This window comes from Notechis scutatus, chromosome 2 (genome assembly GCF_049901735.1).
Source record: "Notechis scutatus isolate UNSWTSFEM ecotype Mainland chromosome 2, rNotScu1.2, whole genome shotgun sequence".
NCBI lineage: Eukaryota > Metazoa > Chordata > Lepidosauria > Squamata > Elapidae > Notechis > Notechis scutatus.
The window spans coordinates 114,495,715-115,052,331 of NC_142010.1; the positions used below are offsets into that span (position 1 = coordinate 114,495,715).

The 556,617-nt window shown below is 38.1% G+C and overlaps 15 protein-coding genes and 3 long non-coding RNA genes across 46 annotated transcripts; 12 read left to right on the top strand and 6 right to left on the bottom strand.

Moving 5' to 3' along the window:
• Positions 1–251: 251 nt before the first annotated feature.
• SPAG9 (sperm associated antigen 9) lies at positions 252–100,527 on the bottom strand. Of its 13 annotated transcripts, none has more exons than XM_087955896.1 (31): positions 100,069–100,527; positions 94,177–94,297; positions 77,800–77,870; positions 66,314–66,408; positions 58,345–58,498; positions 54,583–54,790; positions 53,121–53,220; positions 52,250–52,371; positions 46,874–46,888; positions 46,296–46,353; positions 45,495–45,647; positions 45,361–45,412; positions 44,502–44,632; positions 41,910–41,953; positions 39,852–40,050; positions 37,108–37,237; positions 31,735–31,830; positions 30,998–31,165; positions 29,408–29,579; positions 26,439–26,666; positions 24,217–24,412; positions 19,104–19,226; positions 17,704–17,784; positions 16,506–16,573; positions 15,732–15,880; positions 13,992–14,163; positions 12,700–12,813; positions 10,249–10,287; positions 9,037–9,213; positions 5,688–5,834; positions 252–3,914 (listed from the first exon to the last, which is right to left on the bottom strand). In XM_087955896.1, the coding sequence occupies exons 1-31, from the start codon at positions 100,372–100,374 to the stop codon at positions 3,799–3,801; spliced, it is 4,005 nt and encodes a 1,334-aa protein (XP_087812022.1). In that variant the 5' UTR covers positions 100,375–100,527; the 3' UTR covers positions 252–3,798. The 13 variants fall into 13 exon arrangements, with proteins under 13 accessions (XP_087812022.1, XP_087812019.1, XP_087812014.1 ...); XM_087955893.1 differs by having other exon boundaries at positions 24,217–24,268; positions 100,069–100,524; XM_087955888.1 differs by having other exon boundaries at positions 39,852–40,025; positions 41,897–41,953; positions 100,069–100,524.
• LOC148132199 (uncharacterized) lies at positions 9,885–13,633 on the top strand. Its single transcript, XR_015747683.1, has 3 exons — positions 9,885–10,118; positions 10,572–10,668; positions 12,540–13,633. It is a non-coding gene; the product is annotated as an uncharacterized LOC148132199 (long non-coding RNA).
• Positions 100,528–107,932: 7,405 nt separating the features above from the next.
• Positions 107,933–113,781, top strand: LOC113412020 (nucleoside diphosphate kinase). Of its 2 annotated transcripts, none has more exons than XM_087955914.1 (5): positions 107,933–108,522; positions 109,905–110,037; positions 111,315–111,416; positions 112,336–112,448; positions 113,539–113,781. In XM_087955914.1, exons 2-5 carry the CDS (start codon positions 109,909–109,911, stop codon positions 113,654–113,656), a joined length of 462 nt encoding a protein of 153 aa, XP_087812040.1. In that variant the 5' UTR covers positions 107,933–108,522; positions 109,905–109,908; the 3' UTR covers positions 113,657–113,781. The 2 variants fall into 2 exon arrangements, with proteins under 2 accessions (XP_087812040.1, XP_026523153.1); XM_026667368.2 differs by having other exon boundaries at positions 107,933–108,016.
• Positions 113,782–116,239: 2,458 nt separating this feature from the next.
• On the bottom strand, positions 116,240–167,637 carry MBTD1 (mbt domain containing 1). 5 transcript variants are annotated; one of them, XM_087955903.1, is made up of 17 exons: positions 167,388–167,637; positions 162,127–162,328; positions 160,169–160,308; positions 157,247–157,361; positions 156,527–156,612; positions 148,532–148,649; positions 147,955–148,089; positions 147,575–147,663; positions 144,634–144,868; positions 144,371–144,426; positions 142,305–142,409; positions 141,300–141,447; positions 138,732–138,814; positions 135,097–135,331; positions 132,702–132,779; positions 128,710–128,898; positions 116,247–120,335 (listed from the first exon to the last, which is right to left on the bottom strand). In XM_087955903.1, exons 1-17 carry the CDS (start codon positions 167,406–167,408, stop codon positions 120,217–120,219), a joined length of 2,154 nt encoding a protein of 717 aa, XP_087812029.1. In that variant the 5' UTR covers positions 167,409–167,637; the 3' UTR covers positions 116,247–120,216. The 5 variants fall into 5 exon arrangements, with proteins under 5 accessions (XP_026523146.1, XP_026523147.1, XP_087812028.1 ...); XM_026667361.2 differs by lacking the exon at positions 128,710–128,898 and having other exon boundaries at positions 116,240–120,335; XM_026667362.2 differs by lacking the exon at positions 128,710–128,898 and having other exon boundaries at positions 116,240–120,335; positions 160,175–160,308; positions 167,388–167,613.
• A 92-nt stretch (positions 167,638–167,729) lies between these two features.
• Positions 167,730–181,393, top strand: UTP18 (UTP18 small subunit processome component). The gene is made up of 14 exons (XM_087955915.1): positions 167,730–168,569; positions 169,804–169,931; positions 171,046–171,141; positions 172,091–172,173; positions 172,294–172,385; positions 174,611–174,736; positions 175,135–175,309; positions 175,688–175,788; positions 176,231–176,321; positions 176,958–177,081; positions 177,829–178,003; positions 178,693–178,835; positions 179,255–179,299; positions 181,294–181,393. The coding sequence occupies exons 1-13, from the start codon at positions 168,366–168,368 to the stop codon at positions 179,277–179,279; spliced, it is 1,563 nt and encodes a 520-aa protein (XP_087812041.1). The 5' UTR covers positions 167,730–168,365; the 3' UTR covers positions 179,280–179,299; positions 181,294–181,393.
• Positions 181,394–210,239: 28,846 nt separating this feature from the next.
• Positions 210,240–248,377, top strand: CSNK1D (casein kinase 1 delta). 6 transcript variants are annotated; one of them, XM_087955926.1, is made up of 10 exons: positions 210,240–210,555; positions 219,930–220,040; positions 220,892–221,040; positions 221,517–221,745; positions 222,566–222,736; positions 225,714–225,862; positions 228,485–228,656; positions 235,094–235,233; positions 243,341–243,405; positions 246,216–248,377. In XM_087955926.1, the coding sequence occupies exons 1-9, from the start codon at positions 210,480–210,482 to the stop codon at positions 243,371–243,373; spliced, it is 1,230 nt and encodes a 409-aa protein (XP_087812052.1). In that variant the 5' UTR covers positions 210,240–210,479; the 3' UTR covers positions 243,374–243,405; positions 246,216–248,377. The 6 variants fall into 6 exon arrangements, with proteins under 6 accessions (XP_087812052.1, XP_087812049.1, XP_087812047.1 ...); XM_087955923.1 differs by lacking the exon at positions 243,341–243,405; XM_087955921.1 differs by lacking the exons at positions 243,341–243,405; positions 246,216–248,377 and adding an exon at positions 241,022–241,242.
• A 4,020-nt stretch (positions 248,378–252,397) lies between these two features.
• SLC16A3 (solute carrier family 16 member 3) lies at positions 252,398–288,409 on the bottom strand. Of its 2 annotated transcripts, XM_026667354.2 has the most exons (6): positions 288,213–288,361; positions 267,807–267,898; positions 266,221–266,463; positions 264,027–264,170; positions 256,645–257,403; positions 252,398–255,608 (listed from the first exon to the last, which is right to left on the bottom strand). In XM_026667354.2, exons 3-6 carry the CDS (start codon positions 266,441–266,443, stop codon positions 255,349–255,351), a joined length of 1,386 nt encoding a protein of 461 aa, XP_026523139.1. In that variant the 5' UTR covers positions 266,444–266,463; positions 267,807–267,898; positions 288,213–288,361; the 3' UTR covers positions 252,398–255,348. The 2 variants fall into 2 exon arrangements, with proteins under 2 accessions (XP_026523139.1, XP_026523140.1); XM_026667355.2 differs by lacking the exon at positions 267,807–267,898 and having other exon boundaries at positions 288,213–288,409.
• LOC148132200 (uncharacterized) lies at positions 264,191–279,723 on the top strand. The gene is made up of 3 exons (XR_015747686.1): positions 264,191–264,332; positions 267,141–267,221; positions 279,590–279,723. It is a non-coding gene; the product is annotated as an uncharacterized LOC148132200 (long non-coding RNA).
• Positions 287,336–290,279, top strand: LOC148132201 (uncharacterized). The gene is made up of 2 exons (XR_015747687.1): positions 287,336–287,422; positions 287,471–290,279. It is a non-coding gene; the product is annotated as an uncharacterized LOC148132201 (long non-coding RNA).
• A 14,532-nt stretch (positions 290,280–304,811) lies between these two features.
• Positions 304,812–372,035, top strand: CCDC57 (coiled-coil domain containing 57). 4 transcript variants are annotated; one of them, XM_087955919.1, is made up of 17 exons: positions 304,812–305,051; positions 309,984–310,392; positions 313,650–313,758; positions 314,793–314,894; positions 315,368–315,525; positions 316,765–316,839; positions 318,148–318,348; positions 327,745–327,933; positions 329,968–330,130; positions 332,556–332,675; positions 342,635–342,800; positions 346,378–346,563; positions 347,159–347,232; positions 356,017–356,245; positions 356,747–356,883; positions 360,222–360,438; positions 371,649–372,035. In XM_087955919.1, the coding sequence occupies exons 2-17, from the start codon at positions 309,992–309,994 to the stop codon at positions 371,846–371,848; spliced, it is 2,727 nt and encodes a 908-aa protein (XP_087812045.1). In that variant the 5' UTR covers positions 304,812–305,051; positions 309,984–309,991; the 3' UTR covers positions 371,849–372,035. The 4 variants fall into 4 exon arrangements, with proteins under 4 accessions (XP_087812045.1, XP_026523137.2, XP_087812044.1 ...); XM_026667352.2 differs by having other exon boundaries at positions 327,775–327,933; XM_087955918.1 differs by having other exon boundaries at positions 304,843–305,051; positions 371,585–371,809.
• A 4,056-nt stretch (positions 372,036–376,091) lies between these two features.
• On the top strand, positions 376,092–431,439 carry FASN (fatty acid synthase). Its single transcript, XM_087955916.1, has 43 exons — positions 376,092–376,329; positions 384,065–384,205; positions 385,056–385,208; positions 385,699–385,872; positions 386,230–386,430; positions 388,151–388,273; positions 389,885–390,000; positions 390,409–390,543; positions 391,008–391,467; positions 391,695–391,882; positions 392,844–393,033; positions 395,795–395,889; positions 396,343–396,477; positions 396,571–396,774; positions 404,786–404,901; positions 405,366–405,541; positions 405,853–406,044; positions 406,385–406,465; positions 406,566–406,751; positions 407,507–407,686; positions 408,301–408,504; positions 409,558–409,868; positions 410,225–410,614; positions 411,861–412,025; positions 412,215–412,333; positions 412,424–412,578; positions 412,933–413,136; positions 414,374–414,524; positions 415,259–415,437; positions 416,308–416,427; positions 416,558–416,680; positions 418,950–419,173; positions 420,804–421,005; positions 422,269–422,420; positions 423,491–423,582; positions 423,687–423,838; positions 424,037–424,279; positions 426,092–426,280; positions 426,815–427,036; positions 427,257–427,477; positions 427,861–427,959; positions 428,122–428,373; positions 429,924–431,439. Exons 2-43 carry the CDS (start codon positions 384,079–384,081, stop codon positions 430,059–430,061), a joined length of 7,539 nt encoding a protein of 2,512 aa, XP_087812042.1. The 5' UTR covers positions 376,092–376,329; positions 384,065–384,078; the 3' UTR covers positions 430,062–431,439.
• A 6,607-nt stretch (positions 431,440–438,046) lies between these two features.
• On the top strand, positions 438,047–462,231 carry DUS1L (dihydrouridine synthase 1 like). 2 transcript variants are annotated; one of them, XM_026667346.2, is made up of 14 exons: positions 438,047–438,179; positions 440,448–440,694; positions 441,265–441,373; positions 441,748–441,798; positions 442,520–442,632; positions 444,862–444,944; positions 445,543–445,646; positions 448,040–448,184; positions 448,355–448,451; positions 450,003–450,091; positions 450,805–450,971; positions 458,978–459,015; positions 460,806–460,881; positions 461,741–462,231. In XM_026667346.2, exons 2-14 carry the CDS (start codon positions 440,455–440,457, stop codon positions 461,887–461,889), a joined length of 1,461 nt encoding a protein of 486 aa, XP_026523131.2. In that variant the 5' UTR covers positions 438,047–438,179; positions 440,448–440,454; the 3' UTR covers positions 461,890–462,231. The 2 variants fall into 2 exon arrangements, with proteins under 2 accessions (XP_026523131.2, XP_026523130.2); XM_026667345.2 differs by having other exon boundaries at positions 438,170–438,490.
• Positions 462,232–470,209: 7,978 nt separating this feature from the next.
• GPS1 (G protein pathway suppressor 1) lies at positions 470,210–485,525 on the bottom strand. Its single transcript, XM_026667348.2, has 14 exons — positions 485,442–485,525; positions 480,004–480,096; positions 478,929–479,110; positions 477,081–477,245; positions 476,035–476,170; positions 475,651–475,728; positions 475,088–475,148; positions 474,733–474,818; positions 474,411–474,505; positions 473,839–473,944; positions 472,910–472,990; positions 472,642–472,779; positions 471,709–471,843; positions 470,210–470,646 (listed from the first exon to the last, which is right to left on the bottom strand). Exons 1-14 carry the CDS (start codon positions 485,472–485,474, stop codon positions 470,572–470,574), a joined length of 1,464 nt encoding a protein of 487 aa, XP_026523133.1. The 5' UTR covers positions 485,475–485,525; the 3' UTR covers positions 470,210–470,571.
• A 28-nt stretch (positions 485,526–485,553) lies between these two features.
• RFNG (RFNG O-fucosylpeptide 3-beta-N-acetylglucosaminyltransferase) lies at positions 485,554–495,527 on the top strand. The gene is made up of 9 exons (XM_026667349.2): positions 485,554–485,757; positions 487,671–488,372; positions 489,312–489,360; positions 490,135–490,237; positions 490,542–490,695; positions 493,016–493,101; positions 493,187–493,352; positions 494,398–494,483; positions 494,606–495,527. The coding sequence occupies exons 2-9, from the start codon at positions 487,890–487,892 to the stop codon at positions 494,670–494,672; spliced, it is 1,194 nt and encodes a 397-aa protein (XP_026523134.2). The 5' UTR covers positions 485,554–485,757; positions 487,671–487,889; the 3' UTR covers positions 494,673–495,527.
• Positions 495,528–500,361: 4,834 nt separating this feature from the next.
• On the top strand, positions 500,362–505,258 carry DCXR (dicarbonyl and L-xylulose reductase). Its single transcript, XM_026667342.2, has 8 exons — positions 500,362–500,439; positions 500,545–500,642; positions 502,283–502,437; positions 502,922–502,964; positions 503,216–503,315; positions 503,410–503,474; positions 504,165–504,282; positions 504,861–505,258. Exons 1-8 carry the CDS (start codon positions 500,391–500,393, stop codon positions 504,962–504,964), a joined length of 732 nt encoding a protein of 243 aa, XP_026523127.1. The 5' UTR covers positions 500,362–500,390; the 3' UTR covers positions 504,965–505,258.
• RAC3 (Rac family small GTPase 3) lies at positions 505,103–512,762 on the bottom strand. The gene is made up of 6 exons (XM_026667343.2): positions 512,385–512,762; positions 509,340–509,411; positions 508,125–508,242; positions 507,463–507,525; positions 507,000–507,159; positions 505,103–506,082 (listed from the first exon to the last, which is right to left on the bottom strand). Exons 1-6 carry the CDS (start codon positions 512,417–512,419, stop codon positions 505,952–505,954), a joined length of 579 nt encoding a protein of 192 aa, XP_026523128.1. The 5' UTR covers positions 512,420–512,762; the 3' UTR covers positions 505,103–505,951.
• A 6,621-nt stretch (positions 512,763–519,383) lies between these two features.
• On the bottom strand, positions 519,384–538,835 carry LRRC45 (leucine rich repeat containing 45). 2 transcript variants are annotated; one of them, XM_026667340.2, is made up of 18 exons: positions 538,640–538,835; positions 536,373–536,683; positions 535,843–535,904; positions 535,014–535,084; positions 534,653–534,831; positions 533,082–533,210; positions 532,389–532,501; positions 531,845–531,903; positions 530,460–530,537; positions 529,007–529,142; positions 528,731–528,808; positions 528,111–528,222; positions 527,923–527,993; positions 526,685–526,777; positions 526,412–526,504; positions 524,739–524,912; positions 522,343–522,490; positions 519,384–520,607 (listed from the first exon to the last, which is right to left on the bottom strand). In XM_026667340.2, the coding sequence occupies exons 2-18, from the start codon at positions 536,608–536,610 to the stop codon at positions 520,411–520,413; spliced, it is 2,031 nt and encodes a 676-aa protein (XP_026523125.2). In that variant the 5' UTR covers positions 536,611–536,683; positions 538,640–538,835; the 3' UTR covers positions 519,384–520,410. The 2 variants fall into 2 exon arrangements, with proteins under 2 accessions (XP_026523125.2, XP_026523126.2); XM_026667341.2 differs by lacking the exon at positions 538,640–538,835 and having other exon boundaries at positions 536,373–536,904.
• Positions 538,836–538,925: 90 nt separating this feature from the next.
• On the top strand, positions 538,926–545,983 carry CENPX (centromere protein X). The gene is made up of 5 exons (XM_026667339.2): positions 538,926–539,054; positions 544,229–544,280; positions 544,499–544,552; positions 545,043–545,131; positions 545,312–545,983. The coding sequence occupies exons 1-5, from the start codon at positions 539,004–539,006 to the stop codon at positions 545,324–545,326; spliced, it is 261 nt and encodes an 86-aa protein (XP_026523124.1). The 5' UTR covers positions 538,926–539,003; the 3' UTR covers positions 545,327–545,983.
• The last annotated feature ends 10,634 nt before the right edge of the window (positions 545,984–556,617 follow it).

Genomic DNA, 556,617 nt, shown 5'->3' on the forward strand with positions numbered 1-556,617 from the left:
CCTTCCAACATCAAAACAAGATTATTTGTCCTTTTTCAACATTAAAATTAGGATAATTTCACTGTTTCAAATTTGGTTTAATTAAATTTGGAGCTGTGAAGAAGTTTCTCCAGCACCAGAAAGCCTATGTTCTTTAATACATGACATGTATTATTTTAATTTTAAAAGGTTATTTATCCCCACATGTGTAAATTACATATAAATTATAATTGCTGCTGACATCAGATAAAAGAAACACACCAAAACAAGAATGCTTTTCATATACATATTTATATATTTCATGTACAAAGTTACATTCTGAACCCCCAAGGATTCAATAATAAATACTGAAATAACTTCACTGCTATATGAGCTTATCAGCTCACAGAAAAGAAGCCTCAAGTTTAAACAGACAGCAGGTTTAATGCTGCAGTATTGATCTCAAGGTTACAGAGGAAAGTAAAATTCAGCATAAAGTGTCTAGACAACATTTTCCAAAAGTTAATGACCATAAAATGTTTTAAAACATGTTTAAAAGGTAGAGAAGTATGCAGTAATGACATTGTTAGAGAGAAGTATTTAGTGTTCAATGTTTTGAAGTGCAAAACAAAGGTTGTTACAATATGGCATAACCCTGTTAAGAAAATAAAGTTAGCATCCACAAAGAAGTGTTTTTCACTCTGTCATTTTTTACAAACTTGGGATCTTTACAAAATCCTTTATGCACAGGGTCAACTGTAAGTGTGCCAAGTCAGTTTCAGTCCTTTGGTAGCTTTCATAATACTCACATGGAAATAAATATTTAATTAAACATTATTTTCAGGACGCCATGTTCTTTAGAACAGTTAGCATATTAGAAGATTATAAAACATTTTAGTTACTAAGGCAGCCTATGATAAAGTGTCTACACTCTGCCAGCTCTAACTGATCCAATGCAGGAAGACCTTGCAAGAAATGAACTAAATGGCAGAATACATAAACTTAATTATCTTTTACCATGCAAAACACATTTACCCAAACAAATCATGTGCTGCATTTTTTGTGCTTGAAATGCTCTCTCAAACTATTAACAAAGTTGTTAACTATCAAGAGATTCATTCCTACTTCTGATTTTAGAACTATGATTACATTAAACATGTCACTCTGAAAACAGATTTGTTAGGCAATTATTGAGTGCTTGAACTTTAGCAATTTTTTTTATCATCTACAGTTTAGAGTGTGCTGGAATAGGGAGTGTGTAAATATAAGTGAAAGGGATCTTCTACATCCATCTTTTAAAACTGCAATTCTTTAGGATAGGGAATAAATTTTAAAATGGAGGTTGAAAAATGGTGCTCTTCCCTCACTTGCACTAATATAAGTGTTGATCTCTCTGGTGGATTCCTGTCTTTTCTGCTGTGAAAGACCATTGCCTGAATGAGGACAAAATGGCAATTTATCATCTGGAAAGTCATTAAACATTAAGACCCAGATGTATTTTTTGTCTGAGCAAGGAAACAGAGAAACAGCTCACCAATGGCTTTAAAATGAAAATGCTGGACAAAATTGAAAACCAATATATATGCATTTCATTCTATTTTCCAAAAACTATTCCACCACTCATGAAAAGTCAGGAGGACGTTTCCCAAAACTCTCCTCAAAGAAAAATGCCTTGAAAGGCAAAGGGTAACAAAGTTAATGGAAGTGGCTGTCTTTTGGACGTCTAGAATTATGAACCGCAGGAATGGTTTCTACTGGTCTGAGGATAGGACAAAATCTTAAGAATCTATCTTCTTTTGGCAAGGCCCGTGTGTGTCTTAGAGGCATGTATGGTGAAGCGTTCACCAACTCACCTGAACATCTTTCCCAAATTGACTATCAAACTTTCCTAGGATGGAAAAGTGCGAAAGATGCAACACAAACGTGAGCCTAGTATGAATGTATATGAGTGTAGCAGAGGCAATTTCCGAGGGAAGGAAAATCCATATCCCCTTAATTCTTCTTACAGTTTTTCCATCAGTGTTCCTTTTATTAAATTATTAAACTCAGTTCAGCAATTGAAATTTTTAAGTCTATTGTGATCTAATCACATTGGGCATATCGGAGGGCAATATACGAAGGTATTAAACATTCAACAATTCTCTGTTATTTTTAGCCACACATTTTGTGGTTAAAATACATACCTACCAGAATGCATTTGTTGAGTACAAAATAGGGTGCTTAAAAAGTATTTATACATATAAAACTATAATCAATACATCTGAAGGGAAATTTATTAACTTTTCATCAGATAAGATTATAGTTTCTTTTATTAAAAAGCTGCCTAAATAAATATTTACACAACAGATCTGTTTAATGTGATTTTAAAAAGCCGTGTGTGTGTGTGTGTGTGTGTGTGTGTGTGTGTGTGTGTGTGTGTGAAATACATGTTTCCTTGAGAGATGACAAACTGCTCCTATTGCATAAAAAGGTTTAGGCAGTTTTTCATGACAATTCCTGGTTTTAAATGTTGGCATTTCAAATTTAAAAATTCTTCCATTTTGTCACGTAGATAATAGCAACTCCTATCCAACTGGAAGAGCTAAAATCTCTTAATGGACATGATCTGAATGTTAGTATGTTCACTCCTATTTTATAACAAAGGAAAACATTGAGAACCTGTTTATCCTCGGAGTGATTAAAACTATAGCATTTGAGTTAGCTTTACAATCAGTTGGATAGCAAATGAATATACTCAGTCCAAAACTTTAAATGTGAAACAATAGAATAAGTTGTATGACAATATCTTTCCAATCCCTCAGATTTACAGATGGGCCACTCAGATTTTATACACTGGTGTTCAATCATTAAAATTAGTGAACACATCACTTTATTAAGTCCACTAGGTACTGTATAAACCTTTCTTTCGAATGGCATTTATAGGCTGATAATATGGATTGAAACATAATATAATTTAAACTTATTTGAGGTTATTTCTCATTCATCGTCACTGCTAGTTTGCTCACCATTTACGAGCCCTTCTATATCCCATGGCAAGAGCTGGATTCCCCAAGATCCAATAAATAGGAGCACACAAAGGTAGCCTATCTTCTGCTCAAGGAGTATTTAAGGAAGATGCTTTGATCTAAGAATGCCCTTTTGAGATTAAACTGGATGTTTCCAAGCTACGTTAAATAAGGAAATAGGGAAAAGTATTCCCCCCTTAAAATACCACATTTTTCATTTATTCAGGATAACTGTAGTGATTTTTGGTGTTATTAGCAACTTTAAAAAAAAGAAAAGCTTCCGCAACTAAATGTCTGGTAAATTTTTAGCTTAAGGACCTCAATATAAACAAAGGTCCACAAAATTGGTATGATTCAGAAATGAAAAAGCAAAGTCTTCTAACTTATTTTAACCATCGTTTGATGTGTTCAGTGAATCCCGTATATTACATATAGCTGATGCTTTTGAACTACTACCTAGAATATTAATTTGTTTTTTTACTCTTATACAAATGAATTTAAAACGGTTCAAAATATAAACGTAAATGCATTGTAGAAAGTAGAGGGGGGTGGGAAGAGTTGTGTTACAGATTGCAATGGGGCCTATAAGGTGCATTTAGGAGACAAAATATGGCATTTATCTGCTTGGGAAGACCAATTTATTCTCACTTTGTAACACTGATGCAGTAAAACAGCATGAGCTGGTTCCTGTGTTAAGGTTTGAGAGGTTTATGATATAAAATCAAATGACAAAGAAACGTTCAAATCTTATGCAGTGAAACGGGTTCCACAGAAACAAAACAAAACTGAAGACATGCAAAAGCTTTTGCAGTCTCAAGCCATTTTCCGTTGGAGCTTATTCACTGCCACACATAACCTGCCACACTATCAGGTGGCTCCTCTCAGCTTTGGCAACAGAAGGCTCAATTGGTAATGCTTCTCCAAGGAGTTCGGATTCACCAACTTCATCACCTGAAAGCAAAAATATTTCAGTTCATAATGTAAGTGGAGTAGAAAGAATTATAAGCCCCCCAAAAAAAAAAAGCTGTTATGCTTTACTATCAGTTTGAGATGAAGTGAAGATAACTCATATCCCTCATTCCAGAAAACACATGCAAAATTCTCAAAAGATACTGAATTGTAGCAAGAAGAAATTGCTTCCTGGCCTTTTCCTTTCGTACAATAATATAGCTAATGAACAGAAATGAAGGTCAGCTACAAAATAACGTCAGAAATTTCCCTTTAATTAAAATGCCAAGAAGTATCTTGGCAGTAATCCTTGCAACCACTCTGAAGTAAGTGCAACAGTTGAGATATAAACAATTCTAATCAGTACAATGCATTTATAAGCTAGGAAGAGGAAACATCCAATTTCCAAGTAATTACAGACTTGAATAACTGGGAATATTTTTGTCATAATGCAGGAGTGGAAACCCATGGCCCATGTGTTGCTACTACTATCCCAGCTTTCCTTACCATTGGCCAACCTGACTGACCTCCTGGGAAATGCACTAGTATCAGGAGGTCCCCAGGTTCTCATCTTGGCATTAAATAGAACTATGGAAAGGTAATGAGAAAGTACAGGTAATACTCAACTTACAACTGATTGTGTAATGACTGTTCAAAATTATGATGGCTCAGAAAGACTACTTTAAATTCTATAAAGCTCTTCCAGCTGTCATAAAACATCCCTCCAATTCATGTGATCAAGGTCCGAGTACTTGGCAATCTGTTTGCACTTACGAACAGTTGCTAAGTGCCTTGTGATCATGTGATTGCCATTTACAATCTTCTCTGCCAGCTTCCCCAGAAAGTCAATGGAGAAAGTTTGCAAGCTGTTGCCTGCCAAAGGATTTCTCCTCCGCTTCATGCACATAGGAGGGGAGAGGAACTCCTGTGCTGGGCTGAAGAGCTGTAGCAAGGAGTTTCTTAACCCCTCCTTGTTTCTCCAGCCCATAAGTTCCCTTCCACACAAAGAAGGGAGCCCTTTCACTCCATCTGCTTAATGACCCATGCAGTTGCTTAACAACTGCAACCATCCGCCAAAATTGCTGTCACTGAGGGTAGTAGTCATATGGGAATCTCACTTAACAGTCACTTTATTCAATGACAGAGCTTCTGGTCTCAATTGCAGTCATAAGTTGTAGACAATATAGAGTTTCCATTTTACTGAACACACCCAATACTATACTACTTTCATTACCATCATACTTTAGTAAAAAAAATAGAATTATGCAATAGGATTTTGCATAAAGGAAGGTGAATCTATACTAGTGAGGCTAGATCAGTTTTCAATGGCCCCCTGAGTTTTATGACCCTAAAAAAACTAGTTACAATTTGAAACACAGTCAAACTATGAGGAGTAATTATATTTCCCTCCTTTTAGTGGCATTATCTGCCTGACAGGAACAGATTTTTCTCCTTCTAAAAAGAAAACATTTTTTGAAAATCTGGACTGCCTACAAGGTCCAAGATTCATATTTAATTTTATGTCAGTACAAAAACAGTTGGGTTTTTTTTTAAAAAAAATCCTCAAATCAAGACACCCTCACACCTAATTCAAATGCTACCTTATTGAGCATTATTTTAATGAGTATGTTCTAAGCTGCCCATTAAAAATGAAAAATATTTGGATATTTGATATTTTATGTAATTATTGGATTAGATTACCAGAATGCAATAATAGTTTAAATAACAACAGCAACAATAATAATAAAAATATTTTTTGAAAGTTGAAGTTCTTACCCATCCTGAAGTCAATGTATCCTTCTCCTCCACTTATCACCAGTATTGATTTTAAAGGAGTCTGGCTATTGGGCTCCTGTGCAGAAACAGTTGTTCTTTCACCAGATAATTCTGAGCTTCCACCCACTTCGGGACAAATCACCTGACCTAGAAGCGGACAATGTATTGGTGTTACTTTTTTGTAACAGCAAATTAGCAATGCCAAATTGATTAAATGGATCTTTGTGAAAGAGGGCCTAAATGTACTTCCCCCAAAACTCCTCACAATTCCAAAAGCAGAAAAAGGAATGACTTTTCTCCATTTCACTTTCCAAAGTTACTTGGCTTTTCTACCTGGAAAGAAAATTTAGCGCCATTTTGGAGGAACAGATTATCTATTTTAAGAACAATAACCACAGACTGCACATTAACTATTAGAGCTGTACTCAAATCTTTCCATCAACAAGCAAAATGCCCTGTCCTCGGAATTAGATTAAATTTCCGCTGCCAAGCGCCTTCAAATTTGTGCTTGAAGGTGGAGAATACTTCAGAACACACCTGAATGTACAGAGAGAAGCAGGATTGAGGTATCAGAGAAAATACATGTTTTATCTGTGGAAATTTGCTGTCATGGCGTTCATATATTCTAAAACTCAAAGTGTTTCTGCATTGCAAATAGCAAGGCAATACAAAATGGTATTGAGGTATGACTGAAAGAATATTTTTCAACCAGATTTGACCCACTCAATCCATATATTCCGAGACAAGCTGCTACCGGCTTTACACTTTTACAAGGCAAACCGACTGAACTATTAGACATTGTTTCTTAGTTGGTATATGAGGTAGGTTTTTTTTTGCTTACCAAGAACTGTACACAGCACAACACAGAAGATATGTACATATACTGCTCATCACAGGTTCTGGTAGCTGACTGCCTGTTAACAGCTGTCAATCTCCAAATGTTACCTCCCACTTCTCCATCTGCTTGCTGTCTTCCTATCTCCTTTTCTCCTACACACCCATACACACTCTCTCTTAGTGTCTGCATTTGTAAACTAAGGGTTTGGGTGGGATGAGGCTGCCCCTGGACATCTCAAGTTTCTGGCCCTTTGGGGAAAAGCATAAGCTGCGCTGAACCTTGGGGAAGTGGGAGTAAGGAGTGTTTCTATCTGGTGGCGGCAGCTGCTTTTCCAAACCACACACAGTAATCCCTGCTACACTTCCTCACATGGAGGCCCTATATTATGGAGTAGCCTCCCCCTGGAGATTTAACTGATCCCTACATTGCTGATCTTCTGCAAATTTCTAAAACTTAAAATTATGTTAGAGAGCCTTTGGAGTCTACTAGATGATGCTATTAGGTTGCACTGTGGATGAATTTCTATGGCTGTTTGATTGGTATTCTTAGCCATTTGTAACTCTGCACCATGGAAGTTTTACTGTACGGCCTTTAAGACTGTACAGTGAACCACCATGAAAGAAGAACAGCAGGAGCTATCATCCTTGTACTAGCTCTCGTCCTGATAAGATAGGCATGGTATCTCTGCCAGAGTAATATAAGCTATCTGGTTTAGATTTAATGAAATGGAAGTAATGCTGTGAATGCCAGCTTTTAGGTTGCTACAACACTGTTTGTGATTTATGTTTATTGTAATTAAACACATTTCTTACTACACTAGCCCAAGTCTAAGAAGTATGTTGTATACATATTAAAACTCTCACGGGTATGAAAAAGAGGAGATTCAGCAAAATGGATGAGCAAGTATCTCAAGGTTATCCTAACACACATGGTAACAGTAATAGTTTGAAAGTCCACACTTTCTTTGTATTAAATCAATTGCCTCCTGTAAGTGAATAAACTGAAAATCTTTTCAAAGTTTTAAAAATCTCATTCTAGTAATCCTTTCCTTGATGGTCTTTCCAATGATTCAAAGTTTCTATGTTAAATATTCTGTCTCATAATGACCGCATACTTTCCAAAGATGCAGAATTTCCATATGCAGTTACTCTGAGACTGGTTCACATAATACTACCAGCTTAGTGCATTGTGTGAATCCAGATGGTTAACTTACAATGTGCCTTGCTAACCCAGGAAATTTTATTAACTCAGTAATCTATGGTTAACCCCTTACTAGGATGATGCGCAAACACAGCCTAAGCACCAGGTTAAGGTTTAATTCATATTTAAAGTCTCTTACATTGTTTATAACTTTGTGTCAATTTCCTACCATACCACTATAGATCTTGCTTCTTCCTATTATTTATTTTATTTTATTTTTTATTTTATTTATTTATTTGATTTGTCAATCGCTTACAAGATAATAGGTATAAGTATAAACATGAGTAAGAATAGAGGAAATAGGTACAAATAAATGGGGACAATAGGACAGGGGCATTAGGCACGATGGTGCACTTATGCACGCCCCTTACAGACCTCTTAGGAATGGGGGTGAAGTCAATAGTGGATAGTTTGAGGTTAAAGAAGTGGAGGTTAGAGGATGTAACAACAGAGTCAGGTAGTGCATTCCAGGCATTGACCACTCTGTTGCTGAAGTCCTACTTTCTGCAATCAAGTTTGGAGCGGTTTACATTGAGTTTGTATCTGTTGTGTGCTCTTGTATTGTTGTGGTTGAAGCTGAAATAGTCATTGACTGGTAGTTCTCCTACATGAACTGAAGTTCTCCTACATGGCCCTTCATCTTGTTGGTTTTCATCACTGACGATACTACTTATGCTTATAATTGAATAGGTTCAGTATCTTCAAGACGGATAAGTGCAAATCCATTCTTTTTCTGATACCATAATGAGTTCTCTTGATTACACTACTAAAGTTTGAAGCAAGATGTTATGTGCCAGGACAACTGTGGGACGAAAGGACCCTTCCTTATGTGGAAGTATGAATGGGGGGGTGTCTACACATGCATACTTTCCCTCCATAAGTGCTTGAAAATGCTCTAGAAAAACCTTCTTGGAAACATACAAGACACCCTGTTTATATTTGAGTATCATGTGACTTTCCCCTAACTGCGTGGCTACTGTCTCAAACTCTTCTTCCATCTATAGCTCCTACCTATAACGAACAGTTTGCTGAAGCTTTCTGAATATGCAACTGCTGCTGTTTTCAACATCTTATCTTAAGCAATGTCAAAAATCAGAAATAAATATTTTCTCTGGATGAACCAAGAAAGAAAGGCTGGAAAACTGTGCTTCTATAAAGAAATTCCTCTTCTGAAACCTTGAGAGCAGCAATGTACAACAATTTCTCCTCAATGGATGAACTTTAAAAAAAAACTCTATGATGGATTCCAGAAGAAACCAAGTCACCCATTTAAATTAAAGGCTAAAGGGTACAATTACATACAAAGCTTACCAGGTACGGCAACAAAAAACTTAACGGCATCACGATGCCCATGGAAACAAAGCTGTGCATGTGCCATTGAACAATAAGGAATGAAGGTTCCAGGGGTCACTTTGTCACTGTTTTCATCTCCATACACACGTATTACATTGCCAGGACGGCTGCCAGAGCTTGCTGCTGCTTTGTTAGCTACAACGGGAGAAATAAAACATTCTCCAGTGAAATGGCAAATTGTAAAATATAAATTAAGGAACCTTGTGATATCCAATCTAGAAGCTGAAGCAAACTCAGGTAAATAAAATAGAAAGGGCAACAAAATGCCAATTCAAGACAAAGCTAGAAAGAAATAAAAGATAGCATGCTTAGTTGTTGGAAGTACCTCCAGAAAAAAAAATGGAGAAGCTTGCTAGTCCAGCATAAACCACACATTTGGTTATTTCAAAGGTCTATGTTCAGTATGAACAATGCTGAACAGGTTGTTTCAAACTCCCTAAAACAATGTAATACAATAAGTGTAATACAGAAATATTTAAAATATTAAACAAAGTTATTTTTTTTTATTTTAGAAGAGGAATTCTTAGGGCAACCATGCTAATTTGTTCTAGCACATATCAGAGTGCAATGTGGCACCTTTAATTAAAATAAATTTACTCTATCTTTCTGCAAATAAACAAAGCCTCTTTGTTTAAAAAGAAGCCTTCCTTGGAAGTCACGAATCTTGGACTTCCTAAAGCCAACAGTACAATTATAGGGGATGAGAAAGAGATAAGATGATGTTGTTGGCTAATTCACTTTTCAAATACTATGTTCCACTGCCAATTTTTTTTTAACTTACAATTTTTGCCCTTTTTTCATGCCAGACAGAAAGAACTATCTCCATTTTGAACAGTGCTAGAAGAAAGAAAGAAATGTGATATGCAACGAAAGAAAAATGGTGTGGATTAATGACAGCTACAAGGTTATGGTGTCACAAATGATACTGGAAGAAAAACAAGAAGCCAGCATGAAAAGTTCAGCTGCAACAAAATATGAGGCCACTAAACTGTTGAGTAAGATTGGTGGTCATTCAGCAAACATAAAATACTGCAATGCAGGTAACTGCAAGTGGAAATACAACTTAGGAACAAAGGGGAGGGGGGGTGAATTTTAGAGAAGTGGGAACAGCCTTCAACGGGCTATTAGAGAAGCCTGAGAATACAGGGGAGGTTTGGGATCAGCACTTACCCCTCAGCCCCAGTAAACGTCCCTGGTGGAGGATTACGGCTAAAGTAAGAAAGGAGGAGAGGGGAAAATGGGTAGGTGTGACAGCAAAGGAGAAGGATTAATCAGAACCCATAATTTGTGTTCTGCTATTTGAAAAGAGCTTCATGGGCGAGCTTCTACTCGCAAAGGCACAGTAAGATTACTAGAACAAACACACTGTTTCTTTGTATGAAGAATATGGGCAAAACAACTAGCAAACTATTATTAACATTGTTTTATTGCTACCGCTACTTGCTACCTATTGATATACTGTCTTTCCCCTTTCCTTCTTTCTTTTTAAACAGATGCTAAGGTAGAGAGAGGGGCCATGGTCAGATTCAGTCCCAGCCCCCCCAAATTTTGGGCATGGCCCCAGGCTATCAAAAGATGTCACCCAATTGTGTAAGTTAATATGTCAGAAAATGGGGAGTATTAGGTACATCACTAGAGAATATTATGATTTAGTTTATTATTTAAAATGTAATCAAAGAAAATTAGATGGCATTTTTATTTTAGCCCCAGCTACTAATGGTCTGGACAGAACCATCAAAAAGCCAAATGTACCTCTTGGTTGAGAAAAATAGAGCATAGCCCCCTCCTCACACCTCAAGATAATTAAATAAAAACTGTCCACTTCTTGGAGGGGGGAGAGGGAACACTCAGATAGCGAGCACTATCTGTCAAATATTAATTTGTCTGCTGGTCAAGCAGGATCCAGAGTATCCAGCTTGTACAACCAGCTGTGAAAAGAGCTTTTTAGAGAGATAAATACTTACCTAGTTAAATACTGTCCCATCAAGGCTTTCATAGTAACTCTTAAAGGAGGATACTAAAAGTTTGTGCCTTAACTGAAAACTGGTGGTAAATTGCTTAGCAATTTTTCCAGATTACAAGCCATTTTAGAAAGCATAGTAAGGAGGGCATGCAAACCCCAATAGGAAGAATTTCTTTTCTTTATTTCTTTTTGGTGAATTTGAAAAAGAATCTTCACCGTTTAAATAGATGCATTGTTTGAAGTATTTCTGTTTATTGAAGACACATAAGCCAAACCAGACATTTAATGAATGATCAATGAATGGTATAGCATGGAAAACAATGCACATGATACTCAAGCAATTAATATGAAAAAAATGTCCATCATTATTAAATTTCTTTAAAAAGTAATATTTACTATATAGCAATGCTCTATAATGGTCTATTTCATCATGCTCTCTCTCTCTATATGTATAAATGTATTGCAGAAAGTAATATAGAAAAAACTTCTGATACCAGTATTAACCTGGATGTTTCCCAATGTGGAAACCCTAAACAGAAAAATCTGGATGAAAAGACTATGGACTTTTTATGTAATTGCAGAAAACTAACAATTTAAATAAAATAGAATTTCATAACTATGTGTATACCATTCATGCATTCAAAAAAAAAAGTAAATAAAAATATAGAATTTGTTAAAATTAAAGTGCTGCTCTTGGCACTTAATGCTCAGAATAAAAGCTATCCCACCCCCTATTTTTTCCAGCTGCATTATGGGGTTGAAGAGCAACAGAGAAGAAAAAAGACAACCGCAAAGTCTATCCAACTAAAAAGGAAACAAAATGAACATTAAAGTAGCGGGCTACAGAAGAGGGGTGGTGGAAAGAAATCAAACTGAAACAAAGTTGTTTAATAAGTGTTCCCTATAACCATTTATTTGTAAATTTTAAAAAAAATCTCATTTAATGCATTTAATCTTAACATATTTAGTCTCATACTATTTTTAAGGCAATTTTAATATATACTCTTTCTGAATTGAAGATTGTGACTCTTAATTATCAAATCAACAGCGTAGAACTGAGGTAGGTCCTCCTACACATATTTTAACCAGAACAAGGCACATTTCAGCACTATTAGCATGCAGAAAATTTGGTTGCCAGACCTTGTGCTCCCACAAGCAAAATTCTTATGTATTTGATTTTTGCCCCACCTTTATTACTTTATAAGTATCTCAAGATGGTGGACATACATAATATTCCTTCTTCCTCCAATTTTCTCCACACATAACCATGGGAGGTGGGTTGGGCTGAGAGAGTCACTGGCCCAACATCAGCCAGTCATGCTTTCATGTTTTTTTTCCTGTCAGTTCAACCTTCCGATATTCTAAAACTGCATGAATTTCTGACCCATCATTAAGTCCTTACCAAGATTTAGTTTTAGTGAGTTAAGCTGCCTGGCAGAGAAGAAACCGAAAAATCCCTGTAGAGTCCCAATTGACTGATTGATATTTTTTTTTACAGTTTATGTGATGCTCCAATCTGAAGATACTGAGAGGCTTATAAAATAGATTACACGTTATTCAGAGCATGGTTGGAAGAACACTGACTATTCGTCTATATTTCAAATTTGGTATAAAATTGCTGGCAATCTTGGATACCCCGTTCATTTTTATAAACTTACTTTCTGTTAAAGGTATTGAGATGATGACTCCATTTCCTGTTCCAACCCACAAACGATTGCAAGATACCATCAGAGCTGTGATTCTCACAAATGAAAACCCCAGTTTTCCTGTACCTGAAAGAAGTATGCAGCATTCATTAAAACAGAAAAAAAAATCTTCAGAGATCTATGAAATGTTTATATCTAGCTCCTTGTTTTGTAAACGACAACAAAAAAAAAACAGCTTTGAAAACTCTTTAAATAACAAAGAATCTAAAACCCCTATAGAGTCTAAAACCAGTACTCAGCTGCTATTTTGAAAACAGAAGAAGAATTGCATTCACACAAAGGACAGGCAGAGATCCAATACAATCTTCTACTGACTAGTTTTTTCTTCAACCTGCTGGTCGTAGCACAGTGATGACTAACCTTTTTGAGCTCCTGTGCCAAAAACTGCATGCGTGCTTGCATGCCAGCACCTAGAAGGCATTGCGTGCCCCCTGCCCCCGCGATCCCCCTCGCTGCGTGCCTGCACATATGGCTCTGTGTGCCACCTGTGGCACACATGCCATAGGTTCACCATCATGGTCCTAGCACCACCACCGCCAATGCTCCTTCATGTATTCCCTGATCCTGCAAGTATCTTCCAGGGAACAGCACGAAGTGTAGCAAGAAATCAAATAAGGCAAGCTCAAATGTAGATACATAGTTTAACCTTTCCCAACCTGCCCTGTTTCTGATCTGTTAGGACTATGCTGATTCAGAACATAAGAGTTACCAGTACTGTAACTGAATATTTTAGAGTAAACGGTACAGATGTTGCAGTTGCTGGGATTACAATATAGTACATAATATATGTTGTGCATGTGCACACCTGTACATGCATGCATATTACCTGAAAGCAGATATATATCACAGTAAGAAACTGTTTTGCAATAAAGCTTTTTTTTTTAATTCATTGTAAATTTCTTTACATAGTATAAAATGTATGTAGTCTATACTGTTCATTTTTGAATAAAATTATACACACACACACACACACACACTGTATATTTCCTTTTCCAAGGTAAATGTCCAAATTTCCCTTTTCCCTATTTTTTCAATGAGAGTTTTCTTCATCTCAAAAAAATGAAGTTTTCTTTTATTTCTTGAGAGGTGGTGTTGTTGTCAGTGTCCCGCCTGGTGTTCTTTCTATATGGAAAATGTATCCATAATTTGGAGGATACTTCTTAAAACATTCAAAACATTATCTACCCAAGCAAATTACTTCATCCAAAACAAAAACAAACTCCCCTCCAAGGCATGGGACTTACCTAGCATTTTGCTTACATAAGGCTCAATGTCAACATCTTGTAGGTGCTGGTAAGTGTGTGCATGGTAAAGCCGAAGGGTTGAATCTAAACGAATGGACACCCACACTCCATCTCCCACCCACGCCAGCTGTCTCACTTGGCTCTCCTTCCTTGGGTGTGCATCAAATGATTTCTAAGAGAAAATTATGGCTCAGTTATAGTTTTTAACTATTTTTTCCCCACACCCCTATTTACCCTTTAAAATGCACCCAAGCGTCTAAGAGTCTTCATTAAATAACACATGAACACATACTTTCCCTTTATCTCTCTTTATATTGTGAAAAGATTTTCAATGCAAGTCTTTTCATCTCTTGATTAGTATTGTTAGTTATATTCTGAGTTCTGAAAATGCTATTTTTAAAATGCTCATGCTCATGTCTCATTTTGTTCCGTATGTTTGGCCTTCAGTGATATTTTCTCTGTACTGTATATACTCATTTCCTTTTAAACTTCCCCTTTTCTATTTTAGTTCTCATTTGGTGCTCTTTTCTATGGAGATTCTTAGTCATCCAGGTCGTCCCAAAGGTGCTTTTTCAAACAGCAACTGGACTTACTTGTTTTTCTTTAAAGATGTTTACTTCTCATCCAAGAAACTTCTTCAGCGCTGACTGGATGGTGAGGAGGAATTTATATTCCTTGCATTCTTTTGGAGCCACTGAGGCTACTTGGAGGTGACCTTAAGAAATCACTTGAGGACACAGATACATCTCCAAGTGGCCTCAACGACTCTCTAAAAGAATGCAAATGACCAGTTGTCTGCAAAGAATACAAATCCTTCCATTCCCCACCATCCAGTCAGAACTGAAGAAGCTTCTTGGATGAGAAGTGAAACATCTTAAAATAAAAACAAGAAAGTCCAGTTGACTCTTAAAATCTCACCTTTAAGATTTGGTGCTCTCCTCTCTCCCCCTCATCATAATAAGATCAAGAGGCTTAAAACAGGTAAAGCTGGCTGTTACAGGGAGGAGCAATGGAGCTTTGCTATCCTTAAAGCAGCAGGATCATAATCAGGATCTAACATATATTTCCAGTTTCTATTAAATATCACTACTGGATCACTATTCTGTGTTCTTCAAGACAGACCTAAAGTTGTGAATATGAGCAACATATATCAATGTGGAAGACACTGAAAAGCAGAGGAGAAAACCAGTGCCCTACTCCCAAAAACTTACATCTGATATTGGAGGAAAAAAGAAGCAAGAAACAAGGTATACATGAGGAAATATTAATTGGTTTTCGTTTCACACCTTTATGTTTTGCCCCATTACAAACCAGGCACTGTTATATTGTGCCAAAGGTTCCAGAGATGGGCTTCAAAAAGGAATATTAAAAAATATGCTCCCAAGCAGAAGTTTGTTTAAAAAAATTTAAGTGAGTAGAAGGCTTCTGGATATTAAGCAGTAATAAAACTGAAGGTATGCAGTCTATGGAAAGGGTTGTATTAAGTTTTAAGGAGCAGATATAGAGAAGGAATTCTGGTATACCTGGAACAGTACACGGTACACTGAAGGAGGAACACTTTTCAGACTAAAAGACCTTTACTAAATAAGCTGCACAAATATTTATGAGGATAATTGGGGGCCCTAGATTCAAGCAATATAGTGGCTGTTTATATTGTCTGGTAGTGTTTTTCCTGCTTCTCTGATTTAAGTAGCAAAGAGAACAGACATCAATCCAGACTGAGGAAATATTTTCACTTGCCTCTATTTTCATTGCTTTCGGCTGAACCACATATATTTTATTTCTATACCCACACCAGACTTTATCGTGCACCACAGTCATACATCGGATTGAATGATGAGGCCGCCCAAGATCTAAGAGATGGTAATTTGTCAAATCCCATTGTCCATCTACAAAAAAAGAAACAGTGAAGGAAGTCAGAAGAACTCATTTACAAAAATGTATATAAATAAATATTATATACTCACAGACTTGTAATTTTTAATACTTTTAAATGCAACTGTGTTTTAAAATCACAGAATTGGTGAATTAGATGATGGCCAACAGCTATCATGTTACATCTCACCACCAGCACAACCCACACATATACTTTAAAGGTAGTTCCCACTCTCATGGCTTTCCAGAAGCCGTAACACTCATTTTAAAAAAAATATGCTCTTCTGGAAGACTTCGGAAATTGGACCTCTATCAAACTCCCAGTTTCAAAAATGTTACATCAATTATAATTTTTTAAACTGCATATGTGTTGTGTTTTATTGTATGGCACATTGGTAACTGTTGTTTTTATATACCACTTAAAGCCACCATGACTGAATTGCTTTATAAACTGTATTCATACATAAATATGCAATGAATGAAGTACTGAGTGAAACATTATTGGTAATAGTACTTCAAATTACAAATTGAACAGATCATCTCTGGAAATACACAAGGTTTCTAGTGCTTGCATCTTTCAGAATCTGATTTATAGTGCAAAATGCATGACAGTCTAATATATTGGAATAAAGCACTTACCAACTCCTCTATGAAATATTGCTAAGGTTCCATCAGCTAGTGCAACTAGTACTATTCCTTTTACATGTCTAAATAAAAGAAAGGGATATAAGTTGTATTTACTACAGTTAACAGCAGTAGACTGTTCATTAATTCTATTCAACTTGCATTTACACGCTCAAATACAGCCAAGCTTCTTCTCCCTTAAACTGTAGAAGACCCTATACTGTAGGAATCCATAAGGCATGCCAGCAGACTGGGGGAGGAATCTATCTATAAAAATCATATCAACAACTAGCTAACATACTGAATCAAATGTACTCAAAGGGCCTTCAGTTTTTAAAGTATTTTTATTGGTCAAACATATGTGAACTTTGATCCAGTATTTCAAAATGAGAATGTATTGAAAACTTTTCATGTTCTACATTTTATACTCTTGGCCTCCCAGAAGGGCCTAAGGGCCCTTAGGGCTCTGGTGCTAAAGCCAGATGCCCCAATAGGGGGGCATTATGTTGGGAATGGCTGAGGAGATAGAGATGATTCTCACCCCCAGGTTGCCCATCATCTTGGGTCTTAACTTTTAATCTTTTTATTCTAATTTTGATTGCTTTTTATTTTAAGTTGCCCAGAGTTGCTGTATTAGTGAGATAAGTGGCATAGACATTTAATAAATAAATAAATCAATGGTGGGCAACTGTGGCAGTAAACTAATATTGATAGAAGGGGTAAACCTTAGAGACAAGATAAGGAAATGAATTGTACGTAAGCAAGCTTGTTATGTACACAAAAAGTGCATATAGCCAGGTGTTCATATGAGTGCAGTCCAATCCTGAAAGTATGTAGCTTTCACAGCAGAACATTTGCTCAACCAGGAAGAAGACTTAAATAAGCCTAAAATGTCTATGTCCAGTGTAGGATCACTCAGCATAGAGGGAGCATTTAATCTCTCACATCATCATCTCAGAAAATACAGAGTATTTTTAAAACTTTCTTTAATAGGCATCCTCTCCCAACAATTAAATATATCCAGGATTGATCTTTATTAATATATTTGTGATCAAAAGCACACCTCTTTGTTACTTATTACCACCTCAGTATTCATTTTCTCAAAAATAAAAATGTAAGCACTTGAACCAAAATGCATATTCTAAAAGTAATTTTCACTCCACATGAATTAATTTTAAATTAGGGAAGTGCAAATTAATTTGTAACTACTTACACTATACTGAGTATTGAATCTTTAAGTTTAATTGCATGAACACATTTTCTCCACTGAGCCACTGAAGAATGAACATATAAACTGCAACAATAAAATTAAAATAAGTTAGAAATTCAATATCTTGACACTCATGTTAACATTGAAGAACAGCAGTATCACTTAGTAGTAGCTTTAAAAAAAATTACAATAGTAGAAGACAGGCTGTAAGTTGACTTAAACATTCTCTACAGAAACGTTTCTCAACTTTGGCAACTTTAAAACATGTGGGCCTCAACTCCCAGAATTCTCTAGCCAGCATGGTTCAAATATGGAGTCTCCAGTTGTCTTGGGGCTGCAGGGGTAGGTTTGCCTAAAAACTCTGTTTACAGGACTCAAAGCTTTCATTTTGCTGGTGATGCATATCAATTCAATACAACCAAAGCAGTGATGAACATAATAGGAGCACCATCTACCTAATCCATAGTTCAACCAGATTGTATACTGCAGAGGTCTCCAACCTTGGCAACTTTAAGACTTGTGGACTTCAGCTCCCAGAATTCTCCAGAAATTCTGGGAGTTGAAGTCCACAAGTCTTAAAGTTGCCAAGGTTGGAGACCTCTGGTATACTGTGTATGTGTGTCCCTATTCTGTCCAATACAATTGCTTTAGTCCATAATCAGGAAAGACTGCAGGGTTCCTTTTTCTTTTTAGGTCTAGAATTCATATTTCCTCAGGCACACTTTTTCCAGCCATGAGTCAAAAGCAAAGGAAAGAAGAAAGTAAGACATGTTTATTTCACAAAGTGGAAAAATTGTTAAAATTTATGTGTTAAAGGGGAGGAAGAAGCTAGCTCTGTTCTGAGCAAAAAACAGGGAAGGACTTGGGATGAACAACACATCTATCACCTAAATACAGTATACACGATTTGTCACTTTCCTAGTTGATGACAGGAGGGGATGAGCTTTCTCCTTCTGCCTTCACATCAGTGTACCAGGCTATTCTGTTTTCTTTTCTTTCCTCAGTAAGAACCATAGCATAAATAGTAACACTTATCTAAATCTTATTTCCAGGCATCAGCTTTAATTAGCTGAGTCTCACATCATAAGCAGGCCAATGAATGACTAGGGATAAGCTCCAATTAGTGCCGATTAACTGAAAATCTCCTCTGGAATTAGAATTTGTAACAAATAGTTAAAAAATAGGTATTTAGCAATGGTGCAAAACTTCAAATTCAAAATGTGTCTAAAGTCAAAACATCTGTTTTGATACCATTCCAACCTTGTCTGAGAGAGAGAAAACCGTTTTGAGCTTCCCAAATTGTCCAGAATCACCAATTTCAAACTCAAACTCTGCACAACGTCAACCTTTCGTATTCTTACCCCAAAAACATCACTATTAACAAAGTACAAAACAAGGCTTACCATCCGTTCTGTGCTCCCAGCCACATAGTAGGTAAAAGACTACTCATTTTTTGCGCTTCTTCCCTCACAAGATCCTGCTCATTTGGTAATTCAGAAACATCCTTAAACAACTCAGATTCATTGCTGAAAAGGGAAGAAAAAATAAAAAAGATAAAAAGCATGAAAAAAGACTCCTGGGATCTGAAACAATTCTACAGCATATTAAGTCAAGTGTTTGTGTTTTGAGGTTATTAACTCTATGGAGAGGTATAAGAATTCTTATAACTACCATCTGATGGAATATTTTTAACAGTTTTTTCTGAAAATTTTCATTTCAGAAACTTTGGAGCATAAATATGTTTTTAAACTGTGGTCTTACAGTTATTTCCTCTATCACCAGAAAATGGTTACATTAGCCAGACTATGCTTAAAGAGAGTTGACAACAAATCAAATACAGCTTTCAGTCCTAAAATCACAGAACTGTCACCAACAGTTTATATTTATTTCATCATCTTTTTGAATAAATGCAATCTCTAGTGTAGAATGGGGATATCAAGAAGTGAACTCCAGTTTGCTATTTTCCTAGTTCAAAATGAATGCCATCTTTATGTGGAGAACAGGCAGGTCTACTGAAACTCTTGCACACATTTCTGCTTGGACTGAACTGCGCCTGGCTAAAGCTGCATCTAGAAAACCCAAGGGTCTGGACTCAGTAAGGGTTCTCAATCAGAAAGAAAGGACTCTTCCTGTTCTTCATGGAGTTGTTTTTCTCTACCCCTTGGGGTGTTCTTTGTCCTTCTACTGTACAACTCAGCTCAGCACAATCTGGAATTCAAAATCGAAATTTCCCATATTACAAATCAATGTTGCCAGGTTTTCAGAACTATTAAATAGCTTTCATATGATTTTAAAACTTTCCAACAGATGTTTTAAAAAGAATGGTTATTGTCTGTCCCATAATGGAAATGCAACTTTGACGGTACATTAATAAATAAGCATTGGTCATATCCAATGGCAGTCTCCTTTTCCTAGATATTATTACCATGATGAACCAAGTTCTTGGGAGGAAGGTAATGCTTAAAACAATTACTGTGCTGTTAAACTATATATCTCCTTGTTATTTTATAGTATTAACATAAATGAAAGATTAGAAAATATAGGACCAAGATTTGATAAATTTGTAGCAATTTGTTGTTTAAAAGTATGCATCATTTTGTATGAAGATGTAATTAGTATTTTAGTAGTTAGAAAAAGGCATGTTTTATATAGCTATTTTTAATTTTTTAAAAACCATGTCAGTTTATTACATTTTTTATTTATTTTTGTTTTGTTTTGTTTGAACTGCTCAATCTACATTCAAAAGTTTTGCATTTTATTTCTACCCTTATTTATTGGGTTTATAAAGTCACTAAAACATATATTAAAAGCCAGCCAATGATAATGAGTGCATATTTCCAGCTACAGGTGATACATTAATTATGTCCTTTCTGGGAGGCCCAAACTAGTTAGAACTGACTATCTCCTACTCAGATTATTGTAGCATATTCAATATGGGATAAGCAGAAAACAACAGCCAGGCTTCTATCAAAAGCTTAACACCCACCAATTCTAGCCAAAGTACTCTAGCCCACATTAGATACCGGAGTTAAAGTCACAGTGCTTATTATTACATATAAAAAAATAAAAAGCTTGGGCTCTGCTTATTTGAAATGGCTTTCCTCATATGCAGTTTTCTAGAAGCTATGATCTTTGTTTCGGCACTTTATGTGAAGACCTAGCTCTCTGGAGAATGCTTGAATGCTGGAAAAGACAGAAGGAAAGAGAAGACAACAGCTAGCAGCATGGTGGATAGACTTAATTACAGTGACAATAAGTGCACCATTAGAAGACCCGGAAGATCTGGAAGAACAAGTTAGGGTCAGATCATCATAAAATCTATCTATGAAGTTGCTAAGAACTGGTAGTAATTGACACACAATCAGTCAATGATCTTTAATCAGAAGTCATTTTCTGCACATAGTGTCTCAACAGGTGAGGCCTAGCTTAACTGAAAACTACTAGGACCAGAACATTCTCAGTGGTAGCCCTGGCCCTGTGAAATTTATTCTTTCTGTTTCATCTGTTTTAATGAATATTTTGAAACAAGCATGAAAGCAGCTGTTACTGATTTACAAGTTACATCGTGAGTATGCAATCTAATGCATACATTAGAACATGGATGTCAAACTTGCGGCATCACTTTGCTGTCACATGATGTTTTGCGACATTTTGCCCATTCGCAGAGCTGGAGTAGGTATGGCCTGTGTGTGACACATCCTGCCTGCAGGCCACCAGTTTGATAACCCTGAATTAGAACCACATACCAATTTGTCTCAGTGTTATGCCATATTAAATTTGAAGATATATATGAATTTTTCACTGTAGGATTTCTGCTAATTTAATAATATTGGAATATTTTCATAAAGGATCAGCATATCATTTTACTTAATGCACCATTTCAGAAATGGAAATTTTGGCTGACCAGCTTTTCTTTGGATACTGATTACTTTAAGACTCTTTAAGCATGAAACACTGAGCCTGAATTTCTAAAATACTTGAACTGGGCATACCACAAAAGTTTTTTTTTTTTTTTAAGTGGGTGGAAAGGTCAGTAATTGAATTACTCATTCCCTTCCTCTCCAATATAGTCAATTTCCTCTCATGTTCTTAGGTAGGGCAAAAGAGCAACTTCCCAGCAAACGTTTAGAACCTGCTAGCACGGATTTATTTATTTATTTTTATTTATTTGATTTGTCAATCGCTTACAAGATAATAGGTATAAGGATAAACATAGTTATGAATACAAGAAATGAATACATATAAGAAAAATAAAAGAAACAATAGGACAGGGACGGTAGGCACTTTGGTGTGCTTATGCACACCCCCTACAGACCTCTTAGGAAAGGGGTGAGGTCAATAGTAGAAAGTCTAAGGTTAAAGTTTTTGGGGTTTGGGGAAGAAACCACAGTGTCAGGTAGAGTATTCCAGACATTGACCACTCTGTTGCTGAAGTTGTATTTCCTGAAATCAAGCTTGGTGCGGTTAACCTTGAGTTTGTATCTATTATATACAACAATAAAGGTATACAGAGAAAAGACCACATACAACAGAAGAAATAGTGAATGAAGGCAAATTACAGTCCCAGGATTTTACAGATATTAAGAAAACCATTTTCCAAGTCAGTGCCACTGTATAAATGGACTGAATGTGTCAACGATCAAGGATTTTAAGAACTTGTGTCACTTTCATAAGAGTAATTGATATATGAAGACTTTAATAGAAAGGCATGTGAAAGAATAGCTTGATGTGGGAGAGTGTGGGTAAGGATCATCTTTCAGCCTCTGCAAAAACTGGTGGCAATATTGAGAATTTTCATTTTAATGTACTCAGTTGAGGTCACTTGATCCAGTCCAGATTGAAGAAAGACAAGCACCTGAGGAACCAAGATGCAGAGGGACCAAATCCTCTTTGTCCTGCTCCAAACACAAAAGGAACATTTGTCAACGTATATAGACTTGTAGACATTCCAGGAAGCAAACAATAACCTCTAAGATGACTACTGGCATAATCAACTGGTATAATTCTGGATGAAGCATGGCTCCGTCAATCACTGGTAGAGGAAGAATCTGGAAGAATCTTGAGATGTTTTTTATCTTTTATAGGAATTGAGGATGACTCGATTATCCCAAAGGACACTGTATGGTATTTCAAGTCTCTCCTGCTACTATCAAAAATCATGGGGTAAATGAGAAGATCAGCCGTCTAGACCTTGGAAAACTCATACTACAGACTCAGTGTCATCAGAAAACTCTAAGGGGAAAAGGAAGTTTTCTCTCTGGAGACACTGGAGTGATCAGAAAGAATAGAATTAAGTTCCTGTGACAACTTGTGTACCAGACTAGGGGATTGCTGTCTTCTCTACAGTTAAGGACAGAAACAAAGATAGTCCTGGCTACCAAAGTTAGGGAGAATAGTACCACAAGCTAGATATCTTCCTCCACTGAATAAAACAAGCATGCTAAAATATACCATGCAATTGTTTCTACTGGTTCTTCCCATCGGAAGGAACAGTAGAACTAGGGAGGCTTATCTCATGCTAATTGAAATCTCTCCTTGCCATTACAATATAAGTCAAGAATTAGAACTCATGAACAAATCATGACTTCAGATTCCAATTTGTTAGGAAAAGAAAATGGTTGGTATCCTAGTACATGAATAACATTAAAGAAAAAATGGACAGCAAGAAGGAATTTAAACAAATACATACCAGCATTCATATAAAGCAAGCATTTCAATTTGCTACTTTTGTTCTGACTCTGAATAACAAAAGATTTTCTCTTTGAAAAATGATGTGTTAAGCCTGAAGTACTGAAATAACCAATTCATATGTGTGTGGTATGTTTATATTATTTCATTTGTAGTTATTTTATTTTTATTGTTTTATATTGTGAGCAGCACAATATTATTTGTTAAGATGGGTGTCATATACTAAATAAATAAATAATATTGGAAGTTATTTAAATGCTAATGGCATGCTTACCTATGCCATTTAAAATCTGAGTGCTGCAACTCCGTGAATCACAGAATAATTTTCTTATTTCCTTGGGCTTATTTACTTGGGCTTAAATGTCACTGTTATTCATGGAGCAGCTTACAAAACCCTATCTTACTTAGTAAGAGAATCTCGAAGAGTACATTAAAATGGCAAAAGAAATAACAAGGCCAAGCAACGAATTACAACTGCAGTGAACTTTATGCCAAGGAATACACATACACCAATGCATACTAAAGCAGGGGACCTCCTTTTTCCCAATAATGCTTCACTCCAAACTCTTTGGAACAGTTAGTGTTCAATAACTTTCTGAAAGTTAACAGGGAAGAATATAGTCTAATCAAGGAATGGAGTGGGAATCCAGTTCCAAAGAATTGAGATTGAAAAAGCTTGTCCTACTTGCCCCACCACCAATTCATGCAGACATTTTCTTGAAGAGATCCAAAGGCAAACCACTCTTCCAGATTGTATTGGGTGGGGAGAAACCATCCAATAAGTATTTCCATCAATTGCTTCATACTGCTCACACAAAATAGGCATACCTAGACTGGAACGCTGGAGAGCCTTCCACAGGATCTTGGACTCCCAAAGGATCTGTGAAGACATGCTCTGTGTAAACGCCACTTTGCGCAATATCTGCTACTTCTTCTCCCAAGCCAGCACTGCCTTCTGTTGCTTCTGTTGCTTCCTCTGCTGTCTGAATATGCTCGTCTACTGCATCATTTGCAGCTGTAACATCTGAGTAAATTTTTCAATTATAGAATGAACTTGAATGATCATTCAGCTCTCTGCTGTTATGAAGCATGCACTACTTTAAGTATATTAATTAGTAGTTTCTCTTCAGTTCCTTCAAACATTCCCTTCTGTTTTCTCCACTAAGAAGCTGTACTTAAATTAAGATACAGGAAGCATGATAGTGAGGAGATAAGTGAGGAATTCACCCATCTTATCTATTTGCTATATAACATCATTGTATACATTCTCGATCCCTGCCCTCAAAATAACATATTGCACCCATAAACTAAAATAGATTAAAAATATGACACTATCTACTCCAAGAGATTATTACATATTTAGACTCTTCCCAACTAAAAGTAGCCTCCTTTGTGAATTTAGCAGTGAACATAGAATTATTTCATCATTATACACAACCTATTTTAATCTTCCGCTTCACTGGTGACTGCCCTTATTTTTTAATTTGATTTGTCCGCCCTATTCTATTCAAGCAAATATTTAAGGCAGCTATTTATTAATAGAATCTACTTTTTCCTTCTAAGCTGAACCACACTAAAAGACAGTGATAATTAGTCCTAATATAATTCATCCAGAAACGATGGGCAAGCTATTACCTTAGTACAAAGGCTTTTTGGAAGGCAATACTTAATACGATTAGCATTTTGTTAAAGTACTTTTATGTGCACTCTCATCTCCGTCTTTCCTTTCTCCACCCAACCAGAAATCAGAAATTATTAAAACTAACCATTGATTATTGCTGTCTTCAAAATTAAAAACAATTATTTTGGGAAATAAGACAATTTTAAACTATTATTTAAGAACCAGACTTTTTTCTGGAAAAGAATTATTAAATTAATGGTAACTTTGGGTGTTGCGATAAAACTCAAGTCCTATTCAGTCACAGACTTCTTGAAACATTAAAAGAAGCATGGAGAAATGTTTTTATCCCACTCACAAAGTTGAACTGCTTTTCCCATATTCACTGAAGTTAGCCTAATTTCTGAAATACAGAACTTTCCTATCTACAGCTCCCAGTATAAAGCCAGGCTAAGGTTACTTGAAAACAGGAATGAAAGTTTGGCTTTGTCTTTTTACTGTTGCAGGAGTACCAAGCCCAAAGCTTAACAATAAATGCTGATATCAGTATACAGGTAGTCTTTGATCTTAGCAGCTCGTTCAGGGACCGTTCAAAGTTACAATGACACTGAAAAACATGACTTATGACTGTTTTTCACACTTAGGACTGTTGCAGCATCCCCGTGGTCACATGTTCAAAATCCAGAGACTTGGCAACTGGCTCATATGTGTGAGTATTGCAATGTCCCAGGTCAATTTTTGTGACCTTCTGGCAAGCAAAGTCAATGGGGAAGCCAGATTCACTTTACAACCGTGTTACTAACTTAACTGCACTGGTTCACTGAACAACCATGGCAAGAAAGATCATAAACTGGGGCAAAACTCACTTAACAAATGTTTCATTTAGCATCAGAAACCTTGGGCTCAATTGTGGTCATAAGTCAAGGACTACCTGTATATCAGAATTATATCAAATATAATGGTAAGTAAAGAAGACATATGGAAATGATACTGTCCTATCCATCCTAATCTCTGCTTGTAGACTACAATGTAACTGGCTTGTACGATTACCATGTTGTGATATTAATGTAAATGCATCTTAGAATATTATAAAATAATATCTGTTCCTGCATTTTCTAAAAGAATGAGTTTCCCCCCTTCAGCTAGAAATCTCAGGGGCAGTTGTCTTGTGGAATGAATATAATGCTAAATAATATTGTATTTGTTTTCTTAGTTGCAGTAAGCTATGTTTTAGAAGCTGAATAGGAAGAGATCTCCTATTTGACTAGCAGTGTTGTCAGTTTGATTGGGAAATCAAAACTAAAAACCTGGACAATGGCAAGTACTTCCATATTGTTGCTGAGAACACTACATCAACATACCCACAAGTTGGTCAGAGCTTAACACCCAACATAAAGGAGAGTTAACCTCTTTTTCACCGATTTTTTTATACCTGGGTGTTTGTTTATCTCAGGTGAAGCAGCATTGGCACTGTGGGTAGCAGCAGAATTTGTAATGCCTTCAGCTGTACATCCAACTACTGTGATTCCTCCTAACAGACTGTCTGCTTCTGCTGAACTATTGCTATTTATGCTGCCACTCAAGGATGACTTATCCACTACCCCCGAGTCTGGTTCCTGTGACCCTTCTTCTCCTGTAGGGTAGTCAGTCTCTCGAGCCCCTGAAAGAAAATGTTACATTTGTCAGGTTGATTATCGTTATCGTCCAACAGAAGGAAATACATGTAGCTCAGGGTTGAACTGTGGAGTCCTAGATACTCTCTGAGAGACAAACCACATTTACATGCCACCCAAAAGAAAGAAGAACAAAGCTAAGAAACAAACAAGACTGTAACATATTCTTTCCAGCAGCAAACACCAGATAAACATGGATTAATACCAGACAAATAATCAAGCAGAAAACAATACTCTAATCAAGAAAATTACCAAAGAGAAAATGACACTCCAACCAATACCGGTAAGCTATATAAACACGGTGCAGATCCCACATTCATTAGCACTGTCCAGGCTACCTACTCAAGTAATAAACATCTATAGACAACAAGCTCAGAGAACACCTAGTATTCTATGAAGGAAAATATTTGTAGCTCGGGGTTGAAATGAGGGGTTCTTGGGTGTTTTCTTGCAGACTAGCATTGATGATATTACCTAGTTTGAGTAATGAAACATCTGCACCTAGAATTCTCTATGCAAATCCCTACAAGTTTTAACATTTGAACTACTAAACAAAATTTATCAGAATCTAGAATAAACAACTTCTCCAATGAGAAATACTCAAGAAGAGGCCTGGGCATTAACAAAAAATAATAGTTAATGTACTAATATGAAATGTACAAACCACCTTATTTAATCTGCAAAATATAGAGGATCCACCTTGATCTAGAATAAAAGAAAAAACAGAAGGATCCTCTATAATCTCACCTAAAGCTTACTCAAACTACACTTCTATATAGGAAGATCATTGGGAATAAACCATAAAAGCAAAGATTTGTGTGCTAAATTAAAATGAAAACATAGTTATTATGGCATCAGTTTTCATGGACTGCTTTACATGGAATCTCTTGGTTGCAAGTCTCCAATCAATAAGCCCTTTCAGATTCAAAACAAAAGAGTTTACATTGGATATTTTACAAAATTGTGAAAAATAGAATAGGAAGAGAATGGGATCCAAGAATAATCTGATATGGGGCCAGAAGAAAAAAAACAAAACTGACTGTCACCTACAGCTCCAAGTTAAAACCAATCAAACATCTGTCCACTGCTCAACTAGGGCAATGACATTTTCTTCTAACAGGGTTTTAGTGATAAATTGTTGTCTGTAATCTAATTTAAGTTAAAACAGCAGCTTAACAGGAAGAGATTCTATCAGTCAGACACAGAAACAAATGTAGTAAATTCAACAATTTTTCTATATTTATTTGACCAAAACTAGTCTAGTATCTAATAATAATATCCACAATTTTAGGGATTCATCTACCTGTGCTCATCCAATAACAATAAAGACACGATCCTACATATTCACAAACTGTTCTAAAATCCTTCACATTCTCAAGACTCTATATATTCTTGGTTTTATAGTGACACTTGTTTATTTATTTCAATTTTATATGCCCAACCATCCCAACATTGTGAATTCTGACCAGCTAACAATAACTTTTTAAAAATCCAACCAAATAACAATAAATACATAACCAGCAGGAAGGATAAGGCAGTTTTACTTAGAATAGCTTATTCCTGCAATGATATCTATAACATCATTAAACAACCACATCTCCCTATCTTGAGTCCTTGAGAAAGACTTGATAGATGGACAAAAATGCCAAATCCAGTCTTAACATTTGGCAGACTCTGCAACGAATCCTATCTTCCATATACAAACACATGATCAGCAGCAAGGATGAAACTATACAGCTATAAGCACACACCCCAAATCATATATCAACATAACCATCATTTCTGGACTATCTTCAGGGTCCCACCATATGACACTCTATTCTCATAGACAGGACCCATAGCTTGTCTCTCCTGCCAGATCTGATGGGAAAAGTAGATAAAATTGAGGAGAAATGGTCCGCCAAACAACTTGGCCCGATGTCATGAAGGGCTTTATAAATAATACCAGTACCCTGAAGTATACTGGCAACCAATACAGATCAGGGGGCAGAGGTATAACATGCTCTGATCAAGGAAAATACAAAACTGCCCACACTTCTATATTTTTATTATTTAATTATTAATTTGACACTACATATTTTAATCATTTCACCAATGTAAATTGACTACAATAAACTACAGTACTTTAAGTTTTAGAATATTAAAATATTTTAATATTTTAAAATATTTTAATTAATTGACTTTGAAAGGCCACTGCTTGTAATTCCACAATTCATACAAACTCCTCACTGCTTACAATTTTACTCCTTTCCCATCACAAACATCAACAATGTATATGTACTCCTATCTCAGAATGAACTTCCATCCACCAGATAAGTAGCATAAATAAATGAAATACCAAATAAAGTTATTGGTTCTTAGAAATAACTTGCAGTTTTACCAGAACTCAAGTCTTAGAAATACAGTATTCAGAATAGAGTTTGTGTTTATAAAATCTCAAGATTTTTCAAATAGTTTTTACACATATTTCCCGAGTCACAACAGAAACTGTTGGCTTCTTTAACAGAATTTAGCAATCTAAGATTTTTGCAATTTACCAGGTTAGTTATATATTATGTAGGCACTTCTAACAGTCAAAACAATCCAATAGAAACAATTGATTTGCAAATGTTGTCTGAGAATGACTTTTTAGCTGAATTTAACCAAACCTGGGGTATCCAACTTTGTTGAAAGAAGGGTGAAAGAATCCAATATAACTTAAAAACAGTTTTTACACTGTGTCTCTTACCTGGCACACTAGCTATACAAAGTACATGTGAATTGCAAACAATGAAACTGTCTAGGATGTTTCCTGGCTGGTTAGCATCTACAATAATAACTTTTGTAGCGGAATGGGTACTCGTACAGATCCAAACAAGGCTTGATAGTTCTTCTCGATTTCTCAGCTCTTTTTGCTGGTCCTGTATAAGGAAAACCAAGACCAACCAATGTAAACATACAATTGTGTCACACATGATGTGTTTTAAAATGTGCAATAACAACCTCTGTTTTATGATGAGAGGGCAGTAACACCCAGATGCCAGATACATATTTGAAATCTGCATTTGAATTAAGGAGGTGTTAACAAGGTGTAATAACTGGAATTGGGCCCTCAATAGATGTAAATAAGTAATAACATTACTGTACTGCTACTTCCGTAATCCTCGCCTCAAATATGTATATTCCTGAGACTACACTCCAGCTCTGTGAGCCCAGGAAAAGGTACAACTTCTTTAAGGCAGTGACAATAGGTGCTTGAGTGCACTTACTTCCCTCCCTCCCCCCACCCTGAAACACTTTTTTCCTTTCAATTTTGAGTAGCTGCGTATTTCTAATGAGTGAATGACTCTGAGACCCTGCAATGATCATAAATACATGCCAGTTGCCCCCCGCCTGTGACTGTGGGGATGGTGTGATACACATAAAGGAGAGGATCGCAGTTTTCTTCTGTGCTGTTGTAATTTTGAATGGACGCTAAATGAATGGTTGTAAGCCAAGGACTACCTGTAATAGCTTAGCAGGCAACACAGGAAGTGTTTCTTAATAATTTGCAGCAGCTTGCAAATAAGGAAGAGGGATGTAAATGCCACAGTAGATTATTAGTTCCCTTTTGAAATGTATCAGGTGGTTGCTGAATGTGTTTGGTTGCAGAGAGTGTAGAATGCTCCTTAGTTACCCAGAATGAGCAAAAGCCTGGAGGCATGAGTGTATTCTGCAGTCCCTGACCAGTTTTCAAAGAGGGGGATTTGACAGAGAACAATTTCCTAGCTACCAGAGAGACCCAACTTCAATGACATGAGAGGGAGTTAAAGAGACTGATACCTGGATATACCTCCAACTGTAATTCACACTAACCAAAGTGATGGCTTTGATTACTTCCCTACCAATAAAGCCAATGGAAGGCATTGTGTTTTTGTTTGTCATTAAAGGGAAAAAAACATAGGGAGAGAGAGAAAATGCACCTACTCTGTAACTTCTGTTCTAGCAGGCCTTTTTGAAATAATGGTTCACTTGCCTGCTATGTAAAGCAAACCGTCAGCTGCAAAGAATCAGGATCATTGTAGCATAGAAGATTTATTCAAGCCTATATCAAGAATCTGGTCAACTAAAGTTCAACATTAAATTAACGCCATATAAGGGTCAACGGAATTCAGGAGAGGTTGAGCTTGGAGTGCTTGTGGGAATGCACAAACTAATGGTGCACTTAACTCTGCCCACCAGCTCTGTATCTGTTCTTCTACACAAACACACTTCAAATTCAGAACTATGAACTAAAGTATTGTCAACCACAACACAAAGGAGAAGCAATTTTGCATTTTGACTCTACCTCTAGCATTACCTTGAGTTCTTGATCCAATCTATCCAAGCTGTTTTGAGAAGCACTTCTCGGTTTGCCGCTGTCCATGTCTGTAGCTGCAATATCATTGTAGAAGACACTGGCACCAACTACTGAACCACCATCACGTGTCTTTCCTCCAGATAAGTTCGCTCCTACAGCACACCACAGCTTTAATGACAAGAGAGCTTGATAAACACGTTATCAAATTAAGTTTTATGAAATGCAATAAGATAACAATGCTTTAAGTATAGTCTGTACCTGAATTTAATAATAAGAGATTCTTATAAGTTGGTACCCTCATTCATCATAAGATCATGAATCATGTACCTTGACCACAAGCCAACCTGACATTTGGAAACAATTGCTATAATCCAGGGCCATCATGGATCTAATAAACAGGCATTGAGGGCCAGGCAAGTGGGATCACTTTCAAATAGCACACCCAGTATCCCTAAGTACATCCTCCCATCAACACTTTCATTTATACTCTAAGGAATGAAGGAAAATGTAATATTGATTGGATATGCAATTGCCTGCAGTACTTATTTCTGTCCATTATTGTCATGATATTTCAGTCTGCTCTCTCAATCCCAACTCAGATCATGCACATGTTTAATGGACTTCCGCACCCACATGACACATAACCACCTCTCACAATTTATCCAAAAATCCCCCAGTAATTTTGACATTAGTTTATAGTATATGAGAGGAGACGAAGAAAACAAAAACTCACTTACCTTCATAGAGGTATCCTTTTCATCAAGTGGTCTCAGATAAACAGGCACAGGCAAATTCCTCATCCTGCTGTCACCCTGAGCACCACCATTTATAATCTAAAGAATAAAAGAAAAGGTAACACTGATTTTGATATGAGGACGCAAGCCAATAGTGAGTCAATTCTTTCTATCATCCAGGAAGACAGGAATTCTGTGACTGCACTTCATCTAATCAGACCTTTAAAACACAAAGGAGAGGAGATTGACACAGGAAGAGTGTTCTGCTACAGGTATAAAAGTCCGTTCCTGATGACCAATTAGCTTAAGTTTGGAAGCTTCCATCTCAGAAAAACAGAAACAACTCAATGACCAATTCCCACTCTGTTTTGTATGAATAGGCATTCTGAAGAAGAATGTGTATTAATTAATTTAAATCTTGGTAAATGGAAGACGACTTGCAACACTCTTTTTCCAAAGGCTTTAACACTGAGGCAAGGTGACCAAACTGTAGCATTTACTGAAAATATTTGATATAATCCACAAATATATTTCATGAACCATCTCTTAGCGATGTTACAAACAGCTATTCTACTCGGCTACTCTAATAGTTTCAATGTCTTTCTGTCTGATATAACTTCCAGAAGAAGCCCCTATCATCCTTAGTCCTTAATGGCACAAATGGAGACTTGGGTAAAGGAGGACTATTTGTAAGCTTCCAAATAGTAGCATGTAATACTAGATAGATTAATATGTGACTCATTTTAGAAAGTTCTTCAGGTAACCGTGGTTTTAACTCATCTGAATTATAGTGAAACCATATACATAGTACCCATGGGATTCAAAGCCTAGATTAAGGATAGCACGTTCAAGCTAAAGGAAATCTTTGAGGGCCATCTAGGAATTATTATGTGCTTGCTGAATTCTAATGAAGTATTTTCAATAACCTCTTTAATATATTTAGCATATTCTAATGTTATGAGGATATGACTTTCAAACGCCAAATAGCTAGGCACAAGTATTTTGAATCTCAGCAGACCCTAGGGGCCAAATGATTCATGAGTCTATTTCCCCCATGTGAAAGATTTCTGACAGATTCTGTAGCCAATAGGAAACTTTTAAAAGTATAGTCATTCATTTAGCTCTGAGCATCAGAAGTGTCCAAATTATAAACAGGCCTCCTTGATCTCTGTTGAATACTTTGAATGAAATATATAAGTCTTGTGATTTGCTAGGCTGTAATGAAATCTAGATTTTGATAGCTAAAGCATCTCTAGGAAACCAGGAGTGGTTGAACAGTTAAAGTTTAATTTCCTAGGTAAATTATTAATGGATTTGGAAAGTTAGTGATGACCCTGAGCCATTTCTTGATGTACAAGGAATTACTGGAAATATTGCCTTTGCCTACCTAGTACCCATTACTACCATGTGTTCTGTTCCATACTGGAAGCAGTAATACCAAGGAGACCTTTGTAAAGGACGTTTGGGGGGAAGATAACACAATTTAAATCTTAAAACAAAGTTTTGTCCTTACCCATTTTCTCTGCCAGAAGATACTGTAACAGAGAATGAAGTTATGCCTGTAGAAAACTGCCCACAGAAACAATGTGGTTTAGCTACAATAGCAGAGGTATCAGTCTCTCAATAAACTGAATCAGACAAAACTGATGCACTACATTCAAATTTATTTGTGGGAAATGTTCATCCATTCTCACAAATATAAAAGCTTATGGGCATTTTCCTTTTGTTGGCTTTTAAATCAGAACATAAAGAACTTTAGCTCCCAAGCCTCTCTGCCTAATATTTTCTAATTAGGCGTACATCTTGGTGGATAGAAAAGTCCAGTGTTTCTAAATAATCCATCCCACTGCATTGAATAATAAAAATAGTTACTATATTTTCATTCTACTCAATTTGAAAGATAAAACTTTACTTCAGATATCCAAGCTAAATCATATAGGCCTTAATTTCATCCAAGTTACATCAAGTTATTTTCCAAAGCATTAAACCACACCAAAACCATATGACTACAGTAACAACCCTAATTAGATTTTTAATAGCATTCAAAGGTCTCTTGTCAAGATTTCCCCTTTGTGAAGAAAGTATGGAATGATGTTGCTGAAATTACAATGGCAATATTGTGACAGGAATCAATGTCCTAATCATCTCTGAAGCAACAAAAATTCCTCATCAAACAAGACAAAAGAAGTAATAACCCCAACAGCAGCAACCATCAGACTAAGCGCACTGTGCCCACATTCTGCATATTTACCTCTGAGATTTTTGTTTTGTCTTTCACATTTCTATAATATCTATCACATGTTGACAGAGCTTAGCCTTCTTTCACAGCAATAAAGTGCTATTACTCAATGCAGGAGTTGGCAGTAAAATATGTTACCTTTAAATACTATCTACACCTTGAATATCTAATCTGCCTGGCAATAAAAAAAAAAGAGAGAACTTAGAGGGAAGAAGGATAGAGGTTAGTGGGAAGTATTTCCTTCAGTTCCAAGCTACTGGCAGCACAAGATCCATACGTCATATGCTCTCAGCTCCCCGGTCCCACAGAATCCTCACTCCTTGGACAGAAGGGCCCCAGGGGAGGCAAGCTACAGAGTTACTTTGAAATATATCAGCAGTCAGCATCTCTATGGTATAGCTACCCACTCCACTTTGCTACAGAAGTGCTACAGTTACTAAGTGGCAGCAGGGAAAGATTTCTACAGTTATTCAGTAGTCTTCCAGAAGACTGTTAGATATGAATCAAGAAGATACCCATGGTCAAAATGTTGCCGAAAATGACCTTCACATCAGACCTGCCAGCTAATTACAGCTCAACAGACAACAGACCTCTGAAGGCTCCTTAAAATAACAGCCTAGGCCAGTGGCGAATCTTTTCAGCAACAAGTGCCAAAATGGGAGCACGCACACGTGCGCAGAGGAGTGCTGAAAACTGGAAGAGCAACTCCCTGGCATGCATGTGTGTGCCAGGAAGCTGAGCTTCTGGTTTCCAATTAGCACAAGCGCACCGGCCACCGGGTCTTCCGGTTTCTGGTGTACATGCGCGGATGAAGACCAGCTGGCCAGCAAGCATATGTGTGCTGGAAATCGGAAGCTCAGCTTCCCGGTGCACGCATAAGCATCGGCCACGGTCTTCTGTTTCTGGCGCTCCTACGCGCGCAAAGACCACAGACACGCCAGAACCCAGAAGAGCAATGAGCGACAGCTGGCATGCCCGGAGAGATGGCGCTGCGTGCCACTTTCGGCACACGTGCCATAGGTTCGCCATCATGGGCCTAAGCTATCCTGCGTTGCAGTAAAAAGAAACAATTCTTTCATGCAGGCAGGCAGACAAGACGGGATGAATGCTGTCTTGTGATGACATGTTTTCAACAGACAATTAGTGGGGCATTTTCCCATGACAGTATCCACAACGAACTCTTAGCTTCTACTTGATTTTTCGAGGCATGGATTAAATTTCTTTATAACAACTGAAATAGATTCCATTTGTTTTCTCATTTTGAAAAGATTAGGCTCTTTTTGTTAAACTATTTTTTGTTTGTAGGCTTAGTAACATTTTAAACCAAAGAGCACAAAGTTTTAAAATAATGAGATGATCTTAAGATAACTAAACTAAATAACAGCAAGTTCAAGTAGTGTGAGAGGAAGAATTAAAGAAACAGAACTCTGTCTACAAGAAGACCAAAATGGAAATAAAGTACAATCTGTACCCAATTCTATTGCTTGTCTCCTAATGTCCCAAAGGTTCTTCAACTGAAGAAGCTTCTTGGATGAGAAGCAAAATGTCTTCAAAGAAAAAACAGAAAAGTTCTCTTGAGAAAGCGTCTTTGGGATAACCATGGCTTGGATGACTGAGAATCTCCATAGACATCTCCTAATGTCACATTTTCTTTATTTTACATTAAGACATGCCTGGCATCCTATAGATCAGGGGTGTCAAACTCAAGGCCCGGGGGCCAGATCCAACCCGCAGGGTGATTAGATCTGGCCCGCAGGGCCACCCTGGAAACAGCGAAAGACTGGCCTGCGGTGCCTCTGCCAGCAAAAACGGAACTCGGGTGAGCTGCACACAGCCCTCTTGAGCTCTGTTTTCATTGGCAGAGGGTTACTTACAGGAGGCCGTTGCAGCCGAAAACGGAGCTCAGGAGCCTGTTTTCTCTGGCAAAGGGCTTGGGCCACCACAGGCACCCCTGACACGAGTGATGTCGAGCTGACCACACCCACTCTGGCCACGCCCACTCTGGCCCTCCGAGGTAAAATACAATCCTGATGCGGCCTTCAATGAAATCGAGTTTGACACCCCTGCTATATAGATAGATACACATAACCACATCCCATTTTTATGGATTTGACACAATACAAAAATATTGAATTCTCAGGCATATGAAAGTTAACTGATACTTTTAAAATAAAAAAGACAAGGGGTAGGTAAGTTTCTATCCAGAGAGGTACGGTACTATTATTTTAAAAAAAGTATTTCACATCCCTATCTATGAATAGCCTAAGAGATAGAGAGAATGGGGGCGAGAGATCTACAGTTCTCAAGATATATGAAATACACAAGTTGTAGGGATGTTTTCCATTTTTCAAAGTGCAATAACAATGTTCCATTATTTAAAAAAAAAAACCCAAATAGTAGGTCATCCCACTCTTCTTAAAGTTTAATTATATTTTATTGATTTTGTTCTGAACAGCATTATGCTTAAAACAGAAATGTTGCCTTTTCAACTCTAAAAACCTAACTCCATTAAAATATTTGGGGATTTCATGTAAGAAACGCACAAGATTACTACTCCACAATAATACACCGTTATGCATTTTAGTAAAGATCTTTAGTTTTTAACCAACCGTTTAGCATCAATTCTTAACCAACCATTTAGCAGTAAAGTAGCACTGTTTTCCTATTTATGTCCTGTGGTACATTGCAACTTGCAAAAGAAGCCTTCCCAGGATTTTCCTTGCTGCAGGAAGCAAGAGACTTAACAAGCCGTTTATCCTAATACAGTACCAGAAGGAGGAGGAAAGTGGTAAATATTCCTAGCCAAACCCAACTCTTGCAACAATGAGATTTTCTTTTTCATTTTTGCCAAAACTTAAGAACCTCCATCACCCTTTCAAACTGGTTGTTAATTTTGCATGGCTATTTGTTTTATATAATCATTTGTTTCAGTTCATAGCTTTATTTTCACTTAATGGGTGCATAGTGACATGACATGCAGCCCTCAATCCTCAAACTTCGTCTTTGATTTGTAAGTAAAAATGCTTTCGGTGATCCCCTTATTCTCATGGAACAATAATACCTAAACAATAAAGAACAGGCATACACAAAGTTTGGTTTATCTCTCCTTTGCTAGTAGTTAATATCTAACACAATACCTGTTTGTATTTCTGAGGAAGACTCCAGCCAAAAGCTTGCACTCGGCCATCTTCTTTCTGAACATGAGCTTTCACTTGGCGATACTGTTCTCTTTTTTGCTCTCTCCGTGAGGCCATACTGGCCTCAGACCTAGACCATAGGAAACAGGTTTTTAAAAAAATCCAAATCATTCTATCCCCTTCCATGTTGTTAAAAACAGCATTTCAGATATCCAGACTTAGTGAATGCAAAAGCAGGTATTCTTTAGTGTTACTATATTTACCCAAATAGTACTCCCGAATTTAAGATGATCCTCCCCAAAACAGATTATAGAAAAGAAAATAGTAATTGTCTCAATTATTGTATTATCAATATGCTAACTCTGTAAACCGCTTAGAGAGGGCTGTAAAGCACTGTGAAGCGGTACATAAGTCTAAGTGCTATTGCTATCAATGAATCTAAAATATCCCCATTTTACAATAAATCACGAGAAAAAAATTAAGACTTTTATTTAGGTAAGTATAATATTTAAATAACACTATATAGAAAGAGATAGTATTTTCTTTATTATATAGAACAGCAGAAACTGCTGTAGCAAAAATTACTTTCACTGAACATTAACTTCTGCTAATCTATACAACATATTATTACTGTATTTTCAGTAAAAGTTCATTTCTGAAGCAGGAAGAATATTTTACAAGCTTTTTAAAGCTACAAAATTAATTTGCATGGCAGCAGGCTGAATTTTTTATTTGAATAAAGTACCCTCAAATGATCTGCAGGAAACTTACAGAAAGTTTTATGCTCTTAATTTATTTTACAAAGTTGCATTTTAATGTGAAGATCTTTCTAGATACCTAAATTGCTATGAAATACACAAAAAAAGATCTTTCTGACATGGCATGTTGTTAACTATTATTGGTATGCTATAACTTGGAAGACTGATATTCCTATCCTAAGGAGGACTGACACTTCTGTTTTGACTCATATTTCGACATCCACAGCATGACTGGAAGCTGGAAATGATGACAACCAGCATATCCCTTAGCAACTTCTAAGAATCTAAACTTGATCTGATAGCAACTTCTCAACACCAATTTAGATTTTGTGTTCCTTAAAGAACAGTTGTATCATGCCCAGTCCCCAAGATTACTTTTCCAAAAGTTACTATCAATTGTTACATGTTACATGACAGAAAGGGAAAAATTTGAGCAGCATTAACTGTATTAAATTAATTTTAACTAACATTACATTTGAGTCTCAGATTAAAATTTTGTCTTGGTGCCATTCATTTATTTTAACTAATATTATATTTGAGTCTCAGATTAAAATTTGCTCTTGGGTACAATTCATTTATTTTAACAAATATTACATTTAATTTCAGTCCCAGATAAAAATTTGCTCTTGGTGCCATTCATTTCTTTGCTGTAAGTTAGCTTACATTTTTGAGAGCAGCCTGCAGCACACCATTTGAGTACCACACAAGGCCTGCCCGACTTACCCTCAGAATATGTTGGGGCACACAGGAAGTTGATGGTCTCTTAAAAACTTCTTGTGTGCTCCAATGGAATCAGATTCCATTAAGAAGAAATTTAATAAGTAGAAATTTAATAAGTCAAGTTTGCAGAGAACTACTGAGCAGCTTTTGAAAATTAAAGAAAGGCTTAACTTGTTTCTGCAAATGTTTCAACAAAGGAATGTGATGGGAGGAGGAGCCATGTCCCTCTCCACCATAAATTACACCTACAAGTATCTGTCAGATTCATGCAAACACAAATAACATTGTTCTTACAGAGGCTGAGTTATTTATGCCTGTATTGCACTTTCCCATTTACTGTATAAAAGATAACACTTTGGATGCTTGTGATCTCCTTTTCATAAAACTGCTGTCTGTGCAAATGATATGCTAAGTAGACGCTATACATAGAGGCAGTGTTCAAAAGAAAAAAGTTTTTTAAAAATTGGGGGATTTTTTTTAGTATGTTATGCTAGATTCAAGTATTACAACAAAGTTTTAGCAATGCTGAGTGAATGCCATAGACTGTAAATTATAACTTTAGATATATAATTGTTGACTACATTCTTTGGGCTTATGCAATACTCAGAACAATATTCAGAATACTTATCAATAGAAATGCTGGTGGCAAGTGGAGCACATATATAGTCACACACAATTAAAAAACAAATAAAATTGTTATATAAATGTGACTTTATAATATAATTTGTAGAAATTATCAAACTGTTTTTTCCATCATAAAGAATGTTCTATCAGATAATAGACTGCACAAACAGACTAGTCTGGAAAAATGTGTTCTTTAAGGTATCTCATCTTGAATTCTTTTATGTTTTGAAAAGCCACCATCACCACTGTTTTGAATTATGGTTGCAAACTTCTAAGAAATATAGCTTTTGAAGGAGTTAAAGGACTATAATCTTTTAGGAGAAGACCCACCAGCTTTTTCAGTGTTACATTTTGGGCCAAGTGCAGTTTCAAGATGTAGCTTGAATTGCAATAATCCAGTCTAGAGGTAAAAAGATATATATCACCACATCTAGATTTGACCTCAAGACGACACACAATTAGTGCAACAAGGTCAAGCTGGGAAGAAGCACTGACACCACCTCCACATTCAGCACGAATATGAGTCCAGGCATTCCCAGAGTGCAAAGCCCAATCATCAGAAATATATTGTCCATGGTCATTATATAGTTGGTAAGTTCTGCCTACACATATTTTTTACTCTGTAAAGAAAACAGAACTTACTCTTCACTGAGGAAATCAAAAGCTTTTGATTTGTCACTTGGTAGCTGAGATAGGGTGCTGCTTCTTTTCTTGACTGAAGGAGTAATGTGTGAGGTTGGTGCGTTGTACTTAACATTAACTGGTGGTTCTGGTTTCTTAGCAGTGTTGCCTGATGAACTGAATAATCTGCTAAAACTGGAAGGGGAAAAAAGCAAATGCACTTGAATATGTAAGTAAAGACAGCCCCTTGATCATCGGAGTTTTACATGTACATGCATGTTGAACACAATGCCTTACACAAAGCAGGACAGAAAAAAAGAGCCATTCACTGCTCAATGCAGCCAGACCATTAGAAGATAGCTATAAAGCTCATCAGAATTAACCCATATGCTTTCAAGTCAAAAATATTTCAAGGATAGCTAAAGGCTAGCCAAATGATTAAAACTGTGGTTCTAAAAGAAGGAATGATTTTCTCTAGGGATGAACAAAAAGATGATGCCACATATCAAATATGACAAGATTCTGGTCCCTGATAATTAAACTAGTACTCAGATTATGACCATTTGAAGATCTGACAGCACTGAAAAAAACTGACTTATAATGGGTCCTTGCACTTAGTACTACAAGCTCCCTATAGTCATGTGATCAAAAACTGGGTGCTTAGCAACTGGCCCACATTTATGATAGCTGAAACATCCTGCAGTCATGTTCTCGTGCCTTGAGCAAATTGCTTCAGCTTCAACCCTTCCCCTACCCGGAATCTCTGCCCTTTGGCTGCTATGCCAAGATGAAGAGGCCACTGTATTCCAGCATTGCTGTCTCCCACTGACATTCATGGCCTCATCTCCCCTCTGTTGGAATTGCCAACATCAGCTGGCCTCAAGTGGAGGCTCTGTTGGAATGGGGCTTATCTTTATCCTTGCCACCACCTGCCCCAACTTCAGCAGTCTCAGCCAGGACTACCATAAAGGTTTTTTTTTAAGTTTCCCATGTGTATGTGTATGTCTGTATATGTATATGTGTATGTATATATATATACACACACACACACACACACACATACAGAGCACATTTCTAGCAATAAAACTATTAACATGAATATGTTAAAACTATTAACATGAATATCATTGACCATTTTCTAGTATGATAGTCCTGCTTGATTACTAACATAACAAGGGGAGGACCAGCTCTGTATCCCAAGAGTTGGCAGAGTGCTGACTTGCAGTTCTTCACAGCAGAGTTTCCTCTGGGTGGCACATGTACTTCAGAATGCACTCAACCTATGAAATTCATGACTTGCCCACTGTTGCCTCTTTTAGGTTCCTATTGAAGATTGCTCCCTTCACCCATTTTCTCTTATTTCTTTCCCCCACTTTTTAAATAAATATTGTTTTAATCTCTTTTTTAATAACACAGTCTATTCAAAATATGTCCAATTAAAGTAAAATCATGGGGTATATATCCAAAAATATGGATTATCAGTCTTGGTAGTAAGGATTTACAATCTCTGTATATCAATCCAATACCATGGCAGAAGGTAAGAACGGACAACATGAGCAGCAATAATTGTATTACGAAGACACAAACCTGCCAGATTCTGAATCTTTAGCAGCTGAGCCCTGCAATTTTGCCAGTTTGTAACATTTTCATCAACCAAATAATCCTAAATTATTCCTCACAAAAATAAAATTAAAAACTCTGAGGACACAAGACAGTCATGCAATCTCATGTGTACAATTTTAGTAATTATAGCTTTAGTATTAAACAGAGCAAAAAGCAAAAATCTGAACTCCCCTCAAACAGATTTGGTAAACTGAAATCAGGAAGTATACAAACAACATGGTTTTAAACTGCCACAATTAGAGAATGACAATTATGTTTCTCTGCTGAGTGCATAATAAATGTTTCAGGATGCATCTTACAATATAATTCAGCTTTAACATCTTACCTGTCTGGCATACTAGACAATAAAAGAAAATAATGGGTAGTCATTACTAATGAAAAGTCCCTAAACGAGTAATATTATTGTTTTTAATAAATACAAGTATTTGTGTCTCAATACTTACAACTGCCAAAGACTTGATCTCTTCTTCTCCTGCATAGCTGGATTTTCTCTTGATGCCCTAAGAAAAAAAATAAAAAGCCCAGATTATAACATTTCTCACATCTAAGCATTTCATACAGTTGGAAACATGTTGGCATTTTATAAGTAAATACACATTAACAATTTTCCAAATTCTGAAACAAAATTTGAGATTTAAACTAAAAAACACCACAGCTATACATGAGGATATGGCATTTAAGAAAATCAGAATTTGTGCGCTGTTGTATCCCCTCTTAAATTCAATTGTATCTCCTATGAAAATAAAAGTAATTGCAACCATCTGATACAATAACCAATTCACAACAATAACAAATAATCACTTGTACAGGTTGAAAATATTCCTACTAAATGAGAGCAATATATAACTGAAGATTTTTCTCATGAAAAATAATTCAATCTAATCATAAAAATGAATTATTTTGTTTTCTGTAAAAACGAAGTGCAAAACAGTAATTTATCAGGCCACTAGATGGCAACAAAATAGGGATGATGAATATAGTTTACCTTAAATAGAAGTTTAAAAAAAAATTAGCTCAAACTAATTGGAGAAAGCCAATTTAGTGTAGGGTTTAAGGCATCAGGCTACAAACTTGGAGATCACAAGTTCTAGTCCTGCCTTGTGCACAAAGCTGGCTTAGTGACCTTGGGCCGTCACTCCCTCTCAGCCCTAAGAAGCAAACTACTTCTAAAGTCTTACCAAGAAAACCACAAGGGCTTATCCAGGCAGTCACCAAGAATCAACACTGACTTTAAGGCAGTGCTCACACACAACTGGGTACCACTTTTTTAAAAATACATGCTCAGAAAGGAGTTGAGAGAAGCCAAATAAAGATGGTGGAAAGGCATCCCAGCATACCTGCTGTCAAAAATGGTCTTATATATATTCAGTAAGTGGGACAGCTGTGTAATCCACATATTATCATAGAATCATGGAAATGGAAGGACATTTAGGTCACCTAATCCATCCCTTGCTCAGTGCAAGAATTTAAATTAAGGCCTTATAGACAGATATCTGCATATCCTTTACTTGAGCACATTCAGTGAAGAGGAACCACCACCTCTTTGAATTGTTTATCATGAAAGTTTTTTTTTCCTAAAAACCGGTTCACTAGGACAAGCATGTGGGCCGACCAGCCCGCCCCTGCTCTTTCCTGTATTTTATTTCCTTTTTTTAGAGCACAGCTGATTCGCGCAGCAGAGCTGTTTGCTGCACCTCAGCTGTTTTAGTCACAGGGACTGCAGTAGAAGGTAAGTATTAGAGCTTTTTAAAATGCAGAGAGCACGCAGAGCACGCGATCACAGAACCGGTTGTTATACCGGTGGAATCCCACCCCTGACAACAGTCTACTATTTAACTGCCTGAGTATCAAGTTTGTTTACACCAGAAGCACAGCTGTAATCAGTAATCTATTCCTAGAGTGATCATGTCATCTGTCTTACTGCAATTAGAATATCAACTTGGCCAGTTTTAAATCTGAAACAGATTTCATTCAGAAATAGCAACCTGGCATTAGGCCAATTTTCTATGAATGGCATGCTGCTTCCCAGTGGTATTCCTCCTAAGAAACAGCTGTTAGGAAACTAGTCCGCTCCCGCAGCAGAAACTGGATCAAACTTCTAAGTACCAAGTACCACATCCACTTTAGCTTTCTAGTTATCTATTCCTTTTTTTCTTCCCCTCATTTTCCCACTCTGCTTTTCTTCTTCATGCTTTGACTTTTTCTTTCTGCTCCTGCAACAACTTTCTTGCTTCTTGTTCTTTTCTTCTTCCATCCCAACAGAATACATAAAATAATAAAACCCATTCCCCACCCCCCTCTGTACTACACCTTTGCTGTTTTTCATAGCTCATTTCTGAAGTGAAAGCCAGTCTGGTACAGTGGTTAAGACGCCAGACTGGAAACCTGGAGTCCATCAGTTCCACGCATGGAGACCTTCTTAGGCAAGGTTACCCAACTGGGTAACTTTGGGTGATCACTCTGTCTCTCAGCTCTAGGAAGCTGGTCATGGCAAACTACATCTGAAATCTTATCAAGAAAACTCCAGGGACCTGTCCAGGCAGTCACCAGGAGTCACCAGTGACTTAAAGAGTGTGCGCACACACCGATGTGCACACATAAACACACACATTTCTGAAGGCCTTCAGAACAGTCCTTAAAAATAGTCTAAGCAAATGATGAGAGATGCCTGTAAAACCTGGGTCATTTTATCAGTTCTCTTGCAACAAGCTTCCACATGCCATTTGTTATTATTGGGTGTTTTTTAATTTATTTGCTTAAAACCTTAACAAAAATTAATCTTGTCCACTGGTGGAAATTTGCCTACAAAAATTAATCTTAAGCTGTCTTATGTCTATAAAAACACAACAAAACTATATATCACAGTAATTATGTTAACCTTTAACAGTGCTATTTTTAATAGATTCCTTTTGTGAAATGTTTACTTAAAAAACAAATATAATAAAGAATTGCTTTTAAAAAGAAAGAAGCATTTTTCTCATGCATAGTAAAACAAAATATATATGACTTGTTTAATCCGTCTACAATATTACCAAGAATTGCACTTGCCTTATCATCTCAGTCCATCGCACTGCTTCTTGAAGCTCCATTAGCCTTTCTTTGTACTGATTTCGTTCCATGAGAACCCGGGCCATCTCAACACGTGTGAATCGTTTTCTCTGAGCAGTAGGAATATCACTCTGCAGAGTTGAAAAGATACCAAGCATGGTTAAAATCCAACAGACTGGGAAGTACAAAGGCCTATCATATACAGTTTTTACAGTACAGGTAGTCCTCAACTTACAACCACAACTTACAGTCCCAAATTTCCATTGCTAAGCAAGACAGTTGTTAAGTAGTTTTGTCCCATTTTACAACCTTTCTTGCCAGAGCTGTTAAGTGAATCTGACTGACTTTGCTTGTCAGAGGGTCGCAAAAAGTGATAATGTGACCCAGGACACTGCATCCATCATAAACACATGCCAATTGTCAAGCGTCCCGAATGTTGATTATGTCACCATGGGGATACTGCAATAGTTGTTAAGTATCAAAAACAGTCATAAGTCACTTCTTTTCAGTGCTGTTGTAACTTCAAATGGTCAATAAACAAATGGTTGTAGATTGAGGACTATTAATACACAGCTTTACAGGTAAGTGTGAATATTGACAGCATTGAGAGAAAAAGGGCCTCATGACCAGTTGGTCCAAATGGAAAAAAAACACCTTAATTGAACATCTTTCAGAATCTCTATGATTTCTCCACCCCCACCCCCTCACAGAGTATGTTACAGGACTGGCATACACAAGCAACCTGTAAGCTCACATTTGTCTACAATAATGCCACAGAAAACTAGGAGAATTAATCCAACCATAGTACTGTACGAATAAGAGAAAACATATATCCAATGTTATTAGCATGAATACATACATCATCCTCTTCCTTTGATTTTTGCCTTGCTTCTTCAGTTTCTGCCCGGGCTCTAAACAAGAGGAATTAATCAAATTAGTCCAAGAGTTCTTCTAGGAAACTCCCTATAACACATCCAAGAATTTTATACTCACTTTCTAAGCTCTTCCTCCAACTCCTTATTCTTCTCTTCAAGCTTTTGTTTGGCTAGTTTTACAGCTTCCAATTCTCCTTTCAGTACATCCTTTTCACATGTCAGTTCATCAACTTTTGCTATTAAGTCATTCTTCACCACATTCAAGGCATTTCTAGAACACAGATGTTTACAATTAAATCACTTCTAACAATATACATTGATAGAAATAATGTCACTCACAGATCTAACTTCATCACAGCAACATATACAATAAATAAAGTACATGCATACAATAAATACAATATACAATAAGCAAAAATAAAAATCTAATTTTACTTTTTTATAATCTATTATTTTGCTAAGTGAAGCCAGTATACTTCAGAAAAGTCTTTCCAACAAAAATCTGGTACAATCTAATGTTCTGAAGTAAAAACCTAATTTCCAGTTACCATGTATCTTTCACAAAATTCTATGCATGTATACATGTGCCATTACACACAAGACTTAGGGAAGGGGTTCCTAACCTGGGGTGTGAGACAATATTCCAGGGGGTGCAAAAACTTGGACTTAGAAGTTTCAAATTTATAGTGTATATGAATAATTATATGCAAATTATATGCATATAATTATTTATTTTTGTAAGGGGTACGAGAACATATCAGAACCATTGTAGGGGTGCAGAGTGTAGAAAAGGTTGGGAACCCCTGACATAGGGGAAATGATTATATCCTTTATCAGGCAGCAACTCATGGGCATGCAGCATCATATTTAATTAAAGAAACAGGTTAGTGTATCTAAAAACGGAGAAATGATTACTCACTTGGTTTCGAGTAGTTGTGTATTTTCTAGGATAAGGTTTTCAACTTCACGTCCCATTCCTTTCAAAAACCGTAGAAAAGAAACAAACATTAAAAGACAGATATGTGCTTTAACAACTGCAAGTTTTAACAACTGCACTGATCAGCATATTCAGCATGTGCTCTGGAGCTCACTGCACAAGTAAGACATCTCATTCATTCTCATCTTATAAAAATATTTACAGTTTTGTATCCTCACTAAAATGAAATGATTTCACAAGCAGAGAAGTTCTGTGATCAGATCATAACCACTGATCAGAAAAGATTTTTCAGAGATAAAGTATTTTGCTCTTAGGTTGTAAATGAATCCAGTATGGAGTTCAGTTTTGAAACCCAAAGGAGTGAGGCAAAATACTTTCAGTCCAAGCACATAAAACAAAATAAATTCTATCTCATTTGGTAACCACAATAAAATAACAGAAAAATATTGTATTAGGTAATCTCATACTCAAATAGGTGACACCACGAGAGATACTGAATATAAGAAACTCAAATGATAGAAAGCCCTTGCAAATGTTCCTCAAATGAGATGATGCCTTACCAAAGAAATCATGGTCTTTAAAGCCCATGCATTCCATGAAAAGCAAAAAGAAGAAGAAATATGTAATGAGAACAGTAAAAATGAAGTACACAAAAACAGTGAAGGCTGAGAATTTGAAATATGGATGATTTCAGGATAAAGCCAGCATTAAATGGCTGCAGCAAGATATGTAGAACAGCAAGACAAACAGTTAAAAGAGAGCCGTTTCTAGATCAAGGATCCATCCCATCCAGCATCTCACTTCTTAGAGAAACTACCAGAGATTTCTCTAAAGAGCATAACAGGCCTTGAAAGGAAGAACATCCCATCCCCAATAAGGTAGTTTTCAGAAATACTCGTAAAACCAGCTCCATTTCACTATCAGAGCTGATAATAGCAGTCATTGCTACCTTTAATGCAAATGAATTTAGAAGTGAATTATGGATTACCCGTCCTCTTTTGTTTTTCCTCAATAATCTCCTTTAGGATTCTTTAAATAAATGTGGCATTTAAATGACTGAAATGGTACTGTTTAATGAGATGATTCCAAGCAATTTCCAACAAAAACCAGCTCTTATCATTACAAACGTCATCAATTAAACCATGCTTAATTTTTTAAAACATTGTATCACATTCCAATTCTTCTAAAGAAAAAAAAAATATTTAAAACTTTTGTGTGTGTAGAACATGCTTTTAACCATAAAAGATTCCTTTATTTTTACTTTTTTTGCTCCGTTGTATCAAAATTGCATATATTTTAATGGAATGCAAGATAGAGAAGACTACATGTTACAACAAGAATTATCTTTTGAAATGGTGCTGTATAATATGAACATGTCTGATGTTTGACTTTTAATTGTGCCTTTTTACACAAATCTAATCATAGGTTAATCATTTTGGGACACATACATCCATTTATATTTAATATAGGTAAAATAAAAGAAGATATTAATAATGTATCTTAAAAGATCCAGTAAAAGACTAATAAGAATATCTGGGTTCATAAAATCTGGGTAACGGTAGAAAAATGCTTGGTATTATTGCATATACATGAAATGATGGAAAATGAGGCCGGTAAGTGCAGGAAATCCTAGCTTGATGACCAGTCTCTTAGCAACCATTCGAACTTATGACTGACTCACCTGCCAAAAACCACTTATGACCATGTTCTGAAGTTATGGATGCTACAGCGGCTCCACAGTCATTTGTTCTTATGACTGACCTCAGAGATGCTGCAATGGCCTCCCCTTTGTCTATCTTTCCTCATCCTGCACCACTGGGTCCCTCAGACCTTGGACCTGTTTTCCCTTCCACAGGGCCCCCACAGGACTTGGGCCTCCTTCCCAACTCCATCGCCCACTGAAACTTACCTCTGGAAGATCTCTGGGGCTCCAGCCTCATGGTGGGGAAAGAGGACAAGCCACTCCATCCCTCAGTCGCTGGATCCCAGAAGGGACCACCATTTTCTGAGCAGCCACCAAGGAACTGTGGCTGCAACCAAATGGTAGGCACTTCCAGCATGCAGCCATGTGCCCCAGGGACAAAACGGTCTGCTCTGTGCAGCATTGTGGAAAGCATTGTGGCCACATTGAAGCAGTAGCCACTTCTAGGACACAGCCATGTGGCCCAAAGATGAAGCAGTCTGCTCTGCTTCCCTAACACACAGTGCTGCAGAAAGCTCCGTTAGGAAAACATAACAGACTGCTTCATCGCTAGACCACATGGCTGTGTCCCTAAAGTAGCTACCATTTTGGAGCAGCTACAACTCCAAAGGTCTGGAGCTCTGGATATCTTTGAAAGGTAAGTGCACAATGGGTGACAGTGGGTGAGAAGGACAGGTAGAGCCTAGCAGGGTGGGAAGCAGGCAAAAGGTCTATAGGGAGTCTGTGTGGAGGGGAAAGGCCTGTAGGGACCCAGGGAGGGAGAAGTCCAAGGGCTGTGGGGACCCCTAATGTTGTGAAGCAAAGCATAGAGTTGTCTGAGGGAGTGAGGAAAGCCTTGGGGCATCTGAGGCAGATGGGCCTGGGCCTATGCTAGGCCTACTAAAGCTTTCCTCACTTCTAGACACCCCAACTTAACATCCATATCAAGAACAGCACAGAGTGGAAGTGATTAAGCAAGGTGAATCACTTAATAACTGTCAGATTGTCACAACATGCGAAGTAATGGGACTACCTGTGCATCATTTATTTAAGGCTTAAATAAAGCTACTCTCCTCACCAAAAGCCTTGCCTACACTTCAAAGTACAAAACTTTAAATAACTTCTAGAACAAATGGGCTACTTGGTATTTATTATGCTAGTACCCCAGAAATTTCCCTTCTGGAACAGGGAAATTCTTGTGGGGGGAGGGTATTCTGTGAGTACCCTGCAAATTATGCAGAAAATTAGTTCAGCAAGGCAAAAACAAGCTTTTGAAATTCTTATGCATTTAGTACAATTTATTTCAATATCTGATCCCCTAATACCTGACAAGCTGACTGAACTGCGGAAAAAATATAAACAAAGGGACATAAATTTGTTTGAGAAGACACACTCAAAGTACTACTCAAGTCTATAGGTTAAAAAAAAACCCAGTTCTGTGATTTCTGTATGGGAAGCAGGAACACTCTGTGTCTATTCTGCCATGGTAGCATAATCACATTCTATTTTTTTGTCCCCCAACTAGTCAGCATTTACAGTTTGCATCCTACAATGTGTTTCCTCTTAGTGTAAATTTCAAATATTAGAAAACAGGCTTTTGTCCTGCATGAAGAGCTCAAAGAATAATGAAAATGGTTTCAGAAAGATTACTCCTTGCCATGTGCTTATTCCCAATCATTTCCCTGGTGTGATGTTTGCACTGGCAGAATTTGGATCAATACCATAAAAAGGAAGACTATTTTTAATGAATAGTCAAAAGTTTGGATTTTTAGAATACTTCAGTTTCGAAGAAGGAACTGTTTCAATTATGTGAACAACACTTTTAACTGTTGGTATTCCGAGTAGAGGCAAAATAAATTTAAAAGCACTAGGCAGGATAAAGACAAAAGAAATTGCAAAACAGACATTATGAAAGCAATAGCCAAGAATGCTGAACTTCAAAACAATCACTTTCAAATATATAAAAAGGATACACACCAGAATATTCTCCTGGGTACGCAGCCCAAGAGAAAGCAAATTGGAGAATTTCATTTAACTAATGTTGTAAAAGCATGCCAAAATACAGCACAGTAAACTACTAATACAAAGCATTTCATATAAAATGTGTTCCCTCAGACTGAGTACAGCTGGGCTTCTGTAGAAATACATTAGGCATATTGATAGCTCTATTTACACATACTACCCAAAAACAAAACAAAAACAAATCTATACTAAAGTAATTAGTACATGGTTACAACTGAGCAATATTACAAATGATGACATGCCTGTTGATCACCTTAATACTACATTAATGATCTATTTAACTATAGGTTCGATGTGTGGAGAGTGAAGGATATGTGTTTTTGTTTATTTTCATGGTGATGGTCATGATGTGCACTGAAGATGGTGTTTGATTTCATTGTATGAGGTGCAATGACAATAAAGTAAACTAACTAACTATAGCCTTAAAATTACCTGTTTTGGTATAAAAGTGAAATTGTTGCAGTTTCTAATGTATCCCTTTTTTATACTTTTACTACAGCCATTTCTCCTCTCATCAAAGCCACTCCCCACTTCTCTAAACAGCAATAACATAACTGAGACCATACTAATAAGGTGCCACTATGAAATTGCCTTTTTGAAAGTTTATATCTATTATAGGACTAACCTTAATGGTTCAAAAATCTTATTAAAAAAATGCAACACAAAGTTACTGCTAGTGGAATGGGATGAGTTATAAAACACTGGAAGTATCTCCTATTCACTTCTGGGTTTTATTTTAAGCAAAGAGAGCTGGGGCGAGGAGCTAAATTATAGAGAGAAGTGGAAAAGAGAGAGAAGAAAGGTAGTTTAGTATTTTTCTCCCTTCAAATTAACACAGATATATACTTTCAAATGAATAAAGGAAACTGTTGTTCATGTGAATTTTGGGGTGGGAGATGTTGCTGCACCAACCATTTTAAGGCAAGTTAAACAGGTATTTATCTTATTCCCTCTGATGCCGCCAACTCCAAATACATTGGACATCTGACAACACACCAGGCACTACAGGTAGTCCTCAACTTATAACAGCTCATTTAGCAACCATTCAAAGTTACAACGCCATTGAAAAAAGCGACTTATGAGCATTTTTTACACTTATGACCGCATCCCCATGGTCACGTGATTTACATTCAGATGCTTGACAACTGACTCACATTTATGACAGTTGCAGTGTCCCATGGTCATGTGACCATATTCTGACAAGCAAAGTCAATGGGGAAGCCAGATTCACTTAACTGTGCTACTAACTTAACTGCAGTGATTCACTTAACAACTGTCAAGAAACATAGTAAAATGGGGCAAAATTCACTTAGCAAATGTCTCACCTAGCAACATAAATTTTGGGCTCAATTGTGGTCATAAGTTGAGGACTACCTGTATAAAACAAGATAAGAAATAAGAAACACAAACATAATCTAGAACAAAAGAAAAAGGAGCAAGATAGCAAACCTAGAAGATACCCCAAATATCCCCATTAATATCTATTTAATTATTAAATAAAACATTAGCTTCTATTTAATGAGGGGGCCACCCCAGCTCAAAGCCTGAGAGAACAACCAGATTTTTAGGGCATTCCCCACTTCAAGGCAGTTACTTGTACTAATGTCAAAATCACTCTTTAAAAAAAAACTTTAAAACAGGGGAAACATTACCTTCCCCATTAATTCCTAGATAGAAAAGGCATCTAGGAAGTTCTTTTATAGGTAAAAAGCTACAGATTTCCAAAACAAATTCCTCCTTTCTCTTCTGCCTATCCCTCCAAAAGATTCCTCACCCACATAAACAAAACCAGACTGGAGGAGGTAGAAAGTAGACTGAATGGTAAGACTGAAGAAATGTAAAATATTAGGGATGTTCATCTAACACATTAATAGCAACCGAAAATATAATGATGCAATGGAAGGTTTAAGAAAAACTTACCCCAATGAAATAAACAATATAGTCACCATCACTACCCACTATTTGAGCTATAAATCTCCCAGATGATTGGCCAAAAGATTGGTTGCTAATGGGAACCCTTTTTTAATGACTAAATACAGGCATAAATATGATATGTGTGGTAAACATTTAAACAAATGACAACATTAAAGGTAAATAGTGAATATTTTCAACTCTACTTATTAGCCAAATTATGTATGGAAATATCTTGAGTACTTTTTTCTTACAAATTTATTCTTGAACTATTCTGTAAATTGCTTTCACCATTTCTAAATAGTTAAAAAAAAAAACTCACCCAGCAAGTCTGCTCCTTCATCCACATCCCCAATCAGACCAGAGCCAGCAGAAGATAGTTCTTCAAAGAGTGATTCTGTGTTACGATCAAATGCTTTGTTCTCTATGCCTTTGGTAGGAGTGCTACACAATAAAATTTGAATGTAGGAGGGAGAAGAATTACATCTTTTTTTAAAAAAATACTTCTCCAGTCTAGATCTCAGTGTACAAATGTGCACACTTTCTAAATCTTCAAGGATTAGACAATGTGATTTCTGCTCCATAAACAATAATGCCACAATTAATGATTTATTATTTTAAAAAGCTAAAGCAAAAATAACACATTCAGCAATCGCCTTTCCCCCTTTTCTTTCTCTCTCTCTTCCCAGTAGGATGCAGAAATATCAGGCACATTAATGAAGGCACTATTTTCTTCTTCACAACACTGATGTTCGTATGTTACAAGCTCCTCTGATTCACTTGTCTTTCTTCCTGACAGTTTTGTATCTATATTGCCACCAAAGCAGGTCAGCCATTTGCGTTTCTTAAACACACACATGCACCCCACACACACCCTGCAATCTCTTTCTCTATGCTAAGCAGGTAGAAATAAGAAGCAGCGTAATAATCTGATGTTATCCTTAGGAGGAGATATTGAGTGATGGCTACTGTGCACATACTGTTTTGCCCTTCATGGTAGATCAAAGATTTTTGTAGCAGAGCATCAGTTGAAAATCTGAGCGCCACAGAATGCCTGAACACTACCACTGAATGCAAAGTATTGATCAAGAGATTGGTCATATGCCATAACGACAACAAAAGAGCTACAACTCTCCTGTAATATTTGTATTTTTCCTAAGCTCTCTGGTGACTGAAAATTGCTGGCAAAATACCTTGAACCTTTATATCCACTAAGATCTTTATCCATATCCAACTCTGGAGTGGATTCAATGATTGCCTGGACTTCAGATTTGTCATCATTTTCATTTGCTCCTTCAAAAGAAATAGGTAAATATTGTCAAAAGCAGGGGATATGAAATAGAATTAAAGGCAGCATACATAGGATCTCCCCTAATTTTATTCTCAAAATATAATCCTGTGAATTAGATAAGAGTGTGAGAGAATGATTGGTCCCCATTGACACTCTGAGGTTCATGATCAAACAGGAACTAAAATTTAGCTTTGCCTGGTCTGAGTCCAACGCATAAAATTACACTACGCCAGTCACTGTATCAATGAACGAGATTATTAGTTTCCAAAATTAATGGTCCCTTCTCACAGACCATCTTTTCTAAATGTGAAAAACTTTAGTAACATATAGAAAATAGTATTTTACCAGCATAAAGATCCTTAAATGTGACAATTTAGTCTTAGCTGATCATATATTAAATCTGAGAGCAGGGGTTGTTTAATCTCATACTCTGCAAGTACACTGAAGCATGCTGGTGATCAATAAGGCCACCTTCACATGACTTTCCTGCTGCTTTCTATATATGGATGTTTTCCTATGAGGAATACAAGTAGCACTCTAAATATTAATTCTGGAGCCTGTAGGCATGCTGTGGATTTTAAATTATTCAGACCATTAAATCAGTGGTCCCCAACCTTTTTTGTACCAGGGACCGGTTTCAAGCAGAAATTTTTGCAAGGACCGGGGGGAGGAGAGAAGAGAAGGAGGCTTCGCTCTCTCGCTGCTCCATCATCCAAGGAAGAAACTGCTTCAAAGAAGCGGGGGCTTTTCCTGTCGCCGCAGCTATTCCGAGCGCCGTTTCACCCCCACTCCACCGCCGCCAGCGCGCGCCGCTTCAATCCACAGTGTCCCGTTCTGCCTGCCTGCCTGCCTGCCTTAGTTTCTGGTTGTTTGGGAGCAGCTTCGGCTGAGAATAATAACTATTCGCCTCTTTTACTCAGCCGAAGCTGTTCCGATTCAACCATTAACGAAGGCAGGCAGGCAGGCAGAACGGAGCACTGGGTTGAACCCCGGGCGGGCGGGCGGGCGGGCGGGGTGGGGGTGGGGGAGAAACAGGCGCTTCGGGGAAGCTGCGGCGACAGGAAAAGCCCCCGCTTCTTTGAAGCAGTTTCTTCCTGTGCTGGTGGAGGAGCGAGAGAGCGACTGAGAGAGCTGACCCAGAGAGGACAGGCTTCGGTTGCTTCCTCCCTCCCCTTCTTTCATTTGTGTCCTTGATCCCCGATCCCAGCAGCATTCACCGAAGGTGAAGAAAGCCGCCATTTTTTAAAAAAAAAATTCTTTGCGGCCCGGTAGAGAGTGCTCCACGGCCCGGTACCGGTCCGCGGCCCGGTGGTTGAGGACCCCTGCATTAAATTACTCAAAATGTGAATAATCTAGCAACTTACCAATGGATACATTTCTTGTTTCCTGGGCTACCTGCACTTCAATGTGCTTGCTTATGTCCAATTTCTGGTTCCATGAATCAGAATTCTTTGCAAGGCCTTTCTTGTCTTCATGCAGGGGAGACTCAGCAGACTTAAGCACATCTGAAGCAGCAGTTAAGATTGGTGTAGTAGATTTGGACCCTGCTTGGCTAACATCAGAAATTTCATCCTAAAGCATAAAGAAGTTTGGAGTAATTACAGAATTTATATGGCATATCCCCTAACCCTGGATGAATACTTAACTACTTGAAGCCAGATAATTTACTGTGTTTTCTGGCTAAAAGGTGCATATTTCTTTGCTGCAAAAGGTATTTCACTTAAAAAAACTTCTCTTCATGGAGATGTCACCTGGTTATATTCAAGGCACCAAAATACATTTTTCTCATGTTCAATAATACTTCAGTACCAACTAAGCATTTAAGTCTTTTTTAATTAACTGTTAGTCCTTCGAGGTCCAGACAAAAAGCACAACTATCAGCCCTACACTATCTTTACTATAAGCTTACATTAACAGAATCTTGCAAGATTTATCCTCCTTTTTATTCTCTGGAAAGATCCCTTCTAAAATGCTTTCCAGCCCCACCCCTTCTGTGGACTGAGAATTTTCTTATATGATATAGTTGCCATGGCTGCAGCTCTTCTTCTTGACTCTCAAGATCATTCCCACATGCCATTCCATTAACCCACCTAAGTCAACCTATAATATGTCATTTTCAAAGCTTCATCCTCTTCAACCATGTTTTCCTTCAGGAGGCCTCTATCCCAATGCCAAGGAGTTCAACTCCTCATTAGCTATACACCTCTTTGTTCCTAAAAATCATATTCAGCTGTTCAATGACTGGCATTGCTGAAACATATTACACAAGCAAGAAGGGAGGTGGAATTTATAAGAATCAGGCTTTTTTTTAAAAAAAATTGAAACAGTATTTTATTAACAATAGCCCTTAGACATATATTGCTTCATAGTGCTTTACAGTCCTCTCTGAGCGGTTTACAGAGTCAGCCTATTGCCCTCCAAAATCTGGGTTCTCATTTTATCACACTCAGAAGGATGGAAGGCTGAGTCAACCTTGAGCTGGTGAGGATCAAACTTCTGGCAGCAGGCAGAGTTAGCCTGCAATATTGCATTCTAACCACCGCACCAACACAGCTCCTATTGTACCAGTTTGCCAAAGGAAATGCACAAGAGATATATGCCTATAAAATTTCACTTCTTTTACTTTCCATAGCCAAGTATATTAGACTAATAAGTACTAGATTAATGTATACATAATTTTAAACATATGCAAAATTAATCAGTGCATACATGTTTAAATAATTTAAACAATTTATATATTGCCTTATGCTACTTTAATACTACATCATTTATTTTACATGTCATACATTCAGAGTTTTTAAAAAGATGCAAACGGGTAATCATATAAAATCAATGAATAAATAAAACATCTGTGTTTTAATTAACTATTTATTCCAAGTCTCATTTTTCCTCTCAGTACAATTTAACAATTTAAACTGTTTATAAGCCAACTGAGCAGATTTTAATTGTCTGTCCATTTTAACTGACACTTATCAACAACTAAGTAGTATTTATAATTTCCTTTTATATCTCATTTTCATTTGTATCAAGCTATATAAGATGGTTGTATCCCACCCTGTTTAGATTATTGTAAACCATCAAATTCAATTTATGCTTCTACTGACATAGTTCTAGCCTCCATCATTACATCATCTCATAATGGAGAAATTTATCTTACATAGATGTTCACCCATTATGCTATGCTTTCTTGGACAAGATATTCTAAGATTAACTTCTGCTCCAGCAAAACACTTCTAGAAACAGTTTTAACTTTGCTGTAAAGAGTGACATTCCTAAATCCATTAATCCCCTCCTCCAAAAATCCAGCAAATATACCCTGACTTATTTATCTGTCAACTTATCAAAAGAAAAAAAAAATGTACTTTTATTCCATAAATCCAGAGTGAAATGAAACTTTACTTTGCCTAAACATTTCCCAGCTTCTATATTGTAGCCACATCGTGAAAAGAATGCAGCACTCAGACTACTGACCTTAGCAGTCAAAAAACTCCCAACAAAAACCCTAGTTACCAACAGAAACAGAACTTGCAGCCTTTGTTTGAAAGGTTACGCTGAAATTTAGACTTCTAATTGCAAAGTGACCATTTTAAAAACCGCAATTGTTAATCTGCTGCTGCTGCTCTTAAAGTATCAGCCTATCTGGACAAATTTAAATTAATGCTTCAGTCAAAGCTGATAAATGCTATTAAGAAAATTATGATTACATCGCTCTAAAAACCTTCAGTGTTCAAGATCTTATATTGTCCTATGTGCTTCTCCTTAATGCAATTTTCAGTCTTCTTCAGAAAGGAGGGGTTACTATCCAGTATGAACAGGCAAAATTAAATAGTTATTACAATGTTAAACTAAAGGAGTGGAAAATAGAATTTAAACCTCATTCATCCATAAAGTTTCTAAGTGACCTGTGAGCAGTTACATTTTTTCAATCTAAACTATCTCATATGGTAGCTGTTCAGAAGTTGCCCGGAGTCTTCTAGAGTTGGCAGCCATAACAAATATAATAAATTAAATTAAGTGTATGAAAAAACAGAAGAAACAACTATACCAAAGAAGTATAAAATGAAATTCTGGGTGATAGATTTTGATAATTTGCATTTAATCATAGGATTTTACAAGGAAGATGATATTGGGGATTTTTCTCAGTTTACATTGCAATATTTAGAATATCAATGAATTTAAATATTTCATCTATCCAGTGTCCAGACAAAGTGGAAATGATCCTTCACCGGAATGTCCAGAAAAAGTGCAAAAGATTATCCTTCACCAGACAACCTAAAGTGCATGTAATCCACATAGCACTACATTTAAATATGTAAGAGTTAACACTACTTTTTCATTGGCTTCACTGACCCACAACCCAATGTGTACCCCAAACAATGTATCAAGTTCAAGCTGAAGCTTTAGGGCTATAATTCTGATGTGAAGAATTATATGTACTTAATAATCAATTCATGTGAATGGATTCATATTATACCTCATTTGGGGCTATATTATAATAAATGCTTGCTAGGTGGATACCATACAGTCTAGAAGAAAGGGTATCAGTTAAGTCCCACTAGAAAATACAGTAAGTATCACTCTTTAAGACATTTCATTGATCGCAACGTTTATATTTTTAGCCAGCATAAAATTAATTATTTTAATACAATTATTGCTATAAATCAGTTATCCAAACAACAATCTTTCTTTTAGATAAAAAAAAATATACACTTGGTTTTCTGTTTGTTCTTATGCAATTTTTTTCAACGCAGGTTCTTCCCATGGGAAATCTTTAAAAATAAAACCACAACCATGCTAATAATCAAAATCTGAAAACAGTAAATATAAATATTAATAATTCCTAAAAGCCCTACAAGAGATTCTACCCAACTGCAAGCTCAGAAAACAATATATCTTAAAAAAAATCAAAAATTCGGCCTTCCCACATTCCCAAGTGCTATCAGTCTTTCAATAAATTATACATTAGAAGAAAAGGGAACTTACCTTTAACTCACCTGGAATGAGTTTCAAAAATTTGTGCACTAAGAAAAGACAATTGGAAGTTTAGCTTCTGCTCACACACATACATCCTAAGGAACAGCTTAATGATTTTTTTTTCACTGTGAAAATTGAAATAGCTCCTTCACCTTGAGGCTGGTGCGGGAACGAGGCTGACTTAGTTCACGGAACTTCCAACTATCTGATCCAGGAGTTTCCACTGATCCTCTCTGAGTATCAGGAGTAAGAAGCGCATCTCCTGGAGGGAGGGGAAATATGCCCAATGATATAGGAGGCTCCTTTCTGTAGATAAGGGGAACAATATCATATGTTATAATTTTGTACACATTCTTGATTTTTGAAACTTAAAATGTTAAAATCAAGTTTATCATTTTAAACGGATTCAAGATAAATACCCTCTTACACTGCTTTACATGTGGGCAGTAAACGGTGTATATATTAATTCATTTAAGGCCATGCTATGAAAATATGTTCCTGAGACAAAGCTAATATCAACATCTGTGGTTAGAAAATCTTGGCTTATATTAAAATTGTGGTGATTATGCATACATTTCTGAACAAAAAAGCATCATAGCAACTACACACTACAAGTATATAGAAACAAATGAAATAGTTAGGCATCAAGTTTGGAAAAAGGCAACCAATGATAAAAAGATTAGAATTTAAAACTATTTATCAAGTAACGGTGGTTCCAACAGCTTTTGCTAAAGAAACACAGACTAAAAATCTGCCAGAAAAGCCAAACTTCCCCCCAAATTCAGCAAAGGAAATATATCATGGAAAAAACTGCAGATAAGTATGCAGTTCATTTCACTTTGCTTCTAAACCAAAACTTTCCTAAAATATTCAATCAAAGGAGATCCTTTTGCCTAGAAGAAAGATCACTGCAACATTTTTTCAAAAATCAATGCTATATTTCATCTCTTACATATGGGTACTTGATTTTCACCTAATGAAAATTAAAGTAGAATGCTTAATATTTATCAGATCTATTATGCACGTGCATTTATATTTTTTCTTGATGTTCTTTAATAAAGCTAGGCCAGAGCTGAATGAAATAGGAATTTACAACACTGAAATAAAAAGAAAAATAAATTTATACTATACAAAAGTTTCTAAATTCCCACTCTTAACCTCATACTAAATATTAGAGAAAATATATTTTCCTGCAATATTGTAAAGATACTAGTTTCAACAACAAAACAAATAATACTCTAATTGTAATTTTAAATAGTGTATAAGATTTTCTCAGTTTATAAAGTAATATCAGTTAGGAACCTGATATAAATCAAGGTATTCCTGCCTATTTAAATTAACATTTTGAATGGAAGTTAGAGCTTATGGAAGATAATACAGGCTATCTTTCCTTTGGAGAAGCTGCCAACTTATTAAGTATCATTTGGGACTAGAGAATAAAAGGATCCTCATTTCCATATGGAATAATAATTAATTTAAAACTTTGGCTGCCACACAAAGACATTCATGATTTCAGAGAATGTTTAACAAATATTGACTACAGTCAAACCAGCACAATCATTTGACTATTCAATTGATTAGTATGCTGGTCCTATACATCCTTTCACCAGACTTGCTCTGTACTCTATAAAAGCTTTCATTCACCACTGTATCACCAGCCAAGTTTCCCCACGGAAAAGATGGCTCCAAGTGGAACAAGATCAAGAAACACTGCTTCAACTACCTTAAGGTTTCTACAGCATTTTAGACTAGCGTTCCTGTGTAGGACATCTATAGCCGCAGGCATCCATCTCTGTTGCTACTACTGCGAGGTCTAGGTCACATCTATCATACCACATACAGGGTTTTGCCTCAAAGATAATGACTCCCCCCCTGCAGCATTTGGTTATTCTAACGAAATATCATTTCCACATACAAAACAACCAATGTGTTTATTAGCATATGGGCTAAAATGAGAAAGCAAGGTGGGCTGACATGTGGCTAGGCGTAGTGCAGGAGGAAAACAGTTACATATCAGCAATGAATTGTTTATGCGATAAACAATGGAAGATGAACAGAAAAAATTTCTTTGGTTCAATAAATCAACACAAAGTAAAATACCAGGTCAGTCAGTTAAATAAAAGGAGTAACTAAGGAACTATAACTACAATCAGCCAACATCTGCACTATAGATTATGTGCTAAGTGTACATCAGATCATATGGGCTGGCTTCCTCTCAGTGCCCTGATTAACTTGACAGTGTCAACTGGAGGCTTGTTTATAATTCTGTTCTGCCACTGATATCTGCTTACCGCCAAACTGAAAAATAAGCTAAAAACAACCCATGCTATTGTTTTCTCTGACTAGTCACCAACACACTATACATCAATCTGAAAACCATTTCAAACAAAATAGCAGCAGCTCTTGGCATTAGTATACAAAATAGGCAATTTCAAACAGATCCCAAAAGCTGTAGTAAGCACGTCTCTATCATGTACCTATGTTAAAATTGTCCTGAAACAAATTAGGCTGAAAACAGTGCTCATGCAGGATAAAAGGTGGCAATCATTAAAGATCAGTATGAATTTCTTGAATAATTCATAGCAATGATATGTATAGTATTCATGTAACTTAGAACTTATTTAAGTAAACAAAAGGAGGTCCTTTTTTTATGGTGCTGCTCTTTTAAAGTATGCCTCACCTAAAGGGGTTCACTGGAGTTCACTGTGCAAAGCCTGGGAAGTCATTCCCCTCATTGATCAATTGCTACAGCTCACTCTGATCTCGTTCATTGCTCATGTTTTTTGCTACTTTACAGGTAGTCCTCAAGTTACAAGGAATTGCCTTCACTAATTGATGTGGTCATAAAATGTAACATCAGGTGGCCAAATTGCTTAGCAATAGCATTTAGACTTATATACCGCTTCACAGTGCTTTACAGCCCTCTCTAAGCAGTTTACAGAGTCAGCAATTTGCCCCCAACAATCTGGCTCCTCATTTTACCAACCTCGGAAGGATGGAAGGTGAGTCAACCTGGAGCCTAGTGAGATTTGAACTGCCAAATTGCAGGCAGCCAGCAGTCAGCAGAAGTAGCCTGCAGTACAGCACTCTAACCACTGCACCACCACAGCAATCTGTCATAACCCCAAGATCTGCGAATCATTAAGTGGAAAGGGTCCCAGGTAAGGGGTGTAGGCATGCCACAAGCTTGTGTGAGAGCATAGGGAGGCTGGGAAAGAGAGGGCTGATGGGTGCAAGCAAGCAAGAGGGAAGGGGTACAGTGCATGCAAGCCAAGAAATGTTGGGGAGTGACTTGTGACCTTCTCTGCTGGCTTCCTCATTCATTTTGCTTGCGGGAAGCCAGCGGAGAAGGTTGGCAATAGTGATCACCCAATTGCTGCAATGACTGGAATCTTGAGACTTGGTCATAAACCCCTTTGTTCAGAGCCATCATACCTTCAGTCATTGAACAAATGGTTGTAACTCAAGGAGTACGTGTATTGTCTTCCCTTTTTAATATTTTGTTTTGAATATCAGCCATTTTTTAAACATTATGAGCAATCGTAGGAAGCTTTTAATGAGAAGAATAAATGTTTCCAGATGACCCCAAATTTTACTTACATGAAACTCAGAAAACAGGTAAAATTATGTTTTGCTTTAAGAATGAATGTTTGTCATTTTAAAAGACCCCTGATTAATAGCCAAGGGTATAAAAATCTAAATAACCTGGAAGAATTTCCTACTTCTGCCCTGAACAGAATTCCAATTATTGCCTTTGCTTTTTGCATTTGCATACAAGTTATGAATGTACAAATAATGCAAATACAAATAGATACACAAGCATCAAAACCATATTAAATGTAATGTTAAGCAAATGTATGGAATCCAAACTTCTTTTCTATGTGTGGCATCTAGACCTAATTAAAACAAGATAATTCAGTTAAATGTTGGCAAATCACACACATACTATGCAGTGGTGGGATTCAAATTTTTTTACTATCGATTTTGTGGGCATGGCTTGATGGGGAAGGATACTGTAAAATCTCCAGTCAGAGGTGCTATTTGCCGGTTCTCTAAACTACTCAAAATTTCTGCTCCAGTTCTCCAGAACTGGTCAGAACCAGCTGAATACCACCTCTGATACTAGGGCTATGCAGTAGTTCCAATTCAATTCTAAATGTTGTTTGGGAGCACTCGGACACAAATGTTTCCCTTGCTTACAACTTTTTAAAGTAACTGCATCTTCTCATGATACCAGGCGACAGCTTCAGAAGGCAGTTGTGCAATCCCAGGAAAACTCATAGTTGCTTTAAAAAGTTGTTGCTTTAAAAAGCTACAGAAGATGCTACTTTTATGCAGGGGCACATTCCAAAACACCTTTCTGAATGGAATCCAAAGTATAGCCGAGTCTAAATATATAGTATCTCGTTAATTCATCAAAGTGCAACTTTACTGCATTTGATTGTACATAAAAACAGCATGAAACAAAAATATTCATACATGCAGTCATCTATTTTCCAGTTGATTTTTGTACAGTATTTTCTAATGGTATCTATCATTGAAACTACTCATTTCATAATAAAAGTCAGTAGAATGCACTGATTTGATAATTTGTATATGTTTAGTTATTAAATACCCAATTATAACTGTTTATCAGACATCAGATAACAATTAGCAAAATCTATTTGAATAGATATACACACATAGCTCATCATCGGCAACAACTTACACAGTGTGGCTACTACATGAACTATCCACGTTTTCCATACAGCTTTAATAAAGGAAGATTCCCAGTCTGCAATTATGCTGTTATTATGTATCAGGTGAAAAGAGTGTGAAAAGGTATTTCAGTTATCTATACGCATTAAGCAAAGCCACGGCATGTTTAAATCATCTTGATTGAGCAACATTCACATATCCACATGGTAACAAGCCATAAAATGGGGCATTTATATATTTTAAATAATTTTACAAGGTTGAATGCTAGAACAATGAAAAACACACTTCATGTAGCTTGTTAGTGTGAACAAAACACTTCTCAAACCCCTCAGACAGCTGCATCTTCTGAAGGCCAACCTAGCAATTTTGAGTGCTTTCCTGGGTTTTCCATGTACGTTCTGCTCAATCTCTCATCTAAACAAAGAAGAATGCAGAAAAGGCACAAAGAACAACCTAAGCCACAATTCTTCAGGACAACTTGACTTGTACAAATATATTTTGTTTGAATGCTTTGCACAGCTCAAATTCAATCTTCCCACTTGGACTATTTTGAATTCCATTGCTTCAATTTAACATTCTCCTCTAGTTTCAAAGTTTCCATTTGATCTTGAAATATGTCTTGTCAATGAAAAGGACATGGCCACTCTTTAATTGGGAAGATTGATCATATAAGCAATCTGTTTTTAACAGGATATATGAAGAAGCTCATATATTCAATTGTAATGGTACCAAATCTTTTTTTTTTAATCACTCATCATTTCTACTGGCCTATTCTGAAAGAATTTTTTATATTCTGCTGAGAAACAAACACTAATAGAGTCTGTTTAATTTCTTTTTTTAATGTTACATTTATTTGCTATCTAGCTTGCCATGGGGCTATTCTGGGCAGCTTACAAGAGTAAAATGGGGGAAAATGATTTTAAAAAAATCAAATGTAAGCAGGAATGGTATAAGTGCAAATGCCACGGAAAGACGTTACTAGAATGAGTTCTATATATGTATTAAATTCACCTTTGTACTCTATTTATATTATCTCTACTGTAAAGGGGTTTGGGGAAGATCTACCCATCTACTTTCTATGTTCAGCTATAATATGAATGAAAGAACATTCAGGTCGTTTATTCACTGTGTGAATACCACATCTGAAAACTCACAATCCATTATTCACAATTGGTCAGAATGCTTACTGGCTTGCAAAACTAGATAAAAGGTAACCCTTAGCTACTGAAAACATGAATACTAATATTTGTAGCCTTCTGCAGGTTTCTACAAAATACATACCTACAATTTAAGACCCCAGTTAATACATATACTTTATTTTGCATCCAAAAGTTTAGATAGATAGATAGATAGATAGATAGATAGATAGATAGATAGATAGATAGATAGATAGACAGAGCATTTGAAGTGTTGTAGAAGCACATATATTAAACAGCTTTTTGTAAATCTTTTTGACAAAGCAAAAAGTTCCATTTGTAATAAAATTTAAACGTCTTCGTTTTGTATTCTTCAAACTTTCTATGGTCTTTTACTTTTAAATTAAATCTCCTTAGACTAGATTACCAGAATCCCCTGATTAGGTTAAGACTTCTCTCTGCCTTGATCTTCCAGGGAAAATATGAAAATCCTAATACCCTACGGGAGATTTGCAGAAGTTCCTATGTGACAAGGCAATTCGACAAAATTCACTGATCCACTTACATTAACTGATCCACTTACTGTAAAAGCCATGTATACTGCTTGATGTACTTTTATGTAACAGCAGAGTTCAAATTGGTAAGAATTGGATCAATGGATTCCACCAAATATGCATTATATAGGTAAAAATTTCATTAGGGAAAGGTTGCAGATAGAAACAAATTTTATTAAATTGGGGATATCAGACTGTAACACTTGATTTTGATTTGCTAGCCATACCTTAATATGCATGCAATTATGCATGCAACCAATGTAGATATTTGTTGTTTTTTTTAAATAGAAGTTTTCAAACAGCAATATTAAACAATGTTGTATAAAAATAGTTTGATAAGTCCAAACAGTCTGAAACTCAGTACCCTTGGGTGAAAAAAAAAGATTACTAGATAAGTATACATTTATATCCTATTTTTCACATTATAATATATCTAAATGGTTGCAAACAATCTATTTAGAAAAATAAAAAGCAATTATGCAATTTGAATAATCTGTGTTGAAGAATTAATCCCAGGCAGATTATACAAGATTCTTGGGAGCAAAACTCAAACTGAATAAACGAAAGACTGTTACAGAAAGCTTCTTGAAGTTGCTCATTGCATGGAAGAGCTAATGGATCTTCTCAAGAAGCAACTGCTTTTGTAATCCCAAACAAAGCACATCAAAAATCTCATCCCATTTTTACAATAAATTGCACATGTTACATAGTCTACAAAATATCAAATTGAGATTTGAAAATGGCACTTCAAATCAGTATCACTCCACCATTTCCCGCTTTCCACTCCTACTCAAGAGAGGAGAAATAACATGGTAGGCTAAGAACAAAGAATATATATATAAAGCAAAGGTTCCAGGATCAGAATACCTGAGAATCCTTGGTAAATTCTGCGTCAGAGCTGGCACACCAGTGGATATAGAAAAGTGCACAAGCAGCAAAACGGAAAGAGACACTAAAATCGCTGAATTAATGACCACCGCCCCGCCAACGAAGCCAAACACAAATAGCAGCATGCATCCAGGATTCATGGCGCTGCGCTGGCATGGTGAAATGCAAGAACCGAGGCTACGCAGGGGACAAGGGAGTATCTTTGTAGTAAAAGTCTGTCATTGAGCTGCTGCCACAGAAACAATGCCATCGACAGCAGCTTTCCACTATCTTCTGCAGCAGCTCCAAAGCAAAATGACATCACCTCGCTCTCCTCCCCCACCTACAAAGAAAAAAGCAATCCGAGCGGCTTCTCTTTGCTTCAGCATCTATGCAGCAACCTAAGGATACAAGCAAGCTTGTTGGCAGTTTCCTCCACCCCCTACACTGAATCTTTGCAGCTTGGCTTCACTTGATTGGACGAGAAGCTCAGGCATCTCCATGTAGACAAAGCTTTAGTTGGAGATGTCCTTTCATGAAAATGTGCACAATAGTATAAAAATGGAAATGAGATTCAGTTATTTCACACCCTTAATTGCACATCCTTTGGTTGTTCTTCAACTCCATTGGAGAAGGGAAAGAAAGATCCTGCTACATAAAATGTATATAAAGAATGAGTTTTAAACCTAAAACAGGATCAATTTTCCCATTACAAAAACATTCATTCCTCCTGCAAAACTTCTACAATTTTTCTTATATTCCAGCAAAAATATAATTGTGATTATTCATTATTCAATATTAAAAAAACAAAGGTTTGAAGCAAAACTGAATAGGTTTTACTCAGGCAAAAAATCAATGAAGCTTACCTAATTCTATTGTGCATGATGGGCTCTGGCTGTTCACCTCCTGTTAACTGATGAAATTTTGCTCTTTCCAAGTGTTCCATGTAATTATGAATCATCTGTAGTTAAAAAGGGGGGGGGGATGAAAGATTTTAAACCATTTCATACCTATTTAAGCTATTTTTTAATTATTTCCTTTCAACTCCCCAATGTTCCCCCTATCAAGAAACTACTATCAGAGGTATGTCTTATGTACTTCAGACGGTATAAAACAGCCCATGCATCATAATATGTTATTTTGTTCCAAAGTTAATTTTATCTTAATTTACCTTTACATTAATACAAGCAGTCATTTTTCTCACCTCCACACTTTTTATAAAATTATGCAATTTCAGCAACATGAGACAAATATACACCTTGTCACCCAAGTGCAAACCAAGAGAACCAGTAGAAGCCCAATCCGTAGTCTAGTGGAAAAGATACCTTGGTAAACTGAGAAAACTTCACGTTTGGGGAAAGGTGGGTGGGTGGAGAAGATTACACTGGTGCCCAGTTCTGATGCAATGGGAAACCATGATTCCTCACTATGTGAAAGAGTTATGGAAGATTCTGTGAGGAAATAAGACGTGTTTGCATCTTCTTTTAACTGCAGAAGAATTACCTGCAAATAACTAAATTTGGGGAACTGAAAACAAGTCTCAACAAAGAAAGGTTTCAGACTTTTTCAGAAACCATAATTAAACAAGTAACCTGACTTCTAAACACAAGAGGAGATACACTTTCAACTCCCTTTATTGTGAGAAGGGGAATGGGGTAGCAAAGTGGCTTCTCATTACATCTGAACTGAGCCAGAAAAGTGGACACTGTTTTTCATTTAGCACATTAAAATATCCCACCCTTATTTTAAGATTGTAATTTATTTTTAAAAGATTAGCAACTAAGAGCTTTGAATGAATGCATATGCTCAGAGCAATGTATCTGATAGGTTATGAATTTTAATACATTGTGTCAGCATGCCATTTATACTACAATGAGGGACAGAAGGATATTGCTCTCACACCCTGGTGGTTTTTCCATTGTTGAAAATGAGATGTCGGTCTCTCTTGGTCTGGACTAGGTGAAGATCTTGGTTCAATTATTCTGTAGACTACAGCTGACTAAGGCTTTATTGCACTGTATCTTACAGAAAAAAAACAAGGGGAAAAATAAGACAGTCGCAGAATCCATTTATAATGAGTTTAGTATATTAGTCATTGACATGAATCCATCCAATTCTCCTCCTTCTTTGTGTCAATAAATTACTTCCAGATCAATTTCATATAAATGTATTTTCTAAGTTTCCTACTGTAAAATTAGAATTAATTGGAAAAAGAATCTAGAATTAAAAAGTGCATTCTTAAGCTCTTTAATATACCAATAATCAATTGAGGTACTGTTTTATCTGAGTAAATTAAACACATATACCAAGAGGTTTTTTTTATCAAGGTTTAGACAGCCAGATCTGTCTATTTACATCATTCCACAAATAGCGGGAAGCTATTTCATCTATCAGCCAAACACCCAATAAGACAGCTTCTAGCAAAGGCCCTTTAATTTCAGATAAAATATCACATTTCTAAAATGTATGGAAAAATACTCCCCATATTTTCAGCATCAAAGTAGGATCAGATGATGCACAGAAAAGGACTCATATGCATGTTTACATGATTTCATAAAAAAGGATGGCTTATCCAACAGCTGTAACATTAAAATAGAAATGTTTTCATAGGTAATTAATTATTCCTTTCACAGATAAACCAATTACAGATAAATGCAAATTATAATTAGTATAAATATCTCTTTTTGAGTTCTACTATCTATAGCTCAGCCTACCATCATTTCATACTGCATTGTGGTCATTTGATATATCAAAAGAATGTTCATGAACGTTTCAGATTAAGCAAAATAACATGAGAGGCTATTTCATCATTAATAATGTGGAAGTGAAATAATAAAAAAATTGCTACTGTATGCAATTAATTCATAAAGAATTAGCATTACTTCTAATCTGTGATCTGTATTTTCGTAACTGGATAATATAAAACTTGTATGTTACTTACAAATATTCTGAATAATAACCATTTGCTTTTTAAAAAAATAAGAATGAAAATCAGACATCATTGGTATTTTTATTTTGTTGCTTATATAATCATAAAACAAATTAAACCTTACGATTAAAAACTGAGTTATTAAAAATATGTGTTTATTATTTCTGATATATACTTCTTTACCTGACTGACCAAGAACTGCTTTTATAGTTTCCTTGGCAGTGTTTTCAGAAATAGTTTGCCATGGTCTGTTATTCTGTTGTGCTCTTTTTCCTAGAGTGAGACTTGTTAGGGATAACATTGTTTACCCTAACTGTTTTGGGTAAAGATAATAAAATGATGAATCATGGTTTGTCAGATAAAGTGTATGTGACTTTAAGCTAAAAAAATGTAATTAAGGGTGCAGCTGTAAAAGTACTATATAAGCAGCAAGGCACTCTCTGACTCTTACTGGCTGGCTTATTGAAGACTGCATTCTTGCTGGATCGGGGAGGAGAAGAAGTGTTGGATTACTTTGAAGATATTTCTCAACAGAGAGAAGATAAGTTTTGGACAGATTTATTATATGTGTACTGACACTGGCTATTCGACACGGACTTTGCAATTAGAGTATCCTCGACAAGACTTGACTGAATTTGGTATTTGACTAATGGACTGTTTATTTGACTATGCTATAATTCTTAAATGGAATAAACTATATTTTTGATAGCACAAGCGTATCTGTATTTTTACTGCGTGTTAACTAGAAAACTTATCTCACACATTTACCTGTCTTCCTATCTGACTTTGCTGCACATTCTGTTTAGTTTGTTTTCTTTAACACCCGTTGGGAAATCCAGGCTTAACAAGACTGACTGACCCAAAGTCACCCAGCTGGCTTTGTTTCTACGAGCAGAATTGGAATTCATGGTCTCCTGATTTCTATTCTAGCCAGCTGCCTTTATCCATTACAGTATACTGGCTTTCTTTATAGGCTAGAGAAGTACATATATGAAAGATTTGAGATTTTCTCTTGGCAAAGGGAGAAATTAATTGCTGCTTGTTAACGTTTCTTGGTAATGATTGGGTTTAATCATTGCTTTACTTTCTATTCATGCTTTCCATTACCAAATTGGCACTCAAGGTGGCTTCATCAATCAGTACATATTAAACAGAGGGTTTCTGAGGGTTGTAAGAGGTACTTTTGATTAACTTACATTGAAATCTGTTGCTGTTTCTTCTTAAGTATGTTTTACAGCACTTAACGTTCATCATATTTTTGAGAATACTGCTGTTTACTAGGCACCAAAAATAGTTCAGCTACAGATGAGCCACAAGAAATTACTGTACTATATTTCAAGATTTAGTTTTTTTTAATCCCTTAGAAAAAAGCAGATCCAGCAGCCTCAGATTAAGCAACCTATATGTTAGGGTTAAAATTTCTGGATTTCTAAAGGTAATGGCATAAATCCTTAAAGGACTTTGTGAAGATCTTTAATCTTCACAAATTGCCTCTTCTAGCGTACAGTGACACATTACTGAAAACCTTTTTATTTGATACATCTATGTAAGTTGCTCAACCTGCTGATCAATGATGGGATTCAAAATAATTTAACAAGCGGTTCTCTGCCCTAATGACCAGCTAGGTAGGTGTGGCTGGGTGGTCATGTGCCTGGGGGGTCATGGTAAATTCGACACTACTCAGGTCGAGGGGCACTTTGCCTTGCCCAGCCTCTTGTGACAGTGGGGATGCTGCAGCGGTCGTAAGTGTGAAAAATGGTCATAAGTCACTTTTTTCAATGCCATTGTAACTTTGAACGGTCACTAAATGAACTGTTGTAAGTCAAGGATTACCTGTACAAAAATACAAAAAGCTCCTTTGCTTGCAAAAAGCTGCCCTAAATACCAATAATTAGATTAGAAATGGGAGAATACACACTGAAGATCAGTGATAGCCACAGCCATCATGGAAACACAAACCATTCTGTCTGAATACCTTCCTTTTCATCAGCAATACCTGCAAGCTGGAATTACAAATCAGGCAGAGTGCCAGAACATCTTGAGAAATTAAAATAGTTAAAATGCAATGATAACTATCAGCAGCCAACTCTTGATCATAAAGTGAAACCCTTTAGCAGAGAGGTCATTTAAGCTTTCCAGAAAGTGGGTGGCCACACTTGGGCTACAAAATGCTGAGCTAAAAAGACAAATTAACAAAGTATATAAGGGACTCAGTTTCAAGCCTCCCAGGCTTGTCAGGATCACAATAAAATTAGTACATGCCACAGGTATCTAAATAAACTTCAAGCCTGTTGCCATGTTACTAAGCCTTATTATCATGAGAGAAAACTAAAACGAATTAGAGGATCTACACCCCTACCTCTTTATTTTTTAAAATCTTACTTATAAGTGAGCAATCATGTGCCTTAGCCACTCCAAAACAATGCAAGAGACTCCTGTCCCAAAGGTGCTTTTTCAAGAGGCAACTGGACTTTCTTGAAACCAAGCAAGTCCGGTTGCCTCTTAAAAAAAGCACCTTTGGGACAACCATGACCTGGATGACTGAAGAATCCCCATAGACAAGAGACTCCTGTGCTCAGTGAACTGACAAAGCACCCTTTCCCACCCAGGAGAAGCAATCCATTTGTACCACTCAAAGATACCAGCTGGTATCACTCACCTCACAAGATATATCCTAAGGAAATCATCCAGATTTAAGGAAAGATCACATGCCTCCAGAAAAGCAGTAAAAAAAATAATAATGCCAAACTTGCATCCTGCCTCTTGGAAGTACACCCCGAAAGGACAGTGCCAGGAACCACCAAAGCAATATAAAAAGCTTAAAACAATCCTTCCCCTTTAAGAAAGTCAAGCCCCTCCAGGGCTCAAGGGACAGAAAGTCTGGGCGTACTGCCAAGCACCAACTGCTGTTACACTGTAAGGAGGCTTAAGGGGAGAGTCAGTTTCTGAAAACACTTAAAGATAAACAGGATTAGGCTAGAAACATACCAAAATATTTCCTTCCTGCCTTCCTGACAGGATTAACCATGTAAAGTGGGGAAAAAACCAAAAGGCTGTTGGAAGATTTCTGATCAGAAAGTTAACAAACAGTTCTCCTGAATAAGTGGGAACTGGCTGAATCCCACCACGGCTGCTGATGAATATAGGCAACTTTTAACTAAAGTACTTAGTATTGTATAACTACATGTTACAATGCTTTTTGTGCGGTCCATAATCTATTTTATACCTTGAAGAGAAACATGTTTTCAATCCAGTACAGGTAGTCCTCGACTTACAACTGTTCATTTAGTGACAGTTTGAAGTTAAAACAGCACTAAAAAAAGTGACAGGACCATTTTTCACATTTCTAACAGTGAAGCATTACTGTGATCACGTGATTAAAATTCAGATGCTTGGCAACTGAGTCATATTTATGATGGTTGTAGTGTCCCGGGGTCATGTGATCACCTTTTATGACCTTCTGACAAGCAAAGTCAATGGGGATGCCAGATTCACTTAACAACTTTGCCACTAAGTAAATAACTGCAGTGATTCACTTAATAAATGTGGCAAGGCAGATCATAAAATGAGGCAAAACTCATTTAACAAATGTTTCACTTAGCAACAGAAGTTTTGGGCTCAATTGTAGTCATAAGTCAAGGACTATCTGTAGCTTGTTTCAGTATTATCAATGTAACAGATTTAATTAAGTTAACTGATATTTGGGGTATTTGTGCAAGAAACACATTAAGTAGCAGCAGGGGTGGGATTCTACAGGTTCTGTCCACTTCTGTAGTACTGGTAGTTCTGAAGAGCAGCAGGCATAGAACCGGTTCTATGTCTGCTGCTGTTTTGGCCCACCCGTTTGCCCAGGCTCTTACTTGACCTTTATTTCCTGCTTTTTCAACCGCAGCTGCTTTGCTTTTCCAACCGCTGCGCACTTGCACGCAGTGCTGCTCAGCTGTCCAGGCAGCTCAGCAGGTCGTAAATTCTACTTGCGCGACTCGCGCATGCGCGCGCGACACAGAACAACAGAACCGGTAGTTATACTAGTCAGATCCCAGCCCTGAGTAGCAGTAATGTTTACATATGTAATTTTTATTTCTTCTTTGTATATATTCCCAAGTATTATAATAAATATCATAGAAATATATTCTACAGAAAATTTCCAGTCATAGAAATCAGACTATTTTCTAATTTATGAAATCCTATATATTGAGGATGGCCTTTATTAAATGCTTACTTCACAGACCAAGTGGGAAGTATTTTATCATAATCAAATCTTTCCTGTGCCAAAGCTATTACACCTGTAAGAAAAATTAGGAATTTTATAAGAGCTAATATGATTACTAATATCAAGCTGGCCATGCCCCCCCTGGCCACGCCACGCCGGCCCCCGCAAGGTCAAACACAACCCTGATGCAGCCGTCAGTGAAATTGAGTTTGATACCCCTGCTCTAGACTATAAATGCAGACTACTGCAGAGAAAAAAAGATGGAATTATTTCCTATTATTCAAGATTTGATGAAGGCAAAACACAGGAATCAAATGCACAAGAAAGGCTTAATACTGCACTTTATAGATTTCTTCTCTGTTTATATTGTCTGTACAGTTCCCTGTGACTCTAGCCTCTTAATTCACACACACACACACACACACACACCCTGTCGGGCTCCGTTACTGCTGATAGATAAACTGAGTCCATCAGCATGTTTGCAAGAGCCGCTGAAGCCTGAGACTATATATTTCCGGGATTGTTTAGCTGTATCAGACACATCGTTGGCAGAGCGGGGTGGTCGACAGTGACGAGAGGGGGAATCCGGGAACCCCCCCCCCCGTCCTTTTGCGGCTTTTGGAATAGACTGTAGTGCTGCAACGGATGATGGGGGGGAATCTGGGTATATAGTTTACTCATGAGTAGGTAGGGTTCATAGGAGAAAGATAGATTGCAGAGATAGGAAACAATGGACATATTAGGTATAACCGGATGGTGACTTAGGGGGTAATTAAGGGGCTAATTAGGGGTGAGTACAGGAGATAGGAGCGTTTAGGTGGGGGTGTTTATACACAATACAACAGCAGATGAGAGGTAATAGTGCAACCGATTATACAAGGGAGAGAGACTCTACAGTCATTACGAGTGAAATTATTGGCTCAAGATTTACTGAATGCTATAAAGGGGGACACGTGGTTAGCAAAGAACCAAACACAATGTGGTATCAGCAATGGTATTACATGGAGAGGAACGAAACTATATAAACCAGAAATTTTGAGGACCAAAGTATTACACTATTGCCATGATGTTAGGCAGGCTGGACATTATGGATTCTTAAAAACATTACATCTTGCCGAAAGGCAATTTTGGTGGCCTTCAATGAGATCGGATATTGAACATTACATAAAGACATGTACAGTTTGTGCTACCACTAAGTCCTGACCTGGAAAACCTCTGGGATTATTACAAACAATATCGAATCCCACTAAACCATGGCAGGACATTGCCATGGAGTTTTTAGTAGACTTACCTAATAGCCATGGATCTACAGTGATTTGGATGGTCATAGATTTATTTTCGAAGCAGGTGCACTTTATCCCATGTGCTGGTCTACTCTCTGCTCGAAAATTAGTTACCATATTCATTAAGAATATCTACAGACTACATGGGGTACCAAGAGGGATCATCTTGGATTGAGGAGTGCAGTTTACTGCTCAGTTTTGGCGGGAGTTCATATGCTTAATAGGTTCTTCACAGGTGTTAAGCACGGTTTATCATCCGAGCACCAATGGTGCTTCAGAACGTACTAATGCAGCCATAGAATGATACCTCCATTGCTATGTCTCCTATCAGCAAACAGATTGGTCGGATTTGTTACCATTTGCGGAGGTGGCATATAATAACACCATACATCGTAGTACTGGACAAACCCCATTCTTTATAGTAAATGGCATGGAATTCGTACCAATTCCTGAGTGGGAGCAAGGAGGACAGGAATCAATGACTACAACTATACGGTCTGAAAGAATAAAGGAAACATGGACAAAGGTGCACCACGCATTGCGCAATGCTTTTGTTGCTTATAAGAAACAGGCTGATAAGAAAAGAGCTGACCATAAAATGTTCAAAATAGGAGACCTTGTATACCTCTCCACTAAATATCTAAATTTAGGGCTGCCATCTAAGAAACTGGGTCCTTAATATATTGGTCCATTTCCAGTGATTAAGATAATTAATCCTGTCATAATATAATTGAAATTATCATCATGATTTAGATGAATGTACCCAGTTTTCCATATTAGCTTCATTAAACTAGCAAACATGGTGAATCCTGACACCCAATCTGATCCTCCAGGCCCTGTACAAGATGATCAATATGAGATTAGTGAAATACTTGATTCCTGTAGACATAGGGGAACCTTTCAATACTTGGTTCGCTGGAAAGGGTATCCCGTCAGAGGCGTCATAGGTTGTCTATTCAGACGTGCGTGCCCCTCGGCTATGCCGACAGTTCCACCTAAAGCAGGGGTCTCAAACTCAATTTACCTGGGGGCCACTGGAGGCAGAGTCTGGGTGAGGCTGGGCCGCAATGCAGACATCATTTCCGCTCGGCTTCTACTTGTCAGCGGCTCCTGGTTTTGCCTTTCCCTTCCCAAGGCAATGCGGGACTAGAGCCGCGCGGAGCTGCACCGGCGGTAGCAACTCCTGACAGCCCCAGCCGGACACCTGAGCGGAGCCCAGGCAGAACTGCCTGTTGCTGCTGCGGGCGCTGCTGCGGGCGTCTGGCTGCCCAGGTAAAGAACCGCACCAGCTCAGGGCAACTGTGAGGAGCAAGAGGGGAAGCCGGACCATTGGAGAAGCAGAGCAAAGCCGGAGATTAGTAGCTGCCTCTTTCGGGCGCGAAGCTTCCCCAACCAGCCAGCTGGTCTCCTCCTCCTCGGCCATACAGAACAAACAGGCAGAGAAGGAGGAGAGCAGCTGGCCAGATGGGGGAGGCTTCTTGTGCTGCGAAAGAGGCGGCTAATGATCTCCGGCTCCGCTCTGCTTCTCCAACATCCGGCGCCGCCCTGTTCTATGTGCTGGCTGCTCAGACTTGCCAGGCCCGAATGTCAGCCACGACGAGGAACGGCAGGCAGGACTTCCTTCAGAGGTCCATTCCCCCTGCGGGCCGCACTAATATTATACTTTCATATCACGGTGGGGGCTACAGGATATCGTCCTGCGGGCCGCAATTGGCCCGTGGGCCGCGAGTTTGAGACCCCTGACCTAAAGTATACTGTCAAAGAAGTGGGGGGAGACAATGCATAACGTTTCATCTGTTTGTTCTCTTTTTCTAGTTGGATCTCTGGTAGAGAAGGCAGCCTGTCAGGTTCCGTTAGTGCTGATAGATAAACTGAGCCTGTTAGCAAGTTTGCAAGAGCCGCTGAAGCCTGACAATATATACTTCCGGGATTGTTTAGCTGCATCAGATGCATCATCGGCGGAGCGGGATGGTCGATGGTGACGAGAGGGGGAATCCGGGAACCCCCCCGTCTTTTTGCGGCTTTTGGAATCGACTGTAGTGCTGCAACGGATGATGGGGGGGAATCTGGGTATATAGTTTACTCACAAGTAGGTAGGGTTCATAGGAGAAAGATAGATTGCAGAGATAGGAAACAATGGACATATTAGGTATAACCGGATGGTGACTTAGGGGGTAATTAAGGGGCTAATTAGGGGCGAGTACAGGAGATAGGAGCATTTAGGTGGTGATGTTTATACCTTTAAATAGCATTGGAAGGCAGAAGCGTCCAATGCTAACCTAGACCGAATTGTATGCCGTTCTTGCCGGGTGGGAAGTTTGTTGTTTGACATTAAACACCTTGAAACCTGCTTTCTGCTGTTGTATGGTGGTTTGTGTGCAAATCTGCGAGCTTTCAGAAGACCGGATGAGACGCACGCAAACACCATTTGATAATCATTACTGATATCATATGTGAATTTCTCCCATTACTTTCCCATAGTTACATTTTTGTAGCTCGTAACCTTTAAAGACTCTATCTCAGTTTTATTAATGTAGAACATTCATCACCAGCACTGTATAGAAGTATTAAATTGATCCACTTTTTGAGACAGCTATTACTTGAAAAGCAGGAATACAAATTCCCACATACTATCTCTGAGATTCAAAAAGTGATCAGAACCCCCCCCCCCCAAAAAAAATCATTATATAAAGTAAAAGATCTATGTAGCTTTGTGTCAATCTTTACTTAATATTGTTCTTTGTATCCTTTATATTTCTTTTTCTTCGTCCATCTCAATTATTCTGCAGTTTGACAATGGTAGCTCAATATACATAAACATCCAAGGGAAAAAACCCAATTGCACTGGCCAGTAGTACTTCACAGTAACTTTTGCGTCAAGACATTATTCACTACTTAACAAATATAATCTGGGAACATGTAGTCCTTGGTTTAAGACCATAATTGGGACCTCCAACTCTAAGAGAGGCAGTGATTGGACCTGATTTTATGATCTTTTTGCTGCAATCATTAAGTGAATCACCCAGTTGTTCAGGGTTGTTAAGGGTTCCACACTGAAGCTCCCTGGGAAGGCTACGAATGGCAGTCACATATACAGTACAATAACTACATGCTGATTACCAAGAACCCACATTTTAATCATGTGGAAACAATGCAAGGAGCAGTTGTAAATCTTTTTTTTCAAGTTATAATTTCAAACAATCGCTAAACAAATGGTCATAAATCAAGGGTTATGTAATCAAAAAATGCTGCTAACCTTTTATTCAGATTATACTTTGGTTTGGTATTAGCTAGATTACATTCAATGACATTCTCTTAAAAACCATGCATATCTAATATTTTTACCACAAGAAAATATCGGCATAAATTAGGCAAAGTTTGACAAAAAGTTTGACAAGCTTGTTAGTGAAACAGGGGATGGGCTTCCAAAGTTCATGGGATCGTTGTTTCTATCATCCAGAGCTGTTTTGAGAGTCAGATGGCATACAAGATGATAAGGATGATCCCTATCTGTAATGGTCATTACAACTGAAAGGAATCCAGTTGAACAGACTGCTCTTCTCATTACTTTTTTAGGCAATTGAAGATAAATTTTTCATCTCGATTGATCAGTTGGCAGTAAAGGAACTACCTACCTTTTTCAATCACCTACCAATCTTTCCCATGAATTATCCCTTGCCATATTCAATCATGTCAACAACCATGTGTCTGAACTCAAACCATGAGTTGTCAATATACCATCTGGTTCTACCCCAACACGTTAGCAATATTCAAGACCCACCAATGCCTTCCAAAAGCAAAGAATCAAAGCCTTATGAGATTTTTCAGAAAATGCTGATACAGATTAATATATTTGGTACCTTTAAGCACAAGTCCCTTTCACTAATTACATAGAGGCACTATTCAAAGTAAGACCCAGTTACCTACCTCTGTATGCCTTGAATGAAGAGCATTGTATTCCTTCTTTAGTTCCGCTTCCCTCTCCTCCAATCTACTAACTGAAAAAGAAAATAATTCATTCAGTTTACTATTTTCAACAATAGGGGGAAAAAGATATTTACCTCAACCTCATTTTTACAAATACAAGCTATCAATTCAAATGCTATTTTTATCTATTTTTTTTTTTTTGGGGGGGGAATATTCTTGTTTTTCTATTCTCATTAACATCTTTCTCAAACACTGGACACAGGAGTTGGAGGGAGCAAACTCAGTCCACACTCAGCCTCCTTATGGCTCTTGACACAATCCAAGAAGGCCAAAATTGGGGAGAAATGTGTCCATGAAATTTTTATACAATGCAATAGATATTATACAGAAAAACAAGGATTTTGCATATATCACCCAATATCACATTGCTACAAAATTCTAGTTACATTTGATCATTCCCCTACCATATTAGTTTAACATCAGAAGTATAAAAATGAGAAACCTAAAACAGCACAACAGAATCAAATTAACAAATTAGCAAAATATCATTATCCAGCTATGTATGTTTTTAAGAATGAGCAAGTAGAAAAGAAGAAAACAGATTATATAGTAAGTTTGCTCAGCAGTAATGAGTAATTATTAGTAGTTTTAAAGAAGAGCTTAGCAGCATCTAAGCACATAGCAAATATTAAACTTATCTACTTTACACCACCCTGATTAACTACACAATATTCCACCTAAGTTTTCTAGCATATTTCATTTTAATTTCAGTAGAGAAGATATACAGTTGTGCTCATAAGTGTTGAGGTAATTCCCCTTTAGGAGAATGAGCGCATACAGGGAGACGTATAGAGAGTAGTGTTTGAATAATACACACACAGTACACAGATACACTGTACAGTAAATGTAGGTTTTTACTTCCAGAAAGTTTAAGCAAAGTTCAAGATAAGCAGTCCAAAATCACTCATAGGTAAATCAGTCAGTTTTTCAATCCAGGGATAATCCAATAACAAATTCCAGTGTCAAAAACAGTTCAGTAACAAACTTACATCAAATCCAGAAATAGCAGTCAATTAGGAAAAATGGAGGAATGGCAATACTTTCCAACAGAAGGAAACAGAGATACACTCACACTCTCTTCTGAGACTCAGACTAAACAACCCAGGTTTCTGGCTCCATCTTATGGCCGTTTGAGAAACCACACCTAATTACAGTTTTGCATTTTCTTAAAGATACAGTTTTAAAATGTTTATCCTGGCTTATATATTTCTAACTCAAATACCTGTTAGGTGATTTATATTCCGAACGATAAATTTACATACCCTGGTAAAATTTATGATTTCTTGGCCATTTTTCAGAGAATATGAATGATAACACAAAATTTTTTCTTTCACTCATGGTTAGTGGTTGGCTGAAGCCATTTATTATCAATCAACTGTGTTTACTCTTTTTAAATCATAATGACAACAGAAACTACCCAAATGACCCTGATCAAAAGTTTACATACCCTGGTGATTTTGGCCTGACAACATGCACACAGGTTGGCACAAAGGGGTTTGAATGGCTATTAAAGGTAACCATCCTCACCTGTGATCTGTCTGCTTGTAATAAGTGTGTGTCTCTCCTGACAGACCTTTGCATCTTTCATCCAGTGCTGCACTGACGTTTCTGGCTTCTGAGTCATGGGGAAGGCAAAAGAATTGTCAAAAGATCTGCGGGAAAAGGTAGTTGAACTGTACACAACAGGAAAGGGATATAAAAAGATATCCAAGGAATTGAGAATGCCAATCAGCAGTGTTCAAACACTAATCAAGAAGTGGAAAATGAGGGGTTCTGTTGAAACCAAACCACGGTCAGGTAGACCAACTAAAATGTCAGCCACAACTGCCAGGAAAATTGTTCGGGATGCAAAGAAAAACCCACAAATAACTTTTCAGGTGAAATACAGGACTCTCAGAAAACATGTGGTGTGGCACTTTCAAGATGCACAATAAAGAGGCACTGGAAGAAAGATGGGCTGCATGGTCGAGTCGCCAGAAGAAAGCCATTACTATGCAAATGCCACAAAATATCCCACTTACAATATGCTAAACAGCACAGGGACAAGCCTCAAACCTTCTGGCACAAAGTCATTTGGAGTGATGAGACCAAAATTGAGCTTTTAGGCCACAACCATAAATGCTACAATTGGAGAGAAGTCAACAAGGCCTATGATGAAAAGTACATCATATTCCTACTGTGAAACACGGAGGTAGATCGCTGATGTTTTGGGGATGCATGAGCTACAAAGGCATAGGAAATTTAGTCAGAATTGATGGCAAGATGAATGTAGTATGTTATCAAAAGATGCTGGTAGAAAATTTGCATTCATCAGCCTGGAAGCTGAGCATGGGACGTACTTGGACATTCCAACATGACAATGATCCTAAACACAAGGCCAAGTCGATCTTTCATTGGCTACAGCAGTATAAAGTGAAGATTCTGGAGTGGCCATCTCAGTCTCTTGACCTCAATATCATTGAGCCACTTTGGGGAGATCTCAAACGTGCAGTTCATGTAAGACAGCCCAAGAATTTACAGGAACTGGAGGCTTTTTGCCAGGAAAAATGGGCAGCTTTACCATCTGAGAAGATAAATCCACACATACCACAAAAGACTTCAAGCTGTCATTGATGTTAAAGGGGACAATACACCATATTAAGAACTGGGGTATGTAAACTTTTGATCAGGGTCATTTGGGTAGTTTCTGTTGTCATTATGATTTAAAAAGAGTAAATATAGTTGATTGATAATAAATGGCTCCAGTCAACCACTAACCATGAGTAAAAGAAAAGTTTTTGTGTTATCATTCATATTCTCTGAAAAATGGCCAAGAAATCATAAATTCTGCCAGGGTACGTAAACTTATGAACACAACTGTACTGTATAATCTCCATGTCCTCTCAACTGAGCCATTTGTCAACTATACTTCTGCTCCATCTAGTGGATTACTTTTTTGCCATTATGGGAATATACATGGTGTCAATAATTGAAGGTAGCACTTTGGATTCTTTTGCCTCCTGAACAAACAGGGACCTTCTCCAGATTTGGTTGTACCAAATTCATATACAGAAGTTTTTTAACCACCATATATTACTGCCTAATGCTCTCTATCAGTTTTCTTTAAACATCTAAGACCATAGGCCTTTTTAATGTTCTTCATCCACAGCTAAGTAATTGCAACTCAAGGCATTATCTGACAACAGATGGTCGACATGAAAAACTTGTTCAAATAAAAAGACATGGATAATGTGTGGTATTATTGTATGATCAACAAGGTCAAAATATAGCCTCCTCCACGTGGTGGATTTACATTTCTCATCAGGCTTATCAAGTTTACTCAAGTATTTCCTGTAGAACATTTGAACTGTAGTCCAATATATCTGGTAGACACATCAGGCTGGGGAAGACTGACCTATAGTTTAAGATTAAAAACAACAACAAACTTTAATGGAAATAACTGGAACATATTTACACACACACACAGAGAGAGAGAGAGAGCAGAAGAATAATTCCAGAACAGAGCATGACACATTATTTTTAAGCACTGATCAAAAAGTAACCAGATTATGTCTCAAGGATATTCCTGATACAAAGAGAACCATAGCCTAACATTACTCTTCTAATATATTTGAAGTTAATTGAGAAATTAGAAAACATGGAAGCTCAAACCATAGAGGAAGCTGCCTCATTTGGAAAGATGATCAAGAACTGTCCTCAACTTCAGGACTTCTGGGATGAGCCCTCCTCGCTGATAGAACATAGATCGCGACTGTCCGTGGCTATGGTCCGTGCTTTTTCATCGGAGAGCCCCGATCATTGCGATAAGGAGCTGAAGCTGCCTTGGAGGGGCGGTGGAGTAAGGGGAAGCCACAAGCCAGGTTGAGGGGAGCCGCATCTCCCCTCCTGGGCTTGGTCTTTCCCCCCCCAAAGATGACTGAAGCAGTGGTCTAAAATGGCCACCCCGAAGAGGAGGACTCAGCTGGACTAAGATTTGTGTAGGAGGGAAGAAAGAGGTGGATAACATCTGAACTGGGACAATTGGACGAAACAACGAAACAAAAAGTACCCCGGGATTAAGGTAACATTGAACTTTTAAGAAAAGAAAAGTGAGCGGCGGAAATACAAAGGGACAGGAAAAAAAATAAGAAAATAATTTTGACAGCTAAGCAGGGCTTCAAACCGGGAAAGGAAGAAGCCGGAACTAAAGACTTAATTAAATTGGATTAAAATATTTTGGCAATAAACAGGCATAAAATAAAGCTGGACTTAAGATTGTCAAAAAATAATGATAATAAAATTTACAAATTGGAGACTGGATTGTGTTGGAATATTGAGGTTCAAAAAACCCTAAATAAAAAAATAGGGGGAAAAGGTGAAGACTTTGTAAAATGGAGAGTGCCATCTTCTGACAAAAACTTGAACTCAAACAAAAGGGAAAGCATCCTGTTTCGGTATGAACTTGTGTTGATATAATGTTAAAGAAATATTGAAACAAAGTAAGAATCTTAGAAAGTGAAAGCTGAACCAGAATAAAGAAAGCAAGGAAAGACTGATTGTGGGATTGACTGACGTTTTTGGTATAGACCGTGGGCTGGAACAACTGAGAACTTTAGAAAACTGGAAGAAGAAAGAAGGAAAGTAGAAGTGTTTTTTGTGGACTTCAACGATTATAAAATATAAGAGTGTGTAATGATGATATCTCTTCGGGAATTAAAAATGGAACTTAAAAATATGAGAGAACTACTACAGGAAAAAGGCGAATCACTTTGCTCTGTGTTAGAAGAAATGGAAATGGCGATTGAAGAACAAGAAGAACTTTAGAGGAGGAGGAGTTGATTCAAGGGGAAGCCATCTTAAATAGACAACACAAAGAACACAAAAAGACGAAGGGGAAAGAAGGAAGGCTAAAAAGTTGAGATTTAAGAAGGTAATCAAAAAGGGGAATACCTGTGAAATCAGGAGAGGTAGAAAGACCCAGCAGAAAAGGGGAAAGGAAGATATCAAGAAAGAGAGGGATATAAACTGGAATGAGAAAAGATATGAGAAAAAGAGGGGGAGGAGAGGCAGTAAGAAACATGTGCACAAAATAGTAAAATGATGAAAAGAAATCATTTTTTCAGAGATAATGGTTGATGAATTAAAAAGGGGATTCTGCAGGGTGACAAGGGGTAACAAGAATATATTTGCAATTAAAAAAAATATTTAGAAAATAGGGTAATATAGATTATTAAAGGAGGGATAGATACTGATAACTCTTATTAGACGAATATATATCTTTATTTTTATTCTCAAAAGAAAAGTTAAGGTTTATTGAAGAAATTGTAATAATTGAAATGGATGTGAAGATGTTTAAAAATGAGGTCAATATCAGTGACCAGAAATTGAATAGTCAATTTTTTCCCTTTTACTTCTTTTGAAATTAGAAATAAAATTAAGGGGGGAAGATATGTTGTGGAATCCAAACGAAAAGATGAAATGATTATTATTGTAACTACTTAAAAATAATGGTTTATTGGGAATTAAGATGAGGGAATAAAGGTATATTTTAACCACTGAGGTGTCACACTCAAAGCAGTAAAAGGGGGGAAACCTATACTTGTTTCTTTTTATTTTGGGTTAAAACTTGTATTAATCTAGAATCTATAGAAAGAATGTGTGATGGAAAGAAAATATGACAGATTAAAGAACTACTTAAATTAATAAGCTAATGCAGACTATTAAAAGGAAGGAGAGACATTGGTAACTTTTTTTTATTAGGCAAACATATATTGTTATTTTTATTTTTAAAATAAATATTAAAAGATTATATTTGAAATAATTGAAATGGAACGAAAAGATGTTTTGATTGAGATTAATGTAAGAGACTAGGATTAATTTGCTTGTTTCTCTCCTTTCTGAAAGTTTGAAATGGAAAAGATAATAATAGAATTAAGTATGCATATATGAATGTATAACTATTGTCAATTTATATGTAAAAGTGATGACCCGGAAATATGTTGTCCACTAAAAAGAGCCTTTTGTTTTTATGTTAAAAATTGAATAAAATTTGTTTTTTTTTTTTTAAAAAAAGAACTGTCCTCAATTTCAGAAAATGTAGACCTGAAAAAAGGCACGAAACAAAATGGAAGAAACAAAATGGCAGCCCTACTATACAAGTAAAAACAGAATCTGCCAAATAAGGTACAAACCTTCAAAATTGGCCCCTGTTGGCATGGCAGAACCCATCAGATACCAAAGGGTAAATCAACACCCTGTTTTAGCTACCCCTAAACTGTACTTGCTAAGAAGTAAATGAAGAAAAGTGAGGCCATTGTTTGTTTCCATTTGGTAGGAAACTACATGGAGTCTCCCCACTGCTACCATTTAAACAAAAATTCTATACAAAGGCTCATCTGTCCAATTTAAAACAGAAGACATTTCCATAATACTTATACAGATTTCTTTGATCAAAATAATAAATCATTTTACGATTTAATCTATAGTACCCTGTGCCACTTTAATAACTTAAAGGTTTTTTTCTTCTGAAATTCCTTAAAATATTTCACACTTTGCAGCATAACGTAGGCAGCAGACACAACATGATTATACATAAAATGGCTTTTTTTTCAAAGGATTTAATCCACTAATACTGAATTAAGCCTTCAACTGAAAGGATCCCAGAACAACTTATAAAGAACCACAAGAGTGCTTAGTCATATTTAGATCCCCTCTAACACAAACAGTAAACCACTCTTTGCAATCAAAAATGACCTATCAAGCAAATACTTATTGGCAATACAGCAAATGATGACTGTATTTTTTGCCTTTTCTGCAAGCTCTTTTAAACATGGCAGTCCCATTTATACTTGAACTAACTGGTCAAACATTATTTGCCTTTTTTTTCTTCCCCAATACCCCCCCTTTTTGGTGAAAGCAATTGTTTGACAGCATAAGAATCTCTGCAAAAAAGAATAAATTTTTTTTAAAAAAACCTGCCCAACCACTTTGGTAAAAACAGAATGGAAGCAAAGCAGCAGCTATCAGACAAAAGAAGACCCTGCCCATACTCAAATTACATTCCACATCATAAAGCAACTTCACAAAGCAAGGGATAAGTTGATTAACTTTGCTTTAGTCATATTCTGATTTTTTTGAAGAATCAGGGCATCACCTTAAACTAAAGCACTATACAATTCAGCATGTCATATGGTGATATTCAATATAAAGGCAAGAATACAGAAAATCAGCCTTGTTTTGTTGAATGCACAGAAGATTGAACAGCTGCACACGCTCCACTTTGCTCTTCAGTTCTGCATAACTCCTCCTTAACAGCTGCTGTATGCATTTCTCCTACCAGACAATAGCTATGTAGGCACAGAAATATGGAAAGGCAGTATTTTAGCAAATTCTACCTTTAAATGAACAAGTTATATCATTTTGCTCTCCTTGCTAATATAAACAACTAACCTACTTCAAAATGGTTCTTATCTTAGGTATGATTTCATACATACATACCCTGTTTCTCCAACAATATGGCCTCCCCCAATAGGAAGTCCCAGCATGTTTTATAGGCATGAAATGAAATTAACCCACTATATTAAAACATTATTAAGGCCTATATTAAAACATGCAAAATGGGGGGAATGGTGGGGGGGGCTTGCCGTTAGGAAGTACTTTTGTTGCACACCCGGATATGGTGCTGCCTGCGTTGACCCCGATACAACGTGCCCCACCAACGCCGAGGTAAATATCCAAGCCATCGCCACCCGCCCATCCGAAGATGCAAGGGGGGGGGATTAAGTCACCCCCCGAAAAGACAGCCTAGCCTATTTTCGGGGCTCAAAAAACAAAAAAGACCCGGCCTTATTATTTGAGAAACACGGTATGTATGATTATGTGTGATAACCTGGGGCGTGGCACAAAGGCAACACAGTCAGATAATCGCTAGGTGTCATTTTATTAGCTCCAACTTCGCCCCCAATGTCCTGGTTATCTTCTGGCTGGAGAAAAACTCTCCCAGGAACAGCCTTTGGCTGCAGAGATTCAAGTCCAAAATGTTATCAACAACAACTTTAACTATAAGTCCAATCAAAGCAAGATGAGGTAATTAGTCCGGCAGAGCAAGAGAAGGAATTCCAGATGTGAAGGAACGGCAGTAATTCAACCCAGTTGGGAGGATGCCAGGAATACAGATAACCAAAGTCAACACAAGACAAACTCACGTTTGTTCCCAGAAGACGCCACACTCAGCTTGCATCTCTTTTAAACTCTCATTCCCAGATGTGCCTAACGAAGGGAATCAGGGACCTTTCCTCCCCCGTAAACCATGCAACCCACGTTGCTCTCTTCTCTGTTCCTCCCTGCATACCCTAGGATGAATAGGGGGTGGGCCTGGGTCTTCCTGTGAACTCCTTCTCCCTAGTTCTCCCTCTCCCCTGCTCTGCCCAGCCAGACTTTGCCCTTCACCAGTTTCCTCCACAGCCAACGGAGCCACACTCCCACTCCCTGTCAGCTATTCGTCTTCCTCCTCGGATTCAGGCTCCAACAGGGGCATGACATTATATATGACCCATCATCTTAAATTTGTATATTTGCTTTGTTTTTTTCCTAAAAAAAGAATGGTTATTTCTTTGCAATGATTGCTGGATTATGCGCCATCAAATCAGTACTGAATTTCAACTACCACATAGATAAATTTTCTTCAGGACAGTTTGTCCCCCGTTTGGTACTTCTAGTCTTCCAAATGCACACCAATTGGTAGTGTAATCATGTCCATCCCCCTTGCTTCTGGCTGTCTTCTTTTTCTCTTTTTCTCTCCACCTTTCCCAGAATTATTTCTATTGTATATCACTGAGAATTGGACGACAAACATGTTTCATTTATTATGCTTGGGTGCATAGTTAGGCAGAGGTTCAGACTGGATTTAGCATTTTTGTACATTCTTACCAAGGACTTAAAGGGACGCGGTGGCTCAGGGGCTAAGACGCTGAGCTTGTCAATCAGAAAGTTTGGCAGTTCAAATCCCTAGTGTGGAGTGAGCTCCCGTTACTTGTCCCAGCTTCTGCCAACCTAGCAATTCGAAAGCAGGTAAAAATGCAAGTAGAAAAATAGGGACCACTTTGGTGGGAAGGTAACAGCGTTCCATGCACCTTTGGTGTTTAGTCACACCGGCCACATGACCATGGAGACGTCTTCAGACAGCGCTGGCTCTTCGGCTTTGTAACGGAGATGAGCACCGTCCCCCAGAGCCGGAAACAACTAGCACACATGTGCGAGAGGAATCTTTACCTTTACGTTTACCAAGGACTTAGGGTAGTCAGATGTTGTTCTTTAATAATATTAGTGGTATCATCGCAGTATGTAAATTGTTCCAAGTAAAGCTGCCTTTTGCAATTGACTGACAATTTTGTCAATGGTGATGGTATTCAAGAGTGCTCCAGATGTTTTGGGATTGCACCCAAGGCATCTATTACTATTTATATTATCTTTTGCCACAATCATTCTACTTTTTTTGCAACTCTTGTATTTTGTGATTTCTCAAGTTCTTTTCTCTTCTCTTCTGCTCTCTCCAGACACTGTCTACTATCCAGATTTTATTTTTGTCTTTCTTATTGATAAAGTCTGAAGTGTTATGGAACAGGTGCTTGTCTGTTTGAATTTTTAAATTCCAGACCACTTCTTCATTTTCTATTACTTTGTCTATTTTGTTGTCCATCAATTCTTGCTTGCAGGCTGGCAATACTATTTCTTAGACATTCCAATTCATCGTTCTACTTTGTCATGCCTTTGTTTCTAATCAGCCTTTGCAATCTTGCAGCAGCTAACTACACTGCTCAAAAAAATAAAGGGAACACTTAAACAACACAATGTAACTCCAAGTCAATCACACTTCTGTGAAATCAAACTGTCCACTCAGGTAGCAACACTGATTGACAATCAATGTCACATGCTGTTGTGCAAATGGAATAGACAACAGGTGGAAAGCATAGGCAGTTAGCAAGACATCCCCAATAAAGGAGTGGTTCTGCAGGTGGTGACCACAGACCACTTCTCAGTTCCTATGCTTTCTGGCTGATGGTTTGGTCACTTTTGAATGCTGGCAGTGCTTTCACTCTAGTGGTAGTCTACAACCCACACAAGTGGCTCCGGTAGTGCAGCTCATCCAGGATGGCACATCAATGCGAGCTGTGGCAAGAAGGTTTCCTGTGTCTGTCAGCGTAGTGTCCAGAGCATGGAGGCGCTACCAGGAGACAGGCCAGTACATCAAGAGACGTGGAGGAGGCCGTAGGAGGGCAACAACCCAGCATCAGGACCGCTACCTCTGCCTTTCTGCAAGAAGGGACAGGAGGAGCACTGCCAGAGCCCTGCAAAATGACCTCCAGCGGGCCACAAATGTGCATGTGGCTGCTCAAACGGTCAGAAACAGACTCCATGAGGGTGGTATAAGGGCCCGACGACCACAGGTGGGGGTTGTGCTTACAACCCAACACCGTGCAGGACGTTTGGCATTTGCCAGAGAACACCAAGATTGGCAAATTCGCCACTGGCGCCCTGTGCTCTTCACAGATGAAAGCGGGTTCACACTGAGCACATGTGACAGATGTGACAGGGTCTGGAGACACCGTGGAGAACGTTCTGCTACCTGCAACATCCTCTAGTATGACCGGTTTGGCAGTGGGTCAGTAATGGTGTTGGGTGGCATTTCTTTAGGGGGCCGCATAGCCCTCCATGTGCTCACCAGAGGTAGCCTGACTGCCATTAGGTACCGAGATGAGATCATCAGACCCCTTGTGAGACCATATGCTGGTGCGGTTGGCCCTGGGTTCCTCCTAATGCAAGACAATGCTAGACCTCATGTGGCTGGACTGTGTCAGCAGTTCCTGCAAGACGAAGGCATTGATGCTATGGACTGGCCCGCCCGTTCCCCAGACCTGAATCCAATTGAGCACATCTGGGACATCATGTCTCACTCCATCCACCAATGCCACGTTGCACCATAGACTATCCAGGAGTTGAGGGATGCTTTAGTCCAGGTGTGGGAGGAGATCCCTCAGGAGACCATCCACCACCTCATCAGGAGCATGCTCAGGCATTGTAGGGAGATCATACAGGCACGTGGAGGCCACACACACTACTGAGCCTCATTTTGACTTGTTTAAGGTCATTGCATCAAAGTTGGATCAGTCTGTAGTGTTTTTTTCCATTTTAATTTTGAGTGTAACTCCAAATTAAATGGGTTGCTAAGTTTGATTTCCATTGATAATTTTTGTGTGATTTTGTTGTCAGCACATTCAACTATGTAGTGAACAAAGTATTTAATAAGAATATTTGATTCATTCAGATCTAGGCTGTCTTATTTTTGTGTTCCCTTTATTTTTTTGAGCAGTGTATATATAAGAAAATCCATCTGGTTCAGTTCCAAGCTAGGGGAAAGACGCTGGAAATAACATGGAGGGCTGATTGGAAAGAAAGATTCTGTTTATTGATGAGCAGAACCAACACACATATAGCATGTAGTTCTGGAACAGCTGACAAATTGGTTTGGCTTTACATGGGCTTTTATACAGGTTTTTTTTACAGCATTTTGTAATCTGGAGGCTTGCTTTGTGTGTTTTTATTGATTAGTTTTATTTGTTTTGCAAAGGCTCATGTTGGGTAATTAATTATCACTTTCTTAGTCCTAATCCTGTCAGGATATATGATTGTTTTTATCCTGTTCACTATTGCCTCAAGTCTGCATTTCTTAATGGACAGGTATCGTTTCAATTTTTCTCAATGAAAGGGGTTAAGATCATGTCCTGTTCTTAATCCCATCACCTGGAGGTGAAGGTGTTTTGTTTGTGAATAGGCACATTAAGGAAGACTGGGGCTGCTTTCTGCCTCTAAGAACATGCTTCTCCATTTCTCCTTTGGGGAAATATAATATTCTGCTTCTTTTAATAATTCCCAAAATATTTCATTCTTGGGGAGGGGAGGCTTCCCACATGCCCTTAGCCAGTGTCAGGTCTTTTTTTGTTATGTGATATGATTCTTACTGAATCTTACTTTGTTAATTTCCAAACTGATTCTCAAACTTATGTTCAAAACAAATGCAATTCAGAATATTAACTATTCTAACCTGAAATTATCAGGATACTGATAAGGTACTCTTTCCATCTTTTTGTCTGAAATAGTAAAATATACTGTTCCAAGTGTTAAATACAGTGTACCTACCGTGATTCTTCATAAGTCTTTTTTTAAAAAAGCATAGATTTCAGGCCAGTTATACATTGTATATTTACAACTCTCACTAGCTAGGATTACACGTCAGGATTTGTTCCTTTAGGTGGCAAAGAAAATGTCATGATTTGGCTGCAAACGTTTGCTTTTTATGGTTAGGCTACTCTCTCATCAAAGCCAAAGAACAAATAGAAAAAATAGACTCCATGCATGATGCTTATCAAGATTCCCAACTGACTGGCATGCAAACACAGTCAATGCATGTGAATCCAAGACATCTGAAAAGAACATCACAAGTTTTATTTCTTGTGCTACTTACAATTCTGAATAAATAAATGAAATGGTAATACTAGCATATAAGAGCATTATCAACAACAATGCTGGTAAAATAAAGACTCCCACAAGATAAATAACCAAACAAAAGATAACAGAAATTATTCACTTATATTACATGCATTATTTAGTGAATAAATTTTTTTATGAAAGAGTAGGTAGACATTTTTAAGATAAATTACACGAAACTATCTTCTTTTATTTTAAGTTTAAGTATAACAATCATATTTAAAGTGAGAGATTGCTATACAATCCAAATTCATCTTTATTTTAATTTCAGTTAGGCCATATTACATTTAGAAGAAAAGTGACATTATTCTTACTCTTAATTTATAGATCTTTATATGTCTTTAAATTAAGAATACATATAGCTCTGGGAAATAAAAATTTAAGCCAAACTGCATATTTCCTAAGGAACAATCCTCCTTTACAAAAGTAAATCACAGGAAGGCCTAGACGTCAAGTGATTAAGCAGCATAGAGTAGACAGTTTCAGTAGTAGTATATTTTTGTAGAAGTGACCTGGGACACTAGAAATTACAGGAAGATAACTTCTCAAACATACAAAATTTAAGAAAAATCTATTGCAGGTGGACTGAACAGAACATTTCTAACAGCTGGAGAGATTAGAGAGGAAGGGATTAACAAAAGAGAAAGAAGGCACACAGTGAGAAATATATTGGGCTGTCTGCCTCACACACTTGTGGCTGCTGGTGCCAATATATTGCTTTCAATATGTATTCCCTATAGTGTGCCCACTTACTTTTTTGTAATCCCTTCCTCCCCAATGAATGTAAATGTAAAATGGAATTCTCTTCTTGTAATTATTCCAGCCCAGGAGGGCATTCAAGGGAGGATAGCTAATGGGCTCCTGGGAGAAGCCAGCCATCTTTAGACAGGCAAATGATGCTGGCTATTTGCAGCTTCTACAAAGGAACAGAAATGGATCAGTTCCCTTTGACCTTCTGATGTGAAACTGCCCAAGCTGTTTCTCCTTACAATCGTTCCTTTTTCTCATGAAGAGACCACAAGACAGTTATTGCGGGTGGAGGGGAGGGGACAGGGAGATGGGGGAATTCATCATTTTGCTCCAGCTGCATATTGGAGCCTTTTGAGGACACTACATTTGTGCACTTCTCTTGCTAACTATTTTTAGAAATTGTCAATTAATTTAAGGAAGTTAATCATTCTTTTCATTAAGCTAAACATACCCAATTCCCTCAACCTGTGTGTGTGTGTGGACTTACCAAAGCACTAACACTTTATTGGATATTGATTCTATCCCTCTATTAATGCAGCCTAGGACTGCACTGGCTTTTTTTGGCAGCTGCAGCATGCTGCTGCTTCATAGTTGCCACCTACTCTATACTTGTGCATTGGGAGGAGGGGGGGGTTGCCTAAATGTAAAACCTTGCTTTTCTCTATACTGAATTTCATCTTGTTATATCTGGCCTGTCAGGTCCACCATCTTCAGCTTGTTGCCACACTTGTGTCCTGCCATCAAAGAACTGGAGGAAATAGCATGGGGGGGGGGGGGGACGACAAATTGGCAGCAATAAACCTGTATGCATTTTTGTGTGGGAATTCGGGAGGTAGCTGAAGAAAAACTGGTTTGGACTGGTTTGTGCCAAGGTATTTTCAATGCTGTTTGCCCTGAGTGTGGAAAGTTATCCCAAAACATCCAGGCATCACATTGGCTGGATTTGGACAAGTCATAGGGGGAGGGACAGGACTGAAGGAAATAGTTTTGTCTTGTTGCACGGGAAACTCAGATTCCATCTGATTTTACGGCATCCAGCATCTCTTAGTAAAAATACATTTTACTTCAACCAAGCAGTCAAGGGTTTTTCTTCCCTAAGCAATCAGACTGGGGCAAGTCTGACAAGGCCCAATGTTCAAGTCTGTCAAGATCCTTCTATATCTTGTGTTTATCTTTTGGAGTATTGGCTATTCCTGCCACTTTGATGTCATCTGAAAATTTGATGAGTCCCCCTTCTATCCCCTTGTCTAAGTCATTGATGAAGATATTGAAGAGTATTGGGCCTAAGGCAAAGCCTTGGGGTACCCCACCACATATTTCCCTCCATGTAGATGCAGTTCCATTAAGGATTACATATTGAGTGCAGATGGTTAGCATTACAAATCCATCTGGTGGTAATGTTGCCCAACCCACATTTTTCTAGCTTATCAAGTTGGAATTCTTTATATATTTATTTCTCATGTAATTCTTTTTTTGATTTCTTGGATTCTATTATCTTTTATTGTTTTATTTCCAGTTTCAAGCTGAAAACACAATCATATGATTTACTACCTAATGAGGGATTCACTTAGCTAAGAGTTACCAGCCCCAATTGTAACCCCTAAATGAAGATTCCCTGTAGAGATATGTGAAGCATTTTGAGTTCAAAACATTTTGTCCCTAAATATCTTTTTCCAACCTCATCAAAAAATAATTCTGAAATTGCAACACTGACAGAAAAAAATCAGAATAGGGTATTTGAGGTTGGAACATTTCAGCTTTGAAATGTTTTGCACAGTTCTAGACAGTGGACTCATATGAAATGTTTAAAGATTTATAAATCACAAGATAAGCAAACACTAGATTGCAGTCACCCAATCTACTATTTTCTAAGAACTTGTATTCAAAAGCACTGTTGGAAGTACAGATTATATTTCAGGTTGATGCTTTACAGGTTTGTAGGTTCATTAAATGAAAATAAACTAAAGCATTACATTAGGAAAGATAAGGAACTTTGAAAGTACAAGAAAAATTGTCAGCAATCACACTTTCACTTCGGGTGACCAAATATCCAGGATTAATATCCATAAAGTCCAATAATTGGTTAGGCTGCTAGAGGATGGAAGAAACCTTCTGATTACAAAGAATTGATTTTGTCTGATAAACTGTTTCTGAATATGTATTAAAGCATTTTTTTAAAATAAAGGCATACTCTATTTAAAAAGAAAATGACAATTTGAATAACTACTGAGGAAAAGTATATGTCAATATTGACATTTTTTTTTCTATTATTAGCACTCTTTCTGACACCTTTAGCTATTTTCATCAGAAACAATTTTTAAAAATCTCCAATATATGATTTTGGAGATCTCCTTGCATTTAATGTAGAATTATTATAGAATAATAATATAGCATTTTACCACTAAATTTCCTGGAATATTTTAAGAATATTATGTATCAAGTTACAGGTAATAGAATCCATTTGAACTTAGCTGATCTAAATCAAATTTGGTTAATGAGACTACAAGTATGCGTGTTTCCCACAAAATAAGACTAGGTCATATTTTCTTTTGGGCCCCAAAATAAGCGCTAGGGCTTATTTTGGGGGGTGTCTTGTTTTTTCCATGTACGGGAGGCCCACTTCTGTTTGCTCGCGTTGGGGCAGGAGGCTGCATGGTGTGCCAGTGCCCCTGCCATGAGGCAGGGGAGGGTGGAGCTCCCCCACGTGCCCCCACTGGCCTACCTTAGGGACCCCACAACCAGACCATCCATGCCCCAACACCTGCCTTGCTTCACGGCAGCAGCTCTGCTAACCCTGTCTAGCAGTATCTATCTACATGGATACTTAATACAAAATAAAGTACACATGCATATGTGTATTTATTTGTGTGCACATGTATATGAATTGAAATGAGTGGCTACACAAATTTATAAATAAACAAAACAACACAAAGAGGGAATCATTTTGGTACAAAGCCCCTTCATGATTTTTATTCCAAAATATAAATGAATTGTATGTGTAATTTAAAAGGACTTAATTAAAATTTACACATATTTCTTACTTACTTTGATCAGCATAATTTTTTGCTTTCAGTTCAAGTTGTCGAGTTTGTGACTCTAAAGCTTCTACTCGTATCTGTATCTCTTTTTTTTCTTGTTCTTGAGAATCTTCAAATTCAATAAATTTCTGTGTGAAAAGAAAATGTATTTATGAGTATATTTAAATATTTTATGTAGTCAAAAACCTTGTAGAAGCTGTTTAACCTCTTTTCCAAACCATTTTAGCAGCATGAGCAAAAGAAGTACACTTTTTTTTTTTGTATACAACTCTATACTATAGTAGAGACTACAGTCCTGATTCTTGCAGGGATAATTTTTATCCGGCCTATGTTGAAATATGGGGTATGTCTAGCCTGGACCATGTTATTTTGCACTTGGACCATGTTATTTTGGCTCAGAAATTAAGCCAAGTTAATTTTGGTCAATACTGTGATGGAAGGGCTGCAGGCTATATTGGATTCTTTTTAAAGAAATCCAGAAAGAAAGCAATAGCGAACTATTTTGGTACTGTTGCTAAGAAAACTACTGAGATGTTCCCATTCAGTCATCAGGAATAAAGTTAAACTTGCAGGAGATTCTACTTTAACATACAGGTATTATTATGAACATTAATAATAACATTTTCCCTATAGATATTCAAAAGAATCCACAACAATTCAAGATTTTGAAAATGTACACTGGGGATGGAGAATCCAATTTAACAGTCTGCTCTGTTGACAGACATAGCTGACACATCTTAGCTTCCTACAGATGCTCTTAGATAAAGTCCACAGACTAAGCTATTTAAATAATCCTATGAGTCTCAAAGTTTTTAAGAGATCATTCAGTGTTTAACAGTGAGTTTCTAATCCATTTATCCTGAGCCTCCCTGATAATCCAAATAAAATTTTGAAATAGAACATAAACTTTTTATTCTTAATAACATAGCAATTCAAACAATTTAAAGTATTCAAAGTAGTTAAAATCCTGTAGTACCACAGTTTTGGGTCTATTTAGTACTCTTGTGTATCAATATGGTACTGAATATTTGTATCCTAAAGCTAGAAATCTCCCAACCAACTTAATGTTAAAATAAAAGCAAACACAGATATATCAAGCATATAATAAGGGCAGAAAAGAACATTCTACAAGTGATACCGTGTTTCTCCAACAATACGGCCTCCACCAATAGGAAGCCCCACCATGTTTTATTGGCATAAAATCAAATTAAGCCCCTCCCCCCAAATTAAGGCCCATATTAAACATGCGAAATGGGGGGGGGGGGGAACGGCGGAGGGGCTTGCCGTTAGGAAGTACTTTTGTTGCATGCCCGGATATGGTGCTGCCTGCGTTGGTGGGGCACTTCATATCGGGAGACCTTCTGCCACCGTTGCTTTCCCTTCTCCCTTGCTGCCGCGGCGTTAAGAGCAATGCCACGGCGTTTGGCGCAGCCACGTGCGGCCAGCCAGGACTCCTCCCTGCAACCGGAGCCCTGCAGAGACACTTGGCTTCGGGCGCTCCTGTCGCCGCCTTCCCTTTGCCTTTGAAGGTAAAGCGAATTCTTTAAAACGACACCCTATTACAACAAAGCCTCCCCTGCCCGAGAGGGCAGCCCAGCCACATGGGGAGGCGAATCTCTTGGGGCCGCAGCGCAGGATCGGCCCACCCAGGAGAAGCACCCAGCCGCCATCCCTGCCTGGCGCCGGGCAGAGCGCGAAGAGCTTCGCCTGGGCGCCCAGCACAGCTGACAGGTGGGCCCTCCTGCCCGGTGGCAGAGTTCTCACCAAGGCAGCGAGCGCCTCCCTGCCAGGCCCTCTGCTCATCCCACCAGGGCTGCGCCAGAGCCGTGCGGGCTGGGCAGAGCTGGGAAAGCGAGCCACGGGTGCGCGCCCGCCTGCCAAGCGAAAGAGCCGGGCTGACCCAAGTTTGGCTTCCTTCCCAAGTCCCTCCAGCCCGAACCCGAAGGGGCCACCGGGAGAGGCCGCCCGAGGCAGTGATAGCGCCCACCCATCCGTGGACAGGGAGGCAAGGCGACGGCCTGTGCCGCGTCCTGCTCCGAGCTGAGCCCCGCCGAGTCAGCGCCTCTGCCTGATGCCCGTTCCGCTGCAGCGTTTGGAGCTGCCGGCACATTTGGAGATGTGTGGGGATGGGGACGGGCTGGGCGAGGGGTGGAAAGGATGGGGGGCTTCGGGCTCTCTCACCGCGGACGGGTGGGCGCTATCACTGCCTCGGGCAGCCTCTCCCAGTGGCCCCTTCGGGTTCGCGCTAGAGGGACTTGGGAAGGAAGCCAAGCTCAGGTCGGCCCGGCTCTTTTGCTTGGCAGGCGGGCGCGCACCCGCAGCTCGCTTTCCTGGCTCTGCCCAGTCCGCACGGCTCTGGCGCAGCCCTGGCGGGATGAGCGGAGGGTCCGGCGGGGAGGCGCTTGCTGCCTTGGTGAGAGCTCTGCTGCCGGGAAGGAGGGCCTGCCTGTCAGCTGCGTTGGGCGCCACAGGCAAAGCTCTTCGCGCTCTGCCCGGCGCCAGGCAGGGATGGTGGCTGGGCACTTCTCCCAAAGTGGGCCGATCCTGCGCTGCGGCCCCGGGAGATTTGCCTCCCCACGTGGGGTTGGGCTGCCCTCTCGGGCAGGGGATGCTTTGTTGTAGTAGGGTGTCGTTTTTAAAATAATTCACTTTACCTTCGAAGGCAAAGGGAAGGCGGCGACAGGAGCGCCTGAAGCCAAGTGTCTCCACAGGGCTCCGGTTGCAGGGAGGAGCCCTGACTGGCTGCACGTGGCTGCGCCAAACGCCGTGGCATTGCTCTTAACGCCGCGGCAGCAAGGGAGAAGGGAAAGCAACGGTGGCGGAAGGTCTCCCGAACATCCAAGCTGTCGCCACCCGCCCACCCGAGGATGCAAGGGGGGGGGGAATTAAGTCATCCCCGAAAAGACGGCCTAGCCGTTTTTTCGGGGGTCAAAAAAAAAAATAAGGCCCAGCCTTATTTGGTGAGAAACACAGTATTACTAGATATATTAAGAAAACATTTCATAACATCAAATTACAGAAGTAATATTACACTAGCGATGTAATATTACACTAAAGATATATATACTCTCTTGCCAGGGTGTTGAGACAAAAAAAAAACAATTACAAATGAATATATACAAATAATTTTATTTAGATTGAATAAATGTTTATTCTAGTCAAGAGACTTATGTATATACACAGTTCAGTGCAGATTATTAGAACACTGCTTTCTGGCCATTTCAAAACATCTCAGATAAAACTATCTTTAGCCCTATCAATATCAGAAATCTTGTTTAAAAAATGTTACACACAAGTCACATGTAAATCATAGGCTAATCAGATTATTCTGTTTTCACAAAATGTTTAGTAGAAATTATATCTATCGGAAAAGATCCAAAATAAGACCAATGATAGAAAAAAGCCAAGTGCATTTCTTAAAATAGTTTTACCCGCTTTTTTAGCCAAAAGAATCCTTACAAATACCATGTGATACATAATGCCTTCAGGCACTAAAGAAATAGTGATAAACATATTCTTGACTGAGACATTACACAAAAGTTATAACATTTTACTTCAGATGCTACCATAAAGTAATATCATTATTGCCATAAATCACATGAGAAATAAAAATTAAAACGCTTAACAGGCCAGCATAAAAATCCTGCTAGACTTTATACAATACCTTGTCATCTTCTTAAATACTTTCTCCACTCCACATAATACACCCAAACAGATTTAGAAAGTGCTACAGTTTTCTAGAGAGATTTCAGAAGGTGAGAGTAAGGCAAGAGAAGTGAGGAATTCAGCTTGTTAACAGTGTCTGCATAGCTGGTGGAAAGATACCACTAGCTATTGACTGTCACAGTAATCAAAACAATTATTGTGTCTTACAACAAACAGTAAATATGCCACAGTAGTGATTGCATTCAGAATTGTTCAAATAAATAAAAGAACATATGAAGCTACCTAATGTCAAGAACATTAATCCATTTAACTTGCTACAATGATTCTACACATCAATAACTCTAAAGTGTCCAACAGGATTTTTTCTTACTCCTGTTACTCAACTCCTGCTTAACTAGGGTTTAAGGACAACAAATGTTCAGTTAAGTTCCATGGATAAATAGCAAGTAATTATTATTGAATAAAAAGTTCATTTCCATTCATATTCCTGTCAAATCCATATATGAATACAAATTTAATTTTGAAGTTAACTCTTGCATTCATCAATGCATTTATATAACTGTTGTGACTCCTTATAATTTGGTACCTCACAGCCAAAATTACCATAATCATTTCTGAATTCATCATGACTAAAATAAGTGACATGATTCATGAACAGATCTTGAGCCCAATATTATTTGACACCTTTGTTTGCGATGAAGGTGTCTATAGTACTTTACCATTCATTCTCAATGTCATTTGCTTCTTCTTAAGCACCAACATCAAGCCTTTTAACAAATGAATCCCCAGAATCCTGGGACTGTCCTATCCTGCCCACAATAAAAAGAAATAAAGAATGGAAGAAACAACACAGCAGTATTTATACTTTAAGTGCTCTTCAAAATATGTTATTGAGACACTATAAAAGTTGTCAACTCATGTGCATGACAGTTTTGAAGAATCAGACTGAGACTTATAGTTCTGCCTTAGGCATGAAAGCCAGCTGGATCACCTGGGGCAGTCACTCTCTCAAATCAACCCATCTCACAGGGTTGTTGTGAAGAAAATAGGAGAAGGAAGAAGTATTATATATGTTTGCCCTTGAGTTATACAAAATAATAAACGTTTTTTAAAATAAATGAATAAATTCTGGATGCAGCAGAAAGTGAATTTACAATGCCATGCATCAACAGCGTGGCCTTATTAAAGAACTTACCTAAAATGCTCAATTGTGCTATTGTTCAATGAAAAGCAACTTTCAGTGTTACAGGTGGAAGAACTGTATAAGGAAAGGTTGCTTATTTTTTCTCTTTCATCTATTTAAATTTCAAAGTTTCATTTATATATAAACAGAGATATATAGAGAGAGATAGCAAGATCATATTGTTCTTTTCTAAATTAATTTTAAAAATTCAGCATGACAGAAAAAGCATATTATTAGCAATTGTGTTTTCACATAATGCATCCTATCTATAACTTTTAGTATCAAATGTGCTGTAAAAAACTAATTTAATCTCACTTGATATTTAGCCTCTTGAAGCTTCATGAAAAAAAGGTTTTCCTACATTATCTGTTGCTTCAAAGTTTTCATTCTCCAGTACTTAAATAAGACCACAACTTTCCAAACATCATAAATCCTGTACAAGAATGGATTTATTGAGGCCTAACACTGCATAACGAGCATATGACAACTACCACACAACTAAAATTACTGCCCCAGGGCACGAAAAGGTTGAAAGCAATAAACCCAGCCTTTCAGAAGTTCACCCTGGTCTACCCATTGCATCATAAGATACAGCTGGCAAGGAGCCTGTTTTAACCGCAGCCAATCAGATTCCTCTGGAAGGATCACAAGCAAAGCAATCAAAGCAACTCCTTCAAATCAACAGTATCCTTTACCCCAACTGGGCGACAGAAGATCTCCCACAAGGCCTTCGCTACAAGATTCACACCCATCCCTATTGCTCGTGGATTTTTTCTATTCTAACAACACTCCCCCCCCCCCCAGCTCTCCATGCAATGGCAACAGCCAACTTCCACTTCGGTTGCACCAGCAAGCCCAGTCTACTACCGTACACCATCAATTTGGCTTCTTCATCCTCTCTCTCCCCACCAAACTTTTAGCCACCAAACCGTCGTTCACGTGTCCGTGTAAGCAGAAAAGTCTCTCTTCAGGTCCTCCGGGGCTGCCAACATCATCCCCGCTACCACCGCACCCCAAGTCGTCGTCCCCCCCACTCCTCCTCCTACGCACCTCCTCGGCCTGTTTACGCAGCGCCTTCTCCCGCTCGTACTGGGTGAGGAGCTGCTCGTTGTCGTCCCGCAGCAGCTCCAGCTCTACGCTGGTCTCCTGGCTGTGCGCACAGACCGAGTCCAGGTTCTCGAGCACGGCCACCACCAGCGGCATCAGTTCGGCCACCACCTCCTCGTCGTAGCGCCCGATGAGACGCTCGAACTCGCGGTAGATAGAGCCCGCCAGACCCGACACCCGCTCTGACATCATGGCCGGGCCGGGACCGCCCGGATCCTCCTGGTACACCACGCCGTCGGCCAGTTCCATGGTCTCAGAGCAGGCGGCGCACAAGGAGCCGGCCGGGCGGCAAAAGGCCGGAGGCGAAGAACCCGCAGGAGATGCAGCGCCTCCCTCCGCAACGGAATCTGGACGGGAAGGAAGCCTGGGTGAAAGGCGCGCGGCGCTGACCTCACCCACGGCGCCGAAGCGGAGGGAGGGGACGCGGGGCAGTGGCGTCAAAAGTGGGCGGGGCTTTTACTCAGACCCGAATTCTCCAGCAGGCCTCGGCAGTGGTGGTGGGGGGGTGGGTGGGTGGAGTTTAGAGCCGCTGACGTGCCATGGAAAAGAAACTAGGGCGGGGAGGGGCACTTGGGTGGGCGGCTCAATGGCAGGGGAGGGGAGGGGTGGGGCTCAGAAGGTGGTGCTGCGGTTTGCGTGGATGATTCAGGGAGAAAATTGGTGGGTCATTATACAAATTGCACCACCCCGTTTAGGGTGCACCACCTTTATCCCTATAAGTAAGCTTCCGAAGATCTGAATCTCCTTTCTGGCTTGAGCTCAAGGCGGTGGACGCAATATTCAGGTGTAGGTTGTGCGGTCTGCTGCGCGATTGCTTGGCGGCGGTGTGCGTTTCACGCAGCACAACAGTTGTGGCTTGGCGTATAGGGTGAATTCAGGTATACTGGTTTTGTAAGCCTTGTTGTGTCTTTGTTATGTGAGCCCGGCCACATTTGCTTTATTGGATAATGAATACTTGGCTTGGCTTAGTTTATAATACGCAAAAACATCCAAGCTGCAGTGCTGGTGGACTGATTTTCAAATACACGTAGGCTTGGTAAAAAAACAAAAAACTTTCCATGGGATGTTTTCCCACAAATTAAATGTCATTTACTCGAGCAAATTTTCTGAGTTCACATGACACAAGGCACTGACAGGCCTTATATAGGCTTGATTTGTACCACGTGTTGTAAGGTGGGTTGGGTCATCGGTATGCAATGTGAAGATAGAGCGTGGCTGCAAGAGTTTGGAGTGAGGAGAGTGGGAGAGTTAATGATAACTGCTGGCATAAATAATTATTTGATTTGTAGAAAAATTGGCAGTTACAGATTATAGTGGAGAATGAACAGTGTAATGAAAGTTAATAGGTGATGAAGCCTGTTAGGGGGTTAGTAAAGAAGCAGAAACATTTTAACCTTAATGAAAAGGAAAACCTGTAGAACTAAAATTGATAATGAAAAAATATTAGTAACCTTTAATTCTTGATTAACATTTCTCCTTATTAATATACTGTTGCCAACGATGTGCCTATCCCATATTTTACTTACATGTCACTCAGGTGGTATTCGACAGGTTCTGACCAGTTCTGGAGAACTGGTAGCAGAAATTTTGCGTAGTTCAGAGAACCTGTAAATTACCACCTCTGACTGGCCCCATCCTTATCTATTCTCTGCCTCCTGAGTCCCAGCTGATCGGCTGGGTCTTCTTTTGTTACCCTGCACAGGAGAACAGAGCTAGAAAGCAGGTTGGTGGGGTGGGGTGGGAATGGAGATTTTACAGTATCCTTCCCCCAGGAGTGGGGAGGGAATGGGGATTTTGCAGTAACCTTAGCCTGCCATGCCCACCAAGCCACACCCACAGAACAGGTAGTAAAAAAATTTGAATCCCACCACTGATGTCACTGTAAATATGCATACAATATTACAGAGCATGTTGTAAGTTTTTGCCACTAAGGAATTTGTAGTCTAAATTTGGACTGTGGGAAGATAATAAAGAAAAATTGGAGATAAAGGTGGATGAGAGACCAACATGATTTTGTGTCTATTTCTTTAGGGAGGTACTTGGTGCTAAGACAAAAATTAACAGAAAAGGTGGTTAATAAGAAAAATTGTACAAACTTGAATATGTAAAATCTCAGAACAATAAAAAACCCAATATTTGAATTATTAAAATTATATTGTCTAGACACATTTAAGAAAAATGAGCAAGTGTGTATTTACTTGAATATTTAATGCTATGGTGTAATTTTTGAAGAAAAGAATAGGTCCTGATCATCTGAGAAGAGGTCCTCACAGTTGAAGAATTAAAAATCTGTCATTTTCTTATTCAGAACAGTAGGTTAGCAATAACAGGAAGAGGAAAGGCTGGGCACATCAAAACTTAGGTCTGCTATTCTGAATGAGTTCCAACATTGTTAGCTTCCCATGTCACATAGACATATAGTAGCAGTAATGAATATTGCAATTTGGCACTTTCCTAATTTTGTTTGCAGCCAGCAATTTCCTGTTGAAATAGTTACAAAGGGTGAAAGTAACAAATTAGAGTATTGCTAAACTCAGGTTGGATATTGATTTCACACAGTTGTTGAAATCTATTTCCTAATTTATTTTATTTTCTAATTGTTATGTTTAATTTATCAAACAAATTCCAGTAGCTATGACTATTGTGTGACTTGACTTTGCTGTCTGCATACAAATAACATTTGACATTCAGGACACAATTTTAGGAGTATGCCTTTTAATGAGCTCCCTCTACTGGTTCTGCAAGAGTATATGTTCTGTGTTTCTTTTTTAAATCAAATCTTTTCATCACTGCAGAGTTATAGCCCAAGAAAACTTTTAAAAATTGAAATAACTAGATTAGGGGAAACTGCATGTATCTAGTTTTCTTGAATGATTATGGCATGGACAAGATGCATGAATGGAACAGGTGGCACAGTGGAATAGAATTCAGCATACATATCATAAATGCCGTTATATTTGAGATAGTTATTGAATTATCAATTTTCAGTGTTCCATGTAATTTATTTAGCATAAGTCTCATAGACCTTAGTTGGACTGACCCATTTGTAGATATTAATCACATAGAGTAATGCAGTGAACCAAGCAAACGCAATGGTCCAATGACACCTGAAAGATCTGTGTCTGTCTTTCTATCTGATTTGTATGGCTGCCCATCCTAAACTATCTTAAATTCCACCCAACCCTGGGTCGCTCAAAGATATAATTTTTTTCTGAATTAAATCTTTTATTATTACAAAGGATACTCCTAGACAGATAAGTCTATTCCACAATGTTCTATTTTATTATTGGCTTTATACTTTGCATTTATATCCATGTAATACTCAACATGATTTACAAGACAAATACAAGTATCAAGAATACAAAAGGCAAACAAGCAATACCAATATAATTAAATCCCAAATAAATTATTAAATAAATTAACAGTTAAAAGCTTAATGAAAGATATGTTTTTTTACCAATATCCTAAACATTGGGAGAATGGCACAGAAAGAGTTTTGCCAAGGTAGTGCATTCTACAGCCCAGGAGCCACAGAGATCACAAATTTTTTTTAGCTTTCTCATGTCAGTAGGAAGTGAGCCCCAAAATAATCAAGAGTAATTATAAAACAGGTTTAACCTTGAGTTTTTGACAATGACTGGTGGTTCTTCTCAACTTCAGAATTCTCTTAAGGGCAAAATTAACATATTTGATCATGCAGAGGATATTCTATAACACAGCTGAAACAAAAATTGCTACTGTAATCATTAGAGAGTTCTTTGATTCAATTTTCACCTTTGGATATGTGCCATAGCAACCTTCTGTCTCCCCATATTTTCTAGGAAAGTGTCAATTTTGATATTCCCCTCAACTAGCCTGGCTTTTAAATGTACAGGTGGGAGGTGACACATTAGAAAGCTGCTAAGCTGGAAGAAATTGTCCTTTGGTAATTACTAATTATCTCTTATTGGAATTACTAATTAAAATTATGGTACAAAAATACTACAAGTAGTCCTCGACTTACAACAGTTTTGCTTAGTGACTGTTCGAAGTTACAATAGCACTGAAAAAGTGACTTCTGACTATTTTTCACACTTGTAACTGTTGCAGCAGCCCCACGGTCATGTGATTTACATTTGGATGCTTGGCAATTGGTTCGTATTTATGACAGTTGCAGTATCCCAGGTCACGTGATCCTCTTTTGCAACCTGACAAACAAAACCAATGGGGAAACCAAATTCACTTAACGGTATTACTAATTAAACAACTGCAGTGATTCACTTAATAAATGTGGTGAGAAAGGACATAAAATGGGGCCAAACAAATTTCTCACTTAGCAATATCAATTTTGGGCTCAATTGTGGTTGTACATTGGCTACTACCTGTACAGATATGGTGAAGGGAATTCCTTCTTTCCCTTTCCAGTATGGATCATTTAAGATAGATTCCTTCTCTCTGAGTTCCTAAGTTCTAATGCTGAAACTCTCAAGAAAGAAAAGGTTATACCAGCTCCGTTATAGGATTTGGGGTAGGATATATTTGTCTCCCATACAACAATTAATTAAACATAAATCCCTCTGCCAAATAGTTCAACCTAGGAAAAAAAATGTATATGCTGCCCACAATAGCTAAGCAAAGCTTGGTGGTTTGTACATCCAAACTAAACTGCTTCAGACTTTACTCCACCTTCAAAATTACAGTGCATACACCTTCTAGCCTAAGGATATGCCAGAGAATGGAATTTGCTAGCCTACATATAATCTTCATAGATCACACTGAGCAGAAACGTAACACTGTTTTATTTAGAAATATATTTATGGCAGAGATTCTGAAGAAAGTACAAAGACTGAATCAACCTATGGTTCATTGAAAAATAGACTACAATGGTTGTGATCATTTATGAGTCTGAGAGTATTAATATATTCAGGGATGCATATTATACAATATATTATTCAAATGATTTGCCATTAAATGTATGGATTTTATGAAGGATGAATATAGGAGCTGTTCTATTTCACTTTAAAGTTTGTAAAAATATTGGAGGTGGGATATAAAGAACTAAATGTGTCACAGATATTACAGTATATACAACAGCTCTACAATGTAATTTGAAGAATCATGGAATTTACAGTATGTAAAAAAGATCCATAAAACTCAGCTTTGGCTTTGTTTCAAACATACTGCATATGTGAGCTTCAATAATCATGATAGAAAATAAAGCTTTAATACTGATGATAATTAAACTCTTACACCAATCTCTTCCACTGGCTCTCCCACCTCAGCCAGTTTAAAGCAAATCTAGTATAGCTGCTTATGAAATGTGCTTTTACAGGAAAAGATTAACATTACAGCTATTAAGCTCTACATCTGTTACTGTGTTATATAATATTCTGTTTTGAAAAATGTGGGTTTACCTGAACAGACTTTCATTTACACTAGACTAAATGCATGTTTTCAAAGTGTGTGTCATTAAGCTACATTTTTCTTCTAGTTGTGGGATATATGCAATAGTATGCTGATTTGCAAGAAATTATCTGTATAACAGACGTATCTTAAATTAAGTATGTGAGCATGCTTGGAGAAAAATAAGGGCAATAATAGCTGTTGTCTATGACCATTCCAAGAAAGGCCACAACTTGTACAACACATGAAGTTGGTCAAAACTCCTCCCGGTCCTGGCTTCTACATGTTCCATCAGGGACTGTGAAATCAGATTGTAAGCTTCATATTGAAACCTATGTGTTTTGGGGAGAGTATAACTCCATGTAAAGCAAAAGTTAGAAATAAGTCACCTTCTGCATCAATAGCAGGTACCAACCTTCTGAGTACCAACCTGTTTCTTTCCATTTAGAACTTTAGGTTGAGCAAGGATGCTATTGTGCAGCTGGGAGGATGGTGCAATGGTAGCACCAACAGATGGTCTGTAGTATCCAAGAGCCCATAAAAGGCCCCAGGTCTGGTCACATATGTGGAAAAATGCTTCTAGAGACTGCTGAGGTTTCCTGAGACATTGTTTTATCCTTTAAAATCAAGAGGTGACTGTACTTAGTGTCACAAAATGTTGGTAGTTGCTCTAAATCATGAACTGCATTCTTAGCTTTGAACAAAATAAAGTGTTTCATACCAGGCTAAGCCTGAATGGGCTAATAGGACAATACACTTGCTAAAGTGTGATTGGCTAGGTTGCGGGTCAATGGGCTATATAAATCCAGCTCAGTGGTGGTATTTTGCCGGTAGCGGTGATGAGCAGAGGAGAATGAACTGGTTCTCTCTAACACTCTGCTGTTGGGCCTACCTGCCCGGGCTCCCATCCTAACCTTTTTGTCCTGCTTTTGAAGTGCAGCTGCTTTGTGTGGCACAGCAGACTGTTGTGCAGCAGCTGCTAAAGTGACAGGGAGAATGCAGGATTGCAGGAGGCGAGTTGGAAAGCCTCTGCGCCTGCACAAAGTGTGTTTGTCATGTTTATGCACACGTAAAGCAGAGGTGGTATTCAGCAGGTTCTGACCAGTTCTGGAGAACTGGTAGTGGAAATTTTGAGTAGTTCAGAGAACTGGCAAACGCCATCTCTGACTGGAAATTTTACTGCCATGCCCACCAAGCCACGCCCACAGAACTGGTAGTAAACAAATTTGAATCCCACTACTGGTGTAAAATGTGTGCATACACACAAAGCGCGCCCAAGTCATGCCTACTGAACCAATGGTAAAAATTTTTGAAACTCACCACTGATCCAGCTGATATGATTTCTGATACATTGGTTTTACTGAACCCAGATAAACATGAGTTAATAAATGAGTGAAATTATCCATGGTTGCATGTGTAGTCCAAATATAGTCACTACTGAAGTTAAGCAAAAACCTTTGCTATCTGGTGTGTTTTGTCTAAATGAATCCTAATACAGGTTGGTAACAGTTTTTTAATCGTTTCCAAAAACACTGAGCTGTCATGATTCTTACTGGATATTTGTAACTACTTCGCTCATAGTTTTGCTTCTAAATGGATTAAGCCATTCAGCACAAAACCCTTTAAAAAATCCCATACGAACAGAAATATGAAGCACTTGGCCACTCTAGAGGATAATGTTAGACCTATTAATCTCTAAGGTCAATTTCTTTATCCGCTAATGTGCCATGGGGTTTTGAAAAGGCTGAGTGAGGGGAATAGGGCAAATATTCTTAGTCTTAAGTAGATACTATAACTGCCAGCCCAATAGTGCAAACAGAGGTTTGGGGTTACATAATATGCAAAAGCTTCGCAGGCTTCTCAAAATGGAACAGTGTGGAGCAACCTGCGCCAGAAGGAGGATCATGTAACTGGACACCAGGTACTGTAATGAAGCTGCTGATCTTCTGAACTTAGTGCCTTCTGTGCCTACAAATCACCTACTCCGGTTCTGCCAGGTTTCCATCCTTACCGCATGTTCCATACAAACAATAGGCAGAGGCTACTTCTCCGCACCCACTCGCAGGAAAAGCGGCAGGTATGGGACATATTTGGGTAAGCGGACCTGGAGGAGGGGAGGAATCACCGCTAGAAGAAGCCGGGTTAAGGGAAAGCGCCACACTCCGTCCCTTTCATTCGAGGAGAAAAAACACGGGGGCAGGAAGAGCTCTCCTTCGGAAAAAAAAATAAACCTCCCTCTCACTTTCAGGGCCAGACTTCTCCCAGGGGGGAATCCCACTCGCGAATCAGGAAAGGCAGCCTACGCGGTCGGGGAGGGGGGAACCACGACAGCGAAGCCCGCCTTCTTTGCAATGGCCGGGGGTGGGGGAGGAGGTGGGTCGGTGAGATTCCGGCTTTAGCCCAGCCTCGCCTCTCTTCGCTCCTCCTCTTCCCCAGAAGGATTTCAAGGAGGCAGCAGCCGTAACCACGCCGCCCCGCTTGCCTGGATCAGATTTTCCTGTGATTGGGGGTAAGTGTTTGGCTTGCTTTTCGGAGAGGAGAAGCAATAAAACCGAAGCCTTGGAGCGAAAGAAAAAAAAGATTCGTAAAGAAAGAGGACCGGAACTGGCCAATCTTAACAAACCAGGGTGACCGGGGAAGGGAGCATGGCAGCTGCCATGAAAGCAGAATTGGTCAAACCGCTTCCTTGGGAAGCCCTTCCACGGATCCAACCAGGGGCGTCCCGGTCTCTTTGGGCCGGCGGAAGGCGTCGTTCCCCCTTTCCGGTCTCCGTAACCTGAAAGGCGGCCGAGGCGCTCCCCCCTCTTCTCGGGCGGCGGCCCCACCGGGGCTCGAGCAATTGGCCTGGCGCGGAAATGGAGCCACTTCGTTTCTTGGAGACGAGAGCGCTGCATCTTCCCGGCTGCTGAGTTGCTAAGTGTAACCTCGAACACGTGTCGTCGGCGAGCCGGAGAACAAAAGCGTGACACGTGGATGGACGGGCCTCTGCTAGCCTTTGGGAGAGAAGCTGCCGCGGTACGTTTTTAGGATGACTCAAAGGGAAAGGCCGCCCAAGACCGAGAGAAAGCAACTCCGGGGAGGAAATAATCGCCGGAGGGTGCAGGATGGCCTCTCTCCGCCTGCCCCCAGGCGAGATGAACAGTCTTCGCGAGCCCCTTTTAAAGTCTCCGAGTCTTTACAGATCCTCTATACAGTAGCTGGCCGGAGAATTCTGGGAGTTGAAGTCCACAAGTGTTAAAGTTGCCACGTTTGGAGACCTCTGCTTAGATACGTTTTTGTGGTAGAAGCACAATCAACGTCAGTGTTGTCGGGATGAAAAATCCAGTCCCGGAGAGCTCCACCGGTTAAGGCCATAACTGGTGACTTGGCAGATATGAGGACCATTTTGAAACGAATGCTATCATCAATGTTCTTTGGGTCTCAATTGAGTTCTCAATTTAAAAAGTATAGTGAGCCTATACTAAAAAAAATTTCTTTGCCTTTGAGTCAGTTTTTGACTGCTACAGACTGCCTGGACTAGTCTCTAAATTTTTCTTGGCAAGATTTTTCAGAAGTGGTTTGCCTTTACCTCCTCCCAAGAGCTGAGAGTGAGTGACTGGCCCAAGGTCACCCAGCTGGCTTTGTGCCTCAGGCAGGTTTAGAAATCATGATAACCTGGTTGCTGGAGATGCATTAACCACCACAGTACTACAAACTGGCTCTCTTATTATAATCTAGGTGGTGATAAACTACAACTCCCAGCAATCCTTATATTGGTAATACTGCATGGGTTTCTGGGTATTGTAGTTTAATAATCCCTTGAAAGCATGAATGTTTTTGTCTATACATTGACCATGAAATAGTTTGTTACTTTAGCAATCCAGGATGGATTAGAGCCTGGCTAGTCCATTTTTAGAAAGGATATGAATGTAGCATTTTTAGGGGACAATACAATCTTGATTTTAAAAAAAAATCTAAAACAGGAGGAAAACTTGAACAGGAAGATACATTTTGAGACATCAGAATTGGAAGGGGCCTACTTATCAAATTGACTGCTCAGCCAGAAATGATAGAGCTAGTGCATTCATTTAGCAAGAGATACTTCGTCTCTTTAGACTTGATTCCACTGTTAAAACAACATGCTTTTTACCATAAGCATTTAACTGCAGTACTCTTGTGATGGCACTGAGCCTTTCAAAGGGACTCTAATATTCTCTCACCTGTTTATCCCTCCTTTTTTTAGCCAAGTAAACCTAATACACCTGTCTTTTCATGCTTAGGCTCTTATGTACTTTAAAACCTTTGTTGCTATAACTTGCTCATCACCAATCCATTTTCTCCATTTAAATTGAAATGTTTTGCAGTTGATTTTCACTTATTTTAATTTTCACTGGTTTATTTTTGCTTTTCTCATGCAGAATTATGGCTTCTAATACAGAACGTACATTCATTGCTATCAAGCCTGATGGAGTCCAGCGGGGATTAGTGGGTGAAATCATCAAACGATTTGAACAGAAGGGTTTCCATCTAGTAGCTATGAAAATGATCCATGTAAGTTTCATATTTGCCTCATGTGGTGGTTAATTGACAATGTAATCTCTCTATATGAATAAAATATATATTAAACTGCATCCGTTTAAGGAGGAGTTAGACTAAGCAATTCAGAGCTATTTTAGCCTACATTTCTGGCATTCTGTTAGTTCTTTCTCTTAACTCTTGAGCTTGCACTCTTTCTATCCACCTATAGAAAGGCAAAACTAGCACATTTTGAGAGTTCAAAATCAGATGAATTCAGAGAAGAAGGCATGGACTGATGGCGTTTATTTTCTGACATCAGCTGAACTAGTTTAACATATAGAAAGAATTTATCCAAAAACTTCACAGAATTATAATGTTCAGCATTCTTGTGATTTGGAAGATTATTTCCTGATTGTATCAAGGAATATATAATTAGTAAAGGTAAATACATTTTTAATATCTATGACCATTTCTAGCAACTTGTACAAAACTCAAGGTGGAGTGGCAGATTGCTTTAGAAAGTCAGTCAGTTAATTTTGATTATTTTCAATCTGAAAACAATCACGTTTAAGTTCTGCATGTTCGAGTTTAAAGTTATACAAATGAGCTTGTCTGACTTTGTTTAGAAAACTACTTGGTAAGATGCTATGTAGCTTTTATAGTAACAACACTACTGGATGATCTGTTAAGACTGGTTATTCAAATTAGTACTACTAATGGGAATTAGCTGTGTTCACTTTATTATTCGGTGTGATATTCTTAGTTGTGTTCACAGAGTGCAGACAACATTATCACTTGCTCCAGCAGCATATGATCAGAAGAGTCCCCATGAAAAGTAGGAATTGACATTTTCAAGGTTTTTCAAGCTACCAAAAAGATTGCTTTGAGGCAGCAATTCACTACATTTTTCCTTTTTTGCATTTAAAAGGAGGGGGGTTAGAGCTACAATGAGCAGAGATAGGGTTCATATGTGTTTCTGCCTGCCTTCCATTATTTCCTGACTGAGCAGAGGGTATAAAATAAAATAACTGGCGGTGAAGTGCCTCTATTTTTTCCATTTTTGAAGGCTCTCTAAGAACTTTGTTCTGGCACCTGGACAAGAGGTTAATCTTGTCATCCTTGTTTGGATAATTGATTGAGAGGAGTTAATTTTCCTTCCTCTACCCCCAAATTAGATTATGCTTTCCAGTTGATCTGCTAAACTCTCTCATTGATGCTGGTGCACACAGGGCCATTCAGAGAAGACAGTCTTAAAATAGATATCCACTAATAAAAGGATTAATCCATTGCTGTATTTCCTTTCTCTAAAGGCATCTGAAGAACTGCTTAAAGAACATTACATTGACCTGAAAGACAGACCTTTCTATTCAGGTTTAGTTAAATATATGAATTCTGGGCCTGTAGTAGCCATGGTAAGTATCTATTTATGAACATTTATTTAACTTCCACCCACCATTTTCCGGAGAAAAATTTAACAGTTGGGCAATTTACCGCTCTAAACATGATCATGCATTTCCCTCTAGGAAACAGCAAATGTAATACATGATAATAAATACATGTATTTAAAAGTACTGCTCTTAGCAAAGGATTGCTGCTTTCTCTTGGACCATACCATTCTGCCCATTTCAGGGATGGTTTGGGGGAAGTTAATTCCCTGAACAAGAAATGGTTTATGGTGCTCTGTATGAGTTTGTATATATTTTTTATTATATGGACTTTAATACATTTGATGTCTGTGACGGTAATAACATTTTGATTGGATTTATCCACATGAGACAAGCTGATTTCATTCCTGGACTAGAAAAATTTGCACATAGTATCCCAAGTAGGAGAGTAAGGGATATGATAGTAGATACAGGATAATAGATAAATTATCTATTAAGTAAATTAAACATCCTTATTCCATCATATTAAAGTCTAAGATTGTGTAAAATGGTGATAGATTTGGAATAACATATCTATTATCTAAGGGAAAACCAAGTCCCAATGAAAGGGATTTTCAATGGTGATTAGTATATATTATTATCCATTGTTATTACTGGATAAAAGCTCCAGAATGGGGCTTGGTCTGCTTCAGAATTAGGTAAACATAAATATGAAGATACTGTTGCATCTTAATTCCTGTTTGCGTAATTTCAGCTGGCCAACATGGAAAGCGAATGCTATCTTTCTTTGCTAAGCTTCTTAAATCTAGTAATTCCAGTTGGTGTCTATAAAGCTAAAACAAAAATATATTAGTATATGACTTTTAAAGATTTGCGTAATACAATAAAGCCCACAGCTATTCATTCGGACACATTTGCATCTATTCAATAAACTTGTTTTTTATAGGTTTGGGAAGGACTTAATGTTGTGAAGACAGGCAGAGTAATGCTGGGAGAAACCAATCCAGCAGATTCCAAGCCTGGCACCATTCGTGGAGATTTCTGCATTCAAGTGGGCAGGTTGGTGCTGCAATTTATTTCTTATAGATTATCGGAAGCCCTGCTATAAATCAAATTGTTTCAAAAATAATGTCAGATACAATTAATTTGTATCAAATATTGATCCTGTTAGGCTAATGCTTATATAGCATTAATAGTGGTAACAAATTTATATAATACACTGCTAATGTACGAATCAATGTTTAGGTCCAAATATTCAGTAATCTAACAAGTTAGCAGGCTTCAAATGCAAGCCCACATGTTCCATGCTAATAGTAATTGTGATCTTAAACTCCAAAAGCCCCAAGTATAAAATACCTAATGCTGGAGCTATATTGTGCTGGAGATCCATTCACCCTCAGTACTGAGTGATTTCTATTGGAAGTCTCTTTTGACCAGCATGTTGGTATTAAAGAATTGTCATTGTACAGCACACATAAAATAATCAAAGTGACAGGTACTTAATTTTGGATTTGGTATAAAATTTATTTTCCAAAGGTCCTCAAAACGGAAGAGGAATGAGTACATAAATGCAACAACTGTATAATCATTATCTTATTCACTAAATGGGATCTCCCACACTCTTAAAAACAAAATGTAGGGAAGGAAGCTATTTTATTCATTGCATGGCACCCCGCATTACTTTCCAGATTTCTATTTATTGATTTCTGATGGCCAAAGTTTTAAGAAACACTATATTAAAACAAGATGCCTTGAGAGGAGATAGTTCTTAAGAATTTGACCTAAACCTTTAAATCAGACGTTGACTGATTTAAAAGTGATTGTCAACACTTTGAAGTGTGCCCCCAACTAACTAGGTTAAGTTAATTGAGAATGTTTTTAAAGGAAAGTAGGCTAGATAGTAGCATATTGTCAGGAATGTCAATTTAATCTTTGTCAAGCATTGATATCATTGATGCACAAGTTAAAGTTTGGGGAAAGCATGCATGACTATAAACTTAACTGCAGCTAGAATACTATGCTATTAGTAATAGAACTCAAAAGCATAGAATAGAATGCTTTTGAGTTCTAATATGGTCTGAATTACTAGTTCAGAAATGGTTCTTTAACTACTCCTCCAAATATCCTAACATCTTTGTCTTGTCTAAAGGAACATCATTCACGGCAGTGACTCTGTGAAGAGTGCGCAAAATGAAATCAGTCTGTGGTTCCAGCCTGAAGAACTTGTGGACTACAAATCTTGTGCTCAAGAATGGATTTATGAGTAAAGTAGTCCTTCAGAGGAGTCGTGCCTTCTTTCAACAAGGCATTTCATTCCACCCTTGCATTACATGGGAGCAGTTAGCAGTTACTTCCTTGATTGGCACTATGAAATAAAGGCATCATGAACAAATAAGTGTTCTTGTCTTTAAAGAAATGAAAAGATATGTGTGAATTGTTTGAAGTGTATTCGTCGTACATGTGGTTGCAATTTTCAAAAGATCTTCAATACATACAGATGAGAGACATGCTAAAAATTTCGAATTTGAATTCAAGACAACCTATTTTGTCTATAACGGAAGTGCACTTGAAACATTTGAAGTGCTTTCAATGAGATCAAAACACTTTGAATTCCAAATATGTTGCATTTGATAAGGAACAATCTTGCAACAGCACCTAACTAAGTAGGCTAATTCCTAGTTAGAACTTGTATCTAACAAACCCCAAGATGGTATGGTAGATGGAGGAACCAAAAATGCATCCTAGAAGGCGGCAGTGGCAACTAATTCCAGATTGTTCCTGAGTAAAGTACACAGTCCAGCATCGCTCAAGGAAATGCTACCTTTTGCAAAATCTCCAAATTCTATATTACAGTATTATTTTATGACATAATCAGTTCACACTGAGCATCTTCACAACAAGAACATATTACATCACCTGCATAGTCAAAATTCACTTCTAGAAGACTTCTCAGCTAGCAGTGATCATCCTAAAGCTGTGTTTCTTGTTTCTTTTTTGTAAAGTGAGTGAAAGTACATGGTAAGCAAATACCGGTTACCAATAAAATCTTTCTAAATACAGGTAGTCCTCAACTTACGACCACAATTGAACCCAAAATTTATATTGCTAAGTAAGAAATTCGTTAAGTGAGTTTTGCCCCATTTTACAACTTTCCTTGCCACATTCGTTGAGAATCACTGCGGTTGTTAAATTAGTAACGTTGGTTAAATGAATTTGGTTTCCCCATTGACTTGTCAGAAGGTTGCAAAAAGGGATCACATATTCCTGGGACACTGCAACTATCATAAATGGGAGTCAGTTGTCAAGCAACTGACCATGGGGATGCTGCAACGTAAGTATGGAAAATAGTCATGTCACTTTTTTCAGTGCAGCTGTAACTTTGGTCACTGAGTGAACTTTGTAAGTCGAGGACCTGCAGTACATATCCCCAATCTTAAACAGAATTCACTTACCACAGAACAGATTCTGCTGCCCAGTATTTTTCACCGTCAGAATTTTGTTTCGGAAAACTTAAAACTCGTGCCCCAAAAGGCATGCTTCCAAGTCCCCCCCCTCAAACCTCTCTATAACCACTTGTGTCACTACTGTTCCACTAGCTACCAAACAGCTGATCAGCATACCAGGTATTCATGGTTTGCTGTAATTTTTGTCTGGTTCCTTCCCATCACACAAGTGTGTGGACCTCCACTACAGACTATCCAGGAAACTAAACAATGGTTTCCTTTATGTATTTCTGCTGTAATGCAATAACATCTTAGATCTTTATTTTGTTCCTTTAAAGTTGATGTAGTTTTCAACAAGAAGTGCTACTTGATGTGTGTGACCTTTTAAAGTATTAAATATTTCAATTGAATTGATGCAGATGGAATAAAATAACAAAGTCTGTTCTGAAATTTTTTTAATCAACTAAGCAATAGTTCCATTAACTAAACGGGCAAAAAATCCACTTGATTTTTGGTGGTTTATGATGAAAAAAGTAATTCCTAAATCACAGCCATAACATTTATGGCCCGTAAACTATTTTTCAGTTCTTAGTTCGATGTACATTTTCAAACACTTTTATTTAGGGATTGTGTATTTTCTAAGCAGCTTGTTTTACAGTTACTTGCAGTAAGAATAATCTTTCTGCAGCACAATTCCTAGCCTAGGAAAATCTCCATCAAAGGAGACCTATATTGAAAAACATCACAGTATCTTTCCATGAATCTTTGACTAATAGCAAAATTGATGCAGAATGATGACCTGGCTACATCTGCTAGAGCAGGGGTGTCAAACTGGATTTCGAGGGCTGGATCAACACTGTATTTCTCCGCAGGCCGGGGAGTGGTGGTGGGGGGAAGAGATGGGATGGACGCACTTTGCTGGCCAAAACAGGCCATGGGGGGGTGCACATGGCCCCCCACATCCTATTTTGGCCAGCAAAGTGCTGGAGGCCGTCCAGGCTGAAAATGGGTTGTGGGGGGGTGGAACGCCCTGTTTTGGCCAACAGAACCACCGCAGGCCGGTCCTTTGCTATTTCTAGGCTGGCACCATGGACCGGATCTGGCTCACGGGCCTTGACTTTGACACCCCTGTGCTAGAGATAAGGTTCAAGTTATAAATATTGGGCATATTGGAGCTGAACTAAAGCTTCATGAGAAAAACAGTATTGGCCCTGTCACAAAATTACACTTCACTCCATGAAGCAGAAATAGAATTGATGTTTCTTTCCAATGATCAAAGAGTTACCATTAGAACCTATTTAATAAGCTTGAATTAAAGCAGAACTATCTCTTAGTGATAATGGAGATACTTTACTATATCAATATTTTAAAAGATATTCTTGAAATATTGAGACAAAATTCACAAACTAGTCTTTTAACATTTTTATTTTGTGTAAAAAAGGCAAATTTAGTGAATTATTTTCATCTTGTACACAAAGTTATATTCTTAATGCTTTTTCACATCCATGCTTGAAAATCTGCAGTCTGTTAAAAATGAAAGCAACATTAATTTCTTCAAAAGCAATTTTCACTGAGTTATGTACATTAGAGGTTTTTAAATGTTCCCATTTGACCACACAAATAACCAAGAAAATAAAAGATTAAATTTATACAGATAGTGATCTATATATCAAATACATACAGAAATGATGTAAAAACCATTTTTTAACCTCTGCCTCAATCATTTTCCCAGAGGCAGCTCATGCTTTTTTTTCCTTTTATATAAATGGCTGAGATTTCACTTAAATATGAAAATTTTAAAAAATTGATTTAATCACAGTTTTAATCCCTTTCCAATAAAGGATTGTTACCAATATATTAGCACCATAATACAAATATTGATGGGAGTAGGTGTCCACATCACATAAAAATGACAACAATAAAAACAAACACTGAAACCCGTGTTAGTATCAATAGAACAAGTCGATAACTGCTTTTGTTTTCCTCTGATTCAGCAAGGAAATTTAAAGCATGAAAAAGATGTAAAATTCTGAGCTGTACAAAGGAGCCCTTGCAATGTAATTTACCTTGCCTGTGGTGCCTTCTTAGTTAAAAAGATCCCGCCTTGTGCCAAATACTGTAATATTAGCTGACCCACAGCAGAAGTACAAGTCTCAAACCAATATCTACTCAGCCGCTCCAACCTACCGTAATTCCATCCCAGTTTTCTTGGTGGTAATTAGTTCACAGTAAACTGGAGAGTGTTCTTAGAACCAAATCATAAAAAAATGAATGCACCCAATGGTATTGAAAGCTTACAGTCATCTGGTTGCTGTATTTAAGAGGCCACGCATAAGCATTACTCAGAATGAACACTGAAGAAAAAAGATAAATGAAACCTATTTTGGAAAAAGATGTACCCAAGAGTTTCATGGAAAATTAATCAATTTCAAGATTTGAAAAAAGATTTCATTTTTAAGTTGTCGTTTAATCAGGTACATGTATCAGGATGTAGAAATGGAAGCATGAAAATCCTGAAAGTATATCAGTACCTACTTGACATAAATATGTAAAATATCTCCAAAAATCAGAGAAGCTGCACTATAGCAGTAATCAAGACCCTTCTCTCCCAAACATAATTATAGGTCTTCTAACATCTTGCTGAATTGGCTGGTTCAACATCAGGTTTTCCGCTGATGTGGTGGGGATTAAATGTGGTTGTGGGTTTTTCCAGGAGCTGCCATATTCAGAGGTAGAAGAGGGCATCTGTTCATCTGGACAAAGGCCATTCCAATGTGAGAATGACAGAAATTAGTGAAATTATCCAATCACAACATGCACAGGAATGGGGAAACTACTGCACTTCATGATTTTCTGCCAATCCTACAGATATAAAACACAGTCAATGTGTGTCCACTAGGAATTGGGAGTTAACTGTGTTTAAATGTACGTTCTTTTGGTTCAAGCTCGTTTGAATCATATAACAAAACATGAATCAATTTCTACATAAATCCAGGTTTTTATTCTGGCCTCAAGGCAAAAGCCATTAGTACAGACCTTACTCAGGATGCCTTTTTCACACTGAGTAATATTATCTTTCTGATAAAAATCAGAAGAACTTGATATATAAATGTTATTCTGCAAGTCCTTAAGAGTCTTTGACAATGCAGATATTACACAGTGGCCCTTACAAACCACAACTTTCATCCTATTAGTTCTGCATTATTACAGCTGAGCATGGCTGACAGAATTATGATGCAAGATGGAAAAAAATTATGGATCATTCAGTTTTTGATGCAATACCTTCTGGAACCTCACTTTGCTTTTGAAGGGTTCTATCCTACAGGTAAATGGCCTGATGACATGGATCATTTACATTTGGGAGGCACTGGCCTAAGAAATACTGTGCTAAGGGATTGATGTCTGAATTATGATTTCAGAATTACTGTGATCCAGGGAATCCTTGTGTGCGCATGCATATGAGTATATGTGTGCGCACACCTGGGTACACACACAAACATGATACAGCTTGTTGCTCCCCTCCCCCAAGAGCAGCTCTTTTTTGTAGCATCATGAACTGCTTTGTAAACCAGGGAAGTTTCAAAAACAGCTGTAATGGAGCACTTGTGAACGAGGGAGGGCAATATATTCCTAAAGGGAAGAAAGAAAGAAGGCAGATAAACTAAGCCCAGATCGCCCCTTGTACTTCTAAGGATTATAACATAATCTTTTTAGAGACATAACAATACAGTAAGTATGCAGTTTTCACTTATATTCACAATATTTGACACCCGATACTCAGTTGTTTAAATGTATACATGAAGCAGTTTTCAACAATGGCCCAGCTATGTAAAAGGAAAAAAAGAAAAAGAAAAGAGTAGGAATTGTTTCATACAGTCCTATATTACAGGGGGAAAAAATGTACTTCCAGAAGTTACTACAAAATTTTACACCATTATCCCCTCTTGCATAGAATGTGGTAAACCTTTGCATATCACAAATGGTATGTACCCAATAACAAAGATAAGAAAATAATCAAAATTGCTGGTTTTCAACTTTCTATGCATTTAAAAATTTAAAACATTTATATGCCAAAAATTGTCTCTGGGGCTTGGGGAGTTGCTAGTCATAAAGCATTAGATTTAAAGGGTGTAGAGGTTAATCTATAGAATTAATTTTTTTCTAAACCCTATCCTTGAAACAATAATCAGACAGACTGCTCTAAAGTCGACTTGCTATGACCCAGAAGCAATTACAGAATATAAGCAGTTAATTCCTGAGAGTTTAGTAAATGAACCTTACTGGTAAAAGCAAAACTCTGTGACATATATCATCCCGTCATGACACCAGAATGGAAATGTCAACATTTTAAGTTCTGTGAATGATGTCATCTGATAACTTCCATACAGATTTAACTATTCAGGAACAGTTTCCAAGAAATTCAGCATTCATGCCACATTAGTTATGACAAATTCTTGAGAAAGGTATCAGCAGCCAAGAAAATACTGTGTTCAACACAGGCTCCAAAGCATCTTCGGGCAAACCAAGAAGCAATCAAGAAGTTGTTCCAAATGTGTAGGGAAAAATAATGCTGCCTTCAGGAGCACACTGCTGCATCTTTTCAAGGTGTGTCTTCCATATGGATGGAAATCAAATCTGTTGCTGTTTCACTAGAAAAGGACCTTTCAGTTCCTTGCACAAGAAAAAACAAAATTTCCCATAAACCAGTTGACAATATGGAAGCTTTGCTGATCATTTGTGTGAATATCTCAGTACTTCAAAATATGAACAAATAACAGCCTCAGTAACTTTAATGAAGACAGGACCGAAGCTTAATTCTCCAAAATCTTAAGCAAATTTGTCAGTATGTCACTGTGCCAGGAGAAAACATTTTAATACTCGATCCGTTCCATTTCTTTTCTTATGTTTCATCACCGTGTCTCATGATGTCACTGAGGAAAAGACAGGGCATGACTAGTGTAGCTTTTCAGTTCAGAAGCTCCCAGCTTGTACCAGAAGGTTCACAAACAGTTCATTTGTGTTTTCAACTATTCTACCATCTCATCTTCCTCAAAGGGTTTCCTGCAATCCTGCTATAATTAAGCTTTTTAATTCTTACCAAAAAATTAGAGTATCTTTTCTTTAACAATCTGAACTTGAAAATATTACAAAAATTCTTTCAAAAGCTTCAAATACAACACAAACATGTCAATTTTTAATAAATTGAAAATTCTTTCCCCCCCACCCCACTAAAATAGGTTTTCTTGTCCTCCAAAAATTCTGAATTGAAATCTTAACCGCAGTTAGCAAAGTGCCCTTAGTAGAAGCCATCAAACGGTAACATCTGAATGGGAACATCAGTCTTAAGGAAGTCTCGTTTTGTACCATCCTGTTCAGATTTGCCCTTAGGGTTCTTGCTTGATGTACTGGCTGGCTGATCCATTACTTTCCTGATCAGAAGCTCCTTGAAGAAAGCTGTATTCCTCTCCATCTATCAATTCCTCTTTCAGCTGCAGTGAAGATACTAAATATGAAAGAGGATGTTAAAAATGAAAATTGGCAGTGATATTGTTCTTTTCATTTCAGAAATGAAAATTTGGCAACATCCCAACTTTTGTAATTCCTGCACAGGAAAATACAGTGCTGCAAAGCAAAACTTTAGAATGAGAATATAATAAAGAAAATTGTGGGCTGAAATTGGAAATATGTGAATTAAAAGAAGGAAATGAAAGGTTAAATATAAATGTGAAGATAGTGCTTGCTCTAATTAAAAAGTATCTTGTCTTTTTCACTACAATCATAATATCAGTTAAAAAATCAGCCCATCGATTGAAATGAAAATTGGTATTGTTCACAAAGCATCTTCTATCAAATAACATGAAACCACAATACTTGTAACTTGACAAGGAAAAACATTTTCTTCAGGGATCAGGTGTTTAAAGAAATCCTGGAAGGTTAAGATTAATTGATGAAGGCTATGCTTCAATGGAGTAAATATACAACACACACTCCTAAATATGATAAATAAATTCATCATAGCTATCTGCATCCCCAAATTAGAATTTGCATCTACTTAAATAATTGACAGAAGCCTTCTTAGTTTTAAGAAACAAAGTTCTGCATATATTAGGACAATATGGAAAAGCTAGGATATGACCCTTTTCTCAAAGCTTTTGTTTTTTATCTAAGTACAATTTATAACGATCTATGCATATAGATGAAAACTTTGTCTGCAATCTGAAATTTACCAGTACAGGTAAAGTTTTATTGACACAGAACTAAAGCAAAATACTTAACTAAATGGGGAAAAATGCTTATTCTCATAGACTACTTCCATGAATTTAACTGAATAAGTAGAATGTTTTGACAGAAACCAACTACTTGAGTTTTCTTACCATTGTATTATATTTTTACAGATTTGAAAATTACCATTCTATTTCTCACACATTATTCATTTTTTGGAAAAACCACCACCTTTAATTTTCCTCTTATTTTGCTTCCCATATCCTTTTAAAAGTGACTCTCTGCCTTACAGTGGAATGACTAACACTGAATTATAATGTTCAAGTCAGAGTTTTCATTCATACAAAGTAGAATGTCTTCTTTCTTACATACAAAAACTTAAGCTGCAAAATTGGACATAGAATTTTTGTTTCTCACCAAACACAGTCTTAACTAACTAGAATAACTGCCATCCCAGGTCTGGCAGAAACACAGAGACTGATTAAGCAAAACCACCCATAACCACAGCCAAGGTGATTCAAGAGAATCTTTGATTTTTATTCCTATTTCTTACCTATGAAAAGGTGGCTAAGGCACTTCAATATCAAGTGTTCAGTCTTTCTAAATTAAAATATGTTTAATTGTTTTAAACGTTTTCCTTTTCTGCCATTTACTTCCAGTTTCCAAAACCATATTTCATTCTAATTCTGGAGGAGCAACTCCAGAGCTACAAAGAATAGCTTGTGGGGTTGCCAAAGACTGGTGGAATTGGAGGAAATTACCATTTCATCCTCTTCCTTCACAGCCAGTGGAGCTTTGCTAAACCCAAATCTGGATCAACAGACTGGTTATCTCTTCATAATGTGATCTGAGGGTAGGATTTAAAAGAAGCACATACAATATTTAAAGAACCTTTCAATATTGTTTATATGTGTGACATATTTCAAGAAAGCTTTATCACATTTGTTTGAATTATAGACAGAATTAAGTCAGCAATGTTTCAACAGTACTACAACCAACTTGTGAAGATTCAGGGAACAAAGACCAAAGGTATTCAATGACAACTTTACCTCAATGAAATCATTTTCTTTAACTATGCACTACTAATTTTTTAATCCTTTGTGTTCAGAGTTTCTCATAACATATTAATACATGCATAGATACTCACCTCACAACTTTTTGAGGAAAGCAATATTATGCAGTAAAGTAAAAATAAAAAGCTAAAAAAATAAGCATGAAGCACTAATGAATTAATTTACCTGCTCTTGGTTTCTTTCTCACAGTGGAATGTCTTACAATTGTTCATTCAATTTCTTTGTCAATTATTAATATAGGCTTTGATACATTATCAGATTTATACTCCCCAATACATCATACAATGCATTTGGGTTCTTAATGACTATTTTCTGTATGACATAGATACTTTTGCATCCTCAACCAATAATTCTCTAATATTGCCAAGATCCCTTGCATATTTGTATACAAATATATTAAACAACTTAAAAGGCATCACATATAAATCATCTTATACTTAACTGTTCACTAAGTACACTGATTATTCAAGTTATACATGCATGACTTCTGTAACAATAAAACTCATCACATTCAATAGTCAACTTCAGTTCGTTATTTGCACAAAACATAATTCAAGCCTATTCACTTTACTGTACACTTTCTCTAAATCAACAAACATGAAAAAAAGCTTTGCCACATTTTTAAAGGCCTACTGAAGAGCAAAAATCCCATCTTCAAACCCTCTACCTAGCTAGCCTAAAGCCCCACTGCACTTTCTAAATTGTGTGTATGTAATTTACTGGAGTAACCTTGCTTGCCCCTTTTTGATTACTTCCATAACAATATTATCTCTTCATTCCATACACTTTCACTCTAATTTGTTCCAATGATTCTAAACAAATAATAGCCTGCCTGCATCCAATCAACTTTGTTTCCTTCAGTAATTTTCTTACTGCACAACCACATTTATATCAATTCATGTGTGTGTGTGTGTGTGTGTGTGTGTGTGTGCGTGTGTACCATTTCTCCAACAATACGGCCTCCCCCAATAGGAAGTCCCAGCATGTTTTATAGGCATGAAATGAAATTAAGCCCCTCCCCCAAATTAAGCCTATATTAAAACATGCAAAATGGGGGGGAATGGTGGGGGGGCTTGCCGTTAGGAAGTACTTTTGTTGCACACCCAGATATGGTGCTGCCTGCGTTGACCCCGATACGAAGTGCCCCACCAATGTCGAGGTCAACATCCAAGCCGTCGCCGCCCACCCGAAGATGCAAGGGGGGGAATTAAGTCACCCCCGAAAAGACGGCCTAGTCATTTTTTCGGGGCTCAAAAAAAAAATAAGACCCAGCCTTATTATATGAGAAACACAGTATATGTACACACACACACACACACACACACTACATACATATGTTATAACAGTATAGACCTTTTATTCATAATTAAATGCTAATCTGGTATTCAGAAGGCCAAGACTGATTATAAGAGGAAAATTGAGGATAATTTTTATAGCAATAACATGAGGTAGGTGTGGCAAGGGATTCAACAAATTACCATCAATTGACCAATGTCATGCCTGCTGAAGGGGATGCTTCATTGGCAGAGGAACAGAATAATTTCTTTGCTTGCTTTGAAGTGGAGACATCAGAGACAGATAAAATACAACTACCAGCCAACTGTACCCCCCACCTCATTGTGGAGGAACAGGTGAGGAGCATTCTGAGGGCTGTGGACCCTAGAAAGGCTGCTGGTCCTGATGGTATCTCTGGCCGAGTGCTTAAAGACTGTGCTGATCAGTTGGCTGGAATCTTTAACCAGGATCTTCAATCGGTCTTTATTCCAGTCCACTATTCCATCTTGTTTGAAGGCTTCCACCATTGTTCCGCTGCCAAAGAAGTTCCCTATCAATAGCCTCAATGATTACAGACCAGTAGCACTCACTCCTATCATCATGAAGCGCTTTGAAAAATTCATCTGCCAGTACATCATTTCTGGTCTTCCGCATACATTTGATAAACACCAGCTTGCATACGGAAGAAATAGATCTACAGAGGACGCTACAGCCATCACTCTTCACACTGCTCTGACTCATCTAGAACATCAGGGGGGCTATGTCAGGATGCTTTTTGTACATTTTAGTTCTGCGTTTAACACAATTCTTCCACATAGACTAGAGTCTAAACTTCTGGACCTTGGGCTTTCTAATTCAATCTGCCTTTGGATTATGGATTTCCTATCTGGCCGCTAACAGAGGGTCAGATTAGGTAATCATACCTCTTCAGCCCTTATTCTTAACACTGGTACGCCACAGGGTTGTGTGTTGATTCCCTTACTCTATACTCTTTATGTGCATGACTGCATTCCCACTCACGCTAGTAATATTATTGCTAAATTTGCAGATGATACAACAGTGGTGGGACTTATTTCCGGGGAGGGATGAGTCTGCCTACCAAGATGAGGTGGACCGATTGCTTTTGTGGTATGGAGACAATAACTTGGTCCTCAACACCAAGGAGCTTATAGTGGATTATAGAAGGAACAGATCAGACATCCAGCCCTTGCTTATCAATGGAGACCAAGTGGAGCAAATGGCCAGTTTTAAGTGTCGGGTGTTACCATAAAAGAGGACCTGACCTGGGGTGCTCAAATTGCAGCCCTGGTCAAAAGGGCCCAGCAGAGATTATACTACCTGAGACTTCTCAGAAAACAACTAAATAAAAAACTGCTAGTGACCTTCCACCATAGAGAGTTATCTTAACTTACTCTGTATGGTTTGTCAATGGCACAGTGGCAGATAGGAAAGCGCTCCAAAGGTTGCCCTCTCCCCTCTTTGGAAGAGCTTTATAGCTCCTGCTGTCTTAAGAAAGTTCAAAACATCCTCAAAGATCCATCTCATCCTGGGAACCCTTTTTTTTGAACTATTACCATCTGGCAGATGGTACAGAATAATAAAAACAAGGACAAATAGGCTGAAAAACAGCTTCTATCCCAGGCAGTATCTCTTTTGAATTTTGCTGTATAGTGCAGTGTTGGTGCGGTGTTGGGGTTTTCGGTTCAATGTGTGGAGTGTGAAGGATATGTGTTTGTGTTCATTTTCATGGTCATGATGTGCACTGAAGATGGTGTTTGATTTCGTTGTATGAGGTGCAATGACAATAAACTAAACACAGATTTCAGTTCTCTGTCCTTACCTAATCAATTTTGCCCAAAATTACACCACTTTCTTTCATATCTATTACATCCTTCTCTTTCTCTTCCTTTCATAGAAAGATAACTATTTTTCTTTCATTTTGTTCATTAATCCATGTCTATTGCCATTTGCTATTTTTCCATTTCAAGTTGCAAAATTTCCATATGTTCCAAATGTCCACACAATACTATGAAATTAGGAACATGAATAAGCAATTTTCTCAAGGAGATAAAATAGTTTACAGACTTTTACAGAAATTAATTACAATATTATTCACAATAATGAAAACTGTGGCTCATGATAATGTTCTTATTCCCATTTCAATCCTAATCAAATTATTTAATTCATTTCATTTATGCTTATTATGCTTATTCTAGAGTAACTTTACTCAAGTTTATTAGACTCACTGTGGAAAATTGTTTCGGAACTAAGGATGGGCAAGGGAAGCTCTGGTTTTTCTTTTTCATTAGGCTTGCATACTTAAAATCTATTACAATGCACTTTTAGGGCATTATCTGAAGATACGTAATAAATGATTTGTTTTGTTTCAAAAATCTGAGTTGGGAAACTACTTGGATGGGAAACCAGCTGGGAAGCCTACAAGTGCCACCTTAGGTGTCCTGAAATATATAGAAAATAATTAAATTAGTTAATCAATCTGGCAGGCACAGATGAAAGGAACAAGCCCACCTGACAGATATCAAGGGTCTTTCCTCTTTGGAAGAACAACCGCTAACAGTCGTATGTTTTTTAGAAAAACTATAGTTGTCCATATTCTGGGAGATTTTTTTAACAAATTCAATATTTTACCATTAAAGCCTGATCCATCCTTTGAAGTACTCAGAATTTCATATACAAACATTTTTAAGGATTCAATAGGTCTTACATTTTGTATTTCTAAAATATTACATTTTAAAATGAAAATAGTCAAAATAAACAGACATATGTAACTTTCTTTCAAAATAATCTGCTAGAAACTACCTACTGATACTATCCCTCAGATAAAGATCCAGAAAATTAATATTTTTAGAAACTCATAGTTCAAATAATTTTCTTAAGGTGAGCATGGCCAGTGTGCAGCTCTTCAGATGAAATTGATTAACAAAGCTAGGCCCAGCCAATATGATGATCAATAAGAGATGAGCACTACAGTTTCAAAGACAATAAATTGTGACAACCCAACACTAAATAATTGTCAAAAACTGTAGATTTCATCCTACCAAATAGCTGCTTCTGGTCTACCAGCATAGTTAATTCATAGGATTAAGACTCCTTAGAATGATTAATAAATGATTTACCCGAAAATAGATAAATGTGCACTGAAAAATCAAAACCAAGGCAGGATTCTTGTATATGTATGAGGAACTCTGTATGTAACCCTGACTGAAGATATTATATTTTTATTTTATTTCATTTCTTTATTTTTATCTTGCCTTTATTTATTTAAAAAAAACAACTCAAGGTGGCAAGCATACCCAATATTCCTTCCTCCTCCTATTTTTCTTACAATAACAACCCTGTGAGGTAAGTTGGGCTGAGTGGCCCAAACTCAACAACTGCCTTTCATGCCTAAGATGGGCCTATAGTACCTTCTTCCTTTTACAAAGCAATATATTTCTTTCTGGTGTTTATAAATTCTATGAGCTTCTGTAGTAATCTCTTATCTCTAACCTTTGCTATCTTGAAAATGTGGTGGAAGGCATTACTATCAAATGTCCAAAATAAATCATATTAAGATAATAATGCATTAAAAGATTAGCTTGATGACATCTCATCCTCCAACATACCTCCCCATGAAAAAAATGCCTGAAAACTATGTTGTGCTGAAATACAACAAATTTAACATTAACATTTCAAATACAATCATAATTAGAAACATACTTATTCCAGATAATATTAGCGTTTGAAGTAGCGAAGTGTAGTGCTTGGTTCAATGCATTACAGAAATGTAATGGGAGATGGGGATGTATAATGTGCAGGACTTAGTTCCCTGATTGTTTTGAAGAAAACATGAAGTGTAGCATTCATGAAAATAAAGCTTTTGACCAAACGTTGAACATTTCATTTCATTAGTAATTATAAAATGCTTTAATAGTTAGCATTAGCCAAGTAAACGAAAATAATTAGATAGGGATGTAATGCGAAATCACATGGATAAATCAGATACATCTCAAAGAAAACACACCCAAGTTCTTCTGTTTCATCCCAGAAACTAATACAACCAAGTACAAAACAGGCTTTCCCTGCTGTGTATCAAGGTGGCTACTTCCAGACAGCAGACAAAACTTGATTCATGTCATGCAAATAATAGGCTATGCAGAGGTCTTTGTTACTTGGGACATGCACCTATCTATTCACTGGAACATGTTACATAGAAGTGTCTAGGTCCTGCCAAGTGAGTAGAAGATAGCAGGATTTCTTACACTGGAACAGAACATAACATCAAATGTTGTATGTTTCACTTCAGATATGAATAAGATTATATGTAGAATGAAATCTATGATCTAGCCATGATTCTGCATCTTGTGGAACGCTCAGCCTTTTCAACTACATATCTTTATTACAGTAACATAGAAATTGGTTTGTTTAAAAATTAAAAATTAAAGCATATCCTTTCCTCGTGTAGTGTTACCCATTCCAACAAGAGTGAAAAAAAAATTAAGAACGATATTCTTCACTGACAAAAACTGAAACAACAGAGACTCCCAAAATTGTTTTTATTAGCTAACCACTTTCAGCACAGACTGACATTTGTGTCAGCCCTAATGCACCTTTATCTGAACCTTAAATGAGCCTCAAGTCATACTAATACACCATTTTTCTCTTATTTGTCTAAATCAGTGGTCTCCAAACTTGGCAACTTTAAGACTTGTGGACTTCAACTCCCAGAATTCTCCAGCCAGCTAGGTGGAGAATTCTGAGTGTTGAAGTCCTCAAGTCTTAAAGTTGCTAAGTTTGGGGACCCCTGGTCTAAATGGTCAAATATTTATAGAGAAAGGTGTTTCTCATTTTCCAGTCAATTTTGGGACCCTTAAAATATGACTGCAGTTTTTTAAAAAGTGAATCACATTAATCTTTTAAAAATACCCTCCAACAATAAAAACAGTTTCCTCACAGAAGTTCACTATGTTCTTCACATATCATGCCCAGCCTGTAAAAGGTCAATACTAACAGCTGTTAGCACTTAACCCTCTTGCCTCAATACATTCACTCTATTTCTACTTTCTCTTTGCTTTGGGAAGGAATTTGGTGAATTCTTTGGCTATATAGAAATCAGGGACTTAACACTTATGATTAATTAAATGAGATGGGCTCATGGGCTGATATGAATGTTCTTGCCATTTTTAAATGAAAAGTGAGGGTGGCAATGAGCCAGCATGTTACATGCCTGACCATGCTTGGTCCTCAGTCAACTTTCTTCTCATATCATGAGGTTTCTTTTTTTTTTTTTTTTACATGACCAATTACCTGTTTTGAGGCAGGGATTGAACTCTCTGCTAGTCCGGGGAGGCTGGCAGGCCTCCAGGGATGTCTGTGCTGGAAGGGTTCGATACTGAGGAGTCAACTCTTCATCACCAGAGAAGCTCCTCCATACCCCACCTGTCATGAGGCCGCTCGACAAACTGACAGGCTTCTTTCCAACTGGTATCTTCCTCTCTAAACATCAAGTCAAACTAAAGTAAAACACTTATACCAGTGCATTAAGGTAATGCAAAACTAAGCACTCACTGAGAATAGTCTCCACTTGGTGCTTCTCTGACTGTGTAGGTCGTAATCTCCATCAATGAAAGCCAAGGGGATTCACTTAAATGTTAACTCTGGTGATTTGTGGCAAAATCAAAAGATTTTATGAGGCATCCTTTTATTGCAGTGTGTTATGTTTTCCCCTTAACTTACATCTCTAACAAAAAACTATTCAATTCTCTTAATCACTTATACCAATATTTCTCAATTGTGGCAACTTTAAGATGAGTGAACTTCAACTCCCAGCATTCCCCACCCAACATGTTGAAGTCCACTCATATTAAAGTTGTCAAGGTTGAGAAACACTGACCTATATCTCTGATTTAACACTGATGAGTTAAAATTGACAAACCAAGTATAACTCCAGATATAAAGACATCATATTCTTGTCTCTTTTAAATGCTTTCAGAATAATATAAACAAGGAACTAGTGTTATAATAAAAATTGCTGTATCAATTAAGTGATGTGTAAAATGAGCAATAATTAAAGTCTTAATCAAGTTTCACATACAATTGTATGATTGTATCTGTTCATAGTCTTTTTTGAGGCAGTCTAGAAAAATTCATCACTATAGAGAATAATTATCTAAGTAACTGGGATTATAGAAGGGTAAGAAAAGTATTAAGATATGTATTTGGTAGCGAAATTAAAATTGAGAGTGTCTCTCTTACTCATTTCTACTTTAATTCAAACTGGCTTCATGCCATGAAGAGCTAAAACATACAGATATCTTGAATTTTAGTTTTTAGATTCCAAAGTCCGGATGTACAAGATTTCAACAAAAGTGATAAACATTTTTTTCTCTTGAGGGAGAAAGCATTCTCTGTTGAACTGGAATGGGACTGTCAGTACTTCTCAGACTGTTAGAAGTGCTGTAGTGCTAAATGATAATAGTCAAGCACCATTTCCCCCCCAGTATTTTTTTGCAAAAGTTGGCTTCACAGAAATTACTTGCTCACTTATCCTCTGAATTCAATTAGCTTTTAATTTCTAATCTCAAAGGTGTTTGGGTTGTCTGGGAACAATATTCTGATCGCAGAGCTTATAACCTTTGATTATAAGGGGGGGGAGGCTTCATCAACCACTACCACCCCAAATTATCCTTAGTACAAAGAAAAAGGCATGGTTAGCATGCTTGAGCGATATCATTCCTTCTTACACTGCTTGGTTTAAAAAAATCAGTTATGAATTCCAGCTTAAAACCATTTGATGCTAAACCCTGAATGTAATTATTACTACATTTGATAAGTTTTTAAGATTTATTCTTCAAGTGCACTTATGGATAAATATTATTCATCAGTAATATCTCCAAAGAAAAAATGGTTTGGTTGCTTTGGTGATGAACACATTCTAGTAATAAATGTAAAAGTTTCAGAAGATATTTTAATTAGCCAGCTTATAATTAAAAGTTTTACTTGTTACTTACTATATGCTTTTTACTGACCATACCAGTGACAAAGATCTATTTTTTAAACCAACTTCTACCATAGCACAACTGGAATATCTAAAATTTTGCTACCCTAAAATCAATACCATGCAAAATTGTTGTCTGATATGGATCAACGTTCATGCCAATATGAGAATTATCCATAGGTTTAGCACTGCTTTACATGACAGTAAAATTTTGAGGGAATGCCTGTCTGCCTGCCACTGAAAATTACATGTCACACCACTGGTATCCCAGTTAAACAGTATCTCACTGAGAGAGTATGCGTTCGTATCTCAGCTTTATCCATTAAAAAAGTACTGGAAGGAGGCCCTCATGCTTATAAATCTGAGTCACAATATGATTTTATTGTTTTGGCTCTTTGATATGATTACTTTGAAATAAAGTTCACACTCTGTAAACATTTACTAAAAACTGTAGTGAACAAATGATGAACAACTTATATGTCAGACTTAAATATTGTGAGGATCATCAAGTTAGAAAACAATAATAAAGGAGTTAGGGTTATAATCTTCCATCTTAAATGACAGAAAATATATCTGCCAGTTAGTAGCAGGACTTAATTTTTTTGGTTTTAATTAATTTTACTTTTAAGAACCCAAAATATTCCCCCCTATCTGGTGCCTTCCAAATGTGATGGTATTGCAATTCTCAAAATTCCAATAATGGGCAAAATTTTTGAAAACTGTACTCCTAACACAACTGGATGACATCAGATTGGGAATGTATGATCAAGGCAGTTTTCAACATGCTCTTGAAATATATTTTTATAATTATTATTGGAAACATTTATAAATGTTTCAGTTTGAGTCACAGCATATTTAATGCTTACATGTACAGAAATTTAAATTTATTATAAAATCATTTGGAACTTCCTCAAAACTGTGAATTTAAATGCAGCTTCTTAATAAATGCTAATAAATGAATAAAGATCATTCTACTTTGTAATCAATTTTTTGTGCAGTGCACTCTCAATCACATTTATTCCAAAATTAAGTCCCCTTGACCTAGTTTGCACAGTTAACACTCAGTTTGCCATATAGCAGTTATAGAACCTAGAAATGATACCATTCAATTTTCCCCTCTCTCCTCTTGGTTTACTGAAAAGATACTCATGATGTCCAAAACAGAATAAGTAGTTTCACATTATGAATTAGGAAGAAGGAACTTATTCTATTTTGATGTTTGTGAAGTATCACAAACGTGACCAAAAAACTTGCTTTTTTCTGGATGCCATCTGAAAATGAAGGTAGATTTATTTTCAGAGGTAAACATGCACAAGGTTGCCACCACAAGAATTTAATTATTTATTTTGTAATCCAGCCTTATTATATTTACAAGTAAGTCAAGGCAGTAAACATTCAACATACCTTCTTCATATTTTCCTTACAACAAGTTGAGGTGAGTTGGGCTGAGAAAGTGACTGGCCCAAGGTTAAGTAGCTGGCTTTCGTAGCTAATGCCAGACTAGAATTCAGTCTCCTGCTTTCTAGCCTGGTGCCTTAACCACTAGACAAAAGGAACTCTACAATACTAATCCAATTCAGTGAAGGCTACTCAGATTGAAATTAAAATATAAAATATCATGAGGATCAAGCCATTAAGAAAAAAATAAACTTTATATGTGCATTTCTATTCAAAATGTAGTTTTAAATTAAAACTCATATAACTTCATACTGTAGCAGTTACCTATGACAGAAGTCTTTTCAATGTTTGTTAGAATTTAGCTTCATACATTAATCTTGCTGGCTTTATAAAATGCCACCAAAAATGCTCATTTTTTAAGGATGAGATACCAGTATGAAGACCAAATGAAACAATACAGAAAGAATATCAAAGTTAATGTCAATGCAGGCAAAGAAATATTGGCATAAATCTCATCTTTAAGAGAAATTTTTCTTCAACAAAAAGTATATACATTCGACTGTCACTCCACACAACTTGCCCATCTTTTTATTTAAAAATGTTCTTTTTTTGGCCTTAAGCAGGCTTTGTGTGAAGTTGAAGAGACTACAATAATTTTATGAAAAAGCTTGCTCAATGATGTATTTAATACATCTTACTTTTATTTCAGATCTGATCAGAAGAAATGAAAAGAAACTGTCACAGTATAAAAATAATGTATCTTATTGCAGTTTCCTTTATGTCATAGTGCATATCTACATTTGAAAGCTATTTCCCCCAAACAGCATTTACACACAAAAATGTCCTGAGAGAAAGTGACAGATTTTTAATGTAGAGTAAAAAAATAATCAGTTCTGTTACCCACTTTTCTTGTGTCCTTTGTACTGCTGTGATTTAGACTTTTTCTTCTGTTTTGATGAACTTGATTGGCTATCTCTCGAAGCTGAAATTTAAAAGAAGATACTGCTTTAACATAACTTTACAGCATATTTCAAAATAGTTAGAAAACAGATTTCCATACAGATAAAATGCTCTGGCCAATAAAGATACTATAGGAAGCACTTACATGCAATGTAATTTAATGCCTAAGTGTGAACAACTTCTCTTAATGCTTTTAATGATGCACATTAATATTCTGACTAGTTAACAGGAATGTTTCAGATGAAAATTAAAAATTGGTTTGGGCAGGAGAAAAAAACCTATTGTTACTTTTCTAATCAGGCAAAATTAAAGCCTATCAGAAAATTTTTATTTTATACATACGTTAATTTACAAATCTTTTAAATTGTGTATATTTATGTGACCAGTACATTGTATATCTACATTGTATCTATTGTACATCCTTTCTACTTAGATTATACAGGTAGTCCTTGACTTACAACCAGTCACAGTGAAACTTTGCACCCTTCGTGGCCACATGATTATGATCTGAGTGCTCAGCAACCTATTTGCAGTTCACTATGGTTGCCAAACACCCTACAATCATGTGATCACCACTTGCAATATTCTCTGCTGGCTTCCTCAGAAAGTCAAGGGGGACGCTGGAAGAGAAAGTTGCAAGCTGCTGCCACCTGCCAAAGGACTTCCCTTCCCCTCCATGCATGAGGATGGTGGGACAATCCTTGATAGGCAGTAGACACTGGTTTCTTCAGCCAAGCACACAAATTCCCTTCCACACCGGAAGAGAAACACTTGTGCTGGCCTGGAGACGCAAAGCAGGGATCTTCACAATCCCAGGCTTGTTTTTCCAATTCGGCACACCAGTTCCCTTCTGTGCACAGAGGGAAGCTACCTGCCCTCCTTTGACAGGCAGCTCTTTCGCTCTGTCTGCTTCAGAAACAGTAACTGGAAGAGCTGGGAGTGCAGTTGTTGAGCAAAGCAGTCAGTTGGACATCTCACTGAAACAAATGCTTCCTTCAACGAACAAGATTCCAATTCCAATTGTAGTTATAAGTCGAGGACTACCTGTGATAGAGAGCAATTATGATTGGATCACACTGATACTATGACACACAATTGCAGTGCAAGAGGGAAGAGCAAAAATCAATCAGAAGTCAGAATGCTGGAATAGATAGTAAAAATGCATGCACTTCAATTCAATCGGAAGATAATAAACTGAAAGAAAAGCATAAATACTACACCGCAGGGAAGTACAAAATTCTGTAGTCTGATCACAGATTACATTCCATGTTCACTAGAACATTCTTCCAGATCTGGACAGTCTGGACACAGTTTATTGTTTTCTGAAAGTGGTTTTTTCCCCCCAGAATAGAGCATGGTTTACTGTGTTTCAGATACAGACATAAATCACAGCTTGTTCCAAAAGAATCCTTTGCAAGGAATCTATTCCTGGAATGGCTGTATTAGTGTATTTTGTAGAACACCAGAGTATTCATAATCAAACACTGGAGCTTTGTTACACACAACTAGTACATAACAAAGCTGTAAGCAGAAAGTATAGTAGTAAATACAACAATAGTTGGGGAAGGCAAACTCATTTTGGAAATAGCAAAAGCAACAGCATTCCATTCTTCATCATGGTCTCTTTGCAACATCCATATGGGTGGTACATCTCCAAAGTAGGTGGAGAACTTTCTATAGCTATGTAGAATTTTTGCCGGAAGCTATGCCTAGTAATATACATATCCTTGGGCATAGTTCTCCCTTCCAGTTAATTTTCAATTGTCACAACAGTAATTACCTTTTTAAACACTGCTGGAAAAAAAAAAGACATAATTTCTCTTTTAATTATTTGCCAACATTTTCTATCCATCTTTTAGGCTTTATCATTAACAACATTTTATTCCTTCCTCATTTCATTACAGATTTAAGGGAACCGAAATTACCATAACCCAGAAAATGAGTATTTATGGGATAAGAAGTGTGTAATACATAATAAATTAAAAGATCTGAATTAATGGAAGGAACAGCAAACTTGGAACCACGTAGTAGAATCAAGATCTTTCCAACTAAGGTTATATATTTATCCAAACTTTATTATAAGCAAATATATATTGTAACACATTTTAATAAAAAAGGTTCATCTATAAATATATGTAAAAATAAATCTGAAGCTATAAGAACATTTTGAAGGAAGATCAAATTAAATTAGGCAATTCTGAGTTACTAACCAAATGTCTGAGATGACTAAGGCGGTTGGAAACTTGGCAGAATTTCAAAAATGAAGACAAAATTGTTGATGTGGGAATCTGCTAAATATCAGAAATGGAAGGTTCTAAAAAAGATCAACAGTAACTTACATTGTGATGCAGGAGGCTGTAGCTGGTAACCTGTTAACTGACACCACCCTACAGGATAGAGGTCAGGAGATTCACAGTCTACCCACTGATCATATTCATCCTCCCAGCCATCAAAATGTATCCTCAAGAGACGATGGATTATGCGAGTTACTGTGGCCACACATACTAAACGAGGTTCCATGAGGTCCACAGCTTCCAGTTTCATTGCAACGTGAAACCCATGGTTTGGAACTTCCTGGAGCAGGGAAATAATCAAATTTATTATATTAGGTGGATTTGTACATCATCCCAAAGCATTATTTGTTAAGTATAGTTTGTTGAATAAACAAACACCATATGGATTTCCATTATCATATTAAGCCTTAAACACTATTTACAATCCATCAGGAGTGAGTTCATATAATGTGCAGAATACCCACTAAACAAATCCCATTATGGCTTAATGCGATGGGATCCAGTCATTATGTGTGAAAATCAAACGTTTGCTATAAAAATAGTCACAGAAAAATTTCCTTTTCATCTTAGTAATTCTCTTCACAGCCTCTGGACATTTCTGCTGTTCTGGTATCACACAAGCAATGACCAGAAAGAATAAGTGGGACCACTTAAATTCCCAGAACCAACACTTACCATATACATTGCAGTCTGGGTATAAATCCCATGTTTTGGCGATCACAAACAGAGATTATCTGGCATTGATTCAATTTTAATGTACTTTTTTATGTAATAGAGGCAGGATAAGATGAATGGGACAAAAATATACACGCAAAAATATGTACTTACACATCTAGGAGAAATATATTCCAAAAAAGATATTTTTTGGGGGGGGATCTCTTTCCAAAAATTTCAGGGAGAAGGGCATGTCTCTGTTCTCGGTCTACAACAATCAGTTCTTAAGAGATTTTAAGTATTTCCAATATTTTCAGCCATTTTCATTTAGTCAGTATATTCAGTCAGGCAGTCTTAATGCTCATTTGTGACTAGACTAATTTTATCCCTTTATATTGGTCCTCAAATTTGCAACATTTTCGGAAGCAGAAGCATACAACAAAAAAGTATGGTGAACTCGGTAATACTTTTACCCTTAAATTTAACATGAGATTGCTATGGAAAGCTTGTTTGCTGTATAGTTACATTTCTGGGTGGGACCAAATTATATATGCATGTAATAGGCAAATAGGCTTAGAACATAAATTGAATCCAAACATTAATTAGTATTCTTAAGTATACCACCATAAAAGCTAAGTTAAATTTTTTATAATATCCACTTTCTAGAACACCAAGATGGTATATATTGTCAAATAATATGTTCAATATAGGCCAAAACAATGATTCAGATAAGGTTGCACTTCCCCAAACTGATGCACAATTTGGGGGCGGGGGGTTGCTCCTCCTGGACTCACAGCTCCTGCTGGATGAGCAGCCATGGCCAGGAGGATCTTCGCATAGATTCGTCTTATGTGTCAATTGTACCTTTTCCTGGCCTTTCAGTCATCTACTGTCTGGATTACTGCAATGCACTTTACATGGGACCGCACCCGAAGACTACTCAGAAATTGCAACTGGTTCACAATACAGTATGGCAATAGTTATTTCATGTTTACTGGATGATTGAGACATTTTTTTTTAAAAGGCTAGCAGTTTCAATACACTAAAAATATAAAATGATGGAGTGTATATCTATACATATAAGTGTTGTGACTCCGGGATTTGAATCTGTTCCATTGGCAGATATGAGCTCGAGTGAAGAGGATCTGGCAGGGAAATTTGAGCCTGCATTGCTGAGTGATTTTGAGGGTAGCCAGGATGAGGAAGTGGACTTGGCTATGAGAGACGAACCTAATTTATTAGAGCTGTCAGAGTCTCCCTCTCTGATTATGCAGCAGCCGGTGGCAGATAATCAGGAAAATGGGCGAGAGGTTTCAGGAGAGGAGGGGGACTTTGAGGGATCCTGGCTTGATGTGAGAAATAGACGGAGATTGAGACGTCAATCTCAATTGGGAAGGAGGCGTCGAGCCGATGATTAATTGATGAGACTAACACGCCCCCTTAGGGGATAAAAGGAAACGGATTGGCTTGAGAAATTTGCCAGAAGCAAAGTGTCTTGTTAGAGCGAAAGTCCTGTGAAGATTCTCTGAAGGATTGTGATTTATAAGCACTTCAGGTTTGCCAAACAAATATCGGAATTACTGCTGAGGACTGGAAAAACTTCAGCAGTTATCTTGGATTGGGGTTTGTTTTTGGTTGCTTATATTTTTGGAACTTCAGAATTGTGATTGCTCACCTGTGGATACAGGTGAGGCATAACATATAAGTACTTGCTTCACTATTGTCGTATTTTGCTTTAAAATCCATAAACCTATTCCTATAGTTATAGGAGGAGAATTTGGTTTAAATATGTGAATATGATTTTGAATTATAAATAAAATATTTGGAATTTCTCACTGCACGCATAACTATGGACATGGGCACAATAAAATAGATTATATTTTTATGATGAAGAGACAGTGCCACACCAGATTTATGATCTTGGATTGATTATATATGTTTCCTTAGGAACCAGTTCTTTCTTAACAGAGAAATACTGTTTCTCCATCAAGTTAATGCTGCTTTTAAAACTAAGCTATTTTTCATGAGTATATTTTGGGCATTTTTTCTTTTCCCTTCTGTTTTTTTCCTCACTCACACACACAGACAAACAGAAAAAAACTCACCTACATCCTCTAGAAGACTTGTGTGTCTATTTCCTGATACAGTATAACTTTAAAGTCTGCCTTTCGTGCAAAAATGCAAGGCGGTTTAGTAGCATTCCCTCCTATTTTTCTCCACAACTCAGAGAAATAGGTTGTTGTGAGATATAATGATTCTTTATGTCACTGTTTGCCAGCATATTCATGTATAGCAGAATACTATAGTTCAGAACAGCCATGCGTCCGTTCTTCAGAGACCTCATGTGAACCTTGTAAAGGAAGCGGCTGCTTTAAAGCTTCAAGGTGTAATGCTTTCTTTATACAAAAATACTGTACCTAGCATAATTCTACCTAGTGACTTTGTGGACACATTCATGAACTTTGTCAGTTCTTCTTCCAGAATTATTTCATTTCTTTTATTGTCTGCATTCCTCATAATCCTCCAGCCAAATCCTAACTAGATCTGACCTGCGTAACTTTTCCAAGACCAGCCAAGGCTGGCAAGAATTCTAATCTCCATTAATCAGGAAACTCCTAAATGAGTTAGGCTGAGGACTGTCTCTCAACTAATTGTTATGAGGATTGGAAAGCTCAGGAAAAAGACAGATGTAAACATACCAAGAATCACTATATTCAATTCATAATTCCTATTCAGACAAAAGTTATTCATATTCCATGAAATAATCCCAATTGAGTTTCTGGAGTTACTTGAATGTTGTTACAATGCTGTATTTCCATTCAATAAATATGTTTCATGATTTAAAACATACTAAATTAATGAAAAAAGTATTATACCTCACACAAATTCTCTTTTCCATTTTTAAAACATTTTCTACAATAACTAGATATAGACAATTTCTGGCTCAGGGAGGGGAGGCAGGAAACAAAGAAAGTATAGGAATGTTACAATGATCAAATTTCTGTATGATCTGTATGCCAGCTTACCTTGTTAAAGAATTTGACGGGGGCTGCTACTGAACCTGTTTCCCTGAGGTAGTCAAACCATTTGAAAGGTAGTTTTGTATAACCTACAAGTTAATAGTTATTATATAATAATACTGTATGGAAATATTCTGATCCTAAGTAAAATACGTATAAACTATTGTATTTTTATTGATACCTTAGAATACAATTTTATGAGATTCATAATATAAAAACTTTAAAATACAGAAAGAATATGAACTGTTAAAAATAAAGTCACAATTAAAATGTATTTTTACCACTGATATACTAGACAAATTATTTCAAAGGACTCTAGTGCCCCAAAAATCCTAAAGGCTGCTATACAAACCTCTTTGGCTTCATGGTTCTATAACCAAAGAGACAGAAAGCCCTCTTCCAAAGAGTTGTTGACCTGTCTTCATCTGAGGGCAGCAGTTGAAGCAAAGCCTTTAAAGATGAGCACCCATATATCAAGTTCCTAAGTGAACTAGCCAATTTAGCCCAGTACTGATTACTCTGTCAAGCAAATCTCAGGAAGAAAACTTATCAAACCATAAAAAGCCCTACAGTATTCAAAGGTGAAGCTGAGGATGGAACCTGGGACTTATATATATATACAGCATATACTTACTGTATATAACATCTATGTCTTATATCTGATTCAGAGCACTTTTTGCAGTAGGCTCATCAGTGGAAAGAAAGGGACCTCAAACACATACAAATCAATCTTGAACAGAAGGTAGCTTGGTGAGAAGGTCTCTGCAATGTGCCGATGGTTTATGACATACTTATTTTATCAGTTTTGTTTTAGGCTTTTTAAAAATTTTGTATTTTAACTTTATTATTTTATTTTTTAAAACTATAAATTGCTTGAACCATTCATTAATGGTGAGACAATTCAACTTGCACTAAATAATTAAGGAGAACCTATACAACTACTAATCCAACAATTATTCTGAAATTATACACAATAGCAGCAGGGCAATTCCTTTAGTCTTTGTTCTGTAAAGTCCTTGGAGGAAGCAAGACAAAGAAAGAAAATGATACATCCAAACCAAGTCCTCCAAAAGCCGTTGTAAGAAATAGTAAAATATCATTTTCTGCTCTACTGCTAGCTAAGCCAGGAGTCGCCAACCTTTTGGACCTCAGGGACCACCAAATTCATACTTTTAAATCCTGAGGACCACACGAATTTTTTAAAAAGCTAATATATTTAATATAAAAATATTTTATATTAAATATAAATTATACACACACACACTTAATTATAAAAAAATGTAAATGTTTAATGATAACAAAATAAAACGTTCCCGGCTGGAAGCCTCCCCCCACCTGCACCTTCCAAAGAGACAGAAGAGCGGAGCTGAGGGGCCTCAGGGCAACTGCCGCTGGGAGGAGCAGAGGCAGAAAGGGGGCTTTGCTCTCCTTGGGGGGGCAGCGCCCCTCGGCCGCCACTCCAGGGGCTTCTCAGCAGGCATCTGCCTACAGAAGGACTGCCGCCTTTGGTGATTAATTTGGGGGAGGGGAGGGGAAGAAAGTGGGAGCTCCTTTCAGATACCGGGTGGAGGATTGAGAGAGCTCAGATATGCAGCTGAGAAAAGCTGGGGGGGGGGGCTCTTCCAGCCTCACCTGGAGACAGGGAAGGAAAGGTATTCCTGGGGGCACTTCGCTTGCTTTAGTGCTGCTGCCAAACCCAGCCACAGCGAGTGATTATTTTGGGGGGGGAGGGGAGAGAGAGAGAGAGAGAGAATTTCTCGCATTACCAGGGGAGGAAAGGAGGCAAAACAAAGCTCACTCTTTCACCAAGATCTACAAAATGCCAATCTACCGCATTCTAGTTCTTCGAAATCACCAAATGCTCCCACTCGCAGTTTTCGCACCTCCCAGCTCTTCGAGTGTTCGATGTCCCAGCTCTTTGAGGGACATCGAAGTCTCAGAGATTCAGGCAAAGCCACCGCAGCGGTAGCACCCGAGTTGCCTTAGCATGTTCAGTTAGTTAAGAATTGCCCTACCCAGAGAAGGAGGGGCTGGAGGAGGAGGAGGCAGTAGTGGAGAAGCAAGCAAGTCAGGGTGCTACCGCTGTGGCTTTGCCTGCATGCCTGACGCTTTGATGTTGGGAGACGCAGTGAGGGCTGGAGGAGCCGAGAGCTGCACATGGCTCCATCTCCCTTTCCTTGCCTGCCTGCCTGCATGTGGGAGCGGGGGGAGAGAGAGAGGTGGGAGCAATTCAAAGCTACAGAACTAATGGGGTGAGCTAACAGTGGGCACTGGGGGAGGGGACTGTTGTTGCCCGTATGTGGAAGCTGGTTGGCGTGTGCAATTCAGGGACCTGACTCTGGGAATCCCTCTAAGAGCTGGGAGACACGAGAACTGTGCGGCCCAGGGTCATTTCTTCTCTGGTCCACCAAAAAATTTCCATGGCCCACCGGTTGGCAACCGCTGGGCTAAGCAATTTCAAAGTACCTCTGGAGAAAAGGACAAATGTTTTACCAGCCAATTTATGAGTATTATTCCATAAAGAATTCAAAATGTGTTGGTATATATACATATAAAACAAGAAAACATGAATACCTCGGGGTGGAGTTAGCTCTATCATGTTAATTTCACAGAAACCAACAGGGAATATAGAAGGGGAAGTTGCATGGTAACAAAACCAGTCAGATCCATCAGCTGCCTCAGATCCATCAATCCCAATCATAAGATATCCATCTGCTAATACCTAGAATTAAATGTAGAAAATTAATACAAAGTAGTGCAAGACGAAAAAACATGAAGTGACAAGTAATTCAGCTGCCACAAGGTTCAAAACATAAAGAGAATTTTTCATCAGATTGTAAAGAATCATGGTTACATTAAACCAGAAAGTCTTCATTTAGTCAAGTTTAATTCCTAGTGACATGAACACATGTTGTTTTCTTAGCAACAATACAAAACGATATGCCACTGTCTTCTTCCAGAATGCTGTTTTGACTTCCCAATCTAATCTACTGCCCTAGGGCTTCTTAGTGACCATCCATCTTTAATCAGCAACTCTGTAACTTTTTTCAAGATCAATCATGGTCAACTAAGTATATAATATATTGGTACTTTTACAAATGACTTTGATTTTGGTATGGGGTTCAAATAATCTACCAGCTAGTTTCCAGTTCAGCTCCTTTATAAATAAATAGCCCTTATGTTATGCAATTGGTCCATATAATCTATAGTCCTATTATGGGCTCCTTTTAACACACATGGAAATTAATGTAATATGAGGTAGAATTTAGAACAGGTGTCCACTTGTGGCTCATAGGCTACATGCAGCCCTAAACAGCTAGTAATGCAGCCCCATATGACCATAAACTTTTATTATGTTATTTATATACATTATATATTTTATATGCAGCCCAAGACAATTCCTCTTCATGCAATACAACCCAGGCAAGCCAAAAAGTTGGACACCCATGATTTAGATTAGAATATTAAATAAACAATTATTTGAATACACTGTTTCCCTGAGAACATGGGGGGGGGGAGGGGGAATGGCCCTAATAGCTGCCTCCAGCTCACATTCCTCCATAAGTTAATTATTTTTACCTTTCTAATTGTTGCCACACATATAGCAGAAAGATTTAATGGATCTATGGCTTCCAATTTCATCCCCTCTTTGAACCATTCTCCACTGGACTCAGCTTCTTTAACCTAAAAAAATACCCACAGTACAAATTGATATATGGCCAAAAAAATAAATAAAACCAGAGACCAAAATAGCTGTTATTTTCTATGCAGAGTATTCAGTCATTTTGTATGTATTTTAGATGTATCATTTTCACTCAGATGCAAATTCATTTCTCTTTTTTATTTATTCTATTTTATTGTAGTAAATACTTAAAAACACAAGAAAAAAGAGAATAAGAACAGAAAAAATAAGCAGTATAAAATGTCAAAGTAACATTAGATTAATGCTACATATTAAAGTATCTTGCATTTTCAGAACATTGTTCAGTCAATATGTAATAAATAACAATAGCCATAGTATGAATCATAGTGAAGAGAATTAATATGTCTATTTAATCTAAGAGTTCTATCCTTATTTAGTAATTCAAACAAAGGCCTAGGTATTAAAGCTTTGGGTTAAAAGAAGCACGGAGTTCAAACGCAATACATGTTTCTATATAGAATTATAATACATAAATGGTATCCAAGTTGAATTAAATTCTGTATCAGACTTATCTTTCAAATACTGTATGAAATTATTTTTTGATAGCGATGCATATTCCCACTATTCAATTTGTCATTCTTCTACAGTACGCATTATATATGATTTTTTTTCAAAGTCACAGAATAAAAAATAATCTGTCAGGACCCATTTTGGGATGGACTTTTCAGCCAGCCTCTTGAGAGTGGAAGGGTTGCCTGCTAGGTTGATTTCAGTCCACACTGGCAAGAGGGTGGAGGTGGGGACTCCCGTCATGAAACAGTCCTGCTCTCAAAGAGTCTGGCTGGAAAAATTCACAGCACAGGCCCAGAGAGATTTTTAGTCCAGGGTGTTTGAAGCATGGAGCACTTGGAGCCACCCTGGCTCCAAATGCTCCGTGCTAAAATCCCTTTCCCCCTAGACTTTTCCACCAGCATCTTTGAGAAAGCAGGGGCTGCCTGTCAGATCGATTTCACCCTACTCCCTGTGAAGCAACCCTGTTGTCCTCAAAGATGCTGGTTCTAAAAAGCCCTTCTCCCGCTTTAGAAAGATCACATTTTTTGACAAGCCAGCAAAAAGGATCTTTGTGAAATGGGTAGAAAAGCCTTTCTCTCACTTTAAAAAGATCACGTTTGCTAGCCAGCTAGCAAACCAAATATTTCTAATAGGGGGTGGGGAGTGGATTTCTTCTGCTTTAGAAAGATAGCATTTGCTGGCATTTTTGTAGTCCTTCTCCCATTTCAAAAATATTGTATTCTCAGGCTCACTAGCCAAAAAAACCTAGCAAATGCAGTGTTTCTAAAAGCTAGTCCTGAGATGGGAGGGGAACACCATGGCTTCAGGATCTGAACTTTATTTCTCCAGCCCAATGCAAAAATTCTTTTTTACCCATGGAGGGCAGCTGCTTGACTTCTTTCTGTTTAACGGCCCACTCAGTCAGTCGCTTAATGATCACACTTGGGAGAGCCAGGCCTCATGTGCTTCACTTAATGAGCATCAGGACTTGCAACTCTTAACAGACAGGCTCCATTATAATCATAAGACAAGGACTACCTGTACTGAAGCAAGGGTTGAAAAATGTAAGCTAATTCTCTTTCTATATTTATCCGATCCTGTGTTTATGGCACTGAGCCAAAGATACTTCTGTAAATTACCTTGGAGTTCCATTCCCTTAACAGTAGCAGTATAACCATTAACAGGATGTAATCCAATATGTAATCCAAGTTAGACAGTTAGCTTGCTAATGTAGTTTGAAATTTGGAACTGCAATCCTGCTCATTCACTAAAGTTTTGTAAAATCTGAAGCTTCAATTTACTTGCCTTTGTTTAATATTTTGTCTTCAAATCTTATTGGAGTGATAATTTGAAATAAAAAATGCTGATAAACTGTACCTATTAAATTGTTACATTCTCTAAAATTAGTATTTTCTTCAATATAACTACAATTTCTTCTAAAATATCGTACCTTAGCAAATAAAGGTGAGGGTGCATCAATTTGACCATCTTGCTTCTTGATTATATCTTTGAAGAGAAAGGAAAAATTAAAACTACTTCTTTCACTACTTAAAAATCATGATCTAAAAGTATTATTAGTCAAAAATGTAACTGATAAAAACAAAGAACATTTTGAATGTTGACTTGTAATAGCATATATGTGGCAATTTTAAATGCCTTTATCTACAAGAACAAATGCGGTTTGCTCAGTTTCATTGCTACATCCTAACTTACCAGATCTTTTGAATCGATGTCCTATACTCCGAGACCAACCAATAGGATGAATGAGTGGGCTGTACATATGGCACCAGAAGTCATCTGTTTTGTCCTCACTTTCTTCATACACTAGTCTTAACCTGCCTCCAATTACGCTGTCAACAATTGCTACCCGTGTTCGGCAGAGATGTGTTTTATCGACAACTTCTACTCTCATTGAAGGCTTGAAAGGATACTGCATACTTTCAGATACCTTGAAACAAGTAATTGTGCGGCATTAATGTGTACCTGCAAATATTTATTATCCAAAATAATATCCGCAAAGTGTATATTGTAAAAGTAGTTTTTGGAGAATACAAGTAACAGAATTCCAAATGTCAATAGCATCTTATTTTGTGTACACACACATACACACGTGTGCATGTGTGTGTGTGTGTGTGTGTGTGTGTGTGTGTGTGTATACACACACACACATACATACATACATACATACATATACATACATACACACACACACACACACACACACACACACACATATATATACAGAGAGAGAGAGAGAGAGAGAGAGGGAGAGGGAGAGAGAGGGAGGGAGAGAGAGAGAGGGAAAGAGAGGGAGAGAGATGGGGAAGAGAGAGAAAGTTTTAGGGAAAAAAATATCAGAATATTTAGAAGGTATTGAAAGGAACTTTCAGACAGTCTTATTCAGACAATCTACAGCAGTATTTCTTAAACCTTTTGCTCAACACCTCTTCCCACCTTTAAAAATTATGGAGGACCCAGGGGAACTGCTGGTTAGGCTCCCTCAGTGATGGACCGAAATCCACAATCGTCCGCAGTTTCGGTTTGTGCTCGCCGCTGGAGGGCCCCGATCTACTTGATTTAGAACCAAAGCCCCTCTGTAGAGGTGGCAAAGAAGGGGGAGACTGCCAGCTGGGTTGAGGGGAGCCACATCTCCCCTCCTTGGCTAGGCATAAAGCTCCTCTCCGGAGACGATTGCAGTGGTGGTCAAAATGGCCACCCCAAAGAGGAAGATCTGACTGGACAAGATTGTGCAGGAGCAGAGAGGAAGAGGACAGCTTGGGTGACAGGGCTAAGCAGAATTAACATCTGAATACAGAGTACCCTGGAGCTAAAATACTTAAGAACTTTTGAGAAAGGTTTTTAAAGCAGCGGTAAAGAAGAGGGGGGGAAAAGATTTGACAGCTGGAAGTGGCTTTGAACTTTGAGAGAAAAGTTAGAAGAAATTAGTGAAAATGATTCTGATACCAAATAGGCAAATTTAAACCTGAAACTGAAAGTGTCAAAGGGGAAATAAGGAGCTTTTGAAACTTAAAAGCCAGAAAAGGAGAAAAAGTGGAGGAAGGAAAAAAGGGGGTGGAACTTGGTCATACCAGAGAATGCCACCTGATGCTAAAAAAAAATTAATGTGAACTTTTAAAAGATTTTTAAAGAATAACAAAGTAAATGAAAATTTTGCTACAATCAAATAGAGCCCCAAGAAAGTGATAGTGGAGTTTGGAACTTAGTAACAAAGAAAGAAGAAGAAGAAACTGTTCTGGAACTGTTTGATGATTTTGGAAATTTTGGACATTGGATCATTAGAGGATATAATTGAAATTAACTCTGGAAGTAATTTTATAGAATTTGGTTGTCTAAAGGTACTGGGAAGTGTTGAAAGATGGCAGAATTTTATCTGGAACTGAAAATGGAATTAAAAAAACATGAAGGAACAGCTGCAAGAGAAAGGAGAATCGCTTGGCTTTGTTCTGCAATCTCTGGAAATGGCGGTCTTGGAGTATGAGGATCAGCAAAAAGTTTCAAAGGAAGAAGAAGACTTGAATAAAGGGGAGGCCATCTTTAACAAAAAATTGGGACAATGAGGTTTGAAACTCAAAGAGGGGGAAAAGGGACTTAAAAATTGGAGATTAGAGGAGGTAATTAAAAAAGAACAATGTGAAAAATAAACAAAATATAAGGAAAGAGCAGAAGGAAGGATTACAGAAGGAACCATTAAAGAGGGAGGGGGACAAACATTGGAGTGAGAAAAAGAGGGGGGAAATAAAGGAGAAAAGAAGTTACAAGAAACAGAATCAGGAAATAAAGAAATATGGGAAACAAACAAGAATTAAAGGGAATAGTTTGTTTGATAGACAGAGACAATGGTTGAAAATTTAATTAAGACAGAGGATTCTGCATGGTGACAAGGGATTGTATAAATATATTAGAAATACTAAATTATGTAGAAAACAGGAAAATATATGCAATTAAAATGGAAGATGAAACTGGTATTGTTATTCAATGGAATGTCTGATAACAGATTAAATAAAATATAAAAATATGTAAAACATAATTGAATATATTAATGTATATTAATGATTTATAAAATATAATTGAAATGAATTATGAGAAGGATTGTAAGGAGATTAATACCAGTTTCAAGGATGAATTTGAATTGATTAATTATTTTATTTCTTTTTTCTTTTCTTTTCTCATTGAAATTTAAAACCGTTTAGAGGTAATTTAAAAGGGAAGTAACTTGTGGAATCTGATTAAAAAGGGATCTATTTTATAATATAGCTATTAGGTGATGAATGTTATAATTGTTTAATAGGACAATTTAAAAGTAGAATGTTTACTGGGATTTGAAAGGGAACTAACTATAAGATATAAAGGTGACACATTCTAATTGGCAACCATAGGGGAAACCTTGTTTCGTAATGTTTGAAATGTGGATATGTAATGAAATTGTAAACAGAGCAGATAAAAGATTCAGGTTTAAGTGCATGCAATGAGAAAGATAAAACATACTTCCTTGGCTTTAGTCTCAGAGCTGTTTTCAGGCTTACAAAAATCCCTCATGCGGGATCAAGGAAGACTCCCCAAACTGATTTAATTATTAATATTAACACTAGTGGGAATATTAGCAAAATTCCCACACAGTTTTAGTCATTCTCACCTTTGGGGAGAAGTCAGGAGGAAGAGTTTTGGCACCGGTGAGTCTTTTTACCAGAAAAGCTTTCCAATTTGTATATTTATGTTGAATAGCTGTCAAGAAAAAAAAAAGGCATTCATTATTTAAACTTTGAATTAACAGACTCTGAATGAGAATCAACAAGTTTAATGGTAATCCAAATATATTATTTACTGGACAAATGCACAAAAGGTTTTGGCAATCAAAAGTAACTCAAATATCTTAATACATAATATATAGTGTTCATAATTTTAACACAGGATGGGCATTCCTCAATAGAAATAAAAATATTGTCTAACATAATCACAATCCACACAGAGAGAACAAGATGAAAAGTTCGAAGTATTATTGCTATATTTACATACATCGTGGTGGAACTAGAGGTTTCCCACTGGTTGCACACCAACCAACTGGATGGATATCAGGTCCACAGATGTTACACCAGAAGTCAAGACTTGAATCACCTTCAAAGCCTTCATATCTTAATAAAGCATTGTAACCTGAAACAGAGGTTGTGTTTAGGGGCTCATTTTGGAGGAATACATCTGCAACATTAATCAAGGCTATCGGGAGGTTGTGGTTCCAATTCTGAAACTGCATTAGGCCCCCAATTGCACACATACTCCAGTAACAATTTTAAGCTAATCACGCACCATTCTAATAAGCTCAATAGTTGCAGTTATGGTCCAACAGTTTCTGAAGAATACTAAAGATTATAATTAATGTTCTATGTACCATTCAATATGCCACAAGCTATTCTTTACAGTTTCTATGATCAAAACTGACTGGCTATTCCCAAGGGATATGCCTCACTAAACAATCTAAAAATTAAGCTATTTAACACTGAGGATTTCTATTTCTGAGAAACCTTTCAAACAAATAATTCTTCAATTATATCTAAGCAATTATAGTTTAAAATACATTATTATAAAAATTAATAACCTGCTAATTTCAAAATCCCAGCAATCCAGAAGACTTTGGTAGGTAGGCTGCAATCTGTGTTAGGGACTTCCACACGCACACCTTCTGAGATATCACCCCAGCATGTCCCCATTGGTGCCTGCAATGTAAATCAGAAAAATAAAAGTCACATCACAGATAAACATGTGACAACATACACAATTTTGAAAACATACTAGCGGTGATACCTTAAAGCTTACCTTTTTTAAAAGACAGTATAGAATCATTCCTCCCTTCCCCCATTCCTTCTGACAAAGGAAATTTATTTTTAATATCCTCTTATTTATATACTTTAAGCATGAAGGAAAATCAGAATGATTATTATAAAAATAAATCCATTGAGAATCAAATGCAGCAAAGAATATGGGACCAAAAAGGAAATTAGCATTTTTCATAATAGATTCAAGCAATGAGGGAGTGAAGAAATACCTAATTTTTAGATGCATAAATAATATTTTTGTTTTTCCAGCACTACCCCAATTATTTTAAAAAGTACACATTGAGAATATGTATGCAAGTATGTATATTAGCCAGATTAAACCCTTTTTCTAATTGTAATTAACACAATTGAAAAGTTACAAGAAATAAAATAATTATTTGTAGTTGAGATACCCTATTGCAAATTATTGCAGAGTAACTTTGCTTACAAGATAAGCACTTGACATAAGAGCAATTAAAAGAGTATATCTAAATTCTGGAAATAAGAAAATATGTTTGCTCAGGAAACACTATTAATTATCTCACTACTTAACCCCAAATAATTTTTTAGGTTTTCCGTGAACAAGATTCTTTCGTTTGGCCTATTTCTTTGCTGGTATGGTATACTTCCTTAATTGGAAATTTGGCAGTGACTCGAGAATCAAAACAATCTGAAACTACAGTGGTCATTGAACCCAGTGGGATTTACTTCTATATCAGAATTATTACAGCTGTGCCAGAAGATATGGATTAGGTAAAATGTGGATAAAAGTATGTTTATATAATGAATTACTAATTTCAAAATTTTGCAGTACTTTGACAAAAATCTAACAATGGAGAGTTGATCATGAATCCTCAAGGGGGAAATCAAATTCAATAGATTCTTAATGGGAAAATATATGAGAAGTACTATATAAAGTTAGATCTGAATATTACTTGATGGTTTCTGAAGTATCTATCCTCTGGCTGCTTAAAAGTGCATTTTATTTTAGATGCTACAATTTTAGACAAGGTGACAAAAAGAATAAAATATAGAAGCTGAATTAGGAACCATTTAATGAAATTTTATTAAATTTGTGAAGTATTATGGAGGTTCCCAAACAGGATACTACTAATGTTCCGGACAGTGACAATAAAAGCAGCATTCAGGCAAGTTTCAAGACAACAGCTTCAGGCAGATTGAATACTACAAAATAATTGCCTCATAATCATATATAGGGTATTTCTTAAGAAATCATTTACTAAATCCCAGCCTCTAAGAAGCACATAGAAGCATTTGTTCTTTTACAAATGATGCTTCCATACTCCTGGTTTACTGCAGTGGTGTCAAATTCAGAGGAAAAACTATTATGCCAATATCTACCCAACAGAGTTTCTGGCAGATCGATCTTTTCATTTAGTAGCCTTATCTGCTTCAGGAAAAGCTCAGCAGAGACAGATTTAATACAGAAAAACAACTCAGAAGTCTTACTGCAGCAACAATCTTAAACAAGGGATATGTTACAAGAAACATACATAGTTAAAATTTCCAAATTGTAACAACTTTAATTTCCAATCTTATTATTAGTATTTTCACTGTTTCAATCAAAGAGATCCTAGACACTAAATTAATGCTGCTCTTTCTTAAGCTTATGGACTAGAGCAGTCTCTCTATAGTTTATTTCTGTTCAAAAGTGATATAAAATTGAATTCATGCATATATGTGTAATAAAGCCAGCAGAAGTAGCTATCCAATTGGTTCAGAGTCCTATAGGCATTATAGTCATTTTTATACTCTGTTCAATTCATGACCAAAGTTTGAGGCACCAGATTTCAAAGATGTGGATTGGTATAGGGGTAACAGCAGAAAGTTAAACTTGTCCTTGTCTGTGTAAAAATAGTGGTTCAGCTAGTTCCTCCTACACCAATCCATATGGCTCTCAGTTCTGAAGAAGAAAGCCATAATGGGTATGGATCTCGTGGCCTTGAAATGATGGTATACAGTATATTCAGTATACTGTTTTCTCCTGAACACAACGTTTACTAGCAGAACCATAAGTGTACAGAGAGGAACAAGTTTACCTTCCAGACTCATGATGAAGACATCCGCCTCGGGCTCCTTCCCAATAAAAGGAAGGTCTGCCTGGCCACCACTTTGATCCAGCGCACACTCTGGAGGAATTATCTGTGAGGGACAGCCGCCTTCCCTGCAAGGTAAGTTGCAATCAGGAAGGTCTTGATGGGTGAGGTCCAGATTCATGTAATGGGCTCCCCTATCCAAAAAAAGGCTGACCACATAGTATCAGAATAGGACAGCTAAGTATTACTGTTAACTGCTCAGCTTAGTAAAAATACCTGGTGGGCTCTGGAATTTCAGGGACTAATACATATTTAATATAAATTTTTGACGTAAAGGACCAAATGAGGAAAAAGTGATATCTGGTGATATTTTCCAAATACATTACCCACAACTATTACAAGGGTGGGTCAGACAAGAAGACATGGACAGGAAGATTTGAGACCAGTCATATCTCACAAAAGTCTTGTTATGGGTAACAATGGAAAAAGAATGTTATATGCTATTTTGAACTTTTGGAGGAAGGATAGAATTTAATAAGTAAATAAAACTGGACGCATGTGTATAACATGGTTTTTTTTTTAAAATAGTAGTCCTCTCCTTTCTCCTCAATAAGTGAGCAAACGATAGTTGCTAATTGGATTCAAGTAGAAAAAAGCATACATTTTTTGTACAAAAAAACCCTTGAATTTTAAAAAGGGGAAAGGTGCCAGCAAACCAGTGCCATCAATAGTTAGCTACTGAAAAGAGAAGAGTTTATTTCCTTTAACATTATAATTTTATTGATAACTTGAAAATGAAAGAAATTTATGTTTTCGAAGGCAGGTATATTCAGAAACAAATTTTGTAACTCTGAATTAAAAATCAACTAATTAAAAAATTCAAATAATAACAGCAACACTCATGTGTGCTTATTGTACCCTTATTGAGACACTGTATATGTAATACATGCAATAACAATACAATTAAGTAAAAGTTGGCAAAGTTTTTGCTAATAGTATACTAAAAAGAGACTAGACCATTTAGTCTAGACCATTCTAGACCATTTAGAGACTAGACCAAGGGTATCAAACTCAAGACCCAGGTGCCTAGGTATGGCCTGCGGGGCCACCCTGGAAACAGTGAAGGTCCAGCCTGCAATGCCTCTGCCAGTGAAAATGGAGCTTGGAAGGGCCACACCCAAGCTCCATTTTCACTGGCAGAAGGTTGCAGAAGGCCATTGCAGCCAAAAATGGAGCCTGGGAGCCCATTTTCTTGGACAGAGCAATCTGGCCATAGGCACCACCACCCCCGCCACGAGTAACATCAAGCTGGCCATGCCCACCCTGGCCATGCCCCCACATCACCCTGAGGTCAAACACAACCCTGATGCAGTCCTCAATGAAATCAAGTTTGACACCCCTAGATTAGACCATAACTGTGCTGCAGAAATATGGACAATCACTACACTACTGCCATCTAGTGATGGTATTTTGCAACTTAGATATGTTAGTCCTAAAGACAATTTGATGTCTATAGGTAAGTGGTGGCTAACCTTTTTGGGCTCCTGTGCCAAAAATTGTGTGTGCATCAGCGCGCCCATACTCGCATGCCAACACCCAGAATACAATGCACGCCCCCTCCCCACGCCCCCTGCACATGCAATTCTCCTACCACCACCACCCCCTTACCCGTACTGTGCCTCACAGCTGCTTTTTCGGCTGGTTTGAGGCCTTTTTCAGCCTCCCAGAGACTTGGAAAAAGCCTCTGCAAGGCTTTTCAGGATGAATTATAGGCCCGTTTCATCACTTCCTTTATTACAGGAAGTGACAAAACGGGCCTATAATTCCTCCTGAAAAGCCTTGCAGAGGATTTTTCCAAGCTTCTGGGAGGCTGAAAAAAGCTTCAAATCAACAACAACAAAATCAGCTGTGAGGTGCGCGCATGCAGTGAGTTAAGTTTGCCTGCAGGTTATGTGCCAGCATAAATGGCTCTGCGTGCCACTTGTGGCATGCGTGCCATAAGTTCGCCATCACGGCTATAGGTTTTCTTCATTTGAAAATTTGAAAAAATCTTCTGCAGCAAAAAAGAGTTTTTGTTCAAAATCCAATAAACATTCCATTTAATGGACTTTTTGGAAGGAGAAATTAAATTTTAGCATTCATTAAAATCTGAACACACAAAATTTGCATCAAACTACCACATTTAAACAATTTAGTAAATACCCCATGATTTAAGGTATAGAGTGAAGGCCAGACAAAAAAAATGCCCCTTACATCTGAAATCCACTAAACCATGTTCTGTTAAACTAAAGGTTTATTGCCCTATTCTGCAAAAAAGAACAAGAATCAGATATCTAAGATGGATGACTCTATTACAGTTAGTGGTGAAATCTGTATTTAGTATTATGCAATAAAGTTAAGCCTGGTGAAAGCACCAGGTAAAGTCTTGATATGTTTTTAAAACAACTGATCTATTTCCTTTCAAACTGTAGGGTTAAAGCAGCAATAAGAAGAAAAATCTGCAATCCTTTGTGGATCATCTGAAGCAGCATGTTACTACATATTATCCACATTACTATTCAATAGTTAGAAATAAGAGGATATACTGGAAGTGGCTACTTCAACCTGATTCATACACAGATGGTCCCACAAACAATCTGTAACTAATGGTAAAAGTTGTCATGCTTCCTTTGTAATCTGAATCTGCAGGAGAAGATGAGCTGTAACAACAGCCAACAGAGATCGAGCGGGTGGCTCCGTTGGCCTTGGAGGAAACTGGGAAAGGGCAGAGTCAGTCCAGGCAAGGCTTTTCAGGATTAGAAAGGCTTGCAGACAGGAGAGCAGGAGAGACAGAGGTCAGGCGAAGAGCAAGGACCACCCCTCCTGATCCTAGAGCATGGAGAGAAGAGAGAAGACGAGAACAACGCAGACTGATCCGGCTATGAGGGAGGAGAGTGCTCCGCCCCCCTTCACAAGGCATACTTGAGGACTGAGATGTAAGGAGATGCTGGTGGGAGGGGCATCTGTCGGGAACAAATGTTGAATCTGTGGAGCCTTGTGTGCTCTTGCCAACGCCTGGAGATTACTGTGCTCTGTCTTGTGGTACTTGCCCGGTTTGCCTGCTTCACTGAACTTCTTGTTCTGCTTACTGTTTGGCTAACCTGGCTTACTGGACTACTCGCAGCCAGAGACTGCTGAAGATGCATGTGAGAGCTTTGCTCCAAGTCTTGTAGTAAATGTGGGGATGTTTGGGAGCAAAGTTGGAGCAATAAAGGGAAGTTAGACCTGTTCTCTGGCTGTGTTGCTTTTGTGCCAAGCCCCGGGTCATTACAAAAATATTCAAATAATAAGCTTATAGGAAATGAAATTGTCTCGAAATGGATTATGTTTTCATAAAATGTTTTCTTAGTGAATGCATAGACTCAAAATACTCTTTTACAAATGTTCAATTCTGGGTGCATTGTATCTAAATCTATTTTAAATTAGTTACCAATAAATCTTGTCTATATTACTTATGCAAAAGTCATTCATTTAGAATAATATTTATTCACACACTGATAATGTTATTTATGTATCTTTCCTGTAAAAAACATTTGAACAAAACTATTTCAAATTTAAAACATGCCATTTTTAGTACAAAATGCCATGTCTATAATATGAAACAGCTATATTAAGTGATCTGAAAATATTTTCAATCAAAAATTGGAATGCAAAACAATACCATCTGTTTGGTAGTGACTGATATTGGAATAAACTGCAAAGAATCTAGTGAAGCAACAAGCATAGTATACAAGTAGAAATAATGATATTCTCCTGACTTTTACACAAAGACTATTTTGAAGTTACTCTTGATGTTAATTTTAATTGCTAATTGTTTACTGCTGCTTTGAAGTTTTCCTGCCCAGTTTAATATTATTTGTTTTTCAAGTTACTTTTTAACATCAGAAAAAAGTGCATGGGTTACCATTGGTTCCTGAAGTGATTTCTGAAGTTATATCCTTTCTCCAAACATGGGTGGCAGGAATAAATTTCAGCAAAGGAATATTATACCATGTAAAGGTCATTCTTTTATGGTTCATTGAAATCCATGAGCTTTGCATCATTTTATAATGTTTTTATTCTAAAAACACAGGTAATTTTTTTGGACGCCTGCCATCATCTCCACAGAATAGTTAAAGTTATGTAGAATCCATTTGGCCCAAACCACAAACTAGTGAAACAAACCTTACCAAATAAAACTTACAAAAATTTTTTTCAGAAGCGACATTTAAAATTATAGTAAGAATATTTTTAAAAGAAGCCCTTAATTGTTAACAAAAAAATACAAATAAAGGAGAAAATACATCCAATATAAATATCTGGTGCACCTACCCATGCCATCTGTTCTAATGGGGAAAGCACATTCCAAATTCCTTCACTGAAATGAAGTTACCTTGTGGGATTCTTCTGCGGTGGCCCCTGCCCTTTGGAATGATTTTCCAAGGCTGCACTTTCCTAAAAGGTGCTAATTGCAAGTTAGCTCAGCTCTGCAACTCTGATTTCTTAAAAGATTTAAGAATCTTTGCTAGACAACAAAGATTTTGCTTCCTGAATGCTTTTGGATGTATCTCATAGATTGTTGGCTGCTAGTAACTTGTCATTTATCCTACCACATATCATTTTATAGAAAGTTTCTGTTTTTACACAATAGTGATGCATAGTACCTGTTGCTTATGTTGCACACATGAATGAAACATACAAAAACATGGAACTATTGTTGAAACATATCCTGTACCCCAAGTACAACTGGAATATCTGTGGGGATCTAAAACTAGACTGGACAACCATTTGACTGGGATGGCATTCCATACCTTAAAACTGTCTGCATGGTTTGTTTTGTTTCTGGTCAAACTAGCCCTGTATACTGTGCAAAGGAATGCTGAATATGCTTCTCATTAATTGAAAACTCATTTTGATTCAGCAGAGGCAACTCTCTTTAATTCCCTCCTTCCCTACTGTTCCAGCCATATGTCCAGTCCTTCAAAGACACTTCATAGGCTATTTCCAAAACCAATAATTTCTGATAGGAGGAACTCTAAATCTAACCATTACATTTTAAAGGGACCACTTAGGTTAACTCCAAAAGCAACTTTACTGGATGGATCAGCCAAGTATCTACTAAAATAAGTTTATTTTTAATCCCCATTAATGGAAAACAACTACTTTAAAATTATGCAGTCTCTTATATAAACACGCCTTACTAATAACAGAGTGACTTATTGTAACTTGTTCCTTCTTGCAAAATTAACCTGAAAAACATGCTTGTTCTGAACTCCACCTGCTTCTGAGGAAAAATGTAAATCCGTCTTTTGTACATAAGGGGACTACAAAAAGTTTAATCTACAATACCAGATTTTACTGAAGGAAACTCGGCACCAAAGCTACCAAAGCTAGAATCAAGTACACATGATTTTAAGCACATCTCTAAAACATCTACAAAAAATTATCACTGAAATTATGATAGCCACTACATAAACTGAACAGCAGAGCACTTATTTGGATTTTAAGATTGCAATTTAGATAATTAAGGGACTTTGGATTGCAATTTAATTTATAGTATCTTCAGTTAGGGGAAAGTCCATGTTTCCTGTACCTTATGAGCTTTAATTCTGTACATATCTAAAACATACGTTAAAAGGAATGTGTTAACTTTTTTATTATTCCTTAATGAAAATAACAGTAAATTAAAAACATTATACTTACATGTTTAAAACAATTCACAGGAGCTGCTGTGAAACTATTGCTATTGATATAGGTGCCCCAATTGAAACCTTCCACTGGAACAGATGCTAGAATGAGAATTATTCCATTTAACAACAATAAGAAGAAGGTACAAAATGTATTACATGAAAGGAGCACAGAAACAAGTATTGGTTTTCATTGTTTTCCCTATATATAAATAATATATATTTATTTTCAATCTGTTAGAAAAAATACAGAATGGCAGCATTGGGAGAAATTCTTCAGAATTTGTCTGAAAAGTCATGGTGTGCTGAGGAATATGGTGGGTTACATAAGATATTCTCCATCAAAGTAACTTATCTGATCAAAGAAATATAGTCATCTAATATAGACCAGATGCACAACAGTGACCAACACGAATGCAGGCATATTGTCAAGGTATATAGGATAGATATTCAACCAGGACAAATACACTTCTGTAAAGTCTTCTCCCAATCTATTTGGTGAAAATGCTTTTCCAACCCTTGATGTAGCTAAAAGGCCAATAATAAAGCCCAAGAACTCAATTACCAAGGATATTTTCTGCTGGATATTTTAGCAAAGACTCAGATTCATTCGATTTCCTGGAATATACTATATATTTTTAATCTAATCATTCTTTAGAAGGTTATTCCCTCCATTACAAAATTGGGAAAATTTTCCCCATAATTGTTACTTGGTAATGGTTAATAACAATATTACCTGCTTTAGTCTTTGACTGGTTCTGTACCGTTGCTTGGTATTGAGCATATGCAGCTAATTTAGCTACTAAAGGTTGTTTTTGTAACACTTTAGCCTTCTTAGTCGGAGGTTTTCCCTGAAACAACAAGGGCTAAATAAGGTTCTTTTCAAAAACACAACACAAACTTTTAAAGTAGAGATTCTACTGGATAAAGCAATACTTCTGTTTTCTAATTTTATATCAACTTATAGCAATGAAAATTTATGACAAAAATTTTAGAGAAAAACATTTATATTCAGATAAAAATTAACTAAACAGTATCCCATATTTTCAAGTTGATTCAATTTGCCTTTCCAAACCATTTGCCAAAAAGTCTAGCAACTGCTATTTTGATATTAATGTAGACTTTTTGAAAAAAATGTAACAAATAACAGTTCTGCCATGGCAAAAAAGGGAATATCATCTGGAAAAAATACAGGAGATATTTCACATGCTACAAGATTGATCAATGCAATAGTGTTTAAGAATTGGGTAAATAAATGCCACTTTGCTTCTTGAAGATGATGTACTAATTATTCCTGCAATTTTAGTAAGTGGTGCTATTCTCCTATACCAGTTGTCTTGTCCTGGGTACAACAAGCCCAGTGAGAAGGGGTTAATCAAGAGATGCTGTCAGCAAATGTATGGGATGGAGAGAGATCAGGACATCAGTGTAGAGCTGTGAGATCGTTGACTGATATTCTCACTGTTCTCCTAGTTCCCGCATTTAAAAGTCTTCAATTGTCATGTTGATTTCCCTTTTGATCCAGCTGCATGATTAATTAGTATCTGTTCCATCCAGAAGATTCAGATGAAAGCAAAAATGAATTTTCCTGATCTTTCAAACCTAACAATCATAGTTGAAAATACATTGGAATTCTCTGAACTAGAATATTTATTGCAGCAAGTGCAATAGGCCTATGACAGTCAAAATCATTTTACATTCTTCTTCCTAGAGTACTATACTAAACATACTGTTAAAATTAGTTGTACTGTTTAGAGATAATCACAACATAGACATTCTCATTACTTTTTATTGAAATCCATAAAAGATATTTGGATAACTGAACAGTAAAGCAACTTTCTCATTCACTCTGCCAAGGAGCAGACATTGAACTAGCAATTAAGACTCCTCCAAGCTGCGTCACCCATACATTGAATGAACACAGATATGTACCGGTATATCACATTTATTGCAATCACTTGTAATACAAATGGAATATTTGTCAGAAAGGGATATGTAGGAAAACTTGCAGAAATTAATCACATTACTTTGTTGCTTAAATGGTAAAATTAAAAGGTTATTGAGACTTATTTGAATAAGTATGATAAGCAAACAGAACATATTTGTTCTCTTTGGTATAACTAAATTTATATGTTCTCTATGTTTAGATTCATTGTTTATGCAAAACCATGACATACATTTGGATGTAACATTGGAACACAATGGGATAAATAAATTCCAGTATAACATTGGATAAATGAGGAAGTTAGATCCAAACCAGCTACATTTATTCAGGACATATTTTGAAGGTAAGTAACTAAATTAAAATACTAAGAGTTTTATTTTAACACAATGCTTTGGAGGATCAGAAATGACTTTTATGTGCATATCCTTATTCCCATTCAGCAAGATTACATAATCCTAAATCTTGTCATGGCAAATGCTGACTTTGGAATTCAGGAAATGTTCAATTAGATATCACATGTGAGGAGACTAAGAAATGCAGAAACATTCTTTAATCTAAATCAGAGTTTGAAAGCTTAGAGAAACTTTTAACTTTTAAATACGTCAATACTGAAAAATAAATAATTCCACTGATGTTTTTAGAAAACAGACTGAAAACCTGAAGTATGTTTTTTTTAAAAATCGGTAATGTGGTGATGTTATGTAGTTATGTAGTGCAGGTATACAGAGTGCTTGCATATTTATGTAGTGGAACATCACCTATGACCATGATGGTGAACCTATGGCACGCAGAGTACTCTCTGTGGCACATGAGCTGTCACCCCAGCTCAGCTCCATCCAGCATATCTGTGTGCACCTCCTGCCGGTCAGCTGCTCTTCAGGTCTCTGCCACGCATGCTGGATGGAGCTGAGCTGGGGCGACAGCTCACATGCCCATAGAGAGGACTCTGCGTGCCACCTCTGGAAACAAAACTTTTCCTCTAGAATGAGGCTCCTCCATGGATGGATTTCATCCTGTTGTTTTGAAAGGCCTTGAAGACCAGGCTCTATATTCAGGCCATCAGCAAGAGTGTTTGAAACCTTTTTTTGGATTGCATGGCCAGAAGGCATACTTCTCCAGGGTAGCCCTCTTACTATGAAATTACTTGTCTCACTAAGTACAAGAAGATATCCTCTCTTGCCTTTCAAAAGACAATTAAAACCATGCTTTTGCTATGGGCGATGGATTTCGCTATTATATTTTTTTAAAAAAAAAATCTGTATTGTTTTTTTACGAAGTTCTATTATAAACCCACTGAGAGTTATGTAAACTTTATATAAAGAAACAAAATAGACCTTAGGGTATGTTTTTGACAGGATGCAGTGATGGCCAAAGGACTGTGCATTATAAGATTCCTCCTCCAGGAATCTGTCTCTCTACAGCTATCTTAGAATGCTCAGAATCACTGTGTACAATTGAATTCAGTTCTTAAGGATGAACTAAGAAAGTTCACGTGTTTGTACCTTCCATATGATTTTTACAGGAAGTCTTTTGATGGCTACAGCTGGAAACCAAGTGCCTGATTCAGACCTTTGGACTAATCTTTTTTTTAATTTTTATTTTTTTAATGATTTCTGTTACAAATGAAAAACCATTGTTGTTATATACTACTCTCAACCATAATATATCTTATAACACTTTATGTAGTAAAAGTAATAAAATTTGTGACTGTACCGTTACCTGAAGTCTGGCCAGAATGCTGGCCTTCTTAGAGTTCGATGAGTAGCTTCTTGAGCAGGAAACACTACAGAAACGCTTGGTCTTGGAGTAAAAGGCATCTCTGACACCAACCATCCCACACATTTCACAGGTAGCTAATGAGAAAAAAGATACAGTATGTTAAATGTAGGTTCATTTTGCAGATCACATAGGTGGTAGTACTATATCATGTACATGAACATACCCTTTCCTTCAATAATGTTATTAAGCATTAATTTGTATATTTGTGTATTATTAATCTTGCAAATGCCAGATTAATTTCTTTCTTGACTTTACTATTTTACTTGCAGACTTTAGACTCAGATAGTTATATTTCCGGTAGAGACCAGACAATTATTTGCAAACAAACATTTTCAAAAATTCAGATATTTTTTAATTTTTCAGATGTTATTTCTTGCAAGGTAAGCAGTTTTGTAATTTGCCTGTCATGCTTACAGTGTAGCGTTTTCCTGAATTTATTGTGAAAATTAGTTTAAACAGTGAAACAACATATGTGACTGATTAAACAATTACTGTCCTAGTTATTCACTTTGTCTGGCTGTCCATCTCATCTAAGCAACAGTATACACAGTTCATTTTGTGAACATCTATCAGACGCTTTCTCATTTATGGCACATGTCCTGCTTATTAAAGCAGCAAAACACAATATTTTTAATCAGCCTTTTTATGGGAAGTAAACCATAATGTTAAAAATTAAATTTGGTAAGCATTATATAGTACTTTATCTCATAAAGCAAGAAGTAATATTTAGTTAGGACACTTTAATATAAAATAATAGAACAGTTTACTCTGCCATGAAATTATGCCTTGTTGTATAAAAGGTTGGTCACCCCAGCCACACGTTTTAATAACCTATCTTTCCATTTTTTCCAAATATAGATCAAAGCCAGCCAATCTTCCCATCAGACTTAGTATATTTGTATATATTCATTCATAAAGAAAAATAAAATCTGGACCAAACTTGGTAAAAAAAAAAAAATCTGGTCCTGAATTTCTTCATAGACTACTGTGGTTTATGTTAACATTTTCAACATATTCAACTTGGATCCATCTTCCCATGTCCAGATAAAACAATAATATATCAGAATTATCCTAATAGCAAACAAAGCCTAAATGTTGTATAAAAACAAATTCATGTACATTTAGTAGTGCACACGTATAATACTAGCTCTATACCCGTGATTTGCTACAAAACTATGTGATCGGGCTTAGTTTTTGGGGAGGAAAATAAGGGAAAAAATTGTGCCTCTGCCTACCAGCTTCCATCAGTATTCATCTGGCTAGTGTCCCATCAGTGTGTGAGAGTTGAGGGCTGTTTGGAAACTGAAACAGTATTTGCTGTGTGAGCAAGGAGACAGCAAGGAGCCTGGGTGTGGCTTAGCTCAACTGTTCTGTACTAAAGCTGGTTGCTGCTGTGAACCTGAACCTGAAACTCCTCTCATCTGCTTGCATTTTGCATTTGGAACAGATTTCTTTTCAGATGGGGAGAGGGAATAGAACTCCTTAGCATCAGAGCGTGTTAATAATAATAGATGAAATACTAATGCTCTGATGGTCATTTCGAAAAATCATTTCTTAGTGAGCACCTAGAAGCCAAGAGTATGTGCCAAATTTCAAGTTTGTAGGCTCTGAAGATTTTGTGATGCATATATACATATACATATACATATACATATACATATACATATACATATACATATATATATATATATAAAATTACAAATATTTTGATAGTAACTTAATGTTAATAAGGAACACTCCAGCATTAGCAAATGTATCCTTTTTTTGTAAAACATACACAAAAACCACAATCTTTGGTTTCTGAGTCAAATAAGAATAAACCTAAAGGCAGTGCTGTTAATAATCTGCTTGACTGAACACTCCATTGAAAAATCTATTGTATTTGCACTCACCCATGCCAGATTTGCCATCTGGATAAGTGTAAACCTGCCCATTGTTCTTGATTATTGGGAGATTGGAAGGTAAGGGAGGAACCTCCTCTTCACTTTCATCAGAACTGGAACTACTACTTGTATCCTCACTGCAGCTATCATAGCCATCGAACATCCCGAATGAATCGCGTCTCTTCCTTTCGGACCTTGAAGAATGTTCAGTCTAAAATAAAAAAAGCAGAAACTATTGAGGTATCTGAATAAAAAGATGTGGACAAATTATTGCAACAATTTAACAAGCTAATATTAAACACATACGCAGCTCCCTCTTTTAAATGGCATATACACAATCTCAATTGTTGAAGCAACTCATTATGTAGACTGGAGAAACCTGTGACACTGCAAATGTTGTTCAGCTAGTTTCCCATCCTTCATAACTGGGCTTATTGGCATTTGGAATTACAGTTTAGGAATAGGAATTACAGTTTAGCAATACTAGAAAGCTACATATTCCCCCTCCCCTAGAGTTAACAAATAAAATGTTGCAAAAGTTATACTGAGGAAAAGAATCCACAATGTGACTAAAATTTTGTGTATGGGCTTTAACCCAAGGAAATTATTCTGAACATGAACAATTACTATTTTGTTATCGATATCCTTTCTTCTATTGCAGATATCAAAAGAAAATAACAAAGGGCTTTTGTTATAAATAAATGTATATAAAATATTGCATCAATTTAATATACTATATGGAAAACCAACTTCTCTCATCCTAACTCCATATTATAGCCTCTCCAGTCATCTCTTCTCAAACTATCAGAGAGTGGTTAATGAATCAAATTAGGTAAACTCTATAATGTAGCTGTGAGAGAAAATAAGTTCCTGAAAATTGGAAGAAGAATGAAACTTTTTTCCTGATATTCATGGATTCCTTTTCATTTAACTCTCAATACAAAACCTGTGCAATTCAAGAGTTTCTGATCCTTTGTTGTTACATATTTAGGGGGCTGAAAAGGCTTCTTGAGAGAGGACGTCTACTTGCGTTAATTTTTCTGCCTCTTACTATAAAAGTTTTCAATTAATTCCTTTCCTACAGGTCAGAAAATCAGTCATGCTTGAAGTCATATGACAAAACTCCACAAGCTACAATCTTACTAAAACTGTGCCTAAAGCCTTATTTTCCACCATTTTCCAGATGGTTTTAAAACAAAATTCTCTATATCCATAGAAATAGAGAAAAACCAACTCCCAAAAAGTTATCATTTATATTCTTCAAAATCTCTAGGGTTCTGATTCTGCTACCGGTAATCACTAAATCACCAGCTTCTGAAATGTTTCCTTCAGAGTTTAAACTACTCTCATAAAGTTGACAATTTGCCATCACCAGGGCAACTGACAGAATGAAACGTGCAAGTATAATAAAACTTAAAAACCTGCATGAATGTGGCTTCTATGCATCAGTAGAATTATTCAGAGACTTTTTTAGGAAATTTCATTCCAGATATTTCATATATCAAAACAGCACAAAATAATATCTTAAGTATAGAAACAAAAGGATATTTAGAGTTGCATCTAGTAGTATCCATCACTGAAGAAATGGTAGCCACACACAAAATGAAATTGCTTTTATACTTCTCTATATCATATTCACATTTGATCTAATTGGATGGGAAATTTGAAAGATTACAGAGGCATAGTGGAAATAAGAGCTAGCAAATTCCATTAGTGAAGCACCAAATGGAATTTTTTTATAGATAAGAAAACTGGACCAGAAAGAGCAGTTTTTCACAAAACTAAGAACATTTCTTTTCCACACTTCTGTCTAAATTCAATTTGAATAAACTAACCCAAAATTATACACGCTTTCATGAGTTACATTTTGCTCCTGAAACAGCTGCAACAGAAATCCTTCATCCAAATATTGATTACACTATAAAATAAATTCTACATAATCACTCCAATTGTTACATGTAAACAAATACTGAACAACTTTGGGACATGCTAGGTTCTTGCAATATTCCACACATCTGCTCCCCCTGCAGTCATTCAGTGGTATCTTTTGAAAGTGACCATCTCTACTACACTGCATAAAATTGGGAAAAAATATTGCTAATGAGAAACATAGTACAATGTCATGTTCCCTTTTGCATTATCTTGAATAACGCTCTTTCAGATCACTTGAACATTTATAAATATGAAAAAATTGGGTAGAGTGTTCTATTTTTAAACAAAAGGAATGCATTTGGAGGGGAGGGCACCTAAAATGAGAAAATAATTCCTAATACTGCTCAAACATCTTGAACTAAATAATTAATCACTTAACATAATGGCAACATCAAGAAGGCATTATTTGAACGCTGATGAAATAATCTGTTACTATGAAGAGACTCACTTTATAACTATTATGTGTTTACTACTGATTTTAAAGTTCCTAATCCTGGAATTACTGAGATTTTATTTTATGATAGACATTTGCAGAATGGTATCTTATAAATCTTCTGAATAAAAGATAAAAATCTGCTTTACAGAGAATATTATCCTGTTACTAATTTCAATAAAGTAAAATTTAATAAATATTTTAAATAAACAAACAATGCATTATTCCGTTTTCTCCATAGTAATAAAGCAGAAAAATCTTAAACTGAATTATAAACTGAGTTGTGGGGCAGGAGATGAAATAACAGATTTGCTGCTTCATTCATAGCCTTATCAACTATCAAAAGGTGGGGGACAGAATTTATTTTATATTGCAGGCCTAGTTTTGGTACTTTGTTTTTAAATTTCCCTTTGGGTGATATGAAGAAATTTCCTATGGCCAACCCTAGGCTAAGAGTCTAGATTTGGACTGTTTTTAGTAGAAGAGAGTAGTTAGTAGGAACTTCTATCCTACAGGTGCAAGAAAGATCTCTCCCTACCAAAATATATCCTAGAATATATGTAATTCATCGCATAATGCCTATTTCTTAAACAGAAAAATAATCATAGCTTGTCCTTTATCAAAACTAATCGATATTACAACAATGCAGTAGTTTAATTCTCACTGGTCCTCATTTGCATGCTGATTTATTACTGTAATGTAACAGATTGTTTGAATTATGCTCTTTTATAGACTTACAACTTTACTATCATCAAATATGTGTTGACTTGCGGGGCCGGCGCTTTGTGCAACAAGGTCACATAGTATAATAAGATTGGGACTGGGTTAGGGACTTCTGTCCTCACTGTGAGTTGTGTTGGGGGGGTGCACGAAGGGAGGTTCAGCCAGTCTCATTGTACACATGTTGTATTCTGACAATAAAGGTAATATTAAATAAGCTATGCTTTCGATCAGAATAAAGACACATCCTAGTTGGTATGTAGCACATTCTGACTAAGTTCACCCTCAAAAATAAGAAACATACTTTGTTTTGGTTTAAAATGACCTTGATAAACAAACTATGCCTAAAAGGCCTTGACGTAGCATTGTATTTTAGACAACCACTATCAAAGACTTTCACTATGTCCTATAATCAATGGAACTTTTTTACAAATCCATCTTCTGAAAAATCTAAATTCATTACAAACATCTCTGGTATTAACTGTAAATGTATATTTTGTTCATAACAATTTATATTAATCAGTTGATCAAGTATTCTGGGGATATTTGTAATTGGAAAACGTTGATAAATTGTGTTTCAGAAAAGTTAACTTCCTATTAATTTCTTATTGAGGAAGACAATTTCCAAGACAAAGTTCCTCCATGTTAAATATTTTGAAATACTGTGGCAACAACCAGAAGAGGACCATGGTAATAGTCTGTGTTGAGTCTTTGAAAGAGAAACGGATATGCTTGTAAACTTATACCATTTTGAATAAGAAAAGGCATAATTGAACAGTTTACACATTCAAGTGGTAAACAAGCTTATACTGAGCACTTAATGAAAAAGCACACTAGCTGAAGAAAGTGAAAAACAAATGTAATTTAACGTCAACAAAACCAAGGCTACATTGATCCAGGTAAAAGAAATTATACTTTTATGTAGCTGCCCTTTTCTACATATGTTAGAGAAATCTATTTTAATATATTGTATCATGTCTAATGAATATGTCCAAGTACTTTATATACAGCCATACACTAAATTCATTAGCATTAAATTGAAATTAGCAAATAAAATTCAGGAAAAACCATTTTGCTCTTAAAAAGCTCTACATTTAAGACATAATGAAACTAGCATATGGCCAACATACAAAGCATGTTTACTTGACCATTTCCCTTTTTTGTTAAAAAAAAAGTGATCTATCATAGTTTGGATCATTTTAATCTAGTTGTATATGAACTTAGGCCTACTTCATTTAGTTTAAAAGTTTTTTTAAAAACTGAATTCATCCTCCTAAATTATTAGGTTTCTTTTTTTCCTTAAGAGCCATATCATGGAGAGTATTACTATCCACAAATTGTGACATTCAAATTAGTTTACAAACCTCCCCCAACCTTTTTTTTTCTTTTCTTTTTTTGCATTCTCTGGGTATCACTTTCGGTTTTCCCAAGCCAAACAGATAAGTTCAACAAAGCTGTTATTTGTCTAGCACTATGTACATTTCCTTCCAAAGCCTGTTTGCTGCAAATGTTACACATGGCCACCAAACAGCATATATATGTATATATATGTATATATATCCTCCTCTCTAGGACCACTTTTTTTTCTGCCATAAAATTGCTGCTCCTGTGCAGCTATATCCCCAAAAGAAAGGAACTGCTTCTTTCAGTACACGAGGGGGGCGGGAAATACCTTCCAAGTATCAATCTCCTGGCAGCATTTACACGGCGTAAACAACTTCACCACAGGGCTGGTTTGTGTTTTTCGCTCCTGCCTTCGGAGAGGAATAGGAATAGGTCACCTGCCGCCCGCCCCAAGGCTACTTCTCCGGGCAATTCAACGTTGTGCAAACCCGGAAAAGAGGCTTGAAAAGGCTTCACCGCCACAAGGCTTTACGAGGCGAACTCGCGCGTGAGAAGGCAAGCAAAAGGGAAGCCAAGAAAGGAACCCCGGCAGGGCGAAAGGACTCCTTCCCTCCAAGACTTTGTACAGGCTGGGGGAGCTGGGAAGAGGCCACCCAGCCCGGGGAGGCTCTTGGGTCCGGGGGAGAGGGGGGGGTGTTGGTGGAAAGAGCCGCTGCCTGTCACTCTCGGGCCCGGGACGGGATAAGTGGCCGAAGCGCCCAGGAGCTCGCCTTCTCCTCCCAACGGCCGGACCTCCGCCGCACTGGCCCCATCGGCCGGGGCTTGCGGGAAGCTCACTCACCAGATCCTTTGTGTTTTCCATCAGGCCCTCATGGGCAGGGGATGCCTCCGACCGTCCCCGCTCTCCACCCCCCGCCCGCCCCCTCGGCTCAGCCCCCTCCCCTTTCCGAGGGGCAGGGCCAGGGTGGAGGAAGGAGACCGCTCAGCCTTCCCACTTCTGCGAGGGGAAACCCGGGCAGCGACAGAAGAGACAGCCCGCTCGGAAGCTCCAGAATATCAACAACATTAGCATAAACCAGGGCTGCGCGCCTGCGCAGAACGGTCCCCCTCCACGGCGCGCCCTCATTGGCTGCCCCTCTTGTTTTTGGGTCGTCCTTCCCTCGCAGGATGGCAACGGCAGCTTCCTCTACGATGCGGAAGTGGGAGAGAAAAGCAAGCGGGAGGGGGGGAGGCCGTTAAAGCACGGGGGGCTTAGGAGCGGCGGTTGGCGGGCTCGAAATGCGCGGCCTGATGGGCTTTCGCAAACTCAGAAGAAAGGCGTTGGTTATCTGCTTTTCAGTAAAATGATTTGTTTGCTGGCCTCCCCCCCCCGTAACCTCAGAAGCAATGGCACAGCCCTTTGAATCTTTTGAGGGAGGAACCAAAAAATGGGGGAGTCTAAATTGAAAAATGGGCGTCACGTGAGAAGAGAGCGGAGCTTGGGCAGTCACGGGAGACAGCATCTTAAGAGAAATTCATTCAGAAACGTTAAAGAGATGTGCAAGTCATACACTTCCGAGCCTAATTTTGAACGTTACTATGGCACGGAAAGGAAGAAGCAGAATGTGTAAGAGTTGCCCAACTCTCCCTCAGTTCAAATTCTTCAAATCCCCCGGAAACAGCGCCCCGTCGGCAGGCGGTGTTTGCATAAGCAGCGGGGGAACTCCTCCAAAAAAGGCTTCCGGTTCCTGCAAAAGGGAAGTGGGCCTTTCACGTCCGGCTCGCGGTCCCCGAAGGAGGAGAAAGCACGGAGGCGAAAGTTGACATTCATTCCGGCAAGATGCCGACTCGAAAAAGACCTCGGCTGGGAGAGGACCGGCGTGAAGTGACCCTTGTTTCTGAAGAGGACGTCCGCCGAGCTCAGCACTTGGCTCTTCTGGCGGAAAAGCCGGCCTCGGAGCGTGGCCTGGAGGAGCTGGTCTTCGGCGGGGTGGAGGAAGATGAAAGTCTGCTGCGGCGGTTTCAAACCTCGTGCGCCGCCCAGGTGACGGGGACTGGGGACTGGCCTTTCTCCCAAGCTTTCTATTCTTGCCTTTTTCTTTCCCCCGACCTATTTATTCCTCTGAAAATGTGCTTTTTTTGTTTTGTTTTAAACTGGGAGTTGAGATCCACACACAAAATTGGCAAATTTGAAAAACGCCGCTCTAAACACTGGGTGGCAGGCAGGGATTCAAACTGGCAGCTTTCTTTCTATGAAATGGAGCGATAATCTGCGGAGCATCAAAATATTTCATTAAATGCTGCCGTTGCCCTTTGAAAGTTATTTCTCCATTTACTTCTTACTAACGCTGATGATAGACTTAGAACTTAGACTTAATAATTTTGTGGTCACTTTGAAGGTACACTAGTCGGCATGCGTTACAATGAAACTTCGTTGCATACAGCTCTCAAATATACATACTCTTGTATGGGTATCGAAAGGTCTAAAAGAAAACAACCAAGCTTAGAAAGCACCAAGGATCCTTCTGCACTTGAGTTGTGCTGTATGTGAGGAAGTAAAAGTGTTAATGAAATGCTCTATTTGTCCTGGCAGGGGACCAGGGGTGTTGATTATCGGAAAAGAAATAGTGATTTAGAAATGAAGGTATTGCTTGCTGAACAGATGAACTTAATTCCTATATGCTGTTTCATTTACAGAAGCAGAATACAGGTAGTCCTCAACTTATGACTACAATTCTGGACAAAATGTCCATTTCTAAGCAAAGTGAGGTACCCCATTTTATCATTTCTTTGCCACTATTAGGTGAATCATGCAGTTCTCACTTTGCCACATTAAGTGAACGATGTGGTTCTTAAGCCATCTGGCTTTCCCCATTGACTTGGCTTGTCAGAAGACTGCTGGGAAAGTTACAGCTTGTGATCACATGACCCCAGGAGAGTGCAGCTATCATAAATACATGCCATTTGCCAAGTGCCTGAATTTTGATCATGTGAACATGGAGCTATTGCAGTGATGATTTAAGTGTGAAAATTTGTTATAACTCACTTTTTCAGTGCCACTGTAACTTTGAACGTTAACTAAACTAATTGTAAGCAGAGGACTACCTGTTAACTACAATAATTGAGACTGGCATTTCCATTCCTGACTGATACAGGTGTAAAGCATGATACCAAGTGACCACATTGCTTAGCTACATCAAAAATAGATTAAAAATGTTTAAGCTTTCTGCTTTCAAGTTTGCTTTTTATAAACGGTTTGGTTTTTTTAAAAAAATTAGGGTGGTGATGTGGTTAGCAGTAATTTTGAAGAATCTGGTGATTCTGAAGCTGAGAATGATACAGAAGACAACTTCGTTCCACTGAAAAAGCCAGCATGGATAGATGAAGATGATGAAACTGAAGAAATGTATGCAGTACTCAGTAAATTGATTTCAGTCATATGATGTCATAAGCAAATTATATTTAATTCTTTGTACTTTCCTTTAATATATTTAAATTTTTTGGGTGTGAAAATGTTTTAACTATCTTTTTTAGCTTTTCAATTTAAAAGTTAATTTTAATGCCTTTGCATTTTTAAAAATATTGCAAAACTACTCTCTTTTACTTCTTGTTGATCAAATAACATAAAATGTGAAGATGGGATGCTGTTTGCATTACATACACTGATTTTTTTTCCATTTATGTCTTGTCTGTCCTCCAGTGAGCACAATATAGCAATAGCACTTATATACCACTTTATAGTGCTTTACAGCCCTCTCTAAGCGGTTTACAGAGTCAGCATATTGCCCCCAACAATTTGGGTCCTCATTTTACCCACCTTGAGCCTGGTGGGGTTTGAACTGCCAAACTCTAGGCAGCTGACTGCAGAAGTAGCTTGCAGTACTGCACTCTAATCACTGCGCCACAGAGGCTCCATATGTTATATAATTGCACCGCCATTCCTTTTATTCCAACAATAGCCAGATGAAATCAGCTAAACTGAGTGGAAAACTGTTTAGTGAATTTGTGTGTTGAGATCTGAATCTTTACTTATATCTGGTACTTCAGCCGTAATAAAATATTAATATAGGATCTACCGTACTATAGCTTTTCTCAACTTACCCTGGCTGAGAATTTTGGGAGTTACTGGCATTTGGAGGATACCTGGTTGAAGAAATCTGATCTATATATGATAACAGTATTTTATTTGTCACATTTTTATATAGTTTAACAACCATACTGCCCTGGACATGTTCAAATCTATTAACAAATGGTATATATCATAAAGATAAATAGAATAATGATGAAGGCAATGGTAATATGATTGTCATACACTACATGATTAAGCCATCTAAAATTGTAAAAAAAAAAATCCTGGAATAAGGTACGAAAAATCATTTCCATAGTGTTGCCAAAATTTGCCTGGGTGTGTCCAAATAGTTACCAGGAGTGAAGCTTGGAATTGTTAATCTTTAAAAAAATACTATTATATGAATAAGTAGACAATTGTATGACTTTAGTATATGGTTTTGTTTTCCCAGAATTGACATGACGCATCGGCATCGGAAAAACATGATGAAAAGTGATGCAGAAAATAAGCTTTCGAAAACAAAACTTCAGAGAAGATTTCAAGAAGAGTATGTTTTATTGGTAACATAAGATTTTATATAATACTATGTTAGGTGATTTTATTTCAGTTATAATCTGAAATGTTTGTTTTGAATGTAAGAAGTACCAACACTTCTTTTTGTCTACTACACATGATTTTCATACACATTTTCTTACAATCATTAACATGAAAATCAGTTGATACATATAATCATTTTAGCAATTGTCTATGCTCTGCAGGATGAAGGCCTCTTTTGCATTTCTAATACAGGTAGTCCTCGACATACGACCAAAATTGAGCCGCACATTTTTGTTGTTGAGAGAGACATTAGTTAAGTGGGTTTTGCTCCATTTTACAACCTTTCTTGCCACAGTTGTTAAATTTATCACTACAGTTGATAGTAACCCAGTTGTTAAATGAATCAGACTTCCCTATTTATTGACTTTGCATGTCAGAAGGTCGCAAAAGGGATCACATGATCTTGGGACACAGCAACAGTCATAAATATGAGCCAGTTCCCAAGCATCTGAATTTTGATCACATGATCATGAGGATGCTATAAAGGCTGCAACTGTGAAAAAAGATAAGTCACTTTTTTAGTGCTGTGGTTACTTTGAACTGTCACAAATGAACTGCTGTAAGTTGAGGACTACCTGTAAAAGATTCAGTGACACAGAGTCACATTTGTAGAATTCAGAATGCATACAGAATGTTCTATACAAAAAAAAGTTCCAACTGTGCTATCATTCATTTCAATAATTCTTCCATCACAGTGTGTGGCTGGAAGGCCAAGGAAGGAAAGGCCATGCATTATTGGGTAACAGTGGTCATCCTCTCCCCCCATTTCTTGCCTTTTTTCCCTCACTTTATCTGCTGCTTATTTGTTTCTTCATATTTTGCTGACTGTAGTATTAAGAATTTTAGACATCTAGACAATTTAAGGCTGCTTTGTATTTAGTAATAATACTTCTTTACAGGTTTCAAGGTGCTATGGGAACAACTCCTTTTTGGGCACTGAGAGGCACGAAGAACAAAACCAAAAGGAACACCAAACATGAAGGTAATTGAAGCTCATCATTGATCATTTGTATAAATAGAAGATGCAGTCTTGTGCAGACATACTGTGTGTGATATTTAAACACAGATTAATAATTATTGATAAGGACTTCCTCTGCTTAAGGTGACACTGAGGATGAAGAGGATGATGATCTGTTGCACAAGACAGGCAATTTTGTGATCATGTCAGACTCTTTACCAAAAGGCATTTTACAGGTAAATAAAATTCTACTTCATTTTTATTCATTACTGTTTCTGGCAAGTTTATAAATGGGAAATGTAAATATGGGAGCATTGAAAATTTATGATTGCTGCCCTAATGTTACTGATGGCCATCGTTATATCTTGAATATATTGTTAAGTTGAAGTAAGTTAAGTGGAATTTCATATTGAAGAAATATTTGCATCATATTCATCAGCTCAAGGAAAAGAATAGTCTTACTGATCATATAAACCCCTCTGGATGCATTTTTATATCAAAGAGTAAGGTAAACATGCTTTAAGTAAAACTTATATTGAAGGGAATATGTGTATAAATAAGAAACTCTTGGAATGAAAGAATCCTGCTCAAAATACTATGAATTTTCTGCCTTTAAAGAATAGTGGAAATTCAGAAGTTCTTTGGTCCTTTCTTTCTCAGCCTAGCCTTTTGATCACACTCTTGCACCCAACCTACAGAATATTAATATAGGCTTATTAAAAAATAACAGATAATGAAACAACACTAAATCAAACTGTTAGTATATTGTCTCAAAAAGCAGGCAAACATTGTTTTTCAATTTGGGACACACAGCATAGGATAGCCATGCACAATCACAATGCTTAATGTATTGTATAATCATCATATAGGTAGTCCTCGAGTTGCAGCTATTTGTTTATTAACCGTTTGAAGTTGCAATGGCACTGAAAAAAGTGACTTATCTTTCACACTTTCAACAGTTGTAGCATCCCCATGGTCACATGATCAAAATGTGGATGCTTGGCAACTGGCTCATATTTATGACAGTTGCAGTGTCTCAGAGTCATGTGATCATCTTTTGTGACCTGACAAGCAAAGTCAGTGGGAAAGCCAGATTCAATTAAAAATCATGTTATTAAACAGCTGTAGTGATTCACTCAACAACTTGGCAAGGAAAGATATAAGATGAGGCAAAACAACTGTCTTGCTCAAAACCAGAAATTTTGGGTTCAATTATGGTTGTAGGTCAAAGACTACCTATATATGTTTTTGGATTTGGCAATCTGTCTTATAAAGAAGATATATGACATGCAAATATACAGGAGCAAACTGACCTGTAAATTCTAAAGCGATACAATAGTCCAAAACTTAAAACCATTTTTTTAAGTGCAGTGTTACAACACTGACATTGCAGGATCCCCATGGTCACAGGATCAAAATTCAGGCTCTTGGCAAAAGGCATGTATTAAGGTTGCAGGGTCCTGGGGTCCTTTTGTGACCTTCTCAGAGAGCTTCCAATAAGCAATCAATGGGCAAAGCCAGATTTGCTTAACGACTGTATGATTTGCTTAATGACCACAATAAAAACGGTAGTAAAATTGGGTGTGACTCACTTAATGACTATGCTTAGGGACAGAAGTTTCAGTCCCAATTGTATTCGTAAGTTGAAGACTATATATATTAAAATAGCCAGAAGCAGAAGTCAACCTTATCAGACAGACAGCATTATCTTTAGTTCTGAAAATGTGCTTAACTGACTCTTCCTTATCCTTCTTCCTCTCTTTAGCTAACTAAAAACAACAGTAACTGGTATGGAACTTGCCACTGCTCTTTTAAATGGCTTTCTATTTTAGACTTCCCAAATCTTATTTAGATGATTTTTTTTTACCTTTTCTTTTTTTGTAGAATTTGCAGTACTATGGGAATAAAATAAGATTTTATTCTGAGAACAAGACATAATTCCAAATAATACATAATGGTGATTCTGTATTCAGAACTTTTTAGGTTTAGAATGTCTATGGAGATTCTCAGTCAACCAGGTCATGGTTGTCCCAAAGGTGCTTTTTTAGGAGGTGACTGGACTTTCTTGTTTTTCTATGAAGACATTTCACTTCTCATCCAAAAGCTTCTTCAGCTCTGACTGAATGGTGGGGAATGGAAGGATTTATATTCCTTGCAGACAGCTGGTCATTTGTTCATTAAGTTCAGAATGTTTTTCTTTCCCATCTTTCAATAAGAATTAGAGTGATATAATTTATTGAAACATTTCATCCCTCCAAATATTATACAGTTTTTGTATTTTTGGTGTTGAATATTTTTATTTTTTAAATCTCACTTGCACCTTTAATTTACCTAATAGTAAGTTCACTGAAAAATATTCTAATCCCACTAGAAATGTTCCACTTAGCTTTTCTATTTTTCTATGTTCTAGTTAGGTTTGCTGAGCTCTAAAAGCACTGTATATTCATATTCTGTCTTTTAGATGAAAAATTGTTTGCACGCCAATAATGAACGTATATCAGATGCCAAACTAACAAACGTTCAGTTTCATCCTACTGCTCAAGTTGTTATGACAGCTGGACATGATCGATCTATATCACTATTCCAGGTAAGAATGATATAGATTTTACTTTATTTTTGTCCATACAGCTACTGTTAAACTCAGCAGCTTGTTGTTTGCTATCACATCTATGGGTCTGGGTTGAAAGCAGTATGTGGGATAGACTATGTAGACAAGCAGGACTTTCTCAGTATTTTCTCAGAAGCAAAAGATTTATGTTAAAGCATCATCTGCCATAGTAAGTAATAGTAATTTCATATTTGTGGAAGGGTTTGAATTACACTCATTTATTTGGAGATGACAATATATGAATTTTGCAGAGCTTAATGGGCTTCTTAATTTGGAGATAAAAAGTTAGTTCATAAGAGCTAAGCATTATATTTTGATTTATATACATCCTTAGTACACATAGGTACTGAGAAAACAGCATTTCTTTTTTCTTTAAGGTGGATGGTATCACAAATCCACAGATACAGAGCATTCACTTGGAAGACTTCCCAGTTTACAAGGCACGTTTCAGTGCAGAAGGAGAACAGGTTATAGCTACTAGCATTCAAAACAAGCTATTTTATATATATGACATGATGGAAGGAAAAATTATTCCTATAAATCATATCAGAGGTAATTATTTTTCATTAAGTTTCCTGAATGTTATCTTATTTTTTTGTACCAAGAAGGAAAGACTAAGCACACATTACTTGTTACCTGTGTCCCTATATATCTGCTTTTTATAACCTCAGATGTTCAGATTGTGTGTGTGTTGTAGATGTCCAAAATGCAAGTTTGATTCTCATTCTGTCTCTGTCTGTCTGTCTGAATCAAACTTTCATTTTTGGACATATACAACATATCACTTCTCAGCTGCAATACTTTCACTTTTATCAGAGAATACATCTCCCTAAAATCTAGGGGGATTGTATTGCTAAATTGAATATAGATTTTGAAAACAAATTATGTATATGGAAGAACTATATCTTACATCTTTGCTTTGAATTAAAGGCTTAGAGGAGAAGATTGTAAAAAAATTTGAAGTATCTCCAGATGGAACATTCCTGCTGCTTAGTGGAACATCAGGTTATCTTCATTTGATTACAATGAAGGTAAAGTTTCTACTTAAACGTTTGCTTGGGATAACATAGTTCAGATGGCAATAAGTTACCATTTAATTAATACTGAGATATATTCATACGCTTATTAATCCATACAATATTTTATTGCAAATTTGCTGAATCCAATCCGTTATTGTAGCTCTTTAATTTTATCTTGTATAACTTGTATTATTATAAGAGTTTTCATTAAATAAATTATATGAATAAATGAGTAAACTAATATTGCAAAAGAAAAAAAAGCAAGCTAAAGATGGCATCAGATATGAAACTAGGGTAATAATAACAAAAAACACCCAAGGAAATGATGTAGTTGTTTATGTTGGGGTACCTCTCATTTCTCCCAAGATAGAAAAGAATCATTTAAGTAAGATTTAAGTTGTTTTGCTTAATAGCCTTATAATGCCTATCACCATTATTTATATGTCGGTCTTAGACAAAAGAATTTGTTGGAAGCATGAAAATAAATGGAAGGGCTATTGCATCATCATTCTCTCCAGATGGCAGTAGAATCTACACACATTCTGGTAATGTTTTCAGACTTGATGACATGCAGAATTGCTGACTGCAGATTTATTTGTAATTGCTGACTGCAGTATTTGTAATTTGGTTAAATAAATATTTTTAGTTCAACTTCTGTTGCTGTTGTATTAATTTTACCCATTTCAAAATCACAGATAAGTGATCATTAAAACATAAAATAGTACAGTAATATTTGATCTAGTGTACGGTCCCAGGCTAGCAAATAGAAAATCATGACCTCTACTCCCACCTTAGGCATGAAAACTGGCTGGGTGACCTTGGGCCAGCCACTCTCAGCCCAACTCGCCTCACAGGATGGTTGTGGGGAAAATAGAAGGAGAAAAGACCATTAGATATATTCACTGCTTTAAGATATTTATAAAATTAATAAAGTTGGGACATAAAATAAATATTTGTAACTCAATACAGCTCCCTAATAGCAAAGAAAAAAATCATTTTGTATACTTTTAGTTTGGTCTCTATAGTTCACATTTCATATCTTCTATTAAAAATAACACAAGAACAATTTAAATAATTGTCAAAAGGTCCATAGTCTAATCACTTCTTTGTTTTCTAAATTAGACACATGATGTTTAAATTCTTATAAACATTGTTTTCAATCACATGTACTTATTTATCAGATGAGGGTCAAGTCTTCATATGGGATGTGAAAAGCAGGCGATGTCTGAACAAGTTTACTGATGAAGGTTGTTTGCATGGTACTTCTATTGCAGTCTCTAAAAACAGCCAATATATTGCATGTGGGTAAGTAAGCAAAAGGAAAGCCAAATACTGTATACTTAAACATTGAGCACCCATGTGCACAAAGAGACTGAATTATGCACACATTAAACCATGGCTTGGTAAACCATGATTAACAAGCCAAAATGTCTGCATGTACATGAGGCATTATCTTTGCAATATATGATCCAGATTAGATTTGTGGAAGTATTTCAGTGCCAGCTCTGGATTAGTCCACTCTATATAAAAAAAAAAAAATCTTCAATTGGAAGTAATTTCTTGGACTATTGAAATCATTCAGTGATGACTCACAAAATGCCCTCCAAACCTGCTGATGAAAGCAATCTGTCATCTTTAAAAAAACCATTAAGACTGCTTCAGAGATTGCCTGTTCATTTCCATACATGTAACTTTCCCCTTTAAAAATTAAGGGCTACCAAACATAAAGCTACATTACTGATCAAACATAATCATGGAGTTAGTCAGCCAGCACATCTTATCCACAGCTTGAGTCAGACAGCTGAAATCTGTAGGGTTTCTGAATAGATGACATGTCTCATAATTTAAAGATACTTGTAATAATTCTGCTATCCTTTAAGTCAAATCTTAATGTTTTCAAATGTTCCTCTTTCCCAGAAGAAAATTATCCTCTCATTTATGTGGAGTGTCATTGGAAATAACCTTTTGGGTTTGTTTTTGTTAAACATTTGAGTATGTGCTACAATATAAGAAGCTGACCTGTTTCTAAGTCATCAATATTTTTCTTTCTAGTTCTAATTCTGGAGTTGTGAATGTGTATGCCCATGATGATTGTATCAGAGAAACAAGTCCTAAGCCTCTTAAGGCTATAATGAACCTAGTCACACCTGCTACATCGTTAGTATTCAACCCAACCACTGAAATACTAGCAATGGCTTCTAATATAAGTGATGATGCATTGAAACTGGTAAGTACATGTTATGCTGAAATTTTCATTTCCTCCTTTTTGCACATATTTGCATGGAACAGGGCCAAAATAAAAAGTGAAAGAGAATTTCAAACAACAGAGTGTTGATTGAAATGTTTGAAGGCAATGAGATTGCATTTTACTATAATGCAGAACCCTTTATTTATCCAAAATACTTACATAACCTTACAACCATTACATAGGATATTTTAAATGTTCAAAAGAGAATTCAAATATCTATAATTAACACTTCCCTTGCCTCCTTTATGAAAACTTTCTTCAGAATTGTTCCACCCTTTGCAGAAGAAACAAATAATATTTAATTTGTAAGGATTACAAATATCAGCATAAAGCATCTATTCAGAGGAAGATTAATTCAGTGATTCATTCATAATAAAACAATACTGAAAGCCAATTATCTGGTTCTTATTTTTTTTAGGTAGGCAGTTTTAGTACTTGCAATTGTTACTTGAGAAAAAAGTTTGGCTGAAATTTTATATATTAGTCAAAAATCTCAATACTTCATTGGCTCTTCTTGAATAAAATATTAACTGTTTTATTGCTGCATCAAAATTAAGAATCTTCTAATAAATGAGGAAGTTACCTAATGGAGAATGTGAATAAGTTTAAAACATCTTGCAATTTGCCTTCATTCTTTTTATTTTTAACTATTATATTCTGTTTTATAGGTCCATATTCCTTCATTTACAGTATTCTCAAATTTTCCCGTGTTCAGGAGAAAGTTGTTATATTTAGCTTACTGTATGGATTTCTCACCAAGAAGTGGATACTTTTCCATAGCAAACAACAAAGGCAAAGCTTTATTGTATAGGTATGTGATAAATTATTGATTATTACTGTAAGTTCTTGCATACTTTTTATACTGCTTTTTATAAAAATCATAGTAAAAAAGATTTTAGTATACAATGGGAATATAAGGAAGAACAATTAATCCCGTCAGTCTATATTTTGTACGTTTAAGTACTAAATGTTAAAGCAAGTATTAAAACCAACTAAAATTTAATGGAAAAAATCAAAATAATGAATAGTATTTCTGATGGATGATAAGCAAGACTATTTTATTAGACATCTTAATAACATCAGTATATCTTAACTCTTTAAGTAATGTAATCATAAAATATCTTTGATGAGAAGTCACCCCCAGAAAAGCCATACCAAATGATAGGTGGCATGGATAGGTGATAACAAGTTCTTAAGCTCTCTAATGTTAATTCTGTTTTAACTTTGCAGGTTGAAACACTACTCTGATTTCTAAAATGATTACTTTAAAATTAGGTAAGAATTAAATGAAGTAGGAGGCTTGAATTGTTGTACACATTGGAAAGGATTTATTTAATCCTTGCAAAAATGTTTTTTTATAACAAAAATGCAGGATTTGAGAAATTGTACAAAAAGCATGATAGAGGTTCAAGAATATCAAATTTGAAACAGGTTATGTAATTAAGAATTAAAATAATAAAATAATGTGAGTTACAATTCCTTTTATTCTTGGTAGGTTTTTTTGTCATTAGAATAAATATCTTTGAGGAAACAGAAATAATCAATATAGTATAGGAATACTATAATCCTTTAAGTATCCTTCAAACTGAATTTGATTTCTCTAGAGACATGTAGTTTTATTGAAAATAACATGGGTGTGGCTTGCTGTTCTCTCAAATGAGATTTTTTTTAAAATTTCTCAATATTCCTAACAAGCCTGGAATCGTGTTGGTTTGATCTCCAAGTACTAATCAAGTCAGACCATGCTTAGCTTTTCACTATTCGCCAAGGACAATTAAATGTTACCACCTAGCTTTATACAATTAAATAATTAATGAAGATGCCATTGGTATTGAATATTTTGCATATGAAATGTTCACAGCTACCAACTAGTTTGAGATGGCTCAGTCTCAATCATTCCTTCGCAAAATGTATTGATCTCATAATTAAAACTACTGCAACATCTGAAGAGAGATACATCAATTAAATAGCAAGGTTATTTACCATTGTTATTTATGATCTTAGGTTAAGTATGAGATTCTCTTAAAATTCTGGGGGAATGATTTGGGATGGAAGTTCTGCAACCTACTAAGACATTTAATGGTCTAAAATTTATTTTTAAGTAATCACAATCTGTGCTTTTGGCTGAAACTTTTTGAGGAAATTGGACAATAACACCCAACAGTTTCTCATAGTGAATCCTGTTACTGGTTTATCATCCATGTTTTCTTACACATATAAATACAGCATAAGAAAATTTTCATTGTTATCTCAAAACTTTGGAGAACTACAGGACAACTTTGGATGGCTCAATGGAATTTAATATGAAAAATAGTTCTGGTTGAAAAATTGTATAAAAACACAGAGCTTTGAAATGGAAAACAATGAAGGATAAAATTACTTAAATCTGGTCACCATTAACACTTTTCCTAAACCAACTTCATTTATTTTGGGAAGAACACTTGAAAATGTTTAAATGTCTGTATTTGTCTTTAAAACCAGATCTATGTTCATATATCTCTGTCCTATTTTTTTCCCTAATCATGTTTGTTTTTCTTATTGGTTTATTTTTCTTTTTAATTAAACACATTAATTAAAATTAAATTTAAAAACTATGTTTCCTTATCAGTCAATGTTATTAGGACAAATTCCATTGTAGATTAAAAGCTCTTTAATCTCCCAGAGTATTTAAGAATAGTTGGAGTTGTCATAAACATACCTCTACACAGGAATCATACATGTATGATTGGCAGATGATTCTGCTGAAACAAAACAAACCCTTGTATTGCAAATATCAGTAAGCATCTTCTAATTAAATTTAAGATGTGCAAATTAGTGTGGCTCTGCCGAGCTTAAACTTAAAAAGAACAGTTAAATATCTGGATTTTAGCTTGTGAGGATTTCTCTTCTAAGTATAGAATTTCATTGCACAGCTTAATGTGTTAATGGTGACCAGACTTAAGTAATTTTATCCTTCATTGTTGTCCATTTCAAAACTCTGTGTTTTTATAAAAATTTTCAACCAGAACTATTTTTCATATTAAATTCCATTGAGCCAACCAAAGTTGTCCTGTAGTTCTCCAAAGTTTCTTAATTTTAGAATGTTGATTTTTCTATAACTGATACAAAAGGTGAAATATGTATGTGTTCAGTTAATATGGTATTAATACATTTAATTATTTAATGTCTTGGTTTTGTTCTTCGTGCCTCTCAGTGCCCAAAAAGGGTTTCTGTGGAGTGCAATCTTATAAAAATGTGTGGACTGACTATTTATTTTTTCTTTTATACAGATCGTGCAACTTGTGGTTCTAAGAAAATACATTTTATTTTATTGTCTTTTTTAAAAAAATAAGTATTTCATCACCAATAAATTTTTTAATAATTTACAAAGTAGCTTCCTTTTTTACATTACATTATCAATCTATTTAAAAGAAAATAGCAGGTGAAAATAAGAAATTATACCCATACTGGGCAATGACATGGGTATACATGGTAGAAGTGAATTGAAAAAAAGAGAGTGTTTTTTTTCCAAGAGGCAACTGGACTTTGGGGTTTTTCTTTGAAAAAAAGAGTAAATTCAATCCTGCTTTTGGGCATATAGAATATTCAGCATACTTTATACTGGACTTGCTTTATATTTATTTATTAGATTTTTATCCCACTTTTATTGCTTTATAAATAAGTCAAAGTGGCAAATATACAGTACATACTTCCTCATCCTATTTTTTTCCACAAAAGCAGCCACTTTGAGATGGGTTGAGCAGAATGACTGGCCCAGAGTCACCCAGCCAGTTTTCATGTTTAAGGCAAAACTGGAACTCAGTCATTTGGTTTTTAGGAAAGCACTTTAACCATTGCACCAAATTGGCTCTCTTGTTTGCTTGATTTTCAGATAAATATTTAAATAATAGAAATTTTAAAAAATACTGGAGCTTGCCAGTCTTATTAAAAATAAACTGATACAAATTCAGAATAAGTAACAATTATGTAGAATTTCAGAATATATATTTACAGAAGTACTGATTGCCACTAAACACATTTGAGGAAATATGTATTGTGCATACCTAAGCCGAGTTTTTCAGCCCATTTTTTGTGCTGAAAAAATCCCCCTCGGCTTATACTAGAGTCAGATTCCCCTCTGAAAAAAAAAAAATGGTGTGGAGCTCCGGAGCTGGGCAGGCGCTTCCCTGCTTCCGTGTTTCCTTTGCAACTTTTAAGCATGGGGGTAATCGGAAGCAGAAAAGTTCTTGCATGAGGATATATTTTTCTTTTTTAACTGTTTTTAGGGGGGAAAGACCCACCGTCATGTGAGAATGCTTAGACACGAAATCTATCCGCCCGAAAATAAGTGTGTGTGTGTGGGGGGAATTTTAACAGAGGAAAGATGTAGGAGAAGGCAAAAGCGACGGAAGATCCTTCAGGGGAAACTGAGGGGGAGACTCACCCTTGGTCCAGATGAGCCCCTTCCCGCCCCTAAGGAAGCAGAGGCAGCCAGCAAGGGCAGGCAAGCCCGCTTCATAGACTCCGTCCGTCCTCACTCCCACCCACCCGAGACAGGAAGCTCCGCCGTGCAATGAAAGCGCCCTGGCTCTAGGCTCAGAAAACAACACGAGCCGAAGTCGCCTGCTCCGCTCGGCTTCTCCAACATCCGGCACCGCCCTGTTCTATGTGCCGGGCCGGCAAGTCCGAGCAGCCAGCGCGTGGAGCAGGACAGCACCGGACATCATTGGCTGCCTCTTTCGCAGCACGGAGGCCCTCCCGGCTGGCCAGCTGCTCTCCTCCTTCTCTGCCTGTTTGTTCTGTGTGACCGAGGAGGAGGAGACCGGCCGGCTGGTTGGGGAGGCTTTCTGCGCCGAGGAGGCGGCTGCTGGTGTCCGGCTTTGCTCCGTTTCTCCGATGGTCTGGCGCGGCCCTGTTCTTTACTTGGGCAGCCGGGCGCCCGCAACGGCACCCACGGCGGCAACAGGCAGTTCCACCCGGCTCCGCTCAGGTGTCCGGCTGGGGCTGTTGGGAGTTGCTGCCGCCGGTGCGGCCCCAGTCCCGCGTCGCCTCGGGAAGGGAAAGGCAAAGCGCTTTTGCCTTTCCCTTCCCGGCTGGGGCTGTTGGGAGTTGCTGCCGCCGGTGCGGCCCCAGTCCGCGTCGCTCGGGAAGGAAAGGCAAAGCGCTTTTGCCTTTCCCTTCCCGGCTGGGGCTGTTGGGAGTTGCTGCCGCCGGTGCGGCCCCAGTCCGTCTCCTCGGGAAGGGAAAGGCAAAGCGCTTTTGCCTTTCCCTTCCCGGCTGGGGCTGTTGGGAGTTGCTGCCGCGGTGTGGCCCCAGTCCCGCCGCCTCGGGAAGGGAAAGGCAAAGCGCTTTTGCCTTTCCCTTCCCGGCTGGGGCTGTTGGGAGTTGCTGCCGCCGGTGCGGCCCCAGTCCCACGTCGCCAAAATATGGTCATGTGACTGGGGAAGCGTGATGTGATATTTTACAATGTAAAGTAGACATTCAGAGTCTTAATCATTTTGAATTATCATAAATCAACTGATTAAAAGTGGGAGATTAGCTATAGGTGGGAGGGTAAGCAATTAAAATTTGAAAAAGTATCAATTGCATTTACATTCTTTGAGAGCTGAAAATTGTCTGTGTAGATATTTTTCTTCTATTTTAATTTCCTACAGGAATAGCCTTATGGGATTGGTTGTTGTCAACCTTTCAAGATAGCAAGATTAGGGAGCACATTCCACAATAGTGGAACTTTATTGGTATAGGCTCAGTAATAGAATCTTGAAAGTATTTTCTCTTCCCTCACATGAGAGCTGAGATGTGTCCAAGAGAAGATGATTTGAGCCTGATCATTTAGCCCAGAAGAGAGAGACCTTTGGGGGGGTCTAGGATCCATTTCATTTTCTTGGACATCCAACATGGGAAAAACATTCCTAGCACCTGTCTGATCTTGGTAGGTGTACAGATTCATCACTGTATTTGAATATTCTTTCAAAAGCCTTCATCGTTAACCTTTCCAATTGTTGGTCTATGGCATATTTCTTGATTGCTGTTTCCTCTACTCTTGACAGTTGATCCTAAAAGATCTGTTTTTCATTATCAGTCCTAAGGCTGATTGCTGTATCTGTTATCAATAGTTTGCTCTTCTTTATATTTTTTCTTAGGCCCATTTTCTTACTTATGTTCCTTGGCTTTCATTACAGAGTAGGCTTTCAGCTATATAGGTGAAACTCAAAAAATTAGAATATTGTGCAAGAGTTCATTTATTTCAGTAATGCAACTTAAAAGGTGAAACTAATATATGAGATAGACTCATTACATGCAAAGCAAGATAGTTCAAGCCGTGATTTGTCATAATTGAGATGATTATGGCTTACAGCTCATAAAAACGCCAAATCCACAATCTCAGAAAATTAGAATATTACATGCAATCAATAAAACAAGGATTGTACACAGAACAATATCGGACCTCTGAAAAGTATAAGCAGGCATATGTACTCAGTACTTGGTTTGGGCCCCTTTTGCAGCAATTACTGCCTCAATGCAGCGTGGCATGGAAGCTATCAGCCTGTGGCACTGCTGAGGTATTATGAAAGACCAGGATGCTTCAATAGCGGCCTTCAGCTCTTCTGCATTATTTGGTCTAATGTCTCTCATCTTTCTCTTGGCAACGCCCCATAGATTCTCTATGGGGTTCAGGTCAGGCGAGTTTGCTGGCCAATCAAGCACAGTAATCCCACGGTCATTGAACCAGGTTTTGGTGCTTTTGGCAGTGTGGTCAGGTGCCAAGTCCTACTGGAAAATGAAGTCAGCATCCCCATAAAGCTTTGTGGAAGGAAGCATGAAGTGCTCCAAAATGTCCTGGTAGATGTCTGCGTTGACCCTGGACTTAATGAAGCACAGTGGACAAACACCAACAGATGACATGGCTCTCCAAATCAACACAGACTGTGAAAACTTCACACTGGACTTCAAGCATCTTGCAGTGTGTGCCTCTCCCTTCTTCCTCCAGACTCTGGTCCTTGGTTTCCAAATGAGATGCAAAAGTTGCTCTCATCAGAAAAGAGGACAGGTCTGTTTTTCTTTAGCCCAGGTAAGATACTTCTGATGTTTGTTGTTCAGGAGCGGCTTGACAAGAGGAATACAACATTTGAAGCCCATGTCCAGATCCGTCTGTGTGTGGTGGCTCTTGATGCACTGACTCCAGCCTCAGTCCACTCCTTGTGAAAGTCCCCAACACTTTTGAATGGCCTTTTCCTGACAATCCTCTCCAGGCTGCGGTCATCCCTGCTGCTTGTGCACCTTTTTCTTCCACACTTTTCCCTTCCACATAACTTTCTATTAATGTGCTTTGATACAGCACTTTGGAACATCTAACTTCTTTTGCAATTACCTTTTGAAGCTTTCCCTCCTTATGGAGGGTGTCAAGGATGGTTTTCTGCACAACTGTCAGGTCAGCAGTCTTTCCCATGATTGTGATTCCTACTGAACCAGACTGAAAGACCATTTAAAAGCTCAAGAACCCTTTGCAGGTGTTATGGCTTAATTAGCTGATTAGAGTGGGACACTTTGAGCCAAGAATATTGAACCTTTTCACAATATTCTAATTTTCTGAGATTGTGGATTTGGGGTTTTCATGAGCTGTAAGCCATAATCATCTCAATTATGACAAATCGTGGCTTGAACTATCTTGCTTTGCATGTAATGAGTCTATCTCCTATATTAGTTTCACCTTTTAAGTTGCATTATTGAAATAAATGAACTTTTGCATGATATTCTTTTTTTAACATTTTTATTGTTTTTTAAGACAAACATCGACAAACAAAACATAAAAACATCAAGCCATCTTCCATATATATACCGTATATACTCGAGTATAAGCCGAGTTTTTCAGCCCATTTTTTGTGCTGAAAAACCCCCCCTCGGCTTATACTCGAGTCAGATTCCCCTCTGAAAAAAAAATGGTGTGGAGCTCCGGAGCTGGGCAGGCGCTTCCCTGCTTCCGTGTTTCCTTTGCAACTTTTAAGCATGGGGGTAATCGGAAGCAGAAAAGTTCTTGCATGAGGATATATTTTTTCTTTTTTTAACTGTTTTTAGGGGGGGGAAAGACCCACCGTCATGTGAGAATGCTCAGACACGAAATCTATCCTCCCGAAAATAAGTGTGTGTGTGTGTGGGGAATTTTAACAGAGGGAAGATGTAGGGAGAAGGCAAAAGCAACGGAAGATCTTTCAGGGGAAACTGAGGGTGTGGTGGTCTGACATTCGAAATGAGACACAGGGAAAATGTCTGAGCAAATGCCAGCCCTGAGTGAACTCAGGTAGCAGTATTTATTGAGAAAAAGAAAAAACAAGCAAAAGTACAGTATGCATATTCAGAAAACAATGACCTCAACAGGATATTACCTCAACAGCATGAGAACATACAGGTACGGAAAGTCCCATGGGAAAGTCTGGAAAGTCCCATGAGAAAGCACAACTGTGTACCTTGAACTTTTACCTATTTTCCTGTTCCTTCTAAACCTGCAGATCATAACAGGATGAGACACTCATTGCAAAGGTACTCCTACCCCCACCAAGAATGCCTGCATATCCCTAGATCTATGCTAATAGTTGTACAAAGGACTTACAGAAAATGATCAATAAAATATGTTAGCACATTCCCTCCTTTTTTATTTATTCAAAGATAGGGGGTGTTTTAGTGGCATAGTACACAGTTCCCTCACGACCTGGTCCCGCACGCCGGAAGGCTGAGGTACACATTTGTAATAGATTAGGAATACATTGAATAAAACAACATAATAAGATACATATAGCAATAATAATAACAACCCCTTGCAATAAGGAGCGAAACCATGACCCATCAGGAAGCCAGGACCACAGACTGTCCCAGAATGATGCATTAAACCCATCGGCTCCAGATTGATGCTGAGCAATACGAGCTTCCATGTCCTGAACAGTCTTTGTAATGTTTGGCTCATAATTATGTATAAAAACACAGCAATGCGAATGAATTAAAGCACAAACTCCTCCTTTGGCAGCTAACATAATATCTAAAGCATATCGATTTTGCAAAGTAACTTTACGAATTTCAGACATTTCTGCATTAATCATCTTAAAGTTTCTGATAGTATCATTAAACATAGCTACAGTAAAATTATTTAAAATATGAATATCCCTATAGTTCATAGCAACTCCCAAAGGTGGGATAAGACCTCGGGAAATTTGTGTCCATAGGTTACCTCCTATAGTTAGACCTGAATCCAATTCCCGACGATTTCGGATCCGAGTATCTGAAGGAAGTGAATCCAGCTTATAGATAACAGGAACTACCATACCCACTGTACAAACCCGTCCAATTTTTTGGCCATTGCTGATAAGCCATGTCTCCACACAGCAGCCATAGACCATCAGGAAGGGGAAAATAGACCACATTTCTCAGATTTTTATTGGCCGCATCCTGACTTTCCCACTTCCACATCAACCACATCCAATTACAAAGAACATATGCCCCGTGTGTAATTCCCTTCATTTTAGTAGTTGTTCTATTGACACAGCAGTCATTGGCGATGGACAGAGCCTTAGACAACGAACTGGACGTTCTTGAATTATTGACACAGCCTGGAACAGAAATGTTCCTTGCCTCTTCCCCTTTAGTAATAGCAGCACACTCCATACAGCCTCCTTCCATAAGCACTACCGTATTACAAAGGGTACTATTACCTAAATCAATAGAGTTTGCAACTGGAGGGCGATAGTAACAAACCGAAGCTGTCGTGGTAAAGGTCACCTTAGCCATGTACAAAGTCTGATTTTTCTTTGTCGGATCAGGATTCCAATAAGTAAAATTGTTATATGTGCCCAGATTCTGACTTTTAGACTCATCCAAAGGAATAGCATGCAACAATACACCACCCTCCCCAGTTCCTGGCACATGCATGCAAAGCCAACAATTAGTAACATTTAAACCCTTGGCCGCAATCCGGACATCTTTGATATAGGAATTTTCTTTCCATAAATTATCACCAAGGTCTCTAGTTTTTGAGATAATAACATCTCTTTGCCTCCGTATCGAAGTTCGTGGAGGCATAAGACGAATGGAAAGAGAGTCTGTATAAGGTAACTTAGGCAACTCCAATTGACACTGATATTGTCCATAGTCTGAAACAGAAACATTAAACAGGATCAGAGTTGTTGCACAGGCTGAAGATATAATATCCTTATCAGGTCCCGAGTAAAGAATGACTTGATCCTTATGCCAGGACCAATATGCTGGAAAAACCAAAGGAAACCGCTGTTTGCAGATTAATTTAGTCCGGTTCCCCAAAGGAACCTGCTGCATACAAGTTGGTAACCTCAGATAAGCAGTCATCTTTTCCCAGTCTTCACAGCGCCGCGTCCGAGCTATCGGCATCAAGAGAATCAGGAACCACAGGTGCGCCATCCTGCTCCTCCGAAACTTCCTTCACAGATGCCTGCGAATGATCAGGTCGAACGCACCGACCAGGAACCCAACGAATTTGACCAAGATGTTCAACTGCTGCATAACCACGTCCCCACGTTATCAGCTCAGCAGGAACCCATGCCGGATCCGGAAGGAACCGCACCAACACCCGAGGTCTCACCGCATCTGTAGAAGGAGAAGAAAAATGCCTGCTGGCCGCACTCGCAGGGGGTTACCAGACAAATTTAAAAAATTTAAAGTATATAAAGCTAGATTTAATTGATCTTGAATCGCCGGAAGCCCCAGGAGCTTCCCTCCTTTTTTATTTAATTTAGTTAACATGGTCTTGAGCGTGGCATTATGACGTTCTACAATAGCTTGCCCTGTAGAATTGATCCGGGAATTTACTCCGGAAAGGTTGTAAAGCCCAATCCACAAACATTTGACACATGGTAGGACTATTTAACATTCCCTGCGGAAGGACAGTCCATGCGTATCGCTTAGCGGGCTGCCCCTGATTTATACTCAAAATAGTAAAAGCAAACAAATCTACATCTTCAGGGTGCAAAGGAATGGAGAAGAAAGCATCTTGCAAATCTAACACTCTTATATTCCATCCATCAGGTATTAAATTAGGATTAGGCATCCCACACTGTAATGGGCCCATTGGCTTTAATATTGCATTTATGCCTCTTAAATCATGTAAAAATCTGTTTTTCCCAGATTTCTTCTTGATAACAAAAACTGGAGAATTATAAGGACTAGTGGTAGGCACTATATGTCCCTTTTCTAATTGTTGTTGAACCAATTCATGTAAATGAACTAATTTCTCACTAGTCAAAGGCCATTGGTCTATCCACACTGGCTCCTGTTGGAGTAGTTGTAATTTTAATAACTCCACAGGTGGGTGTTCAGTCATCATGAATGACAACCTTTGTATCAAACTGTTGCATCAAATCTCTGCCCCACAAGTTAACGTGAAGGCGCAGAACAATTGGTTGGAAATGTGCAATAGCACCTCCCTGCTCTGTTTTGACAGAAAGAATCCTCCTACTAACCCGTGCGTCCTGAAGTCCTCCGACTCCTCGAACGGACGGTGTAGGATCCGTCGGCCACTCCCTAGGCCACTCACTTTCGCTAATCACCGAGACATCTGCTCCAGTGTCCAGCATCCCAATGAACTTTTTACCTTCAACCAAAAGAGTTAATTTTGGTTTCTGATCAGCCTTGACATTTTGCATGATGGAAAACACATTAGACTCATTAAACATATCTGTAGATCCAAATCCACCCTGACGAATTTTATCTGACTCTCCCAAAGACATAGATGGCAAAACTATAAGCTGTGCAAAACAATCCCCTTTTTTCAAAGATTGAGGAACAGGTGAATGAACCTGAATTTTGATCTGACCCTCATAATCTGAATCAATAACCCCAGGAACCACAAACAATTGACGCCTATGAGCCGATGATCTAGGAAGAAGAAGACCCACAGAAGCCGGAGGCAACGGTCCATAGAAATCCGTTGACCCTAAACAAACCACATGCGGATACCCCAATTCCAAATCCTCGGTGTTAGGTATAACATTGATACCAAATATGGTTTGGGTGAATAAATATATAAAACTTAGCTATCATGGTTTAAGTGCTTATCACTTTAAGCACAATGCAGCAGGCAATTAGCCGATTAAGGGTGCGGTTAGAAGTTACAATATAAGGAAGCATTAGAAGCTGGCTGTGAGTTTACTGTCTGTAACTGGCTGTAACTGTAACTGTGTGCTGCTATGACTAACTGTGATTACTGACTGTGAGTGCCTGTGACTGAACTGTTTTGTTTGCTACTGTTTGCTGAATATCCAGCGTTTGTTTCTCTGGAGAGTGAAACCGGAGGAGGAGAAGATATCTTTATCGGCTGATAAAGATATTGCAAGGACTCTTAACTTGGACTATACTAGTGAGTCTTACTGGATGGAAATACTGTGAATGAATTAATGGACTGAATGACAATGCTTAAAACTCTAACTGGATTAAAAACTATTTAAACTACAAACAGTGTTTGTGTTCAGTGTGTGTATACTCTGGGGCCCTTCCGCTCTCCTTTGGCTGCCTGGCTTGACTACTGCTGCAATACTCTGCTAGGGGTTAATTCCCAAACCCTAACATTGGTTATGGGCCCAGCAGCATAGTCTAACTAACCAGGATATAGCAGAGAGAGTTGGTGTGAGTTGCACATTACTGTAAAATACAAACTGTTTTAATTAGTTTAAAATAGTTAAAATATCTGAAGAGCAATGGCACAAGTAAATTTGTCACAACTGTCCATGATATCCAGGCTGGATGGAACAAACTATGTTTCATGGTCAATGAAATGTAGTTTACTTCTACGCAGAGAAGGTTTGTGGGACATTATAGTAAACCCACCAGATGTGAGTAGCTGGGATCCTGCAAATGATGATGATAAAGAAAAGTTACAAGACTTTAAACTGAAGAATGAGCAGGCTTTATGCATCATAGGACTGACTCTCTGTGATCAGCAGCTTGTCCATATTCGTGGAGAAGAAAATGCTGCAAACTGCTGGGAGAACCTCAGGAAGATTTATGTTCGGGACAGTGTAGGAGCACATATAAATCTTACACGGAAGCTTTTTCGAACGCATCTTCAGAGGAATGGAGATATGTTAGTTCATTTAAACTGTATGAAGAGCATTTTTCAAGATTTGCAAGAAAAAGAGCTTATATTTAATGAACTGCAACAAGTCTACATAATATTATCTTCATTAGATCAAAGCTATGATGACTATGTGACTTCGTTAGAGGTATTGCCAAAAGAAAGCCTCTCATTAACCGAGATTACAGGCAGGCTACTAGAAGAAGCCAGAAGAAGGCGTGAGCGTGACGAGCTGAGAGAAGATAAGAAAGAAGAGAAATTATCTTCAAAGTTTGAAAGAAACCAGCAAAGCAAAGTAAAGCACCTGGAAGGAGAGAATTTATCTTCAACGGCATACACAATTAAAAAGTGTTTTAATTGTGGAGGCAGAAGACATTTGGCAAGGTTCTGCAAAAAGAGAAAAAGCCAGAATGTAAAAAAGCCAAAGAAAGCATTTGAACTAGCCACGTTTAGCAACTCTGATGTGAAGAATAATTTATGGGTGGTTGACAGTGGCGCATCCCACTGCATCACAAGAGATAAGACAAAATTTATAAAAATGTCTACAAGTTCTCAACATATATCACTTGCAAATGGCTGGAACCTGAAAGCAAAAGGTGAAGGTTTTGCACGTTGTCCGTACATAAACCAGGATATAAAAATGTTGTATGTACCGCAACTAAAGTTTAATTTGCTTTCAGTAAGGGTATTAGATAAATTAGGTTATGTAATTACTTTTAAAGATAATAATTGCATAATTGAAAAAGATAACAAAAAGGTAACTGCAGCTTTAAATGGAACATTATATGTCTTAGATAATAGTAAGAAAAGGGAGGCTCAGACTGTATTTAATAATATTAAGCCTCATGATGAATGTATCCATTTATTGCATAGGCGTTTGGGGCATGTAAATTTTAAAATGCTAAAACGTACAGTTGAGTTATCTGAAGGAATAAGGTTAAAACCTTGTGGTAAATATTTGCGTTGTAATGTTTGCTGTGAAGATAAGAGTAAGGTATTGCCTGCAAATAGGCTAAATGGTTTCAAAACAAAAGAACCTTTAGAAGTAGTATTTGCAGACATAATAGGTCCAAAGAAACCCAGTATGGGGGGTGCTAGATATATACTGAGCATTATGGACCATTATTCTAGATATGGGTTTTGCTATTTAATGAAAAGCAAAACTGAAACATATCAACATTTTTTTCAATTGGCTTAGGTTTGCTGAAAGAAAGTCTAAACGACAACTGATAACCCTGGTGACAGATAATGGTACGGAATTTATTAATAACAAATTCCAGAACAGACTTAAGGTAGCTGGAATAGAGCATAAGAAGTCTGCTCCATACAGGCCAGAACATAATGCTTTTATTGAAAGAAGAGGCCAAACACTACAGGCAATGGTTAGAACAATGTTAAATGATTCTGGGTTACCTGATTCTTTGTGGGGGGAGGCTATAATGTGTGCTAATAACATATTGAACAACGTTGTTAATACAACAACAGGTGAAATTCCATTCACCAGATGGCATGGCAGGAAACCTGATCTAAGTTACCTGCACACATTTGGTGCACCAGCATGGGTGCATATTCCTGCACAACTCAGGAAAAAAGGGCAACATAGAGCTAAAAGATTTTTCTTCGTTGGTTATCAGGCAAACCATAGGGCATATAGATTTTGGGAGAAAGGCACATCTAAAGTGTTATGTAGTGCGAGTGCCCAATTTCTAGAACATGAAGGATGGGAGAAATTAGAACAGGATGTCAATAAAGATGTAATTATTGAATCCTATAGAAATCCCATTAGTTATCCCTGTAACTTTAAAAATAAAGTAAAGAGACAAATACAGGATGAAATAGTGCCCATAAAGGAAGAAACAGATTCAATAGCTGAACAGGATGAGGAAGATGAACAGGTAGTAGTTCAACAAAGTCCTCCTGTAAGCCCTGTAATTCCCAGAAGAACTACACGTATATCTAGACCGCCTGATAGGTACCAGGCTAACACAGTGTGCCAGATTAATCAAGTTCCTAATTCTGTAGAAGAAATAAAACAGTATCCTAATAAGGAAAAAGAAAAATGGTATGCAGCAATGAATAAGGAACTGAATTCATTAAGAGATATGAAGGTGTATGAAAATGCCAAATTACCTGTAGGAAAGAAATCCATTGGCTGCAAATGGATATTTAAGGTAAAAACAGATAAAGATGGTAATTTAATCCATAAGGCAAGGTTAGTAGCCCAAGGTTTTAGGCAGAATGCTAATGACTATGATGAGGTGTTTGCACCTAGTCTTAAAGCAGCAACCTTGAGGGCAGCTTTAGTGTGGGCAGCTAGTAAAAACTATATAGTTAACCATCTAGATGTGGAAACTGCTTACTTGCACGCCCCATTAAAACATACTATTTATATGAAAAAGCCTGTTGGTATTAAAAGTGAAAATAAGGATAATAATGATTGTTGGTTGTTAAAGAAAAGTCTCTATGGTCTAAAACAATCAGGCTATGAATGGAACCAGTATATTGTAAAGGAACTAGACAATATAGGATTTAAAGCTGGTTTAGCCGATCCATGTCTGTTTAAGAGGGAGACAAATGGGAAAGTATCATTATTATTACTATTCACAGATGATATTGCTTTGATTACTGAAACTAATGATGAAGCAAATAAAATAATAGCATCATTAGGAAAGAGAATAAAGATCAAGCAATTAGGGGAGATAAAGAAGTATCTCGGTTTGAATATAAAGAAAACACGGAAAGGTTTTAAGATATCTCAGGAAGATAAGATAAGCAAATTACTAAAAGATTACAAGATGGAGCTTTGTAAGCCAGCTAAGACTCCAATGAGTCAGGAGTTTAGCAACACTGATGTACAAAGCCCTGAGTTTGATAAGGTGATTTATCAATCTTTAATTGGTAGTTTGAGTTATATTAGTAATTGGTCTAGACCAGATATATCGTACTGCGTGAATCAGTTGGCTAGATTCAATTCTGCACCATGTGAAAGACACTGGATTGCAGCTAAGAGGATATTAAGATATCTTAAAAAGACAATGAATTATTCATTGTATTTAGAACCAAAGGGTGATTTAATTTTGTGTGCTTATGCAGATGCTAGCTTTGCATCAGAAAGAGATACTAGAAAGTCGACTTCAGGAACAGCCATAATGCTGGGTAATACATTAATAGGCTGGAAGTCAATAAGACAACAGCATATAAGTTTGTCTACTATGGAGGCAGAATTCTCCTGTTTATCATTGTTATGTACAGAGTTAATAATGTATAAACAAATGTTAATTGATATAGGTATAACTGTAGATTATCCTATAATTATACATGAAGATAATCAGGCAGCAATTCAAATGGCCACAAATATTGGAGTAAAACAAGGAGCAAGCATACAGATCTAAGATACCTAAACGTGAGACAATCTGTAAGAAGTAAGATGATTCAGCTAGAGTACTGTATGTCGGAGGACAATTTAGCTGATAATTTTACTAAAGCCCAAGGTGCCAGTAAGCACCAGGAGAGTTGTGAAAAATATGGGATAAGATTGTAAAGGTATTATATATTTATTTCACCCAAAAGGGGAGTATGTTAGGTATAACATTGATACCAAATATGGTTTGGGTGAATAAATATATAAAACTTAGCTATCATGGTTTAAGTGCTTATCACTTTAAGCACAATGCAGCAGGCAATTAGCCGATTAAGGGTGCGGTTAGAAGTTACAATATAAGGAAGCATTAGAAGCTGGCTGTGAGTTTACTGTCTGTAACTGGCTGTAACTGTAACTGTGTGCTGCTATGACTAACTGTGATTACTGACTGTGAGTGCCTGTGACTGAACTGTTTTTGTTTGCTACTGTTTGCTGAATATCCAGCGTTTGTTTCTCTGGAGAGTGAAACCGGAGGAGGAGAAGATATCTTTATCGGCTGATAAAGATATTGCAAGGACTCTTAACTTGGACTATACTAGTGAGTCTTACTGGATGGAAATACTGTGAATGAATTAATGGACTGAATGACAATGCTTAAAACTCTAACTGGATTAAAAACTATTTAAACTACAAACAGTGTTTGTGTTCAGTGTGTGTATACTCTGGGGCCCTTCCGCTCTCCTTTGGCTGCCTGGCTTGACTACTGCTGCAATACTCTGCTAGGGGTTAATTCCCAAACCCTAACACTCGGCTAATGGAAGATCAAGTCCTGCTGAACCTTTAGTAGCTGGCAACCATATCTTATCCCTACCTCTCTCTGGTGGCTCCAACCCTTCAGACATTACTTCACTCTTTAGAGTAGGGAGAATGCCCTGATCCCTGCTTCCTAGTTTTTTCCCTCAGAATGAAGTCTGCACTGATTTGCCCAATGGTATCCTTTCTTACATTTTGGGCACACTGATTTAGGACGAACACCCTGTCCCATTGATCTCTTATTTTGCTGACTTTGACCTCCTCCAGGAGCCCGACATTGCGCTTTAAAATGTCCAGGCTTCCCACAATTGAAACAATTCCCCTTTTGAGCATGTCCTGCTTGTAAAGCCAGAGCTAAAGTTTCCATGTTAAAAGACTGACTCCCAACCTTCCTACATGCATTAATCAAATCCGCGATTTCTCGCTCTCCACTTGCTACAAGTGGATTTAAGATCTTTCTGCAATCTGTGTTAGCTTGTTCTACTGCTAACTTCAAAAGCAACTCTTTCTGGGCGAATTGATTATCAATTTGTCTTTCAATAGCCAATTTCAGTCTGCTAATGAAATTTTCATAGGGTTCATTGTTCCCTTGTTTGATGTTAGTAAAGGTCTTCTCACCACCTTTGCCGTCAGGGAGAGCCCCTACGGCTTGAAAAATTAATTGGAGAAGAACGAACCCCTCCTCAGGCATACCATCTCTCTGTTGTTCCACTGTTGTATAATTACCAGCTCCGTAAAGCTGATCTGGGGTAATATTTGCTGTTCCCCTCTGGACTGCCAGCTGTCTCCATTTCTGATCTAACACCAAATATTGAGCTGGAGTTAAAATCATATTCAACAGAGCTTTCCAGTCAGCCGGAATCATTTTATTTCCATAACCGACTGCTTCTAACAATGCCTGAGTATATGGCGATCTAACACCATATTCCTTTGCTGCTTGCTTAACTTCCTTCAAAACCCTGAGAGGTAAAGGCTTCCACTGCCGCTGCAGATTCAACGCAGCGTCCATGACAATTTCTACTGGATTAAGTTGAACTTCTACTCCAAACTCCACCAAATCATCTCCTGATAATTCCCCTCTATTCTTTGCTTCTTGAATAGCTGCAGTAACTGCATCCACCTGAACCCTTAAAGGTAAACTCTTATCCTCTGACAAAGTATTTCTAGCGCCGGACAGTCCCCCAGATTTATCTGGAGGTGCCGTCGGCGGCAACAAACGTACCACATGGTAAGGCGGCAAACCTTCTTCGGGGGTGCTAGGAGCGGTTGTTCATAAGTAGCTAACGCATCCATAATCACCCTCCAGGTTAACAAAATTGAAGAAGGGGCACGAGGTTCCTCGTGCAAAAATTTCCCTATCTTTTCCAGGACTCTACTTTAATACTACCTCCCTCCGGATATGACTTAATATTTTTCCAAACATACTGTAGTAAGTCCTCAATTTCTTTCTTTCCTACAGCACAACCCCTACTGCCAACTCCAAACCCAAAACTATTCCCAATGATCCCTCTCAATTCCCTGATGTGCTCTTTCTGAGCCTTCGAGAGATCTCCCCCCATACTCACGAAAAGAATCTATCTTTGTCCAGCGAAGAAGATGAGGGCCCAGTCGCGTCCATGACGATGAGTATAGGATGCGGAAACGTATAGCCTTCCAAGCTATCACATCGGGGTCACCACTTGTGGTGGTCTGACATTCGAAATGAGACACAGGGAAAATGTCTGAGCAAATGCCAGCCCTGAGTGAACTCAGGTAGCAGTATTTATTGAGAAAAAGAAAAAACAAGCAAAAGTACAGTATGCATATTCAGAAAACAATGACCTCAACAGGATATTACCTCAACAGCATGAGAACATACAGGTACGGAAAGTCCCATGGGAAAGTCTGGAAAGTCCCATGAGAAAGCACAACTGTGTACCTTGAACTTTTACCTATTTTCCTGTTCCTTCTAAACCTGCAGATCATAACAGGATGAGACACTCATTGCAAAGGTACTCCTACCCCCACCAAGAATGCCTGCATATCCCTAGATCTATGCTAATAGTTGTACAAAGGACTTACAGAAAATGATCAATAAAATATGTTACCACAGAGGGGGAGACTCACCCTTGGTCCAGATGAGCCCCCTTCCCCGCCCCTAAGGAAGCAGAGGCAGCCAGCAAGGGCAGGCAAGCCCCACTTCACGCAGACTCTGTCCGTCCTCGCTCCCACCCAAAGCCATAAGTCCCCCAATCGCGCAGCCCAGAATCGCCCTCCCCTCAGGGGGCAGCAACGACGCCCGTTTTTCCCGAGACAAGAAGCTCCGCCGTGCAATGAAAGCGCCCTGGCTCTAGGCTCGCGGGCTCAGAAAACAACGCGAGCCGAGGTGGCTTTGGCTCCACTCGGCTTCTCAACATCCGGCGCCGCCCTGTTCTATGTGCTGGGCCCGGCAAGTCCGAGCAGCCAGCACATAGAACAGGGCGGCGCCGGAGATCATTAGCCGCCTCTTTCGCAGCACAAGAACAACAGGGTGGTGCCGGATCATTGGAGAAGCGGAGCAAAGCCGGAGATTAGTAGCTGCCTTTCGGCGAAGAAAGCTTCCCCAACCAGCTGGCTGGTCGTCTCCCCCTCGGCCATACAGAACAAGCAGGCAGAGAAGGAGGAGAGCAGCTGGCCAGGCTTCTTTGTGCTGCGAAAGAGGTGGCTAATGATCCCGGCTCCGCTCGGCTTCTCCAACATCGGCGCCGCCCTGTTCTATGTGCCGGGCCCGGCAAGTCCGAGCAGCCAGCGCGTGGAGCAGGGCGGCGCCGGAGATCGTTGGCTGCCTCTTTCGCAGCACGGGAGGGTTCCCCCGGCTGGCCAGCTGCTCTCCTCCTTCTCTGCCTGTTTGTTCTGTGTGGCTGAGGAGGAGACCGGCCGGCTGGTTGGAGGAGGCTTTCTGCACCGAGGGAGGCGGCTGCTGGTCTCCGGCTTTGCTCCGCTTCTCCGGCGCCGCCCTGTTCTTTACTTGGGCAGCCGGGCGCCCGCAGCAGCGCCCACAGCGGCAACAGGCAGTTCCGCCCGAGCTCCACTCAGGTGTCCGGCTGGGGCTGTCGGGAGTTGCTGCCGCCGGTGCGGCTCCGGTCCCGCGTTGCCTTGGGAAGGGTGGGGCAAAACCAGGAGCCGCTGAGCCTGAGCCTCCGGTGCCGCTGCTGCCGTTGCAAAGTGCTGCCGCGGCTCTTCCTTTTTGCCTTTCCCTTCCTGAGGCGATGCGGGACTGGGGCCGCGCCGGCGGTAGCGACTCCTGACTCAGGGGGCCTCCGAGGGGAGGGGAAGAGAGTGACTCCTGCCTCCCGCTGTCATCATCATCTTCTTCTTTTGGGTTAGTGAATCAATTAAACCTTTCATGATAGTGAGATCGTTTCCCAAATTAATTATTTTTATTTTTGAAATGTACCAGTAGCTGCTGCATTTCCCACCCTCGGCTTATACTCGAGTCAATAAGTTTTCCCAGTTTTTTTTGTGGTAAAATTAGGTGCCTCGGCTTATATTCGGGTCGACTTATACTCGAGTACATACGGTACATACAGTGTGTCAGTTAGTTTACAAATTGTTTTGTGCTTCCATTTCGTAGTCTTCAATTACAATTATATTGTATATATTCTCATATTTTCAATCAAATATTAAATATATTAATATCATTGTTAATCATTTGACTATACTTTTATTCATTCATGTTTTACGAAATAATCCATATTTTACTTAATTTGTTTTATGACAGTTCATATTATCATCTCAAATCTATCCTACAATCATTTTGTAGATATAATAAGAAAAGAATACATCTTTATATATTTATTATTTTCTAAGAATCTACATATTTCATTACCATGTTTTATTGTCTAACCATTGATAGAATAGATCCCAAATTTTATAAAATTGTTTATCATCTTGTTCTCTGATTTCAAATGTCAATGTACTCATTTCAGCACATTCCAATATTTTCTTAATGATTTCCTCCTGTAATGGTATTTTCTCATTTTTCCAGGTTTTGGCAAATACAATCCCAGCCGCTGTTAATACATTTACAATCAGGTATTTCAATTCTTTACTATATATTTCAGGTAAAATTCCCAATAAAAATATCTCTGGTTTCAAGTCTATATGCTTTTTTGTCATTTTTTCCAACCACGTGTGGATTTTAGTCCAATATTTTTTAGCATCCGCACAAGTCCACCCCATATGATAATATGAGCCAGGTGTCTGATGACATTTCCAACATTTTTCAGATTTGTTCTTGAACATTCTTGCTATTCTTGTTGGGGGAAAATGCCACCTGTAAAACATCTTATACAAATTTTCTTTATATGCTGTTGACATTGTCATTTTGTAATTTTGAGACCACAATTTTTGCCATTTCTCTAGATCAATCCCATATCCAAAATTCTTCCCCCAAGCAATCATTGTTTCTTTAACTTGTTCTAGTATAATTTATAATAAATATCCATACAATTTTTTATTCACCTTTTCATCAGTACCTGTCAAAATCTTATCTAAATCAGTCAGTTTATCATAGAAACCTTCTGTTTTAGAATCTTTATCATACCTTGAATGTATTTGCGCATATGAAAACCAATTCATCTTTATACCTTGTTCCTCTAATTTTTGCATAGATTTAAGTTCACCCTTTTCATTCAATATTTCACCATATCTAACTGTTTGTTCCTTTTTATATATTATAGGATAAGAAAATGCTTCAATAGTCGATAGCCAGACTGGAATTTTCAAATAACACTGTCTTTTAGTCTTCTCCCAGTTTAACCACAGAGACTCCTGTATATAATGTCCTGTGTTTTAGTTCCTTTATACCATAGAAAAGCATGCCACCCCAACAACAGATCATGTCCTTCTAATGTCAACAATCTAGTATTTCTTAATGTTATCCATTCCTTAACCCACATCAAATTTGTAGCTTGGTAATACAACTCCCAATTAGGCAAACCACATCCTCCTCTTATTCTGGCATCTTGCAAAAGTTTTAACTTTATTCTCGCTTTCTTACCTTGCCATATATATTTCAACACAATTTTATTTAAATCTTCAAAATAATCTTTTCCAAGCCTAACTGGAATTGTTTGGAACAAATATAAAATTCTGGGTAATATATTCATCTTGACTGTTGATATTCTTCCTATTAATGACAGTTGTAAATTTTCCCATTTTGCCAAATCTAGCGCTATCCGCTGCTTAAGTTTGATATAATTATTCTCTTTTAGTGTAGTACATCTTGCTGTCAAATGTATCCCCAAGTACTTGATCTTATCCGTGACCTGTATTTTCAATAGATCCACCAGTTCTTCCTTTTGTTTTGATAGCATATTCTTTGTCAAGATCTTTGTCTTATCTTTATTTATTTTCAAACCAGCCACCTTTCCATATCCCTCTATCTTTTCTATCAATTTTGATGGTTTCTAGTGGGTCTTCTAAAATGAAAACCAGATCATCTGCGAATGCTTGCAACTTAAATTATTCCTTTTTAATTTTCATCCCTTTTATATCCTTTTCTTCTCTAATATTTCTGTTTAGCACTTCCAAGGTTAACACAAACAACAGAGGTGACAGTGGGCACCCTTGTCTTGTTCCTTTTCTTATATCAATAGTCTGTCAGTTCTCCCTCTATCATTACCTTTGCCGTTTGCTTATAGTATATAGCTTCTATTGCTTGAATAAATTTTTTAGCAAAGCCCATCTGTTCCAGCTGTAATAACATGAATCGCCAATTCACATTATCAAATGTGCATCTAGAAATATCAAAGCCATTTGTTTTTCAGGGTGTGCCTCGTAGTATTCCAAAGTGTCCAAGATTACTCTCATATTGTCTTTAATTTGTCTCTTTGGCAGAAATCCATTTTGAACAGGATGGATAAAATTGTTTAAGTATTTTTTAAGTCTTTCTGCCAATATTGAAGCAAAGATTTTATAATCTGCATTTAGTAGAGAAATAGGTCTATAGTTCTTAATTTGTAATGGATTGGCCTCCTCTTTTGGGACAAGTGTAATATAAGCTTCTGACCATGATTTGGGTATCTTCTTTAACATAACTTCAGTCATAACTTCTAGCAATGGAAGGTTCAATGATTCTTGTAGTGTTTTATAAAATTCTGCCGGAAGTCCATCTGGGCCTGGTGCCTTTCCATTGTTTTGCTTCTTGAGTGCTTCAGTTAACTCCATCATCGTTATATTGCTTTCTAACATTGTTTCAATCTCTTTAGGTATCTGGGGTAGATTAGCATTCTGTAAGTACTGTTTAACTCTTTCCTCATCAATATTCTCTTGTGTGTATAGTTTCCCATAATAGTCTCGTATAATTTCCTTCTTCTCTTTACTACCATAGCAAACTTGGCCTTGGTCATCTATTAATTGCAATATTTTCCTTAATTCTTTCTCCTTTCTCAATTTATATGCTAACCATCTACCTGGTTTATTTGCATCTTCAAAATAGTTCTGTTTCGCATCTCTGATTTTCTGTGCTAGTTCTTCTTCCATTAGTCCCATTTTATGTTTAATTATATCCATTTTTAACTTAATGTCCTTTTTCTGTGGCATTTTCTGTAGCTCTTTTTCAAGTCTTTTATACTCATCCTCTAATGCCTTAGAGGCTAGTCTTTTCATGGTATTTCTTTTCCCTGTATAGTCTATTATCAAGCCCCTGGCATATGCCTTCATAGTATCCCATACGTTCTGCATTGATGTATCTTCTTTTTTGTTTTCTCTAAAGAAGAAAGCCAGTTCTTTCTCCATCCACTGTGTGAAGTCTTTTTCCTTTAATATAGCATTATTTAACGTCCATCTAGATCTTCTTCTTTGTCCTGTCCATTTAATTGTCATTAGATTGTGATCTGCCCAAGTACTTGTTTCAATATTTATTTATTGAATATTAGCTAACAATTCTGTTGACATCCATATCATATCTGTTCTGGACCATGATAAATGTCTATTTGAATAGAAGGTGTATTGTTTAGTCTTAACATTTCTTTCTCTCCATGTATCTTTTAAATTTATTTCATCTATCATTTAAAAAAAAAATTAGGGAGATTCTTTTTTGCTTTGTTGTTTTCTGTGCTGTATAGTCCAATTTATTATCTACAATTCCATTAAAGTCTCCCATCATAACTATATTAGCATAGTCCAGTTCAATTATTTTCATATGTAATTTTTTATAAAATTCTTCTTGATTGTCATTCGGGGCATAGATTGCAATCAGGAGTGTTTTCATATTGTCCATTATTTCCACCATTAGTAATCTTTCATCGTCATGGATCAATTTCGCTGGGATAATATCTTTAATGTATAAAACCACTCCTTTTTTCTTGCATTGTGTCAGAGAAGTAAATATTTTCCCTAATTTTGGCTGTATCAGCAATTGTTCATGTTGCTTTTTAATATGTACTTATTGTAGGCAGATTATATCAAATTTTAATTTCTCTAATTTATGGAACATTTTCCTTTTAACAGCTGAGTTAAGTCAATTTATGTTAATTGTAATCAGTTTTTTCTCTTCCATGGTTATATTTTGTAGTTAGGTTTAGCAGCTCTCGTAGATTTTGGTTCATGACTTCCACCTTTCTGCCTACTGCACCTTCTTTTTCAGTCGCTATTTGGCAGTCCTCTTGGAATTCAATTAGTGACATTTCTTTTTCTGCTTCATCCTCTTTCCCTCCAAAATATTCTGTGTAAAATAATTCAGCTTTCTCAATTGAGTCAATTCTATGTCTCTGTTCTTGCCATGTGAACATTAAACCTTCTGGAATCAGCCATCTATAATTCACCTCTTTTTTAAGCAGAATTTTAGTCAGAAATCGGTATTCTCTTCTCATCTCTCTCACTCTTCTGGGCACTTGTTTCAGGACCACAATCTCCTTGTCTTTATATTTCAATGTTTTCTCTCTTGCCACTTGCAATATTTGCGTTTTAATGGCTTTCTTTGTAAATCTGATGTGAACTTCTCTTGGTAAGCTATTTCTCATTGCATATCTTGTGAAGACTGAATAAACTTCGTCTATTCCATCCATCATCTTCTCTTTAGTTATTTCCAAAGCTTCAGCCAAAATTTCTATCATTGTCTAAGATAAGTTTTGTCCCTTTTCTTCCTCTATGTTTTGGAATCTGAGATAAAATTCTGATCTGTCCATCTCCCATCTCAACATCCCACTTTTATCTTGTTCAACTACAGTTAATCTGCTATCAATATCTCCAATCTTCTTATCTCTTTGTTTATCTTCTTCAATTTTTTGGAATCTCTCATCATACTTCATCATCATTTGTTTAATGTTCTCCATCTTTTCATCAGTTTTTCCTGTTCTTTGTTCAATGTTCTCTGTTCTCTTTTCAATATTCTCTGTTCTTATTTGTATATTTTGAATTTCTTACATAATCATCTGCAGCGTCACTTTTTCCTGTTCTTTTTCTTGCTGTAACATCGTCTGTATTGAGCATTGTCCTCCAGATGGTGAAGAGGAAAAAGTAGAAATTGAGGAACCAGGGGCTGTTAGTTTCCTACTCATTTCGGACAATTCAAAATCTTCAGGTTCTTCCAGACCTTAATCCACTTGTGAAATAACCAATTGTAATTCCAAGTAATAATAGTGGGAAAAAAGAAGCCAAATAATACAGGCATGATATTCCCTCTGAAAAAAAAATCGGGCCAGCCAAAGAGACCCCCACCGCGCGCCAAGAAATCGCTGCCCAGCTCCCTTTTTCTGCCGCTCAGCGGCCTCCGCCGCACCGCCCGCCCGGGCTCGCTCGCACCGCCCGCCCACGGGCTCCGCTCGCACCGCCTGCCCGCCCGGGCTCTGCTCGCACCGCCCGCCCGCCCAGGCTCCGCCGCACCGCCCGCCCGGGCTCCGCCAGGTATCCAGCTGGGGCTGTCAGGAGTTGCTACTGCTGGCGCGGCTCTGCGTGGCCCAGTCCCGCGTTGCCTCGGGAGGGAAAGGCAAAACCAGGAGCCGCTGCCGCCGTTGCAAGCGCCGCCGCCGCTCTTCCTTTTTGCCTTTCCCTTCCTGAGGCAACACAGGACTGAAGCCACGCAGAGCCGCGCCAGCGGTAGCAACTCCTGACTCGGGCCTCCGAGGGGGGGAAGGAGGAGAAGAAGGGGGGCGATTCCCAAAATCGGAATTCGATTTTAATCGGAAGAATATCATGTCTGATAATAGCAATAATAATAATTTGAAAAAAATTTCTTCAGGTTCTTGTATACCTTAATCCAATCGATTGGTTAGATAGCAGTAAAAACTCAAAAATGGAAAAAAAGACCATAAACACACACAAAAAAAAGAAAAAAATGTTAAATCCTGGAAAAGGTGGAAAAATAGAAAATAAAAAACTAAAGAAGAGAAAAGAAAAGTTCTTCAGGTTCTTCAACACCTTAATCCAATTAAAAAGTCTTAGGTATAAAAGGATGCATAACAAAAAAAAGAAAGCCACAAAAAAAAACCCAATATGGAAGGTAAATAGAAAAAAAAATACAAGGGAGGGAGAGAAAAAAAGGACAGAGACTACTCCCTTAAAAAAAAAAGAAAGGAAATCATTAATACTAAAAAAATTTCTTTAAAATAAAATGCAAACGTAAAAATTAGACTTCAAAAACAAAAAGAAAGACAAAAACAAGAAAGACAAAAACAAAAAGTAAGCTAGTAAGGAGGGGGTTTGTTAACGTTAAGAAATAGCCCAGCTTAAAAAAAGTAAAAAGAGCACACTGCACCTTGTTTGGTTATTCAAGGCTCTTGTTAAAATTTATAACTCTCTTCTCCAGAGTCTTATCACCTTTTTTTTCTATAAATTTCAACACCAGACTCCAGCTATTGATAGAAACCCAGAAGAGCACCTGCAATAATACTCTCCCATGCTCTTCCCTCTATCTTTTTTTTTTTTAACAAGTTTTATTAAAAGTTTCAACAACAAACAAATCATTACATATTAAATCTTTCCCTGTCTTTCTACAATAATTTCCCCAATATTCTCATAAAACACAAACAAACACAAACAAACATAAAAAAATCTTTTAGTAAAGTACCTTGGCCCCAGTTACCTCTCTTTGCATGGGCTAAAATAATAGCGCATATCACTCTTCACAATTCTATCTTATTTAATCCATCTTAATTAAATCATTAAATTTGTATCTTTTGCCCATTCATTATCCCTCTATCTCTTCTTATAATAAAAAGAATTTCTCCTGAAATCACTAATCAGAGTATGATGCCTTTCTATCCTCCCCTAAGTTAGTAAAATTAACATTCAACATAACAAATACCCAATTTGGTTCTGCTTGGTACATTCTATCCACCAAAAATGTTTAAATACATTGTATCCTCCTTTCCTTCGATATTTTATTACATTTTAAAAATCAATCATTATTAAAAACTTCAACATTTTAATTTCTTATTAAATCTTAAACCATTCTAATTTACTATTTCAAATATAAATGTTACAATACCATCTTCTGTACCTTAGCAGAATCTTTCTTACAGAAATTTATATTTCATCCTTTGTCTCTAAAAAAATCCCTCTTCTCCCATCCAATTTTAAAGCTTTGAGGCTTTTCTCCGCCTTTCCCTTTCTTTCTTCCCCCACCAAATCTTCCTACCCCCTTCTTCTTCTAACCTCTGCCTTGCTGGGATCCCTTCTCTGTTGTGTTCCCTTTTTCTCTTGTTTGTTATCATTATATTTACTTTGCATCATATTTTTCTCTTTCTCAAATGTTTTTAGATCTTAAGTCCTTCATTTTCCTTGCTCTCTTCCTTCCTTCTTCCTTAGATAAGTTTTGGGATTCAATGAAGATGGCGTCTTCGTCTCTTCCTTGTTGTTCTTCTTCCGTTTCCATCTGTTCCATTGTCTGTTGGTAATTGACCAGCGCCATTTCTAGAAATAAAAAGCTTTTTCCATGCCATCTTTGCAGGCTGCTTTTGTTTGCTCATATTCATCCCTCAGGTCTTCAAAAAGGAAAGCCATTATAAATAAATCTTTTCTTTTCTTTATTCCTCTTTCTTCTTACACCAACCAAATATTCCGAGAGAAAGGCAAACAATCCCAAAATCCACAATCCTCAATAAATCCAAGCAAGCCAAAATTCCCCTTCCTCTTCCAGGGTGGTATCAAACAAATAAAAAAAAAAGAGTCCAAATCTATATTTTAAAGCCTTATTAAGATTATATTTCTGTCCTCAAGTCTTCAAGGCATCTCCTCCAACAAGATCCAAATTTATATATTTTCTTTATCCTCTCCCTTCCGGCTTAATTCGTCGGGAGGGAGTAAACTTTCCCTTCAGCACCTCAAAATAGCCGCTTTTTTTTCTCTTGTGGAAGAAATCATCAGAAAACCATCTTTTCCAGGAATTAAATTAGATAAATCTCAAAGCCCTGGGTCGACCAAGAAGAACTTTCACTTTCAATAACTTTCTCTTCTTCCTCCTGCGCATACTTGCCCGGCTGTCAACTTCTTTGTGGCGGCCATTGCGGACCGCCGCTGCACCGTCCTGGTAAAGGGGTTCTGCCGCCAGGAGGGGTCTGCACACCCCAAACCCTTCCTCCGGATCCCCTTACCTTCAGCTACCCCTGCAGGGCAGCCTTGCTCCGCACCCGTCCGTCGGAGCCCAAACAGCAGGATCGGCCTCCGATCCCTACGCCGCGGCGACAAACCGGAAACCTCGCTTCCCTCTATCTTATCAAACAGGCAATGTCCTTGAAAAGAAATCTCAGTTCTTTCTCAGCTTTGTCTGGTCAAAAAAAAAAAGAGATATAATATTTCCAAGCCTCTAGTTGGCAGTGTTGCAAAGTTTCTTCTGCTTACACTTTCCCCCTCCTTTTCCAAACAAGATATAATAAAAATTAAAAAGGGAAAAAGATATTAAAAAAGATGACTAGAAGGGAGTCTCTAGCCTAGAATATTATAAAGTCAAAAAGGAGAGAAAGGAAAGGTGGAAGGAAAAAAAACCAGTCCAGTTTCAAAATATAAAATCATGTGTAGAAAATCCAGCAATGAGAATATATATATATATATATATATATATATATATATATATATATATATATATATATATATATATATATATATATATATATATATATATATATATATATATAATTACTTTGACTTCCTGTTTAAAATCACCGCTTAATCACTTCTGTCAAAACTTTTACAGATTCTTTCTTTTCTTAGGGTGTCCTTTCAAACCTTAAAGTAAAGAAAAAATTCTCACCAAACCGGCACACTTTCTCTTTCCATTCTCTTCCGTTTTGGAGCTGTCCCAACTTCAGCAGCTTTAATGGCTGCCTCTTTGCCGCTGGCAAAAAGAGCTTCTCCTGGATCTACCAGGGACTTTGCAGTGTCCCTGGGATCGACAGGATGCGCTCTTCACTCTCACCATCTCTTCAGGACGATTTAGATCCGTTTGGACCGTCCAGGAGCAAAGATATCGGCAGCGATCTCAGACCTCCAAGATCGCATGCCGTATCGTCATGACGCCAGCTCCACCCTCCAAATATTCTAATCTTTTGAGTTTCACCTGTGGAGTAGTGTTGTAAGTGTAGCACTAGTTACTGTTCTTTTTCCCCTCTAATTTTATAATCGCACTCCTTTCTCCTGCAATATTGAGCATCCCAATATATATATATTCACAACGTAAGTTGAATAAATAAGGAAAAAGCTTTGTCTCACTTCTCTGCCAATCTGGAGCCAGTTTGTTTACAATATTCTGTCTAGACAGTGGCTTCCTGTGCTTTGTATAGGTTTCACATGAAGACAGGGAGTTACTCTGAGATTCCCGTTTTCTGAAAGACAGCCCACAGCTTAATATGGTCAACATAGTTAAAACTAACTAATTAAAACCTTAACTGTGTCAATGAAGTCATAGTCAATGAAGCATATATTTTCTTTTTGGTATTTTTCAACTTTGTTGCTTACCAGTAAGCAATACTGTCTCTCATTCTTCATCTTTTTCTAAAAGTGGCTTGAATACCTTTCTAACTATAGACACATTGATGTTGATTCTTCTGGGTTGCTTATCTCTTTGCTCATTTCTGTTTGTATCTATTCTTACACTATATGTGCCCAGAGATGTTTTGAATTGGATTACAGATCCAACAAATTAATCTGCATTTGCCTTTACATGATGGGCTCTAATCTGTGTTGGATGATCCTAAGCATTATTTTATCAGCAAGTGAAAATAGGGATATTTTACAATAGTTTGTATTTTTGTTAAGTTTCTTTGGTGTTAGTAGATAGACAAACCTCTCTAATTTTTTTCTGGTTCCCTGTAGTCACCTTCAAAGTCCCCTCTCTTTTTTTCATAATCAGCACTTTCCCACAGGAAGGTTTCTTACAATTGGTTCAAAATTGTCATATTTTTTGTAAAAATTGTAAGCAACTCCCAGGAAGTTATTCTTATAATTAATTTCAAAATCTTATTTCAAGTCCATTTGGCCCCTTAATCTGTTTATAAATTTCCAACTCACCTTTTTGCTATTAATTTAGATATTTAAAAAATTAAGTCATTAAACTTTCATGAAACTTGTTCCATCAAGAACAGAAGGAAACATACTTGGTGTAGTGAGAGTTGCCCTTCTGAAGACTCTTAACATCCAAAAAACTATTAACAAGCTATTTCCTTAGAGGTTAAGAAAGGAAACCCAGTCTCCTTTTGAAGATGCCAAACTGCATGTTAAGCAAGAGATGAAGATGCCAAACTACACCTCCAGGGTCCCAGAGCTCCAAAACCTGCTGGAGACCACTGTTTTACAGTTTCCTGATGGGAAGCCATTATATGGAGTACTTGGGACAAACCTGGTCCTCTCCTTCTGGAGAGGAATTCCAAAGAACTGGTTCCCCTTTCTGGCATGGTCATCAGCTCTGCTCTTGTGGAACTATGTTCAGTTCACCACTGCTTCCCCAGAAGACCCAAACATAGTCAATTTGCCCTCTTTCATATAATCTTCACACAATGGAAAGAGAACAGTGGGAGTTGTCATTACAAGAACTGAAGTCTAGTTCCATGATGTTAGATGTAGTTACTAAAGAGAAATAATCATAGGCTTAGGTATTCATTAGTGCACATCTAATTATTGGACTCCATCCTATTTATACAATGACCTTAAACACTCCCATGATCTGAATAATTCCTATTGTTTCTCTTTTCCCTCTTTGTTAGTAAACTTTTGGCAGAAAATATTTTTGAAATTTTGTAGTAATATTTTAGTAATGTAGTTAATTTTTTTAAAAAACTGACCTAATACTTAGATCTTAAATATATGTAAACTAAAGCCTAACTGGTAAATCAAAATTGTATTTGACATGCATAAAATAATGCAAAACTTTTAAGACAACACACTAATCCATAAAATATTAAAATAATTAGCATCTTAAAACCTGGGCTCTATATCGCACGTGATATTTTTGATGTGAACTGTGCTGTTGATCAATGCACCGCCATCACTTAGGATTTTACGGAAAAACACTTGTATGGGGTGATATCTTCCCAAAGCCCATCTTTCCCACTTTTGTACACTCCGGATATTTTGGATTCAAATTCCCCTAATTTTCTGTCTGGAAATCGTGGGGCTGAAGTCAGAGCACATAGGAGCAGCAACAGGTTGGAAGGAAAAGAATCAAAAATCGAAGGGAAAGTTCAGCTCTGCGCCATTCTGCGGCTCGAGCCTCAGGGAGAAACTACAGGCTCGGTAGCCGAGCGTCCTCTTTCGCGGGGGAGGGGAGGCTCGCTCGGGGCAGTCATCTGCAAGATGCCACCGCCAGTCCCCCCCCCCTCGCCAAAAAAAAAAAAAAAAGCCCCGTGTCATCGGACGGAACCCACGAGAGAAAAGTAGGCCCGGCTGTTCCAGCCGCCGAGGTTGTCATGGAGACGAGGCGTCGCTCAGCCTCACAATCTTACAATCCCGCCCAGTTCCTGTTCTCAACCGGCTTTCCATCAGAGGATGCTCCGCCGTCTTAGGCTCCACCCATTGTTGCCAAGGAAGTGAGGTCACATAAGATGGCGGCTTGGTCCTACTTGCGCTAAGCGGGAGGGGGTATCCGGGGCTCGGGGGAAAAGAAAATCGGCGTCCATCCTTCCCGCCTGGGCTGCGCTGCCGCCCCCGAACACCTCGGGCGTCGAGAGACGGGACGAAAGGCCGCGATGGTCGCTGGTGCTTCCCTGCTCTGAGTCAGGGTCTTTACAACAAGGGTTGGGTCCAATCGAGACGCCTCGATGGAGTTGAGAGTCGGGAACCGGTACCGGCTTGGCCGAAAGATCGGGAGCGGATCATTCGGGGACATTTACCTCGGTGAGAAGGCGCTTACGCTGTCAGGATTCCAACGGTTTTCGGGAACTCGGGGTGTCGGAGGTTTGGGGGGGAAGGTGGAGGGGGGGGGAAAGAGGCTGCGTCGGGAAGCGGCTCCGGTGGGGGGAAAGAGTGGGGTTTTGCTGGGGCCTTCTGTCCGGGCTGCCCTACTGGATTGACTCTGCCCGGCGAAGTGACAGGAACGCCCAAGAACCGCATCGAGAGTGAAAACGAGAAACGAGCTTCCCCCCCCCCCTTCCTCCCCCGGATCCCGTACCCGGCTCCCCAGACGCCCTCTTTACTCGAAAGTACAGATTCCGGTGGCCTTCCCTCGAACGCCAACGTGGTTCGGATCTTTCATCTTCAATCTTTGGATCCTTCCTCTTAATTCGGACTAGGAGAAAAGACAACAGAGTTGGAAGTCGTGTCCAGCAACTTCCTTTGTGACCTTGGGCAAGTCGCACTCTGTCCTGCTTCTCCCCCATTTCCCTCTTCCTGGTAGCGAGAGGGGGAGGGGGAGGGAAGGGGGGAAATGGAAACCAAATGTTACAGTGCTTGTGGGTTGAAGACTACGGGGCTTCTGACGGGGCCACGGTATGAGAACTGGGAGAATGTCCAGCTCTGTCCATGGGCGGACAAAACCTTAGGCTGCTCCTCTGTTAGCTCGGAGGCCTTCAGTATTCCAGAAAGTTTTGGGTATTTTGCGAACTAGCTTTCTTGGGGGGAGGGGGAGGGGTTAGCTTAGAGTCAAAGTAAACGCTGGAAGAAATCTAGCTGGTTATTGTCAGCTACCAGTCTCTTAGTTTGTAATAACAAAGGTAATTGTGAACCTGAGGCCTGGTACATTACATCTGAGGTGATGAATTTTTAATAGATCCAGAAAGGATGATGTGGATTTTTCTGTTGCGTTTTGTACGTTGTAAGCTCTTCTGGGTGTCTCCTTTCAAATTGAAACACTTTATTGCAAAGGTAAGCCAGAAATACTATTGACTGAAACTGATTGTGGTAAACAGCTCAGAATTCAGTCATATCAATGTTTATGACTTACATTCATTGCAATATACCTTTGAATTGATATAATGGGGTTGCTCATATTGCTGCTGTACAAACATGTCAAAATTTGAGCTGCTTCATTTAAAATACTTTATGGATTCATCTTTAATGTCCTAATATTTTCGGTGACAACATAGCCCAGTGCTTTATATCAGCAACATCCACAATAAGATGACAACACATCCACTCAGTGACATAATCATACGAATACAGTGATTATTTCTATCTGAATGTCTGATACAAGTACGTAAGTCATGGTGTCTGTATGATTATGTCATATATTTGTTTTCTCTCCTTTTGGATATCCATAGTTTGTTAAAATGAATGAATAGCATTAAATAATGGACATTCAGCTTTCTTTTTTTAGCTATTAGAGATGGAGGACATGAAAATGAATGCCAATTTGAATAATTGGCATATACAGTGCACTTTATTGTAACATTATGTACTGAAGATTAATGGTGAATAATGTGCAAATGCAGCTTTCTGAGATGTTTCCATTTTTTTAACTTGGAAAGGGTCATGTACACAAGAAAGCTTAATGTGGTTTCCCTTCTACATGACATATAGAATCTTTAGTTATTTCAGTGTTATAAGGTAGTACTTCTGAAGCTATTTAGAAAACTCTGCACCCAGCACAAGGAAGACCTATAATTCTCTTGCAGCTCCACCTATAATTAAAGTTGTTGTACAAGTTTTAAAACTTCATATATGTATCTTGTTTCTAATACCCTGGCCCATTAAACTATCAGACAGCAAGCAGATGTTTACCTCATGTGAGGGACAACTACATATTTTCCTTTTGAGAATGCTATAAAAGAAAATCAGAGGTGTTTAGTTTATGTAGGAAATAAGTGTAGCAAAACTAAAGTAGCTGTTGGTATTTCATTTATATCTTTGTACTGCAGTCATGCATATAATAGTATGTAGTATGCGATATTTTAAAATGGTTTTAAAAGATTTAAATAGTTGAAATTAGAGTGGATTATAACTTCTTAGTATTTAAAGAGACTCTCTTAGTATCAGTGTACATTGGTGTGTGGTAATTGTCAAGACAGGAATAGTTTGCATACTTGCAGCCAGAACTTTCATATGCACTTGTTTTAGTTCAGTTTGAATGTACTATAGAACTGTTGCCTTCCCCACTTCAAAACTTTCAAGCTAGGAAGTATGTCACTTCAGTGAAATTGGGAGAAGTACTCTTTTTGTAAAGTGAATTTCCTTTGTTCTTTGAGTACCACTTTATATATATCTCAAAAATTAACAGTACATTCTGAGAGCCAACTTGATGTAGCAGTGAAGGCATTAGGCTAGAAACTGGGAGACCATGAGTTATAGTCAGGCACAAAGCCAGTTGGGTGATCTTGGGCCAGTCACTTTTTCTCAGCCCTAGAAAGGAGGTAATGGCAAACTTTCAAAAAACCTTTCAAGAAAACTGCAGGGTCCAGGTACTAGCCAGAAGTTAAAAAACCAAAACCTGACTAGCTCACACACAAAATAGTACATTCTACATGAATAAAATTCTCTTAAATGACTTGGAAGTTTAAAGTAAATAGTTTTTGCATCAATGTAAGATTTCCCATTTTATTTATACTTCATTTATCAGATTTATACAGTTCCACATATCACAAGAAGTGGGCAGTGTACAATAATCAAATAAAAAGAATTATATAAATGCTACCATTATAAAAATAGAAAGCAATCATTATTACAGACATTGAGAGAGTGAATATCGGAGCCATCATAAAATGTTACTGGATTCCTATGACCCCAAGCCTAGTGACATAACCAGGTCTTGAGGGATTTCTGGAATATTAAGAGGGATGAAGCTAACCTGATTTCAGGGGGGAGATATGTTACATAAGGCAGGTATCACAGTACAGAATTCCCATCTCCTGGGATCCACTAAAAGTAAGTCCCTAGCAGATGTTATTCACAGCATGCCTTCTCTGCCAGATTTAATTGACAAGCTGATGTAATTGGAGATAACTAGTCTCATGGTTCAATTTTAGGAAGCTTTTGAACCTTCTTTTAATATTCACATATGTCATTTATTAGGTTCATATAATGTATACAACAGAGTGCTGGAAAATGGATCTCAAATGTGTCGAACACTGGTGTTCTGAGAGGCTCAGAACATTGGAGTTTTCTAGCATTTTCTCCTCACTGGAGGGACAGAGACGATAGTGTTAGCTAAAATGAAGCTAATGCCAATGTTCTGAGCTTTCCAGACGGTTGGTGTTTGCCAGCGTTTTTGCCAGATTTGAGGTCCATTCTTCCATCGCCTCAAGTGATTTTGGTATGCTGGAGGTAAAAAAGGAAAGGAGTCCCTGTGGATTTTACTCCGCTAGTCATTGCTGACTCTAGGGGGCGGTGCTCATCTCTGTTTCAAGGCCATTGAGCCAGGATGTCCGAAAACATTTCCATAGTCATGTGGCCAACATGACTTCACAGAGGGTTGTTATCTTCCCAACGAAGTAGCTTCTATTTATCAACTCGCATTTGCATGCTTTCAAACTACTAGGTTGGCAGGAGCTGAGGTGAAAACAGGAGCTCAGTCCATTGTGTCACGTTCGGGTCGGGTCTCGAACCACACCCTCCCATGCTGGAGGAAAAGACTTCAAATCAGGCAACAGCACTAACAAACTGCATTCTCACAATTGTTCTCCCCAGTGGGACGGGAAACCTGGGCCCTCTCCCTGGCACTCTGCTTAATGATCCATATGGACACTTAATGACTGCAACTTAGAGCTGGGATTGCAGTTGTTGAGCAAAGCACTCATGTGATGTCTCACTTAACAACAGATTTGTGCAAGGCTCAGATTCCAGCCCCAGTTGTGGTCATAAGTGGAGGACCACCTGTATATAGTAGTAGGAATCTGATTCACACTCTCCACTCAAGCCTGGATTTCCATTCCTGACCCCTGATTTAGATGAAGCTTAACTAAATTACATATCAAGTAATTGTATATTTAGGTTTCAGTTTGTTTTTTCTTTACTTTTTCTTACTACATATAATAACCAGAATACAAAGAAATAATAATGCTACATGCCTATGCACTTGAGATTTATATATTCCATTTATTTATTTGCCAGCTGAGCCCCAACAACTCTGGGCAGTTTAAAAAAAATGTTACAGAAAAACATTTAAAAGTAAAAAACAGCATAAAACAAAAAAAAAGAACAAAAATGGAAATTTTAATTATTTAATTTAGATGGGAACAAAGAAAGGGGGTTTTGTTCACCCTTGCCAAAGGCCTGGGCAAAGAGCCAGATCTTCAGGACCTTTCAAAATATGTAAAGTGGGAGCCATTTCATGGTGGTGGTGGTGACTTCATTCCACAGGGTAGACACTGCTACAGAGAAGGACACCTCTGGGATCATGATAGATAGCATTATTTAATTGAAGGAGTCTAGAGCACCCTGCCAGATTGGATCAGACAGGCAGATACTACGGTGTTTCTCCAACAATACGGCCTCCACTAATAGGAAGCCCCAACATGATTTATTGGCATAAAATCAAATTAAGCCCCTCCCCCCCCAAATTAAGGCCCATATTAAACATGAGAAATGGGGGGGAATGGCGGGGGGGGCTTGCCGTTAGGAAGTACTTTGTTGCATGCCCGGATATGGTGCTGCCTGCGTTGGTGGAGCACTTCATATCGGGAGACCTTCCGCCACCGTTAATTTCCCTTCTCCCTTGCTGCCGTGGCGTTACAGCAACGCCGCGGCGTTTGGCGCAGCCACGTGCAGCCAGTCAGGGCTCCTCCCTGCAACCGGAGCCCTGAGGAGACACTTGGCTTCAGGCGCTCCTGTGGCCGCCTTCCCTTTGCCTTCGAAGGTAAAGTGAATTATTTTAAAAACCTCCGCTCATCCTATCAGGGCCGCGCCGGAGCCGTGCGAGCTGGGCAGAGCCGGGAAAGCAAGCCGCGGGTGTTTCCTGGTTCTGCCCAGCCCGTACGGCTCTGCCGCGGCCCTGGCGGGATGAGCGGAGGTTTTTAAAATAATTCACTTTACCTTCAAGGCAAAGGGAAGGCAGCCACAGGAGCGCCTGAAGCCAAGTATACCAACAACAAAAGGCAAATCCTCAAGGTGGGCTGGAGGGAGGTGGCTACGTGCCCCCCGGGCTGCTTCAGTGCAAGGTCCTGACTTGCAGCATCCTGCCGTTGCTGCCGCGTCCTTTTTGCCGCCGCCTCCCTCTCCGACTGCAAAACTCGTGTGCTTTGCCAAACGCTCTGAGCGAGGCGAGCTCTTTCATACATAGAGAGGGAAAGACGCCGACGTGCTCCGAGAGGCTGGCTCTTTTCTCTAGCCGAGGCTGACATCTGACTGAATCTCTATCCCGCTCCTTTATCCTCACGACGGGGTCGGCAGTGACGCTCTCTGGTGCAGCCACCTCAGCTTGCCAGCCTTGCCCCGCTATGAGACGATACTGTGACAGCCGCTGCTGCCGCACTCCCTTCTCTTTCCTCGCCTCTCCTCCCTTCGCCGGCAGGAGTGTGCATGCCTGCTGCCACTGCCGCCGCTCCTGAGGCCATCTGGGGTGGGCAGGTGGGAAAGCAAGCAAGGTGGCTGCGCTGTCTTCTTTTTCCCTCAGTGAAGCGCCACCGCTTGCCGCCGCCACCGCCACCTGCGATGGGCGAGGAGGCGGCGGAGGCACCCGAAATGTCACCAAGGCAACGAGTGCCTCCCCGCCGGGCCCTCCGCTCATCCCGCCAGGGCCGTGGCAGAGCCGTGTGGACTGGGCAGAACCAGGAAACACCCGCGGCTTGCCTGCCACGGCCCTGGAGGCACTTCCTGTCAGCCTTGGCTAGAGAAAAGAGCCAGCCTCTCGGAGCACGCTGGCGTCTTTCCCTCTCTCTCTATGTATGAAAGAGCTCGCCTCGCTCGGAGCGTTTGGCGAAGCACACGAGTTTTGCAGTCGGAGAGGGAGGCGGCGGCGAAAAGGACGCGGCGGCAACGGCAGGATGCTACAAGTCAGGACCTTGCATTGAAGCAGCCCGGGGGGCACGTAGCCATCTCCCTCCAGCCCACCTTGAGGATTTGCCTTTGTTGTTGGTATACTTGGCTTCAGGCGCTCCTGTGGCCTCCTTCCCTTTGCCTTCAAAGGTAAAGTGAATTATTTTAAAAACCTCCGCTCATCCCGCCAGGCGCGGCAGAGCCGTACGGGCTGGGCAGAACCAGGAAACACCCGCGGCTTGCTTTCCCGGCTCTGCTCAGCTCGCACGGCTCTGGCGCGGCCCTGATAGGATGAGCGGAGGTTTTAAAATAATTCACTTTACCTTCGAAGGCAAAGAGAAGGCGGCCACAGGAGCGCCTGAAGCCAAGTGTCTCCTCAGGGCTCCGGTTGCAGGGAGGAGCCCTGACTGGCTGCACGTGGCTGTAACTCTACGGCAGCAAGGGAGAAGGGAAATTAATGGTGGCGGAAGGTCTCCCGAACATCCAAGCTGTCGCCGCCCGCCCACCCTAGGATGCAAGGGGGGGGGGAAATTAAGTCACCCCCGAAAAGACGTCCTAGCCGTTTTTTCGGGGGTCAAAAAAAAATAAGGCCCGGCCTTATTATGTGAGAAACACGGTATCAGAGATATAATTTGAATGAGAACTCAAGATTTTGTAAATGTGTGATAAAATTGGTTCCTGAAATGAAAAAAAGTCAATTCCCATGATCCTGCCTATTGGAAACATAACAATACTTTGTTTCTACAGCCATCTATAATAAGCCTCATTGTATATACACATTTTGCTAGCCCTGAAAAATATTTTGAACTTCTTGTAAATATTTTTGGACACAATACCTTTAGATTTCCATTATATTATTGCCTCAGAAAAATAAATACTCTGGCCAGGATCCAGTCATGAAACTAATTTTATGTATCCAAGATGGCTTTCAACTTGTTTGTGACAACTTTTTGTTCAATATGGTCAGCTTCTTTTGAAGCTGAAGAGAATTTTAGAACTACCATATCCTCAGGTTATGATGGCAGTTTGGACTGTCCGAGGCAAACGAGCTGGTAGGCAAGAACTACAAGTAGGCAGACAGATGTCATGTGGAGAATGCCTGAATGGGTGGCTACAAAATGGAGTCCAGGCGGACAGATGCCATGGGGGGGGGGGTGTTCTTTAGAGCATGGATTGGCAGGTGCTGCAGACTGGTGTTATGGAGTGTGGGCAGGTGAAAAAAAATGACAGGAGAGGGGAAAATTTGCAACCTCCTGCCAGCTTCCCTATTGATTTTGATTGTAGGAAGCCTTGAGGGAAGGCTCATCACAAATGGCAATAATGTGACTGCAAGATACTGTGGCCATCATAATTGACAGCTAGTTGCCAACTGTTCAAATCATGCTCTGGGGATGCTGTGACAGCCACAACTTCACAGACCTTTAATCCCTTGTTCAGTGATGTCATAACTGAATGGTTATTGAACAAATGGTTATAATCCAAGGCCTACCTATATTATAATTTATTGAGATCACATAGGAATCAGAACAAAATCTACAGATATTTTATTTCGCTATTATGAATTCACAAAATGTGTTGGATACATACATAGTTTAGTTAAACTTGGGGTCCAACTGATTTCAGTGAGAAAAAATCATGATGGCTTGGTTACTCAGCTCATAATGAAATTATGATGGATTTTGAGTGCCTTTGTCTCATACAGTGTTTACCATTTTGTATTTAAAGCTTTTTCTTCACACATTTCAAACTTTTAGGTAATAGGATTTTAATCTGTAGTTTTGTCTATTCTGGGTGTCACATTAATTTTTGTTTATATTTCATTTAATGGAAGAAGATAGCCTCTTTATAATTTCAACTGAGTTAATTTTAAAAATAAAACTACTGTAACAGTTTCAACATACATTAGTGACTTAATGTGTTATATGAACCTACCCAGTTGTTACTTTGGCATGATATGCAAATGCAATCATTAGATACAGAACAACAGAAAATAAAATCTTGTCTGTATTTCATTTATTTTAGACAATAGATCAAAAATAAAAACCATAAGTCAAAAATGGATAATATTACTGCAAATATGCAATATATATTATTGCAAACATAGAAATTATTACTGCAAACTTGGATATTACACAATAACAGACAGAATGAAATACTGCAAAAATATTTTCTTTTCCCCTGACAGAAGTTTGACCACTTTTATTACATCATTAGAATATTCTGATCAACAGAGGTCTAGTATGAAATTAACATGTAGAATGTGGTAACAGCTATTATTGGGGGAGTTATCTTCTGGCTCTTCAGCATTTAAATCTATAAAACAGGAAAATACGTTCAGCTGGGTTTCTCTATTGGTTGTTATAAGAATAAACTTGTAAACCTAAAGGAACTCTTGCTTATCTCCCATAGAGCAATCCTGAAAGTTGTTCATTGAATCAGGCCAGAGAGAAAACTAATTTTTATTCAGCTAGATTGATATTTCAACTAACTGAAAAGAATGTTCATGGAAATGTCTATGGAATTGTGTAACAAGTTATACAAGCCATAACAACACTTTAGGTGCAATTTCATTTGAAATTTGATTCACTCTTGGAAATATTACAACAGTTGAAGCTGTCTGCACATGTGGCACATTCATTACTATTGTAGATTCATTTATTTTTTTGCTTTTATACTGTACTAGGCAAACTGTGACCCACTGAGTCATCCTTTGAGACAAAGTAGTGCAATATGGTGTGGCCAGACAAAGTAATAAATTTTAGGATGAACATATTTCCAATACTGTCCAGATCAGTAGTCATCTAAAAAGAATATATATCCCAAATAGAATGATTATTGTAGTGGCAAATAAATATCCAGAGCAGGATGGTATTTACTTGCCTAAATAAAGAGAATGACCACAGGTGGGGGGAAATGCAGTGAGAATGGGAGTGACTTCTGACTTCTTAGCAGCCTCCCTGTTAAGTTTGTTTGTGGGAAGTTGGCAGATCACATAACTACAGAGACACTGTTGCAGCCACAACTTTGCAAATGAAACCTTTGTTAATATCCTGGAAATTTCAATTGCACAGGAGTTAAGGGTCCTAGATTTTTTATACATTTTTTTACGTTAGCAGAGGTTGGGTGCTTTGATTCAAAAATTGCTTGTACTATAATGCACCATTTTGGCTAACTTGGGGGGACAAACAGATAAAGACAATGAGAATTTTAGTAGGGTATAGTTGGATTCTCATAGTATCAATTCTGCAAGTCCTGCTGGATGCTGGATTTTAGACCAAATAAATTATGGATCAGATGCCTAATAGCAAAGCTCGGTCAAAGCTTGTCAACGTATTGAATTATAACATTGAGTTATTTTTTTTAAGGTACTGACATAGCTGCTGGAGAAGAGGTTGCCATCAAATTGGAATGTGTCAAAACCAAACATCCTCAACTCCACATAGAGAGCAAAATTTACAAAATGATGCAAGGTGGAGGTAAGCATTTTCCCCCCTCAAGAATCATGCAGGCACAAATATTTCACCTCTTGACGTCTTTCAAATTGATAAAGAGTGGTACTTATATGAACAGTGCTATTATGTGAGTGTCTTCACTACCCATACCACCTGAATATTTTCTACCTTTGTATTTTCCCCACATTTCATAAATTGTTATTATTAAGGAATGATATTGTCTAAGCATACATATAAAAAGAAAAAAAAAACCCAAGTCATTATGACACTGGCTTGCTTTGCTTTGTGCTAGTAGTCACTGATTTATTTTTTAAAGCTGGGGAAAAAACGGGAAATCTTCCCTGGAAATCTTCATGACACGTTGAAGATAGGAGAAATAGAGAGTCAGAGCCTGTTTCTTTCCACACTTGAACTATTCAGTTAAAGTAAGCATCCGTGAGGCTGTATGTTTCCTGCTACAAGTTTTTGCATATTCTGTATCCCGATAAATAATATCTTGAAGAACACTATACAAAAAGACTAAATAAAATGCTGCTGTAAACATTCCTTTGAATACCTAAATATTTTGGCACAAATAATAACCTCCATTTTTTTTCTTACATTTCAGTTTGACAGATTAAATTTTTATATGATTTGGCCAGCAAAGAACTATGATAAAGCTTTTGCCCTCTTTTAATTTTTGACTTCCTTCTTGAATGTGCTTTGAGGAAAGGATCGTGTATTATGAATGTAGGGTATTAGTAATTTCCAGAAAAGAAAAATAATGTTATAAATTAAAGTAAATGTGAAGGCATCACCTTGATTTTCACTGGATATCAGATCTATATTGTGATTTCTATAAAGTGCTGTGAATAATCTATTTTTCCACATTCTAGTGGGCATTCCCACAATCAAATGGTGTGGTGCTGAAGGTGACTACAATGTAATGGTGATGGAATTGCTAGGACCAAGTCTTGAAGATCTCTTTAACTTCTGCTCAAGGAAATTCAGCCTCAAGACTGTTCTTCTACTTGCTGACCAAATGGTATTAGAATCATTGTATTTCTTGGCTATTGGAAATTAGAGTTTCCTAAAAGCTTCACTCTACTTATGTTTATGTGCACTTTCTCTGAATATGTGTTGTAAATACTACAAATTAGCTTTTCTTTCTATGAATGTCATCACACAAAAACTAGCATTTTTTGTTCAGCAGTGATAAAAAATGCTGTGGTTACAGCTAGTAGTTAGTGATATATAAATTAAATAATGATTTACAGTTTACATTTTCAAACACAAGTCCTATTCAGTGAGATCACAACCGCTCTTTTAAATAACATCAGTTTTCTAAAATGTTCTTAGAAGGTAAAGATCAATTGAATAAATAAAATAGTGTACTTCATTTAATGTTTAAACTTAAATGTTAACAAAATAGAAATTTTAGTGTTATTCAGAACAATGGAACAGCTAAATGTATTGAATTTCATGTTTACTAATTCTGGAATTATGTTTTTCTACAATTAGATAAGCCGAATAGAATATATTCATTCAAAGAACTTCATCCACCGAGATGTAAAGCCGGATAATTTCTTGATGGGATTAGGCAAGAAAGGCAACCTTGTCTACATCATAGATTTTGGGCTGGCCAAGAAATATCGCGATGCTCGTACTCACCAGCATATTCCTTATCGTGAAAATAAAAACTTAACGGGAACTGCCCGCTATGCCTCCATTAATACCCATCTTGGAATTGGTGAGCTGGTGGTAGATTTTTGTAACTGTTAATTAAATTGTCATAGAGTAAGAGTCACAGAAAAATCAAAATATATAACTTATCTGATACATGAAAGGAGATATTGTGTATTATGAGCTCACATTTAATATTTAAAGCACAGTGCATTGCAAACAACATGGTGTTTTTCTAATTGAATTGGTTAGATAGATGAATCATTGATTGATTTGTATGGGATTTATCTTGTCCTTAGTTCAGGTGGATTCTAAACTGTAAAATTTAAGAGTATAAACTAACAATAGTAATACAAAATGCAAATTTTAAGTTTAGCACTTACGTTTCCATGTTTGTCAATTATGAAAAACTTTCCAGTATAGCCAGGTTTTTTACCTGCTTCCAGAATGCCATGACAGTAGAGGGCATTTTTATTTCAGGGAGTTTGTCTAAAGGAGGGAAGCTCCCATAGAGAATAGAAACATGAAACAATGAAGACATTTCTTTGCAAATGAAGCTTATATAAGTTGTCATTTCCTGGATGAGTTATTGAATACCTTGGTATTTCATTCTGGGTTGAAAAGAATAATGATAAACTTTGCAGATGGTGATTTGTCTCAATTGTCTGAGTCATCCTTAGCTTTCTGCTTTTACTTCTGTATGCACCAGTTCTCTGATCTTGGCAACATTATTTACTGACATGCTTAAAATAACTATAAAGTTGTGTTTTTCTTGTAGTTAAGTTGTAACTTTAAAATCTTGCCTACATAACTTGTTGCTTTAAACATCTTTGTACTGTTTCTCCAAATGATAGAACCTAATGACTCCACTCTTATACTCCTTGTAGAACAATCTCGCAGAGATGACTTGGAGTCCTTGGGCTATGTACTCATGTATTTTAACCTGGGCTCCCTCCCCTGGCAGGGATTGAAGGCAGCTACAAAGAGACAGAAATATGAACGCATCAGTGAAAAGAAAATGTCCACTCCCATTGAGGTTCTGTGTAAAGGATACCCTTGTAAGTTCCCTCTCTAGAATAAATTTCTTTATGTTATGTTTAAAGCGAAGTTTATAGTAATGCTTGTTTTAATTTAATTTTATTTCATTTGTCAAACATGTACAAGATAATAACAAGTATAGGTATGAACATAAACATGAACAAAAGAAGTAAATACAGATAAATGGAGACAATAAGACAGGGACAGGAGGCACACTAGTGCGCTTATAGATGCCTCCTTTAAGGACCTCTTAGGAATGGGGTGAGGTCCACAGTAGACAGTTTGAGATTGAAGCTGTGAGGGTTTGAGACTGTAACAGCGGAGTCAGGTAGAGCATTCCAGGCATTGACCATTCTGTTGCTGAAGTCATATTTTCTGCAATCAAGTTTGAAATGGTTTACCTTGAGTTTGTATCTATTGTGTGCTCTTGTGTTGTTATGGTTGAAGCTGATGTAATGTCACATATTTTGCTATATTTCTATTTTAGGAATAATTCTGGAACTAACTAAATTATCCCTGAATTTAATGAATATACGTAAACTGGCTATTAAATAACTTATTCCCTTCGTTCCCTTTGTTGTTTCAGAGAATAATATTCATTCATAGTTTTTTAGTTGCATAAAATACTCATTCCTTATAACAAACAGTTCACTGTGTAGCTAGCCCTCCATTAACAAGTATTTTTCTTATTGATTGCATTTTTGTATTGCTAAATTTGAAGATCAGTAGCACTTAATCCACTTGCATTGCTCATTTTGTAAAATTGTTCTTTAAGAATATTCTTATAATGTTAGCATTTGAAACTGTATAGGGTAGATTCCTTACTTGTACATTTTGCAAAAGAAAGAATATTCTTTCACTCAATTACTGTCAGGTCCAATCCCAAAAATGACACAATGAAATCCAATCAAGTCAAGTCCTTCCATTTGCTTACACCTATAGGACAGAAACTTGTCAAGTAAAACTATAAGCCTTTAGCCTAATAAATACAGTACATGCTAAGTGTTAGGACATTGGTGGCCATTAACTTTGTTTTTGGTATGATGTTGTTGGTATAATGACCATATATAATTATATCTCAGTCTCCTTATTAGAATACAACCAGAAAATACAGCAAATTTGTATGCCAGTATTTAAAAACAGAACAAAGCAGAAAAAAAGCTTCCAAAGGTGAAAGTGGCAAGTATGTAGCGTGACTTCCCTTTACACTTGAGCAACAGCAGACACATGGGATCTGTAAACCTAAACAGAATGAAATCCTAAATATTATTATTGTTAACACCTGTTTGTGTCCTACTATTTCATGCCAAAATAACTGCTGTGCCAAAAAGTCTATTACATCAGGTTTTTACAAGACGTGCTCGAGCATTCGGTACATACACATGTTGTATGAGTGTAATTCATTGGAAAATAGCTAATAAAACCCAACTTTCAATCACATCATTCCAGTCAAAATGCCAAAGCTCACCGAGTGTGACAGACATAAAATCATGCTTTTGTCTCAGCGAAAACCATTCCCAAAGGGAAATTGACAAACTTCATATCCAAGATGTGATATTCAAGCTTTGTAAAGAGGTTAAGGACAAAAAAAAGGACTGTAAGGCTAAATAAACTTTCAAATTCAAGTTCCTCATAGTTTCTTCTTTGAGAGATTGAAGGAAGTGCAGCAAGGACCTGACTCAGCATCTGGCAGCTTCATCGGGATGCCAAGTTGGCCTTTGTACAGTCCAGCGAAGCTTGATCAGGAATGGACTTTGTGGAAGGGTAGAAGGTCAAAAAACCATTTTTGTAGAAGGGGAATAGGTGAAAAGGATAAGATATGCTAAAGCTCACAAAGATTTAAAGTGAGGAGCAGTGGAAAAGAGTATTATGGAATGATGAATCCAAGTTTGGGTCTAATCATTGACAAGCTGTGAGAAAAAGAGTTGGCGAGAGATGGACGAATGAGTGCTTGCAGCCTTTGAAACCAGGTGGAGGGTCTATCCTTTTGGGGGGCTACATTTCTGCCAGTGATATTGGTATATTATCCATATTGATGGGATCATGAAATGCTGAAAAGTTCAGACAAATTTTCATTCATCATGCCACTCCCTCTGGAAAGCGCCTGATTAACAATGGGTATATTTTTCAGCATAATAATGATCCCAAATACAATGCTGCTGCAGTGAAATCATATTTAGCGAGAAAAACAGCTGACATTTAGCAAGAAAAACAGCGAGAAAAAATACTGAGAGTCATGGACTGGCCTCCCCAGAGTCCAGACCTGAATATTATAGAGGCAGTGTGGGATCACCTGGACAGAGAAAGAAGTAAAAGACAACCTAAAGTTGAAGAATTCTGAGAAAGGCTGAAAGACACTGGTATAATATGCCAGATTACCTCAAAAAACTTTGGGACAGTCTCCTCAAAAGAATTCAAGACGTGCTTAGAGCCAAGGAAGATCACATAAATACTGACTTTTGCCTGAAGAAGTCATTTTATTCTGAAAATTGTGTTTGTTTAGATTTTGTGTAGGTTATTTCCTGTCTTTTCTGTCCAGCTCTTCAGAGACCAAAAAATAATTATGGATGGTCATTATCACTTTGCTAAACAAACAGGTGGTAGCCTATAACTTTTGCACAGTACTGTATATCCCGAGGGATTTTGGGGTGTACATACCCTGAACCTCTTCCCCTGTTTACTCATTCAGCCCAGGACTGTGCAGTCTCTTAATTTGGGCTTCTCTCTCTGGAATGTGCTGTCTCCTCCCTGGGAAAGCTCTGGGCTGCCAAGACTCCCCTCCATGGTTTCTCCAGGTGCACATTCCATCACAATTACAGAATGGGTAGAACCGTCACTTAGTTCAAGGGAACAGCCACCCCAATAATTTCATCAAATCCTAAGGCAAATATGGAAGTACAATGTGTTGGTACATTTGCAGTGGACCTTTTGTTTACGTTGATTTTTTGCTAATATAAGAAAATAATTACTTCTTATAATCATATGTTCTCATTACAGCTGAGTTTGCTACCTATCTGAATTTCTGCCGCTCGCTGCGTTTTGATGACAAACCGGATTATTCATATCTAAGACAATTATTCAGAAATCTCTTCCATAGACAAGGCTTCTCCTATGACTATGTATTTGATTGGAACATGCTCAAATTTGTAAGTATTTAGTTGTCAAAAATTGGGAATGCCAAAAAAGGAGTTGGACTGTTTTTGATTCATTGCAATGTATCACAGGACTGTTACTTCAAAGCCCAAATTAATTCTTATGGTGAAATTCACTTGATGAATTTAATGAAATATAATGCAGCATTGTGGTGTCTGTGTTGCACATACAGCTTTTGGGCCTGCTCAGAATGTTTTAGAACTTACAGTTTTTCACAGGAACCATGTATTAAATGTAGAGGTAGTCTTCAACCATTTATTTAGTGACCAAAGTTACAATGGCACTAAAAAAGGTAATTTACAGCTGGTCCTTGCATTTAGGATTGTTACAGCACCCCCATGGTGCCGTGATCAGAATTTCAGCACTTGGCAACTGGCATGTATTTATGACAGTTGCGGTGTCCTGGGATTATGTGATTACTCGCTTCTGACAAAGAAAATCAATGGGGGAAGCCAGATTCGCTTAACAACCACATGATTCACTTAACAACTGCAATGATTTGCTTAACAATTGTGGCAAGAATGTTGTAAAATGGTGCAAAACTCATTTAACAAATACCTTGCTTAACAATGGAAATTTTGGGCTCAATTTTAGTAGGTTGAAGACTACCTATATAGCCTTTATAACTAGGCTTGGCTCCTTCTTGTTCTCCTCAGTTTGTTTTCAATTACATCAACAAGAGCAGTATCATGTTCAATTCTGGAAATCTTCCAGTTTCAGATCTTTTGTGCTTTTAGCGCATGAAGCCTTTCTTGTTTACAGTCTTTCTCCTCCAAAACAAGTACTTTTGACTTCGAAGACCCCATTCCACAAATTTATAGTAGTGGAACATCTTTTTTCAGATGGACAGAGCCTTTGCCTTTTGTACTTTGCAAAAGGTCACATAATAGGTTCTTTACTATATATGAAGACTCATAATCATTTGTCCCATTGGTGAGCCATATGCTGGGGAAAATGTAGGATAGATGACAAAGCTACCATAGTTTCTTTATCTCCATCTTTCTCTAGAATTTGTATAATGCCTCAGAAGTTGTCTGAGACTTTTTTTGCCCCTTTTGAATCCATCTGAGTTCCCTGGAAGATCCTGCTGCTATTAGGAAATAACAAATGGCCAAATCTTCTGTGGTCTATATTCCTATAGTTAACACCAATAAGGATCATCATTCACTGTACTTATAGATTTTCCCAAGATGAAAACTTGATGCAAAGTGGAAATTTGCATTAGATCTCAATCAAGATTCCCCTCTCCACCATCCTTCCTTCTTCGGAATAATCAAACTAGGGCCTTTCTGCTTTCATTCTGCCTGAATAGATTTTAAAGTGCAGAGCTCAGTCTTCGCCCACCACCCATTATATTGCTGTAGAGAAAGAGAACAATTCATCATATACTATATATGATCAGTGCATTTTTATCTGGTAATATTGATTGATGATTAAATTTAATGAAAGATTTTACTTGTAATATTTTTGTCATTTCTGTAGTATTCAGTACTATTGCTCTATTTTCTGGTTTCTTTTAATCAATCTTTTATAATGTTATTAACTGCTTCCAGTTAATCTATCTTTCTATGACTGCTTGCTTTAAAAAAAAAAAAGGAATTAAGAAGTAAAATTGTTACATTCTCTATTGGCTATTATGAATCCTTCATTTGAAATGTATCGTCTAACCCTTTTTACCTGAAAGTCACATGTTTCGTTTGTATATTGAGTATTTGTTTGCAAGGTTGACTTACTGTCATTGATCAGAAGTCCCAGCATATCAGATCAATTCAGGTTCCCTGCAAAATATTTGCCCATAATGCAGGATCATAAGATCAGATTTCTGTTCCTTTTATCTTAAGTGCCTTTAGCTCTTGAAAGTATCATAGAAAACTCAGCTAAGAGAGAAATTGAAAGTGCCAGTTCTCTGTAGTTTTGGGATGACTTGATACATCTTTCATTTATTAATCATTAAAGGTCACCATCCCAATTAAATTATTTTTAGATTTTTATCCCATTGTTTTTTTTCATATACAGCACAAGGTGCCAAACCAATACTCCTTCCTCCTCCTGTTTTCCCCATAACAATAATGCCGTAAGATAGGTTGGATAATTAGCCCAACATCACCTAACCAATTTTCATACCAAAGGTGGCACTAGAATTCAATCTTATGGTTCTAGCTAGTGCTTTAACCACTAGACCAAATTGGCTAGCTAGTTCCTGGTCTATTGCAGAACTAAAGAAATAAGGCTGATAAAATAACTTGCCCAAGGCCAGTTATTAAATCAGCATCTGATTTGAACAAGTTCTGGCAAAATATTATCTATGAGTTGTTGAATAATGTAAATAAGAACAGCCAAATGGGCTTTACCTTGAAACTACTCATCTAAACAAATGTATGCTGTTTTTAACAGCATAATCAAAAACGTATTCTAAAACAGATGTCTCCAAACTTGGGAACTATAAAACTTGTGGACTTCAATTCCCAGAATTCCCCAGCCAGCATGAGGAATTCTGGAAGTTGAAGTCCACAAGATTTAAAGTTGCCAAGTTTGGACAATCCATTTATAATTACTACTATGACTGCTCTGCATTATCTCCAACTACTAGTCATGGTAATTGTTTTTTGTTGAAGGGTGCAAGCCGAGCAGTAGAAGATGCTGAGCGTGAAAGAAGAGAGAGAGAAGAAAGAATGAGACATACACGCAATCCAGCTGTTCGTGGATTACCTTCCACTGCCTCTGGGAGGCTAAGAGGGACACAAGATGTAGCTCCACCAACTCCTCTTACTCCAACTTCACATACAGGTAAGCTGAAGAAGCCTTAAATAATAATTGCTTTGTACTAGTTCTTTTTTCAAAAATGAAAAATCTCATTTTCAGAAAAACTGTTTTGAAGAAAAGAAATGGGAAAATTGATAGTTATAAGAAAAAGCAATGTTTAGATTTGTTTTCTGTTACTTCTTCCAAGAAAGGGATCATTCTACCTTTCTTCTTTTTCTCCCTCCATATTTTTCTCTGCAGTTATGTGAGATAACTTTGGCTGAGAGACCCTGAATTGTTGCAAACTGACCCAGTGAACATTCTAACTGATCAGAGATTTGCAGCAAAGCCTCCTCAACTCTAGTCTAACTATACTACAATGTGGCATTTATACCTAGCATAGCAAAATTTTGAGGCACTCTTGAATCAAACACAATTATTTTCATTGTACAAACTGTTTTTCTCTTGCTCCTCCTGCTTCCAGAACAATGTCTAGGTTGACTAATGCCCTTAGCCAACATTCAAGACATAAGTTTTCATGGCATTTTAAATCTGGGTCACCTACATTTAAATTAAATGCTGTTTAAATTAAATGCTGTTACTTAATACTATTGTTCCAGCCTTATATTACCCATAAATAGTACCATTAGGAAGACTTCCCACATTCTAATGTTCTTTGAGGGGAAGTTGTATGCTTGTATTTGGAAAGGAGGCACTTGTGTTGTGTCATCTTTATCTCTCTGTTTCTATGATGAATATTAGCAGAAAATCTTAGTATTAAGGTTGTAGGTTTTTCAAGGCACTTCACATTAGCAGTATCCCACTAGGCCTCACAGGACAGAGCAGTAACAGCAGATGAGAGGTTTGAGGGATTGCTTGATGGCATGGCTGCCTGAGGTCTTCTGCGTGTGCATGCTTCCAGGACTTTTAGACAGAGCTGCAAAGCAGCACTTCTAAGCTTTCAAGAAGCTGCTTCCAAAAGTAACATAGTCTCATTGAAGAAACTGCGCAATACTGATTGCTTAATTATTGAATTAATACCCCACATTAATCCAGTCTTGGCAATTGACAGTGAGTATAGTGAAATGATCGTTTAAACATCTATATCAGGGGTGGGCAAACTTTTTGGCTCGGGGGCCGCATTGACTTTTAAAATTTGACAGATGGGCCGGGTCAGCACAAGATTTTTTGGGAATCGCCCCCCCTTCCCCCCCCTTCTCCTTCCCATCCCCTCGGAGGCCCCCTGAGTCAGGAGTTGCTACCGCTGGTGCGGCTCCAGTCCCGCGTTGCCTCGGGAAGGGAAAGGCAAAAAGGAAGAGCCGCGGCGGTGCTTTGCAACGGCAGCAGTGGCACCGGAGGCTCAGGCTCAGCGGCTCCTGGTTTTGCCTTTTCCTTCCCAAGGCAACGCGGGACTGGAGCCGCACGGAGCTGCGCCGGCGGTAGCAACTCCTGACAGCCCCAGCCAGACACCTGAGCGGAGCCCAGGCGGAACTGCCTGTTGCTGCTGCCGGAGCACCGCCAGGTCGCCTCCTCCAAGCAGCCCACCGCCCGCCCGCCGGGCTTCCCCTCCGCCGCGCGGCTCGGGGCCAGGTGCGAGCGCCCGCGAGTTAAAAGGAAGCCGAAAGTTGCTGGGAAGTTGCTTGGGTTTCCGGGGCTTCCAGGCTTAAACTTTGCACAGGCAAAGTTTGCAGGCGGGAGCGTCTTCTCGCCGAGGAGCGGGAAGGGTTCTGCCCGGCGGGCGGGCGGGCTGCTTGGAGGAGGCGACCCGGCGGTGCTCCGGGTTTCCCCTCCGCCACGCGGCTCGGGGCCAGGCGCGAGCGCCCACGAGGAAAAAGGAAGCCGCAAGTTGCTCGGGTGCTGGGAGCAGGCTTTTAAAGTGCCGCCCGAGCAGGACCGCCAAGCCGGGAAACGGGGCGCCAAGGCAGGGCAAGGCTCCACCAGCAGCGGCCTAGCTTTAGGTGGCTCCAAGCAGCCCGCTCCAAGCAGCCCGCCTGCCGGGCGGAACCCTTCCCACTCCTCGGCCGGAAGACGCTCCCGCCTGCAAACTTTGCCTTTGCAAAGTTTAAGCCTGGAAGCCCCGGAAAAAAGAGGGGGATCGGCGGGGACTCACCTTCGGAGAGGTCGCACTCGAAGGTGATTTCGAACTCCCAGCCGAGGCCTTTGCAAAGTTCTTCTTTTCTTTCCTACCCCGAGAGCGCTCCGCACTGTTTTGCAGCTTTGGGGGCCACGCGGCGCAGGGCAATACGCCACGCCCAGCTATTTTTTTTTCAGGGGCGGGCCGGATTGGACAGACCAACGGGCCGGATGTGGCCCACGGGCTGTAGTTTGCACACCCCTGATCTATATAGATCATCACTATAAATGACAATAAATTCAGAAGAATGAAATAATAAAAATGGTGCAGCAAATTAAGTCAGCAAAACCATGAAAATCTCAGAATAATTCAATTTTTAATAGCTTCCTAAAGGCCATGGGTGGGGAAGGGGTGGGAGAGAATGCCAGGATCTCCAATAGAAGCTCATCTCCAATAGAATCCCATTCCAAAGCTGTATAGGTAGTCCTTGAGTTACAATGGCAGTTGGGATTGGTATTTCTATGGCTAAACAATGCAGTTGTAAAGCACAAAGTAATATGACTGCATAGTTTAGCAACTGAAATTCCAGGAGTCCCAGTTGCTGTCATAATCTAATCTCAAGACCATGCAGGATGTTAAGTGAGGAGTTCCCATGACCACAACATGGGAAGAGGCAGGAGTTCCAGGCAGGCAGATCAGTGGATAAGAGCTACAGGTGGGGGAAAGATGGAGTCCTGCAAAGAGGCATGAGGAAGCGCAGGGAGATGGCACTCCTCGATGATGACAGACTTCAGCAGTCTGAGCCGACTTCCACTGTTTCAAGGCGTCTGTTTCAGGCCCAGCACTGGCCTGAGTGCCACTTCAAGCACCATGCTGCATTAAGCCCCAAGCGGCCCCAACTGGCTTCAAGCCCCAGCTCTGCAAAAAGCTTCAGCAACGCCAGTGGCCTCAAGCCTCAGTTCTCATATCCTGGAGTTGTGGAGCCAATAGCTGTAGGAATGTTAGCATCATCTCCTTTTTGGTTTATGCAATGGATCAGTGGCAAAAAGGCTGTGCATAATGAAAAAGTTCAGAATGTCCTATTGGGATGTTTCATGTTGAGTGTATCTCAACTAAATACAATGCAAAACGCAATATGTTCCACTATAAAATCTTTCTTGGGCTAGGAACCCTCTTATGTTTGCCTGTTGACTTAAAGCTGCATATGCATTGTATTTGTCCTTGCCCACTAGATCAGGCATCCAAAGCATTATGATGTGTAGCAGTCTTGAAAAGTCAGCAGTTGAACAACACTGTGCATAATGCATTGCATATTCTTGTATCGGTAAACCTGCCTGAAGAAAAAGCAAGTATTCCACAAGTATTTAAAAACAGCAGTTTTTACTAGGGAAATTTTTAAACAAGATTGAACTGGACTAATATACCCTCCTACCACTTTATTCTGCAACTCCCCATGACTTAGCAATTTTAAATAAAAAACAAGGCAATCTCTTGACATCTCAGAAAGAACTTGCCACAAAATGCCCATTTTGTAATGATCTTGGGATAGATGATTGAATACAGTGTTTTGTTCCAAGTTTATATTGCTCAAAATGGCTATTTTGAGCCTGTAATACTTTGAACGCTTACTGTAGTCTGGTATTTTATTTCAGGGGGAGATTACATCATACTTTAAAATACAAAACACAGTAAATACTCAAGTGATAGGATTGTATTCAATGGATTATGGATTATACAATATAAGCAATAGATTCCGTAGCTCTCTAGTTAAAAACATTCAGTTAATATTTAACATTCTTCTAAAGACAAGCCAATAAGGAAACATGGACTTGATCTAAAATTCTAAAGTTGTGACTAGAACTTACTGTAGAAGACATCTAGAGAACAGCATCTCAGATTTTTATTTTCAAGTTTATGCATCGGTCCTTTAGCTAACCTGACTCCAAGTCATTTAGGAATTTCCTCTGTCCTAATGCCTTTGAGATACACAGCCCTGCATGTAAGAACTGCAGGCTAAAGCAGCTTTATCTTATCATCATAGCCAAGGAAGTTAACTAGTTTTCAAAAGAAGTTAAGTTACTCTGGATCCTCCTTCTCATTTTACACACATTCTTTGGTTAGTTGCACAGTTCCATTCCAATAACCAGGTTGTTAAGCAAAATGGTCACTCAGACAACATATGACTGAGACAGAAGAAGAGACTTCAAAAATCACTGGTTGCTGTGCTTTTATTCAGAGTTCTCTTGTACACCTACACCAATGTTATTCTCAAAATTGTGTTGTAAATGCATGCATTGAAATTGTCCCCTTTGGTTGTTAATTCGAGCTTACTACCTTCATTCTACTTAATAACAATATTTCCCTATTTACAATTTATCATGTGTACACATATTTTGCACCAGATTCCGCATAACATTTTCTCAATCACCTTCCTTATCATCTATTCATTACAAATGTATTAATCTAATCAATTAGTTATAGCAACTGATATTAATCTTTCCATAGTAATTCTCATATTTTTACACATCGCTAATCATCAATATATAATATTCTTGTTATAAACTCCCATTTCCATATTTATTTCATTAAATTCCATATCTAATGTAGCAATAAATCCTTTAAGAAAAAAGAAAGAAAAAAGAATATCAGTTACAATCTTGTCTATTTTCAATACTTATTCTTATATATCACAACACATTACCTTGCGGATTCTCCTTCCCTATTCTTATTTACCCATTATCTCTCACTCTCATAACAATATAATTTATTTTCATTCTTGTTTGCTTCCTGTTTCTCTTTATTTTCTGGTCCTTTCTCTTGATTCCCTTTTCCCCCATTATTATTCCCCTCCATTTCTCACTTATTTATTTTATCTCCTTTCCTCTCTCAGTCTTTCTTTTGTACTTCCTTTTTCTGCTTTTTCCCTTTTTTTCATTTTCCGAACCATTCCCCCTTTTATTTTCACATCACACCACAAGTTTTTAATTTTAATTCCTTTTTCCCCCTGCTTAAATGATTGTTGCTCCACTTGAACTTCAAGGCTGGCTTCTTCTTTATTTAACTCCTCCCCCTCTGGTTTTCTTTGTTCTTCTGCAAGCTGAGTTGCCATTTCTAATTTCTGTAATATATTGCTGCACATTTCAAGTCTCATTTTCATCATTTCCTTCATGTCTTGTAAATCCAATCTTATTTCAGCAAATAATTCCCCCATTATGTCTGATCCTTTTTTCCCCTCTTACTTAATATGTATATCCAATCCACAAATCCAGTATGCTATTTCAACCAGCGTCTTTTATATTTATTTTTAACAATTAATATCTATAAGTCTTTATTTCTAGATCTTCTGGTAGGTCCTTTTCCAGCTGTTTCCCGAAGTCACCAGGTGGTTCTAAGACAATCTTTTCAAGTATCTTTCCCCTTGTAGTATTTTGATATTACTTTTCAGGGTTTTTATTTTGTTATGATGGAGTTTCTCTTACTTTCTTTTAAATTCCAAAGTCCAATTTATTAGAAAGACCAAGCACTTTTCAAAGAATCACTGAAATTTTTCCAAGAGGTGGCGCTCTTTTCAAAGAGTCACTGAAATTTTTCCAAGAGGTGGCGCTCTTTTCAAAGAGTCACTGAAATTTTTCCAAGAGGTGGCGCTCTTGGTTCTTTTTTCACAATTCACTTTTACTTTGCTTTCTTTTTTTAATTATAAAAGTTTTATTAAATTTGCTAATTTCAATTATTAGCTATTATTTCTTTTCAACACATTCAATTCCAGCATTTATTTATGCCTATTTAGTACCAAAAGTCCAATAATTATCCAATTTAATTTCCAAAACTTTTGTGGTCAAATATTTTCCTCTGAATTTTATCCTCCAAGTTAAGTCGTTACAATAGTTCAAGCCAATTTTATAAGTTCAAATTTCCTTCTCACTCTCTCTGGTCACCGCCTCTGCACACTTTCCTCCAAATAGTCCTTTTATTTTTGATACCAGGGTACCTTAAAGTCCATGAATTTTGCCTGGTTCACACTCCGCTTGCTGCTTCTCCACTCCAGCACAGCCTTAGTTTCCCAGACTGCTCCTCGTCTTCGTGGTGGCCATTTCAGACCACTACTGCAACTTGCCTTCGGAAGGGGTTTTTCTTGTCAGGGAAGGGAGTTGCGACTCCCCTCAAACCTCCAAGCAATTCCCCCTTTCTTCACCACCCCTCCAGGGTGGTTCAGGTCTCGGTCAGGACCCTCCACAAGTGAGCTCGAAGCGAAACCGTGCACAATCACGGATTTTGTTCCGATACCGACGATGAGCAACCGGAAGTTCTCCCACAAGAACTTCTATAGAACTGTGGAATAACTTATAGCCATTTTTTTCTATGTAAAAAAAATCTGATAATGATAGCGTCTTCTTTTTTTTTTGGTCAGCGAATACATCTCCTCGGCCAGTTTCTGGAATGGAGCGAGAACGGAAAGTGAGTATGCGATTGCATCGTGGGGCCCCTGTGAATATCTCCTCATCTGATTTAACAGGTCGACAAGATACCTCACGCATGTCAACCTCACAGGTACAAAACTTTTCATTTCATGGGAAAAGAGATAAAGGGGTATAGTGTTGTTTGGCATTTCGTTTTCAGTTTAGAAATGTTCTGAATTGAAAGGCCCACCTTACAGCTGTTATGTTTTAAACATGTTGATCTCTTACTTAATCAGAATCAGTTGATGAACAGCTATTTGTGAAGGCCTCTGATCTTGAGGCTTTAATGTGAAAGAGAGGGACTAATAGCTGTGGAAATCTATAGCTGGGTACTTGAGTGCCTCCTTTGCTTAATCCCTTTTTGGGCCTTTGTGTATTCACAGGGTACAGATTTTTAACAGCCATGGACATTTCAGTGACTTTTGCTATATATACTCTGTGAATCGTCAGCTCACATAAAGATCATGTTTTTTTTTAACCACTGCAGATCTTGGAAACCTTGTGCAAATGAATGAATATTAGTATTTGTTAAATTTGATGAAGAAGAATCAATAAGCATTCTTCCTTTAACGTAGATCAGATACAATTTGTCCAGTATTAGAGATGGACAACAAACAGTGGTAGCCAGTCATTTAGCATTTTGTTTGATAGTGCTTAGTCACACACACACACACACACACACACACACACACACACAAAACAGCAACATGAAATCCAGCAACCAACAGCTCTGAGATCTTGACATAATTTATGGTTGTATTTCCAAATAAATCGCCACTGAATGGGAAATAGCTACCAGCTTTTGTCTGGTATAATCATTGTCTGTAATAACATCTATTGTATAAGGAGTTTTTTGAAGAATATTAAAGGTCTGAAAAAAACTGATTAATAAGAGATGGAAATAGAAAAGAGTTTCTGGTGCTTTCTTTGTATACTTGTGTAGTAGTTTGTTAGGTATTGTTTACACATCTCTGATTTTTTTTTTCTTAGCACTTTGAAGAATCCTTTTTAATTTGAGAAGCAGCAATGCTTTCTTAGATTATCTGTGGGCATGTATTATTATTCGAAACACATAGCTAAATTAGAGTAATAGTGAAATCTGAATATGTCTGCAGTAGTCAAGCACCTTGACTTTGGGACCATTAATAAGGACTTGAATTTTTCCCAGAAAGCATGTTTTGAAATATATGTCAGACATTCAAAGTACGTCTGTATCAGGTTTCAACACATCGTGTCACTGGCTATAAATTTAAAGATTTTCAGTGTATAAAGGCTAGCATAGAAGAATATGCATTTTCTGCATTTTACAAAAGAATAATGTTAATATTATCTGCTGTTTATGTATTTCTAAACAAAAGACAAACACTTACCAAGCTGTTGAATAATATTGTTGTAATTTTTTTGTTTTATTTTACTATGTGGTATGTAATCACATCAGATTGGAAGTTCATATATAGCAGGCTACAAAACTGGATTTTGACTTGAAGATTGTTCAATGAAATATTGGTCTTGGGATCCTATATCTGCATTCAAGTGTCTTTTTAAAAAGCTGGGAATTTAGAAACAATAAATTTGAATTAGATGCTAATAGGAGAACATATTAAAATATTTGGAAAGTTAGTCAGAAAACAAGTACCTTTCAGAGCCTTGATAAATTGAACTGTAATTTTGTCAACTGAAGTGGTCAAGTAGTAAAAGTTTTTACAGGTGAATAGGATGGCAATGTAGATGTTTTAACTATAAAAAAATGATTTTAGCATCAGAGGCAATAAAGAGGCTCAAAGATTCCACTTTAACAGAAGTGGAAAACTCACCCAAACAAGAATTATGGGTGAATATAAAAGTATAAACACATCAGTGATTACAAATAATCTGCCACACCCTGGCTGCAAAAATTCAGAAGACCATTAGATACCAGCAAAGAATCATAGTTTGCTTTCTGCCCTTCAGTAACAATTTGTATTTTTCATTTTGGGTATGAGAAGCTCTACTGACAGACACTATTGTTTGCAGTTAGAAAAGGAGAAAAGGAGGTGCTTATTAGGAATCCAGACAGAATTATATTTAATAAATTTTCATAGCATTGCTCATTAAGACCCAATTAATAAAACCTTAATGGTTGATAGTAAGCTTTTATAGATGAAAGATATGCAATCTGAATTTATGCCAAAAGGATATTTGAAACAGAACAATCACTAAAGCAATACTAAAAAGATCTCTGATCAGAGAATAACATTTAAAGGAACATATAACTAAAAGTTTCAGCTCCACAGGAATATAGCTTTTATTACCTAATGCAAGCTTTTGCACTCAAGAACTTAAATAACATGACTACTTTCTGCAGGTCCAAAGTCTTTAACATATCAATAAAGAAATTATTTATCATTGTAATTATAACTACTTATATATTATTTTTCTTGAAATCTATACTTTTTTATATTTAAGCAGATGGTGGTCTGAATATATTTCTGAAATACTTGTTTCTGTTATTTTTGGTGAGCAATTATTTCAGAAAATACTTCATTATGCGTTACTCAAAGTTGTAATAAATAAAATAGTGCTCTCCTTGTCTCTTTAATACAAGGGCATTTCCTTGCCTGCTGACAAATATATTTATCTCTAGGGCTTGAGTAAATATATCCTATGGCAAATTTGCTAATTTTGAAAAATGAAACCTTGTGAGGTTTTGAGACTCTTTCTTTTATCCTTTCATCTGAAAAGCCAAGCTCCTGCAGACCTCGAAGGAAGAGGAAGAAAGTGCGCATTTTAACCTCTTAAGTTACCGGAAATAAAGCACTTTTGGACTCTTGAGATGTAATTATTTGCTTTCCTTTACATCAAAATCACTGAAGTCCAGCAAGCTATATTATATAAACATATGTAAATGTTTCTTTGGTTGTGATATTGAATTTAGAAGGCATTAGATTTCAAGCCCACTTTGCCTTATCCCAGTATTTCTTGGTTATATGGTTAATGTTTGCCTTTGCAGACTTGAGAAGCAACAGTAGCCAATTGTTTTTAAATTATTGTTCATTTTATTAATGACTATAATCTGATATGGAACACAAAAGCTGCCAATGATTGCATGTCATGAATGGTTTAAAGAAGCTGTGAATGATTAGGTACAGATTACCAAGGATTTTGGAATTTACATTTTATGCAGATAAAGGGATAATTTTCAGCCTGAACCCTTAGTTAGTAATAGTTGGATTCAGGGGTGGGTTTCTACCGGTTCTGTCCACCTCTGTAGAACCAGTAGCTCTGAAGAGCAGCAGACATAGAACTGGTTCTATGTCTGCTGATATTTTTGCCCACCCACCCACCTGGGCTGTTACCTTATCTTTATTTCCTGATTTTCAACTTCAGCTGCCAAATGAGGCACAGCTGCAGTTAGAAAAGCAAGAAAAGAGGGCTGTTTCAAAGGCTGATTCTCTGCAGGCAGCTGCTGATGACGATTTACTGGCGCACTGCCTGCAGGGAAGCTCATAAATCCTGAACCAATAGTTAACCCGGTCGTATCCCACCCCTGGTTGGATTCCATAGAATAAAAGATATCACATTATTCACAGCCTAAAGGAATTTAAAATGATTTAGATTATCATGCCCATTGATAAATGTACTCTAAAATAATTTTTCTTTTAATGAATTAAGAAACCACTTTAAAAAGTTGTCTGCATAATAGAATTGTGCTACTTGCATTATTATATAGGATATTGAGGAGGGGGAAGTCTTTTTAATTAGAAAAACAACACACAAAACTATAGATGGAGAATTTAGCCTTTGCAGGTATGAAGAATATGAATATAAAGAATATTGTTTTCATCCAATTGTGTTTAGAATTCTAAGAGAGTTCCTCTTTTGGTTCAGACGCTTAATGTTTCTTAAGAGATCAAATCTTCTGTAACTCCATTGCTGTTCTTGCCTCTTCTTTTAGTAGTCCCCCAAAATACCAAGTATTTAAGAAGTAAATTACGATCCAATTATGCAGATCTGGGTTGCAAAAATCCAGATAACCACTATGTGCAAGCAGAAATATGCTACTATCTAATAATCTTTTGGATTTTTGCAGCCCAAATCCAATAAGTCTACATGTGCTAAAATCAGTTATATCTCTTGATTTGTATTAGGCAGTATTGATTTTCTCTAAATTTCATACACAATTGCATTCAAATGCAGTTGAAATTCATTGCTGTGAAAGGCCCAATAATTTTTGTAGTGAAAAGCAATTAGAGTAGGTTTTATAATAAATGTTCTGAAAAGTTTCTTTTTTTAACATTCTTGCAAAATTAGAATTGTCATCTTATGGAGGAACTAAGTGTCCTAGGGTCACCTCCTAAGGGCTATGTGACATCATTGGTTGGAAGACCCCTCTCCTTCCTGTTTCTTGTATAGTAGGATGCACAGGACAAAGAGACAACAAGGAGACGTAGACTAGATAGAGAGGTTTTCCCTTTCTAATGCTAAACTGTGGTCTAGCACGATATGCACACGCTTTCACATTAATTGGTCCATATAGTGTTCCATTCTGAATGGCTAGCAAGTATTTCTCTTAAGAATTAAGTAAGTGCAGTTTGACATCTGATCCTTGACAAGTGTTTATTTCATACAAGTGTAAATTGTAGTTATGGTTTTAAAATATTGGTTTATAATTTTAAAATGTTATAAGATACAGAGTAAAATAGTCTTCTATCTAAGCCAGGGGTCTTCAAACTTGACAGGTTTAAGACTTGTGGACTTACTCCCAGAATTCCTCCTCCAGTCATGTTAGCTCAGAAATTCTGGGTGTTGAAGTCAACAAGTCTTAAATTTGCCAAGTTTGAAGACCCTTGATCTGGGCTTTCAGAATTAAGAGGAATATTTACCTTATCTATAAGCTAGTTAACTAAGCTATTGTAATTTGCTATTTGATCTTTTGCATCCTGCCAGCCCATCATTCCTTGTGCCTGGTTTTGCTATAGAGAAGCAAAAATTACTATCAGGGTTGACTCCTTCAAACAGGGGAACTAGACTGTAGACCTCCAAACCTTGCGGGGGCGGGGGGGGGGGATGAAATTTTAAAAATGGAAATCTTGCTGTGTGGTGGGGTCACCAATTGCATTGTTCACCTAAAATACTAGATGGAGGCAGTAATCTAGGTTGCCACAAAATGGTACTTCCCATGCTTCAGTGTTGTCTTTTCTGGTAGGGTACCTGTAGCATAAGAGTTATGCTATAATAATCAGTAAGAGAAGAAGATTAGAACAGGGATCCCTGCCCTGCACTGGAGTTGCCCTGCTACTTGCACAAGTTGAACTGCATACCCCAGCCCATCACTTGCACAAGCTGAGCTATGTTCATGCGTGCCAGCAAGCCACTCACACAGCCTGGTTCCAAACGGGCCATAGACCATGGGTTGGGAACTCTTGGATTAGAATTAAGGCTAATTACAGGCAGAGGGCCAGGAACAGTTTGGTTAGAACGGAATACTTGAAATCTATGGATTCTCTTTCTACACTGTGTTAGCAAAATGAAAGTTTTCGTTCAAAAACTACTTTAAATATTTGGCCAAATAATTCTAAAGCAGACCTTTTTATCATTCTCAGATCTCACTGTTAGATCATGGTCCTTGCTAAAGATAAAATACAGTCTATGTGCTGTATGTCAACTCCTAAAATATTTCTATGGTCTTTTTAGTGTTGCCAACAGAAAGGGAGTATATATATTGTGTATGGTCATTGCCCATCCCTTTGCATGGAAATCACTTTCTTCTGAATGTTAAGGATTCAGCACTATTAAATTATGTCAATTCTTAGCACCCTGATTGATAATTCTGTCAGCATTAAATCCCAGTTCCAACTCCTTATAGTCAACATTAACTATTTCCTTGGTGACCACTCTAGCAGGTACACCAGGGGATGGGGTGTGAGTGGAGCCTGCTGGGAGCTGAGAATTTGAAGTTGCTGCAAAGAAAGAAGTGCAGGAAGAAGAGCAAATGAGGCATAAAGCAGAAGATGGTGAAGAAAGAAGAGCTAACACTGAGCAGAGACATGGATTAAAAGGGACATTTTCCTTCTAAATGTTTGGATGTTCTTGTGAAGTATGAAATAAAACGGCTAAAACTTTTAGGTTCTGCAACCTGGCCAGAGTTTTATTTTGGCCTCTGATGAAACATGCATGCAGTATAAATAGCAATTGATTGTCAGCCAGATGAAAGTAGTTCTACACCTACATGGTGGCATGTAAGAGATAAACTAAGATTTTATGAGTATTGTAGTCCAGCCAGAGTTCTTTATTTGTAGCAGCGTAATCTAGCTTGTAGTGGATAGAAACAAGAATCAGGGTGGAGACAAACAGGATTCAAGTGTCTTGTTGAAAAAAGAGCAGAGTTTTGCAGAAGATAATTGCAATGTTTTGAAGTATCTGTAAACAAAGCCTGGATAATACAGTACACACCTGTTTGGTCCTCATGAGAAAACTGCTGTCAGAACTTATTCAACTTCCACAAACATCTAGTAATGTGTGACAAAATCACAGGCAAGGCTTCTTAACGCTGAGGACTTGGGTTATGGGTTTTTATAAGGAGAAGTATTAATCATGTGAGTCTAAAGAAGCCTGAACACATATTTATTACCTCATTGAGAAATGGTTCAGTTGGCTGGATAATTTAAGTTTCAGTCTTAAAATACCTAAGGTTGGAAAATACTGATAATTGTTGGCAAGTACAGGAACCAGTATTGTCATGGCATGAGACATCTTGGTAAGCAGCTTTATTCTGATCTCTTCCTCAAGGAAGGAAGCACCACATGCTAACTTATAGGTTCCATATATTCACTGTTTTTCTTAAATACTTTCAACCTCTTGGTTGAGTATTTACAGAGTTACATACTTGAAAGTCTCCAACAAGCAGTTCACTTTATACTTTTTTTCTATGAAAGTTGGCCTATATTTAGCCGATGTGTCTTTGATGTCCTTTATTATGATTCCTTTTTGTGATAATTTCAGATCTATAGCTTTTTCTCAGTTATAAGCTTCAAGCATTGGTTCTCTAAGAAATGTTTTTTGTCAGCATGACAAAACATAGGAACTAATTGGAAAAATGCAATTGCTGGTAGATGTATATTCTTGTTGTCTTTTGTAGTGCCATTTCTAGCTGGTAGGAAATACTAGTTTTTTTTCAGTTTAGTCACCACCTACAAGCCGAGGATATGGTAATTTTTTTCCCAGTAAAAAAAGCTTACGCTTGTCTTTTTGTTTCTTGATGGGCTGAACACCATAGCAGATATATTTATATAATTTGAACTTAGCATTTCCTGCTTTATGAGTGATGTTTTATATTCTTAAACATATCATTCAGGTATAGCAGTAGAAAAGTTGGGTCTTTTTATGAGAAGAGAGTTATTTTATTTAAGCTTCCACTGCCACTAGGAAAAAGCGTTGGTTTGTGTGTACACAAAGAAGTACTGAGAGAAAATGTAACTCCCATTTCCAAAAATGTGATTAATCTTTTGCAGTAAATTACAAGATTATTTAGGTTTTGTCTCTTGTGCTGCCTTGGCCAGTTGAGAGCAATAAATGGACTTCTGTTCTAGTGAACATATTCATCTGAAAGCCTCTGTTTGTATCTGTGGTTACTAGTCCGAAGGCTCTAGAGCCAGGTTGTCTAAACTTGGCAACTATAAGACTTGTGGACTTCAACTTCCAGAATTCCCCAGCCAGTCATGATGCCTCAGGAATTCTGGGAGTTAAAATCCACACAGGTCTTAAAGTTGCCAAATTTGGAGACCCCTGCTCAAGATTGAGCTTGTACCTAATTGAGTACTAATCAGAGATGCAGCTTTCCTTGATTTACTCAGGGTTAAATTTGTCGCTGTAATAAAGGAAAATGTTTTTTTGAATCAATGGCCAGCACAGACAATAAATCATTAACCTGATGATCCTTTTGAGCTAGGAGTCATTCCAATATAAATGCATTTCCAAAATCCTGTTGATTGTTCCTGCTGCTCAGAGCAGTCATTCTTTACACATCACTTCTCCAAACACACTCTCAAAGCAGCCTCTCTGGTTATCCATTTGGTGACAGCTGTGAAGGCCAATGTCTCTGAAGCTTCTGAAAGGAGCACTGCTCCAAATGAAGAACAGCTCCACTTAGAATCTTAGTTTGAAGTTAATTTTTGGGCAGTGGAATTGTTTCAAATGGCTGTCTTTTCCCCCCACCTCAGAATAGCATTCCTTTCGAACACCATGGCAAGTAGCTGCTCGTCTCCTCGTTGGAAAGCAGCACTGGGTGAGTCCCTTCTCGCTAGACTCCAGCTTGGTGGATGGGTTTGGACAAACTCCTTTGGGGCATTCAAAGGGGCGGCTTTTCATTTTAATTCTGCACTTTTTTTTTTTTTGTTTCCCTCTGCCTTGCAGACAACGTAGCATTAGATGTGCTTTTCCCAAAAGCTTTTAACGTTTCACTAGTTCACATTTTTCTCAAAGCTTTAGGTACTTCACTAGAATGGTTCGATTAGAATATCTGTTAAGTGAGACCAATATTCCTAGTAAAGTGAAAGATAATCTAGAATCTGGGGTAACCCCATAGGGCTCACTCCTGTTGCTACATTGCTTAGCAGTAAATCTGCTTTTTAGCAAATGTGCAAACTTGAGTAGCCCATTTGGAAAAACAAGACACCTTTGAAGAGAGCATCAAGATATTACTACATATTTGCTGTGCATGGTTTTAATAAGGTGGCTGCCCAACTTAGTGACTGCTGGTAATAGTTTTAGACTATATTCATTTAAATTAAATTATTCCAATATATAGGAATATCTGGGGGAGTTTTTAAAAAAATCAAGATGGCAGATGTTGCCATAGAGTTTTGAAGCCCTGCCTCTTTTTTAATGTGCATCACATGGACATAAAAGGAGACAGGGCTTTAGTTATTGTGAAAACTAAAACTGGGAACATCTTTACTGCCTCATTTAAGCAGAATTATCTTGCAGGATAAACAAAAGTTTAATGTGGCCTCTTTATTTTTCTCCCTTTCCCACAAGCAGCCAAGATTAAAAAAACATTTTCAAAATTGATAAGTAGCTGGAAACTGCCTCTGGACTTGTTACAGCAGACACTTAAATGCTTGTATTGGTGTAGTGAATGAATGAAACTATATGATAGTGAAAGCTTATCCTTTGATCTGTCCTTTTGCCTTGATGGTAGGTAGTTTTCCACAAAGCAAAATGGAGTGTGTATGGGCAATATGTAGCATGCTGCCATTTTTAAATATTTCCAAAACCGTTTCTTTTGCTCTTTTACCCAACCTGAGATGCTTAGATTTTGCTAATGGCTGTGCTCTCTTTTCTGACCATTCTTTCATTTTATTGTTTGGATTATGCTTTGCCTCTGTGCCCAAAGGACATTTGATAAAGCTTCATAATATGCTAATTTCTATTATTAATGTTAAATCGCTCTTGTTCCTCTTCTGATTACTGCTTTTGTATACTTGACTCCCAGAACCTTTTACTTTATTAACAATATTTGCAAGTTATTATCCACTTGGATCTGATCAACTGGATAATCCAACTGTTGAGAATTTTTACTGTGTGAAATGATTCTTTTCCAAATTAACCTTGATTGTAAGATAAACAAGTGCTTGCTTGCATTTTCCTCCAAAGAAAATGCTTCTCCCCAGTTTGGCAAGAAAAAAGTTGAAATGAGGATAGGAAAGATGTAAAGATGAACAGTGAGGGTTGGTAGTAGCCAAACTCTTTACAAATTATGTTTAATTGCCTGTTTTTATGTACAGTTTATGTTGGACTACCTCAAATGTTTAGAGACAAATTGAAGGATCCAGTCCACTATCAAGTTCCTGATTTATTTAAAAAAAAAAACCTGTTGCACAACATTAATGTGATGGCAATTTGACAGTATTTCTACAAACTGCATTCAAGGATGGTCTTAATTTGAAACAACAAAACCAAGTTATTTGTCATTTAAAATATGTATGAATCTAAGCTAGCATATAAATTGGCTGTTGGAATATTGGTGCAAGGACTTGGACTTGGTAGGGATGGGTACCTGGAAACACCTTTCTTCCTGTTCTCAATCATATGCAAGTTGCTCTCTAGAGATTGGCAGTGTTTCGGTAATCTAAGTACTAAAGCTTTATTGTATAATCCTAAATAGGAGCCTATGCTTTTTTAAAAAAACGTTTCTGCTTGCACATCTTAATCCTGCTAGGGGAGCAAAGCTTGATTTGTGTACACAAAGCATAACCCGTTGCTTTCATCCTGATCTGAAAAAATTGGAGGATTTTTCAGTAATTTCATAGATTATACTTATGCTTATTTATTAAATTTATATTCTACCCATCTAATCTAGAGGTGGCTCTAAGACGTTTTCAAACAGACTTGGTAGCAGATTGCCTATATTTTGAATATATTTAGAATAAAATGTAACCTTGTTACAAAAGAAGGCAATACTGATAGTATTAATAATTTCCACTAGGAATATTGTAAGCCTTCATCGGTCCCCCCCCCTCCCCCCTCCAAAAAATGGTTTTTTTCAAAGCATCTAGATTTAGGGTCTTCTTAATTTATTTCATTTCCAGCACCTCAATTGGAATTGAAATACTATCAAATTTGAGCAGAGCTCACAGATTCGCTTGACATTACATTTTTGATGGGAACATTATTATAAATAATGTGTATCTGTGTGTGTGTGTACATGCAGACACATTTACAATGCATTTGTCACCTTGCTTTTTGCTTTGGGTTTCATTACTATTTTAAAAGCTCACCTGAGTTATCTAATCTGTTCTCTCTTTAACTACTAGCATGTGCTTTTTTTTCATCATTCTTCATATATTTCTCCCTGATCACAAGAAGCCTATTTTTTTACCATACCTTTAATACAGAAGGAACATTGTCATTCCCTTCATGGGCATTACAGGTGGGTGTATCATCGATTCAGTTGGCACATAGATCTCTTTACTGGCTTTTCATCCTTCTGAACTAGATCAGTTGTATACATAGAAAATAGTGTGCGGGTCCAGGTTTTATGCAGTCTCAGTAGGTGTGAGCTGATATTGATACCCTGTTCCTTGGCTTCAATAGATTCCTGCTCTGGCGACGACCAGCGTACTCCAATCTGCTGTGCATCGGTGAAATAATGTTGCCATTGAGGGGCAGATAATGCATGGCTGATCTCCTATGTTATCAATGGCTTTTACTAGCAAACTATCCCAAACTAGAGCAGAAGAAATATTCCAGTTGGAACTCTCCTTGCCACTGTCTAAAGATACTCACAGGAACATGGACAGAATCCAGCAGCTGCCACACTACAAGAGGCTTTAGCCCGAAACCTAATAACCTTATATGAACTCTAGCAACAGGGCTAGAAAAGGAAGCGGTGGTATACAGCGTTGCCCGCCTGTTATTTAATAGCCATTTTAGTTGTCCCTCAGCAGGCGGCAGTCTTCACCCCCTTTTTATTGTTCTACTGTAATTATAACTCTTTTACTTGGTTTAAGAAAGTTTTGTATTCATTTTGTTAAGATTATTGGTTTAACTTCTCTATAAAAAAAAAAAAAAAGTCTTGTCTCATTCAAACCCTGTGTGGAAATGTGAAAATTCTAAAGCTTGGTTTAAAACAAAACAAAAAATATTCAAGACTTGAAACTTCTTGTAAGCTTAAGTGAGAAGGGAATGTCTAACTGAATTAGAGATGTTTCTTTTTATTTTACACGATTTACTTTTCTATGGTCCCGTTCGACAGGACAAGGGGATTCTCAAGTGTTTTTTAATTTTTAGTTTTACTTACGGCTGTCTTGTTCTTCCAGGGTCGTCGGGGTCCTTTTTTTTTTAGAATTTAAACCTCCATGTACCACCCACAGTTTTGTTTTGTTTTGAAATGTTGATTTGTCTCTCATTTTGTTCAAGAAAGAGTGGGAGATCTTTTGGAAGAAAAAGCTGTACCGGAGTAGAGGTGAAAATAATGCTTCATATATTTTGAAGGACAAAAAAAATATGCGAAAATAATCTTTCAGGAAGTTTTTAATGTTGAACGTAGAATGTATTGCCTTTATTCATAATAGAGGAGGGTTTGGAGAGGGGCAGGATGCCTTGTTTCTGCTGGGTTGTTCCTACAGATGCCAATTAAGCACTGCCACTGCAGGGGGAGCAGTGTGGACGTGGGCGGGCCTCTTGAGGGCACAGAGGCAGTGAGTGCCGCCAGCCGGCTGCATTCCGCCAAGGCTCGGAGTTATAAGCAATCTGTTCCTTCTGCAAGAAGTCAAGAGAACGTTCAAGCTTATTGAATTATTTCATTCTTTATTAAAACATGCAAGCCTGGAACAGCTGGCCTTCAGCTGAAGATATATTTATATAGTGGCCAAAACACTTAGTGTGCCAGCTAATATACATGAAGAATCTTCGTTTTCATGAGCAATATATTTATCCCTTAGTAATCTGGGAAAGTAGAAGGCATGTGAGTCATACCAAATACCACTCAAAAGCACCATCAGTCCCACTTCGGGGATGAAAATGCAATATGTAGGTGTGTTGTTACTACTTTTTAATAAACGTGAGAATTCTTGCCTCCTTGGAAACTTGGTGACGAGTAAGATTTTATTTTCCATGAGATTTTATTTTCCTGTTAATTTGCAAGCATTTTGTTTCAAAGCTTTTGTCGGGTCACCTTTTGTTTCCTCTTTTTCACTTCTGTGGATTTTGAACTATGAACAATCTTGTTACTTTTCTTTCGCTACCTTAGAACTTTAATCTGTTGCTTATTTGTATGTTTGAGGTCTGATTTGATGCAACCTATGATTGGGGGAGTGCAATGGGAACGTGTTTTAATGTTGGTCCATGGAAAATTTTGAATAATTGTATCACTGGTTGCTGTAGATGTTGGTTCTTTGGGCATGTGCACTTCCATTTGTACAGTTCTACACTTCAGTGTGCTATTTGTAAATATTTGTTGTCAATGATGTAATGTTAGAGACTTAAAAGGCAGCCTCTTCTTTCTATATATCTGGAACCGTCAATTGCTGTACTATACTTAAAAAGTTGACTGCAAACTTTTCAAATTGTTCTTGGTTGTGGGCAGTCTCTGCCTTTCCATTATACTTAAATCTCACCATCACCTGCTGAAAATATAGTTAGAATGTCTCTATAAACCTGTGTATTGGTAACAATATCTCAGAACACCTCATTTGTATTACCACTGTATTTGTGTACTTTAATAATTGTGTAAATAAATTCATAAGGACTTCTAATTTTTCTAATGTGTGGCCCTGTGCTTGCATGTGCCATCGGTGTTCAACATATTAAAACAAAGCTTGTCTATCTAGTACACAATGTTAAATAACAAAAGTCGAGGCAATTTCTTTTGACTCTAAACATTCTGATAATTATTGTAAACTTTTTTAGCTGTTCCTGTTAAACCTGTAATTAGCCTTTCTTTCTGGTCTCACATAGTTTTTAGTAGCTGAAAGTATTTCTAGACAGATGATAATAAATGGAAGAAAATAATAGGAAAAGGGATGAATGTACTATATGGTATTGACTCTGGAACAAAAGGAAGGAGGAATCCTCAAAAGTTTCTGAAATTGGGATGAGAAAAATCAAATTTTGAAAGAGAAAGTGATCCGACTATCAGTTTTGTGTAGCTGCTCATCTCATAAAAAGTGGTTCTAGGCAGCGTACAACAATCCGGTAAACAGTGCATATATAACACAATAAAAATAAAACACATATTAAAAGATAAATATTATAAAAAATGAATCTAGGCAAAGCCTGCTAATATAACCAGGTGTTGAGGGACCTCCAGAATACCCAAAAGGATACAGCTTATCTAACTTTGGAAGAAAGTATGTTCCATAGGGCAAGCGCCATAACAGAGAAGGCATTTTCTGGGACCCATCAAATTGTGAGATCTGGGATCCCTAGCTAATGGTGCCTGCAGAATGCCTTCTTTGCCAGATCTAACACTGATGGTGGCTTATCCTATAGAGATGGATGAGCTCACTCAGCAACTTCATTTAGATGAATAGAGGAGAAAGCACTAACCCTGTGACACCCCACTTAGTAGAGGCCATGGAAGGGTGTCTCCTCCCCAATCTGGAGTTGACTGAAGGAAGGAGATGAGCCAGCAGAACACCATGCCACCCACCCCTAATCTGGGTCTATCAGAAGGATACCAATGGTATCGAAAGCCACCAAAAGGTCAAATAGAATACATAACCACCATCTCTCCTATCCTCTCCATGTTATCCCATGTTTTCTACAATTCCTTTCGGAGCAAAACAAAAGCTGTTTGCCAGCTTGATTTCTTAAAAAAAAACCCCACAAATATTACTAAATACCAACTTACAAAGATTCTCTGCAATTGTATATATGTATCTGGCTAATCACCACTGATCATTGTATGTTGGAGCAAACAAGAATGATGCATGACAAATGACAATTTACCCATATACTTTCTATTCTTTGTGGGGTGATCATTTGAATATATTCTAGTTCGTGGAATTTGGTATTTTATTTCCAAGGTCCAGCTCATTCTTCACCATTCTTATGGGGTCTTTCCCAATGTCCGAAGAGGAACTACATGAACTTTACCCATCACTGTGATAATGGATAAGTGCCTGTCCTTACTTCTGGTATTTCTGATATTGGAATTGTTCTATAATTTCAGCAAGTACATTCACCTTGCTAAACCCTTATTTGGTTGAATAAACTCCTGATTGATCTGCAAAACAGATTATGCTTTAAACTGATTCACAGAATGACTGATGAATTATTTTTTAGTTAAGTGACCCCATAGTTTTTCACTGAGCAGTTCCATCTGTGTCCGAAGACAGAAATTTACTGACCATTTTGATTTCTATGCCATTGCCAGTTTCTTAAATTTCTTTTATTTTATAAATGTATTTTACCAAGGAAATAAATGCAAATATATTGTATAACAGCTTAAAGGTCTGCCTATAAGAAACACTCTGAAATGAACTTCAGAGCAATACCAGTTGTCTATTTAAAAGTAAGTCCCTGTTCACTTGATCTTACTTTGAACAGTTTAAGATTACAGCTTTAGGGAAAATTGCCAGTATTGCTGACATATTACTTGTTTTTACTTTTGAATTGAAAACTCTGAAATCTGAGATTTAGATAGTATGCATATTTGTATGGATGCATTCTAGACAGTCAAAAATTTAAATACATAAACAAGGATTAACACTTTCTGCAATGTCTCAGAATCCATAATTGTAGAGGAGAGTTGAAAATTGCAAATGAATGTTGCTCAGTTCAGTCTCCAGCTTCACTTCAGCTTACACCAAGCCCACTGAGAATTCTGAAAGTTGCAGTTTTAATACTACTATGAGTCTTCAAGAAATAAGAAAATATAAAAATAAATAATACAGCTGGAGGGGGTACCAGCTTGCCAAGGCAATTGAGAGGCAAAAGATACTAAAATTTTGCAAGTCTGAATAGATAGTCCTTGTTTAACAATTGCCTTGGACTGTTCAAAGTTATGACATTGCTGAAAAAGCACAACCATTATAATCATTGCAGTGATCCCTTGGTCATGTGATCAGAATTCAGGCTCTTCACAATTGGTGAACATTTACAACCACCGCAGCATCCCATAGTCACATGATTGCTATTTGCACATTGACAACTGGCTTCTGACAAAATCAGTGAAGAAACTGGCAGTAAAATCACAAGTCTCAGTCACACTTAACAACTGCACGTTTAAAGACCACAATGTAAATGACATCATAAATCCAGCACAGTCACATGGTGTTTGACTTAACTGTGCCGCCTTAGCAAGGGAATTGCCAGCCCCAATAGTAATTGTTAAGCCAGGACTACCTGTAATTTTGGTTATTTTTAAATGAAGTTTTAAATTCAAGTTTTCTTGTTTCATAATTGTTTTAAGTTTCTGCTTCCTAATCAGAGATCCATAAATATTAATAGTGTAGGAAATCCTCTCTGCACCTGTTCAGAGAGATTATTCCTATGCATCAGATTTAGCAAAACTTAACATGACAAAAATGCATCACAACTGAGGCCTCACAAATTCAACTCTAGAATACAGAGTAGAACAAATGGTGTTCCATAATTCCTGAAGCTATATTAACAGAATAAAATTTATTCACTATATTTACAGTTGTTCACTAAAAATTACATTAACCACCACATATTATGACATAAAAGTGCATTTACATGAGAGTTGAGACAAAAAGTGACTTCATTTGCCTGAAAATTATCACAAGTATCCTACTCATAAATAGCAATATATTGACACTTGCAATTGACAAATTCTGAGCACAGCTTATTTATGCCTGTTCCATGCAAGAACTTTGTTCTGAAGTTTTACTTCTTCCCCACAGCCATTGTATGGAAATACCAGTTTTAGCAATGAAGAATGTAAACATATGGCTGTCACATATAGTGATAGTTCAGGGGACTTGTGTTAAACAACAAAAGGTGTGGTGCAAACTTTCAATAGAGTAGTATAGAACAGAACTGATGTGTAGAAATCTTAATAATCATCATCTTAGTGTACTAATCCTACGTTACCCTCCCTTTCAAGGAGGAATGGAGAATTTGTGCCTCCTCATATCTACCCTCAAGATAAGACCTGCAGTTCCTTGGCTTTTGCGTTATTTATGATGTTGATGGAAGCAATGAGGAAGGCAAGTTCCCACCCTCTTAGATCAAATTCAGCTGATTTGCCTTCATGAAATTCCAGATTGTTCACTGACCCCCAAACATTTACTGAATGAAAATAATTTAATAAATGCTACTTTAACTATGTCAACAATTAACGAATAGTCCCATCCGCCCCTGGGGGGGGGGCAGATTCGGAGCACTTCGAGGAACGCATCGATTCTAGACAATGAGCTAAAATGTTCAGCAGCAAGTAACTATGTGTTAAAACAAGGTCAGTTTGTTACTAATAAAGTTCTGTTCCACTATTCCAGAATATTTGGGTTAACTATTACCATCCATGCTCCAATCAGATAAAAGCACATATTAAAACAAAAGTCTTTTAAAATACTTTTAAAATCCTTTAACACAGGACAGGGCCTGTGTTGTTTTTGATTACTAGAAAAAATCCAGGCACATAAATCCAGTGCTATGTGCATGGAAATACAAGCCAGGTAGAATTTCTCATTAATTGCGGGAGCAGGGGAATGCTAAAATCCTTCCACACAGGTGAATTAGCAGTACTTTCTCAAACAAATAGGGTACACAAAAAAACCCACAGAAAAATAAAATTGAAAGACATGAGATTCACACCTTTTAAATTGGGTTTAATTCAATTACATGGAAATAACACCAAACATTTCATTTCTCACTACATCCAAGTATATGGAAAAAGGGCACAATAATGTTTTGTTTCTGTTGAACGAGGTGAATGACCTGTATCCATGACCCATTTGTTGTAATTCTTGAGAAACTTTCTGAGGCCAGGTTGAGTTTTGAATTGCCTTTGAAAGCAGTGCAATAATCCTCCAACCTAAACAACATTGACCAGGAGGGAGAGGAAGTGATGGCATACGTTAAATGTCATCATACAAATGCCATAAATTAACCACCTTAGGCTGGTTGTCAAGACTCAAATACAATGGTATTTGCTTGATAATATCATTGCAGCATTTTAGCATCATATGAGTTGCTCTATAAGCTACTTACACTGAACCATAACATCTTATTTCATAAAAAAAATAGGTTGATTTATATTTCCAATCTGTGTAAGCAAATATTGATCAAATTCTATATTATAATTCTGCCAGGCTTTGACCATCTGTCCTTGCTACTAACTATACACAAAAAATGAAGTTTCTATCAAAAATAACATGAGATAGTAAACAGATTTAATCTTTGGGTTAAATACTATGGCCGAAATTGGCCAGATCTGTCAATATTTCTGTTTGGTATTTTAATACTACCGAAATATCTTAAAGAAAAATATCTTATCTTTGGTAACCACATAAGAAATGAGAAATTGGATTTAAGATGCAAGTTAAAAAGAATGTTTTTAAGAAATTAAAGAAAATTATTCTACATGAATTGTCTGCAGGTAGAGAAACTGACAAAATTCTACCACTAATAATTTCCAATGTTCCCAGGTAAACATGAAGATATTAGCACATTTTTCTCCTGACATCATTGAACTAGTAAATCAGTTTTTTCCCCATTTGGTTTCCTCCAGTTATGTTGAAATTAGAATTTCCAGGGAACAATAATTGCATAACTTTTGAAAGTCAGTGTTGACTGGATTATTACAAACAAATTTCCTTTCAGAGCATAGATTCTTTCACATGTGTATGATAGGCAGAAATGGTGGACAACATGGCATTCTCCATAATGAGACCTACTTTTTGTGGCCAGATTCATTGGAGTTGAAAGACATTGGAATCTAAAATTGCTGTAAGACTGGAAATATCCAATTCTATGGCAGGAACTAGGCCATAAATACTTTTGCCAAGTTGTTCTCCCTGCCTAGTTGGTATAATACTGGGTTGGCCAAGCAGTCCAATTTGCATGCTTGGAGCACCTGTAATCCTTATCTAATATAATCCTCTTATATTGGCATCTGATAATAAATGGTTTCTAGTATATAACTCAAGTAATGCATAACTCATTTGACTACTTTCTCTAGAGAAAATAATTCATTTAGCGAATGAAGGTGAATATACATGTCCCAGGATAATGTTGCAGGATCCAATTTGGATTGGTCACCGGGACCAGACATATCTTCCGAGCTTTCACACTCGTGCTGGAATCCATCTTCAGGAAACTTCTAACCTCTCTCTCTAATTCATATTGGACTAAGAACCTGCTGTTCTCTGGAAATTCTTTTGAAAAACTCAAAATATCCACTGAATGGTAGTAAAGAGATACAAAAACCTAACAGCTCTCTAGGGAGCATATGGAATTTTGCAGCTTAGCTATGGAATACCACAATTAGCCTTCAAAGTCAACAGGTCAATTTAAAGAACTGTTCAGAAGAGGCAGAAAAAGGCCCATCATTGGGATAAATGGACAGTCAACACATTTAATTAACAAACCATGATTTATAACTGCTTCCACTGGTGTCCATCAGAATAGAGTGCTTTGCTTTGCTCATGAGTTCTTTGCTTGTGAGGAAATCTCAGCCACTCTCGCCCCCTAATGCAACATTGTGGGGCCAGCTTCCACTACCCCAAGTAACAGAAGGCATAGGTTGTAGTGTGAATGTTTCTTAGAAGACTTTGGGTGACAAAAATAATCTTTACTTTTTCCTATGCTACATTATTTCCTTCAAGTCCTCAAAGCTGCCAACTCCATTAATCTCTTGTGATTTATATGATGGGCATGATAAAATGTTTGGAAATATTTTTTTTCTACTTTATAAAAATATGGCTAGACAAAAAGGTATATACTGTTACTAGACAAATATTGAGAGTTAACATATCAGTCCATATTAATCTGCTGTTCCCGTGTCATAGAAAGTTTTACAAATCATTAATATAAGGCATGCTCATAAGAGCCTGCAGTTAAAGTTGAAAATCAGCAGGTAATTAGAGACTGAAATAGCTCTTCAGTTTGTTGTCCTATGAAAACTAATCACAATTCATTGTTTTGACCCATTTAAGAATAGCAGTTCGATTTTCTTTCCCCCAGGAAGCATCACAATAACTTTCTTCTGCACGTGTGATCTTTAAAGTAAAAAAAAGATGATGAAAACAATATACATTAAAATATATTGGCGAAACCCAAAATTATTAAAAACTCAGCATCCTATAAGATTAAAAAAAGGGTTGATCTCTTGGTAATTGTTCCCTTTAAATCAGCCACAGTCATGGAAGATACTTTGAGGTTCTATAGATACAAAAACAATAAGTATGTCATCTGCATTACAGGAACATTTACACATTCATTCTTCTAGATAAAATAATTGCATCCAAGATAATGTTTTCTGGTAGTGCAAAGCACGATCTCTGTGTGTTTAGAAGGCCATGGGTTAGTTTACAGCAGTAGTTATGCCCAAGCAAATTAACTTGAAGATCAATCCTTATTTTAAAACAGGGAAAAAAGCTTCCTAACAAACCAGCTTCCAAGAAGTGATGAGCTGCTTGATCTCTAGTTCCCAAACATAATGGCCCAATCTTAAGCAAAGCTTATTACCAAAATAAATACAAATATTAAAAGTGTCCGAATCTTTCTCTAAATGTTGGGCATTCATTTCTGGTAACATTCAGACACATGTTTCTGGGTTGGTTACAACTTTCCCATTTTTTTCATCTTTCAGAAAATGTTCCACTTCAATAGAGTCCACTTTGGATTCTCCTGGTAGTTGATCTAACCCTTCTCTTTCAGCATGATCTTGGTGTGTTTCTGCAGGTTTTTTGATGCAGAAGATATTTCCTAAGGCCAGCACCACAGAGGAGGTAATGACTTCAGCACCAGCCAAAATAAAAACATACTTATACTTGTGAGTTGCATCCAGGAGTTTTCCTGAAATAGAAAATTCATATCTTTTAACAGCATATTCAGTTAAATCTAGTTATTGCATTTTTAATCATTTTAGAAAGCTGAAGTGAACATGTTTGGGAAAAATGTACTAATGTACTAATCTAATGATAGAATTTTATTGAAAAGGTTAATGGGAGGGAGAGGAATAAAAAAAAGCAATGGTGACAGCATGAACCTAGCTTATATATACACTAATAGGTGCCGGTAATATATATGCAAATTGTTGACTTACGAATTGAAAAACCTCAACTTGAAACTATTCTCTTTAGACTATATTGTCCTATAAAACAGAACATCACAGAACATTCATGGGAAAGGAGAAGTATTTTTTTTCAATTCTATGATTTAGCTTTCTCTTCAGTTGTTCATTTTCAATGCACTGAGGCGGCTTATTTGAATAGGCTGCACACAAATTACAATTAGTTCATGCTCCTCTCTCTGCTTTTGCATCTGCTTCTGCTCTAGTAGGTTTGAAGGTACAGTATTATTTTCCTTGGTCATATAATTTAGAATAGAAGTTGTGGCGAGTTACTTCATTTCACTCACACACACGCACCCCGAATTGCCTACTATTTAATTCTAATTAGGAGATGGACCTACTCGATCCACATCTTGCTAGTCTTTTGTTTTCTTTCTTTTTCTCTTTACTTTGAGGCCTGGATTGAAACAATCTTCTGTTTATATCCCATCTCTAAGGTAAATTGAATAATAAGCAGCCCAGAGTCACTGACTGAGATGGCGGGGGGGGGGGAGAGAGACTATAGAGATTTAATAAAGAAATGTTCCTGCTTTTGGCCTTCAATTACGTTAATCTGCATGCAAGAGAACAGAATAGCAAATTGACCTCTAATTCTCAGACAACAGCAGGGAAAATAGAAAAGATAGTAACACAGCAATACAAACACAACACCCAGGGTGGGAGTTTCAGAGTTCTTATTTCTTCCCTCAGTTCATCTTTTTTTTCCCTCTTTCCATAAAAATGGAACAACTGACCTCGTTAGTTAATTGAAGTACTTACCTGCTGAAGGTGGGCCAATTAGAACAGCCATTGCCTCAACCAAAAGAACTAAGCCAATGGCACTTGAAAACTTCTGTGTACCAATAATAGCCATGAGAACTTCAAACTGAAGAGCACCAACCATTCCATAGGAAATGCCAAAGAAGATGCAGAACACCACCAGGCCACCGTAATCGGAAGAAAAGGAGCCCATGAGATCAGTGAAACCATTAAAAAACATAGCAAAACTGAAGAAATAGACACAGCGGGGCCTAACCCACTTCAAGCCAGCCAGTATTCCACAAAGAGGTCGAGCAAAAATGTCCACGCAGCCAAGAATTGTCAGAAGGAAAGCTGATTTGGTGTCCTCATACTTCAGATCCTTAGCATAGCTCACTACAAAAACTGGAGGCACAAATAAGCCTAGCACCATAATGGATGCAGCCACTGTATAGATTACAAAGCCAGTATCTTTGAAAACGGTGAAATCCAATAGCTTTTTGCGTTTCTCGGTTGGTTTCAAAGCCTCCTGTTTTTTTGGACCTTCCAAAGGTCTCATCAGAGCTCCACAAACACAGCAGTTGAAAAGCAATCCTCCCAAGATGAGAAATCCCCCTCGCCATCCATATTTATGCTGCAGTACCTGTCCCAGGGGGGAAAGAGCACAGAGGAACACAGGGCTTCCAGCTGCAGCCAACCCATTGGCCAAAGGCCGTCTTTTGCTAAAGTAGCGATTCAGCATGATAAGGGATGGCTGGAAATTAAGGGCCAGGCCCAATCCTAAAAAAAAAAAAAAAGACACAATTTAAAACACTAGGTATTAAGCAAAGTTTCTGACACTGGTGTCTAAGAACAAATGCTTGGTTTTTGTTTTTATGGAAAAGGTAATGTAAGTTCCTTTGCTGTCTGTCTTAAAAAAACAAAAGACACCCCCATATATGTATTTGAAGAAAGAAATAACAAAGCTCTTGTGCATCTGGCCCTACAGCTTGCTTGAAGAAGGAGAGCAAGGCCTGAAGAATGGAGAAGCTGCTTTGTATAAAAACATGTTATGAACACCATGATGTGCATTTAGGAGTTCTGCTGCAAATAGGGTCTCCCTGCACATTCAAAATGAGAACACCAAACATAAAGCCTTTCTTTCCCACTTACACACCATCGTGTCTATGGAGATTCTTAGTCATCCAGATCATGGCTGTCCCAAAGGTGCTTTTTCAAGAGGCAACTGGACTTTCTGGTTTTACTTTTGTGGGAAGTGTATTCATTTTATGACTCAAAGCTCATGATGAAAAAGGGATGTTTCCTTTTGAAGTGAGAAAAGGCAGTATCAAGCACTGATTAGAACTGATCTTGGAATGTTTTTGAAGTGCTGGGAACTATCACACATTTTGGAATGCCTTTGAAATGCTAGATACCGGATAAAGAAGTGTCTGTTACGAGCTAGGCACCATGAAAGATAATAAAATGTAACTTGTATCCTGAAAGATAGATTGTAAATCAAGCCATTTGTATACTGGGGGGGTAGTAGGGGGTAGTTTTGGGTATAAGAGTAGAGCCTTTAAGCTTTGCCTTTCGTTCCTCCCACCTGCCAGGGCAGGAACCCGTTTCTGCAGAAATGTTACAATAAAACCTTTTTCCTTGGATCACCTTTGAATCCTGGTGGTTTTTCTTAGCCACAATCTCACAATTTGGGGGCTCGTCCGGGATCCTCGACGGCGGTTGACTGGAAAGCGGGGACCAGGTAAGAGAGTGGCCACAACCTCCCATTGAGAGGCACCTCCCCGAATTCGGTCAGACTCCCGAGGTGACTGGGAAATCCAGACGATCCTTGGAAAAAGAACTGAGAAGAAATGCCGGCTGAGAGTGTGTGAGATTGATCTGAGTTGGGGACGCCCATACATCCTTTGACTGACTGCGGAAAGTCCAGGAGTGATCAGATCAGGTAAACTTTGTTTCCTTTCATTTGTAGCCAAAAGAGAGAGGTCCTTAAACTCCCTGGGGGAATCCAGCGTCTGCTGGAGGACTAGGACTAGGAGTCTGGAAGAAAGAGGGGTCCTTAAACTCTCTGGGAGAATCCAGCGTCTGCTGGAGGACAGGACTGGTGAGTCAAGGCTCTGGGAGTCTGAAAGAGTAGAAGATGGGGAAGGGACAGAGCAAGGGTCTGGGAGACCAGGAAGAAGCCTGTCTGGGACAGGGAAAATCTGACAATGGCAGAAAATCAATTCCGGTAGATTCGCCTTTGGGACAGCTACTCCAGCAGTGGTTTTCCCCGAATTTAAAGGAATTCACCAGACATCTCGAAAAGAAAAACATGATTTATCTTTGTCGAGATCGATGGCCAAAATACTCTTTGATTGATCCTAAATTCCCATATCACTGGAGTCCTGAGGGGGAAACCAGTAGCTATTGGATGACCAAATTGCGGGACTATATTCTCCAACACAAAATGACTACTCAAATTGCATACATAGATATATGGTTTCATGTGAAATTTGAAGGTCCCATCCCTCCAATTGAGGGTCAATACATGTCACAACAAAAAGACAATGAGAGTGAGACGGATGATTGGCTGCAGAATCCGCCGCCCGCAAATCCTAATTTGAATAACGCGCCCGCCAATGTTCCTATGGCACCACCGCCATTGCCGGTGGCACAACCCCCTCCTCAGCTGCCCCTTTACCCGCGGCTGAGAAAAGAAGTAGAAGAATTAAAGAGAAGTGTTCAGGATTTTCCATTCAGAGAAAAACCTGAAGTGGATGCATTTCCTCTTAGGGAAGTCCCTAATGGGGTCAATGCTGCAGGCAACCCGGTGACAGTCTTTGTGGCTGTCCCCATAAAACCAGCCGAGTTGCGAGAATTAAAAAAGACTCTTCCAAAACTTCATGAAAATGCTTATGATGTGGTTGAACAATTAGATCTATGGATGGGTCCGAATGATTACACTTATCAGGAGATGATGTACATTTTGGGACATTTGTTCACTCCTGAGGAGAGGAATCTCATTCAGACCTCGGCATGGAGAGCCTGGAACACCAGACACAATGGGCAACAAGGGGTGGAGGCAGAGCAAGTATGAGGGATATGAGAGAACTGATCATGGAGGGGATAAAATTGGCAGTCCCACAAGGGAAAAATTTAACTAAAGCCTTTGAAGTAAGTCAAGGCAAAGATGAATCCCCTGGAGATTATTGTACCAGGCTCCGAGAAAGTCTGGCCAAGTACTCAGGGGTAGATCCCAGCACGCCTGCTTTTGAATCCATGCTGAAAATGCAGTTCGTGACCGGGGCTTGGCCAGATATCCAAAAGAAAATTCAGAAAATGGATAATTGGGGAGCAGTGGGAATTGTTGATCTCCTGAAAGCAGCCCAACAAGTTTTTGTGAACAGAGACGTTGTAAAAACCAGACAGAAGTCACAAATGATGGTTGCAGCTGTACAGGCTGCAGCAAAGAATGAGGTGAAGAAAGGTGGGAATTTTGGGAAAGGTCCAACTGGAGAAAGGAGAGAGAATTTTGGGGGATACAATCAGGGAAGTTTTCGGGGTAGAGGAAGAGGTTCCAGAGGAGGGGGCATGGGAATGAGACAACCTGGAATGGATAGGAGTTGCTTCAGGTGTGGGAAGGAAGGTCACTTTGCGCGCGAGTGTCCTACCAACCGGGAGGAAAGGAGTTATGCATTGTATTATGATTAGGGGTGTTCCAGCTCCTTTAAGAGGACCTGCGGGGAGCCATTGGTAAACATTTTAGTGGGTCCTAACCGTCAGGAGCGGCTGTTCCTGATAGATACTGGCGCAAGCCGGACTTCTGTGTGTGATCCAATAGAAGGTGCACATAAATCCAAGAAAGCGATAAAGGTGGTTGGGGTGAGTGGAAAATCACAGGATGTGAGTGTGTTTGAACAAATCAGACTGGAGATGAATGAAGTGGTGACAGAAGCGGAAGTGTTGTATATTCCTGATTCTGGAGTAAATTTATTGGGAAGAGATTTGTTGCCTGTGTTTGGTATCCAGCTGTGGGATACCGGGAAGGGAGTAAGGATGTGGAAGATGACTGTGGAAGATGAGAGAACAATTTCAGATGAGGTCTGGGCAGGAGGGGAGAAGCCCAGTGATCTTGGGATGAATCCCTCCCAAAGACAAATGGTTTACTGTGATAGATCTGAAGGATGCCTTCTGGGCATGCCCCCTTGAGGAGGGAAGTAGAGACCTGTTTGCATTTGAATGGGATGATCCTGAGAGTGGAAGAAAACAGCAGTTTCCTTTGTTGTTTGGACAGGCTTTGAAAAGTTAGTGTCTTTTGAGAAAAGGAAGGGGATTATGTTGATTCAATATGTGGATGATTTGTTGCTGACTGGAGAGAAAGAGGGGGAGGTTAGAGCGGCATCCGTGGCTTTGCTAAATTGGCTGAAGGAGCAAGGATTGACAGTTTCAAGGGAAAAGATCCAGTTTGTGGAAAAGAAGGTGAAATATTTAGGGCATTATATTCAGCAGGGGGTGAGGTCCTTGGATCCTGAAAGGGTGAAAGGGATCATGAGCCTGGCTCCCCCCAGAAATAAGACAGAAGTCAGGAAAGCGCTTGGATTGTTGGGGTATTGCAGAGCTTGGGTGGATCAATACACTGTGTTAGCTCAATTTTTGCACAGGAAGCTGGTAGGAGAAGGAGAGAGTATAGAATGGTTAAAGGGAGATGATGAGAGATGGGAGGTTTTGAAGAAGGCATTGTCATCCGCACCGGTTTTGGCTTTGCCCAATTTGAAGCTCCCATTTCATCTGTATGTGTCAGCAGCACAGGGAACGGCACTAGGAGTATTGGCACAGAAGAGGGGGGGCAATACCAGCCCATCGCCTTTCTGAGCAAAACTCTGGAGCCGGTGGTGAGAGGATGGCCAGTGTGTGTGTAAGCTGTGGCTGCTACAGCTATGTTGGTGGTAGAGAGCAGGAAGTTAACCTTTGGGGGGGGGCTTGTTGTGCATTCACCCCACCAGGTTACTTCTGTGCTAAGTCAGTTGGCAACAACTTGGATGACAGAAGGGCGGATTCTCAAATATGAAACCATTTTGAGAACCAGCCCAGATGTGGTGATTGGGACAGATAGGAATTTGAATCCAGCAGAATTCCTAGAAGGGAGAAGACAGGAGTGGGAAGCTGAGGACCATGATTGTTTATTGCAAGTAGATTTGATGACAAAGGTAAGGGAGGATCTGGAAGAGACTCCTTTGAAGGAAGGGGAAAGGTGGTTTGTGGATGGATCAAGCAGGGTTGAGGAAGGAAAGAGGAAATGCGAGTTGTTTGCTTTGAAGAGGGCTCTGGAGTTAGCTGAAGGAATTGATGTGACAATCTGGACTGATTCCAAATACGCCTGGGGTGTGAAGCACCCCAGAGGTAGTTGGGAACAGGTAGGCAGACAAGTGGGCAAAAGAAGCTGCAGGGGAGATAGAGCTGGTGATGGTATCAATTCCCTTGCTAGAAGTGGAAGAGGATGAGGAATGGAAACCTGAGGGAAAAGAGAAAGATGATTTGGAAAGAGAAGGGTGTACATTAACTGAGGATGGGTGGAGAACCTCAGAGGGGGTGAGGGTGGTCTCTGTGAATGCAATGAGGGGAATTCTGGAAAAGGTACATGAGGGAGGGCAACCTCTAGTGGGCTGGCCTTTCCAAAGAGCACAAATTGATTTCACTGAATTACCAGAGAAGGGGGGGGTTGGAAATACTTGCTTGTGAACTTATCTTTGGCACTGCTCAGTATCAGAACATGTCCAAGGAAAGACACTGGAGTCTCTCCATTCGAGATGCTACTGGGGCGACCCTACTTGGCGAAAATAGGGAATCCAATTCCTGAATTTAAAGATTTGTTTTTGAGAAAATATTTGCAGGTACTGTCCAGGTTTTTTGCTTTTTCTGTATAAACAGAGACTGTTGGTGCAACGACCACCTCTTGCTGGGAGCCAACATCTCTTTGAGACTGGAGATTGGGTTCTGACAAAGACTTGGAAAGGCGAGAAGCTGCAGCCTAGCTGGGAAGGCCCGTACCAGGTGCTGTTGACAACTGAATCTGCAGTTTGCACTCGGGAAGGAGGCTGGACGCATTACAGCAGAGTCAAGAAGGCACCGGAACCTGAGAAACCTTGGAGGGCAGTTCCAGTGGATGGTCAGCCGCTGAAGCTCACTTTGAAAAGATGAAGAAGTCTGAACCCTGGACTGAGCTAATTGTCTTTATTCTAGGACTAGGACTAGGAACTTCCTGGGGAAGCGAGGATTCACATCAACCCCAGAATGTTACTTGGGTTGTACTTGATTCCCATTCAGATATACTTAATTGGACTAGCGGAAAGAGGCCTCCCAATACTTGGTTTCCAGAACTGCAATTTGATTTGGGAAGGGTCCTCTTGTCCACCACCGATGACACGTTCATAAAGAAACATCATTTTTACATCTGCCCTGGACATAAAACTGAAAGAAGCTACAAAAAGACTTGTGGAGGGACTGATCAGTTTTATTGTGCAGCCTGGAGTTGTGTGTCTACGGGACACATCTGGTGGGACCCTCTGTTCAAAGGTGATCTGATACAGATCATTCTGGGATAGTACAGGACTCCATGAAAAAACTGAGGGAAGGACTGAACCAAAGAAAAAGAGAAAGGGATGACCACCCTAATCTCCACTCTAATAGGATCCTTAATTTTGTTATTATTAATCTTCACCTTTGGTCCATGTATCTTGAACAAATTAATGTGAGTTTGAGTCAAAGATGGAACAAGAACAGGGGGGATTGTGGGAAGTGTATTCATTTTATGACTCAAAGCTCATGATGAAAAAGGGATGTTTCCTTTTGAAGTGAGAAAAGGCAGTATCAAGCACTGATTAGAACTGATCTTGGAATGTTTTTGAAGTGCTGGGAACTATCACACATTTTGGAATGCTTTTGAAATGCTAGATACCGGATAAAGAAGTGTCTGTTACGAGCTAGGCACCATGAAAGATAATAAAATGTAACTTGTATCCTGAAAGATAGATTGTAAATCAAGCCATTTGTATACTGGGGGGAGTAGTAGGGGGTAGTTTTGGGTATAAGAGTAGAGCCTTTAAGCTTTGCCTTTCGTTCCTCCCACCTGCCAGGGCAGGAACCCGTTTCTGCAGAAATGTTACAATAAAACCTTTTTCCTTGGATCAACTTTGAATCCTGGTGGTTTTTCTTAGCCACAATCTCACACTTTGAAGACATTTCGCTTCTCATCCAAGAAGAGAACTGAAGAAGCTTCTTGGATGAGAAGCAATACATCTTCAAAGAAAAATCAGAAAGTCCAATTGCCTCTTGGAAAAGCACCTTTGGGATTACATACCATCACTATACATTGCAAAATTAACCCTTTGCTTGCCGATACATTAAAGACATTTGCTATTACTTACCAGTAATGACACCAGCAGAAAAATAGATCTGAATGATATTAGTGGCGAAGGAAGCAATGATCATCCCAGCTGAGGCAAAGAAGCCTCCAGCCAACATTACAGGACGGCAGCCGAACCGATTGACACACATACTGCATAGGGGACCTGAAGAAAATAAACAGGTGCTTAAATTCCTGTAATATAACATGCCCAGAATAATGGTGCCATTTTGTATTTCTTCAGCCTTTGTCAGCTTGGCAAGAATACTTCTGGGTCAACAGTTGATGCTGGAGGATTCAGGTTGACTCAGCCTTCCATCCTTCTGAGGTGGGTAAAATGAGGACCCAGATTGTTGGTAGCAATAGGTGACTCTAAACCGCTTAGAGAGGGTTGTAAAAGCACTGTAAAGCAGTATATAAGTCTAAGTGCTATTGCTGTTCATTTGGCAAAGGTGGTTTTCCGCTCACTAATTCCATGCTGGAAAAAGCCTATACTCCATTCTAGTATACAGTGACCATATGTCCTTTATTTCAGAAAGCTGTCCTTTGTATTTCTTTAATTATTTATTTTATTGATTTTGCTCTTGAATTTTTCTTTGCAAAGCAAAATTTTAAACATAAACAATTTTTTTATCTTTGTGAACCATTCTGCTTTTTTTCTTTTTTTCTAAGAAAATATGGACACTATAAATTCTAGGGAGGTCTCAACATACGACCATAATTGGGACCAGCATTTCCATTGCTAAGCAAGGCTTTATAACCGTTTTATAACCGTTTTTGCCCAGCTCTTAAACAAATTACTGCAGTTGTTAAGTGAATCATGCAATCAAATTTTGATCATATGATCAGGGATGCTGCAACGGTCATAAGTGTGAGGACCGGTTGTAAACCACTTTTTTTCAATGCAATTACTATTTCAAATAGTCACTGAATATTTGTAAATCAAGGATTACCTGTATGCAGGATCAGCAGTGGCCAAAATTGTGGAAACCTTTTGGGAAAAGTGTCTCCTTACGTATTTTATGCCATCACTACCAAACAGGGAGATCTTGGTCTCATCACTCCAAATAACACCCTGCCATTGTTTCTCTGTCCAGGTAACATGGGTTATAGCCCAGTTTAGTCTTTTCAACCTCAGTTTGAGAGATAAAAGTGGCTTTTTCGTGGAATTCTAGATTTTAGGCCAAATTTCTCTGTCATGTAGGCACAGTCTCTTAATTCTTCTATCATCACTTGCTGCTGTGCACTTTTTCCTGCCTTTATCAGGTGGTTTTGTAGTAACTGAGTTTCCTTATACCTCTTCAAAAACTTAGAAATGCCACCTTTGGTTAAGTTTTCATCCATTTTTCATCTAATTTCTGTATAACTGTAGCCTTGTTCACTTAATAATACTATTATACATCACTTTCTGGGCAACCAGTCAACTCTTTGCACCATTACTTTAATTTTATTATGTTTTACAAGCTCACTAAATGAAAGAACACAAAAAAATCCAACGAACTTGATAGCAACCACATAACACACTGACAAATGTCCTCCTCTTAGCTTCAATACATGATATCAATAAATGAACCCTACTGTGATCTGATTGGCTCATTGCCAAAACAAGATGACACCTGATTGGCTCTCTAAACACTCATGCTCATTGGCTACAATCAGATGAAGGAAAGCTACCTGATATCAACCTAAACAAGTTATGCTTCCTGTTTCTCATTATTTGGCTATAACTTTTCATAGAATACAGATAATTAAACAAACCTTGTTGCATTACATTTTTGATTAAATTATTTTTCCATTGATATATAATTTTATGGTACTACTCCACAAAAAGTGGTGTTATTAGCCATCAAACCTCAAAAATACACTTTTCCCAAAAGGTTTCCACAATTTTGGCCACTATACATTCATAATTACCATATTAAAAGTATCGTACTAAATCTGTTGCAATAAAATTAAAAATAATGTCTGCCAAAGTTTGACAAAGTAGTGGTTTGTGCTTCTGAGGTTTCATTAAGTTTTACTTTTTCTGTAATCTCTTCCTCGTAGCAATTGAAGAGGCCTTGTTAATTCATATTTCAAATACCCATATGAACTTATGTGTATGACTTATGGATAAGGCTTTCCAGTGCTGGCCAATTTTTACTATAATCATGACAATGATTTAGAGGAGAATACTCTAAAAAATGAGATGTGTCTTTGATTTCCTAGCTGCTTACCTGTTCCATACAGCATAGCCAACAAAATAGAGGAAATCCATGCTGTGTCACTATAGCCAACATGAAACTCCCGGATAAGTTCCTTGAAGAAGACACTCATGGCCTTCGGAAAGGCATAGGAGAATCCAGTGATGACAAAGCACCCAAAGAGTACAGCCCAGCCCCAGCCACCATCTGGGGCTTTAACTCCAGACGGACTGTCATCGATCGCCACAGCTCCCATGATGAGATTTTATGAGTTTCCTAAGGCATAATTAGTAGAAATTAGAATTATATGGTCCATCAGGAAAAAAGAAAATATTACGCAGTTAAAACTATACTTTGTACATAGAAAGCCAATTAACTTTTTCTTAGCTAGAAGGCTCATAACTGTACATCTGTCTAGTTATCACACAGGCTTTTTAAAATCATATACACACACAGTCTACACAAGATTAGTATGTCAAAACCAGGAAATGTAGATAAGACAAAAAAGTTTTGCAAGAACTTTCTTTAAAACAAGAGACTGATACAAGTTGTATCTAATTCATGATTCACATTTTATTAGTTTTATATATACATACAGTGGTATCTTGGTACTCAGGTACTTTGAAACTGATTGAATTTGATTATGAATGCATTTTGATGGGAAACTTTGTTCCGGTATTCATCGTTTGTTTGGTACTCAACACGCAAGCTAGAACTTGTCAACTGCCTTGTGACTCACTATATTATTCCTTATGGGAAAATTTTATTTGGTACTCATTGCCACCTCCTGCAACCAATTAATGATGAGTACGAAGGTACCACTCTGTGTGTGTGTGTGTGTGTGTGTGTAGTATATTTAACAAATGTGTGTATGTATGAGAGAGACGCAGATAGGATGATATTTCTCTGCTGATTAAAATTATCAGAAGCCCTAAATTTTTCTTAATTGTTAGAATTCGCAGCCTGAAAAGAGCCACTGGCTTACTGGTCACGGGTCCAAGCATCAGTTCCTGGAATCAAGTTTAAAGTACCAAGTGAGTAAGAGGGACCTTTTGTTTCCTAGGTCATTTACTTTCTTTTCTACCAAAGCAACATTTTCAATTCAATTCAAAGAATCATCCACTCCATGGCTAGAGAGTATATGTGCTAGGGAGCGTGCTCATCTATTGCATAGAAACTGCTAGTAAAAACAGATGCAAGCAGCTTCTTATAAATATTTTGATTACCACAACATATATTGTTTCTGTTGTTTGATTTTGGCAATAAATATCTTATCCAAGACACGAATTAAATCAGAGGTGGAGCCAACTTGCTGTCTAGACAGCTGAGGATGGAATATCCTATTATTCAGAGCCCGCTCTGTGACATTTAGGCTTCACCCTGAACCACTCAGAAAGAACAATTTCATATTCAAGCTCCAGAAATAAATTTGGCAAAGCCTACTAAAGCCGATCTATTGCTGTACACTGCCCTTTCAGAAGGAAAACACTGACAAACTTTTGCTTCTTCATCTCTTGAAACACCATGAAGAGATTCAGTGATAAGAAATGTGCCTAAATCACAGAGAGGAGGGGCGTGAAGCAAACATTCAAGAAACTACTGGCATATAAAGGACCTACCTGAAGAAAATGGCAATTGATTCAGCATGGCCAAGAGGCTTTGAGCTTCTGTTTCTTGCAAAACACACAAACAGCAAGCCACTTTCAACAATCTGAAAATATTCAAAAGCAGACGTTCTGCTTAATTTAGTATGTTTTAATCTCATCTTTTTCTCTAGAAAACTGAAGGTTTCTTTTTCAGTGGAATTGCCAGACTGACAAAAACAGCGTCCCCGCATTGTGCCAGAAGCCAATCTCTTTCTACATTAACTGGAACATTTCCAAAGGGGTGGACCTTGTGGTGCAAGGCTGTTTTTATCAGCCCAATGAAAGCAATGAGTAGTTGCCATAACTCATCCCAGTCTGAAGGAAGCCTTATCTCTGGATGGGAATTTGAGCCTGGATTCCCAGGTCCTTAGCTCCCATTTGAATCACTATCACAGTGGCTTTTTCATAATGATTTAAAATGGTAGAAATATCTGCTACTTGCCCTGTGGAATAGCATTCCTTTGGAAGTCATACAGCCCCATTCCTGCTGCCCTTCAGAAAAGCCACCACAACCTAGCTTTTCCAACAGGCACCAGGGCAGAGTGATTTGTAACCCAGCTTGATTATTCTCCAACAGTCTCGTGTATCTGTATACATGTATATACTATGGTACTATGTTTCTGTTTTTAATCTTAACTTGCCTTTTATTTAGAGTTGCGAGAGTTGCTTCAGCAATTGAAGCAATGACTGAGAACAGAAATAGTCACATTCTAACTAAAGACCCCTTGCCTTATAAAAGATGCTCACATTTCTGTTACATACTGGGAATAGGTTTCTTGCATGAACAGGTGATGCAGCACATCCTTCCTTTCATTCTGCAAGCTCTTAAGCAATATACAAAGAAGTTACTCCTTCCTTCAAAAGGCTGTCATTTCCTGAGTGGTTTCTAGACTCTGAATTCGCATTTCAAAGCTCTGAATTGGCGTTTTTTACCAACAAAGATAATCTAAGTTCATCTCTTTATAAGCCAACAGAATTTATTGCTCTGGTCTAGCTAGCATTTGCCTGCAAGTTGGCCAAAGTAGGACAATTAAAGCTATTAATTGGCTTGTAAAGGATTGTATTAAAGTCCCTTTTCACTGCTACAAGGAGCTGAACAATGCCCTAATAAGCAAACATCTAATGCAATGCTCGAGCTCTTGGCTTTATTAAGACAAGTCTGCTGTTTTAGAAACAGAACATGCCGGTTGCCCAGGGGGAAAAAAAAAACACTGGCTTTTTCACATGTGCCATATGACTAATTAAGTTGTTGGTGACCAATCATCAATTAGTTGTGGATCTACTGACACCTATATCATTTTAATGTATTAATGCATTATTATTTTTCTTATTACTGTTTATTGTTGTATTGCTGTATTTTAAACTATCTGTAAATTGCCTAAAAATACTTCTGGATTGAGGCCGGGATAAATTGCATAAATAGATAAATAAATAAAATTGTATTTCCAATACTTGTAGCCTCAAGGTCTGTTTCAACAATGATCTAATAGGGTTTAATCTTTACAGCAAAAATGAAAGTGCTATCTGATATTTTTTTTAATATAAATTTTATTTGGGTTTTCACAAAAACATAATACAAATAAAACATCTTTTTTTGAGAATAGCATGATCCCGGGTTATCACTTCTTCATACAGACACAAACTCAATTTCATATTCATCTTTGTATTCTATTCCATATCTTATTACTATTTTAACATTTTCTCCATAATTTTTCCCTTCCCTTGGTTTTCTCAACTTTATTTTTAATTATCTCATATCTAAATTCAATTATATATCTTTTTCTAAGTTTCAATGTCTTTCCAATCATTATATTTATACTTTTGTCTGTCCTGTTTCAATTTCATATTATCTTTTCTCATGAAACAAATTTTCCCCTGTAGTTAATAATCGGAGTATGACACCTTTATATCTTTTAATTTTATCCATTCAATTCGTATTTAAACTTCATTTTATGGCTTTAAAATTATAACATTCAATATAGTACATAACTTCCAATTGAATTCTGCTTGGAACATTCTTAAAATACACAGCTGCTTCTTCTGAGTAAAGCTCACATTACTCTGAGAAGCACAAAGCCAAAGACACAAGCCTGAAGATGATGAATGAGACTTCATCGAAACGTGGCCTAGATACTTCCAATTTTACGCGGGAGAAAACCTGAAATAACCATATATATATATATATATATATATATATATATATATATATATATATATATATATATATATATATATATATATATATATCGTCAATAAAACACTCATTCCATTCCAATTCAATTCTATCATTAATATTAGTTAGAATCTTAACATCTTTAACATTTCTTTTCAATTGAATATCATACTTCCTTATGAACACTTATAAACTTTCCATAATTAATTCTTTTTTTCCATATTTCTCTTCACTTATATTTTTATAAATCATTATTAAAATGTTCCCATCCTTTCCTAATTTCATTCTCTCATTCACTTTATTTCATTTATTTATTAACAAACATTCCACTGCATTACAATAAGTATTTTATCCATCATTTTAATCATACATTGTTTCATATTTCCTAAAATTATTTCTATTTCTAATATAACAATACTATCTTATGTACCTTTGCAAAATCCCTTTTTCAATTAAATTTTCACCCATTATCTCTAAATTGGCTTATACTTTCAATCCTTATACATTTTCCCTGTTTCTCTATATCTTGTTGCTGTCTTTTATAACTTCTTTTCCTTTCCTTCTTCCCCCTCTTCATCTCCCTCCCCTTTTTGCCCCCTTGTCTCTCTACTTCTAATTCTCTCTTTAGTATCATCTCTTCTGTTGCTTCCTAATATTGTAATTATTTTTCAAACTATTCTTTTTTTTTTTTTTTTTTTTGGTTGTTTTTTCAAATCTTAAACTTTTCACTCTCTTTCCCCCCTTTCCTTTCTTCCCCCACATAAAATTACTTGACCATTAAAGATGGCTTCTTCTTTGTCCCAACCTTCTTGTTCTACAAGTGTTTCTTGTTGTTTCTCATAGTTCCAAATCTCCATTTCTAAAAATTGAAATATGAAGCCAAAAGAACCTCTTCCTTCTTGTTCATCTTTCTGTTTTTTAAGTTCCATTTTCAGTTCTTCTAAAAGTGATGCCCTTTTAAACAACCACCCAATTGATTTTAGTCATTTAAATCCAATAGCCAAAAATCACCAAGTAATCCAAATAATCCAAAGCTGTTTCTTCTTGCTTCTCTTTTCTACTTTCTCTTCCTGGGGTTCTATTATTTTGTTACGAAGTTTCAGTTAGAATGTATCTTTTAGGAATCTTGTTAAGGTTTCATTGTAAGTTCCTTTTAGTTCCAGGCAGTCTCCTCCATTTTTCCAGATCCCACCCTTTTATTCTTTCCTTTTCTCTCCTTTCCTGCTTTTAAAGGTTTTTGAAAGTATTTATTATCCCTTTGATATTTTATTTTCAGCTTAAATGCCTATTGATATCAAAGTGGATTTTGTCAATTTCTTACTTAAATCTCTTAGCTGTCAGTATAAGGAAGGGAAGAAAAAAAAGCCAAATCCTTTCCCTTCCCTCTCTCCTTCGCTGCTTCAAAGTCTTCTTTGGGAACAACGTTATTTTTTATAGTTCAAATTCCAGGGTACCTTATGTTGTTGCTTTTTCAGTTTAACCCAGTCAACCAAAACTTTCTCTTCTTATCTTCCTCCTGCACATTCTTTTCCAGTCGAGTTCTTCTTTGAGGTGGCCATTTCTGACCACCGCTGCAACCGCCTTCGGGAAAGGGAGTAATAGCTAGCTGAGGAGGAGAGATGCGGTTCTCCTGGACCCTGCTGGTGGTCTCCCCCCTCTTCACCACCTCTACGGGATGGCTTAGCCCTGAATCCAGCTGGCTCGGGGCACTCCAGCGGCGAGCACAGATCAAAATCGCGCACGATCGCGGATTTTGGTTCGTCGCTGAAGAAGCTCAAACCGAAATCTGCTATCTGATATTGATAGGTTCCCCAGGGAGAGAGGAGATCTATGACTTCATCTGTCTCTTGGTCTACCTGATATTTCTGTTACTGAGGACAAGTAAAAGCACCTCATAAGTTATGGTGAGCTTTTGGAAAATGCTCTCCCCCTTGTAAAAACATGCATTGCATTGGAGGACTTAAGCTGTTTCTGTTTCCATGGGAACATATCCATCCAGGCAGAAAGCTGCTGTCGGCCAGCTGTTCATTCCTAACCTGCAACCGTTCCACTTCATGCCAACTCCAGCAGAAATGCCATTGGTAGATTGCACACAGAATACTTGATATTCATGATCAAATTAACTATCTACTTGTGATAAGCTTCCTTTGAAAATTGCATTCATAAAATTCTGCTCTTAATGCCACTGTCGTGACTTTGAAACCACCATGAATCTGATATTTTGTACCACATGAAATGATTTAGAGCAGTTCCTTCATCCAGACATTCTGTCATCTGATCGTCTATTTCTCTGTCTCTAAGAGGCCCAGCCCTCTAGGATTCCCATGAAATCTAGTTTAGATTTCTGCTCTTATAAGATGATCTGCAAAGAATTTACATTTTTAAAATCGTAAGAGTTAAGTTGAAAAGGGGCATTTCAATCACTATTCAAAAGGACATTGGTCTGACTTTTGTTGCTCATCTCCACCCAACCCATTTTAATTTGCCCTCATTTTTCTTAAATTTCATGCCCATGAAGTTGACTCTTAAATACTTGAGGCTGGATCTGACCTATGCAAAGTGAAGGAGAAATTTTATTTTCTGTGATTTGGAACATATTTCTGTCCATACAGCTTAAAATTGCACTTACCTTTTTTACAGACACATTACACTGCTGATTAATATTCAGAATTTACTATACAGTGCAATGCATTGCTTCTCTTGGATGATAGAGAGAAGATGGGAAGAAGTAAACAGATTCACAACAGAAGGCAAACCTTCAGGCACAATATGGTGCTACAAAAGTGGGATTCCCGTAAAAAATATTACCACTACTCATTTCTCCATGCATACAATATTTCAATCTATTTAATTTAAAATTACTGAATAGTGGCAGACCCACAATTTATATAAGACTACCTAACAAGTGCTTGAAGGTGATGACAGTACAGCTACTTGCTTAACAGGTGCTAACTGCAAAAAGCAGTTCCACTGATTTCTAGCTTATTATAGGGCTCAACGCAGAATACTAGTTGTAATTCTGGAATTCTCTAGATTCTAAGCTCACCTTTCTCTTCTATCTGAGCTCATAAATATATGGCTGCATCTAAAACTTTCTTGGATCATTCGGGGAAGCCCAGCTGTGTCAGACCCCTGACTTTAGAGGTGAGGCAACTGCAAGAGGGCCTATTCCCATGATAGTGAACCTATGGCACATGTGCCACAGGTGGCAGGCAGAGCCATTTGTGTGGGCATGCGAGCCCCAGCCAAATTTACCTGCACTGCACATGCGCGTGCCTCCTAGCTGATTTTCGGCCCGCTTGAGGCCTTTTTCAGCCTCCCAGAGGCTTGAGGGAAACCTCTGCAGCCTTTGGAGGCCGAAAAACAGGCCAGTTTCATCACTTCCTGTATTTCCAGAAATACCGGAAGTGATGAAATGGGCGCATTTTTCGGCCTCCAAAGATTGGGAGGCCACAAAAGATCTCAACTGGGCCGAAAATCAGTTGGGAGGCACGCACATGTGCAGTGCACATAAGAGGGTGGGGGATCACATGCACAGGGGGCGAGGGCATGCACATTGCCTTCTGGGTGCTGGCACGAGTGCGAGCACGTGAGCGCGAGCACAATTTTTGGCACAGGAGCCCAAAAAGGTTAGCCACCACCGGCCGATTAAATGGTAAAGGGTAGTTCATTGAATTTTTTTTCTCCAGTTTTCTCAGACAAGGCAAATTCATCGCATTTTTCCTGAAGAATATTCATGTCTTTTAATGTCGGAGCTGAATGGTTGTTTGTAAGTGTTGCTTGATCTTGTTCATTCTATGGCTAGCTGCATTTTTAAGTGATAGACGAGGACATTCTCCCTTCTTAGCCAGTGCCAAAAACAGTTCTAGGGTGATTACAGTGATATCTGTATGGTTTTGACACCCATTAGGGCAAATAGGATAGAATTGGGTGGAAATTGTACATACAATGCCTGGCAGAGTCTAGAAACAACAGTTGAGGGATGCTACAGGTAAATTGCTAGAGAGAAACAAGATTCCTCTCTAGCAATTTACCTGTAGCATCCCCCAACTGTCCCTGCTGTGTTAACTTAGTCATCTGGGCAGTCGCTAGATCTGTGCATTAGTGATTGGATCACATTTATAAATCTAGTGAAGAAAGGAAACCGGGGCCAGGCAGGCATTAGCAGTAGAGATGAAAATATCACACTAAGATACCTTCTTGCTACCTGAAGCATGGATGGAGAGCATTGTGTTATTGTTGCCACGGCATCTCCAGGGCGGGAAACAGGGAATCATTTGTTGCCATGATTTTGTGTACCGCTCCATTCGGCGACAGGCCAGCTCACCTACTTTCGGCTTTAAGAGAAAACCAAGCCACTTGCGCTGCCATCTCCCTGAGCCCACAGACCCCTCCTCCAAGCGTGCAGGCGTAATAAAAGGGAGGGGACGGCCGCCCCTTGGTGGCCAATAAAGGACGTGCCAGACGAGTTGTCCCATCCCCCCCACCCCCCGGTTATCCTGATTGCGGAGAAAATACAAGCCCTCCCCTTGTGCTGGAGCCTTAGTGGGAATACCTTAGAGCGGAGAAAAAGAAAGGCGAGCTGGCTTCCCCCCCGCCCCCCCCCCCCAAAAAAAATCTCCTGGCCAAGGTCCTCTTGAAGGACAAGCAAGTGCAGGTATAGCCCTTTGCAGGCAAAATACCCAAAACCAAAACAAAACCCACCCCCAAAATATCAAATTGACATGTCCTAGCCCATTGAGTGTGGAAACTAGCTGGAAAAAACGCTGGATATATAGTAACATTGGAGCCAGATTGGAGAAGTTACGTTTCAAGAAACAAGCGAGCAAAAAAAAAAGCCACCGCAGCCATCGTTTGCAGGGGTACAGTATTTTAGAGTCCCGTTTTTGAGACAGCCTCCCTTCAGTCCAAAATTCACAAGAAAAGGGTGCCTTGCTCCCTCTCTCTCCATAAAGGACCTCCGGAGAGCAGTTAAGAAACAGAATTAATGGGACCCTTCACAGAACTTTGTCCGTGAATGAAAGAAGCTGATATTATTTCCAGCAGATGCTCCAGGCAGATTCACTCCTTTGGTCATATTTAGCTAATAATTCAGCCAACAGCGTTATTACTCTCTCTTTGTACTTAGCAGTTGCTCCGCTTGTAACGAGAGGGGAAACCAGCCCATTGTGACAGAATCATTAACCCTAACCCTAACCCAGGGCAGAAGGCTTTTTGTAAAGGACACAGCTTAAGAGTGTCCCAAATAGCATTTAGAGTTTTATATACTGCTTCACAGGGATTTCCAGCCCTTTCTAAACAGTTTACAGTATCAGCATGTTGCACCCAACAATCTAGGCCCTCAAATCCCTCCAAATCAGAAGTTCACAACCCTTCTAACTGGAAATGCACCCAGAAATGCGCCCGATTCGTACAACCAGCAGCTATCCCATAATTTCATTTGCCTTTCTTTAGGAGATCACATGGTGGTTTGTAATTACAAGATTTCTGACTTTCCTCGGTTTAAAAGTAAGAAGATATCTTCCCCAATCTAAATGTTACTGCTAGAATTAAGAAAACTCAAGAGAAATGAGATATGCTTTAGTTAGAAGAGCTGGAAAAGAGACTTAAGCTGAGAATGATTTCATTGTAAATAATTTTCTTGCACCAGGCTTAGAGCCTAGTGACAAAAAGGGCATTGGTACTTACCCGATAAGCCCGTTGTGAGCTGTGAAGAGCATCCAGTGATGGGAGGTGCTTCAGTCCCTTCTAGGAAGGCTGGGCTTAAACTTGAGGACACTCCTCCTCCTCCACGAGACTCCTCCTTAGCGTCCCCGTTTTGCAAAGCCAAGGTATTGATACCCTATATGCTTAAGCCTATATAATGACCCTGGCCGGAACAGACCCGCTACCAAATGGAATAAAAGGGAGGGGCTGGATACTCTTCACAGCTCACAGAGAATGGGCATATCAGGTAAGTACCAACGCCCTTTCTCCCATCAGCTGTTCAGAGCATCCAATGATGGGACATACCAAAGCTTGGCACTGTCCTAAGGGCGGGACTCCGTCTGGGTTGCAGACCTGTCTCTGAAATAACTTACTGCAAAACTCTCCTACCAAATGAAGCCTCAGCAGAAGTAAAGATGTCAATTTTATAATTTCTAATAAATGGAGATGGAGAAGCCCAGGTTGCAGCTCGGCAAATCTCCTCTATTGTAGCTTGGGTCACCCATGCTGCTGTGGTGGCTGCACTCCTGGTGGAGTGAGCAGTAATGCCAAGGGGCACTGGAATCAAGTGAGAGTCATATGACTTAGTGAGGGTGGCTCTTAGCCATCTACCTATGGTAGAGGGTGAAACCTTGCGCCCCAGGGTGTTAGGCTGAAAGGACACAAAGAGGGCTTCTGTGTTTCTGGAGGGCGCCGGGCGCTCTATGTAGATGCGTAAGGCTCTTCTTACATCTAAGCGGTGCCATTGGTGTTTGAGCCTGTGTGATGGACGTGAGCAAAAATTTGGGAGCACCAGCTCTTGAGCTCTATGGAATGCCGAATTAAATTTTGGAATGAAGGAGGGATCTGGTCTGAGAACTACTCTATCCAAGTGGAAAATGCAGAGATCTTTTCGCACCGATAATGCAGCTAGTTCGGAGATTCTTCGGGCAGAAGTAATTGCTATCAGGAAAACTACTTTATAGGTTAGAAATCGAAGTGTCGTGGTCCTTAGTGGCTCCAAGGGACTTGTAGTAAGGGCCAATAGCACCTTATTTAAGTCCCAAGTTGGGTATCGGTGCACTACGGGGGGGCCTCAAGTTCTTGGCACCATGCAGAAAACTGCGAATGCGAGGGTGATGAGATATGGAGGTAAAATCATCCCAAGATATGATCGAAGCCAGGGCCACCACCTGTCTCCGCAGTATTGGGTGATAACCCTTTGTTTAGGCCCTCCTGCAAAAATTCTAATAACTGCGCTACTGATGGGAAGTGAGGTCGATCTGAACCTTCTGACACCAATGGCAGAAGCTAGACCAGGTGGCCTCATAGATTCGGTTCGTCGAAGGACGTCGGGCTGACTGAATAGTGTGAATAACTTGAGTAGAAAGGTGTTCATCTCTCAGACGTCGCCGTTCAACTTCCATACAGCTACGTTTAGCCATTGGGGGTCCGGGTGTAGCACTGGGCCTTGAGACAGCGATATGACCGATGATGGGATCCTCCACAGTGGTACCGTCGAGAGGTCCTTCAGGTCCGCCCTTCTGGATAGCTAGCTCCATCCACGCCCTCATGTTGGCAGGGATTTCCTCCGTAAGTTCCTCCTCTTGTCTGAGGCCAGCAGCAGTTGGCGTGAATGTTGCCTCTGGAGCCCTCCTTGGGGAGAGAATGCTAGAAAGAGCCTCCTGGGGAGGTTGTATCGATATGCTGCTCCTTCTGGATAAATCCAGAGGGGCGGTTGGAGGATTCTGGGCCTGTGAGGTAGAGGGTATGATGAGTGGTGGGCTGTGCAGCTGCTCGTGTACATTTTTCCACCTGCCTTTCTAATGCCTGATGGCATCTGCGTGCATCTTTCTCTGCTGCCTTAGAGGTGTCTTTTGGGGCTCCGTGGACTTATCTCTATTTTCAGCAGTTAGTCTAGACCTGGAGTTGTAGCTGCTGGCCATGGTAATGTCTTTGATAGCAATGGAAAGAGGCTATGAAATTAGGTGGCTGGAACACCTAGGGGCCTGCTCCCTTAAGGGGCAGGGGATCCTGGAATAAATAGATTTCCAATGCCTTTAGCAAATGTTGTCTCCTTGTTCTGTTTTGCTTTGTTATCTATTTATCTATATTTTAATAACTTAAAGATTTGTAGAATTTAAGTCAATCAAGTCAATTTTTGAATAAAGTACTTGTAATATTAAATGTGGAGACCAGAACACCCCCCTCCAGACCTGGCACCTATATGAGGGCACAGAGGTCTGTAACTGATAATTAGATCAGTTTAGCTGCACTCATTGCCTGTGGAATCCAGCAGTTCAAGTCCTCTATCATCCAGTGGACTGGAGGCAGGGACTCCTTCCCAGGTCCTCAAGAAAAGAAACCTTGTTGGGAAACTTTCCTCACAGACAGTAACAAATACTCAGCAAATTTAACCATGCAGCCTTTAAAATGCTGGTTGCCTCATGGCAGAATGAAAACGAAAGTGGCTATCACCGCCCGGCCTGCTGAAAGCAAAACCACTCAGCGGGAAGGCGCAGGGGCTGATTCCCTGCCCTGAGGTGTTCTGCGGGGAAAGCCTCATAATAAAAAGGGAAAAAGGCTGCACTTTTAAATGGAAGCTTCAAATGGACAGAGCTGGGAGATCAGAGAGATAAGCCTCTTTGTTTAGAAGTTTAAGGCAGCATGTCTCTGAAAGGAGAGGCTTTTAGCCTCAGGGCAGATTGGAAAGATAACCCTCCCTGTTTATGAGGCTTTAGCCTTGGGAGAAACAAAAACAAAACAAAAAAACCCCGAGGGAAATGACTTTTGGAGGTTCCCAGGGGGGTGGTTGGTGACAGAAAATATGGTATTACCTGACCTGAGAAATAAATCACCAATCACCAGTGTTCTGTTCCAACCAGGAAAACAATAACACAACCTGTCTGAAGAAAGGCTGAGCTAAAACTGGGGGCGCTAAGGAGGAGTCTCGTGGAGGAGGAGGAGTGTCCTCAAGTTTAAGCCCAGCCTTCCTAGAAGGAACTGAAGCACCTTCCCATCACTTGATGCTCTGAACAGCTCATGGGAGGAAAAAACCCCAAAACAAATACTCAATTAGCCTCAAATCTGCCCAAATCTGTCAAAAGAGATATAACCAAAAAATCACATTTTTCTATTGTTTCCATATAAAATCTACCTATGCTAGAAAAAACACCTTTAATATACTGTTTTTCCTATTATAATTATAAAACACACTACAATCTTAAAACATTATTGGCATGCTTTCTTCACATACAAACACTACTTTGTAGACAGAAAAAAATTATAATGTGATGAACTTTGACACCTATGTATTTAATCACAGTCAGAGACTAGAAATTGTTGCACCCATTCAGAAGTTACCAATGTACTGTAGGTTACTCCAAAAAGTTCATATAGCTCTGTCCTACTACATTTATGTACATATAAATAATCATTGTACAATCATTTTAAATTACCTTTCTCCTCAAATAAAAGAGCAGGCTCAAAAGTGTGTTTATGTTCTCAACTGTTGCCTTAGAAATAAAGAAACAATAGGGATGGATGAGGCATTCAGTCAATGTTGACTCAGTTGTGGGAGTTTCAGGGGTATGTTTGAGCCTGTCACCCTATGTACTTTATCCATAAATCACAAGAACTGCTGCAGACATACTCTTTCAAAAGATGGAAATACTCTTTGCCTATTTGTCCTGTACAGTAGTTGCAGTATGCAAATATGTTCCTCAACAGAAACAGTTTACCTTCTTCCTGCTTATACTAAGTACTCTTGGAAAGAAAGACTTGCACTTTTTAATGTTTAAACAGCTTACTTATAGTACATTAGAAATTATAGCACTTATGTAGAATTCTATTCAATATTACATAGGATTCACAAGTTATAATTATTACTTCTTTACAGAGTATAAATTAAAAATTCAAGAATGAAATTATCAAATATTAAAAAATGAAGACTCCCTCAAGCCAAAGATACTTTGTGGTCATTAAATGGAGGATTCCAAGTAGTTTATGTGGCAATAAAATCATTTAAAGTCATTTGTGGCATGCTTTTTCAATGTTCTAAACCAGTCTGTAGCTGTAGGATTTCCTGAATGTCTCCCATCCAAGTATTAAGTCCTGTTTGCCTATTTCAAGATCAGCTCATGTTCTCTAAATGTTACTCCCTATTTGGGTTCAGTATTTTAAAAAAATAAAAAGTAAAGTCGCCAATTAAGGATGAAGATTTGTGGCAAAGGGGAATCAAGAAATATTGAAAATGTCAACCCATGTTTTTGAAAAGGGGAGTGAGAGAAAGATTGGAAAGAGTCCACCTGAGCACCATCTATGGTTTCTTGGAAGTTGAAGCTTCTCAGTTGGTTAGAGTCAGAAAAGAGTACAACTTGTTTGTAATCTTCCTGTACTACTTAAGAGCCATTTCAAAAGACAGGATTGTTCTCTTCATTATGCTTATTTATCATAAACCCCTCTCTCCAACATATAGGAAAGAACACAATTTGCATACATATGGATTGGATGTTAACAGCCAACATAAATCTTTCACTTCAGATCACTTCCCTCTTCCCAAAAGAAACATATGCAAATGTACACATCAAAGAAACCCACTGCCTCAAATTTGCTACCCACATTGGCACCTGAGATAGAAGCCCCTCTCCCAGTGATTCATCCTGTACTCATAGAAAGAATGTAACAATGAACATCACATGCACTTTAATGGCACCCCAATTCAGTTGCTTGAAAGGCAGCTCTGAAATCTAAGCTCTTTAGAGTTGTAAAATACAGCAGGAAAACGTTTCAAGTTTTTAATGTTTCCTCTTACACACTGAACAGTAACACCTATAAGCTTAAGCTTCTGGCTCTGTTAGAAGATTCAGAAACACTGCAACATAGTGTTGTAAGTCCCTGTTTGTTCTATTGAGAACAAATACTTTTAACGAGGATCTAAATTTATCAACCAAATTTGTCTTCTTGCATGTTCTTAGATTTCCTCTCACTTAAAACACTTCTGCCTTTTATTTCCTCACACCTCTAGAACTGTCTGCCAAAATAAGTTCTAAGGTGCCTTTGCAAATTCTGGCTCTTTCAATCAAAGGTTTCCATGGGCAGAGATGAATTGTGAATTTTCTCATCCTTCTCAGCCACTTGTACAATCAATAACCTTTTAGGAGAAGATACAAAAGGAAGGAACATCTTCCTATATAAAAGGCTTAGCAAGACAGATATAGTAAAGACAAAATCTTCTTAAGAAAATTTTATTGCAGAAATGTTCAATGTATACAATATAGATGTAGTATTTTCTCAAAATTACTATGATTACTATAACAGCAAACACTAAAACAAACTCCAGGCAACTTGTTAAAAATATAAGCACTCACTGTCTGTAATACCACTATAAAAAGACAACAGGAAACTGTAATGGAGAGAGCAGAATGTACATATGCAGGAAATTTGCACACAGTTCATTCATCCATCTATCTATCTTTTATCATCTATTTATCTTAACCACCAAAGTAGGCGTATAAAAGGGTAGCAAGTTAGTTCTCACTCTTGCAAGTCTCTTGCAAGGCATACAATTGCATAATGTTGCTGTTACTGCTGTCACAATAGCCGTTCCACTTTAGCTTGACATTGGGGTACTGTTTTCTCTGACATTATCTTGACAACTTTATTCTTAGTTCGTGTATTTCATTTTCTGACTAACAGAGTCAGCTTTTATTCTAGTAACAGAATTCAAACTGAAGTCTTTTTAAGAAGACAGACATCTGATTTTTTTAGGACACAGCTCACCAAAACATTCAACTCTGCCACTTTTATCATTTAAGCAGAAATTGTTTCCTTTCTGATACTGCATAGTTAGTATCAGTGTTGTTGCTTTTTAAATATCCCATTTCTCCTTTGAAGGAAGCCGATGGTTCCCATAACCTTTTCTTCTCTGCTTTCACTAGTTCTACTCTGCAATAACTTCCCTCTACTCAAACCACTGCAGGAAATGTGGTAATTTTAACATAAATACCAAAGAAATTACCATGAAAAACAAACTGTATCCAAAGGATGGAGGGGTGAAATGCATGGACAGACAGATGGATATTACTATTCTAAATTTTCAAAAAGCATTTAAATATATACACACTATAATAAAAATTTCCTGTTCTGAAAACAGTTTTCTCAGTGATAGTGTCATGTTTTTAAGTGTTCTCCCCAGTGTCAGGGATCCCCATCAACACTTTATTGGCACCAAACAAAAGGATAATATATTCCAGAGAAATAATGACTCATCTATTACAGCAGTCACCAACTGGTGGGCCGCCGCAGAGAAATCTCACCCCCAGAGCACCCCCCAAAAGCAATTAATCCAGGCTGCGCAAAAACACAAGGCTGTGCTGCCCACATGGCCTGCAGGAACCCTCCCCACCCACTCACTCCTTACCCGGTAAACTTGCCTGCTAAACTGCTATTTTTCCTTTTTCTGACCATCATCTGTTCTGCTGTGCCAGGAGATTTAGATTAGCTAGGAAGCAGGAAATGGTTGGATTTCTTGCTTTCTAGCTAGTCTTTAGATCTTCGGCTCTGCTTTTAAGCACAGCCAAACCTCCCTTAGGACTGAAGGTTCTGTTATTCAGTGCAGACTCACGGCAAGCAAATTTTATGTGACAGACTCAGGTAGCCAATGGTAGATAATCACTGAATGATTCTGTGAGCAACTCAATCTGCCTTTCTGCTCTGCCTGATTTGGGGTAAAAGTTGTTCTTTTTTTATAAAAAATTCAATATTTACATACATGGTGTATTGCGAGTTAATTTTGTGAGTTTGCTTGCAAGCAAATTTTATGTGACGGACTGAGTTAGCCAATGGCAGATAGATAGATCTCTGAATGAATCTGTGATTCTGTGAGCAATTCAATCTGCCTGCCTGCTTTGCCTGATTTTGGGTAAAAGTTGCTGGTTTTTATAAAAAGGTCAATATTTATATAAATATTTATAATATTTACATACAAGCCATGCCCAGCCAGTCACATGAACATCAAGCCATACCCACAAATTAGGCCACACCCACAGAACCGGTTAGTGGTCCCTGGGATTTAAAATTATGAGTTTGGTGGTCCACTGGAACTTTGTGACTAAACAGTAACCCCAGAAAGAGAAAGGGAAGAAAGAAGAAAGTATTAAAAGAAACAGCTTATTTGGATTGTTTGGTGATTTTGGAACTTTTGGGAACTACCTTTGATTAAAAGCACTTGGGTGGTTGTTTTGGAAAATCTTTTTCTCTTTACAATGACATTACTACTGAATGATTTGAAAATTGAATACCAAAAATACAAAAAAGAAGAACAAGAAGGGAAAGACTCTCTTGGCACTCTTTTTCAATTTTTAGAAATGGCGGTTTGTACTTATGAAAAACTGACTGCGCAACAAGATGATTGGGATAAAGAAGAAGCCATCTTTGATGAACGTGACTTTATTTGGGGAAGGAAAGGAGAAGGAGGAAAAGAAAAAGGGGACTTTAAGACTTGGAAAAACAACCCAAAAAGAGAAAAATAAGGTGAAAAGTGGATATAATGTTAGAAAACAACAGAAAGGGGAAAAGCAGAAGAAGAAAAGGGAGGTGGAGAGACAAGGGGGTAAAAAGGGCAAGGAGAAGAATAAGCAAGGGAGAATGGAAGGGATGAGAAGCCTCAATGGTGGGGAGCAAGATGTAAAGAAACAAAATTCTTTTAGAGACAATGGGTAAATTTAATTGAAAAAGGGATTCTGTAAAGGTACACTAGATTGTATTCTTATATTTGCATTTAGAAATAATGTTAGAAAATTGGAAGTAATATGTAATCAAAAATGGGATAAAATACTTAGTGTAATTTAGTGAAATTTTTGTGAGGAAAAAGAAGGTAATGAAATAAATGAGAGAATTGAAGTAGGAGAAATGGGAACATTTTAATGAAATAACGATTTAAAATATGTGATGTGGGGGGGAAATAATTATGGAAAGTATAAGTGTTCCCATAAAAGTAGGATATTTAATTGAAAAGTAACGTGTAAAGTGTTTAAGATATAAATGAATATTAATATTAATGATTGGATCTGTATTGGCATTAATAGCTGTCTTAATTACATCATATACCTATAATTTCCTTTTTTCTTTCTTCTTTATAAAAAACATTGTGTAACTTTAGAGAATAAAATTGTGAATAAAATAAATGAAATGAAATAAATGAGAGAATTCAATTAGGAAGGAATGGGAACATTTTAATTACCTAATGTTTTATAAAATATAAGTGAAGTGGGGAGAAATTAACTATGGAAAGTTTATAAATGTTCTCATAGAAGTAGGATACTTATCTGAAAAGTAATGGGTAAAACATTAAGATTTAAATTAATATTAATATATGATGATAGAATTGAATTGGTATGGATTGTTGTTTTAATTGTATTATATATTTATAATTTTTTCCTTTTTTTTAAATATAGTGTGTAATTCTAGAATGTACCAAACAGAATCCCAATGGAAGTTATGTATTATATTAAGTGTTATAAATTTAGGGGAAAGAGTTAAAGGCGTCATACTCCAATCAGTGTACAGGAGAAACTTTGGTTTAAAGAGAAAAGATAAATGGATAGCTGGAAATAGAACAGACAAAGAATAATGAGTATTATGATTTGAACTGAGATGAGATAAATAAAATAAAATTGAGAAAGTTAAAAGAGGTGAGAAGTTATATAGAAAATTGAAAGTGGTAATAAGATATGGAATGTTATATAAAATGAATATGAATTTGAATTTGTGTCTGTACGAAGAGATGTAACCCGAGACCAAGCAGCTTTCAGAAAAGATGTTCTATGTTTGTATGTTTTGTTTGTGTATTGTCTTTGAAAATCAATAAAACTGGTTTAAAAAAAACACACAAATATTAACTTACCAAAATGTGGAATTACCATGGAATGTTAATAATCAGTATGTCAGTGTCACATTTTGGCATATACCCTTTGCACCCCTGGAGTTTCAATCTATAGTAAAAGTGCAGTCAGTAAGCTGGGGTTTAAATATTTTAATTCTAATTTAAGGGAATGGGAGCTTAATGGCAGCTTAATTAAAAGTGTGTTATCTGTGACTGAATGATTAAGCCACATAAAATCTGGTTGGAACTGAAAGCACAGTATGTGATGTTTTACCACAGTACTATGTGTACTGTGTCCCTTCCCAAACTTGCTAAAGGGGTTGATTATGAAATGCAGAGTTTAGCCCATTGTAAGAATTTTCTTATCGTACTGGCACTTTATCCAGTTGCCCTATTCCAACTGCCATTTCTGATCCTTCTTCTAGAATGGCTGAAAACTAATAATAGGAATCTACAAAGGTTATCCAATAAAAAAAGCAGTATCATTTCTGAGCATGCATTCTATGCACGCACATACTATACTCAAAATTCTAAGACATGCTGAGCTGCCAGATCACCATACCATCCTAGAATTTAGAAGCTTAGCCTTCCTGAATAATTCCTGAAGGTTTTTCTATTCTAATAGACAGAGAGAGAAAAGGTCTGTAGCAAGTTTTATTTTTTTTATAAATTTTATTAATTTTACAATTAAAACAAACCAACAACACATACACAAATGAAAGAAAAAAAAGAAAGAGAAGAAAATAGAAAGGATAGAAAGCAATTAAAAACATTCTCATCTTCAACAGTTTGTAAGATCTCTTTTTTTCCCCATAACCCTTAATTTATGCCATATACACACACCTAATCTTTACATATATCTCTATATCACTGCTATAGGTTTATCCTATCCTCTTTTGCCTTATAGTGTAAAATCTATCTTTGGTCAATCCATTTGTACCAGCAGTTCCAGCTATTGTAGTATATTGAAGTGTCTTTGTTTTTTAGTGCCAAAGTTAGTTTGTCCATTTCTGCACAACTTGAGATTTTTTGAATGATCGTTTCCTCTGATGGAACCTGAGGCTGCTTCCAACATTGGACGAAGGCTAATCTGGCCGCTGCTAAAATGTGTATTTTATGTATTTCGCTTTTTTTGATATATTTTTTTTAAAATGTAGCAAGTTTTAAAGGCTCCAGTGGTTGCTATCAGGGAACAGACTGATGCATTAGATTAACTAGAAAGCAATTCCCTATTTTCCTGGCTTTGCAATAGGATATTTAAAACATCAAATAAAAAAAATTGCTATGTCAGAACCAGGGCTGTATATGTCATGCTATTTTTAAAAAAGCTATTGGTTCTGCAGATTAAACATTAAATCCCAGAGGCCACAATATGATAGTAACAGGCTCATTTCATAGTCATCATTAACTGTTCTGGGTGCAAATGTAAAATAAGGCCTGAAGGTCAGTGTTCATCCTGGACCTAATGGATTGCATTTCATAGGTATTGCAGTTACTCACGTGTAAAAACATTTGCCTGATCCAAAAGAAACTCATGGGGAGAACCGAATGCCACTAGAGATCTGTTGAGAGTGTCACTTTACTGGCAACCCTCAGTGCAGAAGAGGACTTTAGACTGAGTCATAAGTTGTGCAGCTGTACATCTTGAGAATTTACCCTTCAGAAAGAGCAGACAGTGTCAAGGGACATAGAAACTGAAAAGACCCAAACCCATGATTTCAGGTACCATGCCATTGAAAGAAACACCAGTACCAATTGTAATATATGGTCATACTTCTTCTCCACTTCTAATGTTATTAGAATAGTGGATATGATCTACTACTCACAATTTAGGAAAGAAACTTCCAAAGTTATTGACAAATAATGATCTTAAACATTCCGAGACACTCCAGAAATATGTCTATTTTCTCAAAATTCTGTTCAGCATTGCATTTCAAATGGTACTTCTGCAACCTTCAAATAATTATTTGGAAATGCTCATCAAACTCCTTTGATTTCTAAGTGAACATATATTAGAGGATTTGGCTGCAAACCAACTAATTAGTGTTAGTGTAAAGCTAAAATCTAATGTGACAAATACTTACTAATACACCTCCCTTGTTAGATTTTATATTTAATAAGCATCAACTCCACAATTCCACACAAGATAGAATAAGCCAATAACATAAGCCAATTGACAAGTAAATTAATCTAGCCTAAAAATATAGGTGAAATGTAAATATATTAATTTTGTCCATGGGATTCAGACAGTTTTTCCTCATGGTATTTCAGTATTAGGCATGTAGCCTAGTTCTGTTTAAAAAACAACAACACACTACTAGATTAGAAGAAGCCAGTAACTGAGACCTGATTACTGAATGGAAAGGACAATCAGCACTAAAGTGAATACAGGAGAATTAAACAGAAAAATATCCTAGAGATAAATTAACAAAACAAAAAAAAAACAGAAAAAAACAGAAAAGGTTTTTTAACCATTAAAAAGATATAGACAAAAGTAAACTTGTCCAAACATAATGATCCAGATGTGGGAGAGAGATTCTGAACCTTTGACTATTGTGGTAGGATCCATCCCCAAAGTCAAGAAAAGACCATAAAGGCAAGGAACTTTTTCCAGTACCACCCTTTAAACTGGAAGGCACAGCACCATGAAATGGCTTCTGAGACAAATGCATTTCCCAAAGAGGGATCATACAAAATAGGGACAGTCCAGGCCTTGGCCTCGTGCCCAACTGTCTCTCTCTCTCCCCACTGCACTTCCACCGTCTCCTTTTAGCGATCCCCGGGGGGCACAGGTGGGCTCCTTCAGGTGCCTGTCTCGACCCGAGGAAAGCTCTTCCCGGGTCATACGTGAGCCTGTCTACCTCGCAGGAAAAGCCGATGGGGGTGGGGAAGCAGAAAGAACAGGGGAAGAGCTGAGAGCGCCTCTTCCCCACAGCACGTCCTCCGGGCCAAGGTTGCGCGTGGGAAGAAAGAGAAAAGAAGAGAAGAGAATGGACTGATCCGGCGGGGAGAATCAGCTCGGCGTAGCTACGTCGCCCCTTGCTAGCAGGAGGCAGGGCGGCTCCTTCGGAGCCAGCAAGAGAAGAGCGACCGCTCGGCAATCCCGAAGACGATTAGGACTTGGGGCATGAGGGCGAGGGGGCCACGAAGCGGGAAACGAGATGCTGGAGGATTCGACGCTATGGAGCGCTCGAGACGCACGGGAAGCCCCAGCAGCTCTTTCTCCCCCGACTCCTCCCGCCTTTCTCCTGCTCTGGGGGCCGCCGCCTCCCTCCTTTCCCCGCTCAGCATCCCTCGCCGCTGCCGAGAGCTGAGCTGAACTGAACCAACTCTTCGCGGGAACCGGAGAAATGCGCGCGGGGTCCCACCGCCCTCCTTGTTTTCCACCCAGCCTTAATACTCATGCGCGCCCACGCGGCGCTCAGCACGTACGCCGGCTGCCCCCACACCTGTAGCCCACAATGGCCTGAGGCGCACGCGGGAGGGGAGGGGAGGAGGGGGGATTTCGCGCGCTTGGTGCCACCTGCGAGACCGGCTCGGCGACATCCCGACCTGACCATCCAATTCCCCCCCCACGCCCTTCCCCGCTCCACCCCGAGGACCCCAAACCCAGCATCTCCTCTTTGCGAGTAGCTACCTGGGAATCGTGCTGCACCCTTGTTCTGACTTGTGGCGGCGACGGCCGAACCCGGGTTCCAGTTGCAGGCTCAGACGGTCGGCCAGTCCCGGTGCGCGCTGTGGGTTGTGGCAGCTCCTGTCCTGCGGCGCTTTAGTTCAGGTAGCTCCGGAGCAGCGCCTGCTAACCCGTCGGTAAACCACGTCACAGACTGCCCCGCCTGAGTCAAGCTGGACCGCCGGAAGGTTGGGTCCTAGCGCCTCCCAAAGGCTCCTTCAAAGGCGGAGAGCCCACCCAACCCCACCCCTCCCCGAGTCGGGGAGCAATTTGGGGGATCACAGGGAGACATGGGGTAGCAGCAAGATGGATCGGATCAGAATTTGGAGGCTGGGTCTCGGCAAGTCCAAATCCAAACAGCTGGGCTGGGGATGGAGTAGTAGGCATATGCTGGGAGGGAACGGAAAGTCATCCGATCAAGCAGCGATAGGGATGAGAATGGATGGGACCAACCAGAAGAGCAAGGAAGTGATGGGTGGGTAGAGGTGGGAGGAGGAGGATATGCATTAATGGTGGGAATCAGGGCATTAGGAACATCAAAGAAGCTGTGACTACATGGATGGCATCCAAATCAGAAAGAGCTGAACCATAGGCATTAGGAATGATCCTGAGCCATAGAGATGATTCAAACATTTTATCATGGACTAGCAAGTACATAGACCAAACTAAAGTGGGGGGAACAGCTAAGGAAATAGCAGAAAACTATATCTATAGAATCAGAATTGGATTTAGTTCAATAGCAAAGATTAACATTAAAGTTATCCAAACTGGTTGTGATATCATATTGCCAGATCAAAAGCAGAAATTAGAAATCTTCTGAAATACTGGGAATCCTTTGTCCTGAAAACTGTTTTCAAGGTAGTAATAGAAAGAAAAGGCATGAGTAGTTAAGTATGAGCTCAGTTTGAGATTTTTTTGAGGTTGCTGTACAACTGTGTGTGTGTGTTAAGAATACCCAGAATTATTTGGAAGTAGGACAGTTCTTTTCACCAGCTTTACAAATGTTATCTTTACTTGTGCTTGCTGTAACAACCTCCATTTGTTGCTGTTACAAACTCCATTTGTTGTTGTTACAGGGACAAATATCACAATACAAGTATGTCTGTGGTTCATAAGAGGTAGAATTGATTGCAGATGTTTTTCACACTATAAATTTTATGCAATACTGCACCCCTTGTAGCAGCAATGTCCACTTAATCAAATATATTCTAGTTGCTGGTAAGTTTTTTTCAGGCAAAGTACAATGTTGCAGAGTTATTTAGCATAAGGATTCCAGCCGGGAATACACAGTGGAAAATAAGATTAATTGCTGTAAAAAACTATTCGGTGTTTTTTTCTTGTGTTTTTTTTTAATTTGCTGGCTAAAGCCTATAATAAAATAACACTGAATTGCATTCTTCTGCTTGTGAAAAAAAGACAAAATTGGTTCATATTTTAAATGACTATTTCCTGATTAGGCACAAATTTAACCAAAGGAGAACTTAATCCTAAACAATCCCCGTGATGTTATCCAATATGTGACTGCTATTGAATAACTGAAAACAATTATCACAATGCTACCATGATTAACATTTATGCTAGTGAACAATTGCAAAATCCAAACAAGTATAATTGCATTTCCATACAATTCATGAAACAAATGTTTTTATTAAGAGGCATTAGAAATACATAAAATATTGATATATCTACCGGTAGTTACATGTTAGTTTTATTTCTATTTCATGAATTTCTTTCAAATCATACACTTTAATTCTAAGATATAATATCTGACATTTCTAAAGTTGAGGTACAATGCCTAATCAATTGATTAGTTACAACGACCTTTTGCAATTTTTTAAAGAAACAATATAAGTCCTAATGAATCATGCCAGTTTTGTTTTGTAATATGGACACCCTTATAAAAAATATATGATTGTGCAATCCCATCTTAAAAGATAATGTCCCCTTCTCTGTTATATAAACATGGACTGCATAACATGCATACACTGTATATTTTTAACACGTAAGATAAAAATACTGTTTATTAAGGGTTAAGATTCTCCTCCTTCCTTGGAATATGCTGCAAGTCAGAGCTTTGAGCTTCATTTTAGTCTTAATATTATGGGTTCTTCTTTCACCAGATCATAGCACTTTGTCTCTTTGTCCTCTTGTGCCACAGAAGGCTAGCTAGCTTGGATTGTCCAGGCAGGAACTCAAAATAACTATGATATTTTGGTTGGCAACAGTTACCCTTTCATCTCTTATCACTGTCCATCTGTTTATAGTGTCGAGCAGTCCAGGATCCCCCTCCCATCCCCCCTCCCACCCTTCTTTGCTTTCACTTAGCCTTTGCTCAGCTAATATAGCAGTGTCCCTCTGCTACCTGGGAACAGCTCCACTTTTACCACTGAGTTAACTCAGCAACATATTGCTCCTCCATGTGACTCTAAAGCATTGTGTTGGATGGCCAGGTTTCATATCATGAAGACATTAGGGGCTATAAACTGAAAATTCTCTATGAACTCAACTCAGTGTCAAGTAATTATTTAGATCACCCTCAATCAAATTACCAATACTAAGTTTCTCAGAAAGCATGGGGGTACACTGGAAAATACAAAGCTTTGCTTTGCTTCCCTTCACTTTGATTTACTAGCTACTAGAGAGCTTGCAAAAGGCAGAACAATGATTTGATGCCATCAACTAAATGACCAGAATTTTTCTTCTTTGTTTTTCTAGATTTTGAGAAATTTGGTTATTGTTGATATTATTTTTTCTTAGGTGTATTATACCTAAAATAAGAGTATATACTTTTTTAGTTTTTATTAAATTATTAACAAAATAATAATCATAATAATCCAAACAGACAGACATCTGCCACATAACCCCCCCAAACTTATCATTAAAAAAAAGGAGGGGAGACTGGATAGTGAATATAATTATATCTGGAGAAAGTCAGAATCGAATAGAAAGAAATGGAGAAAATCACAAAATATAAAGACCTGCAAATAGAACGACTATGGCAAAAGAAAGCAGAAATAGTACCAATACAGAAATAATATGATCCTTGAATGGACTCCCAAAATATATGGAGCACCACTTGAACACTATTGGCATTGACAAAATTACCATCAGTCAATTGCAAAAGGCAGCCTTACTAGGAACTGCTTATATCCTGCAACAATATCTTTGATATTATTTAACAGCATCTGTTTCTCCTAGGCCCATGGAAAGGACATCAATAGTGGATAAAAAAATGACAAATCTAATCTAACCAACTGGCTGAATGTGCAACCAACCATCATAATAATAATTCTTTACTTCCCATTGCTTTGCTTCTGAAACTTGAAGACCCAAGTCCAGGGCAGGGGGAAGAATTGAGGGATTCCAAAAAGGAGGCTCAATGGATCAGATAATAAATAAATCTGTGCTTGGATTTGATATGGAATTAAAAGAAGTAAAATATCTGTTATACTTTCAACAATATATTTTAATTATTGAATGTGTACATGTGCTTTTTCTATAGGAATTTTATGATGATTACAATAATAAAAACTAATACAAGCTGAAAAAGAAGAAATAAAAGGTGCAGAAAATAAAGAAAAAAGCACAAAAAAATAGAAAGCCCCACTCAGATTTAAGCTCTTACTCTAATAAGGACAGACCTTTCCTTTAACTGTTTATTATGTTTCCTTCCTTTCCTTTCTCATTAGGAAGAGGTGAAATTCAAATTTTTCCCCTACTGGCTCTTTGGGCGTGGCTTGGAGGGTGTGGCTTGGTGGTACTCAGTCTCTAAAAGGAAGAAGGCGGGTGTGGGTGGGGCCAACTGATTCAAATCGTCTCTACCACCTCTCTGGAGGTGGTGCGAGGTGGTTGAATTGACCAAATGATAAATCCCCAACCCCAACTATTTGTTAGAACTAATTACCCCATGAATAGGAGGAGGAGAAACCAGCAAGCTAACTCCAATTTTACTGGCTTTCTTATCTATTAGGGCCTGGAATTACCTATTCTATGAACAGAAAGGGAAAAAGAAAGCTGTCACAGCTGGCACCATGTTATTTTTACTCTTCTAAATAGGGAGTACACTACATTGTACACAATTTACAGTGGACACAACTATATTGTTAGCCATATCCACCCTATAGAAATAACCATTTGAAATAATATTTTGTGCAGCAACTAACCTGTTGCATTAATTTATATCCCTTCAGGATATGTTTCTTGGGCGTTTTCTCAGTCTCTGTTCATAAAGACTGTCTTTTATAGAACTAATTATAAATTTATGAGCACTTAAAGCTGATGTAATTCTTTTTCCTAACTTCCCTGCCCTTTTCATCTGGAACAGAAGATATTGCCAGAGAGAGGCTTTTAGATTTTTTATAAAGTACCGTAGTTCTTTGTGACAGAGCCACAAAGATGAACTCTTTCTTACAGAAGCAGTGTGGACCAAAGACTATTTAATCAGAAATAGGAACCATTATGAAGTAAAGAATGAGACACATGAACATTCACTTCAAATAATAATAATAACAATAATAAAAATACAGCATGTGGTAATATGTAAAATTCAGTTGTATGCAGAGGAAACAATCCACAGAATAAGAATGGTCTCTTCCATAAATTTTGAACTATATCCTTTAATGATAGAATTACAGAGTCATGATACTGGTAAAATGCAGACTATTTAGAGGCATGAATTATTATCAGCATTTGGATAAACTCGGAATTGGAACTGTGTTATTGAATGTGTTGAACTGCAAAGAGAATTGTATATGCACAGAAATGAAGGGTACATCAATCTCCACAACAGGAGAAAGGATGGAAGGAGTGATGGAGCAAAATTGGCAAAACTGGCTTTTAATTAAAGAAGAAAAGATATCCAGTGCTGTTTCTACTTGGAAACTGGTTCTGGACTTTGTGCTGAGGACAGAAAAAAATGGCTCTTTTTTAAAATAAAGTTTTATTTGGGTTTTCACACATACAAAATACAAATAAAACATCTTTTTTGAAAATAGCATGGTCCCCGGTAGAACTTCTTTATACAGACACAAAACTCAATTTCATGCTCCTTTTTGTGTTCTATTCCATATCTTATACTATTCTACATCTTCTATATAGTTTTTCCCCTCTTTTAATTTTCTCAATTTTATTTTGATTATCTCATCTCAATTCAAATCATTATATTTATACTTTTGTCTGTTCTGTTTCAATTTCATATTATCTTTTCTCATTAAACAAATTTTCTCCTGTAGTTACTAATTGGAGTATGACACCTTTATATCTTTTAATTACATCCATTCAACTCTTATTTAAACTTCAATATATACCTCAAGGTTATGACCTTCAATATAATACATAATACATAACTTCCAATCGAATTCTGCTTAGTACATTCTTATAATACACACTATATTCTTTTTAAAAAAAGATTATAAATATGTGCAATTATAAACCCTCATTCCATTCCAATTCTGTTCTATCATTAATAATCATTAAAGTCTTAACATCTTTAACACTTCTTTTCAATTAAATATCATACTTCCTTAAAGACACATATAATCTCCATAATTAATTTTTCCCTTATTTCTCTTCACATATGTTTTGTAAATCATTAAATGTTCATTTTGTTACATTTATTTATTGACAAGCATTCCACTGAATTACGATAGCTATTTTATCAAACATTTTAATCATACATTGTTTCATATTTTCTAAAATTATTTCTTTTTCTTTTTTCTTTTTTAGGTTTCATAACTTTTATTTAAAAATCCCATATGTATGTCAAATTCTTATAATAAATCCAAAACAACAGAAATAAAAACTTAAGACATAATGAGGCATCTGAACCAGCATTGCAAGAATCCCTTCAATTTGATACTTGAAACCCAGTTAAATAAGTTACAAAAAACAGCTTTCCGGGAAAGAAAAAGTTTAACGTAGTTTGTATATCTTGCTACTTGATAGAGGTCACTATGGTGGTCAGAGATCTGTCCCAAACTGGCTGCTTTTGGTGCATATTTAGGCATCAGTTCATTGATTTTACGAATGTAATCCGATTTTTCTGCACAGCCCTTGCATGTAAAATTATTTCTGTTTCTAATATAACAATACTATCTTATGTACCTTTGCAGAATCCCTTTTTCCATTAAGTTTTCACCCATTATCTCTAAATAGGCCCTGTTTCTCTATATTTTGTTTCTGTCCTTTATAACTTCTTTTCCTTTCTTTCTTCCCTCTCTTCTTCTCCCTCCCCTTTTTACCTCCTCGTCTCTCTACTTCTAATTCTCTCTACTGCATTTCCCTCTTCTGTTGCTTTCTGATTTTATACTTATTTTTCACTCTATTTTTTTTAGTTGTTTTTCCCAATCTTAAACTTTCCATTCTCTTTCCCCCTTTCCTTCCCCCCCCCCACCTAAATTACTTGTTCATTAAAGATGGCTTCTCCTTTATCACAATCTTCTTTTTCTGCAGGCATTTCTTGTTGTTTCTCATAATTCCAAATCTCCATTTCTAAAAACTCAAATACGAAGCCAAAAGAACCTCTCCCTTCTTGTGTGTCTCTTTGTACTTTTTAAGTTCCATTTTCAGTTCTTCTAAAAGTGGAGCCATTTTATACAGTTTTAAACAACCACCCGATTGATGTTAGTCATTCAAATACAATAACCAAAAATCCAGAAATCATCAAGTAATCCAAATAGTCCCAAGTTATTTCTTCTTATTTCTTTTTCCACTTTCTCTTCCTGGGGTTTTTGTTGCGATATTTCAGTTAAAATGTATCTTTTGGAAGTCTTGTTGAGATTTTGCTGTAAGTTCTTTTTAATTCCAGGCAGTCTCCTCCCTTCCAGATCCTGCCCTTTTATTCTTTTTCTCTCCTTTCCTGTTTTCAAAAGCTTTTGATTATCCAGAAATCTTTATTATCCCTTTGACTATTTATTTTCAGCATTAAATGTCTATTAATGTCAAAGTGGATTTTTTTTCCAATTTCTTGCTTAAGTCTCTTAGCTGTCAGTATAGGAAAAGGAGAAGAAAAAACCAAATCTTTTCCTTTTTCTCTCTCCTTCGCAGCTTAAAAATCTTCTTAGGGAACAATGTTATTGTTTCTTTTTTTAATAGTTTCAATTCCAAGGTACCTTATTTGTTGCTTTTGCTGTTTGACCCGGTCAACCAAAACTTTCTCTTCTTATCTTCCTCCTGCACATTCCTTTCCGGTCGAGTTCTTCTTTGTGGAAGCCATTTCTGACCACCGCTACAACTGCCTTCAGGAAAGGGAGTAATGACCAGCTGGGGAGGAGAGATGCGGCTCTCCTCAACCCTGCAGGCAGTCTCCCCCTTCTTCACCACCTCTATGGGGTGGCTTAGCCCCGAAACCAGCCGGCTCGGGGCGCTGCAGTGGCAAGCACGGATCGAAGCCTTGCAGAGATGAGGTTTCAGTCTGTCGCCGAAGAAGCTCAAACCGGAAGTCATAAAAAATGGCTCTTGATGCTTGAGTTTTGCTGATCAATGTAGTCTGTTATTATAGAAATGGCTAATATTTGCTAAATTGGTAAAGTAAAAAGTTGAGGCTGTAATTCTGTTTTGTACTTTAAGCTACTTAATAAATGTTGGGATGGTGTTTTTTTTTCTTTCCCTCCTGTACCTACATAATTATTTCCCCTTTCTTTCCCTTTCCCTTCCCCTTTTTCCTATACCTTTATTTTCATTTGTATTTTATATTATGATAATTTTAATGACTTTCTTGGAAAAAAAAGGATAAATCCAGAGAGAGAAAATATTCTCAATTATTTGTTTGACTCTGAAATTGCTCAGCTTTTGAATTTCAGGAAGCTTTTCTGTTAGGTGGTGATGAAATAAAGTCTTAACCATGTAAGCAGCAAGCCAACATTCTAATGCAAATCAAGTTTCAGGTTAGCACAAAAGACCAATTTCAGCAACAAAAGTGGGAATTAAGCTGAGATCCTATGGGAAAACCTGGCCAACAAAAGCTGATCACTCTGATTGTTTCTATTGAAGGGCCTCACTCAAAGGACCAAAGAAAGGACATCTGGAAGAAAATAAATTAGTAGGTGTTCTCTTAGAAGTCAGAAAATATGCATGGGATATTTCACATTATCCTAAGCAATGATAATTAATCTAGAGCAGCATTGCACATTGAACAAGCCATAAAAGAAGTGACACCAATAATTCAGGGTTTTCTCCCCATTTTTATAACAGATATTTTGTAGACTTTTTGATCAGCAAAAGACAGTTTAGCCACCACACTTTTAAGGAGGGAAGATATACACTGCTCAAAAAAATAAAGGGAACACTTAAACAACACAATGTAACTTCAAGTCAATCACACTTCTGTGAAATCAAACTGTCCACTCAGGTAGCAACACTGATTGACAATCAATTTCACATGCTGTTGTGCAAATGGAATAGACAACAGGTGGAAAGCATAGGCAGGTAGCAAGACATCCCCAATAAAGGAGTGGTTCTGCAGGTGGTGACCACAGACCACTTCTCAGTTCCTATGCTTTCTGGCTGATGTTTTGATCACTTTTGAATGCTTTCACTCTAGTGATAGTCTACAACCCACACAAGTGGCTCAGGTAGTGCAGCTCATCCAGGATGGCACATCAATGCGAGCTGTGGCAAGAAGGTTTGCTGTGTCTGTCAGCGTAGTGTCCAGAGCATGGAGGCGCTACCAGGAGACAGGCCAGTACACCAGAAGATGTGGAGGAGGCCGTAGGAAGGCAACAACCCAGCATCAGGACCGCTACCTCCACCTTTGTGCAAGGAGGGACAGGAGGAGCACTGCCAGAGCCCTGCAAAATGACCTCCAGCGAGCCACAAATGTGCATGTGGCTGCTCAAACAGTCAGAAACAGACTCCATGAGGATGGTATGAGGGCCTGACGTCCATAGGTAGGGGATGTGCTTACAGCCCAACACCGTGCAGGACGTTTGGCATTTGTCAGAGAACACCAAGATTGGCAAATTCGCCACTGGTGCCCTGTGCTCTTCACAGATGAAAGCAGGTTCACACTGAGCACATGTGACAGATGTGACAGGGTCTGGAGACGCCGTGGAGAACATTCTGCTGCCTGCAACATCCTCCAGCATGACCGGTTTTGCAGTGGGTCAGTCATGGTGGGGGTGGCATTTCTTTAGGGGGCTGCACAGCCCTCCATGTGCTCACCAGAGGTAGCCTGACTGCCATTAGGTACCGAGATGAGATCCTCAGACCCCTTGTGAGACCATATGCTGGTGCGGTTGGCCCTGGGTTCCTCCTAATGCACGACAATGCTAGACCTCATGTGGCTGGAGTGTGTCAGCAGTTCCTGCAAGACGAAGGCATTAATGCTATGGACTAGCCCGCCCATTCCCCAGACCTGAATCCAATTGAGTACATCTGGGACATCATGTCTCGCTCCATCCACCAACGCCACATTGCACCACAGACTGTCCAGGAGTTGGGGGATGCTTTTGTCCAGGTGTGGGAGGAGATCCCTCAGGAGACCATCCGCCACCTCATCAGGAGCATGCCCAGGCATTGTAGGGAGGTCATACAGGCACATGGAGGCCACGCACACTACTGAGCCTCATTTTGACTTGTTTTAAGGACATTACATCAAAGTTGGATCAGCCTGTAGTGTTTTTTTCCACTTTAATTTTGAGTGTAACTCCAAATCCAGACCTCCATGGGTTGCTAAATTTGATTTCCATTGATATTTTTTTGTGTGATTTTGTTGTCAGCACATTCAACTATGTAATAAACAAAGTATTTAATAAGAATATTTCATTCATTCAGATGTACGATGTCTTATTTTTGTGTTCCCTTTGTTTTTTTGAGCAGTGTAGTTTTCATGACCAGTAGTCAACCCAGAGGTTGTTATGAGTGTGCTATATTCCAAATATTTTCCTATGTATACATATTGCATAACTAGACTTTTTAAACAAAAACTATGTTGGAACAATTTCCTTTAATATGATTCTTCTGTGGATCAAGAGAGAATTTGCAAATGTAAGTGGGAACCTATCCATAGCTTATTTTCATCCCACTGGAGACAATGCAGTTATTCAGCAAAAATAGAGTATTGTAACACTTTTACACAGTGGGGTAACACAGGTTACATATAGTTCTTCCAGATATTTACTGCAAGGGCTTTCCCTCTCTCTGGCCTCTTCTCTCACATTTCCATCCCCTCTCTCTTAGACACATATACATATGTACATTTCAAGTTCTGCTCCAAGAAACTAAAACATATTTGAACAGTTTCTCATATAAAGATGATTTTCACCTGAAAATATGTCTAACTTGCAGAGGACCACATGCTGACATCAGGCAGGATTGAATTGGGAGGGGGAGGAAACTAAACATTAAATTTTTGGACCTCCTTTCTCTTTCTGATTATCACTTTCATTTTACTTCCTCCTCAAGCAGTAAACTGGTAAGAGGAACAGAACAGTCTGAACTACTTGCAGGAGGTTCAAATTAGACCAAAGCAATTGTGAAAAGTTTAGTCATACCTGTTTAAATACATCCTCACCACAATCTATGAGAAAAGTTACACAAAGCCATAGTGTTTTGCCCAACGCCTCTTTGCCAAGTTCATGAATGACTGGAGGTTGACCTCAAGGTTATCCAAGTTCAAACCCAATATTCTATTACATTACAAGACAGAGTGAATGCCTATCAGAGATTATTACTAAGATTAGAAACACTAGCTTTTCATCATGGTGAAAATAGGAAGCTGGGCTGATGGATGTGGGAGTGTGTAGCAGATAGAAATTTTGATGAAAGCATAAAAAAATGGCTGTCTATAAAAAGGTGCTGCAACTGCCTGCTTTATAATGTTTTTAATATATATTTTATTAAATATTTTTAAATGAGTAAAAGATGTACATAAGAAAATTCAGAGAATGAAATAAAAATATAGCTCAAATCATAGCAACCTCTTAGAACCTCCAATAGAAAAATTATTCAAAAAATATTCTGAGTGTCCACAAGATGATACTAACCTGGTCTGGTTTCAAGGCAACTCTAATGTAAAAAGATGCCAGTCTGAATAAGGGCTGAAACTGTCTATGGTAGTCCTTATTTACCAACCATTTGACTTCTGCTATCCCACTGCCAGTGCAATCACATTGCTTTTGATGTGTAGAAGAGCAAACAGCTTAGTTTCTTGAAATCTCTCTTCAATCTCTCTGTCCTGGAGGAAGAGGGGAAGAGTCAGACAAAAGAGATTGCCTGCTTTACAGAAATCACTTGCTTTCCCCCCTCCCCCACCCTTAGAGCAGTGAGTTGGAGAGAAATGCCTGAAGCTAAAATTCCCTTATTTACTGTGGTGGAGTTCTTCCCAGCTTCTTGAAGATTTTTTTCCATATTTATCTCCCAACATTCCTCTCTTCTTCCCAACCTAACATGCAACTTTTAAAAATTTTTCTTCTTAAGCGTTTCAATCAGTATTGCTGCAGCCTTTTAAAAAAAGAAACAAAAACAAAACAAACCTCTCCTATCTGGGAAAGAAAGAATTGGAATTCGATAAGAAGTTGATTAAACATTTGAGTCTATTTGGGATGAGGAGCTGGGATGTGAGAATGACCCTCACAAAAAACACCCCTTAAAGATACGTTTCAATAATATCAGAAGAGGTGGGAGACATTATCTTATCACAAGTAAACTAAGGATAACTTAGGCTGTCTCAATCATAGGTTGGGGATGAAATGAATACAATGTCAGACAGACACAGCAGAAAAAACATAAAATAACCGGAGACATGTTTAAGTCGTGCATGATTGGCCTCTATGTTGCCAATATAAAGGATAGGCCATACCCTGCAGGGTGTAACTTAGCTATGTGAATCATCTTGTACTTGTTTTAGAAGTACTTTGTGGCAGTAAATCTATTTTCAGAGAGATAGTAACATGCTGTACTTTTGTGAGTTGTTCAGTGGATGTTCTTATTTGAATGAGAAAGTGTGTAGTCCTTGACTTAACAACCGTAATTGGGATTGAAATCTCAGTCATTGAGTGAAGCAGTTGTTAAGCAAGACATTATGTGATTGTTTCACTCAATGACTGCAATCCTAGCACTACTGGTTGTGGTCATTAAGCTATCTTGCAGGTTGTTAAGTGGGGAGAGTGAGCAGTGCCTCAGAGGGTGGGGGAGACTCTGGGAGGTGCACAGCAGTGTGTGTGTGTCGCCACTCAGAAGCTGAAAAGCTGAAAAAGAACTCCCCGGTAAAATCCAAGCAGAATTTACAATTGTCAACTGTTTCTCATCTCCCTTGCTCACTCACCCTTTCTTTTTCTTTTTCTGCCTACCTGCAATTGATACTTTACTTTTATTCTCCAAACTTCCCTTTCAGTATTCTCTTATCTTTCACCAAATAGCCTCATTATAATTTGAAACAGACCATAAAGATAATACAATATTAACAAAACAAGCAGCAGTATACATCAGAATGAAGGCAAAAAATAACAGAAAACAGCAGGCAAATGAAAAAAGAAACCTGGTTAAAAGGAGCCTGTAGATTTTTCAAATAGTTCAGAGATGACAAAAGTTGTTAAACATGATGAAACTTTACTAGGTTCTCTAAATGAGAGATGGGAATCCTCAGTATCACCTTGGAGGGAGATGGTGCATCATTTGGACTCCAGCAGAGAAAAGCCACCATTTATTTATTATGCATTGTGCTTATATGCCATAGTTATCAATATCAAAATGGTCCCCCAAAATAATTAAAATTAAACTATAAACAGTTCATGTTTTAAAAGTGAGAAGAGAAGATGAAAAATGAGATGAAAGGCCAATGCAGCATTGATATAGGGAAGGTTTATGTCAAGAGGCAAATCATTGACACAAGCTTAACGTGTAAGCTTTGGCTGCAGCTGCCTGACCATGCCCAGACTGGAAGCTAAGAAGAACTGGTTCTGTTTATCACTACTGTACATAGGATTCTTCTGTAAAGGTATCAACACTGAAGAAGATTATGGTGGGAAGTTGAAAAAAATGTAACGGACAAACTCTTCTGTACTGTTGCCAATAAAACAATATGGACATGCCCCTGCAGTCAAGCTTCACTAGAAATATTTTACTTTTAAAACATAGATGCCTCATGAATCTTGGGAAGGAGAATATTTTGATTTCCTAGTAGTTTCCATATGCTTTCCAGAGGCAGCCACACAATGTATTCATCTTTGTTCAGGAAACATTTTAGAGGTATACCCAGCACCTGTTACTGCCTGAGATTATTAGATGTACAAACAATCCAATAATACAGCAATTTAAAAAACATCAAGAAGAAAAGGGTGTATCGTGTCGTCGTCCCCCAATATTATTGCTTGGGAGGAGAACACATTCCTTCACTTCTCTTCCATCCTTTGTTTTTTTTTTATTTAGGAATCCAAGTCCCCCACTATGCCCAGGGATTTACAACCCAGAGATTGTGACCTACTACTACATGATTGATAGACTGGGCTAATCATCTGTTGGGAATGGCTTGCATCTTTTAAGTTTCTCATGTAGCAGAGCTCATAATGTGATTTGGATATTACTACAGATGGATTATTGTGCCTATGACCCTCTCCAAGGTTGGCATGTGTGCCAAAGCACACATCACTGCAGCTGAAATCTCATCCCCAGATCATATCTGTCTATAACCTTTCCTAAATTCACCTCCTAGGACACCTGCTGCTAGACAGCCTATGACATTTTACATTGGAAATATAGTTCCTTAATAATTTTACATCAGAAATGTAGTTCCTTAATAATTGTGTTCCTACCATGTTCACTAGGATTTTTTCCCAGTTCTTACAAAATTTGATAATCAAGAATTACCTAAAGTGTTTTAAACATACTTTTAGGCAATAAGCATACAGAAACAAAATATTTGAAAGTGCGTGGATATATGAGAAGCATTAAATTAGCCATGCAGTTTATCGACATTTCCAAATAAAGTACCAAAAGTTTCTTGTCTCTTAATTGGAAGAGACAGCTGGGCAAATGTTACTAAAAATAACCTATTATCAAGCAATGGGTATGCAATTATAATGAACTTTCATTCTCTGAATTACAGAAGTAATTTACAAATTTGTATGTAGCTATCTGCTAATTTGTAGCTCTCAGAGGAGAGCCATCTGAATAAATTATTTGCAGAGGTAATTGCTACATCATAAAAAGGAAATTATCTAAAAGTGAAGGATGATAAAAAGGGATGATGAGACTTTAATTCTGCTGTTGGAAGATATATCCTTCTGGGTTCAGTTCCAAGTGGGGAAAAAAATACTGGAAACATGGAGGCTCTTTGGAAAGATGGTTTAATGGTGGACAGGACCAGATGGCTTGGAGCTCCAAAGTGAAAAGTATGATCACATGCTTCAAGATGTTGAGTGAAGGAAAAGAAGGGCTGAGATGCTGAGAGACTCTTAGTTTTATACTCTCTGTTGGGCCCCATCTTAGTGTTTCCTGTTCCTGTGCAAGAAATATATCCCCTTGGTTGTCAGACTCCCAGGGGCAGGAGTCTTAGCTAACTTTGTAGGTTTTGTCTGGACCACATAGCTTCACCTGATGCAATCTGCCCAGGCCATGTGGTGAGATGGGTAGAGGGCTTTGTTATGTAGAATACTCTGGCCCAGGCCTTAGTGGCCTGTCCATTAACAAAGGTGGGGCTGAGCTTCTGCCTCTCTGATGTGAGTTTCTGCTTCTGAGTTTCTACTTCTCTTTTTGGGAGAAATATTCTGCCTTTTTATTATATCCTAAAATATTTCATTTTCCTAGGAGAGGGGTGGGTTTTAATTTCCAACACTGCAATTAACAATTTCCTGTCTGAGGGTTACTAATTTGTAAGAGGGCTTGGTAGTTCTCCAGTAATCTGAGTGTGATACTTGTGAGAATAGGAGCTCCAGGTGGAATCATCCTGCAAATAAAAGTCAAAACAGGGAGGTGAAAGCTAATAGTAATCCACAGCAGGGGTGAAGGCAGATGGAGCTCTGATTGGCATAAAGATAGCCAAACCATTTAGGAATAGGAACTCCAAAATCAAACCCATTGCAAATCACTTTTTTGTTGACAAGAAAACTCTAGGAACATGGTTGTGACATTGAATAAATTTAGATACCAAAGTTGGAAAGCACCCCTCTAGTTACTGAGAAACAATATTGAAAATGAAATGAAATTATAGTATATAACTTCTAAAAGTAGACCTAGAGATTATGACTTGGTAAGACTAAAGGAAGTCTGGTCATTGATGATATTAATATTTTTAAAAAACCTTTCCTTACAAGGACATGTATAATTGAAATGCAAGAAATACAGGGAAGGACTAAAGGAATTATTAGAATGCTTTTATTCAAAAAAGAAAGCTCTTGATAGCAAGCATTTGTCCACACAATCACCAGGAGCTGAATCCAGTTCAATAATACACAACTATGCAATTTACTTATAAGTAAGCCTCATAGATCACAATGAATAGGTTCTGCTAAGCTTCTTTAAACAATGGTTTATTGAATAAAATCTTAGTTGAATGTTCCTGGTTGTTTCCTTTCTCCTCTCCTCCCCCCTCAAAAATCCTTCAGCCCCCCCCCCCCCCCCCCCCCCGCCCCCCCCCCCCGCCCCCCCCCCCTTTCCGCCCCGTTTAATCCATCACAGAAAAACCACACACTCTTTACAAAATTCATTGTCTGGGTTCACACAACCCAGCTGTATTATGATTTAACAGCATCATGTGTGAACTCAGTCAGATTATCTCTAAAAAGACTGTATTATTATTGATGCAAAGAAAGGAAAAGAAATATTGAAAATTTTACAAGATAATAAGACTCAGATTCTTTTAAATGAGTAATATTTATATCTAATATTTAATCATTATTCAGAAGATTTAAAATGTGAATTATCAACTATAGGGCATCATGGATGTAGTGCCATTTAAATGAATCTGGATATTATCCGGTTGTTTTGCTCTGCATGTTCATATTTACTGTCTGTAACCTATTATTTTTATTATTTGTTTATACATCCAGTTCAGGCAGAACTGATCTTCCCTGTTACTTTTTCTTGGACAGCACTAACTTGGGTATTGGCTGATAGAAGAGATTCAGTGATATAGTCAGTAAACGAAGAATATATTGGGAAGAAAAGCCAGTGCAGTAGGAAAACAACTAGTGGTAGGGCTTTAAGTATGCATTGCATCCCGCTTCGTATAAATATATCCTGGACTATAACAAATTTATAGTAAAAATATTTGACACTATCCTAAAAAGTAGGACACTTTAACAATACATTTTATTTATTTTAAGATTTATGTCCTGTCCTTCTTTATGAAGAAAACCAGGGTATTAATTTTATTTTTTAAAAAAATCCAAGTACATCAAATCTGAGCACAAAATACTGCTGCCGACTGAATCAAAGTGCTATCCACTGGCCAATCACTGAAAATAATACTGCTTTGACATCCGCTGTTCCCCATTGCCGACTTCTATTTTGGCTCTACTGGGCTATCCACTATTATAGAACAAACAATACAGAATCCAATGTTGTAATGCAACGACAACTCGCGGATACATCACGTCTCATGGCTGGGAAGCAGTTAACTGGCGGTCACAAGAATCCGGAACACCTGTTCTCTGCCGGAAAGGCTTTCGGGACGTGCCAACCGTTATGGTTTCCATGGAAACGGGGCCTCAGCCGTCGCGACGACCCTGTTGCGTTTTGAAGAGAATAATCAGCTGGGTGGTGGTGATACGGGAAGGGAACTCTTTAAAGGAATTCTTCCCCCCTCAGTAAGGAGGACCCTTCGGTTGGAAGTGTTTACATCGCTCACCGGGCTCCCTTTAACCAAAGGTTGGTGTTTTGCATTTAATTTGCAGTATCTCTCACCGTGTTCTTTTACAGTTGCCTATGGCATCTGTGTCCCGCTGGAATAAGATCGTAGTTTTTCCTGGATGGAGAAAGCTTTTTGGATCCTGGGAACTTGTATGTAATGTCAGACTTCCCCCTACCCCTGTAATAAATGTGTAATTTTCCGTTTGTAATTTATACATGTGAAGTCTCTTTCAGTATTTCTGCCCTATAGTGTCTGTTTTTTGTTATTTAGGAGAATGTTTTGCTGCAACTATATATAAACATGCAATATATTTTATCCTATCCTTTCAAATATTTTCCCCACTTCCTTTTTTATGTGTGTGTTCAGTCACTTTGACTACAATTTCTGACTACGGGTAGTCCATGTTTTCAATTTTTTGAGGGAGGAAATGCCCAGGATCTAACTTAAAATAAACCTTGGGTAGTTTTACAAAGATAATCCCTCAAACTCAACCCCAAATCGGGAAAATATCAGCTTACATACCACTGTCCCTCTCCATGTGCTTTATTATCCCATCTGCTATAGACCTCACTTTCCCTGAAAATGGGAACTGTGTCTATCAGGTATGAAATGGCTGCCCACCTTGTCTTACAATTAACTATTAGATCCTGCTCATTGTGACCCAACCACATACACCATAGGCCAGGGAACTACATTATTAACCTGCCTTCCTCCTCCTTCCTTCCTTCCTTCCTGTTTGCAAATAAAGCAAACATACCTAATACAGGTAGTCCTCAATTTACAACAGTTCGCTTAGTGATCAAAATTACTACAGCAACTGAAAAAGTGACTTACAACAATTTTTCACACTTATGAAGCATCTCACCAAGATCATGTGATTTACATTTGGATACTTGACAACTGATTCACATTTATGATGGTTGCAGTATCCCAGGATCATGTGATCATCTTTTGCAACCTTCTGACAAGCAAGGTCAATGGGGAAACCAGATTCACTTAATAACTGTGTTACTAATTTAACAACTGCAGTGATTCACTTAACAAAGTTGTAAAATGGGGCAAAACTCACTTAACAAATTTTTTCCTTAACAGCATAAATTTTGAGTTCAACTGTGGTCATAAGTTGGGACTACCTGTACTCTTTCCTCTTCCTATTTTTCTCACAACAATTTTGTGAGGTAGGTTGAGCTGAGAGTGACTGGTCCAAAGTCACCCCGCCCATTTTCATGCCAAAAGTGGTACTAGAACTCATATACTCCTGGTTTCGAGACTGCACCTTAGCCACTACATCAAACTGGCTATAATGTTGATTCTTAACTAATAATATCTGTTCAGCAGCAAAACAACAACAATAACAAATCTCAGTTAAATTGCCACCAAAGTAGAATTGAGTTGTAGAATTTAAGGAATATTCTTCTGAAGTTGTATTTCTATCTTGGTAATAAATGTAGAGATACTACTACAAAAAAAATATATTTTTAAAGCATCAAATGTGGCAGTAATATTCTGATAAAGACTTACACAGGGTGGAGGATGATAACAAATGCTAAAAAGAGCACTGATTTTATTAGTATAGCTTTCATATGTTTTAGTATGGCAGGATCTCATTTCTGATTTCTTATTGTTACGTTTACTTTTTATGTATTTATTTATGCATACAATAGTTTTGCAAGAAAAGAAAAGCTTGTCCCTGACAACCACATACCATTCTCATTTGAAAAAAAAAGACAAAAGTGGTAATAATGTTGCTTTAATTTGTTCTCTTGAGACTATTAGAAAGGTCTTCTATAAAAACTGAATTACTAAATTTAACCAGCAGTTAGGCATATGTCATGACTAAAGCCCTTGATATAACTCTGCAAATGGCTAGCATCAAATTTTATATTATTTAGCAGAGAAAATTAAGAATGTACTATTTTACATTTTAAATCTCTTGATATCTTCCTGTTAGTTAAATTTAGTGATTCGATATACAGCATGCATACATACATACATACATACATACATACAGCTTCGATATATAGCCTTTCTCTGTATCTATATGTGTAAAATGTCCTATTTTTGCATTTTAAAAAGGAAATTTTGATAATACAGTCCACATGAGAGTTGGATCTAGTCTAAAGTAGTTGGACTAAAACATATAGAAGCTGGGTTATTTTTCCTTATGTTACGATAGTCAGAACTACTTTTTTAACCTCTTGCCCATCTCTCAACAAGAAAAAATTGTTAACATTTACTGTAGATTTATGCAACATGTAGAAAGACATACATGATCCTGCCTTTAGGAATATCTGGAGCTTTTCATATAACTGAAAACATTACATTAAAAAGCTATAGTAGGTATACTTTTTTTTTAAAAAAAGAGAAATATGCAAGATTCTATTTTCATTCATAATTATGCCCTGCTTTTTTAAAACCTTTTGTTTGACTTCACTCTTGTTTTTATTCTTTTAAGTATAATCAGTATTATTATATTAATTCCCTCTAGCACGTAGATGCATATTTCTTTTGTCTGACATATTCATAATGTTCAACCCATCATAAATGATTAAAAGTGACCTTTTTCTTTGTCCACTAGTGAAGAATTACAGGGCTATATTTCTGAAAACATAGAACTGAATGGTAAAGAATGTACTTGGTTTTAGTTTCTATTAATGTCTTGAGGGAATAGTTAGAGCTGTATTAAAATGCTGTATCATATTTTATTATGTTGCTTTATCTGAAAACCTGACAGATTAAATCTGAAAGATTAAAAAGCTACTGTTGGACTGGAAAGAGGCACTGGTCAGATGCATTTATTGCTGTTTTATCTGGCTTTATATGTTCACAATATGACACAGAAAAATGCCACATTCTATGTCAGTAATGTGGGTAGATTACAACATGCTATAATATTTAAAATGTAAAAGAGTATAAACAATATTATAATAAACATCTATCTAACCTCTAAAGATGAGTGAAAGATGATAGAAAAAGACTCACTGATGCAGAGAGCCTCAAGAAAGCACGGGTGTCAAACTCAATTTCATTGAGGGCTGCATTAGGGTTGTGTTTGACCTTGGGCCAGGTGGGTGTGGCCAGCTTGACATCACTCATGTCGGGTGCCTGTGGTGGCCCAAGCGCTCTGCCAGTGAAAGCGGAGTTTGGGAGGGCAGTCCTCCTGAGCTCTGTTGTCACTGGCAGAAGTACCACGGGCCAGTCATTCACTATTTCCAGGGCGACCCCGCGGGCCAGATCAAAGCACCCTGTGGGACAGATCTGGCCCTCAGGCCTTGAGTTTGACAACCCTGATGTAAAGGAACTGATGTTACTCAGGAAATCAGATTCCTTTTTAAAAAAAAAAAATTATACTTTATCCATTATCCATAAAAAATTCCTTTTTTCCATTTAATTTCAAAACGTTGTAGCTTTTCTCCACCTTTTCCCTTTCTTTCTTTTCCCAACAAACCTTTCTACCCCCCCTTCTTCTAGCCTCTGCCTTACCGGCTTCCCTTCTCTGTCGTATTTCTTTTCCCCTTTGTTTACAATCATCATATTGGTTTTGCACTTTATTTTTCCCTTTCTTAAATGTTTTTAAATTTTTTTTGGATAATGGATAAAGTATAATTTTTTTTTAAAAAAAAAGATTTTGCAAGGTACATAAGATGAGATGGTAGTATTGCAATGGTTTAAGAGTTGATAAGAGATTAAAATGTTAAAATGTTTAAAAATGATTGGTTTTAAAACTTAATAATAGGAGAGGTTTAGAATATTGTTTTAATTAAAGAGTTTAATAAAATTATGGTATTGATGTTATTATAAAATTTTTATTATAGTATTTCTTTTTAATATTTGGATTTATTCTCTAATTATGCACTTAATTGTGTTGGATGTATTAGTTAGATAGAATGTACCAAGCAAAATCTGATTGGGTATTAGATATTATTTTAAAGATTAATTTGATTAACTTAGGGGGAGATAGAAAGGCATCATACTCTGATTAATGATTTCAGGAGAAACTGATTTTCTTTTTTTTTTATAAGGGATGAGACAAAGGGATGATAAAAATGGACAAAAGATACAAATATAATGATTTAAACTAAGATGATTAATTAAGGTAGAATTAAGAAGTGTGAAATATGTGGAGAAGTTAATATAGAAGGCTTAGAATGGTAAATAAAATAAGTAATGATATGTAAGATGAGCATGAATATAATTGAAGTCCATGAAGAGAGAGACACCTGGGTCCAAGTTACTTTCCAAAAGATATTTTTTTTATGTTTTGTGTGTTGTGTGTATATGTCTTTTTTGGGGGGAGAATTGGTAAAAACTTGTAGAAATATAGAATGAGAATAATGGTAACTAAGTCAGAAAGAAACAGATGAAATAATAATAATGATATTGAATAAGAGTAAAGAGAAGTAAAGAGAAATTGAATAAGAGGTTTTGGTATATTATATGGAAATGGTTTAAAACAGAATCATAATTTATCTGACTTGTTAAATTTATAAGGGAAAAAGGTTTAAACATGTAATGAATAATGATAATTTGTGTGTTTTAAAAATTAATAAAACTTGTTTAAAAAAAAAAAAAAAAAAGGAAATCAGATTCCAAATTACTGTATATATGGCTCCAGATTACAATTGCTTTAAATTGCACGAAGGAAGAAGAGTCAAGCAGCAGATCTTTGCACCAGCTGAAGTTGCCAAAAGTCCAAAATGTTCTCATTGAACATTGCAGTAAGTACCGTAGACCTAAATATTATCATTAGATGTTTTAACTATGATCAACCTGGAATCAGCCTCTTTGTAAAATAACTGATGTTATCAGTTACTACCTATTATTTCCTTTTCTTTAGTCCATATCTGTATAAGCTAAATACAATTATGTATGTTGGATATTATGTACAGACCAAAATGACGGATGAAGTTATGATTGAAGATCTGCTTTAATTAAGTTATCTTTCTCAGGAACAACAATGTTATATGCAGAGAAAGATTTAAGTGAACTTCTTATCTGTAAAGAACAAGAACTGAAAGAATTACAAGCACAGCAGATCCATTTTCAGGAAACTACACTGCAAGAAACCCGAAAACAACTTCAAGAAATGCACAGGAAATTTAACAGTTTGAAGGAAGATTTCACTTATAATCTTAAAGTCCTAGAGGAGAGAGATAAAGAGCTGGAGCACTTTGATACCTTGTTCATCCAGTTGAAAATGGTTGAAAATGCTAACCAAGCAGAGGCTAGTGATCTTAGAATACAGGTGGATAAGCTGCAGCAAGCACTTGCTCAAGAAACAAAAAAACAAGAGGCTCTCAAAGATCAATATCGGCGGAAACTGAAAGAACACCAATTAGCCTTGGATCAGCTTCACAGGTAAGATTGTTCTACCTGGCAAAGTATGGACTTTAGGGTCTAGTAAGGAGCACAGTAGTTAGAATGCAGTATTGCAGGCTAGTTCTGTTGACTTGCAGCAGTTCGATTCTCACCTGCTCAAGGTTGACCCATCCTTCCAAGGTCAGTAAAATGAGGATCCAGATTGTGGTGGCAATATGCTGACTCTCTAAACCTCTTAGAGTGGGTTATAAAGCTCTATGAAGTGATATATAAGTCTACATGCTATTCTAATGCTAATGTTTATAGCGTTCTTCTTTTTGACAGGCTCATAGGTAATTATTTTATGGTAGAGAAATTATAGGTATTAGCTGTAAAAGGTACAGGGGAGAGATGTTGTTGAAATTGCTACTCTTATGACATTGTTAAAAAGTGTTATTTAAATGCAGAGCTTTTATATTATTTCCAACCCAGTGGAGCACTGAAAATAAATTATGTGAAGAGTTGGGTCTCACGTTAGCTCTCGGAAAACTGAACAGAATTTGGTACATAGAAATGAAACAACAAAAGCAATAACCAGTATTGACATAGGCTGGATTTGGTGTAGAGCTTGAATTATTGGAAAAATTCCTGCACTGCATCCCTTTGGAATATGAAATTGGACAGCGGTTTGGAACTTTGCTGAATTTTTCATTCTAAGCCATCCTCTTCTCTTCTTTCACGTTGCTGAGTCATGCCTGGGCTTCCAGTGCACACATATAGTCAAACATACAATCCATAATGATAAAGGGATTAGAAAGAATTTTAAAAGATATTTATTGAACACTTTCTTTATTTAATAGTTTATTAACTGGATTTTAAAAATGGATTTATTAATTAATTAAATGTAAATGTCACTGCATCTTAGCAGCTAACAGTGGTTTATAACAGTTATAGAATACATCAAGATAGAAGCAATCATAGCTAACTCTCCAAAGTGTCATTCCAAATAGAGTGTCTGAAACTTGACTGAAAATAGTATTTAATGGAGTTAAATATGTAATACCTGTTTATTTTAAAACAATTGTTGCCCCAGAAATCTCAGCATGATTAAAGAAGCTTCTAGGTAATCCCTTATTTTCCAGTGAAATAGATATGGGCAGAGTAAGGAAGTAGCATGGAATTGTTCTGGCTCCAAAACATTCTGTGAACAGCTTCACTCCTGAAGTTTAAATGACTCTGACTCTGTTGTTCTATCAAAAGACATTAAAACCCTTTTTAAAAGAATGATATTGGAGACTGGTTTATATTTTTGCCCCATGCTGACTGATAAGTTGATTACCTAGTATCTTTTATTGTGTTTTGTACTGGTGTGTGTGTGTATGTGAAGGGGATGTATCGGTGTATTTGCTACTGCTATGTTAGTCACACAGTTATTTCATTAGGCTAAATGGCCTGGCCACATAAATTTACATGATAGAATTACAGTGGCCATCAGATATAGTGAGCAGACCCACAGTGGATCTGAAGCACTTTTAATGTTTTTGTTCTGAATACTGTATACCTCTAAGGGTTTCACAATTCTTGGCAATACGTCTATTTACCCTAACCTTGTGTCTGCTTGAAAATAAGAAGCTGAGCTGCCATACCTAATATGAAGTTTTGACAATATATGTGGTAAGACTCATTCATTCATTACTGCTACACAAAGACCATAAACTATGATTCATTTCATGTAAATTTAACTGAATTATGACTGGGGTATGTCATGTGATTATCTAAAGCCAGTTAGCTGTGTGGTTAAGTAAAAGCAGCTTTAATCCCAACTCTCCTAGTTGTCCTCCAGTCTCATGTCACACAAACATAGTAATTCATTTCTAAGTGTGGCGGTTGCCTAGTCCTCTGTATTCAGGTCTCAAAAAAAGGAGAGGCTTGGGGCTAAAGATAGGTGGAGAAAAACAAGTCCTCTTTTGTAGAACTCACTGCTTTCTAACAACAATTGAACATTGCTGGCTTTTCAGTGCTCCATTTGATAGCATATGTTCTGTGTTATATAATGTGAAATGGTGGGAACTACTAGAAAATAAAGCAACAAGCAGTCAGCATGAATGTGAGGTTCAAGTTTTTATGTGAATCAGAACATGGAGGAAAGTCTATTTTTTTTTTGTCACTGGTTAGCGGTAGCAGGAATTATGAAACCTTCCTTTACAAAACGGGTGTGGACTTTACATTCCTAAAATGGTAACTTTTGAGTTGACTTATGTTATTAGAACTACAGGTAAAGAGATCCAACAATTAGTGATTGGATTGCACGTTTTACAAGTAAGACCTTAGCAGATCTAACAAAATTTATTCTAGCATAGGGATGACCTAGCCAGTGGCAACCTGTAGCTTACATATGACCCCAATTCTTGAATATGACCCCAATTCTTGAACATGTTAACCAAATTCTCATTCCAAACTGAAAGAATAAAGTATAGAGGGCTGCATTTACAAATCATCTGTAACAGAGAAGGCATGCATCCTATTTCACATAAGATTACATTGTTTCACAGAATGGAGCATGTCCACCCCATGAGATTTGGTGGGACAGGCAGAAACAATTAGAAACAGGTGGTGGCTTAAGTATCCTGTCCTACAACATATAGAGCTATATAAATGATATTCAGCACGATGGATTGTATCTGCAAAACTGCTAGGATCTAGTGCATTCATGTAGTAGTTATCTTATGTAGGTGTATTGTGGTGCACCCAAAACTGCCCATAACATGTTCTGGACTAGCTGCATCTTCCAAATGATCTTCAAAGAGACCCTTATACACATGGTGTAGTCCAACTGGGAAGTGAATAAGGCATAAGGGACTACAAACATACCTCCTGATCCAGAACAAAGATAAAACTGGTTACAAAATAGATTTTCAAATACTAACTGGTCACAGCTGCCTGCTATAATCAATGGGAACTCAGATTGCACACCCATTCGTTTGTATTAGGGAGTGGCATTTCACCCAGAGATAAAGATAGACGGTTTCCAGTTCCAGTGGAAAGTAACAGCCACTTGATCAAAGACTGTTCCTTCCCACTAAGATCCTGACAGCCTTTAGGCATTGGGGGAAAAAACTTGACAGGATCACTTGGGTGACCTAGGGCACAAATATATATTGTGTGTCATCAGGATACTGATAATACTTAAACCCTGTACTGACAGATGGCCTCAATAGCTTCATATAAACATTACACTTCGAATGGAAAGAGAAATATATTTCGGACAGATCAGTATTTGCACTATATATTACTAATTCCTTGATTTCATACCGTAGTTCCAAAGATTCTGATATCAGCCATTATCATGAGGAATATGAAAATATGAAACAACAATTGGAGAGAAAGCTCCAAGAAGCTGAAGGTGAACTTGCTTTGCAAAGACAGGTACAGAAAGCATAACAAACTATTTGAATAGGGAAACATTTATATTTTCCTTTCAGTAAACAAAAAGAATGCATTCATTGTTCTGAGTATTTCCCTCCCTCTACCCCTGTGCAGTTCAATTTATGTGCTTTTATTAAACATCTTACATTAAATAAAGATTACATAGCGGTAGGAATAACTAGAATTAATTTTATCATTCTATATACAGTATTAGGGAATGTGTGCTTTACTTCCTAATATCATCCTCTTGAAAAAAATTGGTAGAATTGTTTCTAGTAAAATAAAATGGTGTAAAATTCTTTACAGAGGGGTACAGCCAAAATGCTGTGCTAAATTTGCCAATCTTGAATTTCAGAAAGGTCATTACTATAAATCAAAAACAGTTTGCAAGGGCTAAATAAATACTCTGACTTGTGCCAGCACTCAGTGCTTCTCTGATTTCAGGATTTCAGCTTTGTAACATTAAAAAGATCTGTTGGCTAACTTAAGGAATTTTAAATATTAACTGACATATTTCTTTACTGTATACTACTTTGTGTCAATTGATTACAGGGTATGATCCTTGTTATAGTATGTAAAGATGTATAAATATTTTGAAAAGAAAAAATGTATCGCAGAGAATTATTCATAGGTTTTTCAAATAATAAAAAATGTAAACAACTATAAACCTGGCAAACGTGGATGAATAATAAAACCCAAAGAACAGGGATATAGCCACATACATAAAATAGTAATATTTTTGAAATATACAATTAATTGATAGAATTGTAGTAGAGCAGCATAAATAAAATAACAATAAAATATGTTGTTTAGTAATATGGCATATGGTGTCTTTTTTCTTCTTCTGCTGTAGTACACTGGAGCCCAAATAGCCACGCACAAACTCCAAAAATCCTCAGCCTTCTGAAGCTGAAAAGACTAGTAGTCCTAGTTTACGAAAACATCTCCATGTATTTAACATATTGTAAGCTGTAACGCTCTTAAAATTTTTATGAGATTACAATATTATTACAATTGCATGTGTTTTATTTCAGGAGCTTCTTGTAGTAATTGACACAGAAATAAAAGAGAGAGAGCATGAGTTTCGAGTGAAAGCAGATGAAATGAGCAACTTAGTTTTGTCTCATGAGCTTAAGGTAATTGCCATCAAGTGTAAACATGCATATATGTTGTGGTATTACTCTGGCTTTTTTATTCTGATACACTGAAATCTTGCTCTGTTTTCATAACCAGGTAAACTTATTTCAGCTATTAAGTGATGTAAAGAGAACTATTTTAAGGAGTAGTTCCCTGAAACAATATTTTCCCTATTAGTCCACCATTTCGGATGAGTGACAAAGAAGTAGTTATTTTATTCCTTAATTCAGATATAACAGTGTCTAACATTGCCACAGTTGGAATTAATGTTTTTGAAATAAGCTGCTTTAATGAACGGTTGTTGAAGACATATACAAAACCCTTAGTTTCAAATAAACATAAATATACAAAACCCTCCATTTCAAATAAAAGTGTGTGTTCATAAGCATGTTATGTAACAGATAGTACTTTCTATAATTTTAAATTTGATGGGGAATATTTAATAGCTTGTTTTGTTCTTTCATTTTGAAAGGTGAAATTGTTGACCAAAGAATTAGAGGCTTTGAAAGAAGCTGGAATGAAAGCAGCAGACTCACTGAAAATGGCAGAAGCAGCTAATATGGAGCTTGAAAAACAAGTTAGATGCAAAGATTGGGAAATTAAAGATATTACAGCCGTAAAAGATGCTCAGTACTGTATCATTCCACTCAGAAAAAAGGGGAAAATATTTCCATTGATTTTCCTTCTTTCCTTCTATTTTTACTTATTTTCTCTTCCTCTTCCTCCTTTTCTTGTACCTAGAAGAAGAAAATATGGGCTTTTAAAATATATTACATACCAGTTAGTTAAAGATGTCTCTGAGTTTGTACATGACTCCAGAATCCATACATATTGTTTCCTTAGATTCCGACAGTTAGCTAAACAGCATTCACCTTAATCCCATGTCAAAATACTAGCCCTAGATTGTATATTCTATGCTCATACTCGGACAATTTCAGACTGAGTTGTATAATACCTAAATTCAAATAGATTTGTATAGGATTGCAGGGTTTTTTTCATTAGAATTAGATGGGATATTTCTACTACAGCAAAGAACAGACATATTCATTTTCATATCTGCCGAGTTGTGTATGAAATAGTGTTCCTCATATAAAATAAAATAAAAAACATTATAGGTAGTCCTGAACTTATGACCACAATTGAGCCTAAAATTTCTGTTGCTAAGCAAGACATTTAAGTGAGTTTTACCCCATTGTACAACCTTTCTTGCCACAGTTAAGTTAATCACTGAAGTTGTTAAATTAATAATACAGTTGTTAAGTGAATTGGCTTCCCCATTGACTTTGCTTGTGAGAAATTGCAAAAAGTGGCCATATCAGCTAGGGACACTGCAATTTTCATAAATATGAATCAGCTGCCAAGCAGCTGAATTTTAATCACATGACCATGGGAATGGAACAGTCATGAGTGTGAAAAATAGTCATAGATCACTTTTTTCAATGCCATTATAATTTTGAACAGTCACTAAATGAATTGTTGAAAGTTGAGGACTGTAATTCTAGACTAGATAGAATATATTTTCACCTGCATGCATGATGCAGTCACTTTTTGTCCTCCTTAAGGTGGATTAAGATGAGAAAGTAAGATACAAAAATGGAAGAATAATTTCATCTTTGTATAGGAACCATGTAGCTAAATAGGGTCTAGCCCAGTGTAATAAAATATATTTGAATTGTGCAACTTCAGCTTTTTAATCTCCTTGAAGGCGATTAATTCTGTATCAGAAAAATTGCTGATTTTATCCCAATTTTCTTAAAATATATTTTGGTAATTACTTCAGATTTTTTCATAAAAGGCTTGATAATTGTATTCATTGCCTCTTTGTATAAAGTAAATCATTTTACTTTTCTCCAATGTTTGACAATGTAGGATACAGGATTTAGAAAGTAAACTTGCTTCAGTGCAGCTTGGCTGGGAAAAAGAAAAAGAAACATTTGAGAGAAAGTAAGTTCTTTCAACATATGCCCACCCTTTATAAATATACCATGAACGTTGAATGCTTTCATTTCATTAAAAGTGAAGGATTCTACTGTTAAAAACAAATGATTAGTATATTAGTTTGTCTGAAGGCTTTTCTTGCTGAACTCACTATTTTAGCATTTGGAAAACATGTGCATGTTGTAATTTTAGGACTGAATTTTTCCACATCAGCAAAAAAAAGTACAAATCAGTTGTCAATTTTCTGTGGATTGAGTGTTTGATATCTCTGGTTTCACATACTAGCCAGGCTCTTTTATCTACAGTACAGCATAGTACAGTACAGTACAATACAATAATAAGCATTCCCAAAGATGCTTTTCAAAGGGCAACTGGACTTTTTTGGGGTTTTTCCTTGAAAATGTTTTCTTTACATCCAAAAAGCTTCTTCAGTTCTGAACTGGTTATCGCTCCCTAGCATCAATCTTATTTAGTGTTGTATTTTTTGAAAACCAAGAGGAAAAAATGAGGTAAACAAAATAAACTTTATTAGGGGAAATCAGTTTGCATGAAAATCTTCCAAAAATGCTTATTTTAAAAACATTGTGCAACATTTAGTTTTTCAAACATTAACTTTGATCTCTTTACAATATTTGGAGAATGCATAGCACAATTTTTGTAATCCTGTTTAGCTAATTTACCAAGGCTTAATTGGGGATCTAATTAAGTATTTAAAAACTAAGGAAAATACCTTACCTTGATTTTCATTCATAGGGTTGAATGAAACATATGCTCATCATTGGATGAGCATATGTTAAAGAGATGACAAGTTGCAGATGTTCAGTCTCCTGTTTCTGTGCAACTAATGAAAGACTAGTTGGCCTTTGTTTCAGAAGAAGTTGAAACAATTGTTTATTTACTGCTGTATTATAGTTTCTATAAACTATAATAACTATAATAACTACAATTTTGTCTCATCTGTGACAATATTCAGGGAGAACAGATCAGTATTCCATTAAATTCCTGTTTCCAATTCCAATGCTGGCATTATCATACTGGCTACGTTTTATATTACTATGATTAAAATATGCCACCATATTTTATCCCTGCTTACTATGTTTTTATGTGGATTACTAATTATCATCATAATCCCAAAGCCCAAGTGTGACGACTCAAGAGGTCCTTGAAAGGCAAGGTGATCAGACCTTGCTCCCATATGTAAACTTGAAAAGTTTTACTGTATATACGTTACGTATGCTTTTGTTTTATGTTTTCCCCCTAGTAGCAAGGATTGCAGCATTCAAGTAAAAACTGTCTTTTTATGTTCTTTTAAAGGTATGCTACAATAGATCACTTTGCCAGAGAAAAGGAGGCAGTGATTGTTTCAATGAAACAAGCCCATGTTGAACAAACACACAGATGGAAAAATCAAATCCAAAAACTACAGACAAATAAGGAAACTTTGGAAATGAAATTAGATCAGGCTGAGTATAGGTTTATAGACCAGTTGAGAGAGAAAGAGTCTACCATTGAAAAGTAAGTATGGCTTGATTTGTCTTAGTCTGATTCAATCTAATGTGATGTACTATTACAGGATGATATCATCCATTTTATATTATGGTCTTGTGCCATATTTGTTTTCAATTTTTCCAATACATTACCAACAGTTAATGTGGGTTGTATGTAGGAATACAGATAGTTTTATACTTCGTTAAATAAATACATGTAAAAATAAAATTTCTAAATACCTGAGTCAAAGACAAGTTTGAGAACCTGCTTTGTTGAGAAGCTACTTTCATCAGGCCATTCCACAATTCAGCTGAGAATAGCAGTTTTGAACCCTTCATCTATGTTTACTATTTCCATTCAGGTTATCATGATAAGACCAACTTCCTCTTTAAGGACCTTTACAGTATTATACCTGCATTAGAGCTGATTATTACAAAATTTGTATCACATGAAAAGCTCATTTTTTAAAATCACAGCTAGCTTTCTTTGTCAATACATATCTTCTTTTTGTGTGTGTCTTATCTTTTTTTAGATAACAGTTTGGGGGCAAAGTGTATTTATTGATGCATGTCATTGTGAGAGCATTTCTGGGTGCACAATAGAATACATATGGTTTCCCTTAAAAAAACAGTGAATAAATCCAGTCTGAGTGATGCTCCAACATTTCCAAACAAGCATGGTAAAAATTAGAGTGGAAATATGTTGTATCTCTCCGTTAAAGGATTGACTTTATAGCTCAAATGTGAAGACTCCACAGAAGTGGTTCAATGCACTAGATTATGAATGTTAGTACATAAAAATTGGGGTGAAAATCAATGTTCGATAGCCCACAACCCTCTGCCTGCACTCTGAAGTAGATTGGGAGCCTCTCATTTGGGAGGGGTGGAAGGATTGAAATTTGAAATTTCTTAGATCCTAAGTTACCTTCAGCTTACTTCCTACCCAGTCATGATATACCTTTTTGGAGTCCTTAGAAAAAAGCTAATAAAAGAGACAGAGAGGAAAACATAGTTTCTCTCTCCATACTCAGTGGGATAAATAGGAACAGTCCTGCAGTTCTGCTTTAGAGTCTCAGGGCTCAAGGAATTAGATTTTAATATGTAAAAATAACCTGGAGGGCTTTGGTTTGTTGTTTTTGCTGCTTTCTAATGTGTAAATTTATACATATATATTTTTATATACAAAAGACTAAAATGTCAAGAAAGGATTTTTGAAACTTTCTGTATAGTAGATACTATACTATATGTACTAAAGTACTACCATACTATACAGTAATATTAAATTAAAGCCAAAATTTCACACACCAGCAATAGTTGATATATAGTACGTGTGTCCTTAATGTCTTCACCTTTCAAATTAAAGGCACTCAGCAGCTCTTAAAAGTTCTTAGAATAGTCTGAGAACGTGGCCTTTACTGAAGACAGATCAGTTGAAAGTATTTGCTCATACTTCATGTACTGAGTGGCAGGTCAAGCTGTATCAAGATGCAGATTTATTGATTAAGAATATCACTTATGAAAGCATAAACATATTTTTTCTTAACTGTGAACCATAGTTTTCCAATCAGACTATAATTCAAAAAGGCTGGTCAAACACCACAATAAAAAATACTTGATTTGATTTGACTGTAACTCAAATCTGGGAGGGGAGGTCTCTTTCTAATATGAATTTTAAACAAAGGTCAAATATAAATTTAGATGCAGTATGTTTCCCATTTACTGGGAATATATTTTGATAATATAATGGAAAACTTTTCCATTCAGATCTCATTAATAGATATGAATTGTATGGTTATTGTATCAAATATGATATACATAAAAATCTGCCTCACAAATTTTTGCTGGGATGGAAATCCAGTGTCCTTCAACTGTTTTATTTTACCAAAGAATGTTTTTCCCCTTCCCAATATAACTAAATGGAGAAAGTTTGATTATATAGGGAAGAAGTAAATTGGCCGATGCCTCTAAATGGGTATCATGTTAGATTAGGAACACATTTTTGCATGACATATAGGATTATCCATATAGATTCTGAAGCGATTTACTGTCAATAACATTTCCTTATATTTCAATGCGATTTAGAGAGAAATTGTTAAACTAGTCCATTCTGTCATGCTAGTTTGATCCTCCCATTTGTGTATTTGTCTATTTGTGTCTATTTCTGATTTGGGTCAACACTTATACAGAGGCTGATATTATTACAATTCTATATGAAAAGAAATTTTGTTTGAATTTCCCTTAGTATAGAACTTTCAGAAAAATTAAGATACGGAGATATTTTCAAGAAAAAAGGAAAATGTGGGGAAAATAAAATTATACATAACATTTGTTTTTTGTCAACCATGAACTTACTGTGATTTTAATGATATAGAATACAGTACATTTTTATATAAAAGTGTACTGTTGGGATATTTGTCTAATTTGTTTTTATACAAATTATGAGGATAAATAGCCATTGAAAGCGCTAAGATAATCTCTTATCAATTTACTCAGAAATACGAATCAGTTTTAGAGCCAGCTTGATATAGTAGTTAAAGGCATAAGGGTATGAACTAGGGAGATCATGAGTTCTAGTTCTGCCTTAGGAATGAGGCCAACTGGGTGACTTTGAGTCAGTCATTCTCTCTCAGCTGTAGGAAAAAGGCAGCAGCAAACCACTTTGTAAATCTTACCAAGAAAACTTCAGTGGCACGAATGCACCCCCTCCAAATGATGGTGAAAGGGTTTAGTGGAGCTGTAAGAAAAGTGTGCAGAGTTTTACAGTTTTAAAAGCAGAAATATATACATATGAAGACGTATCATGCCTATCATACTACTGTGTTCCTTCTCTGATAAAGCAATGTTATCCTAAGTGAAGAAAAAAAATAGGAGTTCTGTAGTAAAAGAAATAAGAGGCCGATGATAAGAGAAAAGAAAAGAATAGGAAGTCTCACTAAAGATAGTTTATGCAAATCCATTGTATGTTTCTTTTTCCAGTATTTCTAATATTGTAAACTACTGTCGCTTCTACTGTATCCATAGATTGCCTGACACATCATCTTTTCTTCCTTAAACTTCTCACGTTTCTTTTCTTTTTTTGAGGATCTCAACAACTATTCCTTTCTCAGTCGTCACCCTTCTTTCTTCATGTATTTGTTCTGCAATGTGATCCTCATTCCTTTTTTAATGTGATCAAGTCTTTGTAATAAAATACACTTATTTTACCCCGTCTTTTCCTTCTGTCTTTTCCTTCAGTATCAGTTCATTCTTGACTATCTCTTCTTGTTTTGTCACATTCTGTATGTAACCCATTCTGACCACAATGAAATTACGATCTTGTTTCACTTGATATAACTAATACCCACTTCCATATAACAATGGACAGAAATTTATTTTAAGTACCCTTTTTTGCTTCTTTCATGAAACATTGTAGCAGATCATAATACTGTTCACTAACTTTCTATCAATGATTTGTACAAGTTAAAATTTATCTATTAGTTTTCCCATCTGTAATAATCATTCTTCCAGTTTACATAAATTAATCTGCTGGCTTCATTTTTTCCCCATTCATGTGTTTTTTCAATCCATTTTTCATTAATATTTTCTTTCACTTAATAGTTTCCTCAAATCCTTTTTCATATTTCCAATAGTGCTATTCTCTATGTTTCTATTAACTTATTGACATGGTTCCAAGTGGTATCTATACCCTCTTTCCAGTTATTTGGTAGGAATAACTCTATTTTGTTCTTTTTAAAAAGGATAAATACATTCTTCCTTGCAGTGGATCTTTCTTTTTTTTGTTTTTGTTTTTCTTCCATATCTACTTCCCCTGAAACTTTCCTCCCAAAATGCCCTATCTCCCACAGAGAATCTTTTATCAGTCTTTTATCTTCATTACTTTTATCAAGTTATGTGTATGGATTAATAAACAATCTAATCCAACAATTCAAAGCAAAATGAAGTTTTTCTATGAAATACTAGGTCACCATTCTCATTCATGTTTTGGTCTCCAAATCACCAGTCATTATTTCTCTACTCTTTATCTCTTCCTACCAATCCATTCATATCATTTAAAACTTTTTTAAAAAATCAATTTTTTTTACAATTTTTCCCAAACTCATCTTCCTTTATCAATCATTGGAGCATACCACTATCATCAATCTATGAATTTATGTATGTACGTACAATACTCTAGGATGAACTACTAGTTGATACTTTCTCACATAAATTGTATTACATTATAGGAAAAATTGCCTTAATTTGGGATAAAAATCCCAAATTCTACAGTTGGCTCTATGCTCATGAAACACATTTTTTCATATCCAGCCCCACATTCAAATTCTACTTTCCTATTTAATAGATAGGTAGATAGAGATAGATGATAAATACTACCATATATCATGTTGGCATTTTTAGAAAGCATCACACAAAGTATTTTGTTGGAGCTTTCTGTCCTATGAGTGTGACATTATATGAAATTGGGCATTTTCTTGGGCAGGCATATATAGACATATGTATGTTTTCTTAACATGTAAGTGAGAGACAAAGACATCAACTGCATGAGAAACAGGAATATATAAGGATAGAGAAGTGATAACAATACTGCAAAGGATAATATTTATAGCTCAGGGTTGAAATTAGGGGTTCTTGGTGCTGTCTGAGTTTGGTTATTTTCTTGCAGATGTTCCACTACTCAAACTAGATAACATCATCAGCACTGATGATGTTAACTAGTTGGATAATGAAACGTGCAAACAATCAAGCTCAGAGAGCACCAAGGATTCCTCATGTAGAAGTGAGTAAGAAGACAAGGCTCAACACTCCTGTTCAGTTGATTCAAAAATAGTTTAGTTAACTTGGAAGCAAATTCTTTTCTCATAAAAACTGGGGAAATGGAAGATCACCACCGCTAAACATTCTCTTATTGCAGAATTCTCAGTGGGAAATGGGCAGGTAGTTCTTTCTTCCTAAGTTTTATTACTGAAGGGCTCCCCCCGCCGCCGCCCAGGGCACTCTAGAGTAATTAACTCCATATGTTTATATTAAAGAAGAAAAAAATCCATTATCAAAAATCAGCCAGAGAATGTAGGAAACTGCATACCCACTCTCCAATCAAGATGTATATAGTCTTCATTGAAGAAATAGCCTTGCCTGCTGTTAATCTATTTCCTTTTGTAAGGATCACTATAGTGATAAAGAGTCTGGTAAGGCCCAGGCTTCCATATCCTACAACTAATTTTTAGTAGGAGAAAGATTTTGTCCCAAATCAAGTCAATAAAGATCCTGCTTTGCTCTTGTTGGGGGGGGGTTATAGCAATAGCACTAGCACTTAGATTTATATACTGATTCACAGTGCTTTACAGATTTCTCTAAGCAGTTTATAGAGTCAGCATAATGCCCCCAATAATCTGGGTTCTAATTTTACCGGCCTCAGAAGGATGGAAGGCTGAGTCAACCTTGAGCCAGTTAGAATCAAACTGCCAAACTACTGGCAGTCAGCAGAATTAGCCTGCAGTACTGCATTCTAACTACTGGTCCACCACTTCTCTTTATAACTTTACAAGTGGCTCAGGAACCCAAATACAGTGGGGTGACCCTACTTTGACCATCCTATTAGTAGAAGATAGTTCTTTCCTATAAGTAAGACAGAATAGTGTTGATTCATTAGGACTCAAGTATGCCCTTATTTCACTAGAGTTTCTTGGTTATAATATAAAAGCATAAATGTTAGAATGCAAATTGCTTAGGAAATTATGAATGTATTAAGAATGAGTTCTAAATAAAACAAATTGCTGACCATTTGCTAATTGTATACTCCACCAGGAACTGTTATTCTTATTCACTGTCCAAAGCAGAACTGTATTCTAGAAGATCAAGTCTGCCAAATCAAATGTTCTTACAGATTTGAGGTGTGTTATTATTTCTTTTTTAATTAGCATTTTAAAAAAATACCAAAAGTGAAGGATTTCTCTAAGATCACCCATTAAGTAGAATACAAATAGGGTAGCAGAATGTAGGTCTGCTGTAGGCTTACACTAGGTTGTTTGAAAGTCCAATGTCTATATAGTTTTACTAATTATAGTTCAGAGGGAAACCAAATCCTGTTCTCTAAAACAGGACACTCTAAATGCCCTGGAGAAACAGCATTAGTTCGTTGATCAGGTAGAAAGTATAATCGGTCTATAAGAAAAATGGTTTTCATAATGATTACTCAAAAACAGGTAACTAATGACATCCTAAAATTTTAAATTCAATTTTCTATGTGAAGAAAGCATATCCTGAGACACAAAATATTCTACACAAAGGTGATTGTTAAATCTTGATGTGAATATATCCAATAATTTTCCATTTCAACCAATGGCTTTTGATCGGTGCAATGATGATGTTTTACAAAATAATTGATGTAGAGGTTGGAAGGGACCTTGGAGACCATCCTGTCCAACCCCCTGCCTTTGTAGAAATTTATTATTATAGCATTTCTGACAGGTGGCAATTCAGCCTAAGCAAATACTTCCAAGGGGCTTTCACCACTTCCCAAGGTGGTTGAACTACTTTTACCATTAGGATATTATTTTTAATGTCATCCAGTAATGTTTCCTTGTAAATATGAAGCCATTGTTTCTTGTCCTGTCTTCTAGAACTACTCTGAATAATTATGCACAGGCTTCTGTAGGATACTGCTCTAGATACTTGAAAACAGCTATTGTTTGTTCCTATACCCTTCTCTTCTCTAACAGAAATATACCCAGCATGTTCAATCATTATTCATACATTTTTCCTTCCAAGCCCCTTATAATTTTGATTGCTCTCTTCTGGACATGGTACAATTCACCACTATCCTGCCTGAAATGTAGTGTCTAGAAATAGGGGAGGTTTGATCAATACTTTTATGCTTGATGAAAATACTGCATGCTTTCATCATGATGATGTACCTTTTGTCAATAAAATCAAAAAGTTCCCCTCATGTGAACTGGAATAATTGATTTATATTCACTGTCTCACCACTACTCATGATTTTAAAACCTCTTATGATTAGCTTGTTATGTAGCTTAATTAAAACATACAAAACAGAACATAAGAATCATACCAATGTTTATTTAATCTGGGATCTTGTTGTTTCTCTCAAAGTGACCATGAAAGTATATCTATTGGAAGCTCACTAGCAGAACAGGGTAATAGCTCTCTCCTGTGGGTTTTTTTTTCTTTTCCTTGGGACTGGTAATCAGATGTATGTACTACATAGTCATTGATAGCCTTAACTTATATAATTTTGTGTAACCCTCTTTTGAAATAGAGGCAACATGGTGGCTCAGCAGTTAAGACACTGGGCTTGTTGGCTGAAAAGCCAGCAGGTTCAAAACCCATGCACCACATGATGGGGTGAGTCCTTGCCTCAGCTCCTGTCAAACTAGCAGTTTTAAAACATGCAAATGCAAGTAGATAAATAGGTATCACTTCAGTGGGAAAGTAATAATGCTCCATGTGGTCATGCTGGCCAGTTCAGCCTGGAAATGTTTTTGGACAGTGCTGGCTCAATGACTTTGAAATAGAGATGAGCACTGCTCCCTATAGCCAGCAATGACTAGTGAAGTAAAATCTGCAGGGACTCCTTTTGAAATGGCTATACTATTAGCTTTAATATTATAAAGACTTACCTTTTAGAGATGATGAGTTCTATGGCCACACAGCGGGAGTAGATAGGAGCATGAATGCAGAACTCATTGGTGATTCATTAAAGCAAGTCTTTTTTCAGGTTCTGTTTCCACAGTAGCCACACTTCTCTGGAAAGAGATGCACTTGCTTAAATGAGTGACTATAAAGGTTGTATTTGTGCTCTTGTGGACTCCAGTGCATTTTTTGTACTAAATCCAAAATACTGCAGAGCCCTCTGTGCCACTTCTATTTCAAATAATTTAATTGGTTGCTCATCTATCTTCTCTAAATATTATAGGTTTAGGTATTATATATCTGCGTTGGAGTGGACAAAGAGGATGGTCATGCAGTATCTGGATGTGATTGTGTATAATTATTTCTTGCTATTCTGATTTCTTTCCCTTTCCTGAGAAATCCTTCTACCATTTGTCATTTAAATATTCCCTGACAGTGAATATTTTTAACAATCTGCAACATTTTTTCAAATAACTAACCTATTTCAGAACAGAATATTTATTAGTTTATTTGTTAATTCATAAATTCAAAACCCATTAAATATTTAGTCCCAAAATGCTTTAATTGGCACTTTTTAATTACTGAATTTCTGTTACAGCGTTTTTCTCCAGCTCTAGACTAAATTGGGAATATGCATCAAAACATTTGACTTTCTTCTTTTAATAACATATAAAGTATTTAGTTAAAAACATTGCTGAAAAGATACTATTTAAAATACTGAACTCTTTAAAATATTGGTATGCATTATATACAATCTTGCTGATATTTTGATTATTAGAATCCATTTTAACAAACACTGCAGAATCAATATTTTGGTGCCATCTTGCCATCAAGTCATTTTTATATGATTTGTATTGAACAGTAATGTTATCAGTTTTCCTGAGGGCTCCAGAGTGCACTCTCTAGGATATTGCATCTTCTTTAATCTGACTAGACAGAATTCATCTTTAATGTCCTTTCCAGGGATAGAGCCATCCTGCTTCCCACATCAGCCCTGCCTAGAGAGAATATTTAGAACAGGCAGGAGCTCTTGAGTCTGGCTATATTTTAAATTAGTAACAGTTGTAAATTGAATCTGGCTTCCCCACTGACCGCTTGTCAAAAGGTCACAAAAGGTGATCACATGACCTGGGACACTGCAACTGTTATAAATATGAGCTAGCTGCCAAGCGTTCAAATTTTGATCATATGAGTATGGGGATGCTACCATGGTTTTCTCTCTGAAAAATGGTTATGGCACTATTTCAATGTTATAACTTCAGACAGTTGCTAAATAAGTTGACTTAGAATCTAAGTCAGTACTTAAAATCTAAATCGGGTTTTGACTGAGTTTATAAAAATATTTGATGTTTATTATTCTCTGTTTAGCTTCTGCAAGTCTTGATAAAAGACATCTAACTTAATGAATGTTATCTAAAATTGTAGATTCACTTAGGAAATAATTAAAATAATCTAATAGATTGTTATGAATTTAATAATATAGAGTATTCATGTTAGTAATATAGAGTAAATAATAATGTTTGTATAGGGAACATACCTAAATAGTAACTGTTCCTTCCTGTTTGTAGTTGTATAGTACTGGCATTCTATTATATGTCTGAAATTTCATTGAATCCAAATCTATTGTATATGCATAATATTGCATCCTTTAATTTTAATATTATATAAATATCTTACTTTAAGATTGCCAAGGTTCATGATGCTTTGACTGTCCTTCCGACCACTTAGATAAATTAGACAATTGCTTACTTGTTTTCTTTAAAATAAAATAATTAAGGAGATCCAATTTGAGCTGTTGCTTTTTAAGACTTGAACGTGAACTAGAAGAACTGAAAACAAACTGGGATTCTCAAGTAGCTCAGATCTCCAAGGAAACTGTTTCAAAGAATTTGCAGATTCAAGCACAGCAAGAAGTAATAGTAAAGATGAAAGCAGAAGTGGTTGCCTTAAATCAAGATATTGAAAGGTGAATTATTTTTCTTATTAAACCCTTGATTTTTTCAAAATTTTTATTCATAATTAATCTTGGGTTATACCTCTAGTGGGCAGCCTTTGACCTGCATGTTGTCTCAGGAGAGATGTGTGCTGGCAGGGTCAAAAAGTCAGGATGGAAAGTACAACAATAGAATTGAATCTTTTTTTCTGTGCATGTGATGATGTGTTGAAAAGGGATAGCCTTACTACCTTACTTTTTCTTAACCTGCATGGATGCTTCTGCCCCCTAGCATCACATTTGCTATCACCCAGTATCTTGAAATTGATCCACAGAATCTTTGTGACAAAATGGGTATTCAGCAATACCCATTTTTCTCCTTAAGAACTAAAAATGGCAATCAGAATAGTTTGCCAGAGACTTCCTATTTCTTTCCCAACTGTAGCCCTCTGCAAAAATGTGACATTTTTCAAATCAAAAGAGCGGGTCAGGGTGGGGGGAAGGGAAAGAAGGTTTCTGATGTTGCCTGCCAGATTCCCACAAACTCAGTGGGGAAGCCAGCAAGAAGTTGGAAGCCCCCTGCTTTTTTACTCACCCTTGGTCATTTTGTTTAGGTCAGGAAATATCTCTGAAACTGTGACCCAGTGGGACACTGGTTGTCTAGTTTATGCTATATGCGAGAGATGAGAATGCTTACGTGCTCTGCTTCAATATTCTGATGTTTTTCTCTCTTAAAAGAATAGAGTTGTAAGGTCAAAGAGAGTTATGCTAAGCATGCTGTTTACCATTAGCTAGTCAGCCTCAGAAAACTTCAGATATGCCATGAACACAATTAATCAAGAGTTGGCCAGCTAAGTGCTATGATATTAAAATTGGGAATTCATCAAGGGTGAATGAGGACATCTAGAAGGCCAATGTGAGTAGCTCTAGTATATGGGATAGAGCAGGAGTGTCAAACTCTCTCTCAACAGTCCAAGGCCCGAACCACAGCACACATGCCTAATAAGAACGAGCACAACAACATAGCAGCAAACCAGTCTTTAATCTTCAGTCTGAGGCTCGCCACTCACATCGTCATGTTGTCATCATGTGATGTATCTCTACTTTCCTCCCCTTTCCTGCTAAAATGAGGAAGGCATGGCCAGCATGTGATGCATCTGACACGTGGGCCACGAGTTTAACAGATTTAACAGATAATTAGAGTTGGAAGGGACCTTGTAGGTCATCTAGTCCAATCCCTCCCGCCCAAGCGGGAGACCCTACACCATTTCTGATAAATGGCAGTCCAATCTCTTGAAAGTCTCAAGTGATGGCGCTCCCACAACTTCCGAGGGCAAGCTGTTCCATTGGTTGATTGTTCTCACTGTCAGAAAGTTTGACACCCCTAGGATAGAGAGTCAGTCTAGAGTTGAGTAAACTCATGTTTTTAATCCTACTGAAACATGCAGGATAACTTTGGATGACTCACTGCACTTCAGCCTAACTAGTATCTCAGAACTGCTGTGATGATATATTGATGGATGAGTAGAAGAAACCATATAAACTTACATGGAGGAGAGATTGTGCAACACACAAATAAATTGCTATTTTGCTCAGAAAAAAAGCTTCAAACCTCTTATTGAACTTTCACATTTTATATAGTATACACTGTCTTTTAACTTTACATAAATGATTCCATTTTTGTGTGTGTGTTTCATAGTAGTGTCATATTTTTGCAACTTTCCATTTTTCTTCCATATTTTATCTGGATGTATATTTTTGTATTATGTCTTTTCATTTCAGTTTTGAAAGTTTAGGTTATTTGGTATATGTTTCTCACTATAAATAAAAGGATAATATTGTTTTTTTAAAAATAAACTTAATGAGTGATGCAAGAATTTTTGCCAGCTTGCAAAAAGATTTACTGTAAGTCATTAATTTTCATTTTGCAAGTTCAGTTGCTACTGGACTGGAATAATACATGTTAGTGAACAACTGTTTTAAAATGCATCATTCTTAAAGCATTGTAAACATTAATTTTCTTCTAAATTAATATTTAAATGATGTCCTTTCTTTCCCTTGTATTAGATATAAGCAACAGCTCTCACTTGCAATAGAGAAAGAAGAGAGTTTGGAAAGAGCTAAAGTGCAAGGAGAGCTGGAATGTCAGCAACGATGTGAGAATGCTGAAAGGAATCAATATCACAAATCAGAGGCTCTGATACAGAACCTGTCAACAGCTAGGGAGCAGGTCAGCAGCTTAAGCAGAGGGTAGTAACAGAGACATTTTTCATGATGGAATATTGGATGCTTTTGGTTTAATTCTTCTGTGCTTCTAACAAATATATCCGATGTTCCATCTTACTGACAGGATTAGTGCTCTCTCACTGTAATTTGTTCAGCCTGCTTTGATCTGTAGCAGGTGATTTATTTTTTAATAATTTATGTACAATTGTAGGTAACTGCTAGATTTCAGTTTAAGATTTGAAAACTATTCCCAGCAAGATTGTCTACAGATGTGAGTAGAGCATCATTTTGATACTATGAGAAAATTGCAGCTTAGTTGGGTTACAACTTTTAAGTAGCAAGACCTGTTCTATCCTAGAAACAAGTCTATTGATATAACAGGTAACAGATAATCAGAGTTGGAAGAGACCTTGTAGGTCATCTAGCCCAACTCCCCACCCAAACGGGAGACCCTACACCATTTCTGACAGATGGGAGTTCAATCACTTCTTGAAGGTCTCAAGTAATGGTGCTCCCACAACTTCCAAGAGCAATCTGTTCCATTGGTTGATTGTTCTCACTGTCAGAAAGTTTCTCCTTATTTCCAGGTTAAATCTCTCCTTGTTCAGTTTCCATCCATTATTCCTTGTCTGGCCTCCAGGCACTTTAAAAAATAGCTTGACCCCCTCCAAAATAGCTTGATCCCCTCCTTTTTCTCTCCACCTATATTCTGTTAAAAATAAATTTAAATAGATGTTGGTTGGAACTTGAAAAGCAATAGCTGCTGACAGTGAGCCATTTCCATGATTGAATGCTGAACATCTGAAAGTATAGTGTGATATCAGAGTCTAGCTTTATTTTTATTAGTTTATTTTTACATTGTGAGCTGCCCAGCATCATCTGTAGTTGGGGAGCACCTACATTGAATAAATTAAATTACATTTAAATAAAAGTAATTTATTTACATCTTAAGTTTCTCTAAGAGTTAAACATAACATCCATAAAAAGCATAAACCATACACTGACCACAAAATCCAGTATCAGAATAAGCAACACTCCCATTATTCATTATAATTAAACTGTGGAAAAGCTGTTTTGACTACACTCTAGGACAGGGGTGTCAAACTCATGTTGTCACGGTGTCATCATGTGATGTATTGCAATTTTTTCCTACTTTGCTAAACCAGGCGTGGGCGTGGCCAGCACATGATGCACCCAGCCTGCGAGCCACAAGTTTGACACCCCTGCTCTAGCATACAGTTAGTGGGAGCCCTATTTGATCCTCCAAAGGTTAACATTTCCATACTAATGTCTAAACACCTAAAGAGAATATTTTTTTAAAAAAAAAGTACCTAGAAGCCTCCTGATAGACCATGTATTATCTACAAACCTGGGGTTATACAGCATTGGCAACTCCCATATATTTTGCCATTATATTCTGCACTAACTGCAGCTTTCATGTAGTCTGCCAAGTCAGCCTACATGTAGTTCATTACAGTAGTCAAAGTGAAGAATGGTAAGGTCATGGGTAACTTACCAGAGCACTGTGATCTACAAAGGCCTGAATTTTTTTCCTGTATATGCCTTTCTGTAGGATTTGGGACTGGATTTAATTTTATTCCAAAGATTAAATTTTATGTATGTATAGGTAGTCCACTTATGATCAATCATCAGTGAGCCTAGAATTATTGTCACAAGTTGTGGAGGTCATTAAGCAGGATGCCACCTGACCATGCTTAATTTTATGACCTTTTGTGCAGCGTTCTAAGTGAACCTGTTTTAATGATTGGAATTTTTTTGCCAGAAACTGGAAGTAAATGACGGAAAGCAGCAAAAAAAATGCTGAAAATCACAATTATGTGACCATAGTAAAGGTAAAGGTTCACCTTGCATATACATGCTAGTTGTTTCTGGCTCTTGCGGGCGGTTCTCATCTCCCTTTCAAAGCCGAAGAGCCAGCGCTGTCCAAAGACGTCTCCGTGATCACCGCCAAAGGTGCATGGAATGCTGTTACCTTCCCACCAAAGTGGTCCCTATTTTTCCACTTGCATTTTTACATGCTTTTGAACTGCTAGACTGGCAGAAGCTGGGACAAGTAACGGGAGCTCACTCCGTTACGCGGTGCTAGGGATTCAAACTGCCAACCTTTCTGATCGACAAGCTCAGCATCTTAACCACTGAGCTACCACATCCCTTATGTGACTGTAGGATGTTGCAGATGGCTGTAAATGTGAGTCACTTGCCAAGTGCCCAAAATGCAATCATGAAATCAGGGCACAGCTGTCAGAATTCCAGAACCATTTTATAAGTAACTCTGGGGAGGTCTGTTGAATGATCACCAAGTGAATGGTCATTAAATGAGGACGACCTGTAATGGGATATCAGATGTACGAGTGGATAAGAGTGAATCTTTCAAAAACTCTTCTTGAGCTGCTTTAACTTTTTTATAGGCTATTGCTGCACTAAAAGAAAAGGAAGAAAAATTGCGTGGATTAGAGGTACTGTTGTCTACTGTAACTCTTGAAAGAGATCAAGCTTGTCAGCAACTTTGCTTGCTAATAGAGAAACAGGTTGGAATTACTTAATATTATTTATTGAATAGAACTAAAGTTATTGTCAGTATTATTAAATCAAACTATTTGATTGCATTAATGCAGAAATTTCCTGGATATTTCTCATTAAAATCGCATTAAACATGACAAAATGCTTTCATGAAATAATTTCTATATAGAAAGGTTGTCTTTTGTTTTTATATATGCACATACAAATGGTTTGCTGCATATTCAGACTTGCAAATGTACCATGTTAGATCGCCTAATATTGTACTTTAGAGAAGACAAAATCAAAATTCAAAGGAACTGGATCAAATCCAACAGAATAATACTAATTTTGATAAGAATAATGTACAATATATCTGGATTGAACAATTCAAATCTATAGGCAGTTCTTGCTTAATAACCCTAATTGGGTCTGGAATTTCCATTGATAAAGCAAAATGGTCATTGGGCAAAATATCACATGACTACAAAGTTTTGCAGGGGCAGTGCTGGTAGTTCCAGTTGCAGACATTAGCTAAGGATGTCCTATGTGCACACACACGCACACACAGAATGTACATCTTATGAAACATTCTGTTTATTTTTTTACCTTTTAACGACTTCAATCTACATTTTATGCTTTTTAATTGACTGTACCTCAGCCTCCTTGTACTGGTCTATGACCATAATAAAGATTTGATTTGATGTATATGAATTCACAAATTTGATTTGATGTATATGAATTCACAAATTTCTCACTCAGTGAGGAAAACTGCCTCTCCTTTGTCAGATTGTTTGATTACAATATCAATTGTTTTGTTGCATGTTCAGTCTTATGTTGGCCAAACTCTTTTCTGCTATAAATGATCCAGAAAAAGACCAATAGAATGAAATTAAACAAAAAGAGCTCAGGTTAAATATTCGGAAGAATTTCCTGATGGTTGAAGTTCCCAAACACTTTTCCAGGTAAAGTTAAAAGTAAACCTAGAATAATAATGCACTCCCTCTTGCTGGAGGTTTTCAAATAGAGACTAGCCAGCCAGCTGTCCTGGATGGTTCAGTAGATTCCTAGATTAACCAATGGTAGCCAATGGACTAATTACTCTATAATGTCTATTCCAGCTCATATAGTCTATGATTCTTTGAAATCAATACATAAATTATATACTTGTATAGAATTCTTTAATATGTGGGAATTATGTCAACTTTCAATCAACAGTGATGTAATTCTTTATAGTAGTAGAAGGAACCAGGACCACCTACTGACCAGGCTACCGGTGGAATAGATCTCATCACAAGTCAATCATTTCATCACAAGTCAATCAATCTCATTGCAAGTCAATCATTTCAGTTTGATGGTTTATGTGATTTATGAAAGGTTTTCTACATTTTATTATGGTTCTTACTTGAATTCCAAAGTCCACTAGCTGGAATCAACTGCAGAATTTACAACCTTGGAAGATTAGATTAGAAAAATTGGGAGATAACTTTTCCAGATTTTTTTAAAGTTAGAAAACTTTGGGACCTACAGTAATACCCCAGAAATCAGTAGACTCAAATCTGCCTTTAAAACAGGGGTTTCAAACTCACAGCGTCACGGCAGCATCACATGACATATTGGGACTCCCCCCCCCTTCGCTAAACTGGGTACGGGCATGGCCAGCGCATGATGCATCTAGCCCGTAGGCTGCAAGTTTGACACCCCTGCTTTAAAAGACGTGCTTGGGTTGGCTGATCAGAGGAGTTGTCATTCTGATTTATCCATCTTTTTAGTTATGGCAAGAGCTATTGCTGAACCAATCTGTAACCTCAGGTTTTAAAACATAGCAATACACAATACCTTAATTTAGCACCCTAAATAATCCTTTCTGGAGGAGACACTAACTAAGATCCCTTCTGCACCCTATTCCTGACATCAGCATGGGAGAAACCCAGGTAGACAGAGAGATAAGGAGCTGACTAGTGAGTAACAGAAAGTAAACCCTGGGTTCTCCAAAGCTGTAAAAAATATGAAGTTTCTTCTCCATGGACATGTAAGCATGCAGGGAAGGGTTATCAACAAAAGAAGAAGGCTTCATTTTGTCCTCCCCTGTCTCTCTCGACCTTCTTCATCTACCCCCTTCAGGCACATGTAGTCTAGTCTTTACAGCTGTGACTTGTTCAGAAGGAAGCTAGTGTTTCCCTTCACCACAAATCCTACAGAAAAACTAATAAAATACTTATAATGCAAGATAGAAACATGTATACTTTGGGGGAGGTTTTGATTATTGAATTATGCAGGAAGCCTTCAAGCCATCAGACTTGAATAAGAAATTAGTTGACTATGCCTTCTAAATATGAAACTATTTGTTCATATGATCTTGAAAATCTTTTGACCCTTAAGCAAAAATCATACTCTGGGAATGCAGATTTGCAATTGTATTTTGTAAGAGAAAAAAGGAATTAGATCTTGTATAAGTGTAAAATGTTTTTGAATACAGCTGGAAAGCATTTCCTACTTTTAGGGAATTTGCATTAAGCCAGGTGGGTCACTGGAAATAAAAGAGTGGCAAATTATTTCCAAAATTTCTTCTTAGGCAATTACTTATTTAACTATTATTAGCAATGATGTTATTTATATTACTTATGGCTTTATTTACAGTGTGTTGCTTTCGTAATGATTTTATGGATGCTTTTAGCTTAAGAACTGAGGTTCTTCAATTGGTCAGATGAAGTAATGCATTTTTTCTTTTTAAAGGAATGGATGATAAATAGCACAAAGTGAAAAAAGGCCAGGATAACTGAAATAAAACTTTTCCAAATTATTACATTAAAAAGGTTTTTAAAACATTTTAAAGATTCAGTATCTAATTTTAATAGCCTATAATGCTGGCAAAGCATAGCAGCAAATTGTGCTGCTGAATTTTGATAGCAACTGAGGAGGAAGCTCTGGAGAAGACACAATAACATTGGGAATTAATTGGTGACTGTGGGTTGACAATCCATAGGCTAGATAATTGCTGGCTTCGGCTATTTTTAGACTTACATCAATATGGCATTGTGGCTACCTTTGAAAGGTTCTATATTTCCTGAAAAAGGCTGGAAAAAATAACTTTTGATTATTTGTTGAGTCATTTTCACTACTCTTTGTCCTTGAAGATTGTATTGCATGGGTAACTGGCTTTTAACAGTTAATGATATACAACCAGAAATGGAAATAGTCCAATAATTCTTTACAAATTTTTCCTTTTAAATCATTTAATAGAGAAAGCTAGTTAGCTATGAGGTAACACTCTTCTCCTAAGAACGGTATAGAGAAAACGTATTTCCCTATGCAGGAATATTTATAAGCTGCTTTTTGAGGAATTGCTTAGTCATTTCTTCTGAATACAAACACTGTTGCAAAGTGATGTTGGTACCTTATCTTCAAGAAGATTTTCTGTGGATATGTATGATGTACGTCAAAAGGAAGATCAATTCAGAGTAACTGAATTATTTTATTGTATAAGTAGGATAATTATAGAGAAATATTTATAATAATTAGATACAAAAGGCCAATAAATATTACACAATGAAATTTTTTTATCAGCATTTAAAACAGAATTATAAAATTGAAAGGGGTTATTTTAGGCCAACACGTTTAAACTTTTACTTAGTGCAGGAATCCAATTTCAAACATCCTTGACATTTGCTTTTGCTTAAACATGTTTAATAAATTGTTTCTTGGCCTTTTTCGTTAAGATCAAATGTACTGTATATAATAATAGAATATCAGTCTTCCTATGCAACTAGTTTTACTGTGACATGGTTACAATTAGGATCTTAAGATCTAAAGAACAGACTGATTGATATTCTTTGTATTAGCTCTTCAGTGCTTAAGAAATGTTATGATATAACCTCTCAAAAGTCTTTAGATTAAATGTCAATTTTTTAAAATCATCTTTCAAAACCATCATACTATAATTGTCAAGGGTTGGGAGGGTGGAGGTTTCCAAAATCTGTAGTTTTGTAAATCATTTGTTAGAACCAGTCAAAGTGACATGAGGTTTTACAGTTTTACATATAAGATAAAAATTTAACACATTAACATGAATCATTGTTTTTGTTTTACAATGTTGGATAAGATGTCTCTTTTTAATGACCAAATTCACCCAAAAGGAGTTTTGTGTGAGTAAGTACTTAACACTGCTCTGTATTGCCAAAATATTACTATTTCCAACTTAAATCAGATGTAAGCTCTTCACTGTATATGAGAAATATTACTGTATTTCTGAATCTTGCCATTGTTTCTGATACTGTACTTGCTTTTGTTGTTTAGAGAAATATTTGTTCACTGTTAACAGTCATTTCATATACTATCAAAAACGAGTGTTTTGAATCTTAAAAAACCTTATGCTGCACTCTAGTGGTTGCCCACTATTTATTGTTCTAAAAAGAGTATCTTCTTTGAAAATTGTTCAGAAACAGAGATTGAAAAATACTTAGTTACAGAATTTTTAGACAGAGGAGGTCATCTAAGCAAATGATAGATTATATTTCAGGATTGAAAATGTACTGCTGATGTACATCTGGAAAGATACACTAATATTTAAGTATATGAATCTTTGTTTAGATTTCATTCACAACTTAAATTTCATTATGTCAATCCTGAAATCACATTACTTTTGGGGTATTTTTGTATTTATTACTATACTAGATAATTTCCAGGTATATTTTGATTTGACATGTGACATTTAATTTCCTGGAAAATATTTCTCATATATTGATTATATGAGGTTGCTTTAAAAACTATGTTGTCCACTGTTTATTATCTATTTGGCTTGACAACAATTGTACACAGCATTAGGCAAAATTTTGTCTCCATCTTGGAAGGTGAAATCCATTTAGGTCAAAGTGTCAGGAATAGAACCTGAAAGATGATATATGCAATACAAGTTGAGAGAGAATTCCTTCTAAAATTTGCAAGTGAAGGAGGACTTCCGGTTTGTCGGCTTCGCGAGCAGCAGGGATTTGCGACTCTGCGCGATCCCTGCCGCACTAGCCGTTTTTGATGCTCCGATCCGGACGGGTTCGGAGCTAGGCTACCCTGCAGGGGTAGCTGAAGATAGGGGGATACAGAGAGGGGTTTGGGGGTGTTGCAGACCCCTCCCCGGCCGGCAGAATCCCTTTTCCCAAGACGGTGCAGCGGCGGTCCGCAATGGCCGCCACAAAGAAGCCGGCAGCTGGGTAAGAATGCGCAGGAGGAAGAGGAGAAAGCCTTTGAGAGTGAAAGTTTTCTTGGTTGATCCAGGACTCTAAGATACATTTAATATAATTCCTGGAAATTATGGCTTTTTGGATGATTCTTTCCACAAGAGAAAATAAGCGGCAATTTTGAGGTGCTGAAAGGAAAGTTTATTCTCCTCCCGACGGAATTAATAAGTGGATATTGAGAAACCTGGTTTTTTTTTCAGGTAAAACTAGCTTTATGTGATAAGTCGGAAGGGAGAGGACAAAAAATATATTCATCTGGTCTGATTTTGTTGGAGGAGATGCCTTAAGGATTTGAAGACAGAAATATAATTCCAATAAGGCTTTAAAAAACAGATTTGGATTTTCTTTTTTCTTTTGTCTGATACTACCCCTGGAAGAGAAAGGGAGAACTTTGTCTTGGCTTGGATTGATTGAGGACTTTGGGATTGTTCTATTTTTTTTTTATTTTTTTTAAATATCTTGGTTGGTGTAAGAAGAAAGAGGGAAAAAGAAAAGAAAAGAAAAGATCTATAATGGCTTTTTCTTTTGAGGAACTGAGGGAAGAATATGAGCAAACAAAAACAGACGGTGAAGATGGTATGGAAAAAGCCTTCCTTTTTTAGAAATGGCGCTGGTTAACTATCAACAAACAATACAACAGATGAAGGCAGAAGAACAACAACAAGAAGAAGACGAAGAAGCCATCTTTAATGAATTTCAAAATTTAACTAAGAAAGAAGGAAGGAAGAAAGTGAGGAAAATGAAGGACTTAAGATTTAAAAAAACATTCAAGAAAGAGAAAAATAAGATGCAAAATAAATATAATGATAGTAAACAAAAGAAAAAGGGAACACAACAGGGAAAGGATGCCAGCAAGGCAGAGGCTAGAAGAAGGGGGGTAGGAAGATTTGGTGGGGGAAGAAAGAAAGGGGAAAGGCGGAGAAAAGCCACAAAGTTTTGAAATTAGATGGGAAAAGAGGAGTTTTTTTTTAGGGACAAAGTGTAAAGTACAATTTTAAAAAAAAAGATTTTGCAAGGTACATAAGATGGTATTGTAACATTTGTATTAGAAATAGAAAATTAGAATGACTTAAGAGTTAATAAGAAATTAAAATGTTGAAATGTTTAATAATGATTGATTTTAAAATTCAATAAAAGATTAAAGGGAATGTTTAGAATATTGAGTTTTAATTAAAGAGTTTAATATGACTATGGTATTGATGTTATTATAAAACTATTATAGTAGCATTTGTTTTTTGAAAAGGCAATGGGAATGCTATAAGATTTAATATTTAGATTTATTATTTAACTATGTATTTAATCATTTTGGATTTATTACTCTGTTTTTATTATTATTAAAAAAAATAAATTAGTAGATAGAATGTACCAAGCAGAATCAGATTGGGTATTAGGTGTTATTTTAAATGTTAATCTAATTAATTTAGGGGGAGGATAGAAAGGCATCATACTCTGATTAGTGATTTCAGGAGAAATTCTTTTTTTTATTATTATAAGGAATGAGATAGAGGGATAATAAAGAATGGGCAAAAGATACAAATATAATGATTTAAATTAAAATGGATTAAATAAGATAGAATTAAGAAGAGTGAAATGTGTGGAGAAGTTTATATAGAAGATATAGAATGGTACCGTGTTTCTCCAACAATACGGCCTCCACCAATAGGAAGCCCCACCATGTTTTATTGGCATAAAATCAAATTAAGCCCCTCCCCATAATTAAGCCCCATATTAAACATGCGAAATGGGGGAGAGCGGGGGCTTGCCGTTAATAAGTACTTTTGTTGCATGCCTGGATATGGTGCTGCCTGCATTGGTGGGGCACTTCATATCGGGAGACCTTCCACCGTTGCTTCTCCCTTCTCCCTTGCTGCCCCTTCTCCCTTGCTGCCGTGGCGCAGCCACGTGCGGCCAGTCAGGAGCTCCTCCTGCAACCGGAGCCCTGAGGAGACACTTGGCTTCAGGCACTCCCATCTTCCCTTTGCTTTCGAAGGTAAAGCGAATTATTTTACAAAGCCTCCCCTGCCCGGGGGCAGCCCAACCCACGTGGGAGGCTAATCTCCGGGGCCTCTTCCGTTCCTCCCCGACCTCCCTACGCTGCGCGCCTCTGACGCGCCGCCGCTCCCTTCAGCCCAGCGAGCTCTTCCACCTCAAAGAAAGGCCAGGCGGGCGGCTGCGGGCAGCAGCAGCGGAGTCTGAGCCGCTCGCAGCGGAAAGAGCCACCACCCGTAGCCCGACGCGGGAGACGCAGCGAGGTTAGCGCCCGCCAGCCCGGGCGAGATTTGGGAACGAGGGGCAGGAGGAGGCACGCACACACCGCGGCTCACTTTCCAAGCTTTGCCCAGCCCTTACGGCTCTGGCGCGGCCCTGGCGGGCAGCAAGCGCCTCCCGCCGGACCCTCCGCTCATCCTGCCAGGGCCGCGCCAGAGCCGTAAGGGCTGGGCAAAGCTGGGAAAGTGAGCGGGTGTGTGCGTGCCTCCTCCTGCCCCTCGTTCCCAAATCTCGCCCGGGCTGGTGGGCGCCACCTCGCTCGTTCTCCCCGTCGGGCTACGGGTGGTGGCTCTTCGCTGCGGCGGCTCAGACCCGCTGCTGCTGCTCCGCAGCCGCCCGCCTGGCCTTTCTTTGAGGTGGAAGAGCTCGCTGGGCTGAAGGGAGCGGCGCGTCAGAGGCGCACAGCGTAGGAGGTCGGGAGGAACGGAAGAGGCCCCGGGAGATTAGCCTCCCTACGTGGTTGGGCTGCCCTCTCGGGCAGGGGAGGCTTTGTAAAATAATTCGCTTTACCTTCAAAGCAAAGGGAAGACGGGAGCGCCTGAAGCCAAGTGTCTCCTCAGGGCTCCGGTTGCAGGGAGGAGCCCTGACTGGCCGCACGTGGCTGCGCCAAACGCCGTGGCAGCAAGGGAGAAGGGAAAGCAACGGTGGCCCGAACCCGAAGGTCTCCCGAATATCAAGCTGTCGCCGCCGCCCACCCACCCGAGGATGCAAGGGGGGAGAATTAAGTCACCCCCGAAAAGACGTCCTAGCCGTTTTTCGGGGTCAAAAAAATAAGGCCCGGCCTTATTATGTGAGAAACACGGTAAATAAAATAGGTAATGATATGTAAGATGAGCATGAATAAAATTGAAGCCCATGTAAAGAGAGGTACCTGGAGCCAAGTTACTTTTCTAAAAGATTTTTTATATGTTTGTTTGTTGTGTGTTTATGTTTTTGGGAGAATTAATAAAACCTTGTAGAAATACAGAATGAGAATAATGGTAACCAAGTCAGAAAGAAATAGATGAAATAATAATGGTGAAATTGAATAAGAGTAAAGAGAAGTAAAGAGAAATTGGATAAGAGGTATTTTTATGCTCATATGGAAATGGCTTAAAATAGAATTATATTGTATAAAATAAGGTTTTATCTGACTTGTAAAGCTTATAATGGAAAAAGGTTCAAATATGTAATGGTTGATGATGATTTGTTTGTCTTTGAAATTAATAAAATTTGTTTATAAAATTTGCAAGTGAAGTTATGTTGATTAATGCTCTGAATCATAAATAAATTATTAAACCTAATAAAGGATTAGCAGCACATTGAAAATTTGGCAGATGTATAGTAAATGTGCATTATGATTCTTGAAAAAGCCTTTAATTGTATTTTGCAAACTTACTTCTTCCTAAGTGGAATTGCAGTCATTCATAGAAATTTCCTCTCACTAAGTTTTCATTGCAGGTAGTCCTCAACTTACAGCCATTCATTTAATGATTATTCAAAATTACAACAGTGCTGAAAAAAATGGACTTACAACCTATGCCTGAAGTTACGGCCCTTGCAGCATCCCACAGTGATATGATCAACATTAGGGCACTTGGCCCACATTTAACAGCCACAGAAGTGTTGCAGCTCCCATCATCTGCCTATCACTTCTCCCAATCTATGCCCTTTTTGCTGCACTGTACAACAGCACTCAAAGGGCAGCAATGGGGCTGAAGTAGGGGCCAGTCTAAGAAATATGACCAACCACATCAGCACCTCAGCACCATTCTGCAAAGCCCCAATTGCCCCCTGCCACCACCCTGCACTTCACAGATTCTGCTGCACGTCACTGACCCTCACCACTTCATCTTATTCTCCAACCCAGTATCCCATTCTCACAGTCTTTCAGAAACCTTCTGATTGTCTCCAAGTATCAGAAAAATGGGGCGCTGGCTTAGACAACTGCAGGAACCCTGCTTCAGAAATCTCATTCACCAAACTGTACTCAGAAGGTTTCTGAAGCACTGCTGGATTGAGGTGGCAGCTGAGGCTTTACACTGCACTGGAGCAATCCCCACACATGTATACCCTGTGCTAGGCCTTCCATGGCCTCACCACCCTCTTTTGGCAATCCTGCACTCCTTACCTGGGACTCTGTATACTTAACAGCCCATGATTCTCACTTAATGACTGTAGTCAGGAGTGGTGGGATTGCAGTTGCTAAGTGAAGCAGTCACAGGACATCTTGTTTAACCACTTTGTTGATCCTAATTGCAGTTTTAAGTTGAGGACTACCTGTACCATGTGTATGTGTGTGTTTATATATGAGTAATAAATAACTAAAACAGTTTCACAGATATTTTTTTAACATTATTAACTATACTTTCATTTTTTGATGCATATGGCATGTCATTAGAATGATTTTACTGGTAATTTTGCTGTATACTGAGTTTGCTTCTTTGAATTACTTATTCTATTCGAGAGGGAGGCAGTTTTGATAATTTCCTTAATTTCTTGATTACTTATAGGGTACTGTAGGAGTTTCTGAACATTTTCCTTCTGCTGATATCCAGACATTACAGCAGCAGAACAATATCTTGAGGTCTGTTATTGCAGAAATGAGAAAAGAAATGGAGACCCTTAATATTCAGGCAGCTTCCTTTGATGACATCAAAATGAAAATACAAAATGCAGGTATAACTAATTCTGCTGTAGTTTATTTCCTCCTGGTAATAAAATTGATTTAGTTTACTGACAAGTGTCTCTATATTTTATAAATCTAGGTTTCCTTTAACAAAAGCTTCTCTTGTGTTTTTGGAAGATTTTTCTTGTTTTTTATTCTTGGTACTGTGATTCCTGACAAAGTCCATGCAGTTTTTTTGGGCAAGATTTTCTCCTTCATAGGGCTAAGGGAGATCACCCAGCTGGCTTTGTGCCTAAAGCAGGACTAGAATTCAGTCCTGATATCTAGATCACTACACCAAACTGGCTTTCTCTTACGTTTACATTCTTCTAAATATTTACATTCTCTGAGCAATCTCATATGACTTACACATATTACCAGATGATTAATTAGCATTTCAGACTCCAAATTTGAATCCAATTTGAGATCATTCATCACCATAGGCTGAGATTATATATTGTATGCTGATGACAGCCAACTCTATACTTCCACTCTTGGTGACCCAAGTAATGCCGTGGCTGTCCTTGCACTGTGCCTGAATGCTGTTAGAGCCTGGATGGGGGGGCAACAGTTTTTTTGGATTGAACCCTGGTAAGACCAAATGGATTTGAGTATATGTGGATCCAGGATTCAAGATTTTGTCATCTTTGACTCTGGGTGGGGTTGCACTGCCCCAGAAAGACCCAGTCCACAACTTGTGGTTTCTCCTGAACTTGCAACTCCTGTTCAAGGAACAGGTAGCAATCGCATCTCGAAAACCCTATGCACAACTTTGTGTTTTGCGGCACTTGCAGCTTTTCCTGGACCAGGATTCTCTGTCCTCAGTTGTTCAGTCCCTTAATCATCTCATAGCTGGACTATTTTAATTCACTTTACATCAGACTACTTTTGAAGAGCATTCAGAAGCTACAGCTGGTACAGAGTGCAGCAGCGTGGGTAGTTTTTTTGGGGTGGGGGTGGGGGTAAGAATGGCTCCTATAACACCACAGCTTCACAAGCTGCATTGGCTACAAGTCTGCCTCTGGGTGCAGTTCAAGGTGCTGGTGATCACCTTTAAAGCCCTTCATGGCATGGGTCCTGATTACTTGAGGGATCATTTCACCCTACTGGGATTGGCCTGTATGACTCATGCCAGCAAAAGTGGCATGTTGCAGATATGTTCAGCCCAATTAGCCCAGCTGGCAGGTCCAGGAGGAGGACCCTCTCTGCTGTTGCTCCTGTCCTCTGGAACATCTTGCCCCCCCACCCACAATGTGAGTTGGCCCCAACCCTTCTATCTTTCCATAAGGCTGAAAGCCGTGACTCTGCCAGTCGGCTTGGGGCTCCAGTAGGGAAACAGCACAATGGAGGTGGTTGATTGAGTAATAACTGATCCTATCTACTCCCCACTCTGCTCCCACCCTCCCTATGTGCCCTTGGTTTTAAGGCTTGATTTTAACTTTTTATATTTTAACTTAGATGTAACCGTAAGCCACCCAGAGTTACCCTATAGTAAAAGGGGCATCCAATTAAATAAATAAATAAATAAATAAATAAATAAATAAATAAATAAATAAATAAATAATATAAATATTATTTGTTCCATATTATTACAGAGAATAGTTAGCACTTTACCTAGGTCTTCTCTTGTAGCTTTAAACACTTTAGTGAATATTTATCTTTCCATGGTGCTCTGTATTGCCTTTGAACATGACTTTCTAATGGAAGGATTCCTGCATATATATTCCCTCTGCAAATGTTCCCAAAGCTCTTCAAGGATTTTTTTCCTGATAGATTAGGGGTGTTAAATCTGTTCCTTACATTGACCCTATATTCTAAGTGTATTTTCTCCTGGTCATATTTTTTTAATAATTAACTCCAGTAATTTTGATCGGTGCTGAATAGATTGATTTGTACATCTGCAGCTTATTATTACCATATGTAGACACAGTGCTATTTATTGTGTGGCTTCTATGTACAAAGTCTGCATTTTGGTTCTAGCAGATATTAACAATAAAAAGCAGTTCTATTTGTAGAACTCTTAAAACATAGACTCTCAGGAACCTTTGAGGTCTTTTAGTCCAACTCTCTGCTCAAGGAAGGAGACTTTATACTACTCTGGTCAAATGGATGTCTAATCTTTTATCGAAAATCTCCAGTGATGAAGCACTCACAACTCCAGGAGGCAAGCTATTCCATTGATTAATTGTTCTCACTGTCCGGAAATTTCTTCTAATTCCAGGTCAGATCTCTCTTTGATGAGCTTCCACCCATTGCTTCTTGTGTTGATCTCAGGTGTTTTGGAGAATGAGTCAACCGCCTCTTCTCTGTGACTACCCCTCACATACTGGAAGACAGCTATCATGTCAACTCTAATCTTTCTCTTCATTAGGCTAAACATACCTAATTCGCTTAACCATTCATTGTACAGTTTAGCCACCAACATCCTTGTCATCTTTGTTGTTCTTCTCTGTACTCTTTCTAGGGTCACACATCTTTTTGTATCATGGTGACCAGAAGTGGATGCAGTATTTTAAGCATGGTCTTACTAGTGCAGTATAGAGTGATACTGTCACTTCTTATGATATTGATACTATCCCTCTGTTGATGCAGCCTAGGACTTTTTAGCAACTGCAGCACACTTCTAGTTCATACTTAAGTGATAGTCCCCTAGAACATCTAGATCTCTTTCTAATCGCTATGGTTAAGCCATATAGTATCTATTCTATAGCTATACATTTGGTTTTTCCTGCCTAAATGCAGGATCTTACTTTCCTCACCAGTGAACTGCATCTTTCTGGATAGGGCCCAGTACTAAGCCTGTCAAGATCTTTCTGAATCTTGAGTTTATCTTCCAGAGTGTTAGCATTCCCCACACCCCTGCTTTGTGTTGTCTGCAAATTTGATAAGCTCCCCTTCTATCTCCTCCTCCTTTATTCTTATGAGCAAATATTAAGATCTTGGTTTAGTCACGGTCATTGAAACTGCCTCCCTCCAATCAAAGTATTACTCCACTCTTATCAATTGCAGCAATATTAAAGTCTCTTCTTAAGATGAAATTTAAACTATTCAAATCCAATCCATCTGCTGTTGGAAATAAAATTTAAATTATAGGTATTCAGTGCATACTGAATTCCATGTTACTACCGGTATTTCTCTCTTTTTCATAAACTTTTGTATTATTACAACTTTCTTGACTGCCTGAATTTTTTTAAAAAAAATTCACACTTTTTTTCACTATGTGGAATTGAAATTGCTTCTGGAATCATTCTTCTTATCTTAATCTTTAAAAGAATATCAACAAAAACTATTTAGCCAGTTCCTGAAAACAAAGTAGAAATAAGAAAATTATTTTATAATATGAAGCTTCATATAAAAGTACATGTCGGATTAAGATCTATAATCTGTTAAAAATTGCAATTTATTTAATCATTAAGATACCATTAAACTTTTATTACTTTTGCTGTAGCAGACCAATATTACTGCTGTTCCAGGAAAATATATATATATTTGATAATTTTTAGAAGTTTTATAAATGTAATCAGGCAATCAATGATATCTTCATATCTGCAAGTTCTCAACCTAAAATGAATATTTTTATTTTTTCAGACGATAAACAGTCCCTGGAAGAGGAGATCAGAAGGTTGAAAAAAAAATGCGAGGCAACAGACAAACAGAAAGAAAATGCAACAGAAACTCCAAGAAAAGTACTTGTGCCTTCTCTTAATGTAACTAGATGTAATAATAAAGCCACTCAAACTTTCCATCCAGACTACTTTGTCAATGGGAACGATGGTAAGGGAAATAAATTTTACATCTACTATTTATGTCATAATTCTTGCATGTTCTGAAGAATATGAGAGCTCTGCCAAGAGGTTCAACATACTAGACAGGTCACCTCAAGGAAGCCAGGTGAAGAATGTTCCTCCAATAAACACTATGGCAATACATAACTTACGGAAATCTGTACTGGGTTGATCATCGTCTGAGGACCGCACTAGGTGTTGGAGTTCCTAGACAAGTGGCCCTTAGGACTTAGGACTGTTGGCTGAGCAACTAGGGCCAGCAGCTACAGGACTACTGGAAGAAAAGTTGCTTACTGAAAACAAAGAAATAAAAATTTGCTATGAAAAGTCAGATCCAATGACAAGAGGATGTCTGGAAAGAATTTCTGTCATCTGTAAATAAATTAGACTAATATATTGTTTGATTGTTTTAGTAAGTACATTTAATTGTCACTGGATATAGCAATGAAGTGTTTTTTTTTCACAATTATCTGTGTTTCATCAACCTCAATAATTAGTTAATAGTATGTTAATTAGAAAGGATCTGAGGTATCCTTAGAGTTCTTCAGATGACATCTGTTTTGTTCTGCTCTTTATTATTTCAGATACATTGCACCATAGCAAAGTTGCTGCTGTAAAGTTTCTGAAAAAAAATGAAACTGAACATTCAAGAACAGGGGTATGAAAATGAGAAACCAAAAATATAATTGTTAATGTTTAATATAGGGATTCATTCAGAACAAAAGGGGTGCATTTGTTTGCTTTCACTGTAAAACCCTTCACGTATTCTGACCTCATGTATAAAAAGTACCAGTTTGAGAATGAATCCATGCCTTTCCTACTAATCCCACTAGGAGGCATTGTAATTCTATATATCTGCTGCATCTGGGTTAATAATATATTCTAATAATCTATTTGGGTTAACTGAACTGAACTCTTACTGAATATGGAAAGAAAATTAATTTGTATTATTGTATCTCAGAAAGAACTAACCAAGTTTGCAGCTTTACAAGTTGAAATTTATCTTGCTCTGCTATAAATGTTTTCCCTCCACATATCAAATACCTTAAGAATACCTTTTTCACTTTTTGGCTGGTGTTAATTAAATGTATAATATTTTGTCAAACTTAAATTTATTGCCTTAATTCTGTCTGCCAATTCCAAGGATGCTTCTCTGCTTATCTAAATTATTTAAAAAATAGACTATCTTAAGATCTTTGTGTTACATTAAAACTTAGCTATGAAGGCCACAAGTCATGTGGTGATTTCAAAAAATTTTCTTCTCCCCTTTTCATAAAAATGTGTTTTGTTTTAGCAAAATTGTGCCTTGAAGGTAATGGGGAGTAAGCACTGAAGCTTTAATACAGGCTCCATTGGTAATAAGCCATTATGTTAATGGAAGGGCAAAACAGACTCACATTCATGGGCCCACTCTTTTTTTAGAGGAATTCATAAGTGAATGCATCTTTAGCAATGGTTTCATTTTCTAGGGCATATTTCACTTTTCATAACACAGAGTTAAGGAATATAATAGCAGATGACTGCAAAATGAGTGAACGGTATGGCCAGGAAGCTGTACATTCTGGGATGCATCACTAGAAAGGTTGCCAGCAGGAAAAAAAGAGGTCCTAATCATGCTATATAGGGCTTTAGCCAAACCTATTTGGAATACTGTGTCCAATTCTGGAGACCTCACTTAAAAATAGATACTGGTAAGATTGAGTGAGTCCAGAGATGGGCAACAAAAATAGTGCAAGGTCTGAAGGACAAAACATCAGGAGGGACTAGAAGAATTGAATATGTACAGCCTGAAGAACAGAAGGGAAAGGAAGCGACATGATTGAAACCTTTGAACATATTAAGGGTGTAAATAAGGTTCTAGAAGGCAGTATGTTCAATATTAATCAAAGATCAAGACTACAGAGGCATTACCTCAAACTGATACAAGTTCAAAAGTAATGTTAGAAATTATTATTTCACAGAAAGTCTACTGGAAGCTTGGAACCAAGTTCCAATGGAGGAAGTGAGACAGTCATCAGAAACTGTGTTTAAACATGTTTAACATGTTTGAGATAAGGACATGCCCATTATCCAACAAAAATTAAAGAAAAATAATAATTAAAAATAATAGGTATATTAAAAAGAAAACAAAAAGCAAATAAACTCAAAGGGAAGACTTCATGGATCACTAGGTCTCTTTCTGCCATCAGTTTTCTATGTTTCTATTTAAAATAATAGAAAAACTAATAGGGTTAAGAATGCGTTTCTGGGTTTATTTAGTAGCAATGATAGTACTGAATAAGTTAAATGACTTCACTATCATTGTATCAGTTCACTGCTTCAGTGCTAACTTCCCATTATTATAGGTTCCAAGTTAAACTGAAGAAGAAGAAAGCCTTCTTTCAATTTCCATGAAGGTTTTTGATTGTGTCAATAATGTCAAGCTGTGGAATGTGCTTAGAAAAATGGGAATTCCAAAATATCTCATTGTCCTTACAAGAAACTTAAACTTAACAGCTCAGGAACTCACAGTACAGACAGAATGTAGTGAAACTGATTCCAGGTTGCTAAAGGAGTGTAACCCCCACCCCTTATTTTTTTCAATCTGTATGCTGAATATACTAACTAATTTCTGTACTAGCTGGGAAACTCATATGCTTGTAGTGGTAAGAAGTACTTTTTACTGGTAGAAACTGGTAGCTCAGCTACGATACATTCAGAAAGTGTTCAGACTCCTTTCACTTTTGTCAATTTTGTTATGCTGCAGCCTGATTCTATAGTTATTGAAATTAAAAATTTTTCTCATTAATCTACATTCGGTACCCTACAAGGACAAAGTGAAAACAGAATTTTAGAAATGTCTGTAAATTTATTAAAAAGAAAAAACTGAAATTTCACATTGACATAAGTATTCAGACACTTGGCAACAACAAAAATTTGTTTTTGAGAAATTTAGCTTCCATTTGTCTTGATTGTTGCTGAAATTGTTTCTGTATCTTGAATGAAATTGACCTATGGTAAATTAAACTGATTGGACATGATTTGGAGAGGCAAACACCTCCCTGTAGAAGGCGTCACAGCTGACATTGCATAATGTAGCAGAGCAAAAGCTACAAGGTCAAAAGAACTGCCTGCAGAGCTCAGAGACAGGATTATTGCAACGCACAGATGTGGGAAAGGCTACAATAAAATTTCTGCTGCACTGAAGGTTCCTAAGAGCACAGTAGCCTCCATAATTCTTAAATGGAAAAAGTTTGGTACAACCAGGACTCTTTCCAAGAGCTGGTTGCCCAGTCAAACTGAGCAATTGGGAGAGAAGGGCCTTAGTAAGAAAGATGACCAAGATCCCGATGGTCACTCTGACTGAGCTCCAGAGATCCTATGTGGAGATGGGACCAGAGTTTCAGAAGGACAACCAGCATTGCAGCCCTCCACCAATCTGGCCTTTATGACAGATGGAAGCCTATCTGTAGTGCAAAGCACATGAAAGCCCACTTAGAGTTTGTTCCTCACAGTCTGAGAGTCCTTCAGATGCTTTTTTGCAAACTCCATGTGGGCTATCTTACTATAGTGAACACTTTACTCCTTTCATTAAGAAATATATATCTTGCCCTTCATTTTCTTTTAGTAATACTGTTCTAGAATGGCCTTCCTAGTGTTGTGACTACTTTACAACATGCCTACTTATAGTTGTCTTGCTATCTGTTGGAATCATTTCCCTACATCATTACATTTAAAATAATAATGATTTTAAATTTGAGAAGCTGGAATTTTTCAAAGCAGTGTCCCAGCCTCTGGCAATTTTTTAAAATTTATTTATTTTTATTTATTTATTTATTTATTTTTGTCAATTGCTTACAAGATAATAGGTATAAGTAAAAACATAGTTATGAATACATGGATACATATAAGAAAAATGAAAAATAAACAAAAGGACAGGGACGGTAGACACGTTGGTGCGCTTATGCATGCCCCCTACAGACCTCTTAGGAAAGGGATGAGGTCAATAGTAGAAAATCTAAGGTTAAAGTTTTTGGGGTTTGGGGAAGAAACCACAGAGTCAAGAAGAGTATTCCAGACATTGACCACTCTGTTGATGAAGTCGTATTTCCTGCAATCAAGTTTGGTGCGATTAACCTTGAGTTTGTATCTATTGTTTGCTCTTGTGTTGTTATAGTTGAAGCTGAAGTATTCATTGACAGGTAGGACAATGCATTGACAGGTAGGACATTGCAGTGTATGATTTTATATACTATACTTAGATCAGACCGAAGGCGGCGTAGTTCTAGGTTTTCTAGGTCTAGAATTTCGAGTCTGGCGGCATAAGGTATTCTGCAACGAGTAGAGGAGTGGAGAACTCTTTTGTGAAATATTTCTGGACTTTCTCAACTGTGTTAATATCAGATACGTAATGTGGGTTGCAGACTGATGAGCTGTATTTGAGTATTGGTCTAGCAAATGTTTTGTATGCTCTAGTTATTAGTGTAATATTACCAGAGAAAAGGCTACGTAAGATTAGGTTAACAACTCTTAACACCTTTTTGGCTATGTAGTTACAGTGGGCTCTAGCACTTAGATCATTAGAGATGAGTACTCCAAGATCCTTGACAGAGTTTGGATCATCAGCAAGGTCTTGACTATTCAGCCTGTATTTTATTTTCTGATTTTATTTTCCAATATGTAAGACAGAGCATTTATTTGTTGGGATTTGAAGTTGCCATTTGTTTGACCATTCTGATACATAGTCAAGGTCTTTTTGAAGGGTAGCGGTACTGTCTGTGGTGTTGAATAGCTTTACATCATCAGCGAAGAGAACGCTGTTGCTCTTGATATGATCACAGAGGTCATTTATGTAGAGTATGAAAAGAGTTGGTCCTAGAACACTGCCTTGGGGGACACCACTGTTGACAGGTACAGAATTTGATAGGACGCTCCCAATTCTGACCATTTGTTGTCTGTTTGACAGGAATGCTTCTATCCAGTTGCAGGTGTCCAGAGATACCGTAAGATTTTAGTTTTAGGAATAGTTTGTCGTGTACCACTGAATCAAAGGCTTTACAGAAGTCTATGTAGATTGCATCTACCATGTTTCTCATAAAATAAGGCCGGGTCTTATATTTTTTTGAGCCCCGAAAAAAACGGCTAGGCCGTCTTTTCGGGGGTGACTTAATTCCCCCCCTTGCATCCTCATCTAGAGCGCCCCGTGGGCAGCCTCGCCACCAGCCGCTCCTAACGGGTGATCATGGCAAAGTGCAGAGAGCTCCCTACTCCCACCAAACACATTTGCTGCAGACCCAAGACCTTTGGCACCCGCCGCTGTTGCTTTCCCTTCGGCCCATTCCACTGCCACGTTTGGAGCTGCCGCTTCCGTGTTTGGAGTGCTGCTGCCATTTGGAGCACCGCCGCCACGTTTGGAGCTGCCGCTTCCGTGTTTGGAGTGCCACTGCCATTTGGAGTGCCGCCTTCATGTTTGGAGCTGCCGCTTCCGCGTTTGGAGCTGCTGCCGTGTTTGGAGTGGCGGCGGCGCTCCAAATGGCGGTGGTGCTCCAAACAGCGGCAGTGCTCCAAACGTGGAAGCGGCAGCTCCAAACGCGGCGGCAGCTCCAAATGCGGATGCGGCAGCTCCAAACAGCAGCAGTGCTCCAAACAGCGGCAGCGCTCCAAACGTGGAAGCGGCAGCTCCAAACGCAGTGGTGCTCCAAACATGGAAGTGGCAGCTCCAAACGCAGTGGCAGCATGGGCAGAAGGAAAATCAACAGTGGCGGGCACTGAAGGTCTTTGGTCTGCCGCAAAGGTGCTTGGCAGGAGTAGGGAACTCTCCACGCTCTGCCATGATCGCCCATTAGGAGCAGCTGGTGGCAAGGAATTGCTGCCCACGGGGCACTCCTAACGGCAAGTCTTTCCCCCCATTTTGCATGTTTTAAAATAGGCCTAAATTTGGGGGGAGGGGCTTAATTACATTTTATGCCTAGAAAACATGCTGGGTCTTCCTATTGGGGGAGGTCGTATTGTTGGAGAAACACGGTATTGCTTTGCCCTGATCGAGTTGTATAGTCCATATGTTTTTGCAACGTAAGAGTTGCAGATTACATGATAGTTTTTTTCTGAAACCAAATTGTTTATTAGAGAGTAGAGTAGAGAGTATGATTGTTTGTTTCTAAATGGAGGATGATGGATTGGTTAATGATTGATTCCATGACTTTACAGGTGACGCAGCATAAAGAGATTGGTCTGTAATTTTCAACTAGGCTGCGGTCTCCCTTTTTGAAGATGGGGATGACCGTAGCTTATGACCATAGTTTTGGGAAGGAGCTGGTCCTGAAAGATTTTTCAAAGATTATGCTTAGAGGTTCGACTATGGCAGTGGATAGCTTTTTTAAGAAGTAGGCACATATTCCGTCCAGTCCAATAGATAGAGATGTTTATAGATTGCATAGTGCTTTTTCAACATTGTCTTCTGTAAAATCGATATGTATTAGATCATTGTAGTTGTCTGTGGTTCAACTAGGAAATACTGGGCATGATCCATTGCTGTTTAAAAATACTGAGCCAAAGAATGTGTTAAAGAGGTTGGCTTTAATTGTGTCGCCATTGCAATCTTTACCATTAGGTCCTTTCAGGGGTGGGATGGACCTTGAGTCTTTTAGTTTGTTGTTTACAAAATTGTAGAGAACGCGGGTGGAATTGGTGCGTAGAAGGTTTTCTTCTTGTTTAATGTGATAATTGGTGCATTCAGTTTTTATCTGGTGGCACAAATTTTTGTATCGGCTTTTGAAGTTGGCAACGTGACCAGATTTGTTTTTCCACCAAAGTGATTTCTTTTTGGATTGAAGCTTCCATATTGTTATGGGTAATTTGTTTTTTTCTGGTTTTGAGAGTTGTTAATGGTACATATAGTTTGATTACTCTTTTGACTTCAATAAAAATATGTTGTAATGGTCTTCTACAGCAGGGGTCACCAACCTTTTGGACCTCAGGGACCACCAATCTCATAATTTTAGATCCCAGGGACCACTAACTGGTTCTGTGGGCGTGGCCTAATTTGTGGGTGTGGTTTGGTGGTCATGTGACTGACTGGGCATGGCTTGTATGTAAATATTATAAATATTTATATAAATATTGAATTTTTTTATAAAAAGAGCAACTTTTACCCAAAATCAGGCAAAGCAGGCAGATTGAATTGCTCACAGAATCACAGATTCATTCAGAGATCTATCTGCCATTGGCTAGCTCAGTCTGTCACATAAAATTTGCTTGCAAGCAAACTCATAAAATTTGCTAGCAAGCAAGCTCACAAAATTAACTCACAACACACCATGTATGTAAATATTGAATTTTTTATTTTAAAAAAGAGCAACTTTTACCCAAAATCAGGCAAAGCAGGCAGATTGAGTTGCTCACAGAATCATTCAGTGATCTATCTATCTGCCATCAGCTAGCTCAGTCTCTCAAATTTGCTTGCTGTGAGTCTGCACTGAATTTGCTTGCAAGCAAACCTTCAGTCCTTAAGGGAGGTTCGGCTGTGCTGAGTCGAAGATCTAAAGACGAGCCAGAAAGCAAGAAATCCAACCATTTCCTGCTTCCTAGCTAATCTAAATCTCCCGGCACAGCAGAACAGATGATGGTCGGAAAAAGGAAAAATAGCAATTTAGCAGGAAAGTTTACCGGGTAACAAGTGAGTGTGTGGGGAGGGTTCCCGCGGGCCATGTGGGCGGCGCAGCCTTGTGTTTCTGCACAGTCTGGATTAATTGCTTTGTGGGGGTGCTCTGGGGGTGAGATTTCTCTGCAGCCCACCAAAATTTTCTCACGGCCCACCAGTGGGCCGTGGCCTATCAGTTGGCGACCACTGTTCTACAGTATTGCATCCAGTGAATAGAAATTGCCAATCAAGGGATGAGAGATCGTTGTTTATAAGATCATAGTTGCCTTTTTTGAAATTATAATTGGGGATTCTGTTGTTGTGATGATTTTTGTGTGGATGTATGTTGAGACAAAAGTCAATCATGTTGTGGTCACTGTTGGAAAAGGGTTCTTTAATTTGTATTCCGTAAATTGAATTCAAACTATTGCAGAAGATGAGATTGAGACAGTTGTTAAGTCTAGTGTTGTTGGTTACTAGTTGTTCCAGTCCCAGATTTGTTACTGCATTGTAGAAGGTTGCATGTGTGGGTTCAGTTGTACTTTCATTAAGGGTCCAGTTAATATGAGGTAGATTGAAGTCACCAAGAAAGATAAAAGCGTGTGGGCAGGATGCTGCCCATGTTAGTAGTGTATTTAGCTTGTTTGCATGTTCAATATCATAATCAGGGGCTCTGTAACATAGTAAGAACCGAAATGTGATATTTAAGGACAGTTCACAGACGATGGTCTCAGGAATAGCAAGCTCCTGGGTAACTTGGATGTTTTTTAGATGTAGGGACTTTTTATAGAAGATAGCAACACCACCTCCTCTACGGATTTCACGATCTGATTGGTAAACATGATAGTCTATTACTGTGGTAATGGAGTCAGGGAGAGATGCATTGAGCCATGTTTCACAGACAAATATAATGTCAAATTTAGCCGTATTTAGTAAGAGGAGAAATTCAGGTATTTTATTTACAAGGCTTCTTGCATTGAGTAGCTTGCATTTAAGGCCAGTTGTGGTTGGAATAGAGGTAGTTAGGGGTGTGCGTGCCTAGTTTTCAGTGATGTTGGATTGGATGGGGTAGGGTTGGATGCGGAGTTGTGGGTTGTGTGACTTTCTTTTGATGCAATCAGCTCGGTAGTCAATGTATAGATCCTTTTCTCCATTGTCTAGGCGGTTTTTGAGTTCTGCGCAGAGTTCACAGGAGCGGATTCTTTGAAGTATAGATAAGTCTGGTCTTGAGCGAAGTTTTTTGTGGTTGGGATTGGTTTTTGCAATGGCGTTTATTGTATGAATGAATATGCGTTTGCTGTACTCATTTTTGCATGCAACTCTACAAAATCTTGGGGCCACCGAGCCGTCATTGTATTTGCACCTTGGGCCATCTCTGGTTATTTCAATGATACCTTCAGGAGAGATGTTTGTTGTATTTGAGTTGCTTATGATATCGTGAACTTTGGTGATGTCGTCTGATTCATTGGTGTCTTGCTCTGAGCCCCAAATGGATTTCATAAGTTTGCTCAGAAAACAATAGTGGGCTTCTAGGGTCTAGTGTTTTGTTTAGAAGCATGCCCATCTGCTGCCAATAAAGACAAAAACTAAGCAGAATTTTTAGAAGACATCTGGAACAGACAGGGTCCAGTTCAGGTGGCAAATAATTTTTCAGTTAAATTATGTTGTGTAATTGATGATTTGGAATCCAACCCTTCTTAGCAACTGTTTTTCAAAAGCACCCAGAAAACTTCCAGCAGGCTCGCAAAATATAGAATATGTTACCAGCATCAAAAGGTAAGGGATTCCTATTCTAGAACAATCTTCATCTCATTTTGCTTCTAGAATCCATTGGTAAAATGGCTCCAGGAGGATTCTGTTCATCCCAAGCAACAGTTCCTTAATATGGGTGCAGGTGACAGACCTCATCAACATTTTAGAAACCATGGAAAAGTTATTCAAGGCAGACTGAAAGAAGCTGCAAAAAAGATCTGCTATCTGAGCAAAGAGAAACAGCAGCTGCTAGAGATGGTAAATAGACTAAGAACAGAACTTGGAGAAGGTTCAAAGAAAGGTAAGCTCATTGGAGAGAAGAATCTCAATTTTTTCTCTTGAGATTGAAAAAACTAATGGAGTGAAGTACTGCATGAAGGCTTGTTGCCAAGGTTAAGAGGTCCTGGTCAGAGCTTGAGAATGAAATGCTGCTGAATAAGAGCTCTCAACATTGAACATGATGGTATGAAACATGAACAGACTCAGTATTTGTTTCTTATTCTTGGCTATGAAAACCTTGATTACTGCTCTAAGAGGTCAAGGTAGCAACTACTTGTTACATAATAGCAAAAAGCTCTTTTATATACTTCTCATGTATATAAGAAGATTCTTGAAATAAATACTTTTTTGTTTTGGTTCCTGGAGATGAAGAACAATGAAAAATGATATTATTGTATAACTAACCTGAGGTCAAAATAAATGCCTTGTAAGAGAATTTAATTTTAAAGCTAAAGTACTGGGACTCATCTTTCAATTTCTGTATAGCATAAAAAGTTCATTCTTTGTTTTGTCATCTCTGTAGGATTTCAGGATTGCAACGATTCAAAAAACGCTCAAAATGACACATTCTCTGGTGCCCTTTATCCCAAAGAACTTGTACAAGAAAGAAAGCAGCATTTTCTAGCTTTAGAACATTTGCAATGCCATCTTACAACACAGGTAATATATTCTCTTTCAGACAATATGTCAGAATCCCATCCTTGTATCAAGGACAAGAAGGTTGCTGTTGGAATCCTAGATCCTTTCTTGTTGATTGCAGTGATATATAAAAACTGCAAAAGCCAGGCTCTGAAGAGTATTGTTAAATATCTCTGATTTTGCTATGCCCAGTTATCCAGATTCCATCCCTATTCCATGGAGAACATAGTTGAGGTACAATTCACCATTTCTTTGAAGATTGTAGCAATGTGTCTTTTTTGTGTTTCCATAAGATTGACTTATGATGGCATAATCTTGTTAGAAGAGACTTGGGTATATTTAATCAACATTATTGTTAATTTTAGAGTAAAAGTTGGCCGTATTTTTTTATGTACATCTATACCAGGGGTGGGATTCTACCAGTTCGCACCTATTCGCTAGAACCGGTTGTTAACATTCTAAGCAGTTCGGAAAACCAGTTGTTAGAACAAACTACTGGCCTAATCCTGTAAGGAAGGCAGGAAGGAAACATTCTGGTGTTGCTTACAGAAACTACATCTCCGTTAACCCTTATTACATTCTTGGCAGGACTAGACTTCCTGTCTCAGGAACTTCTCTGGAATTTTTTTCTCCTCCTTTGCTGGTACTTTGCTTGTGTGGAGTGACCATTCAAAGTTACAATGGCACTGAAAAAAGTGACATGACCATTTTTCACACTTATGACTGTTGCAGCATCCCCACAGTCATGAGAGGCCAGGCGAGGAGATGTGTGCCTCGATGTGAGTGATATTGAGTTGGCCACGCCCAGCCAGTAGTAACATGACCACCAAGCCACGTCCACCACCTGAGCCACACCCACAGAACCGGTTGTTAAAAAATTTGAATCCCACCCCTGATCTATACCAAAGAAAGTAGGAAACCATCCTTTTTCTTTTCTTTTTTCCTTTTTTCACACTTTTACCTTGACTTTTGTCTCATTTTCCCTTTTTTCTGTTTTTTTTGTTTTGTTTTCTTGTTTGTTTACTTTTATTCATGGTTTTGAAATTTAATACAATCATGTTAAAAGAAAAAGGAAAATATCCTAAGCAGCAGCAGTTGTCCTGAAATAGGAGAAATCCTTTAAAAATATATGGTGTTTTATAGTCTTAAATTACATCCAATGGAACATAAATATTTTCTTTGAAATAAATTTGTTTCGGTAAGAATTTTTCCTTTATTTCAAGTGTTTATATATGCAATTGCATATAGCTAAATTAACATTAAATTGCATTAAAGCTTTTATTAATTCATTGAATCGTTATCTTAATTTCAGTTCAATCTTCTGATTCATTTTTCATGCCCTTACCAATTAGAACTGACAGCAAATAATTTCCTAACCATGTGATATTTTCCCCCCACAACAGTTGTCACTTATAACAAAATTAATATCAGTTACATGGGAAGTGCAACATGAGTCCTGACTAGATATGGACTCTGATTTGTATACACAACTCCTACCCAGTACAAAATGAGCCAATTTAGAAAAGTATTTAATTATCTAGGCAGAACAAAGGTGGCAAACTGGCCTATTCCTGATTCAGATTTTTCTACAGAGATATCTTTAGTTCAGAAGCACAGTACATTTGATATTGACATGTATCAAAGAGAGAAAAACAGTTTTTTAAAGTTGTAATAATATATTTTAATTGAGAGAAGAGGGATAAGGGAGGATTGTATTCAGGGATTAACAGATCTGCCTTAAACAGAATGACTCTTGTGATTTATTACCTATATTGCAGTGATTGGACAAATTTGAGACCAGAAAGACATATATGTACATATTCATTGTCATCAAAATACACCTCATTGCCAACAGATTCTCATTTTTAGAGGCTCCATATGTGATGGTGCTCCCTTTTTTTCTTCTTTTTCTTTTTTCTTTTGCAGTCAATTAATTTTTTTAATTCATCCTCACTTCCATTCTAATTCACTAGCTCACTCCAGACTTCCAGAGTCATTTGATTGTCCCTGGATTAGTTGGTTTATCAGATTTTCCCCCCTTTTCTTTTGCTGTTTCAAAGGTTTCATGACGTGTTATTTCCAACATTTAATTTTGTCTGAAGAAAAAAATAACATTACAGCTGCAGTGAAAAGACCACATAATTTGAAAATAACAGCACTGATTTTTACAAAATGTGTTCTATTCCATTTCCTTAAATTTTTACTTAAAATTTTATTCCATTTTTTGTTGTTTAAAATAGTATATTGGCATTTTTCCATAATAATGGTTAACACATCTCTGGTTTTCCTGATTCATACTCCACAATCAAAACCAATTCAGAATTTATCTTGAAGCCAACATTGAATATTTTCAAAACTGAATATCTATATGATGACCCGGGGTGTGGCACAAAGGTAATACAGTCAAATAAGTAGGAGACCCTTTGTTAGCTCCAACTTTGCCCCCAATGTCCTGGTTACCTTCTGGTCTGGATAAAAACTCTCCCAGGAACAGCCTTTGGCTGCAGAGATTCAAGTCCAAAACTTTGTCAACAAAAACTTTATAAGCCCAAGGCAAGATGAGGTCATTAATCCGGCAGGGCAAGAGAAGGAATTCCAGACGTGAAGGAATGGCAGTAAATCAACCCAGTTGGGAGGATGCCAGGAACGCAGATAATCAAAGTCAACACAAGATAAACTCATGTTTGTTTCCAGAAGATGCCATTCTTAGCTTTCATCTCTTTTAAACTCTCTTCCTGGGTGTGCCTAATGAAGGGAATCAGGGCCCTTTCTTCCTCCGTAAGCCATGCAACCCATGTTGCTCTCTTCTCTGTTCCTCCCTGCGTGTCCTAGGATGAAGAGGGGGTGGGCCTGGGTCTTCCTCTGAACTCCCTCTCCCTTGTTCTACCTCTCCCTTGCTCTGCCCAGCCAGACTTTGCCCTTTCCCAGTTTCCTCACAGCCAACGGAGCCACACTCCCGCTCCCTGTAAGCTGTTCGTCTTCCTCCTCAGATTCAGACTTTGACAGGAGCATGACAATCTCGCTGTGAACCAGAACACAACGTTCTTGAAAAGCCCAAATATTTACCATTTATTTACATAAACGTGCTACAAATTACCATCCACAACTACCCCTCATGGAAATTAGAAAGATATATGACCCTCCATTCATATACCTCAACACCTCAACTTCTGCAGTCTGAAATCTTCATCTCTACTTCTGGAGTATAAAAATTATTTAACCTATGTTTGTACATAAATTGTAATGGTACAGTTGCTTGTGTGGAAACCATAATGGGCCATTTAAACCTACCACTGCTTTGTGCCATTTTCCATCTATTTCCACATGACATTGATCTCGGACATTGGTCATTTTTACAGATTGGATCAGACTCATGTACAAGAAACTACACTGCAGATCCCTCAGTATCTAAAGCCCCTGTGCTTCAGCAACCTCAACAAATCAGAAGAGAAAGTCCAAGACTATCCCAACAAAGTCTATTATCATCTAGTGCGCCTAGTTCCTTGGAGGAAATTTGGCAAATGTTAGAGATGGGATCAAGTCCTTCAGTTCTCAGCCCCCAAAACATTGATCAAGGTATGTATAATGTATAAAGCCATGGTTATTTAATTTCAGTAATATCATTCAAATATAGCACAATGGTTTCTTGAACCATTGAAGATTTGTTGTAAGATTAAATTTTATAAGATTCAATAATAGATTATTTGTTTACTTATTAGATTAGATTTTCTTATGGAACTCAAGTTGGTATACATAATGCTCTATTCTCCAGGTTCCCCCCAAAATAACCCTGTGAGATTTGCAAACAAGGTGATTTATAGTGTACACATTAAAGTTGCAGCCCCCTACCACCCCAATACTACTAAAGGAAACCCTCAGAACCTACTAATAACTGAAAAGATTATGAGGGAAATGGAAACTGATCTGTTAAATAATTTTAAGTAGGACCTTACTAGTAATTTTGGAATAACAGTAACAGAGTTTGAAGAGACCTTGGAGGTCATCTAGTTCACCCCCCTGCTCTTACATGAGACCTATACTATTTCTGATAAATGGCTATCCAGTCTCTTCTTAAAATCCTTCAGCAATGGGGCACCCACAACTTCCGAAGGCAATTTGTTCCACTGGTTAATTGTTCTCACTTCCTTAGTTCTAGATTGCTTCTGTCCTTGGTTAGTTTCCATTCATTACTTCTTGTCCTGCCCACAGGTGCTTTGGTAAATAAGTTGCCCCCCCTCTTCCTTGTGGCAGTCCTTCAAATACTGGAAGACTGCAATCATGTCACCCTGCTCCTTTTCACTAGACTAGGTAAACCTAACTCCTGCAGTCATTTTTTGTATGTTTTAGCTTCTAGGCCACCCTATGACTATCATTAAGTGTTGTATCTTATGATTCTTGACTCTTGAATCTTTTCTTTTATGTACACTGAGAGCATGTGCACCAAGACAAATTCCTTGTGTATCCAGTCACACTTGGCTAATCAAGAATTCTCTTCTCTTCTCTTCTCTTCTCTTCTCTTCTCTTCTCTTCTCTTCTCTTCTCTTCTCTTCTCTTCTCTTCCATTCCATTCCATTCCATTCCATTCCATTCCATTCTAATAATTTTTGTTGCTCTTCTCTGAACTCTTTCCAAAGTCTCAACATCTTTTTTGTATTGGGTTGACCAAAACCGAATGCAGTATTTTAAGTGTGGTCTTACCAAAGCTTTATAGAACGGTACTGGTATGATTTGATGGAATGATTTGACAATTTTTCTGTCCCCCAACCCCCTTGGAAAATCAAGTTGTCATGAATGCATATATATTCCACAACACACAGAAACACACCAATATATATACTACATGTGTAGAAAATACTGCTCAACCTGTTTTAATTCTTTTTAACCAGGTTTGTTATTTTAACATTTAATATTTAATAGCTTATTTTCTTCTTTTATCCCATTTAAAATCATTTCTTATTTCCCCAGTTGACCAATGTTTTCTTTTTTGCCCATATGAACCAACTAATCATTTATCTCTCCAGTATTAGACTTAAAACTCTTCCTCACTCTGTCTCTTTGTCTCTTTTTTTACTGATTACTCTATAGTCATTAATGCATATTACATGAATTTATCAGATTTCTACAAATTGGACAATTTCTCTGAAGATGATTCTCTATAATAACTGCAAGACTATGATTTGTTAGTTACTACTGCAGAGGTTTTTGGAATTTTTTTGAAATAGAAAATATATCATGAAATTACAGATTAACATTGTGTTCCCATTTAACAGTAGTTACATAATACTTACGTGTGCTGACAGCCATGTGGTAACAAGGGGAGGGTAATAGGGAGCTGCAGGGATGCTACGTAGAGATTCATCCATTGCATCAAAGTTTTTGTGAACTGAGCATAGAAGAGATACCACAGGTCAAGAACCTTTTGATAAAACAAAGACTGTTTGCACATGTAAATGTTACAGCAACTTTCCTAACGTTTCATGTCCTCAACTGGTGAAACTCGTCTCTTTTGCAATTTTACAAAAACACTAATTCCTAATCTTGGATACATCTATCTAAAATAAAATACTGGCTTTAATACTGCAAATGTCCACAATTTCATGCCATAGAACAATGTTTTGGGCTATCTACAGATGGATTTTGAGAAGATTTATGTTGAAGCTTGGTATTCATCTGTCTCGTACACCTAATATGGAAGGGCTTGGCATTAAGTAATCTGCTTTGGGAATAGTGTTTACCCTCTTATCTTGCTTTCTGCTCTTGCATAAAGGCAGTGTAGAATGTAGCAAAATGAATAGAAGAGGCAGCCTAAAATGACATGTTACATGTTCATCAAATTTGTAACTCCAGTTGGCTGGAGTTTCCGGGTAAATTGCAATTGTGGTTGTGGGATGAAGCAGGAAGGAGTTCTCCCAGTCTTCCAGAGGGAGCTTCCTCCCTGTCTCATACTCATGGCTTGTTAACCAGACTATTTTTGAATATTTTTGAAAAAAGTCTAATGCCTTTTCAAGATAGCACTAAAGCTGTGTTCAAAAATATTCTATGTGAAAGTTCACAAATTCAGAACATTGTAAGAAACATTGGAGAATTCTCTCCCACCTTACCCAATATCTTTCTATTGCATTTATGACCTGTCACTTAGCCAAAATTTGATTTTTTTTCAAAAACATTGAAAAGAAGATCATAGCAATGACAAATAATAAGGGTGATAATGAATCATTCAGGAAAATGTCTCTACTCATTTTGACAAGCCTATTGTCAGGATTCAGGAGTTACCCCAATTAAATCATGAGTCTCGAGCCAAACTTCCAAAACTTCAAAAGGATTTATTGGGAGTTAACATGTCCGGCACTGCCTGGGTGTAGCCGACTCTGAGACACATAATTCATTGTCACCCTGGTTTTCCCCCACCGCCAAGGGTCATCAATCATGTTCTCCAGTTAGATATTTGCGTGGCAGAAACTTCAGTCACCTAGTTATTATCTTTGAAAACTATGGAATGCACTTCCAATTTCCAAGCTGCCCCACTGCTCTTTAAAATCCCTTTGCCCCTCCCTTTCTGTTGGCAACTCTAAAAAGACCATAGAAATATTTTATGATTTGACATCTATACTTTTCATTTCCAACCACCAGTTCTGTTTTCCACTACATTATTTTTTCTATAAACATTGCAATGTTTTTATTGATGATCTCTGTAGTAATGTAGCAAAACCCTTTTTATGATCAATCCAGACAATATGTAAATTGTTGTTTTGCCTTTTGCAATTCTCCAAAACCATTTTATCAATCAGAAGTTGATATTTTGTACTTCTGCTTTTTTTTCTTTCTTTCTGTTCTACTGGGAGGATGTTATTTTCTTCTAAACAATCTTGGATATGGTTCACTATAATGCTTATGAGTAATTTAAACATTGTAGACTAATATGTTATTGGCCTGTAGTTTCCTCGTGTCCCTTTGGCTGGGTCATTTTAAATCAGATATGTTTTGCCAGTTATTAACCAGTTGCTGATGTCTTTTATGCAAATTTTCATTAAATCATTCAGCTATAATTGGATGTAAGCTACTCAGATATTTAAACCAAAAGCTATAAAACTGATAATTTCCAGATGTTCAATTTTTAATCCATTTCACTTAATTTATAAACAATTATTATTAGTTCTTCAATTTGATTTTTACTAAACTCGTCTTCAAATTCTTATACTTATCCAACATTTTTATTATAGTCTTTTTGAGTTTCCAATAGATCTTTCCAAAACTGGATTGTTTTCTTTTTTGTTTGTTTTCCATTTTCATAGTTTCTATTGCCATTTATACTTTGTAGAAACTCCTCTGGTCTGATTGAAATACTGATTTTGCTTAAATTAGATTATTCAGGCCTCATGGCATTCAATTTTCCTAGCTATTGCTGTTATTTTTTTCCTTAATGATTTCCAAAGCTTCTTCAATTTTTCTGGTGCTAAGCCAATATTTTTTAATTAAGCTCAACTTGATCCTTACATTCTTCAGTGTTTGTTCTTTCATGTTCATTTAAGAACATGATTGCATCTGATCTTAATTTCTTTTTCTTGGTCTCCAATATAATCTTCCAGTATGGAATTAAATATAATTTTCATTTGGGTTTTCTAATTCTAACCCAATACCCAGTTTTGTAATCACTACTGCTGTAATCACTACTTTTGTAATCACTACTACAGGCAAGTGAGTCAGTGTTTGATAAATGTTGCTTTAATTCGTGCTAATGCCTTATTTGCATGCTTCAGGATAGGTGACAGATATTTTGGAGACACCCGATTCAATGCTGCCAGTCTTTGTCTTTCTACTACCGTGTTTCTCATATAATAAGGCCGGGTCTTATTTTTTTTTTGAGCCCCCCAAAAATGGCTAGGCTGTCTTTTTGGGGGTGACTTAATCCCCCCCCCCCCTTGCATCTTTGGGCGGGCGGGCAGCGATGGCTTGGATGTTGACCTCGGCATTGGTGGGGCACTTCGTATCGGGGTCAACACAGGCAGCACCATATCCGGGTGTGCAACAAAAGTACTTTCTCATGGCAAGCCCCCCCCCACCATTCCCCACCATTTCGCATGTTTTAATATAGGCCTTAATTTGGGGGGAGGGGCTTAATTTCATTTCATGCCTATAAAACATGCTGGGACTTCCTATTGGGGGAGGCCGTATTGTTGGAGAAACAGGGTAGTAATTCTTCATATGCCATTTTATTTTTTCATTCTTCTTCTCAGGAAGTCAGTTCATAGGTTGTTTCAGTGCTTGCCTCTCCTGGTTCTGTTATTATTACTTCTTCTAAGTTACCATTTCTGTAGTCCAGCTATTTTCAGCTATTTTCTCTATATTTCCAATTGTTTTCTGAGTTTCGTCTACTATTCTACTATTGCTTTGGGATCTTCTATTTTCACAATTTTTCTGTCCCTCCCACCCCACCCAGTTCTGCATCCCTCAATATTTTATTTCTAGTAATGAATCTCCTTTGATCTGCTAATTTTTGTTCAGTGACATTTGAGTCTGGATAAATGCTTTTCCACAGTTCAAACATTCATTTTATGTAGCCTTGTTTTGTTGGCTCCGATTTATAATAGCAGGGCAAAATGTCCCTAACCCCAACACAGTAAAGTTTTGTCTGTGGTTGTTGTTCTTTAGTAATCCTATAGAGTTAGGCCAGGTTGCCCAGCCATAGTTTCTGAGTCTCATTACTCACTGGTCAACAGATACCCTGGTACTCTGAGCCACAGTGGTGCAGTGGTTAGAGTGCAGTAGTGCAGGCTACTTCTGCTGACTGCCGGCTGCCTGCAATTTGGCAATTCAAATCTCACCAGGCTCAAGGTTGACTCAGCCTTCCATCCTTCCAAAGTGGGTAAAATGAGGATGCAAATTTTGGGGGGCAATATGCTGATTCTGTAAACCGCTTAGAGAGGGCTGTAAAGCACTGTGAAGTGGTATAAAAGTCTAAGTGCTATTGCTATCTGGTGTAAACCTTGTTGACCTGGGTGATGACTGATCCAGTATAGAATTCGTTTTCTGTTTCTCACCATATTAAGTAAATTGATGGATATACTTAATCTGGCTTTTCCATTAAGACCTCTCTGGCATGCATGACCCTTCTGGTTTTATAAGATAGCTCTCAATCTCTTCAGAACATCACAAGAAAATATTAAAATAAGAAAACAAATACAGTGATAGGCAAAAATGAAGATCAAAGATGGGAAGAGTGACAAAAAATGGTGACAAAAAGAGTGACAAAAACTAAAAGAAACAAGCCAACATAGTCCAAAGGGGGCTTCAATCAACCTTGTTAAGAGTCTAAGTGAAAAGAGTCCGTGTTAGTGGTTAGATAGTTCAAAATTCTTCATAATTAAAGGTTGGATACTTCTGAAAAATTGGTAGATTGAATTGTTTGAATCAATCAATATTGCAGTGGTCCTGCTTTATGCTCCAATCAGAGATTTTATGATGACTTCCAATACCTGCTGATACAATACACAGACATACATACAAAAGGAAGCAATGCTAACTGTAGGGTTCTAAAATGCTTAAAGTTGGAAGTAAAAGAACAACTAGAATAGGGAGGCAATTTGGCCTTGGTATACAAAAAAGATACTGCATGTGCAATCAGAGATAATTCCTACTAGAAATAAACATGGGAAAATCTAAAGAGACTAGAGAGTAGCTCTCTAAAATGCTAAAAGAAAAGTGTTTTAGGTACAGGAAATGGAAGGACAAGCGTATCACAGAAGAATATAGACACTGAAGAACCGTGTTAGAAATATTAAAGCTCAAAATGAGTTGTGACTTGCAAGAGATATCAAAAACAAAGAAAAAAGGATTGATTTACACTAGAGACAAATGGGAAAGTAAATAAAACATAACTCCATTGTGAGGAGGAGATAGATTTAAGCTAGACATTTGTTCACTGAACCCATTGTGAAACCGGTAAAAGCCTACCACTGCATAATTGTGTACATAATGTGCCCTGGAAAATTTGCACCATCATTGCTATAAATTAAATTAGATGCTTCTAAGACTGACTTGCCTTGTTAGAATATAGCTTTATGTTAACACTTAAGCTACTTAGGTGTAAAACATAATTAAACAGATAACATCAATATAAAGACCAAATGAAACAATCATAACTGAATTACTATAAATGTGCAAGGGTTTTATTTTGAGAGTTCCAAGCCTTAGGGAATTATTAAAAAGATACAAAAGGATTGAAAAATAGGTGACAGTCATAATTGCAATACATGTTTTGCTGCAATATTTAAACCTGGATGTTGAAAACTGATCCACTTTTATAATTGTTCATTATTATTGGCTCAGTTTTATTGAGTCATATGTAATCTTGTCTATGGGTCAAAATTTCATCACTTTTCCCCCCTATCATGTGGGTAAAGGACCAGACAATGAGAGGGCTGGGTAGAATATTAACCAGTAGAGATGTGTATTCCTTTTGGACTCTATGCGTGCAGTTTTGTTCTCTATTATGTAAGATGCTCATCTTCCAAGAAAGTACAAATATTAACTTATTCTGATGTGATTTTTGTACTTAACAGTTCCTGTCAGTAAAATCAGCACAAGTAAATATAAGAGAGAGTTATCTGGATGATAGGAACAGAAGTAGCAGAATGGATTGTAACAATTCATCATTTATATTCTGTGGTTCAGGGAAATGCAGTGTGATCAAAGTTAATTTTATTGCCAGAGATCATGAATGGACACAGTTGGAGCTGGTGCTAAATGTCAGATGAGCTCTCAATACATATGGCCTGCTCAGAGTCCATTTTATTTAATTGTGATCATTTGTAAGCAAGGTAAAAACACGGAAGCAGGATAACAGCTGTATTAAAGTTAAGATTTTAAAAAATGGAGAAAAGAAACAACCGAATAAAATATATAAAACCATATAATAATACAAAACATAAAGACAGAATAGAAATAAATTAATGACATGAAATGAAAATATTATAAAATAGAAAAGAATTATGTGATGGTGTCATCACTCCAGGATTAAGACATTTTATGCCTTCTGATGAAAATCGCTGCTGATGCACATAGAACAACGTTATTGGTGATGGTAGCATTCCAGTCTGTGATTAGGAAACAAAATGTCTCTCACTTATAACAGATCTGGCTTTTCGTTAGGAGGCAGCAAAAGCATGTCTGCATATAAATTGCTATACAAAAAGCAGTGGAAAAATACATGAAAAAGGGTTTCCAGAAGGGGATCATCTTCTACTGCATTTCCCATTTGTACTGAGAGAATAAGCGATTGAAATGAGCCAAAGCAAAGATTCTGTTATGCCAGGCAAAGAAACTTGAATAGTTTACAAATATAAATCAAATTTGAACCCGCTGCTGAGAGTTGGCTGTAGCACAAAACCCATCTGCTATGCAACATCAAAGATTTTTCACAGATTTCATCTTTTTTTAAAAAATTGGCCTAAGAACAACAAAGAATAGATAGAAAGGCCACAATAACATAGCTGAGATTTTTGCTTCCATCTTGATGAAAAGCCATCAAGGAAAATTAATGGGCCAGTGAGCTATTGGAAAACAGGAGTGTAAGCCAGTAAGAAATCAGAAAATGCAGGTTCTCAGCTCCCATAAACCCATACCAGTTCTGTACAGATTAAATTTTCCATATAAAAGAATGCTCATAAAAATAGATTGAATGATATCTAAGGACTTTGAATTATTGTATATGCATATCTGTACTATATAATACTGGGATACAAGTAGTTGTTGACTTAGGACTACAATTGAGCCCCAAATTTCTGTTGCTAAGTATTATTATTGTTAAGTGAGCTTTGCTGCATTTTATGACCTTTCTTGCGACAATTGTTAAGTGAATTACTTGTTAAGTGAATCTAACTCTCCCCACCCCCCAAGCCTCCCCAATTGACCTGGCTTGCCGGAAGTCATTTGGAAAGGTTATAAAAATGGTTCTCAACATGACCCTGGGACAGCCAGTTGCTAAGTGCCCAGATTTTGATCACGTGACTATGGGAATGTTATAGCTGTCATGACAGTGGAAACTGGTCATGAGTCAATTTTTAATGCCAATTTTTAATGCCATTTTTTTGTAACTTCAAACAGTCATTGAACAAATGGTTGTAAGTCGAGAGCTACCTACCTGTACGACTTAGCTCTAGATATATACAGCTTTTGACATTCAAACATCTATTGACAAACATCCAGTTATGTATCTTGCATTCAGCTTTCCTTAATGCTTTGCCTTTTTTCCATGATAGACTAGAATCCCAAATCAAATCAAGACAGAAAATAGCAATATAAAACCTACACAGTGTCCATATAGTGTCCAAGAGGACTGCTGAGGTCAGTGCTAAAGTGAAGGCCTATGAAATGTCACTGTTATAATGGATGATAAATAGGAAGTTGGCACAAACTCTTATAAAAAGAATCTCCTGAACTGTAGGACTGGACATTAGGCTCAAATTGATATGAAGATCAGTGTCATAGATCTGTTGTAGGAGAACCCTTCTGGCATTTTCAAACTTAATGAGTTTAGGTTGTACATTGCAATTTATTTTTCTTTTATCTTCCTTGCTTTATAATAGCAGTTCATGTTAACTTTTGTCTTCTGGTTTAAAGGTTTTAATAAAAATTAATAAAAACTAATAAAAATCCTTAATCAAAAATTTTCTTGCACCCTTTTCTTGCACCTTTTTCTTTTTCTTTTATGCACTTTTTCTTCCTTCCTTTCTATTTGTGTTATCTTTTATCTTCTGGTTTAAAAGTTGTAATAAAAATATATATTAAAAGAAATCTGAGGAACAGTAAGAAAACCATACTGTCTACAGGGATATAATGTCCCTTCAAATGAAACTCTGAAAATCGTATAATGAAACTATACTGAGATCTGCACTCCAAGATAAAGAGGTGTGGTACAACATTTCAAGGCATTTAGTATACAGGTAGTTCTCAACTTATAACCACAATGATGCCCAAAATTTCTGTTGCTAAGCAAGACACTTGTTAAGTGATTTTTGCCCCATTTTACAACTTTTCTTGTTAAGTGAGTGTTAAGTGTTAAATGAGTCACTGAAGTTGTTAAGTTAATAACACGATTGTTGAGTGAATCTGGCTTCCCTGTTGACTTTGCTTGTCAGAAGGTCACAAAAGTTTATCATATGACCCTGGGACACTGCAGGCATCATAAATGTGAATCAGTTGTCAAGCCTCTGAATTTTAATCATATAACAATGGAGAGGCTGTCATGATCATAAATGTGAAAAACTGTCAGAAGTCACTTTTTTCAGTGTTGTAACTTCAAATGGTCACTAAAAGAATGGTTGTAAATCGAGGACTACCTATATATAAAACCATTTAGCCGGAGTCCCATTAATTTCCTATTTATGGATTTGGCTAGCTCACAGTTACAACCTTGCAACATCCCACAGTCAAAGGATCGTTATTTGTGACCATCACTGCTGGCTTTTGAGAAGAAAAGTGAGTGGGGAAGCTGGCAGGAGATTATAAATGGTAATCACATGATATCACGCTTAATAACATCAGTAGATTTGCTTAATGAAGGCAATTGAAAGGAGTAGAACTGCCATTGCTAAGCCATGCGGTCAGATGATGTCTAGCTTTACAACCATGTTGCTTAACAACTACAGTTTGGTTCCAATTGTCATTGTTAATTGTGGATATCTATAATCTTTCTTCTAAATACAAAAAGGCCAGTGCCTTTCTCATTCCTGTCTGAGAAAATTACATGATGACTACAATGTCATCAAAACGCCAGAATCACTCATTCTACTACGAGGGGAGGCTGGTAAGCAGGGATCATAAGTGCCTGAACTATTTGATTTATATAGAAGTTAAAAAGCAAGAGGGCTAATATGTAACCTTCCTTTAACCCCTGTAAGTTGGAACAACTTCAGAAAGATGGATGTATAAGGTAACTGGGTGACTTTGGGCCACTTTCTCAACCCAACCTATTTTATAGGGTTGTTATTATGGACAAAATAGAAGGCGGAAGTATTAGGAACACCCACAACCTTAAGTTATAATTAAAAAAGAGAAAATATAACAACATTGAACTCTCAGAGAGGAGTTAAAGACACTGGATATGTAGAAGCAGCTTTTTGCCAATGGTGTATTGCCTTAATCTTTCCAGTTTCTCTATCCCTTGGAATAAATTCAGAAGCTTACTTTTGCAACTAAGGTTGCAAAACAGGGAATGGTGGGCAGTGGTGGGGAGTGGGGGAGAAGCAGTATATTTTTCAGCCAAATGGTGAAGGACAAGACCATAGTTTAGAGCTGACATTGCCCTCTAAAATCAGCCTGCTCCTTAGAAATAGCATTGCTTTGAGCACAATCCAGTTTGAATATAGAAACCTGGCATATGGTCTACTTATCGCATTGAGTAAACTAATAGACTTGTAATTTATTGTGTCTAGTCTATGTATTTTTATTGAATGGAATTATAACTTAGTTCCAGTCATATGAAAATAGTTTGAAATATTAATAATGAGTAAATGAAGCAGGCATATTTTCCTTTACTAGTTCTGTGAGAATGAAAGGAGGTGGGGGAAGACAGAGAGATAATACAGTACATTGTCTCCATCTAAAGTTTATGTCCATACATGTTCTAATTTGACTTAATCTAAAGCCAGCCTTAATGCCACCAGCTGTCTTCAAAACTGTCAATGACAAATGGGAGTGAAAAGATGCTCTTTTCTCATTTTAGGTCTCTATTACTTGTATTGGCATTGTGTGAAAATGCTATTTCCTTTATCTTTTCTGATTTGTAGAAAAATGCCAGATTATCAATGAACCAAAAAGACTTGAAGAGTCTCCAAGAAAAATACAAGTAGATCCATTGGCTGTCAAGGGGACAAAGTTTGATGTCCAGTCAAGATTAAAACCAAAGAAATCACCTTACATTCAATCAAAAAAAAAACCAAAATCTCAACGAATAACTAAAATTCGCAATTACAATATAAAGGACTGAGATTTCACTGAACTATCAAATTTTCTTTGTAAGGCATGCTGAGATTCTTTGCTTTTTATTACAGTATAAAATAATTTAAATATTTGTCTGTCAGCTGCATTGATATTGCTAATCTCGTATTATTGCATATTGAAAATGCTCATTTTTCTTTTTCTCCATTGAATAAAATGTAAAAGTCTACTCAAAATACTGTATTTACTTTAACCATGGTTGCTCATAACCATAATTGCTAAGGTTCACTTGACAGCACCCATCTACATAATGGTGAAGGACAATTGCTTCTCTATCATTATACAATAGTTGTGAACATGGACTCTTCCCAGTAATTGATTTCACATATTTTCAGCCATCTGCACTTAGTAGCTCTCCTGATTTGGCCAGTACATCCAAAAATACGTTATATGTTAAAATATGTTGTCATAGGAGAATACATATATTACTGGTAACTACTGAGTTTGTACATCATCGCATTCCACAGATTAATTGCATATATTGTTTTCTGTCATAAGCCACATGGCTTTTGAGTGGCATGCCAAGGGCTGCACTTCAAAAGAAACTAAAACCTAACTTTTATTGAAACATCATAAACATTAATAAAACACAGTTTGTATTATTGTTTCCATGTATTCAATAGCCATGCTTTCACTTTAAAAATTATAAGGATTCTGAGGATTATGTTTTAAAGCGTGTGAAGCTGTTGGAAACTCTGAAGCCTCAGATGCAAGTTTCTCGACCTAGGGTAGTGTTTCCTCTTGTTCTCAGGCCTCCTTTCCACTTAAAATTTATACATTTGCTATTACTTCTCACAATTGTGATTGTTTGATGGGATTTTAATGTTGTAATATTTTTCAACATAGCCTGGCACAAAACCCCTCTGTGAGGAAGATGGGTCATTTAATATGTGATTGATAATTTATTATTATAAAATAAAAATTGAAGAGCTGAGAGAGTCTTGGGGGACCTTTCGAGATCCTAGGATCACACTTTAAAAAACATTGGCCAAGTGCATTAATAGAAGTGTCAATCATACCAACTGGAAAATCCAGAAAGGATACTCGAGTCCAACAGCATCAGAGATATAATCACGGATCCAACAGTCTTGCAATAAATACTAATTAATAACAATTAAAATAATAAAAACTATTAACTATAAAAAAGATATGATTAACCATTCAAAGTGCCTATATGCTGTCCAGCTCAAGAATGCCATCACAGTAGGACTAATAAATAGGAAAATAGAAATAAAATGGTTTAAATAAATAGAATCACTGGGGGAAAGGGAAGTGAAACAAGACAGAACAAGGTTCTTATTTTAATATATTTTAATAGTAATACATTCAATTAGCAATAATGCATTATAAAAGGAAATGATGGATTCCTTGAAATTGCAATGTTATATGATTTTAGAGAAAAATGTACAAACTCATGTTTTAAAAAACTACTGTAGAGAATTCATAGAAACAGAAGTGAGTCTTTATAACAGTATAATGCATAGCACGCCAGATAGCATGATGTCCATGCTGGTTGGGAATGGTGGTGTTGGAATAAATATTCTTCTGGGTTCAGTTCCAAGTGGGGAAAAAGACACTGGAAACATGGAGGCTATTTGGAAAGATGGTTTTAATGGTGGACAGCAGGACCACATGGCTTGAAGATGACCACATGCTCCAAGGTGAAGAAAAAGAGAGAAAAAGGGCTGGCCAAGATGCTGAGAGACCCTTATATACCCTCTGTTGGGCCCTTCCTTAGTGTTTCCTGTTCTTATGCAAGAAATGTATCCCATAGGCTGTCAGACTCCCAGGGGCGGGGGTCTTAGCTAACTTTGTAGGTTTTCCTGAGTTCCAGGCTTGGTTGAGCCTTGCTGGATGATGATACGCTGAAAGGGCTCTTGGGCGATTGCTATACCTTTACCTGGAGATCTTTGTTATGTAAAGTATTCTGGCCCAGACCTTAATGGCCCACCCATTAACAAAGGTGGGGGGCTGAGTTTCTGCCTGAGTTTCTACTTTACTCTTTTTAGGAAAAATATTCTGCCTTTTTAATAATTCCCAGGATATTTCAATTTTCTAGGAGAGGGGTGGGTGCTAACTTCCTACAGTGGGAATTATATTTCAATACGCCAGAAGGCCACCAGACTGAGAAACTCTTGAGATATAGGCAAAAATCTTTAAAAAGATTCATAAATAGGGATTTGAACTGTGCTTTCCCAGCTTACTATACTCCACTTATGTTCAAAATAGTGTCCAATAAGTAACATTGTCTTTCAAAAAGTGACTCAGATTCCACCTGTCAAGTTCAGACTGCATTTTTTCTGCTCTCTACTACTGTCTCTGGGTAAAATTCATTCACAAAGAGTTCTGTGGCACTTTAAAGACTGCTACATTTAATTATAGTTTAAGGTTTTTTAGGGAGCACTTCTAGTCTGTGTTGCTTTTATAAAGAGTGGGGAGTATTACATTTGGGCCAAGCAGACATAAATCTATGAATAAGTTAGGAACTCACAAATATATTGAAAAGAGATGGAGAAAGCCACACTTAAAAAGATAACCAGAATACAGGCAGCCATCAAGATAGTACAAGCTCTTAATCCTAGTCAGAGGATCCTACATTCTGCAGTGAAGCAAATCTAGAAAGACAAAAGATGTAAGAATAGTTGGGCACTATTTAATGAAATGTAACTGTTTCTTGGGCCTATATTCTTCCAATGCAGCAAAAATAAAATCCCTGGAGTCGGAGTGAAGTAATTTGGAGTCCACTTAAAAGACTGAACGGTAGTAACCCGGGAAGCTCGTATTCTTCTGAGGTGAATGACCTGAAATAAGCCACAATTCACAAGCTCTTCTTGCATCACCAACAGCTTCATTTCCTAAACAGACCCGTCCCCCTAAATACAGTCACCATATCACCCTATCTCCTAGCAACACCCACACAGCCTCTGGAATTGGTGGAAGCACAACCACGCCTACATCTCTCGGCTTTCTGATTGGGCACTCCTATCAATGACCCAGGGCCCCCGAAAGAAATGTGTTCTTTTGTGTATTTCATTTTGGCCGGGTTTAAGAAAAAGAACTCGGTCAGAGGGTATCAAGACGAGCAGTGCGACTGGCGTTGATCTCCTAGGACACCAGCCGCTTCCTCAGGGAAGAGCGCCTGTGGCCAATTAGACTCGTCTGGCAAAGTGCTGGGCCGAAAGTCGAAGAGATTTTTTTTTTCCTTTGCCGGCTGGGACTGGCTGGGAAAAGGAATTAATTATGCTCCTCTCCCAGGCTTCACTAGACTATGTATACACGCAGCTATTCCTAAAGCAAGTCTACATCTCCCAGCCGCCCATCTTTCCCTTGAGGCTGGGGAAAATGAATTCAAGTGCATCCTGTATCACATTTCTCACACGAGCAGGCCAGGCGCCTACGAGTTACGGAAGGAAGCCTCCTAGACAGCAAGCGGGCTTCCCTCCTCCATCACCACCATTGCAGCCGCCGGCACCAGGTGGCTCTCGAGAAAGCATCACGCAATCTCCTCGAAGTGGGCCAGGAGGAAAAAGGCGCGAGTCTTTTTTTTTGGGGGGGGGGGGTGGTGGTGGTTCGGCTAGCGAAGTCCGTGGGTTCACTCCACCGAGAGACGGTGATCGTAGCCTTATTCACCATTTCCGCGCTAGAGTGGTAAAAGTTTCGTGGAGCGGGGAGGTACATGTGAAGTAAATGCGGTCTAAGTAAAAGACTCTTTAAGAGAATGGCGAACATTCTGGCATAGTGATTAGCGCTTAAAGACACACACACGCCCCCTTTCAACATCCACAAAACTCTCCTAGTGACTTCACGGCCAGCCCGTTTTTTGTTTTTTGTTTGCCTTCCCTGCCCCTCAGATCGAGGGAAGGAAGCAGATCACCTTGCGCTCCGAGAGAAAAGACGGATATCTAACCAAAATCCATCCATAACTATTGTGGGTCCCAAAGAATCGCCTCCTCTTGTCTTGTCCAACGTCGTGGTGTCTTCCTCCCCTCCCCCAGCCTTCGCCGACATTTTGTAGGGCCAGGGTTTGCAGAGGCCTCGGATGGTGCCTAGGGTATGGACGACGACGACGCGTGTTCTTTGCTTCCCTTCCTCCCCATCGGTGATCGCGAGAAGATCCCGTAAGCCAGGGCCTGGCATTGCCCCAGGATCTGCTCCGGGAGGCCCAGCGCCGGCTCTCATTGGACTGAAGCGAAAAAGCAAACTGTCAGCCCATGTGGCGTGGCCACCGGAGGTGGTGGCTGTTTAAATAGGCGCCGGGAGCTAGAGGGAGACAGTGAGAAAGAAACGGAGAGCGCAGAGTGCGCCAAAGCAAAGCACTGGGAACGAAAGAGGCAAATTAGCCGAGAGACCTGCGTGCCTACTAGCAGTCGGATAAGCGCGCCTCCTCCGCCAACCAGCTTTCAGCAGCTGCCGCATCGCTTGTCTCAGCACCGACCTGCCGCCTGGCCGACCTCAGGGACACCTGAGCAGGTAACCGGCTTAGCGCTGCTTGGAAAGAGGCATCCAAAACTTGGATGGGGTTTTCTGGCGTGAATTAAAAGAAACGGCGGGAAGCTAAAATGGAGCCTGTGGCTGGAACGGCGTTCACGGGGGGGACGGGGACGCGGGGCCCGATTTATCCTTGGGAGGGGAGTATTCCACCAATTGGGCCGAGGAGAGAGGATGGAGGCATTTGTAGAAGGGCTTCAAATCCGTTCCCTCCGTCGCCGAGGAGAGGCCCTTTTCTTTCCAGACCAACCATCTTCCTCGCTCCTGCGTGGGGAGGGGAAACCGGTATTGGAGAGGCACCACATCGCTAATGTGTTCCATTTTCCCAGCCTCTTTATGCAAAGTGGATTGTGTAAGCCTCCGGAATGGCTGAAACGCATCTCTTTTGAATGGAAGTTGTGCTGATTTGGGGCGACATCAATTTTTCAGGTGCCTCCTGAGACGCGGCGAAAGATTGTGTGTGCGACGCGTCGAGGCCTTGAAGGCGCAGGAAAGTCTGTAATTATACTGTGAGCTGGCCTTATAAAATGCCTTTGAGAACAAAGACCGTTGAACTTAAAAACGATGCCAGTTTGGGTTGGCTCTTTTCTTTTTTTCTTTCTTTCTTTAGGCGGTGGAGTGGGAAACGAGGCTGTAGTTTGACCGTGTCCTTTTGGGAATCTCATCTTCCCTGTTGCCTTCAATAGAATGACAAGGATAAATTCTGGGATAGATTGTCATTTTGTAGTAAACCAATAGGTTAAAATTAAGAGGTGGTTTCTGAGATTGTTGGAAAAGGGGGAGGGGTGTTTCATGAGGGGAGAATAAGCCCTTCTGCATTGGAAGTGCTCTGCATCCAGCCATTTTGGTATCAAGCAGGGAAAGCAAGATAAGCTGACGTACCAATATTTATTTCTAAAGACCTTGTCCCAGAGGGAAATCTCTGGCTCTTATCATTTACATACAATAGTATGCAGAAAGAGCTAAGTCCTGAAATGCAAAAACTTGATGTTGTGAATATTCTGTGATTTTTCTATGAGGAAATTTGGAGATCCGATAATCTTCTTTGTTGCTCACAATCTAATTTGCCTCTTCTCTGGAAGATAATAACAAATGTGATAGTTCTGTTTGATACAGAAGGAAATCTTTTTACTACTGGACAAAATATGTAACTTATTACAATATATCTAGTATCTTCCAACTCTTCACCATCCTTGCTCCATTGATTTTGAAAGTCTACAATTGTGTTAATGATGCAAACATGATTTGACATTCAAAATTGTAACTACGGTACATAGTTTTATTAACACATTTTAATAAAGCTGGTGAAATACAGTTCTCACACTTTCAAGTAATAAATGCATGCAACACTGAAACATTTAGGCATATATTTTATTTTAAACAGGGTAATGGATGGCACATTCTTATTTATTAATACTTTTCTTGACCTGTAAATACATTAAGCTTTTAAGTATTTATTGACTTATTAAAAGTTTTAAAAATGATTCTGAAGTGAATGACATTTAAAAACAGCATAAAACTGTTATTTAGAATAATCTGAAAGCAATTTTAAAGCAGCCTTTTCCAATATTGAATCTTTTATATCTTCTGGACATTAACACTCCAAATTTGAAGACGAGTCCAACTTTTTGATATGTTAACTGATGGAAACCATAGCTCCATCAGTATTTAAGGTAGAGGTCTCCAAACTTGTGAACTTTAAGACTTGTGGACTTCAATTCCCAGAATTCCTCAGCCAGCATAGCTGGAGAATTCTGGGATTTGAAGTCCACAAGTCTTAAAGTTCACAAGTTTGGGGACCCCTGATCTAAGGGCTGCAGATTGGGGAAAGCTGCTTTTAAAGCTACAGGAAGTAAGAATAAAATTGTGATAGTATGGTAAGTTCCTTTTTTCCATTAAAGCCAGTGGAAACAAAAAACTTTAATTTCCTAGTCTACAAACCATTCATTCAGTGATGGCCCTAAATTAAAATACAGTTTTAACTTCAGCAGTACTAATCTGTTTGCAACAGTAGGTATTTGTTTTAAAATGGCTTTGTTTAATTGTTTGCATTTTATTTATCCTTAGTTGAAATCCATGCCACACATTATTAGTTCAGTGGTATAGAACATGAGTTGCTTCTAATTAGATATAGACTGCATAGTAATAGGCCAGCTCTGGGTTAGTAAACTTAGAAACAAGTCTTACTCAATTCAGTAAGTTTATCCATAAGAAATTTGCTTAGGGTTACATAGGCTCTACTTGTACCACAAGTAACCAGGAAGAGAAGTAATTTACATTCAGTGAGTTCTCAGTAAACAAATTGAGGAACTAGAGCAAGTTGCATATCATAATAGCACTTCAGTTTTCTGGAAATACAAGTTTATTAATGGAAATACTGGATACATATAATAAAAATGATGTAATAGATTGGTATATAAAATCTGGGTTGAACGATCTTTTAAATTTTTGAAGTAGGCATGCTTGCAAGAGTTTTGAAATATATCAATGCAAACTGTCATGGCCAGCTTCAAAACAGACTTGAAATGTATTTGAACATATTTAGATGTCACACTAAACAATATTATAAACCAATTGATAATGTCATTTAAACTATAGTTTGCTTTAAAGAATCTACCTTCATTATTCAACAGATGATAGTTCAAATAGTCCTGATGACTGTTTAACAAACTTTTAACAAACTGTTCAAATTAATTACAGCTGAGAAGATGGATGGCTTGTTAAAATTTAAAAATCCTTCCTCAGGGTTGTAAAATGGGGGAGGGGACAAAGGCATGTTTAAGAGGCAAATGGGTATTTGAGGCCCAGTAATATGGTTGATTTCTGTGCTGTCTTTAAATTCTCCTGAAGAGCAGAGTATTCCAAATTAGAATAGCCAGTTCTTTTGGAACTGGGCAGCACTGACTGCAATACACTGTCTATCTCTTATCCATTAAACTGGTCAGAAGCCTTTTTTATGATTTCCTTTTCCCCCCAGATATATTGCTCAGGTATTCTAAAACGCAATATACTGGACTAGATTATTTTTATCTAAATCAGCAGTTTTTTTCTAGAATGATAATTCATTATTTATAAGGAAATAAGTTTGAAAAGCCAGCCCTTTGGATTCTATAAGTGGAATTTGTACAAGGTTGGGACCTTGTGTTTCATTTTGGCCAGCAAAGCATTTTGGGTCATTATCAGAGGGATTCACAGCAGTTTCTAGATAATTTATTATAGCCATCAATTTAAGAAAAAGAAGTAATATATTTTACTTGCAGAAGTGAAAGAAAGCCACACTGGAAAAACTTAAGAAATCCCCAAGGATACATTCACAGGTATTTTGTATTATACAAGGACAGTCCATTGGCCCCTTTAATATATGCTTGCTTTGGCAAAGGTAAATGTGAAGAATACCTGAATGCAATTTTCACCAAACTGGTATTTTTCAGAGGTATTGGGACATTATCTTTCCAAAATTTCTTTCATTTGATTGAAAGTGACAGTGTTGGGGCAACACTTGGTTTCTTCAGGGAGAATGCCAAATGGCCCGAAACTGCTCTGATGTATAAAACTGGCAATCACTTCTCCATCAAAATATGAATCCTTGGATTTATAATGACCAATTTTTCAAGTACATATTTGTAATCCTGTCCTGAGTAGCTGCATAATTAATGTCTACTTTACTACATTCTTTGTCTTGTCCCTACTTATTGTGTTTATTTAAGCTACATTCAGTGTTCACCTGCATGAGTATGCATGGACTATCTCTGCTCTGCTTTCTGTCTTCCTCTACTATCCTATCTGTCAGTGGTTTATTTCAAATCTAGACTGGCTAAGATATTGAGCTGTCAAAGGCAAAACAGTCAGTGACTATTTTCTTCCCCAAATCAAGGTAGATAATATCTGAACCTAGGGCTGTTCTTAAGAGGAATTTTTATTTTGAATGAATGGTACATACTACTATTCCCCCATTTGCTACACCTATAGAAGCACATCCTTTCTGTTCCTATAGTACCCTTTCTTCTGTCCTATCTTTTTATGTTCTGCCAACTTTTGGGGATTGAAATTGCTCAGTCATCTGTTACAATTGGTATACTAACCGAGTAAGTAGAAGTGGCATGTGGGGGGCTGCTGTATTTATAGTGTTGCTTTGCTCTTCAAGCAAGCAATTCTGCTCCACTTGAGCTGTTTCTCCTGCCTCCTTTCTTTTCCTTGAATCAGTTATTAAAAAAGGGACAATAGGATAAAGACAACTGAGCTAGCCAAATTCATCAGCCCCACAGAGATTAGAGTTCTGTTATGAAACAGCATTCATAATCTGTGTGATAAATTAATCCACTGTTTGGAATTGCTTAATACTTTGAACCATTAAATTTAGCACATTGTATAAACACATCTATGAGGTATTTTTTTGATATGTTTAGGTATCTTACGTTAACATTGACAGATTATCTACCGTGTTTTCCCCAAAATAAGATGAAACCAGATAATAAGTCCTAGCATGATTTTTCAGGATGTTCCTAATATAAGCCTGGCCCCCCAAAATAAGCCCCCAGTTAAGATTGTCATCCAGACACATATAGTAATTGTATTTCCTGGAATATAAGACCTAACTGGAAAATAAGCCATAATGCATCTTTTGGAACAAAAAATAATATAAGACCTGGTCTTATTTTCAGGGAAACACGGGTAGTATATTTCACTATATGTTTGAGAAAAGCAGTGACTGGCAACAGAAGCATCAATACCTGTTGCAGGCATCTGTGAACTGCTGAAGGAAGGTAAAACAAGGGCAAGAAAAGGTTTAGAGCCTGGTAACAAGTGTGACCTTTTTGATTTGCTAATATAATACCTAATTTCACCTAATAATAGGGCTGAACACATTTCATAGTTCTGGATTCTGTTCCACCCACAATCTTAATTCAGTTGTTGCACCATTCTATTATAATTAAGCTGCAGTCACAACAGGATTGGCAGTATTTCTTATGTAACTTAAGTGTTATACTTAAGTATACTTACCCCAAGGGATATATTGAATTCTATAAAAACAGATCAATAATGAAAGAGAATCTCTGGGAAAGCCAAGTATGTGCCATCTTTAAGACAGCACCCACCCACCCCGACTTGAAATTCATCAAGAAAGCTTTGTAAGTATAAAGTCATTTCTGAAGAGGGTTATGCACACAGAACTCTTTTATGTTATAGATGGAGGGTGGCATATGGGGGCATTACCGCATACAATGCTCACATTCTTATTTAAGACCTATGTACTATATGATCCCTGCTAGGAAGGTGTCATCTTCATTACCCTTTCTAGTACACAATAGATTTTCATTCATATTTCCAGTAGGACCATCCAACATAAAAATTTGTATGGACAGTAGCTTCATTAGTTGTCACTATTGTAACAGCTTACACTGAATACAGCTAAAATACTGGAGAGAGGTGTACTGCTTGAACATCTGGGGGGCTGTCTCCCAATCCGTCCCTTTCTTCCAGTTTTGCCTGTGAAGAGAAGTAAAAGTGCCTTCGGATTTGTACAATTCACTGAGAGAAGAAATTGTATATAAATAGCTTTGCTCATGTATTTATTGACAAGCTCCAAATGTTATTAGCGTGCACTTTTGCTTATGAGATCTGAACTTTAAATTTAAATAAAAATAATTGTTTATTCTAATATGCTTATTTCCATAGTCATTTTCAGTACAAGGTACATCCTTCAAAACTCTTGAGATATATCAGATTCTTATTATTATAACTCATTTTAATGGTCTAAAACTTTTTAATTTTAATTACAGTTTTAACCGCTGTGCACTCACTCTTGAAAATATGCCTCATCTAATTTTAATGAGACTTCCAAATAAAACATGTATTTCACTATTTTCCAGTTCTTATTTTTCCTAACTAAATCATACATTCTATCAGTCCTTTGACACTGAGCAAATAAATTGAACTGCTATTATTATCTAATTCATATTTTCAAAAAGACCCTTAAGATCTTGAGCAGCATTAGTTCACTTCCATTCAGAATATGTCAGGTAACAAAATGACCATAGTTAGTATTAAATCCATGGCACACCTAAACAAAAAATCAGTGGTATGCAGTAATTATCTAAAACACAGTTAGTTGGATTCAGAGTGTCCCTACTGGCAGTATGAAGAGCTCCATAATATTATGCCCATTCTATTTGTTTTATCATTTTTCACTTACTCTGATTCTGCTCATTTAGGGTTTCCTGGTAGCTGCCTTTTCCTTTTACAAATTGAGCTATCTTTATGCGTCTCTGTTTTTTCCCCCTTGATTTTTGCAGATATTTGCACACTTGTCTGCTTTCACATATTAACAGAATAACAGAATTGGAAGGGACCTTGGAGGTCTTCTAGTCCAACCATTCTGTTGAGGTTCTCTCTTTAGACATTAATGCAAACCCACCTTCCTTCCTTCTTTCCATCTCTTTCTTTTTTCTCTTTCTCTTTCGTACCATCATCGCTTTTGATGTTGTAATGATTAAAACAAAGGGAATAGGTTGTTCATATGTTCCATTCTAAATCGATGAAATTTTTATAGAAGGAAGATTGAAGGGTTCAGCCTCATGGAAGCAAAGTAGCATTCACTTAAACTTGGTAACTTCATTCCAATGTGCTTATGTTGCAACTAAAAAGATAAGGGGAAATTTTGCAGTACTGTGGGAAGAGGATAGAAAACAAAGGGATCCTGCTTCACTCAGCCTGGGAAGGACCTAAAAGGATGCACAAAGGGATATCTAAGGCTTGAGTGGCATAAGGACTTTCCACAAGGAATGGGTTAAATAAAGTTCATTGATTTAATAGGCCGCTGTTCAGTGGTAGGATTCAATTTTTTTTACTACCGGCTCTGTGAGTGTGGCTTTGTGGGCATGGCAGGGGAAGGATACTGTAAAATCTCTGGTCAGAGGTGATATTTGCCGGTTTTCCGAACTACTCAAAATTTCCGCTACCGGTTCTCCAGAACTGGTCAGAACCTGCTGAATACCACTTCTGCCGCTGTTGAATCAATCATAAGATAATTGCAAAATGGATGCTGCTCATCAAAGAACACAAGAGCATGACAGTACAAGATGAAATGGCCGCACAGGGCAGTGGCCAATCCCTGGAGGGAAGACACAGGCCAGGAGCTACTGCCAATTGCAGGAGTTACCATAAGATTGAAAGGAAGCACTGCAGATCATCTGCTTGAAAGAAGGCTTAAGATGGCTTTGGTCGGAAAACAGACAATTTAGAGCAGATTTTCAAAATAAAGCCAGAGGGTGGTATACTTGTGGTGGGTTGTGAGTGTGTAGAGGATGACAGCTTCTGTTCCTGGGCTCAAGAGGTAGTAGGTGGCCCTTACTGGTGATGAGGCAAACAGAAAACAAGGATCTGCCCTGTAATATGGAAGGAAGGAGACCTCAATGGTTACAATCTCCTTAGGCTAAGTCCTACCTCTATTTGAATCATTAAATTCAATGAGCAATGTTGGAATCTCACTTTTTTTAAATGACTCACACATTTAGTATGCACACTTATACAATACTGTTCTGTCCTTCAACTGTGTCTTTAAAAGAGTCTATTGTTATAGCAAAGAAAGAAAATTAATTCTTCAATGAGCAGTGAAAGATAACTTTAAAAAAAACTATCATCTTTTTTGTTTTATTTTGTTTTGCAACATTCACTGCCTAGGCCTAACTCTTGATTTGCTTTTTTCTTTTCTGCTTAGAAAAGCATTGAAAGATGGAAGACGTAGTAATTGTTGGTATAGCAGGGAAGCTGCCAGAATCAGAAAATTTGCAGGAATTTTGGGAAAACTTGATCAATGGAGTGGACATGGTTACAGAAGATGATCGGAGATGGAAACCAGGTAAGTTAAATAATTCTTAATTGATGGTAGAAAAATAAACTTGAAAAAAAAAGCCTTTATGTGCATTGGATTGAATAAGCAGAAGTAGGATCAAATGAAATCATTCTTTTTAAATGATTGAATTGTTTTAGACTGTTTGATCAATTTCCTATTTTATTTTGATTAAGAAAGTAAATCATTTCTATTCTCATTAGGACCTTTCTGCATCCCCCTCAACTGGTTTATTTTTACCCCGGCCTCTCATCATTATTTGGAAAGTTTAGATGATTGAAAAGATTATTTCTAATTTCTCTTCAGTCTAGTTTACAAACTTGGCAGTTTAACCAAGACATTAGAGTAAAAGAAAGCTTTTATGGATGGAAAAATATACCAAATTAACAGTGTTTAGATGTCAGTTGTATTGATATTATTGATTGGATTGATCTTAGATACTTATCTAAAATAAATGCACTTAGCTATATTTGTAAAATAAATTATTTATTTATTTAAATTTATTGGCTACCCCAGCTCCAACAGACAATGGAAATTAATATAAGCTAGTCAAGATTTCTTAGGTATGAATCTATGACAAGTTATGTGCTCCAGCAGAGAACAATGCATGGTGGATACTGGTAAAATAATGTGTTTTGTCTTTACAAAAAAAAAAAAAGAGATGTTGTGGCTTTCAAAAACAACTCTTACCAGTATCTTACATTTTGCTTCCATATTTACTTGGCCTGCTAAGATGTAAAAATAGTGACATGCAAAATAAGTGCAATCAGCACCTGATTCATAATGACACCTTCTCATTCAGTAATTATATATCACACAATGACTGCAATGAAATTATTTTGTTTCTTTTTTAATTCAGGAATTTATGGATTGCCTAAGAGAAATGGGAAACTCAAAGACATCAGCAAATTTGATGCCACATTTTTTGGAGTCCATGCAAAACAAGCTCACACCATGGATCCTCAACTACGCCTGTTATTGGAAGTTTCTTATGAAGCCATTTTGGATGCTGGTAAACAAAAGAGCCTGGAATTCTTTATTCAAAAATCCTATTGTCTATGGACTGAGTGTACAGATTACAGTTTGGATAAAAAGTTGATTAGATTCAGATTTATTTATGCATAGAATAGACACAGGAAGACTGTTTTTAAAGTAGTCATTAGTAACCACAGGTATTTTTTTCTAGCTTGGCCATATTGGTTTGATTGTAATGTGCATGTAAAAAGATACGGCCCAAACTGTAATTTGTGGAAACATTAGGTAGTTTGGTAGAATAAAAATAACAAACTACAGCTGAGCCACTCTGAAGAGGTTGAGAGAGTTTTGAAATAATCAAAGTATAAATATTACAATCAATAATTCCTTCATAAATGCCTTTTTTTCTTCTTGCCCATGCATCCATCTCTTCCATTAGCTACTTTGATATCAGATATGCCTGATGTTCTTTTGAATTGTTTGTCTTGTAAACCATAGGGAATTAAATATGTCTTCCTCCTTTGTAGGTATTGACCCAACTACCATTCGAGGCACAGACACAGGCGTGTGGATTGGTGTGAGTGGGTCAGAAGCTGCTGAAGCCTTTAGTGTAGATCCTGAACTGTTGCTGGGATACAGTATGACCGGCTGTCAGCGTGCTATGTTTGCCAACAGAATCTCTTACTTTTTTGATTTCAAAGGCAAGTATACAGAGTTACAGGTTACAAGCTTAATATGAACAACTATCATTTGTGAGCTGGTAATTCCTAAATAAGGGTTTAGTTATAGAGATCCTGGCAGTTTTATACAAGTGTTAAGATGGTGAAATATATAATTGAGGGCTTTTAGAGAATTTTCTTTTTGGCATGCTGCTAGAATGTTTGCAAAGCTCAACTGTTGATAAAGAAGTAGTGATTTCTCTTGAAGGTTGGAATCAAGGAAGAATGGAACTCCTTTCTTTTCTCACAAGAGAAGCAAACTGGGCAGGTTTGGCGGATAATTGAAAGAAGTTCATAAATTTGGTAATCTGTTTTTTTCATAACTTGTTATTTCCAAAGGACCCAGTATGTCCATAGACACAGCCTGTTCCTCTGGCCTTGTTGCTCTGGACAATGCTTACAAAGCAATCAGCAGTGGGCAGTGTGAATCGGCTCTTGTAGGTGGAGTCAACCTTATCCTGAAACCCAATACATCTGTACAGTTCATGAAGCTCGGCATGTTGAGCCCTGAAGGGACCTGCAAATCTTTTGATGCTGAAGGTAATAAGATTGCTTTTCTCGTTGTTAAATATTTAGGTCAAATGTTATAAGGATTTGAGTATGAGGACAAAATATTTGTTTTCAGAGCTTTCATTTAATCAGAAAAGCCAAAGAAGCTGTGGGTTGTTTTTTTTCTCTTCAAGGCTCTCCAGCAGTAATGAATTAATTTTAATTGCCTTTTTAATTACTGAACTACTTGGTAGATTCAGATCAGGCAAGGATGCTATCAATAGGGAAAGCAGACCATTTTGAAATATTACTAGCCCCTAGTAATTATCATGTTGCTCCTTCCCAGGGGTGGGCTTCAAAAATTTCAGCAACTGGTCCTCTGTCCGGTTGCTGGGTGGGCATGGCCATGGTGGGTCTGGCCTAATCGGCCTCCTGCACCATGGTGGCGGGTAGTCGTTTTCGCCCTCCCCAGGCTCTGGAGGCTTTTCTCGAGCCTCTGGGAGGGCGAAAACAGCTCATTTCCGGAACTTCCGGGAGGCCCATTTTTTGCCCTCCCCAGGCTCCGCAGGCTTTCCTTGAGCCTCCAGGAGGGCAAAAACGGCCTCTCCCAGGTTGTGGAGGCCCTCAGAAAGCCCGTTTTTTGCCTTCCCCTAGCTTCTATGCGGGCCCTATACTTGCCTGGCATCCAAAACGGGCTGCGTGGGGACTCCTGTGAGGGGTGGGGCAAGGCGGGTGGGGCTTAGGCAGGTGTGGGATTTACCGGTTCACCGAACCGGTAATTAAAAATGATAAAATTAGAAACTGGTTTGGCCAAACCAGGGCAAATCAGTAGCAGCCCACCCCTGCTCCTTCTCCATCAACTGCAGCTTTGATAAGAAAGCTAGAAGGTTATAAAAATGCAATGTACATATGATTCCATAAAGTTTGGAGAGTGGCAAAGAAAAGCCACTTAGAACTTTGTTTGTAGTAAATAAATGAAATAGATTTAAGTTTTAAAAATATAGAAAGAAATGAGAGAAAACATATATAGCAACCTAATTTGCAAGCTAATTCTATATATATTTTTCTTTTAAGAGAATTCTTTTTAATGAATACTTGTTAAAAGCCAATACTTTCTTATTAACTTTAACTATTTTTAGAATTATAAAAAAAGCTTTAATGTGATACCTTCCAGTTTGTGGTGATGATAAGCATTTTATATAGAGACTACAAGGAGAATTAGTGTAAATTGTAAATTTTAAAATGCATATTTTAGATTTGTTTAGTTACATTTTTTCTATATACAGTAATGTTTTTTGATTGGGAAAAGATTTTATAATACACTTTTCTCTGTAACATTTAATATTCCATCAAAAATGTTAGGAAATATGACTAATTTCCTTATAAAATTAATACCCATAATAATTAAATATTTGAAAAACAGAATTGTGCCATTTATGCCAGATTATTAGTAAAATTACGGAAAATAGGGTCTGTGGCCAGTGTGATAATCAAAAGAATAAGAAGCCAAGTTGGATGAACAGAACATACTGTAAGATTCTTGCATAAATTTATTCTGCTAATCAATTTTTTCTGTAACTTTTTGAATAATGGCTACTCTAAAAATATGTGGAGTTGAAAAATCCACCATTTTAAATATGAGAATGAACATGATTTAGTATTTTTTACTTTGTGGTTGCTCTGCACTTCTGAAATAAAAGATTAGAAATCCAATTATTAAAACATGAATAAAGTCTGAAGCTGTTGCTTTTATGGTTCTGGATTTTTCCAGGGAATGGCTATTGTCGCTCTGAAGCTGTTGTAGCTGTATTTCTGACTAAGAAATCAAAAGCCAAACGGATTTACGCTACCATAGTAAACTCTGGAATTAACACAGATGGATTTAAAGAACAAGGTAAAACTTTCTTGGAAGTTCTAAGGTTTTAAGAATTATCCTGCAGGAAATAGCGGTGTTCTCTTCGGATTAGAAATATCTGTACCATATTTACATTATGGTAAATCAACTGATATTTCTCATTGGTTCCTATTATGGTATCATCTACTTCATTGGTGTGTACACTGACTATCAACAGCTCTCCAGAATTCCAGAAGAAGGATTCCTTTAGGGGAATGTCACTCTCTACAGTCACCCAACAATTAATGTAGGATACTAAAGTTTGCATCAGAGGTTGCCACTTCATCTGCGCAGTGATTAGAGTGCTGTACTGCAGGCCACTTCTGCTGATAATTGGCTGCTTGTAATTTGGCAGATTGAATCCCACCAGGCTCAAGGTTGACTCAGCCTTCCATCCTTCTGAGGTGGGTAAAATGAGGACCCAGATTGTAGGGGGCAATATGCTGACTCTGTAAACTGCTTAGAGAGGGCTATAAAGCACTATAAAATGGTATATAAGTCTTAAGTGCTATTGCTATCACAACTATCTCTTTCCCTTTTTGCTTAGAAAAAAAATGAATGAAAGCCTGAATATTCTGCCATTTTAAAAATACTAAAGGCCTTATAGGAAAATTCTTGGTACACAGACTTTGTGCAGCCTCAGAGCCAACGTTTATGCAAACTCCTTTAGTCCCTCCGAATGGCAAAGTTGAACAATGAGATATGTTGATTTTCAGTAAGAAACTAATGAAAATAGGAACAGTAAACTGGAGATAGGCTTAACACACTTATAATATTTAAGTCCCAAATACCAAAGAGGTGAAAAAATGGTTCCAAACCCAGATCCCCAAAACCAGGCTATAAGAACTTGAAAAGAGTGAAGTCCGAAACTACAGAAAAGATTTCCCCTTGTACTGTTGACCTTGGTTGCTTTTCTTAACAATGTTGCTACATTAGGAGGATGGGGGGGAAATCAGAACAAAATTTGGAGAATTAGAAATGGAACTTTGGTCTAGATCTTTTCAAAAAATATTACATGAACAAAGTAGAGCAATTCCACAGTAATAAAAGCCTCAGGTGGAAATGCCCTTAATAATAAATTATAAGAAATCCTTCCTTTTGAAGCATGAAAACACATCTCAATGAATGACTCAGCATTCACTGAGTCACTGAGAGCATATTGATGGTTCTGTGCTACTTGAGAAATTGCTGATTTTTAGAAAGTTGCCTTTTTCTGTTTGCAAAATTGAATATTTTACATGAATTCACCATAAACATATGTTGTAGTTAACTTAAGTATTTTGAATATTCAAAGCACCACACATGATCAATTCTAATAATCCTTATATTACTAGATGTAATATATATTAGTTTTATTCCTAGGTTGAATTGAGGATTTCTTAGTGGTTTACATTTATAATCATATTTCTTTTTAAAATATTAATTTTAAAATTTTGCAGACAAATGTAGTAGTGTTTATGTTACACTCTAATAGTACTATTATACATACCTAATTACAAGGACCTAATAAATTAAATGGACTCTTCCAAGTAATTTGGCAGAGGATTGAATTTTGAATGAGGATGTTTTGGTACTTCATACAAGATTAAGAACTAATGGTTCTTACTTTAGGTGTAACATTTCCTTCTGGATGGATGCAGCAACAGTTGGTCAGTTCTCTGTACAGAGAGTCTGGAATTAAACCTGAAGAAGTAGAATATATAGAAGCCCATGGCACAGGCACAAAGGTACATTCTAATTCTATTCTGATTATTTTCTTTTAATGCTCATTCCATCATTTTTTTTTTGTACTCCTCTAACTGAGCTAGAAAAAATAGATTTCCCATTTAAAATTTTCACTGGAGAAGACAACGCTACAGCAAACCATGATTCCAGCCTGTTATTTCATCCCAATATTTCAGTAATGTTCAAATTGGTTTATAATTTCAAAATCTCCCTAATGAATATCATCAGAGTCACATTAGAAGGTTTAGACTGCATATAAAGAATTATTCCCATCTTAGATATGCATGCTGGGTCCCCACTAGACTCAATCATAGTAGTCTTCAACCATATTACCTGTGTATGAATAAAACTGAGAGGATGAAACAGTCATTGTTAGCTCTGAAATCTTCCAATTTTTCTTTTATTCTTAGGTTGGGGATCCGCAGGAAGTGAATGGCATTATAAATGTCTTTTGCCAATCAGAGCGGCCACCACTGTTGATTGGATCCACAAAATCTAACATGGGCCATCCAGAACCAGCTTCTGGTCTTGCAGCTTTAGCAAAGGCAATGATTTTATACTTGTCTCATTGTATATGTTGCTCCTACTTGTGTTGTAAATGAGAATGAGAGCAGAGTGATCATTTGTAAGCGATCCAATGCAGAGGTAAAAGTTGGACTCATTGATCCTTATGGGTGAAAGCAGGAGGAAAGTACAAGGTTGCCAACACAGAAAAGAAAAGAGAACATGGAGGAGGAAGGAGAAATACAGAATAGATATACTGTATGATGATGAACAGAATCTTTCCTTAATTTTGAGGCTTCCACATTATAGAAAAAGACTAGCAATTCTAATATTCTTCAAATATTTGAGGGAAGAATGGGTGACTTTACAGGATCTTAAAGTCTTCATATATGACTTGAGAGTAGGGGGTCTTTTTTAACCTTCACGGTCGATGCCAAAATTATATCTTTATATTACACTTGTTACGAAGCCAGTATTTAGCCTTGTTATATTTTCTCTGTTTCAGGTTGTTCTATCATTTGAGTATGGTGTATGGGCACCAAATCTCCACTATAACACCCCAAATCCAGATATCCCTGCCTTAAATGACGGCCGCCTACAAGTAGTCACCAAGCCAACCCCCATAAAAGGCCCCCTTGCTGGAATCAATTCTTTTGGCTTTGGAGGTTCGAATGCTCATGTCATTCTGAGAGCTAATAGGAACAAATCACCTCCACCGGAAGCTCCCAATTTGCCACGATTGTTACAGTTTTGTGGAAGGACTCAAGAAGCAGTAGAAACACTAATAGAACAGAGCTGCAAGATGCAGGAACACGCTGCATATCTGAGCATGCTTAACGATATCTCTGGGGTATCAGTGTCATCCATGCCCTACAGGGGCTATACCTTGATTGGAAGTGAGAGTGATATAAAGGAAGTTCAAATGGCCCAGGCCTCAGGGAGACCTCTGTGGTACATTTGTTCAGGTAATTGCTTTCTCTCTCTCTGTCCCTCCATCCCCCCCCCTCTCTCTCCCCTCCAGCTCCATTCAGTTGCAAACAGCCTTGAAACTGCTTGGCTTACCTTCATATATGCGCTACTAGCTGGAAAGTTTCCATCTTCTGGGACATAATTTTTAAACTCTGCTCCAAATGTCATATCAAAAACCCAGTCATCCATTCACTAACCAAGGGTTCTCTCCTTTATTTTTTAGGCATGGGGACACAGTGGAAAGGGATGGGTCTCAGCCTAATGAAGCTTGATCTCTTCCGACAATCTATCTTGCGTTCAGACGAGGCTCTGAAGGACACAGGCTTGAAAGTTTCGGATCTTCTTTTGAGTTCAGATGAAAATACCTTTAATGAAACAGTAAATGCATTTGTTGGGCTTGCAGCTATTCAGGTAAGAAGGATGGGTCTACTTTGGCAAGGTCCTTTGGTGCACACAAATTTTGTTACAGAGTGGAGATTTATTTTAGTCATATTTTAGAATTAGCCTGAAGAAATGCTTGAAAGATGGGATGACATGATACTTCTGCAATGTTTTGGATTTCAATTCCCATCAGTTCCAAATAGATTATTATAGAAAAGCATTATGGGAATTGTAATTCAAAACATCTGAATATCCCCTAGTTAATGTGATTTCAGTCATAGAGATTAATTTTCAAACCTTATTTATCATAGAGTTTATTGGGTGACTCATTGTGACTCATGCTGAGTCAGGTACTTATCTGTCAATTTTATCTAAGATGAGAACAAGGAGAACATAATTTCTGTCTTGCACATCATGAAGGAAAAATAGAGAATGATATAATAATAATAATGACACAGTAAGGCTTAATTGCAAGTGTACTTGAAAATAGACCTTTGCCTTAACATATGCAAGAGGTATAGAACAGTGTTACAATTACATTGTGTTCTATACCTCTTGCATATGTTAAGGCATGTTAAATGTTAAAGCATTTTCCTACAGTCAGCAGCCATACCAGCTACAGAAATGAACACAATGAACACATTGTTATTGTGTTCATTTCTGTAGCTGGTATGGCTGCTGACTGTAGGAAAATGCTGGCGTGAATATAGCAGGAGCTCCTTGGCCCAGTACCATATAATGACATCACTGAAACCATCTTGGACTTGGGAAAAATAACCCACAGCTTTTTGGTTGGACAACAGAAATTCAATGAGAAAAGAATAAAGAATATGGGTCACTAAGTGACAAAATATTTTACAGAGAGATGAGGGTACAATTAGGCACTCTTAGGAACTATGTATTGTGGAATAATAGGTGATGATGCTCACCTGAATAGGCTTGCCGATATTACTTCACATGTGTAAATCCAGCAATGATATTCTCTCCACAGATTGCACAAATTGATATTTTCAGGGCTGCAGGTTTGCAGCCTGATGGAATTATTGGTCATTCCGTTGGAGAACTGGCCTGTGGCTATGCAGATAACTCCCTAACACATGAAGAAGTAATTCTCTCAGCTTACTGGAGAGGAAAATGCGTCAAAGATGCGAAATTGCCACCAGGAGGCATGGCTGCTGTTGGTAAGTAAAAGTCCCTCATGAATATTGAGAAAAAACATCTGAGTTATAACTTGAGTCCACACAGCACACTAATTCGTAAACCTGAATTAACACTATTGCATCCATATAATGCACTGTCTGTAAATCATACTGTTTTATGGCTTAGGGATGACATCTTGGTTCACCCAATGGATTAGAGCTACTGAAAGCTTATTACCTTATACCTAGTAATGGTTTGCTTTCTTTATTCCGCTGTGTTCAAATGGCCGAATATTACAGTGGATTCTGATACCACATAAAACTGGTGTTTCTTTTCTATTTTTTGTTTGTTTGTCTCTTTTGAGAGTGATCATATAGCCCAATTTTTAATCCTGCAGCCCCTTTAGACGTGTTGGGTTACAACCTTTGTTAGTATCCAGTATAGTTGTGATGGGAGTTGGGGAAAGTTACAGCATACCAAAGAAACTTTTACAGAAACCATTTAAACTATTGGGTAGACATAAGAGAAAATCCAATGAGGCTTTTTCCTTATGTTGTGCTAATCTTTAAAACTGCTTCTTAGTCACAATAGATCTGGACTTTGAAAAAGTCAACATTTGCCATCAATTTAGGCAAGCTGTGCTTATTGCTCTTCAGTCACACACACACACACACAAAGACACTTCACCAGGCTATTACAGTATATTGGCATTTGACTGTTGGTGACAACTGTTGCTATAAATACTGATCTTGTCAATTAGTTTAGTTTAAAAGAATATACAAAAGAGATTTTATGCATTATCCCATAATTTCATTGGGGTGTAGGATGGAGAATTGGTTCTCTAATTATATGGAAATGAGCTTTGGCAAGGGTTAAACTTCGAATCTAGAGACAACAACTCAACCAAAAAAAGATGTGTGAGCATTTTGAGAAACAATTACTATTTCTAGAATATATTTTTTGAATTAAATATACTTTTCAAATCCAATGTTTTACTCAAGCATGGGGTACAGCGTCAGTCTCTGTAAGACTCTCACAGGCCCATTCATTTTGTAATGAAAGGTATTTACCTAAATCCAACTCATTTTATTGCTTAATCCACAATGAACTAGATCTTGTTAAGGCCACAAACATTTATTTCTGAGTTGAATTTAGTGCCTTTCATTACAAAACCCATTAGAGATATTGGGCCCATGAGATTCTTACAGAGTCTGACACTGTACCCTGTGCTTGAGTAAGAAATTGGACTTGAAAATTATATTTAATTCAAAAAATATATTATAGAAATAGTAATTGTTTCCCAAAATGCCCACACATCTTTTTTTGATTGAGCTATTGTCTCTAGTCAATCAGGTTTGGCAACTGTATGAAACAATGGATACATCCGCAAAACTTGTTCTCAAAAAGCAACTTGTCACAGAAGTATGTGTGCTTTACGAAGTACAGTCCTTCTTTCAACCTTTATTTGGATTACCAAAACAGGATTCTTTGTCCTGTCACCCAAGTGCTATTTGAATTAATTGCTGTTAGCTGGAGTGGAGGTGTGTGTGTGTGTGGGAGTGTTTCCTCCTGGCATGGCTATTTCTAGTGTTGTTTTCTTTTGTTCTTAAACCCTGCAAGTTGTTCTGAACAAGGGGCCTCCAACCTTGGCAACTTTAAGACTTGTGGACTTCAACTCCCAGAGTTCCTCAGCCAGCAAAGCCAGCACAAGTCTTAAAGTTGCCAAGGTTGGAGGCTCCTTGTTCAGAATGATGTATTAGTGGGCAGTCATAGAAGTCAATTAATAAATGAGTGAGCATTCCTACTTGAATGGCATATGTCTAGTTAGATATTTGAGCATTTTGCACTTTTTTTAAAAAAAAAAAAATACTATATCCGCCCCTGGAATGAATTGAGGTTGTTGCTTTTGCTGGTTAATTGAACCAGTAGTTGGCAGCTTCAATTAATTTTCTTAGGTTTAGTGAAATACGAGCTTGCCAGTAAATGTCTATTCTTAAGGACAGTCTACATTTATGTATGTATGACTTTTTTTTAGTTATTTGCACCAGTCAGTTCAACAATGCAAACCTAGTTGAATTCACATACAAAATTTTTAAAAGTTCAGTTAACACAATATAGCATATGATTTAACATAATATAAAAGCCCCAGTTTTGGACTAGAACTTATAATAGGAGAGAACTTTGTGAATAAGTTGGCAAGGTTCCATAATGCAAGATGGAAGATAAGAATAGAGCATATGAATGACGGCATTTTTTAGATTGCACTGTTTAGAACAACATGGTCAGATGCTGTTCTAATTGGGAGTTTTGAGAATGGTAGTCTAACATATTTGATATCAAGGGAAAATTTTGTAGCTTATGTTTATTCAAAAGTTTGAGGCTCCTGTTCTAGTCCTTAAGCTTATGAACACTTAAAATGCTAATTTAGCTTGCTTTTCAGGTATCTAATCATGGCTGTCAGTATCATCAACTTTATGTAATTACAGCTGTGATTCAATACACATCAAAATATAGTCCTTTTGAATAAAAAGCACAGGAGAGCGTTGTACATACAGCATAGTTTTGTACTACTTGGTAGTAGAGAAGGCATGAGATTTTAGTGATACCTTCTGGAAAAACTGGATGAAGAAAAGTGCTTCATAATTCTTCTCACAACGAGTGTTCTACAAAGACACAGAAATAATTTTAAGGAAGAAATATTTTCTACTCTAGGAATGATATGTTGTTGTTCGTATGGAAAAAAAGTCTTCCTGCTTATTCTTCGCTTGATTGGGTTTATCTAAAGTAACCTGCTCTTTTCAGGTCTGACATGGGAGGAATGCAGGGAAAAGTGCCCTCCAGGAGTGGTACCTGCCTGTCATAATTCTGAAGACACTGTCACCATCTCAGGCCCTCAGGTAAAATAGCAGTGTGAATGATTACTTCAAATGTTGGCATTTAGGGTATTAGTTCCATCTCCTCAATACCATCTTGGCTGGCTCAACTGGATGTGAAAGCTCAAAGCTGTTCAGCTAATTAAACTTACTTGTATTTGTGAAAACTCTTAGCTTCAAGAGTTGCCAGGAGGCTGTGTGAATGCTAACCAAGGGTCACATTCAGAGTGAGGATTATGGATTGCTTTGATTGCCTTCTAGATAGAACAGCAAGATAGATATTCTATGTAAATAACATAGAATGTCACATAGGGAGAGATAATATTATTTCAATTTGTTTAATATTAAATGTAGGCTATCTACATTGGAGCAACATGTGGGAAGTAATGGATGCCCTTTAGGCAGCAGGCCCAAGTGCATAATCTGTAAACTATTGGAGTAACTCCAAAGGGTTATTATGGTTTGCTAATTTTTTAGGCGGCCGTAACCAAATTCGTATCTAAGTTGAAATCAGAAGGAGTGTTTGCGAAGGAAGTGCTGAGTGCTGGAGTTGCTTTCCACTCCTACTATATGGCTTCAATTGCACCAGTGTTGCTGAATGCCCTGCAAAAGGTAATGCTCTGGAAGGATCCAGCACTGGGGAGGGAGGTGGGATTCAGATCAAAAGTTACACCCAATGTGTGTCCTTTTATTTCCTCCTTTTAGGTTATCCTAAATCCAAAGCCTCGCTCATCCCGTTGGATCAGTACCTCTATCCCTGAAAGCCAATGGCAAAGTGAGCTGGCTCAGAATTCCTCTGCTGAGTATCACGTGAATAATCTTGTCAACCCAGTCCTGTTCCAGGAAGGTCTGAAGCACGTTCCAGATAATGCAGTGGTAGTGGAAATTGCTCCACATGCTCTTCTGCAGGTATTATTCTTGGGCAATGGTGGGATTCAAATTTTTTTACTAACAGTTCTATGAGCATGGCTTGATGGGCATGGTGTGGCTTGGTGGCGTGGCAGGGGAAGGATATACTGCAAAATCTCCGTTCTCTCCCCACCCCACTAACCTGCTTTCCAGCCCCGTTCTCCTGTGCAGGGCAACAAAAGAAGGCCCAGCCAATCAGCTGGGACTCGGGAGGCAGAGAATAGATGGGGCCAGGGCCAGTCTGAGATGGTATTTGTCAGTTTTCCGAACTACTCAAAATTCCTGCTATCGGTTCTCTAGAACTGGCCAGAACTTGCTGAATACCACCCCTGCTCTTGGGGACTATGATGAGTAAAAGTTAGTAAGAATACCCTGGGGTCAGTCTTCCCAAAATTGGTGTCTTCAGATGTGTTGTAGTTGAAAATTCTCAAAATATACCATTAAGTTTCAGACAGGCCCTGAATTATTTATTACTGTAGTTATTTATGTCTTCAATTTTTATGGCTACCCACTCACCGGAGAGCTATGACTCGAACAATACAACTATATTTATGCTTCTTTAAAAGCAAGTACATTGGCGTTTACAGGTAGTCCTCGACCTACAACCACTTATTTAGGGACCATTCAAAATTACAACGGTACTGAAAAAAATGACAATTTCCACTTATGACTGTTGCAGCATCCCTATGGTCACATGATCAGAATTCAGACTCTTGGAAACTGACATGTATTTATCATGTTTACAATGTCCTGGGGTCATGTGATCACCATTTGTAACCTTCCCAGCCGGCTTCTAATAAGCAGAGTCAATGGGGGAAGCCAGATTTGTTTAATGACAGCATCATTCACTTAACAATTGTAGTGATTCGCTTAACAACTGTGGTAAAATGCAACAAGACTCATTTAACAACTTCCTTGGTTAGCAACGGAAATTTTGGGCCCAGGTGTAGTTGTAAGTCAAGGACTACCTGAAGTGATTTACTCCTAGATATTCATGTATAGGTTTACATCGTTGAGAGACACAGTTGCTTTTTTGTTTTGAAAGGACAGGAAGAATAGCTTCAGAGCTTTACCATTCTGTTTACCTATGTGGTTTTGGTTTCTTATTTGTTTGGTGGTGGTTATTGTTGTTTTTTGAGTGAAGGTTATCAAATTTTGCCTTTGCTGCAAAATGTATGTTGTGTTTATAAATGTTTTTTGGAAGTTTATCCTTATTACTGGGAGCAATTACAGAGTAATATCAGGTGTTTTTTACTGGTGTGATGCAAAACCAATGTCTATAAGGATGTTTGGTTGTCATTCTTTATAAAAAGAGGTCATTATAAATGGTCAATTTTAATTTTAGAAATAATATGTTGTAGCAAAATCTGTCTCTTAGGAAGGCATCGCTCCCACAATAAAACAAATCCATTATAGAGTTAGGATGCAGTACTGCAAGCTACTTCTGCTGACTGCCGGCTACCTGCAATTTGGCAGTTCGAATCCCACCAGGCTCAAGGTCGCCTCAGCCTTCCAGCCTTCCGAGGTCGATAAAATGAGGATCCAGACTGTTGGGGGCAATAGGCTGATTTTGTAAACTGCTTAGAGAGGGCTGTAAAGCACTGTGAAGCGGTATATAAGTCTAAGTGCTATTGCTATTAAGAATTGATTGTTAAAAACTGTTGGGGGAGCGAGAGAGAGGAGAAAAAATCTATCTTTGTGATCTATGTAATCCTAGTTATCTATGGCAGAATCATTTTCATGGGTTTGCAGAGTTAGATGTAGTGTTGTAGTGCCTTAATTCTGAATTCCCCGTTTTCATCTGTAAACTTTTCACTTATAAGTAAAATCCAGTAATATGATCTATGTAACAGTTGTCTCACAGAGTTTTTCTAGGCTACCTTAGTATGTTTTACTATGATGACTTCATTTATTGTGCTTTGAGGCCATGAAGCTTGAAATTTGATTTCCAAAAAGTGCTTCAAGGGACATAAAAACATGAACTTGGTACTTGTCTGCAGCACCATAAAACAGTTGCATGTAACCTGGGAACATGTAACCACTCTGAGATTTTTGTGGCACAGCCCTGCATCCCCCTATTTCAGAGTGCAGGTAGTCTTCAACTTACAACCACAGTTGAGTCCCAAATGTCTGTTGCTAAGAGAAACATTTGTTAAGTGAGTCCCTTTTTTAGCACTGCTATAATTTAGAACAGTCACTAAATGAACTGCTGTAAGTCCTGGACTACCTGTAGAAGGAAAAAGAATGCTTCTGACTTTGTGAGAAGGACCTGATCAATAGGGAACGATGTCAGGAACAGTTTCTGAACAAATTGTGGTATAATTGTATTGCATCTCTGGAAGTCACAGGCTAGGAAATGGTAAATGCCGCAACTGTACCTCTTGCGTTATAGCAGCAAGTTGGTTTCCTCACTGAGCATTGACACAGATTTGTAGTTGTATGACATTTTAGAGTTACAGGGTTTTATAAGCACCTACTCCCAGCGTTGCATCAAAAGTTATTTGTGTTGCTTTAGAAGAGGTGTGCTTTAATCCAGGGGTCCCCCACCACCGGGCCCCGGACCAGTACCGGTCCGTGGAACATTTTCTACCGGGCCGCCGGTTTGCTGGGCGTCGCCATCTTGTTTCGATGAGAAAGTGCTTCCGGGTGAACTTTTCCGGTTGGAAAGCGGCGTTTGGGTCCTGAAGGAATCCTCGCGCCTTAGTTTCATCGAAGGGGGGGCGGCTTCGAACGAAACTAAGGCATGAGGATTCTTTCAGCACCCAAGGCAAGGCGAGCCGAGCGACCGTCCCGAAGCCCATCGACAAAGGTACAAAGGAGGAGTTGAAGGTGGCGGGGAGAAGCGGGGGACGGCTGGCCGGCCGGTTGCTCGGCTCGCCTTGCCTTGTCATGCGTGTTGATGCCGGTACCGGGCCGCGGATCATTTTGTGATGCCGGTACCGGGCCGTGGCACAAAAAAGGTTGAGGGCCACTGCTTTAATCCATTACCTCTTCCAGTGCTACTCCTGCCAATTTTTCAGGAGCCATTCTTAGAATCAAGGAGCAAGAAAAATCATTGCTTGTTTCTTCAACTTCAGATCCCTCTGTCAAGGGCTGACTGATAAGTAAGGAAAGCACTAGAAAGCAAACTTTTAAAAACCTTATTGATTAAAGTTCTCAAATATAACTAGTCCAATTAACAGATTTTCCAAAGCAGCACCCTGTTATCTTCTTACATGGGCCAGATTCAAATCTACAGAAGCCAAAAATGTTTGGCCAGAATATTGCTTTCCAAACACTTAAAGCTGCTTTCAATAGGGAAAGCTAATAAAGAGGTTTACTGAGGAAATGAATATGAAAAACAGGAAGGTATCTGCATTGACTAGTTTAAGATAAAAAATAGATGAAGGATTTTATAAGCTCATGCTGCTGATAATATTCAGCTCTATTTTTATTTTATTTTTTTGCTTTCTGCAATAAAATTTAAAAAAAACCAGAAACAACAGAAAATTAGTGCTTAGAGTACTTATTTAAACTAATGTGATGGAAATATATTAAGAGCACTGAATAGATCCTGGGCAAATCAGAAGCCTTTGACTGCTACTGAAGAGTAATTTCTGTAAGCATCAGAGTCTCCTCAGAGATGTATATCAGGGAAAGTCCCAGTGTAGACTTTGGTTAGTGGATCAAAAGAATAAAAAAAAACAGCTTCTGTATTTTTTGGTTGCTTGAGAAAATGCAGTGAAGTGTTCATATAAGCTGTAAGAAGAAACTCCTATTCTGCATGCACTGCTGGATAAATCATAATGAGAAGAACATCAACTTATTTGTTCTGCCCATCTTGGCCTCTTTCATATGCACTGGAACCCCTGCATACAGAGGTTAATTACAATCAGGAAGGTTGAGACTGAAAAAGAAAGATAAGAGGCCAGACCCGGTAAAGGCTGTGAGGCAAAGTACATTTAAATCTTTGCAAGATTGAACATTTGATTCTTCAGGCCAAATGGATTTTCTTTCTCAAGAGAAAAAGGTAAAAAGGACAAGTCATCCAAACATCCAAAAACATAGAGAAAAGTCCAAAAAACAACTTGCTTCATGCAGTTAGACTGGCGGAGAACCAGAAGACCAGAAGACCCATTGGTTGTTCTTCAGCTTCCATCTGTATTGTCTGTTCGTAGTTAACCAACGCCATTTCTAAAAAAAGAAAAGCTTTTTCCATACCATCTTTACAGGCTGCTTTTGTTTGCTCATATTCATCCCTCAGTTCCTCAAAAGAAAAAGCCATTATAGATCTTTTCTTTTCTTTTTCCCTCTTTCTTCTCACACCAACCAAAATATTCCAAAAGAAAAATAAGACAATCCCAAAGTCCACAATCCTCAATCAGTCCAAGCCAAGCCAAAATTCCCCTTTCTCTTCCAGGGTAGTATCAGACAAAGGAAAAAAGAAAATTCAAATCTGTGTTTTGAAGCCTTATTAAGATTTTATTTCTGTTTTCAAATCCTTAAGGCATCTCCTCCAACAAAATCCAACCAGATAAATATATTTTTGTCCTCTCCCTTCCGACTTATCCCAAAAGCTAGTTTTACCTGAAAAAAACACAGGTTTCTCAATATCCATTTATTAATTCCGTCGGGGGAGAGTAAACTTTCCTTTCAGCACCTCAGAATTGCCGCTTATTTTCTCTTGTGGAAAGAATCCTCCAAAAAGCCATCATTTTCAGGAATTAAATTAAATATATCTTAGAGTCCTGGGTCGACCAAGAAGACTTTCACTTTTAAAAACTTTCTCCTCTTCCTCCAGCGCATACTTGCCCAGCTGCCGGCTTCTTTGTGGCGGCCATTACGGACCGCCGCTGCACCGTCTTGGTAAAAGGAGGTTCTGCCGGCTAGGGAGGGGGTCTGCAGCACCCCCAAACCCTTTCCCGGATCCCCCCTACCTTCAGCTGCCCCTGCAGGGCAGCCTTGCTCCGCACCCTTTCGGATCGGAGCCCCAAAAACGGCTAGCGCGGCAGGGATCGCGCAGCTTCACGAATCCCTACCGCTCGCAAAGCCGACAAACCGGAAGATGAAGACGCCATCTTCAATGAATCCCAAAATTCATCTAAGAAAGAAGGAAGGAAGAAAGCGAGGAAAATGAAGGATTTAAGATCTAAAAAAACATTTAAGAAAGAGAAAAATATGATGCAAAATAAATACAATGATAGCAAACAAGAGAAAAAGGGAATACAACAGAGAAGGGATGCCGGCAAGATAGAGGTTAGAAGAAGGGGGTAGGAAGATTTGGTGGGGGAAGAAAGAAAGGGGAAAGGCGGAGAAAAGCCACAAAGTTTTAAAATTAGATGGGAAAAGAGGAATCCTTTTTAGGGATAATGGGTAAAGCATAAATTTTTTTTAAAAAAAGATTCTGCAAGGTACACAAGATGGTATTGTAACATTTGTATTAGAAATAGAAAATTAGAATGGCTTAAGAGTTAATAAGAAATTAAAATGTTGAAATGTTTAATAATGATTGATTTTTAAAATGTAATAAAATATTGAAGGGAAAGGCAATGAGAATGCTATAAGATTTATTATTTAGATTTATTATTTAACTACGTATTTAGGAGGATATTATGTATTTAAACATTTTTGATTTTTTACTCTGTTTTTATTGTTACTAAAAGTAAAAATTAGTAGATAGAATGTACCAAGCAGAATCAAATTGGGTATTAGGTGTTATTTTAAATGTTAGTCTAATTAATTTAGGGAGAGGATAGAAAGGCATCATACTCTGATTAGTGATTTCAGGAGAAATTCTTTTTTTCCCCCTCATTATAAGGAATGAGATAGAGGGATAATAAAGGATGGGCAAAAGATACAAATATAATGACTTAAACTAAGATGGATTGAATAAGATAGAATTATGAAGAGTGAAATGTGTGGAGAAGTTTATATAGAAGATACAGAATGATAAATAAAATAAGTAATGATCTGTAAGATGAGCATGAATATAATTAAAGCCCATATAAAGAGAGGTACCTGGGGCCAAGTTACTTTACTAAAAGATTTTTTATATGTATGTTTGTGTTTGTTTATGTCTTTGAGAGTATTGGTGAAACCTTGTAGAAACATAGAAAGAGAGTGACGATAATCAAGTCAGAAAGAAATAGATGAAATAATATAGAAATGTATTGTATAAGATAAGGTTTTATCTGACTTGTTAAATCTATAATGGAAAAAGGTTCAAATATGTAATGGTTGATGATGATTTGTTTGTTTTTTGAAATTAATAAAACTTGCTTAAAAAAAAAAAAAAGATGCATGCCCCATTGGGGGGGCTGACATCTTGGGAATAAAATAGCTTAGATATTCATGAAATATCTATCTAGGGAGAAGGTAAATGCAACAAGGTAAATGCAACACTGGTTTAGATTGTGCAATCTGAAAGTACAGTTGTGCAACAGCTATTAAGCTTGGTTGTGAATTTGGATCTTCTTAGCATTAAACTTCTTTTCCAGTTTTTCCAGTCCAGTGTGCAAATTGCATTATGGATGTATTATGTAAAACATAATCTGTAAAATGATGTAGCTATTCTAAAGGTGTTACTGGAAGTTTGGTTTCTGATGCTTGCTCTAAGATTTTTCTTTAATCTTACTGCTGCTGACCCAAAGGTGCTTTTTCAAGAGGTAACTGAACTTTCTGAAAAGTCCAGTTGCCTCTTTAAAAAGCACTTTTGGGACAACCATGACCTGGATGACTGAGAATCTCCATAGACATTTACTGCTGCTGAGTTTATGTATTTACTATCTTTCTTGTTAAATACAATGGATCAAAATTGGAGGTGGCCTTAGCCAATTTCACTTTTCCTTTGCAAGCCTTCTAAGCTATTCTGAGAATTAGATGTCCTGTTTAGATCAAAATCAAGGTCATTTCAAATCCAAGGTGTTCTTTTTTTATACAATTAATTTGCAGTTGAGAAACCATCACCTTTTCTTAAGGTGATCTTTTTGGACATGCATTATTTTGCCACTCTGGGGCTCTCGGGCAAGATTTTTATTCTGCAAGTGCCCTTCTCTTAGGGAATTTCATCAGCCTTCCTCCTGTCTACCTTTTATCATCCTTACATATGTTCATTGTTTCTCCTGTCTGAGCTAGCAGCACAGATTGGCAGTGCTAATATCTTGGCAATTTGTCTTGACAAATATTTCTGGTTTGTGTGATAAAATGAAGGAAGAAGGTTCTTCTTGCATGGTATTTAAATTAAAGAGAGCAGAAACTGTATCTGGACCTTATGCTATCTGACTGATTTAAAATAACATAATACTGAATGCTGGATTCTCCCCTGCTTTTTAAAAAAACATTGACACAAAATGATAATACCTTACCCACTTTTACCAAAAACTAAGCCCTATTTTATTTAAAAGGGCATTCTCTCAAGTAATACGGTATCTACTGCTGCTGAACGGGAAATTTGGGGGGAAGGACAATAGGCTCAGGACCCAAACTAAACATGTGCTCAGAGACATAGAAACTCTCAGAGCATGTTTATACCTTCTACATCTTACCTTATCTCTTTTGGTTGGGGGAACTTGTAGTTCCAATAAACATGAATTAGCACTTGCAAATCTTACATCACTTTGTTCTAAAGTAAGTAAATTTCTTGTTAATCCTTCTGAGAAGTCCTGACTGGCTGTGTGTAGGAAGCTCATCAAAAGGCATTATTTTTTGTTTGCCATGCAGTTGGTCAACATTGACAAAACATAAATAGGTTACAAGGAGTTTTTTTCTGTCAGTACAACAATAGCACTGACAATCGTTTCCCCCTCTTACACTGGAGTTATGCCTTATGACACAGGCTTACTAAGTAAAATGAATGATTGACTTAAAATTATTGTTGCTGATCTCTTCAACTGTTTCTTCTTCAAGCCATTCCCTTGTTCCCCCATCTCATAAAAACTTGCTGTTAAAATAATTAAAATAATTAATGAAATCTTTTGGAACTGGGAAATGTGTAATTTTTTCTGATCATTTTTTAAAATCTCTAACTAACTAGGCAATCCTGAAAAGATCGTTGAAACCAACCTGCACCATTTTACCTTTGATGAGGAGGGAACACAAGAACAATCTGGAATTTTTCCTGACAAATGTTGGAAAAATCTACTTGACAGGGTAAGGGAATGAGTGAAGGGTTAGTGTGAGAATATAATGGCCCAAATTTCATAATTAGATTGAATTAAATAACACTATTATTTGTTTTGCCCTAGCTACTTTATGTGGCTATCAAAAGCAATAAATAAAGTTCTGAGAAAAAGCACTGCATTTCTAATTTCTAATTATCACTAAGATAATGGAAAAATGGATTGGGGCATGAAAAGCATTCTGTATTATTTACATATAAATGCTACCATTAAAAATCAAATCTTTGTTTGTGTTGCTGCAAGAGTATCAATAGAAAGAGTCATGAAGGAAAAGTATTGTATGTTTTATAAGAGGTCAAACAAGCATCCCAAATGGTGGTGTTGAGTCATCCTTCTCATGCTGGTGCTTAGCTAAAACTCACTTTCCAGGAGCTACTATTCTTGCCTCTGAGTGGTTGGTACAATCTTCACAAATTTTTCTTTTTCTTTTCCTAGAATAAATGTCCTGGCAAACAATCTGTTTCCACACGTCCAATATCCTGTTCCGACTGGAACGCCACTTATTTCTCCTTACATTGCTTGGGACCACAGCCAGATCTGGGATGTCCCAAAACCCGAAGATTTTCCAACAGGGTCTGGAGGTTCTGGGGCAGCAACAGTCTACAATATTGGTATGTACTAGAAGTCAAATTACTTCTTTGTTTGACCCCCCCACTCCAAAAAGAAAAAAGAAATTTGAGTGGGATTTTAACAGTCTCAAGGAAAAAAATGTCGTCCTATTCTTCATGTCACTTTAGTAGAATAACTAGATGGGAAGCAGTAAGAATCAGAGAGCTGCTTTCTTTGAGACATCTCTGACACTGAAGCTAGGGTAGGAGAAAGTGTGAACAGATTGATTCTTGGTTATGGGTAAGATGTACCAAAGCCAGGCTCGAAAGAAAGTTCTAAAATTCCTGCATTGTTTGTCTATTGTTGTTAACAGATGTGAATCCTGAATCCCCTGAGCATTACTTATTGGGCCATTGCATTGATGGCAGAGTTCTCTATCCAGCAACCGGTTACTTGGTATTAGCCTGGCGCACTCTAGCACGCTCCTTGGGAACTACGATAGAAGAACTGCCAATCATGTTTGAAGATGTTACAATCCACCAGGCAACAATACTTCCCAAAAAAGGTGAGAGTAATAAAGATTGCTCCATCTTAAATATTGCCTAATTGAGCTGATTCCTTGAAATTCAAGTAACCAAATGTTCACTGATAGTGTCTGGGAAGTTTTATTTTTTTTAGTCTGTTTATTTTTATATGAACTGGAATAACATGAAAGAGGGAAGACAAAATTTAAATGACCTATCAATGCAGTACATATTCCTTTATCTGGTAGCAGGGAATTTATTAATTTTACAGTATTTATGTACCATAAATACGAATACTGTACCATTTCTGCTTTCTTTCTTTTATTCATGTATGAATACTTGGTTGTAGAGTCAGCTCATTAATTTCTGCCTTCTTTTCAGGCTTAACACAGTTGGAGGTGAGACTCATGCCTGCTTCCCAGTGTTTTGAAGTATCTGGAAATGGAAATCTGGCTGTGAGTGGTAAGTAAATAGTATCAGTGCGTGTGTTAAAAAAAAAGGAAATACTGACTGTGTCTGCTTATTGACTCTCTTTTTTCCTTCTATGTGCTGGATATACTAGGAAAAATTTGCATTTTGGAAGAAACTGCTCTCAATAACTTTCGAAACCAGCTTATTGATTTGAAAAACCAGCCAAATCCCTGCTCAGGAATTAGCTTATCAAAGGGGGACATTTACAAAGAGCTTCGCCTGCGTGGTTATGATTATGGGCCAACGTTTCAAGGAGTCATGGAATCCAGCAGTAATGGTAAAAACATATCTAAATAGAAATCAGCATTACTGTGGTTATCATAGTTGGTGTTACAGTCAGCCAGATGTTGAAACTGGACAAAAACATTTTTGTTCACCTACTGAATCCTTCCCAAGATAGGCAAATGTTGTTTGATGGTATTAAAGGCATTGTTACGAGGTGTAAGCTTTCCAAATAAAGTTGCCTTTTGCAACTGACTTTATTATAAATCATTTGCAAGATACTATCAATGTGGCTATTACTCCAACAAAATATAAAAATATTTAATTGGATTCAAATTTAAAATCAATTAACAATATTAATAGCTTTTATTATATTCTGTTATTTTGTAATTACCAGTACTTGAAATTTTTTTGTAAGGAAATAAGGGCTCTATAATTTTAAATTATTCTAATAAATAGAAAACTTGTCTAATCTAGTGCTTTCAATATGTTTGCTGACAGCTCCCATAATTATTGTGTAACATCTGATCTGGAATTATGGGGAATGTAATTCAAAATATCAGCATTTTACTAGATTAGGAAACTTGACTATGAGATGAAATGAATTTATAATTGAACTACAGAAATACAAATATTTGCTTGGCAACTAGGGAAATTTTTGGGAAAATAAAAATAATGGTGGACATTTTTCTTGAATTTCATTTGGAAAGCAGAGTAATTCTGCCTTGTAGAAAAGAGATTGTAGAAGTAATTCTACCAAAACTGCAGCGGCAGGGTGTTCTGTGCTAATTAGATTATTTGCTATTGCAGGAAATTCTGGGAAGATTTTGTGGAATGGGAACTGGGTGACATTTCTTGACACCATGCTGCATTTGATGATTTTGGGGGAAATGGGACGAAATCTGCGTCTGCCAACCAGAATCCGTTCAGTGTGCATTGACCCAAAACTACATCTAGAGTTTGTTCAGAAATACACTGAAGAGACTGAAGGTAAAGAGCATCTTGCCATTTATTTTTTTATGTTTTGCTATAGCTCCTTTGAAAAAGCCAACATGTTAAATTGGCTCTCCCAGCCTAAAGTTATAGGATAAATTTTGGGGAACAAAAAAATAATAATTAGTACAGGGAGTCCTTGACTTATGGCCATAATGAAGGCCAAAATTTTGGTTGCCAAGTGAGACAATTAAGTGAATTTTGCCCCATTCTATGATCTTTCTTGGCATAGATGTTAAGTGAATCACCTCACTTGTTAAATTAGTTACTCAGTTGTTGAGTGAATTCGTCTTCCCCATTGACTTTACTTGTCAGGTGATCAGATGACCCCTGGACACTGCAACTGTCATAAATATGAGTCACTTGCTAAGTGCTAATTTTGATCACATGACCATGGGGATGCTGCAATGGTCGGAAGCGTGAAAAACAGTCATAAGTTACTTTTTTCAGTGCTGTTGTAACTTAGAACAGTTGTTATACAAACTGTTGTACGTCAAAGACTACCTGTATCCAGAATTTCTTTGTAACCCAAAGACTGAATTCCAAGAAGCCCTTTTTCTGATTGGTTTTCTTTTGCAATGCTGTCCATTGACTATCTTTTTGCCTTGTAGTTTTAGAGGTTGCAGTGGATCGCTGCCTTGATACCATTACAGGAGGAGCTGTTCAGATATCCGGTCTTCACTCCAGCACAGCTCCCCGGCGGCAGCAGGAACAGACCCCTCCCATCCTGGAGAAATTTTGCTTTGTACCCTATGATGAGAATGATTGCTTATCCTCTGATGCCAAGCTTCAGTCTAGTTTTGAGCACTGCAAAGGTAAAAAGTTCCTTATGCTTAGAGTAAATTTTTGATAGGCTACACCCTGTATGCCACAAAGAAAGAGTTATCGCTGCACATTCTGTTCGGATCCTAATGGAAATTTCTGCTTGTTTCAGAATTTGTGGGGTATGGAGGTCTCTCAAAGATCTATTGCTCCCATTTCCACCTTTGTTGCATCTCCCATTCCTTTTGAATGATGTCACCAAATAACTCCCAAAGGCTCTCTGAATAATTCCTAAATCAACACTCCTCAATTCCCCCCCCCCCAAAAAAAATGTATCATCCTAACACACCTAGAAAGCATTAGCTGGAGAGGACAGTCCTTGAAGAAGCTTTTCAGCCTCTTTAAATTTAAAGTTTAAGGTTGAAAGACTGCCCATCTCTTGTGTGCATGCACTTAGTTATGAATATATTAGGTAGGAAGAATTCTTAGCAAAGACCCCTAAGTTACATACTGTATGTGTATGAAGTAGGCACATGCTGCACTAAGGATGCAAAGGAACAGGCATGGGAATGCATGCTATATTTGCTGGTACCTCTTTCAAGGAAATATATATTTTCCTAGGCTCCCATGTTAGCCGTATGATCTTTAAAAAAAATGGTGCTTGACTTTAGGAGGCAGTTTGTCCCACTCTGCCAAGGCTTCCTCAACTCAAACCCACGTTTTCTAGGCTTCGGATGCCTACTACACAAGCCCAGGGGGGAAAAAAATCAGCTACTTTTTAAGGAATTTCTGACAAGTAGTGCAGTGTGCATGCTTTGAAGCTTTGTTTGGCTTTGGATGCAAAGTGCTGCACATCCCTAAACACCTTCATTAGAAAGCCTACTGTAACTTAGCCATCCTGGTTTAGGATTCTGGGAGCTGCAGCCTTAACACATAGCTCATGGATAATGTGGACCTAATTCAATCTGTTGCAGAAAGTTAGAAGACATAGAGAATTGCTGCTGAATTAAATGTGATCTGTGAAAAACAGTTGTTGATCTGAAGTAGAATACTGGAAGAAGCCAGCACTATAAAGCATTTTATACCTTGGATTCTTTCCTTTTCAGTGCTGATCCAAAACCTACAGAAGAAGATAGCAAAGCATGGCGTCAAGGTAGCAATACCTGGGCTGGAAGCTCTAATGAATTCCACACAAGCCGAAGTTGAACAGAAGGGTCTTGCTCATATTCTTGCTGAAATCTGCCGCCTAGAGCTCAATGGAAACCTCTATTCAGAACTAGAACAGGTTGTGGCTCGGGAAAAGTTGCATCTTCAAGAAGACGCTCTTCTCAATGGCTTGCTGGATTGTGCTGAATTGAAGACTTGTGTAGACGTAGTGCTGGAGAATATCACCAGTCACAAAATGAAAATCGTAGAGGTAACTATGAAACAATTCTACAGTCTCACTTGTTCTTTCTATGGGTTTGTTTCTCCCGTGTATTATTACCGGTAGTCCTTGCTTAACGATCACATCTGAGACTGGAAACTAGATCATTAATTGAAGCAGTCAATGAATAAAACCATGACTATGCTTACAATCTTATTTTAGCTTTCCTTTGCTTTAAAGACTAAAAAGATTGCAAACACAAGAATTGGTCAAAAGTCACTTTTTCATCACTCTTGCAACTGCAAAGATTTGCTAAACAAGGCAGTTATTGAACAAGGACGTGTGTGTGTGTGTGTGTGTGTAACAATACACACAAATGCACACACACTTTTATTCTGCTCTTTCAGGCTCTAGCAGGAGATGGACATCTATTTTCACGAGTTACAAGCATCTTAAACACCCAGCCTATGCTGCAACTAGACTACACTGCCACTGACCGAGTACTAAAAAATCTGGCATTACACGAGAACGATTTGCAGGAAATCGGTGCCTCTATGGAGCAGTGGGATCCTGCCAGTCCTCCTTCCGGAGGTTTGACAAATGCTGATCTCCTAGTATGCAGCTGCTCACTGAATGCTCTCAGCAAGCCGGCCGAAACCCTTTCTAACATGGCAGCCACAGTGAAGGATGGTGGCTTTATCTTGTTGCATACTCTTCTGAAAGGAGAAACCTTAGGAGAAATAGTTGCTTTTCTCACATCCCCAGGGCTTCAAGATAAACCAGGCCTTCTAAATCAGGTATGAAATATGCCCTCCTATTTCTCTACAGCTGCTTCAGAATGGTGGTGTCCAGCCCTCAGCTCTTCTGGTTGGGGAACTCTAGGAACTGCCAACTTGGCACATCTATCTAAAAGATGTCAGATGGGGACTTCTTTTTCCTTTTACGTTTCAGAGGTGGGAAATTCATAGTGTAGTCTAAAGGGTTTTTAAAGTCTAGAGCAGAATAGCCATAATGTATTTAAATAACTAACAGTCATGTCACTCATCTACCTCAGACTGACAGGAATAAAAATCTCTTATCCATCATTTCAAAGATTAGAAAGTGATCATCTTCACTTACATAATAAAAAAAGGACAGTGACTTGGAAAAAGACCAAGCTCTGATCCTAGTTACCTGAGTGACATAATTCCTACAAGAATTAAATTTGAAAAGAAGCCATTTTGATAGATCCAGTAGGTGCAGTAAAATTTATTAATGTGGGGGAGGGGCAATAGACTGATAGATGAATGCTTGTACACATCAGTGTGAAGATTTAGGTTATAGCCTAAACCCCTCTACATTAATAATTCAACTGAATTCTCTGAGATTTGCTTTTGATTCAATATTAGACAATAAAACATAATTTTAAGTATGTCTTACTTCACAGGCTCCCAAGCCCTAGATCAGGGGTTTCAAACTCGATTCGATTGAGGGCCGCATCAGGCTTGTTTTTTTGGGGGGCATGGCCAGCTCAACATCACTCATCAAGGCTCTGTTTGCAGTTACGACAGCCACCTGCAACCCTCTGCCAGTGAAAATGGAGCGGGGGGGCGGGGCACATGGCCTGCCTGGGTTCTATTTTCGCTGGCAGAGAGCTGCAGGAGGCCATCACAGCCAAAAAAATTTTGCTGGCAGAGGCACCACGGGCTGGTCCTTTATTGTTTCCAGGGCAGACCCGTAGGCCAGATTTAAGCACCCCACAGGCCAGATCCGGCCCATGGGCCTTGAGTTTGACACCCCTACCCTAGATTATTCTGTACAAGTTACCATTAAATACAGTATATTCTTAATGACAGGTTAGTGATGTAGTATTCTAGAAGTAGCAGGTAGGACGTACCAGGTAGGTTAAAGTTAAGAGCATCGGTAAGAAACTAAATGATTGGCAACAGAAGAACATTTGAGAAGAACTAACATTTGTTTATTAAACAACAAATGAGAAAGATTACTCTCCAGAATCACATGACAGGTGATTTACTATAATTCTAATTTTCCTTGGTTTGGCAGGTAGAATGGGAGAATTTATTTAAGAAGGCAAGTCTAAATTTGGTAGCTGTGAAAAGGTCTTCTTTTGGTGCAGCAATCTTCTTATGCCGCCGACCACTTCCTACCAAGAAGCCCATTTTCCTGCCAGTGGATGAAACCAATTATAAATGGGTAGAACCTTTGAAGGTAAAAACTGAGAAGTATTTGATTTCCTTTCTTTTTCTAAAGTTTCCCAACTAGATTTTACAGCAGTCAGTTAAGAGGATTTCAACTTTTAATATACAAATCCTGTGAAATTTGAGAGTTGCTATTTTCATGTTACACATTATGGAAATCACTATTCCATGACAACTAAACAAGATATTTCTCTTTCAGGAAATGCTAGCAGAGCCTTCTGAACACTCTGTGTGGTTGACTGCAAATAACTGTGGTACTTCTGGAATTGTTGGTATGGTGAACTGTCTCCGTCAAGAACCTGGTGGTCACAGGATCAGGTAGAAAAATATATTTAGTGACACTATACATTTCTTAAAACTACTTTGGAGAAATAAGGACTAGGCTAAATGGTGTATTTTACTTCTTAGGTGCCTCTTCATCTCCAATCTGAATGCTGCGTCTCCTAACCCACCCATCAACTCTTCTGCTAAAGAAATGCAAACAATTCTTCAGAATGATTTGGTCATGAATATTTACCGTGATGGAAAATGGGGCTCTTTCAGACATCTCCCACTAAAGCAAGGTGAGTGTTATTATAAAATGTAGCATGTGCTCACAAAAGGATGAAGGGGAAAAATGAATATTTGCTCCACTGTCTCTCACTTAATCTCTCTATTCTTTATAAATGTAAATAGTCTTCTTGTGACTCTTGTCTCAGTTCTGGGTAATAATGAATGCCTTTTCAGTACAAATGAGTGTGAATTGTCTTGTAGTGAGTTTACTTTAGAAACCCAAAGCTTTGGGAATGTTAGAATGGATTGTTCCATTCTAATTAACTCAGGCTTTTCCCAGTGTTTAAGGAGGAAAATAAGTTTGTCACATTTGCACCTGTAAAAATGAAAGAAAACTAAGTTGTACATCTCCCAATCTCCTCCAGCTCAATCTCAAGAGGTTACTGAATATGCATTTGTGAATGTTTTGACACGTGGGGATCTTTCCTCTCTTCGCTGGATTTCTTCCCCACTTCAGCATTTTTGCACGAGCAATCCCAATGTCCAGCTGTGCAAAATCCATTATGCATCTCTAAATTTCCGAGACATTATGTTGGCCACAGGAAAACTCTCTCCAGATGCTATTCCTGGTAAGTTGCTTTTGTTTTAATAGAGGCTTTGCAGTATTTTAGTTTGCATGCATTAATTCACCTGTTTCTTAGAGAAACTTATATTATCTATAAGTAGTTAAATGAAAGATATGCTTACTTTAAAATTGAGTATGGATAACTAGATGAAAAAACAGCACAGTACAGTAATAGAGAAGATGATGGTTTGTAGAAAGACCTTGAAAAATAGTTATCAATTATAACAGTTAAAAAATTTAGTGCTGTGGCTTGTTTCCAGAGATTCATCTCTACTTGAGTGTTCTTAAATTATTGCCTAATGATTAGAACCCATTGTCAGGATGAAGAATCTTCAGTGGTACTAAAGTTATGGAAATATAATTTTTTTCTATTATATATGTGTGTCCTAAGATAAATGATTTTATCTTATATATTTTTTCTTCATAAACTAGATTAACTTTTTGGCTAAGATCATATAAGCAGGGCTTGATGCAATATCTTAGAAATGATTGGAGAATGGATATCTTCTGCAAAGAAATTTGATATTAGCGTGGTAATGTTATAAATTAGGTAAAGAGTAAGATCAGATTGGAGATGAGCTGATTCCTTCCTGAGTCTTATCCATATAGGCTATCACAAGAATAGGGCAAAAATCTCTACACCCACCCCACCCCAGAAACACTTGGAACGAGCATTTTGGTGTCAAATAAAATATTAAGATAATTTTTAAATTAAGTCCCCTTTCAAGTGGGATTCCTTGATGCTGTGCCTATCTTGGAGATAAACTGCCTGCAGTTGGCACCTTAAAATGTCCCTGCTGGAGAATCTTCTCAAACAATAACTCTACATGCCAAAATCAGAATTCTGGGGAAGAGCAGTGACCTTACCTGAAGAGAAATTGGAACGTCATGGTGTGTGCGTGTGCGTATCATATATTCAAAGTAATTGCCAGTCTTTCTGTGGGTTGAACTCAGACGTGGAAAAGTTAGTGCTACAGTTTTGATAGGCAGAGCAAGTCAAATACATCCAGGTAAATGCTAATCTGTTTAAACATTAGAAATTCTTTTCTCCCGTTGCAATTTTTAGCTGGGGATACCCAGTCACAGATCAAAATTGACTTACAGATCAAAATTGACTCTTTTCCACCGTCAATGTGCATGGGAAGGTTAAGACATCAGTATGGACATTAAAGTCCATAAATGTTTTCCAGTAGCATGTTCTTGGAGCAGTTTCATAGGAACAGTCAATTTTCCTCCCCCAGGAAATTGGACACTGCAGCAGTGCATGTTAGGAATGGAGTTCTCAGGATACGACCCTGCAGGGAAAAGAGTAATGGGTTTGCTACCAGCTAAAGGACTTGCTACAGTGGTAGACTGTGAGAAGAGATTCCTGTGGGAAGTGCCACAACACTGGTAAGTCTACTTACATTGTACTCCCTATTCTATCCCTACTTTTGCAAAATAAAATGGGATTTAATGTAGGAAACACTTTTGGTAGCAGTACATTTTTTGTCTAATTGCATTCGTCGTACAGTGGTTTAGAATCTTGTCAATCTTTTTCATTTCTGTAGAAAAACAGAATATCAGTAACTATTTCCCCATTTCTCTGTTTTTTCCTGTAATTGCTTTTTTGATTGGGATGTGTATGGAAAAAAAAGATTTTATTGGAACCCACCAACTTTTACTTTGGATTCTTTTACCAAGCAGGATAATAAATACTTGGGAGTCCTGGTAACTAAGTTTAAGAGACTGAATGGACTGTTAATATATACTCTACTTTAAGAACTTCTTAAAATCACATTCTGGAAATTTACATGTTCAGATCTGGCTTATCTAAAGAAAGAATGCAGGGAGGAGGGAAAAAGCAAGCAGGCAAATGTTTTCTAATTTTTCATTACCACAGCGTTCTTAATGTCAGCTGCTAGTATAGAAAGAGTTGCAAGTGGAGGACTCACTTGCCACTAAAGAGATTCTGCTTCTGGGTGAAAAGATGCAGTTTTAAAACGATGTCATATGCACAGATAACCCCTTGAAAAGTGCAGACTCCAAGTCGCCTCTCTTCGTCACAACAAGAGTTATGATGAAAACTGATGGGGGGTGGAAATAGAGGTATGAAGGCCTGCAAAGAACTTCTTCCCATTTTTCAGGACCTTGGAAGAAGCAGCTTCTGTACCAGTGGCCTACGCGACTGCTTACTATTCCTTGGTGGTTCGAGGGGGCATGAAGCAGGGCGACTCTGTTCTCATCCACTCAGCCTCAGGAGGTGTGGGCCAAGCTGCCGTTGCTGTTGCCCTAAGCATGGGCTGCCAGGTCTTTGCCACTGTGGGTACGTAGCTGCCTTTTCATTAATTCAAACAACTGCTTCAGCCTTTCTTTCTCTTTGTAACCTTTACTTTCTTCTGTAATGAATGAAAACACAGGAAACAATGTGGAATAACATCCCCTCAGAATTTAGAATGACCCCAATCTGTTGACCTTTTAAAAGTCTTTAAAATCCTGGCTGTGTTCCTGAGCCTGCAGGTCTGAATTTGTTAAGTCCCATTTCCTGGGTTTACTGTCAACTGGCCAAATATCTTGGCTGGTTTATTTATTTTGGATATTTTTTAATGTTTTTAATTGTTTTATACTTTTGGAATTGTAAGCAGCTCGGATACATTGATTGAGATGGACAGCTTATAGAAACTGAAAGAATAAATAAGTTATTTGTTTCCAGAAACAAACATGAGTTTTATTACAAAATGTAGCATTGAAGAACTGAGAAAAACAGTGTTTCTTTTAGTTCTTAAATATATGCTTTATTTGATAATATAAACTAAACATGGTAGAAGTAAATAAGGACAGGTTGACTTTAAAAAGAATATTGGTGTAGATTAATTTCTATGTCTCTCCATCCATCATCAGCTGCCACTTTATCAGAACAGTGCTGTGGCTGGCATTATCCAATGATAAATGGGAGGGATCAAAATCTTCAAGATGGCAAGTGTGATAATCTAAGTTCCACCCCTTTGATATCTATATCAACATCGCACTTTCATAACAAAAGGACAGGTTTCAGTCACATTGTTGTAGCACCATCTTGCGGATTTTGACCCCACACTGTAGATGTTCGTGGTATTCTCTGTCTTCCTTAAAGGCCTCTGAAGAAGGAAGTGTAAGGTATTTGAATTGAGAGAAACACATTTTTTCCTGTTTTCAGGTTCCAAAGAGAAACGTGAATATCTCCAAAAAAGATTCCCTCAGCTTGATGCAAATAGCTTTGCCAATTCTAGAAATACTTCCTTCGAACAACACATACTGAAAGTTACTAATGGCAGAGGTAAGTATAAACACTGGAGGCAACCATCCTGCTATAGTTTAGAAATTTTAATTAGAAGCAAAGAGTGTAGATGACTAGGCAATGCAAATCTTGTAGGCTATTGTATTGACTTTGTTGAACATTTTTGCAGGTGTTGACCTTGTGTTAAACTCCTTATCAGAAGAGAAACTCCAGGCCAGCCTTCGTTGCCTTGCTCGCCATGGGCGCTTTTTGGAAATTGGCAAATACGATCTGTCCAATAACACACCTCTTGGTAAGATTTTTTTTTTTTTTTAAAACAAGTTTTATTAAAAATTTCAACAACAAACAAATCATTACATATTTAAATCTTTTCCTCCCCAATATTCTCATAAAACACAAACAAACACAAACAAACATAAAAAAATCTTTTAGTAAAGTACCTTGGCCCCAGTTACCTCTCTTTGCATGGGCAGCGCATATCACTCTTCACAATTCTATCTCATTTAATCCATCTTAATCAAATCATTAAACTTATATCTTTTGCCCATTCATTATCCCTCTATCTCTTCTTATAATAAAAAAAAAAAAAAATTCTCCTGAAATCACTAATCAGAGTATGATGCCTTTCTATCCTCCCCCTAAGCTAGTAAAATTAACATTCAACATAACAAATACCCAATTCGGTTCTGCTTGGTACATTCTATCCACCAAAAATGTTTAAATACATTGTATCCTCCTTTCCTTCAATATTTTATTACATTTTAAAAATCAATCATTATTAAAAACTTCAACCTTTTAATTTCTTATTAAATCTTAAACCATTCTAATTTACTATTTCAAATATAAATGTTACAATACCATCTTCTGTACCTAGCAGAATCTTTCTTACAGAAGTTTATATTTCATCCTTTGTCCCTAAAAAAAAAATTCCTCTTCTCCCATCCAATTTTAAAACTTTGAGGCTTTTCTCCGCCTTTCCCCTTTCTTTCTTCCCCACCAAATCTTCCTACCCCCCTTCTTCTTCTAACCTCTGCCTTGCTGGGATCCCTTCTCTGTTGTGTTCCCTTTTTCTCTTGTTTGCTATCATTATATTTACTTTGCATCATATTTTTCTCTTTCTCAAATGTTTTTTAGATCTTAAGTCCTTCATTTTCCTTGCTCTCTTCCTTCCTTCTTCCTTAGATAAGTTTTGGGATTCAATAAAGATGGCGTCTTCGTCTTTTCCTTGTTGTTGTTCTTCTGTTTCCATCTGTTCCATTGTCTGTTGGTAATTGACCACGCCATTTCTAGAAATAGAAAAGCTTTTTCCATACCATCTTTGCAGGCTGCTTTTGTTTGCTCATATTCATCCCTCAGGTCTTCAAAAGGAAAGCCATTATAAATAAATCTTTTCTTTTCTTTATTCCTCTTTCTTCTTACACCAACCAAATATTCTGAGAGAAAGGTAAAACAATCCCAAAAACCACAATCCTCAATAAATCCAAGCAAGCCAAAATTCCCCTTCCTCTTCCAGGGTGGTATCAAACAAATAAAAAGAGAGTCCAAATCTATATTTCAAAGCCTTATTAAAACTATGTTTCTGTCCTCAAATCTTCAAGGCATCTCCTCCAACAAGATCCAAATTTATATATTTTCTTTATCCTCTCCCTTCCGGCTTAATTCCGTCGGGAGGAGAGTAAACTTTCCTTTCAGCACCTCAAAATAGCCGCTTTTTTTTCTCTTGTGGAAAAAATCATTAAAAACCCTCTTTTCCAGGAATTAAATTAGATAAATCTCAAAGCCCTGGGTCGACCAAGAAGAACTTTCACTTTCAATAACTTTCTCTTCTTCCTCCTGCGCATACTTGCCCGGCTGCCGACTTCTTTGTGGCGGCCATTACGGACCGCCGCTGCACCGTCCTGGTAAAAGGGGGTTCTGCCGGCCAGGGAGGGGTCTGCAACACCCCCAGACCCTTCCTCCGGATCCCCTTACCTTCAGCTACCCCTGCAGGGCAGCCTTGCTCCGCACCCGTCCGGATCGAGCCCCAAAACGGCTAGCGCGGCAGGGATCGCGCAGCTTTGCGAATCCCTACCGCTCGCGAAGCCGACAAACCGGAAACCTCTTGGTAAGATTTTTTGAGCCTGAGTATCTGTGTGCAAGATATTTCTGGACTCTGCTGGGCAGATGTAGCACAAATTTAGTCCTATCTTTTGGACTTATACCTTGCTCTAAGCATAAAAAAAGAATGACACCAATCAAAGCAGACACTAATAGATGTCTTGAACCAGCTCTTACTCTAAACTTCTTTTTCTTAGCATCATGATATTGTAATGCTTGTAATTAACTTTTTGAACAGAAGAGTTATGTCGGTGGAACTTCCCTAGAGCTAGTTCTTCTTAAATTTTATATGTTTTATTTCAATTAAATTCATAGGAATCATTTCATAAAAATGAGAGTTTCATAATTGTTTTCTAATCTGATGTTGCCTCTGATTCATTGTTGTTTTAAAAATGTATGAGAATTTTGCTGGCAGCAGAAGGAATATTAAGGAGGAAGAGTCAAAACTGCATTGCTTCTTGTAGGAATGGCTCTTTTCCTGAAGAACGTGGCTTTTCATGGAATTCTATTAGATGCTATTTTTGAAGACAAGAACAAAGACTGGGAATTAGTGTCCAACCTACTAGAAGAAGGCATTAAAAATGGTGTAGTAAAACCTTTGCAGACTACTTCGTTTAACAGAGAAGATATAGAAGCTGCCTTCAGATACATGGCACAAGGAAAACACATTGGAAAAGTGGTAATCCAGGTACGGTCCAAGAAGGCTTTGTGAAAGCTGTACTATATAATTGTGGATACTGATACCTGCTGTGAATATCTGTAAAAAAATGAGGGGGGAAGGGGAGAGGGTGGGTTGAAGAACAGAGAAGCTGAGAAAGTATATAGTGTTTCTAAAGCGCTAGTATTTATTACTATGTATATTGAGATCTTGTCTTTTTTATAAAATGATTTTAACAATAGTAAGATCCAAAATAGAAAACATCATAGTGCAAGTAATAATACAGTAGGGTAGGATTTGAATTATGGATTTTACAATAAAGTGACACACAAAATACAACATAACAGAATATTGTACAGCTTCTTAAAACCTAATTAAGTTTAAAATACAGATTTAAAAAAATAAATTAAGCAAAACGGAACAAATCTCATCAGATATGATCAAAATAAAGCAAGAGAAAAAAAATCAATAAACAAGCTGTTTAATAAAGCCAATGTAATGAAAATAAATAGCACTAACAGCAAAAGGATAGATTTACCCAAGCTCTTACTTTGTTTTGAGTGTTTTCTCAGAAAATAGAATGTATTTCACCAGACAGTTGAGAAGAGGAACAGGATTTCAGTTTGAGCTTGATACAAATATAGTATCTCAAATTTACGAAGTCTTTCAAGCCTTCTAGGAACTGAAGGAATTTGTTTATGGTCTGTCCAACTCTCTCTTATCTTTTTTAAAAAATCCTGGAGAATGGATGAAATATCAAATTATTGCAAGGAGGGGATGTCCCTTTTTCACAAGTGGGGAAGATATTTAGAAATTCAGGCTAATCAGTCTTAATATTGATGAGTTGAAATGTTTTAGAATAGATCTTTAAATTATTACTGTTTCTATGCCTTGAAAACAAGGTAGGGATTACTAGAACCCACTGACCAGATTTGTCAAGAAGCAATTTGCCAGATTGATTGTGTTTGTATTTTTTATTGGATAATTTGCTTAATAAATTGTGGGAGTGTTGTGAATTAAATATACTGTATCATGGTTCAAAAGGACCTGACAGAGAAGATGGAATATGTGCAGAGAAAGGTATTTTTTGTTATGAGAAAATCTCAAGAGAGCATATTTCTGATGGTAGAGTATCATGCAGAAGCTGAGAGCTTGCTGCCTATCATCCCAAATTGCAGAGATACAATAATAAAGTGTTACAGGGAGGTTGGCTGTGAGGAAAACTTCCTAACAGTGGGAGCAGTCTAACAGTGGAACCAATTACTGAGGAAAGTAGCATGTTCCATTCCTCTGGATATGTTCAAACACAAAACTGGATAGGGATATTTAATTTAATTTCTGTGCTGAGAAGAGCATTGAGAAAATTGTTACAGACTCCCATATTGCCAGAATATACAGTTGCATATTTTTATTATTACTATTACTAATAATACTAATAATAATAAAAATATGCCACCCATCTCAGTTGTATCCCTGGTATTTTATAATGAAAAACATTTAAAACCAAGACATTACGATCCATTTACAATTATAATGTCTCCAGGATAGCCTTTCCTGCAATACTAATTTAGTGCTATTTCTCTTAGAGGGGGGGGGAGAGAGAGAGAGAGAATGAGTCAGTTTTGACCTATATGATGAAATTGCTGTGCCATTTTTCTAGATCCATGAAGAAGAGAAGAACTCTCCCAGAAAGGAAACTAGTTTAACACCTATTCAAGCCATCTCCCGAACATCTTGCCCACCAAACAAGTCATATATCATCACAGGAGGCCTTGGAGGATTTGGGCTTGAATTGGCTCAGTGGTTGGTTGAAAGAGGGGCAAAAATGCTGGTGCTGACATCTCGTTCAGGCATCCGGACAGGTATGTTGAGCAAATAATAGGGAAGACTGAGTTCCCTGATTCCAAATTGGAAATGCAAATTTTAGTTTTGCTCTTGGCAAAGGCTACACTTCAGTCAAGACAGCAAGGAGTGGTTCGAGAAAGCTTAAGATGGAATTGTGAGATAATTGTGTGGTAAACTTTTCATACTTCTAAAAGAAATAAGCAATTTATATGGAGCAAGAGCAAAAATGATTATACGTACTTTTAAAGGATCTAATAATTAAGGGAAAGGAAGAATATACTAATCACAACATAAAGGACAATTGTGGTATTTTTGTTTCTTCCAGTTGTAGAAAAAAAATCCTTTTCAATGAAGGGGCAAAATCAGAAATAAAAATTAAATTATGGAAGTTAATATAATTAAATTGTGAATTATACCACTTTTAAGATCTTCCATGCAAAGATAGAAAGAGAATACTACAGCTAAAGTACTAAGAAAAAAATCACATCAATATTTTGAACATAGTTTTTTGCACACACACAAAGACTTCATTTCCTGTTATCCCTGGTAACAAGATTCTTTTTTAAATATATATTTTTATTGAAGAAATTTTTAACAAAAAGATAAAAGCAATACAAGTGTTAGACAAAAGAAATGAAAATAAAATAAGAATGATGTATAAGAAGAAAAGAAAATAGAGAAAGAAAAGGGAAAAAATACAAAGAAGCAGATTTCAATCTTTTTGCCAGTGGTTATAAACGCATTTATATTTTACCATATCTTTATTGTTACACCACAGTTTCCTTTTTCCATCAAATAATGGTCAAACTCATAAATCACAAGCTCATTTTCCCCCTCAAAAAATCAATAAGGGGGTTTCCAGTCATTAGTAAATGTTAGAATTGATCTTTCTCTAAGAAGTTAATTTTGCCATCTCCCAGTAAATTGGCTTATCTCAGAAATAAACAAAGATGTATTCTATGATTATCAGTAGGATGAATATGATCATAAAAATTGATTTATTTCCCCATTTGGTTGTCAGACATCTATGTGCACGTAAAACAGAAGAGAAATTCTTGCTTGTTTACCTTCATCAGCAGACAGTGGAAAAGTAAATTTAGTTGTCGTTCAGTCACTAAGTTGTGTTTGACTCTTTGCAACCTCATGCAGCACACCATGCCAGTCCCCACCATCCTCCACTGTCTCCAGGAGTTTGCCTAATTCATATTCATTGTGTTGATGATTTTATAGCCAAAATATAGCATAACTGCAGCTAGATTTCAGACTCTCCTGATTTTCAGGTTATCAGGCTAAACGAGTGCAAGAATGGAAACAGCTTGGAGTCCAGGTTCTTGTGTCAACCAGTGATGTTGCTACTCTTGAGGGAGCACAGCAGTTAATACAAGAGGCTTCTCAACTAGGACCTGTTGGGGGTATTTTCAATTTGGCGATGGTAAGTGGCAGGCTCTCGGCATGGCCATAGTTCTGCTAATTTCTTCTCTTTATCTCTCTTCAGATTTGTTTTATTTGACTGTTTATTGTGGACCACTCTAGAAACAGAAAGATCTGACCTCCATCTCCCAAAGACTTGTCTGTTCTTGTTTCTTCCATTTTTTTAACCTTTGCTTTATCCTATTTTCTCGTCAGTTTTCAGATTTAAAAAAAGCGTGCCTGAAAAACAATGGACTTTTTTGTAGATACTCTTCCTAATTTATGTATATTTTATAGACAGGTTTTTTTTAAGGTACATAATTTGGCAAGCATTTTTAACAGATACAGTGCTTTTGGTATGTTGTTTCATTACCATAGTTTTTGAGGCAGATACGTTTGGTGAAATATTTTTCGTTTTACCAAATCTATGCAACTTTGAATGTTTTTTTTTTAAAATTAGAAATGTAGTGAAGTGTAATGCTCTTGCAGTGTGGCTGTTTCAGTTTGTATAGTGATTCAAAAAGTGTCAATTAGATGAGCTCATCCTCACCTGTGAGTGAATATATCTAATCTTCAGCATTCCTCAGCCAAAACCCTAATTAAAAAAGAGAAGTAATCAAATGAATTTTTAATTTTTTTCCTCTAGAGTTTGAATTCAGGGGGAAAGATTGAAAGGAAAAAATGAATACTGCAGTAACATGGAAAAAGATATATTTGACATTGGCTGAGTGAAAACACTAATGTATATTTCAACATTATCTTGGTTGGATCATTATCTTAGAGCTGTCTAGATTTTATCTTCAAAGACTGTTTGCCCTTCTTAGAAATATGAATATTAAATCATGACAAAGGGCTAATATGTCTGAGAAGTGGTGGTGGTAAAAAATTTAACTCTTGCCTTCGGTGCTATAGGATTGCCTAATTCTTTTTTCATCTGCTCCTCCCAATCAATAGTTACTATTTTCATTTCCATAAAATGTGCACTAACTGTAAAGATAATTATAGGTCCTTATTGTATCGCATAGTAGTTTTGCAATGGGAGCAAGATATTTTTTGAAGTCTGAGAGATCGTATTTGTTGCTGTTTCTATAGGTGCTGAAGGATGCAATGCTGGAAAATCAGACCCCAGAACTTTTCTATGAAGTCAACAAACCCAAGTATTCAGGAACACTTAATTTGGACCAGTAAGTAGCATGTGAAGAACATCATGTGAAGAACTTAAAGTTGATAATGGTGATCAAGATCTCTTTGAAAATTAATAATAATCTTGTTTATTTTCTTATTCCAGAGTAACCCGCCAAAGGTGCCCCAAACTGGATCACTTTGTAGCCTTCTCTTCAGTAAGCTGTGGAAGAGGAAATGCTGGCCAGAGTAATTATGGTTTTGCCAACTCTACTATGGAACGTATCTGTGAACAGCGGCGACATGATGGCCTTCCTGGTAATTATATCATTTTTCACCTTAACAAATTGTATTTATAAAGACATAAATTAAAGCAAGATTAGATAGACTTAAGTACATGTCATCTGATTTCTCCCACACGTTACCACATCCTTATGCTCATAAACAATAATACTCTTATCGTTGTTTTACGCCTGTCCTCTTTAATAACCACCACCCCTTCTTTTTTCCCTCCAGGTCTAGCAATCCAGTGGGGTGCCATTGGTGATGTAGGAATTGTTTTGGAGACAATGGGCACAAATGACACTGTCATTGGGGGAACTCTACCCCAAAGGATCAGCTCATGCTTGGATGTATTGGATCACTTCCTCAACCAGCCTCACCCTGTCATGTCCAGTTTTGTCTTAGCAGAAAAATTGTTGGCCAAAAGTGATGGAGGTAGCCAGAGGGATCTTGTGGAAGCTGTTGCTCACATTCTTGGTTAGTATCACTGAGAACCAAAACGTGGTAGAACTGTGATTTCTCTTTTTTTTAAGTATTTGCTTATTTCTAAGGCCATAAAAAAAAAAAGAAATAACAACCCACCCAAGGAATACAAAAACTTAAAATCTCATAGTATTCCAGTGAGTACACAAATCACCCAGCCTAGAGTTTACTGGCAGAGCCACATTTTTAAGGCTTTCCTAAAGAACAGCAAAATCAGGGTCATCTGATCCCGGAAAAATGCTGAGCCAGGGGACAAGATTGGCAGCAGAGGAGCCGTGTCATCTCAAAGGGGGGAAATATATATTTTACACTAAGTAGGCTAATTGTAGATTCGAAATAGTTCTGTATGTGACTTCTATGTTATTGTTTATCCCTTTTTTTCACACAATCCATTGCTACTATTCCATAATTTCATTTAGCTGTTTGCAAAGTAGACTGCGATCCTGATTTAAACATGCATCCTACACTTATGAAATAAGCAGGAAGTCAGGTCTGTTATGTTCTGAAGATTTCATAGAGTTGGTGAGCTTCTGCAAAAAGTGTCCATAGGGATTAGTATCGAAGGTGTTACTAAGTTTCAGATGAAGAAATCAAGCTTGCTGTACATCATGTAGATGTGGGAGAAACAGAAATCAGAGCAATGCAGAGGAGTGCCTGTAAAGATGTGAACTGATATAGTACTTCTCTCTTCTTGAAAACATAAAAGGCAGAAAATATTAAAGAGATACTGAAACTGAAGACCAGAATCAAAATAATACCACAAATTATCCATAAATAACATGCATAGGCTTAAGTTTCTAAAATAAGAAATTAATATAAAATGACTTAGAAAGTTACAAGTGAAAAGGATTATTAATTGCAGAAATAGTGTAGGCTTTATAGCTGCTCATGTTCTAACATGATTTAAATGCTAGTCATGATTTTTTAAAACGCAAGGAGGTTTTTTGCTGAGAAAGCAACATTCCCTTTCTCCCATTCTCCTCTCTCCATCCCTCCCTTCTCTTCTCTCTTACTTGTTCTGCAATATTGCTTTGTTTCTATGAGTCACAGTCAAGATATGATGGACGATAATGCCCTGTGTTGTGCCATGACAAATGTTGTTTATGTATATATAGCAATTGCTGAGCTCTTTCACTTTTTATTTTACCTTTATTAATTCATTATTAGTAATCCAGCTCCTTTGCATTCATCTGTATATGCTTCATATACATTTATATTTCATCCTAGTGGGTCCTAGTGGGGGTGTCAGATGCCTTGCAGGTTACATCATTTCTAAAAGCTAGAATAGAAATCTGAAGACCTGATGCCATGTCACCTGAGAATATGCAGCTCTCAAGGTCTTAGTTTCTCTTAACTGTCTGTGTAACTATGTATTGCAAAGAAAGAGAAGAAATGGGATAGTACAGAAAGGGTTATGCAGTGTAGCAAGATATCCCTTTGGTTCTGAATCCCACTCTGCACCAAGGCCTCTCATCCCCAGATGACTTATCTCAAGGGTTAAGGACCTTTGCCATTCATACTCTGGTTAAATTTTAAACAAAATGATCTGTAGAATGTATATACAAAAAGTTGAAATGTGGCTGACCATACTGAAATAATTGTATTTTAAATATTGCCTAAAACACAGCTGCCCTATATCTCAAATCATATTTCACGCATTCCATTAGAATTATATAATAGCAATCCCATCAAGAGATGCCAAGTCAGTAAAATGAGGAAAGCTGTCAAACAAGTGCTAAATCTTGAAGAGACAGCCTAAAAGGGCTGTGCCCATATGACGTTAAACAAGCTTTTCTTTTTCCTCAGGTGTCCGTGATGTGAACAGTCTGAATGCTGACACCTCTCTGGCTGACTTGGGTTTGGATTCCCTGATGGGAGTTGAAGTCCGCCAAACTCTGGAGCGGGACTATGATATTGTCATGTCAATGAGAGATGTACGGTTGCTTACCATTAACAAACTACGGGAATTTTCTTCTAAATCTGGGACTCAGGACAGTAAGTGTGTTTAAACCAACTAAACAGACTTGGGTACTTTATAGCCCCAGGCCACATCCAACCCTTTGGTTGACCCTGTGGATTGCTTTTATTTTGAAGGCGACTGCTATTTTTTTCCTTCAGTTTAATGCATGCCTAAGCACCTTCCCAGCCCTATTGGTTTGACCCTCCACAACAGTCTTAATTTCTCATGTGGCCTCTTGGGAAGATTAATTGCCCACCCCTGACCTATGATGACAAAGAAAAAAGATAGAAGCAGATAAAACTGTGTTTTTTGCCCAGCCAGTATGGAAAAATGGTATAACAGGGAAATATTAAACCCTCAGCTAGGCTGTGGCCTCAGTCTGAATTTCAGGCGACTTTTATCTAAAAAGAAAACTATATGAGAGCCCATTCTCAGAATTTCTGAATTAGAGTTGGCTTGAATCCTGGTGCTTTAGAAGTCAAAGTTTAAAAAAAATATTTAGACTCGTGCCCGACCATCTAATAAACCTTGTACTACACAATATAAATATGTCTATATCTTGCCTTTAGTATTATCCCAGGAAACCAAAGGTAGTCAGACTGACCAACTCAGAGTGGATTTGAATAGCCTCTTGGTTAATCCAGACGGACCAACAATCATACCACTCAATGAAGTGAAGAACACCGAGTCTCCACTCTTCCTTATTCATCCCATTGAGGGATCCATCACTGTCTTCAACACCCTTGCCTCAAAGCTCCACATACCAAGCTATGGGCTTCAGTGTACCAAAGGTAGCTGTTGTATTCTCCAAGCTATATGATAATTTACTGCTGCACTTAGATATAAATATTTAATTTAAAAATATATATATAAGCAGAGGGAGATAACTTAACATCTTCCATGTTTTATCAAAATTTCTATTAGGCTGGCTTGGATTTTTATTGCAGGATTATAAATGTGCTCATTGAGTACCTGACTCTTTTTCTTAACTTTGTTGTTTTTTATCATTAGCTGCTCCATTGGACAGTATACAGAACCTGGCATCCTATTACATTAACTGTATAAAAGAGATACAGCCAAAAGGCCCTTACCGAATTTCTGGATACTCCTTTGGTGCCTGTGTAGCCTTTGAAATGTGTTGTCAGCTCCAAGCTCAGCAAAGTCCTACCTACCTACCCAACAGCCTCTTCCTGCTCGATGGCTCTCATTCCTACGTAGCAGCACATACTCAGGTAAGAGAGGCTAGGTCTTATCTACCAGGACCACTGGGCAGATCAGCAGTAGCGTGCACCTATTTTGTTGCACATGTACATAGCAATCCATTGATGGGATGAATTCATTTCATATTCCAACATTGTCTTCTATAATACAAATTGGCGACCATAATATTCAATTGTTACCTCATTGTTTGGCACGGGATTCTTCGGGAAATATTCCTATTCTGGGACAGTTCATGCTTATTACAAATTTACAAATTATCTTAAGCCTTTTATTCAAAGGTGTGTGGTTTCTGAATAATTGTAATTCTTGAATTTCATCACTGTGTTAAAAATTCTTATCATGAAAATTACCTTTTGAATCATTTTTTGAATTTTGAATCATTCCCCATTTCCAGAGTTACAGAGCCAAGCTAACCCCAGGAAATGAAGCTGAAACAGAGACTGAAGCAATGTGTGTCTTTGTCCAGCAGTTCTCTGGCATGGAGCACAATAAGGTAATGGTAGTTGATACTGTTCACTGTTATAGAACATATACTTGCATGTAGACATAAATGTATTTACATAAGCGTATGTGTGTGCTATTTCCCTTTAATAAGTATACTGCATTGTGTAGTAACACTTCGACTGATTAATGTATTTATCTGTACTATTTGCAGTTGCTGGAGATTCTTTTGCCCCTACCAAATTTGGAAGCTCGTGCTAATGCTGCAGCAGACCTGATTACTCAAACTCACAAAGATATAAGCCATGAGGCACTCACTTTTGCTGCTGTTTCCTTTTACAACAAACTAAAGGCAGCAGATAAGTATGTACCAGAATCCAAATATCACAGCAATGTGACACTGCTGAAAGCAAAGACCCACAATGAGTATGGAGAAGGTCTTGGAGGAGACTACAGGCTTTCAGAGGTTAGTCTGAAAAATTACATGACCCCAATTATGTGGCTTTTCACCTAGTAGGCTTTCTCGTCTTAAAGAAACATCAGCTGCACTCTTGATATGTTACAGGTAGAAATAAGTCGTATTGATTTAGCATGTATACATGTTGATCTGTCATCCTGTTTCCTACTAAATGCCATGATTCTCCCAAAATAATGGTGTATTAACTTTTAACTTATTTTAACCAAGTTAGATAGCCAGGAAAGTTTAGAATACAAAATCACTGTGAACTCTTATCTGAAGTGCTTAAGAGGTTTTCAAGAACAATCACTTTTCATTCTTAACTGCCATACTTCCCAAAATGGACTGCTAATCACACCAAAGATTATCTATCCTATTTTTCAGTCTATAAGATGCACTTCTCCCCCGTCCCCCCCCAAAAGTGGGAGGAAATGTCTGGGCGTCTTATGGAGCGAATGTTGTGGGGGGAGAGGGGGGTTGGGGCAGCAGCCGTGAACTGTCGCTGCCACCATTTGGTGCCGGCGGGGAATGTTGGAGCCTTCGCTGCTGAGCAATTGATTGGTGGTTGGATCGGCCTCCCAGAATACCGCCAATCAGCTGTTGTAGGCGGCGGGGATTGCTGCCGCCATTCGCTGCCTATCGCTGCAGCCAAATGGTGGTGACAGCAAATGGCAGCAATCCCCACCATCTAGAACAGCTGATCGGCAGTATTCCAGGAGGCCTATCCAACCACCAATCAGCTATTCCACAGCAAAGGCTCCAGTATCCCTGGCAGAGGCAGCAGACATGGAGGAGGCAGCAATGGCAGTTTCTGGTTGGCCAGACCACTGATTGGCGGGGCTACGGGAAGCCAGGATCTAGCTGTCGCTCAGCTGAGCAATGGTAGGCGCAATGGAGTGGAGTCCTGACCAGCCACGTGCTGGGGCTGCGATAACATGCTGAAGCTAACCAGGCTGTTTGCTGCAAGCACGCTAGCTAGATGAATACTGGATGGATGCTGGGAGGCAGAGCAGATATTTTTCCCCCCTTGTTTTCCTCCTCTAAAGCTAATGTGCGTCTTATGCTCTGGAGCGTCTTATAGATAGAAAAATACGGGAAATAGTGCACAGAAAAAGAATTAGTTAAAAAAAAGTAAAATAAAGATTCTCCCTTTCTTCATCGTTAAAATTAGAATGAATAGTAAATCACAGGATGAGATGTACATGGTATCATTTTCTCTCTTGCCCTTTTTTGGCACTCTTCCATCATTGCCAGACTTTGAAGCAACTATAAATATATGATGCCACTCTTTCTATTGATTTCTTGCAAAAATACTCACCATCTACCCATTAATAGCTATAGCTAAAGATAAATGGTTTCTAAGAATGGATATGTGAAAGAAACAGGAACAAAAAGACCTTGCTTTTGTTGTGGCTGATTGAAAGAGATCAAAGAAAGAAATATGGGAAGTAATCTACAGAAAGGAGCCAATATTATAAGCGCAGGACATTAAGATTTCAAGCAAGCATTTATGGATGAAATTTGTAATGGTTTCTTCTACATCTTTATACCCTTTGCAGGTCTGTGATGGGAAAGTGTTTGTCCATGTTGTTGAAGGAGACCATCGTAGTGTCCTAGAGGGAGAAGGCGTTGAATCTATCATTGGGATCATTCACAGCACATTAGCAGAATCTCGGGACAGTGTTCGAGAAGGCTAGACACTTCTGAAGGCTAGATAATAACCCCAAGAACTTTGTCATCTGCTTGACAGCCAAGCCTAGGGAGTCTTATTGATCAGCATCTCTCCCCAGTACAGTAACATTCTTGTTGCGCAGTTGCAAGGAACAATTCTGATGGCAACAATTTACATCATTTGGCAGAGAAACAAAATTAGGAGCAGACATGTGTATGTGTGTGTTGTACTATGTATTGTATTTTATTGTTGTCTAGAAGTATTCCAAAGGATATAATGGAATTAACCAAGTCCAGTGACCAAGGATGGAAGCTACAACTGATTTTGGAGACACCTATTGTCTGTGAAGGGTCAGTCTGTAGAAATAACAGTACATTAATTCCACTGAGGCTCTTTTGTACCTATTATTTTTAACTTGAAATAGTCTAGGTATTTATTGCATTGTTATTTTACTAGAAGTGCATTGTTTTAATTTGTAACTGACTAAACAATAAGAATGAAATACTCCATTTAGGAGTATATTTTTCTCCTGCTTAATCATCTTTTTTTTAAAAAAAATTGTTTTAAACTCCCATCATTTAGAGGGAAAGGAAAGTTCCCCACACAAGCAAAGCCTTTCTCTGCTTTGCTTAGTATGGGCTTCTTTTGCAAAATTGCCAAACTTTTATCCAGGTTCTGATGTAAGGATATGGTAATTCCGGGCATATATAGTCGCATGCTTTTTTGGCCAAGAATGAGATCAAATTATCAAAACTTTAAATACTTCCTTTCACTTATTTGGGAATGCATATATACGCTCTTCTAAGCCATCTCCCCAAAATGCTTTTGGTTTAGTTTGTTTATTCCCTATTTGCAACTTTAAGGATTGTGATTTACAGTTTCTTGTTGACAAGAATCTGAATCCTCCTTTCCCGTATTCTTCAAGCAGAACTTGGTAGTAATTTTCAATACCTGCAAAACTTCCGATGTAAAAAATAATTTAAAAATTACTGGAGTTGATTACATTTCTTCTTTTATTTTTGCCTCTTTTGTGTTGGAGATGATTGTAGAAGAGTCAGTGCATTTCTGCTGCAATAATGATACAGTGGAGATACTCTGAAAAACCAGCAATGAGAGGATGTGGTGCCTCTCCAAACTCTTTGAGTCCAGTTTCTCAGCTGGATTATTTTACTAGCATCGGGGCACACACATTTCATACTTGCTGAGAATGAGTTGGCTAGCCATCCTCTGTGGACATGCAGCTACATGCATGCTTTTAGTTCTTAATTAATCTTTGAAATGAAAAATGGAAAAAAAAATGTGTCCATTGTGTTTGTGCTTTCCCCCCTTTTTATGTTTACATTAGGAAAACTCTATGCATATTTTTTCTGCAGCTGTTCTTGAATTAAACACTTTAAATCTGCCATACGATTCATTGTCTATTTTTACATTTCTTCCACTTTTTTTTCTGCTGGGTTTTTTTGGAAGAAAAATAGATCTTAATATATTCAGATTGGAGTGGTTGATTGACTGCATAAACATATTTTCCAAGTATTTTAATCTGTGTCTTCCATTTGGCTTAATATTTAAAGCTGGTGAAAACAAAAATTATGCGACAATATTTTTTACAATTTGAAAGCTCTAGCTGCCTTCACTTCCAATAACAGAATGGGGCTAACATTTATATATAATTGAAAAGACAATGCAAAATATGAGAATAAGTATAAATACGGGTTGTCCTTGGCTTACAACCATTCATTTAGTGACTTATGATTGGTTTTTCACACAACCATTGCAGCATCCCGATGATCACGTGATCAAAATCCAGGTGCTTGACAACTGGCATGTATTTGACAGTTGCACTGTTCTGGAGTCATGTGATCACCAAGCCTTCCCAGCAGGCTTTTGACAAGCAAAGTCAATGGGAGAAGCCAGATTCACTTAAGAGCTTCAGTGATTCATTTAACAACTGCAGCAAGGTCATAAAATGGAGCACAACTCAATTGTCTTGCTTAGCAATGGAAATTTAAAAGCTACATTGTGGTTGTTAAGTTGAAGACTACCTGTATTTACAGAAAAAAATCCTTCTGAAGGCAACCATTATACCAGCAGCATTAAAATATGCTTTAAAGGGACATTATCAGAAATTATTCTGCCTCATAACAAGTGAACAATAACAAAACTAACATTACCCATACAATTATTCCAAATTGCTTTTGCACTAAATTCCTAAAATGCAAGGTTCCACTGGCTGCTTTTAAAACATTTTAACACAATATTATAAAGAGTACATAAGCACATGTTAACATGATTTGTGCCATGTCTGAATTTGTCTTTAGTTCATTCAATGGATAATCTTGGGAGGAAAAGAGGGCCCACCACATATTCACTCCACTTTTTAAGCATCTTCACTTGCTCCACAGCTATTGTCTAGCAAGAACCACTGACTCACTTTTGAATGCTTGTTGATAAAAATTAAATACATATTTCTGAATTAGGACAATGTAGCAGAAATAAATTTAATGGGTGACAATTCTTGCAACCAAATATTCTACCAAAGCTATTTTAAAATTAGCTCTCTCTCTCTCTGTGTGTGTGTGTGTGTGTGTGTGTGTGTGTGCACGCATACATACGTACCTACCTACCTACCTGCATACATACATATTCATGAATGCCAAGACTGGAACCTAAAACAACTACTGGGACTTAGATGTCAGGAAATAGTAGTCATAGCTTTTGCACTGTTTATTGCAAGACAGCAAGGTCTTGTAACTAGTTAAATATATTTTTAATAAAATTTGCTCAAATAAATACCTAATGCCACTTTTGTTACAGTCTCTTGCGTACAACTGGGTGTGTGTATAAATTAATGTAAAAATCATTATGTAATCAGAATCAGTTGAGTCACAAATATTATTTGAGTAAGCTGTCTGTTTGAAATTCTCACAGGTAGTGCATGATATCACTTGCCAGGTGGATGGATTTACTATAATTTCACCACAATCTAATTTACAATGCCTCCTCTTCAGGCTTCTCTTTAAAGTATCAGCATCTTCCCATTATCCCATAGCACAATGACATGTCAGGAAGTTCCCACCTTGTATCCCAAACCATGGCTGCTACTGCTTTTGCATACTAAAAGGCAACATATGTATGGTAGTCCTCAGATTACAGCCACTCGTTCAGTGATGGTTCAAAGTTATGGTGGTGCTGAAAAAGGGGGACTTGCTATTGGCCACAAAGTTGTGGCTATTGTAGCATCCCTGTGGTTATATGATTGTGGTTTGAGTGTTTGGCAACTGCCTCACAATTACAACAATTGCAGTGTCCTGTGGTAATGTGATCAAGTTTGTGACTTTCACTTGCAAAGTTACTCATGCTCCTGTTGCTTTTTTGCCTGCCTGGACACCCATATCCACCTGCACTCTATGGTACTTGCCCATTCCGGGCACCTGACCCACTCATATTCCATAGTGCCTGTCTACGCTCCTTAGTGCCTCCTGTGATACCCCCACAGCCACCCACGCTTAGTAGTGCTGCCCATGGCATCTGCCTACGCTCTTTAGCATCTGCCTGCTGAATTTGCCTGTCCAGCCTTAGCAGTCATCCATGGCTCTCACCTGCCAGCCTGCTTGCCTTGGACTCCTGCCTCTTCCCATATAGTCATGGGAGGCCCTCATTTAATGACCCATGCAGTTCTGGTCTTAGACTGCAACCAGGATTGCTGGGATTGCCATTGCTAAGTGATGCAGTCATAAAGCAGAATGTTACATGTAGCAATGCAACACTTAGCAACAGAAATTCCAGTCTCAACTGCAGCTGTAATTGAAGATTACCTCTAATATTGGCTATCTTATCAGACAAAATCTTTCCAAAACTCAATATAAAGCAAAATTGGAGTCTGACTTGATAAAGAAGTCATGAGACCTAAAACATAATGTTTAAAAGACAGCAAATTACAAATTACTTTAGAAATTACATTTTACCTGTTGCTGTGATTTCAAGCTGCAAGCACAATGAACAGCAGAGTACAAGGCCCGGGGTTCACCATTAGATCTGACTAACACTTAATGTCAGCATTTATTGGTAACAGGATTTCTTGTCAATAAGTCAGGGATTACAAATCTGTAGACTTTAGCACCCCATGTATGTCCTGGGAGCCTCCTGAAATGGGCAGGCCTGAAATGTTTATATCAGTTTTGCCCCTAATTTTATCCAAAGCCCCTGAACAAAATAACAAAGTAAGCATTTCAGGTCTGCTGTCTCCACTTTCAGTCATGAGCCATGTCCTCTGCCATGCTGCGTTACCATTATACTGAAGTCTGAGGTTGAAATACTTATCTGATTATGTAAACTATAAAAGTACATACTTTAAAATAAAAAGACACTTATCTTTCCATTTGGCACACTATCAGGAGATTCTTTCTATTCATACTGCACAAAGGACATGAGCATCTCACATGCCAACAAAATAGTCATCTAAGAACTGAGTGAGCAAAACTACAAGTAGTCCTCAATTTACAATTCATTTAGTGACCTTTCAAAGTTACAACGGCACTGAAAAGAGTAACTTATGACCATTTCTCACACTTTTACACACTCATGACCGCTGCAGCATCCCCATGATCATATGATCAAAATTCTAATGCTTGACAGCTGACTCATCTTTATGACAGTTGCAGTGTCCTGGGTGTCATGTGATCACCTTTTGTAGCCTTCTGACAAGCACAGTCAATGGGAAAGCCAGATTCACATAACAACTGGGTTACTAATTTAACAACCGCAGTGATTCATGTAACAACTGTGGCAAGAAAGGTCATAAAATGGGGCAAAATTCATTTAACAAATGTCTCACCTAGCAACATAAATTTTGGGCTCAATTGTGGTCACACATACCTGTATTATCCCTTTCTCATTTGATCCTGGCCATGCTACAAAATGTTCTTGGGAAGATATTTCTGCTCCGCCCCTGGGACTGTGATGGCGAACCTATGGCACACATGCCAGAGGTGGCACGCAGAGCCATTTGTGCAGGCATGCGAGCCCCAGTCAAACTTACCTGCACTGTGCATGCACATGCCTCCCAGCTGATTGTCAGCCCGTTTGAGGCCGTTTTCGCCCTCCCAGAGGCATGAAGGAAGCCTTTGCAGCCTCGGGAGGCCAAAAAAACAAGCCTTCCAGAAATACCGGAAGTGCCCATTTTCAGCCTACGGAGGGCCTCTGGAGCTCGGGAGATGCCGTTTTCACCCTCCTGGAGACTCAAGGGAAGCCTCTGCAGCCTTAGGACACAAAACAGGCACTTCTGGTATTTCCAGAAAGCCCGTTTTTTGGCCTCCTGAGGCTGCAGAGGCTCCCTTTGAGCTTCCAGGAGGGCAAAAACGGCCTCAAAGTGGCCAAAAATCAGCTGGGAGGCATGCACATGCACAGTACAGGTAAGGGGGGCAGGGTATTGCATGCACATGCACAGGAGGGGCAGGATGCATTGCATTGTGGGTGCCAGCATGCACACATTTTTGGCACCCCACAACAAAAAGGTTTGCCATCACTGCCCTAGGACATTGCCTTCATCTCCATCCCAGCCTGAGATTCTTCGTCAGCTGTACCAGAATAGAGGAGCATTTTCTCTCCTTGTCTCCATGCTGTTGAAAGGTGACCTCAAGAGTATAAAATCTGTGGGGCTTTGCCACAATAAAGTGAAGGGGCTGCAGTGATCTGAAACTGAGCCAGGAGAGATGCTGGCTGACTTTTTGGCAGACTGCTAAATGATTCTTTCCCCAAAAAGGTGCTTTTTCTGGAGGCAACAGGACTTCTTGTTTTTCCTTTTGAAGCTTGACATCCAAGAAGCTTCTTCAGCACTGACAGGATAGTGGGGAATGGAAGGATTTATATTCCTTGCAGACAGTTGGTCATTTGCATCCCCGTTGAAGCACTTGGAGGTTTAGCTGTGTCCTCAGGGTCACCTGAGTCCTGCTCCTGGTTCCTGTAGTCTGCAATTTTTTTCTCTGGAAATCCATTCCTGTTCCCACACCATTCAAAGGGTGTTCATCCCAAATTGTATAGCTAAAAGTCTGTAGAGCAGAAGTCCAGTTGCCTCCAGAAAAAGCACCTTCGGGACAACCGTGACCTGGATGACTGAGAATCTCTAACGAGTCTTTCCCGGAAAGCAGAAACCCTAACCTAACCCTACATTATTTTTCGTCAATTCACTCTTCCGGGGAAGCCGACTTTCCTCAGCTCAGTACAACAGAGCGACTCTTCATTTTATTTTATTTTATTTATTTTGTCAAGCGATTATAAGATAACGTGTAAGTATAAACATAGTTATGAATACATAAAATGGGTACATATAAGAAAAATAAAAAGAAACAATAGGACAGGGACGGTAGGCACGTTGGTGCGCTTATGCTCTACAACTTTCAGGGAACTGGGAAGGAACGGGGGATTTATTTATTTATTTATTTGATTTGCCAATTGTTTACAAGATAATAAGTATAAATGTATACATAGTTGTGAATACATGAAATGGGTACATATAAGAAAATAAAAGAGTAAGAGAAACAATAGGACAGGGACGGTAGGCACGTTGGTGCGCTTATGCACGCCCCTACAGGCCTCTTAGGAAAGGGGTGAGGTCAATAGTAGACAGTCTAAGGTTAAAGTTTTTGGGGTTTGGGGAAGAAACTACAGAGTCGGGTAGAGTATTCCAGACATTGACCACTCTATTGCTGAAGTCGTATTTCCTGCAATCAAGTTTGGTGCGGTTTACTTTGAGTTTGTATCTATTGTGTGCTCTTGTGTTGTTATGGTTGAAGCTGAAGTATTCATTGACAGGTAGGACATTGCAATGTATGATTTTATATACCATGCTTGTCAGACCGAAGACGGCGTAATTCAAGGTTTTCAAGTTCTAGAATTTCAAGTCTGGTGGCATAAGGTATTCTACAACGAGTAGAGGAGTGGAGAACTCTTCTTGTGAAATATTTCTGGACTTTCTCAATTGTGCTAATATCAGATACGTAGTGTGGGTTCCAGACTGATGAACTGTATTCGAGTATTGGTCTAGCAAATGTTTTGTATGCTCTGGTTAGTAGTGTGATATTACCAGAGAAAAAGCTACGTAGGATTAGGTTAACAACTCTTAATGCCTTTTTGGCTATGTAGTTGCAGTGGGCTCTAGCACTTAGATCATTAGAGGTGAGTATTCCAAGGTCCTTTACAGAGCTTGAGTCATCAACAAGATCTTGACTATTCAGCTTGTATTTTATTTTCTGATTTTTTTGCCAATATGTAAGACAGAGCATTTATTTGTTGAGATTTGAAGTTGCCATTTGTTTGACCATTCAGATACATAGTCAAGATCTTTTTGTAGGGTAGCAGTATTGTCTGTGGTATTGAACAGCTTTACATCATCAGCGAAGAGAACGCAATTGCTCTTAATATGATCACAGAGGTCGTTTATGTAGAGTATGAAGAGAGTTGGTCCTAGAACACTGCCTTGGGGAACACCACTATTGACAGGTACTGGATTTGATAGTACGCTCCGATTTTGACCATTTGTTGTCTGTTTGACAGGAATGCTTCTATCCAGTTATTCAGTTGTCCAGAGATACCATAGGATTTTATTTTTAGGAGTAGTTTGTCGTGTACCACTGAATCAAAGGCTTTACAGAAGTCTATGTAGATTGCGTCTATTGCTTTGCCCTGGTCGAGTTGTGTCGTCCATATGTTTTTGCAGTGTAAGAGTTGCAGATTACAGGATAGTTTTTTTCTGAAACCAAATTGTTTATTGGAGAGTAGGTTATTTGTCTCTAAGTGAAGGATGATGGATTGGTTAATAATTGATTCCATGACTTTACAGGTGACGCAGCATAAGGAGCTCCTCTCATTTAACCGTTGATGCCCTTGACTAATGCAATCGCCTGGATTCACATACGCGCTAAAACACAAATTGAGCCGTGAGATAAGATACCCGAACCCTGCTAAGAAGTATCGCCCCGCGATAAAAGCAGGAAGTTCCTCTCGTGGTTTTTCCTTCCGGCAGAGGAGGGAGGCTTTGCCGGGCGACCGGGAAGAAGCCGCCCGGCCTCTTTCTTCCGCGCCGTCGTTTCCGAGGGGGGCCTGTTCGAGGTTACGCCCTCCCACGCGGGCCGGACTGAAATGACTGGTGCGTTCTCTGAGGGGGGCTTAATGGCCCCGCCTGGTCTCAGCCACGGCGTCTCAGGGTCGGGTGCAATCGGGGCTCCGGCTTGGGCGGACGGAGGGGAAGGGTAGCGGGGGTGCTGAGGTGCCGGAGGAAGGGAGGCGGGCTGGGCTCCTGGCCTGGTTTTTATTACAGAGGGCTGCCCTCTTTGAAGAGCAGGGCTGGGAAATGAGCTCGGAGCTTGGGCTGGTTTGGCCAAGCGGCAGGACCGTGAGCGGGGTCCCGCTTTGTAACGTAGCGCCTTTTCGCCACCGCCGCAGCCGCTTTTCAAAAAGGTGAATCTAGATGGAAGCCGGCATGGACTCCCCTTGCCGCATGGAGACAACAAGGCACTACACAGAGCCCTCGCTCTTTCCTCTCTTAGATAATCATACGAAGTCTCCCTATGTAAGATAGCTGGCTTTCCCCGCTAGATCTAGTATAGATTAATGCTTGGCCATCATCAAAAGGTAATCCAGTCATATAGAGATTGGCTCCCTCACCTTGTAAAAATGATATGCAAGTTTTGCCATTATCAGATAACGGCTTTCTCTATTTCCCTAAATAGAAGAGGGGAGAGAGAGAAACTAATTGCAAAATATGGGAATTTCACACACAAGAAACAGTCAAATAAGTTGCTTGTCACTTATATTTAAGCTTTGATCTGGCAGATCTGGTTTCCCTGCAGCCAAGAAGATAGAAGTGTTTCATAGGGCTGTTTTTCTGGTTAGCATTGTTTTAATTTGATTTTAATTCTCAAGATAAAATTAATAAGCTCTGGTAGGGCAAGTTAGATTACCAAGTAAAGGAAAATAAAATGTGGTATGTTGTAGTATATAAAACAGGATTTACAGAACCCTGCTTTATAATCCTGCATTATTCTGCAGGATCTTCACAATCATAAAATAGTAATCATAGAATGTAAAAATTGTAGGAAATGTATCCTAAACTACAGAATCTTTGCTATTCAGCAATTTTGTTAACAAATGTTAAGTATATAATTTAAATAATATAGTTGCTATGTAGTGGATGATCACTTAAATATGAGTCAGCAGTGTGCTGCAGCTGCCAAAAAAGCCAACACAGTTCTGGGCTGCGTTAATAGAGGGATACAATCAAAGTGTTAGTACCACTTTATAATGCCTTGTTAAGGCCACACTTGGCATCTAGTTTTGGTTTCCACATTGTAAAAAAGAACTCTAGAAAGAGTGCAGAGAAGAGCAACAAAGAGGACTAGGGGACTGGAGGCTAAAACATATAGAACAGTTGCTAGAATTGGGTATGTCTAGTTTAATGAAAAGAAGGACTAGGAGTGACATGATAGCAGTATTCCAATATCTCAGGGGTTTCCATAAAGAAGAAGGAGTCAAATTTATGCTCCAAAGCAACTGTAGGCAGGACAAGAAACAATGGATGGAAACTAATCAAGGAGATAAGCAACCTAGAACTAAGAAGAAATTTCCTGGCAGAACAATTACTCATTGGAACAACTTGCCTCCAGAAGTTGTGAATGCTCCGACACTGGAAGTTTTTAAGAAGAAATTGGACAACCATTTGTCTGAAATGGTATAGGGTTTCCTGTCTGAGCATGGGGTTGGACTAGAAGACCTCAAAGATCCCTTCCAACTCTGTTATTCTATTCTAATTCTATTCCTTTTCCCATTCCATTCTAATTTTATACAATCATATATGTATATATATATATATATATATGTATATGTGTATATATATATATATATAAAGGAAATCAACACTGACTGTCCTTTGGAAGGACAGATACTGAAGCTCAAATACTTTGGCCACCAAATGAGAAGAGAAGACTCATTGGAAAATATTCTGATGTTGGGCTAGATTGAAGGCAAAAGGAGAAGGGGACATCGGAAGATGAGATAGTGTTGTTGAGGCAGTTGGTATGAGTTGGGCAGACTCAGGGAGACAGTGGAGGATGGGGGTCTGACATGCTGTGGTCCATGAGGTTGCAAAGAGTCAGACATTAGTGGCTGAGCAGCAACAACAAATATACTATTAAGTATACAACAGAAGTCTGGATCTTTTTTCTTTTGAATGCTCAGTGTTGAGCATTTGACTACTGTATGTAGGTGTTAAGAACAACACAAATAATAGATTGAAATAGTAAATGGGTACCATGTGAAAAAACTAATATCAGTTGCTGAATACAGTTAATGTATATTAAAATTACCTTCTAAGATGAATAAGAGGATATTAATATTTACTGTTTGTATTTCTTTTCAGTGAAAGGATGATGCCCAAACCCAAGGGCTTTGAATTTTGGAAAAACACACTGAGAGGGGCCCGTTTTGTTGTTGCTCCCATGGTGGATCAAAGCGAATTGGCTTGGAGACTGTTAAGCCGCCGTCATGGGGCCCACCTATGTTATACTCCTATGCTGCATGCTCAGGTCTTTGTCAGAGATGCCAATTATCGTAAGGAAAACTTGTATTGTGAAGTGTGCCCGGAAGACAGACCTTTGATTGTACAGGTAATACTGGCCAGATGATTTCAATGGACTTTCATATCTTTGTTGTACAGTACATTTTTCTGTATTGTGTGACATTTCAGAAAAAATAATTTTAAAATAATTAATGCACCCACTCAAGGACTAATTTCTATAATCCACAGACATTTACTATAGTGATAAGAATTGTAATCTCAGCATGTGTGATATAAGAATTAAGATGTTGGACTAAGACAAAGAAGACTTAGGTTCAAGCCCATCAGTCACTCATATTCATTAGATGACTTTTGACCAATCACTCTCTCCCAGTCAACTTATCCCACATGGTGGTAGTTGTGGGAAAAAGGTGATGCTATTATGATGAATCAAGGAGTTTTTAACTGGAAAGTTATAATCAAAACTTGTCAGGTAGTCACAACAATATTACTTAGATTGGGAAGGACAAGTATATAAAATATTTTGTCATGCTTAATAACACAATACAGAAGGTGTTTAATAGCATAGTGACCTTTTATAAATGTGCTAAATGCTTCTGTTATTTTGATGTTAAAATAAATGCTAGCTTACTATTTGGCTTATATATTTCTTTTACAGTTCTGTGCCAATGATCCAGAAGTGTTTGTCGAGGCTGCCTTGTTAGCTCAAGACTACTGTGATGCAGTTGACTTGAATCTGGGGTGTCCTCAGATGATTGCAAAAAGAGGTATGCATAAGTTGGAATCTAAAGTAATTTAAACCACAAAACTGCATACATTGATCCAGGACCAGCCTCCCTTGAAAGGAATGAGTTAGTAAAGTGCCATCAAGTCCAGCCTAACTCCCTTTGACTACATAAAAAATACTTGTCATTGTGAACTCTCTAGGAAAAGCCACCTTGTAGATTATCTTCTACACCATCTATGCTTGCCATGCACAGTCATTTTTTTCTAGTCTAATTTGTCACTTTTCCCCCTAGAATCAATCTTTTTATTTCTCCAATATATTGTCCATCTTTATTCTTGAGCCTAAAAAGAACAAAGTGCTGTGGCTTTTTTATGTATCTAACATTAGGGCATAATTCTTTGGATTTTCTTCTAGGTCACTATGGAGCATTCCTGCAAGAGGAGTGGGACCTTCTCCAAAGAATGAGTAGGTCCTGAAAGTTCTTGAACATTAGATGGAACGGGAGAAGAGTAGAACCAAAATGCATTATATTTGTCCTTGGGACTCCTGTGCAAAAGATTTACACTGCACCCATCCTGTTTGGATGACACAGGAAACTATAAACATAGATTTTGGTAACTGGTCCCTCTGTCTTGACAATACAAAAAAAATAATTCTGTAGGGTTTGCTGGATGCAAGGTAATTCCACCAACAGTTAACTGGACTGTATCCTCATACGTCTGCTGTATATAAAGTTGTGTCTTGCTAGTTATGAGTAGAAGACTACTATAGCTAATATGATAAAATAAAATAGAACTGGCTAATGATTCCTGATTGCCCAATGCAGAGGACTGTTCAACCCAACACTGAGTTGAAATGGTGCAGTAACCAATATGATAGGCCTCTGGCTCATATTTTTAAAGTATATCATTGCTTTGGGGTCACTGACACTGTAGACAGTAGATGGTGGATTATCCATCCACTATAGACAGTTCTTTCATCCACAGAACCTTTTTGCAAATGTAGAATTGATGCACAAAGGGACATTAGGGCCTAGTAGTTATTTATTCCTGTAATAATGAATACATGCAGCAATTTGTGCTGTGTGGTTAATGAATGTAGAGTACCAGAAAATGGGATTGCAGTTATTTGTTTTGCTAGTAATATAATTTCTGGATTCAACCAGTTTCTTTCTCTTGTTTTCCAGTTGCATTGGCTAATGAAAAGCTCTCTGTACCTGTTACATGCAAAATCCGTGTTTTCCCAGAAATTAGTAAAACTGTGAAATATGCTCAATTGCTAGAGAAAGCTGGTTGCCAGGTAAGGAATTCATTACAGTTTGTTTTGATGTATTAATTATATGTATATGTACATATCTATCATGCTATTCTCCTTCAGCTTATCTGTTATACAAAGTTCAGAAAAGTAGGAAGGAAAATGTAAACTCAGACATAAATCAAAAATGAGAAAACGTTAATTTACACTGATACTGTTCACTCTACCTCTCCACATTTTATCCTTGAAAACCCATTCTTTCACCACATCTGCGCATTGTTTCATACATTGTCTTTACTTGATTCAACTTCTGTCTTTTTGAGAATGATATAGAATTTATTCAATTGTTACTTTTCAGTTTGCTTCTAAGTTTGTCTTGTCTATTTAATATTCATTCTCTTTATGATCAAACCACATCAGCATAGTTTTTCATACTGGTTACTCACTTTGATGTTCAGACCACATTTGTTAACCACTCCTTAATTCTTGACCACATCTGTTCTTATTTTACCTCCCTTGTTTTTTAAGTAATCCTTTTCCTCCTGCATTTAACTTTTTTCCATGTTTTTCTTGACATGGCCAATTCTCATTTCTGTGCAGTGAAGTGGGGAAAAAGTATGCTATTACCCATAGTGAATTTTGCTTGTTCCAACAAACATTCATTCCTACACCAGAAACATTAAGTCCCATGGTCTGTCTGTCAGCATTTACTTATTTTAATGTTTCATCTCCATTTTCTAAGCCTTTGTAAACATTCTACCAAGATATGCAAATTCTATTACTTGTTCTTTTTTTGATATTGTTTAGAAATTCCCAGTCTTTTGGTTAAATCCAGCTACCTTGGTCTGTGATTATTCCTTATTACTTTACAAAGTCAGTTAACGTTTACTGCTAACAAAACAATTATTTGGGTTCAGAGCCAACAATATATTGTAGCTTTACATGGCAGTGTATGGGTTTTCAAACCGCCCACAGTCATTTAGGTGTGATGTTACAAGCCTTAGTCATATACTCTTGCCATATTCAGCAATCTGCTGAGTTAATACCATACTAATAAGATTAATACTGATGAATTTCGGCATGTATGACAAATGCAATTAAAGCTCAGATTTAGCTCAGGATCTCTAATATGGCCAATATACTGCTGCTCTCATCCCACTAACTAGAAGGTATTGGCAAAATAATAGCATACAAGTCAAGATAATTAATGTGGTTTGATGTCAGTAACAAGTTATTAATCTTCTTATATAAAATAGATATGGATTTTCCATCTTCCAATAAGCTTTAGTATGTGAGATAAAATATACAGATAGTCCTCGCTTAACAATTGCCCTGTTATCCATCATTCAAAGTGATGATGGAACTGGAAAAGTAGCTTTATGACTGTTCCTTATACTTCTGACTATTACAGCATCCCAACAGACATGTGACAGAGTTTCAAGCACTTTGCAACTGCGTTACCAGTTGTTGCAGCATCTCATGGTCACATTTTCTATGGCATCTGTGCACTTCACAGCTGGCTTCTGTCAATGGAGAAGCTGGCAGTGGAATTGCAAGCTGCAGTCACATGATATCTTGCTTCATGATCATAGGTGATCTGCTTAATGACCACAGTGGAAGTGAGGTCATAAGTCCATTATGATCACATGATGCGTTGCTTAACTGTCCCATTGCTTAGTGATGCGGTTGCCAGTCCCATTTGTGGTTGTTAAGCAAGGACTACCTGTGCAGTAGTCTTCGACATACAACCGTTTGCTTAGTAACCATTCAAAGTTACAGTGGCACTGAAAAAAGTGACTTATGAGTCATGACCGGTTTTCATACTTATGACTATTGCAATATTCTCGTGGTCACATGATCAAAATTTGGGCCTTTGACAACTGGTGTATATTTATGACCTTCAGGTGTTCTGAGGTCATATGATCACCATTTGTAACCTTCCCAGCTGGCTTCCCACAAGCAAGGTCAATGGGGGAAGCCAGGTTCACTTAATTGCATGATTCAGTTAACAGCTGCAGTTTAACAGCTGTGACAAAAAGTTTTAAAATGGGGCAAAACTCACTTAGCAACTACCTTACTTAGCAACAGAAATTTCAGGGTCAGTTGTGGTTGTAAATTGAGGACTATCTGTAATGTTATCTGAAGAAATTAGATGTGGAATTTGGAATTCCTGACTTTGTTTAAAAAAACCCAGCTCGCATTACAGAGAAATGAAATATTTTCTAAGATTGTTTGTCTCATTCACACTGAAAGACTAATACAATTTTGTTGTAGCTTCTAACTGTACATGGGCGCACTAAAGAACAGAAGGGACCTCTTGTTGGTGTGGCTTCCTGGGAACACATACAGGCTGTGAGGTAAATACCCATAGCTAACCTGGGGAAGGGAATGTATGTAGATTGATTCAGTGTATTTGTATCTCATCTTTTAGATAATTACTGCCTCCCAATGGGCCCACATGAATTAAAGCAAAGAAATGGACCCTGTCTTTAAATTTATTTTCTGCAGAAGGCGAGACTCATTAGAGAATAATAATAGAGGGACTATAAGAAAGGCAGGAGATTAGTTTCTCACAGCCAGAATGAAATAAAATTGTGAGCCACATGGCATTTGGGTCGATTTCCTTTTTCTGTTATTCTTTTTTTACTATCTGTTCTCTAACTGTGACATCTTGACCAATGGGAAAGGCCAGAGGTTCTGCCCTTTAGTTCTCTGAGCACAGTAATTGTCAGTAGGACTTGAATATTTTATCTTGGAAGGAATGTTGTAACTTGGAAGAGAGAGACAAGGTCCCTGCTTTTGGTCCTCAAGTTCAGTGTTAGTTAAAAAGGTTTTTTCAGGGCACTGAAAGCCTTCAATTTAAAGAAAATATTATCTAGTGAGTCTAAGAGTTTGCTGCTCTTAAAAGTTTCTATTATTTATGCATTACCTTTCCTTTTCCATTTGCTGTCATAGAAAGGCTGTAAAAATACCTGTTTTTGCAAATGGGAACATTCAATACCTCAAAGATGTGGAACGGTGTATTCAGAAGACAGGAGTTCAGGGCGTGATGAGCGCAGGTAGGAAAGAAAAAGAAACTCTTCAATCTCACTGTTGAGGTTAAATGATAAGTATTCTTGCTCATAGTGTGGCTATCTGCGGTTTCTGTGGCTTTCATTATCCTTTAAAACAGCGATTTAAATCTTCCGAGCAAAGACCAGCAGTGCCAAATATGATAACATAATCTTCTGTCAAGACTCCTGGTGATTTTGGGAACATAGTGGTGTCATATTCTTGCAACAATATTGAAGTGGGTTTCTTCCACTATTGCTATTCTAGTTGTTGTTTCTTCCAATCTACCATAAAGACTTGGTGACCCATCCAAACATTAATATTGACCATTGGAAAAATAGGATAGTTACTGTAAGAGGATAACTCACACAAAAGGTACTAACAACTGAAGAGGATTCAAAATGATTAATTTTTAAAGCTAGCAGTTAATAGCAATAGCACTTAGACTTGTATAACGCTTTACGTGCTTTATAGCCCTCTCTAAGGGGTTTACAAAGTCAGCCTATTGCCCCCCAACAGTCTGGGTCCCCATTTTACCAACCTTGGAAGGATGGAAGGCTGAGTCAACCTTCAGCCGGTGAGGATTGAACCCCTGGCAGTCAGCAGAGACATTGGTCTCTTGCATCCAGATGAGCCAGGAACAAGAGCTCCAAGGTGCATAGGCATTACATGGAATCTTGATGAAAGAATGCATATGACTTACTAGGAAAAACAAATGCTTTTCTACTGATAAGATGACTCTAAAGGAGACATGGGTATCGTTCACGGCATGAAGACTTAACCGGTACATCCTTTGGAATGCATAGTGCTTTAATTTAAAAAGTAGAGAAGGTAATTAATGCTGTACAACAAGGTTTTTTTTTTTAGCGGTTTGCAGGGCAAGGAACCTATTAGTTTTTTAAAAATTCCTGAACCCCCGATTTGGTTGTAAAGCTCCAGTGATAGAAAATTGGCTGGGTTCAAGTGGTCTTTTTTTTTCCCTCAACACGTTAGACTTTCAAGGGACTGTATCAAGTTGTTGGGGAGTCCTGGGTTCCACGGAGCACAGTTTGAAGACATCTGCTCTTACAAGATTTGAATGTCTGGCTATTATAACATGCTTATTGAATAGTTTATTTAAATATGAATTTGAGTTTGCATATAAAATCTATTGTTTTAGATGGAGAAACAAAAGATATGAAATACGGTTGTATATACATATTAACACCTCTTAGCTTGCATTTGGATTTTGGAAGAGAAGTGCTTTTCCTGAAACATTGGTGATTGTCCAGGAGTGTGAAAATGGTTCATCTCAAAATAGTTTGATCACAAAATTTTTGCAAAGCATCCTGCTTTCAAGCAGTCAAGAGGTATTGAAATTTATGTATTTAATTTATTTATTAAATTTATGTGCCACTCATCTCGCTATCAAGCACATATGGGCGGCTAATGAACTTGAAATGCTTCCACAATGTATGAAACAGCCCATTTTGCAAAACTCATGCTTGAAAGCAGTTTAATATGAAACATTTTGTACACCCCTCCCTATTAATACTAATGAAAGTGATTGAAATATTAATTTTGAAAAGTCGGGATAGTTGAGGGATTGAGGCTAATTAACTAACTATGCTAACTATGAAGTTCCATGAGAATATCAGATAAATAAGGCTTCATTAATTTCACAGAGGAGGTAAAATGATAGATTAAAACAATCTCTACTGTTCTGAAATAGCAAGAAACAGATTTTAATTTTGTGTTGAGAAATATGAATGAGTGAGCAACATATAGTTAATCCTTATCAATCATAATTGGGACTGACAACTCCATTACTAAGCAATGCAGTTTTAACATGAAACATCACATAACAATCCTCAACTTACCTCATCAGCTGTGGTTGTGAAGTGAATCATGCATGTTATGATTCACTATTATCATACATGTTATTATTATACATGATAATACTGCAACCTACAACTTCCTGCTGGAAGTTGACTTGCTGGTTGGAAGCTGGTTGTGGAGTTCATTGCAATCATGTGATCATGTGACATTGCAACCATCCTAACTGCTTGCTAGTTGTCAAGTTCCCAATCATGATCACATGACTGTGAGGAGCACGATCAGCTACAACAGCTACAAATTCAAGGACCGGTCGACATTTTCCTTTTTTCAGCTCTGTCGTAACTTTGAGCAGTAACTGAATGAACAGTCAGTAAGCGAGGACTACCTGTCATAAATTCGGGTTTCCAAAGTGTGATTGCAGAGGCACTGAGAATATGGAATATTTGGATGACAGGTTTGGAAGCAAGAGAAAGAAGTGCTTAACTTGCTCTTGCTTTCTAACTCCCCTCAACACCAGCTAATTCCCACTGGGAATCCTTCAGTTAAGGCCAAACTGCTTACCTTTTTTTCTTCTTTTTTTTAGAGGGCAATCTTCATAATCCCGCTTTATTTGAAGGAAGAAATCCTGTCGTCTGGGAGGTGGCTGAGGAATACCTAGAAATAGTACAGCAATATCCTTGCCCGTTGTCCTATGTCAGAGCTCATCTCTTCAAGCTTTGGCATCACACGTGAGTGATTCTGCTGTTTGTAGTATTTTATGCGATATCTCTCAGCAGATTTCCACCCCCGTTAGTATAAGGAACGGAATCTCATGGCAGTGGAGAACTGAAGCTGTACATCTCATGTTCTAAGGTTAGACTGAAATCTCCTCTTTATGACTTGTGTTGGTTTCCCTCAGGTTGCAGGTTCACCAGCAGTTACGTGATGAATTAGCAAAAGTGAAAACACTGGAAGGACTCTTGGCTGTCAACAGGGAGCTGAAGTTGCATTGCCAGGTACCAGCTGATGCTTTTGAGTGTTGCAATAGCCCTGAAGTTTGGTACATAGGGTTCCTGCGATTGCCCTAATTAAATCATGAGCTTCAAGCCAGAAGATCTGATAGCCTAGCTGCAATTTTTGTAGATAAGAGTGGAATGTACTTCTGGTTTTAAACTGCCATAATGCTCCTTCAGTTTTTCACTCCCCCCGTTTATGGCAACTTGAAAACAGGCATATGAGTTGACATATAGGACCTCTCATTTGTCAAACAAGATAAGCTGATGTCTCTTAACAACAACTTATTACTGAAAGTGTGTAATAATTGCAGCAGATTTTAACCAGTTGCTTTTTCTTTATTTCTTCCTATTGCTCCTGGGCTACAGCTGGGCCCACTGGGTTTCTTAAAAAATAGAGTTAGCAAGTAGGCGGGTTATACAGGTTGTCTGCTTGGAGACTTACTAAAAATAGAAAAGGGAAGCAAAAAAGGAAAGAGGGCTTTGCCACTGCTATTGTTGATAGCTAAGGAGCATGCAGAACGTATGGGGAGGCCAGGGGTTAGCAGTAGGGAGTTGGAATAGATTTGTTTTGGTGTCTTTGTGTGAGTTAGGGGTAAAGGAATGTGTAAGAAAGAATAAGAGCCAGAAGTTGATTCTTAGAGAAACAGCACTTGTGAGTAAGGTTAATGATGAGTAGGAAAAAGAGGCAGGGTGAATGAATGATGGGGACAACTTCTGCTAAATGGCTGGCTTACCTTCTGTGATGAAGGTTGCTATTCCAGCGTGCTGACAGTTCTCAAAATTTCCTATCCAAGAAGGTGAACAATGCTTGATCTAAATTACTACACTAACCTTCAGGATTACCCGCTTAGTGTTACTTTTATTTAAGGCATTTGAAGATTCTTCATCCTCCAAAAAAGGGATGTCAAACTCATGTCATCACAGTGGTGTCACATGACGTATCGGGACCTTTTCCCCTTTGCTAAACAGGGCGTGGGCATGGCCAAAGCGTGACGCATCCGGGCCGTGGGGCGGGAGTTTGACAGCCCTGCTCCAAGGAAACACAATCCTGGGAACAGCCATGACTACATCAAAGAGTTGCCCACAAATTAATTGGATTCAAATCCAAAGCAATGCACAAGCATACTATTTCCAGACTCCATTTTCTAGTTTCATTGAATAGCTTAATACCGGATTCCCCACAACTGGTCCTTGAGCCATTCAGAGTCAGACAGCAGAACGGACAGGCAAACACATGCACGCAAACCCACTTACATAAGCAGAGGGTGAGCACGTGTACAGCGGCACCATTTGTGCGAGTGGCAGACACGCGTGCCCAGTGCTCACCTAGATGGACCTACACGTGCACACTTGCTCACCGCTCATGCAGAACCATCCCCTCTAGCCCTCCCTCTGCCAGTCCACAAGGCCGGAAAAGTTGGGGAACTCTGGGTTAATACATTCTTATGTATTGGTTTATGCATTGTTTTTATTTTCATTTTTGCTCTATCAGGCTAGGGTGGTTCTTCCCTATAAAAATTGAATTTCTCATTGCTTCTGCTCTCTATATAGGAAGAAATAGCGCATTTGAAGGAAGAAGAGAAGCCAAAGGGAGGATTACCTTTCTTTCACTGGATTTGTCAGCCATACCTAAGACCAGGGTGAGTGCTTATATTGCATTGTTAATTTGACAGATTAATTTCTGCAATATATACACTTTACCAAAGTAATCCTCAAGGTGAAGGAACATAGCACTGGAATGATAACTTAAGAAGCCTGTCCATCACACTCTTGACTTTCTTCCATTCTGCCATGTAACAACAGCTGTAATGATAATTACAACAGGTGATATTTTTCCTCCGAGTAGCCATCCTTGTGTGTATTGAGGTGTGCATGTATGTTACTCCTTCGGGTCCGAGCATTTTCCTCTAGGGTTGACCCACTCTAATGCAAGAGAGAAGGGCATTTCTACTCACACTTAGTGGAATTGCTTTATGGGGCCTAGCTACTTGGAAATAACATAAATGGATGTCCTCAACTTTCTTTGTTAATTAGAACAGTAAAGCAACATCATCGTGAAAAGAGATCGTGAGCAACAACATTTTTGAAGGAGTTGATGTTGAAGCGAATTTTTAAAAAAACCTATTTGGTATACTCTTTAATCTTTATAGCTGATATTTGTCACTGTTTATCCAGTCAGTCTTCTCTCACATGACCTCTCATCTTTTCTATAATGGAACAAAGATGGCAGGAGACATGTATCTCTGCTTTGCTATTTTTTAAGGAGTTTCTATAGGGTCCTAAATTGGTGGTGTTAGCAAAGAGAGTAATTATTGCCTTGCATTTTAGATATTTTCATATTCAACTTTCACAGGCCTAAGGAAATGTGCAACAAAATTGCCCCATCTCGCATAGAAGGAACTACTCGGGGGAAACGAGCTCTGGAGGAAGAAGAAGATGGGAACTCCGATTCTCTCTCAAAAAACAAACAAAAGAAGAAGTTAAGGAATCCCAACAAAAGCTTTGATCCTTCATTAAAACGTAAGTTATAAAGCTGTGTAGAATATAGTCAATGGGTATAACTACTAAAAATAGGAGCATTAGAGATGTATGTTTCTAAAATATCTCTTTTCAAGCATAGGGAACAGCATCTTTCAAAATTTCTGCAACTACAGGTCACCAAGTAAACATTTGGAAAATGTGGTGACTGTGCAATTAAACAAATAGTCCCTCTTTGTATTTAAGTGCATGGCAAAGGTAGATGGAGGGACAGGGATTTCTTAGCACCAGGTGGGACAGTAAAGGAGTAGATGCCATCGCTGTGCTGGGAGAGAAAGGATCAAAAGCTGCCAGAGTTTTGTATTTGCCGCATTTGAAGAGCAATTAAAGAACGGCGGTAGGGGAATACCCTCCTCTTTGGAGAATGGCAGAAGCCCAGTTCTCGCAGTGCTTCGGAAGTTCATATTCTTCACACTGGATGTGTCATTCCTTCAAGCTTTACATCCCTTTCTCATTATGCTTCAGAAACCTTCTTGTCTTACCCTGGTCTCATGGGAATGGATAAGTCTGCCATTCTTTAAATAGCGCATCCATTCTCACAACACTTGGGAAGCGAGATAGCCAAAAGGAGGGAAAGATCAGGAGAAGTTGCAGTTGCGGTGTCCTTGTGGTTGTAAGTGTGGGCATGCTGCCAGGCACCCAAATTTTGATCATGTGACTGCAAGGGGTACTGTAACAACTGCAAGAATGGGTCATAAGTCCATTTTTTCAATGCTATTCAGCTCCTCTGAATAGACAGATAAATAGGGCTACTTGTAGACAGTACTATTTAAAAAAGTTTGGAAACCAGAATTTGAATTTAGTCCTTTTTTTAAAAATTAGGCATAATTCCAGGACCTAACAACAAAAATACCACAATGTACCAAGATCCATATTAACCGTCCCAAGAATAAATTTAGTGCAACTTTGGAAAAGAGATATTTCCAATGGTGTCAGACTGGGAATTTAAACCTGGAGAATATGCAACAATGGGAGAATTAACAGCATATATTCACAATAGAAGTTTGACTAAATTCAAGCAAGAACAATTTCAGTGTATAATTATACAGTATGGCAAATTTAAACATTAAGAGTATGTTTTTTAAGGGGAAAAAGAATTAATTAAAAGATCCGAAGTTAGAGATAGGTAACCAATTTAAATCTTTATAAATATCACATACCAGAGTGTAACAAAAGGGACGTTAGAAACTAAATATTTCATTACCAGTGAATATCAATGTTAATTAATCTATCGGGGGAGAAGGCGGAGCTTCGTCACGGCGATACAGCTGCAATCTCGGGGCTCTGAGATCGCAGCTGATATTTTCGCCCCTGGTCGGTCCCAACGGACCTAAACCGTCCCATAGAGACGGTGATCGTGAAAGGCACACTCTGTGGATCCCAGGGACATCGCAAAGTCCCTGGTTGATCCGGGAGAAGTCCTTTTGCCGGCGGCGGAGAGGCAGCCTCCATAGCTGCTGAAGTCGGGACAGCTCCGGTAAGGAAGAGGCTGAAAGTGAAAGTGTGTTGGCTGGGTGAGAAACTTCTTTTTTTTGCTAACTTGCTGAGATTTGAAAGGACACTCTGAATATGAGAAGAAACCTGTAAGATTTTTTTGACAAAACTATGAGCGGCGTTTTTTAAAGGAACGTCAAATTGAGGCTTGGATTTTTTTTTTTTCTTTCTCTTACTTTTTTTTTTTACTGGACTTTAGCGTGATTTTGTAGTTAACCGGACTGAATTTTCTCTTATATATATATTTACTTCTTATGCTCCTTTTTGATTTTTTAATTTTCTTTTAGGACAGAGGCTCCCTTTGGTTATTTTCTCTTCTTTTTTATATATATACATGTAAATATTTTCTCTTTTTTCTCAACTTAAACTATGTTTTTCTGGCTGCGGGGGGGGAGGGGGGAGTGTATTAAGAAATTTTGTAACACTGCCAACTAGAGGCTTGAAAATATTTTATTTGAATTGGAGAGAACTGTGAAAATACTCCTTCTCAAGGACATTTTAATTTGATAAGATAGAGGGAAGAGCGCAGCAGAATATTATCACAGGTGCTTTCCTGGACTCTTATCAACATTTTAACACTTGAGGCTTGGCTTTGAAGCTTGTGGAGAAGAGAGTCATAATAAGAGCCTTGGACAACTAAACAAAGTGCAGTGTGTTTTCTTATCTCTTTTCAGTTGTGGTACCCCTCCTTACCAGCCTCTCTGTAAATTTTAATTTTAGTAATATTCTTATTTTTGCTTTTTATTTTAAAGGGAAAGCCTCAGAATTTTTTCTTTATTTTTCTTTTCTTTTCCTTTTTTTTACTGGGATTTTTTGCTTTTTCCATCCATGTTTTTGGACCATTCTGCCTTTTCCTTTTTATTATTGAGATTTCCTAATTGGATTAAGGTGTGAAGAACCTGAAGGAATTTTTTCTTTTTTTCCTTACTTTTGTTCTTTTTTCTTAATTATTATTATTATCTTTGGGCTTTTTTCTTCTTTCTATTTTTCATTTTTTATTGTGGACTACTTCATAATTGGATTAGGGTCTAGAAGAACCTGAAGATTTTTCTTCTTCTCTTTCTCCTTTTTCCTTTTTGCCATCGGGCTTTTTACTATTGGATTTTTCCATTTTGGATTATAATTGGCTATTCTACCAGTTGGATTAAAAGTTAAAAACAATTTGAAGATCTTGAAGCGTCCAAAATGAGCAAGAAACCCATACCTTCTGGCGTTTCTACCTCTACTCTGCCTCCCCACCAGCTGGAGGACAACGTTTAATTCAGGCAATGTTGAAGCAAGATAAAGAACAAGAAAAAGTGACTTTACAGATGATTATGCAAGGAATCCAAGATCTCAAGATAAAAACAGATACTATTGAACAAAGAACAGAGAAGACTGATGAAAAAGTGGAAAATATTCAACAAATGATGGTGAAGTATGATGAGAGATTCCAAAAAATTGAGGAAGAAGGTAAACAAAGAGAGGAGAAGATTGGAAATATTGACAGCAGATTAACAGTGGTTGAACAAGATAAAAGTGGGATGTTGAGGTGGGAGATGGAGAGGTCAGAATTCTATCTCAGATTTCAAAATATAGAAGAAGAAAAAGGACAAAATTTGGCTGCGATAATGATAGAAATGTTGGCGGATGCTTTGGAAATTACAGAGGAAAAGATGATGGATGGAGTATACGAGGTATACCGAGTTTATACAAGATATGCGATGAGAAATAACTTACCAAGGGAAGTCCATATCAGATTTACCAAAAATCTATCAAAACACAAATATTACAAGCTGTAAGAGAGAAGACGTTGAAATACAAAGGCAAAGAGATTGTGGTTTTAAAACAAATACCCAGAAGAGTGAGAGAGATGAGAAGAGAATATCGATTCCTGACCAAAACGCTATTGAAAAAGAAGTGAATTATAGATGGCTGATTCCAGAAGGATTAATGTTTATGTGGCAAGAACAGAGACATAGAATTGATTCAATTGAGAAAGCAGAACTTTTCCACGCAGAATTTTTGGAAGGAGAGAAGAAGAGGCAGAGAAAGAGGTCTCATTAATTGAGTTTCAAGAGGAACAACTGGAGACTGAAAAGAGGAAGGCGCAGTAGGTGGACAGGTGGATAGCAAAGAACAGCGTGAAGTAAGATCCACGAGAGCTGTTAGACCTAAATATAAAGCATAATCATGGAAGAAAAAAAATTGATTACAATGAATATAAATGGACTCAATTCAGCTGTTAAAAAGAAGGAAAACCTTTCATAAATTAGAGAAATTAAAATTTGATATAATTTGTTTACAAGAAGTACATATTAAAAACAACATGAACAATTGTTAGTACAGCCAAAATTAGGGGAAAATATTTACTTCTTTGACTCAATGCAAGAAAAGAGGAGTGGTTCTATACATTAAAGAGGCCATCCCAGCAAAATTGATTTATACTGATGAAGACGGAAGAGTATTAATGGTGGAAATAATGGACAACAATATAAAAATACTCTTGATTGCAATTTATGCTCCGAATGATAATAAAATTAGAAAAAAAAATGTTAATTAATCTATCACTAAATTTTCTTTTTTTCCTTTGTTTTCCTATATGATTTATCTTTAAGTAATAAAACTAGACAAGCATAAAATTAGCTTTCAACTGTAAAAAGATCCCCAAAATGTTGCTTTTTGTTTAAAATAATTCAGTGCATTCTGCTTTTTATGGTTTACCCTTTATCAAAAATATACTAAGCACCAATTATTCAACTTTTACAATTTCTCTGTCCACTTATCAATATCTTTTCTTTTCTTTTATGTTTGTGTTTTTTAATGGTTAAATAAAAATGCATGCTACCATGTTAGGGGAGTAATTGCATCACAAATTTTGATATTCCTGAAATTTTGGGACAGAACAAAAGCACTGAGCATTTTCCATGAGTGGGTCCTCTGTTGATTGTGGAATGTTTTTAAGTGTTGTTCAAAGTATCTTTATAAGAACAGTTTTAACTGACAAATTTAATCCTTGGTTGTCTTGTTCTCTATATTGTTTTCTCTTCAATAAATCTTTATTTTTATTTTTTTTTTATTTATTTTGATTTGTCAATTGTTTACAAGATAATAAGTACAAGTGTATACATAGTTGTGAATATATGAAATGGGTACATATAAGAAAATAATAGAATAAGAGAAACAATAGGACAGGGACGGTAGGCACGTTGGTGCGCTTTATGCACGCCCCTACAGACCTCTTAGGAAAGGGGTGAGGTCAATAGTAGACAGTCTAAGGTTAAAGTTTTTGGGGTTTGGGGAAGAGACTACAGAGTCGGGTAGAGTATTCCAGACATTGACCACTCTATTGCTGAAGTCGTGATTTCCTGCAATCAAGTTTGGTGCGGTTTACTTTTGAGTTTGTATCTGTTGTGTGCTCTTGTGTTGTTATGGTTAAAGCTGAAGTATTCATTGACAGGTAGGACATTGCAATGTATGATTTTATATACCATGCTTAAGTCTGACCGAAGACGGCGTAATTCAAGGTTTTCTAGTTTTAGAATTTCGAGTCTGGTGGCATAAGGTATTCTACAACGAGTAGAAGAGTGGAGAACTCTTCTTGTGAAATACTTCTGGACTTTCTCAATTGTGTTAATATCACATACGTAATAAGGATTCCAGACTGATGAACTGTATTCGAGTATTGGTCTAGCAAATGTTTTGTATGCTCTGGTTAGTAGTGAGATATTACCAGAGAAAAAGCAACGTAGGATTAGGTTAACAACTCTTAATGCCTTTTGGCTATGTAGTTGCAGTGGGCTCTAGCACTTAGATCATTAGAGGTGAGTATTCCCAGGTCCTTTACAGAGCTTGGGTCATCAACAAGATCTTGACTATTCATCTTGTATTTTATTTTCTGATTTTTTTTACCAATATGTAAGACAGAGCATTTGTTTGTTGAGATTTGAAGTTGCCATATGTTAGACCATTCAGATACATAGTCTAGGTCTTTTTGTAGGGTAGTAGTATTGTCTGTGGTATTGAACAGCTTTACATCATCAGCGAAGAGAACGCATAATTGCTCTTGATATGATCACAAAGGTCGCTCATGTAGATTATGAAGAGAGTTGGTCCTAGAACACTGCCTTGGGGAACACCACTATTGACAGGTACTGGATTTGATAGGGCGTTCCCGATTTTGACCATTTGTTGTCTGTTTGACAGGAATGCTTCTATCCAGTTATTCAGTTGTCCAGAGATACCATAAGATTTTATTTTTAGGAGTAGTTTGTCGTGGTACCACTGAATCAAAGGCTTTACAGAAGTCTATGTAGATTGCGTCTATTGCTTTGCCCTGGTCGAGTTGTGTAGTCCATATGTTTTTGCAGTGTAAGAGTTGCAGATTACAGGATAGTTTTTTTCTGAAACCAAATTGTTTATTGGAGAGTAGGTTGTTTGTCTCTAAATGGAGGATGATGGATTGGTTAATAATTGATTCCATGACTTTACAGGTGACGCAGCATAAGGAGATTGGTCTGTAATTTTCAACTAGGCTTGGGTCTCCTTTTTGAAGATAGGGATGACTGTGGCTTGTAACCATAGGTTAGGCAAGGAGCTGGTCCTGAAAGATTTTTCAAAGATTATGCTTAGAGGTTTGGCTATGGCAGTGGATAGCTTTCTTAAGAAGTAGGCACATATTCCATCCGGTCCAATAGATAGAGATGGTTTTAGATTGCGTAGTGCTTTTTCAACGTTGTCTACTGTAAAATCGATATGTATTAGATCATTGTTGTTATCTGTGGTACGGCTAGGAAACATTGGGCATGATCCATTACTGTTTACAAACACTGAGCCGAAGAATGTGTTAAAGATGTTGGCTTTAATGGTGTCGTCGCTGCAGTCTTTACCATCAGGTCCTATCAAGGGAGGGATGGACCTTGAGTCTTTTAGTTTGTTGTTTACAAAATTGTAAAAAGCACGGTGGAATTGGTGCTTAGAAGGTTTTCCTCTTGTTTAATGTGATAATTGGTGCATTCGGTCTTTATCTGGTGGCATAAATTTTTGTATCGGTTTTTGAAATTAGCAACGTGACCAGATTTGTTTTTCCGCCAGAGTGATCTCTTTTTGGATTGAAGTTTCCTTATTGATATGGGTAATCTGCTTTTTTGTTTTGTTTTTGGAGTTGTTGTTGGAACATATAGTTTGATGACTCTTTTGACTTCAAGTAAAAAAAATGTTGTAATGGTCTTCAACAGTATTGCATCCAGTGAATAGAGATTGCCAATCGAGGGATGAGAGATCGTTATCTATAAGATCATAGTTGCCTTTTTTGAAGTTACAATTAGGGATGACATCATTGTGGTGATTTTTGTGTGGACGTATGTTGAGGCAAAAGTCAATCATATTGTGGTCACTACTGGAAAAGGGTTCTTTGGTTTGTATTCCGTAAATTAAATTCAAACTATTGCAGAAGATGAGATCGAGGCAGTTGTTTAGTCTAGTGTTGTTGGTTACTAGTTGTTCAAGACCTAGATTTGTAATAGCATTGTAGAAGGTTGTGTGTATGATTTCAGTTGTACAATTATTTAGGGTCCAGTCGATATGAGGTAGATTGAAATCTCCAAGAAAGATAAAAGGGTATGGGCAGGATGTAGCCCATGTTAGTAGTGTATTTAGCTTGTTTACATGTTCGATGTCATAATCAGGTGCTCTGTAACATAGTAAGAATCGAATTGTGATATTTAAGGATAGTTCACAGATGATGGTTTCAGGAAGGGCAAGCTCCTGGGTAACTTGGATATTTTTAGATGTAAGGATTTTTTATAGAATATAGCGACACCACCTCCTCGACGATTTTCACGATCTGATCGGTAAACATGATAGTCTCTTACTGTGGTAATGGAGTCGGGGAGAGATGCATTGAGCCATGTTTCACAGACAAATACAATGTCGGTTAGCCATATTTAAGAGGATGAGAAATTCAGGTATTTTATTCACGAGGCTTCTTGCATTGAGTAGTTTGCATTTAAGTCCGGCAGCAGTTGGGATTGAGGTAGTTGGGGCGTGCGTGCCTAGTCTTGGGTGATGGTGGGTGGTGGGTAGTTTTGGGTGATGGTGGGTGGTGGTAGGTGGTTGAGGTAGGGTGGTGGTTGAGGGTAAAAGTTGGGTATTGGGTATCTGTTAGGTCTTTTAGCTAATACTTGTAGTAGAACATTTAATTTCAAAAACTATTTGAGGCAACATCTTAATTAGGCCAACTGAATATTGCAAAAGAGTTGCAAGCAGAAATACTATCCTGCTCTTTTGTAACCCTGTTAGCCTTTTAAAAGGTGTTGCCTTCAACAGGTATTGTATTTTTTTTCATCGTCAGCATCTTTTCCTAGCTTTTTATTTAAATTAGGGTACTTTAAAAATCTCTTTTACAATTTTTTCCCCAGAATTGATTTTAAATTCAAGAGACAGAAATTGTATGTCACTTTTTAGGGGAAATGTTTGAAATAACCTGAAAACTAATTCATTTTTCCTTGTTTCAGCTAAATATGCAAAGTGTGATCAGTGTGGAAATCCAAAGGTGAATCTTTAAAAATTTCATTAATGGGCTAATCGTTACAACCAGAGTTGAATGATAAATGCTTAAAACCTTTGTGTTGAGCCAAGGGATCTGCTACAACATAGTTTCAATAATATTCCTCCCAGTAAAATTGCAGTCTAAAAATTTAAATGATTAAAACTATTTCATCCTCTAGTCTTTAAAATAAAATCATAAGCATTATGTTAATAAGAAATTAATTATAATATGTCCTTGTTATAGGCTTAAATGATGTAAGGTGCTTGTTTAGAAAGGTAGGCCAAAAAGGCACTGTCTTCAAGTCAGACTTGATTCCTGCTGGTTTCATGAAGACAACCGTACAGTTTTCTTAGAAGCCCTACAGCATATCCCAGTCTAACCTTACTGCCCTGTTATTTTCTAGAAGATTCCCATTTATAACTGATGCAGTGTCCTACAATCATATGATCACCATTGCTGTGCTTCACCATTGGCTTGCAATAAGCAGTGTTATAAATACAGAAGGCTAACATAAAATATGTCACTTACATGATGTTTCACTTAACAACTGTGGTGGTTTACTTAACTACCAAAGGGATAGTGAAGTCATAAGACTGTCGTGGTCACATGATTTTTGCTTAGCAACTGCAGCACTTAGTGATGGAGTTGCTGGTCCCAATTATGGTTGCTAAGCGAGGCCTACCTGTAAAAAGAAGCATAATGCTATCCAAATCTTTAATGGATTCCTTAACATTTTCTACATAGAAGGAATAGATAAACTAAATAAGGAATAGATTTATATCCATAAGGGAGTTGAGTCATAAACCATCTGCTGTGATTGTGCTGAATAATCGACTACTGGACCTTGCTCTCTTTTCCCAAAGATAATTATAGACAAATAATACAGGGATGTCAACATCTGATCAGGAAGAAAAGATGGCATTTAGTACTGCCTATGGTGGGATCATAACTGACTAAACATTTGAATTTGTTGTGCTTTTGGCTTGTGTGTTTATTTTATTAGTCAGAGGGCCTAATAGATTTTACTTCCACCAGATTATATAAATTATGCTAAAAAGATATTCTAAAGTTATTCTAAATCTAATCCCATCTTCTGAAATACAAACTTATCAGTAATTCTTTTCAGCTGGTGGAACATTGGCTATTTTCATCTTGGGGAAGCTTGAGATCATCAGGATAATCCATAACCTGCAGTGTTTCTTGACACTAGCTTGTTGGGGGGTGAAAATGTGGGGGAGCAGAGTTCATGTATTAAGGTTATTTTTCAGTAGGATGTTTCTCCCAATATAGGTGTAATCTGTCTGGACCGTAAAATTAATATTATAATCTTTAGTCCACACCTGTATAGTTTGGGAGTAGACGGCTATTTTGTCCAAATACTTACATGGGTGGGAAGTGTTAGCAAGAGTCAATGCTTTAATGGTAGTGATGTGATTTGCCATGGTGCGTAAGGCTTACCTAGATTCTTCTAAAATGGATGGGTCCACTTTGTCACTGTTCTAGATCTTTAAATAAATCTGCATGAGAGAGACACATTTTAAAAGGTTTCAGCAAAGCCTGGGAGGCTTGAAACAGATGGATACCCCTCTTTTAAGTCTTGCCCTTTTTTCCTGGATTAGCAGTAAATTCTATTAAAGGGAGGGTGAATTATCTTTTTCTTATGAAATTGCAGTCTTTTAAGAATTTTTTTCTCAGTTTTTAGATTCATTTCACACTTTAGTTCAGGGATTACATAGAACTTTAACTACCCCCACATACTGGCAATGTGATAACTATTTTGCATCTGTTCCTAGGGTAACAAGTGTGTATTTAATCTGTGTCGAGGCTGCTGTAAGAAAAGAGCTTTCAGAGAGACAGCAGATTGTCCTGGTGAGTGCCTATGTAACCAAAACTCTGTTTTTCGAAATAACAAAGTGCTTCTAAAGGAATGAATTTTAAAGTCTGTTGCATGTTTTACATGTGTAAACATATAGCTTACATTTCAAATACCATTTACCCCAAAGCCAAATCAGAAGTATTTCCTGGAAATAACATCCTTAATTTAATAAAATCAAAGCAGATTTTCCTACCAAAAAAAAGACTGCATCCAAATTATAGCATGACAGTGATACCCTTTATTCCTCAAATAGTCCTAGAATGTATTAACCACAGTCGATTAAGCTATGATCCTGTATGTAAAATTTACTTTCAAAGTAATTCTCTCTTTTGAAATACTAATTGCTATCATTTTAAAAAAACTGCTGTGGTTTTATTTTCATCCGATGTATGTGATTTAGGAGCTAAATTGTAAGGATTTTATTTTTAAAAATGTTAATTGTATGAATTTTGAAAGCCACATTAGTTTTAATACAAAGCCACATTCTTTAATCAAGTCACACAAAAATAACTCACAGAATCAGATCAGCAAGTGGTCATGAATAAACGTTTCTTTAACTTTTAGAGAGAATCCTGTCTTTAAGTAATAAATTTAGTAATAAATTTATAAAGATATAAAATTACTGTTGTTTTTTTTACTTTCCCTTTAAATAATCACTTTCTGCACAGTGGCTTTTTAAAATTCATGTCTATTCCACTTTAGTCATTTGATCATATTGATAGTGCCATTTATATTTGGGATCATTTTAATTTGCTGCTCAATACAGCAACCTTCTGAATGGAATATTTTCCACTTCTTATTCAGCAACTACCCATCCAGGATTTATTTTCTTTTTCTTTTTTGCTTTTTCAGGTCACGGTCTGCTTTTTAAAACCAAACACGAAAGGTCTATTTTGTGGAAGAGTGGCCAATCTCATATGGAAAATATTAAGCGGACAACACAACAAGGCGAGGTGGAGGAAGCATTGTTGCTTAAAGAAGCTATCAATGGTGTGGCATGAAACCTTGGAAAGCCCTCCTGGATCTTCTGACTACCCTCCCCTCCCTCCCTCCCTGGGCCAAAGAAACCTCTGCTTCCAGAACACAGCTGTTGACACCACAAGGCCTGTTTTAAAATTAATGACAAATTTTACTTAAGAAAAAGTTACTTTCTCAGGGAAATGTCCTGTAATGGAAATAAAAGGATGCAATTAAAGTTTTCATGCCATGTTGAAAAGACTTCAAAGACTGAGCCAGAATACTGGCCTTACAATGCTGCATTGGAGACATCTCTAAAGATACGACCTGCCTGTTTTAAACTTTATGTATGGTTTTAAAATTGGCAAATAAATCTTTTATAAAAGCAGTTCTCTGGAATATTATAACTAATACAATTAAGGTACAGTATGTATGAAAAAAAAAGGTTTATTTGAAGCTGGCATTGGGCACAGGCAGGATGATAGTGTAAAAAGACAGTAAAACTCAAAAGAGGGAAGGCATAATTAACAGGGTAATGGACTATTGGATTTAGATTTTTATAGCTTCATAAAAATAGTGTGGCTGCAACTATGCCTTTGTTGGAAAACTGCAAATCAGCAAGTCAAGTGATGCCAAGAATGAAAGAAGCACATTATGTGTTTCATGCTGATTTTGAACAGTGAAAAGACAATATTTCTACTACTGGGACAGAGGTGGATAATCTATGGCTCCTGACCTAACTTGGTATTGCTGTTAGCCTGATTTCAACTTCCTTTTTAAGATCCTGTAAGGATAGCTAGTTGTTCTTACCTTGCAATCTGTTAGTCCAGAGAGAAAATAAGAATTTCCACTGAAACTTAGCTTGGTCCTAGCTTACTTGCCCAACTTTGGATACCTCCAGTGGATTATCCCTTAAGAGATGTGGCTCCTGGATAAAGGATCACTCACCTCTGTGGATGGTATATTAGAGCGGGTTATACACATCATAAAGCACATTGACTAAGCATAAGCCCATTCTTTAATAAGTTACTTGGGAAAGAGTTACCTGGGACGCTTACTAATCTCAAAGGACATAAAATAAATAAGAGTTCATTTTAAAATAGATGCACTAGAAATACAAAGTGATTTGATTTCAAGAGACCCAAGTTTTTGATCATTCTGTGGGTTTGTCTGCACATCACCCCAGGAATATTGACATGTTTGTGAACTAATATTGCTGAAAGAGTAATTCTCACTATAAAAACCCACACACTCCTCCACTCTGGATATCAGATAGGCCATTAGGACAAATTACACTATTTACCCTTATCAGACTATTGTGATTCTTCAAAATAAATGCCATTAAATTAAATTGATATCTAAGTAAACGTCGTAACTTTTAAATATTTGGGCACCTGAAGAACCAGAAATAATTCAGAGTAAAAAATCCTGTTACTATATTGCAATCCAGGAAGATATTCTTCTAACAGCTTCATAAATTACCTTAGAGTAACAATGACATGCCCTGGCTTGCATGCTGTTTAGTCAGCCAAGAGCAGCCCTTGAACTTGAAGGCCACTTGGGAGAACGTTGCAAAATACAGCAGGCGGAACCAGCTATATTTTCTTTCTATGTAAACAAATGCAATATTACTACTCTCCAGTCATTGATTTAAATATTTTCCCCTTTAACTTTAATCAAAATTACAACTGGGTGGCACTATTTGGAATCCTTGGTGGGATAAACTTAGGTTCTCAAGAGCTTCAGATTGTGCCACGTGGGAATACATGCAAGTACAGTAGGTATATTGTGATTTCAAATTTCCATTCAGCCTCAGAAATATTGTCACATGAGGAAAAAAAACCATCTCTTGCTGTTTCAACTACGATGTACTTGTTTCTCATATGTTGATCTTATCTGAGAGAACACTGTAGAAAAGGTTTTTGTCACAATTACTTTAAGAATTGTGAATACAATCCATAACTTCCGAGGGTTTTCATATTTTTCTGCAACTTTTTGCTCTAGTTTGGGTAAAGTTAGAGAATGCTGTGAAAGCAAATGCAACCATACTAAAAGTTGTAGTTTACAGCAAACTAGTTTGGTTATTCAGAAATATTATGCGTCCATATGCAATTTATTATACAATATATTGCTTTAGTAACCTTTTATTCAGGTTTTCTAACAATACTAACATACATATATACACACACACATACTTTTGTTCATTTTCCTACCAGTGGGTTGAGTTAATATTTTGTAATGAGAAAATCCAAATATCTCATACCTAGGCAGCCAGTTAATGATGGCATCAAGACGGAAGAGATGAGATGCATCTCGTGTTGTTACACAAACCCTAGGATTACATACTTGCAGTTAAAGTTGGAATGAAAAGGGCAGAGTTTGCAATATGCCATCAAGTGTATATTTCATCATTGCAATTTAGTGGTAGATGACTATGATCTCAAACTTCAATTGCCAATTCCTCTGAAACGCAGCTATTTTAAACCACACTGTGGAATAAGGGTGAAGCCAATCCAAAATGAATTACTGTGATGAAACTGGGCACTTTTTTCAATTACTGCAATTTATAGTTCATCATTTAAATGCATAGCTATAATATTCTTGATATGTATGGTGTGGGGGACACACACATAAATTTATGTATTACAGCATATGACTATCCTCCTGTTGCATTCCTGTATATTTGCTAAAAGTGTATTCTGTTTGTAACTTCTAGCAAAGAGGAGTTGAGACAGCCAATCCTCCCCAAAAGACTTAGCTGTACATTATTAGTGCCCTCTCAGTCCTGAAAAGTGGCTGCTGTCTTAAGAGTAATTTGTTGGGGCCTGATTTAGCCACCCCACACCAGCAGGTTTACCAACACACATACAAACATACACAGTACTTGCTTCTTTCACCCTTCCTGGGGCTCTAATGGTGTTAAAAGGAATCTAATAGATTTCCTAGAGCAGCCTCCCCTCCCCCACCTCCCCCACTTGGTTAGGTTCTGACTGGAGGTTTAACTTTCTTAAATTTTCTCAATATTTCCCCCTAACCTGGCTGAATGGCAGACTCTAGTACAAATTTCCTTTTTAACACTACCCTACTAACCCAGTAAAGCATATTATGTAAACATGGGATGACTAATAAATTGATATACGAAACCCCATGACTTTGAGAATCTGAGGCAACATTAAGAATCATGCATGATTTTTAATTCCTGCTATTTACCAGAAAGTTTTCATAGCCAATCGTAAGAGCCATTTTGCAAATCATAGTCTTAGCTGTACTTTCAAAAGGGCATGAGAGATTATTTTAACTACTGACAATTTATTGTATGGCTGCCAGACACACCTCGGCCTCCATTCCTCACAGCCTTTATTTTCAGCTTTCTCTTTGCTTTTGCCTCATGCCTGCTACAGGATTTGCTTCTCTGACCCTTGACTGCAGGTCAGGGATTGCTAAAGGGTGAGTGCTGACTCTCTCATTCATTTACATCCACGGAGGTAAAGCTGCACTTGTACGTGTTAGCAGACTGATCCATTTTCCATGTGGAGATCAGGAAGCATGGGTGGAGCTTATCCAAATGTCTCACCTTTAAATTCCCCCCCTCCCTTTTATAAAAGAAAAGATTGAGATTAATCCAACAGCCAGGATTACATTTTGCAGGGCAAGCTTCTCACACGGACAGGAAAATGTAAACCTAAATGAGGGAGCATACTACTCTCTTATGGATTACGGATTACCAAGGCCTAAAGTCATGCTTTAATTTGCACATATTGAGATAGGAAAGATAAGGACCTGCGCACAGAGCTGGGTGAGGAACCAAGCAGCTAACCTACTGGTACCTGCCCGTCTCTGAATGGAGAACAATGCCCTGCTTTTCTAGAGACCAAACAAATTGGTCTCACCGTGTGAAGGAAAACAGTTTGTAGCTTGCTCAGCCCAGCTTGTGGGGGGTTTCAGTTACTTAAAAATGCCCCCCACTGAGGCAGCACCCTATTATGCATGTTTGGCAAAGGTTGGAAACAAGTCCCAAAGACGGTCTTTCAAATGGCAGGTAGGTGGGGCTTTGAACATGAATTCCAGCATCACTTCTACATTGCATTGATTGTTACACTGCTCACAGCGGCAGAACTGGGAGTAGGCCACAGCCTGGCCGGGGAATTCTGGGAGCTGAAGTCGACCCATCTTCAAGCAGCCAAGGTTGAGAAACACTGCACTGAATCGGCCAAGGCAGCTAAGGAAAGAGAAAATACATTGATGAAAGACTCTCCAGTTGGACATCACTGTGGTAAGCCTGAGATTTATGCTGGTTTCCAGCAACTACAGCTGTTCTATAATCTAGTGCCTAAATTATTTAATTTGTATCTCTCCTTTGTTATTTTTACAAATAATTCAAGATGCCAAATCTTCCTCCTCCTATTTTCCCACACAAGCACCACCCTGAGGTGGGTTGATTTTGCTGAGAGTGATTGACCCAAAGGCACCCAGCTTGCTTTCATGGCTAAGGCAGGACACGAACTCATGATTTCCTGTTTCTAGCCTGGTGCCTTAACCATTAAACCAAAATGGCTCCTGTGACATGTGAGTGCCCCAATATGGCATAACTACAAGTTTAGATAAAGATACCCTGAGCTAAAACTATCAGCAGTACTGAAGTTTAGATAGAAGTTAGGGACAAAATATGTACCAGTAGTTCCTCTATCCCTCCATGCATTAAGTCTGCCTAAGAGGAGTAGTCACTGGAGCTGATAACAATAAATCACAAATGTGTTTACAGACACTAATAGGCAGAGGTCAAAATTAGAAAGATTTGGATCCACCCTGCCCCTACAAGCTTTTAAACACTCTATAAAAACTTGATTTTTACTCCAAGGATAGATTGGGTGGGGGCCCATTTGATTTGTAGTTTGCTTTGGTTGTGATATCCATTTCCTTGTTCTGTAATATTCCTTTTGTTTCTTCTTAGGTTGTAATTGTATGCTGCTAGAATCAGCTTTGAATTGGAGCAGCCTTATAAATTGAAATTATAACTGGGAGCCTATCTGAATTACATTTTGTTCTGCATATTTTTGTCCAATTGTGCCCTATATATTTGATTTTTAAAGTTTCATCTTACTTGCCTTCTTACAGAGCTCAAAACATCTTATAATAAAAGCATCTTTTTATTAATAACTTGAAGGCTTTAAGTGAATTAAACCCAAAGACTGCCCTCAAGCACTGTTAAGTGTTGAAGATTTATTGATTCACACACCATGGGCACAATATACCTTCCAATTTTTCTAAAACTCTATAGTTTGATGAAATTAAACGTCAGAAAAATCAGTTAGTACAGGGCTATCAAACTCCCGGCTCACAGTCTGGATGTGTCACGCGCTGGCCACACCCACACCTGGTTTAGCAAAGGGAGAAAAAGTCCTGATAAGTCAGAAAGTTATGACTACCAACAGAATGGGTATGAGTTTGGAGACACTTAAAAAAGTTATTATTTTCTTATGGGACATGAGATCCTTAGGGATGTCATTTCCTACCTTCCCATAAGCCAGGAAATCTATAAAATGGGACCACATAACAAGACTGAGTACAAGTTGTCAACTTACAACCATTGATTTAGTGACTGAAGTTAAAGCAGTATTGAAAAAAGTGACTTATTGCCAGTTTTCACACTTATGACCATTGCAGCATCCCCACGGGGCACACGATCAAAGTGACATATTTTATAACAGTTACACTGTCCCCAAGTCATGTGATCACCATTTATAACCTTCCCAGTCAGTTTCTGACAAACAAAGTAATGGAGGAAACCAGATTCGCTCAACAGTGGTTTGATTCACTTAACAATTCAGCAATTCATTTAACAACTGTGGCAAAAAAAAGTCATAAAATGAGGTGCAATTCACTTTGCTTTGCTTAGCAATGGAAATTTTGGGCGCAGTTGTAGTAATAAGTTGAGAACTACCTGTAATATTCTCAGTACTATAGTTTCTCTTGACCCTTTTCCTTCGGGGGAGTATCCAGAGGTGGGGCTGCACTAAAAAAAAACACTCCCATGCCTCTGAAAGGACATAGAATTCCCTCTTTTTACCAGTGACATAAGATGCTGAAAACTTACTAGAACAATAGATAGGTTTGCTCAGTATAAATAAGTTTGGCATGCCATACAGACTCTAAAACAGTATGTCTCTCTCCTTATTGTACTGCAGGGGTGTCAAACACACATGACGTATCGTGACTTTTCCCCCCTTTGCTAAAACGGGGGTGGGAGTGGCCAGCGAAGCATCTGCGGGCTGTATCCACAGGCTGTGAGTGATACCCATTGTACTGTGTATATTACACATCAGATTCTTATACAGTTTCCCATCAAGCCCTGTGGTTAAGTACCTTCAGACTAGATTTCTTGTTCATACAGACAGTATCTTACCCATTGCCTCAAAAAACTACAGGTAGTCTTCAACTTACAACAACTGAGACCAAAATGTATGTTGCTAAGTAAGACATTTGTTAAGTGAGTTTTGCCCCACTTTCCTTGCCACATTTGTTAAGTGAATCGCTGCAATTGTTAAATTAACACGGCTGTTAAGTGAATCTGGCTTTCACATTGACTTGCTTTGTCAGGTCTCAAAAGGGGACCACATAACCCCGGGTCATAAATGTCAGTTGTCAAGAATTCAAATGTAAATCATGTGACCATGGGGATGCTGCAATGGTCATAAGTGTGAAAAGGGGTGATAAGTCACTTGTTTCAGTGCCGTTGTAACTTTGAATGGTCATTAAGCAAACTGTTGTAAGTTGAGAACTACCTGGATTTTTGTTAGGAAGTGCTATTTATTAGAGACCAAAGAAATGTAGAATATAGAGAACTATAAAATGAAGGGGGGGAAAAACTCAGAAAAGTGAAATATCTTCTAACAAAAAGTACAAAAGTAGCAAAATTAACAGCAAGCAGCTAAATTTACCAATAATTAGCCATATAACTAGGTACTTAAAAAATTGCTTTGCAAGTACTGAGGAAGACCAACCCATATGGAACAGTAACGGGAAAGGATTGCAATTTCATTTTTTACCGTGTTTGTGAGCAACGGAAAATAAGAAACCTCCTTTCAAATTGGATTCTGAAAATCTCAACATTTAAGAAACCCTAACCTGACACATAATGTAATATGACTTCGCAGATTAAGAAAAGTCAAGGTTTAAATATACTGCCTAGTCATAATTTTTTCAATACTGGGTTAAAATTGCTTATTTGGCTTAGGCAGTTTATTTTAAGCTTGCTTACTGTAATGGTGTGCTTTATTTATTACATTATGCTATCTTCATCATTAGTTTTGCCTACTATTTTTTTCAAGTGGCCTTTAAGTCACAATATATTACCTTGATACATTACAATACATTACCTTGATGTCTATGAGGAAAATTCAAAATATTTCAGGACTAAATGTACATGGATTCTTTTAAGAAAGATAAGGAATCCTTATTTTGCTTTGAAATATGTTAAATATCATGTAGTACTACTTGTAAAAGCTCCCATTAAAAGCTCCCATTAAATTACGTAGATTACATATGGATCATCCGTCTCACCAATTTCTTTCCGTACTTTTATAAAAATGGCATGGTATGATACACTAGGATTAAAGGGTCCACAGAAAGACTTGTTCAATATCATCTACGATTGTAATTCAAGCAATCCTTAATTTCAAAACTGCATCCTTCGGTTATCTGTACTAGAGTATAATTGAGTTGAGAAGTTTGTGGAGGAGAGCAAGAATTAATGTTCAGATCTGCCGTTATCATTGCAATTATGTTTTTAATGCATAGGAGAGAATGTGGCTTTAAACTAAACAACATTAACAGTGTCTGGGATAAATTGTAGATAAATTGGCCAAGAGTTAAATCCAAATTTGTAACTGCTTCCTTGGGATGAACCCCAATGAACCTCCCCAAATATAAGTAACTGGAACACTCAAACACCCAACCTACGCTTCTTAACGCAACACAATCTGTCAGGCCTGTAACCACATACCCCTTTTGTTATGAAGTAAATTAAAAAGTAGTAGTGCAGGCACCCAGGCAGGTCCTACCCAAGTGCAGGGGGAGATAATTCCATATATGTTCCCCCACCCCATCCCATTTGGAGCAGGAATTATCAAAGGAACCAACTATTCATCTGAGGTCTGGGGATGTGAAAACAAGACAGAGCACACACACTAAAAAAACACAGGAAGAACAGATTAAAATGGAGCTGATTCCAGGTGAATGAAAACACAGCCCAGAAGTGAATAAATGGAAAGGATGCCTGTTTTCCTGTGATGCTGTCCAAGAGAGACTCTCAGGGCCTGAGACGATGCATTCGCACAAATGAAAAGTTCTGCACGAACACACATGTCCTCCAGATTCATGCTATTTATCTTTTACTGAACAAAAACAACAAAGCTCTTTTTGGCAGCTGAATGAAACCAAGATCAGCTTCTGTTTGTGAGAAACCCCGGGAAGGATAGGATGAAGCCAGCTCGCAGGCTTGCATATTCTCAAAGGGCTGCATCTGACGAACATTGTCTGTTCTAAAAGGAGTTCTCAGACTCTCAAAGCTTGCCTTCAACAGCCTGGCCCCCTCCTCCCCCCCCCCCCCAGCCAGAGAGTCTGAAAAGGCACCAAGGGACAGTTGATGTTGTGGGTACTGGATACGCATGGCCCTGGGTATGTGGGGCAGGGAGGGAAGGGACAGTCTTTTGTTGGCTCAGAGAGCTTCACATGTTGGTGCTCATCCGGGACTGGCTGTTTGCTGGAGTGAGTTCACCTTGGCTTCCTTCTCGTGGAGGAGACTGTAACAAGGCAAGAGAGAGACCCAAGAACCAGTAAGCAATCAGATAGAGAAAGAGCTCATCTCCCATCCCACAAGTTGTCACACCAGCAGGCAAGTGAAGGACACCCCCAGGGAGCCAAAACCAGACGAATGGAAAAGAATTAGGGACTAAAAGTTTAGACAGCATTGAGAGACATAGTTTTACTCCTTCAGAAAAAAAAAAGGGCCAGTGGTAGAAGAGCACCATCTTTTAGGTTGTCTCACAAAGTATAACACAGTTAAGGGAAACTGAGGACTTAAGACCCCAAGGATGAAGGTCTCCTCTAAGGCTGGGCAAAACTTTTTGAAATAAGGGTTTTGTAATGTGTGCAAGCAAAGCCCTCTTCCTCTGAATAGTTCAAGCAGTTATGTCTATTGCTAGGATCACACAACTACTTCAAAAGCCGTTCCCAGCTGCTTCTTTCAAATGCCTCGCATAGCCCTCTTCCTGCATCTTCCCTGTAGATCTGCCAAGAAAAATCCACCTTTGGATTATGTTCATTTTGTCACTTCCTGCTGCAGAAAGCTCTGTGCATAATACTTAATAAAACAATGACATTCATTGCTACCACATGTACAATGGACTCAAACTGGAGTGACAACCACTGTTCATCTTGAGGGCTACATACCAGTGCTACAGTCATAAACAAAGATTCTTACATCCCAATTCATGGGGAGCCACATTGAAAAAGGGCTATTGCTGTCAGGTCCCCAAGTGGATAGGTGTGTTTGGTTATTACAGAACAGAACATTTGACTAGAAAGGCCTTAGGCTTAATGCAGCAAGGCTCTTCTTACGTCAACGGCAAAATCTGTACTGAACTAATAAGATGTTTCTAAGAAAGTGTCTTATCTAACCTGCTTGTGGCCTTCAAATATTTAAGCATCAGCTGAAGTCATTCAGGAGATGCGTAGGAACTACTTGCCCTGGTTCTGCTGATCAGCTCAGTCCAAATACCCTCATTTACATTTACACCAACTTCTGGTTGATGCTGATTCACAAAGATGCAAACCCCTGGAGAATGCAGGGCATTTTTGCTCACCTTCACATGGATCTGATTACGCAGGACAGCAGCTCGTAGGATCATAGCTTTGGCGCGACGCTGAAACTCCTTTCCCATGAGCAGGGACTTTTCAAAGGTAGTACTGCGTTGGTCAACATCTCTGGCATACAAAATCTACAGAATAAGATTAAGTAGCGGGGGAGATACAGAGACTATTAGAGGTGAAGAGGAGCAGTAAATGATGTCTGAGAAGCAAAATGCAAAAGCCTCTCTAGTATTCGTTGAGGGGAAATGAAACAGCAAAAAGCATCTTCTGAAAATTCAAAAGCCAAAAGAACTGAATTCTTTTTGCATAGAAATAAAAGGATTTTTAAAAAAGAACTTAAAATTGAAGCAGGGTTTCTGGATAACCAGGAGTTATACCTTGTCTACAATATATAGATTTTTATATTGGCTAAAATATTATAGACTACAGGTAATCTAGACTACAGGTATTGTTGATTTACACCCATTCATTTAGTGACCGTTCAAAGTTACCACGGCATTGAAAAAACTGACTTATGACCTTTTTTACTTACAATCACTGCAGCATCCCTATAGTCACATGATCAAATTTTGGATGCTTGGCAAATGGCAGGTATTTATGATGGTCGCAATGTCCTTGATCAGATTCTATGATCTTCTGACAAGCAAAGTCAATGGGGAAGCCAAATTCACTTAACGACTGTGTTCCTAACGACTACAGTGAGTCACTTAACAACTGTGCCAAGCAAGGAGAGGGTAAAACTCATTTAACAGTTGTCTTCCTTACAACAAAAATTTTGGGCTCAATTGTGGGGCCCAATAAAGTTGTGGATTACCCACATGTCATAATTACTATGTGCAAACAATTAAATTCATTCTGTCTAACTAGCCACTGGCTTTCAGAAGTGGCCAGAGAGACCGAGGAGTATTTATGCGACTGGGACTCACCTTGCTATGGGAGTCTATTCTGGCATTTATTAGCCCCTCTAGGATCAGCTGAGTGAGTTCATCCTCCAGAGCTGCCACAGTAGTGTTGAAAGCAGTGGCCATCTTGCGCATGTCTGCTGACACATAGGGGCTGAAATACTGGGAATAAAGGGAAAAGTCAAGCGAGAAAAAAAGACAGAGAAATATTCTAAGAGTGACTCTGCACTGCATTCAGTGAAGAGAGGAACAAAGGAAAGTCACAACTGCAGCCACAGGTAAAGACAGATACCTGGATAAGGGCCCGATTTCGTATCTGGGTGTAAAGTGTTCTCACATGAGGTGCCAGGTACATATCCAATAGTAGGTTATCCTGTCCAGAACAGCAAGAAGAATGGACATAAAGCTTTCCAAAGCTTTGCTCTATAAAACAATCATTTCTAAAGTTTGCAAAATGTTAATAGTAAATGGAAAAGAAACACTGAATCTACCTAATAAGATTTACCAAGGCACTGCCACATTTCCTTTGGAGTTACCATAACATCCATTAATCTCTTTCTACTAATGTGCCATTAATCTGGGAGAATGGAAGTAACTGTAATAGCCACAGAGGAAAAGAATATCCAAAACTATTAACTGTTTCCATTTCCTCCCCCCACCCCCCGAACAAGCCAGTCTCAACCCCCACCCCCATAACAACATCCAAAGCATGCCAAGATAATTTTTTGAAAGAGACAGTGAGAAGACAAAAGACAAATCTTAGGCATGTATCTGGACTAACTCTCAAGATAGTACAATTTCAGCCTAACAGCTTTACATGGACACTCTTTTCCTCTAGCAACATTTATTTGCTTTCATTCCTGATTTTTTTTAAAAAAGATATTTAACAGGAATCTGTGTACTTATAACAGTACATAGCTATAACGTATTTTTCCATTTTTCAGATTGAGCTTAATACCTAGTAGCCCGAACATTTTACCTGAACACAATGAAACAGAGTGTAATTGATTAAGGTTAACGTGCAAGAAGGGCAGAAATTCTTGCCCCCCACCCCTCATTCCAACTATGACATGGTATTATCTCTGAAGTCTGTCGCTTACCCCTTCCTAAGCCAGGCTTCCTTATACTTGAGTAGTTTTGCCCAAAGGGTTCTCGCAGTTCAAATGCTGTTGCAACTGTTTTGCAAAACATATTGAGGAACACTAAAACTCTAGGACATACCTTCATCTCATCCAGCATCTTGAGACATGAAGCATATTTGGATTCATAGAACTTGAAAATGATGTCACGCACCTGTGGTTCTAGCTCTAAGAACAGTTTGAAGGAGCTGTAGATACAAAGGGAGTCACACAACCTGAAGTCAAGTCATCTTTTATGTCTCTTTCAAAGAGGGCTACTCTATTCAATGGAGAAGTCCTTTTGATTGTGTGATCATTTCTACAAGATTGTGAGTGACCACTGTCTCAAGAGCCAGAGGGCATGGCAGTGGAAAGGCGTGACTGCCTAAAATCTGGACCCAGATGGGAGTAAGTCTGTAATTCTTCATCCTGCCTTTCTTAAAATTACAGGTAGTCCTTGACATACGACCATAATTGACCAGTCATAAGTTGAGCACTATCGGTATGAAGGAAAAGTAATCAGAGGAACTTAAAATGGAACATGCTGGATACAAGATGAGGAAGAGTACTTAATCTCTTTCAGTCCTGCCATTTGTCTGCTCCCATTAATAAATCCACTAACATGTCCCTTATAATTTAGTTTATTTCATCATCAAAGTTCCGCAAATCGTTTACCTGCTGGCGATGACATTACGTTGCAATTCTTGTCGGTCAAAAGTTGCTAGTGCACACAGTCCACCATATACAGCTACATTGCTAGGAGAGAGCAGCTAGGAAAAAAGAGAGAAAGGACAGCCTCTAAAGAATAGAGATAAAGAGCCCAAGATTGCCTGAATCCTTTCCCCAGGTTTCCCAGGAAAAAAAAAAAACACAAGGGGGAAAAATAGCTGATCTCTCCAGATTTAGCTTGGAAAAGGTCACATATGGTCTCGTAGTGCCATTTCCTTCACACTAAACCCCACTGTTTTGCCAGCTCCCATCACTTCCACATCCTCACCTCAGGGAAGTCACAGTGATCAAATGAGGCCAACAAGAAGCACTTTGCTGCCTGCTTGTACTTCCGGGCAGCTAGTTCAGCCAAGCCTAAGAATGAGAACAAAGTTACTTTTTGTGCAGGGGAATCAGAAGAGAGAGAAGGCCAGGGGTCACAGAGAAACCTAAGCATCAGCCTCTTAAATTAATAATAGTTCCTAGGAAGAGACTGACTCGGGGGGGAGTGGCTTTGTGCAGTTACAATATAATATTGGAAAAGCAAATTGGAAGATTTTGCTAGTCTATCGCACCGCTTGGATACAACCATTCCCACAAACACTGAGGATGGTATCAGTTAAGTAAGCAAACCATTTTCTCACCTGCGGCACATTTCAATTTGGTAAGGATGGCCTGTGTCTGGCTGTCTCGTTCTCCTCTTTGCTAGACAGGGAGGAGGGAGAAAAATCAGTCAATGGACAATATTTCAGCTAATTCATTCCATTCAGGTTGCCTGAGGAAGCAGTTCTTTTCTCTTATTTCTTTTCCCTTGGCAGGGATCAAGAACCCATCTGAAATGCAGATGGAGTCACTCAAAGCTCTAAACAGGGATCGTGTACACAATATATTATCATGTAAGCCAATGATGAAATTGAATCTCTGCTTCTTTTCAGAGAGGAATCTGAACCTCATGTCTACTTCCAAGTTCATTATTAATTAAATAGCTCTTTAACAATCTTTCTACAAGTTAAAACAGTACACAGCACCACAAAGGACTGTATTTTATCAGGAGATCAAAACAGGGTAATTAAAGGCAAACAAGGAATTAGCAGGATCTAGCATATGACTAGTTCCAAATTCCCATTCGCTTGGGAAAGTCAGTAGACGATCTTGAATCTATCATGGGAATGTCTTGTCACAGACAAGATGGAGAAAAGCTTAGTACCTCTGCAATCTCCGGCGTGGATTCTGCTTTGCTCACGTAGCTCAGGACATGGGACCAGTTTTGAAGATAAACACTGACCTGCAAAGAATCAAGTCCAGATGTAGTTGAGTAACCCATTACCTGACACATTCAATTATGTACCTCTATAAAAGAGGTAATTGTGAAAAGAGATCTTAAGGAGTTGCAGTAGCCTATTATTACTGACTGAGTCCTCGTGAAAAGTACTGATGGGAAAACTGGAAATTTGAAATGCAAAGATAGAAAAGGAAGGAAGGTTTATATGTTAATTATGAGTTGTGGGGGGGAGTCTATTTTGAACAGTGATTAAATTTTACTACTCTCCCTTTTCCAAATAAAGGACTGCTGAGATAAACTGCTGTTTACCTTGATAACATTGAGGCACATGTTAATAACATGTTTTGCACTGGTGCAGTAATCACGGGCTCGTGAATAACATTTAAGGGCATTGCTGAGGTCTCCACAGTCAAGGTAGTGATCTCCCAAGTCATCATGGCCTCTCCTAAAAAGCAGGCAGGTGTCAGTTATAAACAAATAAGTATCAGAAACACATAACCCTAAACATTGTTTGCCCTTGTCCAAAAAGTCTAACTACTGGTTAACACATGGTAAAGATATTTCTGGCAGATACTTAGCATCAACACTTCCACAGAAACCTAAAAATGAGGATCAAATAGACTTCTTTATTATGCTTTTTAGTATACTACTACAAAGTCCACTGTGCTTCATTGCTAAACAGATCCACTGCCTCTTCTGAACATTTATTTCATTGAAAAACTATTCATAAGCTACCATGAATAATGTCCACCAGTGCTGAGGAATACAACTGTTACACACATTATCAAAGTTAACAAATGTATACTACATTGAGAAGAGTGCAAGATACATGCACTGCAAAATCTGAGAGTGGGAATAAGCAGTAGCAGCATTAGGAAAAATGTGGGTCACAGAAGGGAAAAATTATATTGGGGGGTAAGATGTGTCTCACACATTACATGTTCAGAACAAATATAGTATATTTCACACTACCTTCTGAAGGTTCACAAGAGAAGAGAGCAAACTATTTAATTCTTGGGAACGAGTGAAAAACAGTTCAATCATTCAATTTTCTTTCTCAAGACACATTTGAAAAATGATCTGTGACTACAGATTATGGAAAACCCCTTTCATGTGAAAAGGAAATGTGTAGCATTTTCTGCACAAAGATTCCTTCATGGTTTTATTTCATGGCAACATGTATCAGAAAACTGTAAATAATAAATTCAAGAAAATGTCATTTGAAGTATACACAACCCATTAAATGATTCCAGATAACATTTTAAAAAGTTATTCTGAGATTAGTTTTACCAATTCGTAACTAACTACCAACTCCAATTTCTTTTGTTTTCATTTGTTAATTTCCCTTGTGTTACCTGATGCTCTCCTTGATTGAATTTCCTTTATAATTCTTAAGATCTGTGTCTAGCTTTTCCAGTTTGAGGAGAGCTTTTTTGCGTGTAGCCTCAACCCATGCTGTGTCTAGAGGAGGAGGATCTATCCCACCATCTGGGACAGCATCAGGTGTGTTCTGCAGCTCTCTGAAAAGGAAACAGTAGATACACAAAGTGTATAGGGACGCAGAATAATCTGTTACCTACAGATAGTAACAATCTATCTACTGCCACAATCTACAAGGATTGAGAAGGATCATAGCAATAATTAGGAGTACAATTAATTGGCTCTAGACCAGGGGTGTCCAACTTTGGCAACTTTTTGTGGACTTCAACTCCCAGAATTCTTCAGCCAGCAAAGCTGGCTGAGGAATTCTGGGAGTTGAAGTCCACAAGTCTTAAAGTTGCCACGGTTGGACACCCCTGCTCTAGACACTATTGATATTTGATGAGTGAAACTCTAAATTCAGAAAAGTTCCACTCATATATAGAACTCCTGTATATGTGCTGAATGGATTGTTGGGAACTAAAACTGATGACCTATATAGGAAAACTACTACAGATCCCTTTGTTTCACAGTTTGAGTGAGGAATAGCAACATATCTGTGATTTAATCAAAGAAGGTAAATAAAGAGCCAAGACAATCAAAAGCTGACTTTAGTAGCCTAACTACGCTCTATCTCTCTGCTAGGTAAGCTTTTATTTAAGCAGCAAACATTTTCAGCTATATTTGATTCTAATGCTTAGTTCAGTTCATCAAAATACCAGAAAACAAATGAAAGGGCTCCCTTTCTACTGGGTGCACGAATGGCTCCTAAGATATAAAGAAGAATTTCAAATTGAAACCATATGCAAGAGCTGAGTAAAAAAGATAACCTTCTGGAAACAGTCATCTGGCTGAAAGGGGCCTTCCCCCAGGGCTTTCTACTTTTTATATGTATACATGGTAGTGCAAAATGTCCATGGGAATGGAATTTGGCAATAATAGTCATAACAGAAAACTTTAAGTGCTCTACCTTCAATTTCAGTACAGTCGATAAATACCTTAGACAGACTCCAGTATCTAAATATAGATAAGGTAGGATGTTAGCACAACTTAAATGTTTTACCAGCTATTGACTTGGAAGTATGAGAGAATATCTTACAATGAACAGCTTTGCCTATGCAGAATGGGTAATGGTGGGAAGGCTGATCATTTTCTTTTGAACTGTCCCTTTTATAAGGATATTTATGCATGCTATTAGAAAATTCTCCAGAGCATCCGCTTATTTTATCTTTAGTTTCCATTGTTTAAAAGGCACAATATAGTCTCCCTGAATGCTTTTAAATTTTACTATATTACCTACAGACATCAAAAAGGGATAAGTGCTTTCAGGGAGTACTGTATGAAATTTGTGCCATAATATCTGATATCTATTAGATTTTGTGTTAGAAATGACAATTTACATCCTATATTTTGTTGCACATTTGTATGAATGTTAGTTTTAAAACACCAGACTCTTTTAAAAACTTTGATAAGTTTATAGGCTTACTTTTATAGATTTTATATATAATATTCATAATGTCATGCAATATTTAATTCATGTCATTCATATTTGTATGAATGCTTTATTATATTTAACTGTAATTATGTTGTATGTTGGTCATTAACGTTCTGTCTCTCTCTCTCTCTATGTGTGTGTATGAAACACACACACACACACACACACATATATAGCTATAGATGCAAAGTCAATCAACTAAAGGTGTGTGTGTGTGTGTGTGTTTGTTTGTTTGTTTAGCACTATGCATCCCCAATAAGCCTTTCAAGACCCTTCTTCATCTTAGTACCTGGTAGCTTCAGTCAACTTCCGGTGAATCTCCTCATAAACATCCACATTGAATGTTCTTTGGACAAATGAGAGCGCCATTTTCAGGGCTTCTACTCGCAGCTGTGGGCAGTGGTCAGCAATGAACTGCAATCTTTCAATCCTCATCAGGCCGCTGTAACTTGCTGCATACTGCTCCAGATCCTGCTCCAACCGGAATGAAGAGATCATAGACGGTAGTGTGTATTAGCCCAACTATTAGGCCCCTGGTATTTTTAGTTCAAGAACTATAGAGAAACCATAGAGTTCCCAGATGATTGCTAGCTCTAGATCCTAAAGCATACAGGAATTATTCCTGCATATTTTTGCTTCTTAATGACAAATTGTACATTTGTTTCATTTTTATTATATTCTGTAATCTGTGAAACAGGTATCTCTGCAGAGCAGAGAAGGAAGAACTAGGAGGTACAGTTATCACAGTAATGATTTTGCTCCCTTGAGGCAATAGATATGAAGTTCATCTAGACACTGGTAATTTTGTTCCCAATATAGAGTTAATCCTGAGCTATTTTATAGGGCTATTGTAAAGTTTATAATCAAAAGCACTCCCTAAATATAAGAATTGGTTTTAAACTGACAACTCAAGGACTTATAGTTATATGAAATATGACAAGCGGATAGCGCCATCCAGTCTCAAAAAGCTAAGCTGGCTGATACTTATAAGACTGGAAGCTGAAAAAGCATCTTGGGAGAAGACAATGGCAACCTATTTCCCTACTGGAGCCACTAAAGCAACACAGGTATTTTCATAAGTTCTTCAATAGTTAAGCTTCATTCAAAAGACACTTTATCAATAGAAGATGAAGAAAACTGTGGACTGTTTTTGTTACACAATGTGAAAGAGTTGTTATTCAGCTCCCTCTCGCCTGCCATTTTAACCAACAATATAAATCATTTTTCTTCAACATGTAAGCAAAGGTTACAAGTAAAACAATAAGCAGGTAGTTTTTGCTTAAAGTAAGGACTGATAGAGAACCTAGGTTTTGGAAGACAATTCTAAGAAGCCCGTTCTGTCCTTTTTGCCTTCAAGCACATACCAGAGTTGGGTTCTCCACCACGTAGTTGATATCAGGTGCATTTTGCTGATCTTCTTGGGGATCTACATCAATCTGCATGGGCTCTACCGCACCCTGTAACAGCAGAGCATGTGAGTGAAACAGAAATGAAGAGTCTCTCCCTCCCAGCCCCAAGGGAAAGATTCCCATGCATCAGCAAATATAACTGAACTTGACATTTAAGCAATGCATCTACAGCTTAGGATTTTCACTCCACGAAGTTGTTTTCCAGGCCTCCCAGAAATACTACCCTCACTTTGTGCCACTAATTCACTCAATAGATTTCCTTGCTCTCAGTAATAAAACAGAGATGATTAACCATTTTCTGAACCAAAAACGGCAGTTTAATCCCCTCAGTTTGAACCATGTATATGTATCAAAGTTTGTTCTTATAGTAAGCAAATGGAACAATGTTATATTGAGAAAAAAATTAACAGAATTTAGCATAATTAAATTGGGATATTTTTCTTACTTGTCATCTTATAATCTAAAGTTTATATTGTTTCATATAAGTCATAGGAAATTCTGGGCATATTTTTAATTTTCATTCATAATGAGTGGAAATAATTGTTAACAAGGAAATCCACTGAATCTTTATGAATTTTTTTCAGTCAAACCCAAGAGCACATATACGGTATACTATGTACAGTACTGAGTATACTGTATCTCCACAATACTGCCAAGGCTGAAACATGAAATAATAGTCTGAAATTATTATTGTTGTTGTTATTCTGCAATAGTTCATTATCCAAGATCAGGGCTGGATTTATAAGGGGGCAATTCAGGGAGATTTCTGGGCTTTAAAACTTTTGGGAGAGGGGAAGGAAGACTGTCCTCATCATGAATTTTTTCCAGGAACTGAAACACAGAGAAGTAACTTTACATGGCATGAACAAATGCAGAGTTACAATTCCGCACATGAAAACGTACAAAATAATACACTATGGATAAATCAAGCAAGCATGCACATTTCAACAACATGGCTAAAAATGCAAAGAAAAGTAAAACCATTTATAACACAATTAGGAGAAAAACACAATTAGGTCTAAAGCCATGTCTGATCCTCCACAGGTGTCATCTTTCACACTTATTTGATGTAATCTTGTTCTAAAGGACATCAGTATCAGGAATCTCACTAGATCATACCAAAGATCTATTTTTAGTCTATATTCTGTCCAACTGAGTTCCTTTAGAAAGCCCATAAGGACATGAAGGCAAAAGATTGAGGAGAATCTAGGCTTCTTGGAAATTTATTAGACGTTTACCAATGAGAAATGAAAGAAAATTAGTTTTATAGCATGACAACCTATCTATTACCAATCTTTCACTGTGGTGTGAAAGCAGAGATTGAATATGATGTCATAGGTTGCACTCTTGATTTATAACAGTACAGAGCGACCCCATACCCCAACCCAAAGACTGTGGTGAATCAAGAGGCAAATGCTACATTGTACAAAATATATGCAATGCAGGCCTAACAAGGTTCCTCTATTTCTAAATCCATTTTTAATTGTAATCAACAAAAAGGGGTTTAAGAGCTTGTCATTTTAACAGAATATGAAGGATATTTTATCTCCTTTAATTAGAAAATTATTTTGCTGAGACACAAGCATCATGAAGAAAGATTGAAAATCTTTGATCCCAAGAAAATTTTCCATGAGATCCTAATTATATTCTTATGTGAAGAGATAATGTTGTGATCTTTCCAGAGTCATGTAGGTGAGATGAGTGGCTATATAACTTGAAGAAATAAATATTGCTATTGTGATTTTTCACCTAAACTCTATTATTTCAAAGGATACATTAAAAGGCTGGACAATAGCTACCTGAACCCATCCAAGGTTTATGGCATTCATCTAAGTTGAGATCCTCATGATTTTTTCCAATTAACCTATGCCCCAAATGGTCTGGATAATGAAGCAGTGATAAACCTAGGCTTTATCAATTTACTTCATTTGCAGTCATTTCAGCCACTAAATTTATATGATCATTTGAAGATAAAGTATCAGGGTCAGATCACTGGTCATCTTAATAGAATGCAGATTGGCTGCCTGAAGTTCTGCAAATGCCATTTGACTATACTTGCCATTAGAAATATCTACTAGTTAGGAAGGTTGGGACTGAAATAGCTATCCTAGCAACGTATGAAGGGCCACAGGTTTCATAACTCTAGTCCTGTCTGGTTAGGAGAAACTCTCCAAAGCCTGACTCAAAGCCATTTGTATTGACCAAGGCTTTTCCAATTGAGAATCTGCAATGCACTCCACTATACAAACAAGACATTTCAAGAAAAATGTGCTTTTTTCACAGGATAGTCTTTTTAGAAGAAAGCATAATTTGAATTCTTTATGATTAAAGGTGGGGTATCTGAACATATACAAAGGGCAGATTTTTACTTATGAGTTGTCTTGACTGTTTAGACCTTATTTTTTGAGTGCCCTGTCTTTTGAGAACAAGCTTTTTATGGCAAAGTACTACTTTGTTTTAATTTGGGTATGTCTAAATGTCATGTTGGACAGGGCAATATCAGGATGATACCATGCAACAGAGCGCTCATCTAATGGCCACTACAAGGAGACCTCCTTTTGTCAACTTCATGACTGTACAGTACTAAACTATATCAATAGAGTACTTCAAAACCTAGAAGAAGAATAAAAAGCACAATTTTGGAAAGAATTATTGGAGGTTTTAAGAGATGAAATATTGTAAGGCAATCATTTCAGTCCTTAAAGCCATTCAGCTTCTTCAAAACATATCTAAAAGGCCTAGCTTTTGGCTTCACCCGTTCTATGGAGTCTCTGAGAATTGCAGAAAGAGTTCATGCTAGACTATACTTTTTGCACACATTGTTTTTATTTCTAGGGATTAGAATACAATTTGCTACCAAATTTCAACTATGTGATCTCTGGAGGCCACTAAAAACAAACCAAAACAATACAGGAGCCATATGCGGTCTCTGGACCACTTATCCCTGTTCCAATAAAAGATGGCTATTTCCAAAGAGACAGCCTTCTTCATGCCAGTACCTCAGCTATGCATTCCCTCCCACCCACCATCAAACAATGGATCCCAAACCAGTCTTGCAGCTTTTAGTATAGTCGGATAATCCTGCTGTTGTGTTAATGTCCATTGCTTTGATTTTAAGTAATGACATTTGTTAAGAAAAAAATAGATAATGCAACGTTGTGTTTAAATCCCTACTTAAAAGTAGAAAAATGTTTAAAATACACAAATTACATACATAACAAAGTAAAGCCATACAACTGCTGTGGAAAATTATAGTCTGTCGCCCATTGCTTCGAGTCTGCAAGCTTTCAATTATTCTTAGACAATGGGAGACAAATATCTTTGCTAGCAGCTCAACAGCATGTAACAAATTCCTTTGTTTTTTTGAAATACATCCAATTCAGAGAAAGGAAGGGATGTTTTTTTTAAAAAAAAAGAATATGCCTTAATGTTGATAAAACTCAAGTCATTCTCACTCAGACATCCTTGAGTGCTTTCTCCTTTGAGATACCTCATAAAGTAGGGTGCAGGCTGATAAGCAGGCACTCAGGCTGAAGTCTCCAGATGTACCTGGGAGGAAGAGGTCTGACCTACTGCTGCGGGGAGTGTTGTATAGATCTGTCACTGACGAGGAAGCTGAGCTTGGAACTGAACTATCCCTCATCCTGTCCTGACTCTCTGTACCCCCTCGCCCTGACACAGAGCTCGCCAGCTGCTAAAGGAAAGAAAGGAAGTTAATGCCCCTGCAGTCATAAACAGCTATAATTCATGGTAGGCTTAGAATAATATGAACTGGCTTTCTTTCTCTTTCACTATAGGCCTTTATTTATATCCATCTTAAAGTTATAAAGAATTAGCATTTACGTGCCACATTAAACAAGCAACAAATGTCAAACCCACTGGCTTAGATGCATAATTTCCTAAATATTGTATTATAAACAGTAAAATTAGAACAGATACATTTCATGTGATTTGTGACATGATAATATGAACTTGGGTGCAGAAAACTTTCCATAATGCCCTTAAGAGGAGCTGGAAAAATACATGGCATCTCTAAAAAAGAGGAGGAATCAGTTTTGGGAGGGGCAAGCAAAAATTGCAATTTCTAAGACATTGTTTTTCTTAACGCAGCAAGCCTCTGACATTTGGAAAATGTTTTAGGAGACACTGATCAGAGAGAAAATTCAACATCAAATTCCTCCCTCTATTGTAATCTTTCAAGGTTGTTGGTTTTGGTCATCAGTTAAAATCAACAACAGAAAGGTTTTTTTTAAAAAAAAAAACCTTTGAGAAACCAGGAAGGAGACAGAAAGATGCAAAAGTTTCTCCATCCTTACTTTTGTCCTGCGATTCTATTCTTAACAAACCAACAATTGTGAAGTTTCTGACATAGTAGATAGGATTGTCCAAATGTCTGAACAGGTACTTCAGTTTCTCATTACATTTCAGACATCATTGTGATTGATATTTTTTTTTAATTTCCAGAAGCAAATGCACAATTACAAGAGCACCAAAAAACAAAAAGAGCCAGTTTATTCCAACTTTTGAGTGGCAGCATTTGCTGGGGGATTGCATTTCATGACCAGGAGATATGCAAACGGTGGGAGAGTTTAATTCTCTTTCAGTGGTATTTAGCTGATCTTGAAAAATCATTTATATCTACTTCCCCCATCACGGCACAACTGGTGGGGGGGGGGGAAATAATAATAAAGGCCTCCACCAAAGACTTCTTAAAAGCATTCAAACGAAGCCCAATTGCTCTGTTTCGGGAATTCCTACAGGCGTATCTTAAGTGTTTTTGGCGGTGGTTTTGCTCTCCGAGCTTGTTTCAATTTAGCTTCTGAGCGTTTCGTTATCAAACTAGGTAACATCATCAGGATGGTTTCCTTGTCCTATTCCTCTTTATCTTTATAAATGTCTACTAAGTGTCCTCAGCCCGTTACGTGGAGCGAGAAGCTGCAGACCGATCCTCGGGCTGGCCGGCAGCCCCCCAAGAAGGTCACCTCTACCGCGTCTACACAGAAACCAGATGGACAGCAAGAGAGGGGAGAGGAGGGGGGGGAGGGGGGCGCAGCAGAGCCAAGCGCACCAGGCGGCGGGGCCTCTCCATCCGGCGGCCACGGCCCTGGCCAACCACTCGCCCTCCGGGCAACGGATCATCTGCCTTCGCTCGAGGCCGCCCCTGCCTCCCGCCTGCCTCCGCCGCCTCCCCTCCTCCTGGAGGCAGCCCGGGGGCGGCTTCCGAGAATAACACATGGGCTGATCCCACCGGAGGAGCCGCTCGGCAGCCGCCGCCGATGCAGCCTCCTTCCCGCCACCGCCTTAATTCCGCCTCGAGCCGCCGCCGCAAGACACGCCCTGCGGCCAGACCTCCCCCCGCCCCTCAAGCGACCCCCTCGAAACTTCCTCGATACCTGTAAATTGAAGACTTGGACGGGTAGCGGCATATTGACCCTCGCACCATGCACCTCCGGGTCACGTCCTCCCCTCCCACTTCCACGTCCGGATCACTTACGCAACCGGGTCAAGCCGGCGACAGGTAAAGCCCTTAAAGGGACCGTAACCCCTGTTCTCTTCTCCTCCCCGACCGCCCTCTTCCCCACCCCTCCACCGGTGTCCGCTTGATTCGGCCCGGCGAGGGCTCGAAGCCTGGGTCAGCGAGCGCGACGAGAGCCAAGCGCCCGGCCCGGCTTCTTCCGCCGCCAGCGGGAGCGGAGCCGGCCCTTGCCGGTAAGTGAAATCTTCGCTCTGGCGGGGAGCGAGAGGGGTGGAATTCCCGTCGCGTTCTCACGGGGCGGGAGGGAGAGGAGGGGGAGTCAAGGGGGTGTGTGTGTGTGTGTGTGTTGCCATGGTGAGGAATCGAGGCAACCGCTTTGGGAGGCCTGGTCCCCGCACAGCTGGTTGTCCCACAGAAAAAGCCCGGACGAACCCTAGGACTTTTTTCTGAGTACGTGGCCTTTAAATTGTCTCTGCTTGAAATTACAATTGACCTTAAAATGATTTTGAGGCCGCAATTCTAAGTTTACTTAAGAATAAATTCTTACTCAGTGACTTTTTATTTTATCATCATCATCATCATCCAAGGATTACAGCGCCTAGCAACCTGTAAAAATGTCACCCTCCTCCTTTAGAATAGAATAACAGAGGTGGAAGGGACCTTGGAGGTCTTCTAGTCCAACCCCCTGCTGAGGCAGGAAACCCTATACCATTTCACACAAATAGTTGTCCAATTTCTTCTTAAACACTTTCTGTGTTGGAGCATTCATAACTTCTGGAAGCAAGTTGTTCCAATGAGTAATTGTTCTAACTGTCAGGAAATTCCTTCTTAGTTCTGGGTTGCTTCTCTCCTTGGTTAGTTTCCATCTGTTGCTTCTTGTCAACAAGAAGCAGTTCTTGGGGGGAGTAGTTGTTGGTTTCTGAAAAAAGTACAAATATTGCTTGGAATATATGCTGTACTTTTTGTTTGTTTACTGGAATGATATATTAATTGATCTCATACTGACATTTGGTGGGGAGCTCCAAAGATTTATTTACCAAGGCATCAGTGCACTTAAAGAACAAATCTGTAAAATTTCATTTGTTTGTCCTATTGAGGTTTCCTAAGCACAATTGATTTAATGCATCTGATTCTGGGCAGAATGAACTGCAATTCTACAATGTATTTCACAACATCTATAATATAAAGCAGGGATGATGGCCAATGTGGTTCTTGCCTTAATTTCATGTATTCTTTGGCCTTATTTCAAAAGCAGTTTGCAAACACTTAATTCAGAGGGTTATGCAAGGTTGAACTGGTTTTTCTGGAAATCTGCTGGATGGGAAAAAGAGAAAACATGTCAATAAGAGAGAAAAGGGAGAGCATCAGGAAGAAAAAATAGAGGTTGGGAAAAGAGATAATATATTATCCATTGCTTAATTCAACAACACCCACTAATGGTATGTGATCTAACAGTATATCATTCACAATGCATGTTTCTAGACAGAAAGTTTCTGTGAGTCTTTTTTCTTCTCTTGAATAAACCATCTAACTTCAATTATTAATTTGGTTTCACTTATTTCCCCCAAAATAAGCCTCATCATCCAAAAATGCAATTAAGTTTATCTCCTTATTTTCAGGAAGGGAGTTTCTACTAAATATACTGTAGACTGTATATATAGATTATATACAATAATTAAGTATTGTAGACCCCTTTTTAAGTAGGCTTAAATCAATAGAACAAGTGACAGAAACTCACAGCATAAGAATTCTTTTTCGATTTTATTTCCCTTTCTTTCAGCATGTTTCCGAAACATTATTTAAGGTCATTTTCATTAATAATGCACCTAAAGCTCTAAACTGCACTGTTGGTTTTTTTTTGCATAATGTGCAGTTTTTCTTTTGTAATAGCGGAGTTTCAACAGTATCCCTCACTAAAGTTCTAACCAAAACAAATGCAGATAATTGGAAAGATATGGGAACTGTTATTAGTCACAATAATACTGGAATAGAGAGATCAATTATGAATCTGTATAAAGCAGTTTCATATATTCACATGTTAGTCCACAGTAACCATCTTCTTGATGATTTTAAGGCACTTTGATTCTTATCTCATGGTTACTTAAAACATTCAAGTTTCTTTTCTTTTTTGTCTCTCATATAACAGGTCACAAATTCTGTGTTTTAGGATGACAAATCCAGGCCCAGGTATGCAAAAAAATCAACCCCTAATGATTGAATGCCACAAAGATGATACTGTGTAACTATAAAAGTCCCACAACTTCAAGAATTTTTACACAATTGGGCTTCATTTCAAAGACTTAATCATCACTGGGAAGTGATATCCCAGTTTTACAAGATGGCAAATGCCCTTAGGGGCTGAAGAATGAGCTTCTCTTGCATTAGGCTCAGTAAGATATGCTTCCTGCTCTCAGTTATCACTTGCACACTTCTCCTTTTGCTGATTCCCAAATTTCAATCCAGCTGGAGATTTAAGATCTATCCTCGGCCACATCCATCTCTTGTTTTTAATACTTTCAACAAGAATGATACCCCACTTCAGCAGGTGGAGTTCAATTCCCCCAATCTTTTGGATGCTGGGATTGACAATATAGTGCCCTTAACAAAAGAGAATCTACTAGAAAAATGGAATCATTATGTCACAGACACAGGTAAATTCCATCTGAAATCTAATGGAAAGACAAATGAAAGGCCACACAATGTGATATATACAGAATCTGCTGAGATCTCTCCTAAGAAAAAATTGGAATTGAAAGATATTTTTATTGCTGTGAAAACCACAAGGAAATATCATAAAACAAGGCTAAACTTGCTGTTCCAAACATGGATATCCCAGGCCAAAGGTCAGGTAAGAACACTATTTAATGGTTATATTGTTTTTTTAGTGATATTTATTATTAACAGTTTATGTATAAAGGTGCATGTTAAAGCATTTTTCAAAGGTTTAAAAGAACATAGTGTTTTTTTTTACCATCAGAGTGTGGGAAACACATGATTTGCATAAAAGTCTTATAGAGATTCTCAGTCATCCAGGTCGTGGTTGTCCCAAAGATACTTTTTTTTCAGGAGATAACTTTTTTCCCCAAAGAAAAAGCAAGCAAGTCCAGTTTCCTCCTTAAAAACGCGCCTTTGGGGAAATGATTGCACATTTTCTTTTTTTATGACAACACAATAGTTGAAGTTAAATATCTCATCCAATTAACATAAAAAGATAATTTTACCTACTTATATTCCTCCTTTCCCCAATGACATTAGAGTTCTAGAAGCTCTCTATAACGGAATCCTTGGCATGAGTAAATAATACATTGCAGAAATCAAAGGCTATTCAAGCTAGCCCCATCCCTTGTTCCTAATGAAGCAACTCTGCAGATTCCTCATGCATCAGGTCACTTCTGCATCCATGCATGCTGATTCTGGCATGTTTTTCTGCATGAAGGTAGATCATAATTGGCTATTTGTGGTAGTTGTACAATAATTCAATTGAGAATATGCAAACCAAGAAAGCCCCATCTGCACACGTGCAGGATACAGGCAGCGCACGAAACTGTGCCCCCTCTGGTCCACGGAAAAGCCGCTCTCCATGGAACCTGTCCCTGGTGCCCAAAAGATTGGGGGCCACTGGCCTTTCAGATAATGTGCTTAACACTCTTGAAACCTATAATAAGGGGAAAAAAGATTCCTTTTTTTGCTTGAGGCTGTGAGAAACCAATATAACATTCTGACTGAAATTAACAATATTACTCTGAAATCTTCAGAAGATGAGTAATTCTTGATTTGTATCCTATAGACGTTTGTATTCACAGACGGGGAAGATCGTGAGCTGTATCTCAGAGCAGGTAAACTGTTATTCACTTTTCAGGTTTATATTTAAAATAAGATGCAAATCACTCTTACCAGTCACTATCCTTTTAGAGAAAGGATTATATAGACCATATGCTTTGCAAAAAGACGATCCCTTGCTCAGGCATTGTATTGAGGAGTGCAGGAATCAGTTCCTGTCCTGAGAGGCAAGGAATAGATGCTGTCCAGAGTTAGATTTAGTTTAGTTTATGATGTTACACTCAGTTATTTCCACTTCTAGGTACAAAAAGATTGTTTTCTTTTTGAAATGCTTCCTTATTTGCCTCCGTTGAGAATTTTGCATTGATGCTTATATTTTTAAATTCCTTCAGACTGTTAATGTTCCAGAAGCTGTAATGATAAATAGTACTTGCAGAGCTCAATTTACTATACTGTAAGATATGTTGCAGCTTTATAGTTGTGGAACATGGAATTGTAAAAAAAACCTATAGCACTATTAAATGATATAATAATTTTCTTACATTCCTGGTGAAAACTTCAGAAGCTTGCCCATTTGTTTTTTCCATTTCATATTCTTACAGCATGACATTATTTGATGCACAGTCCAGATCCTTCACAGCTAGCACTGGATAATTGTTTATTTATTAATCAAATTTATGTAGCTGCCAATCTCACCAAAGGTGACTCTGAGCGGCATAGAACAATAGATGTGATATAACACTCAGGGCTCTTCTTCATTTATGAATATGATTATATTTGCTATCAGAAACTACATAGCTTGTTCCTTTGCAATCAATTTTATTTTATAGGGGATCATATAATTAATACAAATTGCTCAGCTGTTCACACCCGCCAAGCTCTCTGCTGCAAGATGTCTGTGGAATATGATAAATTTCTAGAGTCTGGGCAAAAGTAAGTGGAAATCACTTGTTTCATAAATAGTTACGGTACTTTCATTTATCTTTTGGCTTCCTCAATTAGTATCTGCTATTCTTGTGATCAGCAGATAAAATAGGAGAATGTTGTGTTTGATCTAATTTTATGTAGTTGAAAAGATTTTCTCCCTTTGTTCTCTCCCCATTCCCAGGCATTTTAATTATGTCATTTGCATTGTCAGCAATGCATAGATCTGAAAAATGAGATCTTCTTTAAAGAGAGCTCTGTTATATCTTTGTTATGACCTCCACTGCAATTTTATTTTCTGCATTTTCTGCAGGTGGTTTTGCCATGTAGACGATGACAACTATGTGAATTTGAAGAGCCTCCTGAGTCTTTTATCTGCTTTTTCACACAGCCAAGATATATATATAGGAAGACCAAGTCTGGACCATCCAATTGAAGCAGCAGACCATCTCCGGAATGATGGATCTGTGAGCGGATTCTTTCACTGTTGGTTTTCATGAATTGAGAAAAATCAGATCCTTGTAATCTTGCACGTTTACGTTCATCTAGAATTCCTCACCCTGCTTTGTTAGTTTTCTATCCCACCAGTGTGGGAGCGGGCAACACTTCCCTAAGAGGCATGACTTGAAGTTGATTTTTGCAGATGTTTCAGACTATATTGCTCCCTTTGTTGTACTGAATTGACTGCTGATAGATAGATTTTTTTTCCAGTAGCAGTGCTTCCCCTCTGGCTTAAATTTACTGCTCTCTCCCTCCATATAATATAACCTGTTGTGAATAATATAAAAAGGTTGCATCCTTTAGAAACAAGGTGTAGAATTGCCATCTATCCTTCCAGTTTATCAGTCCATAATTGGATTATGTTTATGACACAGGTGCTTAATAAGTTCAGAATAATAAGCAGAAATGATAACCATATTTATGATCTTTCCATTGGAGCTGCCCTTAGTCAAAAGCACTTGATAGCAGTACTTTAGGCAGAAGTTCAAAAGGTGCTACCAGAGACTCCCCTTCTTAAAATTACTAGAACTAGCAAATTTCAGCTGGGTTTTTGGCATTATTTGGGATTAGGTAGGGTGGAAGATTTTTAGGAACAAAGTGGGTACCTTAAGTTTTGAAAAAATTCCATCTCACCCACTTTGGATTGCAACACTCAATACGCCATTTAAAAGCTTATTACAGATTGTCCTCACTTATCAACCATGTCTTCAGTGACTGTTCAAAGTTACAACTGTACTGAAAAATAATTTTATACCCAATTTACAACCTTTGTAGTGTCCCTCAGTCATGTGATTGCCATTATAATCAGTACTCATCTTGTGCCTGAGCGTGATTTTTCTCACCCTTCAGTACAGAGGGATTGGAAATAAATAGATTGCGGGAGAGTAACCTTTTTGCTCTTCCACACATAGAAAACAATGGAATTGTGCTAGCAGCCCAGGGATGAGAACTACAGACATGCTATAGAAATAGCTTACAGTACTCTAAATCCCTTCTTCAATCTCTCCACTCTGCAAAGCAGGAGGGAATGAGGTGACAGAGGAGAGCCTCTCTGCATTTCCTCCCCCCTCCCCAGACAGACATATTAAAGAGGGATTTTAAGAGAGCAAGTGGTTTGCTCTTCTGCACATTGAAAACAATGGAATTGCACTGGCAGTGGGAAAGATTCAGGCAAAGAAGAAATAGCCTACAAAAATTACTTGCTTTTTTTCTCCCCATTCCTATTTCTCCTCTCCCAGGGCAGAGATTCCAGCCCCAGACTGCCAATGTGATCACATTGCTTTTGATTTGTACAAAATAGAATGATTTGGAGGCAAACAAAAGCCCAAGGTGAGAAACTTAACTACTCTTGTCTCCAGACAAAAAGAAAAGTCATGATCATGTGAGGAGCCACTTAGCAATGGAGCTGCCTGTCCAGTTTAGGGTTAGTGAGGACTGTATGTCTTGCAACCAAAATGAGTAAACTGATGGAAGAATAATATCCAGCAGAAACACCAGAATAATCACTAGAGGAGGGCAATTCAATCGTTTTGGTTTAGGTTAAATGCCATCTTCTCCATCCTTCACTGCCAGTCATAGCGCCTAATAAAATTGAAAGCTTTATTTACAAGATTGCCTTAGAAAAACACAGCCCACTTTGTTGGCATAGAAATTAACATATATTTTGCTGTTATTATAGGAAAAAAATCAGATGATGCTATCATGTCTGAGCAAGTCTAATAATCTTTTTTATTTGTATCCTACAGTAAAGAGCATAGTATGGAAATAATGATCCTTTTTTAGTAATTAGGCAATTATGCAACTTATAGATAACATATATTTGTAAATATCTAACACTTCAGAACAAAAGAAATTAAAAGATCTAAGCCTTTTAATGTGAAATAAGAAATGTGCAGTTTTTAATATTTTAAACAAATTACAAAATTTAAATTTTGAATTTATAGATACAGTTGTGTTTTCATCCCTTTACTTACAATTGGCTGTTTCTCTATAATTAATTGTTCTGATTATTCTTTTCTACAGCCATAGAAAATAGTATTACGATTACAATCCTATACATATCTGCTTCCATAAGTCTGCTTGAACCAATTTCATTGAAACTATATGAAGAATTGGTTATACACAAAGAAAGTCTGGTGTGTTTCTTCAAATTTAAATTTGGTTTAAGATTGGCTTCCTGAAGTTCGAACAATTTCTGAGGCTTTCTAATAGTCAGATTTGATGACGTCTAGTTGATCACAAAAAGAATGCTCAGCTGTTCTAACACATCTCTATTTATTTTGCTAGACCACTACAAAATTCTGGTTTGCCACAGGTGGTGCTGGATTTTGCATCAGCAGAGGCCTGGCCCTCAAGATGAGCCCATGGGCTAGGTAGGTGCAGTTGGAATGCTTGCTCCCACCTGTGGCCCAAATAGAAGGAAGGAGAGATTCATTCCTTGACTTTTGCTTTCTGTAGCCTTGGCAGCTTTATCAGCACTGCAGAGAGAATTCGCCTCCCTGATGATTGCACCATTGGCTACATCATTGAGGGGCTCTTGGAAGTGAAACTGTTACACAGCCCTTTATTTCACTCTCATCTGGAAAACCTACAGCGGCTGCGTGGTAGAGCTGCACTCAGACAAGTAAGGACAACTCTCCTAAACTAAGCATCTTGCCTCCCCTACCTCCTCTTCCCTCCTTAAAAAGGTCTGTTTCATGGGAGTTTCTTCCTGAGACTATGCTGCAAGTTTGTCATCTGCGACAGTGCTGATGTAGTACAATCAAAATATAAAAGCCTTTTGTGAATTTCTCTCATGGCAATGGGAAGAACAAGGAGAAGAAATGATGGGCATTTTCTAAGTAAATGTAAACAATAAGAGTTACTTGTTCTTCAGTTATTGTTGAGGCAAAGGCTAGGTTTTGAAGATGTGCATAAAACAATTGGGAAAGAAGTTAAATGTCAGTGTCAAATTTGTATACTTATTTGAATACTATTTGTGGAAAACGAGGGACAATGCAGAAAAATAACATAAACACTATACTTCTGGGATTCCAGGGAACTTTTGTCAATTTTATGAATACCTTGTCCTTGTTTAGTGACTGCCTTGTTTATCAACTGTTCAAGTAACAGCAGTGATGAAACAATAACTTTACAACCAATCTTCACATTTATTACCTTCACAGATCTGTCCTGGAAAGGAAAGCTGAAATAAAATCATAAGCACAGTAGCAATTTCCCTTACTAGCCACTTAATAACAAATTGCCAGTACCAAATGTTCACTAAACAAGGATTACTTGTATTTTAAAAACTGATCCTGATTATGTTGGCCTTACTTTCACATCCAGTAATGTACACTCAAAGATAAAAAAACAAATATTTGATTTCTTCCCTTAAGTAAGATGGCTATTATAAGGAGATTAAAAAAAAATGATTTCCCCCCTATAATAGTTTAATGATTGTTTAACCTGATAGCAGCAGTTGTGGGATTTTATTCATTTCCCCTTCCCCAACTAAGATGTTTCAGTTGGTCCTAATCCTAGAGAGACTGTAATATATTTCCAATCCCTGATAAGTAATTATATTAACTGTAGAATTCAGTTTTAGGACTTGAATGTGTTCCAATTTTTAATTAACTCTTTCTAAAAAGTACAGTTTTGAATATGTGGGCAATGTGTGTTTTTTCTAGGTTACCTTGAGTTATGGTGGCCCTGAGAATAAACGCAACGTTGTCAGTGTGGGTGAAGTATTCAGTATACAACAAGATCCAACTCGGTGTGTACATTATGTCCTAAACCTCTATCCTACTTGTTAAGAAATTCAAACATGAAAACTGAAAATAGTTAGATAATATATTTGCGGGATTAGAGTATAACTTCTTACCTTATTCTTTGCAGGTTCAAATCTGTTCACTGCCTCCTCTACCCTGAAACTCTGTGGTGCCCTACCGTAATAGTGAAATGACATCTCCCCTTTCCTGTGAATCTCTTACACAGCTTTCTTTAAATGAATAGCTAGAGCTACGTATCGGAGGAAGAAGAAAGACAAAGCAAATCCCAAATAAACCAGCCACACTCCAATATGATACTTGAGAACCTTGGTCTGGTGCACATTATAAATATCTGCAGTGTTTCTTTTGGAATCTTAAATATATCTTTGCTGAGCCATAATCTTTCCTACATTGTATTAATACAATTTCAAAGTAAAGCTGCAGTCTGGCACTGTAGCAATATGGCTGATAAAAAGACATTTATAGAAATGTTTGGAACAAAGCATAGCTTTTGTGGTTATTAGGACAAGTGTTCTTATTTGGGAAGGTAGTATAATCAAAGTATTTTTGTTAATTCTGCTTTGCCAACTGTACTCCTGTGGAACCACAGTAGAAATATTAGAAATGTCATCTCTTACAATGAATATGACACAAGCCAATCCCTAGCAACTTCTCTGTTCTACGCAATACCAGAACCTCTTTCCTTCATGGCCTTTTAAAGTTTGCTTTCCTTCTTACCTTTTCAGAAGTTCTCCACTGTTATAATCAAGTCCCAAGTGATTGGTCTTCAATATTTTCTAACCACGAATTGTTTCAAGATATTGAAATAGATATTTCTGTTGGCTGGGCCATCATCTGAATCTTAAAATATCATATTGCATCTAGACTTCCTGATGTGATACACCCAACCAACACCCAGTAGATTGGATCTTTGAGAACGTGAGTTTTAGCAAATGTATTTGTAAAAGGATGAATCATGAGGTTTTTTGAGGGTTTTCCACAAGTTCCATGATAGACTTGGTCACTTAATAAAAGTTATTTCTGAGTCACTACTATTGTACAGAATCCTTTTTTTTTTAAACAAATTTTATTAATTTTAAAGACAAATAAACCATCATTAACCATTAAATACATAAACCTTTTTCCATTATAAATTTTACAAGTCAAATAAAACATTATTTAATACAACATAATTCTATTTTAGACCATTTCCATATGAACATGCAAATATCTCTTATCAAATTTCTCCTTATTTCTCTTTACTCTTATTCAATTTCATTATTATTATTATTTTTCTCTATATTTATCCAATTTATAATTATCATCTATTTCTCTCTGACTTGATTACCATTATTCTCATCCTACATTCCTGCAAGGTTTTATTAATTCTCCCACATACATAAACACACAAAACACAAAAATATAAGAGATCTTTTAGGAAAGTAACTTGGCCCCAGATACCTCTCTCTACATGGACTTCAATTAAGTTCATGCTCATCTTACATGCCATTACCTATTTTATTTACCATTCTATATCTTCTATATTAGCTTCTCACACATTTCACTCTTCTTGATTCTATCTTATTTACCGTATTTGCGGCGTATAAGACGACTGGGCGTATAAGACGACCCCCAACATTTCCACTCAAAATATAGAGTTTGTTATATACTCGCCGTATAAGACTACCCCCTCTTCCACACACCTTCCACTTTTGCACTTTTTTTTTTTTTGACGCACTTTTCTGCTTTGGACAATTTTGAAATGAGCTAATCCAATTTTGAACCAAGAATATGCAAATAGCTATGGAGTTTAGAAATGAGTTTTAAAAATATTTTCATTGCTTACCATTAAGCGTAAAATATGTTGTAAATAAAATGAGAACACAGGAAACGTTCTCTTCTCAATACAGCTGATCTCTCTCTCTCTCTCTCTCTCACACACACACACACACACCAAAAACCGGACACTGAAAAGGCTGCCAAGGAACAGTATATTCAATGCCTTCTCTTTAATCAAGAAACAAGGAATTCCTTAGAATCTTTTTTTTTTCCCCAAGTGGCCCTCTTTTAAAAAAAAAATGGAGGTAACACTTTCATTCAAAAGTCTTCCAGTATCTGGAGTCGCTCAGACATATTGAAGTGAGGCAGGAGAGTAAGTGAAATTTGAAATGATCCAGCTACTGTTTTCTTCCCTCCCGCCCGAAGGCCATTATCTCCACGTCAAACGAACGAGGGGAGGCAAAGAAGCCAAACACGCTAAAAGGATCTCTTTATTTTCCTACACAAGGTCACACCTACTTTTCCGCATTCAAAGGACAACCTCTCCTCACCACCACCACCACACACACACACACCCCAATACCCGCAAACAATGTTCTGGGCATTAATCACCATTGCTACACCATTATACCCTGCCTCCCCCAGTGTTGCTTTGACGGCAGGATTTCACACAGCGGGGTGCTCGCTCGCTCTCTTCTCCGCTCTCCCACCGTTCGCACATGTTGGAAGCACCGTAAAACCTGATAACCCACCTGGGGGCTCCCCATCCTTAACCTACAGCCGCCCGCATGCAAAACCTGCATGCAAAAAGAAAAAAAGAAAAAGAAAAGTACGCCGCACGTGAGGATCTTCGAATCCTCTCCTCCCACACCGCTAAGGAAGGAAGAGGGGAAAGGTTGCGCAGCGCGTGGCGAGTGACACCCGCACACACACACACACACACACACACACACCGCCCCCAGCCTCCTCCCGGCTGCAACTCAAGCTCGAAGTGGGAGTCGGAGTCCTCCCGGCGTATAAGACGACCCCCCACTTGGAGGCATGTTTTTCAGGGCAAAAAGTCGTCTTATACGCCGGCAAATACGGTAATTCATTTTAATTTAAGTCATTATATTAGTATCTTTTGTCCATTCTTTATTATCCATTTGTCTCATTCCCTATAGTAAAAGGAAAAGAATTTCTCCTGAAATCACTAATCAGAGTATGATGCCTTTCTATCATCCCCCTAAATTAACATTTAAAATAACACCTAATACCCAATCTGATTCTGCTTGGTACATTCTATCTACTAATTTTTAAAAAGAAAAATAATAAATCCAAAATGATTAAATACATAGTTAAATACTAAATCTAAATATTGAATCTTATAACATTCCAATTATCTTTTCCAAAAACAAATGCTACAATAATAAGTTTATAATAGCATCAACACCATAGTCAATTAGACTCTTTAATTAAACTCAATATTCTAAACATTCCCTTTAATATTTTATTAGGTTTTAAAATCAATCATTACTAAACATTTCAATATTTTAATCTCTTATTAATTCTTATAGCATTCTAATTTTCTATTTCTAATACAAATGCTACAGTACCATCTTATGTACCTTGCAGAATCTTTTTTAAAGAAATTATAAATCACCCTTTGTCCCTAAAAAAATTCCTCTTTTCCCATCTTGTTTCAAAACTTTGTGGCTTTTTCGCCTTCTCCCTTCCTTTCTTCTCCCACCAGGCCTTCTTACCCCCCCTCTCCTAGCCTCTGCCTTGTTAGCTTCCCTTCTCTGTTGTATTCTTCCTTTTTCTTTTGTTTTCTAAAATTATATTGATTTTGCATCTTATTTTTCTCTTTCTTGGGTGTTTTTTTAAGTCTTAAGTCCTTCATTTTCCTTCCTCTCTTTCTCCTTTCTTTCTTAATTAAATTTTGAGATTCATTAAAGATGGCTTCTTCTTCTTCTTCTGCTGCTGCCTCCATCTGTTGTTGTGCTTGTTGATAGATAGCAAGCGCCATTTCTAAAAAGAGAAAAGCTTCTTTCACAGCGTCCTTGCCTTCTTTTTTTATTTTTCATATTCTTTTCTCAGTTCATCAACAGATAAAGCCATTATAAATCTTTTCTTTTTTTTTTTCCTCTTTCTTCTTAAAACAACCAAGATGTTTCAAAAGTTAGAACAGTCCCAAAGTCCCAAAGTCATCAATCAGTCCAAGCCAAAACAAAGTTCTCACTTTCTCTTCCCGGGGTAATTTACCTTCTATAAAAAGACAGGTTTCTCAATATCCATTTGTTGATTCCATAGGGAAGGAGAGTAAACTTTCCTTTCAGCACCTCAAAATTGCTGCTTATAATTCTCTTCTGGAAAGTATCATTCAAAAAGCCATAGTTTTCAGGATGTTAAATGTGTCTTAGAGTCCTGGATCAGCCAAGAAAAACTTTCACTTCAAAAACTTTCTCCTCTTCCTCCTGCACATTCTTACCCAGCTGCCGGCTTCTTTGTGGCGGCCATTACAGACCGCCGCTGCACCGTCTTGAGAAAAGGGGTTTTGCCGGCCGGGAGGGGTCTGCAACACCCCCAAACCCCTCTCTGGATCCCCCTATCTTCAGCCGCCCTGCAGGTGCAGCCTTAGCCTCCAAACCTGTCCGGATCGGAGGCACCAAAAGCGGCTAGCGCCGCAGGGATCGCGCAGTATCGCGAATCCCTGCCGCTAGCGAAGCCGACAAACCGGAAGTCCCAGAATCCTTCTTGTAAATATATCAGCATTCATCAAAAAGCTTTTATGACCCAATCTAGATGGATTGTCTGATGTGCCCTATCTGGCGTGCTATAAGCTCCAGACCAGTTCTGATTGTGAGCACCACCTGATGAAAAATGTAACAATACTGACAACTCATTTTGGAGATAATGATAGCTGCATGTATTATTGTTTCTGCTGGGCATTCCTGATACAGTTGATGGACATTTTATTTTGACATCCAAAATTGAAACCAAGTCTTTGCCATCAAGTCAAGGCACAGAAAAATGTAAAAGTTGAAACCAAGATTGTTAAAATTAAAAATAACTTAAAGTGTAGATGGAAGCTTGATTGTAATGCACATCCATCTGCTACAAAGAATTGAGTTGGTCAGGATACAGCTTTGAGTAGTGACAAGTTGTTTTTATGCTGCTTTTTCCTTTAGAGGTGACCTTCACTATACTTTCCCCATGTTTTCCTTATTCGATTTTTCTTTCATCCTTATTATGTCTTAGTAAAAAAATGACACATGAAATTAGGTACGGCAGAGATCTTAATGCCCCTCCTCCAAGGAATACATTGGGGATTCCATATCACCGAAGCCCACGGCCACTATCGGGCTGTCAGCTGTTCAAAACTGGCCTCCTCCAGAGCAGAACATTTAGTAGACTTAATTGTGGAAAATTGATCGATGTTCTTATTGAATTACTTTCTGTTACTCTGCATTTAACTCCAAATGGAGTTAACGATACATTCACCAGCCTGCAATTTATCAGCCTGCAATGGGCCGGTATCATAAAATACAAGAAGCCTTGCATGGCCCCGATTTTGTGACAGAGACCCACACCACCAATACGTGAAACTCTTTGATTCCTCCACCGTCCACGGGAGAGAAAAAAAATGGCGACACAAGGAAGCGGGAACCTCCCCTTCAGACAAAGGAGCGGCTGGCCGGATGCGGTTTTACACCCGGTGCCCCGAAGGACGCCAGAAGCCGGGCTCGGGCGCTCCCAATATTTATTTTTATTTATTTTTATTTATTTTATTTTATTTGGTTTGTCAATTGCTTACAAGATAATAGGTATAAGTAAAAACATAGTTATGAATACGTGGATACATATAAGAAAAATAAATAAATAGGCCCGGCTCTTTTTTTCTTCTTTAAAGAGAAACTGACGGAGCATGGAAAAGAAGCCTGGATTTTTTTTTTCTCTTCCCATCCCTTTCTTTTCTTCTCCCGTCCTAGGGCGGGACTGCAAACAGGACACCCAGGAGCTGTTTAGGAGAGGGGCGAAAGCAGCAGCAGCGGCTGCAGCAGAGGGAGGGTTTCCTTCCTCCTTTGTGGAAGCCCCTTCGGGCGCCGCCCCTTCCCTTCTAGCGCCGACTGGAAGCTCAGCCACGGCGGAGGATGGAGTGCTTCTCTGGCCGCCGCGCTTTGGTGACGGGTGCAGGCAAAGGTAGAGTCCCCAGGGCCGCGCTGCTGGAGCAATGCTGGCGCTTCGGGGACGACCCCCCCGCCGCCGTGTTAACCCCGTGCAACAACGTTGTGCTCCCCTTCGCAGGGATCGGCAGGGCTGTGGCGGTACGGCTAAGCCAGGCGGGGGCTCAGGTGGTGGCGGTGAGCCGGACCCAGACAGATCTCGAGAGCCTGCAAAAAGAGGTAGAGGAGTGGCTCCTGCCTGCTCAGCCTGTGGCCAGTTGTGGATCTTCTTTGGCTTCTGCGTGGCCCGACCCTCGCTTTTCCTCTGGCCGAAGGGAAATCGTCTCTTCCTGGAGCGTCAGGCCTGGGGAGCGGGGGTTGCCTCTAGCTCAGAGGAAGGATGGCTTTGCTTCTGGGAAACAGTGATATGAGACAGCTTTTCCACTGGGGTCTCTACATATTGGACTAGATCAGTTCTCAAAAGTTTTAGCTTGGGTATCTCTTTAGTTTTTAAAAGTGATTGAGGACCCCAAAAGTTTTGATTTGTGTGGGTTATAACATTGTGCAGTATGTTATAAATTAAAGCTGAGAAATGTTATTTATAGAATACTCCGCCATCCCCCTGAAAGAGTAAACCATACTTTGAGAATCACTGGTCTAGATAAACCTTGAAATTCATTCTGTAGGGCCCTTATTACCTCAAGCTTGTTCATTTCTGTGAGTGGAGCTACACTCCAGATGCATCCTATTTTTGTTAGCCCACCCTCAAAAAGAAAAGTCCTTATATATCCCAGATGCATGTTCCTGTACATGTCTGAAAAGTCCCTATAGGTGCCAGATCTCAACTAATTGAGATAGATCTGCAATAGAATGGTCAGATCATGAGATACTGTAATTCCTAAGCAGATACTACATTTCACCACTCACATGTGTGCCAAGTGCATGGCTTGTGATTTTTAACCATTGCAAAAGCAGACCTTCCACCCTGTCTTTCCACTACATATTTATCATGCCTCAGGGTAACAAATTAATCAGAGTATCCAGTGCCACTAGCTGTTGAAGGAATAATTTCTTCCAGTTAAAATTAGAGTAGATTATTGACTGGTCCTAGCCATTTTTATAGACTTCCTTCCCTTTGCCCTTTACCCAAACATTTGAAATACTTTTAAGACAAAATCTGCAGCAGTCCTACCAAGGTCACAGAAAAGCTTCAGGGATATCCCCATTTTTTACCAGCTGCTCTAGCCTTTAGGCTGTACTGAAAGACAGAAGAGCAAATTAACTTCCACCCTGTTTTCTGGACATTTGTCTGTCATAGAAAGGGAATAAAATGGCTTGACCTAATCTGGAAATGCCTGGGTTTTATAGATTAAGATCTTGTGCCTGGCTTGCTAGAGAGTGTCATTCAAAAGCTACCACTATCAGATAGCCACCTGCAATCTATGTCCGCAGAACAGCACTGATTTAAAAATAAGCTATTTCTTGCATTTCTCATCATTTTCTCACAGAATTGCCATGAAAAGGGAAATTGTACTCACCTGCCATTCTTCACATAGTGTAAAACATGTTTCAAGGGCATGTTTTTTTATTATAGGTTATTGTTGCAGGATATAGAAGAGTCTAATTAGAATTACAGATGTCCAAATTATTCTTTTTGAGTATCAAAACCAAAATTGGAATATTGTATGAAAATATCTTTGCAGTTCAAGCTTCATGAAGGAACTACATATTTGGACCTTTGTTTGAAATCAGTATTCTGTCCTGGTAAAGTTTATTTTGTATTCTTTGTAAGAAAAGTCACTTGAGACTAGCGGTCCTAACTCCCCTGGTTTGTAATCGGCTTCAATCCCTATCTTCCTTAATGTTACTTCTGTCCTCAGTGCCCAGGCATCCAGACAGTGTGTGTTGACCTTGCAGACTGGGAAGCTACAGAGGCTGCACTAAGCACAGTGGAAGATATTGATTTGTTAGTGAACAATGCTGCTGTAGCAGTTTTGCAGCCATTGCTACAGGTTACTAAGGAAGCCTTTGACAGGTAATCACGGTGAGGGGGCGGCAAGCAAACAAAGAAATAATCCAGGCCAAAGAAAAGATGTAAAAAATAGAAAATTTAAATAAAATAGGACCCACAATTAATACCAGATAATTAAAGGGAAATGTGAGAATTTGGTTTTAGAAACCACTGCTGTAGGTTCTGATTTTCAACCTTATGCCTTTTCCATTCTACTTTGAAGGGTAAATATAATGAAATGTTCTTCTAGAATAAAAACTGAGCTTCAGATGTTAATTTGCTTTAGTTTGCCGAACAATTGTTTTTCTTGTCCTTGATTTTAAAAAAGTGCAGACTTGTTTTAGCAACCTGATAATTCCTTTGTTTTCTGAAACTGGTGGTGGGATGGGGAAGACTACTTGGGCTTTAATATGCAATCCCTGTACTTTGGGCTTCTAGCAGTTTTCCATTTTGTTGCATTGGCTTTTCTTGATGTATTTAATCAGACTTTCCTTTTATATACCTGTAGATCGTTCAGTGTCAATCTTCGGGCTGTGCTACAGGTCTCCCAGGTGAGAAATTTGCATGATGTTGGAAAGACCATGTAGGATTGTAGAAACAGTCAGTCAAAAACTTCCATTAACAAATGGAAGATTATTATTGTCTTAAGGAAGGTGGATTTGTGGTTCCATCCTGTATGCATTTATTCAGAAATAAATCTCCACCTCACTGCTTTGACAACTCTCTTTATATTTAACATTGATGCCCTGGATATCATTAAATTGCAAATGATAAATGTCTGATAAATTCTGTGTTGTCTTAGATTTTTGCCCAGAAACTGATTGCCAGGAGAGCACCAGGAGTTATTGTCAATGTTTCAAGCCAGGTTTCCCAACGGGCTATGTTAAATCACACTGTCTATAGTGAGTATCACTGCAGGAAAGTAAAGCAAAAGCAAGGAGAAGAGGAAGAAAGGGGAGCTTTTAATACACTTATTTTTTTTCTGTTTGCCTAAAGGTGCAACCAAGAGCGCCTTAGATATGCTGACAAAGTCAATGGCTCTGGAATTAGGCCCCCATAAGGTAAGCACCTCTGCCTGAAGAGCAAGATAAGATGAAACAATGGAGAAACAACAAACAAAAATAAAACATTTTGTCCTTAGGTGACTGTGTAGAGCTTAATATAAATCAAACCTGCAAAAAAATGAACACTTATTTTGAAGGAAGAGGGTTCAGTAAAACCCAGTGATACATTTCACCAAGAGAGCCAGCTGATTAAAATGTTAATTCCTTAAGAGTAACCTCAAAAAGCAGGGATGAATGTGTGATCCTTCAAATGTTGCTGAATTCCAACTCCCGTTTGACCTTAGCCAACATGGCCAGTTATGAGGAATGATAATTCTAGATTACCAATATTAATGAGCACGCACCCCCCCCCCCCCCCCCCCCCCCCCCCCCCCCCCCCCCCGCCCCCCCCCCCCCCCCCGGCCCCCCCCCCCTCAAAAAAAAAACCCCCCCCCCCCCCCCCCCAACTTATTTTAAAAAAAAAAAACCCCCCCCCTACCCCTTTCTTAAAAAAAAAAAAACCCCCCCCAAAAACCCCCAAACACCCCCCCCCCCCCCTTCCCCCAAAAATTTTTTTTTTCAAAAACCCCCCCCTTCTAGACCATCAACATTTCTAGACTGTGCCTTCTTTAAAGACAGAGTATGTATCTGCTGGGTGCTTAGTCTAACCATGCATTCATTCTGTATTGCCTTTCTTCACTTTTCAAGATTCGGGTAAATTGTGTGAACCCCACAGTTGTCATGACCAACATGGGACGCCTAAATTGGAGTGATCCCCAGAAATCTGGACCTATGCTTAGCCGCATTCCATTGGGAAAATTTGCAGGTAATCTGGAACACGGGCATCCTGTGTCAGAGGACAAGAGAAGGTCTCTGGAGATCTAGAAACATTACAGAGGCAAAGTGGTTAGCAATAGCTGAGAAACATGCACCAGTGCTGTGGCTGCTTTAAAGAACCTATTCATTTGGAACGTATAAGCTTCTGATCAAGGCCTATAGTTTCCCAATTGATAGTGAAGCTGAAATAGATTGCATTTCTGGAGAAGAGCTCTCCCCATTCCTTACATAGCAAGCCCTAAGCCATTTTTAGATAAAGTTAATGAAGTGTTTTTCTTAGAAAAGGGTGGTTTCTGTCTTTTCCTATCGGAGATTTAATTTATCTCTGACCATATCACCTGATTTCTCTGTTATCAGTATCATACCAATTACAGACAATTCAACAACAAAAATATTGCATCTATTAATTGCTAGAAAAAGCTATCAGGGTTAGGTATTGCCGACTGGATAAGGGTAGGTACTATCATTTGGTTTCAGGAATGGGAAATTCCTTCCTGTCTGTGAAGGATTTCTACATGATTGCCTTTGCGATTGCTTTCACCAACATTCCTGCATCTATCTTTACAGAACTGGATGATGTGGTAAATGGCATCCTGTTCTTGTTGAGTGACCAAAGCAACATGACCACTGGTGCCACACTGCCCATTGATGGAGGATTCCTCTCCACCTAGAATAGCAATACTTCGTTGGGTAAATTCCTTTGGGGTGAATAGCCCAATTCTCCGTGATTTATCCAGTTTAGTCTTTTTCAAAATACCGAAGGACCATAAAAGGGAACAATCTGATATACAAATAAATCAATAAAGTAGTAGAAAGAATTTATCTTCTTTAATGCGATTAACAGGAAGAGGGATGATGAAATGTTCTTCCTTCAGCCGATGACTCTAAAACACTACTTACTTATGGATAAATGTTTATTGTATAAAATAAAGTGTTCATCTCATCACTACACGATGATTAAAAACTGGACCCGTCTCCAAATCCCTCAAAGCTCTCTCTAACCCAACCCCCAGTCCATCACTCCTGTCAAAAGGAAGGAGTCGCTTGACATCTTCCACAAATCTTATGGAAAGGTTCCTCCCAGGTGGCCCTCTTCTGCAGAGGCTGGACAAGGTAAAGAGACCTACCTCTTCCCCATCTTTAGGGGAATCTGATGATTAGTCAAACCACTCAGGAGCAGCAAACAGGCCAATGGCCTGAAAGGCAGTGGTAGCTTTGAATAGCACAAGAGTGGTCCTGACTATTGGCTTAGATAGTGTCCCACTTCATAAAGCACAAATGGCTTGTTGTTCAACCTGTGTCTCATTTGTCTTTCCTGCCGCACCTGGGGTTCATTATATATTCCCACCACAATGCTCTAGCACCAAGAGAAGCAGTAAGAAAGGGGCTGTTCCTTTCATTCATGAATTATGTCCTAGCAGAGAGCCATGGAGAATGTGTTTGTTGCATGGCTCCACCCTGGGGGTGGGATAGCACCGAGCTCCTCTTTTTCCCATGCGGCCCTTTTACATCAAAACGTTAAATTAAAGAGACATTTAAAAAACACTGACTTCACACATGATGAGGGACCCCGCCATCCCCTTGTGGGAACACCCGACAAACTCTTCCTCCTCAGACTCCAGAAGAATCATCCATAACACGTGGAACTCAGGAATGCTCTAGAACACAGTGCATTTCTTGCCGGGTTTCTTCACAGGTGGAGGACAGAGCACAGCACGGATGGCTTCATCAAAGACAGTCTTGAGGCCTCTCTGGGTAAGGGCAGAGCATTCTAGGTACTTCACTGAACCTGTAGGGAAAGGGCATAAATGAATTAGGAACTAGGCTTCTTTCTTTCTGCGGACATCATCAGATTATTAAGCTTTATTATTTCACTTTTAAAAAGGCATGACGAGGAAAACGACAGGGATCCCTTAAACCAGGGGTCTTCAAACTTGACAGCTTTAAGACCTGTGGACTTCAACTCCCAGAATTCCTCCTCCAGTCATGTTAGCTCAGGCATTCTGGGAGTTGAAGTCCACAAGTCTTAAACTTGCCAAGTTTGAAGACCCTTGCCTTAAACATTCTACTCTCTCTAGACCATAGTGCTCCAGCTGTGCTAGGGGTGGTCTGGCGGTTTTCTGGAAATACCTTTTCCAGAATAGAAAATGGTTTGTGGTTTATTCCCTAAAAACTGCCAGATCACCTCTAGAATTGCTTAATCAGTGTGGCCAGAAATCAAACAGAGATGAATTTGGAATTTCCCAGGATGTCCCATCTCTGGAAACAGACTGTTCTGAACATCACTTCATGATTCCAATGCTTCTTGTTTTCCTCACCTTTTTCTCCTTCCATCTCACTTACTGAACAATTGAATCTCGAAAGCTTGCACCAGTTTTCATAATGGATCTCCTGTCCCCTCTCCCCTTTTCTTTTGATCCAATATACCCACTATTCATTTTTAAAAGAAAAGATGCTACTTAATCTAACAGAAAGGAAAATGAAGGATAACACCTTTCCCTGTTTGGGGGAAAGAGTGATAAGAGATTCTTCACAAGTTGGATCGACTGAACTATAATTGTGTTTTCTAATGCAACAGAATGGAAATCCAGCTACCATTTTTCAGCCAACATGCCAACAATATTTAACAGGAAGGGAGCTCCATAAGCTGCAAAAAAGGGGGCTGCGTGGCTCACTCCTGCTCTGGTTTCTGTTTCTAAGACTCACCAATCTCCCTGGCCATGGCCAGACCTTGGGGATAGGTAATGGGAGCCAATTTCTTATCGCGTAGCCGCTCTATGGTGTCCTTGTCATCTCTCAGATCCAGTTTGGTGCCCACCAAAATGATTGGTGTGTTAGGACAATGATGTCGAACTTCTGGGTACCACTACAAGTAAGACAGAACTGTCAATTCATTTGATAACTAAAATAAGAAATGGATGGAGCGGCAGATAATGGTTTCAGGATAAAATAATTATTTCTTGCATTTTAGCTGACCAAAGCCTGGTCATCCTTAGAAAGAGGGGAAGGATGGATTGTGTTCCATATCAAATCCCTTTGGGTTACACCTCTGTTGGAAGTATTCTTTGTTGCCATCAATTAAGAGTAAAATATCATTTATTAATCAATAGCAAGAATGTAAGTAACAGTCGCTCTTTACAAAATAATTTTCAGTGTGAAAGAATATTACCTTCGCTCGGACATTTTCAAAGGATGCAGGGCTCACCAGTGAGAAGCAGATGAGAAAAACATCCTGTAAGGATATGAGCAACAGTGTTCATATGAAATAATCAAGGTTGCAAACTTTTTCTTTCATGCCATGTCAAATCTTTGTTTTCCACCAACCCAACATCAGTCCACAAAAACTGAAATCCCAGGTTTTATAAAACGTGATACGACTGGTCATCTTGACATTTAATTAGCTGGAACTGATATTGCTCGGGTCTGGTTCTTATGAAATATGGAATGGGTTTATTGTACAGTTTGCATAAACAGGCCCTATTGAGAAAGGAAGGAACCCAGTTAAACTACACTCTAGCACTTAACAGAATAACTGAGTTGGAAGGGACCTTGGAGGTCTTCTAGTCCAACCCCCTGCTCAGTAAGAAACCCTATACCATTTCAGACAAATCGTTGTCTAATCTCTTCTTAAAAACTTCCAGTGTTAGATTACCCACAGCTTCTGAAGGCAAGTCATTCCACTGATGAATTGTTCTGACTGTCAGGAAATTTCTCCTTAGTTGTAGGTGGGTTCTCTCCTTGATTGGTTTCCACCCATTGCTTCTTGTCCTGCCTTCAGGGGCTTTGGAGAATAGCATGACCCCCTTTTCCTTGTAGCAGCCCCTTACTTACCGTCTGGGGATAGGAAAGTGGTCGCAGTCGGTCATAGTCTTCTTGTCCTGCTGTGTCCCAAAGGCCCAGATTTACGGGCTTTCCATCTACCATGACATTGGCAGAATAGTTATCAAACCTAGGGCAAAGGGTCTTGTCAGCAGTGGTTTAGTCAGATGAGTACATTCTCAAGATAACTCAAATTCTCTTTTCTCAACTAGTAAAAGTCACTATATTCTACTTTAATAAAAGTATATTTTTATTACTTTTGCTTGCTAAATTCCCAGCACAATTTCTATGTACAAACAACAAGCAGTTAAGATTGAGCTCTAGTTGAAAACGTGGTTTTCACTTCTGTATTATGTAAGCCGCTTACAAGATGGTGCTTTTTGAATGCCTTTTGTACTTTTGTCCTTTTTGCTTTTATAGTAAGCTAGTACTACATGGGGCTTAAAAAATAATCTCTTCAGAGACAATAATTGATCATTAACAGCAGTCCCGTTGTGGAACAAATAGAAAACCAGATCCAGTGAGCAGAAAACTTAATGTTGGACCGAAGAGGACCTCTGATAAATTTTACAAACAACTTGGCCACAGGGTTAGATAGTGCTGTGTAAATACACTGATACATTAAATTCTCTGTGAAAAGACAACTTTCAAATGAAAAAGTTTCTTAAGAGTGACAATGAGCTCAAACTTAATTTGTATATTACACACCAACAAGTTATACAATAATATATATATGTGGAGATGCATATGCCTTGAAAAGACCCTTTTCTCTCTGTCTTCTAGCAATAAAGGCGGCTAAAGCAAGAAAATAAACTGGATCTTATAAATGTTTATTTTGTAAAACTGTTTGAGGGTAATCCTGGGAATTACTTTAACCAGCATGCATTGTGTCACATCATAATATTTCCACACCATACATGCTCATACACAAAATAATATAAATCCTCAAACCATCTCATCTGCAGCGATTACCCAAGGGCACTTTATGTATATGTGAACCTGTACTATGGAATAGTGGCTAATCTTGACTTCTTGGTGAAAGTACATGCTTAGTTAAGTCCCACACAAAACTCTTAATGCATGATTGAGTGTACTATTTATCTGTATAGAACTTGGTCACACTTGAAGGGCCCATGCTTGAAGGGCCCCCCCATAGTGAGTTCAAATCACTATGCTTTTGCATTTATCTTTTCTCCTCGAACCCAAGCTTTCTCCCACAGTACTTACACAGTGGGGATGTATTCTCCAGGGAAGGCATTTGTCGTGTAACTGATCAACAGACAGGTCTTTCCCACAGCCCTGAAAAAAAATGAAAGGCAAAATATTAAGCACAATAAATATAGTAAGATAATAAATCTTAGAGTTTAGAGGAGAAACAGATACCCTCTATAGCACTAAACCTCAGGTTACTAACCCAAGTTTCTTTGCATCCCATATATGGAAATCACATCTAAATATCATCACATTGTCATCAGATAGTCTGAATGTGGTATACTTTACTACTGATTCCTTCCACATATATACACATATACACACATACACACACAAACACACACACACACACACACACTCTTTTGGTAATGGATGATAAAAGTATATTTTGCAGAGATTCTTTCCAACATACTCATAAAACCTACTATTTAAATTACCAGGGCACAGTTAGATTAAAAATTAGAGGAAGAAAATGTAATACATTCAAATTCTGAATTATTAACCCAAGAGTATCTTAATATTCACCTTATGCTGCAGACTAACTAGTAACCTTTTCTCAAGAACTCTTCTTACTATGTCCTGGAAGAGCCAATAATTAAACTGGTAGAAATCCATACTTTTGGCCCAAAGATAATATCAGCCACATGCTGGCAAGTAAAGAGTGCTTTTTGGCAGGAAAACAGTGCTGGAACACCATACTTAGAATGAGAATGTCTCTAAAATAGCTATTCAGAAGGTGGCAAACATATTACTCCCTGCTATTTATCTTTCAATGCTCCGTTCCCCCAGCAATTAATGCTGTTTCTAGTATAGACTGTCTTGAGATTAGCACCAGCATTTTAGCAAACCAAAATGTAAAGGAGGGGGTGTCAATGCTTAATTTTGCTCTCACTTCTGCTTTTGAGCCAGGGATATGTTTTTGAGATTAAGGATCTGAATTATAATTTAGAGGACTTCCCCTTGTGTGGCCAATTATAGTGTCTGAGTGTTGAAAATAATGTTCATATATTCTCACATATTACATGCCAATGCAATGCAGTGATTTGGGCAGTAATTTGGCCCTGGGATGACCCTAGTTCAAGACCACCTGGCCCAGCCACAAAAATTCCCATGGTGACTTTGGGCCAGGTAGTCTGTCTTGGCCCAGCTTATCCTATGGGGTAGTTATAGTGAGAGTAAATGAGAGGAGGGGGCTCTGCGTACACTCCTGAACTTTTGAATGAAACAACTTAGGTAATTTCATATCAGAGCAGTGTGCCTGAACTAGAGAGTAGTGAGAACAGGTGCCTGTCACACATTAGAGGGGTAGATAGATAAGATGTTGAACTCAGATGCAAACTGAGCAGTAGTTCACAGCTTTATCACTTACTGCACCTTAACTGCACCTTAACAGCAAAAATCTAAACCGGTTACCTCTTTTCTTCCTCAGAATAAGCCTATGGAATAGAATTCCACCACACAGAGACAAAGGAGTCAGGCTTATCTGTGACTGCTTGGCTTTCATTTAATGTATCATGATCCGGACATTATGATTTGTAGGTCATAATCAATTGTTTATCAAATAAACCATAATTAAGCATCATTCAACCACCAACAGAACAATCCAACAATAAACCACGATTAAGCAGATCATTGCTTAGCATGACGCATGAATCATGGCAGTGACTATCCCAAAGCTTAATCAGCAAGGATCTAAAGCTCAAAACTCAGCAGCACATGGCAATTCCCCCCTCTCTCCATACACATGTTGCAAACTTATGCTGTACAGCTAGAGTCCAAAATCTCTTCAAATTATTCTGGAACCACAGGTGGAAACTTCCACAAGTCCCTCCCCTGCCCTAGCAGGAAAGCACAATAAATTTAAGATGTGATTTGCTGCCCTTTCCCACTGCTGCAAAATAGCTGCTTCATGCAAAATAGCTGCTTCATTCTGCCTGGTAGAAGGATGGTCTCCAGGCACAGGAATCCAGAATGCTTCAAGTCCAACATTCCAGCAGCTCTACGGACTAAGCTGCTGTATTTTGTAGATATTGCACAGGGACACTTCACAAAATTACCCCCAACCTTCCCTTAAAAAAAAGAAAAAAAGCTTTTTAATGCTTCAAGATGCCCCTGCCATCCTCTGTATGTAGTAGTCTAGTTTAAAACTCTATTCTCTACTAATTAGACACATCAGCCTAATAAACCCCTTTCACCCATCCATTCCCTTGTAGTACATTTGACCCTCCCACCCTTAGGGGAATCAGGTAAGAGAGCCAGAACTTGGAATCACTTGGGTTGGGCACTGGATGGATTTCTGCTAGTCCTGGTCCTAGTTATTTGGATATAGGCTCTCTTTTTCCCCATCATTCTGGAAGCAAAGTGGACAGGGTGCACCATGAATCATCATTCCACTCCATCAGAACAATCCAACTGTGCCTCACCTACAGTGGCAGAGGTCTTTGGGGACAAGGGTTCAAGTGCTTCTTGGCCAGGAAACAGAGTGAAGGGCGAGGGATCAAAGCAGCTGCTGCTTGAGAAAGCAGCCTTATCAAACCACATGGCGAGGCTAAGGGGGGACCCAGCAAAACAGATTTTTTTTGGAGGGGGGAAGCACCTCCCTTGAGACTGCAGCAGAGAGAAGGTGGAGGGGGCTGCAGAGCTGAGCAACAGAAGAATGGAGAACGAGAATGGAGTCCGTCGCTAGCAAGGCAAAGACTTCGGAAAGGGGTGGCTTCTGCGACAATAGGTGGAGAAGGGCGCCCAGGCAGGAGCTGGATGGGCGTGTGTGCCCAGCGCTTCCAGCTCAAGCTCGCCTCCCCGCTTGCTCCCGGCCTCGTGCTCCCGCTCGACCCGAAGGGAAGGATGAATGCCACCTTCCTCCTCCTCCTCCTCCTCCTCCTGCCCCCCACCGCCCCCTCCTCAGGGAAAGAGGCGGCAGCATCCCCGCTTCCTTGCCCAGCCCCACCCTTTACCTTCTCGCTCAGCGGGCAGGCAAAGCACATGGGCCGAGCGCCAAAGCGTTGCCCCCACCCCTTCCACCCCACCCCCACCTCCGCCCCCGTGCCCGCCGGCACTCACCCGTCTCCCACGACCACACACTTGATGGCCTGCATCTGCCCTGAGAGTGCGGTGGGCTGGGAGGGAGGGAGGGAGGAGGAGGTGGCGGCGGCGGCACCGGGCTCAGCGCTTCTCCTTTCCTTGGCGATGGATGCCGCCCCGCAGCCGCAGTGAACGAGCAAGAGACCGTAGCCGGGCGGGGCCGGGGAAGGAGGAGGAGGAGGGACGGAGGCAGAGCGGGAGTCCGGGGGCCCCTCCCTGCGACCCCTCGCTCTCCAGAGTAGCCGCGCGAGAGGAGGCGGGCGGGGAGAGAGCAACACTCCCACCCGCCCCCCGCCCCCCGCCCCCACCGGGATCCCGGCGTCTCTCTCCGCTTCTTAAGCGGCTGAGTTTGGGAGCCCCCCCACACCCGCCCGGCGGTATCTTAGCAACTGGCGCGCGTGCTGGCCCTTCGCCGGGGCCTAGCGCTGGGAAGGGGACGGCTGCTCGTTGCCCTGGGTCGGCGGGCTAGCGCCGTTTTCCCGGGGCGAGGCGACATTAGTGAGAGCGGGCTTGCAAAGAATGCAACAGAGACGCTTTTTTTCAGTCCAGTCCTGGGTTATTTCACGAATGCGTTCGGCGCTTCGAATAGTCCCTTTTGTTGGCGGCGCGGGGATTTATGCTTTTGATTAATTAATTTTAAAAGTAATTGATTTTAATTAATCCGTAAAGGGTGGCCCTTTCTACCTGTCGCAAATCTTGCTGAGGGCGAGGAAGTTAGGACTGGATCTTGGGCCAGAATTTGGGCGGAGCCCGGCCCGGCCCGCCTGGCAGGCATCAGCAACAACCCGGTCCAGGGTCAGCACCGGCCCGTTTTGTTCGGGGCCTCGGAGTTATTGACTCTTTGCATTGCTGTTGCTGCCCCGCTGGCTGAGATCCCAGGACACCGCTATTCTGTGGTGGTTTGCTTATTGATATGTCGGCTTCTTTATGCGTTGTCCACTCCTGAAGACTCTGGGAAACCCCAAAGAAACCCTTCCAAAATAATAAGCGCGCCCATAAATTAAACCGAAAAGAATGTGAATAATAGAAGGGTGGAAAAAACCCACATTTTGGTAGAAGCATTTGCAGGGAGGGGGGATCCATAAGGTTGGTGGTTGTGGGGTATAATTGAAGCCCCACCTCCTTTAATGTGTGTTACAAACCTATAAAAAAAGAGGCAGGCTTCAATCTCACTGCTGTGCTCCCTGTTTGGATTTCTCTAATAATTGATCATCCTTGTTTTGGCTGAATGAGCTGTGTGAGTCCAAGCTACCTGAAGACCTCAGATCTTTCTTCTTCTGTTTTCTGCTCTTTATACTACCTACTGGAGTCATCACTCTTAAATGCAGCTACTCTATCCCCTCCACCCCTGTCAGCAAAGAGTTAATTCTGCCCTATGGTCAACAACCATAGTTGAGAGTAATTCAAGTGATCCACTTTAGATGGAGTTCTTGTGTGAAAGGAGAGGGAAGTTAATTGGCCAGCACTTCTCCTTCTACGAAGTAATGCTCTAGTTGTAACTAGAGTTTTTCTAGATAATTCCTGTACATACTTCTAAGTTTGCCAAGTTGAGCTCTGGCAATTGGTCTGTTACTTTTGGCTATGTGAAGATGGTTCCCATAGTCAGGTTTAACTTCTGAATGATGGTATCTAACAGTGATCTGAAGCCTTTGTGGAATCTGCCAATAGACAGTTAAAAGCTCCATTTGGAGAAACATTCAAAACAAGGGAATCTCAGATGAGCAGTTGGCAAACAAAGCTATCCATAATGTTATGTGGCCTGGAAGCCAACTCTTTTTTATCCAACATTACTCAGCGCAAAGCATTATCAACATAGATTCCCCTCATATTGATTTTGGTAACTTCACTGCAAGACACAGATAGTCCAAAACAGAATTGTCAAGCCTGGAATATGAACTTTTCAGTTCTCCTAATTAGACATGTAAAACTTCAGACTAATTTGTTATTGATTGCTTACATTCCTCTTCTGCTCCTTCAAATATAATCTCTGCCAGTCTTAAGAACTAAGAGGGGAAACCTAGAGCAGAAGTCGAGCTGTCTGGTTTCAAGTTTGAAACTGCTTTTGCTCTAAGCAGAGTATAACTTGGGTTGGGGAGAGGTTGATTTGATGTTCATAGCTTCAAAACTGCCTATCAAAGTCATGGTTTGGTGATTAAAAGTACATTCAATCCCACAAGCGCCATCATTTCAGAGCTCATGGCATTCCATCACCTGCCAGTGTGTCAGTTCCATATAAGATTCACACACTAAAACAATGGTTTAAAATTACAAAGCACAGCAGCTGGATTTATCCAGCATGCAAAATCAAACAATACATTGTATTTTACCACAATATGAATATCTCTGCAGGATACTTTCAACCAGCTTTAGCACTGAACGTGAAAAAGTACTTAACACTCATGGTTGGCTAGCAATTACTGTACTCAGTTCACATTTGTTTTGCATTTGTATATGCTTGCTGTTGTACAATGTTCTATATAAATACATATATTTGGTTGGTTGGGGGGGTGGGAAATGAAAGAACTTTTATTTTAATTAAACATCCAAGTGTTTTAATTAAACATCCAGAGTCACAGCTACTCCAGACATTAATGTCTAAAATGAAGCCTGTCCCTCACACATTTTAAGTTTCTCTTCCAGCTCTTGCATATATGTGGGGTCAGGAAGTTCATTAGAGGCAGTAGCAGCAAAAATGCAACAGCTGGAGTGACTCGGTTTGGCAGTTGTTCCTGCCACCTGTCTTTATATTTGGTGGCCAAAAATGGTGTTACAGATTAACCCTATATTTCATGAACATTTTCATAATTCAGTAAATATACCGTATGAGTATATTATTATGGAGGAGACTTTTAATGAGATGCTAGATCTAAAAAAATCCAATCCTTCAGCAATCAAAATTACAATTCAAGGTCTACATGGAGGACTTAAATTTGATTGTTTTTTAGATATTGCTATGTCTCAAATAAGAGATCTCAAAGAATCTATTTTTTATTCAGAAAACTATTTTAGATTCATTCTCCTCAATCAATAGATTAAACATTGTAGGAGTATTTATGCCAAATACTTATATAGCCACACATCTTTTAACCAGCTCTGGATGGCTCATAACAATAGTTCAATTTAAACTAATTTCAACTAACAATAAACTGTCTGGATTTTTCTTTATTCAATGAAGTTGAATTTATAACAGAGATTAATTCTGAGACATTTACAATACTTTAAATGAAATGCAGATTCAGCTCATTCCTTGTTTTTTTTTAATAAGAAGCATATATTTGTGGTAGCATTATTATATGTATATCATATAAGAAAAAAATTCATGAGACCACTATGAAAAATATATTAAAAACCCTTTGGGTCTAGATGCCTAGAGTTCCTACCAATAATTTAAACAGAAAAATGCAGCAAATCTATAAACAGGAAACTCAGTTCATCAAGATATGTCTTTGAGGTATTATTTGGCTCAAATGTAAGGACAACTATGAAAAACTGAGTTTACGTATTTATATCAAATGTTTTGGGAAAATTGTGAAAGAGCTGGTTAGATCTTGGCAAATACTTTGAGGAAGAAAAAAATGAGCAAATTATTACGGATATTAAAGATGAGGAAGGGAAATTATGTAGTTTATTTGAAGATAACTTTTAGCCCTGACAACAGAACTCTGGAAGATATGTTGGCTTTTGTTTTCATTCATTCATTTTCCGCAATTAGATTTTTTACACCAAGAAGTGTAGCTACTTTGACTACTTATAAAACTAAAGATACGATTTTACAGCTTTAATAATTTTAAAGCAACAAAATTTGATGGCTGTCCTGCAAAACACTATAAAACTATTGGTAGGACAAATTTTGGATGATTTTTTTTCTTACTGGAAATCTCTATCAAATTAATTATAAATAGAACAAACAGATATTTATATTCAAGTCTAGGAAAGGGCATTTAATAGCAAAAAGCTTCAGTCAATCTTAAATTATGTGGTATGGTCCTGTTCTATGAAGCAGCACTCCAGATATCTACATCACCTTTCATTTTAATATAGGTGGCAAGTGCCCATGTGGAAGGCCAAAGCAAAGATGGCAAGACACAATAAATGTGGACATGAATAATGCCCAGGTGGACACAGATACTGTGCTTGATCACACAGGCTTATTGACCCAAAAAGCACTTGCAGGAAAAATGTGATGATGAATCTTAAATTATGACTTACTCAACAAACTATTTCAGATTTATCAGACTAGATTCCATTTATATAGAAAGTGCTTTGAATTAATGCTTAATTTAAATGTTTCTATATAGTGTTCTGTAATAGTTATATTTGGAAATTATTACATATCAACTCAACTTTATAAATAACAATTTATAAATGAATCTCTTGGCATAAACTATGGATGGTTACAATTAAATATGGCTATACAAATGTTTCTCTTTGGTTTTTTTCTTAGAACTGTTTATTTTTATTTTTCATTATTTTATTCAACTAGTAAAAAGCAAAAGCAAACTTTCTCTCAAAATACTCCCAACTAAGTTTAGATAACACTACAGATTGTAATTTAAATGAATAAACTGAAAGTAAATAGTGATGGTAATTTATGATTAAGATGCTCCTCCTCAAACACAATTTCTTGGTCAGATTTAATGTATACTCTAGTTTCTCTTCAGATCATATAAATCCACGTCATACTAGGCTTAACTTCTTTGAAGCACGTGGATTTACAATTTGGATGCATTGTGTGAATTAAATATGTGTGGCACATGTTTTCTAATTAATGCAGCAGTCTATAAACTTATTGACAATGTATAATTCCTTTTTTCTTACAAGCTTACAATGTTGCTGACGTGTAGATAACATTCATATAGACCACACAGATAACAAAATAACTACATAAAATGTAACTAGAGCAAATTCCTTTCTAGCAACTGTTAGGTTTTAATGGATTAAAGACTGCTAACCCTAACCCCCTTACTCTAATGACAAGTTGAAACAAAGAGGCACGTTTCACTCTTGATACTTTATGCTTCTTGTCCCTACTGAAAAGGAGTTCAATCTCTTGAGTTTAATTTCATTCCTGTAAAATGAAAATAATTTTCTAGTCATACAAGAAAGATTACCTTAGTTACAGATTCTCTCTTCTAAAAGTCCTTTTTGTGTTTTGTTTTTGAATTTCCTGCTAAAGTATTGTTTAGGAAAGTGTTTTGTTTCTTTTAATGTTTAATTCAGGGCTCTTCAAACTTGACAGGTTTAAGACTTGTGGACTTCAACTCCCAGAATTCCCCCTCCAATCATGTTAGCTCAGGAATTCTGGGAGTTGAAGTCCACAAGTCTTAAACTTGCCAAGTTTGAAGACCTTTGGTTTAATGGCTTTTCTTTACTTTCTGTCATACACCGTAGAATTTCCTCACAGTGCAAACGATTTGTTTTAGTGCAGTTTTCAAATAGCTACAGTTCTCAATAACTGCCACTTTATATAGCAGCCATGGGCTATAATAAAAAACAAAAACAGTAAGGAGCAAATATAGCAGCAACACAATTTAGCCATTTCTAATCACAAACTAAAAAAATGGGAGAGGGAGCCATTTGGTTCTTTAATCATTCTTCTGTCTAGAAATCATGGAAAAAGGTGTTGCTTTTACCCAAAATTTTGAAATCAAATATCAGCCACCCGGGATCTTGGGACAAGGCTCCAGGGTCCACAAATTGCTCAAGGTACACCCTTTCAGGGAATGGGTCCCATTAAATCCAAAAGGCCTTCTTTCTAGAGTTGCAAACATTTGATCACTAGTGCCATAGCTGAAAAGTCAAGTTTCCTGCCACAAAGTCAATAAACCACTGAAAGCAGATCAGACTTTGTTGCCAAAGTAGAAATGTACGATAGTGTTAAGACTGATTTACTGCTCTTCCCTTCTAGCCTCACATTCATAAAGCAAACCTAATGACAAGCAATATTTCTTTTATACTCTGTCAAATGGTATTACTACCAAGGCATTGGCGGGTTGCAGGGCACTGATTATTTCAGAAAGGCATGAATAAAGAGCACTAAACATTCCTGCAAAAACAGGTGGACGAAGCTTTAAAAAGGGAAGGACAATCCTGAGCCAGAATCCCTATATTCCAATGAGAAACTTCCCTGGTGCTGTGGCTTTGAAAGACCCCATCTCATTCCACCATGGTGGTTTTCTGTATGAAAGATGGAAAAAGGGCAGCTACTTGGAATAGGATGGGGTTCCTCATACTTTTTGAATGCATAATCATTAACTCATACTCAAGAACTAATGACACATATCATAGGATGTTTGTGTCAAAAGTAACTTGTCTTTCACTATGACAGCCCGCTAGTTTTGGTATGGCACTACAGCAACGACCTCTGGTCCCTCCCAATTACTGATAACCTGATCGTTGTGCTGGAAAGATCTGAAAGTTGGAAAGTTTTTTGTTCTATTTCTCTTTACCTTCCTGTGCTAAAATAAAACAAGAAATACAATTTAAGTAAACCAAAAAGCTACACCTTTTACAGTAGCCCATTACATTAACTTGCTTGCATGTTTTCCAAATCTATCTTACCAGAACTAAGCAGAACTTACATAGTAGTTCAGGCACTCTAAATTACATTGGCAGTTTTAATCTCAATCCTTTTTAAATAATTTCTACTACAGAATTCTTTTTTGTTGCACATTAAATCACCACTTTATTTAAGCTTCCCATAACAAGATTTTGTTTCTTGATCAATTACTGCTAGCTGCAGTCCCATTAATATGTATGAAATGTAGAGGTTTTGCTCTAATATATATGATTTGAAAAGTCCTTACACTGAACTGTATTTGCCACTTTAAAACTTATGCACTCATTTTAATGTACCATCAAAGCAAAAACATGTTTATATGCAAGGAAGTGTGTAAGAATATATATATATATATATATATATATATATATATATATATATATATATATATATATATATATATATATATATATATATATATATATATATATATATATATATATTCTTACATGTTTAATTGCATATAAATATGTCTATTTATACATTTATAATATATATGGAAATAAATGCAAGCCAGTCCCTGCAACAATGGCAAAATTTCAAATGTTTCATTTTCATACTAGTTATAAAACTAAAAATAAAAACCAAAAATCATTCTTTGTTCCATGTGTGTCATCTTGTTCTCAAGACAACTACAGCTAAATCAGGATTATTTGGAAGTTATTCTAGCCTCTGGCTCACATTTCAAATGTTGTCATCAGTGAGAGAAGCTGGCTCTTCTCCTTACTGAAACTGAAAAAGCTGTGTGGATAAATCAAACTCCACCCCTAATTGGACCCTCCATCTGTTTCACCTTTAAGTCCAGAGGAATCAGGTACTAATGGCTAAGCGTTGCTATAAAAGAGCTCCTTAGAAAACTAGGCAAAAGAGTGATAGTCTCAGGCGTGGAAAATACATGCAGTGTTCTACTGGGTCAGGGCAGCCCCAAATGACTCTAGACCCAACATCAGTCCTTTTGAGATTATCTGGAATGCTGTAGATCTTGCAGAGTAAATGAATACAGGAAAAATCTCCATGATTTGGCTGACTTAAATGTTCCTTTGACTATTTGTTGATTGATCTATTTAAAAGAGTTGGTCACATCAAAGCATTATTTTTTCCAACAACAATCCTACCACTGAAATGATGTGCATTTTGGACCTAAATCTGAGGCCAAAATCAGGGAAGGAAAACTTGTGTGAGCATACATGGTCTGTGGGCTACAAAATGGGAATAGATGGCTTTTTATCTTGAAGATTATTCTTGCTGCCATGGTTGAACAAGATCTTGGCACAGAAATTAAGATGGTTTCTGAAGCAGCCACAAGTCCTTCAGTGACATTTCACATTGAGTTCCAGGTAACTGGCCATGCAGATTCTTGGGTCTTCAAGGAACACAAGAGCTGGCCACCATGATCCTCCGATTCCTCTCCTTGAAGATAGGACCTATCAACTGCAGAACTCAGTGTCACTTCTTGGGGCTGAGAGAGCCAAGTGGGGAACCTTGCACATAGGTCAGGATGGCATTTTGAAGGAAACTGGCCCGCTGAGCTTCCTCCTCCCTTATCCTGGAGATTTCTGCTTCCCGAACCCGTAATTTCTCAAGCATGCTGGAGATTTCACTCTCTTTGTCCAATAGTGCCTCCCGGTGGTTACTGGACAGCACTAGAAAAAGGGGGAAAAAATGAAACATGAATGCATTTAGCCTTTTTTGACTCAGGATATTGAAATCCTTTAAAGGCAAAATATAATTTACATGGCCTCAAGAGACCTACATGATGTTACATAATTTCTTAAGATGATTGAAACATGGAGATGATGTCATTGTCTAAGTTTAGAATGAAAGAGTAATCGAACCGGGATACATTAACTCTGGCCAATTTCTTCCTAAGATACCATTAGCTTGGCAACAGAAAAGATCTTTAGCATTATTGAGCAGTGTTGCGTTTCAAGGTTTAATGACTGGGGTTCACCAGCAATAATGGGTGCTATCTCTAGAGTCAAAGTGGTCTAGACACGTGGCTATAAAGACCACAGCCCAGTCAGTCCTTGCTCAATTGCCTATGATCTGACCACCATGCCAATGAAGATGCCAGCCAGAGTTGCTGGCAAAATGTCAGGAAATCTGTTGTTTAGACCACAGCCACTGACTCCTGAAGTTGCCTAGCAGATACCAGCCGTGAAAGCCTACACCAGTAGATTAATTCTGCAGTAAGTAAGCAAACAGGGAACCATCTCCAGTCAGAGAATTGAACTGGCTTCCGGCAAGGAAAGAGGAGGGGATGCTACGGGCAAGGAGATGGAAAAAGTGAGACATCAGGTATCAGTGGACCAGACAAGCCGAAAAGCCCCATCACTTTTATCTAGACTTGCAGCCTTAATCATATACGGTGAGTGAAGATGGCCTGAAGGAATTACGATGGTTGGCCACACAGTCAGCCAGATGTTTAGACTGGATTTGGCATTTTTGTTCACCTATCAAAACCTTCTCAAGAATCTGGAATAAGCAGATATTGTTTAATAATATTAATGGTTACTGTCACAGGGTGAAAGCTGTTTCAAGTAAAGGTGCCATTTGTAATTGACTGATGATTTTGTCAGTACCCACGGTGTTCAAGTGGTGTTCTGGATGTTTGGGGATTGCACCCAAGGGGCCCTTTTACCATTGGTACTACTTCTGCTTTCTTTTATCACAGCCACTATATTTGCGTGTTTTTGTATGTTGTTATTTTCTCTTTCTTTCTTTTTCAATTCTTTCTCTTCTCCTATTTCCAGGAATTCAGTCTCCATAATCTGGACATTTTGTCTTTCTTATCAACAATTGTTAGGTCTGGGGTGTTGTGTGTCAGATGCTTATTATTACTGAGGTTCTCTCTCTCTGAGCTTGGTTGTTTTCTTGCAAATATTTCATTACCCAAACTAATTAATATCAGCTGTGATCATTATTACCACATTCAGCTTCCTTCCTCTAGTCAGATTGGGATGATAAATGGGAAGATGGAAGTCTCAACCCTGCCTTTGGGGAAATGAGTTGCTTGACTATTCCCTACTCAAAAGGAACATTATCTCTTGATGTTCCTTTTGAGTAGGGAATAGAGATACAGGAATGTTGAAAGTACATTAAGAAGCTGACAGAAATGCCAAAAAGCAGACATGGTGGCAGTGAGAAGTAGATCGAATCTCCCATTGGAGACAAGGTCAGAGGTAGCCCACATTGCTGAAAAAACCAAGAGACTCACCATCTGCCTCCTGTGTCCCTGCTCTCCCCTGTTAGCTCCAGATCCAGGGGCCTCACTTACGCTTCAGTTCAGTAAGGTATTGGTAACTGGTGCAATATTATGGCACATCATATAAATGGCAGCAGGTACTTTGGTGGAAGAAGAAGGGCTTTTCTAGTTACCTTTCAGCTGGCGCTCAAGAGCCGCAATTTTCTCCCGCAGCCCTTCTTGTGCTGTTCTCTCAGCCTCCAGGTGACCAATCTGCTCCTGCAGCTCCACACGCACTTTATTGACCTCGGAAACTTTCTCTTGTTCCTTACTGCCCAGCTCCTGCCATCCATAGCACACGGGGGGCGGGGGGGACGGGACGGGACACACAAAGTAATCAGCGGTTTGTGCTTCAAATGTTGGTATACTACAGACAAGGTCACCATAATGGCTGCATGGAGCACACCTTCACCATCAGCCCAACAACCCTGCACCTCTCCTGTTTCTCACACTCCCTTTACCGGTCTTGGGCTACGTATGTTTCCAAATAAAGTTGGATATGATGGGAGGCTGCCTAACCGGGTAGAGCACCTAAGCAGTTTTGGGTCGTTGTGAAAAACAAAGGCGGTCCTGATCTTGCTTGTCACTTGGATGGGATACTGTCAGGAAATCCCTAATTTGTAGAGTAGACTAGGAATACCACTCCCTACCCCTCAAGGCAGCAATGGCCAAGAAAACTATGTGGATGGGTCAAGTCCCCCCACCAGGAGTCAGGCCCAATTTAAGGGAATTCTTTAATTTTTATGATGAAGTTATGTTGAAATGGCTAGAGATATTGCGATTATTTGAGTATGAAACAGGAAAGGTGATCTCCTTTAAGGTTTTGCCAAGAGGAACAGCAACTGCACTCCACCACCAGCCAGCATCGCCACTTTAGATCTGAATACCAGGACATTACAAGATACTCAGATATGGTGCTTCTAGGAACAGAATAAAGCCCAACAAGTGTTAGGGGTCATATATTATACTGAGAAGGATTTGTTTCCACTGTGGTTTGTGCTGTCATCAGTCACAACTGAGTGACTTCACAGTACACTAAATCCATAAACTATTGTTTTCAACCTGCATCGACCAGGTATTACACAGGATAACTTTCCTGGAGGCAGAAGAAACGACCCAAAAGATGATATTTGTTAATCAGACAATTTACTTGTTCCACATGTTTTATAAAACAGTCTACCATCCCTTGTTTAGCAGTATGGAATCCGTAAACTAGGAGGATCTGAACTCTGATTTTTTTTTAAAAAACCATGCCCTGTCTATTCAGAAGAACCTGCGGATAGTCATCGAGTTACCATCATAATAGAGTCTGCCCATCATGGTCATAACTCATGATGGCCGTAATATGGGTCGGTCACATAACTGACCATACGACCTTTTTTTTGCAGCAGCTGTTAAGCGAATCACTGCAGTTTTTAAGTAAACCAATCATGTGCTATGGGCACAGTTTTGCCAAAACCCGGAGGAAATCTCTAGTTTTCGGCAAAACTATCATAAAATGGTCACGTGATTGTGGGATGCTGCAAATCAATCAATCAAACGTTTATTGTCAATGCACAACATGCGTACAGTGAAATTGAAATGAGCCTCCTTGGTGCTGGCCCTGCAAGTCTATCGTATTAAACCTAGTTGTGGTGTTGTGTTCAGAAGGCGGACAGCCCACGGATAAAAGCTATTTTTCAGCCTATTTGTTCGGCTGGCTGTGCTTCTATATCTCCTGCCCGATGGTAGGAGAGTAAAGAAGTGCTGACCTGGGTTTGAATCATCCCTGAGGATTTTCCTCACTCTGCTGAGGCAGCGGGTCCTGGCGATTTCATCCAGTGGTGTCAGGGGACAGCCCATAATTTTCTGTGCTGTGCTCATCACCCTCTGTAATGCCTTTTTGTCCGCAGCCATCAAGCCAGCATACCATACCATAGTACAATATGCAAGGATGCTTTCTACCATAGACTGGTAAAAGGAAGTCATCAGTCGTTGCTCCACCTGATATTTCCGCAAGACCCTAAGGAAATGGAGTCTCTGTTGAGCCTTCCTGACCACCTGTGTTATTTTTGTGTTATTTTTCCAGGTGAGATCTTGGCTAAATGCAGTCTGGTTGCCACATGGGCCCAAAGTGCAATCAGGGGTGGGGAGGGAGAGACTTGGCCATTGGAACGTTGAATCTGGGTTTTTAGTATTGGGACAGCTGATCGTTGCATGCACATCTGCGCCAGAAACCCAGAAGACAGGCAAAGCTGTGCGTATCGGGCAACATGGCTTCACATGCCACTTTGGGCACGTGTGCCATAGGTTCACCGTCACAGGTATAGGGTTTCCTGCCTGTACAGGGGGTTGGCCCTGAAGACCTCCAAGGTCCCTTCCAACTCTGTTGTTCTACATTCTATACGCTCCAGGTAAGTCAGTTGGAAGTTCAAACAATGGCTAGGTGACCGGTCATCAAGGACTCCCAGGTATGTACCCAAGGAATTGTAGCCTACAGTGAAATGCTGATCTCAGGCTTCTTCCTGTGGGGCTTTTTCAACTCCCTCACCTGCTGAAGGTCTTCCAGTCGCCTCTTGAGTCCTTCCACCTGCAGACTCAGCTGGCCCTCCTTAGCGTGGGCTTCTGCCACTGCCTGCTTCTGCTGCAAGCAGTGGTTCTGAGCCTCGTCACGGGATTGCATCACCAGCCTCAGCTTCTCCTCCATCTGCTCCAGGCGCTGTTGCTATTTAATTGCCAACAAAAATAAATAAATAAGAGAAACCAACCATCATTTTTCAATCTATTACTGATATGTAAGAATTGGACACATATTATTAATATGATTCTATTTTATTTCCATTATAAATTTTAATCTGTTAACTATTTGCCTGGTTTTTTTTTTATAAAAAAACAACCCTTCAAAACATCCTAAGCAAACCAATCCCAGTAGAAAACACAGGAGTCGTCTACAACATGCAATGTAAGAACTGCAACAACCACAATGCAGGACAAACAGGCAGAAGACTGGCAGAAGGCACCCATGAACACCAGCTGGCAGTCAGCAGACATGATGAAAATTATTTAATTTCACAACATATAGACGGATTTAACCACAGTTTCAATTGGGAAAATGTGACAATCCTAGATCAGGCTAAATTTTAAAAAATGCCAGGGAATTTCTAGAAGCCTGGTCCTCTGGACAAATCAACCATAATAGGCACATAGACATTAACAGCATCTACAGACTAGGCAAAAGGGATAATCAGCCAGCCAAAAAGAGAACAAAAAGACTCCATCTCCTCTCCACAGTAATCAGCACTCAGACCTGCATAGATTAACTCCAAGGTTAACTTCAGACCAACAATCAAGTAAGCAATTCCCCAATCAAGAAACTGCCAAAGAGCCATCACTAAACAGCCCAATCAAAAAATCTCTAAGACAGCTCCCACCGAGACTGACAGGGCAAGCCACCAGAATATAATATGACAGCAACCAGCACTCCTTACTAGCACTGATGATGTTACCTAGCTAGGGTAATGAAACATCTGCAAGAAAATAAGCAAACTCAAGGAGCACCAAGGACCCCTCAAAAGAAACAAAGCCTCTTTGAATTAGAGACCATCATCAACCACCCCTCAACTTGGGTACTGAGATGCAACCAAAATTTCCAGGTTGATCTAGACCAGTTTTTCTCAACCTGGGCAACTTTTAGATCAACGAAGTTCAACTGGGGAATGCTGACTGGGGAATTCTGGCAATTTAAGTCTACGCCTTATAAAAGTGCTAAGGTTGAAAAACACTGAAGATATGAGAAAAGAATGGGTGCTTGCCTTTTAAGATGTTTAAAGATGTTCCTTTGTCACCTGCAGCTTTTATAAGGAAAAGTTAAAACCTAGTTCATTCTCTTCATTCTATTTTGCCTAATAATAACCCTGGTGTGATATGGAATAAACAGAGTCACCAGTTCTGGGTCAAGCAAGAGTGACTTTAGCTTGATGAACCTGAAAACTTAATCTTAAAATCTCCCCAAATGGACATTCATCCATTGATCTAACTCTGCAGCATGTCAATTGTAAGAAAATACCAGTCTTAGCTGGACCTGTGTCTCCATCTCTACTTTGTTTCTGATGTATAACTGGTATGAAAAGGGAATTACAATGTCTGATGGGAAACAGGTTCTAGGCTACCTAACAGATAAAATGATGTAGCAATATTGCTTTTGGGCTGTCCTGCCAACCTTACCTCTTCCAACCTGGTTTGGTTTTTGGCTCTGATGACTTCTTCCTCAATTTTGCCTCGTTCAATGAAGGCTGCAGCTTTCACTTGGCTCAGTTCCTAGTGACAAGGCAAAAGAACAATGCACTGCAATTTCTGATCATAAAAGCAAATCAAGAAACTTGCAGTGGTCTGAATCTGGACATATTCTTAGAGAAGATCCAAAGCAACTGAAGACAAGACTTGTCTATGGTTTTCAGGGGAAAAAAACCAACAATATTGGGAAGCCATTCCACTCACCTCCTCAAGCCCAATGCGGATGGCCTCCAGCCTTTGGATGCGCTCCTGCAGAGCATGTTCACTTGTCTCCATATGCTGAGTTATCTGTCCCACCTGCATGTCAAACACCATTGTTCAGACGATCTTTAGCAGCACATAAATACAACTGATTGACACCAGCCTTTCTCTTTGGTAAATGTGAGGATACACGAAGAATATTGGAGCAAACATATTTCTTTATTCCAAGAAAGCTTGGGGCACGTTTTCCAACTCCTTAGCAAAAAAAAATCCAAACATAAAACTGTATTATGAACCCACAGAATGGGACATACATCCATCTCTCTCTCTCTCTCTCTCTCATCTATCTATCTATCTATCTATCTATCTATCTATCTATCTATCTATCTATCATCTATCTATCTATCTATCATCTAATCTATCCATCCATCCATCCATCCATCATCAGGATTGGGATCCGACAGGGTTAACTACCACTTCGGTCATTTACGAGGTTCAGTGATTTATGATGTGCTGCCTGTAAATCGTCATCAGCATGCTGGGTGCAGAGACGCAGCCTTTGAAACAGCCCTCTTTTCCTGCTTTTTTAACTGCAGCTGTGCCTTGCACGGCAGCTGAAGTTGAAAAATCAGGAAATAAAGGTCAGGTAAGAGCCCAGGTGGGCAAAAACATCAGCAGACATAGAACCGGTTCTATGTCTGCTGCTCTTCAGAGCTACCGGTTCTACAGAGGTGGACAGAACCGGTAGAAACCCACTCCTGTCCATCATCCACCCACCCACCCAATCTTAATTTCTCAACTGTCCATTCTCCTCAGATATGTAATGAAAAAACAGAGCCCTGAATTTTGAAGGACGATCCTATTCTAAAAAGAAAGACAGAGTTATTTAAGACTTCCCTAGTTTCAGACTCTTGAATTGCAGATGAGAGGCAATAGTGAAAGTGTGCAATTACTTCTGCAGAGATGGGGGAGTGGAGGCTCGGTAATGGAGAAGCCGTTGGGAAGAAACAATTTCCTGGCATTCTAACCAGGTCTTACAACACTCCCAAAGGCCTTCCTTTATTCATATGGCCCAGGATGGAAGAGCTCAAGGCTCTGGTAGGCAAGCATCCTATCTTATGAACAAGATGCTGAAGGAATGGGTAGAATTTATTTTCAGGTCAGAAAGTGTTTGAGTCAGATCTACTTCAGCCACCTCTTCTCTCTGTGGAGGGATGCTAAAATCCCCACAGCTTCCTCACCTCCTTCACACGAAGGGATTCTGCATCACTCAGGATTTGCTTGAACCGCTTCTTCTCATTTTCCAAACGCTCTATGGGAAAACAAATTAGTGAGATCCCCAATTCCTTTCATCTTTCTTCCCTTTCTGAAGGATTCCAACAAAGCCCTTCTTTCATTCAGTAGCTGAAGACTTCCCAGTTATGCTCACCTTCAGCCTGTACAGCTCTCAGTTTCATTTCTGCAGTTGTGTGGGTCAGCTCCTCCTTCACCTGGAACAGTTGCTCTTGCTGGATTTTGCATCTTCTTTCCAGCTCATCCACCTTAGAAGGAAATCCACTCTTAGTAGAGAAAGACAAGCCCCCATCTCTCTACTAGAAGTTTGCTGGGAAAGAGTGTCAAGCACAAACAGGCAACCTATAGTTCACAAGCAACCAGAAATCCCTGGCAGCCTTCGGTCTGGTGGCCCACCTAGCAACTGATTATCTATTGAATAGGTGCCGTCAGCCTGATTAGCAAGCTGCTTGGGAAAACTGTTCCATTGTGTTGGATTGACTGAGTTTATACATTTATGGCTCCTAACCCACAACCTGTAACTCATTGAAGCAATTGCCCAAAGTTGCTATTGCCCAAGACTGCATCCAGGAACCAGAAGCTAAGCTGAGAGGATCTACATTAAGTAACTCTTCATGGAGTGTGTCTCAACCTTGGGAACTTAAAGATGTGTTGACTTCAACTCCCGTGGTGGCTGGATAATTCTGGAGACAAAGTGCACACATCTACAAGTTTATCAAGGTTAAGGAACACCGAGATATTCAAACAATGTTTTACCTCATTTTTGAGCTGGAAATTATTCTCGTTGGCCGTTGAAAGTTCCTGCAGAAGTTTTGCCTCACGATCAGAAGAATTCTGCAAAACAGAGATGCATCAGTCAGTCCTTCTTCCTTGTTTCCAATGTCCTTCCTTGTTTGATCCAAACCTTGGCTTCACACCCTTTTCCCACTAACACTTGGGCTTGTTTCAAGCAAAGACATCTGTTTCAAATAGTACCAGATTTCTTGCTCGATTTTATGTACTCCCTGACTCCTCAGATCATCCCCAGTCTACCTTCTTGTGTTGATGAAACTCCTTGGCCTGGTTCTCCAGCAGTTTTGATTGCTCCTCCTTGGCTGTGCTCAGAAGTTCTCCCAGACTGCACACCTTCTGCTCTGACAGAGCCAAAGCTGCCTCTGTCATCTGGAGTCTGCAAAGCATCAAGTTTCAAGTAAGAGCTATTTTCAAGGCTGCCTTGAGATTTTCTGAGCTAGCTGCTCAGCAACAAGAGCACTGGCACTGCAAAGCAAAGCTGGCTTCAGAGTAACTAGATAGAAAAAGAGCTAAGCAATCCTTGTGCTTGTATCCATTTCCAAATCTACCCATAAACCTCAACCTCGGGATTTGGAGTGTCAGGTTGACCAAAGCAGATCCGGAATTTTCACTCCTTGAAGGCTTTCCTTAATGCATGTATCAGAGTGAAATCTTTGATCACTGATTGAGGCAGTCATTAAGCAAGATGCCATGTGACCAATTCACTCAATGACTGCAATCCTGGCAATTAAGTGATCTCCTGGGTTGTTAAGTGGACGGAGGAAAAGAGCTGCCTGCAGAAGGGACTCAGTCAGCCTTTCTGCTCTCAGGGGCCAACTGAAAAACATCCGCCCCAAAATCCAAGTAGGATTTGGGCACAGAACATCTGCACCAATGGGACATTTGCAGGAAGCCCCCAGTCGTGGCAGGATTCCCCACGCTGTACCTGTCCCACAATCTAAGCAGGGTTTTGGCAGAGTGTTTGCAGCACCAGGTGTTTGCAGCCAGCCCCCAGAAACCGAAGGGAGTCTTCTTGGCAGGGAAGACAGCAAATGGCGACCACATGATCGTGGGAGGGTTGTAAGTGTATAATGGTTGTCAAAAACCCGGATTGTAATCGCGTGACAGTGGGGGCACTGCAATGGCTGTAATGATGGACACATCATAAGTCCCTTCGTTCAGCACCTTGTAAATCTGAATGGTTCCTAAATGAATAGATGCTGTGCAAGCACTACCTGTAGGTACATACATAGGTTAGTATTTGTTCTACACCGCATTGAATGAATTCGTGTGTTGCTGGCCACATTTTCCAACAAGTATGCTACAAGTCAAATTTGGCATTTGAAAAACTGTATCCAGTATGCATAACCACAGGAGCCTGACTTTTTTCTATCCTCTTCTTAAATCCTGTCACCCATGTTTACAATAATACATTCCCCATTTCCCCCCTGCCCCTCCCCAATATGTATGTTATTTTATATTTGTATTTAGGATGATGGGTAAATAATTCTACATCTCCTTTATACAATTACTGAATTTTGCCATTGGGCTACTCAGTCCGTTGTTCTGCCCGACTTCATTCCTGTTCCCTCCCCTAGTTCCACAATTTTCCATTAACTGGACCATCCTGATTCGGAATCAGATCTGAGTTAGGACTGTCATCGACAACATTAGCCGGGTTTCTCCAACCACACTGCAAAGCTGTTCTCCGTACTTTGCTTTTAGGGAATTCATCACCGAATAGCGCTCATTCAAGGCCTCTTGTAGACGCCAGGCTCGTGATGCCGATACCCTGCAAAGCGAGCAGAGGGAGATATCCATGCATAAGGGAACATTCCTTGCGTAGAGTTTGCACTGAGAGTTTATCCTGACAAGAGAAGATCCCTTGTGGCAAAATATGAGCCAGTACTGGTAAAAACTGCGAGCAGGGTGGTGTATCAATGGCTGGTCTCTGTCAGGTAGCTGCGAAACAATGACGTTCTTATTTACTATGTATGGGTTGGCTTCCTTCCCCTATCAAATGTCACCAGCTGAGTGAAAAACATCCACCAATGATTCTTTTGAATTTAAGACAAACTGCAGAAGAGACAAGGTTAGGGAGATGGCTATTGGTAGGTTTAATCTTTGCCAAAACTCACAGCTGGCTGGGGAATTCTGGAATTGAAGTCTACAAGTCTTAAAGTTGCCAAGATTCGACACTCCTGGCCTAAAAAAAATGTGTAATGTGGAGAAGGGAGGATGCAGGGATATGCAGCAGGGTCCTCTCTCCCTGTACCCTGCCTCTATCACCTGCTACTTTTAAGTCAAGTTTAGTGATTTTTCAAATTCTTTCAGAGAGTCTCACTGTGCAGTGTAGAAGAGGGGTTGTGCAGTGCAGCAAAACTCCCACTGTGATGGAGGGGCAGAAAAGAAACTCCTCTTCCTCACCAGCTGCCTTTTGGAGAGCTCTTTTCTCAGCTCAGAACTGGAGTAAACTGGAAAGAGCTTACTTTAAAATACCCAAAATGTCCTGCTTGCCAAAGCAGAACAATCTTGAAAGATGGTGCCTGTGGACCAGAGGGAAGAAGGCACATCTGCCCCATCCAGAAATGGCAATGTGTGATAGAATCACTGACATGATGGTTGCTGAAGCGTAATCACTGAACTGGTAGTAACACTGGTTGAATCCCACCCCTGGCTGAAACCTCTAACTTAGTGTTTTCTCAACTTTGGAACTTGAAGATGTGTGGACTTCAATTCTCAGAATAGGCTGAGGAATTAAAGACTGGGATCAATTCAAACTGGTCTTCACTAACTTCTCAACGGTTTTGGTTTTTGATTTTACTGATCACATGGTGTCCTTCTGGACTACTACTACTGGATCGGAGAGAAGGGGCATTGATTTGCAGTAGTCTTCTCTTTCCTGAGGGATTAATACTATTTGATAGGAGTAACAGGAGAGGCTTTCTCAAAGAAGTCTACTTTGTGGAATGCCTTGAGGATTTCTTCTCTCTCCACTCCTTTGTAACATCTAAACAAAATTGCTGATGGAAGACATCCACCAGGAAAAGAGTTGAGACAATACAGTACTCAGCTCTACATCTCTCTCAATGTGCTTACCTGTTGCTCTGGTTTATTTCCTCTCTCTGCTTGTCAATGGTGTCCATTAGATCCAGGAACTGTAAAACAGATTTTACCTTAACAGCAGCCTTTTGAAGTGCAAGCATTTGGTAGCCAAACCTACTCTACTTATAAGTATATTGGTCACTTTATTGAGAAAAGAATAAATTTAGTCTGAAAGTTTCCAAAGCTCTAGTGGAGAAGAAACTACTTTTTTTCTTTTCTTTTAGGGAGATCAGGGCACTCTAAATCGTTTTTATCCTCTTTTAATCTCACAAGATAAAGAAGGCTAGATTGAAAGATAATGCCTGGGCTCACATACTGCACTAAATTATAAAAGTTGTTTGTTTGATTTGGGCTGCTGCTGTGTGATCCCAGTCAACGGTTCCTTATTCAATAAATCATGGCAAAACAAACCCAAGGCTTTGGGCGATTTCAGCCACTAACTGGCCTAAAGTAACTTAGACCGTTTTCACAGTTGAGAAAACTATAAGTTCAAGCTCCATCACCTGTCACAACTGTTAATTACTTCTGATCCACCAACCTGTTTAGCTTTCTCTTCTTTCAAGCACATCACCTCTTTGCTGAGAATTTTTGTCATGTTACGATTTTTGGAGAGAATATTCTGACGCTCTTGGTTATGTTCCATTGCTTGATCTGAACCATAAAGAAACATGAAATAGAGTTAACTGTTCCTTCATTCAACAGGTTTGCAGGTGTGTTCAGGTGTTATTATTTGTGATCCTGCAGAAAATGCATCATCACTACTACTGGATCGGACAAAAATTTTGCATAGACCAGCATGTTTCCCCCTAAAAATAATTAATAATTAGCTATCAGTCTGGAGCCCACCTACAGTGTCAAAACAATAGATTTCCTTTGTAAAGTACCTCCCCCAAAGGTCAGAAGAGTATATGCCTGTATACACCCATCTAATACCCACCCATTGTTAGGATATGTAATTTATCATTACAATATTTTTAAAACCCTCAAGCGGGATGTAACAGCAATGACTTTAGACGACTATTGTCCACTCCCTGCCCATTTCCAGAGTAGATCTCTAAATCCAGACTTAGAAATGTCTCTGAAAATTCTGAAAAAGTCTAGGTTTTCACACTGTATGGTGATTCCTTAGCCCTCCAGCCATAAAGATAGGAGGCACACAGTAGAACAATCTGTAGCCAGAATTGAATCTAATTAATTTTTTATCAAGTAGAAAGCTGGTGCAATTGCTTACCCACAGCCTTCAGGATATCACTTGGTACATTGTTCCCAGCTAATTCGAGCTGCCGCACTGTCCGGTTGCTATGAAGACAGTTCAGAAGTGCCCGGCCCCCCAAGAGCCCAATGTTATTCCAGCGCAGATCTAAGCAGGAAGCAAACATTCATGCCAGGTCTTGCATTCCCAAACAGGTACATCAGTAATTGAAACCAGTTGACTTTTACCAGAATGAACTATAAACAGTATTTCTCAAAGGATGCTGCGGAATATATTATTAAGCACTGCTTAGGAAGGCAGCAGCAAGTCAATCAGCGTGGCTTAATTTTTGATAGTTCTCTATCAAATTGCACAGAACAGGCCTCTATAGTTGTGCCTACTGTTGGACATTCCTGGTATTTTTTCCCCCGTATTTTGTAGACTATGTGGAAAAGTATCTACTTTCGAACAATGTGCTGCAGTACAATATCTCTGCAAGCTGAAATACTTCATTAATTGTATAAATATCAGGCCCAATTCCATAAAAAGCTCCACCTAGCTTATAAATAATTCATGCAATTTTCAAATCAGCAGCAATTATTTCCAGACTTTCAGCAGAGGTGAACTGATGATAGCTCTGCAAAAGCAGAACAGATATTTGTTGCAAAAACCAAGGAACCAGTGAGCAGACTGGTTCCTTATTATCTCCAGATAAGGATAGGATAGGAGATTGCCCAGAAGTGTTCTAGACAGCTGCTCCTTGTAAAGAGATTGAAGGACAGCAGTTTGGTCCAGTTACAAGACAATGAGATTAGCCATCTTACTCGCTACTATGCTGTAAACTTTTAAAGATTTTTTTTTAAACACTTCAAATTTTTAAAACCATGATGGAGACTTTTGAAGAATGGAATCAGAAAACAATAGCCACAATATCAACAATGTCAGTAATGATGGCCAAAAGATGTTATTGAATAAATGATAGATGTAGAACAAATTTTATCTGACAAGACAGGAAATTGGATTTACAACTGACAGGCCAAGAGAATGACTAAGAAAAGGGTGTTTCATTGGATCTACAAAATAAATTGGATGAAATTTTAAAATTTAAAAGGGAAATATAAATGATAAACCCAGAGAGTGATCTATTTTTTTCTTACTGGTTTTACAAAAGTGGCTTGTTAAAACCTTGAAGAATGGCACAAAGAAGAAATGAAGAGAAATTAAATCCTATGACAATTTCTGAATGAACTAAACTGTTAGAAGTAAAAGGAAGGAATATAAAGCTGGTTTATTTGATCAAGGTTATAACAAGACACATAGTTACTTTTGGCAACCCTTTTAAGGACTTTCTACTGACACCAGGACTAAAAACATGATGTTTTATGGATTTGTTTGTAGATAAGAGATGGGATATGTAATGAAGAAATACCACATACTTCTATTTTTTTCTTTAAGTTTACTTTATACCAGATTTGACTATTATAATCAAAATTCTTAATAAACCAAGCATAAAAAACAATTAGCAGTTTTTATTTCCCAGTAAAATGGTCTTGGTTGTCAAAGCGGAAGGGATGGGAGTTACCCTCTGTTTTTAAAAAGGCCAGGCTTACCAAGTTCTTGTAGACTAGAATTGGCTTTTAGTGCCATGGCCAGTTCTCCTGCTCCCTGATGGTTGATTTGATTATTGCGCAGATCCAACATCTGGAGATGGTGGTTTGCACCGAGCCCCTCACAGAAGATAGTGAAGCTTTCTTCCCATACACCTAGATTGTTCCACTCCAAAGTGAGCCTTGGGAAGAAGGAGGCAATTAATAGAGGCATAGAAGACATAGGTTGTAGTTGAAAAGGGAATCCTGAGTCCTCTCCCAAGCGGACATAATGCAAATATAGGAAGCCTCCTCTGACAATCTGAACCAATTGGGTGTGCACAGTTGACAGACCCCCACCCACCCCATTCCTATGATTGCTCACCTCTGGATAGTTTTGTTTTGCCTGAGGAGCTTTCCCAGAGCTTCAGCCCCAACAGTTCGCATGTTGTTTCCCTAAAAGAAACCAAACGAGTTAGTCTCTCCATTACCCAAAACATGGATACATCCAGACATTAAACAGAACCATGGCTTCATCCACAGAACTCTGAAAATTCAACACACTTGACCGTCTCCTCTTCACACTTGCTAATTCATATTCATTTGCATTGTTTGCACTTCTCACTACAGAATTCATGAATTCATGTCCATTTCTATGTTTTACATTTAATGGTTCCACATTATCTTTATGATTCTACCATCATTTTCTGTATAAATAGAAAGGTAGCATAGAAATTTTATCAATAGCTTCCCAGTATTGATTTGGAAAGAATGTAAATCTGAGTCACGAATATGTATGCTTATATATATATCCATATACTGACCAGTATGTGTGTGACAATATAGTCAATTAATAATAAATTTAATAATGCTACTATAATCTCTAATACCAAATTATCTAGTAAGGATTGGGAAATATAAATATGCTTAAAAACTGAACAGCTGAAAAACAATTTACCAGAAGTTCTTTCTTTCTTTACCTTTATTCTATTTGTGCATTTTATATTCTTATTTAATTATTCAAAAATTACTTATCTTCAACTGCTATTCTAAAAACAACAGGTTTTGTAAGTTTGCACATACCCTATAGACTCCAGTTATATGATTTGCCTCAGAAAGCTTTTGACTATTTTAAATTCACCCTGCTATTATTCCCCAAAGCAAAAGCATCTTTAACATTTTGCTATCCTAAGATTAAGGTGCAGCACACTCACCTTCAGATTTAAGAACTTCACAACTGTATTGGAGCAAAGTCCATGTAATAGCAGCTTAGCTCCTACAAGGAAAAAGAATCATATCTGAAAAAGTTAGCAAGTTTCCCAATTATTAAAAAAACATCCACATTCACACCTTGTACTGAATCTTGTTTTGTTTAACCATGATTTATTGAGTAAACCAGAGTGGGTGAGTTCATGCTTGATGTGACATGTGAAACCACTGTCATATTATTAAATAATGTATAGATTTACTTTGGCTGATCATGAGAATATACTCTTGAACCACTCTAACACTTCTTTCTCCTCCTGTCTTTTGGGAAGGTATGTATCACCATATGTCCTTGTCTCAATTTTATGACTGATCTCCATTTTAGAGATGACCTGTCTAGGCCAACTGTTAACACAAGAGTGGTTTATTACAAAGTGAAGTTAACAGCAAGCAACACAATGGAAGTGCCATGAACTCCAGTAAGTTTTCAGGACAGGAGAGAAATAAAGAATTGCCTTGTGGACAAAGGAGGTCCCACCTTCTTCACTCAGCATGCAATCATTCAGTATGAGCTCAGTGAACTGGAGGTCATCCTGCAAAAGCTTGCCAAGGATTCCGCAACTATCTACAGAAAGGCTCTGCGTGGCCAAATCCAAGCGGTTTCTTCCTGTTGCTTCCTCCAAGCGTGGCAGGATACTCTCTTGAGGCTCAGCACCGTTCTCTTTGCACAGCCTGGTATAAGACTGTCGGAAGGCATCCATCTCTGTGGCAGGCATCAGCTTCACTCATTCCCCCATGTAGATAAGGGGTTAAGACTGATGGCAAGATCAAAAGGCAGCAGCCGGTAGCCTGGTGGATAACAACAACTGCAGATTATTGCCAGAGCACATTTTGCTTAGTGATCTGATTTGAACCTAATCTAAGTGATCTCCAAATGTTGAAACCAGCTTCCTCAGCTTACACCTCTGTTACTAGAAGCCTTGAGACAGTCAAACTTGGTTCAAAAGCTTGCTGACGGTTGCTAGAACTAAAGCCTCGCCCTTCAACTGCCAATGCCTATTTTTGTAACTAAGGAGACTGCAGCATGTTGGGAATTGTAGTTAAATATCTTGTCTTCTACATCTTACTACCTGGAAAATAGGGCATGCTGGGAACTGTAGTTCAGAGGCATTTTAATTATTTCTTTGGCGTTGTTTCTCTCTACCGAAAAACAGTAGATTTACTGAGTTATTCATACTATATAGAGTATATTTCTTCAAAAGGTCAATAGCAAAGATATCAGTTAAAACATATGCTAAGATCCAGAAAAATAAAAATGATCCAATGAAATAAATAATACATTTAATGCTTGTTTTATGGCACAACTGTTTTGAGGTAAAATTGCATTCTTTGAAGTTGTATCTTCTGTGGAGTTAAGAGACCACTCATTAACATAAACATGTGTGCAACCCTGTGTCTCTGTATGTGTGTGTGCGCGCGCATGTGTGGTTTTTGTACAGGATTCCTTGAAACTCAGTGTGTGGGTTTTATTGTTAAAATCTGGATTGCACATTCTGCAAAACATATGACATCTGGCAAGTTTGTCTATTCTTTGTGTGTCAACAAGCTAATGTTTTAACTTAATTTAAAATGTAAGGATGGAGCCAAAGTTTTGCACAAAGGCGCCAAGTTGATGCCTCTCTCCCCAGATATTTGTTTTAGAATCATCCAGTTGCCATTATGGTGTTGTGGTCTATAAGAAGATAATGTAGCATATTATGTATAATTACAATAGGCACTTTGTGTTTCTGTATTCCAGACAGTAATAATCTATATACTTTAAATTAGTTCAAAGTAAATGAACTGACACTTATGTGATCGTCACTCAAAAACTGAATCTACTCTCACAGCCCAAGCACTGAAACAATTTAAGAGTATCTCACCCACCCCAAACTGAACTGGTCCTTAAATCATCATGTAATAAAGTCATAGTTTTGAAGCCTGTGGAATCTTGTATAGAAATACTTTGTTTCACTTGATATAACATTAATACAATGTAATCTTTTAAAATGTGAAATAAAAATGGTTGAAAATATTTAATGCATACAACTTCCTAGTCCTCCTACATTTTATTCAAAAACATCCCAGCAATTATTTATTTTTAATCCTTTCTAAAGTTTTTTTGTGAACTTTCAACAGTAAACCCTAAACTCATTTTCATCTCTCTTTAAATACTTACAAGTGGAAAAATTAAACAAACTGAAGTGTACGAATGAGGAAAAAGATAAAGGAAACATCAACTATTAAAGATAACTTGTTGGTGTGTAACCATTTAAAGAGACTTCTAAATTATTTTTACATTTAAACAGATCCTAAACTGCACTCAAATCCTAGAATTGCCTTTAGAAAATAAAAATCCAGATCCCCAAGCCACTTTTTAAAGCTTTTTTTTTTTTTAGATTACAGTAGTGAATTCAACAGAGTTGAGTTGCAATATCTAATAGTAAGTCCTAGGTGTTCAATATATTATGGCACCGACATAGATCTCGGTCCTAAATCGTCGCTTGTTCACGTGTGAATCCACCTATTTTCTCGGACGGAAGTCTCACAAGCAAAGAACTAAAGTGTAGGACTATGATTCAATAGGGTCGACACAACGTCCACCCACAAGTCCATTCTCACAACTTTTCCGAAAACCAGGGCCGATGAGCAAAAGGCTAAGAAAGCGGAACCGCTAAGCAAGCGTCCATGAGAAACTGAGAAAACGCGTTCACAAAGCAGGACACCTGGGCGCCCTGCCGCGGATGGCCTTCCTGGACCACTTACTGTAATCAAGACTCTCATATTGTGATCGCTCCCCCTTCTTTCCCCATTTCCTCCATCCTCAGAGCCTGACTCGATGCTTTCGGGCACCGACCCCAGCTCAGCTCGCTTTTCTTTCCTAAAATGAAACTTCTAACTTAAGCCTCCCGCCTCTTTTTCAGATCAGCCGCTTTACAGAGACTGAAGGGCGGGAGGAGAGGGGGAAAAAAAATCAACTACGCTTCCCAGCATGCCTCTTTCTTGCAAGACGCTGGTGGCCCCGGTCTTCTCCGGAAGTAAACGGTTGAGGGTGGGACTCCAGGAACTACACTTCCCAACATGCCACGCGATGTCCTGATGGTTTTGAGCGCCGAATCTAATCAAGGGAATGCTGTGTGAAATGGAGACCGGGGAAGAGTGCGCGGGAGGCTTCAAAAAGGTTAGGGAAATGGGCCGGGAGAAGCAAACAGTGGGGAAACCACAACAACAAAGAGTTCAACTTGGACTTTCTGGGTTAGGATTTAAGATGGGCGAGAAAGGAGAAAGGAAAGAGGCGCCGGCAATTCGAAGTTTTAGCAATTCGTACCAGGATGTATCGGGAGATGTAACGTGGGAATGGCCGGAGGCTTCCCATGCAGACCAGCTATCCCAAGGGTTGGGGTGTTGTTGCATAAGGAGAAGAATTTAAGGCTCGGGGATCCGGCTGTCTGGCAGGGCGGAGGCTGCAACTTGAACTGAGGCAGGAATAGACCGGTCCATTGGCAGTCTGGGAATGGAGTCTGTGTAGTAGGAATTGGTCGAGTTGGTGAGTGGGGAAGAAATTGAGGCCCCGCTGGCTGAAAAGCAAAAATTAGAGGACTTTTGGAAGAACTGCCCATGAGCTATAAAGATGATTGAGGCGGCGCCTATAAAGTACGAGTTAGAAAAATAGGTTAAGTTGGGCTATAAAATGAAATCGAGTCTCTCTGGTATCCTGGACTGGGGGCGCCGGAGATGATGTCTTGTTTTGCCGCCCCTAATACCGTCTACGGGACAAGTTTAATCCATGTTTATTAATAATTTCTATTATTACGAAATAATCTGTTTATTCATCATAATGTATTTGTGCACACTAGCTTTACATTATAACGCGAAGACAAAGGCTCTTTTGTTAGTTGTTACGCCGTTAGGATGGAAGTACACAACTATATACTGAGCGCTGTTCCTTGGAACTCTTTTTGTTGCATGGATAAGAGCATGTCTACGTTATGAACACGTAATTAGATATAAATTGTTATGTTCAAAACCGGTGACAGCTTTGATTAGGAAAGAAACAGCCCCAGACTTAACTTTAAATAATACTTGGGATTTAATTAAAAATTGGATAAAGTATACTGTTGAACTGAGAGAGATCACAATATTAAAACTGGAATATTGTCCATAAAATCAAAGGAAAATTAAAAATGTGTTTTTAAAAGAGTGTCCAGGGGTCACATCCTGAGGATAATAGTTTCCCTAAACATTTAGTAATGGAAGATAAAATGGAATCTGGATTCTGGAAGGTCTAATAGGGCAGTACAGTCAGGATAGCAAAGTAATAAAGGAGGGGACAGACTGCTAAGAGGCCAGGAAACATATAAAAGTTGAATTCATTTTGGAGTAAATTGTTATCTCAGTACTGAATAATAAGTTTCACTCAGCTACTGAAGCTGTATATTAATAACTATTATTTTCCGAAAATGCATTTTAAATGACACACAAACGTATCATTTGATGTTTCTTCAAGCAAATGTTAGGTGTTGAATTAATGAAATTCTTTGGAGCAGTTCTAGACTGATACAGTAGATAGCACTAGAGCTTCGTTCATTTTCTATTTTGTTTCCTATTAAGCTTGCAGTAGAATATAAATGTGCCTGCTTCTTTTGTACAAAAAAATGTATTTTTTTAAAAAAATTTTTACTTCAAGAGCATAATTGAATGCCCAGTTTTAATTAGCCCAGTTTTATAGCTCAATTTTACATTGATTAAGTATCCCTAAGCCGAAGTCCAAAGTTTTAGAAGACAAATCACAGCTTCTTTGTAAAGTGTTGGCAAGTACAACTGCAAAAGAGCTGAAATCTTAGAAACCTGCTAGGCAGGATACATAATATTGAACTTGGTTTACTAATAGTCTGACTTGATATACAATTGCATGAATAGGAAGACAAAAGTACCTGGCTCTAGAGCTGGAAGAACACTTTTTTTCCCTTTACCTTTCATGGAAGGGAATTTTTTTAAAAAAAATATTAGAAAAAAAGATGTGGTGCTCCTCCTATTCTGATTAGCATAAGCCCATGAAGCTTGTCTTCCTTTCCTCTCTCCCTGAAACCCAACCTTCATCAGGTTGAAGAAATGGTATAAAATGTTTCAAGTGAGATAATATAGCTTACATTCTGTAAACTTTGTAGTTGTTTGGATATTCTTTGTTAAGAATTATTACTTAGATAGCTTTTGTATTGTGTACATTTGTATATTATATAAATATGTGATCTGAGTAAAAGTGAGCAGAATAGCAAACTAGGTGTGCTTGGAAATATACTTTTTTTCCATCTGCCTGCCAATCAGATATTTAACAGTTGCTACTAATCCATTTGAACTTCTTTTTTTAATGCTCAGTTCTTTCTAGTTTTTTCTTACTATACTTATAAACTCTTAATTCTCTTTATAATTCATAGAATTATTACTTTAAATAATTTTATTAAATATTACAATTTACAACAATAAAAACTAATAGACTAAAAAATAAAAATAGAAGGTGCAGAATAGATAAAATATAAAAAATAAGAAAAGAAAGAATATAGTAAACAAAATTAAAAAGTGACTTCCCCCTTTTATCACAGAAAGAATAAACAATTTTAGTAACATCACATTTTAAAATACAAATGATCTTCTTTCCCATTTTTATAAAATCTATATCCTATCTCTTATCTGTAAACACATTCATCAAACCTTGTCATTTCAGTCGTGATATCAGCAGATGTCCATTAAGGGTTACCAGAGGAAGGATAGCTATTTTAGCCTTGATCAAATACACTAACTTTATATTCCTTCCTTTTTCTCCTCTCAATCTTGATCTCTACTCCCTTCAAACAATGACTCAGAACTTGATTTCTTTTCAATACTTGCTCTTCCCACAAAATTCTTCAAAGCTTTAACATACCTCTTTTGTAAATCTAGTATAGGATAATTATCCATGTCACACAGTTTTATTAAAATATCAGCATATTTGTATATCCAGTGTAACATCTTTTTCCATGTTATTCATGTAGTCCGTCGTTTTTAAATCCACTTTCAAATCAGTCTCAATCATGTCAGGTAAAAGCTCTTCCATAGTATTTTTTAAACAGTGTTATCTATGTTCATTGTTCAAAAATATTTTAGTATGTCCAATGTTAAAATATTTTGCTGCATTCTGTATTTGTAAGTTGAGTTTGGGTGTCCTTCTATAATTGTAATGTTTCATCTATTTTCCTTTAATGCCTAATTTTGTCTTTTTCATTTTTTAAAAAATTCAAAATTATATTTTCCTACAAGAATGGTTCTTTATAATTAACTCCAAAATGTTATTTCAAATTTATCTGGGTCCATAACCATTTGAAACTTTTTAAAATCAAAAATTTAATCACATTTTTACTATTTATCCCTTAATTTTTGTCCTTAATAACTTCTTTCGGTGAGGATTAAAGAAACCCATTCAGTTCTGTAAAACATATTGATCCAAAGGTTCATAACAGTTGAAAAATTGTTAAATTTCCAAAAGTGATTAAAAAGAAAATACATGAACTCAGTGTTGTTTCAAAGGTGCTTGACTGGTTTGGTCAAGACGGTTATTCCCCCATTTCTCAGAGCTCTAAACTCACCAATGATCTGTAGAGAGCAACTATCTGGAGCACTTGTGGACATTCTCAAATCCTCTTGTCTGGAGAGGAATTACAAAAAGCTGGTCTACCTGACAGCTCTTCATTCCACCGTGCTTTTCCTGCATTCATCTTCAATCCGCCATTTCTTCCCCAGAAGACCAATTCATGGAATTATTTTCATCAGTGTGTTGATCTTCTAAACAAGAATTTTTGGGGTGAGGTTTGATTAAGTGGTAAATCGAGTACTTAATTAGCGGGGTAATCCATGTCCATCACATGTAAAGTTTTAGTATCAATTTATGTTTAAAACAGTTGCTATATATCATACATGGATTCATATACTAGTTTGTTCAGTTGCTAGAATTGCAGTTACTAAACTGTAGTATTCTAGGTCACTTTTCTCTCTTCAGTTTTGGAATAAAAATGCAGCTTGTCTTATTTACAAATTAATAAAGTTTCCCAAAAAATCATGTTTTCTTCATCACTTTTATTTTGTGTCTCTAATCAAAAGTTATATTGCTATGTACATTCAGGTTATGTGGAATGCAGAATTGCTAGAATTTCTGAGTTTTGATGCACTGACTTTGAAATTATTGTATCACTTAAAACCCCAACCTAAAAAAATATTTGATACATATGACCTTACTTTCTAGATTAATCAGTAATTTGTTGGTTTAGAGCTCAAAATTCAGAAATGGTATGGGTTTTTAACAAAGAAATGGCTATGAAATTTGTAAATCCAGGTAAGATATATTTTTACATACCCTTACCTAAGAGAAAGCCCATTGAATTCATTACCTGGTAGATGTGTCTACAGATTTACTGTGTTAAGTACTTAAAAGTTTTTTTACACAGTACACAAAAGTGCATAAAGTCCAATAGCTTTGAAGTTGAGACAAATGCTCCTTTAATGGGAGATAGCTCTTCAAGATGACAAACAAAATAATAGTTCTCCCAGCCAAACCAGTGGTTTGCAGCCTGTTTTAACTAGCATAACAGTAAATGTAAATATTGGTTAGAGAACTTTAACAATATATCATATTATTTTTGAAGTTGCATTGTTCTAATAAGAATAGAAAACAAAGTTAAAGGAGGGTTGTTTTGCTTTTAAACTACAAGAAGTTTCCCCCCAAAGTGTACATATTAAGATATTGGATATATGATACTTGACTATAATCATTTAATATCATTTAACTCTATTTTTTTCTAAACATTTTCCTATTTACTGAGATTAAAAAAAAAACTTCTGTATGCCTTTATTCCCCCCACCCAAAGAAACCAACTGTCAGTAGGAATAATGGAGAATGCCAAACGATGTACTTTATTGGTTTTCTACCATTTCCAGAAAGACTAGAAGGAAAATTTTAAAACAAGCAAGGAATAGTGTTCATCAAAGTAAATAATTGTAAACAGGTGGGATGGCTGGTAGAAATGGATGGGAGATGTACTGTTAAGTAATTAAAATTTGGTCCAAGCAGCTAGAAGAGTGGATGATAGGATCTTCATATTGTGTAGGTATGAAGGCTTCAAGAGTTGATTCCCTCTTGCTCTCAAAAGAAAAAGATGTAAGCCTGGTAATATATTTGGTCAGTTTCTTTTGACGTATTTCTATGCCAACAGGAGGTGACCTAAAATATATTACATTACCTATTGAGTAGTTTTTTTTAACTGGAAAGATAAAGATTCGCTTTTTCTCCATTAACAATTCTTGACTGAATTGTCCCTTTCTATGCAGGAGACCGTGAACAAACTGCTCCAACTCCACTTCAAAGATGACAAAACCCGAGGTACGGTAATTGCTTCCCCTTCTGCCTCTGTAAAGAGGCCAACTGCTGCTGGACATCTTCCCAAATGTTTCTGTGGCAAGACCGTGCCCTGGAACATGAGAAATAACTTAAACAATAGCCATGGCGTATGGGTTCTGGGGTTGCATGTGCATGTTCAGTGTGTGTGGGGAATGATGATGCTTAGACATGGTCTCATAGGAACTTTCCTTCTCTTTCAGCCAGTGGTGATGCAGTGTTGCTGATGGCTGAAATGCTTAAAATATTTGTCCGAGGTAATTAAACTACACTGAGTCATAGAAAGGTGGGAGAGGGCCTGTGGCACCTTAACGTTTTTCTTGTACAATGAAGTTCCAGTCTTCTTATTCATCCCTTGATGTATTTAGCAGAAGCAAGTGTATCACTCATAAATCTCATTTTTTTATTCCAATCCCAGAATCGATTTCTGATCTTAATATGAACTGCTTTAAAAGTATGCATGCTGATTAAAAATCAAAAATTTCTAGAAATTTTAATCTGTGAGTTACTACTTAGGATCTCTCTGCCTCTTATGAATTATCTAGTCATGTGTCAAGTATACATATAAAAAGAGCACATGCTTGCTCTCTAATAATTTTATTTTTATAATAACGGCAACAAGAAAAAGGATCACAAACATAAAATACCCTTTTCCATTAAGAAAAACCCTTGCTACATGCTGTCTTTGCCAGCCTTCCCAATGTGCCATGTACTTATTTTTGCTTGCCGTGTTTGTGTCTTTTGCAGAAGCAGCAGCACGAGCAGCACGGCAAGCTCAGACTGAAGATGTAACTAGGGTGGAAGTGGAACACATGGAAAAAATCTTGCCACAGCTGGTGTGTACAACAGCTCAGATTCCATAATTCATAAGATAAGGATATGGGCAAAAGCATCTTAATCTCCTTTTACAGGGAGATGTTTAACTGGTAATATCCTCACTGGGCAAATGGAACTGAGCTTTGTTAATTAATTTGGGGCAAATCTGTTATTTATGTTGAAATTCTTAATTTCCTTAGCTTCTGGATTTCTAGAAACCTGATGAGTGAAAAACCTGCATTCCTGTTACTAAGAAGATCTTGCTGAACTCAGAAACAAAATGAGCCGCAGACTTATAATATGGAATTTCCTACAAAATGTGCTGACTTCCTGGAATGACAACTTACCTTCCTTCTCTGCTCTGTTTGCCATCTCTGTTGGGGTGCTTAGTGGCTGTCAGTGTTGCCTAAAATAACTCTGAGTTTGTTGGGAGTTTCTTGTAATACAATTCCTGGAGCAGATGGTGGCTATCTGAAACTCTGCTCTGCCCTTCTGATGCCATTCATAGTCAGGTAATGTTTTTACTTTCCTAATGAGAAAAACAGGTGCCACCTCCTAGAGGTGTGTGGAAAGGGTGAGTACGCTTGGGAGGCTTGGCCACATCAAGGGCTCTTGTCATCTCCAGGCCTGAGCACTGTCTTAAGTTCTTAAATAGGAGCCCAGCCCCAAATCTGTGCCAACGGCAGGTACCTGATCTTTATTTTATGAATAAACACTGCCTGTCCTTCGATCCTTTCCCACATTCCACAGGGCCATGACATCAAAGAGTGCATGGAACCTTTTAACCATTTGATATTCCTCTTAAAAAGCTGCTTCCCTCTGCTATAAATTTGTTCTTACAAAGAAACGTCAATAAATCAAAAATAACCTCCCTCCCTTGTGTGGGCTCCTTGTTGCAATTAATCATAGAAAGTCAAGTATCTTCAAAGAGTCCTTTGGCCTCCCCACTCCGCCTCTTCTTTGTAGGACGAAAGAAAAACTTTCAGAAAGGGGCAGAATAACAAACAGCATGCGTGAGGATCCCACATCATGCAAGACCCAGCCCCTCTGCCAGCAGGGGAGGGGGGGGAAAGCTGTGAAATAGTAAACCTTACACATGGAGGCAGGGCGTAGCCTACTGAATCTGGTTCTGTTGTGAAAGAAAGATCAGGCCTAAAAGAAGGGTACTTGTATCTTAAGGAACTCAGAAGTAAGCTCTAGTAAATTCAGTGGGACTTAAGGAATTACGCCGTCTTCGGTCTGACTTAAGCATGGTATATAAAATCATACATTGCAATGTCCTACCTGTCAATGAATACTTCAGCTTCAACCATAACAACACAAGAGCACACAATAGATACAAACTCAAAGTAAACCGCACCAAACTTGATTGCAGGAAATACGACTTCAGCAATAGAGTGGTCAATGTCTGGAATACTCTACCCGACTCTGTAGTTTCTTCCCCAAACCCCAAAAACTTTAACCTTAGACTGTCTACTATTGACCTCACCCCTTTCCTAAGAGGCCTGTGGGGCGTGCATAAGCGCACCAATGTGCCTACCGTCCCTGTCCTATTGTTTCTCTTATTCTTTTATTTTTCTTATATGTACCCATTTCATGTATTCACAACTATGTATACATTTATACTTATTATCTTGTAAACAATTGGCAAATCAAATAAATAAAAATAAAATAAAATAAATAAAACATAACTAGGAAGAACTGTGCTCCTGTGGATGTTGGATTACAGCTATCAATACCTCTGATCGTCAACCATGTTGAAGCTGTAATCTAGCAACAACTGAAGTAGCAAGCCCACTATTCCTGATTTATATATGATGTGTGTGTAATTAATGATACACATTTGAATCTGTTACCATGTCAGCTTTAAAGTAAGAATGGTAATAACCAAAGTGATCAACAGGAGTTCTCCAGAGTGTTTATTTCTACATATTAGCTTTGTACAACAAATTACTGTTGCTTTGCGTTGTTTCTGGTATACCTAATACTAGATGCTCCTAAGACAAAGGAGACACGTTAGCTGGGATGCTGATGTATTCAAAACTATATTAGGAAGCAGATGCTTCCGATGTGTGTCATATGATATAAATATTATATTAACCATATTATCTGTTAAGAGGTAGGTGATCAACCAGCCTAAATTTAGCCAATGAGTTCTGAGTGAATGAGGGTGTGAACTTTGATTTCTCCAACTCAAGCCAGATCCTGTATTAGAAGGGTTTTTCACATTGGCTTTATATTTACACATATAATCACATTTGGAAGTATAATTGCAATTGCAATCAAAAGTAAAAAGGCTTGCAGCATTGACAAGAGGCACTAGTTACTATTAGCCTATAAACTTACTTTGATTGAAAAAGATATTTGTCTAACAACCTCAACATGATTATTACATATATTATTGCATGTATTGAAACAAATTGCTCAAAGTGCTTGCTCCATTTTCTTTTGGTTTGACTTTTATATTCCCTGGAGAGCAAATGGCCAACACAGTTTCTTCATATAACACCTTTAACTTGAATTCTGTCTAGGACACTGCCAAAGGCAGGAAGCTCTGTACTCAAAGTGAAGGTGTTCAAGAAACATAATGCATACAGTGAATTTATTACAATCAATTCTACAGTATATAATTGTTTTCTAGCTAGCATACACTTAGAATTAATAAAGTGTCCTTGTTTGGATTTTTCCAAGATGAACTCCAATTGTAGTCCAGGCAGGATTAGAACAGATTAAATGAGACCTGAATGTGATCTTTAGGGTTATTCAACAAGCATGCTGTAAGGAATTGGTACTTTTGTTTCAGCTGGATCAAGCTCTCTCACTAAATTGTGGTACACATAAAAAAATTACAATTCCTTTTGTAGCGGCACTACTGAATCTGTAGGGGTAAGGCTGGAGAACTCAAATCAGCTCTTCAGCTGAAAACATCCAGTCCTACAATCTAGCTCTGCTTCCTGCTTTAATGTAGTGACTGTTTTTGCTGTTACCTTCTTGCTTTCAGGGGGATGTTTATACTTGCTCTTTTCTTTACAACTGGCATGCCTTATTGAGCAATAGAAATGTGCATGCTTATTAAATTATAAAAAAAGAGAGAGAAAAAGCAGATAGAAACTATTTAGCTACTATTTTCCTGGGTGAAAAACCGGAATGCCACTTATATTGGCCCCATCTATCCATGGAGAAATGTATCAATCTCATGAAAGTTGATCTTCTAATTTTTTTTAAAACTACCGGTAGTCCTCAACGTATGACCACAATTGAGTCCAAAATTGCTACTGCTAAGTAAGTAAGTTTTGCCCCATTTTATGACCTTTCTTGTCATAGTTAAGTGACTCACTGCACTTGTTAAGTTAGTAGCATGGTTGTTAAGTGAAGTAGACTTCCCCCATTTTCTTTGTTTGTCACATCACAAAAGTGGATTACGTGACCCCGGAACACTGCAACTATCATCAATATGAACCAGTCCCCAAGCTTCCAAATTTTGATCACATGACCATGGGGATGCTGCAACGCTCATAAGTGTGAATAACAATCATAACAGTCAAAAACAGTCACTATTTCAATGCCATTGTAACTTTGAAGAGTCACTGAACAAACTGTTGTAAGTCTAGGACTACCTGTATTTACATGCAAAACCATAGTGGTGTAGAAAACAAAAATATAGGGGTGCTACAACCAGGCAGTGTCTCGAACACATACAGGACAAAAGATTTAGCAGATACCCATGCAACTCTAATGTGCTCTCATTTAGATGCAAGTCTTATATGAAGGATAATTTGCACAAAATGCACAAGGGTTGAATTTTTAAGACTGATTATTTGATTGTCTCTGTACAGACAGATAGAAAAAGAAGCCAGATTAGTACATTCTTACTTAACATTTCTTTTCCTCTATAGGAGTTCCTTGGAATCATGCCAATGTGTTACCAGGAAAATCCTTTCTGCAAATTCTGGTTTTCTTAGAAGCTACAGAATGTATTTTTCTTTTTCTTTCCACCCTTTTGGTTCACAGCTTGTCTGCTATGTGAGAACTGTCTGCAATTTCCAAAACTACAAAAACTTTTTCACCTGGAAAGGGAGGGCTTATTGGTATTTGCTTACATGCTAAAGAAGCATTTCCTCAAGAAGATCCTCCTTGAGACAGGGATGTATATTATCTGCCTGAGAAGCATTTGTCCAGGGGTGTCCAATCTTGGCAACTTTAAGACTTGTGGACTTCAACTCCCAGAATTCCTCAGCCAGCTGGAGTTGAAGTCCACAAGTCTTAAAGTTGCCAAGGTTGGACACCCCTGCATTTGTCAATCATGAATGCTGGCTCCATCAACTTTACTTCATCACTATTAAGGCAAATTAAGGCAATTCAGTGTTTTAGATTTTATTCCAAGAAACTGCATCATAATGCAAATGTCGTTATCTGCAGTTTTTAAAAGCTCTTTTTATAAGAGCTTTTCCAATAGATCTTATTAATCAGAGTTCTCCAGTCGTAATCACTATTAGTTTTACCTAGCCTAGAAACCAGGAGTATATACCAGGAGTGTGTATATATGTTCACTGCCTTGAGTTACTTGTAAAGTAATAAAAATGGGATAAAATCTAATAAATACAAAGTTTTGACAATTATGCCTTCTCAACTACCATTCAGTGGAATTTATGAATTTGTGACAAGATCCTTGTGTGTGTCTCAAGCTGAGAATAATCTAAAGCTAAGCTAATGTTTGGAAGCATAGTCCTTCAAAAACAAAATTTTGAAACAGAAGCACCTCTGCAAATTGATCATTCTGCATTGGTAAGCATCCGTTTTTCTGATTCTTCTGGAGGAACTAGCATTCAACATTACATATGGAAACTTGTAGAAGAATTGATGGACAGGAGAAATTTGCCTCTTACTGAAAAACAGTGGGATAAAAAAGTAGGAAACTCTTGAACTAGGGCTGTTAATTTGCTGATTTTGCATTGCAAATCTAGAATCTGGCATCAAGCAGAATGCATGTAGTTGAAGTATCAAAACAAAATTCTCTATTTTTAAAGAAGCCACATATACTGTTCAAGCAAACTTATCATGCTAATATGTACAATTATCTGAATAGAAGGGATGTAAAGATGTAGCACAAAGTGTCAACTATCCAACCATACAATAGTATACCCATACAAAAGGATATATGGAAGACCAAAACCAGCTCTGATGTCAAGAGTAACTGGTTCAAAGGAAAGAAAACTTCCAACACAGGATGCAGAAATAAGATACTCGCTAAGCTCTTATGCAGAGGAGGACTAACTGAAAAGTATACAGATCCACATTATTTCAGTAAGAATAGGGTGATTGATACAGGCTGTTTTGTATAGTAACGTGAATTTGCTTTGTAATTATTTTTAGAGCAGCCACTCTTAAGTATTATAGATGATAGTAGAGTGTGTGGGCAGAACTGTTCTATGGATTCAATTTTCATCTCATTTTAACTGACACTAAATATCACATTGTTTGTTGTTTTAGTTACCTTCTGTTCTTTTCACTCAGAAATGTCTTCCTATCTTTTTCTTCCCTCATTCCCTCCCAAGTTTCTTCAAAGCAGCTGGAAGCATTTGGAAGTAATTAGACCTGAAGGGAAATGTTGGCCAATCTAGGAGACAATGACAAGTGCCAGGAATCCTTAGTGCCCCTTTCAGCCACTTTGAAGTTCATTCAGATGGTACAATGCTGTTTTCTTTGTTAAAAAAGCTTAGAGGGAACTGGGCCGTATCAACTCCACTGAATGGAAAGCTGGTTACTCTGACTGGTGTCTGAACAGTGGATAGAGGTGAAATACATGGTTCAAATGGAGACTGCACAGCCATTTTAAGGATATGTCCTTACAGAAAAGTCACACATCCCTCATTCGCCTAATGTGAACGTCATTTGATCATCTTTCAAACAAAAAGCAGGCACAATTAAAAATACTTTGTGATGTGAATCATTTATTTCTAAGGAGAAGAATATGCTGCTTCCTTTCATGACATGCCAACACAGGAGAAGGATTAGGATCTATTGAGCATTACAGCACAGATGTTAAGGTATTAGTGTAGCTTTGTAGATATTTACAGGGGTGCATCTTTTCTATCTGCTCATTCCCGTCGTGAATAAAATAGAAGCTCTTGAATGTAACAGTGCTTAAGTACTGTTGTCATGTGAAAATATGTATGTGCAATAATTTGTAAGCAGAGCTATACAAAATGTTCCACATTCCAAATGAATGCTTTGAAATTCTGCCCTCCAGTAGTCTGAAGTTTTGTTCTCTACTGAGGACAAAACAGGGCACTTTGTTTCAGCATTTTAGCATGTTACTGCCATCTCATAATTGAACAAACTTTTTTTTAAATAAGCCAGCCAGAGGCTTAAACGGTGGGATTCAGCCAGTTTGCACCACCTCTGGAGAACTGGTTGTTAACTTTCTGAGCAGTTTGGTGAACTGGTTGTTGGAAGAAATCACAAGAGAACCGGTTGTTAAATTATTTGAATCCCACCACTGGGCTTAAAGTGCATTAGTCAATAAAAAAACAAGGAACTTTCCACCACTGGTTGAAGGAACTGAAGGCAGGAGAGGTTATTATAATAAGAGTCAGCTAAATTTATGTTTAATCATTGAATTTTAACTTGTATTTGCCTGTTCACCAGGGTTTCAATTCATTCTTAATAGGAAGTTAGAATCCAATATTGGAATATAGTGATAATATTGGCATGCTGTGTTATCTTTTTAGGTAGGCTATTAAATGCAAATGCAAACACTGCATTACATACAAGATAACCCACAGGATATAATATCAATAGCAACAGCAATAGCACTTGAGACTTATATACTTATATATATGAGCCATAGTGGCACAGTGGTTAGAGTGCAATACTGCAGGCTATTTCTGTTGACTGCCAGCTGTCTGCAATTTGGCAGTTTGAATCTCACCAGGCTCAAGGTTGACTCAGCCTTCCATCCTTCTAAGGTTGGTAAAATGAGGACCCAGATTATTGTGGTCAAGAGGTTGACTCTGTAAATCGCTTAGGCTGTAAAGCACTGTAAAGCGGTATATAAGTCTAAGTGCCATTGCTATAGTAACCCATAGTGTTTCACAGCACTCTCTAGTTGGTTTATAATGTCTCCCTATTCCTCAGCTCCAGTGTGGCAGCACTGAAACTCCAAGATGGCTTCAGCCATCAGGGTTGACAATCAGCATATTGCCCCCCAACAATCTGGGTCCTCATTTTACCAACCTCAGAAGGATGGAAGGCTGAGTCAACTTTGAGCAAGTTAGGATCAAACTCCAGACTGGACACAGTTTGTCTGCAATACTGCATTCTTAACCACTGCACCACCACGGCTCCTAATCAAATGCTATATTGAAGTAAATCTGTCCTTCATTGGGATTACTTATGTAGCTAAATGTAGTGCTTGCATTAGCTATAAAGAGCACACAAGCTATTATACTGTAGTAGTATGGCTTCCCCATTTTACCTGCTTTTATGACTTTATGGTATAAATACTTCTTTATAAAATATTCAATATTTTGAATGTTGTCCTATAACAGGGGTATCATGGCATCATGTGACGTATTACGACTTCCCCCCCTCCACTGGGCGTGGGATTGGCCAGCGCGTGACCCATCCAGTCCGCGAGCTGCGAGTTTCACAGCCCTGTCCTATAGGAATATGGGGCATTCAGATTTAACATGGAGCCATTTAATTCAAGGGGAGTGTTTTATGGAGTTCTTGGTACTTATTGAGCTTTGATCCCTTGCAGACATTTTGTTACTACAAAACACTTTCAGTACTAGAGGGGCAGGGAGTTTGGTGCCCATTATTATTTATATACAGGATTTGCCCTGTCAGAGTTGGTTGGAAAATTGTTTTCTCCTTGATAGTTTATTGATTAACTTGAAACTATGTTGTGAAATAAAGTTTTCATCCTGTCTTCCGCTATTTGGTATTCATGGATGTGCTCCACTAATTTTATGTCTGTCTGCCCTATATAGTGTCTGTTGATGACTCCCTGTTTTTCTTCTTGGGTTACTGGATATTTTGTTTTACTTTATTTTGGAGGGCTTTAATTGGTTTGTGAGTTATGGTGATGCCATGTGTTATAATAGTCTTTAGTTGTTTCTGAAATGTTTTTGATGTACAGCAGTATTACCATTTTCATAGCTTGTGTTGATTACGCTGAGGGGTTGAGTGGTCATGCATTTTCTGATAAAGCTACATGAGTATTCATTTTGTCGGAAGGTATTGTCTAGGTCGCGGGTGTAAAACTCTCATCACATTGCCATCATGTGACATTTTGTGACGTTTTCCCCCTTCGTGGAATTGGGATGCATATGATGCATCCGGCCTGTGGGCTGCCAGTTTGACACCCCTGGTCTAGGCAGTCTATTTCCTTTTTTCTATTGTTGTGAGTTCTTGCAGTACATTTGTGCTTGCCTGAATTATATTCTTACACAGATCCTCTTGTGGGATTTTGGGTTCTTACTTTGGTATGCAGCACTTGGTTAGTGTGGATGGTTTTTTGATAGACTTATGTTTCTAATTTGCCGCCATCTCTCTTTTGATGAGGATATCCAGGAAGGGCAGTGTGTTGTTATTTTCTCCTTCCCTTGTGCATTTTATTCCTTTGAAGATGTAGTTTATTGTTTCATGTGTTTTCTCTAGTTGGTTTCTTTTTTAATATGGCAACAGTGTCTTCCACATACCAGATCCATATTTTTGGTGGTACGCATGGGAGAGAGTGTTACGGTTTCTACATACTGTATTACAGTCTGTACTGTGGGGTCTGAGATTAGTGATCCCATGGGTGCTTCTCTGATTTATTGGTGCATGCATCCATCAAACTGAAAGTGAGTCAGAGGTTGATGAGACACAGAGATTGATGAGGTCCATGATTATGAGTATTTTACAGTTAGTGTACTTGGTTATGTAGGCTATCTTGTGTGTACTGCTGCCATTGATTTTTTTGCTAGATCTGGATCTATGTATATAAACATTGAATGAAACAATGATCTTTTCTTCTATTATTAGGTTTTGATTTTTCTGAAAGCACTTAATGGAATATTTGGACCTCTCTATGAGATATCCAAGGTTTCTTGTAAGTCCTTTAGCTATGTTCTATGTACACTTGTAACAATGCAATTAAACAATGTTAGGTTTGTATGTTTTTAGGTGTTGATAGAACTGTAGGTGGGTGGGTCCACATCTTTTCATCTCCGACTGTTCTTTTTTTGTTATTTTACCTTTCCTAGTTATTTTGTTAAGAATTCTTCAGATCTGATTGTCTAGTTTCTATAGTTTGGCCTTTACCTTCTGGGAGAAGGATGGTAGTTTGGTCTTTCTTTAGGTTTTTGAGGCCTGCTCTGTCTTCTGCTTTGAGATGGTTCTGATTATGTGTTCTTGTGATCTGTGGTGCGATTGTCTCCCTTATGTTTTCTTGGCTCTCTGTGGCACATCTTGTGGTTTTTAAATACTGTTTCTAAAGCTGCAAAGAATTCTAACTCAGTAGCATTATCTATGTTATGAGACCTTTCTGTAGGAGATTGTGTTCTGTGTTTTATATACATCCCTACCCTCAAAGAGCTATTCACTTTTATAGGAGTTACGTTTTGAATTCAGAAAGGGTTAGAGAAGCATAATATTCACCTGATACAGTACTACGGTATACAGTAGAGAAGTACCTAGCTACTTTTCTACTGTAAATATGCCTTGTAGTTTAAAGCAGACATGTATATGACCAAGTCTTACATTATTTACTACCTGGGTGCTCCTAGTCAGCAAATGTATCCTGCTTTCATTAACAAAAAGAATGATTCAGAAGACCAAATGTATACAGAAGTTAGACCTGAAATCCCTAAACCATTATAAGATCAACCAAACTAATATATTACCAAAGCGAAGACCAACATCTCCTTCTTTATTAATTTTTACAATATTTAACTTGCACAAAATACAGAAAGGAACAATAAATTGAGGATCTGATAAGGAAAGGAAAAAATCCCTCTAAACATGTCTACAGCAAGTATAGCTTTATACTGTTGTAATAATATCTACATTTTTACATTTTAAGCAAGGAATATAGTAAAGCCTTAATATAATAGACTGTGCTTAGCATGACAGATTTTGTCTGTCCACTGTATGTTGCATATGAATAAAATCTCATTTCCACTTTTGCACCTAATAATAGTAGTTAAGGCATCAGGCTAGAAGCTAGGAGAATGTGAATTCTAGTCCAGCATGAGGAAAAAAGCCAGCTGGGTGACCTTGGGCCAATCACGCTCTCTTGGCCCAACTCATCTCACAAGGTTGTGATGGGGAATTTAGGAGGAGAAAATAGTATTGTGTGTATTTGTGGCCTTAAGTTATTTCTAAAAATAATAAAGGTAATATACAAATAAAGAAAACCTAAAATTCATTTGGGTTAATCAACTTTCTGCTTTTACAGATATCCCTTTCCCTTCATTAAATTGAGGACTTTACTGTAATTAGCTATCTATCTTAGGTACTGAAATTATCAAATAGAATCATATGCACCCCTTGTTTACTTGAGTCAATCCCCTGATTTTTTTCGAAAGTATTTAGGAAGCAAATTCTGCTCATTAAGCAGAGAATCTTATAAAGTAAAAGCTTCTCTAGTGTATTCATTTTAAGTACCATTTCTGCATCCTAGCAGTCCCTAATAGATCTGTTTATCAGTTTCCTTAAAAAACATCCCTTCATGGAAAAGTAAAGATCTTCAAATCCAGCTTGACTCCTGGAATTTACCTAGGAGAAACTGTGGGAGACAAACAGCGGATGAAATCACTGGCTTTTAGAAGAGGCAGCGTACCAGGGTGGCGACTATGAAAAGGAAGTATTTCAGAGACTCCACCTTAACTGACTTGCTTAACTCTGCCTAGGACCAACCTTTACTATTTTAAGGATTATGTTTATTGTGATTAGCACTAAAGATGCCTTTCTGAAATCCTATTTCTTGAGGTTGCCCGCCATGTACAGCCTGACAGTACAGGTAATCTCTGGGTTACGAATGCTCCCTTAGCGAATGATCGAAGTTACCCAATAAAGGCCCCTAGCATTTGCGAACAAGTCCCGAAACTATGAAGCTTGCAGCACCATGGCAGTTGTTCCCATTTATGAACAACCGCAGAGGCTCTGCAACATTCATCCTGAATGTTACCGGCCAAAATGAAGCTTCAGAGCAGTGGATCCGCCCCTCCGATGCTCCATTTGGGCCTCCAGAGGCCTCGGCTGGCACACTCCAGGCCAAAATGGAGTTTCCGTGAGGTGCATCCGCCCCTCGAAAGCTCCGGAGGCCTCCCGACCCATTGCAGGCCGAAAAGCAGCTTCCGGGGGGTGGATCGAGCCATCTGATGCTCCATTCGGTCCTCTGCCGGCCCATTGCAGACCAAAATGGAGCTTCTGGGGGGCGAAACTGGCCCTCAGAAGCTCCATTTTGGCCTGCAATGGGCTGGCGGAAGCCCACGGAGAGCCAAAGCATCAGAGAGCT

What these genes read in the sequence shown, in the direction of transcription:
- SPAG9 (XM_087955896.1), bottom strand. Translation starts at nt 100,374, where the DNA reads ATGGAACTGGCCGACGGCGTGGTGTACCAGGAGGATCCGGGCGGTCCC. An exon ending in TTTGATTTCCTCAGTGAAGA is followed by an intron (nt 37,238 to 39,851) that starts GTAAGTTCTGTT and finishes CCTATGGTCTAG; the next exon opens with GTCTGAGGCCAGTATGGCCT. An exon ending in CTGGGAGCACAGAACGGATG is followed by an intron (nt 17,785 to 19,103) that starts GTAAGCCTTGTT and finishes TTATTGTTGCAG; the next exon opens with TTTATATGTTCATTCTTCAG.
- LOC113412020 (XM_087955914.1), top strand. Translation starts at nt 109,909, where the DNA reads ATGGCTTCTAATACAGAACGTACATTCATTGCTATCAAGCCTGATGGA. An exon ending in TAGCTATGAAAATGATCCAT is followed by an intron (nt 110,038 to 111,314) that starts GTAAGTTTCATA and finishes CTTTCTCTAAAG; the next exon opens with GCATCTGAAGAACTGCTTAA. An exon ending in CTGGGCCTGTAGTAGCCATG is followed by an intron (nt 111,417 to 112,335) that starts GTAAGTATCTAT and finishes TGTTTTTTATAG; the next exon opens with GTTTGGGAAGGACTTAATGT.
- MBTD1 (XM_087955903.1), bottom strand. Translation starts at nt 167,408, where the DNA reads ATGGAAAACACAAAGGATCTG. An exon ending in AGATGGCAAATCTGGCATGG is followed by an intron (nt 160,309 to 162,126) that starts GTGAGTGCAAAT and finishes TTTTCTCATTAG; the next exon opens with CTACCTGTGAAATGTGTGGG. An exon ending in AGAGCTAACTCCACCCCGAG is followed by an intron (nt 138,815 to 141,299) that starts GTATTCATGTTT and finishes ATTAACTTGTAG; the next exon opens with GTTATACAAAACTACCTTTC.
- UTP18 (XM_087955915.1), top strand. Translation starts at nt 168,366, where the DNA reads ATGCCGACTCGAAAAAGACCTCGGCTGGGAGAGGACCGGCGTGAAGTG. An exon ending in AAGGAACACCAAACATGAAG is followed by an intron (nt 172,174 to 172,293) that starts GTAATTGAAGCT and finishes CCTCTGCTTAAG; the next exon opens with GTGACACTGAGGATGAAGAG. An exon ending in TAGAATCTACACACATTCTG is followed by an intron (nt 176,322 to 176,957) that starts GTAATGTTTTCA and finishes CTTATTTATCAG; the next exon opens with ATGAGGGTCAAGTCTTCATA.
- CSNK1D (XM_087955921.1), top strand. Translation starts at nt 210,480, where the DNA reads ATGGAGTTGAGAGTCGGGAACCGGTACCGGCTTGGCCGAAAGATCGGG. An exon ending in ATTCGGGGACATTTACCTCG is followed by an intron (nt 210,556 to 219,929) that starts GTGAGAAGGCGC and finishes ATTTTTTTTAAG; the next exon opens with GTACTGACATAGCTGCTGGA. An exon ending in TACTCCAACTTCACATACAG is followed by an intron (nt 228,657 to 235,093) that starts GTAAGCTGAAGA and finishes TTTTTTGGTCAG; the next exon opens with CGAATACATCTCCTCGGCCA.
- SLC16A3 (XM_026667355.2), bottom strand. Translation starts at nt 266,443, where the DNA reads ATGGGAGCTGTGGCGATCGATGACAGTCCGTCTGGAGTTAAAGCCCCA. An exon ending in TTCTGCTGGTGTCATTACTG is followed by an intron (nt 257,404 to 264,026) that starts GTAAGTAATAGC and finishes TTTTTTTTTTAG; the next exon opens with GATTGGGCCTGGCCCTTAAT. An exon ending in AATTGGCCCACCTTCAGCAG is followed by an intron (nt 255,609 to 256,644) that starts GTAAGTACTTCA and finishes TTTCTATTTCAG; the next exon opens with GAAAACTCCTGGATGCAACT.
- CCDC57 (XM_087955919.1), top strand. Translation starts at nt 309,992, where the DNA reads ATGTTATATGCAGAGAAAGATTTAAGTGAACTTCTTATCTGTAAAGAA. An exon ending in AACTTGCTTTGCAAAGACAG is followed by an intron (nt 313,759 to 314,792) that starts GTACAGAAAGCA and finishes GTTTTATTTCAG; the next exon opens with GAGCTTCTTGTAGTAATTGA. An exon ending in CCCCCAAAACATTGATCAAG is followed by an intron (nt 360,439 to 371,648) that starts GTATGTATAATG and finishes TCTGATTTGTAG; the next exon opens with AAAAATGCCAGATTATCAAT.
- FASN (XM_087955916.1), top strand. Translation starts at nt 384,079, where the DNA reads ATGGAAGACGTAGTAATTGTTGGTATAGCAGGGAAGCTGCCAGAATCA. An exon ending in TGAAGCCATTTTGGATGCTG is followed by an intron (nt 385,209 to 385,698) that starts GTAAACAAAAGA and finishes CCTCCTTTGTAG; the next exon opens with GTATTGACCCAACTACCATT. An exon ending in TGCTGAATGCCCTGCAAAAG is followed by an intron (nt 396,478 to 396,570) that starts GTAATGCTCTGG and finishes TCCTCCTTTTAG; the next exon opens with GTTATCCTAAATCCAAAGCC.
- DUS1L (XM_026667345.2), top strand. Translation starts at nt 438,384, where the DNA reads ATGAGCTCGGAGCTTGGGCTGGTTTGGCCAAGCGGCAGGACCGTGAGC. An exon ending in GGACCTTCTCCAAAGAATGA is followed by an intron (nt 441,799 to 442,519) that starts GTAGGTCCTGAA and finishes CTTGTTTTCCAG; the next exon opens with TTGCATTGGCTAATGAAAAG. An exon ending in TTCAAGCTTTGGCATCACAC is followed by an intron (nt 448,185 to 448,354) that starts GTGAGTGATTCT and finishes GGTTTCCCTCAG; the next exon opens with GTTGCAGGTTCACCAGCAGT.
- GPS1 (XM_026667348.2), bottom strand. Translation starts at nt 485,474, where the DNA reads ATGCCGCTACCCGTCCAAGTCTTCAATTTACAG. An exon ending in TCAATCAAGGAGAGCATCAG is followed by an intron (nt 476,171 to 477,080) that starts GTAACACAAGGG and finishes CCTGCTTTTTAG; the next exon opens with GAGAGGCCATGATGACTTGG. An exon ending in CAAATTGAAATGTGCCGCAG is followed by an intron (nt 474,819 to 475,087) that starts GTGAGAAAATGG and finishes TCTCATTCTTAG; the next exon opens with GCTTGGCTGAACTAGCTGCC.
- RFNG (XM_026667349.2), top strand. Translation starts at nt 487,890, where the DNA reads ATGAGCTTCTCTTGCATTAGGCTCAGTAAGATATGCTTCCTGCTCTCA. An exon ending in TTTCTAGAGTCTGGGCAAAA is followed by an intron (nt 490,238 to 490,541) that starts GTAAGTGGAAAT and finishes CATTTTCTGCAG; the next exon opens with GTGGTTTTGCCATGTAGACG. An exon ending in GTAGAGCTGCACTCAGACAA is followed by an intron (nt 493,353 to 494,397) that starts GTAAGGACAACT and finishes TGTTTTTTCTAG; the next exon opens with GTTACCTTGAGTTATGGTGG.
- DCXR (XM_026667342.2), top strand. Translation starts at nt 500,391, where the DNA reads ATGGAGTGCTTCTCTGGCCGCCGCGCTTTGGTGACGGGTGCAGGCAAA. An exon ending in GTTAAATCACACTGTCTATA is followed by an intron (nt 503,316 to 503,409) that starts GTGAGTATCACT and finishes GTTTGCCTAAAG; the next exon opens with GTGCAACCAAGAGCGCCTTA. An exon ending in TGGAATTAGGCCCCCATAAG is followed by an intron (nt 503,475 to 504,164) that starts GTAAGCACCTCT and finishes TCACTTTTCAAG; the next exon opens with ATTCGGGTAAATTGTGTGAA.
- RAC3 (XM_026667343.2), bottom strand. Translation starts at nt 512,419, where the DNA reads ATGCAGGCCATCAAGTGTGTGGTCGTGGGAGACGG. An exon ending in GGAGAATACATCCCCACTGT is followed by an intron (nt 508,243 to 509,339) that starts GTAAGTACTGTG and finishes CCTTTGCCCTAG; the next exon opens with GTTTGATAACTATTCTGCCA. An exon ending in CACTTTCCTATCCCCAGACG is followed by an intron (nt 507,526 to 508,124) that starts GTAAGTAAGGGG and finishes ATATCCTTACAG; the next exon opens with GATGTTTTTCTCATCTGCTT.
- LRRC45 (XM_026667340.2), bottom strand. Translation starts at nt 536,610, where the DNA reads ATGCCTGCCACAGAGATGGATGCCTTCCGACAGTCTTATACCAGGCTG. An exon ending in TGATATCCTGAAGGCTGTGG is followed by an intron (nt 532,502 to 533,081) that starts GTAAGCAATTGC and finishes TTTATGGTTCAG; the next exon opens with ATCAAGCAATGGAACATAAC. An exon ending in ATGAATTCCCTAAAAGCAAA is followed by an intron (nt 529,143 to 530,459) that starts GTACGGAGAACA and finishes GATGCTTTGCAG; the next exon opens with ACTCCAGATGACAGAGGCAG.
- CENPX (XM_026667339.2), top strand. Translation starts at nt 539,004, where the DNA reads ATGCTGTGTGAAATGGAGACCGGGGAAGAGTGCGCGGGAGGCTTCAAA. An exon ending in CAAAGATGACAAAACCCGAG is followed by an intron (nt 544,281 to 544,498) that starts GTACGGTAATTG and finishes CTTCTCTTTCAG; the next exon opens with CCAGTGGTGATGCAGTGTTG. An exon ending in GCTTAAAATATTTGTCCGAG is followed by an intron (nt 544,553 to 545,042) that starts GTAATTAAACTA and finishes TGTCTTTTGCAG; the next exon opens with AAGCAGCAGCACGAGCAGCA.